Source organism: Lepus europaeus, chromosome 9 (assembly GCF_033115175.1).
Source record: "Lepus europaeus isolate LE1 chromosome 9, mLepTim1.pri, whole genome shotgun sequence".
Lineage (NCBI taxonomy): Eukaryota > Metazoa > Chordata > Mammalia > Lagomorpha > Leporidae > Lepus > Lepus europaeus.
Window position 1 is genome coordinate 108457763 of NC_084835.1, and position 576716 is coordinate 109034478.

The window sequence follows — 576716 nt, forward strand, 5'->3', positions numbered from 1 at the left end:
GCATTTGATAAGACACAGCACCCTTTCATGATAAAAACCTTAAGTAAGTTGTGTGCAGAAGGAACATTCTTCAAGACAACCAATGCAATTTATGACAAACCCACAGCCAGCATCTTACCAAATGGGAAAAGTCAGAAACATTTCCACTAATATCTGGAACCAGACAAGGATGCTCACCTACACCACTGCTATTCAGTGTAGTCCTGGAAGTTTTATCCAGAGTCATTAGACAAGAAAAATAAATCAAAGGGAAACAAATGTAAATAATCCCTGTTAACAGAATACATAATTCCATATATAAAGGACCGAAAAGACTCCACCCAAAGACTATTGGAACTTGTAAGAATTTGGTAAAGTTGCAGGATATAAAATTAACACACAAAAATCAATAGCTTTTGCATACACAGACAACTCCATGGCTGAGAAAGAACTTGTAAGATGAGTCCTACTCACAATAGCTACAAAAAATTAAATATCTTGGAATGAATTTAACCAACTCTGTGAAAGACCTCTATGATGAAAATTACAAAACATTAAAGAAAGAAATAGAAGACACACAAAAAAGGAAAAAAAAAATCTTCCATATTCATTTGTAAGAATTAATATCATCAAAATGTCCATAATACTGAAAGCAATTTACAGATTCAATGTGATCCAAATCAAAATACCAATGACATTCTTTTGAGATCTAGAAGAAATGATGCTGAAATTCATCTGGAAACACAAGAGATCATGAATAGTCAAACCAATCTTAAACAACAACAACAACAAAACACAGCTGAAGGCATCACAATACCAGATTTCAAGACATACTACAGAAAAGTTATAATCAAACCAGCCTGGTGCTGACACAAAAATATATATTTAGACCAATGGAACAGGATAGAAAACCCAGAAATCAATCCATGCATCTACAACCAATTAATCTTTGCAAAGGAGCTAGAATCAGCCTCTAGAGAAAGGACAGTCTCTTCAACAAATGATTCAGGGAATATTGGATCTTTTTATGTAGAAGTATGAAACAATATCTCTATCTTATACCTTATACAAAGATCAAGGCAAAATGAAGCAAGGATCTAAGTCTAACCTGATGGCATCAAATTACTAGAGAACATTGGAGAAACTCTGAAAGACATTGACATAGGCAAAGGCTTCTTGGAAAAGACCCCAGAAACACAGGAATCAAAGCAAAAATAGACAAATGGGATTATATAAACTTAACAATCTTATGCAGTGCAAAGGGAACACTAAGCAAAGTGAAGAGACGACCAACAGAATAGAAGGAAATATTTGCAAACTATGCAGCTGATAACTTATTAATATCCAGAATCTATAAAGAGCTCAAGAAACTCAACAACAACAAAATTAACAATACAGTTAAGAAACGGGCAAAGGATTTGAACAGGCACTTTTTTTTTTCATTTTCAATTATCTTTATATACAGAGATCAATTTAGTACATACTAAGTAACGATTTCAACAGTTTACACCCACACAGAAACACAAAGTGTAAAGTACTGTTTGAGTACTAGTTATACCGTTAATTCACATAGTACAACACATTAAGGACAGAGATCCTGCATGGGGAGTAAGTGCACAATGACTCCGTTGTTGATTTAACAATTTATTTATGGCGTCAGTAATCACCTGAGACTCTTGTCATGAGTTGCCAAGGCTATGGAAGCCTCTTGAGTTCACCAACTCTGATCTTATTTCAACAAGGTCATAGTCAAAGTAGAAGTTCTCTTCTCCCTTCAGAGAAAGGTACCTCCTTCTTTGATGGCCCATTCTTTCCGCTGGGATCTCACTCACAGAGATCTTTCATTTAGGTCATTTTTTTTTTTTTTTTTTTTTTTTTTTTTTTTTTTTTTTTGCCAGAGTGTCTTGGCTTTCCATGCCTGAAATACTATCTTGGGCTTTTTAGCAGGATCCGAACAGGCACTTTTCAAAAGAAGAAATTCAAATGACCTATAGACACATGAAGAAATACTCAGGATCACTAGCAATAAGGGGAATGAAAATAAAAAACGCAATGAGGATTCACCTCACCATAGTTAGAATGGCTGTTATACAGAAATCAACAAACAATAAATGCTGGCAAGAATATGGGGAAAAAGTCACCCTAATACATTGTTTGTGGGAATATAAACTAGAACATGTTTTCATTTAATTATTATTTATAGCTCTTGTATATTTTCCTGCTGGACTATGGTCTTCTTGCTTTTTATTTGTTGAACTCTTTTTAGTGGAGCCATCAAACCTTTGAATATAATGTAAATTAAAAATATGTTATCTCAAAAAAATTGAACACAAATCAGGAAAAACAAGAAAAAATGTTTTTATTTATAAAAAACACTGATTTTAAGATGAAACCAGAAAAATGGTGTTGAAATAACACTGCATATGCATATATGCAAATATATTGCAAATAGAAAACAAACATTTGAAAGAGCTAAAAATATCATCTTAACTCATATAAATGCATTTATTTACAGATAAAATATAAAAAATATTCTCATTGATCACAACACAAGTCTCAAATCTATGTTTTCTATAGGAGACATACACAAAATAAAGTGATTCAGAAAGTTTTACAACACAAAAATCAGTCAAAGTAGACCAGAATATGCAAGCAAAAAGGAAACACAGACTACAGACCTAGTAATAGAAAAAATGCAAAGTGCAAAAACTCTACCAGAGACAAAGAACAGCATGTTAGAATGGTAAAGGAAGCAGGTAATTATGAGACATAAAAGCTTTCAATATCAATGCATTAAACAGCTTGCATTGAACACAAGAACATTGACAATATATTAATATAACAATAAAACTATAATCAAAAGAATTTTTTAAAAAATAAAAAGGTTGTAAAAAAGTCTCAAATCAGGGCTGGCATTGTGGCATAGTCGGTAAAATCACTGCCTGCAACACCAGGATGGGTGCAGATTCGTGACCCAGCTGATCCAGTTCTCTGTTAAAGGTGTATAAAAAGCAGCAAAAACCAGCCTAAGTGTTTAGGTCCCTGCCATGCAATTGGAGACCCAGATGAAGCTCCTGGCTCCTGGCTCCTGGCTTCCTTCTTGACCAGTGTTGGCCATCAGGACCATAAGAAAGTGAACCAACAGGTGGAAGATATCTCCTTCTCTATAACTCTGATTTTCAAAATAAATATGTAAATCTTTTTTAAAGTCTCAAATCAAGAAAGAAATATAAACTGAAGACATATCATAATCTATGTGAAAAGTAAAGTCGCACAGGATATTTTTAAAACAAAGAATTAAATTACATACACTAATCACACGGTTTAAAGAGTTAAAATGAAAAATAACAGAAGCACATCTACTGGTTTACTCCCCAAATGGTCACAATGGCTAGAACTGGGCCCATCTGAAGCCAGGAATAAGGAGCTTCTTTCAGGTCTCCCATGTGGGTGCAGGGGCCCAAATACTTAGGCCATCTTCTGCTGCTTTACCAAGTACATTAGCAGGGAACTGGATCAGAAGTAGAGCAGCTGGGACTGATGCCAGCACTGTAGGTTGTGGCTTTACCCTGGATGCCACAGTGCAGGCCCCAAATACACACTTATAGAAGTACATAGTCAGGGGCCGGTATTGTGCTGCAGAGGGATAAGCTAGAGCTTGGGAGGCCAGCATCCCATATCGGAGTGCTGGTTAGAGTCACAGCTATTTGGCAATAATTTAAGGAATAAAGAACATAAATATTAAAAAGTAAACTGTCTTTAACATTAACATTCTCAAAAATCTCAAGGAATAGAATAAAAGGTCAACAACCAAATCCAATGGTATTTCTTATATTAGAAGCACCCAGAAAATAACAAAATTGAAAACATTCCAGTTATACAATTACTTTAAAAAACTGAAACTTTTCACAAAAATTAATACAAAACGTTTATACTTAAAGCTACAAAATATTATTGAGAGAAAATTTTAGAAGCCTAAATAAATCTGATGGTATACCATTTCCTTAGATTATTCAACACTGTTAATATTTTAATTCTTCTCAATTTGAATTGTAGATTTAATGCAATCCTCACAATTTCAGCAGTTTTTTTTTAATAGAGATAAACCAGCTAAGTTTACGATTTACGTTGCATGCAAAGAAGATGAACTAGTAAAAAAAGCTCTTACAGAGAAAGATGAAATCAGTGTAACTCAGATGAACTGACTTCAAGATCTGTGATAGAGATACAAGGATCAACACATTTAGTATGAGCATGAGGAGATACCAATTTAAAAAAAAAAAAAAAGAACAGAAAGTATAGAAGTACTCTTACATTGAAATGGTGAATTTTTATAAATGTTACAAAGCAATTCAATTGTGAAAGCAATGTCTATTAAATAAAAGGTACTGGAAAAATTGGATGGTAATATGAGAAGAAAAAAAAAGTAACCTCGGCCAGCACCGCAGCTCACTAGGCTAATCCTCCGCCTGCAGCACAGATACTCCGGGTTCTAGTCCTGGTTGGGGCGCCGGATTCTGTCCCGGTAGCTCCTCCTCCAGTCCAGCTCTCTGTTGTGGCCTGGGAGTGCAGTGGAGGATGGCCAAAGGACTTGGGCCCTGCACCCGCATGGGAGACCAGGAGGAAGCACCTGGCTCCTGGCTTCGGATCAGCACAGCTCCACCCATTGTGGCCAGCTGGGAAGTGAACCAGCGGATGGAAGACCTCTCTCTCTCTCTCTCTGTGCCTCTCCTTTTCTCTCTGTGTAACTCTGCCTTTCAGATAATCTTTTTTAAAAGATTTATTGATTTATCTGAAAGCAGAGTTACAGACAGGAAGAGGCAGAGAGAAAGGTCTTCCATCTGTTGGTTCACTCCCCAGTTGACTGCAACAGCTGGGACTGAGCCAGGACAAAGCCAGGAGCCAGGAGCTTCTTCCAGGTCTCCCACACAGGTGCAAAGGCCCAAGCACTTGGGCCATCTTCCACTGCTTTCCCTGGCCAGATCAGAGAGCTGGATGGGAAGTGGAGAAGCCAGGACTCAAACCGGCACTCTTATGGGATGCCTGCGCTGCAGACAGTAGCTTTACCCACTATGCCCTGATGCTGGCCCCAATAAATATTTCTTAAACTTTAAATCAAAATTTAAGACTTTTTAATTGAAAATAGATCTCAGCAAAACAAAAAAGTGAGAATAAGAGAGGGAGGAGGAAATTTATAACTAAAGCTCTATAGTTCTGCCTACATTCCTATGGACTTAACTTCTAAGGGTACAGTTTAAAAACTTGCCATGGGACCCAAATCCCATTAAGCTGGGTGGTAAAAATGCCATCTTAAGTGTTAAAGTGGCCATATAGATAGGATTAATTGTTTAAGAGATCATATAAATAAGAACAAATGTCTGGTGATAATAATAGATAGAATTAAAAAGGAGAAAGTGTTCCAACATGGAAGCAGTCCACACAGCAGACACGGCTTTAACTAGCACTCTGACCTCATAATCAGCCCTTAAGGCATTCTGGTCTGGCTGAAAAGCCCATGAGAGTATTTCAGGCATGGAAAGCCAAGACACTGTGGCAAAAAATGTTCTATGTGAAGGACCTCTGTGAGAGAGACTCCAGTGTAAAGAAGTGGCCATTAAAGAAGGATATACTTTTCTCTGAAGGGAGGAGAGAACTTCCACTTTGCTTATGACCTTTTCTAAATACTGATGGAGACTGTGGATTCAAAAGGCTTCCATAACCTTTGCAGCTCATGTCAAGAGCCTCAGGTGATCATGGATGTCAGACACAAGAGTGTTAATTATTAAATTAACAGCAGGAGTCACTGTGCACTTCCCATGCAGGACTTCTGTCCTCAATGAGTTGTATTATGAGAGTTAACTGTAAAATCTGTTCTCAGTTTGTGTGTGTGTGCAAATTGTTGAAATCTTTACTTGTATAGAGTTGGTCTTCTATATATAAAGTTAACTGAAAATGAATCTTAATGGAGAATTGGACTGGGAATGGGAGAGGGAGGAGGAAGTGGGCTGGGAGTAGAGGTGGGAAGAATCATTGTATTTCTAAAGTCGTACTTACAAAATTTGCATTCATTAAATAAAAGATTTCTTTTGAAAAAAATAAGGGAAATGGGGTGTGGGGTATATGGAAACTCTGTCTTGTCTTTGTAACTTTTCTTAAATCTATTTCAAAATAAAAAATCATTTTTCAAAAAAAATTAACACTTTTTTAGAAAGATATTTATTTAAGGAATTATGTGAGGCCTGATAAATCCAAAGGCTGCAGGATACAACAGCAGGAAAGAGTTTCAGACCAGGTTCTGTTATCATCAAAAGGCACAGATTAGAAAATGAATAATCAAACTATACCCTGGAAGAAAAAAAATAAAAATCCATATAAGTTAATTGATGAGACTTGAATCCAGAATATACAAAGAACTACTAAAACTCTAAACAATATGAAACTAATTTTTTTTAAAACAGTCAAAACACTTTCATAAAATTTATAGTTGCTGAGGCTAGCATTGTGGCATAGCAGGTTAGGCCACCACCTGCAATACCAACATCCCATTTGGCTGTCAGTTCATGTTCCTGCTGCTCTATGTCTGATACAGCTCCCTGCTAATGGCCTTGGAAAGCAGTGGAAGAAGGCCCAAGTGTTTGGGCCTCTGCTACCAATGCAAGAGACCCGAATGACAATCATGGCTCCTGGATTCAGTCTGGGCAGGTGCTGGCCACTGTGTCCATCTGCAGAGTTAAGAGTGAACCAGCTGATGAAAGATCTCTTTCTGTTTCTCTCTTGCTCTGTAACTCTGACTTTAAAAATAAATAAATATTTAAGCTGGCGCCGCGGCTCAATAGGCTAATCCTCCGCCTAGCGGCGCCGGCACACCGGGTTCTAGTCCCGGTCGGGGCACCGGATTCTGTCCCGGTTGCCCCTCTTCCAGGCCAGCTCTCTGCTGTGGCCAGGGAGTGCAGTGGAGGATGGCCCAAGTGCTTGGGCCCTGCACCCCATGGGAGACCAGGAAAAGCACCTGGCTCCTGCCATTGGATCAGCGTGGTTCGCCGGCAGCAGCACGCCAGCCACGGCGGCCATTGGAGGGTGAACCAACGGCAAAGGAAGACCTTTCTCTCTGTCTCTCCCTCTCACTGTCCACTCTGCCTGTAAAAAAAAAATAATAATAAATAAATAAATAAATATTTAAAATTATATTTGCTTAAATAAATGGTTAATAAATAAGGAAAAGTGCCAAATTTTATGTCAATTAATATCATAATGAGATACCACTGCACATGCTCTAGAATAACTTTTCAGGAGGTCGTCAATTTCAAATTACGCTAAAGATGTGGCACAACTTAAAATTTCCTGTGTTACTGATAACTATATAAAAACACAACTAATTTGGAAAAACTTTTCTCATTTTCTTTTAAAGTTAGCCACAGACACTCTCTATTACCAACAACACTACATTTGTGTTTGTCTAAGAGTAACAAAAACACAGAAAAATGTTTATAGGATTGTTCACTGCAGCTTTATTCACAATAGTCTCAAACCAGAACCGACTAAAATATCCATCAACAGAAGAACGCATTAACGGTCATGGTATATTCATTCATCTAATGCAATACAACTTGGCAATAAAAAAGAATAAAATGTTCATATACAGAGTATCATGGGTGAATGTCACAGATGCAATACTTTGTGTAAAGAAAAAGGCAACTAAAGAGAAAGTACTCCCATTTATGTGACTCCTAGAAGAGGCCAAAGTAATCTACAGCTTTAAAAAAAAAAACAGAAAGTGATTGCTTCTGGGAGAGAGAGATTAGGACTGGTATGAGAAAACTTTCTGGAGCGTACAGTCTGTTTTGAAATAGGAGTGATAGCATAGTCCTCAAAACTTTGAATTGTATACCTGAAAAGTGTGTGTTTCACTATGTTTTACTTAACTCTAACTTGTATAGTTGCTTTTTCCCCCACGGTGGTATAGATAAGAAATTTTAGAACTGCATTATATGTACATTAGCTTGAGAAAAATGTTGGCCACATTGAGATAATGAAAACTAGATTTCTTAATGAAAGCTGAGCTGGAGAAGGGAGTTTCAAATATGGAAAGGCTAGAAAGCACTCTGCAGGACTCAACTGAAATAGTAGATCCAGTAGAAACAAATATAGAAATGAAAATAACTGTAAGTCTCTACATGTGTATGTGTGCATATAAACATACACCTGTGCATTCGTACAGATAGGAACATATGTGTATCTAATGTATGTCTATGTATTATGACTCTACATGTATACATCCACACCTATGTATTTTTCAGACTCTCTGATGAAGGGGCCTAGATCCAATGAGTCATAGCGGCACTGAACAAACCTTGATCCAAATCCTGATTCCTTAAAATCCCTGTCCACTGAAAGAAGGCAGTGATATTAAGAGGAAAAGCCTACTACAGTTTGCTGCTGGAGAAACTTAAGAAGCCACCAAAGCACAAGAAACAAAAGAAAAACTAGGCAAATGGGATTACATCAAACTAACAATCTTCTGCATGGCAAGAAACCAGTCAACAGGGTGAAAAGACAACCTGCAAAATGAGAGAAAATATTTGCAGACAATATATCTGATAAATGTTAATACCCAGAATAATAACACAATAACAAAAAATCCAATTTGAAAACAGGCAAAACACCTAAGGAGACATTTCTCAAAAAGGAAACATTCAAACTGCCAGAAGGTGGATGAAAAACACTCCACATCACTGGTCAGCAGGGAAATGAAAACTGAAATCGCAGTGAGCTATCACATCACCCTGGTGAGGGTGGTGATTACCAAAAGAACAAAAGACTGCAAGTGCTTATGGAGGATATGGAGAAAGGGGAACTCTTTCTTACACATTGTTGGTAAGAATCACAATAGCCATGGTGGAAAACAGTATGGGGGTTCCTCAAAAAATTAAAACTCCAACTACCACATGACCCAGCAATTCCACTACTGGGTATATATCCAAAGAGAATGAAATCAGTACATTGGTACTTGCATCATTATTGCAATATTATTCACAGCAGCCAAGGTATCAGTGTCCAAGGGTCCGTCAACAGATAAATGGATAAAGAAAATGTTCTCCACTCTCCCTCCTCCCCCCGGCACTACATACACACACACTGGACACACTGAAATACTAGTCAGTCATTCAAAAGGCTAGATCCTGTAAGACTCCAACAGTTTGAAAAGCGACCCATTGGTCAAACTTCAGATATTTAGAACCTTAAAATAAGTGCTGATAAAAATGGCTTTTGTTATACTGAATGTAATAAAAGTTCAGTCAGATATCAAAGATATCAAGTCAAAAAAGAGAAACAAAAGAATGAGAACTGTTCCAGACTACAGGACATAAGAAACATGAAAACGGTAGGGAATGCAGGATCCTGCTCTGACTTCCAGAGGAGGAGGACTCGAGAAATAGCAATGAAGGACATTGCTGGAACAACTGACGGAACCTGAATATGGATTACGGATCCGATAACAGAACCACCTCATTGCTAAACTTCCTGACTTTGGTGCAATGTAAGAGAATGTCTTTGCTCTTACTAAGTACTACTTGGGGGGGTGAATGGGTACAGTGTCTCTGATTTACTTTCATATGATTCAGAAAAACAGATGGATGCATGAATATATAGGTCAAATATTTATAAACCATCCTCATTATTCAGACTCTATCTGTGTGTGTGCCTACTCATGAAGATTTATTTGTAACCCAAAATCGATGCAGTGCTTCAGTGCTCATTGTCTTGACACAGACAGAAGAACCAAAAAGTCACCAGACGCGCCAGTTGTCAGCCAAGGTCAAACAAGGACAGCTCTGCCTCTCGTTTCAGCTCTTGCACTCTACGGAAGCGTCCTCTGCAGTCTGTTGAGGGACTTTGTCACCTTTCTGTGCTTTCCGCTGGTGTTTTGCTGTTTAAAATGGCCCCGATTGCAACACTGAAGTCCATTGCTCCTAAGCACACACAGACTGTGATGTGCCTGGAGGAGAATGCCCTGGCATTAAATGAGCTTCCTTTAGCCATGACTTACATTGCTATTGGTTCTCAGCTCAGTGTTAATGAAGCAACATTATATATTAACTGAGGACTTTTAGCAAGGTCATATATTGGACACTTGATTAAAAAAAAAAAAAAAAGCTTGCGGCAAGAGCCTCCCAGGAACCTCGTGCTAAAATCCTGTTAAGGAGCAATGGCTCTGTATCCATTTACTCAGTGTAATCAGTGACTTATAGAGCATCAATGCTATGAGAAACAAGAAGTGACTCTGTGTGTGTGTGCATGTGTGCTGCACGTATCTACAGAGCACACATACGCACAAACATCCATATACGGCAAATGGAACAAAAATAAACAATTGATGCTTTATCTGTATAAACAATGTATGTGGATTCTTCTTACTCTTCTTGCAACTATTATGAAAGTTCGCAATGTTATCAAAATTTTTCAAAATAGAAAATGGATAGTGAATTATTATAAGATGATGTTGCATATAAGAAACAATGATGCGTTTCTTTTTCCCTGGAATCTGAAATCTTGCTGGAATCCACTCATCTGCGGCATGTTCTCTGGTCAATTGTTACTATTATTTTTTCTTTAAGAGATAATCAGAGAGAGAAGAGGGAGACATAGAGAGTTCTCCTCTGGTTCACTCCACACATGCCCAAAATGGCCAAGGCTAGGTCAGGCCAAAGCCAGGAGCTCAATGGCCATCTCCCAAGTGGGTGGTAGGGACCCAATCACTTGGACCGTCACCACCGCATCCCAGGGTCTGCATTAGCAGGAAGCCAGGATCACAAGTTAGAATCTAGTATTGCCAGGGACCCTGTTAGCAGAGGCAGGTATCTTAACCGGTGCCTTAAGGCCAAATGTCCACTTCTCTGTGGTCAATTTGAGAGATACTAGTTTGGAAAAAGCCAGGCACCAGGAGAAATAGGCTGTTCATGCTATAAAGGATAAGTAACCAAGAGGCAAAGAGCAACAATGATTTTAGGTGGCTGTCAGGCCTCAGGGAATATGCAGTCAGAGCAGCAGAGAGTGGCAAGAAAAGCATGTATCTGGGAGAGAATTAATTAGTAGAGAAGGGTGAAAAGGAGACAGGAGTGTTTGGCATCTGAAGACACAGTCAGAGGAAAGAGCCCAGCCTCTCAGGAAATGAAGGCATCCAGTCTAGAATTCTCTGGTCTGTACGTGTAAAGTTAGCTATGCCCTGTATGCAGGTCTCAGCTAAGAGTGAAAGGGGCGCTCTTTCTCAGTTCTCCCACCATTCCTGGTAGTAACCATTGAAGTCCTTATTGCAAATTGGTTGCAGATTTCACCACTAATGAAAATGTACTCCTGATATAATGGAGCTATTCATTCCTGACATTTGAATCTACCACTTGTTTCTAATATAAGTAGCTCTGGGCTCATAGCACTTTTATAATCTAACGTTAAGGCTCGTATTTTTTCAGTGTGAAATGACTCTTTTTAGAAAGGGATTTTTATGCTTGCACACACACACACACACAAAATCATGCATGTGTATAGTTTCTATGATGCTGAACATCTGACTTTACAAAAAGAATGCAAATGCAGGTACTACTATTATGTTCAATGTGTCTATTCTGTTTGCACCTTAATTATCTTAACAGATATAACTCAGATAATGTCATACATAACGATTTCCAATCTATTTCTTTCAGAAAGGATAATAAAGTAAAACAATAATGTCCTTGAAGTCATCTATTTAAATGAAAAGAGAATGACAATTTTCTCGAGATCATAGTGGTAATGTTGCTACTGCGTGAAAGACATGGGACTGAGGACTTGATTTAATTCAGGAAACATGACTGTGTATCAGGAGAGGAAGCCACGGGTACAAAGTCACCAAGATGTGCGGGAGCATCACAGTCTCAGACTACTCAGTCCTTTTTGGTGGATGGGAGGGCTATGGGGAGGTAAGGACGGGTGTGCGTGGGTGGGGGGCGGAAATGGCAGCAAAATAACAATAAGTCACCATCACCATTATCAGACACAAATCCAGTAATGTGGATGGATTGTTTCTGCTGGGAACTTGGGCCACACCTTCTCAGCTTTAAGGAGCCACCAGCCTTTTAGAAAAATGCGCAGGATGACAATCTGCCAATTCCCCACTTTCCTTGGAAAATTGAAGAGAACAGGATCAGTGAAACAGTAGCCCATGCTCTTGGTGGCGGTGGTGACCATGGAAATATTAGACATGTTCCTGAGGAAGAATCAACTTGCCAGTGCGGGTTTGGTAGATGATAGGCAATTTGGAGTTGACTCTGGGGTTTCTGGCTTCAGTGATATCATTCATTAAGCACAAGACAGGAAACAGGTTTGCAGTGCAAGATAACACCCTGAAATGACTAATTTACAACCAATTATTATATCAAAACCTTATCTTTACCTGATTTTAATGGTAAAAGGAGAAGATAATTGGACACAAGAGAAAGCCAAGAAAATTATGCTTTTGCAGGCTGTGATGTGCATAAACTCTTGGGAATATTTGAAAACTCCATAATGAAATGCTTTGTACCTAAAGGTGAAAAACCTATTTTTCAGTAACACAATCATTTAGCCAAAATTGTTTTAGTTTTTGTTCTTTTTTTTCTCATTGCATGCTGGTAAAACTGACAGCAATTAATTAGTGTCTTTTGAAGCTGCAGTCTTTATGAACTGCAAGAAAACACAGCAGGACACAGAAATTCTGAGTCACCACGTTAACGCCACACACTAGTGTGCCCCTAGTTTTCAAGCCTGTGTTTGTTTAAGATGCCTGAGGTTGGCCCACTGGGGTGTTCAGATTTTTGAAGATGCTCATAAACAATCCCTCTGGCCCTGAGTTCACTGCCAATCTTCCGAGGTTGGCTCTTGCAGGAAAAGGCTGTGTGAGATCAGAAAACAGAGGTTTTTCATTGAGCCTCACATGCCAGAGCTCCTTAAGCAGTGATCCACTGTATTCACAGCTGCCCTGGCACTGGCCTCACATTTGAATAGAGTTTAATCAAGGGAAGAAAGAAAAAAAAAGGAAACATGAAATTTTAATAAAGCAAAATTAATATAAAATCACTATTCTGCGTCAGACTCAACTTTGTATTCAGACTGACATTCCTTAACCTGAAGAGGTACCCAGTAATGTTTGGGGGAATATGTTATTGGCCTCTCTACAAAAGAACAACCTTTCAAGTTCAGGTTAGGGCTGAATTCTAAACATCTCTATTCTGTCCATGAATTCTATGCTTTTCCTGCCCACAGTGTAAAGCAGCACTTTTTTAACATACTCTGAAGTTCACGCTTCTTGCTTTCCAACGATACCTCTTATATTTAATGATCTAAGAATTATTGAAATAGTGTAAGGGATGCAAATTGTTTTTACTAATCCATAAGTACAATTTCCATCTTATATATAGAGAGATTTAGTTGATGATACCATGTCTGTGGCAAAGAACTAGAAGAATTGGGAGAAAATATAAAAAGTGAACTTGAGATGATATATATACAATAATACCATCTTATATGTACACATTTAACATTTACGAGCACCATTTAAAGTGTTTTACATGTATTAAGTCATTTGGAGCTACAACTCTAAGGTACATACTCACCTTATCGTCACCATTTTACAGGCAAGGAAACTGAGGGAGAGGCAAGTTAATAACTTGCCCAGTGTCACACAGCTAATTAAGCAGCAGAGTGGGGATTAACCCCAGCAGTCTACAGATAGATTGGTATCCTTAACCTGTTTTATAACAGTCTCTTTCCTGGTGGTTAAGGAGCAAATGTCAGACATTATTTTATTAGTCAGATTACAAATGTTGCTGCTTCTGTTGTTGACCCTCATCCATTCAGAAATCCTCAGCTCTGAAGAACAACAGAGGAAAGGGTGAGGTACAGTGTAGTCACCCCTCTTGCACCCTTCCTCGGCACCATGACAACTGAGGGGGACGGAACCAGATCTCCCTCAACAGCAGCCCTGAAGTTAGAAGTTCTGCATTCGGACTCAAAACGGAGCCAGGCTTTGTACTGACTTATTGTGTATTCACATGCTCAGGTGGCAAAACAGTCATGAGGATCCTTCTAAATCTAACTTTTCTCATTGTTAAAGACTTAGTTTACTTATTTGAAAGGCAGGAATACAGAGAGAAAGAGAGAGAGATCTTCCATCTGCTGGTTCGCTCCCCCAAATGGCCGCAACGGCTGGTGCTGGACCAGGCCAAAGCCAGGAGCAGAAACTTCTTCTGGGTTTCCCATGTGCGTGCAGGAACCCAAGTACTTGGGTAATCTTCTGCTACTTTCTGAGGTGTATTAGCAGGGAGCTTGATCAGAAGTGGAGGGGCTGGGAATATTTGAAATGGTGCCCATGTGGGATGCTGGAACTGCAGGCTGAGGCTTAACTTTCTACACCACAATGCCACCCCTAATTCTAACTTTTTAATACACATACTGAACTTTCAGATAAAATTGAACAAATAAGATGTAACTGGGGGAGAAGATTTAAATACTATATGAATCAAGGCAGTTGAATGTAGATTGGGGAAATCAGTGGGAAATAAATAATGAACCTCAACAAAATCTAAACTTTTTTAAGGTTGTGCAGGAAAAGGGCTCTTTAAGTTTGACAAAGATGTGGTATATTTCAGCCCTTGGCACACAACGACCCACAAATCAAATATAGCTCCACACTTACTTTTGTATAACCCAAGAAGTTAAGAATGGTCTTATCGTTCATGAATGTTTGAAAAAACAAAAGAAGAATATATTTGTACAGCCGGCGCCGCGGCTCAATAGGCTAATCCTCCGCCTTGTGGCGCCGGCACACTGGGTTCTAGTCCCAGTCGGGGCGCTGGATTCTATCCCGGTTGCCCCTCTTCCAGGCCAGCCCTCTGCTATGGCCCAGGAGTGCAGTGGAGGATAGCCCAAGTGCTTGGGCCCTGCACCCACATGGGAGACCAGGAGAAGCACCTGGCTCCTGCCATCGGATCAGCGCGGTGCGCCGACCGCAGGGCGCAGGCCGCGGCGAACATTGGAGGGTGAACCAACGGCAAAGGAAGACCTTTCTCTCTGTCTCTCTCTCTCACTGTCCACTCTGCCTGTAAAAAAAAAAAAAAGAATATATTTGTAATACATGACAATTATATAAAATTAAAATTTCAGCTTTCTTAGTAATGTTTGCTGAAACACAGCCATATCCATTTGTAAAGATATTGTCCTTGTCTGCTTACCCACTGCAACAGGAGAGCTGAGTGGCCTCAACAGGGACCATATGACTCACAAAATCCTATCTGGTCCTTTACAGAAAAAAATTTTGTTGATTTCTGGTATAGTACAATGGAAAAGAACTTAAATTCTGTTATATATATATATATATATATATATATATATATATATTATATATAGTATATATACTAGTATATATATACTAGTTTACTTATACTATATTTTATATATATATATATATATATATATTAGTGTGTCAGAAAACAAATTGTTTTGTTTCTCTTGCCTCAATTTCCTCATTTGTAAAATGAACAAGTTGGCAATGGTCTCAACAGTTCTCAGATCAGCTTTCCAGAGAATCTTAGGCTGGCTGGGAACAGATGAGGGGCAGAAGAAAGAAATCAGCAAGGAAGATTTATACCCTTCTCATAATATGCCTTTTTCACCAGAACCATGACTCTTGTATTTTATTCTAAAGAATCTTTTAAAGAACAATTAGGGGCCATGCTGTGGCATAGTAGGCTGAGCCTCTTCCTGGGGCCCTGGTATCCCATATGGGCACCGGTTTGTGTCCTGGATGCTCCTCTTCCAATCCAGCTCTCAGCTAATGGCCTGGGAAAGCAGTGGAAGATGGCTCAAGTGCTTGGGCCCCTGCACCCAAGTGGGAGACCCAAAAGAAGCTCCTGGCTCCTGGCTTTGGATCAGCCCAGCTCCAGCCATTGTGGCCATTTGGGGAGTAAACCCAGCAGATGGAAGACCTCTCTCTATCTCTTCCTCTCTCTCTCCGTAACTCTGCCTCTCAAATAAATAAATTTTTTTTTAAAGTAACATTCCATTGACAAACTTACTTGGGAGAAGGTAACACGTGCATGATATTTAATAACAATTTAACCTTTTTTGCACATTACACTGACCTTCTGATAGAACCATCAGGTGACTGGTTGTTTGCTTCTGTGCTATGTTGATAGCCTTATACAAATTCCATTTGCTTCTGGAGGATATTAAAGAATGAAGAACCATTCATCCTTTGGTTATTTGTAGATGGATAAACTCTTATTGGATGACAAAAGATTTTTGGATAAACCCTTTTTCCTGTTAGTGATTTTGCATTTAGGAACTCTATCCATGTTATTTTTCAGTCTGGTTTCCATTTAGAGATGGCAAAAATACAACTGCATGGTTCAAAGAGAAACGCTTAACATGGTTTATAAAAAATGTATAGGACTTCTAACATCAAATAACTCTTAGAATGCTACAGCTTGGTGGACTAAGTGAAATGGAAGCACACTCGAAACATACCTGAATTTAAAAACTAGAGGAGAAAAGACTGCAGGCAAAATGTATCATCATCTTACAAGGCCTATCACAGAGGAAGTTATTAGACATATTAAATGCATTTTGTTAAACACAACACTACTAGGACTTCTTTTCTCCTTGGCCTTATTCGTTGGTGGTGATGGGGGGGGGGGTTGGCAGTCCTGAATGTGGAGAGAATGTGAACTATCCTTGAAGCCATGCTTTCAAATTGAAACAGCCTCCTGCGCTTCCTTTCTGAAGAGCCCATGTACTCTTGCTCTGAGCAGTTAAACACTGGCCGTGGCAGAAGCAGCTGCATTGCACTGGGGTGTGAAATTATCCTTCAGCATATTTGGTAGAGAAGTTAAGTTTATTCATTGTCATCACAAAAGTAATTGCAAGGACAGTGTAGCAACTGAACAGACCTTGTCTTATTTGGACATATTTCTCCCTTTGTCTCTCTTTGTGTGTGTGTGTGTGTGTATTTGTGTATATATTCTACATAAAAGGCATTTACATAAAAGGCTTTTTGGCTATTTTTATGAGGGATTTGGAGCATTAAGAAAGTTCAGAATATACTTTCAGTTTCACTTCTCATAACCTATTTTCCCACTTTCTCCTCTGCTGCTTCGCTAGGGTTCTCCCATCTCACAGAGCTATCAGAACAAGTCTGTTTCAATCATTTTTCAGAGACTGGCATTACAATCATTAGAATTGTCCCATAATTTAAAAGTCAACTACACGGATTTTAATGCATGCTTATGAAACTTCTATCATCCTCATTCCACCAAGAGGTAGAGTTCAGTGGTTCACTGAGAATGCAAGTTTGGGGCTGACCTAAACTTCAATATGGAAATTATAACAATAGATTAGTCTCTTGAATGAAAATTTTCTTTATCTGCAAAGCAAGAATGACTACAGAGAAGTGAACTGCTTCCTCTCAGAGAGTTGAGAAAGTTTTTTTTCTTTTTTTCTTACTGAGAGTTTCCTATTTAATAGCATGTTCCAAAGGCACAAGTAGAAGGTTACCCAGACTAAGAGAAAGGCACCTTCATCCTGACCCAGTCTCAAATTCTTGGTTTTCTTTTCTCACCTGTGATAATTATAACTGCCCTGGCCTTCCTGAATCATGAAGTGTTTAACCTGCTTTCATTTTGTGTTGTATTTTTCTCTTGATACCTTTATTTAAACACATGTAAATATATGTAAAATGACTATCCCAAAGCTCAGTGCAATGACTCCTTGTGCCTGACTCTCCCCTTCTCTCTCAAACACACACACACACACCACAGCCTTGATTGGAAGCATTATTACTCCCATTTGGGAGGAAACAGGTCCTGTGAAGTTAAACAACTCACTTAACTGGTCCAAACAGTGTTGGAATCAAGCCTGAGTTCAAAGCTTGGACAAGCTATTTTTTTTTTTTTTTGGACAGGCAGAGTGTGAGAGAGAGAGAGAGACAGAAAGAGAGTTATAGTCAGTGAGAGACAGACAGAGAGAAAGGTCTTCCTTCTGTTAGTTCACTCCCCTAATGGCCGTCACGGCTGGTGCTGCACTGATCTGAAGCCAGGAGCCAGGTGCTTCCTCTCGGTCTCCTATGTGGGTGCAGGGACCCAAGCACTTAGGCCATCCTCCATTGCCCTCCTGGGCCACAGCAGAGAGCTGGACTGGAAGAGGAGCAACCAGGACTAGTATCCGGTGCCCCAACCGAGACTAGAACCCGGGGTGCCGGGGCGGCAGGCAGAGGATTAGCCAAATGAGCGAGGGACAGGTCCTGGGACAGGCCTTTCTAAAACATTCTGTTACAGAAGATGCCGGAGGACTTCAGAGTTTCTTAAGATGTTAAAAATATTATAGAAAAGTGCTGAAAATTTTGCGTGTCCTTGATATAGCTGATGAAATTTGGAGGATTATCTTAAAAGTTAATACGGACTTACTGTCACATCATGTCTCACCTGGTAACAGTAACAAAAAAATGAATTGCTTCAGTTTCAGAGTCAACCAATCTTCTCCATATATGCACCATTCTTTAAATAGCAGCCAGATATTTTTTTTAAAAAAATGCAAATCCCCTAAACAAAACCCTCCAACAACATTTAATTACCATATAAAGAAGTCCAAACTTGCTTTATAAGCCTCCAATTGATCAAGCTCCCACTACTTCTCCAGTTTTTTATGTCTTTAACCCTGCTCCAGGCCACAACAATTCCCTGTGAGTAAACTTCATGAAGGCAGAATGTCCCACATGGATGGCAGGGGCCCAAGTACTTGGGCCATCTTCTGCTGCTTCCCCAGGCTTATTAGCAGGGAGCTGGCTCAGAAGCAGCTTAATTTGCTGTGCCAGAATGCCAGCCCCAGAGAAAGCTTTAGCAGAAAAAAAAAAAAAAAAAGGCCAGGGAATCTTTTTCCAAAGAGTCCTTCTCCACCATGACAACATTCCTGCTTGTTCCTGTCATCAAACAAGAGCAATTTTCTGAGAGTTTCAACAGAAAATCATCAGGCATCCACCTTAAAGTCCTAATTTGTCTCCTCCCAACTTTTTGCCCCTAATCTTAAGAAAAATCTTTAAAGGGCACCTATTTGCAGTCCATATAAAAATGAGTACATCACGATGGTTAATTCTCAGGACCCTCTATTTTGGGGAGGGACTAAATGGTTGATATCATCACTTACAAAAGCATCGTGAACCTGATGGAGCTAATGTCGAGATTATAAATTTACAATTTTATAATTTTAACTTTCATCTTTCAATTCCATTTGCAACATAAGAGTTCAGCTCCAGAAAGGTCAGGTCTGAATCCAGACAGGACAGAGAACAACCATGGAGCTGATCACAGATTCACACCTCTTTGCTGTTGCAGCAACAGGCAAGCACACACAGGGGTATTGCTCTTGACTATGCTCCCTGTGTCCTATACAGATTATGGACAATAGTGGCAGACAGCTAAATACTTACATATCAGGATTGTATCAGCTTCTGTGCCTGCTAAGAGTAATGACAGTGAGGGAGCTCAACTGACTTTATATTCCCAATACTCTACCTCTGCAGGGCTCCTCACTTCACAAACTATGCATCGGTTATCTTCTGGGAGGATCCCTAAGTGAAGAGTATGGAACATTACATCCAACTTCCACAACAAGAATACAAGCTAAAGGAACACACTCTAGTGACCATGCAATACCAAATATGAGCAAGAGTGTCCATCACCTGTCCATCAGGGATACCCACCAGTCTTGGAGAGTATCCCCAGTCAGCTGTTCAATGTGCAACATTTCTTGATTTAAAGCAGCAAGTGCTTGGGTTACATTGTGATGGGCATCTAGTATGCATACGTAGCATAAAGTCTTTAAAAAGTAGTTTTATATAATTATTTGAAAGTCAGCGTTACATGGAGAGAGGGAGAGGCAAAGAGAGAGGCATCTCCCATTCACTGGTTTACTACCCAAATAGCTGCAACAGCCAGGTCCGGGTCAGATGGAAGTCAGGATTCAGGAGCTTCATCCACCATCCACGTCTCCCATGTGGATAGCAGGGGTCTAAGCACTTGGGCCATCTTCTGCTGCTTTTCCCAGACCACTAGCAGAGAGCAGGACCAAAAGTAGAGCATCTGGGACATGAAGTGGTGCCCACAGGTGATTCCAGCATTGCATGCAGTGGATTTACCCTCTGTGCCACAACACTGGCCTCAGCATCCAGTTTGTAAATGGCACACACACCATCTTGGGCTGCTGTAAGGATATCATACAATTTTGTGAAACAACCTTTCTCATTTGGTATACTTCTTCATATAAGAGGCCCACTGGCTTGTGGCTAGTGTTGAAGACTGGACTGTACGTAAGGCCAATGAAGTAACTTCAGCTTGAGTGATTGTGGTGTTCCACAGTGTCCCACACAGCCACAGGGTAAATAAGGCCATCCACAGGATCCATAGGCACATAAGGCACATAGGGGCATGGGATGGTTGCCCACTGTAATGTGGAGTTTCTTCCTTCCCCACCTGGTATATTTGTATGGTGATACATAAAGACACAGGAATCCATTCCATCTGAAATCCTCTCTCTACTTCTCTACACATTTTGGCACTAGTGGAGGTAACTTATAATCTGCATAAAGAGAACACAGACTACTCCACACAGAATAGCCCAATCATGGCCAGGTTTTATTATATTGCTCCGAAACTAGGATATTCACCAAGTGCTATTCTGTAAAATGTCAGAAGAATTCCATTCTTCCAACCAAGTCCAGTTTTTGTCAGTAGCTTCAGACACTTTCCAAGGTAGTCCAGTTGCAGAGTTGATAGGTAACTCAGTATACTACCCATAAGTCAACTGGAGAGCTACTATTGTGAAGGTGTGTGTCCCATCCACCAGGGTTTTTGCAGCTACTAAGCTAAAGACAATAAGTTAAAGAAGTAAGTGGCACCAACAATGGCGAACCAAACCATTGGGAGGATACAGTTAAGGAGTTTATCTTGAGGTAACACGACAGCTGGCAAGAGGGGTTGTCCCAGCCTCTTATACCAGACTTGGTGGGGAATAGCTTTTACTGGCTTCTGTTCTACATGTAGGGATACTGCAGAGGCTGCCATCGGCCATAAGTTTAAGAAATGTGCCCTTGAGCAAGGTAGTAGCCCCTTCCTTGCATGAGTGACGTTCCTTGACCACAGGGGGCAAAGTAGCCATTACTGTTGGTGTCACCTCCTGCTCATATTCTGTTTCTGTTCCTCATGGAGACAGCAAGATAAACCAGGCCTTTGGCACCGTGGCTCGCTTGGTTAATCCTCTGCCTTGCAGTGCCAGCATCCCATATGGGCGCCGGGTTCTAGTCCCGGTTGCTCCTCTTCCAGTCCAGCTCTCTGCTGTGGCCTGGGAAGGCAGTGGAGGGTGGCCCAGGTGCTTGGGCACCTGCACCTGCATGGGAGACCAGGAAGAAGCACCTGGCTCCTGGCTTCGGGTCAGTGCAGCGCCGACCGTGGTGGCCATTTGAGGGGTGAACCAACGGAAGGAAGACCTTTCTCTCTCTCACTGTCTATAACTCTACCTGTCAAATAAAAAAAAAATTAAAAAAATCAGGCCTTGAAGGCTTTCATTATGTCCCATGGCTACTGCCATGTGACATGTTACCTCAGGTCAATGGCCATGAGAGCAGGTAACAACACATTGTTCTGTCTTCCAAAACCTGGTTTCAATAGGTCAGTGATTTGCACCTGCAGTTGGAAGTGCACTGCTGAATGATGTGGCAAAGGCCCCATGGGGGCTAGTGCTGTATCCCAGGGCCTTTGATTCAGTTATCATAGCACAGTGCACAGTCTCTTGGTCCATCCCACCAGGGAGAGTGAATTGGCTTCCTTTCTGAATCCTTGCTTCAATAGGCCATTATATCACGCAATCATTCCTGCTCTTTGAAGATGTTATGGCGCATGTAATTTCCAGTCAATGCCAAGACATTTAGCTTAGCTTTGCACTCCTATGCCCACAAAGTGGGTCCCATGGTCACTCACAATGACCTGTGGTTTTCCACATATGGCCCCAAATCTTTCCCAGGCATGCAGAACAGTCATCTGGTTGGGCTGCCTAATAGAATGGCAAAAAGCAATCTTAGAGCAGTGTCTACACAGGTAACAGTGCACTTGTATCCATCAGATTGGTGCTGAGTTCTGATAAAGTGGTTGCCACCTTTCAAGAAGCACTCACCCACACCTAACGGTTCCAGTGGCCACTGGCACTGGATGGTGAAGCTCCTTGGGACAGAGAGTGCAGCTTTTTCAGGCATGTAGAATCTCCTGGTAAGTCAGTTAAGCTCCCAGCCTTTATTGTAGCCCACATTGTCTTTTATCCTGTGTGTAGCAGCCACTGATGTAACCACTAAGAAACATCATTTTCTGGAGCCTTTTCCAACCAATACACTTCAGTTAGGGTATCAATCTCATCATTCCCATAATGGGCAAGGGGCGAATGAGCCATCACATGGTGTTGCAACGGTTTTCTTCTGGTGCCCCATTTTCCTACAAGTCTTGCCTCGTAGCTTGGTCTCATAAAGTTCAGTACATGACTGCCAAATTTTCTGCAGGCCCCAACAGATGGCTCAACTCTCTGTGCAAGCAACAACAGGTGAGGCTCATTGATAAAGACCAGCCAGGCTGCTGACTACTTTGATGCCTGCTGCCCACTTGGTGGAACACTGGAATGCTACCATGGTCCACTGTGCAGAATGTCCTCTCCTAGATCTGTCCATGTGTTGGATCTTCACAGGGATTGATGGATATCCATTCATTCAGCCTAGACACTGGGTCCATGGCTTGGCATGAGGAGCCTCAAGGAGCATATTGTCAGTTAAATAAGTCAAAGGCCCCAAAACTCCTTGTCATTCAGTCCAAAACAGCCCATTTAGAATGTGCTATTGTTGCAGGTAGGTGTCCCACTTCATCAGTGTGGTTATTAATGCTGTTGCACTCTGTGGTTTCACTGCCTGTACACAAATACGCAGATAACAGTGTACCTGTGTACTCCTATCCAGCCAATGAGAGGGTAAGAGATGCACACAGTGACAGGGGCAGTGACCGCTATGCTTTCAGCAGCCATCAAAACTGCATGCACTGCAGCAAGCAAGTTTTTTGATCAAAGAATACCAAGTCTCCTCCCACAACTGGGACAAAACCCAGCGTACTGTCTTAGCCTTTCATGCAGCTGCCAAAGGCCTTGACCAAACCCTTCTGAAGTGACATGTATATCAAGTTCATATGGGTGGGTTGGATCCAACACATTGAGGGCCTGGGTGGCCTGTTCTTTTCATTTAGCTACTGTGAAGGCCACTTGGTCATGCCCACCCCATTCCCACCTAATGCCCTTCTTTACCATACAGTATAAGGGCCTTGGAATTTGTGCCAAATGCAGGATAACTGTTCTCCAGTATTCCCAAAATCCTGCAGCAGCTTTATAGCCATTGAGATGGAAAAGGCCTGGATTTTATCTATCACTGCCTTGGGATGACCTTCATCCCACCCAACCAGACAACTCCCAAGAATTTGACAGTAAGTCCTGGTCCCTGCATTTTGGACTCATTGACCACCCAGCCACAATGACTTTAAGTAGCTCAGCAAAATGGGTATTTCTGCTTGCAAGTCTGCAGGAGATTAGCAGGTTAACATTACACCATCTATGTAATGAGACATACATATGATCACTGTCCCATTAGGGGACCAAACAGGACAAAGGGATCTGCCTACAGCACAAGATCTCACAGCCCTGCAGTAAAAACTTCCTCGTCTGGCCCAGGAGTCCCAGCATTGAATACAGCATTTCACATGCCAAATTCTTGCAATACCTGCTATAGCTCAGCATACTTCTGCCACCCGCTGATGGCCCTAGGCATGTCTCTGGCATTAGGCCATATCATACAGGCTCCCACCATAATCTGTTCTAGAAGGGAATGATTTCCTGCTGTATGACAGGCAGTGTGGAGCCACTGCCACAAGGCAGGGTGCACAGTCAGGGATTCCAACTTTTTCATTTCTACTCCCAAGATCCCATCTATCCCTACATCGCATAATCAGAGCAGCCAGGCTGCAACAGATTTGGAGGCTTTCTGCCTAAATTTAGACCCCATATCTAGAAATTCTTCCCTAGTATACAGGCAGAACACTGACTGCTCTACCACTTGGCAGGAGGGAGAGGGGACAGCCTGCGGCAAACCCTGAGCAACCCTCTGTTGCTGAGTCGTAATCTTTTGGGTTATTACTGGATGGGCCTTTAATAGCTCCAGAAGCTCAGCGTCATCCTTGTCATCAAAGGATTAACCACCACAACTACCAAGTTTCTCCAGCATCAAGTGTGGATCGGAAGGTAGCAACCTCAGTTTCCAGGGTTCCAGGGCTCCCATGTTATCTTCCCTCTCCTTCCAATTTTCTCTCTCCTCCTCTACAGCGTGCTGCAAATCCTATTTCCACCTTCAACTTAGCATTGCTTTCTACCCACAAGCAGTAAGAAAGACCCAACCCACAGCTTCTGGTACTGCCTGGGCATTTTCCCTCTCTACTGTCTGTCTGATGCCTTCTTTAGTGGGGGAGCCGTTCACTTTGGTACACTCCTGGGAGGTGTCATCCAGGTAGACAAGCCCAAGGCCACCAAGCTCCACATACCCGTGGCTGGCTACCCCTGAGTCCTGCCCTCCAGCAGAACAGAAGGCTCCATAGCAACCTGAGACGAATCCTGCCAACTACACCAACTGTACCATGGGAGCTCAGCTCCGGGAAGATCAGGTCTGTCTTCAGACAGGCCAAAGGATAACTGTGAGCCAATCACACAGTCATACCTCTTTATTCTCACAGCAGTGGGTGAGCACACACAGGAAGTCTGCACTTTATTCTCATGATGGTGGGCAAACACGCACAGAGGGTATACACACTTTATTCTCAAAGCATTGAATGAGCACAGCCAGAGGATCCACACCCCCCTATGCCCCCAGCATCTTACATAGGCTTACAGATAGTAGTGGCAGGCAGCCAAATAGTTATATAGCAGTTACTGTACCAGTTTCTGTACCAGCAAGGGAGCCTGACTATTTCCCCAATACCATTTTCCCATGAACTTATTTTATTTGAGAGGTAGAAAGACAAAGAAAGACTTCCCATCTGCTGATTCACTCCCCAAATGCATGAAACAGTCCCAAACCAAGAATGCCAAAGCTGGGAGCTGTGAACTCAATCCAGGTCTTTCACTTGGGTGGCAGGAAACCAATCACTTGTCACATCACTGCTGCCTCCCAGAGTCCATATCAGTAGGAAGCTGGAGTCAGAAACCAGAGTCAAGTATCAAACCTAGGCACTCTGATATCGGATATAGGAGTCCTAATTGACCTCTTAACACCTCCCAATCCACATCTCCCCATTCACAAAATTTTGAAGTTCCACCTTATTCAAATAACACACAACACACAACCTTACTCAAGTCTGAGAAATGCTGGTTTATTCCTCGGTGTCTCCTACTTCATGTCTCTAAAATATTGCTTGAAGTCACTAAATTTTTAATTTAAAAATTAAATATAAATGATTAAATTATATAGCAGATGACTATTTTGACAGGAAGGATTTTTCTAGATCTCAAAGGGTTAAACACATCATCCTTTATGTAATTTTTAATAAATATCCAAAAAAGGAGGAAGTTGGGGCCAGTGCTGTGGTGCAGTAGGTGAATCCTCTGCCTGCAGCACAGGCATCCCATATGGGCACTGGTTCTAGTCCCAGCTGTTCCTCTTCCAATCCAGCTTTCTGCTATGGCCTGGGAAGGCAGTAGAAGATGGCCCAAGTGCTTCAGCCCCTGCACCAGCATGAGAGGTCTGGAGGAATCTCCTGGCTCCTGGCTTCAGATTGGCTTGGCTACATCCACTGGGGCCATCTGGGGAGTGAACCAGCAGATGGGAGACCTTTCTCTCTGTCTCTCCCTCTCGCTGTCTGTAACTCTACCTCTCAAATAAACAAATAAATCTTTTTAAAAAAAATTACCAAAAAAGGAGGAAATTTGCACAATGGATTGAGTCAGTGAGATAAAAGGATCAGCAGCATTGACATCTCCAGGAAACCTGTTAGAAATGTATATCCCTGGGTCCCATCCCAGGTCCACTGTACCAGATATGCTAAGGGTGTAGCTCAATAAGCTGTGTCATCCCAAACCTTTCACCCCTAGGTGACTGTAATGCCTCCTCACCTTGAGATAATGACTCATAAACTTAAGAGTTCAGCTATACAATAGAGAAATAGTTTTTCCCCAAAAAAGGCTTACTTTACATTGGATTTTACAAATTCTACTTTATAAAATGATGTCACCCTTTGACTTGCATAGCCCTCTGCTCCTCTTCTCCTCCCACTCCTCCTCCTCTTCTTCATCTTTTTCTCATCCTTTTCTTCAGGTCTTAAAGGTCAATGCCGGTCAAACAGTCAAAATACCTCTGGGGTAAACAGGCTGTGTTTACAGGATTCCAAATCAAGCAGTCAACTTGATTATCTAATTCAATTAGAAACGTAAAGGAAAAATGAAGCCACTCATTTCAGCTAAGTGCATCTGCCCAAACCCTGAGGAGAACTAAGCCTCACACAGAATTCCAAACAAACTTGCAAATGAAGCCTGGGACGTGTCCCAGGAACCATCCTCGCTTCACAGATCTGCGCCTCCCCTGTTCTGGCCACCGCACTGCCATCAGCTCCACTGAGTATGGCCTGCAGAATTCTGAAGTCTGTGACTCTCATTCAACAGATGTCTTGAAAGCCAGGAAGCTTCCACAGGAAATGGTTGCACTACACTTACAAACTCATTTGTCTTGAATTAGTCTGTGGGAGAAATGGAAATGTAGTTTCCCCAAGAAAGAACACATAAAGGCCAATTATGTCTCTTAAAAAAACCATTTAAAATAATAAATTGTTTCCCCACAAACACTTTTCTTCATCAGCCCCTGAGTGTGTTCCTGTGTTGTTTAAAATGACAAAGCAGAGCCTTTTCTCTAAAGAAAGATGCCACGTGACTTACAAGCACTCCAGGAGAGAAAAATAAAGGCCATGTGTCTTAGAGGCTGGGTCCTCCAGCAGCAGGGGGCTTGGCACCAAGGGATGCTTTTCACACCAGGTCTCCTGACAAAATTATCAGCTGGGAGAGAAAAGTGGCTCCTGGTGTGCCCAGAGTCACAACAGAGCAGGGCTGCATGTGTTGGAAAGGCATTACAGAAGGCAGGGAGCAGATGAGAGAAAGGAAAATTAGATCCAAAAGAAAATACATTCTCCCTTTGAAAGACACAGTCATATTGTGTGACATGTGACCTTTCGCTTGTCTATAACCTGTTTACCTATCAAAGAGGCCTTTTTGTCCTCTAATCCTAAGGAGAATTTATGAATACAAATATTAGAAAGCAGTCCTTTGACTTTTTTCTGAGCTGGAAGCAGTTGGGAGAATCAGTGTTTACTTATTTATGGAAATGGTGGTTAATGCATTTATCATTGTTAAGATCATTCTTTCTGCATTTCTAGAACAAGTTAAACAAGGGATATAAATCTATTTCAGGATTCATGAATTCAAAATCTCTTACAATTTCAAAAGGTTTTCTTTGAGTCAAAATCTATAATAGGTTCAATAGTGATGGAAAACCCATATTCTTTTCTAAGGTAAAAGAAGTAAAAAACAAAAAAACAAACAAACAAACAAAAAAAAACAAAAAACAAACAAAAAAAACACACAATTGTTAGCTGCATTTGTAGTAGCTAAGATGCAGTTCAAGGCTAACATAAGAGGAATAAATAGCCAGCTCTGTTGGGAAAAAAGGACATTTTGTCTCTGTGCCTGCACCACAATCAACATAGATCACTTCTGTGACCTCAAAAGGCGTGGAGATTCCTTCCTACCATCCAGCAAGCTCCAGCTGTTTGTCCTCTAATTCAATTCAATACTGACATTCTGACTGTCTACTGGAGACACCCTCAGATCCCACAGGTTGAAGGCTCAGTCTTGAAGATGACTTCCCCTTTTCCCCCTCACCCCAACACACATACCAATTCAGATGCCAATTGCAAGCCCAGGTTGCTTGATCTGTGCTTCTGTTGACTGGATAGAAATTGAGGTTCTCACTACTTCCTCAAATTCAACTAATTGAGCAACTTACAAAACTCAGAGAAAAAACTATGTTTACTGATTTATTATAAAAGGGTCTTGCAAGGGACACAGATGAGAAATGTGTAGGATGAGATATGGGAGAAGAGGTATGGGGCTTCCATGCCCTTTCTGGGTGCCCACTCCACTTTTCTATATGTTCAATCATCCAGAAGCTCTTTCAACCCTGCCCTTTGGGATTTTTATGAAGCCTTGATTACATATTTACAATTACCAATAGGGTGGTGGGTGGGGCAATCTAGCAAGGTCTCTGTGTTCAGCTTCTTCTTGGTCCCTTTGTGCAGCGTTTCTTCCTCCAGATGATGAGGGTCTCATCATCTTCTGTTAGACAAGACAGGGCAGAGAAAGTGGGGAAGAGTTTCTAAGACTTGCCTTGAGGAAGAGAACATATGGTTTCATGACCTCCCTTAGAGCAGAGTTATGAGCTAGGAACTATTGAAGAAAAAAATATATATTTCTATATATAAATTATATATCATAAATAATTATACAATATATCATATATTATATAAGTTATATATTTATATATAACATATATTATATATCACAATAACACATCAACCATGTCTTAAGGGGCCAAAATGCTCAACACATATTTTAAAGGAAATAAATATTCAATATTATTATTTTTCTTTTTTATTTATATATAAACTCAGGTCAGTATTTTTATAAGAATTCTAAAAATCTGAAAATCTGTTTTGATAGTTATTTTAAAGTGACCCACTCATAGTCATGCTCCAAAGTAGCTTGAAAATAATAAAATAATAATAAAAACAGCATTATCCAAAGAGTGAAAGTAGCGTAGATTTTGGGGAGGCAGGCAGTTCTGAATTAAATCCAAGTTCTAATGGTTTATTCTGAATGGGTGTTTGAGTAAGCAACATCACTTCTCAAACCTTATATGGTGAACTCAACTGATATTTATTTACATAAATTCAAAATGCTTACTTTATATCATTTCCAGGTTTGTAGCCAACAGAAACGAATAATAAGATCAGTGCAGGTAGAGATGGATGAGTGAGGAGAAAGGTAAAAAAGCTCAAGTTGAGTTGGATCATGCAGTGTTCAGAGACCAAAGTAACCTCAGCTTATGGAAGAGAGGACTCTATGGAGGAACTCCATCAAGGAAGGGACATGCACTGCCCTATATTTCAGCAAAAGCACTCTGTCTGCTCTGCAGAGTAGCAGGGAAACCAGTTAGAAGGCCGTTGCAACCACCCAGGTGAGTGATAAAGTTGTCATGAATATGGGTTTAACTAGGAGCTAATGAGAAATGCTCAATGGATGCCCTTTAATGATAGAGCCTGTAAAATTTGCTGATGGATTCAATAATGTATATAAGAGAAAAAGAATGCAAAGATAGGATCAAGATTTTTGGCCTGAGTAAGTGCAAAAATTAAATAGTCAGGCCGGCGCCGTGGCTCAACAGGCTAATCCTCCGCCTTGTGGCGCCGGCACACCGGGTTCTAGTCCCGGTCGGGGCACCGATCCTGTCCCGGTTGCCCCTCTTCCAGGCCAGCTCTCTGCTGTGGCCAGGGAGTGCAGTGGAGGATTGCCCAAGTGTTTGGGCTCTGCACCCCATGGGAGACCAGGATAAGCACCTGGCTCCTGCCATCGGAACAGCGCGGTGCGCCGGCCGCAGCACGCTACCGCGGCGGCCATTGGAGGGTGAACCAACGGCAAAGGAGGACCTTTCTCTCTGTCTCTCTCTCTCTCTCACTGTCCACTCTGCCTGTCAAAAAAAAAAAATTAAATAGTCATTAGCTGAGACTATGGAAAGAGCAGGTTAGGGTTAGGAAGGTGAAACTAAAAATTCAGCTTAGATAAATTTTAGATCTTATTATACATATGAGCTGATATGGTACATAGGGTTAGTCTTTCATGAGTAAAGATATGAAGATATCCAAGCATTAACTTTAGAGGGTCTCTATCATTAGGGATCAAGAAAGATAAAAAGAAAATAGCAGAAAGAAAGAGAAACAGAGAGAGCCGTAAGAGCTGAAGAGTATGAGAAAACCCAGGGAACAGCAATTCCTTGAAGTCAAGTGAAGAAAGTGTTTCAAAATAGAGTACTGCACTGTGCACTGTGTCAAAGTTCATGACAGGTCAAGTCAGATGGAAACTAATATTGAACCATTAGATTTAGCAAAGCGGAAATCACTCAACAATGATCTACAAGGCTCAATCCTTGATAAGTCATTTAAATGAGGCAATGCAATGATGGCTTGTTTGGAATGATGTCAAGAGAGAAGAAAGAGGGAGAAATTGGAGTCAGCATGGGAAGACATCCCATTAAATCTCATTCAATGAGTTTTGCCACAAAAGAAAACAGTGAAATTGGGTGAGTGGCAGGAAAGGAAAAGTGATGGCAAGGAGGATTGTATTTTTAAAAAAATTTAAACATTTTTAATTAGTTTTTAACAAATTCAATATAGTTCCTAGATACAACTCTATGAATCTAATGATATCTCTTCTTCGTTCCCACCCCTCTGTTTCCCTCTCTCCCTACCAGAGGGCTGAGAGTTATTGACACAGGAGAGAAATGAGAATTTCTGGAAGGATGCCTTGGAATAAACAAGAGATAATGGCATTTAGTGCACAAGAAGAAGGCCAAGCCTCAGGTGGAAACATGATCAGTTCTCTCATGGAAACAACAGGGAAAGTTTCTGGAAAATAGAAATAAAAGATAATGTGCATTTTTAGAAGACCCCTCATACATTATTATAGAGTGAAAATAGGAGGAAAGAAAGGAGGATATGATAGTCTAGCTTTCTGAGAGAGTGGCCAAAGCCAGGAAACAGCAGGAAAGCCCAGAAGCACTCAGGGCCCACCGAGGTTGATTGGCTGGGAATGTGTGAGATTTTCTTCAGCAGTCTCTGACCAGTCAGCTGCAGGAGCAAAATAAGGGAAGAGCTCGGATCATCCAAGGTAGATGGCCAAACAGGTCCAGCAAAGTGAGGGTAGGACAAGGTGAACAGGAGTGATGAGTGAGCACAGAATTAAGCTTAGTAAAGAAGAAGTGAAGGCAGGAGGCAGGTGAAAGGTAGTGAGGAAGTCACAGGGTCAATAGACTGAAGTTGGAAGTATGGATGCATTGAGAAAGGTAATGGATAAATATGAGAATTAAACTGTACTCTGTAGGGAGATCAGACAGTCTGGGAACATCAATAGGAATTTAAAAAGTATACCTACCTCACCTCAGATAAAGTAGTCTATGGTATGTGGGGGAAAACAAAAACCAGCTAGCTCTAAAGAGGGATTCATTGTACAGCATCAGCGAAGGGTCAAGTTTCCACTAGAAACAAAAGATAAGTGAAACACTGCTAGCAAAGATAAGTGGAACACTACTGAGGGTTGTCAGAAAGGGATTCAGAAGGTAGAATTGGGAGCAGGGGGTGGAGGGTGGTGATCGGGTCAGGAAAGTAGGTGCACAGAATCATGTAAGTCTTAAAGAACAGCAGTGACCTTAGGGACTCCGGTTCACTGAACAGGAACCATCCATAATGAGCCTCCGACAGATGCTGGTGCTGGGACAACACGAGCAGGAGAGGGCGTTACCAGCAGCAGGGCAGTTATTGGGTCTGATGTCAGAAATGGGGTTTTATTCCCAAATGGGAATTAGATTATGTTAAGTTCCAGTTGTTTGTCAATTTGAGTTACCTTCTGCCCTTGAAATCAAGCACCACTTATTAAAACTTATTCTAAATTTGCCTGAACCATGTGAACTTGTTCAAACTAAGTTTGCATCCAATTAGTTGAGATGTACCTCTTTTATAAAGCCTTGCACCTTTTGCTACATGATGCTTTGTTCCAGTCTTTTTCATTTCATGAATATATTCTTTGCATACAGCTGCCAACCTTATCTACTTCAATTATTAGCTATTTCTTAAGATGAGCTGCAGGTGACACTCAGGGACGATATTCATGTCACATCTGTAGTTTCCTTTGGTGTCCTTACATCTCATTTTTAAATTAAAAATGCATTAGCATACAATAATTGTACATATTTATGGGGTACAACGTGATATTTTAACACATGTATGCAGAGTGTGTAGTCATCCAATCAGGACAATTAGCATTTCCAGCTCCTTAGAATTTCTTTGTTTTCAGAGCCTTGAACACCTCCCTTCTTATCTCTTCATAAAATGTATAGTTGGTTATTGTGAACTACAGTCACCCCACTGTGCTTGGAACACCAGAATCTATTCCTTCTATCTAACTATATTGTGGTACCTGCTATCCAATCCTCCTCTACCCCCTTTCTCCACGACCCTTTTCAATTTTCAGTACTCACTATTCTATATTCAGACCACTTTTTAAAATCTCCTATATATGTGCAGAAGCACATGGTATTTGTCTTTCTGTATCTGGATTGTCTCACTTAACGCAGTGATCTTCAGTTTTATCCATTTTGCTGCAGATGGCTGGATTTTGTTCTGTTATGGTGAATACTATTCCATTGTGTATGTTTACCCCATTTTCTATATCTATTCATTTGATGACGGTCACCTGGGCTGATTCCATATCTTAACTATTATGAATAGTGCTGCAATTTACACAGGAGTACAAGTATCTCTTTAATATGCTGATTTAATTTCCTTTCATTATATTCCTACAAGTGGTATAGCTGGATCATAAGGTAGAACTATTTTTAGTTTTGTGAGGAATCTCCATGTAGCTCTTTATAATGGCTATACTAATTTGCAGTCCCATCAATTCTGGTGTTTCTTGCTGCCTGACTCCCTGGTATCTGAGGTGCACACACTATCTACCTGCAGCTGCCTGTCCTTGTAGTTCCCTAGGTTCCTAAGTCAGCCTTCTCATAGGTCTGCTCAGTTCCCCAAACTCTCTCCATCCTCAGCAGAACAGTATCAACTGGGTGTTGGAAGAAAATAAATCATACTGGCATAATTAGCTCTAAGTGATGGTCAATTCAGAGGTGAAAGTGGGCACTTGCATGGAAAGAAGGAAAAAGAGTTTGCCTACTCAAATGCACATCTCCTAGATGTAAAAAAAAAATCCACTTCTCCTAAATAAAAATGTGTATGTACTTTATATGGGAAGCTGTGAAGAATGACCTTCCCTACTTTTAGCTAGAATCATTCCTATTTTCATTATCCACCCTGATATGTCCTTTACAACACACACATATCCCAGGAATTAAGATATCATTCTGTCTCTAAAATACTGCTTCTATGGGGTAGGATTTTGGCGTAGCATTAGGACACCACTTGGGATGCCCAAACCCCGTATTTGAGTGTACAGTTTCAAATGGTAGCTCTGTTCCTTATTCCAGCTTCCTGCTAATGTGCACTTTGGGAGCCAGCAGGTGATGGCTTAAGTAATTGGGTCCTTGTTGACCATGTGGGTGATCTGGATTAAGGTCCTGACTCCTGGCTTTGACCTGACCTAGCTCTGGATCTAGGGGAATAAGGGTAGTGAAACAGAAGATGGAAGAGATAGCTAATTTTCCCTTTCAATATTTTTTAAAAATACCGAATACAATAAAATATTATTTCATGCACTAGAATAACAATCCACTGTTATTTTTTCTTTTTCACAGCTGTTTTTCATTCATAAGAAGAACTCCTTATAATTTCTTTTTTAAAAAAAAAAAAGTGCCATCAAACACTTGGCTGTATTAATCTCCCATCTGTAAAACACACTTTACTTGGATTATCAGCAGGCTCTGTGTCCTCTCTGAATTTGTTTTTAGGGAATGGGAATTTATTCAAGTAAATTAATTTGCAAGCAGATACAGCCATTGCTGGATGAATGGATTTTCTCTTGGCACATGGTGGTGTAGCTCTGTGGGTATCTGGGCTATTGGCATTCACTGAAGTCCTTAGTTCATCTGCCAGATCCATTCCTATAATGCCTAAGAAAATATATGTGACAATTTTGCAGCTTGGAACACAGCTCCACCATCTAGCTTCCAGCTCTACTATTTGAGTGTTTAAATGGCTTTTTGTAAACTCAGCCTCTTATGAGACTTTCATAGATGTGGCCATTCAATTGCTTTTCTTTTATCGACTTTTCCCCATTCCTGTTGCTTGCTCTGAACATCCTGAGAGTTCTAATACATGAAAAATCTCTAGGTAGCCATTCATTCAGAGCTGGCCCATTCTGGAAATTCTTTAAACTAGAGAAACTCAGAAAAGACTCTACCTTTACCTATGGCTATGACCACTTTAAAACAAGTCAATGGACATTCTGCAAGTAGGTGGTGTGTTCAAAAGAACGGTAAGATAAGGTCTTGATCTATCAGTTTAAAAAACGATTACAAAACCTAGTGGCAGCGCCTTTCCCTCCTTCCCTTGTTTGTTTTTCGTTGTGTCCTCAGTGCTTAATGTAGAAACAAAATTCAACCAAAAAGACCTGAGATAATACTCACAAATACATGTTCATTAACAAGTACAGAGATGTCTCAGAAAACCTCCAACTATGAAGGAGTAAAACTTGTCTTTCAAATAATTTTCCATGTAGTCAATAATATTACTACACCGTTGTCTCTCTCAGCAGATTCAGATATGGGATACATCAGCCCTGGTTAGTTCAGGTAAATATGCAATGATGGGGGCCAGAGCTGTGGCACAGGGCGTTAACGCCCTGGCCTGAAGCACTGGCATCCCATATGGGTGCTGGTTCTAGTCCCAGCTGCTCCTCTTCTGATCCAGCCCTCTGCTATGGCCTGGGAAAGCAGTAGAAGATGGCCCAAGTCCTTGGGCCCCTGCACCCACATGGGAGACCCGGAAGAAGCTCCAGGCTCCTGGTTCCTGGCTTGGGATCGGCATAGCTCTGGCCATTGTGGCCATCTGGAGAGTGTATCAGCGGATGGGAGACCTCTCTCTCTCTCTCTCTCTCACTCTGCCTCTACCTCTCTCTGTAACTCTGCCTTTCAAATAAATACAATAAAATTTTTTTAACGAAAAGATGCAATGATAAAGACTCAACAAGAACCATCTCAGCTCACAGCATGAAGGAGAAAAATCAGGAACATGGTGTATGTTGCATGAAACTGACTTTACAGACATTCTTATTTATACGTTTGGCATTGGGTCTCAGTTTCACCATGTATAAAGGAAGAGGTGAGAAACAAACGGACCTAATGTTTTAATTTTATGGTCCAGAGCTCCTCTGTAATATTTGATTTTTATGTTAGCTTCTTGCAAGGTGTTCTCTTAAAAACCTTCAATTAAAATTTAAATTTGATAACTAATGCACCAATTATTTTGTTTTCTGAAAGCCAATATGCATGTGTCTCAGCCGAATATCAAATATCAAACTTCTACAGAAATACTGCTTTACCAAAACGACGTTCTTTCAGTGAGTTTTTATAGGTTGGTAAGAGGCCATCTTTGTGCACAGCAAAGTAAGGTTCCTGGAGGAGAAGAAAAGAGGCAGATACTCCCGAGTAATCAGAGTAAGTGGAAAGAGCAAGAGCCAAGTTGAATACAGAAAGGCCTTCTCACAGCAGACGGCAAATTTGCTTTCCCCATTAGCTAAACAACCTGTTACAGATTTTTTCAGGCAGGAGGGAAAAGAATTGTAGGGAAAGGAAATAGCTTTTCCTGGTTTTCCATCTGCTGGACTCCTGTTCATAGGGAAGAAAAAATCATTTGGAGGAAAATGTTAGATTCTAAGTGAAAGTAGCATTGATTCTGCCCCTGCGCTTTCCCTACACATAATTTTCCTGAACTCCTGAAACCTTTATGTATTCTTGCCTCCTTTTTATAGTCTATAGAAAAACCACAGGGAACTCAGAATGAGAACTGGGCTGTCAGTTTGCCTCCTACAAGGTGGACTAGGTCTCAGGTGCCTGAGAAATCACGGAGTGGCAGCAGTAACCACTCACCACGCTCTTCCTACTGGTTGGTTCTAACTTAATGTATTTCAAATGGCCCCTTGGGGGGCAAAGTAAGCCAAAGAAGGGCTAAATCAATATGACCAGTGACTCTAAGAGTCAGAGCTTCTACAATACTGAATGGTATCCTCCTGGGAGAACAACCATGCAGATGTTTTTAAAGGTAAAGGTATATATACCTCTCCAGGAAATGGACTGGATACTCCCTAACCAGGTGATTTATCTGTGTTTATCTCAGGTGATAGTCCTTCCCCAATTGAGAATTATGCTCCCTAATACAAATTACTATACTCTCATTATTAAATTATGAAAGTATAAAGATTTGTTTTGTGTGTGTGTGGAGGTGTACTATGTGTTAATCTGCCAGCTTTTATTCTATCAAAATAGTCTTCATTTCTGCTTTCTTAATTATTAATACCATGGATAAAACAGCTGCTAAAATTTCTTAATTTTAGGGGTACTTTAAAAATTCATTGAAAATGGAATTAAAAATGTTTAAGGTGCAACCATGGATAACCATGGACAGTTTTCACATATGCACTTTCATGAACATTTCGAATATTATGTTTTAAGAAAATGTATTTACTTGAAAGGCAGAATGATAGAGAGAAAAATCTTCCTTCACTTGGTTCACTCCCCAAATGTCTGCAATAGCCAAGGCTCAGTCAGGTTGAAGCCAGGAGTCAGGAACTCCATCCAGGTCTCCCATGTGAGCATCATGAACTCAAATATTTTGGCCATCATCCCCTGCCTTACCAAGCACATTAGCAGGAAGCAGAGCAGCTTAGACTTTAATTGGCACTCTTATATGGGATATGTGCATTCCAACTGGTGACTTAACCCACTGTGCCACAATGCCTACCCCATGGATATTCCTTACATGCATGATATTCCCTTATATGCATAATTAAAATTATGTTGCACCAAAATAAGCTTATTTTCCATCTCCCAAAAGTATTTTGAAAAACTATTATAATGTGTGTGTGTGTGTATCCAGAAAGAAATTATTCACAATATGATGTTACAGTATTTTACCTGGGTGTTCTCTCTGTGAACAGCAGAATCTTGCCTCTACTGGGCAGAAGAACACTATATCTGATGTTCTATGCAGTAGCCTCTCACTACACGAGATTATTTTGACTAAACCAAAGAAAATTAAATGTAATTTAAAAATTCAGTTCTTCCATTGCCCTAGCCACATTTCAACTGTTTAGTAGCCATGTGTGCTTAGCGGATTTCATACTGCACAGCACAGATATAGAGCAATTCCATCACTTCAGAAAGTTCTACTGGATAGCACTGTTCTCTATTCAATTAGCATTTCTATGTCTGACAATGACTAGAGGTTTTTAACCTTTCAGAAAGTATACAATACTTGAAGCAAATTACTGATTATACTCTGTGCAATATAATAATATATCTGACTTGTTTTAGAGTCAATCCTTATTTCTGAGAAAAGCAACTTTACAGAAATATCCTGTCACTACCTTCCAAGGGTTGAATTATTTTTATATGCCTGCAGGCTAGTTATTTACTTAGCTTTCCCTGCCAGCCAACAATTGCATTTCTATAAAGCTATCCTCTGTCTCCATAATGGTCTGACCAATCGTTTAAGTATTATGATTATCTGTACTTCAATATTTTATCCCAAATAATGGGAAAATTAAAATGGCAATGCCCATTCTTAAGTGGTATAAAGATGCACATGTTGCAAAGGGAAAAAGTGTCTTCCTTGAGCAAATGAAAAAGTTTGTAGAATGGCTCAAAAATGCTGAAAAAGAATCTGAGTCTAAAGCTGAAGAAGGTGACTGAATTTTGAAAACCACACCCTCAGTAAAGCAAACAGGAGTTGTAGATAAAATGTCATGTCTCATGTGTCCTGGTTCTTACATCTTCCTACCTCCTATATCAAGTATGATATAAGGGCTTTCATGGCAAATTTTATTTTTAATTGTTTCTATGGTCACATTCTTAATCTGATCTCTTCCCTAAGTCACTTGATTCAGCTGAGTCTTTGCTAAGTCTTTGTATTCAACACTTTAAAAAAATCTCCAGAAGAATAGATTTTTTTCAAGTTTTCAAGATTCTCAGTCTCTGGATGTTCTATATCTATTCATGTTTACTTTCCTGGGCTTACCTCTTTCTTATATAGTCTGCAATTGCGCTAGTAGTTGCAAGTATAACTACTGTTCTGTTTTTCAGCCTCTCCTCCTGGAGCTAACAGTTAAGAATGCACAAAGTCTATCTTCCAAGATATAGTTGATAATATTTTAAAGAATATTTGGTAATGATATAAGCCACTATCTTTTCAGGCTCTTGTATCAGTTTCTTCTCTACTTGTCATTCAACTGCACAACAAATGACAAGTGTTTCAGTGTAATAGCAGTGCAATAGCACCTCACTTCCAGTATCAAATAAGTTGTCAAGTATTTAATCAAGTTCACAGAAACATTCCTAGGAATTTTAGGTAGGAATCATTTTTAAATAACATTGGAAAGTTGGGGACATGAATATCAAGAGGCCGCTTGCATCAAGTCTTTCAGACACCTGGGAAGATGCCAACAATTGTGAACGTATTCTGAACAGATCTGAGCTGGAACCTAACCCTAAGACCCATCTTTGCTCATGGAATTGGCTTTCTTCTGGGTCATCCATCTCTCCCTTTATTTTTCTTATTGAAGATTACAGGTATATTCTAACCTATCATCTCTCATTTTTTTCCTGGCAAGGTTGATTAATGTAGCTCTTTCAATTTTTTATTTTATTGTTATAAGAACACTTAATATAATATATACTTTCCTAACAAAATTTTCAGTGAACAATGCAGTATTGCTGATAGGTACAATGCTGCATAGCAAAGCTCTAGAATTTACTAACGGCTTAACAGGAACTTCATGCCAGTTCATTAGTAATGCCCATTTCCCCCTCCTCCTTGTCCCTGACAACTACAATTCCATGATTTGATTCTGTGAATCTGACTACTTTGGACACCTCCAATAAGTAGAATAATGGAGTATATATTTCTCTGAATCTGGCTTAATCACTTAGCAAATGTCCTCAAGTTTCTTCCACATTGTCACACACTGCAAAATTGCCTTCTTTTTGAAGGCTGAATGGAAATCCATTGAATGCACTCTATTGTATGAGAGAAGAGCGATACAGCTTATTCCCTGAGGAGTCACTCTTTTAGGGTCTTGGTTCAATAAAGCATTGAGCAAAAAAAATTTTTTAAATGGTAGGAAAAAAAAATGGGAGCAGGTGTTTGGCCTAGTGATTAACATGCTGGTTAAAACCCTGCTTCCCACATCAGACTGCCTGGATTTGATTCTGGCTGTAGCTTCTAACTCATGCTTCCTGCCACTGCAGACCCTAGGAGGCATCAGGTGATGACCCAAGTAGTTAGGTCCCTGGCACCCTCATGTGAGACCTGCGTTAATTTCTCAGCTGTGTGCAATGGGTTGCAGTCATTTGGGGTGTGAACCAGAGGAAGTGTTCTCTCTCAAATAAAAAGAAATGTACTGTTGCTGAACATTAAGTTGTTTCCTCATCTTGACTATCATAGAGTGCTAATGTCTCTTTGAACATCTCAGTTCAAATCTTTTTTTTTTATAAGTAAATAGAAGTGAGTTTAGTTAGTAATCGGTTGAGAGTGCATCTCTACCTTTTAGCTGGATTTCTCTCTCTCTCTCTCTCTCTCTCTCTCTCTGTCTCTCTATCTTTCTCTCTCTCTCTCTCTCTCTCTCTCTCTCTCATACACACACACACACACACACACCCCTTCACTAAGTTGTATTTTCTCTTCAAGCATTCATCTGAACTGGTATCTCCTCCTCTTCTGGAAGAGTGATCCACCTATTTAAGCAGCCCAGTGCCATGTACCTCAGGCAACAGCAGTAGGGTACACTGCAAATGGTCAGTATTATATGGGTTAGAATTTCAACAGTGGGAGAATGATAAAGGATAAGTTCACTCTCCTGATGCAAAGAAATTGCAACTTTAATAAAAATGAACCATTTACTTCATACTCAAGATACTCCTGCCAGATTGTGCAGTTTACAGAAAAGACTATCACTTTCTAGGGATGGGGACTTATCAATAGGATGCAGAGAGAGCTGGTGGCCTAGTTCTTCCACCACTCCAGCCCATCAGCATCTTTCACAATGAGTTTGGCCACAGTAAAATACAGTAGAAGTCTTCTTGTAAAAATTGTTTGTTACAAATGCCGTTCAGAAGCACATATAAACTTTGCCACCCCATATCCTTAGAAGGTAACAAAATATCCAGTCTTTATTTTATTGGCTTCGCCCTAATGGGGGATTTAGGTGCTGTGGTTAAAATTTAATTGTATTTCAGTCACAAGTCATATCTTGATGTGTCTTACTATACAAAGCTATAGGTCATTCTTCATCTTAGGAGGAAAAAGAACATGATAATCATTTTATAGGCAGTCAGAATTTTACTACAAGAGTAAAAAATGACTTAGAGATCCCTCATGGTATTTGACAACATTCCAGAAGATGGAAAAGATCAAAAAGGTATGCCACTCTGCAATAGTAACTGATCATGCCACCTTGAAATAAATCTGAATGAATGTATCATTGTTGGTTTGGTTAGTTTTTCCCTAAGAAATAAATATGGGTAAGGACTTTTATTACTACACTTCTCCTTTTTTAAATGAAAGAATTTTTAAGCACAAGAAAAAAGAAGAGAGGAAGGAAACTATGTATAGAATTCCAAAGAATGCAGGACACAGTGAAAATGAAGGAGCTTCCCCTCTTACCCTGTTCTGTAGTGCAAGAGCAGAGAGACACTCAATGAAATTAGTAGGCAGTACATTTAGATCTAATCATAGGTAATACTTCATTAGCCGGGTATATGGGATTCTCTGCAGCAGAGGTCATGAGATGCATACAGTGCTGGGGTTTTAAAAGGCTGGATCATTTTGTGTCCATTAATAACTTCCTGAGTTTGACAAGCAAAGATAATTAGAAGGGTAATCTGATCACTTGCATCAGGACACAAACCAGTTGCTTCAGTCAGCATTAGAAGGACCTGCTCCCTCTTTCATAGAACACGTTACAGTTGAATGAAATGCCAAATTCATCATGTTCATCCATCTCTATCTGTATCTATGTGTGTACGTGTATATGTTTAATACATATACATATGTATATATGTTTCTCTGAGGAGAGAATATGCTAGGTCCAATGAATCAATATTCAAATTCTCAGGGTATATTATGACAGTCCAAAACCATAATTAATTTGTAAATGATGGAAAGTATACATTTATTCAACTGTCTAAAAATTAATGGAGATCTTCTTATCATTTATCATCTTCCTTCCACAGCGGTGAACAGTACAATGGAGTAATCACTGGATATTTTGTACAGGTCATTCAGCCAAAATCTCAGATACCATTAGGTCTTTCACTATGCATTGCTATGAGCAAGCTGGGGACAATAACAGCTTCTTTTGTGTAAACACAAACCATACAAGCTTTTAGAAATATTTTCTGAATGTGCCCTGTTAATGAATGGGAAAGTTTTCACAGTGAGTGAAGCTGCCCAAGGCCTGTCCTAAGGAAACACACAGCATAAAGGAGAAGGCAGGTATCTGTCAACACCTGGAATGCAGTGCTGCTTCCATTCTAGTCTTACAGAAGTAACTGGATAATTCAAATAGAGCACTGACATGGGCCTTCTGTGGCAGTGAGGGAGTCATTGCACTCTTCAGTCTGTATCTCTCAGAGCTTGAGCCCATCACATTGGACATCAAGAATAATACCTCCCTGAGGTTGATTCCATAGCCTGCCGTTGTGAAAATTCACAATGTACGCATATATCAAATTATCAAAGTGCATTCATACATGGATATCATTTTATACTTAACAATTACACTTCAACAAAGTTGTGGGGATAATACTATAATTTGAAAGGCAGAGTGACAGAGATAGAGAGAGGGAGAGAGACAGAAAAAGAAACTTCCATCCATTGGTTCACTCCTCAAATGACCACAACAGCAAGGTCTAAGTCAGGCTAAACCCAATAGCCAGAAACTCCATCTGAGTCTCCCAGAGGGGTGGCAGGAACCCAAGTACTTGGGCCATCATCTCAAGCTTCCCAGGTGCATTCGCAGGAAGCTGGATTGGAAATTTGGAGCAGCAGAGACGCAAACTAGAACTTTGATATGAGATGCAGGTGTCCCAAGCAGTGGCTTAACACACACTGTGCCAGAATGCCTATTCTAAAGGAAATATTTTAACCTAGGGAGTTATGTATTCAAAATATTTTAAGAGACAGGAATTTTGTTGATATCACATACTAGCTTGCCCCACTATGTATGCAGAAAATGGTGAAATAGTTGTGTGGCTAGATCCTAAATCCATTCTTTTTTATCCATCAAATAAGCAAACACTTATACTGAAGTAGAGTAAGGACCAGGGTTGGCGATGAGGCAGGCTATAAAAATGTAATGAGGGCCGGCGCCGTGGCTCAATAGGCTAATCCTCTGCCTTGCGGCGCCGGCACACCAGGTTCTTGTCCCTGTTGGGGCACTGGATTCTGTCCCAGTTGCCCCTCTTCCAGGCCAGCTCTCTGTTGTGGCCCGGGAGTGCAGTGGAGGATGGCCCAAGTGCTTGGGCCCTGCACCCCATGGGAGACCAGGAGAAGCACCTGGCTCCTGGCTTCAGATCGGTGGGGTGCACCGGCTGTGGCGGCCATTGGAGGGTGAACCAATGGCAAAAGGAAGACCTTTCTCTCTGTCTCTCTCTCTCACTGTCCACTATGTCTGTCAAAAAAAAATGTAATAAGATGAATACATTGTTGAGGGCTTTGTATGCCAAATTATAGGGTTTAAAATTTATCCTACAGGTAATAGGTACTATGGAAGGTTTTGAGCTGGATAATCCCATCATTAAATTTGAGTTATCAAAATATCACTCTGATGAGAGTGTAACCTTATTCAATAAGACAGGCAGAAAGATTAGTTAAAAGGCTATTTCAGCGGTCTGTTGTTGTGGCTCAGTACGTTAAGCTGCCTACAATGCCAGCATCCCATATAGGTGCCTGCTTGAGTCCCGACTGCTCCACTTTTAATCCAGTTTCCTGTTACTGTGCCTGTGAAAGCAGCAGAAGATGGCTCAAGTACTTGTGTTTCTGCCACTCACATGGGAGACCCTAGTGAGGCTCTTGGCTCCTGGCTTCAGCCTGGCCCAGCTCTGGCTATTGTAACCATCTGGAGGATGAACCAGCAACCCTCCCTTCTTCTGTCTCTCTGTGGCTTTCAAATAAGTAAATAAGTCTTTTTTTTAAAATATGTACTCTATTTATTTGAAAGAGAGAGGTAGAGACAGAGAGAGAGGTCTTTCATCCGATGGTTCACTCCCCCCGCAACAGCTGGAGCTGCACTGATCCACAGCCAGGAGCCAGGAGCTTGTTCGGGGTCTCCCACGTGGTTTGGGGGCCCAAGGACTTGGGCCATCTTCTACTGCTATCCCAGGCCATAGCAGAGAGCTGGATCAGAAGAGGAGCAGCCAGGACTAGAACCGGCACCCATATGGGATGCCAGCGCTTCAGGCCAGGGCTTTAATCCACTGCGCCACAGCACCAGCCCCACATAAATCTTTTTTTTTTTTTTTTAAAGGAACTATTTCAGTATCTAGCAGTGCATAGGAAAAATGATGAAGATATGAATTAAATATATCATCAAAGAATAAACAGAAGGTGATGTCTTCAAAAGACATTTTTAAAAGATTTACTTATTTAGGGGCTGGCGCCATGGTGCAGTTAGTTAATCCGCCTGTGGCTCCGGCATCCTATATTGGTCCCAGTTCTAGTCCTGGCTGCTTCTCTTCCAATCCAGCTCTCTGCTATGACCTGGGAAGGCAGTGGAGGATGGCCCCAAGTGCTTGGGCCCTGCACCCTCATGGGAGACAGGGAAGAAGCACCTAGCTTCTGGCTTCAGATTTGTGCAGCTCCAGCTGTTGTGGCCATCTGGGGAGTGAACCAATGGAAGGAAGACCTTTCTCTGTCTCTCCCTTTTTCTGTAACTCTATCACTCAAATAAAGAAATAAAATCTTTTTAAAAAGATTTACTTATTTATTTGAAAGGGAGAGGGAGAAGGAGAGAGAGACACCAACCCTTCTGCTGGTTCCCTTTCCAAATACCCAGGGCTTGGTCAGGTCAAAGCCTGCAGCCAAGAACTCCACCAAGGTTTCCCATATGAGTGGCAGGAACCCAAGTACTTGGACCACCATCTGCTGCTCCCTGGTGCATTAGCAGTAAATTGGATTGGAAGCGGAGGTGGGACTCAATCCCAAGCATTCTGACGTGGGTTGCTTGCATCCCAGGCAGCAGTTTAGCCCACTTATACCATGACATGTGAGAAGTGGTATCTGGGGAATGTGATTAATTGAAATGAGGGGCGGGGGTTAAAAAGTTTCAGAGTAACTCCAAACGGATCAAAAAATGTTATGAATTGAGACATGAGAAAGCTTCTCGGGTGAGTGTTGTGGTGCAGCAAGTTAAGCTGCCTCTTTTTTTTTTTTTTTTTTTTGACAGGCAGAGTGGACAGTGAGAGAGAGACACAGAGAGAAAGGTCTTCCTTTGCTGTTGGTTCACCCTCCAATGGCCGCCGCAGCCGGCGTGCTGCAGCCCGCGCACCGCGCTAATCCGATGGCAGGAGCCAGGTACTTCTCCTGGTCTCCCGTGCGGTGCAGGGCCCAAGGACTTGGGCCATCCTCCACTGCACTCCCTGGCCACAGCAGAGAGCTGGACTGGAAGAGGGGCAACTGGCACAGAATCCGGCGCCCCGGCCGGGACTAGAACCCGGTGTGCCGGTGCCACAAGGTGGAGGATTAGCCTGTTGAGCCGCGGCGCCGGCCAAGCTGCCTCTCGATGCCTGCATCCTGTGTCCATTCCTGGGACCCAGTCAATGCCTCCGCTTTCAATCTAGCTTACTGCTAATGCACATGGGAGCAGCAGATGACGGCCTGAGTACTTGGGTTCCTGCTGACCATGTGGGAGATCTGGATGCAATTCTTGTCTACTGTCTTCTATCTGGCGCAGCCCCAGCTGTTGTGGGCATGGAAGGGGGCAGTGAACCAGTGGTTATAAGATCATTCTCTCTTCTGTGACTCTGCCTTTCAAGTAAATAAAGAAATCTTTTCTTAAGAAAAGAAAAAAGGCTCTCTAGCATGTCTACATTTCAAAGTCACTTACAGAGTTTTATTTCAATGGAGACACCACTGGCCCACCCCTGGAGTCTGCAGAATACTGAGTCTGCAGTGAAAGCTGGGCACTTGCTTTTATTCTGAGCCTCATGGGGGCACTGACGCAGAGCCAGGAGTGAGAAGCACTGAGATAAGAAGAGAGGAGAACCTGCCAATTTGGCTGGTGAGGGAGAAAGAGAGCTTTCTTTTTTAACAGAACACAAAATAGTTACTTGTGGAAATGACAGCCCTTAAGAGGAACTGGTTCTTTTCTGCAGTATGTGCCTAATCCAGTGTCTAGTGCTAAAGGGCATACACTAAGCATTTAAGTAGAAGAATGGATTGGTCATCAACTGGAACCAAAAACACAAGAGGAGAAGTTAACGTAGAGAAGACACTGGACATGTCATCTGTCTATGAACTTTTTGAAGTGCTCCCATAGAGTGCTTTAGTAGGTGAAAGGGTAAGATATTCTGTTGGGAGGGAGAAAATTGGTAGAAAGTTATAGCAGGATTACAAACAAACTTAACGTTAGAGTATACCCCAAGGGTCTTAGAAAAAAGAGGAAGTAGGAGCGGTAAGTGTCTGACACAGCAGTTAAGACATCCCTTGGAATATCCAGATCCTATATCACAGTCCTTGGGTTCCAGTCCCAACTCCACTTCCAATTCCAGGTTCCTGCTAATGTGCACATTTGATGGCTCAAATACCTGGATCCCTAACACCCATTTGGGAGACCCAAATGAAGTTCCTAGCTCTTGGTTTTCAGCATGGACTAGTCTTACCTGTTGCAGGCATATACAGTCAACTTCTCTCTCTCTCTCTCTCTCTCTCTCTCTCTCTCTCTCTTCTTTCTTCCCTTCAAATAAAGTTAAAATTAAATAATTAATTTATTAATTAAGAAAAAGAGGAGAGAATATGAAGGTTGGAAGTGCCAATTTCTGCCTTTACAACTATACAAATTTCATTTTGGCTTCTAGCAAGCTTTCTTAGCAGAGCCCTTTGCCCTAGAATAAACCTACATCCTAAGATAGCTTCATTATGGACAAAACAAAGCAAAAGCAAAAAATCCTTAATATTACCTTATGTTGGAACCTTTTAGTTGATCTTTCCAACCTTTCCACCTGTTACATCCTGTAAGCCTTTGGTGGATGAATTCCCAGATTTGAGCCTACCCCTCCAGAGCCAAAGCTGTGAACTTTAAGTATTATATGTGCCTGTAATTTAATAACAGTAAAGTCTATGTAATGAAAACCTAAAGGAGAAATGCCACATTCCCTGTTCTTCCCCTTAGGAAAAATGCCATCAATATCACAGTTGACGAATGGGAGCTTGTCGTTTGTGGCAACATGGATGGAACTGGAGGACATTATCTTAAATGAAATAAGCCAGGCACAGAAAAATAAATATCCCATGTTCTCATTCATATGTGAAAGCTAAAAAGGGTGGTCTCCTGGAAGGAGAGAATACAACAGTGGTTACTAGGGGCTGTGAAGGGTTGACAGTAGGGTGGGTGAGTTGATTAATGGGTACAAGAACGGAGCTGTAAAGGAAAATTGAATTCTGGTCCTCTATAGCACAATAGGGTAACTGTATGTAACAAAACTTATTGCATATTGCAAAATAACTAAAAGGGAATTTTGAATGTTCCCAACACAATGAACTGATCAATATTTGAGGTGATGGATATGCTGATTACCCTGATTTGAACATTACACATTGTGTACATATAGCCAAATATCACACTGCACCCATAAATATCAGGGAACTTCAAATACCTCACAGAAAATGTGAATTATTAAAAAAAAACTACACATGAATTTCAAAAAGTTTTGTACTGAAATAAACAATTTTTAATTCCATTTCTCCATGGGCTTTTTAAAGTATGAGTACAATTATGTCAACTGAAAACAAGCAAACAACGAGACACACCTATCATAGGTGGATGGATGGATAGGTAGAGATAAACAGATACATGAAGAGATATCTGCAGATGATATTAGCAAATACAGTTCAGAGCTGGTGTCTTTTCAAATTACTAAATAAGGGAGATTTCTCTATCTTCTTGCTACCAATATGTTAATTCTTTCAACAGATCGATGAAAGAAGCTGTCTAAGGTAGTAATTCAAGTGGTTGGGTTTCCGCCACAGATAAAGTTTCTGGCTCCTGGCTTTGCCTTGGCCCAGTACCAGCTACTGCACACATTTGGGGAGTGAACCAGCAGATGGGAATCAATATCTATCTCTCTCTTTCGCTCTCCCTCCTTCCGTGCTTCCCTCCCTCCCTCCTTCCTTCCCTGCCTTTCAAATCTCTCTCCCTTTTCTTCTCTGGATTCCAAATAAATAGCAGTAAATAAATAAATAAAATTTTAGAAAGATGCTGCCTAAAGACACTTTCATAAGGTAAATATATATAGAGAGCGAAATTAGAATTAACACACATACAAACTTTTCTCATACTCTTCTCTTTCTTATTTATTTGAGAAGCAGTCAGAGATCTTCCAACTCTTGGTTCACTATCCAAATGCCCAGAACATCAGGGCGAGGCTAGGGTGGAAGCAACAGTGAAGACCTCAATCCAGATCTCCATGAGAGTGACCAGAACCCAATCATTTGAGCCATCATGGCTGCCCCCAAGAGCCGGTATCATAAAGAAGCAGGAGTCAGAAGCCAGTACGCATGTACTCTGATACAGGTTTCAGGCAACCTGTCATCTTAACCCCTAGGCTAAATGCTTCTGCTCCACACCCCAACTCTTCTCCATGTGCACTCCTTAGCTGTAGCTGAAGGCTCCTTCCCTGTCCTGCCTCCCAGAGGCTCACCTCATCTAAAAGCACCTGCTCCATGACAATCTTCCTTTCCGGCTTCTCCTTGTTCAGGGTCTTCACATAGCCTATGCAGCTGATGAATGGATCCATTTCTGTTTGATAATGACTGCTATCAACTAAAGCGGCTGGTTCTTCCAGGGAACATGAGGTTACCAGTGAGAACTTGGGAGAACCTGATCATAGGAATTTCAAGGAATTTACAAAGGTAAGAAGATCCTGGGAGCAGGAAAACTTGGAACATTACAAAGACACAGTCTAAAGGAGTCTCTTGTAATTCTTCAGAGATGAACACACAGGCACTAAGGATAGTTTGTTAGACCATTCTAAGCATTCTTATAAGAATTTAAGAATCAGACAAAATAAATATTGACCAGTTCTCACTAATCTGCAAAATCTTTCTTTCCAGAGAAAAAGTAAACAAAGAGCTTCTGAAATGGGGTCTTATCGATGCTCTCCTATTTTCTATTTGTTCTTATCCACTTCTGATGAGAGAGAGAGAAGAAAAGGTAAGTTATATGAAAACAAGGTACCGAAATCATTTTGCAAAATATTGAGACATTTCCTTGGCATCTTTAATTTTTGGGGGCTTCTTTGAAAACTTTTTGCTACTAGTTGAAAGATTCTTAAAGGAAAATGTATACAGAATTAGGTAGACATCAGAGATAAAATTGTGTTTTCTGTTTATAAAATAAAATAGAAAAATGAAAACAATAGAAGGCTTTGAAGGGATCACATGTGCAGAGTTAAGCGCATTCACAAAATAGGCAGGGCACTGTTGAACTCATCCTGAGAAGGCATTCTGCTTTGAGTTTAATGAAGTAGCCCTTCAATTTTAAATATAAAAATGATCATTTTAAGATATTCATTTTAAAACAATCAATGATCCGTTTGCATGGGAACTTCCCTGCCACTGGAGAGCTTTAAAAGTTTACATGGTGCATCCAGGGTCAACTGACTAGAAAGGGCACCTCCTGCCTTCCCAGCCCTCTCTCAATATTCACTGTTCTTGCTTTCCATTTTATTTAGGAACTTGTCATTTCTGCCCTAAGTACTCCCACAAGTTTCTTTTCCTGAACCTTCGGGGATTCTGCAATAAACATAGAGGTAGCATTTTAATGTCACGGTAACCAAAGAGTGAAAACTTTTCTTCCTACACTTACCTGACACAAAATAAGCAGTTTTAGTCTTTTAAGAAAATTGGAAACAATGCTTGCAGTAGGTATATACTTCAAGGGCAGGAGAATATCTACCTCACTCCCTGCTGTGTTCTTCATGCTAGGCACAGCGTGCAGGCTGATAGAGAAGAACTGGCCAGTGTTATGATTTTTATATCAATTGAGGCTAAATTTTATCCTTATATGTCACCCCAATAATGATTAACTCACACAATCATGAAATCAAAGAGTTTGGTGGTGACTCTGTGTAGTATTTTGAAATGTGAGGAGCTTGCAACAACTAATTCTAAGAGGAAAGGACTGCATTTTCAAGAAAAGTAGAATAAAAAACAGGTGTTTGTACTCATATTCACACATAACCTGCATGAGGATACTTCAAAAACTACTCTCAGAATTAAGTGATAAGCTTACTTTTGTGAAAAATATTTTAAATACATACACACCAAGAAACAATGCATGAATTTCAATTTTTTACACCAAATTAAACTGACCTTATATTAATTTTTCCACAAACGTTTGGAAGTATCTTCATACAAATGTATGGCTATTGTTTATCCAAATTCAAAGAACGGATATGAATTTCTTAGGTGGTCCATAGTTTTTGTCACTACAATAACGTTTAAGGCTGGCAGCGCAAACCTCAATCTAAAGAGTGTATGTAGGTCATTCTCCACCAAAATAGATAAGGTCATCAGCAAAGGTGGGAGGGAGTCACCAAAGGGTACACTAGGAGCACAGGAAGTGCTAAGGGTCACTTAGCTTCGCAGCTAAGTAGGAAACAAGGTACAACTTCAACAGGAAATAAGTGCATGAGCCTCAATTCGAGCTCTGTGAGTCACACAGAATCAAAATCCATCCTCGGTCGACCGTCAATGCAAGGTCATCAAAGTAAGTGCCCCCTGCTAGCTGATCCCACGCCTGGCTGGTTAGTCAGTGCTTAAGGTCATGACTTCTCTATTTTCCTCTTCCAGGTTATTCTGAAACTCTACTCTAATTGAGCTGCCCTGTGTATTGGCTCCAGCAGGAGGTCCCTCATGGAGGGGCACAGGGCCATGGGGGCAGCCACTAGGCTTTGGAATTCGGCAGACTTGCCTCATATCTCAGGGGCAGGGCCTAACCCTGCAGTCTTAGGCAAGTGGCTTGACTTCTTATCCTAAGTATCTCTTCTTTAAAATGGGAATGACAACAATTGCACAGTTGTTTTAAGGACTGATTACAAAATCTGCATATGTGATCAATAAATGATAACTATTATTTTAAAAAGTAGGCTACTTATTAGGTGATAGGGATCACCTAGGAAATAGACATCAGAAACAGATTATTTTAAAACCCAGGCTGAGGTAGAGCAGGATGTGGGCTAAGTCATTCCAGTGACCATCTCCCCACTGAGACACCAATTTGAAGAGCTTTTCATGCACAAGTCAGCTTCTCTAAAGATACAGAAGACAAGGGAGAGAACACAGTGCCCAGATCCAGTATAAGAAAAGATGCGTTGAAGAAAGCATGAAAACAGTTGCCCTCCCCCAGATCCAAGTAACACAGCATGGAGAGAGACATCTCATTCCCAGTTAGACTTGAATCCAAGTGCCAGGCCCTCCACAATAAAATCCAGGGCTGGGCAGGACCTCATGGTCCCTCCCTGCCCCCAGGCCGATGGCTACAGATTGACTATTTGGACCCTCCATGGCCTGGCGGCCTCTGCCACCCTGCCCCCCACGCCACCTCTGGCAGATAGCAGGGTAGGAATCCAGCTGTCTGGGGAACAGGGCAGGAAAGGGAGCTGAGGACCTCTCCCTGAAGCTCAGAAACAGGCCTCTCACTGTTCGACTCAGCACAAAATTTAAGGGAACACACACAGACAAACACAGACAAAAGAATCAAGATAAATAACATTTTCCGGGCAGGCGCCGTGTCTCACTTGGTTAAATCTCCGCCTATGGCGCCGGCATCCCATATGGGCACCGGGTTCTAGTCCTGGCTGCTCCTCTTCCAGTCCAGCTCTCTGCTGTGGCCAGGGAAGGCAGTGGAGGATGGCCCAAGTGCTTAGGCCCCTGCACCCGCATGGGAGACCAGGAAGAAGCATCAGTGTAGTTCTGGCTGTAGCGGCCATTTAGGGGGAGAACCAATGGAAAGAAGACCTTTCTCTCTGTCTTTCTCTCTCACTAACTCTATCTGTAAAAAAATAAAAATAAAAAATAAAAAAAAAAACATTTTCCACAATACTGTTAGAAATCAAAATAATTCCATGCTGAATAAAATATCAGAATTTTAAACAAAGACAAGATCAATGTTACTGGCTTATTTTTTTTTTTTTTTTTAGCCTCGGGCTCCAACATGGTGCCTGCCATATGGCACTGACTCAGCTTGGTCTACTTGTAACAGAGCCAGGCAACCTCTTCTGATGCAGAATCCTGACCCAGGGTTCCTAGGAGATGAGCAACAAAACAATCAGAACATGGGTCTTAAGGTACTGTGTTCAGCACAGCACCTGACACAATCCAAATAGAAGTTTACTTTTATCACCCACCATGCCTATAAATGTTAGTCAATGTGGGTAACCTCCAGTCACCCAGGATGCAAGTCCCGCCTCCTTCTTAGGTAATAGACATCTCTAATGGCCACTGCAAGCACAATTTCATCATGAAATCAGAATAGCCAGTTTAATTTTAAAAGCAAAAATAAAAGCCAATTTAGGGCAACAACCCGCACTTGGCACTCTGCCCCTGCCTTGGGCTAGAAACCCGAGATAAAAGCAGTTTCCTTTTTGATTTTTCTGATTGTAGTTCTGTAACCATCCCTCCCCTGAAACCCACTGTTTCTCATCCATAGGAGTACAGAGAGGAAGGAGTTGGGGAGGAGGTTGGGGGAACAGAAAGAACTCACTGAGCATTCAACACAGGTTCTGCGTAACAGTGGCCTTGTCGGTGTGATGGGGAGAAAGACAACTCACGCAGACCCTTTAGCTCTCGCCCGCTCTGCATCTCTGACGAAGTCCTATGATCCAGATGGATTCTGAAAGCCAATTTGTAACTGTTTCTGCAGCCCCAAAGGAGTCAGCATTTACCTCCAGATTCCTGCTGTCAGGGCCCTCCCTGCCTCCATCCCGCCAACATGTTCACTTTTACAGGACACAGACCAACCCACCCATCCCTCTCTTCTCTTCACCCACCTTTTGTTCACAAAAAACATTTCCACCCGCCTTGACCTGACAGACTACAGGAGAGTCAGGGGCCCATGGCTCACACTTCCTTGCCTGCACAGGAGGAGCACCACAGTGGCTTTGCAAGCCCCCAAAGCACAGGAAGCAGGTGTTCCTATGGAGCTCCACCTCTGATTTGGGGGTAAGGACCCCACTGGCCTCAGGGCACTGACTCTGAACAAAGAAACCCCCACCCAAATCTTTTCCTCTCTCCACTCTGGTACATATTCATATCTTGGGTCTGGGTAAGTGATCTAATAATCGTAGAACAAGTTCCATATAAATTCATTTGTCTGGGGCCAGCACTGTGGTGCAGCAGGTTAAAGCCCTGGCCTAAAGCGCCTGCATCCTATACGGGCGCCAGTTCTAGTCCCGGCTGCTCCTCTTCTGATCCAGCTCTCTGCTATGGCCTGGGAAAGCAGCCAAAGATGGCCCAAGTCCTTGGGTCCCTGCACCCATGTGGGAGACGTGGAGGAAGCTCCTGGCTCCTGCCTTCAGATCAGCGCAGCTCCGGCCATTGCAGCCATCTGGGGAGTGAACCAGTGGATGGAAGACCTCTCTCTCTCTGCCCCTCTGTAACTCTGTCTTTCAAATAAGTAAAATAAATCTTTAAAAAAATAAATTCATTTGTCAATTCTCCACCTGGAGAGTGTGTTGCTACCCACTTTGCTATTGTATTGACATTGCAGTGGAAACCAGGCAAAAATAGCACCACTTTAATATCTTATTTTATGAACAAATTCAGCCCCTCTCCTAGATCTGATAACCCCAATATCAAAAGTCTAAAGTTGTAAGGGGTGGCAATGATGCTTTTCTAAAACTCAAATAAATGAAAGTTGTTTTGCTTTAATCATGCGTATTAATATGAATCTGTGGTAAAAAGTACTCGCACTGAAGCACTTAAAATATTCCTAGATGTTCATGGAGAGGAAAATTCATTCATTTGCTGATGTTCTATGAAACTAATTACCTGGAGAATTGATGTAATCACACAATGATAGCTGGCCATGCTCAATATATTGGACTTTCAGTGCAGTTTGGAAAACTGGAGCTGCAGATTTAGCTCATCTTACAGCTTAAGGAATTAATTTTTTCCTCAGTTGGCAACATTAATGATCAGAATATTTTGTTGCTGAATTCAGGAATTTAATCTACCCAGGCGGATCTTTGCAATTGCTTTTTTGAGTGCTTTAAATCTTAATTCCTAATTGCATCTTCAAACAACAGATGCTAGAATATGCGCAATACAGACACAAGTTCTCACCTGCCTGCACCTTTTTAACAGTCCTACTCGCACTTATTAATGCTACCTCTGTGCCTTTTCGACTGGCATTCTCCTGATACTTGCTTCCCACATCATTAGGCCTGCAGTCAAGCCTGTTCAGAACTGGCCCTCAAACAGAAACTCCAGGAGAACACTCTACGAAGAAATATATGGAACTCTTACATTTTCTTCTAACTTGTTTTCCTAATGACATACTTTGGCATGATTCAGAATCCCTTCCTTGACGCAGGGGAGCTTTAGAGAAGTTTCTTATGTGAAGTTTTCAGGGTCATTGCCTACCTTTTTTTTTAAATCATTCTTTTTAAGATGCAAGATTTAGTCCCATGAGATAAGAGTATAATGAAGGAGATAAAAGTGATAGCAATAGGGTAAGAAATGCAGTATGATTTTTACTAGAGTTCCTTCAACTCAGTCTCTTACCCCTGCTTTGTCCTCCAAACTACTTTTCCCTACCATTTTCCCTCCAGGGAAAGTGGTGATGTAGCACACAGTGCCCTCTGCCATGGTCTCATGGCTCCCTCCTGAAATCCAGGCTCTTCTAGATAAGTGGACAATTCCTACGATATGTCCATCTGTCTGCCTGGAGCTGTGGTGAGGACATAGTAGCAGCATTGTCCAGCGTGGAGCTTGGCACCCAAGGACTAAACAATTGCTCCATGAAATTTCTGGGAATGCTAATCACCCTGCAACAACAACACTCAAATATGAAAGCTTTGCTGCTATGATATACATTGCTTAACATGTCCTTAGTGCGAGATGTTTCAGATGCCTATTTTGTCTTTTCTCCCATGTTTCTGCTGTTGTTGCTAATAGAAATGATTACAATATGAATGGGAAAAACAGCAAAAGCCTTATTTAAGAAAAAAATTTTTGCAATGTTTATGTGGTTTTCTTAAATTATAAACCTTTTAAAATAATTATAGGCGGGAGCCGCAGCTCAATAGGCTAATCCTCCGCCTGCGGCACCGGCACACCGGGTTCTAGTCCCAGTCAGGGCACCAGATTCTGTCCCGGTTGCCCCTCTTCCAGGCCAGCTCTCTGCTATGGCCCGGGAGTGCAGTGGAGGATGGCCCAAGTGCTTGGGCCCTGCACCCCATGGGAGACCAGGAAGAAGCACCTGGCTCCTGCCTTCGGATCAGCGCAGTGCACTGGCCGCAGCGCGCCAGCCGCGGTGGCCATTGGAGGGTGAACCAATGGCAAAGGAAGACTTTTCTCTCTGTCTCTCTCTCTCTTTCTCTCTCATTGTCCACTCTGCCTGTCAAAAAAAAAATTATCTTATAAACATATATGATTGTCTTCAGCCTTTGCATCTCTGTCCACTTAACAAACATCAAACTCAGATACTTAGTGAAATTACTCTGAACTCATAAGGAACCCAAACATGGCTAAGTAAAAGGGGATATGAAGGTGCCTTCATAAACTTTCCATTCGGGCCCTAAACTTACTGTCAACATCCTCCTTTTACGCTACAAAGTCCTGAAGGCACATACACTACATTTACCTGTTTCATCCTGTACTTCCTGTGAACGTGACTCAGTTATTCTCAGAAACCACAAAGTATCTAGAAATAAAAAAGGAACTGGAACAATAGCCAACAATCCAAATACTCAGATGTCCGATGCCATGCACCTTGTACAACTGGTCGAGGAGGGGTTCTGAATTCCACCCGGACGCTTTTAAGTGAGGCACACTCACCTCTAACCTTCGTTTTCAGGTGCTCAGGGACATAATTCTTTGCAATAAAGAACTTCAAAATTATATGCCTGAAATATCCTCTTCTCTTCATTTACTCACTGCTTGATTGACTAAAACACAATGTTCTGAAAATAATTTCTCCAATTAGTATGTCTGCTATTAAATTCTTACAGTCTGAAAATGACCTCCAGAAAAAAAGCTGTACAAGAGGACTGAATAAACGCCTAATACTTCAGAACTTCCCCCTCGGTGTCCCTTGCCCTGGCTTCTTGTGTTTGTCCTTGCTGCTCACTTACATGTCTTCACAACAACCAGACACAAAGCCAGTATTTGAAGGCAAAGAATCTGTTTTTTAATATTTTATTTTATTTATTTGACAGGTAGAGTTACAGACAGAGAGAGGGAGAGACAGAGAGAAAGGTCTTCCATCGCTGGTTCACTCCCCGAATGGCAGCAATGGCTGGAGCTGGGCCAATCCAAAGTCAGGAGCCAGGAGCTTCCTCCATGTCTCCCACACAGGTAAAGGGGCCCAAGGACTTGGGCCATCTTCTGCTTCCCCAGGCCATCAGCAGAAAGCTGGATCGGAAGAGGAACAGCCAGGACTAGAACCGGCAGAAGGCAGAGATTCTTTTTTTTTTTTTAACTTTTAATTAATAAATATAAATTTCCAAAGTACAACTTTTGGATTACAGTGGCTTCCCCCCCACATAACCTCCCTCCCACCCGCAACCCTCCTATCTTCCGCTCCCTTTCCCACTCCCTCTCCCATCCCATTCACATCAAGATTCATTTTCAATTCTCTTTATATACAGAAGATCAATTTAGTATATACTAACTAAAGATTTCAACAGTTTGCACCCACACAGAAACACAAACTATAAGGTACTGTTTGAGTACTAGTTATATTGTTAATTCACATAGTGTAACACATTAAGGACAGAGATCCTACATGGGGAGTAAGTGCACAGTGACTCCTGCTGTTGACTTAACAATTTGACACTCTTGTTTATGGTGTCAGTGATCACCTGAGGCTCTTGTCATGAGTTGCCAAGGCTATGGAAGCCTCTTGAGTTCGCCAACTCCGATCTTATTTAGACAAGGTCATAGTCAAAGTGGAAGTTCTCTCCTCCCTTCAGAGAAAGGAACCTCCTTCTTTGATGGCCCATTCTTTCCACTGGGATCTCACTCACAGAGATCTTTCATTTAGGTCAAATCTATCTATTTATTTATTTATTTTTTGCCAAAATGTCTTGGCTTTCCATGCCTGAAATACTCTCATGGGCTTTTCAGCCAGATCCGAATGCCTTAAGGGCTGATTCTGAGGCCAGAGTGCTGTTTAGGACATCTAAGAAGCAAAGATTCTTAAGAGGATGTGGAAGGCTGGCGCAGAGGCTCACCAGGCTAATCCTCCACCTGCAGCGCCAGCACCACGGGTTCTAGTCCTGGTTGGGGTGCCGGTTTTTGTCCCGGTTGTTCCTCTTCCAGTCCAGCTCTCTGTTGTGGCCCGGGAGTGCGGTGGAGGATGGCCCAGGTGCTTGGACCCTGCACCCATTTTCAGAGACCAGGAGGAGGCACCTGGCTCCTGGCTTCGGATCAGTGCAGCATGCTGGCCATAGTGACCATTTAGGGGTTGAACCAACAGAAGGAAGACCTTTCTCTCTATCTCTCTCTCTTTCACTAACTCTGCCTGTCAAAAAAAAAAAAAGAGGCTGTGGAAGTGGACTGAAGACTCCTTGGATTTGTCAGCTGTGTAGTTTTGTTTGGGCTGCTGATATAGGTGGAAAATTGCTGAGTTACATCAAGCTGTTAACATTGAGGCTTAGCGTTAATCCAGGACTCGCTGAAATTTTCCGTAAGACCTCTAGGTGCTAATCTTCTTGATATGGGGTGACCCCTTCCCCTTCGACATTCGAGATATATGCTCGGGACACGTTTCATCCACAGCTCATGGACTCCTGCTGATGATGACTTGTGTGTTAAGCCGGCTAAATTCTAATGCAGTAATTGTATAGCTGTGTCCACCAAACTATTTTGTAATCAACCCAAATGCCAGCCCTCCAGGATTAACCAAAGCAGATGTCTGCAAGGACGCACTGAGCAAAAACTTGATAGAGCACTGATCTCCCAAATGATTAAAACCAGCTTTGTAGTAGTATTTTGCATTAGTCTTGTCTTCATTATTTTTGTCATGGTGTCACTGAAAAGGAGAAGCATTAAAAATGAGATATTTTTCACTTTATGCCCATGAAGGAGCTGCTCACTTGAAGGAATATAATCACAGTGATAAAGGCAAGAGTACAAACTGAGAGACTTGGTTCTCCAGACTGGGAAAAAAAGAAGAAAAAAAAAAAACACATTTAATCATGTCAACTTGAGATTTTTTTTTTTTTTTTTTTTGAGAAAGAAAAGATCTTTGTGGATCAGCTGGCAGCAGGGGAGTGAAAACGTTCTTGAATGTGTGCATTTCTTTTAATGTAACAGAATGCTCTGTTTACCTTCTCTCTTTTATGAAATCATAGCAGTGGCCTCGGGGCAGAAATATTGGGCTCCATTGCTGGAGGACTGCCTGAGATAGCATGATTGATTAGCACTCAATCAACTCTCTCCCTCTTCAGATCACATCCAACAGCATGCCTCTTCCCTTTCTCATGCCTTTTAATTTTGCTATGTTTTCATTACTGGCCTTATGGCTCACGGAATTTCTTTAGTCACTTGATGACTTCATCATTTTTTCCCTATCCTCTCGACCTGACTCCTCTTTTTTACATCGTTTAAAATACAGCAACGTTTAGGTCTTTTGCACATAAAACACTGAAAGGCAATTAATACTTTAACTAATTACATCATGTTCCAAAACTATGACATTACTCAGCCACAGTGCAGGATCTCACAGAGAGTGCCTGCATGTGAACTGGGAGAAAGGCTTCGTGTATTGCACCACACACACGAATCCACTCTAAATGTTGTGTTCATGTGTCAATGGGAGAAGCAGTGAAATTTCCATCACGATGAGAAGGGGAGGAGCATGTTTTTCTTCTCCAGAGTAGAGGGTTTACTAAAATGACCCAGTGGTGTCTATCCCCACCCCCTTTTGAGAATAGCCCCCCACACACTTCTGAATCTACACTCCCACTCCCCACTCCCCATCAGCGGTGCATTTTCAACAGTATCAACGAGGAGCTCCTTGCATTGTGAGGGCTGGAGGGCAGTGAGCACAGGACAGCACAGGGCAGGTCTCCTCTGCAGGGGAGCCCACAGCACACAGCCTCCCTCTGAGATATGGCCCAGCTTTCATTTCCATTAGAATCAACTGATAGGTGTGAATAGTGGAAATAACACTTTTATTATAATACTTTTGGTAACTTGTAACTGGCACAGATGTGTTGGCTGATCTGCAGTTGTGGTACTGTGTATCTCCGAGGTGTATATGATGTTGTGATGGACATATCCATCAACAATTATTTTAGTTTTAAATAAGAAACTGGGTTGTTAGTTCTAAAAACAACTGAAATAAGGCGCTTTTTTTTTTCTTTTGGAAAAAAGGCAAGAATATTTATTTGTTGTGTGTCTATACTTCAATCTCCATATTCACAAAATGCCTTCGATTAGTATCTTCATTTTATAAACAAGAACATTAAAAGTCAGAGTGGTTAAGTAAGTTGCCCAATTTAACGTTTCTAAGGAATCCTAAAGTTGAGATTTAAATACAGTAGTGTCTGTCCACAAACCACATGTTTTTCAAACTCCCCTGGATGATCATTTCAGATGACAGTTTGTTCACAGATTGGAAATTGTCAATATCAAAAAAAGCAAAGTGTGATCATGAGCTTATTTTGCCATTAGCAAAAATTAAAACAAATAAGAACAAATCTATCATCTTGCCAACAGAATAAATCAAACTGTTTTCATTTATCTATATTTCCTTTCAGGCTTGTTTGTGTTCAGATTTTGGCTCAGCAACTTACGAACCACAAGACCTCTGGCAAACTGTTTAAATTTCTTGATCCCTTGGTCTCTGAGTCTGTGAAATGAAGGCAAGACTAGTGCTCTCCTCATGCTACTATTGTGAGTATGCAGATAGTTAACATGAAGTGCTTGAGGACATAGCTGACACATGACGAGTGCTCTGTGTTAGCACTATCGGTTGTGCTCATGGCATGACCTCACAGCGGCCCAACTGACCTGACCTTCCCCCACTTAGTCCTATTACTGTTGTATAAAAGGTCTTCAAAAAGTTCATGGAAAATATGTCTATGAAAAAAATTATACAAGGATTTCAAAACATTTTGCACCAAAACAAACTTATCTTCTGATTCTGTTTGTATTACACAAACTTCTCAGAGTACCTTCATATTTCCCTATGACTGCTTTCCAAATGAGTAGTTGGAGAAAAAACATTTTAAATTGACCATTTGATGAAGGTTGTACCTGTTTGGGTTTAAACTCTCTCACTAAAGTAAATCAGGTAAATACTCTCATGGTTAGATACTCCCCACTTGCGCCTCTGCCACCTCACTCTTCCTTGATGGCACCTGGGATGGAGGAGCACCCGGAAGCTCATGTGGCCATCACACACTTGCTTGAAACCCCCGTGGAGCTGTCTGGGTCCCTGTCCTTCTCTGCCGAAGGGATGCTGCCTTGTTTTATTCTTTGGTTCTCCAAATAGTTTCTTCTTGCAGTGGCGATGGATTACCACAAACTCTGTGCTTAAAATAATGGAATTATCTTATCTCCCAATTATCAGAAGATTTACCCAAGGGAAATGAAATCAGTAAACAAAAGACCTATCCTCCATGTTTATCGCAGCTCAATTCACAATAGCTAAGACATGGAAGCAACCTAAATTGTCCATCAACCGAAGACTGGATAAAGAAAGTGTGGAATATATACACTATGGAATACTACACAGCAATAAAAAGGATGAAATCTGGTCCTTTGCAACAAAATGGAGCAAGCCGGAAAACCTCAAACTTAGTGAAATAACCCAGTCCCAAAGAGACAAACACCATATGTTCTCCCTGATTTGGAAGAATTAATAGTGCAGCTAAAATGAAAGCTATAGAAGCAAAATTTTCACTTTTAGAATCAATGTCTTCAAGAATCCTTGATCTGGGGGCTGGCACTGTGGCTCAGTGGGTTAACGCCCTTGCCTGAAGTGCCAGTATCCCATATGGGCACCAGTTTGAGAACCAGCTTCTTCACTTCCCATCCAGCTCTCTGCTATGGCCTGGGATAGCAGTAGAAGATGGCCCAAGTCCTTGGGCCCCTGCACCCGTGTGGGAGACCTGGAAGAAGCTCCTGGCTCCTGGCTTCAGATCAGCGCAGTTCTGGCTTTTGCAGCCAGTTGGAGAGTGAACAATCAGATGGAAGACCTCTCTTTCTCTATCTCTCTCTCTGCCTCTCCTCTCTCTGTGTAGCTCTGACTTTCAAATAAATAAATAAATCTTTTAAAAAAATGAATCCTTGACTTGATTGTCGAAGGAGAGTTTACCACTGTTACTTTTTACTGTGTATATCTTTTTTGTTTTGTTTTATTGTTTTTTTCTCTGTTTTCTTTCTTTCTCTCTCATTTCTCTACTTCACACTATATGCTGAACTCTCTATGTAACACAGAGTTAATTATATGTATTTTAAGGCCACTGGAAAAAGATCCCAGTTAAAAATAAGAAAGGGAATAAGAGATGAAGGAGGAAGTCTAAAACTGTAAAATAGTATATTCTGCATACAGGCATATAGACTTACCTCTCGGGTATAGCCTAAGAACTAATCTTGGGACTCCAAACTCATAAGAATCAGTGGTACAAATGCCATCTTCATTGTTAAAATGATCATATTAAGTGTTAAAGGCAACAGATAGATTGGTCCAAGTTTAAAAGGGACAATATAAATATCAGCAAGTACCCAGTAAAAATAATAGATTAAAGAGGAAGGAAGGACCAACATGGGAAGCAGTCCACACAGCAGACTCTTAGAATGACTTTCTCAGTAAATAACACTCTGACCTCAGAATCAACCCATAAGGCTTCCTGGTTAGGCTGGAAGGCCTGTGAGAGCATTTCAGGCATGGAAAGACAAGACTCTGTGACAAAAAATATCCTACACGGAGGATCTCTGTGTGTCCTCAGTGGAAAGAAAGGGTCATCAAAGAAGGAAACACTCTTCTCTGATGGGAGGAGAGAAGATCCACTTTGCTTATGGCCGTGTCCAAATACCGATGGAGTCTATGGTCACAAAAGGCTTCCATAGCCTTGGCAGCCCATGACAAGAGTATCTAATGATCACTGACGTCATAAAAAAAGAATGTTAATTGTTAAAGGAACAACAGTAGTCACTGTGCACTTGCTCCCCAGGTAGGACCTCTGTCCCTACTGAATTGTAATATGAGAATTGACTGCAAATTCTCTCCCCAAACTGTACTCTATAGGTTTTGTGTGGGTGTGGGTGCAAATTGTTGAAGTCTATGAATAGCATAGAATTGATCCTCTGTATATAAAGTCATACTAAAAATGAACCATAATGAAGAAGGAGATGGGAGAGGGAATGGGAGGTAGGATGGGAGCGGGGTGTGTTTGGGGGGGGGTAATGGGGGAAGAAAGCCACTATTTTCCTAAAGTTGTATTCCTGTAAAAATGCATTCATTAAGTAAAAAATAAAAAAATTTAGATAGCAGGGCTCCCCAAGATGCCAGCACCTCCTCCCGCAGGTGCTAGGGAGAACGTGTCTCCTTGCCTTTTCAAGTTCCTGGCTGCTGCCCGTCTTCTCAGTCTCATGGCCATGGCACTCTGACCTCTGCTCCGTCATCCACTCTCCTTCTCCCACTCTGACATTCCTGCTTTCCTTTTCTCTTTTATGAGGGTCCTGATGATTGCCTTTGGCCCTCAGGGATACTCCAGGATCATCTCCACCTCATGATCCTTGGCTTCGTGCTTTTGGTCATGAAAGGCAACATAATCACAAGTTCCCAGGATTGGCACATTGAGTGTCACTACTCTCTTACTCTCCTACACTGGTGTCTACTGAGCTGTGATTTGTCATTTTTCCTCAGAGACTGGAAATGATTCTCTATTTTTGACACTGCCATAGTGCTTATCTTTCTGGTCATCACAGCTTTTATGCTGTGGGAATCTCCTGTGGATTGTTAATCTTTCCTACCTCAAGGCAAACTCTTCATGAAGGGCTCTTACATTGCTCACGGGTCTCCAGAAAAGCAGAGTCATGAAAATGCGGGTCCTTCCAAAAGTTCATGGAAAAGGTGATGCAGCTGTGGCACAGTGGGTTAAGCTGCTGCTTGCCATGCCAGAGCTGATCCCATATCGAAACACCAGTTGGAATCCTGGCTGCTCTACTGTCTATCCAGCTCCCTGCTAATGCACCTGGGAAAGCAGCAGGCAATGGTCCAAATACTTGTGCCCCTGCCCTCCATGTGGGAGACCTGGATAGAGCTCCTGTCTCCTGGATTTGACCTGGCCCAGCCTGGGCTGTTGCAAATATTTGAATGGAATTAAAAGATAAGTTTATTTGGGTTCAAACAAATCATGAAATTCATTCATAGTGTTTTTCATTATATCCGTTTTCCATGATTGTCTTGGAGCCTATAGCAGAGATTTACTGTGAAGAACTGTCTCACGTGATTTTGGAAGCTAATTCCTATGCTCTGCCAACTCCAAGCTGGAGACCACAGGGATACCCTGGTGTGATTCAGTTTGAGTCTGAAGGACTGAGAATCGAGAGAGGTGATGATATAAACCCCAGTGTACAGAAGACCAACTCCCCTGCTCAGGCAGGCAAGCAGAAAGCAAAAGGCCTGGATTCCTACATCCTCACCATTTCGTTCTGTTGGGCCCCAGTGGATATAATGACTGCCCACACTGAGAGGGCAAGCTGCTGTACTGAGCCTCACTGATTCAAACACTATGGAAATGTGCTCACAAACACACCCAAAATCCTGTGTAATCTTGGCATCTTGTGACAAAATCATGCTGACAAATTAACTATCTCAGCTTCCAATTTAGCTACTTCCTTGCTCTTACAGCTCCTACTTCACATTCACTCACTCTGGAACCCATTCATGCTAACAGGAGCTAAGGACGGCTCTGCAGCTCCAACTCACACTGTCTGCGGCCTCTTTATCCTGCTGTCACATTCTCACAAGTTGCCCAGTGTGGCCGACTTCCCCCAGTTCTACCGCTTCAAGGTCCAAATAGGAAGCAGGACACAAGAGCCTCCTCTCTGTGTTTGGCTTCCCATCACTGTATCCGACAACACCTACAACCATCCAACACTGGGGCTCGGAGGGGAGGCAACCACAGGTATGCTTCTTTACCATTCCCTCTCTGTCTCCACAGGAATCAGAGAAACAGCAAACCATCTCTTCCTGTCTGCCAGGTTACTTCCTGTTCCTTTCCAACAAGGCACTTGCTCTGCCCTCTATCCTGGAACCACGAGGCAGGTGGAGTAAAAGAGGAAAAATTTACTGTAATGAATAAATAATCATGAATGTGGTCTTTGTTATGGGGACTATTTTATACTCTGCTTTCTCATAGCAATGTTTTTTGCTCGGCTGAATAATCTTTCTAATTATTATTGGTAATGACTATAACATATTTCTTCACCTGAAAGAAATATTTTTAAGTATTCTAGTAGTGAGAAAGATCTGTAAACTGTGCATAAAACTATTATTTTATTTTTGAATTTTTTCTAAGGATAAATAACCTTAATTGGAATTTTTGTGTCAAGAATTTGACTTTATGAATCTTAAATCATATTTTCATATTGATTTCAAAATGCTTATTTCCATTTACACTTACAGTTGCAATTTGAGCATATGCACATTTCACACCATGTTTTTAAGCATATGGTATTATCATTTAAGAAATATTAGAGTAATAATAATAAGTTAATTTAACAATTCTTATTCTGAGCCAGGCACTGCTTTAGTATTTTTCACATATAGTTAATACATGCATTAAAATACAACAAATTCTCATAGTATAACTATAGCATATTTTTATTCCATTAAACAGATGAAAAATATGAAGTAGGGAGATTAAATACTTTTTCCAGGGCCACACAGCTAGAATCTGAGGTAATTCCATAGATAATTCAAAATTAATTTCTTTCTAACTTAGTTGGGCAAATTTTCCATATGCATAAGAACAAATTACATTCTTTGTTATGCAAGTCTTCAGAGAGTTTCCTTTCTTATATTTTTTCAGAAAAAAATGAGCTTTTTATATAATATATGCTAACCTTTGCCAGTTATTTTTGTGATAGATATTTTCACAGACTATTATTAATAACATTTTATATGTTTAGTCTACCTGCTATGCTAAAATATGATTATTCATATAACCTTTCCCTAGTGCTTTGTTGAAAAGAAGGAATGGAGAGGGAAATCTTATAGACTGGGTTATAAAAAAATAGCTACTTGGGACTTCCTAATACTCAAAATTTCACGTAATATCTAAAAGAACATTTCATCATACATAACATTAACTATAATTTATGTCACCCAACATGCAATGAGTTGTATTTCTTTCAGTGGTTAAGCTGCTCCAGGTTCTGAATTAGGCATTAACCCTTTCAGGATAACAGTGCAGTCATGAGAACACACTTTGCACTAGGAAAGGCAGAGAGGTTGTATTTGCTGACCAGTGTGAGCCCTCAGCCAAGGAAAGTAACAGAGCATGCACCCTGGATGCCTGCCATCCTGACAGGTTGCCTGCCTCCTGGATGACTGCAGGGGATACTCCCAGTTCAGCTGTGATTGGCAGCAGAGCTGGCTGGAGAGTTGACTCAACAACATACACTACATGCCTGTGTTAGGCAGGGTTCTCCAGATAAACAAAATCGGAATGAGAAGTGAAATGTGTGTGTGTGTGTGTGTGTGGAGAGAGAGAGAGAGAAAGAAAGAGAGAGAGAGAGAGAGAGAGAGAGAGGAGACGTTTTGTAATGAACTAAGAAAATTTAAAAAACTGAGATATCTCACCATCTCTTCTGAAAACTAGAGACTTAGGGAAGCTAATGGCATAGTTTAGTCTGAATTCAAAGACTTCACAAATAGGGGAACTAATCTAAGGACCAGAGAAGATGAGACAAGAAGTCCTAGCTCATGTAGTAAGGCAGGAAAAGGAGGAAGAAACTCTCCTTCCTTCTCTATTTCTATTTAGAACTAAGTCCTCAACAGATTGAATGATGCATTCCATTCACATTGGGATGGTCTTCTTTATTGAGTCAAATGCAAAGCTTCCCGGAAACATCCTTATAGACTCACGCAGGAGCAATGTTTAATCTGAGCCTCCCACAGCCAGCCAAGGCAACATATAAAATTAACCATCATAAAAACCTAAGAGCAAGGCCAGCACCGCGGCTCAGTAGGCTAATCCTCTGCCTTGTGGCGCCAGCACACCGGGTTCTAGTCCTGGTCAGGGCACCGATCCTGTCCCGGTTGCCCCTCTTCCAGGCCAGCTCTCTGCTGTGGCCAGGGAGTGCAGTGGAGGATGGCCCAAGTCCTTGGGCCTTGCACCCCATGGTAGATCAGGAGGAAGCACCTGGCTCCTGCCATCGGATCAGCGCAGTGCGCCGGCCGCAGCGCGCCAACCGCGGCAGCCATTGGAGGGTGAACCAACGGCAAAAAGGAAGACCTTTCTCTCTGTCTCCCTCTACTGTCCACTCTGCCTATCAAAAATTAAAAAAAAAAAAAAAAACAAACAAACAAACAAAAAAAACCTAAGAGCAAATCAGATCAGAGAGAGAAGCCTTGACAAGATCCTGATCTGTTCTAAATAGAACAAAATGGGTGAAATTTGCTTGCTCTTTTCCAAGGCTTCTCTCCCTTTCTACAACATGTTTCCCCACCTCTGCCATAAAACTGTTGCTTCAACACCCCTGCCAAACTCATCAAATTTAGTCCCTAGAATTGACCCTAGAATCATGTATTCAATCAAAATATTATGTATTTATTATGTGCCAGCCCTTGAGTTTACAATAGAGATCAAGGCAGGCTACTGTGATTATAAAGTAAATTGAAATTATGTTATTGCAAAAATGAAAGGAAAAAAAACAAGAAAGGAAGAAAGCAGGGTTGAGAGAGGAGATAGGAGAAGTATGGTTATCTTCATAGAATGGTATCTATAAAATACATAAAATCTGTTCTCTTTAGATTAATAATTTTTTTAAAAAAAAAAAAGAGAGAGAGGTTCTGGAGCTGGCATTTGGCATAGTGGGTTAGCCACACCCTGCAGTGCTGGCATCCCACATGGGCAAAATTTGAGTCCTGGCTGCTCCACTTCCAATCCAGCTCCCTGCTGCTGTGTCTGGGAAAGCAGTGGAAAATGATCCAAGTTCTTGGGCCTCTGCACCCACAGGGAGACCCGGAAGAATCTCCTGGATTTGGCCTGCTCCAGCTCTGGCCATTGCAGCCATTTGGGAAGTGAACCAGCATATGGAAGATAGCTTTCTCTCAGTTGTTCCCTCGCTCTCTGCAACTCTGCCTGTCAAATAAATGAAATTAATCTTACAAAAAGAAACAGGCTCTGCCTTGAAGGACATCACGATGGGCATATTAAGGTGTTTTGTCTGTGTGCTGCCTTCCTGAGAGCATTTGGAATTAAGCTTTTTCTATAAATTAAATTTCTACTGAAAGAAACTGGGTGCTGGTAACACTTTAAGCCAGTAAGAAACTTCCTGGTGCCCTCTCCAATCTCTCTCCCCCGCCCTCCACTTTTTTCTATTGCCCTTTCTGTCTCTCATCCCATATCCCTAGACACATTCTCAATATAGGTCTTCATAATGCCAATGTTTTCTAATTTGCTATGGAAGAAAAAGCGAATCGAGTGTCAAAATCTCCATAGTACTTATCCAATGAAGAAATCAATAATAAAATGTTTTTCCAATGTAAAGTTTGTGTTGCATAAAGATGAGGGATATCTAGATGAAAATAGAGAGACAGAACAACATTGTGGGAAATATATTTTGAAATTGGACACACAGAGTGAATAACTTATGATGGCTACAGACTGTTCTAACCTTTATCTTCAGAAGGGAGCAATTACTCACAGCCACGTGGTATACATGAATTATCATTACTCACTTGTGAAAGCAAATGTGTAAATGTCACCGTAGGCACCAACAGTCATGCAGTATCACTCTTAATAGAATATTTGTGCTGATACAGTTACTAAATTTGAAAATATGTTATTTGTATGCATTAAAGAACTTGTCTTATTATAAAGTAAAGAGTAAAGAAAAATGAGGAAAAAAGAATTAAAGAAGAGTAAGGAAACAAATAAAAATAGAAGAGACACATATAATAAAACTACTGAGTGGCTGGTAATGCTGGATATGTTTACATTAATTACCTCATCTAGGTTTTATTTTTAAACTCACAAAATAACCTCTATGTTAGTGTTTTCCAGAAAAAAAAAGGCAGAACCAATAAAATGGTTTTGTATATATGTGTATAAGTATGTACAAATGCACAGAGAGAGAGCCAGGAAACAGAAACAGAGAGAGAGAGAGAGAGAGAGAGAGAGAGAGAGATGGAAAGAGATTTATTCTAAAGGACTGGTTAATGTAATTGTGAGGACTAGAAACTGAAACCTTAAGGGTGGGCTAGTAGCCTGGAAATTATAGCAGGAGTTGCTGTGTAAGTCTTGAGACTGAAGCCTGTGCAATCATATAGAATTTTTAGATTGTAATCTGAAGCAAAATCCCCTCTTCTTCTAAGACCCTAGTATTTTTTCTTATGGCCTTCAGCAGCCTGCACAAGACCCACCCACACTGTGCTTTACTCAGAGTCTACTGAATGAAATATTAATTACATTGTCAAAACACCTTCTCAGCAACAGATAGACTGGGAGTAACCAAACAACTGGGCATGATAGGCAAGCCAAGTTTACGTGTAAAATTAACCATCACATCCTCATTTTCAGAAAGAGGAATTTCCAGGTTCATAGATGTTAATAACATAACCAGAGGGCACACAGGAATTGTGGCTTATGAAGAAGAGCAGTGTACAGGGTTTGAAAAACATCTATGTATGCATCTCAGCTATACCACTTGCCAGCTGCAGGAATATGGGGAACTGACACCTGTGCCTTCATTCTTCTATCTATGCAAGCAGATATTAGATGTACCTTTGTTAGCTGTTGTGAAGATTCATTGAGGCAATGAGTCTGGAACATAAACAGGCCCCTAACAAATACAAGGTATGTGCTTTTTAAAAATTTACTTATTTATTTGAAACTCAGATTTAGAGAGAGAGAGAGAGAGAGAGAGAGAGAGAGAGAAGGAGAGACAGAGAAAGAGTTCTTCCATCCACTGATGTACTCCCCAAATGGCCACAATGGGTAGGGCTGGGCCAGTCTAAAGCCAGGAGCCAGGAACTTCCTCCAAGTCTCCCACATGGATTCAGGGGCCCAAGCATTTGGCCCATCCTCCACTGCTTTCCCAGGAGCATGACCAGGGATCTGGATCAAAAATAGAGCAGCCATGACTTGAACCAGTGCCCATATGAAATGCAGGTGTTGCAAGGGGTAGCTTAACCAGCTACACCACAAGGCCAGCTCTGAGGTGTGTGTTTCTACCCAACCATTCTTCATAGGGTAGACTAGGATTCAAATGCAAGGTTGGGTGACTTCAAGCTAATCTGCTAATTAATAAAACTCATATCCCAATGACAAGAATATAAAGTATGAAATATTAATTTGTTTCACATAGAGGTGTTGTATTGCTCTTGCTTTGGCAAGCACTGAAATATCATTGTACTTTGTCAGAAGATTTATGTTAGGTTCTGGGGTGAGGAGGGCAGCAAAAAATTTAAAAATCAATAAAAGAAGATCCTTATTCTCAGAACACCTTATAATCTTGCCTGGAATATAGATCATGTGCTTGCATTACACAAAGTCCAAGAATGAGTGGCTCAGGGGTACATGGGAGCCCTCTCATTAGTGCCCACATCATCCGGGCACTCCTCAAAATGATTGACCCAAATAAAAAATAACAACAGGTTCATTATCATTTCCAATATTTGGTGGGAAGCATAGTCTCTGTAGGAGGATTAGGACCACCTCTGTGAGCAGTAGGTAAAGAAAATACAAGGTCACCTTCTACAAAACTGTTAAACCACTGTATATGTCCATGATACAATACCAATAACCCAAATAAATTACAGCGTTAGTGACTAGCTTGCTGTAGAATTACTGCCTGCTTTTCTACTTTGAGTTATTAAATATCAAAAATTAATCTGCAAGACACAATCTGTTCTGTTGGGAATATGATTTCATAAAGTATCCTTTTTGATATCTGTACATAGCTATAAAGGTACAGCTCAGCAGTAAGCCATCTACTTCCTTCATTCTTAGTTCAAAAAAATAGATGTAACAAGAGTCCTTTTCTGCTTCATACATTGACACATTACATGCACAAGAGTGGAATAAATAAAAGCAATTAACTAAATCTTATAAAGTTCTTTTCTTTAAATTCCCTCAAATTACATTTCACTACATTTTTGTGCATCGTGAACATCATTCTGTATCTCAGAGGTGATAAGAAGATTAACAGTCACAATTAAAGCAGAGTTTACCTCATGAAGTGCATAGTCTTCCTCTGAGCATAAAGCTATCTCCCCTGAGGTCTGGAACAAGACAAACATGCACACTGCACACTTCCACTCCTTTTTTAAAATATAGTATTGGAAGTCTTATCTAGAGCAATTAGGAGACATAAATAAATAAAAGGAATCCAAATTGGAAAAAGGAAATCAAAATATCCACATTAGCAGATGACATGGTTTTAAACATGGAAAAACCTAGTCTGTCAAAAAGCTCTTAGAACAGAAAAACAAATTCAGTAAAATTACAGGACACAAAATAACCTTACAAAAAACAGTTGCATTTTTATACACCAGTGGCAAATCTACTGAAAGAGAAATAAGGAAAGCAATCCCATTCACAATAACTATAAAAGAAAGAAAATGTTTAGGAGTAAATTTAACCAAAGTGAAAGACCTCTGCAATGAAAATCATAAAACAGTGATGCAAGAAATCATGAGGACACAAAAACCAGAAGATATCCCATGTTCATGGATAAGAAGAATTAATGTTTCACACTATCAATACTACCCAAGCAGTCTACAGATTCAATGCAATCCCCATCAGAACACCAATGACATTATTTACAGAAAGAGCAAAAACAATCAGTGCTGTAGGGCTTCAGTTCCCCACTCTTAATTCCTCCCTGTCATTTATCATCTCTCCTCCTCTACAAAGCCTTTCCTGTCAGTTTGCCCTCCTCCCAATCAAACAGAAATACTGAGTTATCCCTGATATTAGCTCCAGAGCATTTCATGTTATGTACCAATTTTTAACAAAGTATCTACAATCCTTTACAGAATTTTTTATTAGATGGCTGCCTCCTACTAGAATGGGAACCATATTTCACTCATCTTCCATTCCCAATATGTAGAGTGTATCTGAAATGCAATAAATAATTAATAATATTTGATGAATAAATATATAAAAAGGAACATCACTGTTTCTCCCAAAAGATTCTGAAATACTTCTAGCTACAAGTTTAATGCAGTAGAAAATTTGTCATCACAAATTTGAAGCTTGGAATCAGAATATTAGACAGAAAAGATTTCAAAAACTAGCCAGTAACTCATTTTACAAATAACAAAGCCTTGGCCTACAAAAATCACTTTCCTAAGGTGAAAGAGATTATAGCTCCAGGACCAAAATCTACATGTCTCAACAATTATCCAAATGTTCTTGATCCTCACAGTGCTGTCTCTTTTGAAGCAAGCAAAATAAGGTACATTTTCTTTAAGTAGAGTTGAACATAAACAAATATTTCAATTCCCAACAGTTACCTCTTAGTCACAGTTGATGAACTTATCATTATAACATCAATTCTGCTTTTTCCCAAAAGGTTGTCATTATTCTTAAAAGGACTCTTTAAGATATTAGCTTCTGAAAGAAATGTATTCAGATTTGGGTGTTTTGTTATTTTAAGCAAATATTTGATAGGCACAAAAAATGTGAAGTTACATAAAGGATGTATAAAGTATATGCAATTTGGGGTCAGTGCCGTGGCGTAGCAGGTAAAGCCAACATCTGTGGTGTCAGTACCCTATATGGGCACTGGTTCAAGTTCCAGTTGCTCCACTTCTGATCCAGTTCCCTGCTAATGTGCCTGGGAAGGCAGTGGAAGATGGCCCAAGTGCTTGGGCCCCTGAACTCATGTGGGAGACCTGGAAGAAGTGCCTGGCTCCTGGGTTTGGTTTGGCCCAGCTCTGGCTGTTGCAGCCATTTGGGAAGTGAACTAGAGTTTGGAAGATATATCTTTCTCTCTCTCCCTCTCTTTCTCTGCAACTCTGACTTTCAAATAAATAAATAACTCTTTAAAATATGCAATTTAACAATGCAGAGACATGTTTTAAAACAATACTGCATAACCTGTTTGCATAATATTCTACTCTTAGGGACAGCCTCTGTTACTCTCTAATTGATTAATTTAGTCCCAATGATGGAAATAGCGATTTCAGTGAAGTGAACTTATTTGCACAAGTAGAAGTTTTTCTAATTTTTGAAAATTGAGTCTTTTATGATTTAATGGTTAAAGTACTCATCTAGTGGTCTGGTAATTCTGTTCAGAACTTTGATCTATGTATTTCCTGTTGATATTGAGACATAACATTTAGGTTGACTGTAATAAATTCAGTAAAGGTCTCAAGATTAGAAACATTAGGAAGTCATTGTAAGGATTTTTTTTTTCTTTTAAAGTGTTTAAGAACCATTTTAAAATGGAAATATTGGCCAGCACCACAGCTTACTAGACTAATCCTCCATCTGCAGTGCCAGTACTCCAGGTTCTAGTCCCGATTGAAGCGCCGGTTCTGTCCCGGTTGCTCCTCTTCCAGACCAGCTCTCTGCTGTGGCCCGGGAAGGCAGTGGAGCATGGCCCACGTACTTGGGTCCTGCACCCGCATGGGAGACCAGGAGGAAGCACCTGGCTCCTGGCTTCGGATCGGCGAAGTGCACCTGCTGTAGCGGCCATTTTGGGGGTGAACCAACGGAAGGAAGACCTTTGTCTCTGTCTCTTTCTCTCACTGTCTAACTCTGCCTGTCAAAAAATAAAATAAAATGGAAATATTAATTTTAAAAGAGTACTTTTGTGTTTTTTATATTTTTATCTAACATTTCTGAAGTTTAAGTTTAATCCAGTCAGCTTAAAACTGACAAGTAATAGTTGGCCATCAAACAACAAATTAAGATGTGGGTTTGGAGTTGTTAGGATGTCAGTCATTCTGACTGACAAATTTCACTGCTGAATTAAGTTTAAAATTTTCTTTGAATTTGAATGTCAGTTGGGGTGTTAAATGTAATCTCCATTCTCTGTAAAAAGGTTGTTTTGAGTAGAAAACAAAAGTGTTATGAGGTTGATAATTGTCATGATAATATCTCAGATTCTTCTCTGGGAATATGCATGGGGACAACCAACCAGCCTTTCACAGAGTTGAAAAGAAAATTTTCAACTTGAACACCAGCACATTAAGACGCTATAAGACACAAAACTTACAGGGGAAGCACCAAATATAAATGTCAGAAGAAACCACAGATACTGTGAAACACAACTCACATGTATCAAAAGGGGAAACCAACACCTCACTGTTGAGTGTCCTAACAGGGCCACAAGTCAGCTTTTCTAATTCTATACCTTGTGTTCTCCAATTTTTTTTTTTTTTTTGCCTTCATACTAATATGCCATACCCAAGTGACAATTCTTTTTTTAAAAAGTCTCATTAGGGGTGGGTGTTTGGAACAACAGTTAAAGAATCTCTTGAGACACCCACATCCCATATCAGAGTGCCTGGGTTCAAGTTCCAGCTCCCCTTCTGATTCCAGTTTCTAGCTAATACACCACCTGGGAGGCAGAAGATATTGTCTCAAGTACTTTGGTCCCTGATACCTACATTGAAGATCTCAGTTGAGTCCCAGGCTCTTGGCTTCTGGCCCATTTGGGGATTGAACCAGCAGATGGAAGATCTCTGGTTCTGGTTCTCTCTCCTTCTTTCTGTGTCTCTCTTCTCTTCTTTCAAAGCAAAAGTCTTTGGTGTATCCTCTCTTTAATAATTTAGTGCTATTACTATACCCAAATCCATAAAAACTCCATTCTGAATGAAGACTGAGGTCTCAGTACCTTCCTGAAATGCCCACCTAGCCTATCAGTTGTACTACTCTTCATTAAACTTTACTTCAATATTTCCTTGCCCTTCTGTGTCCATGCCTTCATAAATCATCCTCATGAGTCACAAGTGGTGAGGGAACAAGTACCCACCCCTGCTTCATTTTGGTGGCCCATACAGGGATTGTTGGAGGGAATAAAAACTGTCCACATTCCAATAGTTGTGAGGCAGAGCTTCCAGAGTATCCAGTGCTCTGAACTATGCAAGACAATCTTCCAAGGCCACCCTCAAATGCAATAGGGCAGGCAGCAAGAAAAGAATACCCACAACCATCCCTATATCCATGTCATCTTGAAGAAAATACAGAACATGGATCTTCATCCATGCTACCTCCATACAATTATGGGTTACTTTTCTTGAGGGGGGATGTTGATGTAGCAAGGTAGACATTAACTGTGTGTGCAAGAGGGGCCTAAGAAATTAGAAACTTTTGTTTGTATGAATGAGGGAAGAAATGTAGTAGCTGACCAGCATTTATACAACAAAAGTCTTGTCATTGCTCATTAATGTGGTTGGGTGGGCAGCTTAGCACAGTCCCATCTGCCTTGCACCAAGAGGGCTATTTGGTCCATTATGAAGTGCTGGGAGGAATTTTATGAATTCCACACTTAGGAAGTCCTCCATCCAGTGAGACATCCAACACATAGGAGGGAGAAGATATGGAGGTCCATATCCAAATCCATAAAAACTCCAATCTGAATGCAGCCTGGGCTTTCAGTTCTTTCCTGAGATGCCTGTGTGCATTTTTTTCATTATTCTTTGCTTCAGTATTCAAAATAATAATAACAATTTTGTGATAGCTTCTTTAATTATAACGTAAAACTCATATCATGTGTCCAAGTATCGAATTTGGAGATTGGGGCCAGTGCTGTGGAGCAGCGGGTTAACGCCTTGGCCTGAAGTGCCGGTATCCCTTATGGGCGCAGGTTCAAGTCTCAGCTGCTCTACTTCCAATCCAGCTCTCTGCTATGGCCTAGGAAAAGCAGTAGAAGATGGCCCCCAGGTCCTTGGGCACCTGTACCTGTGTGGGAGACCTGGAAGAAGCTCCTAGTTCCTGGCTTTGGATCACCGCAGCTCCGGCCATTGCAGCCAATTGGGGAGTGAACCATCGGATGGAAGACCTCTCTCTCTCCCTCTCTCTGCCTCTCCTCTCTCTGTGTAATTCTTTCAAATAAATAAATCAATAAATCTAAAAAAAAGAATTTGGAGATGTGGTTCCACGTCCTACCTTGTGAAATATTTTTATTGAAACACTATTATTTGCCTTGAAGAGCAAATTTAGGATAGATTTTACTATTTCAACATATTTGATTAAATGTATTTGTCCCTTAACAGTGAGAGAGACTGTAAAATGCATGACTTGCAAAGCATCTCGAATGCAAGGTAGTGATTGTGAAGTGAATTTCTGTCAAAAATATACATCAGTCATCTAAAAAATAATGTACTTGTTTATCAAGCAAGTAGAATGTAGCCTATGAGTATAAACAAGCGAGAAGGAGGCAAAAGAGTCACTATCTCTGTCACCTGTATTATATTTGAAGCTAAAAAATATCAGGAGAAATGCAGCAATATACACACATGCGCACACACACACACATGTAAAGTTAATCTAAAATTATTTTACTGGGGAAATAGGTAAGCCAAGAAACATTTGGCAAAATTTACAGAATACATGTAATTGGAAGGTAAAAATATGAATATATTCTCAACCTCACTATCAATCAGAAAAATAAAACAGTATATGAGTAGGCTTTTTTTCATCCATCTAACTGGAAAACATACAAAGATTGACAATAATTATTATTAAACACTTTATGAGAAATCAGGCATTAACACATTGGGAAGGGTATGAATTTGAATAGATAAAGCCTTAGGGGAAATTCAGATTCATTAATCCAAGCTTTAAATATGCATACCCACTGACAAAGAAATTAGATTTCCAGAAATCTGTCCCTCAGAAACACTGACGTGTGTCCGAAGTTGTATATTTGAGAATGGTCATAATACAGGGAGAAGGCATTTAGTTTTCAGATCACCTGGGTTCAGTTGTAAGCCCAGAATCCTGACTCTAGTTTCCTACAATGCACACTCTGGAAGGTAGCTGTGACAACTCAAGCAATTGCATGTAAAACTGATAGCTCAGTTCCTCTAATGACATTGAACCAATGACCAACTCAGCATTCCAATGGGTTTTAGATGTTATCTGCTTTCCTAGGTCATGAGAGATACTATTAACACCTTTAAATCAAGTCAATGTGTTTAGTTTCATGTCTGTATTATCAAGAGATAAATAGAATGTCTTCTAAATATACCAGATACTACTCTCTGTACATCATATTTTAGACAGTCTTTCACCACTTCAACCAAACTGATCTATCTGGTGGGAGCTGCCAGTCACAGTTCATACCCATCTCTGGTCATAGCAAAGTAGGCAGGACCTAGGTTGTCCAGTTGTAAGATCTAATACTACTGATATTTTGCCAAATATGCATAAATAACTAGGCTAGACCAAAAAAAGACACTAGATTTTTTTTTCTGACTGTGGCTATCAGAAATGACTATCATTCCTCCAAATACCTTTCCTTTATGCAAAGAAAAGTACTCTTCAAACAATACAACCCAGTGTGGACAAGTGACCAATATATATTATTGCATGGTTCATGAGAGGAAAAATTAAAAGAATTATCAATGCCATCACACAAAAGGAGAATGGCTAACATGAAAAAGAAGAAAAATTCTTGAGGATGTTGAGCAACCAGAATGTGTATACACAATGATGGAAATAAAGTTGGTCCAACCACTTTGGAAAGCTGTTCAATGTTGTCTACCAAAGCTGATCATTTTTGTAATCTGGATCAGCATATATTCAATCAAAATGCATACTTTTCCAAAAACATGTCCAAGAATATTCAGACCAGCACTATTGCAATAGTTCCAAATTGAAACTATCCAAATGTCCATTTGCCAGGTGGGTATACTACAGTGTTAAAAATGGAAACTGAAAAAAACTATAGATTTCACATGAGTAATGTTGATGATGGCAATAAAGAAGCAAAGTTAAAAGGTTAAGTTTTTTTTTTTTTTCACCATATGGTCATAGTGAGGTAGCAGACAGATTCATCTTAAGAAAATACAGAACCACTTTATTAAATAGCTAATAGTGGAGGATTCCAGGGGAAAAATAATATAGAAATAATTACCTTCTACCTTTAATTTTTCCATTTTCTTCCAAAATCTTTTTTTCCATTAATCAATGATATTATGAAACAGTTGAAGAACAAATTGTTTTCCTATGTCTAAAGGAAATAATACAAATAATCAAACTACTTCTTGGCACATAGCAATCATGCTGAACACTAGTTTCTCTTTATCTCATTTAGTTGGAATTATCATTCTTAGACAGTTAGGTTTACTGGTGATATTATTCTCATATTGGCAACACTGGTTTCACCAGTCATTGAAAGATACACTTGGGGCCAGTGTTGTGGTATAGCAAGTAAAGCCACTGTGTGCATTGCTCACATTTCATATTGGCACCGGTTCATGTCTTGGCTGCTCCACTTCTGATCTAGCTCCCTAGAAAAACCAGCAAAGAATTGTCGAAATGTATGGGCCTCTGAAACCCTTGTGGGGGACCCAAATGAAGCGCTTAGCTCTTGGCTTTGGCCTGGCCCATCCCTGAGCATTGCGGCCATCTGGAGAGTAAACCAGCAGACGAAAGATTCTCTCTCTCTCTCTCTCTCTCTCTCTCTCTCTCTCTCTCTCTCTCTCTCTCTTTCTCTGTCCCTATCTATATTTCTATCTCTCTTTCTATCTCTCTCTGTGTAACTGCAACTTTCAAATAAATAAATAAATAAATGTTTTTAAAAAGAAGGAAAGAAAAATACACTCAGCAAGGTATTTATGCTTTCTGTATCCAGAGATTTTTGTCTCACTTTATTATTTTACAACCTTCTGTCCTCTATAGTTAGCAGTAACATATAGAAAATACCTGAATTTCATGCCATGTTTGTACTGCTAATGAACATTGGAATGCTGACTCTATGCAGAAAATAGATTAGGGAACTGAGCTATATAATATGTATGTTCTACTTTGTGTGACTTGATTCTCAATAAAGCAGCCCATTTTATCTTACAGCACATAAGAATGATAACCATTTTATTTTACAATAAGAAATGGATATTACATTAATTATTGTTACTTAATTATTTTAGAATACTATAAATGCTTCATAAAATTGCTATGCTAATCAACATATATCCTGTTTCATTAGAACTATGAACTCTTTCTCATGACTGAAAAATGAGCAATAAAGTTTGATAGTATGGCACAGTCAAGATTGTCTAATGGATGAGGGTAATTTTTCTCAAAATGTGTTATATAAAGGCATTAAATATTTGATGCTTAATAAAAGCAAAATAACATTCCTTTCTACTAAGCTGCTTCAAATACCAATTATATAAGAAAGATTTGCTAAGCTAATGATTTTCTAAGCAGCCACAAATGTTCCTTTAATTCCTGATGTGTTCTTTGTTGCTCAGAATGAATATGTGTTGTTATATACAATATCTGGTGGATGGACTTTTTATAGCAAGATTTACTTAACATGCCCCTTTTTTTAAATTCTGCCTTGGATTTCATAGTGATGTTTCTAACAACGAATTATCAGGGACATTGCCTCAGATGTGAAAGTACTGAAACAAAAGAAGGAGTCCTCGTGCTTCTTCATTTTAATTATGTGAGATGTGTTTGAATTTGTCTGAATCACACTCAAGGACTTATCAATGGTTTGCAAAAGATACAGTTCCTAGTCTATTATTGACTGAAAACATCATCTAGTGTGTTCCCTTAATAACTCATTTCTACTGTCCGCTTTCTAATGTAATCCCCTTCCTCAGTGCTTTGAGATTGGCTCTGTGACTATCCTTGGTCAATGGCCCATTAGCAATGCAATACAAACAGAAGATTAATAAGTGCCTATGCATTAGGACTCATCCTCCAGAAATCCACCTTTCATGTGACAAGAATGCATGAAGGAACATTAAAGGGACCTAGCTGATAGCCCCAAGTGCCTGTCAGGCATGTGAGTGAGGGTGTTTATAACAATAAGCCTGTCCACCTGTAAAGGAATCACAAATTCATACACAAGTCCAGCAAACACCACACAGAATAGAGATGAACCATCCCAGCTGAGCCTTGTCCAAACTGCTGACCTGCACAACTGGGAGTAAATAAAGTTATTGTTTTAAGCCATTAAAAGTTACTTGGGGTAGGGGGTGGAGGACACAGTGGTCAAGCTGCTGCCTGCCATACTAGCAAATCCTGTGAGCCCCAGTTCAAGTCCAGGCTGCTCCACTTCTGATCCAGCTCTCTGTCAATGTGCCTGAGAAAGCAGTAGAAAATGTTCCTGCCACCCACATGGGAGATGCCAATGGAGTTCTAGGCTTCTGGCTTTGGTCTGGCCCAACCCAGGTTGTTGCAGCCATTTGGAGAGTTAACCAGCAATGGAAGATCTCTGTGTGTGTGAGTGTATGTGTCTGTGTGTGTGTATCTCCCTCTCTCTCTACGTAATTTTGCTTTTCAAATAAACAACAAATAATTTTTTTAAATTACTTGGATGATAGTCAATTAAGCCACCTCTTAGGACACCTGCATACCCACTTCAGAGTGTGTGGGTTTAACTCACAGCTCGGCTCCTGCTTGCAGACCCTAGGAGGCAGCAGTGGTAGTGCAAGCAATAATTCTCTGCCACCAATAAATGAGACCTGGTTTGTGTTCCTAGCTTCTGGCTTTGCACTCCCAGCCCCCATTGCAGACACTTGGAAAGTGAATCAGTACATCAGAGCCCTATCATCTATTATCAACTGTATCTCAGTCTATATTCCTCTTAAATAAATATTTTTTGTAAATCATTTGGTCTTCTCTCTGTCTTTCTTTATCCCTGTGAGCCAAAATAAGGGCATGGTACACAGTTAAAGTATGTAGAAGACAACATTGAAGAAAATTTTCAAAACAAAAACAAGGAGTGATTTTTCTAGACAATATCTTGCATCAATAGTGAGTCATAAAATTCACCAGGCTAACTAGAGGAGAGAAACAAAAATAAAAGGGACCAGTACGGACACGATTCTCTCTCGCCACTCACCTTACAAAGGTAAGCAAGACAAAGAGCAGGCACCATTTTGGACATATGTAAAAGCTGTGCCACCTCAGGGCTGTGCCTGCCCTCAGCCAAGCAGAAAAACCTGACTCTGGTGGGGAGAAATAACAGGAGGTTAAGACCTAGTGAATGTGTGGAGCTTATGAACTGAGACTGTTAAAAAAAAAAAAAACTGAGGGTGTGTGAGAGAACTCACGGAGTGCCTGAGACATGAGTATTTGGTGGGAGATGCCAAAAACTCAGTAACCTTGGCAACCTGGTGGGAGATTGCAGGGGGAATTTGAGCTTACACTGAGGACTGCACAGATCCTTTGTGTGTCCCTTGGGACAGAGCAGATGAATATTATACCCACAGGGGCCAGTGCTCAGACACTGACTGCCTTCAAGGAGAATAGCTCAGTTGTGTGGAATTACTTCCCTTCTGAATAGAGAGAGAGAGAGAGAAAGATTTACCATGCCAAACCTGGGTGTGTCACATTTGGCACACCCTTAACCCTGAAGAACTGAACAGAGATCTCTGGACACATAACAAGTCTCTAAAGATCCACCAAAGGCAGACAGTCCAGTTAATCTAAGGTTATAGTATAACAAGAAAAGCCACCACAGTAAGGGGGAAAAAAAAAGAAGAAACCGAAGAATATCTCCACAATGCCAAGCAACAAATGCAAAAACCGAGGAAACAAGTACAAGGAAGTCATTATGATGCCCCCAAATGAACATGTCACTCCAATTCAAGATTATGAAGATGATGAGATAGAAGAAATGCAAGATACAGATTTCAAAAATTTTATGATAAGAACATCTAGATGTTCTCAAAAACAAATTCTTGAACTGCAGAAATCCTTACTGGACAGGATAGAAAATCTCTCTCGTGAAAATGAAATCTTAAGGAGGAATCAAAATGAAATGAAGAATCTAGTAGAACATGAAATTGTGATATTGAAGAGAAATCAAAATGAAATGAAGAATTCAATGGAACAAATGACAAACGCATTTGAAAGCCTTAAAAACAGAATCAGTGAAGCAGAAGAGAGAATATCAGACTTAGAAGACAGAGCACAAGAAAGTATACAGTCAAACCAAAGAAAAGAAGAGGAAATTAGAAATCTAAAAAATACTGTTGGGAATCTACAGGATACTATTAAAAAACCAACATTCGGGTTCTAGGAGTTCCTGAAGGCATGGGGAGAGAAAAAGGGTTAGAAAGCATTTTCAGTGAGATACTAGCAGAAAATTTCCCAGGTTTGGAGAAGGACAGAGACATCCTAGTACAGGAAGCTCATAGAAACCCTAATAAAAATAACCAAAAGAGATCCTCAACATGACACGTCGTAATCAAACTCACCACAGTGACACATTAGAAAAAGATCCTAAAATATGCAAGAGAGAAATGGCAGATTACTCTCAGAGGATCACCAATTAGACTCACAGCAGACTTCTCATCAGAAACCCTAAAGGCCAGGAGGGAATGGCGAGACATAACCCAGGTACTAAGCAAAAAAAATGCCAGCCTAGAATATTATATCCTTCAAAGCTCTCATTTGTGAATGAAGGTGAAATAAAGGCCTTTCATAGCAAACAGAAATTGAAAGAATTTGTTGCCACTCGTCCAGCCCTGCAAAAGATGCTTAAAGATGTGTTACACATGGTCACAGAGAAACACGGCCATCAATATGAAAGAAGGTAAAAGAAGAAAACCTCCCAGTAAAAGATCACAGGAAGTTCAAAGCATATATTAGAAACATCTTTCAGAAAAATGGCAGGGCAAAGTTACTACTTATCAATAGTCACATTGAATGTTAATGGCCTCAACTCTCTCCTTAAAAGACACAGACTGGCTGAATGGATTACGGAACAAAACCCATCTATTTGCTGCTTACAAGAAACACATTTTTCCAACAAAGATGCATGTAGACTGAAAGTGAAAGGTTGGAAAAAGATATTCCATGCCAACAGAAACCAAAAAAAAAGTTGGCATAGCCATCTTAATATCAGACAAAGTAGACTTTAACACAAAAACTGTTAGGAGAGACAAAGAGGGGCACTATATAATGATTAAGGGATCAATTCAAAAGGAAGATGTAACTATTATAAATGTATATGCATATATATGTATATACAGGAACCCAGGTTATTTTAAAAATATTTTAAGGGACTTAAAGGGAGACTTAGATTCTAATACAATAGTAATGGGGGACATCAATACTCCACTCTCAGAAATAGATCAACTGGACAGAAGATCAACAAGGAAGCAGCAGACTTAATCGACACTATAGCCCAAATGGATCTAACAGATATCTACAGAACTTTTAAAACTACACTTACAGAATTTACATTCCTCTCAGCAGTACATGGAACCTTCTCTAGGATTGACCACATACTAGGCCATAAGGCAAGTCTCAGCAAATTCAAAAGAATTAGAATCATACAATGCAGCTTCTCAGACCACAGTGGAATGAAGCTGGAAATTAGCCATTCAGGAATACCTAGAGCGCATGCAAACACATGGAGACTGAACAACATGCTCCTGAATGAACACTGGGTCATAGAAGAAATCAAAAGAGAAATCAAAAACTTTCTGGAAGTAAATAAGGATAACAACACCACATATCAAAACATGGGATACAGCAAAAGCAGCGTTAAGAGGAAAGTTTATAGCAACAGGTGCCTACATCAAGAAATTGGAAAGGCACCAAACAAATGAGCTTTCAATGCATCTCAAGGATCTAGAAAAACTGAAGCAAACCAGACCCAAAACTAGTAGGAGAAGAGAAATAATTAAAATCAGAGAAGATATCAAAAGAATTGAATCCAAAAATAATTACAAACAATGAGCAAAACAAAGAGCTGGTTTTCTGAAAAAAAAAAAAAATTGACACACCATTGGCCCAACTAACTAAAAAAAGACAAGACCCAAATCAATAAAATCAGAGATGAAAAAGGAAATGTAACAACAGACACCACAGAAATAAAAAGAACCATCAGAAATTACTACAAGGACTTGTATGCCAGCAAACAGGGAAATCTATCAGAAATGGATAGATTCCTGGACACATGCAACCTACCTAAATTGAACCAGGAAGACATAGAAAACCTAAACAGACCCATAACTGAGACAGAAATTGAATCAGTGATAAAGTACCTCCCAACAAAGAAAAGCCCAGGACCAGATGGATTCACTGCTGGATTCTACCAGACATTTAAAGAAGAACTAACTCCAATTCTTCTCAAACTATTCAGAACAATTGAAAAAGAGGGAATCCTCCCAAATTCTTTCTATGAAGCCAGCATCACCTTAATTCCTAAGCTGGAAAAAGATGTAGCACTGAAAGAGAATTACAGACCAATATCCTTGATGAACATAGATGCAAAAATCCTCAATGAAATTCTGGCCAATAGAATGCAACAACACATCAGAAAGATCATCCACCCAGACCAAGTGGGATTTATCCCTGGTATACAGGGATGATTCAATGTTCACAAATCACTCAATGTGATATACCACATTAGCAAGCTGCAGAAGAAAAACCATAAGATTATTTCAATAGATGCAGAGAAAGCATTTGATAAAATACAAGACCCTTTCATGATGAAAACTCTAAGCATTTGTGTGTAGAAGTAATGTTCCTCAATATAATCAAAACAATTTATGAAAAACCACAGCCAGCATTCTATTGAATGGGGAAAAGTTGGAAGCATTTCCACTGAGATCTGGTACCAGACAGGGATGCCTATTCTCATCACTGCTATTCAATATAGTTCTGGAAGTTTTAGCCAGAGCCATTAGGCAAGAAAAAGAAATTAAAGGGATACAAATTGGGAAGGAAGAAGTCAAACTATCCCTCTCTGCAGACGATATGATTCTTTATTTAGGGTATCCAAAGAACTCTACTAAGAGACTATTGGAAATCATAGAAGAGTTTGCCAAAGTAGCAGGATATAAAATAAATGCACAAAAATCAACAGCCTTTGTATACCTGGGCAATGCCACAGCTGAGAAAGAACTGCTAAGATCAATCCCATTCACAATAGCTACAAAAACAAATACCTTTGACTAAACTTAATCAAGGACATTAAAGATCTCTACGATGAAATTACAAAACCTTAAAGAAAGAAATTGAAGAAGATACCAAAAAATGGAAAAATCTTCCATGCTCATGGATTGGAAGAATCAACATCATCAAAGTGTCCATTCTCCCAAAAGCAATTTATAGATTCAGTGTGATACCAAACAAAGTACCAAAGACATTCTTTTGAGATCTGGAAAAAATGATGTTGAAATTCATATGGAGACACAGGAGACCTCGAATAGCTAAAGCAATCTTGTACAACAAAAACAGAGCCAGAGGCATCACAATACCAGATTTCAGGACATACTACAGGGCAGTTGTTATCAAAACAGCATGGTACTGGTACAGAAACAGATGGATAGACCAATGGAACAGGATAGAAATACCACAAATCAATCCAAACATCTACAGCCAACTTACATTTGATCAAGGATCCAAAACCAATCCCTAGAGTAAGGACAGTCTATTCAACAAATGGTGCTAGGAAAGTTGGATTTTCACGTGCAGAAGCATGAAGCAAGACCCCTACCTTACACCTTACGCAAAAAATCCACTCAACATGGATTAAAGAGCTAAATCTATGATCCAACACCATCAAATTATTAGAGTACATTGGAGGAACCCTGCAAGATATAGGGACAGGCAAAGACTTCTTAGAAAAGACCCCAGAGGCACAGGCAGTCAAAGCCAAAATTAACATTTGAGATTGCATCAAATTGAGAAGTTTCTCTACTGCAAAAGAATCAGTCAGGAAAGTGAAGAGGCAACCAACAGAATGGGAAAAATATTTGCAAACTATGCAACCAATAAACCAGAATCTACAAAGAGATCTAGAAACTCCACAACAATAAAACAAACAACCCACTTAACAGATGGGCCAAGGACCTCAATAGACATTTTTCAAAAGAGGAAATCCAAATGGCCAACAGACACAGGAAAATATGTTCAGGATCACTAGCAATCAGGGAAATGCAAATCGAAACCACAATGAGGTTTCACCTCACCCAGGTTAGAATGGCTCACATTCAGATATCTACCAACAACAGATGCTAGAGAGGATGTGGGGGAAAAGGGACACTAACCCACTGTTGATGGGAATGCAAATTGGCAAAGCCACTAAGGAAGTCAGTGTGGAGATTCCTCAGAAACCTGAATATAACCCTGCCATACAACCTAGCCATCCCACTCCTTGGAATTTACCCAAAGGAAATTAAGTTGGCAATTAAAAGAGCGGCCTGCCCCTTAATGTTTATTGCAGCTCAATTCAGAATAGCTGAGACATGGACTCAATCCAAATGCCCATCAACAGAAAACTGGATAAAGAAATTATGGGACATGTACTCTATAGAATACGTTGCAGCAGTAAAAAACAATGAAATCCAGTCACTTGCAACAAGATGGAGGAATCTGGAACACATCATGCTGAGTGAAATAAGCCAGTCCCAAAGGGAAAAATATCATATGCTCTCCCTGATCGGTGACAACTAACCGAGCACCAAAAAGGAAACCTGTTAAAGTGAAATGGACACTATGAGAGACAGTGACTTGATCAGCCCTTGTCCTGACTGTTGATGAACAACTTAATACTTTATCCATTTTAGTATTTTTTTGTTCTAGTACTGGTGGTTGAACTCTGTAATTAACACACAATTATTCTTAGGTGTTTAAAATTAACTGAAAAGTGTTCCCTGTTAAATATAAGAGTGCGAAAAAGAGAGGGAGGAGATGTACAATTCGGGACATTCTCAATCGGACCTGCCCCAAATGGTGGAGTTAGAAACGTGCCAGGGGATTCCAATTCAGTCCCATCAATGTGGCAGGTACCAATGCCATCTCACTAGTCCAAGTGATCAATTTCTGTTAACAATTGATCATAATGATAGAATTAAGAGTCAAAGGGATCACATAAACAAGACTAGTGTCTGCTAATACTAACTGATAGAATTAAAAAGGGAGAGAACGATCCAACATGGGAAACGGGATACACAGCAGACTCACAGAATGGCGGATGTCCTAAACAGCACTCTGGCCTCAGAATCAGCCCTTAAGGCATTCAGATCTGGCTGAAAAGCCCGTGAGAGTATTTCAGGCATCAAAAGCCAAGAAACTCTGGAAAAGAAAAAAAAAAAGACCTAAATGAAAGATCTCTGTGAGTGAGATCCCAGTGGAAAGAATGGGCCATCAAAGAAGGACGATCCTTTCTCTGAAGGGAGGAGAGAACGTTCACTTTGACTATGACCTTGTAAATAAGATCAAAGTTGGCGAACTCAAAAGGCTTGCATAGCCTTGGCAACTCATGACAGGAGCCTAGGATGATTACCGACACCATAAACAAGAGTGTCAAATTGTTAAGTCAACAACAGGAGTCACTGTGCACTTACTCCCCATGTAGGATCTCTGTCCTTAATGTGTTGTCCAATGTGAATTAATGCTATAACTAGTACTCAAACAGTATTTTTCACTTTGTGTGTTTGTGTGGGTGCAAACTGTTGAAATCTTTCCTTAATATATACTAAACTGATCTTCTGTATATAAAGGGAATTGAAAATGAATCTTGATGTGAATGGAATGGGAGAGGGAGCAGCAGAGGGGAGGGTTGCAGGTGGGAGGGAAGTTATGGGGGGGGGGGAAGCCACTGTAATCCAAAAGCTGTACTTGGATATTTATATTTATTAAATAGAAGTTTTTAAAAAAAGAGTGAGTCATAGATCTCTCGCTTGTGGCATTTGTTACTGTATATTGACCACTATATCTATATAACCACTGAATTCTTTGTCAACACATCAGCCATCTGACATTAAATATCACTCAAAGGGAGGTGACACCAAAGTGTTTTAATTTTCTGCCAGTTGAACCAATGCTCAATATAGAAGTTCAGGCTTGGAATGATAATGTTACTTTCTTGCACAGGTAGTTTATAGAATAATATTTATAGAACTATGTATGCTATGTATGGAGTGATTTCTATCACTCAAAGACGAGTTATTGAAGCACAGGTAATCTTTGTATTCTTCTGCACACCAGTACATAACTAATCAATTACTGACAATATTGACTGACCTTCATTGCACTCTATATTCTCTCTTCATTATTCCACACATTTAGCCGATTTTACTGTGTCTTCTACATGCCTAGCATCGAGCTAGGTATGGACAGATCAGTTGAGCAAGGTCACAGTCCTCATGGTACTTCTAGAGAAGAAAAATAGGTTATTATTCTAGTGAATATTTTTGAAAGCAAATAATAAAAATCAAGAAAAGTTTTCCTAGGGAGTAAAACAAACTGGTATGTAAGAGTCAAAGTGCTTATACAAAGAAGGCTTCTTCAGACACAGCAGGATCAACAGAGACCTCTAGGAGGCCAGAATATTTAAGATGTGAGGGGAAGGAGTCATCCTGGTATCATTACTTCAAGTCGTTTTAGGTTTGAAAGATTCTGAGATTATAACTAATATAAAACTTGGGTTCACTTTTATACACTATCAGCTAAGGGCAAACATGGTAGGGCAAGATAATGCCTTAATGCTACTGGAAAATTTGATACTGAGTAGATGAAGTTAATTGGATGCGGTTTGTTTGGCTTTTTCCTAAGTTTTTCTACTAGCTCTATGAGTTTTTTAAAAAAAAAAAAAACACAAATCTATATTTGTGTCACTGTGTTATTTCTATTCAGCAGTCTATTTTTGTATTTCACTTATCATAAAAACAGATTTAAAATCCCTCAACCAATTTACTTGCAAGAATCTTTGTAGTGTGTTTGACTTGCCAATGTATATAGATTTCTACTTATTGTACCATTTTTCAGGTTAAAAATGAATTAAACTATGAAATATCTTTCTCAGAATGAGAATTAATACATATTTGTTTTCAGTATAAAGAGAAGGGTATATTTCTTGACTCTAACATTCAGCTCATTAACCTCAACCTTATCTTCAGATTCCTCTTAAAAGGGTTAGTTTCACCCCAGAGAAAGATGCTATATTTATATTCTGGACACGATGGAGAATTCTTATATAAATTTTTGGTTGAACCAGGTCCATGGAAAAGAAATATCTCAGAGGTAAAAATAGAGTGTGATGGTAGAAGGAAGCTGTGTACAGTAATAGCTATTTCACACTCTCAGAATGTTGATTCCAGCATGGCTTGCAATTACAGAAACAGAGAGACATCAGTTAATTAGATATTGAGTCCCTATGTTCTTCTTTAAGGAAAGCCATCGATCTTCACCCTCAGAAAGTTATTTTTACACAGTCACACGAGCAAACCAGTGGGTGAGAGACTGCCTGTGGGGTCTCCCCTTCAGCTTTGGTCTTTGAAATGAAAATAATCCCACCTGTATTTACTGGAAGCTTTGATTGCTTCCAATAGTTTAGAATATGGCTCTAGTCACCAACTGAACCATATTTAATTACCTATGGCTAATTAGTTGTGTAGCACTCAAATGTATTTAATATTAAGATTTCAAAGCCATGTTGGAGGTCTTTCAACTGAGTCCTTTAAATCTTGATAACAAGTGTCCTATGGCTAAAGTTATGTGTATGATTGCTTCCAAAATGCTGATGAGAGAAAAAATCAGATAAGAAGGTTTAAGAAACATATTGGCCCTTACAAGCTTAATAAGAGATTACATCTACTTTAAATTTGGGTGCTTTGTTCTAATGTAGCAAATTTGGGGCCCTGTGTGTTTCTAGTCCAAGAATGTGAACATTATCTTAAAAATAGGATACATTAAGGTCTGTATACATTCTGTAACCTGCAATTAGATAAAGTGAAACCTTCTTATGCAAAATATTTGAATGTATATAGATTTTCAATCTCTTATTATATTACTTGAACTTTTGACTAATGTTCAAGATATAGCAATTGTTCATTCATATGCATATAGGAATAGTTGGGGTTGGAATCTCACCAACAAGCCTAGTGATCAAGGCAAGATTGTAGGTGAATCTGATTCCTTTTCCTGGATTCTGGCAGTGAGAGAAATCATTGGAGAGAAATCCCCTGAACCTCTGGCCAATGTCTCCTTTCCATGGTGTGTTGCTTCTGATGTCTGCTGAGCTCTCCAAGGATGAGCAGCCTTTCTAGCAGGAGAAAGGCCAGTTCATTTTAGAGTATCAGTTACACTGGGTTTCAAAAGAGTATATCCCCAAACAGGCTTTCCTATTGAATCCAGAGTTAGTACTGCTACTGCCATTCCCACGGAAAACTCTACTCTGTGTCATCCTCAGATCTGATATTTCCATGTCCTTTTAGACAAGTACAGTGGAAGAGAATGGGTCTTGTGCTCTCTCTCTCTCTCTTCTTATAGGTCTTGACACTCCTCCATTATTTGTAGCTGAAAAGACAGAAAACAGAAGCCTCGGGTCTTCCTGTCCCTCCTCATGGAGGGAATCTGATGTCATCTCATAAAAGCCATTTTGGCACCATGGAAGGTTGCTACTCTAATTATTCCCACAATTATTGGGACACACAAGATGGACAGTTCAGTCCCACAGATATTTAGAAAAGCTTTTTTAAAGAAAAAATTTTATATGCTCCTCAGAGTTTCCCTAAGCCCTCAGATCTACAATCTCAGATTTTTCATTTATTTCCATCTCTGCTTCTACTCTACCCTTCTGCTGTTGCTCCACTATTTTCCAGTCTTCAAACAAATCCAAAAATAATCGTTTTAAAATGTGTCGAGTCATGTCACCCCTCTACCCTAATTCCTCACATATCTTCCCATTTCTTTAAAGTTCAAAAACCCTTACACTTGTTCTCATTGTTATAGCGTTCCTCCATCACTTCTGATTTCCTTTGCTACGCTCTCCATCTCTCACTTGGGTCCTGCCACACATTGGCTGCTCATGTTTCTCTAACACCGCGAGCACCCCTGGGTGGAAACCTTACCCCACAACTAACCTGTCCCCAAAGACTAACTCCCTTTCTCCTTTAAGTCAATGTTTGGCTGTCACTTTCATATTGAAACCTATCCAAAATGCCTTCTTCAACACTGCAAGCTGCCCCTGACTCAAACTTGGCATCAGAATCTCCCTTGCCATACTCCTCCTTTGTCTCCAAAGCATGTGTTCCTGTTACTATATTTATCATTTGGAGTTCGTCACATCTCACTAAATCATAAGTTCCAGGGTTAGGAGCATCCTGAATGTTAGACCATAGAGCAATGCCTGACACGGTTACCTTCCAAATACTGGTTGAAGGGATTTTCTCAGCATGTAGCTCAGTCTCAGCTTGAGGGGTCTCCCTCTGGTTCTTGGATAGTCTTGGCCTCTTCATGAGCAGCTGCAGCCCGAGGTGTGCAGCCTTGAACACTTCCATTTGAAGTTATGACGGACTCCTTCAAATTGAGTGCAATCTGTTCAGAGTTCCCAAGAGCTGTCAAAATACATATAAATAACACCCATAAAATTTGGAAACACAACCAAATCTCAGCACTAAACATAATCAGTTCAGCAGCCTGTAATTTGAGCACAGTTCTATCATCTTAAAGTCTACAACAAGAAATCTCACAATCCTCTTTTATATCAACGCCCATGAGAAACAGTACTCACAACTGCAAAACACTTCCTTTTGTGTGCAAGGCTTATGTGCAATACTTTACCTAATAACACTACCCCAGGGGAGTCTTTTCCTTTCTGTCTTGGAATCCAATGTGGAACTGAGAGAAATCCTTGTTCTGAAACTTCCTTTCCCTGGGAGCAGAGTAATCCATATTTAAAATAAGTGATCCTTTAAAGCCCAAGCCCTGATATGCTCTATGATCCAATCAGTTTCTTCACCAGAATACCAAGTCGGATCATTTCTGTCATACCATTACTATAACCTTGCTCATATGTATTTTCACTTTGGAATTTCCAATTTCCAAATGAGAGTCTCCCTTTTATTTTCATGTTCGAGGGAAATCCCTCCTCCTCTAGGCTTCAGAACTTGGTTTTCCACCTTGCTTATTCTTTTTTAAAGTTTTATTTACTTATTTGAGAGATGGAGTGACAGCAAGAGAGAGAGAGTGAGCAAGTGAGCTTCTACCTGCTGGTTCACCCCCCAAATGCTTTCAGTCATCAAGGAGTGGGGGTCAGGCTGAAAACAGAACTCTGGAACTCTATCCAGCTCACCCACCTGGTGGCAGGAACCTAGGTACTTGGGCCATCACCATCTGCTGCCTTCAAAGTACATTTGTTGGGAAGCTGGATCAAAATCAGTCAGAACTCCATCCCAGCCATTCCAAAATGGAATGTGTGTATCCCAAGCAGCAGCTTAAGCCTCTGTATCACAACACCCTCCCTTCCTACTTCCCAAGACTGTTCCATCAGGGATCAGAAGAAAGCTGGGACATCCTAACTTCTCACTCAAAATCCACTCTCTTCAACTCTGAAATTCACTGATATGGAGCAAATCTCCTATTCTGATGGTAACATGAATATCCCTAGTTTAACCTCTTTTTCATCGACATCAGGGTCTGACCCTAATTCTCTGAAATGTTAATTCTGCCAGATGTTTCCTCACTTCTTCAGCTGGAGTTTGCAACTTCAAACCACTCAAGTGAGAGGTGGAAGAGCCCATTTTCTGAATCTGGAAGTCTCCTGCTTCTCTGCTTTCATTTCCCCATAGTTTCTCTATTGACTTTAGCAATCTTTTTTTCCACCGTTCCTGTGACTCCATGAATTCCTAAAGGTCCCTTTTCAAAATACAAATGACAACTCTCAGTACACATGCAAATAATTGTGCTCAGTGGTCAAGAAAACCTATATGGTTCCCTTTGGCTCTAGGAACTGCTTCTGCTCTGCAGCAGGGAATTCCAAACTTTGGTTCTCTTGAAATCCACTTGGACTGTGAGTTGCAGCAAATAAATTGGAGATAAATAAGTGAAAAAAAATTCTCTTTAAAACAAGAGCCCCTTGTGGTTCACAATCTGGAATTCCAAATTTGAATTTCCACTAAAAATGCTGAAAAAAACATGCCTACCTCTCATCTGTGGCTAAAAGTCAGGAAAACAGAAAAGATAATCCAGGGTTGTGAAGACCATGCCCATTAAGCCAGTCCAAATATCTGTGCATTGGAAGTCCGCTGGCTTTAGTGTTTGCCCTCTCTGGCCTCCAATCCAAATTCCCATCCCTCCCAGACCAGACTTTTCCGCACCCCACGTGGGATGTGACCCAGCAGACAGGCAGCTGCTCGTTCGGAGTCTGCTCTGGCAAGGAAGTAAATCCCCATCCCTGCCAAAATGAGTTCCTGCCTGTCCCTTTTCCAGCACAAAAGCCATGTCCCCTCCATGTGGACCATTGTCTATGAGATTTACAACTGTTCCTTCCGTTTGAGGTTCCCAAGAGAGTCTGCCTCCCAAATTCCAGTCCTCTGTGCATGTCATCACCTGGCACTTCAGTTACAGCAGACATGGAGAATCCTCAGAAACCTGAATATAACCCTACCATACAACCCAGCCATACCACCCCTTGGAATTTACCCAAAGGAAATTAAATTCGCAAACAAAAAAGCTGTCTGCACATTAATGTTTATTGCAGCTCAATTCACAATGGCTAAGACCTGGAATCAACCCAAATGCCCATCAACAGTAGACTGGATAAAGAAATTATGGGACATGTACTCTATAGAATTCTATACAGCAGTCAAAAACAATGAAATCCGGTCATTTGCAACAAAATGGAGGAATCTGGAACACATCATGCTGAGTGAAATAAGCCAGTCCCAAAGGGAAAAATATCATATGCTCTCCCTGATCGGTGACAACTAACCGAGCACCAAAAAGGAAACCTGTTAAAGTGAAATGGATACAATGAGAAATGGTGACTTGACCAGCCCTTGCCCTAACTGTTGATGAACAAGTTAATACTTTATCCATTTTAGTATTTTTTTCTTTGGTTGTTATACTTAATACTATTAGTTGAATTCTGTAATTAATACACAGTTATTCTTAACTGTTGAAACTTAACTGAAAAGTGATCCCTGTTAAATATAAGAGTGGGAAAAAGAGAGGGAAGAGATGAACAATTTGGGATATGCTCAATCGCACTTACCCCAAATGGTAGAGTTAGAAATGTGCCAGGGGATTACAATTCAATCCCATCAATGTGGCATGTACCAATGCCATCTCACTAGTCCAAGTGATCAATTTCTGTTAACAATTGATCATAATGATAGAATTAAGAGTCAAAGGGATCACATAAACAAGATTAGTGTCTCCTAATACTAACTGATAGAATAAAAAAAAGGGCAGAGAACGATCCAACATGGGAAGCAGGATACACAGCAGACTCACAGAATGGCGGATGTCCTAAACAGCACTCTGGCCTCAGAATCAGCCCTTAAGGCATTTGGATCCGGCTGAAAAGCCCATGAGAGTATTTCAGGCATCGAAAGCCAAGAAACTCTGGAAAAGAAAAAAAAAAGACCTAAATGAAAGATCTCTGTGAGTGAGATCCCAGTGGAAAGAATGGGCCATCAAAGAAGGACGTTCCTTTCTCTGAAGGGAGGAGAGAACGTTCACTTTGACTATGACCTTGTAAATAAGATCAAAGTTGGTGAACTCAAAAGGCTTCCATAGCCTTGGCAACTCATGACAGGAGCCTAGGGTGTTTACTGACACCATAAACAAGAGTGTCAAATTGTTAAGTCAACAACAGGGAGTCACTGTGTACTTACTCCTCATGTAAGATCTCTGTCTTTAATGTGTTATACAACGTGAATTAATGCTATAACTAGTACTCAAACAGTATGTTTCACTTTGTGTGTCTGTGTGGGTGCAAACTGTTGAAATCTTTCCTTAATATATACTAAACTGATCTTCTGTATATAAAGGGAATTGAAAATGAATCTTGATGTGAATGGAAGGGGAGAAGGAGCGGGAGAGGGGAGGGTTGCGGGTGGGAGGGAAGTTATGGGGGGTGGAAAAAGCTATCCATAAGCTGTACTTTGAAAATTTATATTCATTAAATGAAAGTTAAAAATAATTACGGCAGACATTAGAATCCTTGATTCTGCTATCAACATATCCTGTTACAAATCCTCAGAAGGGCTGTGCAGAGTGTGCACAGCATACTGGACCTTCAATACCACACATGCATTTGACCATAAGCACCAATGTGCTGTCGAGCTGAACTGAACCACAAGTGAACCAAAGAACTTGAACCATCAAATTTAAAGTCTAGAAGTGCAACAGGCCTAGTAATCATTTTGATTCCCTCCCTCTAGATCTCATTGGTGTTTTTAGCCTTCTACTTCCCATTACTCAGACAATGAAACAGAAACATAGATAGGTGAATACAAAGTCCACTTTAACATGAATGAATCAAATTTGGCTATCACCTGGAGCTTCACTGTGTAAGGAGAAAGCTAAATCTCAGACCAAGGGTAAGACAACTACAAATAGCCCCCAAAGTAGACTGTTGTCCATGAAATTGCTTTCACTCCATTCCTGCATATGGTTTAAGCAATAAGTATACAATTATGCAGTAAGTATTTGTACTTGTCAAGCAACCAAATAAGGGCAAAAATGTTTGGGATCCTGTCAGGTATTATTTAGAAAAAAAGTATACATTTTATAAAATATGAAATGTGAGTAAATATGGGGAAAGGTAGTTAAAACCTGTACTCTTGTACGAGTTGATATGTGACTAACATTCCACCCAAATGAACCCTCTTTGAATTTGGAGTTGCATTCAACTACAATTAACCAAAAATACAACTACAGTTATTTACAGAACAATCTTGTTGGTCTCACACAAGATGTGAAAGACCAGGGGCTCCAGGCCTAATGCAGCTCTTCTACGGCATCCTATCATTTCATTGCTCTCTTGGTTTGGCCATCATCAGTGGGCTTTCTCATCTCCTTGGCAACAGAGGGAGACTGATGAGGATCTGTGAATAGCAGGGTAGGCCATCAGAGTCAGTCCATTTTAGATTTACCTTAAGAACTATCAGCTGCCTCTGTTTATGTTATCACTAATCAGAACTGGGTCAAGTGGCAGCTCTTGGTTCCAGTAAAATTTAAGTGAAGTATGTTTGTATTTCTTTTCCCTAGTAGAGAAAGTCAGGAGATAAGTGTTTACAAATGGTTTAGCCAACCTGAAATTTCCGATCAGTCAGTTAGAGCTCAGTAGTTTACATACAAATCACATGTACCTCTGTCTCTTACACACACACACACACGGGGGGGGGGGGAGAGAGATAATTTCATATTTATAGCTACCAGAATTCAGTTAACAAGATTTTTTAAAACAGTACAAAAAAAGAAAAATTACCATCATTTAATAAGTAATAAAGATTGTGTACCTATATGAGAAAGAGAAAATGATGGAAGCAGAAAATTCCAACCATGATGTTCAGAAAGAACAACGAGTTAGGAAGAATGCAGTTACATATCTTGGCTCTAGGACTGACTGGGTTATAATGTCTCTGTCAACCCCTATGGTAGGAAGAAGACATCTCCCCAAACCTTTCCAATCCATATCAGTGGTTCCAGCACTCTTCCAAAAGGAAACTTAGGGACCACTATGAAAGGGTGCTACTTATTGATTTACCAAGATAGGACATACTGCCCACTATCACCACAATATAAAAGAAAGGCCATTTTGATTGACAGTGTGTTGTCCTTGTTTTTCCTGTTCCTCAGAGGACTGTAAAACAATGTATAAGTGACTTACCTAAGACTCAATTACCTTAAGCTGTTCTCTGCATTGTACTTTTTTGCTCATAGGCACCAAATTGATGGCCACTACTTTGTTGATCATTAGAGGCTTAACCCTCCGTGTGGGCTGTTTGACCAGACAAGTTTACCAGCAGTTTCAAGGAAAAAAAGGATTCCTTTACAGCATTCCATGTCTTAGATAACATTAAGATATCATTGGATATCTAGCCCTGAAAGTTTTACCCCTAGTCTAGCCTTTGGTCTACCCCCAGCTTTCTGTCTTTAGAGTGGAGTTGAGAGAGTGCCCTAACCACAATTCAAGCGGTGTTGGTCAACAAAAACAATCTGAAGGTATGCATAATATTATGTAAGTGACTGTTGCTGTAGGGAACTACTTTATAAAACTTATTCTCCAGTGTTCTGTCATCTACTGAGACTTTTCAACGAGTTCTGAGTCAAAGAAAGTCGAATTCATGTTTAGTAGTAGGTTCTACCCTTCCAGTAAATCCAACTTTGTCCAGCTTAGTTCTTCTTTTTCTTTTTCATCAATGGATATTCTTCATAAGATTTAATTTCACAAGATTATTTTACTGCTGGGATAGAATGATAAAAATACCTTTGAAAACCAATAATATAAAATACCTCAACCATTGGATATTTCCTGCAAACATAAATTGAATTCAATTATTTGACAAATTTTATACCTATGTGAATTTTCAAATAAGAATCACAATGCTGCATTTTGAAAATCCTACAAAATAAATGTACAAAACATTTTATTGCACAAATGGATTGATAGTACTTATTACATCTTTGTAGGATTTTTCCAATAAGGACAGAAAGAAAAATGGGTTTTGCCTTCTCACAAAAAAGTATTGCATCTCTTGAGTAAGGGAAAAATAGAAAGCGTTACATATCTCCAAAGTGAAGCAAAAATCTATTTCTGAATATACAGATCCAAGGTCATATTAAGTTAGGTACATAGTTAAAAGTTTGCCATATATAGAGTAAAAACTTGCAAGCTTAATACTAATGGGAAGAGACAGTGACATAGTTATTATGACTCCCACACACATCGCAGCATGTCCTTCTCTCACTCTTTCACATTTCTTCCCTTTCTTTGACTTCTTTTTACTCATCTTTATCACGCATATTTCCATAACTCAAACCTGAGTCTTCTTTTGTGTTGAGTTATATGTTTAATGGCAGCTTTCTGCCCACACTAGAAACATGAAAAACTCAATTTCTCTCATTTGATGAACTGATCAGTTATCTCCCACATACTTATGTTAGATGTAGAGACACACAGATAAAAAGAGAATCCAACCTCTGCCTTCCAGAGGCTCACAATCAATTGTTACAACACAACTGAGACAAGATACTCTGTGTACACAAAGGAAAATTGCTTAACTCTGTCAGGAAGGGTGAAGAAGGCTTCCCAGTAGACATGACATTTGAGTTGATTCTAGAATGAGGAGTTCAACTTACAGACAAGGGGCTACCTACCATTATTGACAGAGGGAAGTACAGAATGAGTTCATAGAAACACAAAATAGCATGAGACACTGAGAAAACTGCAAGTACATCAACCTATACTTTCACAAATTTCAAGCAAGTCACAGCAGTAAAGAGGTGATAAATGAGATGGGCAGCAAAAACTTTAGGTACCATGATAGAGAATTTGAATTTGATCTATGAGAATGTAAGAGGTTTCTAATGAATTTTTCACCAGTGAAGTGATTGATAGACATGTTTTATAAAAATCAGTCAGGCTACAGTATAGAGAATAGTTTAGTACAGAAGAGAGGCAAGGAGAACAATGAAGGGGTTACTGAAGTAATCCAGTTTAAAAAAAAAAATGAGCACTTGAATTAGGGAAGTGAAAATAGGAAGTCATTCTGAATTGCAGGAAGGGCAGTGACAAAGGTGCTTCAAAGAGTTCATGGAGAAATAGAGGTAAATGAAGTTTGTTTTGTTGCAAAAATTTTTTAAATACATGCATAATTAATTCATAATATGCGTATGCACTTTTCATGAACTTTTTGAAATATATTCATATTAGGAAACTTGATATCATTCTTATGTGACTGATGCCATGTCATCTTTCCCCAGAGCACTTCACCACAGAACATTGCAGGAGACAAAAATCATCTTTGAGCAAAGACTTAAGAATATAAATTGATCTGGTTAGCCATACTCCTCCAAAATCCCAACACAGAACTTCTACATCTTTCCACTACCAAATCAACAAAATGTCCTTACTCTGTATGTACACTTTCACTCTGATTTTCTTCTGCTACAGATGGAGGAACTTTTCAAGCTTCTTGCAAGAACAAATCTATCAATGTGTGCTCTGTATCCCACCTCTATCACAGAGTCATGAACTTCTCTTCTACAGGGATCTCTCTCACAACAGCATGCCCAGTCTGTTCCTATCTACCGGATCATTCTTCTTAGCCTGTGAACATGCTATAAAATCTCCCTTCCTTAAGAAAATAAAACTATCAATGCTGTACTTTCTTTCCCTCAAAGTCCTCTTTAAAATGGTAGTCTAATTCATCTCACACTGACTTCTGAAAATTGTTAATTAGGCCAATATATAAAAACTGATCTTTAATAATGGCTCAACCCCTCAACCTCTTGGTTCTCATCCCTCTCAACTGTTGAAGTCTCCATAGTTTTGTTTGCTTTGTTATGTCAGCATGGAATGCCTTCTCTTATTATGAATAAATCATTAATTATTCAAAGTACAGTTTAGAAACCAACTATTCCATAAAGTCTTTTTCAGCCCCTTCAGCCAGATAATAATTTTCCTCTTCATTCTCTACTTACAGCTCTATAATTAGGCCCTTGTCTATTCTGCCTAGAATTATAGTTTACAATTCAAAGCTCAAGGCCATCATTCATAATTTAGAATTCAAGGTCAGATTTCTGACACCCACAATAAATTATAAGATTTGTAAAAGGAGGACCCTTGTATTATCATTTCCCTCATAGTTGAATCTGGCACTATGCTCAGTTTATAATAGATGCTTTTTCACCTAAGTAGTAGGTTAATTAATTAATAAGGGAATCACATGAAAGATAAAGATACATAAATGAAAATGTTTATGCTCAGAAACTTGAATTTTAATTAGCTTTTTATATTAAATTTTATTCTACAACATGCTCCTAGATCTTCAATACTGTCAAAAACTTGATAAAAATTCATTAATCTCTTACCTTCTACGGTACTATCTGCTAAGAATGAACATAATAAAAGAAGCTGGGCCCGCTCCGCAGCTCAATAGGCTAATCTTCCGCCTAGCGGTGCACACCAGATTCTAGTCCCGGTCAGGGCGCCAGATTCTGTCCTGGTTGCCCCTCGTCCAGGCCAGCTCTCTGCTGTGGCCAGGGAGTGCAGTGGAGGATGGCCCAAGTGCTTGGGCCCTGCACCCCATGGGAGACCAGGATAAGCACCTGGCTCCTGGCTTCAGATCAGCCCGGTGTGCCGGCCACAGTGCACTGGCCGCGGCGGCCATTGGAGGGTGAACCAATGGCAAAAGGAAGACCTTTCTCTCTGACTCTCTCTCTCACTGTCCACTCTGCTTGTCAAAAAAAAAAAAAAAGCTGGATATAAAATCTTCTTCCACAAGGGAAAAGATCAACAGGCTTCCAAATAACCATCTCATATTCCATCTCCAAGCTGTAAGTTTTTTTTGTTTTGTTTTGTTTTGTTTTTGTGACAGGCAAGTGGACAGTGTGAGAGAGAGACAGAGAGAAAGGTCTTCCTTTGCCGTTGGTTCACCCTCCAATGGCCGCTGCGGCCGGCGCACTGCAGCCGGTGCACCGCTCTGATCCGAAGCCAGGAGCCAGGTGCTTATCCTGGTCTCCCATGGGGTGCAGGGCCCAAGCACTTGGGCCATCCTCCACTGCACTCCCTGGCCACAGCAGAGAGCTGGCCTGAAAGAGGGGCAACCAGGACAGAATCTGGCGCCCGACTGGGATTAGAACTCGTTGTGCCAGCGCCACAGGCAGAGGATTAGCCTAGTGAGCCACGGCACCGGCCCAAGTTGTATGTTTTAATCCAGTCCAGGCAGCAGAGCACAAATGTTGTAGTTAATTCAGTAGTTAATTCAACTCCACTTTACCCAGTATATTTAAACATATTTGTTGCTTAAGATGGAGTTTACTTTGCAGTTTTAAATGATGTATGGGTTAGCTTTTCATGCATAACAAACCATCCCCAAACCTAATGGCTCATAATTCCATGTGTTGACAGCTTGAGCTGGACTCAGCTGGATGACTCTGGGCTGCGCTCACTTATGTGTTTTGAATCCACAACCAGGTCAACTGAATTCTGGCTGGGCCTCTGCTGAGAAGATGCATGTCTGATCCTGTGTCACCTCTGGGGGTTCAAGAGAGAAATTTGTGCATCACTTCTGCTATCCTCGATCAGCCAAAGAAAAGTCACAAAGGCAGCCCTGTGTGCCAATGAAAGGAGCAGCCTCCACCTTTAATCAAAGACATAGCAAAATCATGCTGTGAGAGGTGTATCAGGAGGAGTGAAGTTTTTTAGTCATTTTTACTCAACACACCACAAATAACCCAAACCCCATGAGGATATACTGAACATTTAATATATTGTTTCTAAGCTCAGAAAACATATAGTTTAGTGTCAGAAATAGACATTTGCCAGGCAATAGAATATGATAAATGGTATATGCTATTTCCTCTCTTTGGAACACTCTATCTCATAGTCATGATACTCCCTTAACTTCTCAAATAAACATTACTTTTCTACGGAAAACCATGACAGGAAACAATCTTGTCCTAACAATTTAAGTTGACCTTTTGTCTATTTTACACGTAAACAACTTTTTTATCTGTGTTCTTACTGAATTGCCACTTAGAAGTTCTAGTACAATGAAACATAGGCCATTCTACTGGCACAAATTAATTTACAAAAACGGTAACAGAAAGAGAATAAAATCATAAATTGTACTTCATTCTTTATGTCACACATTACATCATGAGATTTCATATTTGTGCCACTTGGTAATGTCTGTTAGAGAACAGATGGAAAGCATAGAGGTTTCAAACAGCAGGAGGAGTGACTTAATCAGATTTGTACATTAGAAAAATCACTTGTCCTGGATTGTAGACAGAAATCCATTCAGAAGCAAGTTTCATCATCTCGATGAAAAATGATGAGGATAGCTGAAGATGGGAAGACGTTGCAAAATTTGAGAGCTTTGTGCGATGCTGGGTCCCTACAAAATGGTTGATTTGCAGCTGGGAGTGAGGAAGAAAGAAAAGTCAAAGATGTCTTCTAGGTTTCTAGTTCAAGACACTGGGACTAGTTAAGTCCGTCAATGAAAGAGAACTTTTTGTGGACACAGAAGCTTCCATAGCCTTTGCAGCTCATGAAGAGCCTCGGGTGACCACTGACATCATAAATAAGAGTGTCAATTGTTAAAGCAACAACAGGAGTCACTGTGCACTTGCTCCCCATGTAGGACATCTGTCCTTAATGTGTTGTACTATGAGAGTTAACAGTAAAACTAGTCTTCAAACAGTACTTTATACTTTGTGTGTCTGTGTGGGTGCAAACTGTTGAAGTCTTTACTTAGTATAGAGTTTATCTGTATATAAAGATAATTAAAAATGAATCTTAATGAAGAATGGGATGGGAGACGGAGTAGGAGGTGGGTTGGTTTGAGGGCTGGTATGGGGGGAAGAACTGCTATAATCTAAAAGTTATACTTATGAAATTTATATTTATTAAATAAAAGCTTTCTATAAAACATAGTATTCTGATAAAAAAAAGTGTAACTTTAAAGGTAATATATGAACTCTTTCAGAAAGGGTTTATTTTCCGCTTTGTACAATAAATATGGATAAAATGAGCTTCTGAACTGGGCAGTAATGTGGCTTCTTGTTGTTCTCACTCCAGGTCTCTGTTGGCGATGAACAGAGGTCTTAAACCCTCTGGGGTATGATCTCTGCAGAGAATTTGATAAAATCTATGGACTTTATCACTAGAAAAGAATATTATGAACCACACAATTTAATAAGTTCACCAGCCCCCTAGATCTTGTGCCAATGAATTCCACATTAAGGTTCCCTGTTCAAGTAATTAATGTGTTGACATTACTCCAAGTTGGATCCCCTCCCAAGAAGAGGACAAACATGAATGAAGCACTGTGCTTAGAAGCCTAAGGTTCAACGTGTGAGGGAATAGCCTCCTCAGCCCAATAGTCTCATCATCTAATAATGTGATGTTAAAATACTACAATATCCAATCTTACATTTAATTACATTTTATTTACTTGTTTTTTTGTCAACATCTCCCTTATAATGAGATTTTCCCTGAAAGATTTTTTTAAAAAATTCAATTTGCCCACATGCACCTGTGGAAGCAAATTCTGTGCTTATGCTCCATCCCTGCCATGGTCTTTCCTCCTGAAGAAAGCATTTTTGAAACTGTGAGGAACAGTCATGCACTGGAGGGACTGAAGGGCTACACAGGGGTGAAGAAGGTATTAGAAAGGAAGCTAATTAATTCTTATGACTTGAGTAAGAATGCTAAGGTTCAAATTACTAGAACTTAGCTCTACAAAAATTCAGCACCTTAGTTAGCATGTTAAATCCCCTCAATTAATTATTGTATAAATAAACAATTTCTTTGCACCTTCATGATTTGGATTCCAACCAAAAAATTGAAACAATTTGATAATTATACATTAAGGGAAAAAAAAGATTCTGGAAGAATAATAAAATTAATGAACTATAATCCACTCTCTGTTAACCCTGTTTTTCATACAGAATCAACAATACCTGGAAGTGTTCAAGCAGACATCACGTGAAGCAGGTATTGGTAATCAGGTCATTAAACAGGTAACCTGGGCAGTGACAATGCAGTCTCTACAGTGCCGCAGACATCAGAGACCACTCACTTCAATATTTTCTAACCCAGCTCACAGATGGGCACTTTAATGATTGAATCAATATGTTGGCGGAAGAGCATCCAGATTTTAAATTATTGCTTTATCCAACACATTTACAATGCTTTCCCTTTCCTGTATACATATTACAATGATGACATATTACAATGATTTAGTTAGGAAAAAAAGAATGTGCAAATCCCTTCCCTGTGGATTTCTATGTAAAGAATAATGAAAACATAGTCATTTTTGTTTGCATAGCTATTTCATGTTCTGTTGAGTGATCTATAAGGGAGTTACTATTTATATTTCTGCTCCTTTTCTTCTTTTACAAAAGAAATTGCTCATCTATAATTACAATTATATAGTAAAGGATCTTTTATTGAATTTTCCTTTTCAACAGAATTGATTTCTTTGACTCTAGAAGCAAAAAACTAGAAGGTAGAATCTGGCATAAAAGGAATATTTGACCATATGCTTATATCACTTGCTATAATCTTAACTCAGCTGGAATACTAATTGCTTTTGGCTTCTCATACAGATGAAAGGGCATGTTTACCAATGGAAAAGAAGACAGTAACCATTCAAAACAGGTATATAAGTTCACTCTAAGATTCACTTGAATCTTTAACTGAAGAAATTATGCAAAGGAAAAACCAAACAAGAGATAAGCATTTGACACAGTAAACAACATTTCAGCTTGAAGAAAATTAGCATATAGCACAAGAAATTAGGCACAGCAACGTTCCTGTCTGCATTTGTCATCTGGGTTAGGAACAATGACAGGGAACGACTATGTCCAGCTTGCTTACGAACTATAAAACAAACACAGAGGATCCGAATAACTTTATTCATGTCTGGACGCAGAGTATGCCAAGATTTCTAATACATGCGTGTGTGGTCACAGGAAGGCTGCTTTGGTAACTGTGGATGACTCCACTTATCTCTTTAGTGACTATGAGAAAAGTAAAGGGCATCATCTGTGTAATACTGGTTTGGATGACCATTGTACTATCCCCTCTCCTGGCTTGAAATTAGTTTGGTGTGCTTGTTTACCTGGCACTAGTCACTACCTCCTGAGATGTGTGATGAGAAGCCTATTTGTAATCATGCGAATTCCTTCCTGCATTTTGACAGGTGTGCTTTGAGTTTTTTGAGGTGATGAGGGTAATGATTTACCTGTGACATTTCATTCTTACATGATCCAGACGTGAAAATGGTGCAGCCTGTTGAAGGCTATGGCAGAAAAAGCCTTATAATAAATTAAAAAGTAGATCATGATGCATGGTATTTTGACCACCATATGCTACAACTATTAGTATTGTTATAACTGTGGTAGGTACCTTTGTCTTTGTAAAATTCTGACACTTCAAATCCAATGTCATATATTTTTCTTATAAAGACAGTTATTAGCAAATATTAAAAGGCTCATTTAGTATTTCGACAGGAAGCTGTAGTGCATGACTATTGGTGCAAAAGTCTTCTTCCTCAGAAAGACTGGAGCCAATTTTGAGTAGATGTGTCTCTAAGTAAATACACAGGCATATTTTTCTTTAAAAAATATAAACTATGGTAAAATTTCACAAAATGGACAAGCCAGCTAAAAGAAAACTGGAAATAAATACATACTACTGAACCAAATAATAAAATAAATTTTGTGTTTGTTGGGTTATACTGAAGTATGTTCTAAACTTACCAATAATTGTTCTTGTGATCTAAATGATGATTATGAAAATGGGCAAGAACAAAATTCTTATTCATATTCCACTAAAATCCTGAATAAATATTAATAAAGAAAACAATCTCATGTGGAACCAGTATTCAAAAAAATTCACTCTTTAAAATTTACTACTTTCATTGTAAATTCTGGGGCCAAATGAGCATTTTAAAAGCAATACAATTCCATACACCTCTCAAAAGCACTTTCCTGCTTGGGAAGGTGTTGTATACTTCAAACCCACCATCCCCAGCAGCCATGTTTCATTACAGTGCTAAATAACACAAAACTCACATAACTTTTGCCTGACAGAAGTTCAGAAAAAGTTGTGTCCACCTGAGCTTCAATATAGCACTTAAATGATATCTAGATTGAACCCGGAGTAAGAAAATTAGCCCTGCTCTAAAAATAAAAGAGATGCAATGTTATACTGTCTTTTAAATTATCTTCAATTAGTTCACCTGTGATCTAGGTCTTTGAAAAAAGTAAGGCATCACAGAATGACCTTTATCATGTCACCATGTTAGTGAATCTTTTGATATTTCATGATTTCAAATATTGCCAAAATACTAATAATGTCCTTTAATATTTTCTATGTGTACAAAATGTACATATTAGTGATGTCACAGTCACAATGAAATGATGTAGAAAAATTGGAAGGTAGTTTCTAAAAATAAATGTTAAAAAAATAAATGAAAGAACCAGATAGAATATTTTGCAATTGTATGGTTATTTCATTGTAAACAGAAAATATGAAATGACTATCAAAGTGACTGCAGATGCTGAAGAATCATGTGTTTTTGCCTTTTGTGTAGATGCCAATAGTCTTAAAATATTAAATCTCTTATTGTTTATCTGTACTCATAGTCCAATGCCACTTTACTAATATTCCTTCTGCATTTGTAGTGAATCTAGGTCATGCAAGGAAGGAAAAGGAGAAAGAAAAGAGAAGGAAAGAGTTGTATCAATGGCGTGTCTCAACTGGATTCAGAGTCATCAAATCTTTCAGGGGACCTTAGATCAAACTAGAGAGATTATGAGAGACAGTCAGTCTACATAGATGCTCCACTGAGACCCAAAAACTGTCGCTAGACTCCCTAGAAAAGTTAAAAAGTCTGGCACGGATCCCAGTATATTTCAGTCATGACTGTCTTAATTAATTATTTTCAGAGTGGAAAAGACTTAGATTTGGGTCACACAACTCTGTGGAGATCACTGAAATGTTTTACAACAGAGAAAGAAAGGAAAATCTTTGAAATGCAGCTTCATTATCATAACAAACTATCTTAGAAAGTAGTTACTGTATGAAATCACTTAGATCTCAATATTTTGGATAATACTATCTTTATTCCTGAGCCAATTTGACAAACAACATTACAATTTTATTTGAATATTAAACTTTTCAATTAACAACTGTTCATTTATGCCCCCAGATGCTTCACTTCTTAATTCAAAGTAAGGCTACATTCTGCATTTGGTTTGAGGATTTCCAACACAAATCTGAGCGATTTCTTCTGGAAATTCTTGTGGCTCCAAATGCCCTGAAGCTTAAGCAAGACAACTCCTGTCCTCAGCAAATGAGAGGACAATAACATTCTATTGGCAAAAACAATACTCACGTTTCAAAAGCCAGTAAATTTGTCCTGTTTCTTTTCATTATATTGGGGGAGGGGATGGTATGAAGGAAAGAATCCACAGAGAACACTCCCACACTCCCTGGCCCAACTTAAATATCTCCAAATTAAAGCGATTTGGTTCCTCTGTCTTTTCCTTTTATTGAACCACTCTCATTTGTACCTCTATCCACTAAATTAGAGGAATGTGTAATATTGTGTATATTGAGGATACAGAATAATGAAGACCAGAGTCTACAGATCAACCAAATTTTTAACCAACTTTTAATTTAGTGTTTCAAATTGCCTAGAACTCCTCATACCTCTGAGATTGTCCTCCAACCATTTTTATATTATTTATAGATCTTCCTCAACTGTTTACTTTTTTTTGTCTTTTGACCTAAACAAAATATTTTCTTCCCTTCTCAAATTTCATTTACTCTTCCCCATCGAAAAAGCTTTTTTCTCAGGCTTTCTGCTCACAATGAGTATAATTAATTTTGTTTCCTCCATTGTTATCTCATGATGCAGTAGCTGCACTAATCTTTCATGAAAAAAGATGACTCAGAAAAAGACCAATCTCTTTTGATATGGAACTTTCTTTCAGCTCAGTGTTATCTAGAGAAATCTTGAAATAAAGACTAAGTGGCTTGAAAATTAAGACTGTCATCTGATCAGATGCAAAGCCCTGCCCATGAAACACTAGTTCCAAATACCAATTCTCAAAAACAATGTCATGGGCAGCCAGTTCTGAGGATTCCCAAAGTTACTGCATTCTCTTGTGGTTGAATACCTGAGGAATTTTAATCCACAATTACAGACACAGCAGAGAAAACACTCCTACCAAATAGGACTCTTAGGGCCCTGTTTCACAAAGGCAGTTAAGACACTATTTCAATTTTCAAGAGGTCTTACTTTGCCTTCTTAACACCCAAATATATATACATATATATCATTTTAGACAGTTCTTCAATAGAGCAGTAAGAATTATGATGTCTTTTTCCAGTTGATGGCTTCATAGATTAACTGCCTGTCCCATATGTCTTGTTGAAAAGGTTAATGTAACCTGCCCCATCATCATGTCCACACATGGATTTTTTCACCTTTTTCACTCTATATCTAAGAAATAAATAACACCATTTATTTATGTAATTCAATGACTTCAAATATATGGGCTACTCTTTCTTACTACCTGGAGATAATGCTTTGTGATTGCTAAGATTTAGTCACATCTACTACACAAGGCAGAGAGGAAGAATCTAGAAGTCTATAATAGGAGAGATATTACAGAAATCAAGTATAAAACTAACTATTAAACCAAATGATTTGAATGGATATTGTGTTAGGCTATGATTTATGAAAAATACAATACTGTAAGTCAGGAATATATTAAAGGAATCTAATGTTGTAGTATAAGCACTGTTTATTTGAGTCAACATGTTTAAGATGCATCTAAAGATTTTCATTTTCTCTCATTAATTTTCCCTGAAAGTTTGTCAGAAATTAGTAATGAAAAAGGGATTTGTACTTTATTTTTAAAATTGAGTTTTAATTGAAATTTTAAATGAAAAGTAGAGACAAGGTGGGGGGGGGAGGCAGCATCTCTCATCAAGTTTTTACTCCCCCAAATGCCCACAACAGCCAGGGCTGAGACAGGGTGAGGCCAGGAGCCAGGAACTTCACCCAGGTCTTCCACCTGAGCTACAGGTACCTATGTACTTGAGTTACCAACTACCAGCTCCCAGTTTTATGCTCTAGCAGAAAACTAGAATCAGAAGTGCAGACAGGACTTGAACCAGGTACACAGATATTGGATGCAGACATTCCAAACTTAACCTCTGCACCAAATGTTTGCCCAGGATATATACATTATAAGTCCTTGGTTTAAAATTTGGAATAAACTTTCAAAAGTAACTCATAAAAATAATTATGCTATAATAAATAGTTTATGATGAAAAATAGAAAATTCTGTTTTATCTCTCCCTACTACCAATTCATGAAGTCCAGCTACTTTCAACTTTTTCAACTTTTTTCCAATATTTAACTCTATAATTTTTAAATGTACATAAACTTCTACCTTAACTTCTCAATTTTAGGCATTATCTGTCAACTTCCTTTTATAGTGGATCAAAGATTATCTCCTTTATGCAGCCATCAATTCACACCTGACCTATCCATCTACCTTCACATTCCCAATTATTATACATGCATATGTTAACATATTAAATAAAATATTAACATATGATTCAGTATGTAGTAGGCAGACTTATTAACTGTATTAATTAAAGGCAAGCGTTTACCTTTATCATGTGTGGGTAAGTGATATGTAAAGCAGACATGAGTAATATGTATGCATGTCTATGCAAGTGTGTGTAAATAAACACATACATATATGTAAAACCTCATGCACCTGTTTGCTTCTCTCCCCTATAATTTTCAGCATTATTCTCCTGTGTTGAGTGTCCCCTTTCATTAATTGTATGACTTTTGTTTCTTAGTTTACCCACTATTTTGCAAAAAAATCTATGTACTAATTAACACTTCTATGTAAAACATAACTATCACAATCTAATCAGAAAATAACTCTCAAAAATAAAGAAAATATTTAAGATACTTCACTGGAGAAGATGTACAAATGACAAATACGCACAGAGAGAGATACCCAACATCACTAGGTAAGTTCAAATTAAAGTCTCCACAACATACCACTACAGATCTATTAGAATGGAAAATTACAAAGATGGCAACAGCAAGTGGTGGCAAGGATATGAAGCAACTAAAAATCACATAAGCTGCCAATAGAAATGAAAAATGTTACAGCCCCTTTGGAAAATAGTCTGTATATTCTTACAGTGTTAAACATAATTTCTAGAAGACCCAACAATTCCACTCCAAGCACTCTCTTACAATAAATGAAAAGGTGTAACAACAAAAAGACTTGAATTGCAATGTATGAATAGAAACATTATTCATAACAGCTAAAAATTGGAAACATCATAAAGTTCTGCAACTGGCGGGTGAAAAAACAAATCAAAGTCTATTAACAGAATGGAATATTACTCATCAATTAAAAGGAATAAACTACAGATACATACAACATCACAGATTAATCTTAAAGGTATTAAATGAAATGAAAGAAGTCAAACACAAAAGACAACATGATACATGAGTCCATTTATGTTCAGTTTTAGAAAGTAGATCAGTGATTGCAAGTGGCTGGACAGAAGGAAAGAACTATGTAGGGACAAGGGGAATCAGCAGGAGGGGTAACAGAAAAGTTGTAAATCATAGGCCTGGTGTATCCATTCTGTTAAAACTCACTAACTTCTGAACTTGTGAACCTAAAATTGATAAGTGTTATTACCTATCAGTTATTTCTTTTTTTAACTTTTATTTAATGAATATAAATTTCCAAAGTACAGCTTATGGATTACAATGGCACCCCACCCCCAAACTTCCCTCCCACCCGCAACCCTCCCCTTTCCCGCTCCCTCTCCCCTTCCATTCACATCAAGATTCATTTTCAATTCTCTTTATATACAGAAGATCAGTTTAGTATATATTAAGTAAAGATTTCAACAGTTTGCCCCCACATAGCAACACAAAGTGAAAAAATACTGTTGGAGTACTAGTTATAGCATTAAATAACAGTGTATAGCACATTAAAGACAGAGATCCTACATGATATTTTTAAAAAATTGATTAATTTTTAATTAATTAATTTTCTATGCAATTTCCAATTTATCACCAGGTTAACAGGCTAATCCTATCAGTTATTTCTCAATAAAGCTGATAAAAAAAGATGCAAGGCATACATTGCAAGGCCATTAAAGTATATCTGTAGAATGTTAAGTGAGAAAGTGGATTTATTATTGAATTGGAAAGAAATGGGTGTCTTTGTCAGGTGGTTTAGCAGGAGAATTTCATTTGTGGGAACTAATTTATAAATGTATTAAGAAGAACAGAGCAAACGGGGGAAGGGGCAGGGTTGGAAAGAGCAAAACTGTAGAATAGCAACATCCAGAAGTCACTACCACAGCTAATGCTGGGACAGATGACAAAAGAGAGATGGTATTATCCCATTTTTGAGAGCCAGGACTACCCAAAAGGAACTAGATAAAGGCAGGATATGTTCAATGGGAACACCAGAGTAAGGGGTTTTCTGGAAGTATCTAGAACCATTGCCCCAACACAAAGTCTTCAACAGAGAGGGAAAGCAAGAAATAACCTAAATCCTCCCACTTGCCCACCAGGGCCATTTGTTGACTGAAATTATCAGAAGCCATTTAGCAAGAAAACCAGGGAAATAGATTTTCCAGGGTCAGTTCCTATGATACATGGGGGAGCAGAAAAAGTATAGTTAAATATGTACAGAAAAGACTTTGCACAGTCACAGCCATAGCCACCTCCAGTAGACTAGGAATGGGTTCAATTCCTTTCTCATATGACGTCTTTTTCTTTCCTTTTATTGTTTCCTCTTTTGTTTGAGTATATACTCCTTTCTCAATCAATAATGAATAAAGCAATAAAAAGTGAATCATATAATTTGAAGATTTCTGTATATTTTGATGGAATAAAAATGGCTACAATAGAGTCCAAAATTTTCCCTCATTTTCTCCTGTTTAAAAATACAGAAATGAAGCTTCTAGGTTGGGCTTAAACTTGATTCTAGTCAGTGAAGGCATTAAGTCTTCAGTCATCCCTACTTAATTGCGTTATATCCAACGTTGTTTTAAAATGTTCCAGCAGAGCCTGGCACATGCTGCTCCCCATCTAGCCATCTGGAAACACCACCACTCCAGAACAAAGCCAGAAAGAGCAGGCATGAGCAGTGTGATCACACTGCAATTCAGCTGGTGGCAAGCCCACAATTTAACCCAAGGTGCTAGGCAAAGGCAATGGGCTGGAAGCCAACCAGGCCTCAAGAAATAGATTTGCGTGATATTTGCATAGTTTCATGAATGCTGCCTTCCCAATTTGACAAGCAAGGATAGTTATTCTGAGAATAAAATATGTGTTAAAAGAGGTCACAGTATGTTTAAAATCTGAGTCCCATCAGTATTCAACCACAGAAATAGAACCAGTAGGAGATATGTGTGTGTGTGTGTGTGTAGACAGAGAGAGATTTATTACAAAGAAATCAGCTTATGTTATTGTGAAGACTAGCCAAGTATTTTCAAAGTTCTGTGGAATGGCAATCAGAAAAGGCAGATCCAGCAAAAGGAGTTGTTGGAATTTCTTCCACCACAGAGTCCAGTCCCTTTTAAGGGCTCATCTGAAAAAGTCTGGCCTACCAAAGATAATCTCCATAATTTAAAGTCAATGAATTAGAGACTTTAATTATATCTGAAAAATCCTCTCACAGCAGCTCCTAGATTAGTGTTTGAGTAACTAGGAGAAAGCATGGATATTACAACATGATTGTAATCCTCTCTTTTGTCCTTCTAGTTTAGCCTAGCTTGACAAACCAAAAAATTATCACACTCAAAGTCAAATATTTAGGGGGCCGGCTCCATGGCTCACTTGGTTAATCCTCTAACATGTATTTTTATCATGTCTTCAATATTACATATCTCCCAACTACAAGACAGTATCTATAACCTTTCTAAATCAGTGCGTGGTATGTACTCAAAAAATAGTTATTGAATGAATGGTATTTTCTTCTATAGGTTCTGCAGTATCAAAACATATTATGTCCATTAATTTAAAATTCACTCCATCTCAGATATAAAGTAAAATTTAAACTGTATATGTATGAAAAGAATAGTAGCATAAAGAATAAAATTCTGATGGCCAGTAAGTGTTCAGGCCTTTCCCCTTCCTCCCATGCACCTCTGCTTTGTCCCTTGGGCTTACTCACACTTCTGCCAGTGTAACTGAAACAGAATGTGCCCACTGTGTGGGCTGTCAAGGTTTAGTATGGGTTTCATAGTCTGATGCATTATTAGTAGGTTTCTTTGGCTTTTATTTTCTCTTTCTTTTTATAGCACGATGTCTTTCCTGACACACAGGGATAGATGTCCCTAAACTTGTAGCTTTTATCAAGTTCCGTTGTAATTGACTGCCTACCTCATCCTCCTCCCCTACTGCTAATTCCTTACCAACAGGGGCAGTTTCATTTACATTAAAGCCCAAGAGCCAAGTGCACAGTTCCTGGAACCCAGTAAGAGTCCAAATGTTCATTGAATGATCGAGAAAATGAACAAAAGATGAATTATGCCTTTTGCCTGAAACTCCTGAAGAATCTCAACTTCTTTCATCAGTTTCTAAATAAATACTTGAATTCCTACCACAATCCTATCAGTAATTCCAAAGTAGAGAACAAAAATAAAACTCAGTTGTCAGTGGATATGTCATTGGCCAATAATAGATCTGCTATTTCTCCAAGGATTATGTATATATCTGGGATTTTAAAGAATTTTTTAAATTAAAAATTTCTCATCTTGATGAGCTCTGCAGACTCAGTGTAGAGAAGCTCAGTATTGATTAATGGAGGCATTTAAAGCTGGGGGAATGTGGTCAAATAAATAAACTGCAGGAAAGACTCAATGCGCAGTCTCATATGTCAAGGGCAATCCCTTGAGAACACAGGTCTGGATTATGAGAGGTTTCATGCTTGTCTTTCCTGTCATACACTCATTTTCTCTCAGGAGAGCAATTGGATAGAAAAAAAAAAAAAAACAACCTATAATCTATTTCAGGCTTCATTCTGAAAAATAGTAGCTAGAAAGCTTCAAACTAACGCCAGTATAAAGTCAGGAGGCTCCCACGTTCAGCATTCAAGTTCACTGCACTTTGCCCTGGGAAATTTTTGAGACTAATTAAGCAGATATTTTACTAGAATTTCCGACTTTGATAACTTTGAACCAGTTTGTTATAAAAGCTGAAGTTCCAAGTTACTAATTTATAAATAAACCATATTATGCCAAATATGTTTCTTTACTTTTGGTTGAGGTTTTTTTTAATATTTATTTATTTGAGAGGCAATGTTAGAGAGAGAGAGAGAGAGACAGAGAGAGAGGACTTCTATCCACTGGTTCACTCCCCAAATGGCTGGAGCTGGGCTCTGATCCTAAGTCAGGAGCAGGAGCTTCTTCTCGGTCTCTCACATGGGTGCAGAGGCCCAAGCACTTGGGCCATCTTCCACTACTTTCCTAGGAGCATTAGCAGAGGCCTATATCAGAAGTGGAGTAGCCAGGACATGAAGATCCAGCACGCAAAGGAAATGCCAGTACCACAGGTGGAGGCTTAGGCTACTATGCCGCAGGGCTAGTCCCTTGGTTGAGGTTTTCTGTGTCTCACACATATAGGAGCAGTAAAAGCCGCTAAGGGTCACAGGAGGAATACTTTAAGAAATAGACATTTTATTGACCTTTAAATTAAGGAATCAAATTTCCATCCTCTGATGTTTGCAAGGAGAGACTTTCCCTTATTCTCAGATTGCTACAGCTAAGCTCCTCCAGTGTCTGTGCTCCCCAGATGTACTGCTGCTCAGCTTCCAGCCTCAGTCATTGCAGGTGAAATGCTGGAAACACAAAGCTAAAACTGACAGCAGAAGGCAGTGTGGAACACTGTACAGAGACCAGAGTTTATTCTTTCACCTCTATCTAAGAGTGCTTATAAAGGGCCCAGTGCAGAGACCATTAAACTCCAAAGAGCAGCTACCAATCCATTCACAACTGACAACAAGCAGTGCATTAATTATCTATTGCTGTGGAACAAATTGCCAAAAATAGGCTTTACATCACTCATATTTATTGTCTCATGGTTTCCACAGATCCAGAGTCCAAGCATGGCTTACTGGTGTTCTCTGGCTCACATCTTTCCAAGGGCTGTGGTCAAGATGGTGGGTTTGCCTGAGTTACCACAAGTCTCAGCTGGGGAACAATCCCCTTCCAAATGCACCCAGTTATTGGAAGAATTCAGTTTCTTGTGGAAGGTCAGACTAATGGTCCCACTTCTCTGCTGCATGTCAGGCAGCGATTGCTCTAAGCTCCTTGTCTTTCCATATGAGGGTGCCCAACATGGGCAGTGAGAGTTTGCTAGCAAAAGGAAAAATGATAGTTTTATATAACATCCACACCATTCTCTGTGCTGTCATTAAAATGAAGTCATAGATCCCATCTGTATTCCAGGGGAGAGGATTACACAAGGACATGAACACCAGAGGGGAACACTGGGGACCAGCTTAGTGCTTGGCTCCAGTCATTATTCAACCAAGGGCCTGAAGATGCCATCAGAAGAAAAGGGAGAGAAAGCCAAGCTTCCAGCTTGATTTTTACAACCAATAAATATACTTTCTTTTTTAATTTAAGGTAAAAAAAAAAGTTCATGTAATTCATATATACAGATTTAGGAATATAGTGATATTCCCAGCTTTCCCTCCCTCCTGCCCACACTCCCACCATTTCCTCATCCTTCCTCTCTTATTCTCTCTCTTAATATTTACAATGATCTATTTTCAGTTTACCTTATAATCATAAGATTAACCATACACTAAGTAAAGAGTTCAACAAATAGTAAGAAGGAGAAAAAAAAAAAAAACACTGTTCTTCAAAGAGACAAGGGCTATAAACAATCATTGAATCCCCATACCAGGGGATTCCAGTTCAATCCCATCAAGGTGGCATGTACCAATGCCATCTCACTAGTCCAAGTGATCGGTTTCTGTTCACAATTAATCATAATGATGGGACTGGGGGCCAAAGGGATCACACAAACAAGACTAGTGGCTGCAAATACTAACAGATAGAATAAAAAAAGGGAGAGAACAATCCAACATGGGAAGCAGGATGCACAGCAGACTCATAGAATGGCAGATGTCCTGGACAGCACTCTGGCCTCAGAATCAGCCCTTGAGGCATGCGGATCCAGCTGAAAGGCCCATGAGAGTGTTTTAGGCATGGGAAGCCAAGACACTCTGGCAAAAAAAAAAAAAAAAAAAAAAAAAAAAAAAAAAAAAAAAAACCTAAATGAAAGATCTCCGCGAGAGAGATCCCAGTGGAGAGAACAGGTCATCAAAGAAAGGAGGTGCCTTTCTCTGAGGGGAGGAGAGAACTTCCACTTTGACTATGACCTTGTCTAAATATGATCAGAATTGGTGAACTCAAAGGGCTTCCATGGCCTTGGCAGCTTGTGATAGGAGCCTAGGGTGATTGCTGATGCTATAGACAAGAGTGTCAATTTGTTGGGTCAATGGCGGGAGTCACTGTGCACTTACTCCTCATGTGGGATCTCTGTCCTTGGTGTGCTATGCATTGTGATTTAATGCTGTGACTGGTACTCAAACAGTGTTTTTCACTTTGTGTTTCTATGTGGGTGCAGACTGTTGAGGTCTTTGCTTAATATATGCTAGACTGATCTTTGTGTGGAGAGAATTGAGGGTGATTCTTGGTGTGAGTGGAGGGGGAGGGGGAGCGGGAGGGAGGAGGTTGTGGAGGGGGGAGAAGCCATTGTGGTCCATGGGCTGTACTTTGGAAATTTGTATTCATTAAATAAAAGTTTTTTTTTACAGTTTTTTTTTAACTTTTATTTAATGAATATAAATTTCCAGTGTACAGCTTATGGATTACAATGGCTTCCCCCTCCCATAACTTCCCTCCCACCCGCAACCCTCCCCTCTCCCGCTCCCTCTCCCCTTCCATTTGCATCAAGATTCATTTTCAATTCTCATTAAATAAAAGTTTTTAAAAAAATCAATCATTGAATCCCAAAATGTGAATTCCACTCCTATACACAACATTTTTGGAACCTACTTAGACTTTCTTAAGCAGACCACACACAAATAAGGCCTCATAAAGTTGACCTGGGGGAGATGGCTAGCTGCTTTTATTGACAGGTTATTTATGTCTTCTTAATTCTTCAAAGAGTTTAGCATCATGGAAACTTGGTCCCATGTTCAAGAGCAAACAGGCTCAATGGAAGTTCAGATCCATGACAACAACAGGAGTCTTTAGTATATAATATAGTAGACCTTTTGAATTCATGGTGATCTGCCATTTTTCTTCTCTAGGAATTATACTATTGCCTGCTTCTGTTACTATGCTAGGTTTTCCTCTAGGTTTAATGCCAAGTTTTCCTCTCTTTACATACCATTGGTGGGAACTGTCTATAACAGTGATAATTCCTTGTCATTGAGCTGTTTGTATCCGATTACCTAAAGTGCATTTTCATTAAAAGTGCATGTTGATGAGCTGTTTGGTCTTCAAACAATGCACATAAAATCAAGTGAAACTAACTGGCTAATGTATAGATTGAACTCATTAACTCATTAATCCCACACTCTCGAAAAACACATCATCACACCAATGAAGATGCAGTAAATCATGAAGAGACAGATGATCCTCACAGTCTTTTAGTTCATTGAATAACTTTGAATGTTATAATTTATCCTTCATTTAATCTGAACATTAACCATATGGGATTCAAATAAACCAGCAGATTGCTTTTTCTAATAATCCTTCCAAAACTAAGTCCAAGGAAATCAATTTCTAAATTTGGAAATAGAATAGAGAGGATTCTCTTGGACCACAAAGGCTGTGGAGCCATATTTGAGTCTTGTTTGGCAGAGTTTTAACCATGTAATACTACTTCATTTTTTCCTGGCCAATGAGATCCTGCATTTCCTTTAAGATCTGAATCTCATCTCCAGGAAACCTTCTCAGGCTTTCATAAATTTGATCATGTATTACATGCCATTTGGATTATTACTTAATTGTTTACCATAAACTTCACATTTCTCAAAATTAATTTTAACTGCTTTGGGGACAGGACACATAATATCTAATCCCTCTGTGTCCCCCAAAGCCCTGACAATATTGTGTCTTCCTAGAACACAGGTTCTAGTACATGCTCTCAGAAGGCAATGGCTTGATTTTACTTAGAACCATGCTGAATTTATGAGTAAGAAAATAAAAAATAAAGGGACTTCATGTTGAGAAAAATGATCAAACCAAATGGATTTGTATGGATCTGTTGCTTATCTACAAAACTTATCAGTTCAGAAGTGTCAAATTTGGACTAACATTGTACTGAGACCCCCAATAATTCCTTCTGAGAATTATTTTCTTTAGTATCTAGAGGAACAAGTAATTTTTTAAAAAGTTTGAGGTCTACATAGTTGCTAATTTGTCTTGTGACTGTACAAATCCTTTAGCTCCTTTAAACTTCAGTGTTATCCAGTACTAGATGGGAAGGGCTGACTTGGATGATTTTACTGTCCCCCATCATTGTGAATTTCCAAGATAAGGATTCTCGGCCGGCGCCGTAGCTTAACAGGCTAATCCTCCACCTTGAGGCGCCGGCACACCGGGTTCTAGTCCCAGTTGGGGCGCCAGATTCTATCCCCGTTGCCCCTCTTCCAGGCCAGCTCTCTGCTATGGCCCGAGAAGGCAGTGGAGGATGGCCCAAGTGCTTGGGCCCTGCACCCACATGGGAGACCAGGAGAAGCACCCAGCTCCTGGCTTCGGATCAGCGCGATGAGCCGGCCGCAGCGGCCATTGGAGGGTGAATCAACAGCAAAAAGGAAGACCTTTCTCTCTGTCTCTCTCTCTCACTATCCACTCTGCTGTCAAAATAAATAAATAAATAAAATAAATTTTAAAAAATTAAGATAAGGATTCTTAACTTCACTCACACTTTCGGAACTTGTACAGTGCAGCACTCCCATGGCAACCAGGGTGCTTCATGAGAGACAGGGTTCAGAGCGTTGATGAGGCTTCTACCTAATTAATCCCTGTTCTGCTCAGCTCTGTATCTCAAGTGATCACCAACAGTGGCAATGAGATACTCTTAATCTGCCTCCTGAGCATTCCAAGGAACATACTGAAATTATAAAAGCATTCCTTCTTTTTTCAATGGCCTGATTTTTCATCATAAAATTATTTTCATAGGAAAAAAATAATATTTAAATGTGTGCACCATATTGGAAATACCTGAACATATCTTTTCTTTAACATAAAAAATGCAAACAAATAAGAAAGAATTAGAGAATAGGGACCTTTTCATAAGAAATAAGAAACAAGGCAAACTAGAAACAGACAAGAAACACTAGGCACTAGCTCAAATAGTTCTATAACTTCCTGCTTTGAGGAATTTTCCAAAGAGATTCTCATGCCCTTGTTCCTTCCCTTTTTCCAATCTTACAGAAGGTTATCTGACATAAGACGGTGTCAGAATGTGACTGAGAAATTCCTGTGTCACACAGAATGTGTTTCAACTACCACTGTGAATTGAGAGCTTCGGAGAGAAAAGCCTTCCCCTAGAGATAACCAAATAAATCTAGAGGAAAACATGTGGTGCAGTCAATCCTTAAATTTGAAGAGAAACAGCAAGAAGCATTTTATTATGCCTGTTCACTTTTAAACCCCTGAAGGGAGATTAGCGACAAAGTAAATACACATCAAAAAATCTTTACCATTCAGTATGCAATCGTTATAGGGGACAAGATCTGAAAGTTCCGCCAGACATAAAGTAGCTATGAAGTTGCCTCTGGTTGGCATCAGGTAGCTCTTGGCATAAAAAGCCAAACAGGACTTGCAGGGCAGCCTGCTAGTGGCCAAATAGAAAGGAGCATCCATCCGTCGGGGGTAACAAATGCTTGATGAGTAGAATGTTGACTTTGTGCTGTTGAAGGCCTCAAGCTTCATCTATTTAAAAAAGAGATTCTATTTTAGTGCAAGTCATACATGAGCTAGTTGCAAGGAGGCAGAGTAGAGATGGAAAAGGATAATCTCCCTGAACATGTGTCATGAACACACATAAAACCTTACAACAAAGTCAAATGGGATCTGCTTGACACTTGGGACGGTTAAGCCTCAGCTGTATGAATGAGCGCTTGCGGTCACGGCTATGTATTTCTATCTGTTCCTCTGACGCCTATCGCTGCAGCCTCAGGCAATCAAGGGCAGCATAACCGACATAATCAACAGGTCAATGGAGAAGATGCATTGGACAATTTAAATCAGAGAATGAGGCACACATTACCTGGGCTCTCTTGTTCCTTTCCAAAAGAAGTCGGGCAGAAAAGTGAACAGGCTTACAGTGATAGTAGCTGTCAATTTGCTCTGCTTGTCTTAACTGATGACGCTGCAGGCCACCGTCACTCTGAATCTTGTCAGCAAAGATGGCAGTGGAGGAATGGTAGTGAAGAAAGGGAAGCGGTTCCCCCACAGAGCCAGTACATTTGGCGATAACTCAGCTTCAGCACGGCTCCTCCAGGCTTGGCTGCCTACTGCACAGCGAGGGTCTTTTGTAATTTATTTAGAAGCATATTGACCTTATTTTCTTGGCACCATCATGTGACAGTATGTTCTTCTGGTAGATGTTGGGGAACGGATGGGGGTGCATAGCACACTGTCTCGCTTTATCCTCACCGTGAATTCACCAAGGCAGAGAAGTCTGCCAATTCATCTCTCCATCAGAGCATCATCATCTACGCTGGAGATGGCATTTCTGAAGCCCTCAATTTACAGCAGGGTTTAAAAAACATAAGGCCAAAAAAAGTGATACAAAGTGAGATATGTGGATGGAATCTGTCTCACTTTAGACATGAAAACCCAGTAATGATTTTGTTTCTTAAAGTGTCTGCCAGCCAGGTTCTCTCTCTCTCTCTCTCTCTCTCTCTCTCTCTCTCTTTCTCTCTCTTCCTCCCTCCCTCCCTCCCTCTCTCACACACACAAAAGCAAATAGCTCATTTCAAAAAGCCAGCAGTCTGGGGAAACAGTGATCTTTGAATCCAAAATGTGCTCTTTCTCTCGCTAGCTTTTTTCAAAACTATAAACATATCTGACATCAAACTAATTCTCCAGAATCAAAAACTCACAAATATTTGAACTTAAACACCGCTGCAGGCCTTGTGTTGGACAGATGCCCTTGCAACAAGAAGTTTTAAATGGGCATCACCTCCACACTTGAAAGTAACTATTCTTCTAAAGATCATGACAGAGCCAACCATTGTTTTAGAGTCAGCATGGCATCCGTTGCTAATTAACTGAAAAACATCTAACACCTAGTAAAAGGAGTTACTTCTCTTGTGATTTCTTATCGTCCATTACATCATGCCTTCATTTATAAACTACAGATAATACTAAAATTCAATTCTCCTCACTGAGATTTTAAATCATGTATGTTTAAAATATGGCAATTATTTTAGTACATCACAAACTATCAATGTCAATATGTTCATAATACTTTTAGACTAGGTAGGACACAAAAGACACAGTGTGAAATCTGTGCTTGACACCAAAATAGGATGAAGAGTTACTACACTATGATTCAGCAACAACAGAGGATCACAGAGTTTAATCCCTGCCTAATTCCATCATTTCCCCTAAAGGACACAGAAAAAAAAATTAAACAAACTGGCCAAAACCCCACAATTAGTTCTTTAAATTCAGTTCAGCGCTTTCTGCAATATCTGGGTGTGTGGCTGAAGTAGACTAAATGTACTGATTGCATTTGACTCCTAATTGGAAAAAATACAATCTTAGCTCATTATATCTCCCACATCTCCCTTGTCACTCATGAACTTTAAATCCCATATGGTTTTTCTTTATAGCTCTTATCAGGATGGAAAATTATATTCCATATATATTCAATTTCTTGCACACTGCCTGTCTCCCCTACTGGAACAGCAGTGCTATGGCAACATGAATCATGTCCTGTGTCCCGTGTTCTGCCCCACGAATACAAGAATGCCTGCACATAATAACCACTCAAGAAACATTTGAAGAGTAGATTAATTGATTCAAGGTTAAAATGTTAGAAAGTGGGCTTGAATCTCGATACCAGGAATAACACTTACAGTAGCTCTTTATGAATAAGCCCAGTTTTGTTCCATATCATCATTTTGAGATCTTTAAAGCACAGCTTTTCTTCCACAGGACCAAACTAAATTCAAATTGCAGTCAATCTTCTGCCGCTGCCACTCCACTAAAACCATGTACTCATGATTTCTACCTGAGAGGCAGAACGTTCTACCTCTCAGGGTGGGTGTTTGGAGCAGTGGTCAAGCAGCTGCTTGGGACACCTATATCCCACATCTGAACACCTTGGTTAGAGTCAGCTCTTCCTTCTCTGATTTCAGCTTCTTGTTAATGCACACTCTGAAGGGCAGCAATCGCTAAGGTACTTGGGTTTCTGCCACCCACATGGGACCCAGATTGGGCTCCAGGCTCCTGGCTTTGGCCTAGAGCAGCCCCAGCTATTGAAGGCATTTGGGATTGAATCAGCAGATAGAAGATTTCTCTCTGTCTCTCCCCATTTCTCCCTGTAATTCTCTCTTTGAAATAAATAAATAAATAAATAAATCTTTAAAAAAAAAAAACTAAGATAAAATGCAAAAAATCTGAGTTTTTAAAACTCAATACTTTATTATTTTTGATGTAACATATTTTAAATTTATATTATTATCAAAGGCCTAGTCTTCAACTAAATGAAGATTTCAACAAGTACGAATACCATAGTTCAGCAGGAGTATAAGCAAGGGTCATAAACAATAATCCAATGACGACATTAAACTTCACTCATACACAGTAAATTTTAAAATAGTCACAGATCATTAAAACTATAGCAGTGTATAAGGTTTAGCCATTTGTTTGGCAAAGATTTAAAACAAGATGTTTAAACATAATATTAAGCAGTTTTCCTGCTTCCTGTTCACTTTTGCTCTTCCTCTCACTGCTGTGGTCTCTGTCCTTTCAGACTGACATTCGTGGGGTCTTCTTTATAGAAGGCTAAATCTCTTCATGTTATACCTTTAGCCACGAGAGTTCCCACCCATGCTCATAGCTTCACCCTCCCCTTTGTGGGCATTACCCCTGTCTGTTTCCAGCCCTATCTTCTCTGTTAAGCTCTAGAACTTGATTTCTTCTTGAGGATTTTCCTTCTCACATCTACTGCTGCCAACCTCAAACAGTGTATCACTGATTTTTTTTGTGGAAATACATCTTTTAATCCTACCAATAGTGTATACTTTTTTTGATCCCTCCTCAACAAGCAAGCCCATACCTTGGGCTTTTCAGATACTTAATAAATATTTATGCTTGATAAATATCAAGAACGGAGACAGGTATGCTGGAAATGCACCTCTCTAAACAGAAATATTGAAGTCCGAATCCCAGGGAATTCAAATGTGACTTTAACTTGGAAGCAGTCCTGTTGCAGATATAATTAATTATAATACGGTCATATTTATTACGGAGTAGAGAAGGTATTTTATCCAATATGGCTGGTGTCCTTACAAGAGAAGAGAGCAAACAGGTAGAAGAACGCCAGCAACAATGGAGGCAGAGACTGGAGCGATGCACATTTCTGAAGGAACTTACCTATGAATGGAAAGCCTTCTTAGTGAATTAATGAATGAATGAAGACTGTCATTACATCTTGTCCTAAATTTTGCTTCAAGGAATTGTGGTGATAAGAAAGAGAGGAGTGATTGAGATATTCAGCTTCAGTAAATCCTTTTGAAGGCATCATATATTTGTTGGCCATTTGTATTTCCTCTTTTGAGAACTGTCTTCAGATCCTTTGTCTATTTCTTAACTATTACAAAGGTATCATTATGTAAAGTGTTTCTTTCCATGATATAAAACAGCATAAATTAAAATGGTTTTTAAGATGTAAGGGGGAAGAAAAATAATTAATTTTCCTAACTGCAACTCCACCTGTTAACAAGATGTGATAAGAAAACAATTAAATTTAGCATATACAAAAAGTTATTGAATAGTTAAGTTGCCATCTGCAAGCATACCTTCTAGTAAATCTTCACCATTGAAAGGAAAGAGATGTTACCCTGAATGTAATTTTTTATCCTAAAAAAAAAATGGCTATATGTAGTTATGCTCATTTCATTATTTTCTTTTTTTTTAACTGTTATTTAATGAATATAAATTTCCAGTGTACAGCTTATGGATTACAATGGCTTCCCCCTCCCATAACTTCCCTCCCACCTGCAACCCTCCCCTCTCCCGCTCACTCTCCCATTACATTCACATTCAGATTCATTTTCAATTCTTTTTATATACAGAAGATCAATTTAGTATATATTAAGTAAAGATTTCAACAGTTTGCACCCACACAGAAACACAAAGTGAAAAAAATACTGTTGGAGTACTAGTTATAGCATTAAATCACAATGTATAGCACATTAAGGACAGAGATCCCATATGAGGAGCAAGTGCACAGTGACTCCTGTTGTTGACCCAACAAATTGACACTCTAGTTTATGGCACCAGTAACCACCCTAGGCTCCCATCATGAGTTGCCAAGGCTATGGAAGCCTTCCAAGTTCGTCGACTCTGATCATATTTAGACAAGGTCATAGTCAAAGTGGAAGTTCTCTCCTCCCTTCAGAGAAAGGCACCTCCCTCTCTTTTTTTTTTTCTTTTCTTTTCGTTTTTTTTTTCTTTTCTTTTCTTTTTCTTTTTTTTTGGGGGGAAGGGTTTATTGGGGAACACCCAACAGACCGGAAAGCTGATTCCAAACAAGACTGGGAGGAAAGTCACTCATGTTTTGTAGGTAGAGGGGTTTGTCTGTAGAGAAATTTTGAACACTTATACAGCATTAAGTGGGGAAGAGGACCATCAGCCATCAGTACACACAGGTTGGGAGTAGAGCCATTGGTAGTAGAGTATAGGTTATGATTACAAAGAAATGAGGCCCAAGTGCACTAGACAGGGTCTAGAACAAAGGACAGAGTCATTATTAGAGGAGCTAAGAAAGGTGCTGTCTAAGCTACAATTCAGTTTTCTGATTGAGAGGCAAATAGAACCTGATAGAAGGGGCTTGATAATAATCTGTTGGGCTTTAGGTCTTGTAAGTTAAGAGGCCTAGAACTATCTATCTCTTCACATGGGGTACATCCTAAGGGAGGTGTGAACCTCCAAGGGGAAAGAGATGTTACCCTCAATGTAATGTTTTATCCTAAAAAAAAAAGAATGGCTGTATATAGTTATGATCATTTCATCATTTTCTAAAATGTACATAATGACAGATTCTAGCGCAATGGAGAAAAATTTAAGTAAGCGCTATTGAAAATGTAAAGCAGTAGAAGTAAAAAAAAAAAAGGCAATGGGAAAGTGGGAAAGTTCTTAAGCTTTAAAGACATTGAAGAACAAAGAGAAGACCAACACAATTTTCATTCATTTTATATGTGTTTGATGTATTTATCAGCCAGAAGGATGTAAACATCTGGCTCCAGGGTATCAGGGAACATCCTGATGTGGACCCTCCTCTCTCATCGCACATCCTCTGCGTCTGTGCCTCTAAGGTGGTGCCGTGCCAGTGCTGTGCCACACGTGGCTACTGCACACTTGAAATGTTACTAGTATTTGGAGGCTTTAGGTAAGCTATACTATTTAAACCAAATCATCTGTGTATTTTTTTATTTTTAATATATCTACCTATACTTTATCTTCTGAGAAATTAAAATTCTACATGTGGTTTCATTTCTGGCTCACATTACATTTCCACTGGACAGCACTCTCCATGCCAATGAAATCCTGGTTTGGGGAATGGCACGGACTTGTAAAGATCAGGAATCAAGTAATTCATCCCTATCACTAGCTGAAGGTTTGGCCTTGGACAAGAAAAATCACTTAAGCTATTGAAGCTCCCGTTTACAATTCTGTGAATCTCTGTAAAATTCAGCTTTTGAATCTGGTCCGTAATAGCCTAAGGGATAGAGCCTGTTTTCATAAAGATCTTTCTTTAACCTCTAAGTGGTTAACCCACACATAAATTAGTCAAGACTCTTGTTTTCAAGTCAAAGGACTGAGGGTGTCTCCGGAAGTCAACAAGAAGGTATGAAAATCAAACACAGGAAGGGCAAAGATGAACAGCTTAACTTGAAGCCAGCATTGTGGTGCAGTGGGCTAAACCACTGCTAGCCATGCCAGCATCACACTCTATTCCCAATCCAGCTGCCTGCTAACGCATTTGGGAAATCAGTGAAAGATGATGTTCCAAGTACTTGGGCCCCTGCCAGCCATGTGGGAGGCCCACATGGAGTTTCAGGCTTCTGACTTCAATCTATCCCAGCCACAGTCATCACATTCATTTAGGGAGTGAACCAGTGGATGGGAGGTCTCTCTGTGTGTGTGTGTGACTCTGCATTTCAAATGAATATACGACCCTTTTTTTAAAAGATACATTTAAACTTTAGCAATAACAGAACACAATTGTTCCAATGCCACAGGCTTTCCCTTTTTCTGGTCTATGCTGTCTTTTATTTCTGTTTTATTCTAACTATGGACAAGCCAACTCCACACATCAGGAAACATATCAGCACATTTCCACTTTGACATTTTCTGGTATCTGCCATCAACAAGCACCTAAACGTGCCCTCATAGTTCCTATGCACAGAAAGCCTAAGAAAGATCTCTGATCCACCCAGTGTACTGCAGGTGCCCATGAGATCAGTCCTCTGCAGCTAAGTAGGTGAGATCTGTAAAATGTAGTTCTTTTGCAAACCATAGGGTTGGAGTGACAGAAGAATAGTTCCCGTAAGAAGTATGCTGATGCTTCTAGAATTAGGAAAGGTGCAGAGTCGACAGTATAACCTAATCCCATTAGGTATGCATGTGTTGATAGTGTTGCAGAGATACCATTACAATCATGATGTTTCTATTTGGGGGAGACATCGATGCTTTGATGTAGGATCCATTCCTTTGCAGAACGTGATGTAGCCCATTCCCTATTGCTCTATGGAACTCCGGGTCAAGGTGAAAAACACCATGCCACCTGCTAGGCTACGAGGAAGACTTTTGACTCAGACCTGCCACCTATAGAGCCACATGCATTCTCCTGGGAGCAGCAATGATTCCAAAGGTAAACACATGACTCATAACAATCCTCCTAGAATTGAATTCTGAAATTGGACAGTGAAAGTTTTCTTTCCACTGGGATTGATGAACTGAAAGTATGGAAATCTGGGACTGTTAAGGTCTAGCTTCCTAGGGATACAAAGAAGAAAGACCTTTCCAAGGAAAGAACAATGACAACAAAGAGAGGGAGGAAACGCTGATAGAAACGAAGAGAAACAGAAGACAAACGGAAAACAAACAGAAGGAAGACCAAAACTACATTTAAACCCCCAGAGCCAGTCATATCTAAAATCAGATAAATCTTAAGATTCCCTACTTCTGTGAAACAATGCATTCACTCCCTTGCTTGAACTTGCTTTCAGCTGAGATTCAATTTATTACATGAGAAAGTCATCCAAACACCATCTAGTCTGATTGTCTTAAGATCAAATCAAGTAAACTTTCAACCTGTGTGTCAGTGCTAATGACAATGGGCTTAAGATAAACTAAGTCACCATGTACGGTTGTGTTATGGTTCAATAAGTCTCATTTGTGCTATGTCCACACGTCTATCACAGCATCTGGTAGCACTGATTTACACTACTGGACTTTAGCCCTCGTCAGGACAAGACATATTTTATCTTTGCACAAGAACGTCCACATATTCTGCTAGGCAATGAATGCTTGTGGAGACACAGTTGAAAAGAAATAAACTGGAAAAAGAGAAGATTTTGCATGCAAATTCTGCAGGCATGTTTGTCTCATGCTTTAAGAGCTATAACACAAGTTATAACAAAGTTTTCGTTTAACTATTGACTTATAACATACCAACAGAGGAATCACTCACTCTTAAAGAAGGAATAGCATAATAATAATCAAGATAAAAATAGCGGCCAGCACCACGGCTCACTTGGCTAATCTTCCGCCTGCGGCGCCAGCACCCCGGGTTCTAGTCCTCGTCGGGGCGCCAGATTCTGTCCCAGTTGCTCCTCTTCCAGTCCAGCTCTCTACTGTGGCCTGGGAGTGCAGTGGAGGATGGCCCAAGTGCTTGGGCCCTGCACCCACATGGGAGACCAGGAGGAAGCACCTGGCTCCTGGCTTCGGATTGGCGCGGTGTGCCGGCCGCTGGGTGCTGGCCATAGCGGCCATTTGAAGGGTGAACCAATGGAAAAGGAAGACCTTTCTCTCTGTCTCTCTGTCTAACTCTGCCTGTCAAAAAAATAAAAAAGAGATAAAAGTAGTAACTAGTATTTTCTTTGTGTTACTATGTCCTAGGCACTCTGCTAATTGAGTACACGGCTACTATTTAGAATGCTGAGTTTGGCACTAAGAAGACAAAAGTGTTTTATAATATTTTATATTATAGTATTTTACAGTGGTGGACACTTCCACAGCATATCTCTTGCATACAATTTTTTCCACCCAGGGAGGCAGATTAAAAATATTAACATATCATAATTCATGCTGAAAAAAATATCAAAAAGTTAAAATATTTTTCTTAAGTAACAAAAGCTACAAATCAGAGTAGAACCCAGGTCTCATGACTCCTTGTTCTGCTATGGAAAAACCATCTTGCACTTACAAAACTAAAAGGGTCAGCTATCTAGAGACTCTGTGAATCAGACTGGTAATGGCTTCATTGGTATCTCTGACTTCCCATTTCCCAGGCATTTTTTAAACTTAATTTCTGCATTAATATTCTTCACCTCAAACTCCCTCTCTTTCCTTCTGCTCTTAATAAATCCACTTACTGGAATGAAACCAAGTGTCATGACTTGTAACTACTGGAAGGCTTTGCTTGCAAACAGTAAGCTACAGACCTTCCCTTAAAAGTAATGTCTGCTTCTTCTAAAGAAGAGCCGATGAACCATGACACGGAAATCTCCCTTCCCATAATTCAAATTTTCGTTGATATTCCTGCCAGTGTGTACTGGTTCTTGTTGTAATGAAGCAATGCCAAGCTCCTTCTGGTCTTACTACATTGAGTAGGAGAGGCTGCAGAGCAGGAGGGGCAGGTGCTGCCTCCCCAGTACTGCCTTCTTAGATTCAGTATATTCTTATCAACATGGCAGACAAAATCTCATAAATATGCAGATCATAAACACAAATATGTACATGAACTGACACAAATTTAGGCAAATAGAACAGAATATGTAACTGTTTGCACAGTTTAATGTTAAAACTAGAATTCTGTAAAAGAGTACATCTTTGTTCCGTGCTACTGTAACAGAGTATCTGAGACTGAGAAATTTATAAAGAACGGAATTCTATTTCTTATAGTTCTAGAAGCAGGGGAGTCCAGCACTAAGGGGCTGGCAACTTGTGAGGGTCTTCCTGCTGCATCAGGTAGAAAGACAAGAGAGGTCAAGAGGAGCTGCTCTCATGCTGTCTAATGGCACAAATCCCACAAGTGAGAGTAGAGCCCCCATGACCTAATCATATCTTAAAGGTTCCACCTCTTCATACAATGGCAACCAAATTCCAACATGAGTTTGGAGGAGGCAAACATTCAAAGCACAGCACAAAGAGTGAATTTACTTCATTTTGGAAATTTGTTTCATTTTTTTCAGGATAACTCTTAGAGTCTTTTTGTAGCTACAATGCCCAAATAGTCTAAATATTTCATGAATGATGGGAAAAAATTCATGGCAATGAGAAGTACAATCATTTCATAAGGGCAATATTTATTCTTTTTTCTCACAGAACTACAAGAATGAGAATCTTTCTTTAGCCTGCCATGAAAGGAAAGCTTAAGAGTGAATTCTGTTAACTTTCTATAAGGAACTTCCTGGCTGCTCACTATCTTCAAACAAGAAATACTAATAGATATTCTACTATGTAAAAGGTCCTGGGCCTGGATCTAGAAATATGTATGTGAATACAATATGCCATTCAGTTATTGATTCAACAACTATTTATTAAACATTATATATTGCACACACCACATGCCAGAAACAAAGCTAAAACATATGCCTTCACAGAATTTGTATCCAAATGAGAAAACAGGTAAGACAGATTCTTAAATAGACTATTTACATTCAGAAACTAATAAAGGTTCTGAAGAAAATAAATCAGTTAGAGTGTACAAGTTCAGCATACTGTTAGAAGGAAATTTTATTTGGAAGTGTGTAATGGAAGCCTCTCAAGGGGAAACCTGTGAGTAGAGCCTGAAAATGTGAAGACTGAAGTCAAGTGAAGACCTGGAAGAACGTTGTAGGCAGACACAACTGTGCAAAGGAGACTGTGGCTGTAGTACACTGAGCAAGGAGAATACTGTAAGGGCTGGGCCTGGAGATGAGAAGGGGTGGAGTAGTGGTTAATGAGGATGACACTAGACCATCTGAGAAGGACGATGGGGAAGAAAGCAGAGTACATTTAAATAGTTCACTCAAGCCTATACAGATAAAAACTTATAGGGGAATGTGACGGTTTAATCAAATGAAAAGCTGGAAGGAGAAGCCCACAAGCAATATTGCCTTCTGTTACCCACTCAAAGTTCAGGGATTCCCAAGCCCACTCTGTTGTTCCCTCACTCACCAGAACTCAAAGGGCCCTTGAAGGCTGTTTTGCTTACAGTTATGTTTTATTACCAAGAAGAGATATTAATTGAAATAAGGTAAGAGAAACCTGTATAGGGTGGAGTCCAAAAAAGTGTCAAAATGGAACATCCATATGTCCTCTCCCTGTGAAGTCAAGACATTAATTTGTCAGCATCTTTGTGTGACAAAGCACATGGAGTATTGCCAACCAGTAAAGCTCACTTGAGCTTGGTTTGCAGAATTTTTATTGGCGTTCCATAATGCAGGCATGAGTAATTGCCTAAGTGTCTCATTTTAGTCCTCAGCCTCTCTGGAGGTCGACTGATACTATCTGACCTAATCTACTCCTAAATCACACTTTTGGTTTCTCTAGTGTGGCTAGTATCATCCTAAATCATAGTATTAGACTGTCCTAATCCAGGTTCTACAGAAAAAGACAATTCTCTCAAGCAAGGGCCCAGATATTACATCTTGGGGCTCAAGAACAAAGGCAAAACCTACTTTGGGTCAAGATTTAGTCCTTATTCCACAAGGAAAGAAATGGATAAGATAGAAATTGAGTTTTCAGCCACGTAAATTTGAGATGCTCATTTTATATGTCAAATAATAGTTATGTAAATATAACCATGGTTCAAGAAATGCAAATTTTGGAACCAGTGGATCATAGATGGCATCTAAATGTCATGGGATGGCACAGTCATATATGATTTGCTGCTCATAAAACTAAAGCATTGTTGGTTCTGTGTTTAGCTGACCTCCTATAGGTTCCTATGGACTTTTTCCAGCCACTTCTATTGTATTCAGTACTTTGGGATGGCTCTGTAAACAGATGAAGCCAATAATGTATTAACAGTACCAACTGAGAGAAAGTATGGTTAACTGAGGTTACTAAAAACAAAAAGCAATTCAAATCAATTGGCAATCTACAAAAAGAGTTAAAGATTTTAAAAGCTATTATTAAAATTGCTATATTGGTCTACTATGCTATGTTATATGTGTGTACATATTGTATGTCCACATGGGAAAATTTTATTAAGAGTTTTATTTTAATTGGCTTATAGATAAGATTGTCTATAAATTTAAGCTGCTAAATTAATCAAAGATACATTTTAATTTGTGTGACCTGAATCTCTGCATCATATGTTTTATACTTGTTGGTAGAAAGAAACTAAAAGAATTTTACATGGTTGTACTTAAGTTTACTGGTTAAACAAACTACACCATGTTAGATATTTAAGGGGTGTTTTCATATACATGATTCTTAAAATTTATAGAAGGCATTGGACCTTCTGGTAAATGTTTTCTTAAGTTGTTATCTAATGGTTGAAACGGTTTGCTAAGTATTCATGTAATATTGCTATTGTCAGCAAGCGATCTAGGACTTGCTCCCTCATTTCTCTAGTCTAAGCCCAACCAGTTCTTTCATTTCTCTATTCTCCTCAAGGTAGGAAACTAATTCTATTATGAAGGAATCTGTAGGAAGCACAATTTAATCTTTAGACCTTATAAAAGAGATGGCTAACATTTTTCTGTAATAGCATAGCCAAAATAAGAGCTTAAATAATAATCTCATAGCTAGATTTACTTCGCCATCAGCGAAGTAAACAGTAAGTAGAAAAAAACTCCCTTTCAGACCAAAGGGAAAGAAAGTTTTTAAGTGAGAATATAATTTTACTCATGGGCATTGTCTACCTTAGAAAAACTACTACAGAACATGCCTGTGACTATAGACTTGTAGTTCAGGCCACCGAAGATTAGAGATGGGATTTGGGCACTCCCTTGACTTGCATCCTCTGGTCTGCTTTAACAAAAACCAGGAGGAAAAGAAAGCTAGGCATCAGAAGCAATGGGTGGCAGGCCTATGAATGGCTGATCTGTACAGTGATCTGCCCTCAAGGAGACCCAACAGGCCAGTCCACTGCAGTGGCTTTCAATGTGGTAAGCCTGGGCCTCAGCAGAAGTCAACTTGTGAAGAGCCCTGGCAGCTCTGCCAAGAGTTGGATCACTGGAAATGGACCTGCCCTGGAGTCAAAGGATGCCCAGGTCAGAGCCACAAATCTTTTTTTTTTTTCCATTAACTTTTTTTTTTATTAAACTTTTATTTAATGAATATAAATTTCCAAAGTACAGCTTATGGGTTACAATGGCTTCCCCCTCCCATAACTTCCCTCCCACCCACAACCCTCCCCTTTCCCGCTCCCTCTCCCCTTCCAATCACATCATGATTCATTTTCAATTCTCTTTATATACAGAAGATCAGTTCAGTATATATTAGGTAACGATTTCAACAGTTTGCCCCCATATAGCAACACAAAGTGAAAAAAAATACTGTTGGAGTACTAGTTATAGCATTAAATAAGAGTGTACAGCACATTAAAGACAGAGATCCTACATAATATTTTTTTAATTAATTAATTAATTTTCTATGCCATTTCCAATTTAACACCAGAGCCACAAATCTTATTGGCTCTAAGTTGAAAAGCCCTTCACTCAGCCCAACTTCCAAAGTGACCACTGCAGCTGAGGGTATGGTCAAGTAGGGTCAGCAACATTGCAGCAGAACTGTAAATTTCTTGTTAGAGATGCCACCTGCCTTTACCTGGCCAGCTCTCCTCCCAGGCCAGCCAAGTAATGAAAGTCAACAGAGTGCCTTCCCCTAGGAGGTTCACACCTCCCTTAGGATGTACCCCATGTGAAGAGATAGATAGTTCTGGGCCTCTTAACTTACAAGGCCTAAAGCCCAACAGATTATTATCAAGCCCCTTCTGTCAGGTTCTAGTTGCCTCTCAATCAGAAAACTTAATTGTAGCTTAGACAGCACCTTTCTTAGCTCCTCTAAGAATGACTCTGTCCTTTGTTCTAGACCCTGTCTAGCGTACTTGGGCCTCATTCCTTCGAAATCATAACCTCTACTCTACCACCAATGGCTCTACTCTCAACCTGTGTGTACTGATGGTCCTCTTCCCCACTTAATGCTGTATAATTGTTCAGACCTGGTTAACGCCACTCTTAGGATCATTGGTTACTATCCTCACCCTGTCTTTTATGACCTTGTCTAAATATGATCAGAGTCGACGAACTTGGAAGGCTTCCATAGCCTTGGCAACTCATGACGACAGCCTAGGGTGGTTACTGGTGCTATAAACTAGAGTGTCAATTTGTTGGGTCAACAACAGGAGTCACTGTGCACTTGCTCCTTATGTGGGATCTCTGTCCTTAATGTGCTATACATTGTGATTTAATGCTATAACTAGTACTCAAACAGTATGTTTCACTTTGTGTTTCTATGTGGGTGCAAACTGTTGAAATCTTTACTTAATATATACTAAATTGATCTTCTGTATATAAAGAGAATTGAAAATGAATCTTGATGCAAATGGAAGGGGAGAGGGAGCGGGAGAGGGGAGGGTTGTGGGTGGGAGGGAAGTTATGGGAGGGGGAAACCATTGTAATCCATACGCTGTACATTGGAAATTTATATTCATTAAATAAAACTTAAAAAAAATAAATGTCATGGGATGGAATAAGATGAATAAGAGAAAGTTTAGGCAGAGAAAAGAAAAGGAACAATCCCACTGGAAAGCAGAGCTCATTACATATGACACAGAGTACACACGAAGCTAGCAGGTGGGTTTCCTGGGATTTCAGTTCAGGCCTAAACATGACCTGGAAGCCTTAAGCAGCACAACCCAAACAAGATTACTTAAAGGCAATATGCTATTCCACCCTTGACCCTACAGGTTTCTTAGGTTCCCAGATACCTGCCTCACCTGTCCTCCTGTTCCTGAGGTTCCTCTCTCCTTGAAGTCAGTACAGACCACTTGCTATAAGGATGCAGCCAAGAGTCAGGGGTAGGCAGAGGTTAATAACAACAACTGAGCAGGCCATGATCCCAGAAGGAAAGGTCTCAGAGAAATGAAAAGACATTTGAATGGCCACTGAAACCTAGACAACAGCTCTATGAATCCTGATGACCTTGAGGCACAGCCAAAAACTCAGAGGTCAAGCAAAGGAGTGTGATCTAGCAAAGGATATTGGAAAGGTATGGCAAGTTATTCTGCAGGAAGATGATGGGAAAAATGGGTAAAGTGTACTCAAAAAATGAGATTTATATGGGAAAAAGATCTCATAGTTTTAAAGTGGATGTTAAAATATTTACTGATAAATATCACAATACCTATAATTGTCAAATGATTCAGGAAAGATTAAGACATAAGGGGCAGGCGTGATGAATCAAGTAATTGAGTCCCTGTCACCCACATGGGAGACCTAAAGGATTCCTGGCTTTGACCAATATCGGTCTCCCATTATATGTGTGCATATACTGAGTAGGTAGATAGGGATCAACCACTCTATCTAAAAATATTCGGAAAGAAAATTAAAGTAAAAGATAAATTAAAATTTTTATTTTGCTTCTAATTGACATATTTGTGCATATTTATGGGGTATAGTGTGATGTTTTTGATACATGCAGACTTCATGTAATTTTCAAATCAAAGGATTTAGCATATCTACCACTTTAAACATTGATCATTTATTTGTGTGAGATCATTCAAAATCCTCCCTTATAGTTAGTTTGAAATCTACAATATAGTATTGAAAAAAATCTAATATTCATACGGACTCACAGAAGATCCCAAATTGCCAAAGCAATCTGAGTAAACAAAAGCAAAACTGGGGGGATCACACTACCTGACTTCAAAATGCACTACAGAGCCATAGTAATCAAAATAGGATGGTATTGGTATAAAAACAGACACAAAGACCGATGGAATAGAATAAAGATCCCAGAAAAAAAATGTGAAAATGCTTTTGGAGCTCCAAAAGGACAGTCACTTCAATAAATGGTGCTGGAAAAACTGCATAACCACGGGCAAAAAAAAAAAAAAAAAAAGAAAGAAACCCAACACCCATGCCCCCCTCATCATGCACAAAAGCCAATTGAAGATGGATTAGAAATTTTTCATCCCCAAACTTTAGTCTTCTTGTGGCTTGGTCTGTCATGGCACTGACTCCAGTCAAGACTGTTTAGTGCAAACGTCCACTGCAAACTGCCATCTCCATCTCGGCTTGCTACACGCTTTAGTTCATTTTACAGAGAGATAAAAACAGATAGTAAGAGTTAATATAAAGGATGAGAGCTGATTGCTACACAGAATGGCCATAAGTCAAATCCAGGCTGCCAAGCAATGACTGCAGGCACATCACATGTGCATAGGAGCAGGTTCTCTACAATCTACAATGGGAAAAGAAGCTTGCACTAGAATGTAAACCAATGCACTAATGCCTTCATCAGTAGAAGTCTTTGGAAAAAAAACAGTCATCTGAACTAAATGGAGCTCTTAGTGACACAGTTGATCTATATTCTGGTGCATGCTCCTTGTCTTAGAGGATGGTACAAACTCCAAACCCCCTATCCAGTCCATAGACCACACTTTGAGGAACATTGCTGTAAAACGAGCTGTGGATAAGACAGGTATTTAAATTACTATAAGACTGGGGTAGGCATTTGGTACAGCAATTATGTTGCCACTTGGAGTGTCCATATCCCACATTAGAGTGCCTGACTTACAGTCCAGGCTCTACTTTTGATTCAAGCTTCCTCCTAATGTACACCCTGGGAGGCAGCAGATGGCTCAAAGACTTGCACTTCTGCCACCCATGTTGGGTATCCAAATTGAGTAATTGGCTCCTGGGTTCAACCTGGTGCAGCTCTATTGTTGCATACATTTGGGGAATGAATCAGTGAAGAGAAGATCTCTCTCTCTCTCTCTCTCTCTCTCTCTCTCTCCTTTCTCTCTCTTCCACCCCCTCTCTCCTGTCTTTCTGATTTTCAAGTGAAATGAAAATAAAAAAAATCCAAGATATATGTTGATATCACTGATGGCAATTAATCATCTAGAAACGCATGAGAAAATCATTCTGAGGAATACTCAGAAGTGTAATACAATCACCATCTATAACTATCAGGCCATTTTTCTGAAGATAGCAAGAAATTAGCTTATGGTTTGATTCACCACTGAAAATAACTCAAGCTACTAACAGGTAAGGTGTCTGTTTTTACGTAGAAGGGAAAGTGAACCCCAAGAGCAGTAAAGGTATAGTTTTATAGCTTACTTTTATTCCTTTCCACTAGGTACAGTCACCAGAGTGACCTGGGAAACATAAAAGTCAAAGAACATTTTTTTAACTCTCTTCAAGGCTGTTAGGAGGTATAAAATACACACCTTGAGCAAAATAAATGTATGCACCTCAAGAAGGTGATAAATCACTTGTAGCTTTATTGTTGTCAGTCATTGGTTCTTGAAGGGCAAACTGTACTTGATTCTTGACTTGTTCTTTGCTTCAATGACCAAGCAACTTTTCTTAGACGTTGCCAAGTTTTCAGTGTTGACAACTCTGGAATTTTTAGGGGAAAAATACAAAATCTTTTTTTTTAAATACTGTTTTGTGGACATACTGGTTTCCCATTCCACCGTACAAACCTCAGTGGAATAGCAACTAAGTGCCAGGAACTTTTCTTCTGAACTCTGAAACACAGATATTAATAAAGCACCATCAAGGAGCTCATACGGGGGGCAGTGTTGTGGTGTAGTGGATTAAGCTGCTGCCTGAGACAACAGCATCCCGTGTGGGTACCAGTTCATGTCCCAGCTACGCCACTTCTGATGCGGCTCCCTACAAAGCCGTTTCCAAGTGGGAGACCTGGAAGAAGCTCCTGGTGTCCGGCTTCAGCCTGGCCCAGCCCTGGCCATTGTGGCCATTCAGGGAGTGAATGAGCAGATGGGAGATTCTCTCTCTCTCTCTCTCTCTCTCTCTCTCTCTAACATTGTCTTTCAAATAAATAAATAAATCTTAATTTTAAAAAAAGGAGTTTGTATAATCCCTCAAGAGAGATCAATGTGTGTACACATGAACAGAAAGTAAGGTAAACTGAAATTAGCACTATAATTGGGCAAGACAAGTGAATGATTAGTTCTAACTAGGGGAGTACAGGAAGGCTTTATAGAAAAACTGGTCCTTGAAGGTTAAGAAGTACTTCTCCTAGGAGGCATGGAGGGAAATTTAAAAAGAAATGACATTTCAGACACAGGAAATAGTTGAACTCAGTCATGAAAGAGTGTAAACCATTCAGGAAGCTTCAAGTAATGGACCAGCACTAGTCCAACACACGTGGTCTAGGACAGGTGGACAGAAGGAAGAAGAGCATGCAGACTTCAAAACACAAGTGCACTCCGGGGCCGTGAACAGCCCTGGATGGGAAGATGGCAGCAGCTGGGTAGAACAGCGATGGGCTCTCAGACTGGGATGTAGGTTAGAGCCATGGTATGAAAGGCTTCGAATGTCATGCTGAGAAATTTAGAGCAAGGAAGGTTTAGTACAAGATTTCTGACATTATAAAACAACCTTTGTGCAGACTATAACATTGTTTGTTATTATTCATTCCTTTCTCCTAAAGCAGGTTCCCTGTTCCATGGCCTTTAACCTCAGTCATCTGATTTGCTTTGGCCAAGAGAGTAGAATGCCCTATATCACTCCCAAAATGAAACATTCGGAGGTTCTGGAGATTTCCTATGAATAACAGGTATAATGCTATTCTTTTTTGTTGTTGTTGTTTTCTTCTTTTTTGGACAGGCAGAGTTAGACAGTGAGAGAGAGTTATAGATAGTGAGAGAGAGACAGAGAGAAAGGTCCTCCTTCCGTTGGTTCACTCTCCTAATGGCCGACACAGCTGGTGCTGCGCCAGTCCAAAGCCAGGAGCTGGGTGATTCCTCCCAGTCTCCCATGCGGGTGCAGGGACCCAAGCACTTGGGCCATCCTCCACTGCACTCCCAAGCCACAGTTTAGAGCTGCACTGGAAGAGGAGCAACCGGGACTGGTACCCGGCGCCCCAACTGAGACTAGAACCCAGGGTGCCGGTGCCACAGGCCGAGGATCAGCCAAGTGAGCCACGGCACCGGCCTTTTTTTTGTTTTTTCAAACTTTTATTTAATAAACAAAATTGACACCCCATTGGCCCAACTAACTAAAAAAAGACAAACCCAAATCAATAAAATCAGAGATGAAAAAGGAAATGTAACAACAGACACCACAGAAATAAAAAGAATCATCAGAAATTACTACAAGGACTTGTATGCCAGCAAACAGGGAAATCTATCAGAAATGGATAGATTCCTGGACACATGCAACCTACCTAAATTGAACCATGAAGACATAGAAAACCTAAACAGACCCTTAACTGAGGCAGAAATTGAATCAGTGATAAATTACCTCCCAACAAAGAAAAGTGCAGGACCAGATGGATTCACTGCTGAATTCTACCAGACATTTAAAGAAGAACTACCTCCAATTCTTCTCAAACTATTCAGAACAATTGAAAAAGAGGGAATCCTCCCAAATTCTTTCTATGAAGCCAGCATCACCTTAACTCCTAAGACAGAAAAAGATTCAACACTGAAAGAGAATTACAGACCAATATCCCTGATGAACATAGATGCAAAATTCCTCAATAAAATTCTGGCCAATAGAATGCAACAATACATCAGAAAGATCTTCCATCCAGACCAAATGGGATTTATCCCTGGTATGCAGGGATGGTTCAATGTTCACAAAACATGCAATGTGATAAACCACATTAACAGACTGCAGAAGAAAAACCATATGATTATCTCAATAGATGCAGAGAAAGCATTCGATAAAATACAACACCTTTTCATGATGAAAACTCTAAGTAAATTGGGTATGGAAGGAACATTCCTCAATATAATCAAAGCAAGTTATGAAAAACCCACAGCCAGCATCCTATTGAATGGGGAAAAGTTGGAAGCATTTCCACTGAGATCTGGTACCAGACAGGGATGCCTACTCTCATCATTGCTATGCAACATAGTTCTGGAAGTTTTAGCCAGAGCCATTAGGCAAGAAAAAGAAATTAAAGGGAAACAAATTGGGAAGGAAGAAGTCAAACTATCCTTCTTTGCAGGCGATGTGATTCTTTATTTAGGGGATCCAAAGAACTCTACTAAGAAACTATTGGAACTCATCAAAGAGGTTGGCAAGGTAGCAGGATCAAAATCAATGTACAAAAATCAACAGCCTTTGTATACACAGGCAACTCCTCAGCTGAAAAAGAATATCTAAGATCAACCCCATTCACAATAGCTACAAAAACAATCAAATACCTTGGAATAAACTTAACCAAGGACGTTAAAGATCTCTATGATGAAAATTACAAAACCTTAAACAAAGAAATAGAAGAGGATACCAAAAAATGGAAAAATCTTCCATGCTCATGGATTGGAAGAATCAATATCATCAAAATGTCCATTCTCCCAAAAGCAATTTATAGGTTCAGTGTGATACATATCAAAATACCAAACACATTCTTCTCAGATCTGGAAAAAATGATGCTGAAATTCATATGGAGACACAGGAGACCTCGAATAGCTAAAGCAACCTTGTACAACAAAAACAAAGCTGGAGGCATCACAATACCAGATTTCAGGACATACTACAGGGCAGTTGTTATCAAAACAGCATGGTACTGGTACAGAAACAGATGGATAGACCAATGGAACAGAATAGAAACACCAGAAATCAATCCAAACATCTACAGCCAACTTACATTTGATCAAGGATCCAAAACCAATCCCTAGAGTAAGGACAGTCTATTCAATAAATGGTGCTGGGAAAATTGGATTTTCATATGCAGAAGCATGAAGCAAGACCCCTACCTTTCACCTTACACAAAAATCCACTCAACATGGATTAAAGACTTAAATCTATGACCCGACACCATCAAATTGTTAGAGAACATAAGAGAAACCATGCAAGATATAGGCACTGGCAAAGACTTCTTGGAAAAGACCCCAGAGGCACAGGCAGTCAAAACCAAAATTAACATTTGGGATTGCATCAAATTGAGAAGTTTCTGTACTTCAAAAGATACAGTCAGGAAAGTGAAGAGGCTACCAACAGAATGGGAAAAAATATTTGCAAACTATGGAACAGATAAAGGGTAAATAACCAGACTCTACTAAGAGATCCAGAAACTCCACAAAAATAAAACAAACAACCCACTTAAGAGATGGGCCAAGAACCTCAATAGACATTTTTCAAAAGAGGAAATCCAAATGGCCAACAGACACAGGAAAATATGTTCAAGATCACTAGCAATCAGGGAAATGCAAATCAAAACCACAATGAGGTTTCACCACACCCTGGTTAAAATGGCTCACATTCAGAAATCTACCAACAATAGATGCTGGAGAGGATGAGGGGAAAAAGGGACACTAACCCACTGTTGGTGGGAATGCAAACTGATAAAGCCACTAAGGAAGTCAGTGTGGAGATTCCTCAGAAACCTGAATATAACCCTGCCATACAACCCAGCCATCCCACTCCTTGGAATTTACCCAAAGGAAATTAAGTTGGCAAACAAAAAAGCTGTCTGCACCTTAAGGTTTATTGCAACTCAATTCACAATAGCTAAGATCTGGGATCAACCCAAATGCCCATCAACAGTAGACTGGATGAAGAAATTATGGGACATGTACTCTATAGAATACTATACAGCAGTCAAAAACAATGAAATCCGGTCATTTGCAACAAGATGGAGGAATCTGGAAAACATCATGCTGAGTGAAATAAGCCAGTCCCAACGGGACAAATATTATATGTTCTCCCTGATTGGTGACAACTAACCGAGCACCAAAAAGGAAACCTGTTGAGGTGAAATGGACACTATGAGAAACAGTGACTTGATCAGCTCTTGTCCTGATTGTTGATGTACAATTTAATACTTTACCCTTTTAGTATTTTTTTTTTGTTCTAGTTAATACTATTGGTTGAACTCTGTAATTAACACACAATTATTCTTAGGTGTTTAAAATTAACTGAAAAGTGAACCCGGTTAAATATAAGAGTGGGAATAAGAGAGGGAGGAGATGTACAATTTGGGACATGCTCAATCGGACTTGACCCAAATGGTGGAGTTAGAAATGTGCCAGGGGATTCCCATACAATCCCATCAAGGTGGCATGTACCAATGCCATCTCACTAGTCCAAGTGATCAATTTCAGTTCATAATTGATCACACAGATAGGTCTAAGAGTCAAAGGGATCACAAAAACAAGACTAGTGTCTGCTAATACTAACTGATAGAATTTAAAAGGGAGAGAACGATCCAACATGGGAAGCGGGATACACAGCAGACTCATAGAATGGCAAATGTCCCAAACAGCACTCTGGCCTCAGAATCAACCCTTAAGGGATTCAGATCTGGCTGAAGAGCCCATGAGAGTATTTCAGGCATCGAAAGCCAAGACACTCTGGCAAAGAAAAAAAAAAAAAAAGGACCTAAATGAAAGATCTCTGTGAGTGAGATCCCAGTAAAAAGAATAGGGCCTTCAAAGAATGAGGTACCTTTCTCTGAAGGGTATTTGACTTTGACTATGACCTTGTAAATAAGATCAAAGTTGGCGAACTCAAAAGGCTTCCATAGCCTTGGCAACTCATGACTAGAGCCTAGGGTGATTACTGATGCCATAAATAATAGTGTCAAATTGTTAAGTCAACAGCAGGAGTCACTGTGTACTTAGTCCTCTGTGGGATCTCTGTCTTTAATGTGTTGTACAATGTGAAGTAATGCTATAACTAGTACTGAAACAGCATTTTACACTTTATGTTCTGTGTGGGTGCAAACTGATGAAATCTTTACTTAATATATACTAAATCGATCTTCTGTATATAAAGAGAATTGAAAATGAATCTTGATGTGAATGGAAGGGGAGAGGGAGTGGGAGTTGGGAGGGGTGCAAGTGGGAGGGGAATTATGGGTGGGGGGGGAAGCCATTGTAATCCATCAACTGTACTTTGGAAATTTATATTTACTAAATAAAAGTTAAAAAAAAAACAAATATAAATTTTGAAAGTACAACTCTTGGATTATAGTGGTTTTCCCCTCCATAACCTCCCTCCCACCTGCAACCATCCCATCTCCCACTCCCTCTCCCATCCCATTCTTCATTAAGATCCATTTTTAATTATCTTTATCTACAGAGATCAACTTAGTATATACTAAGTAAATATTTCAACAGCTTTCACCCACCAGAAACACAAAGTATAAAGTACTGTTTGAATACTAGTTTTACAGTTAATTTGCTTAGTACAACACATTAAGAACAGATATCCTACATGGGGAGTAAGTGCACAGTGACTCCCGTTGTTGATTTAACAATTGACACTCTTATTAATGATGTCAGTAATCATCCGAGGTTCTTGTCATGAGCTGCCAAGGCTATGGAAGCCTCTTGAGTTCACAGACTCTGACCTTATTTACTATTCTTTCACATGGACCTCTTTTGTATTATTTTAGCAGCTAAAAAACAGTAAAACATTTTCTATCCACCTCACTATTTTTCTACATCATTTTTTGCTTGTTATTTTAATTTCTAATTTTCTTAATTATTTATTTATTTTAAAGGTAGAGTTACATAAAGAGAGTGAGAGAGAGAGAAGGATCCATATCCTATCCACTGGTTCACTCCCCAAATGGCCACAATGGCCAGCACTGGGCCAGACCGAAGTCAGGAGCCTGGAACTCCATTTGGGCCTCCCAAAGCCTGGAACTCTGTTTCGGTCTCCCATATGGTTGTCAGGAGCCCAAGCACTCAAGCCATCTTCCTTTGCTTTCCCAGGCACATTAGCAGGGAGGTGGATCGGAAGTGGAACCAGCTCTCAGATGGGACACCAGCATTGCAGGTGGGTGGCTTAACCTGCTGAGTCACAACACTGGTCCCATTATTTGAACTTCTGACAACATATCTTAAGTAGGTAATTCTCTGCATCATTTCCACACACACTTCTCATCACCAACAATGCAGGAAAAAAAAATCCTAGAAAATTTCCAAGGAACAATTACAAAATATAAAATCATCTCTAGAGGCCAGTGCTGTGGCATAGTGGGCTAAGCCTCTAGAGTGCCAGGATCCCATATGGGCACCAGTTTAAGTTCTGACTGCTCCTCTTCCAATCCGACTCTCTGCTATGGCCTGGGAAAGCAGTGGAAGATGGCTCAAGTGCTTGGGTTCTTGCACCTGCACTGGAGACCTGGAAGAAGCTCCTGGCTCCTGACTTCAAATCGGCTCAGCTCTGCTGTTACAGCCATCTGAGCAGTGAACCAGTGGATGGAAGACCTTTCTTTCTGTCTCTGTAACTCTACCTCTCAAATAAATACATTTTTTAAAAAATCATCTCTAACAAAATTAACTGTAGCATTAACCCAACATTTACATTAACTTTCAATTAAATATTTATTTATGTGATTGTTGATTGGTTTTCTGTCAATAAACTACAAATTCCAAAAGCACAAAAGCCATGAATGAACTTACCACCAATGCCTTTAGAGAGCGATTAGAGGTTCACGAAACACTATGAAGGACAGTACTTCAGCACAAAATGAGGTTGTCAAGGCACTTTAGAAAGTTCTGTTAAGGATATTAGTACATTACAATTGAAGTTCTCTCACATTAAATAGAGAAAATTTTCTCATTAAAAAAAGTAAAACATGTGGTTGGATCAATTGACTATCCACTTGGAAAAAAAGCAAGCATCAGTTTTGACCATACCTTACATTGTGTATAAATAACAATTCCAGATATGTTATAAGTCCATTTTTTAAATTTGTTTAATTTATTTGGAAGGCAGAAAGAGAGAATCTCCTATCCCTTGGTTCACTCTCAAATAGCTAAGGCAGGGCCAAGTGAAGCCAGGAGCTCAATCCAGGTCTCCCTTGTAGGTAGCAGAAACTCAAGTACTTGAACTATCACCTGCTATCTCCCAGGATGCACAGTATTAGGAAGCTTCAGTCGAGGGCAGAGTTAGGATTCAAACCCAGGTACTCTGATTGCAATGTGTGTACCCCAAGTGCTGTCTAAAACACTGTGGCAAACACTGTGCCCCAAGTCATAGATCTAAATAGAAAAAAGGGCAATGTGGGGTGTTTTTTTGTTTGTTTTTTCTTTTTTGTTTTGTTTTATTTGACAGAGTTAGTGAGAGAGAGAGAGAAAGAGAGAAGTTTTCCTTCTGTTGGTTCACCTTCCAAATGGCTGCGACAGCCGGAACTATGCCGATCTGAAGCCAGGAGCCAGGTGCTTCTCCTGGTCTACCATGAAGGTGCAGGAGCCCAAGCACTTGGGACATTCTCCACTGCCTTCCCGGGCCACAGCAGAGAGCTGGACTGGAAGAGGAGCAGCTGGGACTAGAACCCGGTGCCCATATGGGATGCCAGCACCTCAGGCAGAGGATTAGCCAAGTGAGCCACGGCGCAGGCCCCAAGAGCAATGTTTTTAGAAGCAAATGCAGAAAAACATTTTCATGACCTTGAAGTGGGCAAACATTTCTTAAACAAGACATAACAGTATTAAAGTAAAATATTGTGGAAAAGAGATTACATTAAAACCAACAATGTTTATTAACAAACGATATCATCAAAGACTGATAAAACAAGTCACAGAGTGGGAGAAAAAAGAAGATATAAGCCACAGAATAGAGAAGATACAATCTCTATTGCCAACTAAGGGCTCATACTCAGAATATGGAAAGAAAGCAAACATGCTAATAGAAAAATGGTCAAAATGCTTGAACTTCCCCTTCAAGCAATAACATTCTATTTCCTTTTCTGTGCAGCTTGCACTGGTATATTTATTTAGTAAAGAGGGGAATCTATATGTTTCTGGTTTGTGCAAATATATACACATGTATATGCATATATGTGTACAATATGAAGATATGGTTTCATCACATGGCAAATATACTTTTAAGTGATGATTCCAAACTTTGTATGGTTAGCTTTAAGGTCTTCAGCAGCAGCTCCTCAATCAAAAGGAGTAGGACTCTGAAAATACCAATGAAAGTTTTCTTCATGAGGTTTTTTTAATGTTCAGCACACGTGGCCACACATTATCCTACATCTCTGTAAAACTTCGTAACTGGCAACACAATATTAGTTGTCAGAAATTTTGATATCATACTCTGATGATTTTAATGAGTATAATTTTTGGATATGTATCGAGCTTAAAAATCCTATTGTGTTATGACTAAGACTAATGCTACACAGGACTCCAGTCAGATATTAACAAATATGAAAGATAAATTCTCTTTTCATTTGCTTCATTCTTCCATTAAGTACCATAGAAATCATATTTCAATCAATACATCTGGTCTTTTCAAATTAAATTATCTTCTTTTAGAGAGCCAGATAAAAGATGTTTTGAATAGATAGAGCATTTGGTTTATTTTATGTTTTTGTGATAAATTCTATTTAAATCCAATTCCTTTGCCAATTAAATTATGTTACTATTTGTTGCTAGCTATTAGTCTTCTCTAAAAAAAATAAAAACTAAAATTCAAATTGATATTCCAAGGTTTTATGACTTATTCATGTAAAAGTAAAAACTTTTTTATAAAATAAAAAAACTTTACTATATTGAGGCTGTTAAAAATTAATTATAGGATATTTCCTTCATCACACAGTGCCTTCCTTCACAGCACTGAAGAGAATGTAGGTGACCATCACAGAGTTTCTCATTTATTCCGAACATATTTATGTACTGCCCAATGCAATTGAGCCCAGACCCCAGAGCTGGAGGCCTGGTGGTAAAGGGAGACAAGGTTCAGTTTCAACACGTTTGCTTTTACAGGAGAAAAAAGACCAAGAAACATGGGAAGAAGGAACCCCACTGTGTGGGAGAGGGCCTGAAGAGAGCTAACTGAGACTGGGAGAGGCAGGAGAGTAATGAGAAACTGGAACCTAAGCCAGACGAGCTGCCGTCGTATGGGTGTTTGGAAGGGCTCCCTGGTGGAGTGCTACCAGGCTCGAACAGCGGCAAGAACTGAGGCTCTCAGAGCTGGAGGAGAGGAACCCCAGAGCCAGACAGCGGCTGTGAGAGAGACCCAGCCCCGGCTCCTCCCCCGCTTGTGGAGGTGTGCTGGCTGTCTCTGGCCTTCCCTGGGGAGTAGAAGGGTCACCCCTGTCTTAGCCTTCATCTTCACATGGTGTCTGCTCTCCCTGCACGCGTGTCTATTTCTGCATCTGATTCTCCTTGCTGACACATTGGTCTTGGACTTGTAGCCTCCAGAAATGTGAAACAATAAATCTGTTGATGCCAACCAGTTTGTGGCTTATTGTTAGATCAGGCTGTGCAAACTGACAGGTGGAACCAAACCCAGTGTTTCACAATCACTCATTTTTACCTCCTAGTTTTAGTGATCTCTAGTGAAAACTTCACATAGAACCAGAGATGTCTAAAAGTTACTATCTGGAAGCTATTTTTTTAATAACAAATATAAAATTCTTTTGAAGAAATTATTTCTATACTTTAGGTCCTTCAAATCAATGAATACTTGCCATTTTATCAATAATAAGATCATCTATTTTCTATAAACTTCGACTCAGATGCTTTGATATAAATACAGGCCCATTCAGATTATATATTTTATAATTAGAATAAATTATTGGAATCAATTTGCCAATATCAATTTGGTTATTAAATATAAAGATTGTATTCTTTATCTAAAGGTTTATATCCCATTAATGAAACAAAAGGGATGGGCAATTTTAATCCCTTGCTGCTAAAATAGTAGTAAAAGAACCCATTGCTGTCAGTTGTCAACGTAAAAGCCAAATTCTCTTCATTGTCTCTCTTCAACCCCTGATATCTGTACAGAAAGCTGGTGAACGTTTTGAATTAAGAATTTCTGACATGCTGTTTTCCCTGGAGATGATCTCAGCCTGAATGCAAAGCCAAACTGTGACCACCTCTAGGTTCTGATCAGGAGATCTTGTATCTGGTCCATGGCAAGCGACTGGTTTGTCTAGCAAGTTACAAGATGCTCTGAATCAGCAAGGCAGAGACTTCCCATCCAGGTTGTCCCCTGGGTTCTCAAAGGCCAGGTGAACACTGACTACAGCAGAAAATGCTCCAGAGAGAGAGTTTCTTTTTTACACCACTGGATCAATATGTCTGTCATCTCACTTCCTTCTAAAACATGAAAGCTCATAAGTCTTGGGCAGCATAATTACCCTTGCACACCATTCCACTGCCCTGAACTGGCCACTATTTAATTACCCTGTTTTAGAACATCAGTATCCATGATAGAAGGAGTAGATTTCTCTCTTAATTCCTGGAAAAAAATCCTTTTGTCTTTTCCTGCTCTCTGTGACAAAGGCAGTACAGTGCTTCTGAGATGAATAGCAGAAGACAGTGCAACAAATTAATACAAATGAAGTCATTCCTGAGTGACTCCATCTGCTTTAGAAATAAGACTTGGACAATAATGTGGCCAAGATCCAAATAATTAGGCCTGACTCCAAATGAAGGCACACAGGTAACTTATAGCTTCATTAACTCTCTTCAAGGAGGCAGACATCCAAAAACTAACCTTAATAGAGGCAGCATATGATCCATTGACAATCTGTTTGATATTAAAAAATGAACTTTGTTTTTGCAACGTTGCATGAACAGTAGGCAAATAACATATGCAACTCAAAATACTGGGGACCAAGGCATGGTGTAGTGTCCCAAACTCTGTTCTCAAAATTTGGAGAACAAAGCCCTTAATTTTTGTTTACAGAATTTAATCAAAAGTCATTAATAATATAACAACTGAGAAAGGCACATAAGGTGTCTGCAAGTGTCTTTTCTCTGTAATCAACAGGAAGATTATTAGGTAATAACAAATGTTATTCATCTTCATAATGGCTAAATGACAGCCTGTTTAAAAATAACAAATGACTACTCCTCATTGACTATTACAGGGTGAACATGACCTTCACGTATTTTAAGCAAACAAGTCCTCTTTTCAGACTTCAGGAGTCCTTTAATTGATAATGATGAGATACTTTATCTTTACCAGGGGACACTGAACCTCTTCAGATGCTGTTGAAATTAAGATAATTTTTTTCAGCCCCCTGAGTTAGAAAGGACCTTTGAGATCTCCTACTAATTTTTTTCATAAACAAGATATTGGTAAACATTCAATTTAGTTAGTTAGCTATATATAGAAACATTGTAGAGAAACATTTTATTTTGTCCTTTATTTTTCTATTATGGATCAGTGAGTTTCACGTCACAGGCCAAAAAATGAGATCTTAAAGCTGGATTTTTAGAGATTATCCTTATTTCTTTTGAAGTACAAGCATCACTATCTCTCATTATTGCAGACTTGGGGCTACAATTGAAAACTCTCTGTGACTTTTAAACAGTTTTGACAATCAGAGCAAGCATAACTTTAAATGCCGCTCATGGCACTTCATGTTTTCAGCTTTCCCCATCTCCTAACTGGTACTTTTAGCTCCATAACATTATGGGTTGCCTCAATGTGACACAGCATTTGTGACACACAGAGACAAGTTAGGGAAATCCATAAGGATAATTTGCAAGTCTTCCTAATTGAGTGACCAGAGCAGCCACTGCAAGTGCTGCATTACGTCAACATTGTAAGCCAAACATGACTATAAACTTACCCACACTAGTGGATTTGTCAAGATTGTTCTCACTTCCTCTTAAGTACAAGCATTGCAAATCTCTTGGGGATCTCATACATTTGCCACAGCCCTACTGTAGCATGAAGGATAAGGTCTCTCTACTCTAAAGACATCCATGCCCTAATCCCCTAAACCTGTGAATATATTACCACAGGATAAAGAGAACTTGCATGTATGCTTAGCGACTTGAGATAAGAAGTTGAGGTGACACATTTTGAAGATGGGATGACAAGCCACAGACTGGGGGCAGACTCTTGAAGCCGGAACAAAGACATAGATTGACCCTGGAAGCCTTCTTAAGGAACACAGCCCTGCTGACACCTTCATTTTAAGTCCACTAAAACTTCGATTTTGGACTTCTGAGCACCAGATATGGAGGGTAACAAAGTAGTTTTAAGCCACTACACATGTAGCCATTTGTCACGCTAAGAAACTCAGATACTTACTGGAATGCCTTTGCACTCAGACCTAGCCAGTGGCTGATGTTCCTGGTAGCAAAGCATCCTTCCCAGTGCAAAACATATCACCATTTATACAGTAAGGATGACATATCATCACACATACAGATAAGGAGGCACCCCTCCCTGGCACAAAACATATCACTATATATACAGGTGAGGATGACGTATAGATAGGTAAGGATGCATCTCTCCAGGTACAAAATATATTGCTCTGTGTGTGTCTCTCTGTGTGTGTGTGTGTGTGTGTGGCAATGGCAGAGTTTCAAGAAAGAAAAAACTTAAGCCAAAAATTAAGTTAGTTGTTACTTTTCAATCTCAGACACATTTTTGAAACTATCATTAAATATTCATTTGGATATGGGTCCTCTTAAACTTGTTTTTGTCTATTTTAATTTTTATTCCTTTTATTATTCTAATTAAAACATAATGTTTGAGCATTTTTAAAATTTGTATTTATTTTTCAGAGACAGAGTTAGAGACAAAGAAAGAGGGAGGGAGTGAGAGAGATTGCTCATCTAATGCTTCATTTCCCAAATGCTTGCAACGGCCAGAGCTGGGCCAGTCCAAAGCCAGGAACTGGGAACCCAATCCAGTTTTCCTACATGGGTGACAAGAACTCAACCTCTTGAGTCTCCAACACTGCCTCCCAAAGTTTGCCTTAACAGGAAGCTGGAATCAAGAGCCCGAGCCAGGAACTGTACCCAGAAACTCTGAGGTTATATGTGAGTACCTTAACTGCTAGGCTAACCCCTCATATACACTTGTACATTTGCATTGGACACAGTGCCATTTTTCAACATATATATACAAATTAGAAAAGAAATGCTTTCTTCAGACATAAGACCATTTACATTTTAAGCCTGAGTTACCTCTTCTGTTAAAGGACAGGCAGGGTTCAACCAAATGTTGTCCCAACTTGTTCTTAGTTCTGAGGTCCCAGATTTCTCACTTGGGTCAGAGTCATCTGAATTTCCATACTGTGCAGATGTGTTTTGCTTTTACCTCATAAGGCACCAAATTTTCTTTGTGTTTTATTTGATGATAGTCTTGATTATTTTACTTTGGGTTCCATTTCCTCCAAAGGAACATTTTAGCTGCAAATCAGCAAAGGTTATTTATCATCGACCTGCATTTTTCTCAGGCACTGAGTACACACATTGATTTTGTCACACAGCTATCAAATTATCTCCATAAATCAGCTAATAGCCAAACAAAACAATGTCACAAACAAAAGAAAAAGATATCTCGGTCTTCAAACAAAGTAGTGTGCCCTTGTTTCCAAGAAGGGAGGTGATGTGCACGAACCACAGGAACTGAAGCCATCTTTAAAAGTCTTTGTCCTGAACACTCAGGACAAATTGGCAGATTGTCATCCTCAAGTCAGTGACTTTCTCAACAAATTCACCTAAAGTAGTGTACCAGCAGAGGCCAGGGGAAGACTTGTTTTCTGATAAAGCTTTAAGCACATAGTTCAAGTTAACGAGACATGGCAAGAGCAGGTGGGTAATTCAATGTTCACACACTGTAATGGGCCAAAGGCTAATTACTATTCACTGTAAAATGAACATAAAAGTAGCAATTATGCCTTCATCCTAGTGGATGTGATGTATTAAAAGCTATCAGAATCACCTTCTGTAATAACAGCTTTTGTCTGTTTGTACCAGGATGTGCGAAAATAAGACCTATTTGAAAAGGGGGAGCTTTGTGACTTTATCCAAGAACAAACATGGGATTCTCACTGCCCTCCCCCTCCATTCTACACACAAGACACAAAGGGGAGATGGTGCCCTTTGAAACATCATTTGTAAATACATCGCTTTTCTTTCCTGGCTATGAAATGCGGCCAAATCAACTGTTCCCATGAGGATTTTTCCCTTGCCAGTGCCTCATGTGCCCTGTGAGCCACAGACAGACACACAGTGTGACAAGTGAAAGTCAACCATGGCCCTCAAGTTGTCAGAGTCGGGGACACAGTTGAATAGGGCCAGCTGGCTGAGCTCGGGAGTGCAGTATCTTCATCTTTGCCAAAGGCATCCTACAAACGGTATCCATCGATCTTCTTGTTAGACAACTCACGAAAACTTATGCAAAGTGCACAGGGAGGATATGAAGAGGAAAAGTAATGTATAAGGGTCAGGGATGCCAGTTTTGGGGGATAATTCAGGTTTGATCATTCAAATGAGAATCCTAAGACTTCCAGCAGGGAGGAAATCTGTGTTCTCCCAAATGCTGAACATGAAGCACTCAGGAAAACGAAAATGAACTTTGACCTTGTCTACCTTGATCCTACCGCCTGCAGACTTCTGAGACCTGCTGAGCGAGTTCCCAACCATTCAGGAGAGGATGATGATGATGATTATTATTATTATTATTATTATTTTTGCAGCCTGGACAACTGCTCCCATTATTTACCCTGCCTCGGCTTATTCTGTGGTGACCCTTCAGCTTTCCACCCAGGGCCTGTCAGTGGTTCGCACATCATCTTCTCTTTCACATCCCAGCACCACTGCCCACTCCTGTCCCCTCAGCTTGACCTCAGGCTCTTCCTTGAGAGCTGCCTCTGGAGCAGCCCTGGAAGGAACAACCGGACACAGTCAGGGTTTCTCCACCACTGGAGGACCTGCGCTCAACAGCTATTTGAGAACTGCATATGACGCACCAGGTTACTTATGAAACAGAAGTATCATGATGACATAACAATGCCACAGTTCTCACAGACTAAAGCTGGAATTCCCAAAGGTAAAAAAAGTCTCACATTTGATATTAAAGATGTCAGCCTTAAGTCGGCATTTTGCCCAGATTATTTCCATTTTAACTTAAATTCACGTTACCCTAAGATTCCACTTTGCCAAAGTTTAAAAGAAGTCCAATTGACGTTTGCTTAGGGAAATATACAGTTTTAACATTTATTCTTCTCGGAACATTCATTTTGGTTGAAAATATCAGCCCCCAGAGATGACAGTGAGCACAGCACCAAGTCAGTTTTGATCTGTGCCAAGGACATCTGACCCAACTGCTCTGCTTGAGGACTGCCCCCCAGGCATCCTTGCCAGGAGGTGTCCCAAGCCACTCACAGCTGCCAACGTGCCCAAGCCACGTATCCTCAGGGTGAACAAAGCTGGAAAACGTAAACACCCTAACACCTCTCTGAGATATACCTGGACTCCACTATTCTCACGCTGGCACCTGCCATACAATTTGAGAAGATTATGAATACATCTACTGTACAAATTATATCTCAGTGTTCTAATGCATTCTACTCTGTGGGTGGTGCAATCCAATATTGATTTTATTTAGAGCAAAAAGAATTATTTGATGACAAAATTTAAATTTATATTACATAAAAATTCAATTTCTTAGAAAAGCTTTGCTTTCGGATATATTACAACAATGACAGTGCATCTCCCAGCCTCCTTAACTCCTTCATTGCAATGATCTGAATCTCCCGTTGCAGCTCAGGACTTCATTCCATCCTTTAAACACTGGTTTTGCTCATCAGGATATCTCTGAGACCACCCAACACCTCCTGACTTCCTGGTCTAAATACCGTCCATGGTTTTTCTTTACTCTTACTGCATTAAAATTACTTTGCAACAGGCTTAACTGCATTTGCATCCCACCCTTCTTAGCTTGCATCCTGATTTTATGTCCCCTTGTCTGTTCAAGGAGATTGCTACAGTTACTGATGTGTTTTTAATGTAAATATTCTCTTTGTCACAAAAAAGGGGAAATTACAAAGATGTCAAATAATATTGAACATAAATAAGCCGTTCGCACCTTAGCAAATGCCAAATTTCCATTGCTTAGTAAAATAAACTGGTATCAGAGTAGGATTAATGACCTAAGGTTGTTAGTCTGAGGCAAGAAAGCAAAGCAAACAGCACAAACTACTGGTAACTCTTCTGAGTGTTGGTATAGTGGCTTCCCATGGGAATCTGAGACCTGAATTCTAACCTGCTGGGATTAACATGGCTTTGTAGTCATACAACACAAACACTGATAACTTGAAAACAACAACAAAACAAAGGCCAAGCTAATTTGCCAGTGGGCAGATGGTTCAGGTCTCAGCAGTCATTCAGTCTTCATGTGTTCAGTTGTTCTGTTAAAGGTGTGGAAGGGTGCACCATTCACTCTGATCAAGCCATCAGCCTGGCCTAGCAGCTAAAAGTTATTGAGGGCCAGAGAGATGTTACTGTAAAACCACCTAGTGACTCCTAAGTAAAGGCAAGGAAGAGTAAGTTCTAAACTAGAGGTCAGCAATGCATCAGAGGCTGCTGCACGCGGCCTGCAGAGCCAAAACATGTACTACCTGGACCCTGCTGACTCCTGTTCTAAACACTCAAACCCAAATGTGGAACCTGTTTATGTGTGACCTTTAGGGTACTTAATAAGGTCACAGAGTCCCGAGGAATGTTCCTTTAGAATCCAAGCAAGCCTGCAAGGCAGACACAAAAGCAGAACAGGGCAGGGAAAGAAGCAAAGCAAATGGGATTCAGGCCAAGCTCCAACTTCTACCTTGTCCTGTAGAGAGCTCAGGAGTCAGTTCCACCTCCAGGCAAAGCAGATGGTCTTCCACATTCATGTGCCAATCATTGGTTGGAAGGGGGATATAAACCCCCAGGTGTTTTCTGTTCTCTGGTGTGTCCAGACCAGGCAGCCTCAGTACACCAAAGGCAGAGAGGGTTCTGAAGAAAGTTACAGCTGTGAACCATTCAAAGCAAAGGACATAAAGGCTGGACCATGGACACAGGAGCCCGTACAATATTTATTGAGGGTGTCCAGGTGGAGCACAGACAAACTCAATAACAGGTGTTTGTGTGCTCACACATACTGTGGATACTGCAGGTTGGAAAGAGTGCTGAGTGACAAGAGCTTATCTTTTTTTTTTTGACAGGCAGAGTTAGACAGTGAGCGAGAGAGAGACAGAGAGAAAGGTCTTCCTTCCATTGGTTCACCCCCCAAATGGCTGTTACGGCCGTGCGCTGCGCCAATGCAAAGCCAGGAGGCAGGTGCTTCTTCCTGGTCTCCCATGTGGGTGCAGGGCCCAAGCACTTGGGCCATCCTCCACTGCACTTCCGGACCACAGCAGAGAGCTGGACTGGAAGAGGAGCAACCGGGACAGAATCCGGTGCTCCAACCGGGACTAGAACCTGGGGTGCTGGTGCCGCGGGTGGAGGATTAGCCAAGTGAGCTGTGGCGCCAGCCAAGAGATCTTATCTTGATGAATAACCTTCTCGAACTTGTCCAGAGGCCCCTGCTCCACCTTGCCACAATGAAAACCTCTGTCCCTGGCATGTAGTAAAATGCTACTAATACTCATGGCTTGTGTTTTAATGTCAAAATGCACCGAGCTCTTTGGATACATCATTTTATGTAGACCTCGGAATATCCCTGCAAAGTTGGCTGTCATTGTCCCATTTTTAGGGATGAGGAACATTGGGTTCAAAAGACTTAAGATAAATGACCCAAAAGATAAATGACCCGGAGATACACAGAGAGAAAGGAGAAGGGATGAAATGTGGATCCACGTATTTACTCTAAAGCACTTAGCTTTGCCGCTCACCTACCTATTGAACTGTTAAAACTGGAGGTTACAGACAGTTTCTAGAACATGCCAAAACCAAAACTCAACAAATAAGCACCTCTGTCACAGAGTGCATATGGAAATCTCAGAGAAAGTGTAGACAGAGAGAGAGACAGAGAGCTGATTTAACCAGCTCATTCTAGAGGGTACTGGGGCCTAAAGGGCAACCTTAATGGAATGACTACAGAGGTTTGGGCTTTGCAAACTATTTTTTTTAAGAAAAAAAAGTTTATTTCTTTAAAAAAAAAAACCTGTAATCAGCTTGTTGACTTGTACCAGATTCTGTAAAAAGAAAGGCCTATATGTATTTTAAAGTAGCAATTCTCAACTTGAAGGTACATCCAAATTACTTGAGGAATGTATTTGAAAGCATGTTCCCAGATCAAGCTCTCGGAGATTCAGTCTCAGTGTGCCTAGATGTGGCCTATCATCTGAACTTTTTACAGGAAATCTGAAGCAGGCTGTTCATAGTGTTTAAAAACACTAAAGAAATGGTCAAGAATAACAAAAAATTAGTAATATGCAAGAGCCTCTGCTTATGTGGAATGAAGGTAATTTTATACTCCCTCTTTCTGAGAGAAACTAGTCAGGCTGGCCAGCCAGAAATGGTTAAAGTTCCCATGTACAGACAAGTTAGACATATGTTGCTTCCATGTATCAATCTAATTATTGATCTAGAGCTGTAAATTAAGGTTGTTAATTTCTGATATCAAGTACAATGGAACAGATCTAGATATATTTTTGAATATAAATATGTGCACCAATTCAGTGTGATTTTTTTTAGAAATTCCAAAATGAGTAGGAGGAAGAACAATTTGGTGTGCTGGCCAAGTTCTATTCTAGGGTAATTAAAATCTGCCTACTTAAAATTCTTTTCGTAAATTTCAGTAGCTCCAGGCTTCCTCCTCACTTCCTGTTCTAAAGGTCCATGGAATGGTGCCATTGTTAGCTGAATGCCCCATGACTCCGCCAGGTGACACACTAGCAAATGTGGGGGAGCCACATGCACATCTGAATGTGAATTGAATAAGCCATGCATACTGATGTACTGCATAAAAATATTCTTGCTTCACATGTCCATGTTTGGCTTGGGTTCCAGAGCCTTAAAGTATATTTCTAACATTATTATACTTGGATCTTGTAAGGATAGCTTGATAGAGCCAAAGAAATTCACACTAAATTAATATACATGATTGACTGAGAGTGCATCTCATTATCTAGATAAATAGCAACTTGTCATAGAAAGGGCAATCTTGGGCTGTGTATATTTTGTTCTTCCCGATTCATTCCCCTGTGGCCTTGGAATGTTCATTCAAAATGAGAGTTTATGTCCCTTCTCTTTCTAAGGATTTTTGGATACTTTGCATATATTAATGACTGGCTCTCACGAAGCTCTAAGTAAGACAAACAGCAGGAACAGAAATCAGCAAGGTACTAAGGAAGAGGACTGAGGGGATGATAGTGGTAGACAAAATGAAAGGAGAGAAAAAGGAAGAGAGAGATCATGCAAACTACCACAGAGTCCATGAATGGAGACAAAAAACAGAAACGTGCCACCAGATGGCAAGTAGGGCGACAGCCGCTTACAGCCGTTAGAAACAAAAGCATTCACTATAATTTCTGATATTGTATTTCCGTCTAAATATGGCAATAAAGCTTCTTTGACTGGCGTTAGCTATTGTGGTGCAGCAAGGAAGCCCCTTTGGCAGACAGAGAATCCACAGAAGAAACAGAAGGCAAGATCCCACGGGGACTTAACGGATCTCCAGAAACACAGAGAGCAAACAAAGGCAATAGATTCAGATTCCTGACTCTGAATTGCATTTTAGAAGGGAAATTTACAAAACCTTCAAGGGAGAAACCACACTTGGCTTCCACCGGTTCAAGTTTCTCTGCCTTTTAGCAACAGGCTCATTTCTAGCAACAGGAACTCTCAGATGTGACTCTCAAGAAAACAGCCTTCTGCTCTTCCGAGGCCTTAGGTAAACTAAGCTTTTCAGACATCTCACCAAGCCTGTATTTTAGCAACTTTGATGGCTAAGATTTAGGTACACTTGATATCACAATAGAGTGCTCTAACATAGATATCAATAAACGTAACAGCAAAAGAGCAGTAAAATTCAAAATCAAAGGACACCAAATAAAAATAACATTAAAATATAAAAGGCTAGAAAGCATCTTAAATACCTCATTTTATTCATATTTGCAGAGTTTTGCATTTTAGGGAGATTAATATTTTTATAAGAAATAATACCACTCAATTCTAGCAAATCAAAAGTGTTTAGAAAATAGAAAGGTTGAATAGAGGACTTCTGCTTCAGAAATATGCAAGTTTTTATTTGAAAATGCTTGGTAATGTCTTGGTTGATTGAAATTGCTAATCAAGGTAAAAGATGTATGATTCAAGCAATTACCGAGCAAATATAGTTTCTTATTTTCAAGACACAGAGTGGATGCCTAAGCAGGATTTTAATAAACCCTTTTGAAATACTTGACACCTTAGATTTTTCAATTTACTGCTCCTTCTGTCTTTTTTTCGTTCATCTTTACTAGCAGACTAGCTAACTATAACCATAATGATGACCTCTTACTCTGGCGCATAGTAAATAACCAATTAGTATTTGGTACATGAATAAGTGAATAGTAGATTAATGAATGGCAGTTGAATGGACAGTTGAGTAAACAGAGGAACAAATAAGAAAATGAATGAGTGCTATCTTAGGTGTTGGCTATAGGGTCTCAGATGGAAATTTTTGTTTAGGAGATTTATTGGGAAGTGCTCTCATTCATAAAAGAGCAAGGGAAGTCAAAGGGGCTAAACAGTGATGCAGCCATAGAATCTCTTCAATAGTTCTAGAAGGAACAGTGGAGCTGGGTCAGCCCTATTGAGTTGTCCCACATTGAGGCAAAGGGTGAGCTTTACACCCTACTAGAGGGCTGGGGGCATAGGTGCACACAGCAGGTTCTTGGTGGACAAAGCCCAAGGAAGGACTCAGCTGAGAAGCACGGCTAGCAGATGCTCCTAGAAGCTGGGGAATAAGTGTCTTAGTCCTCAAGAGAGAACAGGGTAGTGCCACAGGACTTCCTAGAGTACATTTACGTGGACTTTTACAAACAGTTCGTAACAGTTACCAGGAACTAGTGGCTGTCCAAGGGTGAGCTGCATGTTCTAGGAGCAATGAAATCACAGATGAACTAAATGTACGTCCTTCTAACAATGTCTTTAAATGCTTTCTATGCCACGAAACAAGGATCGCAATTCCATCTGTGCACCTGAGACCCAATGAGTACGAAACAAATAACATCACCACTCTCCACTTTTTGACAAAAAGCTCGGTAAGCTAGGGTTTGCCTTTGCCAAATGCCTGTATGAAGGAGTTCTGTGCTGGTGGCTGAGGACAGACACATACACTGTAATCAAATGATAAAAAAGTAAGTTAGAAGTTCATGAATGGCCGGCGCCACGGCTCAATAGGCTAATCCTCCGCCTGCGGCACCCGCACCCCGGGGGTTCTAGTCCCGGTCAGGGGACCGGATTCTGTCCCGGTTGCTCCTCTTCCTGTCCAGCTCTCTGCTGTGGCCCGGGAGTGCAGTGGAGGATGGCCCAGGTGCTTGGGCCCTGCACCCGCATGGGAGACCAGGAGAAACACCTGGCTCCTGGCTTCAGATCCGCGCAGTGTGCCGGCCGCAGCACGCCGGCCGCAGTGGCCATTGGGGGGTGAACCAACGGCAAAGGAAGACCTTTCTCTCTGTCTCTCTCTCTCACTATTCACTCTGCCTGTCAAAAAAAAAAAAAAAAAAAAAAAGAAGTTCATGGATGGACACCAAATCTCTCACCTGGGTGGATGGACAGGGAATTATCAACGAGCAAAATCAGGATTTTTTGTATTTTTTTTTAAGATTTATTTATTGATTTATTTGAAAGAGCTACAGAAAGGCAGAGAGAGACAAAAAGGTCTTCCATTCACTGGTTCACTCCCCAAATGGCCACAACAGCCAAAGCTCCTGAAGCCAGGAGCCAGGAGCTTCTTCCAGTTCTCTCACATAGGTGCAGGGACCCAGGACCTTGAGCCATCTTCTACTGCTTTCCCAGGCCAGACAAGAGTTGGATCAGAAGTGGAGCAGCTGGGACTTGAACCAGTGCCCATATGGCATGCCAGCACAACAAGCAGCAGCTCTACCCACTATGCCACATTGCCAGCTCCCAGGATTTTTCTTAAGAAACAGTTCTAGGCCCACTCCACTTCTTGACTAAATAATCAATTATGCTCTCAAAATTCTGAACCTGGCCAGGACACTGCCTTTAAGTCCATATAATGGTGGAGGCCATGATGAAAGCACAAATTAGAGTCACACTATTAGCTTTCTTCCATACATTATGAGTTGTCATTGAGGACTCCAAGGACATGGATCATCAGTGTGCACAGATTTTATTTATTTACTTATTTATTGACAGGTAGAGTTATAGACAGTGAGAGAGAGACAGAGCGAAAGGTCTTCCTCGTGTTGGTTCACTCCCCCAATGGCCGCCACAGCTGGTGCTGCACCTATCCAAAGCCAGGAGCCGGGTGCCTCCTCCCGGTCGCCCATGCAGGCTCAGGGACCCAAGCACTTGGGTCATCCTCCGCTGCCCTCCTGGGCCACAGCAGAGAGCTGGACTGGAAGAGGAGCAACTGAGACCAGTACCCGGCGCCCCAACTGGGACTAGAACCCGGGGTACCAGCACCGCAGGTGGAGGATTAGCCAAGTGAGCCACGGCACCGGCCTGCCCAGATTTCAAAGATTATACACATTGAGAAAGCAAGCACTTACTATGAATTATTTAACCATATGTGTGTGTGTGTGTGTGTATTTATTAACAACATCAAAAAAAAATGTAATCTGTAAGAAGTGCTTTGCAAATACTTATAGCTATAAATGATAAACAGTAGTAAAAATTCACGAATGGCCTTCAGTCTTGTCATGGCTCTCTGTAACCCTGAGGATGAGTTAAGACACTCAGCTTCTCACACTAACAGTACAAATCTGCATGTTAACTTCCAGAGGCTCCTCTGATTTGAACTGTCAGTTTAGTTCACTCTGGGCTACATGGAGCTCTGCCTTTCTGAGACAAAAAGTAGGAAGATATTTCACCATTTGTATTGCTGAAGAAGGTTGAACTAAAGCTGTACTTCCCAAAGTAATCAACACATTAATGGGAGAATAGAGTAGGGGGAGGAAGGAAAGAAAGCTGAATTCTTCTGGGCGCAGAGGCTCAATAGACTAGTCCTCTGCCTGCGGCGCCGGCACACTGGGTTCTAGTCCCAGTTAGGGCACCGGGTACTGGTCTCGGTTGCTTCTCTTCCAGTCCAGCTCTCTGCTGTGGCCCGGGAGGGCAGCGGAGGATGGCCCAGGTCCTTGGGGCCTGCACCCACATGGGAGACCAGGAGAAGCACCTGGCTCCTGGCTTCGGATCAGCGTGGTGCGCAGGCCACAGCCTGCCAGCTGCAGCGGCCATTGGAGGGTGAACCAACGGCAAAGGAAGACCTTTCTTTCTGTCTCTCTCTCTCTCTCTCTCTCTCACTGTCCACTCTGCCAAAAAAAAAAAAAAAAAAAAAAAAAAAAAGAATACTGAATTCCACAGATCCATGGTTAGATAAGGTACCAATCATTTTATTATAACCAACCATTCCAAAAGTCACCTCTATTGATGGTGTTTTTCCTAATACAAAAGCCTTCCCAACACCTGAAAAAAATCCATCATTCACTATTTGTGAGCAGATTAATTCAGTCCAGATATGAGCCTGCATGAATTATACCTAAAGTTCTCATTAGGAATTTTTTTCACAGTGAGTAACATCTCATCACAGATAACTTTGTGGGGAAATGAAAGTACATGGAGTCACTTGGTATGCAGAGCCGGCTCTACACTCCTGTCATGAAGGGGTGATTTGTGAGTGACACTTCTTCTCCTTGCACTTCAATTCTCCTAATTACTACAAATATTATAGGAGCCTGAAATGACTTAAGTCCCGATTTTGAGTCCTACACTATGATGGTCTATTCATCAACCAGTTATCACAATTATTATATGTGGGAAAATGTTGTCCCTAAATGGTTTCCATGCTCCTTGTTATCTAAGTGATAAATCTAATAGCTAACTTATTTTTTCAGGTGACACTTTCTAGGCACAACATTCAAATGTAGAAGCAATGCCAATGCAACAATAAAGTCAAAATTAAGATATGTTTTCACTAAAACTAATTTCAATGCTGTAATTTAATGTGAAAGTCTAAAATATGATAAAAATTTACTTTTAAAGTCATTAAATGAAAGGAAAATTAATATAAATAAACTTAACACATGACAATCATTTTGCTTATACTTCTAAATTATCAGAAATCTCTTTTCTTTGTAAAATGGTCTGTTTCATAATATTTAACATTCAAATAAATACAGATAATTCACACTAGACTACAATAAAATTCTTCTGAAAATACATTTGGAATCCAATACCACCTCAAATAAGTTGTTGAAGATTAATGTTACTACTGAGAATTCTAAAATAAATTACTGCAAGAGATCAAATTAGTGTAAATGTCTTTTACCCTTATGATCTAGCCACATAATTTTTCCTATTTTAAAATGCAATAATAATTAAAGCTTAGTAGAAATCCCTAGTTTCCCAAATTGATCCTTCAAAGGATGTTGTAAAGGTTTAATATTACTGTCAATCGAGAAAGACTGATGATATTATTTTTATTAGTTCCCTTATGAAAGAAGTCAAATATAAATGTTATAAGTTTACCAATTCAACATATCCCTGGGCCTGTTGACTTTAAACTGCATTTTCCTGATAGATGTAATCACTTATTGCCTGTGTCTAACAGCCAAATAAAATGAATAATTGTCCAATTACTTGCCTAATTTAGAAGCACCTAACTCAAAAATAGTGAAATTTTATTTCAAAGAATGATTGTAAGAGCTCCTAATTTCAGGGATGACAATACAGTGTTTCTCCACACTGGGTAAAGTTTAATATAGTGGTCACACAAGTGAAGACTAAGAATACACATTTCTTGGAGTTGAATCCCATCTTGAATGTCACCTTTAAGATACAGGGGGCAGACATGGTGGTATAGTAGGGAAAGCCACCACCTGCAATGCTGGCATCCCATATAGACAACGGTTTGTGTCCCAGCTGTTCCACTTCCAAGCTAGCTCCCTGCTAATGGCTCGGGAAAGCAGTGGAAGATGGCCCAGGTGCTTGAGATCCTGCCACCCACATGGGAGACCTGGATGAAACTCCTGGCTCCTGGTTTTGGCCTGGCTCAGCCCTGGCCTTTGCAACCACTTGGGGAGTGAACCAGCAGATGGATGATCTCTCTCTCTGTCTCTCTCTGATTTTGACTTCAAATAAATAAATAAATATCTTTAAAAAAAAATAAAATAAAAGAAGTGGCCGGCGCCGTGGCTCAACAGGCTAATCCTCCGCCTAGCAGCGCCGGCACACCGGGTTCTAGTCCCGGTTGGGGCGCCGGATTCTGTCCCGGTTGCCCCTCTTCCAGGCCAGCTCTCTGCTGTGGCCCAGGAGTGCATTGGAAGATGGCCCAAGTCCTTGGGCCCTGCATCCACAAGGGAGACCGGGAGAAGCACCTGGCTCCTGCCTTCGGATCAGCGCGGTGCGCCGGCCGCAGCGTGCTGGCCGCAGCGGCCATTGGAAGGTGAACCAACGGCAAAAGAAGACCTTTCTCTCTCTGTCTCTCTCTCTCTCTGTCTCTCTCTCTCTCTCTCTCTCACTGTCCACTTTGCCTGTCAAAAATTAAAAAATAAATAAATAAAAGAAGTTTCATAACCTGTCTTCGCCTCAATTTTCTCCTATGTAAGCTGGGCTCTTAATAGACCTTGTTCCACACAGCTGTGAGGATTGAGTTAATAGACATAAACTTTAGAGAACAGCACTTTGTGATGAAAAGACCTTGTGCCTGCTCCTTTAAATACCAAAAGGGAGGAGGGGAGGACCTTAATCCATTTTAATGTATGTGACTTGGAAACTTACAATGGAAACTATTTTGTATATGAAATGATTGAATTCATTCTAAACGTATACAACATTATTGCCTAATATTTAGTGGGCAGCAAGCAAGAATGACTCAGTCTGAACCTCCTCTGTGGCTGTTCCCAGGTCCCAGAAATCAGGACCATGCCCAATACATTATGTGAAAGATTTAGTCTTGTGCCCTAGTTTTAGTAATTGAGGCTCTGTCTTTAGTAATTGAGGTCTGAGTCCCCGCTTTCATTGTGGTCCAGAGCACTCTCTGTCCCTTCAGGCCTCCTGCAGAGAAAAGTTTTATTGCTTCTGGCTCACTTTTAACTCCTTCTTGACACTCTCAATTTATTTCTCCTGGCACTAATCCATGGCTTCAATGATCAAATATTTATTTAACATGTATTATGGTAAAGATTTACAAGTTCAGAGTCAGGGGCAGGAAAAGGAAGATGCAGGTACATAGAGTTGCATTCTCTTCTTGTAAGGTTTTGCTCTCTTAATTAGAAACCTACTGGGCACACCATCACACCTTCCTGCTTGGACAGGCTGCATGGAATCCCTTGCACTGCTAAATTACTAAATCTGCCAGACTGGTTAGCCTTTATTCCTCTGAGAAGCCAAAGCGCCTTCGAAGCCCATGAAGAGCAGCCATGGATTCAATGGGAAATCAGTGTGCAGGAGAGGATAAATGTGGCCTTCGACTTGGCATCTAGCCTACTCCAGCTTCCAGGGGGTTGGAACCAGCACATTGCTTATATAAACATGAGTGAAATCCTACCAACACCAATCACTCTGCGCTTCTTACGTTTCCACTGTTCCTTCTCTTCTAAGTGGAACTGGACACAGGGCACTGCTCATGATGTTGCTTCACCATCTGCCTCCCCAGAACCCTAGAAGCCGTCATGATAATCCAGGAGTATGCATACCAACAAGGATGTGTCTGAGGAAGTCAGTGCCCTCTGCCCTGAACTCGAATCTACAGACACTCAGGGATTCAGAAAAAGGGGCCCAGATAAAGAAAAATCCATTCATTTCAATGCAGTCATCCTGAGAAATAAGACTTTCCTCTGGCAAGTCTTTGTTTCCCTAAATTCACACGTAAAATAGCAGAGGATCTGTGCACTCCTCTGATGATGCAACAGGAGAGAATCCAGATTTTGTTGGAGACACACCAATGTGCAGGGGATTGTAAGAGATGCAAATCATACCCAACCTTACTTAGTACCTGAAAACGCTTGGAATTGGGTTATATGAAGCCTTATCTCATATTGGGCTGAAATAGGCTCAGAGAAGTGACAAGCAGCTTGGTTAAGCCCACCTAGATGCTGAGCAACATGGTTGGGATTCTTTCCATGACTTAAGGCCACCTCCTAGGAAGAGGGCAACCAAAGAGCCTCTGTGCGGGGGGTAACATTGGTAAAGAGGAACCCGTGATGGCATCTACACACTGAAGCCAGGAGGACCTTGGAGAGCAGCATGAAGAAACAAGCAGGAACTTCTGGGTAAAAGACATATTCCAAAGTCTTTGTCATCCTCCCCCTGAGCCCACCAGCAGCCATGCCCCACAGTGTTCATATGTGACCTGAAGTAAAACAAGTGATAGTCGCTGAATCTCCTCCAGCTCCTCCTGCTCTCCAGAATGCCCGTGAGTCTTAGAATCATTTTCCTCTCCATCTCTCGAGCAGCATAGGCCCTTAATTCATGGACTTTGGAGGGAGTATACAATCCTGATGACCACAGAAAAATCTCGGAGTGGGGAAATTTTGTCTACCAAAATTCATAACACACCTTTTACCTTAGATTGAATAGAGCTGCAAGTATCTTCCTTCTGGCATTTTTCTTAAGCACTCAATCCATTTTTATGCCGAATTCTGCAGCATAGTCACCAGACATTGTATCCCTGGCTCAGGCAGTATTTAGGATATCAACCTCAAGAGCCCACAGAAAAAAATTCATTTAGGTTCCAGCTTAGCACATTGCTTCTTAACTCTGAAGCAAGTGTATTTCTACAGCGTCTTCAACTTAAAGAAAATAATCCTCATTAGGACACCTTTAAGTAGCATGCTCAGAGCTAAATAAAAATTAAAAAGTGTCTTTTATCTTGGTTTGAAAGTTAAAAAGAAAACTAGCAAATAATCCCTGCTAGAAGATGTATTATTCCAAGTCCTAGGACAGTAAACTCAAGAGCTTTAACACTAAAACCTATCTGATAACTGCCAAGAGACCTTAAAAGGTTCTTCGTATGGCAGCTGGAGGGTGTATACTATCTGCAGGTCCTTAAGGTAGCAGCCAAACCTCAGGACACTCTAGAGACTGGGAGATAACATTTTCAAATCACCATGGAGTTTTCCTGGAAGGCAAGGTAAATTCTTCCATGAAGAAAATATATGCAGATTTAGCTAGTTTCCAAATGGAAAGATGAGCTGCAGAGCTTTCTAGCGTTTGGAGGTTAAATTTGCCCAGTGGGAAGACCAGTTAAAGGAGAATTACAGTAGTTAAGGCCGGAAAGAAAGAAAAAAAAAAGAAGGCAATGAATCAATGCTCTTGATCGCAAGCAGTGCTTTTAGGTTTAATGTTACAGTATGTTATTTTTCCCCTAGAGGAAAAGAAATATTTTAAATTATATTATTATTGTGATTCATAAATAAGAATGTGGCACTGAGTTATTTTAATCTGACACTGATGATACCGGTAATTACAGTTTTCCTTTGCAGCAGACGGGGGTGCTACTATAAGAAGAGTTAGCAGGCATAAATAACATAAATTTATCTGCATTTTGATTACTATGTCTATTTTTAAAAGGAATTAATAAGAAAAAGTGCTTCCACCCAGTAAAGGTCTTGATACTCTGTCTAATTAAAGACAGTAACATGATGTATATACTATCTGGCACAGTATGGTCATTTCCAGGTTAAGGGAACTCTGGGACCTTTTCTCGTTGTTATTGTTGCTGTTGGACTTTTACGGTGCTGCCTTTGTTTTTGGTTTTTACCTGATAGGATGTGTTTGGAGTAGGACAAGGAGAAAACAAAATCTTGACCATGGTCTCAATGAAGTTCAAAATCAGCACCTGCAGAGACAGAGGTTTTAATCGAACTAAAAATTTCCAGTAAAGCCAAACTTTGTTCAGTTTGTAAGTTTTTAAGGACTTTTCTCATTCCTTTGCTTGGTATTCCTGTTTCCTTACTGTAAAATGAAGAACCAGTTTCTACAGACATTGAAGACACTTAGGGAAAACTGAACTGAGCACCTGTCTAGAGATGTATTCTACTTGGATCAAGTAGTTTGGCTTGTGGGTTCTGTGCAGTTGTTGTGACAGGGTACTTAGAGGATGCTTTAAAACCAGTCTGTTCACAATCTAGAATCTTCCATGTCCAGAACACTCAGTATGCCCCCTGTGGATCATTTTTACTGATCTCCACAGGAAAAAATGCTATCAGATATCAGAAGGGAAAGTCATCCTCAGTAAAGCAAATGTGGCTAGTCTTCGGAGCGATCTCAGTAACTAGAAGACTACAAACATCATCACACTTCTTCAACATGGTGGAGATAATGTAGGGAAGATGGGTAACAACAGAGGCACACCATACTTTCTCCTGGCCAAGTAGAGAAAGGAAACAGAGGAGGACTCAAAGTCAGCCCAGCCGAGTTTACTCTCCTGGTATCAGTCAATGAAGGACTATCTGCACATAAACGTGTCATTCAAAAGTTCTGCCAGAACAACCTTCTGACTTGATGCATTCACTGTGTTGTGAAAGAACACTCTTTAGGAGAAATATACAAGAAACTTAATGCTAGCAACCGGTGTTGTGGCATAGAGGGCTAAGTCGCTGACTATGACACCGGAGTCCTTTATGGGCTCTTGGTACGAGTCCTAGCTGCTCCATATATGATCCAGCTCCCCGCTTCTATGCCTGGGAAAGCAGCAAAAGATGGCTCAAGTACTTGGGCCTCTTGCAACAGGCAGACCCAGATGAAACCCCTGATTCCTAGCTTGGGCCAGGACCAGCCCAGACTGTTGAGGTCATCTGGGCAATGAACCAGTGGATGGAAGATCTATCTATTTATGCTTCCCCTTCACCATCCCCTGACCCACTAACTCTGTTTCAAATAAATACAAATAAATCTTTAGGAAAAAAAATCCATATTAGAAACCATGTTGAAAACTAAAGCATCTACCCTACTGTCAAATGTACTAGATTGCAGTTCTATTAGCTATGAATCCCTGGATCTCAGGCCAGTGCTAATAGATATAAAAACAATATTCATGAATAAATGAATGAATTGTTGATAGGTCAAATGGGTTCAAAATGTTTTGCACACAAATAAACTTAGCTGTGAATTCCATAGTCTGTGGATGTTTTGGAGTACCTAATGATGTTAAATATACAATTTTATTTATGTGTTTTTTTTCCTAACTGATATTTAAGTATGAGATCCCACAAAGAATGTAACCAATGTCTTTGGAGGCTAGCAGGAGCACTCCGTGGGTGTACTACACAGCTTCTTCCTCAGGGTCTTGCTATTTCATCAGGACCCTGACTGAACTCTGTGGGGCATGAGCGCGGCCAGGCCAGGCCAGGCCCGGGGGCTCCGCATGCGCAGCTGCTCCAGGGTGCCCCCGCCCGAGCTGCACGGAACGAAGCCACGCGGAGCCAAGTGAGATGGCGCCCAGAGGAAGTAAGATGGGCGGAATCCAAAGTTGTTTACCACTAAAACTAACTGGCTGCGCAACATCAGGGGAGGTAACAAAACTAGTAACAAGTGTATAGACATAGGGCTAGTCCTATAGAAATCCCCCCATAAGGTGATTTTTTAAGTGATTGGTTGGTCCTTAGCCCTGCCCCAATGACTCTGCAGTTTTGTGTTATAAAAGGTACTATTATGCAAAAGGTGACTGAGTCCGTGCTAGACTTGGCTCCCCGATGCGTCTGATTGTCTCCGGGACCAGGAGGCTGGGGAACGGGGCGAGCGGCGCGCACTTACCTTTCCTCGGACCCAGTCCATCCTTGTACGGGTGGACTAAGACCCAACAGAACTCCAATGTCTACCATTTCCCACTTGAGGGAAATCTCTCTATTACTACTCTCCAAAGGATATCCCCCTTGACCCTCCCTACCACTGATACACAACATCTTGTCTTCAAAGAGCACTGGCTTCCAGAAAAGTTCTCTATGCGCCCATTTTAAGTTTCTCCTGCAGTAAATAATTGAAAGGTCTTGACACACAATGAAAATGTGGAAAAGAAAAAGGTGAGGAGAAACGAATCAAGTAATTATCTCAGTAGCACTCACAGCTTGTCTACTTTTATTGTCTCCAAAACACCACCCTTACCCTGTTTGCCAAAACCATCTTTCCATTCATAGATTCATTCATGCATGCATTCAACAAGCACTTATTAATCATTCCCTGTGTACTTGGCATTGGGAAGTGTTCCGTGTGTACATAACACCAACACAGTTCTGCTCTTCCAAAGTTTACTCTCTAGTAAAAACACAGAGAACAGTCAACAGGCAAATGGGAGACAGTGAAAAACTGCTATGATGGGAAAAATACAGAAACCTCTCAGAGCCACACAGGGGACAGCAAAGTCCAGACCTGGGAACTGGGGCCAAAGAAGCCTTCACAGGGGAAATGACATCCAAGAAAAACCTCAAGGAAGAGGAAGGGTTAACCAGGAAAAAGAAGAAAGGTGGAGAGAAGAGAGGTGGAAAGAGGAACTGAAAAAAAGAGAAGTTTGCATTTTGAAAATAGCCTGTATGGGGCCAGCATTGTGACACAGCAGATCAAGCTGCCACCTGCAATACCAGCAGCCCATAAGGGCATCCATTTGAACCCCAGCTGTTCCAGCTTTCTGGGTGAGCAGCAGAAGATGGCCCAAGTACTTGTGACCCTGTACCCACATGGAAGACCCAGATGGAGACCAGGCTCCTGGCTTCAGCCTGGCCCCAGCCTGGCCCCAGCCTGGCCCAGGCCCAGCCATTGTAGCCATCTGGGGAATAATAAATAAATAATTTGTTTAAAAAAATTAGTCTTTGTGTAAGTTCAGAAGTGAAAGAAATAGCAACCAAAGATCTAGAAGTCTAACTTGTCTGGAGAAGAGAAAACATAGTACACAGCTGGAGGGGTAACTGCGTGTCAAATCAAGAAGGGCCCTCTGTCGGCTAGAGTTTGAGCGTCTTGCCAAGGGCAGTGAGTCCTCTGATGCGTTTTCAGCAAGATGAGACTATGGCTCCCTAGCTCTGGAGAAGGTTCTGGTGCAGGCACAAATATTATCAGGGAGCCAGGAGGTCACTGCAGTTGCCCAAGTGAGAGATGATGAGGCATAAACAAGGGTGGTGGCAGAACAGGTGTTGGGAAGGAGGGGTGACTTCAGGATAAAGAGAGAACCAACTGAACTAGGAACCAAGTGTCCCAGGTTCAAGGGAGAAGGGACAGCATTAATCCCTTCACTTAGTAAACACCTAGTAGCTGCTATATGCCAAGCATTGTTCTGATGCAGAGAATACCAGGTCAAGCAGACAAGTCACAATTCCTCAGGAAGGCAAACCCATGACCACACATAAATGTATAACAAAAACTAATGTCAAGGGCCATGAAGGAAATCAGAGAATATGGTAGGGGATCACAGTGGGGAACTAGACTAGACGTCTAGGTTAGAGACGCTGTAACTGGAGAGGGAATCCCTAAACTAAGTCAGGGACACAGAGGAAGCAGAGTCCCAGGACGGACAAACAACGTAAACAGGAGCACTTGTTCCAAAGTGAGACTTGTTCCAAAGAAGCATCACTAGAGCTGGGGAGAGACTGGGGGTGGGGACGGAGGCAGGAGGAAGCCTTAGGGATGAGTCCCAGCCCTCAGGCAGCCCAGACGGTGGTGACCTTTCTGGGAACGGTTCCTTCCCTCACAGCAAGCTGCCCAGTGCCAGTCATTAGGCATTTCTTCTGTTCCAAGCCACTGCTTCGAACTCAGCTCCTCCTCTCCATACGGGATGCCTGGGCTGAGTCAGAAAAAAAAATGGGTTTAAATCTATTTATCTTCACACAGCGCATCCATCTCTCATCTACTCACTGTTTCTCCTCAGTGGGACCATGTCACAGTCACAGCATCTCTGCAAACACAAGGACCGATACTTTCAACCCTAGGCTCTAGGCATTGTTAAGCCCTAACTGGGAAATGAGCCTGGTTAGTTAGTAATGGCCAATAAGGTCTCAGCCCTTTCAGGAAACTGATTTACACTTCAAAAGGGATATTCCATGCCTTAACCTACTGATTTTCACACATTTTAAATAGTGGGATTCTTTTATCAAACTTACAAACTTATTCTCACAAAGAAACTCAGCCTCGAGAACAGATGAAAAGGAAGCTATTCTGGTGGAAGCCTGGTGAGGGTTCCGCACCTCATGCTTTCTGCTCCTTGCCTCCTCCCCTCTCCAAAGTTGTCCTGGAGAACTTTGAGGTTTTGCCTCAATTCAAAGTGAGGAAGAAATCGCAGGAATGTCTGGGCTCAGGTAAGAAAAGAACCTTCTCAAATCATAACATGAAAGCTAGGAAAGAATAAAAGGAAAGTAGACCCAGTGTTTCTTAAGACCCTTTTCTCATAATGAATATAGTGTTTTAAATATGTGCTGTATTGTTGTGTGCTAAATGACAAACAGATTGGCAGAGAGTCTGGCATTGCCTTAGCGAGAAGCACATGGGACCCTTGGGTTGGGTAATTTAAGGGGAGTTTAACATTTGACTGCATAGGAAAACGTGAGGGGCCATGTGGAGAACAAGCAATCCCACTGGAGAAGGCTAGAGTTATCACCATTAGGCTTTGAAGAGAGGCCCGAGCCAGAGTGATTGACACGGGGAGCCCTTTGGGAGAATACTGTGGAAAATGACTTCCACTAGTAGCGACCCAGAACACAAGGGCACCTCTGGAGACCAATGGGACCTCTCAGTGCTGAAACAGGAAGAGTGGAACATAGACCTGGATCAGCAAACAGGAAGCACAAAGCACAAAGTGGTTACAGCGATTTGCAGGTGCGTGAATATTTTTAATGTAATTTCATGACTGGATTACAGTGAAACATGGCCACTTAGCACCTGACATAACATAAACTGACAATTCCTGTACTGTTAAGTTCAGGAGAATGATGTAAGCTTATAAATGCTAAAAATAATACCTGTGACATCAAGGAATAATTATTTGGGTTCTTAAATATTTCTCCCTGGGGTGGCTGGGGAAATTTTGCTTGACCTTTAGCTGAAGACAATCTCAGGCAGATGATTGATCGTGTCCGCCCTCAAAAGTGATCATACAGACAGCTTCAGAGCACAACTGCTATAAAGAGACTTTTGTCTTCAAGTACGTCCGTGAAAACGCTCAGGTGTTCTTAGGTAGTGGGCAGGCCTGCCGACTCTCTCAGAGGGAGAGCTGTCCAATCCTGCTTTCTTCCCCAGGGCTCATTTTATCCCCTCCACCAGCTGCTGTTTTCAGCCTTTCATAGCAGAGGTTGGAGAAAGGGGGAAACAAAGGACCAGTGCAGGAAGAGCCTTCCTCACCTGTCTGAGAATGGCTTGCCTCTGCGGCCGGCGAGACTTGGAGCTCTCTGGCTCCCTGAGGAAGGGTGTAAGGCTGACCGTTCTCTCGTGGGAGCTATTGCGCATTCTTGAGAGTCCCAGCTAGGCCCCTCTGACCAAGGCTCCCCTGTCTTGGCACCTAGCCTGCTGCACCAACAGGCTCTTGCCTGGGGACCCACAGCCTTATGGGGGCTCTGGGTTAGGGCTGAGCAGGCGTCAGGAAGGCCAGCTCTTCCTTCTGCAGGAGCTAAAGTGGGGTCTTCAGGAACACTCCATGTGGAAAGTAGTTAATCCCAGGCACACACAGTGCAGTCTCTCCCTCCTTCCCTTTCTCTCTTTCCATCCCAGTCCCTAGCCCTCCCTTCCCCCACATGCTGTGCTACTTTCCTAGTTGTCACAGACCTCAGTCAGGCACCAGAATCCAGGGTCCCCAGCCCCCAGAAACTGGGTTTTTCAAAAGGCCCTTACCTACTGTCCACCTGCCCTGCGGGCATCACTTTGGCCAGGCAGTAACCACTGACTCCCCAAGGAACGCTGTTCAGAAGGACTCATTACTCGCTCTGTCCAAAATGTTTCCCTTGTGAATTTTTGAGCCATCTCGCCCATTCTCGGTCACTGGCATTAACATTTCCTCTTGGAGTTTGGCACCTCACTTTCAGATTTCACACCTACTTTATTCTGGTGTCTTGGACAAGATTTAAATGTCAACATTCTATTATATATTCATGTGTATTTTCATATGTACATCTATATTCTGTTTTCCACTTTCTACTTTCACAGCTTTAGGGTTTGGATGGTTCACCTCTGGGACTCCTCTGGTCACTAAAAACCCTTTTGTAGAATAAGGAGGGGCAGACCTCAAACCTATCTATCATCGCCTACCAAAGGAATTGAAAGAGGGCTGTAAACATACAATAAACAGTTTTAATGGAATAAATTATGGAAAGGATTAACTGGTTGTAGATTCCTGAGTTTGGATTGCCTTTTATTGAGTGATTTGAGGATAGATGATTAAATGGATGAGTGGTTGTTCTGTATCACAGATTTTTTTCCATGTATAAGAATCGTATTGGTGTAGGGAGGGGGAGAGGCTTCTTGGAACAGTGGGTAAGCCATGACTTGGAAAGCCTACATCCCGTATCAGAGTGCCTGGGATGGAGAACTGCCTATGCTTCCAACCCAGCTTCCTACTAATGCACACCTTGAGCAGCAGCAAATATTGGGTCAGGTATTTTGGTCCCTGTCACCCATGTGAGACCCAGCTCCTGGCTTTGACCTGGTACAGTCTTGGATGTTTAGGGACTGGATATTGTGTGAACCCATAGATGGAAGATTCTCTCTCTACTCCTCCTCCTCCTCCTCTTCCTCCTCCTCTTCCTCCTCCTCTTCCTCCTCCCCTATCACTCTACCTTTAAATAAATATATATAAAATCCTTAAAAATGAATCACATAGGGGTCACTAAAATTATGATTCCTGAGGATATTTCCAAGCATATACAACTTAATAAGGTGACTGTGACAAATGAGTTCAAAAGAACATGTTAAAGAAACTTTTTGTATCCTAATGAAGGTCCAGAATATAGTCACAGGGACAGGTGGGTACCACGTGCAAATATTTACTTTCCTGTACCTGCCTCAGTCAGCATCCTGATGACTTAACCAAGGCTATGGATATCTAAATCACAAGAACAACCCCAAAAAGTAGGCTTTTCTTTAGCTTAAAAAATGATATTTGCCCATCCTTTCTATGGTTTTTTTATTTAACAATGGTTCTTCTGGTTGAAGTTCTAATCATCATTCTTTCCTAAGCCACATCCTTAATATATTCCCTGTGTGTCCCAGTTCTGGTTTATTTAAAGTAGAGTAAGAGCCTAAACGCAAAATAAATGTAAAGCTCTTCTGGACTGTTATTATTTCCATCTAGTATTTTATGGTTATATTGTGCATACCTAGTTCTACAGCACTGTATTTTAGCTGCTCCCTTCAAACCTCTTCAAAACATTCAACTTCGTTTTCATGAAAATAAAATATCCACACCTCTATTTCTTTTTTTGAATTCCTAAGGTATTGGTTGAGGCAGGCACAATTAGGCTAACCAACAGCAACAACAAGAAAAGCTAGTAGAATCACAATTGGGGAGAAAAGCCACTGACCATGGGTAAAGGTGTGGCTCACCCATGGGGACCAGAGGGGGAGGGTTGGACTAGAGTAGGAGTTGGAAAACTTTTTCTTTAAGTACCACATAGTGAATATTTTCATCAATCTCAAATATTCGACTCTGCTTTGTGACAGAAAAGTAGCCTTAGACAAAGGTGAACAAGTGGGTGTGACTATGTTCCAATAAACAGTATTTATAAAAACAGGCAGCTAGCTCATGAATGAGAGTTTGACAACCCTTGGAGTAGAGCAGCAGTTCTTGAAAATCAGCAGTCATCAAAACTGGTCAATGTTTCTGATTCCGTAGGTATCGGTTGAGGCTGAGGACTGGAGTCCTAACAAATCCCCCAAATGATGTTGCTGATGCTGGTCCAGGGATCACACTAAGAACTACCAGACTAGAATTTAATTGATTGTATGCAGGCATGCAGCAAGGTGTGAGCAATGGTCAGTGCAGTTAAATGAAGTTGTTTTTATCTCAGGTTCCCTCGAAAATTAAGCCCTAAGAAAAACATCTTAGCTAGTGCTTTCAGAAGCTGGGAACCCAGATAAACAAAAATAAGAGAAAAGGAGAGGTGATGGTGGAAACCACTGAGAGCAAGACGCTGGGAGCCACAAACAGGTCCATCTTCACAACAAACACAGCGGTGCTTCATCTTGCAAGTCAGCTCTATGGAACCTGTGAACCTACTGCTTCTTGAAACAGCCTTGATAGGGCAGAATATCTGCCCCTTTCTTCCCTTTTCTGTCTTAGTGGCTGAAATCTGCCAGCTCACCCAGCCTGTGTTCCTCGCCTCACCACACACATATAGAGGTAGCTGGAGCCTCCCTGTGCCCCGTACAGCTATGGCACAGGGATAGGATGCCTTTGTAACATCACTTTAGTCTACATCACAAACCTCTTCTCTCACCCCCCCATCACACGTGGTTATCCCAAAATGGTATCTACACTGCTTTTTAAATTACTTTTTCCAGAAACGCTATGCATTTCTCATGGCTTTGAATAATATTGATTGCTCTGTGAATTATTCAAATGTCTCTCCCCAACCCTGGTGTCCTTCCCAAGTATACCAGCCTGAGCAAGTCTTGGCATTTTTTCAGGTCCACATCAGTTCAATAGGGGAATATCTTTGAGGCTTAGGAGGTTATATGTTATAGCTCATAGTTCGGCCACTTCTAGTCACTGCTGACCAGACAAAGGGTAGCATCTGACCCAAATAAATCAATCTGTAAGATGGCTGTAGCTTATGCTTTTTATTGATGAGGAAAAAATGAGATGACCAAGCAGATTCCTCGAGGGAACATGAATATCAAATACCCAAAGGCTAAGCAGTTGACATCAGGTGTTTGTACTGAAAGAACCCAATCAGATAGTGCCAAGGTTACACTAGCTCAAAAAGCAAGCTGAAGTGCTAACAGGAAAAGAAATGGCGAGCAAGAAGGAAATAACCTGATACAGAACGAAGACAGCGGAAGTACAAAGAGGGAATGAGTAGTCTGGAGCACTTGACTCCTGACTCTGCATCTGGCAGCCGTGAAGAGAACCATGCTCTATGTGCCATACCATAGTTGCCGTCTTTGATCCTCAAAAGTTCATAGTTTCTCACCTAATCCATATGGCTCTTCCTACTCTCCAGAAGACGTTAATCATAACATGTCATTTCCTGAAGATAGATCTCGTGCTTTTTCCTATGCGGTTTCCTCTCCCTGTGATTTCATCCACCAAAACACAAATATCATCAGTTGAAATTCTTCCCATCTGTTTTAATGACTTTTCCCTTATTATACCAACATAAGCAAACTTGTCCATCCCTCCCCTATGTTTTAGTTCTTACTATGCATATGAATGTGAATTGTAAACAGTCATCCATAGATGTTCAAGTCCCTTATACAAAGTGTAATATTCACATAAAACCTCATATAGTCTCCTGTGTACTTTATATCAACCCTATGTTACTTATAATATCTAATACAAAGTAAATGCAATGCAAATACTTGACATACAGTATTGTGTGTGAAGCAGAGAAAAAATTAGGTATACATGCAACTTTTTCCAATTTTTAAAATAATTTTTATTAATAATTAGTATTTTTCACCTTTAAGGGGCACAGTGCAATATTTCAGTACTGATTTCACCGAAAAATAATCAGATCAAACAATAGCATCTCCTCCTCCCCACCCTTCCTTCATGTTTGAAACCTACCAGCAACTCCTCTCCTACTTCTCTGTATAGTATATAACACATTTTTGTGATCTATAGTTGCTTCACTGTGCAGTGAAACACTAGGGCATATTAACTTCTGTATAACCATGTTTTGGTATCCTTTATCCAACTTCCCTCTCTACCCCCTACTCTTATCCTTTCCAGTCTGTAGTAATCACTAATCTAAGTTCAAATGGACCTTTTTAAACTTCTATATATGAGAGACATGTGTTATTTATCCTCGTTTCTATTTTATTTCACTTAACAAACGGTCTCCATTTCCAACTGTTAGTTGCAAAAATGTCAGAGTTTCATTCTTTTCATGGATGAGTAATATTCCATTCTGTGTGTACCACATTTTATTTAGCCACTCTTTGATTCTATGTCTTGACTACTGTAAATAATGCAGCAATGGGGGCCGGCGCTGTGGCACAGCAGGTTAATGCCCTGGTCTGAAGCGCCGGCATCCCATTTGGGTGCCAGTTCTAGTCCCGCTGCTCCTCTTCCGATCCGGCTCTCTGCTATGGCTTGGGAAAGCAGTAGAAGATGGCCCAAGACCCTGGGCCCCTGCACCCGCACGGGAGACCTGGAGGAAGCTCCTGGCTCCTGGCTTCAGATGGACACAGTTCCAGCCATTGTGGCCAGTTGGGGAGTGAACCATCGGATAGAAGACCTCTCTCTCTCTCTCTCTCTCTCTCTCTCTCTCTCTCCCTCTCCTCTCTCTGTGTGTAACTCTGACTTTCAAATAAATAAATAAATCTTTAAAAAACAATAATGCATCAATGAACATGGGAGTGCTGGTAACTCTCATGTACTGATTTCATTCCTTCTGGATATACACCCAGAAGTGGAATAGCTGGGTCACATGGCAGATCTGGTTTTGGTTTTTGAGAACCTCCCCACAGTTCTCCATAATGACTGTACTAATTCATATTTCCACCAAAAGTGTATAAAGATCCCATTTTATCCACATCCCAGTATTTGGGTTTCTTTTTTTATAATAGCCATCCTAATTAAACTGAGATGCTATCTCCAAACACTTATGAAGCAGTTGATTGGATCCAAGGCTATAGAACCCTCAATTACAGAGATGAATGTCTTTTACACTCACATTTCTTATGAATTATCAGGTTCTCCAGGGAAGACATAACAAACATTTCCCATCTGCATATTATCTTACATATTACAGATTTCCGGTTAATATTTACTAAATATTATATTGCCTGCTTATTCTAATTCTTGTATATTACTCCCACTACTCCATACACAACTCTATAGTTGTCCTACCTGATCATTATCTTTATAAGGCAACATGTGCCAGCATTGCCTTTAGCACTTTACGTGCTTTATGCCTTGTGAGATAAATATTATCACTCTACTATTCCGACTTTATTTGCAAGGAAAGTGAGGCAATAAGAGTTTAAATCGCCTTCCTAAAATCACCTGTTGGCACTGGAATTTGAATGCAAAGCCACTGTGCCATGAGGTTGGCTATGGTTTAGGTTATAATGAACAAATAATGAACTTGAGGATCAGGGCTGGTGAGAAACAGGACATATTAGTTGCAAAACAACTTTATCCTCTTGAGAGAAGATCCACAAGCATCAATCAAATGAAATCTTTCAAATTCCAGCCTACGAGCTAATAACCTGGATAGTCCAGGCTCCTTGTGGAAAGCAAAGAGACAGATAATAACAGATCCTGAGACCCAGTTCTCTCCCCTCATACAGTGAGGCTGGGGAAGCCCGCTGACCAGCTGCCCTCAAGACCAATTCCACTGGGGCTACAGCCACAGGAAACAGTGGCTGGGCAGAGTAGATAATTGGAAGGTGTTCACAATTTTTTCTTGTCAATAAGAATCAGAATATTATACCCAAATTTCCAACACCTTCTTGTGTTTCCTTGGAAACAGTCTAGCCTAGGGAGAAAGACTCGGGAGCAGCTGCTGATAGCAAATCACCAGGCACATAATTGTGTGCCCAGAAGTCCCTCCACACCCCTAGACCCCGACATGCAGACACATGCACACTTAGAAGGGTGTAAACAGATGCTGTTTTGACCACCTGTTTTTCCTTCATTTCCTCTAAGTGCCAGTGTTCCAACAACTCCCAATTGTCAGCACAGGGTTACAGAATTCAGGCTCTGGAGATGCTATTCTTCAGGTCAGTCATGGCTGTGCCTCTTCTCAGCTGTTTAAACTTAAGTAAGACATTTTATCCTCTCTGATGTCCATTTTGGACTTGAAAACTTGGAATAATAATTTGTGGGGTGGAGGTTGGGTTTATACTAGTTAAATTAAATAATGGATTTTAAAAGGCATTTAGCTGGGAGGGTAGAGATTTAATACATAACAGCCCTTTATTAAACATGTAAAAGTCTTCTGATTAATTCTGACTGTATAAATTAGAAAAAAAACTTGCTTAACCTCTTAAACTTACATTACATGTCTGCAAAATAGATATGACATCTACTGATTATGGTTTGGGGAAGCATTAAATGAAACAGCATATGTGAAACTATATTGCTTGATATTTAGTAGGCACTAAATTAATGTTAACTGATCCTTTATCTTTCCGTCTATTTGCTCCTGGGCAACACTTCAGTAGGACTAATCTACTCCTAATGACCTGATAGTGTCCAACTCCTTCCACCTCAGGCAAGAGGACATTGGATGAGTTCTCCTATTCTTGACAAACCTGTCTAATAATTATGTGATTTATACAATAGTCTGGTTTTAAAAAATCTGCTGGGGGCCGGCACTGTGGCACAATGGATTAAAGCCCTGGCCTGAAGTGCTGGCATCCCATATGAGTGTCGGTTCTAGTCCCAGCTGCTCCTCTTCTGATCCAGCTCTCTGCTATGGCCCCGGATAGCAGTAGAAATGCCCAAGTCCTTGGGCCCCAGTACCCACTTGGGAGATCTGGAAGAAGCTCCTGGCTCCTGGCTTTGGATTGGCGCAGCTCTGGCCATTGCAGCCATCTGGAAAGTGAACCAGCAGATGGAAGAGCCCTCTCTCTGTCTCTACCTCTCTCTGTAACTCTGTCTTTCAAATACATAAAATAAATCTTTAAAAAAAAATGCTGTCCCGGTTTTTTATTTTTGTTTTTTAACCCTTCACAACCTTCTGAGTCATCTTCTGGATAAATCGGTGTGACCAAAACTTTTTTAATCTCAGAAAATTAAGCATTCAGGTAGGTATTTATACCCATGAGTTAATCTCAGACAAAGATTTTAGAACAACCACTGGAAAACAAGAGTCTGAACAATTAGCTAAACACTGATGACTCAAAGATTGAGACAAACATCAGTGTTTGCTCTCTCGGCAATACATCATTCTGCACAGAACTTTGGTTTGTCCCCAGAATACACGGAAGAGAACTTTCACAGTGCTAGACTTTTAGACTTTCTTCATATTTAAACAAGCCCTACAATGTCCATTGATCTGCATTTAGACGAGTTCTGAATTTAGACAAGAGCCAGCATCTGGGCGGAAATGAAGAATCATGAAACAGTAAATTATATCCCCAAATTGCATAACCTCTGTTCTTTGGGGATCCAAATGATTACAATGGAAAATTGCATGCCCATCAGATGCTCAGATAACGTAGATTACCAGAAATCAGAGAGATTAACAATTTTGTTGAGTAAGACCAGACATAGAAATTTATAAATGAAAAAGGATAAAGATCAAAGCTTTGAAAGAATGAAAGAGCCCCATGAAAATACTAAACCGTTTAAAATATATACTCATTTTTAGCTCTTGCTACATACACTTCAAGGTCATTTGAACAAAAACTAAAATAATGAAGCTACTTCCTCAATGTAAGAGCTTTATAGTATGAAGCAAGATTTTAAAGTGCCAAACACCAATACAGACATGGGAGAGTCATAGCAAAATCCTAAAAGACAATTGAGCAGCTACGAGGGTGGAAGGAGAAGAGGGATGTTAATCATACAGATTGATAGCTATGGGTCTTCCCAGCCTTAGACATTCCAGCTCAAAATTAAATTAGAGGTGGCACTATACATAGCAGGTAAAGCCGCCATCTGTAGCACTGGCATCCCATATGGGCACCAGTTCATGTCTTGGCTGCTCCACTTCCTATCCACCTCCCTGCTAATGTGCCTAGGAAAGCAGTGGAAGTGTTAGGCAGGAAGTCAGAAATTTAGCCTATGTATGTGCGAGAAGGGTCCGAAGATCAGAACCTACTGTTGAAGCTCCAGAAGCCCAGCATTTTGCACTTCAAAGTCCTGCCCAGACCCTGATAACCTTCCAGGTGGTCACAGCCCTAACCCCAAGGAAAGCTCCCAGGAGAATTCTCCTGAGGGCCAAATGGGTTACCTGACCTGATAACATGGGGCAATAAAACCTTCATAGATGCCCTAAGAGAAGCCCCTCTACTCTACCTGGTGCCAGCAAATCTGGGGAGAACTTGCTAATTTTCACCCAACAAACCCTTCTGCTAGGGCTCCCCATCCTGGAGGAGAGAGGGAGGTGGGAGGGAGGTTATGGGGGGAGAAACCTCTATAATCCAAAAGTTGTACTTTTGAAATTTATATTTATTAAATAAAAGTAAAAACACACACACACACACACACACCAAAAACCTAGGGAGTCCAGACTGTGAGCTCAGCTGCCCACCTGGCCTTCCCAGGTGTATTCTCTCCATTCAACCATGTAACCTTGCTCTCCCCCAGTCCGAGTGACTGGGCGCTCTCTCTCTGTCCCTTCCATTCTGACGGATACCCTATCCCCAGTAAAGCCTTATCACCTAGCTCTCTGTCTCATGCCTGAATTCTTTCTTGGGGGCCGACAAGAACCCCCCGGCTTCCATGGCCTTTTCTCCAGTGACAGAAGGGCCCAATACTTGGGCCCCTACATCCACGTGGGAGACCCAGAAAAAGCTCCTGGCTCCAGGTTTTGAATTGGCCCACATCTAGGCATTGTGGCCATTTGTGGCATGAACCACTGGATGGAAGATTCTCTCTCTCGCTCGCTCTTGCTCTCGCTCTCTCTCTACAACTTTGCTTGCTTTTCAAATAAATAAATCTTTTTAAAAATCCATTTAAAAGCAAGCTAACTAAAAGTTATAACTTTTTTGTGTGTGTACACAGCACAAAGAGATTGAAAAGTCTTAAGGGGGCCGGCGCCACGGCTCAATAGGCTAATCCTCCGCCTGCGGTGCCAGCACACCAGGTTCTAGTCCCGGTCGGGGCACCGGATTCTGTCCCAGTCACTCCTCTTCCTGTCCGGCTCTCTGCTGTGGCCCGGGAGTGCAGTGGAGGATGGCCCAAGTTCTTGGGCCCTGCACCCACATGAGAGACCAGGAGAGGCACCTGGCTCCTGGCTTCGGATCAGCAGCACGCTGGCCACAGCGGCCATTGGAGGGTGAACCAACGGAAAAAGGAAGACCTTTCTCTCTGTCTCTCTCTCTCACTGTCCACTCTGCCTGTCAAAAATAAATAAATAAATAAATAAATAAAAAAGAAAAGTCTTATGGGACAGAAGTGCAATAATTACAAACTATATATCTGGGCCTTGTGGTTCCTCTCTTCCAGGACAAATCCTGTCTCTTACCAAGTCATTGGATTGTATTATTAATATTGCCTTGGAGGTGGAATGCTCTATTCTTTCACCATGACCTATGTCTGTGACCAGGAACTTGTTTTAGAAGTCAGGGCCAATGATGATTTTTTGCTATCGATAGATATGCAAGGAGCCATAACTCTATATTAATCAAAATGGCCTGCAGGTCTCCTCAGCTTAACTAAATGCTAGACAAGTTCTTCCCTCTAGCTATAGGCCCCTGACCTCCCTTCTCCTAGAGCAGTTATTTTAGAAAACTTGCAATTGCAAATTCTTCCCCTGCCCCTTTTGAAATGTAAATAAGTCCTCTCCCAGTTTCTCACCAGTTTTACAACCCAGAGCAGCCTTTCTCCAGGACCTGGGAGCTATCTCTTTGAAATGTAATTACCAAGAAAGATAGTGCCCCTATCTTCCAGTCTTTGTAGAAAGATAGGAGCCTAACTTCAAGAATCACCAATTAGCAAACACAAGTAGCCTAATCACTCTGATCAACTTCTCCTCAACCTCCTCTGGGTACTTTTCCCGCTAGCTTATCCCTGAGCTTAAAAACTCGCTTTTGTCTCAGTAGAGTTCAGTCTTTCTCCCCTATTGCAATAGTCTTGAGTCTTCCTTGCTGTTTAACTCTGTCCTCTGGCACGATTTTTCTTTGATGGCATACAAGGTTTCTAATGAACCATTTTGAGGTCTTTTGCCCTGGCAGAAGATTCCATGATCAAGTAAAACCAAAAAAAAAAAAAAAGTTTCAAGTATATATGCATAATACATTTCATGCCAACGTTTTAAGAGACACAATAGCTACTTTAATATTCATTGAGAAAACTCAGAATCACTGCATGGCAGAGATGGTCACTTGTCTATCAAAGGTCAAGAGAGTGTCTTGTCTGGAAAACCAAAGGAGTTAGAACAGTTTGCAAGGACAGGTTAATCAACAGGGCATATATACAGAGTGGCCCAATCAGATGTGGCAGTAAAAGACTTAGTAAAAGTTGGTAAAAATAAAATGACTGCCAAGATGACCTTTGCAAAAGCAATTCTAGTTAAATAGAGCAGCCACTGAATGTAAGGTGGAGAAGACTAAAGGGGAAAGGGAGGAATAAACCAGCTTCCCATGACAGCTATTGAATTAATGACAACTCTGACGGCTTCGTCCTGGTCCTACGGTGTCTGACGGCATTATCTAGAATAGGATCCTCAGGTGGGTAAGCACAGCACGTATTTCCAAATGAAGCCTATAGTGATCACAGTGCAATACTTCACACTTTGCTTTCCAAGTCAGTCTGCAGAGGACAGAGGTGCCAAAACAACTGGTAAGGAACAGAATAGGATGGGACAGGCCGCATCCGGAAGGGAAGAGCTCTGTGGGCTGAGAATCAGTTTTGACTGATAACAGAGGATAAAATAAGTGGCTCAGTTTGGTTAGTTACAATTGGTCGACAAAGGAGACTGATGCTCAGAGTGATAACCACTGGACAAATATTGGAAACAGCCAGATGAAGCTCATATCTAGCAAAGAACATCTTTGAGACCAGCAGTGTGAAGAGTTCAAGTGCCTCTTCCCACTGAGCAATCAGATAGTAACCAGTGATTCTGGGATACAGTGCCAAGTCACATCCTTGAAGGACTGTAGAGAAGAGAGGACACTGTGGTGGACCCAAAGGTGATCTTAATTTCAAAACTCAGCAGACAGAGTACTCCACAGAGTACTTACCAAGTACAAAAAAAGAAAAGGTACCAGTACAGTAGAGAAACTCTGCGGACGCCACCTTAACCAAGAGATCAAACTAAAATCACCATTAATGACATCACCACCTAATGTTATACATGGAGAAAGACATATCTCATATGTAGTATTCCTGCTAAAAATGATAAACAAAGATCTTTTCATGAGGAAACAATCAAATGAATGCAAATACACAGACATTCCTCAAAACAACTGTAGTGAACTCCTCTAAAGTCCCCAATGTCCAGGTGGGCATTTAGTGCAGCAGATGAGACACCTCCTGGGACACCCACATCCCATATCGGAATACCTGTGTTCAAATCCTGATTCCAGCTTGCCATTCACATGGGAACCTGGATTGAGTTCCTGGCTCTTGACTTTGGTCTAGCCCTGCCTCCTGTTGTTGCAGGCATTTGGGGAGTGAACCAGTAGATAAAATCCTTCTCTCTCCCTCGCTCTCTCTTATTCTCTTTCTCTCTCTCCTTCCCTCCCTCTCTACCTCCATCCCCTTTTCTCTCTCCCTCTAAAATAAAAAAAGGAACCATATATTCATGATCTTTAAAATAAAACTCTAGTGTCATGAAAGCTGTAAAAGACAGGGAAACTATTCTATTGACACAGAAAAGGCATGACAACTAAGCACGACATATGAGCCTTGTTTATATTCTGTTCTGAAGAATATCACTGTGATAGGAAAATGGAATCTGATTATGAACTATATATTAGATAATATGTTAATGATAAATTTCTTGAGGGTGGTAATTATATTGTAGTGTATAAAAATATTCTTTGCTGTCTTCTTATTCTCAGTGTGGCAGAAATTACACATATGTATATATTTAAATGCAAGAGCTTAGAAGAGGAAATCCTATTCTCTAGACGCCAGTTGGATATTTACTAAATTAAGTTAGACTAATTTTTGAGAGATAAGAAGAGATTTTTCAGGAAAATGAAATAGGATTTAGGCTTTTATACAAAATTCAAGAAAGTTATTAATATCTATCTTTATATTGTGTTGACAAGCTAAAGAAATATGAATTAAATGGTCAAGTAGTAAAGTGAATTCATTCTTGCCAGAATGGACATAATTCAAAAGGTTGATGTCAGCCTGAAAGGAATTCGCTAGTATTATGATGCAGAATTCTGATCAACTGATAAAAACATGGATGGCACACTAACAAAATTTCTTAGTGATAATGACAGAAATTCTTAGTGATGCAGTCTTGGATTTCAGAGATCTTGATAGTGTACACCAATACCAACACTCTGACATTTAATGGACATTCTGTAAAGCTTCATTATTATAAATTAACCAACATATGGATATTAAAGATGTTCTAGAACCTGGTACATAAAGGTAAACCAAAAAAGCCTTTGAGATAAGTTCATGAAGGTATGAATTCAGAGGCATTGTAAGTATATATGAGGAAGGCCCAAGATTAACAGAAGGGCAGGACAGGTTACCCAAGTGATAGAATGTATGCACAGGAAACTTTCGAATATGCAGAAAATAGAGAGGGAAGCATCACAGCACAGGGGTGGGAGGTGGAATAGGGAGAACAGGCACACCCAAGTCTGGCAGAGGGAGTATTTGTGCAAAATTGATGGGGCTGTGGGATAGCAACCAGGCAAGAAACCCAGTGAGACAGAGACCAAGGGGAAGAGGCCACAAAAGGCAATGACTCTAATTTCAATAGGATTCAATATTTCAATGCAGCTCCCCAAGGAGGTGACATTTAAAAAACATGGGTGAAGAGACCCTGTTCTGCTCATTACCACTCACATTCAACTTTAAATTTTTGTTTGGTTGAAATAAATTCAGAAGAGCCATCTGTGAAACAGGCATCATAGCTGGTCTGGATTTACCAAGGGTTAACAAACAGGAGCTCTAACAAGCACGCTTAGTTCAAACTCAGGAAGATTTCCTCACAGATCCTGGCTGGAGAGGAAATGGCTGTCTAGGGAAATACTGAGCCTCCTGGGCTCACTGATAAATAGGCAAGGAATTTCTAGAGACAATTTAGTCCTTGAACGAGATAATTAATGGGCTTTCTTCCAATCTCGAGATTCCATAATTCTACAATGGTGCCATTTCCATTCCATCGGCAACATACTAAACAGGGGTAGGGGTTGGGTCGGGGGTAACAGTGAATATGGCCAAACTAATGAGTCTATAAAAATAAAACTTGTAACCAATAACTGTACCATAAAGTTCAGACCCAATCTTAAAGCTAACTTCAAAGAATAAAACCTCAAAACATAAAATAAAGGTAAACATCATTTTTGAGATGAAGGCAGCCAAATGTTGGAACCTGGACTTTGCAACAGGCCTGAGTGGGCTCTGGTAAGCTTTTCCGCCTCTCTCTGTTAATGGAGATAATACGGCAAATACTAATCACTGGGATTTGACACACTGTACACATGTTTTGTTTTGTTTTTAAATATTTTATTTATGTATGTATGTATTTATTTGAAACACAGAGTCACAGAGAGAGAGAGAGAGTCTTCCATCCACTGGCTCACTCCCCCGATGGCTGTAGCTGCAGCCGGGAGCCAGGAGCTTCTTCCAGGTCTCCCACGTGGGTGCAGGGGCCCAAGGACTTGGTTTATCTTCTACTGCTTTCCCAGGCCATAGTAGAGAGCTGTATCAGAAGTGGAGCAGCCAGGATTCTAACTGGAGCCCATATGGGATGCCGGCATGGCAGGCAGCAGCTTTACCTGCTATGCCACAGCACTGGCCCCAGATTATTATTCATTATCCCATAAATACATGCAAACCTTATGTGCAAATTTTAAAATCTGGCTGATAGAATAGTTGTGGAAATTTACTGAGTTAAATGTGAAGTACTCAGAATAGTGGCCAGCAAATCAAAAACCCTACAAAAATGTCTGACATCTGTGATCAATCATAGTAATTATAGGAGAGGTTCTGGAGTCAAACAAATGTGGATGAAATCCTAGTTCCATTGTAGGCTGGTTAGTGACATCTCCCCCTCTCTACAGCAGGGATGAATGTGTTGATTGGTAAAGGTTCAGTTTCAAATATCAGAAAACTTCCTCGTCATCCTACCCGGGTCTACGCTGGATGCAAGAGAATTGGGAGCTCAAGAAAGTCCGTAAGGCTTCACGGTTGGTAAGCACAATGGTCTGGGGCCGGCGCCATGGCGCAGCAGGTTAACGCCCTGGCCTGAAGCGCCGGCAGCCCTTACAGGCGTCAACTTGAGACCTGGCTGCTCCACTTCCAATCCAGCTCTCTGCTATGGCCTGGGAAAGCAGTAGAAGATGGCCCAAGTCCTTAGGCCCCTGCGCCCGTGTGGGAGACCCAGAAGAAGCTCCTGGCTCCTGGCTTCGGACCAGCGCAGCTCTGGCCATTGTAGCCAACTGGGGAGTGAGCCAGCGGATGGAAGACCTCTCTGTCTCTCTCTCTGTCTCTCCTCTCTCTGTGTAACTCTGGCTTTCAAATAAATAAATAAATAAATTTTTTTTTTGACAGGCAGAGTGGATAGTGAGAGAGAGAGAGACAGAGAGAAAGGTCCTCCTTTTTGCCGTTGGTTCACCCTCCAATGGCCGCTGCGGCCTGCGCATCGTGCTGATCCGAAGCCAGGAGCCAGGTGCTTCTGGTCTCCCATACGGGTGCAGGGCCCAAGGACTTGGGCCATCCTCCACTGCCTTCCCGGGCCATAGCAGAGAGCTGGCCTGGAAGAGGGGCAACCGGGATAGAATCCGGCACCCCGACCGGGACTAGAACCTGATGTGCTGGCGCCGCAAGGCGGAGGATTAGCCTGTTAAGCCACAGCACCGGCCAATAAATAAATCTTTAAAAAAAAAAAAAAGTACAGTGGTCTGATTCCATTCAGCAATTATTTATGAAGCATGTACTACAGACAAAACACTGTGTGTTAGGAAATGGAAACATACTAATGAATAAGGCACAACATGAGTGTCCAAAAACAAGTAGTCTAATAGCCCCACAGGAGATCATTCTCCTGTATTAAAACGTCTTACTTAGCACTTGGCAATAAGCACTACAGCAAACTCTGTGACTATTCTGCATGGCACGCAACTCTGAACAAGATGAGCTGAGATGTTTTCCCCAGAAGGTCCTGAAATTGCAGCTATTATGTAGGGCCATCCCTGAGCAACATATGATTTCATTTGGACCAAAATGCTTTTCATCTGAGTTACTTGGGAAATTTTCAAAGATCCCCCTTCTTCAGGCTTGTAGGAACCACGCCCAGGGAGTCACATGACATTCTTTACAGAACTGCTAAGTTCTCACTGCCCCTAAACTTGTAAGACACAGAGTGTGATGAATATGTCAACCCCAAAGCTGTTAGGATATTAAAAAAAAAAAAACCTACAGATGAAATTTCACATAACCCAGCTTCAGCAAGAGAAATCCCTAGTTTCAGACATAGATGTCTGATTAACATGGTTTCAGAAAGCAAGTTGCTAAATTAAATTGGAGAGGATGACATGATAGGGACCATCAAATCCAGCATTTCTCTCCTTGAAATTATAAATTAGCAATTATAAAACTGAAAATGACTGAAATCCACTTATCTTTGGGAGTTAGTTTACAGATTACTCCATAATAGCCATGCCAAATGATTGCAATAACTGAAGTTGAGACAAGGTAATATTAAAGTGGCCTCCATCTAGAATCTCTAAGGAAACTGTAAGAAGCCTAAGCCCTCTTCTGTTTCTTTCAAATACAATAATGTCCAAATTTTCTAAATGAGTTATAAATGTTAGAATCTGAGAATCAGGTTAAAGGAAACTCACAATTTTGTCGCTGAATTTCCATTCTCAGCCATCAGAACAAGAACAAACTTGGTCAATGAGATGTTACAATAACCCTTTCATGGGACTGTCCAGGAAAAGCACAGACCTTCTGCGGAACCATGTCAGCTGGATGCTGTATCTGTGATGCCATCTGTTCCAACTTGCTTAAGAATGCCCTACAAGAGTTCATTCACCAAGAGAAACTGGGCGTTTGGAGCCTCTAATGAGAATGTTGTGGCCCTTTGAGTGGGGTGGGAGGCGCACCTGCCCCTTGAAGCTGACCAGTGGGGATCAAGAGAAACACCTGAGGAGACTGAGGAGCGAAAGAGGGAAACGCCTCCAATGCTGACCCTGAGCACTTGGAGAAAGGCAGAGGCTGGATAGCCCTTCTAGCTTTGTCTTCAGAACAGAATGCAGCAACAGAGCTTTTGGAAAAAGTTAACATGCACTCTGAAATTTGTAGCAGATCTGCACAAAGGCAGCCTTGTCTTGGAAATTCTGAATGAAGGTGACAAACCCCAACAACAGAACGGAAGACAGGGCAGCAGGAAGTCCATCAGAACTCCCACCGTGAGCTATGGCAAAGAGGGGCTTTTTCCACTGGGCCAAGCAAGTGCCTGAAGGGCAACAGTACTCAGTCATCAGTGCAAATACTCACCCTAGAGGATGCCAGCAAAACGCAAAAAAAAAAAAAAGCAACAAAACAAAACAAAACAAAAAAAAAAAAAACCTCACTGTAACAGGCTACAGTGCATACTGCAATGGGGCAGGAAATAACAGTTTGCAGAAGATTAGTTGGTCAGAGAGCATGACACTAATATTTTGGAACTGTGCAATGTGTAGTCTTTGGACAGACTTCTAAATTACCCCATATGATCCCCCACAAGGCAGTCTGTCACATGAGTTATCCGCTGCCTAGAACATACAGACACCAGTTATGTGACATTTCATTCTCTTGTTCCTCTGTCTACCCCTCCAAAAGTCAGAAAAGTAAAGAGAAGAAGAAAGAGGAACAAAATATAACAGACTATACCTTTTTCCTACTGCAGATAATAGGGATGCTGTCAGTAGCATCTGATAAATGACTTTTCAAATGAAAAAATTGATTTTTTAATAGTTGAAAGAGTCACAGATAGAGAAGAGGAACTTGCCGTCATTACAGAAAAGAGTCTACAAAATTATATGATATACGTGAAATGGGATCAACAGCATCTTGGGAAGTGGTTGGAAGAAATGATATTTTCTATTCATTGTCTAAGACATGCAGGTGTCCTGTAAACAATCGATCAGTCAGGAAGCTTTGCCGAGCATGATCTGCATGAGAGGCAGTGTGTCTTACATAAATAACCTGTAGTGCCTTTACCCCTTCTATAGAATTGGAGTAGACAGTGAAGAGAACTCTGTTGCCTAATGGTAGAGATAGCTCACCATCTCCCTAGACAGTTCTGTACTCACCTGCCCTACCATATATGAATGCAAATGAACTAAGAGGTGGCGCTTGTTAGATTGCTATCCCTATTAACTATCTGTACCAGCACAAAAACTGAATAAAATGTCCCCTCCAATGATAGAAAAGTGTGCATTCAAATCAATGACCAATGCAGAAGGGGAAAAAAACAATAGTTGAGGATAAGGAATGAGTAAATGGGTTATGTAACAGTAAAACCCAATATTACACTGGTACCTCAAAAGAGGTTCACAGCAAGAAAATAATATTGTCTCTCAGCACAATTATAGCAGATGTTCAGAAGTGTGAAGCTTTGTATTTGCCAAGACAATCCTTGCTTTTCCAATCTGGCAAGGCCTCATGCAAGCCTGCAAACCTGAATAGCATCGCTCTGAAACATTTTGGTCACACAATATGATGATGAACTGGACAAATTGTTCAGGACTGAGTAGAACTCTAGAATATGCCAATAGCTTGTGGCTTATTTTTCAGGTTACACCTACTAACAAGGATATCATTTGGGAAGAAATTCCCAGGAACTACTCCCCACCAGGCCATGCAGTGCACAACTCCTGGTAGACTGATCATTGTGCAACTGGAATGACCAAACACTGAGAAAAGGCCCTAATGATAATGGAGAAAATGTAGCAGCTGCATGCCTGACATGCCACAGTATGATGTATGCAACTACATATTACCCTCGTTCTTGTGGGTGGAAAGCTATTAAACAGAATAGAAGGAAAAACACAGTGGATTTCTTAGGAGAATAAAGCAATAGGCTTCACACACTGGATCTGACATCCCCTAAAGGATAGATAAATCATGATACAAAGATATCCATGGGCAGCCTTAAGCCATACTCTGTATTACATCCAGTTATTACTACCACTCATCCGCCCATATCACGAGGGACCCAACATGTTGGAGTATGAATATGTACACAATGGCAACAACATGCATAGTAGGCTAAACAACACTGGCTCATCAGAAATTAATGGGGGAGAAATGGGTGTCCACCTAGACATCACTGGACTTGCTGAATGAGCAGTAGTATTCAGAGAAAAAATATGCAAAACTTGAATAAGCAGATCAAAGGAACTTCTCTTCCAGGAGGAAGGCGAGCATGGAAGTCAGTCTGGAAAGGTAAGATAATGAGGCTTTAGCGAAAAGAGTCAGACAGACTCAAACAAATAATGCCTGCACCCAGCATTGGTAAAGGGCTTGAACCCTGGGCCTCTTGAATATTTAACACAGAGGTAATAACCCTCTGTCCTAGATGCTGAGGTTTGAGGGGCACACTTAAGGTATCTTATGGATCTTGAAATTAATGGAAGGTTTCTGGGGTGATTGTAATTTATATCAGTGTTTACTGACTACCCTTAGTCCAAGAGTAGATAGAGTAAGATTCGTCCCATAATACTTCTAGCAGGCATAGGAACTACTCTGAATAACACCCATGTCTTCCCCTTAGGAGGGAAATATGTCCTACTAAGTTAGAGCACCCAATGGCATAAGTCTCAGAACAAGACTGTGAACAAAGGCAGAGTGAGTGGCTAAGCCCTCAATGGACTTGGAACCCAGAAATAACCAAATTGTGGCCAATTATAACGATGACATTCACAATAATATCTGGCTTGCTGGCAAGGTTGATTTTGTTGGAAGACATCACAAATACTTCTATAATTGTTATTGATTTGTTATTATAATTATACCATGACTCATAATATGGTATAACATGGACTTTGTTGAAAACATTAAGCTATCTATGTAATTAAGTTATATAATAATAACAGTAATTATTACCAAATGTATTGGAATTGGATGTAATTAAAACCTACTCAAGATGTAATTCAGACAAGGTGTTCTGATGAAAAATTCTTTTTTATTTATTTAGCTAAACCTCAGTGTAATTCTGTACTAAGTAGTTCTGCACAAGTTTATCTCACAGTACAAATAAAGATAGAACAAGGAGGCAAATGAATAATCAAACAGAAAAATATGAGAAATTCTTGCCGTGTCAGTGGAAAATACATCATTGTTTCTTAAAATTCAAACTTATCCCACACTGACTCCTCAAATGTTAGGTATCATCATGCTGATACCATTACTGCATGTTATGTAAATGCCATACTAAATGTTGATGCTCGGAAAAATAGTTGTAGTAAGAGAGTCTAGGCAAAGGGCCAGGCAAGTGGACTGCGTGGGAAGGGGATAATGCAGCAGGCCTGGTTTACCCAAACCTTACACAATTCCAAGAAACATTCAATTCAAAATTCATACTTAGCTGGCTTGTGGGAGATAAGCTCCAAAGTCCTTAAAATATTTGGCTTGGGCTGGCACCATGGCTCAGCAGCTAATCCTCTGCCTAGCGGTGCCGGCACACCAGGTTCTGGTCCCGGTCAGGGCGCCGGATTCTATCCCAGTTGCCCCTCTTCCAGGCCAGCTCTCTGCTGTAGCCAGGGAGTGCAGTGGAGGATGGCCCAAGTGCTTGGGCCCTGCACCCCATGGGAGACCAGGAGAAGCACCTGGCTCCCGCCTTGGGATCAGCGCAGTGCGCCGGCCACAGTGCGCCAGCCATGGCGGCCATTGGAGGGTGAACCAACGGCAAAGGAAGACCTTTCTCTCTGTCTCTCTCTCTCTCTCTCTCTCACTGTCCACTCTGCCTGTCAAAAAAAAAATTGGCTTGGTAAGAATGCTTTAGGAGGGCTGGCACAGTGGCACAGTGGATTAATGCCCTGGCCTGAAGCGCTGGCATCTCATATGGGCGCCGGTTCTAGTCCCAGCTGCTCCTCTTCTGATCCAGCTCTCTGCTATGGCCTGGGAAAGCAGTGGAAGATGGCCCAAGTCCTTGGGCCCCTGCACCCATGTGGGAGACCTGGAAGAAGCTCCTGGCTCCTGGCTTCAGATTGGCTCAGCTCTGGCCATTGTGGCCACCTGGGCGGTGAACCAGCGGGTGGAAGACCTCTCTCTCTCTGTCTCTACCTCTCTCTCTGTAACTCTGTCTTTAAAATAAATTTTTTGGAAAAAAAAGAATGCTTTAGGATTTCTAAGCCCTTGAATCTTCCAGTAGCAGTTTGATCACAATAGTTGATGCTAATAATGTCATTTATGGTCAATATTTATTGTTGCTTGGTGGGGGGATGGTATGGGGCTGGAGAGTGAGCAGTTGAAGTTAATTATGCCTATTTATGTGTCATTGAATCCAACTAAAAACCCTGGACACCAAGTCTCACGAGAACGTCCTTGGTTGGACACACCTTGCAAGTGTTGTCACGCAACAAGCCTGGGAGAATTAAGTGAATTCATGAAATTCCCCTGGGAGAGAACACCTGGAAGCTTGTAGCTGGGACTTTACTGCAGGTGCCCTTTCCTTTTACTTGTTTTAATCTGTAGCTTTTTGTTGTGATAAACTGTAACTAAGAATATAACTGCTTTTTCTGAATCCTGTAAATCCTTACAGTGAGTCATGAAGCCTAGGGATGGTTTTTAGGGCAATCAGGAAGGACCACATAGAGGAGGTGCAACGTGAGCTGAAACTTGAAAAAGGAGAATATAGCCTAAGGACAAAGAATTCAAGGTAGGAGGGAGCTTGGACATTTAGAAGGAAGGCTCTCAACTGCAATTGAGAATCTTGAAAGGGAATAGAAAAAGAGTTTCATCTATACTGCCTGATGGCTTCCCGAGATCTGTTTATGACTACTTTCTAGTCCTGTCAACAAGGAAGACAAAACTGCATCTTTATTTCCAAACCACGTTCCCTAAGTTTGGAGGTTCATCATCAACAACTCTCCAGTTCATTTGTCCTCCCCCAAATAGCACATTCTATTTTGAATGTTGATAAATTGTGAATTTTATTTTTCTTGGAACCTAGATCTTTTATTTCTACAGATAAAGTCCACAAATACAGGCCTTTGTAGACTTACTTTTTTGAGAAAATTCACAAATTGTGCCACACGATAGAACATGTACTATAAAAAGTTATTCCACATCAGCTGTCACCAAAAAACATCTAAATTCTTTTTGTTTGGCCAAGGCTTTTTGCCAAGTAGCTAAAAATGTTCTATCATGGACAGTTGAGTTTTTAATAAAACTTCTAATCCATATCTATATAAAAGCTCTGTAAATTATTTGTATTATATGGTCTGAGTGTGCCTAATACTCTAATTATAACAAGCTCTGCACCACAAAGTCTTCCTTTGGGTATTTCTCATCACCTGTGCTGTTTGCCTTTTTTTCTTACTGTCTCCTAGTTTGAAGGAATTTTTTTTCTTGACGTCTGGCTCCCAAATCCGATACTCGGGGCTATAAAAATGAAGACCTCCCACTGATATTTCAAAAGGATTTTTTTTTTGTCTGAGACACCAGGAAAATTCTAGTTAATTTTCTATTGAAGTTTTTCTTTGGATATAGAAATATAAATATATACATATATATATAAAAATAAGAGTGAAACGAGAAAACAACTACATAGTAGGTAATCAATTGAAGAGTGTACCTCTTGAGAGAGCGCCAAGCTGAACTGATTCCTCTGAATTGCTTCCTTTTTAAGATGTACCTTTCAGTGACCTAGTAGTTCTCTTATTACAAATAACAAGATGTGGAGAAATGTAAGCCAGCTGGCTGAGGAGACTGGACACTCAGTACTATCGGTACTCTTCTTGTATTAAAATATTATTACCTGGTTCAAATCCAGTGACTTCTTTTGGCTTCTGTGTCCCTAGGTATGAGACAGGGCCAGGAGTACTAACCTGTCTCACTGGGTTGCTTAAATGATTATTAATAAGGGAAATTTCAAGGAATTCTCTCAGCATAAAACATTATACCAATGCCAAGTGAAAACACATCAATGATTTTAAAATATCATGGTGAAAGTGTGCATGGTAGAGACTGAAGCAGCCTCTCACATTTTGTATTTATACTGGCAAGAATGATAATGTTGGCATATAATCTTTGTGAGAGTAACAACAATAGTCAGCCAAGGGCTTGCCTTGAATCTCAAAGCAAAACAGGATGTCTTGGGTACTTTTGCAGTTGGCACTCCAGACTACAATTCATCTCATAGCCCAGCAGATACATTTAACTTGTATGAATTAGTTGAAATGGAATGTATTTTACCTGTAACTTTGCCTAATTGTGTGTTTTACTCTGTTCTTTAGGCACCTGGCACCAGACAGATTCTAATTTCAATATTTAAAAATCATTAGTGAGATTGCAAAAGGCTTTAATTTTAAATGCCTTTAATCACTTCATATAATTTTTCTCAACAAAAATTTTTCTATATTTAATACTTTTTGACTGTAAGGTATGCATGAGAAGCAGCCTTCCTTGCCCAGAATTTATCCAGAGTTTCTTTCACTAGAAATATGGGAAACTGGAAAGTAAGCAAGCACAAACAACAATGGAAAATAACAAATCTGCATTTAAAAGAAAAGGCAGACTCTAAGATCATATAAAGACTTCACAAGAAGAATTCCTCTTCAATACCTTCTTTATGGTTCCTGAAACAAATGCAGAAAGCATTAGATTCTGAGCTATGTCTGTACAGAACACACTTATTGTGAATGATGCTCTTTTCAATTGCATGAGAGTCCCTGCTATGACTCCATTCCACTCAATGCCCAATTTCTCCAAACTGCATCACTGAGGAATTTAGCCCGAGTAGATAACTGTGCCTGCAGTATAAACGCAGAAGAAGTGGCAGAGTGTGTCCACCCGCTCACAGCCTCCTCTGCAGTTCCACTTCCTCAAGCAGGAAAGATGTTCTGTTCACTCATTATTAACAAACTGCTGTCAGGATTCTGCAGAACTGATACACATTCCTAACTGGAAGGGAACAAAAGAACGTTGAATTCCCTCTAGCTTGTACACACCTACAAATAGTGCAAACATACTTCTTTAAACATGGACATATGAAGGTACTTTCAAAAATTCATGGAAACTGGAAATAAAAGGTAAGCTTGTTTTGGTGCAAAAAAAAAAAAAAGAAGAAGAAGAAGAAGAAGAAACCCATGAACCCATGTGTAGGTTGTCATAATATGCATCTTGATGAGGCTTTTGAAGTACCGTTGTATATATTTAGGTAACTAAATTTAGTAACAGAAGCAAGAGGGTGAGCCAACTATTTAAGATAGTAATATTACATTTCTGCGAAGTTGGGGGTATCGGAAAAATTAGGCAAGGAAGGGTGTCAAGAAGAGACAAAAGGTAGGCAATTAGTGAGATGTCTATGAGCTCATCCTCTGGGATACAGTGCACTTGCTCAGAAAAGTTTTGATTTTACCTAAAAGCAAAAGTTAGCACTGGCTGCTGACAATATTTAAGTCATATCCTGTCTTTTCAATTTCCATCCCATATGTAGGTAAGATGCTCAAGTGCTCTCTCCGTTGGAGCCAGCAGAACGTTCAAACATGGTAGAACCTTCACCTAACTCCATTCATAACCACAGTAACATGGAAACCAATCTGCTTTCCCCGCTCACGCTAGCCATTTTCAGCTGCACTTGCAAACCTCCCCCTTCTCTCCCCAGAAAACTTCAGTTTGTGTGCACACACTCCTGGTACCTATGTGGGACCATCAAGGTCAACTTATGAGCCAAATTTGGGGCAGTTGGAAGGGTCCACCCTGTCTCTGTGGAGTGGTCACAGCAAGCACCATGTTAAGCATGATGAAGCTGGCTTAGAGTCATTTCTACTTGAGACACTCTGTCCAGCAGTTCTATTTGTCGAGGAAAACCTGGTAACTAATATTGTATGGTATTATTCATGTGACAGTGGTTGTAACCCTTTAATCACTTGACTGTAGGAACAGGGCTCTAATTTGTCTGCAGAAGTACCATGAGTCCCTTGGCTCAAGCCTCCCATACCTAGAGAGAGTATTTTGGTACAAGGGGCAAATAAATTTGTAAACCACAAAAAGAAACAAAAATAAGATAAAAGGTTCTGCTAAATAGAATTTAAAAGTAGCAAGTATTATATCGGATCTTACCACACTATATTACAAGTTTTCTACACCAATTTTTAAATTAGTCTCAGGGAATAGATAGACCTTGATTTGAAATAAGGATTATTTTAGGGATATTCAAAATGAAAAAAATGGGCTTCTATAAAATTTTCAATCTTTTTATATCTTAATAAAAACAAAACAAACTGAAAAGAACCCAACTAGAAGACTCCTATGAGGCATACACTGGTACCTGGGCCTCGAGCTAAGGGGGATTACAACAATACGAGGAGAACAGAAGAGAAATGTGAAGGTTTCATGCCAGTATTGTTTCCACTAGGGATAAGAGGGTTGCAGAAGTTATCTCCCTTCTTCAAACACTTGTGACAATAGTAATACTGACTATACAAACCAGGTTAATAATTAGTAGCTTGCAGAGTTATGAACATCCTACTTTATGTGCTGAAACTGCTTTGCAAACTTAAGATCTGCATAACCAGAAGTTAGTTGCACTATGTCCATCTTTCCTATATCCTACATGGATCTCTTAAGAAGTTGCGAAAATTCCAGTCAGAGAATAAGTTTGGCTTGATATAACTTCTTCCTGTTGCCTTTTCATTTGCCTTTTAAAATCTGTGCATGTTTTCAACAAGCAGATGTTGTATGTTTATTAAACAGAATGAAAAACAATAAATACAAGTTTAAGGGGGTCAATTTTGTCTGCTTATGAGAAATAACCATCTAATTAGAGTTGCTCTACAAAGAAATGGCTTTCTCAACAAAGGATTGAACTTCCAACACGTGGAAATCCTCAGGTAGAAGCCATCTGTCATGAGTTATAAATAACACTTCTGCTTTAGGGGAAAGATCAGAATACATGATTTGTAAGTTCTCCTCCTCTTACTAGATGTAGTGATTGATTGCTCTGAACTTAAAAGTTATTCTGTCCACTTTAAAGAAATTATTTAAATCCCTTTTCTAAAATCACATTCTTAAGGAATATGGTGTTGGTCATCCTCTAGAGGAAAATAAAGACAAATCTACCCACCTTGACTTCTCCTTTCTAAGACATACTTTGAGATTAAAGGCCAGAGGTGAGGTATTGGTGAGGAAAATAACATAGTTAATAAACCTTATAGTACAGCCAGCACCATCAATTCACCAACAGCTGCATATTGAGTAGTTACCGTGTTGCAGGCATTACCGGAGATAAAGGATATATAAACACAAGGTGTCTACCTTCAATGTCCTTGAAATATGTTTGGACAAATAAGACATAAAAAGTAAATGTGTATAAATAAATAAAAGAGGTTGCAAACAGACTACCAGGCACTAGATCCAACTTGCTTGCCTCATTTGGCCAACACACTGTCTTTAAGAGTTTTAATGTAAAATTCCATTAGATAGAATATATGCCTTCCCAATCGACATGTTAACACTCCTTGTCATCTTACACCAGCACAATTCACACATTTGCATCAAATACCTGACCCCTAAAGTCATTTGCATTATTGACATATCAAAGTACAATATAAAAGATACAATATAAAAGATTAATAGCAGCAATAACATATGTGGTTATATGATTACTTTCAAGAAATGACACAAACACTGGAGAGATTCAGAGGAGAAGGAGACCAATGTGGGCTGCCTTCTCCAAGTCCAAATGGAGAAGGGAAAACCTAAACTGAGTTTTAAGAATAGAAAGGACGGCTGGTGCCGCGGCTCACCAGGCTAATCCTCTGCCTGCGGCACTGGCACCCCGGGTTCTAGTCCCGGTCAGGGCGCCAGATTCTGTCCCTGTCGCTCCTCTTCCTGTCTGGCTCTCTGCTGTGGCCCAGGAGTGCAGTGGAGGATGGCCCACGTCCTTTGGCCCTGTGCCCACATGGGAGACCAGGAGAAGCACCTGGCTCCTGGCTACGGATCAGCGTGGTGCGCCGACCACAGCGCGCCGGCCACAGCAGCCAATGGGGGGTGAACCAGCAGAAAAGGAGGACCTTTCTCTCTGTCTCTCTCTCACTGTCCACTCTGCCTGTCAAAAAAAAAAGAACAGAAAGGACTTTAACATGGTTATGAAAGGAATAAAATCAGAGGTGGGGAAACACCAATCATAATCAGAAGATGTGTTGAGGAGAGAAGAGAGGAAGAGAGGAAGATTTGATCAGACTGTAGAAAGGTTTGTAAGCCAAACCACACTAATCAGAAATCTTGGCTGAAAAATGATAGAAACCCAAACCAAAGTACAAGATTAATCAAAAATAAGAATTTATAGGCGTCCTCAATTGATAACTAGATGACAAAATTATATTCAGACACAGCTGGACCCAAGCATGCAAATGACATTATTGGCTTCGTTTCTCTTCTCCCTTGGCACTCTCTTCACTCTGGCACTCACACAAGGAATCTGAATCTGGGGACACGGGTTCCTGGACCATGTGTTAACCATTGTGATCAGAGGAAGGCAAGTCTGTTCACAAAATTGAAGTCCTACGCACCAGCGGGGCAGTCACAAGGAAGCGAAGATACTGATGTGGCTCACCCATGTGCCCTCAGGCCACGGGAAGCCACTGCAATTTTTTAAATCAGAAAATGGCCAGATCAGGGCACTCTTAAGCGATCCAGCTCGCTGCAATGGCTTGGGAAGACACTAGAAGACAGCCCAGATCCATGGGAGACCCGGCACCTGCATGGGAGACCCAGAAGCAACTCCTGGCTCGTAGCTTCAGATCAGCCCAGCTCCAGCTGTTGTGGTTATTTGGGAAGTGAGCCAGTGGATGGAAGACCTCTCTCTCTCTCTCTCTCTCTCTCTGGCTCTGCCTCTCTCTCTCTCTCGTTCTCACTCTCTCTGTAACTGCCTTTCAAATAAATCTATTAAAAAAGAAGAAGAAGTTCACATGGTGAGTTGGAGGCAAAGGCATGTGAATATGGGGAGACCAGTGGGGGGCTCCTCCAGTAGCCTAGGAATAAAGAAAAGACGCTCAGACGGAAATGGAGGACAACGGGAAACAGAGAGATGCAAGACACATTTAGGAAGACAAATCAACAGAATATGGAGATTGATTAGGCATGGAATGGTAGATATTCAATGATAATCCACTCAATAAAGACTCTGAGTTCCAACCCTGTTTTAGACACTGCCCCAGGTGCTGGTGAATGAAGTAAACAGGATGTCTGCATCACAGAGCTTGCCTTCTTCTGGGGATTACAGAAGAGAGATACAAACTGACAGTAATGCCATTCCATTCCTAATACATGCTCTGGACAAAAATGGGTGGGCTGTAGAGTGGTGAGCAGAGGATGCTACCAAAGTCTGGGTGGTAACATTTACACTGAGTGTTAAATAGTGAGAAGCAGGAGGCAGCCATGCAAGGACTCGGGGAGAGGAGAACAGGAAGAGACCAGCCAGTAAAGGATTCCAAGACAGGGACAAGCTCGGCAGACTGGACAGACAGAGGGAGGACCACATGGCTACAGACCACCTGGCTAGAGAAGAGGTGGCCAGGAAGAAGGAGAGGACAGGCAATCCAATCTGGTCACCTAAGCCAAGGAAAGGAGATGGGGTTTTACTCTAGTTACCATCAAAATCCGCTGGGCAAGTTTAGAGCAGGGGAGAGTTTTGGTCTGATCTGAGCTGTGCTTTGGGTTGAGGTCACTGGGGTTCAGCAGGGTCAGGAGGGTAGGGATTTAGATGGCAGTAGTGGCTTCATAAGCAGAGGAAGTGAGATTTGAGCTAGCACACTTTCATGTGATGATGCAGCAAATGGCATCTACTGTTGGATTTCCCAGCCTCTAGTACTCTGAACCAAATAAACCTGTTCTTCCTGAATTTCCCTTTATAGCAACAAACACTGAGCTAACACAGGCTGCACACAGGCCCCCCAGACTCCAGCATGCAGAACAGGCTGTAGACATAAAGGGAACCAAGGGCAGCCATTGTCAGGCTTTGTGGTGGTTCAGGTAAGAGGGGATGGTGGCCAGACTGGGTTGTTGGTGGTGGGGATGGCATTACATGATCAGAAAAATCCGAGATTTTGTGCCTAAGAGGAGAATGGCATTATCATAGAAAGAGGAATGAGTTAGGAGAATTTGAGCCATTACCTGCTGCCTTCTAGGGTCTGCATTAGCATGAAGGTGGAATCAAGTGGAACCAGAACTCAACCCCAGTTACTCAAATGCAGAACACAGATGTCTTAACAATTAGGCCAAGTGCATATTTCAAGTTAAAGAAGTGTTTTCTATTTAAGCCTTAATATGTCTGCTACTCAGGAGATGCATTAACCATTGGGTTGAACTCCACAAGAGCAAAGACCCATAAATGCTTCCTTCCAACTCTTTAGAAAGAGAGGGAAACATGTAAGGTTGTGCCCAAGAACTGCATTTGAGTAAAATATCAACCAACAGTGAAAGATGGTGAACAATAATGATTTCTGATATGGGAAAAGCCCTAAGGAGTACACTGAAGAAAAAAAACTGGATGGGAAAGGAACATGACAATAAATCAATGTGAAATTTTTAAAGAAAAATTATTTCATAGAGAAATTCTTGAAAATGTCCTAAGAATGAGTTCCTTTAGTCTCTAGCCCTGAAAAATTCTGTACAACATGAAAAGACATGATTCCCTCACTCCTCTTCATTTTCTTCTTCCTGTTTATTTTTTGGGAATTTTTCAGAACAAAACCTATGACATATTTTCTTAAAAGTATTAACATTACACAGATTTTCTGGAGAAGGTTTGATAAAATGCATAATAGTAAATAGCATTTATATTCTTTATTTTGCTAGTCATAAAAGTTTATCCTAAAGAAATTGAAATAAAAATATATAAGATTGTTAATTACAGAATTACATATTTTAATTAAAAATCTGAAATAACATAAGTGAACAACAATAAGGGATTGATGTCAGCGCCATGGATGAATCTTTTCATTGTCTTTTTTGGGTTGGACACTATGGGCAGAAGGGGAATCTATAGAAATCTAATAGGCAAGGATAAGGAAGGCTTTTCATCTGGTACCTGCTTCATAACCCCAGAGTGACACAAGATTATGTTTATATCAAAGGGAATACCTGAATCATTGTCATTTCAGACCTCAAATGCCAATTTTGAAAGGAAAATCATCAACTGAAAAAACAAAAAAGACCAAAAAGTGAATCCTTTGGAACTAACTGTTCATCATTTGAGGATTGAAGACAACTGTTTACTACTTTGAGATTAAGGAGGTAATGGCTCTGCCAGGCACATTTATTTATATTTGACCCTGGAATCATCCATGTTTTGCAATGTTGTTTTTTTAATCTTTGGCTGTATCAGACATCTATTCCCACTTTTCCTCCTTGACACGTCTAGAACACTATGCACTTTCAATGTTTATCAAGTTTAAGGAAGGAAACTAAGGAGTCACACAAAAAGGATAAAGTGATTTGGTTGCCGCTGTATGCATCAGTTTCATTTTAGAGAGAGAGAGAAAAAAATAAAGACAGAGAGAGAGAAAAAAAAGACATGCAAAAATGAAGAAAAATGTTCTGCAACTACTTCAATGACTGCCTATGACACCAGCACCCCTGTATCCTTTGGGTCACCTCTGGATTATTTTTCACAATTAGTAGGAGAACGAAAGAAATCAATGACAGAAGATTTAATTGCAGGTGCTAACCCTGAGTATGATATTTGAGGCAGACAATTTAATCTGATGGCTTCATGTACTGAACCAAATAAGAAATAAAGCACAATTTCCTTGTACTTTAATGATTTTCATTTTTAATTAGCGACATGGAAGATTTTAACAAACTCGAGTTTGTCCCCTCAAATATTTTATCATCTTAATTAGTTTCAAGATGTCTTCAACATTTTGAAGAATGTATTCTGGCCTTACTTACCTTTCAGTGATACCTTAGTACATTGTGACAGAACCCACTTTTGAACTTTAAAAAACATATACGTATAATAAATGAGGCTTATATTTTGGCGACCCTGATTTAAAAGGTAACTATGTGCCCTTGATTATGGTGACAACTGAACCACACACATTTGGCAAAATCCTCAGGAGAGATCATTTATGTTTAATGAAACACATTTGGTGCAATCAAAGCTGTATTTTAATGTCCTCATTTGCAACATTGTCTCATAACATTGGCCTCTGCTTTGGACACTGAGAAAAAAGAAACAAACAATCCAGATCCTATTTGGATTTTTGTTGTTGTTGCTGTTTCCTCTGACATTTAATAGTTTGCCATGATTGCAAAGCATGACTTTTTGTTTTTTACCGTGACAATTCAGAGCCTTGCCTGGAGAACACTCTTTCTATCAGCAGGTTTCCCATTCAAGGAGTGGAAAGCTAGTAGCATTGCCAAGGAGTGGACTCTGGATCCACACAAGGGTTTGAAAGGATGCTTCCACCTAAATGACAGAATTGCATCCACCTCTTCTCCAGTCTGATACAAAAAGAAAAGCTGATATAGCCAAAAGTTCAAGTGCAGTGAGGAATACCATCATCATTTAGTGGTATGAACAATTCTCTTGGACATGGAAGGCTTTCCTGGTTGAAGAAGCAATCACGCAAAGGTCACAATACCCCCACAGAATCACGAGAGTCCAAAAAGAAGAGCCCAGTGTGACACCAGTTTGACACTGGCTGAAGAATCGGAAAACTTCCATAGCATGGCTTGTAAGTATCTATTTTGGGAATACAGTGGTGACTGACTGTAGCCATTAGCTTTTTCCTGTTGTGATCTTCCTTTTTTCATTTTGTGTGAGATTAATTTGTGACTGAGATTTATTAGACTAAAGGAGGCTGGAGTTGATGAGATTTTGCTGATATACTGCATAGAACACACATCAAGTCAAAGAGAAAAGATGAAAAATTGAAATGATAAAGTTGCATTGCTGGCTTGTTGCTGAGGTAATTGAAGTGGCTTGTGTAGGGCTGTGCTGTGATGGGTAGAAATAAAATATGTACAAATTTATCTAGATCATACTTCTGAAGAACGGGACTACAAAATATATTCCCTCTCTATTTATGTGCCGAGGAAATCTCCCAATTCTTTTTTGACTGATATTGAAGCAAAATGAAAATGAAACCCATTCAGCATAAGCTCCAGAAGTGAAGCCAGCTCTAAGTTATCCGTGGAAATAGGCATAAGAGTGAGCATGGATAATTGAAATGCGAGCAAAATGTAAAAACGGCGTTTTTGTCTATTAGATGAAACCACAACTCCATATAATTTCTTTTGAACAGGACTGAAATAAGCAACAAAACTGATTTAATTTTTTAACCTGTCCAGCTTTCCTTCTGATGAAGATTCTAATTAGCAGTGAAATGCCTAAAAAGTATATACTCACTAGGATTTAAAAAAAAAAAATAGATAGGAAAATAGATAGAAAAGGTAAGTACCATGGCATTCATGAGGTACTAGCAAGTCAGTGACACTGTAACAGGGATCTGCCACTCATTGATGTGTTTGTTCCGAGGTCCTGGAACTGTGCAGGCACATGAAGGTGACCAGCAAGACTTAGTGGAATTGATCAAGTGCACATTTAACCACTCACTACTGAGAGCTGGTGCAGGTACACGTATCTTATGGAACCTGGGGTTCTAGGCCAACAACCAGCACACGGCCCTTGGTAATGGCTCACAAGTGCAGTGGGCATTTATTTGTGTGACTGCTGAGGGGGCATCTCCCTGCCATTCTCCAGCCCCAAGGTTGTGGAGGTTTCAGAGATAGGAGACTTCCCCTCACCCTCTGAAATCCATGATGCTCTTCCAGGATGGTTCTACACAGCCACAGTTGCCTTTCTGAGGTTCACTGAAACACATAACATTGACGAGGTTGTCAAAGACCTTCACAGCACTGGGCAGATCATGGTCTGGATGTCATTGTCTTCTTTATCCTTTGATTGACTTAGAATTCTCAAACAATGAAAATAGGGTTTAAATCAGCAAGATGCCTTGAGGAACACAGAAGGAAACTTGGAAGGATGTGTATGAAGTCAAGTGTGTTCGCTTTGGTAGCGAGGGCTACGGAAAATAGTCACACTTGTGAAACTACAGATTTGAGAAAGGGCAGATTTGTGTCACTGGCAGTCATCTCCTTCCACTCCAGCCTGCTTTCTACATGAACTTCACAGCAACCCAGGGGTCACTGTCCTCAAATTGTGTCTACCTCCGTGCCTCAGAGAAAACTCCAGTCTTAACCTGGGAGGAACCCACCACTGCATTAGCATCTATTTATTTGAGTTCTGCTTTCTCCCAAAACAGCTCTGGTGACAACAGGGAATACCCAAGACCCATTTCTGCATCACTGTCAAAGAGGACATCAAAGACTTAAGCTGCCACAGATTGAAGACACTTCTTACACATAGAGTGGCCATGGGTGCTGGTTCTGGAATTTACAAGCTGAGTGCCCTAGAGTATGTCCTCTAATTCATGTTGAGGCCTCTTCTGTTCAGATGTTAACAGAGACACAACACACAAGCGCTCACCTCCCAAAGCTGTTATGGTCATTAGTTGTGTTAAGACGCATAGCATAGACAAGTACTGAGGGAGAGACATTTGGTGCATCAGTTAAGATACCACTTGGGACACCTACATTCTATCTTGGAGGGCTTGAGTTCAAGCCCCCACACCAATTCTGATTCTAACTTCCTACTAATACATACCCTGGGAGGCAAAAGTTGATGACTCAAGTACTTGGGTCCCTGACACCTATATGGGAGACCTGGATTGAGTTCCAAGCTCTTGGTTTCAGCCTGGCCCTGCTCTGTTTTGGGTATTTGGGTAGTCAACAAGCAGATAAAACCTCTCTCTCCCTCTCTCTCTCTCTGCCTTTCAAATAAATTAACTAGATAAATAAGAATTTAAAGAATTATAAAAGAGAAGGAAAAAAAGGACTGAGACACATTAGATGAGCCTTGAAAGTGTTTTGGTCAGTGAAAGAAGCTAGTCATAAAGGCTATAGTATCTGATTGATTCTAGGAAAAAACAAAATAGAGATATCTGTAGACAGAAAAATGGATCAGTGGTTGTTTAGGACTGTCAAGAGGATAGAGGCATAAGAGGGGAAGCTACAGGGTAGATTTGATTGGCAATGACCACACATATCAGTGTATATACTAAAACCATTGAACTGCACACTGTCAGAGAGTGAATTGTTTGGTTTGTGAATGATATCTCAATAAAAGGATTTTAAAATTATATTTAGTGTCATGTCTGTCATACATTTAGTATTTTTAAAATGATAGCCACTATCATTTATTAATTCATTGCACAGTTATTTATTAAGTTCCTGTTATGAAGCAAACACTGTTCTCCTTCTCTTTTACAACTCTTTCACTTGTTTTACATTTTAAATATTTGTGTGTGTAAACATGAAAAAGTTTTAATATTACAGGAAAAGTCAATAATGACTAATACACCTCACTTGGAAAGGTGAAATTAATTCTGGGAAGTAAAGATTTTAGGTGTAAAATTTTACCTGCGAGGCTAGTGTTATGGCCAACGTGTTAAGATGCCGCCTTTGATGCCAGCATCCTATGTGGGTAAAGGTTCCAGTTCGAGTTGCTCCATTTCCTATCCAGCTTCCTGCTAACACATCAGGAAAAGCAGTGGATGGACCAAATGTTTGGGCCCCTGCCACCCAAGTGGGAGACCCCAGGTGAAGCTCCTAGTTCCTGACTTTGGTCTGGCCTAGTCTCGGCCATCACAACCATTTGGGGAGTGAAACAGGTGAAAGATTTCTCTCTTTCTCTCTTTCTCTCTCTCTCTCTCTCTCCCCCACCGTGTAACATTGCCTTTCAAATAAATAAATTAAATAATTTTTTAAAAAAATATTTTATTTATTTATTTATTTAAGAGGTAGAGCTCCAGACGGAGAGAAGGAGCGAAAGAGAAAAAGGCCTTCCATCCTCTGGTTCACTCCTTAAATGGCTGCAATGGACAGAGCCAGGCTGATCTGAAGCCAGGAGCAGGAACTTCTTTTGGGTCTACCCTGTGGGTGCAGCGGCCCAAGCACTTGGGCCATCTTCTACTGCTTTCCCAGGTCATAGCAGAGAGCTGGATGGAAAGAGCATTCTGGCACCACAGGTGGAGGCTTAGCCCTCTATACCACAGTCCTGGCCCAATAAATGAATCTTTAAAAACAAAATTTTACCTGATATATAGTCAACTAAAACCTTGCTACCATATAGGCATCTTAAGAATACTAACAAAATAAGTCTTCATTTATTCAAAACTAGACTTAATTTATTTATAGTCAACTTAGAAAGTATTCCAAATGAGAAGTACATAATTTAGGGCAGTGGAGTAGTTCTATGCTTCTATGATTTGAGCATTTCACATTTTAGAATTACAGAAGTGAAAATCCACATTGAAAAACTAAAGCCAAATGACAAACAATGTCTAAAAGCCATAGTGAATCTCAGAAGACATTAGACAATGAACTACAAATGCCATTGTCCCTATTATATTTCCCATGACTTTTATAAAATAATTAAATTCATCTTCCTCTTGCCCTTCTCTCCACCTTCAACCACATTCATTTCCAGCTTCCAAGAAATACTGTAGGTAAAAGGTAAAGTAACTGATCTGCAACCAAAAAAGTCATAGTAAGAAGATGGAGAAAAAATAGGACTCTAAAATTTGTTCCCAAATGGGAAGCTCTTTCAAAAAAAAGAAAAAAAGAAAGAAAGAAAGAAAAGAAAAATTGGAGCTGTTTGGGCAAGTGCAGAGAAGGAAGTGGCACCGAGTTGTGCCGGGGAGCGTGCTTGCCTGCTCGGAGCCTGCTGTCTTCACTGTAAGTAACTGTGCCCTGGAGCGCAGAAGAGAAGAGAACAGAATCGAATAGACAGAGCAGCCAGCGGCCAGATCTCCCTCTGTGGACCCCAGCTCCTTTGTTTTTCACTTTAGATCAGGTAGCTGCCTGCCAGCATGTGTCCTCAACTTCCTGGTAGATTCTCAGAAACAGGGCAGGGTGGAAGGCATTGAGGGCAAAAGCACAACCTTGTCTCTCTGAGAAATTCTCTGAGATCGTGGCTGCAGGGGCTGGCACCTGGGTAGGGAAAGTAAGCCTGCGCTGGTGCAGGATTTTTATTGTGAAATGATGCTCTCGTGATGTCCTTGCCTTCTCCATAGACACTGCCTGGGTTTATTCACTGTTTTCTAAGCCACCAGAAGTTGCTGATAAAGTGGGGAAAGTTTTCCCTCAAAAATAAAGTATATTGGTGGAGTACTTCTGACCTGTAGGCATAGTCAGGATGCTTTCACAAGCACAGATTCTGAAGCAAACCAAATTAAATGAATTGAAGAGACTGAAAGAGTAGGGATTTATTCCATCACCAAATTTCAATGAGGACTGCATCATTTTCTCTACTCCTTGAACATAACCGACTGATCTATCCTGCTGTATTAATGACATTCCACTGAAATCATTAAAAAATTTAAAATTCTTTGTAGAAGAACACTGTTGGTTTTCTTTTTATAGTTAGACCGGTCTATACAAGCAAAACCATCATCATCACCATCATCATCATCATCATCATCATCATCGTCATCGTCGTCGTCATCATCATCATATCACCACAAGTGGTTTTTTTTTCCTTCTGTTAAGATTTTTCAACTTTTTGATGACTTAAATTTCCTGGTTCTAATAATATTTGTATAACTGTGTCCTTTCAGACAGAGCTCCATTTACCTTAATAGTCATTCGTCAGGAACTCTTGGCAACTACCTGTTTGCTATGGTTCGACTTCAACTAGCTCAGCACTAAACTTCTTGAGAAAAATGGCAGTTTCTGATTATTTTTTATCCCTTGTACCTCAACCAGTGATTGGCACATGGTATGGATTCAGAAAAGGTTTTCAAAATGAGTTGAGTCACCACCCGAATTAACAATATGTATTTGGCCCAGTTAAACAGAGCCACACACAGTGAAAGCAGCTTCACTCAGAAAAAGCCAGTCTCCCTATTACCAGTATTTCATGGATTGATGCTCAAAATATCCAGAAAGGAATTTCACCATGCATCTCCCTTAGGAGGTCTTGATAGTTGCTGGGAAAAGACCAAAGTCATTAAGGGTCATTTTACTCCATGTCAGCAAAATATTTCCTGTTGCTGTGGGGATGCAAATATGATGAGAATACCCCTACTGGTCTATTAACTTCTCCCCAAGTTGTACTTGCCCATTATGTCCCACTTGGCTCCCAGATCCAGAACCCCACTTTCAAGCAAGCTCATATGAGGGCAGACAGATATTCAGACACAAGCCCTTTCTGTTTGCCTGCAGTCAGTGCCACTGGCAGTGAGCCTGGGACGGATGGAACGTGCACGCTGGGCTCCGGGCTCCTAACAGTTGCCATCCTCGTGCCCTGTCTCTCTTTTCTCTTCATATGCTTCATTCTTCGCTTTCTGTTAAGGATATGTATTGACTTTGTGGAACCACTGCAGTGAGCTGTAAATGATGCATTTAATGAAAAATCCTTGCCTGGTGCTCTGAGAACACAAACAATGTAGTACAATCATTGCCGGGCAGTGATGGGTGTTGCAATATCTCGTTCATCTGCTTCACTGGCAAGACAAATGTACCAACTGGAAATATTTCAAGGGTCTATAGCAAAAACGCTAACTAATATTTTAATCATATTCATTATGTGTGGTTTCTCCTGCCCCCATCAGGGTAATCCCGTATGCTTAAAGATCAATTACTCTTTTGTCTGAGTGCACCAAATCCTATACCTTGAAAAGATGTACAAAAGAATTTTGAAAAATACTTTTTTTGGAGGGATTATATTAAAATTTTGATTTTCTGTGGAGTTCTGCACTTATTTCTTTTCTTAAAGATTTTTTATTTTGGAAGGCAGAATTACAAAGAAAGAGAAAGAGAAAGAGAGAGAGAGAGAGAGAGAGAGAGGTCTTCCACCTGCTGGCTCACCCAAACTGCCACAGCAACCAGGGCTTGGTCAGGCATTTCTTCTGGGTCTCTTGGGTGGGTGCAGGCTCTGCTGCTTTCCCAGCACTGCAGACACAGCCTAACCAGCTCATGCCACAGCAGTGGCCCCCTCTGCACTTACTCTACCACATTTGTTTCAGTGTTATTATTGAACAGGGTTTCTCCTCACTTCATTCCTTCCTTCCTTCCTTTTCCTCCTTCTTTCCTCCTTTCTGTCTTTTTTCTATTTCTTTCTTTAAAATAAATAAACAAAATAAAAAGATTTGGCCTTTTCCAACAATGCTGGAAGTACAACCTTAACAACAAAGTTCAACCAAAACAGGCACGTGCCAGTGACAGGAAAACCATTCTTAGAACTTGGTTTGGATGAGACAGGAGACGGTTTTCAGGGTGCCCAGACTCCCATGGTGTTGTTCACACTATCAGGAAGCAAAGCACTGTCACTTGATTTCATATTCTCTAGAATGACCACATAGTACACAACACCCTGGCGCTGCAGGAGCTCCTGCTGGATCCTGACTCATAGTCCACCAGCTGGTCTAGAGACGATCCTGTTGCTGCAGTCCTAAAACAACACTGACAGGGTGCAACCGACAGCCACAGGCTAAGCAGCCCACGACTCTTCCAGCTTGCTCTTTGCATACATCCTGCTGAACTGGAGCTCCGGAGGCTCAGGGAGAGAAGGTGGCTCAGTGCTAAAAGCCAGCAGGTGCACACGCCTGCCCAGCCCAGCCCAGCAGCCTGTCTCGTTCTCCCCTGCACTTGCCAGAAGTCACAGGTGTACCAATTCATGGTGTTCACATTATCTGAGGCCTTGCCCTTCCTGGAGTCAGCATCTCCCTATGACACTCTACTTTTCAATCACTTAGCCCTCTAATAGTTCATCCAAACTCGGGCCCAGTGTTTTCTTTTTCTTCTTACCCAGAATTACTATTCACTCTGTGAACTAGGGGATAAGCTTTCTAGAGGATTTAGTATCACTGATGCACAGTCTGTGGTTGTTTTGATTTGCTTTTGGCCTAATCCAACCACTAAGAGCACATTTCCAAGTAAAGGCAAAAATATTCTCTATAAAATACCTAAAGATTTGGTCCATTCTGATGGGCAAAAAATAATCAATCATGGTTTGGATGTTGTAGAAATGAAATAATTGATGGACAGAATTTTGTTGTTATTTTGGCTTGCCATAGGCACAGTGAGAATTTCCGAAATGGTCACTCATTTTTTTCTATTTATGTCTAACTTTGACAGGTTTCCTGGATTTTCCACAACAGTGTTCCACATCTCTCAACTGAGCCTTCAGAGAATCCTAATTAATACTGTGGTTAGGGAATATTATATTATTAATTTCTTTTATGTATCTGAAAGGCAGAGAGACCGAGACAGAGGGACATCTTCCATCTTCTGGTTCATTTCCCAAATGCTCACAACAGCCAGGTCTGGACTGTGCTGGAGCCAGGACCCAGAACTCAGCCTAGTTTTCCCACATGGATGAAAGGGACCCAATCACTCGAACCATCACCTGCTGCCTACCATGGCTGAATCAGAAACAAAGCCAGGGCTCGAACCTACGCCTTCCCATATGGGATGTGGGCCTCCAAAGTGGTGTCTTAATTGCTGCACCAAATGCTCACTGGGGAAAACTTACTTCTAAATACATCTAATCACAGATATGATCTCGTACAGTGATTCATGCACAACGAGCAGAATCCCCTCTGTTCCAAATGTTAGAAGATACCACAAATTTATAAAGTTATTTATTTAATGACTCCCTTAATTTCTTATCACTGGATATATTATAAAAAAATTCTCACACAAGCTGTAGATTTTTGTTTTCCAGAACTATATTTCTAGAAATATGCCATGTCTTAGAATATTCAATTTCTTATGAACTAAATACACTCATATTTCATTTATTTTAAAGCACTCCCTGTTTTATCACTATTTTTCTATTTGTTTTATCCATCTTGCTAATAATTCTGGGGTTTAATAAATCATTCATAATCTCCTACATCTAAGCTATACCAGAATAAAGACGTGCTATTATCACAAATCGTGTTTTCATGCTCTTTTCTATTCTCTTAAAAAATAAAAAAGTAAGAAACAAACCTCTGTGAGTCACTTCAACCTGTCTCTCCTTTCCCTCATAATATTACCTTCCTGGCTTCCAAAATATCTTGCTGTTTGACATCTGGGGAGGTGAGACATTGCTGTTGCTTCCTCTCCATTCTCTCTTCCTAAGCAAATGGGCTCTCCTAGGGGTCACTGGATTGGCTTCATGAAGATGCCTGCTGTATAAAACATCGCGTGTGATATCAATGCTTGACCTGGTTGCTCTACTTCCTGAAGTTTGATAGGAATGATTTGACTGTCCTCACTCTAAATCCATCAGTGTCTCTTGCATGCATACACTTTCTTTGTCACTTCTCTGCGAAACTTTGCTGGCTTTCCCTGTCAAAAATCCAGAGGTCTGGGCCTCCTAACTCACAAGGCCTAAAGCCCACCAGATTATTACCAGGCCCCTTCTGTCAGGTTCTATTTGCCTCTCAATCAGAAAACTTAATTATAACTTAGCACCTTTCTTAGCTCCTCTAATAATGACTGTCCTTTGTACTAGACCCTGTCTAGCACACTTGAACCTCATTCCTTTGTAATCATAACCTCTACTCTACCTCCAATGGCTCTACTCCCAACCTGTGTGTACTGATGGTCCTCTTCCCCAATTAATGCTGTATAATTGTTCAGACCTCGTTAACGCCACTCTTAGGATCATTGGTTACTATCCTCACCCTGTCTTTTATGACCTTGTCTAAATATGATCAGAGTCGGCGAACTCAGAAGGCTTTCATAGCCTTGGCAACTCATGACAAGAGCCTAGGGTGGTTACTGGCACCATAAACTAGAGTGTCAATTTGTTGGGTCAACAACAGGAGCCACTGTGCAGTTGCTCCTCATGTGGGATCTCTGTCCTTAATGTGCTGTACATTGTGATTTAATGCTATAACTAGTACTCCAACAGTATTTTTCACTTTGTGTTGCTATGCGGGGGCAAACTGTTGAAATCTTTGCTTAATATATACTGAACTGATCTTCTGTATATAAAGAGAATTGAAAATGAATCTTGATGTGAATGGAAGGGGAGAGGGAGCGGGAAAGGGGAGGGTTGCTGGTGGGAGGGAAGTTATGGGGGGGGGGGAGTCATTGTAATCCATAAGCTATACTTTGGAAATTTATATTCATTAAATAAAAGTAAAAAAAAAAATCTAGCTCTTATCTTCCAGCATCATCATCTCCTTCCCAAGAGCCCATTAGTCCCCTAGCTTTTCCTGCACTCCAAACCTTATACTTTCTTGTAGACATCACCTTTCTCCCAGGTAGATAAAGTAAAAAGCTTGAGCCCTGGTTACCACCTACTACCTTCCTTGCAAGGGATCATACAAAACCCAAGAGCAACTCACACCAAGTCATGGCCAACAGCAAAGTGTGTGGTTAAATCTGCCCAGCTCTTCCATATGGCCTAACATAAAATTTCAAATGAACATTGCATAAGGATTATATATGGTGACACTTAAAAAGTTTATAGAAAATGGAACTAAAAGGTAAGTTTATTTTAGTGCAGAAAATGGAAATCTATGCATTATTTTTCATAATATGCATTTTCTGTGAACTTTTTGAAGATCTCTCTTGGGTTTGGATTTCAAAATATATTTTAAACTTATCAGGATAAGGAATTGGCACAGCAGGTAGGATTTTCCTTGAGATACCCACATCCCATTATCAGAATGCCTGTGTTCACGTCTACTCCCTATTCCAGCTTCCCACTAATGGGCACCCTGGGAGGCAACAGGTAATGGCTCAAGCAGTTGTGTCCCTGCCACCCATGAGGGACAACCAGATTGAATTCCCAGCTCACAGCTTCGGCCTGGCCCAGTCCTGACTGATACAGAGATTTAGGGAGTGAACCAGCACACAGGTGAACTCCAAGTCTCCCACATGGGTGGCAGGAACCCAACTATTTGGGCCATGACCTGCTGCCTTCCAGGTATCCCTGGCAGTCAGCTGGATGTCAGAGTAGCCGGGACTTGGACTAGGTGCTCCAGTAAGGGGTAGGATGTCCCAAGCAGCAGTTTAACCTGCTGCACCATAACACAGACCCGGCCAATTCTCTTGCACTGATAGGATTTTACCCTCTGTTTTGGAATTATAGTTTTTCTGGCAAAACACACTTAAAACACTGATTCTTTTTGTCTTCTTGTTACCATTAAGGCATGTTTGCTATATGTTAATATTTAATTTAGGTTATATGAAATTTCTGTCATCTTTGCAGTCCACTTGCCTTAAATCAGTCAGCTGGTTATCGCTCTGGCTTTTTTCCCAGAAAACAAAAAATCTGAAGTCCACAGGATGACAAGGGCTATGACACAATCTTTTTTTTTTTTTAAGATTTTATTTATTTATCTGAGAGGTAGAGTTATAGACAGTGAGAGGGAGAGACAGAGAGAAAGGTCTTCCTCCCGTTAGTCCACCTCCCAAATGGCTGCAACGGCTGGAGCTACGCCAATCCAAAGCCAGGAGCCAGGTGCTTCTTCCCCGTCTCCTATGTGGGTGCAGGAGCCCAAACTCCTGGGCCATCTGCTACTGCTTTCCCAGGCCATAGCAGAGAGCTGGATTGGAAGAGGAGCAGCCGGGACTAGAACCAGCACCCATGTGGGATGCCGGCACTGCAAGCGGAGGATTAACCTACTGCGCCACGGCGCCAGTCCTGACATAATCCTTTTTTTAAAAGATTTATTTTATTTATTTGAAAAGCAGAGTTACACAGAGAAAGGAAGAAACAGAGAGAGCAAGATCTTCCACCTGCTGGTTCACTACCTAGACAGCCGCAATAGCCAGCATTGGCCAGGCCAAAGCCAGAAGCCAGGCACCCATAGGGATGCCAGTACAGTAGACAGTAACTTTACCCACTACACCACAATGCTGTCCCTGTGACGTACTTCTTAAGCCTGCAAATTTTTCCTATCCACCACTGGGTCTCATATTTTGTGTAGACTCTTCATGCATCACAGTAGCCTGGTTAGTATTTATGGCTTCAAAAGATCTAAAATAGAAAGGTCATGTTTATTGGATCCAATAGTGGTTCTCAGGTTAAACCTACCAGAATTCCCTCTTTGGCACCTTGCCTTGGTTTTCCCTGACACCAACATCAGTCATCTGTCTTCTGCCACATAAACTAGATCCGTGGAAAAGCTTAGAAACCTGTTTAATACTCTTAGATGTTGCCAAGATTTCCAGCAGCAAGAATTCTCCCACAAATTCTGAAATTGGTGTTTGAAATATTAATGAAACCAAGTGGCAATATCTGCCTTTCCTCTTTCTCTCTGCTGGTCTCCCATGTACTAGTAAGATCTTTGAACATTTGTTCATCCAGGCTTCAGAATTGCAGAACGAAAGCATCTAAAGTCGAAATGTTTGATATCTCTTAAGAACTTAATCACACTGCTCCCTTTGTGTGTAAATGCAATTTCAGAAGATGCTATCAGCAATGAAGTTCTTTGTAGAGCTGTTTCAATGACAGGAAGCTAATTGCCTCCCTTTAAAACACTTACACATGCATACCCACAGGTTTTTACACACTCAAACTCTCCCAGATTAGTCTCTCTTGGTGTTTATTCCTGCCCTGCAAACTTGGAGAATCTGGGTTTAATTTTTTCCCAGGAGCTTAGTTTAGCCAGTGAGGACAATGGGTGATCAGAAGCCTGCAGCTGAGCCATGATGTCAAGGCCCTGCTGACTGCCCCCTCATGAAGAATCCTCCTCTTCCCCACTCTGGCCTGTCGAGAGTTTCTTACCGTCCACTGCTTCACTTCTTTCATCTTTCTGCCCTCAGCTCCTCACTTCGTTTCAACTCAGATCACAGTTCTCTCTGCTCTTAAAACAGCTGGCCAAAGTGCATCGCTATTCACATTCTCTCTTCCAGAGCTGTGTAACCCATTTGTTTTCCTCTCCAGTCAAGGACCCCCTGTTCTTTTTGGGAACCAGATGGATTAGCCACGGTTTGACCTCTATTTTTCTGCATCAACTGCATCCTATATGTAAATTCTTCCTTTGCTTATTCTTAGATTTCTGTTGTTCATGCTATTTTCCTAATTTTCTTCTATACAAATAATCTTTTGAACATCTTCAGTCTCATTCTCTCTTAAGTGTCCTCTCACCTTAATTAAGACATGCATTATCTGTGATCTTTTAAATGGAGTTTCTGCTTATATTTTTCATTTCAACGTATTCTAGAGTGCATTACTCTGACCAACATAGACTTTAACCAGATTATACAGATTTTTAAAATTGATTTTATTATTATCTTAAAATTATGAGAAAAGCAGAATTCACCAAGATGTGAGAAAATACATATTTTTTTCAAACAATATTTATATACTGTCTCGGAATAGCAGATATTAGGCAAAACATCCAGAGCATAGAGTTGATGAAGGTACTTCCTCTCCACCCAACAGTTTTACAGAGCACCATGGAGCTAGGGGCACAAGGGAACCACTGCATCCCAAGAACCACAGGCTGCTGGGAAGAAAGGACAGCAGCCCTCTGCTGGAAATGATCGAAGAGGATCCAATGGAAGAGGAAAGTGGGTGGAGGGAGGAGCCACAGTCTGCCAAGCAGCAAGCCAAGGAGCAGGTGGGAAGTGGGGGGGGGGGGGGGGGACAAAACAGCATGTTTAAAGCCAGAGAGCAAAGAGCATGACTTTAGGGAATCACATTGCTGACTGCTTTAACGGATCAAATCTAATACGTGGCCAGTCTGTTAGCAACAATAGCCCCTATTTATGGAAAATCCACTCTCTCTCCATTCCTCTATGTTATTTCATTTAATTCTAATAATTCTGCAACCAAATGGAGGTACTTCCATTTTATGGTAAAGAAATCGAGGCTTAAAGATAGTATTTAAAATGTCCAACTTTAATCCTTTTCACCAAGATGGCGCCGAAGGCGAAGAAGGAAGCTCCTGCCCCTCCTAAAGTCGAAGCCAAAGCAAAGGCCTTAAAGGCCAAGAAGGCAGTGCTGAAAGGCGCCCACAGCCACAAGAAGAAGAAGATCCGCACGTCCCCCACCTTCCGGCGGCCCAAGACACTATGCCTCCGACGGCAGCCCAAATACCCTCGGAAGAGCACCCCCAGGAAAAATAAGCTTGACCACTATGCCATCATCAAGTTCCCCCTGACCACGGAGTCGGCCATGAAGAAGATAGAAGACAACAACACCCTGGTGTTCATTGTGGATGTCAAGGCCAACAAGCACCAGATCAAACAAGCTGTGAAGAAACTCTATGACATTGATGTGGCCAAAGTCAACACCCTGATCAGACCTGACGGAGAGAAGAAGGCCTATGTGCGGCTGGCTCCTGACTATAATGCTCTGGACGTTGCCAACAAAATTGGGATCATCTGAACTGAGCTAATTCTAAATATATGTTTTTCCACCATAAAAAACAAAATAAAATAAAATGTCCAACTTTAATCAACTAATAAATGACGGTATCAGAAATGAACCAAGCTGTGTGTGACTCCTTAGCCTACACTTCTTCCACTGTTTTAGTATCTCTTCCAGGTTTCGTTCTGTAGATTTTGGGTGTCCAGCACATAACAGCATATAGAAGAGGAATTTGGTCATATTTGCCTTTGGAAAATAAGTGGTTTGTGGAGAGATGAACTGTTGATGAGAAATCCTTTAGGGAACCTTTTTTAATAATACAAGGAAGAGATAATGATTATTTTATTTTTAATAGGTAGCTGTGAGGCTAGAAAATAAAGCATAACTTCAACAAACAATTAGAAATTGGAATAGACCATAAATGACTGCATGGGTGCTGAAGATGACTAAGAAGCAGGCATGTCCAGAAGTCTCTTGGGTTTCTGATCTGCATGACTTGAGGAAAAGTGCCATTCTCTGAAATAGAAGACAGTGTCAGAAGAAGAAAAGTGTAGGTGGTGAATTTGTTTTTTGGCCAGATTGGCTATGAACAGGCTAAGATATCCAGCAGGCAGTGAATTGGGTGGGGGCTCAAGGCTGAGGTAAGAGCTAGACATAAAAAGTATGTAGGAAATACATTGGAAGCCATAGCATGTACGATATCAGCCGGGGAGCATGTGAAGTATGATAGATAAAAAAGGAGACTATCAGGACAGCAAAAGGGTGGGCAGAAAAAGAAGTTGCTGAAGGACCTTAAAAGGCCACTAGCAATGTAGAACGAGCGAAAGAGGAAAGCAGAATCAGAGAAACAGGACAGAGGGTTGAGTACCAAGAGGATGTGACAATGGTAGCCAAGATAGTCCCCAACGACACCACCCCCTGGCAGTCAAACCCTGTGGAAGCCCCTCTCTTGCGTGTGAGTTACATTTAGCAGCTTGCTTCTCACCAGCCGAATACAGCACAAGGGAGAGAGATTAGGTTATGGGAAGACCACCGCTTCCTCTGGTAATCCCTCTCTTGACTCTCTTGCTTTGGCGGAAGCCAGGCAGAATGTGAAGAGGCCAGGTGGTAAAACAATGAAGCCTGCCAGCCACCCTGGAAAAGAGCTCAGGAACCCGCTCCTCAGCAAGGCTTGAGTGACCACAGCTCTGGCCAATACCTCACGAGCCTCAGAACCACTCAGCTGGGCCATTCCTCGGTCCCTCATGCTCAGAAACTGAAATCATGCATGCTTGTTGTTCTAAGCCACTAGGATTGGAAGAACTTATGTGTAGTGACAGATAACTAACATGACACATAGTTTTTTTCATAGTATGTGTTTTTCATGAACTTTTTGACGACCCCTCATATGCATGGATTTCAATATTTTTGAACTAAAATAAACACATTTTTCAATTCCATATTCCACAAAGTTTTTGACATTCTCTGACATAATCATTCTGTACATAAAACACCAAGAGTAAGTTAGGACTGAAAGGGCTCCTGCTCACTTTGCAGCCACCATTTTAATCTTTTGTGACATGTACATCTAAAATTTTTGGTGGAAAAGGATCATTTGTAACTTTGGTAATACGTTTCGGCCTAAAAATTGGTGCAGAGGTATGCACTGAGGAGCCGTGTAGTGGGATGGTAAGCAGTATGGACTCTGGAGTCAAGACAAGGTTCACTTCCCTGTTTTACATCTTAACTACCTGTGTAATCCTGGGCCTGTTTCTTAACCTCTCTGGCTTTGATGTCCTTTTCACGTAAAGGATGATAACAATAGCACCTGTAGGGTGGTTTGGAGGAATGCATGGGTTAGTGCATGTGCCTCACTAAAAACAGTTGCTAGTTTATTGTGAGAACTCAGTCAACATTAACTTGTACTGTTATCATTTTGTGTGGATGGGGATTTATGTTCAGAGGGAAAGAGAAAGAAGCAGAGATACTTCAATCTATAATCTCACATTGACTGAATCTTCTCCTCCATCAACCATGCCTTGTTTTCAATACTGTCATATTTTTCCTTTGACATGCAGTTACTTATTTGTTGATTTTACAAATTTGATCTTCTCTCTCCTTAATCCATTAACATAAAACCTCCATCCCTGATTTTATCTTGTATGCCTTTAGAATAAACATTGACCTAACCCTGTCCCCAGTCTAACCAACCCACCTCTAACCTTAAACCTATTCCACTGACAAGTGTTATAAAACCACACACCTAATTTCTTAATGCAAAGGAGCCTTTGGATTGCAACTCTATGCCTCATGCTACATCACTGCCTGGTGGTTCCTGCTGTGCCTCTAAGAACCAGAATCACTAGTTTCCTGCCTGCCTGTCTGGGCCACTTGCCTTACACAAGCAGGGAAGATTATTTGCAGGTTCCCTCTTCTATTCGCCATAGGCCATATCCTATTTCTCTTCCCTTTTATTCTTCCTTCTCTGAGGTCTCATTTTCTATGGATTAGTCATTCTCATGGTCTTGGGACTCTCCAGTTCATGCTTCCAGAAGTCCCCTCTCGTCCTGTGTTCCACCATTGCTGAGTCCTCTGGGACAATGGATTCTCGTGTCCTTTGTTGGTGTTTGCGCTCTCTCTACTTCCTAACACCCCTGTATTTTATGTTTCCCTGTGGCTCCCCTTAGATCATCCCGCCTACACCCTGCAGGTGGTGCCCTTGTGTTGGTAAGGGCGGATGGCATTGACTCCTTGTGCTGTTTCTTCCTGGGCTGTGCTTTAACAGCTGTACAGATGTGCCTTTCTGCCTCACGCACACTCCACCATCCTTGCGAGATCACTCTTGTGCCCTTGGTTCTCCATCCCTCAAGTATTTCCACTTACAGCACGTATGTGGGAAACATTTCTTAAACTGTGCCTGTGACCTGTTTGTCCTTGAACTTTGATAATAATTAGTTATTTTCCTTAAGCACCTTTCTTAGGTTCTCATTGCTAGAAACAGTGATGGTAGCCATCCTCAATGTGAAGCCGCATTATGTAATGCATGCAAGTGTGTCCAGTTTCTAGCACAAGGAACAAGTGCTAATTATTGTTACTGCTGTTATCGTATCAACATCACCAGCTCCATCATATAGCAAACTGTACTTTCTTTGCTCTTTAGGTAAAAATTCCCTGAAATATGGTTTAGTTCCGTCTTCCCTGGTGTATAGTTCTATATGCCAAAATATGTCTTTTACTTTTCCAAAAATATCCTTATCCTAAAAGAAAGCCAATTACTTGAGTCCCACTGTTTTATTTCTGGAGAGAATTATGGGAATTTTTAGTTTTAAACATGCTAAGTAAAATCACAACAAATCTCTTCTGAGAGTACTGTCCTTTTGTATTCCATAAGATCTCCAAAATATATCCATTTTCTCTACTGATCCCAAGCTCACATCAAACTTCTTACTGGGAAAGATTTGATTTACTGAAAAATATTTCCCTTGGGTACATGTGAAATGAACTGATAGTCAGTGTACCCAGCTACATAATCTGTTGTTCGACAGATGTTCCCACCCCTCGTAAAAGGATCTGCACAACAAATGTGCTTTTGATGGCATGTTCATTGTGCCCTCTTCCTCATCTGCAAACTTCCTAGAGTCTCATTACTTCTATATTTATTCTATGCCTTCTGATCCATCAATTCTACGAGGGAAAAACAGACAAAATAGTCATAAGGATTGTAATAATTTCCTTTCTTTTTCTCTTCATTCACTTAATCTCTTTTTCAATTTCACTATCTCCATTCCTCTCCCAAGTTGCCTTTGTAATAGATTCTGATCTTGCTGAAAAGTCATACCTTGAATCCTCTGTGCCAGCACTAGGGACCCATTTGGATTACTGACCTAGAGGGTTGTAGGAACCAGACTCACCCTTAGCTTAGCTGCCTTCACCAACATCAAGCCTCTCTTGATGACTGAACTGACACCTGTAGCCTCTCCCTAGTGTATCTCTCACAGTTATACCTCTTTTGAACCGGGGGGAGTACTATGAGCAGGTGTCAGATTTATAGATAAGGAAATGCAAGCAAAAGAAAAGAAAAACTTTCCTAAGTTCCATCTGACATGTAGAAGCCAGGATAAATTTGCCATTCCAGAGCTTTTAAAAGTGAGTCCTTTTCTTTAAGGGCGGGGGGGGGGGGGGAGGCAAGAGAGAGGAAGAGGGAGAAGAAGAGGGAGAGGGAGAGAGAGAGAAACTGACTTTTCAAATATGCTCAATTGGATTTTTCAGTGCATGCTGGTCTAGTGTGAAGAACATTTCAATTTTTCAATCTTTGTCCCTTTTCCCTTTGTGTATCCCATATGGACAGCCTGTTTCCCCTGTGTAAGCATAAGAATTGAACTAATTGATTCTGTAAAATTAGTTTGGTTCATGAGTCCCCACGATTTGTGAAATACCCGAAACTGCATGGTGAAGATGACTCCCTCTAGTTCATGTTTCTCATAAGAAAATGACTGGGTTGAATTCTGATCAGCTCTAAAACCCCTTACATTTGAAAATCCTGCAATTTTATTATTATAACAGCACAAATGATATCGAGCCAAAAATTTCCATCTCCTTTCTTGAGAAAGATGATATTTTTTAAAAATGCAGATTGTAAAACTCTTCTTAATAATAGTGGGTGATCTTAACGTGTGCTCACTGTGAGCCACAGTGTGCTCAGCAAAAGTAATTGTCATGGATTATCTAGTTTAAACATCAAAACCCTTTGAAGTAGGTACTACTACCATGCACTTAGCAAAGGGGGAAATACATACAACGTTACAGAGCTTGCTCAAGGATCTGGTAAGTAGAAGATCCAAGACTCAAACTCAGACCATGAGATTCAGTGAAGTCTTTTAGCCCCTACAATGCATTACCTTTGCTTTCTTACCACTTGTTGATGAATAAAAAATGTAAATAGTGGCTATTAATTCTCCAGCATCACACAGTATTAACCTTCTATTTTAGATCATCTACTACTTTGCCTTTAAAAGTACATCAGTATGCATATTCAGTGCAATTTCTTGCAATTATTTGTTGCATGAAGATTTCAAAATAATGTTAAGAATGACAAATACTCTTTTTCTTACAAAAGGACTTGCAAATTGAGTTTCCTTCATCTGCAAAGCCTCTCCACATAAAATTAGTCATCCCATTTTATACTTTATTTTTAGGATGCTTTATGTTCTCTTAACATTTGGTGTAGTTGAATATCAAAAATCACAGTCATTCTATCAATATGTGAGGACTTTGCTCACATATCAGAGGTTCTTGTTCAAAAATTCATTGGTAGTCCATGCTAATTTTAGGAATCAGTATATTTTTCAATTGTATGTGCTCCCCCAGCTTTCAAAGACTTCTTATGAGTAAGGAGTGATTATTATATTATGTATATGTGCCATGCTGAGTGTACATGTGATTTAGCAGTGAATATGTTACAAACACTTTTGCTGTCATTTACTTTATTTTTCGATGGAACATCAAAACTAAAATAATAGGCCAGACCCATACAAAGGGAGAACAGAAACTGTCACTCAGTTACTAGCAGCTCACATTCTTATCTGAAGATATAATATTTAATAATCTCATTCCTCTGATTGTTGAATTATTAACCATCTCGCGTGATACATCTAATACAAATAACACTAATGAAAGTAAAAAAGAAGTTATTGAAACACATTCTTCCAGAGGTTATGCTACTTGAAAGTGGACTATAAAAACGACAATTTGAACATGATTGCTCAGTTTCAGTAAAACACCAATTGGGTGGCTCAGACAAGGTTACAAACACGCATTGTGGTTTCCACGCATTGGTGCAGCATTTCACAAGTCTCAAGACACTAGCATCATATCTAGGAGTGCTGTCTGAGGGGCTGTATAGGAAGCTTAATTTAAAACCATTAGTCCCCTTGTTACACACAGTGTGTCATTATCAAAGAGCATACACTCTGCCTTCACAGCATGAAACTTGTCACATATATTATACTCAGAGCAAGATCTGGAGTTCTATAACAAAACGTATCTCCACAGTTGGTTCTCAGGACATCACACAATAATTGCTCATATAGCTGGGACATCATATACCCTAATATGTAATAATATATCCAATATAGTAAGCATGTGAATTTTACTTGTTAGTTTTCTATAGTTGTTATAACAAGTAGCAAATGCATTAACCCTCTGTTCTGTAGGTCAGAAGACCTTTATCTCAATGCGTCTCTCTGAGGTGAAGCCAAAGTGTGTGCCTTTCTGGGGCAGGGACTGCTCCCTTAGCACAGTCAGCTCCTGGAGGCCACCCTCATTCCTTGATGCATGGCCTCTCTGTCCTCAAAGCCAACAATGACCAGTAGAGTCCTCGGTGTTACTTCTCTGACACTGTTCCTTCCTCCCTGCTCCACTTTGAAGGACCTTTAGGATTAGGTTGGGCTCACTTGGATAACTCAGGATGACTTTCCTGTGTGGCAGTCAGCTGATGAGAGCCTGAATTCCGCTATGCCATGTACCTAACATAGACACAGGTCCTGGGGATTCCAGTGTGGACTCCTCGGTGTTATGAAGAATTACTACGGCTTTCACATATTTCAAATGATCAGAGGAAGCCTTGATAAAATGTCCGGAAGTTCACATGAGAATGTTTTCCAGACCTCAAGGGGAGATGCATTCTAGCTTTGCAGGCCTCCAGCTGTGTCCACCATCAGCTCCTCTGGATTTCCCATATTTTCAGACATTTTTATACTCAGGACACCTTCAACCTCAGGAGTGCCTATTGGGCCTACACCAATTAGTGAAAGAAATTGGGGACTATTCACTTTTTCTATGAAATTTATCACTAGCCAAGATCAATATTTTGCAATTCCTTATTTTTGCTTCATGTTCCACATCAACTGCTTTTTCCATCAGCTTTTGGGGAGTGAATCAGCAGACGGGAGATTCTCTCTCTCTCCCTCTGTCACTCTACCTTTCAAATAATAAATAAATAAAACAACTTTAATTGTTTTTTTTAAGTGAAGGATGCTATTGAGGTTTTCACTGCATGTGTGCATGCCTGCATGAGTGTGTGCACATCTATGTGCTTATGTGTGCACATACATATGTGTGGGTGTGTGGCAGAGTGGCTAGGAAGAGGCATCCAAGATAGAAAGGTTAAAAAAAAAATCTTGGGGCCAGCACTGTGGCGTAGCAGGTAAAGCCGCTGCCTGCAGTGCCGGCATCCCACATGGGCACTGGTTCAAGTCCTGGCTGCTCCACTTCCAATCCAGCTCTCTGCTTTGGCCTGGGAAAGCAGTAGAAGATGGCCCAAGTCCTTGGGCCCCTGCACCCATATGGGACATCCAGAAGAAGCTCCTGGCTCCTCACTTCAGAATGGCTCAGCTCCAGCTGTTATAGCCAAATGGGGAGTGAACCAGCAGATGGAAGACCTCTCTCTCTACCTCTCTTTCTCTCTGTGTGTAACTCTGAATTTCAAATAAATAAATCTTTTTAAAAAAATCTCATTTCAGTGCCATGTTAGCAACATATTATGATGATTTTCTATCTCTACTCCTCTTTCCAGTTCTGCTGGCACCACTCCTGGTTAAGGCCATTAGAACATCTTGCTTCAGTTGCCACAAGTCTCCCAGCCAGACCCCGTGCCTTCCGGCTCAACCTCTGAAATGATTCACACTCCAACATAAACACAGCTGAGGTCATGTCATGCCTCAGCTCAAAAGCAACACCTTTCTTATTGCCTTGATAATAACGTGCATGTGTCTGTGCAGTAACAGGAACCTCTGAGCTGCATGCACCTTTCCAGTCTTATATACTTCCAACAGCAGGTGCACCTGGGCAATCACGGCTGTCCCTCAACTCCCTGCTGCGCTTTCCCAGCTCCATGCCTCTTCCACTGATGATCACTCTACTCTTCCTCCCACATCACAATACAGGTCCATTCTTCAGAAATCAGACCAACAATTGCTCCCATAGAACATTCTCCTGTCCCTTCCCCATTGGAAAGCATTTTTCTGTACTTGAGGAGTCCCCTAGCACTTTATTTTTGATCCTTAGATAGAAATCATCCATTTCTGCCTTAGATCTTTAACTTTGCTAAATATGAAGGCCCCTCTCTCAGATTATAAACTCCTTGAGAGCAGTCACTGGTTTTATTTCTCTTTGAAACATCTACAATAACTAGCATAGTACCTTGCCGGTAGCAAGGATACTGTATTCAAGTTTGTCAGATTCAACTGAATGGATCAGTAATGTCACCTTCCAGAATGTTGTCACAAGCACTGTGTTTCTATGGCTACTTCTCCTTGGAGGTGATAGTGTTGTAATGCATTTTTCTCTATTCCATTCAAAACCACAGTAACACACAGAAAAGAATTGACAGACATGAACTGTGGGAAAACCAATGCCTTCTGAAAATGACCGAAATTCACTGATTAACCCACAAATTCAAACAACAAAATGAGTGTGTGCTTTACACAATACCAAAAGTAAGAAAGCACAAAACAACAAACAGCCTAGGGAAACCCAATATAGAAACATCATCTGAATGGTACATTACCGCTATAGAAAATAAAGAACGAATGGTTTAATAGGAATTCTTAATTTTGTGAATGTTGTATGTGTGTGAATTTTTAACCAAAACAACTCTTCAGTAATGAATATTTATAGAAAAGACAGATTATGAAACCACAAAAGTGCTCTTGCTATGTCATTGTCATTAGTTCTATTAAATAATTATCATTATATGTCCAAATATATCTTGAATGGATAATACTGAATAATCTAGATCACCAAATCACATTAGAAGGGTATTAGCTGACTCAGGAGACTAATTATAATGAGGTATTGAGCTGCTTATCTCATCTCAATCTTAAAACCATAAACCACACCATACAGGCAGTGGCTGCCAATCAAGCCAATGCGTGGTTGCAAAAATAGCATGGAACAAGGGTCAGGAGGCACAGCTCTGCATTAACTCTGTAACCTCGGGAGCTCTTAATAAAGATCAGCCCACATGAGAAAAGCAGATCCCTCCCTTAGAGCAATACAGCAATACCAGTGGCTAAAGCTGCTCATTCACAGAAAATGCTCTCGAGTTTCAGAAAATTACACACACACACACACACACGTTCACTCACCTTTCCTATACTAATACTTTTTGCTTAATGGGCCAGTTTAATACTACTATTAACTAGATGATTATAATTTGAGCAGGTGTTATCCATCCATGTCCTAAATAACAGTAGCTGACATAAAAATTATCAACTGCTTTCTCACCCATAGAACCTATCAGCCAGAGGTCAAAGCTAAAATTATTATATTTGTTTCTGAATCTATTTTTGGATAATAATAATAATATCATTATAAGATGCTTTTGAATTTCCAAAGCACCTGCCAACTATTTTGTACAATCCTAGTAGCCTTATAAAGTCAATGGGATACATTTTCAAAAGTGTGTGGAGATTGGCATTGGTGAGATTTTTTCAAAAGATTTATTTTATTAGTTACAGAGAGAGAAGGAGAGACAGGGAGAGAGAGACAGAGAATCTTCCATCTGCTAGTTCACTTCCTTTTTTAAAAATTATTATTTAACAGGTAGAGCTAGACAGTGAGAGAGAGAGAGAGACAGAGAGAAAGGTCTTCTTCTGTTGGTTCACCCCCCAAATGGCCGCTATGATCCGAAGCCGGGAGCCAGGTGCTTCCTCTCGGTCTCCCATGCGGGTGCAGGGGCCCAAGCACTTGGGCCATCCTCCACTGCCTTCCCAGGGCCACAGCACAGAGCTGGACTGGAAGAGGAGCAGCCAGGACTAGAACCCAGTGCCCATATGGGATGCCGGCACTGCAGGTGGAGGATTAACCAAGTAAGCCATGGTGTCGGCTCGCTAATTCACTTCCTAAATGGCCACATCAACCGGGGCTGGGCCAAGCTGAAACCAGGAGCCAGGAACTTCACCCAGGTGTCCCAGATCAGTACATGGACCCAGAGACGGCTCATCTTCTGCTGCTTTCCCAGATGCATTAGCAGGAAGCTGGATCAGAAGTGGAGCAGTGTCCATATGGAATGATGGTATAGCAGGAAGCAGCTTAACCCAGTATGCCACAATGCAGGCCCCAGAGAGATTTCTGAGTGACCCTCCCCCCAGGAAAATTCAGAGATACAAAAATGATTGCAACAAAGCTCTGCCTCCAGATTAGTTTGGGTGATCAGCAGAAACTACATATTGTGTTCTTAGAAGTTCTAGGGGAACACAAAGGAGGAAATTGCATTTATACCAGAAGAGAGAAGCATGTGTGGAGCAGAGACCTGGTGGGCAGAAGGAGACATAAAAACTGGCTCCATTGGCATTGGCATTGTGTCCTGGTGGGTTAAGCCACTGCTTGAGCCACCAGGATCTCATATCTGAGGGCTGGTTTGAGTCCTGGCTGCTCAGCTTCCAGTACAGCTCTCTTCTGTGGCCTGGGAGGGCAGTGGAGCATGGCTCAAGTCCTTGCGCCCCTAGACCCACATGGCAGACTGGGAGGAAGCACCTGGATCCTGGCATCAGATCAGTGTAGCTCCGGCCATAGCAACCATTTGGGATTTGGGGGGTGACCAACACTTGGTACCCTGACACCCACATGGGGGACCTAGATTGAGTTCCTGGCTTCTGAGACCATTAATGGAGTGAACCAGCAGATGGAAGACTCTCTCTCTCTCTCTCTCTCTCTCTCTCTCTCTTTCTTTCACTCTGTGAGTTTGCCCCTTAGTTGAAGTCTCGGCCCTGTCCTTTCCTAGGAGGAGTATTGAGTGTTACTGAATTTCTGTGAGACTGAGATTTCCCATCAATTAAATGTAGATAACAATTCTGAACTCCATAGGGTTGCTGGGAGGGCAGAATGAACACACATAATAGAAGGGCAACTTGCAAACAGCAAAGCAGTCAATGAATAAGGTATTGTTATTCCCACCTTGCAAAAGAGAAGGCACTGCCCAAGACAACCCCATCCTCCCAACACAGTGCCATCATCCCACCTGGATGCAGGCAGTCCTCCACCCACACTCCACTGCTTACTTTTAAGGAAACACGGACAGCACTCATCCTGATCACATTTCATAGGCTCTGAAGTCATGTTAACATATTCATACAAACATGCCAATGACAGCTGAAGACTTTCCCAAGAAGATTTCTTGAAAACGCTAAGAGGAGTCTCTCCATAAAAAAGAAGAACCGGGCTGGCGCTGTGGTGCAGCAGGTTAATGCCCTGGCCTGAAGCTCCGGCAGCCCATACGGGTGCCAGTTCGGGACCCAGCTGCTCCACTTCCAATCCAGCCCTCTGCTATGGCCTAGGAAAGCAGTAGAAGATGGCCCAAGTCTTTGGGCCCCTGCACCCACGTGGGAGACCCAGAAGAAGCTCCTGGCTCCTGGCTTCAGATCAGCACAGCTCTGGCCGATGCAGCCAATTGGGGAGTGAACCAGTGGATGGAAAACCTCTCTCTCTATCTCTCTCTGCCTCTCCTCTCTCTGTGTAACTTTGACTTTAAAAAAATTATTTTAAAAAGGAGGAACCAATAGAGCACTGTAAGGGAGGAATCACGACAGGGATAAAATAGTTATTTTTTAAACTTAGGACTTTAAACCAAATTTTCAGAGAATAAAATATGGCAGGTTCTCAACTTTTTAAAATGATTTAGCTGTGAATTGTAACAGAAAATATTTGAATAGATATGTGCCTTGAATTTACTTGATACTCAACAATTAGTAAATACAAAGGTTTAACCTGACCACTTTTATCTCTAAGATTGTAATACTATCTTCCTTCACATAATATCTGTAAGTTTTGCTTTAATCCAGTATATAATAGTCAATATAATAGTCAATTTTTTAATCCAAACTTCAAAGATAAAATTTTATTTAAGTCTGATGATATCTCACCCACATGTTAAGAAAACAGGAAAGATCGCTCTGCCTTATTCATAATAGGAGGTCTAGAAATTTTTAAATTTAAAAAGTCACATATTTATTGTGTGCTATGTGGCCAACAATGTGTTGGAGGATGAGCATTTTTCAACATCCATGGGAAATTCACAAATAGTAGAGTTTACCGAGTAGATCATCTGTATTAGGAACAGAACCAACAGAAGACATGCGGATAGAAAAGCTGTCGACTCATGCAACCACAGAGACTGGCAAGTCCAAAATTTGTAGAGCTTATGTTCCAGTTTGGAGGGCATTAGGTTAGAGACCTCTTATCTGGGGGATAACCGGCCTTCTGTTCTATTCAAATCTTCACTGTTCAGATGAGGCTCTCCCACATTATGGAAAGCAATATGCCTCCCTCAGTCTACAGATGTAAATGTTAATCCCATCTTAAAAACATTTTCACAGTCATACCCAGAATAGTGTTCCCACCAAATATCTGGGCACCCTGTGGCCCAGTCAAGTTGATACAAAAAATTAACCATCATATCATTTGCTATGGTTTGGATTCATCCCCAAAAGTTCATGTGTTGGACACTTAATCTCTAAAGTCATAGTTAATGGTACTTAGAGGTGAGGCTGATGGGAGGTAATTAGGATTCCATAATGAAAGCACTGTGTCTTTATAAAGAGGGAGAGAGACCCAAGCTACTTGTCTCACCACGTATTACCTTCTGCCATGTTATGGTGCAGCAAGAAGGCCCATGCAAACACCCAAGTGCCATGCTCTCGGACTTCAATAACCTGACATTTAGGGTGGGTGGCAGGACAAGAATGAGGTGGCCCCTCCTGTTGACCTTATTTATTTGATCCCCCAAACGAGAGCTTGAACCATAGAACCTGAATTGCCTCATCACAGCAACTGTGTGATTTGGGGGACTCTTCCTCTGGGAGCGAGGTCTCAGCTTCCTCCCCTGCAACTTCCAACCCTGGACTTATCTCTGCCCCGTCCCCACTAAGCCCAAGGCTTAAAACTCTCTGATTTGGTGATGAGCAACGAAAGAAGAAATCTGAGCCCTTGCAGAAATGCTTAAAAGTCTGTGAGATTTCTCTCCCACTACCCCTCTTTCTGAAAATTATGAGTCCTTTGCACTTTCAAGGTCAAGGTTAAACGCTGTTGATCCTCTTCTTCCTTCTGCTCCTATTTGTATTTTCCTGTTCTCCTCATCAATCGCCTCTTCCAGAACCCGGAATCAATGCAAAATAAGTCACTTGGACTTCCGCAAAGTTTCCGTGCAGATGCTTCCCCCTCCACACCTACCTACCCCCTTACAGCTCTCTCCCTCTCCGTCAACAGCGGGATTTAAATATTTAAATGCCGCACCTAAACTGCACTTAAAGAATTAACCCGTCTTGCCCCTGGATGGTCTACGGCACCGGGTGCCAAACGGACGTTAATTGCTTTCATCTGGTGGGGTTCCAGCCCGCTCCTCAGAAGGAAGGAGCGCACATTCCTGGCACCAATTGGCCAATTCAATTTTCTTCATCGGTATTAGCCTCTGTCAGAATATTCATGAGCAGGGGAATGAAGACTCGCGGCACAGACAGGCGGCAGCCACTCGGGCTGGGCCAGGCGCGAGGGAGGGCAAGCGCTCGGCGCGCCGCGCTCGGGGGCCGCTGACCGCCACCGGGCGGCCCTTCTCGCCGGCGGCGGGGCGCTGGGGGCCGCGCCAGCGCCGGGCAGGGCATCGGCGGGTTTGGCGCGCCTGGCATTGCCCCCAACTCCAGGCGACCGCGCGGAGACTTTGCCAAACGTCCGAAGAAGGCAGAAAAAGCTGTGACACTTTAGATAGAGGGGGGGTCGGGGGGTGGGGGGCGGGGCAGAGCCTCGAGCGGGGACGAAGGGACCCAGCGGGGCACCGGCCGCCCGACGAGGGAGGCAGCGATGTGAGCTGGACGCACCGCCCCGGAGGAGCCTGATCGAACGTCTCCGGAGAGTCGCCGGCTGTGCCAGGTAAAGCGGAGGGCTCCGGCAGGGCCCCGCGCGTCTTTCCCCCGGCTCGCGGCGCCGGGGTCCAGGACCGGAGCCTGCACCCCGGGGAAAGCGGCCCCGGAGCGCAGCCGCCCCCGAGCGCTGCGCGCGGTCCGGTGCCGCGCCACGCTTTCCCTTCGACTCCTCTCAGCCTCAGCCCACCGGCCGGTCTGAGTTCTACTTCCTCGGACTTTGGGGGGAAGGGGACGCGGAGGGGCTGCGGGAGGGGGAAGCTGTTCTCTGGGAGCAGAGACCCTGGGCCCAGGTGGAGGATGCTGCGTGCTGAGGATGGTGACCCGGGACCGAGAAGCGCGGCTGGCGGGAGCGCTTGGCCCCGGCTTCGCCCTCGCTGGCCCCGCAGGCAGCGGCGCCCCCCTCCGACTGCCGACGGGAGAGGGTGGCCGCATCACTCCCGCAGGGATGCGCGCCGGGAAGGGGCCCAGAGATGCAGGCTGGGGGGAAGCGCAGACTCCTACCGGACCGAATCGGGTCCGCATCTCGGGCCTCGCCCCTGCACGAGCTCGGCTGTGGGAGGAGGCTGTGGTGGGCACTCGTGTCCCTGCCACCTGCCGGACATCGCCAACTCCCCGGATTTCCTGTCTCCGGGCTCTGACCCTCCAAGGAAGGCTCCGAACTGCGCGCGGGTTGTTCGAGATTTGCCGATCGCGGTTGCCATGGGGGAAGAGCCGGGGGAAAGGGGGTTAGATCGGGTGAAAGTTTAAGGATTGTAAGGAAGACGCTACCGGGGAGTCCCAGCTTGCCCTTTGCAATAGGAGACTGTGCTGGACTTGGGCTGACGCCGGAGCCTTGCCTGGCTGTCCGCCTCGGGCCTGGTGGGGACTGGAACCTGGAGGGCAGCCCAGAGGAAGCTCCAGAGCCTCTTTTTGTCCCCCTCTGCCGAGACCAAGCAAGGAGTAAGAGGACTGGCACCAGGGAATTGGGCAGTCGGTTGGCTGGGCGATGCAGAGTTTACCGTGGCGTTGTCATTACCATTGTGAATGCTGCTGGTATTGACACAAACAACAGGAGGAATTTTGTTGTCTGGTTGTCATAAATCGCTTGGAAAATGAGTCGGCAATCCCTTCCTTGCAAATAAAATGCCCCCTGGCCACCTCTCATCTTCCCCCAAAGGAAGTTACCGGCTCAGAGCGGCGGCGGCGGGGTCAGTCGCCACCGAGGCCTGCCTGCGCCCCACTGAGAGGTGGAAGTTGTGTTTCTATCCTCCAGCCTCCCTCGGCCTCCTCTGGCTCACGGACTGCAGGCCACGGCCATCTGGAACCCCATCCCCAACACAGCTTTTCCCTTTCGAGTTTTATAGGGCCCGGAAAAGTCTCCTCTTACTTAGAATGACCTTTGAGGTCCCACTGGGCGTCCTCCCTGGCAGGAGCAGGCTTTGGTTCCCAACGCTGGCGGAAGCCGCAAGGGCACCTGCGGTTGCCTCCTCTTGGCTCGGCTCTGGTCAGAGCTCCAGGGTGCAGGTTTGGCCAGCTGAGGAAGCAGAAAGCAGGGCAAGGTGTGGGAGGACAGAGAGGCAGAGTTGAGCTTGAGTGCAGGAGATGAGGTCAAACCTCTGTGCTGGCCACATCCCTTCAGCCGGAGAAAAGAGAGAGACAAATGAAGAGCAAGTGTGGAGTGTTATAAATTGGAAGTGAGCTCTTGGAGTCTACTTAGCGACTTTGCTGTGACCTTTCTTCTCAGTGCTTCTGATTCTCTGTATTTGTCAATGCACGCATAGCCGTGTCTGTTGCTAACAGGACACTTGTTTTGCTATGATCCAATTTTGTATCCAAAAAAAAAAAAAAAGCTTTGAGCATCCTGGGAAAGGACAGTCTATAAAATTCACGATTTTAATGTTTTGTGAAAAGTTTGCTACACTGCAGGTTACGGAGATACATTTTTAGCATGTGTGCCATGTGGCAGTGTAAAATTAAAATGGAAAAAGGAAAGTACAAACATAAAAATGACTTAGCATTCTTGACATTCTTGTGCATACTCAATAGAAGAATTACCTTTGGTTTGGGGAGAGTTGCTTGGGAATTTAATCAGTGTTTACACTACTAAAACGCCCCCTTCTACCTTTCTCCTCTGTCAAATTTTATGACCCAGTTCTCACCGGAAGGGCGATCTGACTGTGGTGAGTGCTAGAAGGTGAGAGAGAGATTGAAGGGTTTAGGGGATTCCTCACTTAGGGGTTGGAGACTGGAATGGAGAGAAAGATGCCATCATCTTTCTCCGGGAAGTCAGCTGAGCAAGCTTCGTTATGGTAACAGACTCAGCACGGGTTGTCCTCAGCTCTCTCATTGGACCAGGACCCCATCAGATGGTCCAAAGAGAGCTAACCAAGGTGTTTTTCACTCCACCATTGGGAACGGTATTGCCTCCTTCTTCCCTTTGGGTGGAGTTGACAGCTCTCTCCCTCTGCCATGGGGCAAGTTTCCCTTGCCATCTCAGACTCAGCCCATGCCCTCTCAGACCCTTGTATATCTGTAAATATTCCCTGGCTTCTGAAGCTTCTCAAAGACCTGCAGCTGTTGGGGAATTTAAGTAAATAGTTGGAAGTAATCAAGAGAACCACTGAAAAGTGGATGTTTTCCCTGGTGGAGAAGTTATTGAATGCCTTTTGAGCTAGAAAATTAGCAGTTTAGAAGAGCAGGAGGGATTTCCTTGACTTCCCTCTACCCATAAACCAGGAGCTGTATTTTTTTTTTCTTTCCCTCATAGTAGTGAGCACTGTTTGGTTAAGCATTTTTTACAATTTGGACTTAAAATGGGGTTTTGCCTGGTGGCGTTCTATGGACAGAGGAAAAATGTAAAGAGATACGGAAGGAAGAGCTGCAGGGCTAGAACATAAATCAGTCAGAATATATGGGGGGCTGATGAGAATAGGCCTTTTCACCCTAAAAAAAAAATGTCCACTTTGGAAGAAAAAGAAGTCTGATTATTAGCATCCAGGGCTGCAACCCAGGCAGCTGATGCCGAGAGGAGCCAAAGGGCAGTTCTTCTTAGTTTAGAAACAGCAAGACAGTCTCTGCCAAAGATTGCTGTAAACACGGAATAAAGATTTCATTGTGAGCTGGTGTGCCTGGAATAATTAGAGAGTTAATTGTTCATTCTGATCTGGTGGTGCTGCAATCAGTAGTGCAGAGTACAGAAAATAAGAGCAAGGAAGACATAGAAAAGTAACATTTGTCACTTTCATATTCACTTGTTTTACTTTGACAGTACTTGGGGAAATCCTGGTTAGTTTTCCATTAAGAAAACAAGAGCACCTCCTTGGATCACTGGTGAGTGGGGACATGCTGTTTCCATTTTTACCCCCTCCATATTCTACTCTGGATATGGACAAAATTTCCCATCTTCTAAAAACAGCCTGTAAAACTACAGTCAGATTAGGTACGTCAGTATTCATTGATATTAGTTAGCTGTAAGCCTCAGTGTCAATTCAATCAAATGCATGCAATACCACCAGATTTCTATGCTTCTCCAACACTTTCTTCACGTATACATAAGATTTAAGAAGTAAATATTCCATTTTGACATTTAATTATTTTCTATGGTGAAACAAATTGCCTACAATGATTAATCTTTCACATTTACTTGAATAGTCTCCTCTGTATGTTCATACCAATTTAGAGACAAAAGCAAACATATTTTAAGTGATAAAGGTGATTTTAAGCAAGTGAGTGTCTATAGTTAACACAGGCAGTGGACTGTGACTTACTGTTATCTCCTTAAAGATGGCATTGTCATCAATTCCTTCTGACTGCCAAAAATGAAGACATGAAGGAGCCAGACTGTGGTGCAGTGGGTTAAAGCCACAGCCTGCAGTGCCAGCATCCCATATGGGTGCCAGTTCAAGTCCTGGCTGCTCCATTTCTAAACCAGCTCCCTGCTGATGCATCTGGGAAAGCAGTAAAGGATGGCCGAAGTGCTTGGGCCCCTGTACCCATGTGGGAGACCTGGAAGAGGTTCCTGGCTCCTGGCTTCAGCTTGACCCAGCCTGGGTCTATCTTTCTCTGTGTGTATCTTTCCTTCTCTCTCTCTCTCTGTAATTCTGCTTTTCAAACAAATAAATAACTATTTTTTAAAAAATGAAGTCATGAGTAAGGGACTATAGACAGCATTGAGCTCAGGACGTCTGCAGAGGGGAAATGAAGAACCATGTATTCATCAGGTTCAAATTCTTCCTGAATCCTGATATTGACCTGGAATATGGAGCACAGTTCTCATTATTTGAATTTTAAAAAGGAATGTCTTTAAGTGTCAATGTTAAGTATAATCGTTCTGGGAATAAAAGCACTATTATAAAGAAAGCATAATAAATTAACATAAAGTCATACCATCTCATAAAGAGAGGACTTAGCTCTCCAAGATACTCATCTTGTCTCGTGATTTAAGAGGTACAACACTGTGTTTATGAATCTTTAGATTGCTTTATCTATCAAAAATAAAAGGGATTACAAAGACAGAACACAAACTGAAGTATTAGAGTATAAAAAAAGTGGTACAAAATTGTGGAACTACCTCACCCTCAGAAAATTCTAATTTACAAAATGCACTGTCTATAGCAATTAAAAAACAGAAAATCATATCACCACATTAATTTGTGACAACAACCCATTTTAAAGAGAAATTTAGTCTTTTCTCATTTAATTGCTATTCATGGTTTGCTAAATAGTTTTTCAGAATAATCTGCCAATCTCCTGCTAACCAAGACTGTCTATTCAAGAATGAACCTAATTACATATGGATTAACTTAATTTTAGAACTCTGAGAACATTCTACTCAAAGTATTATTCAAGAGAAAAGCAACATAGAAATGGCCTGATTCACCTCAAGGTATATGTAATTTTTTTTAAGTTTAAAGGATCATAAAGGAGAGAACATTTGGTATGGGAATACGTCATTGAATAACCACAAAAAAAGAGTAAAGAAAGCTATAAACTGGTACATCTTCTTAAAATGTGTAGCATTTTAACAATAGTGCTCATTTCTTCTTACAGGGCAGTAAAGGCTGGTACTATAAAGTAGCAGGCAAAAGTACAAATTTCCAAAACATGCCCAGCATTGTCTGGAATGGAAATGTCTTTGCTATTTATGTTTAACAATCTAATCAAAAGTTGGGATTCTGACTAATGCCATTACCTCCTAAGAATAAAGAAGTATTGTGCATGGGAGAGATTTTCTTCACAGCTCTATAGCTCCTTGCTAGAATCTTACTCCTAGTAGATTCTCAAGAAATATGAGTTGATTTTTTTAAATATTTTTCATTTTTAAAATAAATTTTATTGTTTATGGTATACAATTTGCTGTTGTAAGATGTGTATATATAGTAACATGGTTTCTATAGTGGAACAAAGTAACAGTTGTCATCTCACATGGTCACATAGTTACCCATTTTCCCCATTGTGCAAGAGCATCTACAGACTTGTTTAGCAAAACTCCTGCATATAATACATTAAAATTAACTATACTCATCAAGCCATATATTAGAATGTTTCACTTGTTCATCTTGTTACTCTGTATCTTTTTATCTGCATCTTCCCCATTTCCTCCCACTCACTGTGACCTTGATAATCACTACATACTGTAATCTTTATATTTTTACCCTTTTTATAGATTCCACACACAAGTAAAACCTGCAAATATTTTTCTTTCTGTGTCTGGACTATTTTACTTAGCATAATACCTTTTAGGTCCATACATGTTGTAGCAAGTAACAAAAAGGGGATTTTTTTTTAAGGCTAAATTCTATTGCATTGTCCATGTGAGTATAAACCACAGTTTATCCATTCATCCACTGGTGGGCACCTAGGTTGCTTCCATAGTTTGGCCATTAACATTGGAGTGCAGGTATCTCTGAGATGGTAATTTCATTTCTTCTGTGCACATACCAGACATTGCTAGGTTATAGGATAGTTCTATTTTTAATTTATTTATGAAATTCCATGCTGTTTTCCATAATAGGTGCCCTAAACTACATCCCCACCAACATTTTACAGGGGTTCTCTTTCCTCAATGCCTTAACCAACACTTTGTAACCTATCTTTTCGGTAGAAGTCATTCTAGAAGTCATTCTAGCAAGTGTGAGGTGGTGTCTCACAGTGGTTTTGACTGGTATTTCCCTGATGATCATTGAGATTGGGCACCTGTTCATGGACTTTCTGGCCATTTTTATGTGATCTTTGGACAAATATCTATTTAGGTTCTCTGCTCATCTCTTAAAATCAGGTTATGCATTTTCTTATAATTGAGTGGTATGAATTCTCATAAATGTTGGATATTACTCCTTTATCTCATATGGTTTGCACATATTTTTCCTGTAGGTTGCCTTTTCATTTTGTTGATTGTTTCCTTTTCTGTGCAAAAACTTTTTAGGTGGATATACTTTTGATATATTTTTTGATAAGGAAAATAAAATTGAATCAATGGAACTTGAAAGTTTATCAAATACTTGAATGGTCTTTGTTACCTTAAATTATTTCTTTAGACTGCCCAGGTGTGCCTGTGACTAATATTAAAAACTGTTGATAATATTCTTGTGTGGACATGGAAGGAGGTAAAAAAAAAAGTAGGGAAACTTTAGGTGAAAGACTTTCTATTTTCTTTTTTTTTTCAATTTTACCTAACTATAGAATGTGTTTATAGATAAACAAGTTGTTTAAAATGCACATACACAATGTATACAAATATCAGAATATCACATGGCTCCCCATAAGTATGCACAGTAATGTGTCAGTGTAAAAAATACATTTAAAAGCAGTGCAGTGTCCCTTCATAACAAAAGAGGCATTGTAACCCAGTGGTTATTATTTGCAAGTTGTCACACAAATGAATTCCTTCCTTTAAGCATTGAGTCTTAATCAGACCAATTATGACTAAATGACTGTATGTTCTCTGCTGTGTCAACTAATTAAAAGGGAATTAATAAAATGATAATTTCACTCCATGGCAGTGGCTGCATCTGTTTGGCCCAGTGGTCAAGCCCAGTCATGCTGCTGCAACTCTGTGTTCAACATCTGGAGGAAGATAGCAAGCTACTCCTTACTGTCTCACACAGAAATTCTTTGTGGCCAACATACTTAGACTTAGCTGCTGCCATACCTCATACATAACTAAAATAACTTAGGTTAACCTTCCACCAAAAATCAAAAACAGATACTCATTAGGAACTAAAATATCTATAGGTAAATCATAAGCCTTTTTTTTTAAAGGTCTGGCTTTAGTTGAATGAACAAGATAGTTGTAGTGTTTTCCCTGAGCATATTACTGGTTCATAGTGTAGTATGCTGGCATAACTGGGAGGTGTTAGGCAAGAGAAAACTTGAATAATGTTAGTATTAAGAATCAATTATCCCCTGTTCCCAGACAGAGTTGTTTACAAGTTTTAGAGTTCAGGTTGTAGTAGTCAAAATAATCTGGAAAGATGTGCACAATGGCTTTTGTATCTCTGGTTGCTATCTTTGAATAGAACTAAATTTTTATTTCTACTTTCCACTAGATAATCTAAAATACAGCTTATTAAATATAAGTTGATGTAAATCATTGAATAGACATTTTATGTATAACTGAGCCTGCACATTTATAAAAATAATGTGGTTAAAGCTAGCAATACAAAATATTTTCCTGAAGGAGTAGTGTATTATATATCATATTCATTATCACTTTTATTTGATAAAGCCAGTGTCTTTGAACCCATTGTCACAACCTAATAAGGGGTTAAATTATTCTTTTAACAAATAATTGGACTTACCACAATTTGCTTTTAAACCAACAGACATAATTTCATTTAGCAATTTAATTAGAAATTGACTAAGGAATTTCAATAAGAAGTACTTTTGTCTAGGTTTTTAAAGATCACAAATATGCTTTTAATTTGAAAGATTATTAAACCCTCTGATACTCCGATAAGAATATCAAAAAAGATGGGCACAAGCACTCAATATCTGCATTTTAAGATTTCTTCCATGCATGTTTTTGGTGTTTTTTTTAAGATTTATTTATTTACTTGAAAGTCAGAGTTACAGAGAGGCAGAGGCAGAGAGAGGCAGAGAGAGAGAGAGAGAGAGAGAGAGAGAGAGAGAAAGTCATCCATCCTCTAGTTCACTCCCCAAAAGGCCTCAATGGCTGAAGCTGAGCCAATTCGAAGCCAGGAAGGAGCCAGGAACTCCTTCCAGGTCCCCTACACGGGTGCAGGAACCCAAGGACTTGGGCCATCTTCTTTTTTTTTCTTTAGAAAGCTTTTATTTAATAAATATAAATTTCATAGGTACAGCTATTGGATTATAGTGGTTCTTCCCCCCATACCCACCCTCCCACCCCTACTCCCATCCCACCTCCCACTCCCTCTCCCATCCCATTCTTCATTAAGATTTATTTTGAATTATCTTTTTATGTAGAAGACCAACTCAATATTAAGTAAAGATTTCAATAGTTTGCACTCACACAAACACACAAAGTATAGAGTACTGTTTGAAGACTAGTTTTACTGTTAATTCTCATAATTATAGTAAACACATTAAGGACAGAGGTCCTACATGGGGAGCAGGTGCACAGTGACTCCTGTTGTTGATTTAACCATTGACACTTAGGGCATCCCTTCTACTGCTTTCCTAGGCATAGCAGAGAACTGGATTGGAAGTGGAATAGCCAGGACTCGAACCAGTGCCTTTATGGTTTTAAATATAAAATACCTTTATGGGGTGCTGACATTGCAGGCAGGGACTTTACCCACTATGCCACAGTGCCAGCCTCATGCATGCATATGTTTGAACATACATGAAGAGTTGGCAGTATCACCTGCCCACCACTGATTAACGTCAAGAGAAAAATGGAGAAACCACCTGGATGATATGGTCACCTCTGTGCCCACACCACACACAGGCCTCTGTGTTCCCTTATGTGTTGATCTGTTCAGGCTGTTGTAACTAAATACCATGGACAGGGTAACTAATAAACAACAGAAAAGTATGTTCACAGTCCTGGGGAATGGAAGTCTGAGGTCAGAATGCCAGCATGGCTGGGTCCTGGTGAAGCTCCTCTTCCCAGATGTAGATTGTCATCTGCTCATCCTATGACTGAATGCAATGACTGAAATAGGGCAAGGGTGTTCTTTGGGGTCTCTTTTACAAGGGCACTGATCCCATTCCTGAGGGCTCCACCTTCATGACACTATTACCTCCCTAAGGCTCCTCCTGATAGCATCACAGTGGAGACCAGGATTTCCATACATGAACTGGGGGAGGACACAAACAGTCACAGTTCATTGCATCCCACCTTCATTTTCCAATAAAAGAAACAATTCACTTTCCAATTTCTGTCTTCTGCAAATCCCTTGATTGCCTGCATCAGAGGCCTCATCTGGAATATGAATGTGCAAGGCATTGTCCTTACATCATTCAAAGCAAGTGCCACAGTTGAGAGCATATGTCTTGTAGGCTTTTTTGGGATATTGTGTAAGAATTTAAAACTATGCCTACGCTTTTCACAAATTGGCAAGAATTCCCAAGAATATCTGTCTTATAAATAAAAATGAAATAGCATTTTGTGCTATCGCTAATAGGAAATTGTATTTAAGCCAATAGCATCTAACAATCAAAGAATGTCTTCACTGACATTATAGTTTTGAAGTGTTATAGTTGTATCCACCTTTGCCCTTAGCCTACACTGCCACCTCTGTAATACTGGGAATATTTATTTTAGTGTAGAAATGTGAGGTACACTCATATTTGGAAATAAAATCCTTGAGTAGTCATTAAAAAAATTAATCCATTTGGCAGTTGAGCATCTCAGTGGAATACTTTAGGCAGCTCAGCACAGAGGATATTATCCGATTCATGGGGCTGGCTAACATTTGGAGATCAAATTGCTTAGCGTTGTTTCTTTAAACACAGGAAAACAACATATTTCTTCGTGATATAGAAATGCTATACATTTCTTCAGATACATCTATATATTTCACTTATGTCAATTAAAATGTATAGCATTCAGAAAGAAAGCAGAGAGAGCAATAAAAATAACCACCATTTATTTAATCCTTACTTCTCTGCCAGATACTGTGTTGCGTGCTTCACAGGCATTACCTCATTGAGCCTCTCTGTGAAGTTAGTACTATTGCCATCATCATCTTGCAGATGTAGAAACTGAGGAAAAGGGAACCTGGTCACTGCAGGCAGGTTGCATACCCAAGACTCTCTGGCTCTCTCATTCTCAGTCTTAACCCCACAGTCAAGTCTGGAGCAGGATTTCTCAATCTCATCCTCACTGCTGACATTTTGCCCAGATAATTCTTTATTTGGAAGGGGAAGTACCCTGTGCATAACAACATCCCTGAATTCTACTCACTAGATGGCAATAATATCTTCCTACTTGAGACAAACAACAATGTCTTCAAACATTGCCGAATGTCCCCTCGAGAGCAAAATTATCTCTGGCTGAGAATTCCCACCATATAGTAAAGTTGAACTTCTCTGCATTACTTATGAAAGCACACATTTTTAATTTAAAGGCAGACCATCCACTCTCCAAACCATTATATAAATAATCCCCATGTTTAATTAGCCATATTGTAGATGACTTCTAATGAAGATTAGACAAAATTTAAGAACAAAATGATTAAATGAACATGACTTCATTAAGATTGGGCTTTTCAGGTGGGCATCTGGACACTGCTTGGGCTGCCCATATCCCATATTGGAGTACCTGAGTTCAAGTCTCAGCTCTGTTCCTCAGTCAAGCTCCCTGCTAACGTACATCTGGGAGGCAGCAGGTGATGAGTCAGGTGGATGGGTCCACATCAATCATTTTGGAGACTCAAATGAAATTCTGGGCTCCTGGCTTCATCCTGGCCCAGCACTGGCTATTGTGGGCATTTGGGGAATGAACCAGCAGATGGGAGCTCTATCCCACTCTCCCTCTGCCTCTCCCCTTCTCCTCCCTCTCTCTCTCCCCCTCCCTCTCCCCCAACCCACTTCTTTTCCCTCTCCCCTTCCCCTCTCCCTCTCCCTCCCCCTCCTTCTCCCTTTCCTTCTCCCTCTCTCTCCCTTTCAAATAAAAACAAGAGCAAGTTTTCAAATAAAAACAAGATTAAGTTGTCTCCTCTGGGGCCCAAAGTGGATGAACATGAGATTTCCATGATTATACATTTGTACCAACAAGAACTGGCATAATGGTTGTGAATTTTTTTAGGCACCTGAAAGGCCCATTCATAGCTGGGCCACTAGACTGCATGTTCCAGAAGGACAAGGACTGGGACTCTTGTTCATCTTTATATCCCCTGAACCCAATTTAAGGTTCAAGATAGTCAGTGCTCAGTAAACATTTCACTAATAAGTCAATGACGTCTGGTTAGGTTGCCATGGGTTTTGAATGTGCTGTGGGAGCACTCTGTCTGGACTTCCATGTATTACATTTTGTTTTAATTAGTGACATGGCTGCACATATTACTGTCTGTCAATCACATTTACAAATCTAATACATTAGATCAAGAAGCAGGATCACAAAGGCTGATATGATGTGCTAGAACTGATGGGCTGTAAGTTAACATGAACTCCTTCCAGTGAAGGAGACAAACCATGCAGAGGCTGAGTGGCAAGGCCCAGGACCTTCCAGCTGAGGAAAGAGAGAGCCACAACTCAAACTCAATCCTTTTGAGACCCACTCTTTCCATTGTTTTCAGACACGAGTTGATCCTGCTTTGCTTTGTCTTGGCCAGGGCGCACCTGAGGTGTCCTGTTCTGACTTATGTCTATGCAAAGGAGACACTGGCCTGGAAAGTACGTTGCCTTTCTGATGAGAAATGGCTGACTGTCTTCAAACTGGCAGATCTGACACAGAAAAAAAAAATGAGAGGAACTATCATAGTCATATTCAACTATCTGGAGTATCTTCATGTGAAATCAAAAATAAATTTATTGATTGCCATGGAGGCATGAACCAGGGTACATGGATGAAAACTATAGGAAAATATACTTTATTTTTTATTAAACTTTTATTTAATGAATATAAATTTCCAAAGTACAGCTTATGGATTACAATGGCTTTCCCCCTCCCATAACTTCCCTCCCACCTGCAACCCTCCCCTTTCCTGCTCCCTCTCCCCTTCCATTCAGGAAAATATACTTTAATGCAGCAAAATGATGAGCTTCCTAATGAACTGTCCTGCAGTAAGAGTGGGATCCCTGAAGAGCAGCGAGTTCCCAGTCATTAGAGGGCAACATGCAGATGTGTGGCCCATGGGAGTCTCAACACAAGTATCAGCTAGAGGTTCTCCAAGAGGTATCCTAGCCCTTGGTGTCAATGAGATCTTTCTTAGGGGCTATTATAGACCTTGTTAACTACTCTATGTAATTTTGCTATACAAAGTCTACTATTTTCTCTAACCCACATATTCAGAGCCATAGCAGTACATAACAGCATATGAAGGAAAGAGAATCTTTATCTGTGCCATACAGAATAGAACTCTCTGTGTACGAAATGTACTGTATCCACATTATCTCATCCATTCCTGATAAAAACCCCTGAAATAGGAACAGGTGTCATTACCGTTTGGTGACTGAGGAAGCTGAGTCACAGAGTTTAGTAAGTCGTCCAAGATCACACAGCCAGTGTGACTTAGCCTTACTACTTGAATACAAGTCTGTCCAAAATTAGTCTATTTTGTAACTACTGCCGTACACTACCTCATCTTTTCAACTGGGAAGCACTATTTTGTTTGAAATGTTGGCAATTTCCAGTTTGAGACATATGGCTATTTATGCAAATACCTAAAACATCTTCCAAAGACTAAAATATGTCATTTTTTAAAAAAAAATTACTGTTTTCTATTATCTGTGATATTGCTCCCTTAAAATAGTACAAATTGCCACAGGTTGACTTTAAGTAAGTGAGCAAAATTAGCTTTTTAGAGAATTTTTAAAATGTCTGTAGAGGAAAGACTGATACTAGCATTTCAGATGCTATTCTGCAAATTAGGGAGTTGGAGCCTAGGCCTCCAGGCTTCAGAATACTACAGTGAACCAGGACTGATAATCCTCATTTCCACAAATTCAGGAGATTCTAGTGGTCACTGTTTTTAGATAATTATATTATCATGCTTTGTAATCTCTTCTGGTTACAATCATCATGTTGGGTATTTTGTAAAGCCAAAGTGATTTTTTAAAACTACTTTATCTGTCTTTATTATTTTAGTGCCTAAAAGATACTGAACAGCTCTATACCCTTCTACCAGAGAGCACAGGATCTGTGACTGACTTTGAGGAGGGTAACTTCAGCTCTGCTAATTACATCTGGTGCCTTCCTATTCTTAGGGAGTGCTGCTTCCTGCCCACCACTGCAGACAATAAGCAGCAAAAGACTTAAAACACAGTTTGGCATCTGCTTCCGAAGCTTTACTGCCCTGATGCTGACACACACAGACATGTTCATGGGAGTCTATTATTCTGATTTTCATTCGCGAGAAGCATCGAAGCAGCTGCAGGACAGGGTCCACGCACCTATCCTGAGACTTAAAGTACCATCTCATGCAGTGTTGAGTGGGGTAGTTACTTTGTCAAAATGCTTTGCCAAGCACAGTGGCTCACAACGCTGAGGAAAAGCCCATTTCTTCGACTGTAAGGAATCAGAGTCATCTACTGTTCGTGGAACAGTTTCGTGCTGGATGTTCACAGTCCATCACGGACTGCCCAGGCAAATGTCTAAAGTAACTGCCTCACTGAGCCGCACACAGTAGCATTTACTCATCAGGGCACTATTCTGCTGTGTCGAATTGTGGCTTGAAGAACATTTATATGGCTTTGTGAAATGGAATGAAGATTAGCACACTGATATTTTAGCCACAGATTTCCCTCTAGGTTTTTATGTTATTTCTTAGGAGGAGGCTTTTATAAAAGGAATGTTTTCAATATACTTCATGATAGTACATATTCTTTTTTTAAGGTTCATTTATTTGAAGGGCAGAAGTGACAGAGATTAAAAGATAGAAAAAGAGAGAGAGAGAGAATCTTCGATATTCCATCTGCTCACATACTCCCCAAATGCCTGAGAAAGCCAGGCTGAAGCTAACAGCCCAGAACTCCATCCAGTCTTTCACGTGGGTGGTAGAGACCCAAATACTTGGGCCATCATCAAATGCCTTCTCAAGCACATTAGAAGGAAAATGGACTAGAAGCAGAGTAGCTGGGACTCAAACCAGCACCCTGATGTGGGATGTGACTATCCCAAGCAGCAGTTTAACTCACTATGCCACAGTGCCTACATCAATAGTAAATATTCTACATCAAGAACCCAGGTGTCTCTTTAATGGGTCCCCAGAAGTATCTACATCTCTGAGACATATGCCGCATGGAAAAGCAAGCCAAGAAAAACAGGCCTTCAATCCTGCTAACCCAGAATGTGGGATCTGACAGGTTATTTGGGGGACTTGGGCAGAACAGGCTACAACTGACATGGGAAGGAAACAAAGGTGTCACCCTCTCTAGATTCACCAAACTTGGGACCAAACAGGTCCTATAAGTGCTGAAGAGCAGACCTCACAAATGCTAATCACTTAACCCTGGCCTTCACGAGTCTCTTGAGCAGTGTGTATCAGAAGCACCTGTGACCCATCTTGACTCCCATTCATAGTTCTGGGAAGTGTAGCTGACCTTAAGAAATGGCACCTTTGGAAGTTCTTGGCTAAGATATTTGAGTCAATGGGGCAGATATAAGTAATGTATGGAAGAGAAGAAGAATGATCAGTAAGTCATGGCCCTATTAATCAGAAGGGAAGAGAGGAAGTGCATCACTATGATGAGTTATCTGTATTATAATATGCAGACTTAAAAGTTAAAGGGATCTGCTAACTTCCCTTCCCAACCATGACCCCATCATTATTAATGGCCCATTGAGGATACCAAAGATAACTCTTGCATTTTTGAGATAAAAAGAAACCTTTTATGAACTTGGTGCTGGGTAAAAGAAATATTTAAGGCAATTTGAAGGCATCAAAAATAAGTAACTGCATTGAAAAGTCACAGCAATACTGAACAATAAACAATTTATGGAAGGAACCCAGAAAAAATTGTTTTTAAAAAATTGAAAAGCATAGCTTCTGACAAGTCTTCTTTATTTATGAATCTAAGTAGAATTTTTTCAAGCAACATGAAAATACTAAAATAAAATGCAAGTTTGACATGCACATTTCTCTTTGAGGTTTATCCAATACAGGGGAAATCTAGGTAGATATGAAGTTAATTATATAGTTTAATTCAGTTATCAAATCTACACTAATTGAGAGAACAAAAGACATCAGGATTATGTGAAATTGTAAATGATCCAAATAATTTTATAAGGAAGTGTTTCCGGTCTTTGACTTGCCTGAGATTTAGAACTTCGATTTTTCAAAATATACAGGAATCTCCTAAGTGACATTAAGATGCCCAAGACTGGAAACTGCTCTTGTCTTCCCCTACTGTCTCCTCACAGCTCCACCCTAAATGTCCATCTGGGGTGCTGGCAGGCTGAACGCAGCAGACAGTGCTGGGTCTGCCTTCTGCCAAGTCAGATAACTCAGTGGTTCATCCATTTGCTCTTGGTTTCTGTTCCATTAGAACTCCTGTGATTTTATAAATTCGTGGGCCTGAGAACAATGAGAGCAGAAGGTGTGGGGAGGGTTAACCAAGGAAATTTTTGTCCTAGTAACAAATGTTGATGACACAACCTAGGTCCAACAGTTCCCAAACTGTTTCCAATTATCAAAAACACCAAACCAAAAATTCCTTCTCTGTTAAACATTTCTCTGGTTCCAAGAAAAACTGGAAAATGAATTGTTTCAAAAGAATTTGATGCATGCAAAGTAAATACCTGTCAACAAAACTCTAACTACTAATATAATTCTCTACCATCTCCTCACATGGCTCCCTACACAATAATCTAGGGTTTTCTCCATTTAAGTTAGGAGGGAAAACTTTATATAAATATATAGGTTTTTAGAGACTTTGAGAAATTATACACAATACTCTTGTTTCCAGATGGACATATTGCTACTGTTTTCTTAAAACTTGTGATCTACTTTTGGGCAGATACTATCAGGTTGTCCCCTCTCCAGTATTGTTTGCAGTCAAAGAGCCCAAACATTATTTTATTAATTGATGGTTTTTCATGCCCTAAAAGCCTGTAACAGTGGGGGCTGGGCCAGCATGAAGCTGAGATCTGAAATCCTAATGCAGGTCTCCCACATGGGTGGCAGAGACACACTGCTGAGTCATCAGCTCTGCATCTCAGTGTTCACATTAGCAAGAAGCTGAAACTGGCAGTGGAGCCAGGAATCAAACCCAGGTACCCCAGTGTGCGATGTGGGCTTCTTAACAGTGAAGCTAAATGCCTGCTCCATCAATTAATGTTTTACATCAAAGTGTGGACTTTCCTCATCAAACAGGTCACCCCACTACCCTGCTACTCTTAGGGCTTGTTTCAGCCACAGGTTTGCTCCTGCCAGTCTCACTTCCCGAGGAGAAAACTACATTGCTTTTGAACTCTGATGTTTATCTTCTCACAAAAAATTATGAATCCATGCACATAAGGGATGTTCAAAAACTTCATGGAAGGGCTGGTGCCATGGCTCACTTGGTTAATCCTCCACCTGCGGCGCCGGCATCCCTATGAGCACCGTGTTCTAGTCCTGGTTGCTCCTCTTCCAGTCCAGCTCTCTGCTGTGGCCTGGGATAGCAGTGGAGGATGGCCCAAGTCCTTGTTCCCTGCACCCACATGGGAGACCAGGAGGAGACTCCTGGCTCCTGGCTTCGGATCAGCATAGCTCCGGCCGTAGCGGCCATCTGGGGAGTGAACCAACGGAAGGAAGACCTTTCTCTCTGTCTCTGTCTATAACTCTACCTGTCCAAAAAAAAAAAAATAATAATAACTTCATGGTAATGCACATTATAGAAAAAACTGTGCATAGATTTCAAATATTTTTTGCACCAAATAAACTTATGTTTTCATTCCCGTTTTCCAAGAACTTCTGGGAGTCCCCCCTGATGTTTTCTCTGCCCCTGACTGAGTAATGACCCTCTTCATACTGAAGACTGGTGTTCCCCTTCCCAGTAGCACAGAATTTTCCACTATGCATTATCCGGGCACATCATTGCCAATGGCCTGGTGCTTCTGACATGCCTGCAACATTCTGCTGTGATGGCTTTATGCAGATCTAATCTATACACAAGTCAGCTCCTTATCTGATCCACTCAGCTATCCTGAGATGAAAATTCTAGGTTGTCACCCACTTCAGGAAAGAAAGGGCTTCAGAGTATGAAAAAGAAGGTAGGAGAGCTAACTTGTAGATAATAAAGGGAAATGGAGACTTAAGAAGGGGGTTGAGATGGGACAGTGAAGCAGCATTAAGTGGACAAACAAGAAAATTTTCATAAAAAATATTAGTAACTATATTTTCTTTTCATTCCTTGGAATCTAGATGTATCTTTATGGTGTGTTAGGAGAAGTAAATTAATTTATAAACTGCACCATAAGCTGTTCTTTTAATATTGAAGACTACAGAGGTTGAAGTGTATGTTCAATGTTATTTTCATTTTAAAACTCTTTTTCATTTCATTGAGAGATTGGGGCGGAGGGGGAGAGCAAGAACGAGCTTCCCTTGGGTGGATCACTCCCAGAATGTCCTCAGCAGCCCGAATTAGACCAGACTCAGAGCCAGAATCTGGAAATGCAATGCAGGTCTCCCACAAGGGGGCATGAACCAGATGACTTGAACCACCACTGCTGCCTCCCAGAGTCTGCATTAGCAGGAAGCTGGAGTCAGGAATTGGAGCTAGGAATCAAACACTGGCAAATCAATATGGGACACAGCCACGTTAACTGCTGGGCTAAATATCCACCCCTTTTCTATTTTCAAATGATCACTTAGGAGTGGCTGTAGCACCTGAAAGATAATGTACTGAAGTGAAATAGACGTTTTGATAATGAATGATGGTTTATAGCCCTTGTCTCTTTCATTGAGGAACAGTATTTTGTCTTTTTTCTTCACACTATTTGTTGAACTCTTTCACTTAGTGTAGCGTTAACTATACATCATTAAGTGTACTAAAAAAAAGATCATTGTAAAAATTAAGAGTGGGAATCCGAGAGGGAAGGGGAGGAAGGGGTTGGAGTGTGTGTGGGAGGGAGGATGGGGGAAAGTGCCACTATGTTCCTTTAATGGTATAAAGGAAATATATGAAGCTTGAACAACTTAAATAAAATATGTAATAATAATAATGAGAAGAAACACCAGAATCACCACAACAACTAACTGTAGTCTCTACCTCTAAGCAGTAGGTGGCTTTTTGAAAAAATCTGTTTTCTGTATCCTACCAGTGGAAAAAAAAATCTTCTGTCTGACTTTCAATATCTGGCTCCTAATAGAAGATTCAACCCAAATCCAAAGTGAACAAGATTTGAGCCCTAGGGATTAGTACTTTACTAGGGAAAACCAAAGAGATGCATGAAGTATAAGCAGTTAAAAATGCTCATTTACCACTTGAACCTAGAGCACAGGAGTTCTCTAAATATGTCTTCTCAAGCTGATGTATGAATATGAGATATCCAGGAAATAGGTTAATTTGGAAGGAATTTGAGTCCTTAATGAATGTTTCCTACAGATTCCATAATGACTCCATCCTGGTTTTTGCCATGTAAGGAAGTATGCCTTTTTCACTGTTTTTAGCAGGCAGTTTTTAAAGATTCACTCCTACACAGTGAAATGACAATTATTTTCCCATGGCTATCTACAGATTCAGCACCTAGGAGTTCCTCACTGAGATTTAGAACATTGTCATTCCAGCAATCTCTCTCCAAACCATCACTAAAAAACCAAATTCAACAACATCCCAAATTAGGTCAAATATTATATAAGCTCCTAAATTGCCACATGCATGGATTGGTTGAAAAGAAAAGAAGGGCAACTGATATCAAAATTGGATGTTTTGGTCTAGATCACATTGCAATTGTCAAAATGTAGTTTGGTTTACAGCTCTTCAAACTAGCATGAGCTGAAGATTTAAATGCATGATAGGGGCCAGCATTGTGGTGCACTTGGTTAAGTTGCCACCTGGGACGCTAGCATCCTGTATTTTTTTTTTCTTTTCAACTTTTATTTAATAAATACAAATTTCCAAAGTACAACTTTTGAATTATAGAAGCTTTCCCCCATAACTTCCCTCCCACCTGCAACCATCCCATCTCCCACTCCCTCTCCCATCCCATTCTTCATCATGATTCATTTTCAATTATCTTTATATACAGAAGATCAACTTAGGATATGCTAAGTAAAGATTTCAACAGACTGCACCCACAAAGACACACAAAGTATAGAGTACTGTTTGAGAAGTAATTTTACCATTAATTCTCATAGTAAACACATTAAGGGCAGAGGTCCTACATGGGGAGTAAGTGCACAGTGACTCCCGTTGTTGATTTAACAATTGACACTCTTATTTATGACGTCAGTAATCACCTGAGGCTCTAGTCATGAGCTGCCAAGGCTATGGAACCCTCTTGAGTTCACCAACTCCAATCTTATTTAGACAAGGTCATATTCAAAGAGGAAGTTCTCTCCTCCCTTCAGAGAAAGGTACTGCCTTCTTTTTTTATTATTTTTTATTTTTTGCCAGGCAGAGTTAGACAGTGAGAGAGAGAGAGAGGCAGAGAGAGAGTTATAGATAGTGAAAGACAGAGAGAAAGGTCTATCCAAAGCCAGGAGCCAGATACTTCCTTCCGGTCTCCCATGCGGGTGCAGGGACCCAAGCACTTGGGCCATCCTCTGCTGCCCTTCCAGGCCACAGCAGAGAGCTGGAGTGGAAGAGGAGCAACCGGGATTAGTACCTGGTGCCCCAACCGGGACTAGAACCAGGGGTGCCAGTGCTGCATGCAGAGGATTAGCCAAGTGAGCCACGGTGCCAGCCATGTACTGCCTTCTTTGATGGCCCCATTCTTTCCACTGGGATCTCACTCACAGAGATCTTTCATTTAAGTCTTTTTTTTTTTTTTTTTGCCACCATGTCTTGGCTTTCCATGCCTGTGAAACTCTCATGGGCTTTTCAGCCAGATCCGAATGTGTTAAGGGCATATTCTGAGGCCAGAGTGCTGTTTAGGGCTTTTGCCATTCTATGAGTCTGCTGTATATCCCATGTAGGATCATTTTCTCCTTTTTAATTCTATCAATTATTTGCAGACACTGGTCTTATTTATGTAATCCCTTTGACACTTAATCCTATCTTTTTGATCAATTATGAACTTAAACTGATCACTTTAACAAGTAAGATGGCATTGGTACATGCCACCTTGATGGGATTGAATTGGATTCCCCTGGCATGTTTCTAGCTCTACCAGTAAGGGTAAGTCCAAGTGAGCATGTGCCAAACTGTACATCTCATCCTTCTCTTATTCCCACTCTTATATTTAACAGGGATCACTTTTCAGTAAATTTAAATGACTAAGAATAATTGTGTGTTAATTAAAGAGTTCAACCAATGGTATTAAGTAGAACCAAAAGACACTAAAGGAATAAAATAGTAAGTTGTTCTTCGATAGTCAGCACAAGGGCTGATCCAGTCATTTTTTCTCAAAGTGTCCATTTCACTTCCACAGATTTCCTTTTAGGTGCTCAGTTAGTTATCACTGATCAGGGAAAACATATGATATTTGTCCCTTTGGAACTGGCTTATTTCACTCAGCATGATGTTTTCCAGATTCCTCCATTTTGTTGCAAATGACTGGATTTCATTTTTATTTACTGCTGTATAGTATTCTATAGAGTACATATCCCATAATTTCTTTATCCAGTCTACTGTTGATGGGCATTTGGATTGAGTCCATGTCTTAGCTATTGTGAATTGAGCTGCAATAAACACTGAGGTGCAGACCGCTCTTTTAATTGCCAATTTAATTTCCTTTGGTTAAATTCCAAGGAGTGGGATGGCTGGGTTGTATGGTAGGGCTATATTCAAGTTTCTGAGCAATCTCCAAACTGACTTGCATAGTGGCTTTACCAGTTTGCATGCCCACCAACAGTGGGTGAGTGTCCCTTTTTCCTCACAGCCTCGCCAGCATCTGTTGTTAGTTGATTTCTGTATGTAGCCATTCTAACAGGGGTGAGGTGAATCCTCATTGCGGTTTTGATTAGCATTTTCCTGATGGCTAGTGATCCTGAACATTTTTTCATGTTGGTCATATGGAATTCCTCTTTTGAAAAATGTCTATTGAGGTCCTTGGCCCATCTCTTAAGTGGGTTGTTTGTTTTATTGTTGTGGAGTTTCTTGATCTCTTTGTAGATTCTGGTTATTAATCCTTTGTCAGTTGCATAATTTGCAAATATTTTTCCCATTCTATTGGTTGCCTCTTCACTTTCCTGTTTGTTTTGCAGTACAGAAACTTCTCAATTTGATGTAAGCCCAATTGTTAATGTTGGCTTTGACTGCTTGTGCCTCGGGGGTCTTTTCCAAGAAGTCTTTGCCGGTGCCTAAGTCTTGCAGGGTTTCTGCAATGTTCTCTAATAATTTGATGGTGTTGGGTCATAGATTTAAGTCTTTAATCCATGTTGAGTGGATTTTTGCATAAGGTGTAAAGTAGGGGCCTTGTTTCATGCTTCTGCACGTGGAAATCCAGTTTTCCCAGCACCATTTGTTGAATAGACTGTCCTTATTCCAGGAATTGGTTCCTTGATCAAATGTAAGTTGGCTGCAGATGTTTGGATTAATTTCTGGTGTTTCAATTCTGTTCCATTGGTCTACCCATCTGTTTCTGTACCAGTACCATGCTGTTTTGATTACAACTACCCTGTAGTATGCCCTGAGATCTGGGATCGTGATGCCTCCAGCTTTGTTTTTGTTGTACAAGATTGCTTTAGCTATTCGAGGTCTCCTGTGTCTCCGTATGAATTTCAGCATCATTTTTTCCAGGTCTGAGAAGAATGTCTTTGATATTTTGATTGGTGTCGCATTGAATCTATAAATTGCTTTTGGGAAAATGGATATTTTGATGATATTGATTCTTCCAATCCATGAGCATGGAAGATTTCTCCATTTTTTGGTATCCTCTTCTACTTCTTTCTTTAAGATTTTGTAATTCTCATTGTAGAGATCTTTAACGTCCTTGGTTAAGTTTATTCCAAGATATTTGATTGTTTTTGTAGCTATTGTGAATGGGATTGATCTTAGAAGTTCTTTCTCAGCTGAGGAGTTGCTTGTGTATACAAAGGCTGTTGATTTTTGTGCATTGATTTTATATCCTGCTACTTTGCCAAACTCTTTTATGAGTTCCAATAGTTTCTTAGTAGAGTTCTTTGGATCCCCTAAATAAAGAATCATATCGTCTGCAAAGAGGGATAGTTTGACTTCTTCCTTCCCAATTTGTATCCCTTTAATTTCTTTTCTTGCCTAATGGCTCTGGCTAAAACTTCCAGGACTATATTGAATAGCAATGGTGAGAGTGGGCATCCCTGTCTGGTACCAGATCTCAGTGGAAATGCTTACAACTTTTTCTCATTCAGTAGAATGCTGGACGTGGGTTTTTCATAACTTGCTTTGATTGTATTGAGGAATGTTCCTTCTATACCCAATTTGCTTAGAGTTTTCATCATGAAAGGGTCTTGTATTTTATCAAATGCTTTCTCTGTGTCCATTGAGATAATCATATGGTTTTTCTTCTGCAGTTTGTTAATGTGGTGTATCACATTGATTGATTTGCAAATGTTGAGCCTTCCCTGCAAACCAGGGATAAATCCCATTTGGTCTGGGTGGATGATGTTTCTGATGTGTTGTTGCAGTCTATTGGCCAAAATTTTATTGAGTATTTTTGCATCTATGTTCATCAGGGAAATTGGTCTGTACTTCTCTTTCTCTGCTGCATCTTTTTCAGGTTTAGGAATTAAGGTGATAGCATCCTGTATTGGAGTACCAGTTTGAGTCGCAGATCCTCTGTTTATGATCCAGCTCTGTGCTAATGTGCCTGGGAAGGCAGTGGAAGATATCCCAATTTCTTGTACCCCTGCCACCCAAATGAGAGACTAGGATGGAGTTCCTGGCTCCTTGATTCAGCCTGGTCCAAACCTGGCTATTGCAGCCATTTAGGGAATAGATCAGTGCATGTAATCTCTTTCTCTCTCTCTGCATTTCAATAAATAAATAAATATTTTTTTTAAAAAAATGGATAACTAAAGATTCAAGGCAAAGGTAACATTAAACTGAGAATGTTTCTTTGTTAATATACTTATTTTGTTTAGATTGACACAGGTAGTAAGAGATCAGTTCACACTGGTTTTGGTGTTTTTTTTAATTTTTAATATTTTTATTTAAGGTAAACATGCAATTTCTATTTACAGATTTAGGAACATAGCGATATTTCTTGCACTACTCTCCCGCCCATGTTCCCACCCATCCTCTTCCTCTTTCCTCTCTCACTCCCCCTCTCAATTTTTACAATAATCTACTTTCATTTTACTTTATACACATAAGGTTAACCCTACACTAAGTAAAGAGTTCAACAAAGTGTAGGAATTAAAAACATTTTCCATCAACCGTAGAGATAGAGGCTATAAACAATCATCAAATCTCAAAATGTGAATTTCACTCCTTTATATTACATTTTAGGCACTCTGTTAGTTATCACAGGTCAGGAAAAACATATGGTATTTGTCTTTTATGGACTGGCTTATTTCACTGAGTATAATAGCTTCTGGCCATGTTGTTTTGCAACCACCAAGTTTAAGTGACTTTCCCACCAGTCACATAATTGTTGACTCGTGAGAGTGGACCCAGGCCACTGTTCTTGCAGTACAATATATTGTCATTTCCCCATTTCCCCACTCTCCTTGCCACAGAGCCTTCTTCCTTAGTTCTTTGGTGGCCTTTGCATTTCATGTTGCTCAACAGTGTCTATTTTTCAGAAATAACCAAAGAATCGTTCTTCCTCTGTATTCTACTGCTTTATGTCTGGCATCATTTTAATTTGAATTTCTATTATAAATATTGCTGATCTCCAAGGCTCCAGTTTCTTCCTCCTAGCAGTGCACTTAACTTTCTAATGGGACTGTGCCTCCTTCAGTAATCCTCCTGGTCCTAGGACTGGACTGCTAGGAGTCTTGTGTTGATGTCAAGGTAATAATGCAGATATAAGGGAAATCCAAGCAAAATTCTAAACTCAATCCAATGGAACAATAAAAGGATGACTGAAGCGTTATATATGTAAGTAAAAGAAAGGATACAATGTGTGCATTCAAGACCATTACTATAAAAAGGGCTGAAGTGTGAACTCTATGTAAATTTGGGCAAATTGATATATGCTAGCTCCTACAACAAAAACACCAAATCTCAGTGGCTTAACCTAATAGCCGTCTATTTCTTGTTCACATCATAGTTCATGTCAAGGGGTCCTTCTGAGTGCCTTTCCCCCAAGCAGTGACTCAGAAATTCAGGCTGCTTCCATCTTTATGGGTCTACCTTCCCTAGAGGCAGAAATCTTTCTTTGAAGTCAGCAGAGGAACAAAGATAGAAAGTGAAAAGGATCTTCCAGAATGGTTTATAGTTACTAATGAAAATGTCCTTCATTGGCAAAAACCCTGCCATATGACCCCAAAACAATAAGGCCAGGAAATGTACTCCACCTGTGTGCTCAGAAGGAAAAACTGGGTCTCATTAGCATTATCCAGTCTCTGACAGAGTGCACAAACATTTCATCACCAGCAAGTAGCATTGTGGTACTTGTGTGAACTCACTGGTTTGTTGGCAATGGGTTTGTGAGGAGGATATAAATCAAATAATTGTCAGCAATTCCACATTAGCTAAAAAACTATACACACTCCTCAACAAATCCTGGAAGATGTAAAGTGGCAGTACTGTATAATAGTGAAATGTGTTTTCTCAGCAATCAGACAATCTGGGTACAGGTACAGCTGGTCCCAGATACACATGTTGAGAACCACTGCCCTCAGCCATCCCATTTTTTTGTGGATGTGGATTTTGTTCTCCCCATGTGATAATGGGGATTCACTCAGATGTTGCTGTCTGGTTGGCTTTCAGTCACTGCTCCTGCCTTTCCCTGAGCAAGTCGCTTGAATTCCTTGACAAATGACTTAATCTTTCAGAGCAAGCTCATTCATTGAAAAGTGGGAGTAATAATGCCGATCTCAAAGGAATTACATTTGACGATCTATATGAAACATTTTGCACTTTTCCTAACACATAGGAAACACACAATAAATGGTAGGCAGAGATTATGTGTATTTTGCTTTTCTACTACCACTAGACAATAAAAAAATAACTGCAAAATTGAATTCTTAAAAAACGAATTTTCAGGTGGAGTGGGAGTAAACAAAGCCCCACTTTTGGATTGCTTAGGCTGTGTACAAGCTCTGAGACTTTGGCCAAGTTAACTTGACACCTTTCTTTAAAATGCATCCTGCTACCCATGTCATGAGGTGGACGTTCTGACTGCCTGTGTCATGAGATGAAACATGAAAACATCTAGCACAGTTCCTGTCACACTGTAGCACTGCGTACAGTGAGGGAGTAAAGGAATCTACAGTGGAAAGTGATGCTGCAAACTAAGAAAACCATGTAAAATCATCTTATAAAAGACATGTTTTGAGAGAATGATTACAATTTCAAGGAGATGCTTATGAGGATGATGTTTTTGCTCTTTGACCTTCATCCCTCTTCACCCCTCCTTGGAGAAAAGCTTCTCCATCCTGCTATTCAAATGATAATCGCTCCTCATTCAGGAACTTACAGTGCACATCTTAATAAGCCATAATGAACCAAAGACATGAAGAATAACTGGATAAACAGGCCTCTCTCTCCAGCTGTCATGTCTGTTTGTGACAGCAACTGGTTATTTCATTGTAAAAGATGCTAATTTCAATCGGAGCTGTGGCAGTGTGGAGAGGAGCATAAAAAGAATTCTTGATTATCTATATCAGCAACTGTGGTCCCTGGGGACATGCTCGGAACTTCAGATCACATATGGCAAGAGTCCTATGATAAAATATGCATCAATAAAGCTTCGTGATTTATGATAATAAAAAAATGGAAAGTTTTGCCCTCTGCGGTAACTATTTGTGCCTGGTATTTCTTTTTACTATTTTTGGAGGCTTTGTAAATGGCATTTGTTGTACTAATTTTATAGCACCTGGACCTGGACCAGTTTCATATTTGTAGCTGATCTGTCAAGTTGGTGGGGGGAGCAGGAGGGCTTGTCTTCATTTCAACAAAGATGATATTTCCCAACCCAAATTTAAGAAATAATCATTACCTTCATTGCTAAATCACATTAGCTGTCTTTCAACATTGAAGAAATGCTAATTATTATTTCAACTTAAATATCGGTGCTTCCCTTTCTTAGCTCCTCTAATAATGACTCTGTCCTTTGTTCTAGACCCTGTCTAGCGTACTTGGGCCTCATTCCTTTGTAATCAAAACCTCTACTCTACCACCAATGGCTCTCCTCCCAACCTGTGTGTACTGATGGTCCTCTTCCCCACTTAATGCTGTATAATTGTTCAGACCTGGTTAAGGCCACTCTTAGGATCATTGGTTACTATCCTCAACCTGTCTTTTATGACCTTGTCTAAATATGATCAGAGTCGGCAAACTTGGAAGGCTTCCATAGCCTTGGCAACTCATGACGACAGCCTAGGGTGGTTACTGGCGCCATAAACTAGAGTGTCAATTTGTTGGGTCAACAACAGGAGCCACTGTGCGCTTGCTCCTGATGTGGGATCTCTGTCCTTAATGTGCTGTACATTTTGATTTAATGCTATAACTAGTACTCAAACAGTATGTTTCACTTTGTGTTTCTATGTGGGTGCAAACTGTTGAAATCTTTATACTAAATTGATCTTCTGTATATAAAGAGAATTGAAAATGAATCTTGATGCAAATGGAAAGGGAGAGGGAGCGGGAGAGGGGAGGGTTGCGGGTGGGAGGGAAGTTATGGGAGGGGGAAGCCATTGTAATCCATAAGCTGTACACTGGAAATTTATATTCATTAAATAAAAGTTAAAAAAAAGGAAAATAAATAAATAAATATCGGTGCTTCTTAACATTGGCCAGGCTACAGAGGAGAACAAGGAGGCCAATGTTCCCAGAGATAAACAGCACACACCAAGGGGACAGAGGGCAAGGGTATGGGAAAAATGAGGTTGACCACTATTGTTTCTTGGAAATTGTCCATTCTTTATTTTAAAATTCTGTTTTTCATGTTTGGTGGGTAGGAAGTGTTGAAAAATATCTTTCTTGTCTTAAATGGTTAAAATAGTGAATGATAGGGTTTGCAGAGATTAGGGCAGGGTGTTTAATGGTCTCACTCAGAAAAATTACAAGTTAGCCACTCTTAACACTTCTTTTCACTGTTTTGACAAATCCTTCAGGATATCTCAAAACATGGAAACCAGCTGGATTCTTTCCTATAACATCCAGGCAACAAAATCCTTAGGTGGCCACAAGAGCTTACACACTGTTTCACAAAGTAACTGTTCCATTAGTGGATGTTCTGATTACCAGGAAATTACTCATTTTATTGATTTAAATCTGCATGTAATTGCAACCCTATATCAACTCTCTAGTGCTACACAGAGTAATTCTCACCCCTTTTGTAATAACATATAAAGAAAATCGGCATGACCTCCCAGTTAGCATCATCTCCAGTAACCTTCACCTGCTGCCTGTGGTCTTTAGTTCATGGTTACCCTACTAACAGTTAGCCTGACCCTCCAATCACGTCCATGTTGTATGTCCCTACAGAAATAGACTGATACAACAATTTCCAATGTAGAAACATTCATTTAATTGTCTACAGAACAAAGTCCAAAGTTTTCAGTGAGGCATTAGCTTGTCCACTATTCACAACCAAATAACCTTCTTGTCCACTATTCACATCCAAGTAACCTTGCAGGACACACACCTTTTCTTTGTTTTTGCATTTTCCTGACCCTGGGTATGTTCTCAGTCTCTCTAAATCTGACTACTCTTAAAGACTCAATGCTTCTACAAAGTCTCTCCATATCCTTGGTACTCACTTCTTCTTTTGGAGTCTCATAAAATAGACTTCGGGGGCCAGCATTGTAGCAAAGTAGGTTAAGCCCCAACCTGGAGCGCTAGCATCCCACATCAGTGCTGGTTTGTGCTCCGGCTGCTCCAGTTCTGATCCAGATCCCTGCTAATGACCTGGGAAAGCAGTGGAGGATGGCCTAATTGCTTGGGCCCCTGCACCCACATGGGAGACCTGAAAGAAGCTCCTGGCTCCTGGCTGTGGCCTGGCTCAACCCAGGCCATTGTGGCCACTTGCAGAGTGAACCAATGGATGGAAGATATTCTTTCTCTTTCTTTCTCTCTACCCCACCCCATAACTCTGCCTTTCCCATAAATAAAATAAATATTTTAATAGATTTTGTGTTGAAGTACCAGCACCAATGATTTATTGTGTTCTTGTTGGTTTCTATACTAGATGATAAGATCTATAATTGCCCACCTTTCCTGCTTTTGAAAATCCTATAGTGTCTACCTCAGTGCTTTGTAGATACTTTAACGCTCATTAATAGTTTGTTCAGCCTAATTAAATAGTCTCTCAATGCACAACACTTACCAAATGCCCTTTGACCACCATTCCCCAGTGTGCCAACTCCATCCCTACTGATCTCTTTTAAGAATGACCTAACAATGCAATACAGCTGCCATTAAACACATGAGGCTATTCAATTTTAAACTTGCACTAGTGAAAGTTAAGTCAAATTAACCCTTCAATTCCTCAGTCTCACTAGCCACATGTAACCACCACAACGGATTGCATCAGAATGGAACATTTCTATCACAGCAGACGGTCCTCTTAGCGAGTGCTGCTCTACACACTATTTCAGCAGTAGAAAAATACTGCCTTCCTTGCTGTGTGATTAGCCACATTGCACTTTTAGCAAAGGTCACGCAAGCCTCTGGCAAATTGAAACCCCCAGGTTATTTCTGAATGAACAGCTAAACTACCCCCTTACTGGACTTGGACAAAATTACTACTGAGGATCTAGAGATAATTTCCTTCCCTAATTAAACCATAACACATTTTTTCTTTTCTATTCTATACCATCAGTAAAATTTACCATATGTTTATTATCAATTCTGTCATCTTTTAGCTAGTCATCTACATATTTTAAAGTATTTTTGGGGCTGGCATTATGGCATAGAAGATTAATCCACTACGTGCAACGTCAGCATCCCATATGGGTACTGATTCAAGTCCCAGCTGCTCCACTTTTGATCAAGCTCCCTGCTAATGTACCTGGGAAAGTAGTGGAAGATGGCCCAAATCCTTGGGCCCCTGAAACCATGTGGGAGACCTGGATGAACCTTCTGCCTCCTGGCTTTAGCCTAGTCCAGTCCTGGTTATTGTGGCCATTTGGGACTAAACTAGCAAATGGAAGATCTCACTTTCTGTCTCCCCTTCTCTCTCTGTAACTCTACCTATCAAATAAATAAATAAATAAATCTTTTTCAAAAAGTATTTGACTTCTCATTACTTACTGACAAAAATGTTCTCTTTACATAAGATGATCATGTAACTTGTCATCCAATATCATGCTTTTTAGAATGAAAGGTAATGTTGTAAAAAAATTTGTACAGACATAGTTATTAACTGGGCTCATCCAGGCTGACCAAGACAAGGGCACTCCATTCTTGGGAGATCACATCTAGAACACTGCCCCATCACTAGAGAACACTCGCCAGATTAGGGCCTGTCTAGTACTCAATAATCTATTAATACATTCACTAAATTACACATTTTTCAAACCATAGTACTCCACTGATTCATAGAGCAATCATGAGAAATAGACTATCTTGCTTGAATTCAATTCCTCTTACCGATTTCAGTATTCAACACAACATTTTTTAGTAAAAGAAAGGCATAATACAATTTGAAATAAAATTTATGCATACATTAGTTGAATTTGAACACAATAAATGAGTTTCTAAACTTTTAATACAGTATCTTTCTTATTGTGGTGTAAGGACTCAGAAAATTCATGGAAACCTGCGTCCTGTAATGACAACACAACAGGATTTATAACAATGTTTGGGTGAAAACACAGGTGAAGAACACATGCAACTAGTTTTGCGTGTGAATGGCATTCAGCATATACCACTTTATTTTGAAAGTATCTACTTGGAGGTCTATGACAGCTGACACCAGTCATTTCCTATTATGTGCCCTCTATTTGTGATGACTTGGCCAGCAAAGTCTTAATAAAATTCTAAATCATGGACCTTGAACCTGTTTAAAATAATAAATACAAAAACAAGTACAAATTCTGAAAAAGTGAAAAAGAGACGCAGCATTCTGAAACCCACATCAAAGTGAGAGTTCCCTGTGGCAGTATATTTCCCTGAATTTGGTGTACAAAATTATTAATAGATTTAGGCAAAAAAATGGACAAAAGTGTATAAATTAATTCAGCAAAGAGTCAGATAAAGGTCATAACATAAGACTGAAGGAAGGAGATGAAAGAATATTAAACTCAAACCAGGGAGAGGGACCATGTCTGACTCTGTTTCTACCTAGCTCTATAACATTGGTCAAATCCCCTTAATCTCTATTTGTTTCCTGGTCATTCAAGGAACAATCTTTGATGCTAAGAATAATCTGGGTAAGAGAAAGGAGTGAATCTGCCCAATGAACTTGCACCCAAGAGTTCTTTATCTTTAAAATTCTATAACTTGTGTAAGTTTAGAAGGAAATACTTAAGCCCTCTTATAATCACTGAAAATATAGTTCTCAATTATAATTAAACTTTCTGGAGCTGTCATATTTATTCCTTGCATCTCTACAATTGGAAACAAGTGCATACCATCCACCTTTTCAGTTTTTAAGAAAATTTTAAGGCTCTAAATAGTATCATTCCACTCATACATTCTGGGTTCTTTTTCCTCACATAGCTAAAATTTAAAAAAAAAAAAGAAAGAAAGAAAGAAAGAAAGATATACCTGAGTATGTCAGTTTTGCTGTAATTACAATCTTTTCTCAAATTTTGTTTTAAATCTTTGTCAAACAAATTGATAAGAGTTATACACTACAATAGTTTTAGTAATTTTGTGGCTAAAATTTACTTCGTATGAGTGAAGTTCAGCATCTTTTCATCTGAGTGTTGTTTATAGCCCTTGCTTATTTTCCTGCTGGACTGTGATGCTTTTATTTTTTATTTGTTGAATTCTTTCTTTTGCAGAACCAGCAAGCCTTTGACTATAACATAAATTTTAAAATGTTATCAAATTTTTTTAAAAAAAATCAGTGGCAGAAGTAAAAGGATTTATTAACTAAATTGTCTTTAATTAATAAAGTACTAAGGATTACCATTACATATAGGCCACCATGTGATAAGCACACCTTGTCATACAAGAGGAAGATTTTGCTACTCCCATTTTATAGATTGGAAAACAAGTTTTCAGGGAAGCAAAAGGAATTTCCAAGTTCTCCCAACTCATAGAGAATGTCGACTCAAGGCTGCCTGACCCAGGTATCATCGACCTTTTTCCCATCAGCTCCCTGTAACCAAGTCTTTGTATTCCTGCACTTGTGTCAGAAAAAATGTTTGAGTCTACACACACACCAAACAAACTTTTCTTGAAGACCTCTCATGCATGTTATCATTTTACCTTTGTCCTTATTTTAATTCCCAAGCTAAGCAACTCTTGGCAGTTAAGAAACCCAATTGCGGCCAGCACCGTGGCTCACTTGGCTAATCCTCTGCCTGCAGCACTGGCACCCTGGGTTCTAGTCCTGGTTGGGGTGCTGGGTACTAGTCCTGGTTGCTCCTCTTCCAGTCCAGCTCTCTGCTGTGGCGCAGAAGGGCAGTGAAGATGGCCCAAGTGCTTGGGTCCCTGCACCCGCATGGGAGACCAGGAAGAAGCACCCGGCTCCTGGCTTCAGATGGGCGTAGCGCCAGCCGTGGCAGCCATTAGGGGAGTGAACCAACGGAAGGAAGACCTTTCTCTCTGTCTCTCTCTCATTGTCTATAACTCTCTCTCTGTCTCTCTCTCTCTCTCACTGTCTAACTTTGCCTGGCAAAAAATTTTAAAAAAAGAAAGAAACCCAATTGCATCAATTGTCTACGCCCTGGTTTTTCATCAGGATGATTCTTAAGGCAGGCGTTCATCAACCTATATGGCTGACAGCTGTGGCTAAAGTTTTAATGATCCCTAGCAAAGGAAAGAAAAAAGAGGGAAAAAATAAGGTAGATGGAGATTTACAGTGGTGAAGATAAGCCACATCAGGGAAGGAGACCACGTCCAAAGTCCATAAGCACAAATTAACTACTGTCATCAGTTGAACATCTGTGAGCTGGAAGAGACCCAACTATCCCAGTACTGCTGACAAAGGCCCTGAAATATTTGCTCCAAAGAGTAGACCCTAATCCTTATTCTCAGACACTAGGAAATTGTCCAACAGCCTGCCTAATAGTACCATTACAACACTTCATTTTTGAAGCCTTAACTGTACCAAAATGCTCGGAGGAACACCATCTCTTACAGCAGCCCTTTACGTGTTCTCTCAGCTTCCATTTTGCCTCCCTGCTGTCTAATTTACACCAGCAGCCAGAATACTCTCCAGGAATAAACTAGATTATATCAATCTTCTGCTGTAAACTCTCTAAAGGCTTCTTGTTGCGATTAGAATAAAATGTAAAAATCTTTACCATGGCAAATAAACTCTATATGAGCTGACCCCTGACCACTTACACTTTCAGCTGCACAAATCAGAAACCCATGTATAATGACTTAAACACTTTAACACTTAAACAAGCAGGAGATTTAAACTCACCACCATTAAACAAGTAAGAGAATTTTTTTCCCGCTTATAACAAGAAATCAAGAAATTGGCCTTGCAGGACCAGTACAGATGTTCCGCAAAGTCATTAATGAACCAAATCCTCCCCACTATCATTATTAGCCATATCCTTGTGTGGCCCTTGTTTTCGTAACTCAAAAAATGGCTCCTTCATTTCAGGCACTATGTCCATATTCCAGGCAAAAAGAAAGAAATGGCAAAGGATGTGCAGAGAGTCTTAGCTGAGTGTTTTGTAACCGGGAAACAACCATTTTCCTAGAATCTCCACCCAGCAGTGTTTACCTCATAGGCTAGAACAACATCACAAGGCTGTTGCAACACATCACAATCAAGTATTTGGGTTTTGTTTGTAGGTTTAGCTTGGGTTTTATTTATTAGAGAGGCACTGAGACAGAGAACACAATCCACCTGTTCACTACACCAAATGCCCACGATGGCTGGGGCTGGTCTGGCCAAATAAGGAAGCTGGGAACTCAATCCAGGGCTCCCACATGTGTGGCAGAAACCCAGTTACTTCAGCTATCACTTCTGCCTCCCAGGGTCTGCATTGGTGGAAAACTAAAATCAGGAGCCGGAGGCAGATGTCAAACCCAGCCACTCCAATGTAAGATGTGGGCATCTTAACTACTAGGCTAAACACCCACCCCAAGTGTTTGGCTTGTTTTTCCAAACTTGATACATTACCATCACATGTAAGGAGAGAGACTACTGAATAAGATAAGAAAATGCCATATAATCCTTCTGACTTTATCTCCTAATCTCTTCATTCTCAATGCTCAGTGTTCCTCTCTGTCCGTCCAGTCCACTCTCCTAATTCCTGTCTTTTGACCTTACCAGTTACTGTTCTTTGAACATCACTTCCTTAAATCACTGCATGGCTCCTTCCTGTGCATCATTCGAATCTCTGCACAAATTATCAACTCCTTCAGGCAGCCTTATCTGATCTCCCTTGTGAATAGAGTCTCCCTCCACCTCTGGTTACTATCTTTTAGCTTGCTTTCGTTTTGTTGTTATTGTGGCTTTATATTCTTCTCAGCAATTTCTGATATTTGAAATATCCTATAGTTTTTACTCATGTGCTTTCTGTCCGTCCCATTTACATAAGCTCATGGCGGTGAGGGCTTCCCTTTCGACCTCTGGGGCCTCCCAGAGTGCCCAGCACAGAACAGGTGCCGAGTTTATAGCTTGACTCAAACTTAATGGCTTTTCTGACTTATTCTGAACTGTCAGGCTTTGCTTTCACTACATTCTTACTTGTGTTCCTCTCTGAAATGAGTAATGGTATGATGCGGCTTAATTTTTAAATAATTTTATGTTATCTTAAGTTTCTATAACACTTAGTTGGCCTTTGTAATCATGATTTCTTGGTCATAAAATACACTTGGAGAAATGATTTCAAATTGTCTGGTGGATCCATTGGACTTTCAGTTCCCTCATTGTTTGTAACTCTGCTTGTATTTTTTTCAAATATTTATGCAATCAACATTGTCTTCCTATTTTCTGAGTGATCCTTTCTGTATTCTAGAGACAGTTATTCAAAATTGGTCCCACATCCTTTTCTTTTTTAAAACCCACAAGCACACATTAAATACTCCCTCACAAACATGTCTGGAAATCTTCTTATGATAAACTAAAACATTCAACTTCCCATTCTACTATCAAACAAATCTCAGAGTCTTTGAATACATGCATTTCCTACTTACCTGAGTTTTGTTCCTAATTCAAATTTGGTATTTAGAAGAAAAGACCTAGATCTGACTTTCCCTCTTCCATCCATTTTTTGCATCCCCCATAGTACATTTTACACAGCGTTATAGGTACTCATTTGTCTTTATCCCAAAGATTTAATATGTGTTATGCTAAAGACTTCTAAAGTTTCTTTTTCTTTTGGCAGATTTTTCCCTTTATACACATTTGTCGCACTGCAGGAACAAAAAAAAAAATTGGAGAGCAGCAGAAAAAAATGGGAAAAGAAAGTGCTACACTTAAAAAATCTTTTCCATTTCCCTCACAAGCATAAATGAGAAACTTCCTGGTCAGTCTTCTAAGAATTCATTTTTCTTTTCACTCTAACTTCACTGACTCAGGGTAAGAGCAAGGGTAATCTGGGTAAAGTAGAAGTAAAAACAGTGCTAAATTAAAAAATATCCTTCTTGAGAATTCTGAGGCATGGTAAATTAAACAACAATAAAAGTCATTTAATTGTCCCACCCTCAGGAGGTCTTTCAAGGAGATTCGATCATTTGGATATACCCAGAAGGAAGGATAAGCAGGTGTGGAAACAACCCATGCTTCTCAGAGGTGACCCTAAATTGATCTTTCTGACCATGGGTTCTAGTCACTGGTGATCACGTGTCATCCATCATTACCGCTGTTTCTCCAGCAGCTCCTACAGTATGGTAAGTGTGGGACCAATACGTTAATGCCCTCACTTCAGCACTGGCCTGAGCTCAATCTCTGAGCACAGAATGACAAGAGACATAGGCAGTCATCCAGTGAGCAAGAGAAATTCTTCCAGTCAATTACAGAACATTGTTATCAATCTCCAAAAAGAGAGGGATTGTCAAATTTCAGTGTGTGAGAGAATCACAGGAGAGCTTGTCAAAAAGGCAAGCTACTTTTCACTGCAATTTCACTAAATAAAGGTAGATAGCATGAATTATCTAAGTGGAAGTAAATATAATGCTAAACTGAGATTTGATATTTAGTTGATGAGATGTGGAATCTGTGAACCTGCATTTAATAAGCTCTTAAGATGATTTTGCTGTAGATGATATGCAGGTTATATTTTGAGCAAACGTGTCCAAAACTATTTAAATAGACAAAAGGAAGAATATAACTCATGCCCTGACAGTTGTGCCTGTTCTCAAAAATTGACAATAGAAATTAGATTGCTGAATGGAAATTTTTAAAAGAGCATGGATAAATGAGTGGGAAAAAAAATGAATGAATGAATGAAATGTTTCATTCACTAAAATTTTTGGAGAGGATTCAAGTTGAAATAAAGAATCCTAGCCAGAGAAGTGCTTGCAGTCTTCTGAGTAATTCACGAGCATCTACCCTTCCCCACCGTGATAAATGCACAAAAGAGGCACCCTGGCAGGAGGCGTGAGGAGGGCAAAGCTGACAGCAGCTAGGCTGTATCAGTCACTGTGGAACAGACATTTGACATGTTCTGCCTGGGGGCACTGAGTCAGACCTCAGAGGTGAGATGGCATTTGAAGAAGGAACAAGAATGTACCTGGTGAGAAAGGCAACACATTCCAGGGAGACGGACCAGTGACTCCCAAAGCACAACCAGGCAACGGGAACCCGCGCTATTTCCAACTCCACTTCCTAAGGACTGGATGCAAGGAGAGAAATGATGGGAGACAACAGGTCCTACAGCTGGCATCAAAACCATCAATATCAGCTGGCATCACGGCTCACTAGGCTAATCCTCCACCTGCAGTGCCGGCACCCCGGGGTTCTAGTCCCGGTCGGGGCGTTGGATTCTGTCCTGGTTGCTCCTCTTCTAGTCCAGCTCTCTGCTGTGGCCCGGGAAGGCAGTGGAGGATGGCCCAAGTACTTGGGCCCTGCACCTGCATGGGAGACCAGGAGGAAGCACCTGGGTCCTGGCTTCGGATCAGTGCTGTGCGCCGGCCATAGCAGCCATTTGGGGGGTGAACCAATGGAAGGAAGACCTTTCTCTGTCTCTGTCTCTCTCTCTCTCTCTCTCTCTAACTCTGCCTGTCAAAAGCAAACAAAAAAAACCCAAAAAAGCCATCAATGTCTTTCCATACTCAACATTTTCACTTACTATTTAGCTATGAATCACAGAAATAATAGCACATTTGTCACACTTATGTTAGCAATGTTGAAACTACCATGATGTGTACCTTGGTACTTTTAAGCAAGGGTGCATGTTAAACCTCAGTGTGGGTTCTTGGTATTATATCCTAAAGGTGGAAAATTAATTTGATTATCATTCAGACAGACTCTTTGAATGTTTCTAACAAGCTTGTTAGTTTGCAAAAGCAAATTCCACTCCCTTTTCTCTATTGCTTTGTGTTTATACTCAACCATTGAGCCTGCCAAGGGGCAATAACAGAGCCCAGAAGAAGGTAAGTGCATGAACTCGAAGACATCCCAACACCCACGTTTGTTTAGCAGTTTCTTTCATTGTCAGTGTGGTGCAGTTGATTGAAAATTCATTTTTTTAAAGATTTATTTTTTATTTATTTGAAAGAGTTACAGAGAGAGGTAGAGACAGAGAGAGAGGTCTTCCAATTGCTGGTTCACTCCCCAGATGGCTGCAACGGCCGGAACTGCGCCGATCCGAAGCCAGGAGCCAGGAACTTCTTCCGGGTCTCCCACATGGGTGCAGGGGCCCAAGGACTTGGGCCATCTTCCCCTGCTTTCCCGGGCCATAGAAGAGAGCTGGATCAAAAGAGGAGCAGCCAGGGCTAGAACCGGTGCCCATATGGGATGCCGGCGCTTCAGGCCAGGGCACTAACCTGCTGCATCACAGTTCTGGCCCCTTGAATGAAACTTTAAAACAAAGGGGCAAACTGTCCTTCTAGAGAAGTTATGGTACTTTCTCCTCCCATCATTAGTTCTTCAATTTCCTTAGTTTTGTTTATGAACCATATTCATCCCTCTAAGTTAATCAGCGTTTTGAAAAATGTATACAAGGGAAATTACAACTGTCGAGTTAAAAAAAAAAACAGAATTAAAAAAATACATCTTTCTACTCAGTTATACACTGGTTATGGTAACAGGACCAGAAGAGGTCACCTGAGTGGCAGCCAGAGTGCTCCCATTATCAGCTCAGTGTAAAAAATGGAGAATGGTCAGCAATGTTTGTAGCAAGGTGATAACTATTTTGTCTCTTAAATCTGAAAATCAATGTAAAAATGGAACTTTTTTAGATGTTTTTCAAGGAACTCACTTTTATTACATGTCATGAAAGCATCAGAACATATAGATTACAAAGTAAGTCAGCCAGTCCATAATCACAGATGATTTGAGATGCCTGATCTATGATAATCCTCTGGATTTCCATAGACCTGTAATAATAATGACTATAACATGAACTTACAGTTGCATAGTGCTTTATGTTTTCTTAAGCACTCTAGTCTTATAGTAACCCTCTAATTATTTTTTATTTTTTAAATGCTCACATAAGAACATTTATTTTTTTATTTTTATTTTTTTTTATTTGACAGATAGACACTGAGAGAGAGAGAGACAGAGAAAGGTCTTCCTTTCCATTGGTTCACTCCCCAAATGGCTGCTATGGCCAGAGCTATGCTGATCCAAAGCCTGGAGCCAGGTGCTTCCTCATGGTCTCCCACGCGGGTGCAGGGGCCCAAGGACTTGGGCCATTCTCCACTGCCTTCCCGGGCCACAGCAGAAAGCTGGACTGGAAGAGGAGCAGCCAGGACTAGAACCCGGTGCCCATATGGGATGCCGGTGCCGCAGGTGGATGATTAGCCAAGTGAGCCACGGTGCTGGCCCAACCCTCTAATTATTAAGCTCCATTTTGCACAGTAGGAAATCAATCCCTAACAAGAATAAGTACATGACTCAATGTCACCCACCAAGTGTGAGGCAGACTCAGGAGCAAGGTCCTTAAGTTTGTTTCACCCCAAGAAAGGTTTTTCTTATCCTACCATAACTAGAAACCAACATTTCAAAGAAAGAAGTTTAAGAAAATCCAACAAAATGGTAATAAATGTTTTTTTCCATTCTTCTAGAGCAAGGTTCAATGTAGTATTTAAAAATCACCTGCTGGCCGGAGCCACGGCTCAATAGGCTAATCCTCCGCCTTGCGGCACCGGCACACCGGGTTCTAGTCCCAGTCGGGGCGCCGGATTCTATCCCGATTGCCCCTCTTCCAGGCCAGCTCTCTGCTGTGGCCAGGGAATGCAGTGGAAGATGGCCCAAGTGCTTGGGCCCTGCACCCCATGGGAGACCAGGAGAAGCACCTGGCTTCTCGCTTTGGATCAGCGAGATGCACAGGCCGTGCGGCCATTGGAGGGTGAACCAATCGCAAAGAAAGACCTTTCTCTCTCTCTCTCACTGTCCACTCTGCCTGTCAAAAAAAAAAAAAAAAATCACCTGCTGTTAATGCATGAGTAACTCACATACCTTCTTTCCTGTATTATGCATATGGGAAAACATACATCTAACACTGTAAGCGCTATTTGTTAGCAGAGCCAGGGCTAGAGAGATGCCCAGTCTCTCAGCCCAGTGTCTTTGCTATTTGTCAGGGCTGCTGCTTTCATAAATTTATTCAACACATATTCATTGAATACCTGCTATGTACCAATGGCTCTCCTCTGTGCTCAGGATACAAACAAACAAAATCTCAGCCCTCCTGCAGCTTACACTCTAGAGGGAACGGATGAATAAGTCTAAAAATAAGTGAATTAAACATTATGTTAGACAGTGACAGGTACCATGGAAATAAAAAGAGAAAGGTGAGAAGGAAGAGAGCAAAGCTGCAGCAGTTTTAAGTAACTTTGGTTGACATCACAGGGGAGGTCTTTGTTTGAATAGGCATATTTATATCACATTTAAGCAACTATAATTCACTTATTCAAAATTTCTAAAACTGTCATGACCTTTGGCCAATGACGAAAATGCATTAAGAGCAGCGTCAGAGTTTACTACTCTTCACAGGAAGTAAGGTCTTTGAGACAAGAGGCTTGGAAGATTTAAATACCCTGGAAAACGTTTGCATCTTTTTCTTGCCATTGTCATGACCCAAGGGGCAGAAACGAAGGAGACCAGATGCACCTCCTATGGTTAATTAACCAGCATTTATCCTGAGTCCCTAATATGCCCAGATCTGCACTTGATTTCTGCAGAAAAGAAAATATTTGATCATTTCTCAGGAATTTACCATCTAGCTTGGCTGGTAAAACATAACATACTTAAAGCATCCCAGGAGCCATCTGGGACTTGGGTGAGCAGTGCTTGAAGTAATAATCAGCCAGGCACAAGTGGAGTTTGTTTACGGAAACCCTGGTGCAAATTTGTTAACTGGCCAATTATTTTTAGGGAACCCAAAAATCTTTACTAACCCCAGAATTTTCCTACTAAGGAATTCTATTCTCTATCAAGTAATAATATAACACAGAGCATAGCATCCTTTCTGTAGTAGCTAATTTGTGGTGGGGAGAAAGTAAGTCTAAGAGTGGGGGGGTGGGCATTTGAGATGGCAATTAACACACTGCTTGGTATGTCTGGATCCCACATTGGAATGCCTTGGTTCAAGCCTGGGTTTGCTACCAATTCTAGCTTTAGCTAATGCACACCCTGGTAGGAAGCAGGTGATGGCTCAAGTGTTTGGATCCCTGCTGCCTTAATGGGAGATAAGATTGAGTTGAAGGCTCCTGCTTGCAGCCTGGAGCAACCCCTGTTGTTGTGGACATTTGAGGAGTGAATCTTACTCTCTTTCAAAAAAAAAAAAAAAAGCTTTAAATTTTAAAAAATTAATTTAAAGAGATGAGCAAGAGACGTTAGAAAAATAAAAGCAACCTTCCTTTAATATATGTGGTGCTACTTTAACTAACAGATACAAAGGCGTGCTTCAGTAAACGTTAACTACTTTTATTCTTTGGGCTAAAAGCATGTCAGTCTGGAATACTTGTATGACTCAAGGTAATGGTTTTTTCTCTGGGCTTGTGCTATGTGCCACAAAGAGAATGACTTACTGTGGATTTATAAAGAAGGTCTATAAAATTTTATTTTATCTTACGTAAAGCAAGAGTCAGGACATTCATCCCACCAGGTAGTAACAACTTTATATTCCATCAAAGTTGGTGGCAGCTTATAGAAGAAAATATGGCATTCTGTGGTGGGTAGCTTCATAAATGAAATGAGATGCATTATCCTCCCGGAGTTACTTTTTATATTTTTTTTAAAGTGAGAGAGAAAGGGAGAGACAGGGGAAAAAGAAGGAGGAGGAGGAGGAAGAAAACAGGAGGAAGGAGAGGAAGAGGGGAGGCGAGGTAGGAAGAAGGGAGGAGGGAAGACAGAAAGAGTGCTATGGAAGCTCATCTTGGTAGACAATGCCTTTGAAACTACTGAAGTGAGATAGAGTTAGAAAAACGCAGAAATGTATCTTTAGTCCAACTCACAAAGTGACCACCCCCATAATCGCTTTAAATTAATTAAAACTCCTTAAATTGTATGTGTAACAGGTTAGGGAGCCAAACATGAAAACATGATGAAGCTATGCCTACAGGAATGCTTGAGCAATGAGTTGTTCTAAACAGCAAAGCTAGAGTTGAGGCTTTATAACTTTAAGCATCTAAAGCTATTTTTATTTTAATTTTTTAGAGAAATCCTGTGCATCTACAATCTTCTAGCTCTGTTTTGGGAGCTTTCATGCCCCTGTATTTCCACACCTTTCTGTAAATCTGATGTACCATTTTTGGAAGCAGGAACTGTGTTTCTCTCCCCTTTGCTTCATATAGAGTGGTGATCGGTAAGCTCCGTGGGTGAAATAGCAGTGCCCTTGCTGTTATGAATGCAGTGTCTTTGAAAGCATTCTCTCAATGAGAAGTCACAGTCATCATTATGAGCGTCCATAACTTAGATTGTAATACACTGAGGCCTGTAGCATTGTTTGCTTCTGTTTTAAATGGACCCCGATGCTATGGGTTTTTAAATTTCTAGCTCAGTTTCTTTCTTCCTTTCTTTCTTTTTTCAGAGTTTTAGCTATTTCTAATTTTCTGGGAGAACCAGACAAACCACACTTTTTCTCAGATTCGTTGGCTTAGTAATAGGTTTCCAGTGAGACTCCCAGGAGTAAAAAGTATCCAATGAGTAAAAATAGGAATTTTAATGAAAAAATTTTGAGAACTCCCTCCTAGCAACTCAACCTCACTCCTTTTGTAATTTATTTTTTGTTTCTAAATTATGTCTCAGAGATGAGGTTGTTGACTGTATAGCTGATATGTTATGTTTTCCACTCCTAGAGACTGCTGTAGTTAAAGTAGATTTACAGGTTCCTGTAAATAAGTCTATTGGCAGGTAAATGTTTCCTGGAATTCATGTATTCTACAAAGGTGAAAGCTTATGATCACTAAGTAATGTGAAAATAGATCTTTGTAAAAATTAAGAGTGGGAGTAGGAGAGGGAGAAGGAAGAAGGGTTGGAGAATATGCGGGAGGCAGGGTAGGGTAGGAAGTATCACTATGTTCCTAAATCTGTATCTATACAATTCTTTAAACCCATATAACTTAAACAAAATTTTTTAAAAAATTTTTTAAATCAACAGAAAAAAAGTCACATTTCAATACGACAGGATATTAACCCATTCACTAGGTATCACAAGTCTTCAGTTTCTTAACAAAATAGCATTCATTGACCTTCAAGGATGTATGTGTTTAATATTTCTAAAGTATTTTTAAAACTTTAGGTAAAAAACATGGTAGATATATAAGGGTTTTGGATTACATTTGTAACTTTAAAAAACTCTACTTGTAATTCTACACACTTTAAGCCTCTTCTGGTTTCCATTTGCATTATCTTAAATATAAACTATTGTGAGATCTTTATCAATTAATCTGGAATACTAAATTCTCAAGTTTCATTTGGTCCTAACACTGACCTCCTGAATTCGCTTATCCTACATTTTATTCGTTTCTTGTGTAAATGTCAGGGGCCACAGAAAAATAAACTCACATGCTGCCATTTGGTATAAAGCAAGAAGTCTAAACCAACACCATTAGTGTGGATAGTGTTTGTGGTAAGCACTGCAAATACTGAGAGTGTTCTTTAAAGTTAGGGAGAAAGGGCTTTTGCTCCCTTTATGGCCTTCTTTTGACCATTTTAAATTTCCTTAGACTTATTAAAGTACAACAGATTCATAGTTGAGAAACTAAATCAATACTTATAACATGCATTTAGCCTTGTTTCTCTAAGATATAAATTAAGGAACCAGACATTCCCATAAATGTTCTGCTTTTTCACAGCAATCACTTTTCTTTTTTTAAAGAGAAGAAACTAGTGTAAGTTAAAAAAGAGATAGGATTTGTATTTCTTCATCTTTAATATGAAATCAATTTGCAATGTGCAGCCAATATCTCTTATTTCAGACATGTCTGAATTATAATTTAAAACTGTTTGTTACACAAATTAGTTGAAAAATCCAAATGCTACTTGAAAACTCACAGTGTTGTCTCTTTCCCCTCTATCCCCTACACATCAACTTTTTACAATTTCTCTTCCTAAATTCCTTTAGGGAAAAAAGCAGAGACAATGTAAAAAGAAATCTCTTCCTAAATGATTGTATTTTTACCTGAAGATCATCTATTAATGGTTACTCTATACGATGTTAAATTGCTGTGAAATGCTGTGGAATTAGAGATGAGGCTTGTGGGGATAGAGAGAGAATAAATTAGGACTCAAGCAGACAAAATCAATTCCTAACTCTTTGCCTACCCATGGCCATCTGAAGTGTGACTTAAAAGGTGCAACTGGGATTGTAATTTCAGTGAGGAAGACAAGAATAAGAAAATGGGTCTATTATGTGTCACAGTATAAAGGGCTTCTCTGGCCTTTTTTAGGAAAGGTGCACATTTTTAAAACATTCCCTCTTATGTAGAGCAAGGGAACATCCTAAAAGAGTTTGCAATTCTTAAGAAAGCGAGAAGAGAAGAAGCACGACCAATTCCTTTAAAAATGTTTTACATGTTCTCTACAATGCAGACAGGGAAAAAATGAGTGAGCGCCCAAAAACTTTGAAGCAAAAGAGATAAAAACCAGAAAGAGAGGAAACCAAGCAGCATTGTAAGGAAATCAGATTTCATGCTAAGAGAAATTAAACTCAGCCCCAGTATAAGTTTTCTTTGGTTACTGTAACAAATTACTGCTCAATCACTTAAGACAACACAGATTTGTTATCTGAAAGTCTAAAATTCACAAGTCCAAATTGGGTCTCATTGGCCAAAGGTAAAGGGATCAGCAGAACTGTGCTGGCTGGAGGTTCTACAGGACACTCCCTTGTCCAGCCGTTTCCAGTACAGATCCTGTTGCTTCCACCCTCATAGTCAGTAGTGGTCAGTCAATTCTGTGCCACACTGAATCATCCGGATTCCTCTGCCTTCCTCTACTACTTTGAAAGGAACTATATCAGCAAAGTACCACAAACTAGGTAGTGAACCCAACAAAAACTTACTGCCTCGCCATTCTGTAAGTTGCAAGTCTGAGACAAGGTGTCAGTAGGGTTGGTTTCTTCTGCGGACTCCACGGCAAGGGTCTGTCTCCCTAATTTGTGGATGGCTGTCTTCTCCCTGTGCCTTCATTTTCCCTCTGTACTTGTCTGTGCCCAAATGAACTCTTCTGGAAGGACATATTCAATACTGGGCTCAGCCTAATGACTTGATTTTAGCTTGGTTACCTCTGCAAAGGCTTTATTTCCAAATGTGGTATTACTCTCAGGTACTGGGGCTTAGGACCTCCACACAGGAATCTGGGGAACGACACATTCAAAGCCTAGCAGGCAGGCCTGCTGGGATTACAACAGGCCACTTGGATAATCTAGGAGTACTGCACTATTTTAAGGTCAGCTGATTAACAACCTTAACTTCATCTGCTACTTTAACTATACTTTTGCCACAGGTTCTGGGGATTAGACTTTAATATCTTTGGTGGTGGGGTAGGGGAGGTCATTATTCTATCTGTCACACTCACTTGCCCCTTCCTCTTGTTTCTGTTTAATTTCAACTGTTTATTAGGAAATCTGGTGTATTTGCTGTATGTTAACACCTCATATATTTTATATATATTATATTTTAGATATATAGAATATATATTAGATAACGATAAAAGGGGACTATTAAAAGAAATTGCTGTTTTAGTGACAGTTGGAACAATAAGTAAATGTACAAAACCAACATATACTTTGGGTTCAAGTAGGTATTTTTACAAATTATAAAGAGAAATTATATATATAAGGATATTATATACAATATATATTTAATATTTTAAAATATTAAAACTTAAATATACACATAAGCCAAAAGCCCTAGGGGAGTACTTAATGTTTTGTATTGATACTACTACATCTGGAAATCAGGTAATGTTGAAAAAATTTTATGGTGTCAATATATTACATATCTCTTAATAACAAATTAGCAACCAATTACATCAAAGTAGAAATGCTCTATTTATTGAACATTTCAATAACAATCCTACAGGGAAGGTAAACATTTTCTCAAATACCACAAAGCATTATCCTAGAAAAAAAAATCTTTTTCAGAACTGAAAGTTCCATATAAGTTGAAAGTGCTACAAATCACGTCTTCCCATTTTCCTAGTCACATAGAAATGCTGTGCCTCACATACAGTAATTTAAAAACCTAATTCCTGATAAATAATAATTTTACTGAAAGTAACTCATAAAGTGCTAGTAGTTCATAGGTCTTGGAAATGTCTACAGAAACTGTGGTTTGGAGTTTAGAGTCAAACAAGAAAAAGAGAAATAGTTAAGAATAATTAAGAAATAGTTAAGACAACAAACAAGAAAAATAGAAATATGTTAAGTATACCATGCATTGGATAGATAACTATATTCTAAATGCTACTACAAGATCAGGAAGAAGCATTTCCAAATGGGCAAACTGGGGTTCAGTGTGACTTACCCAAGATCAAAAAACCTGCAGGGGCTGAAGTAGAACTTGAACTCAGGTTTCTCTGATCCAAAGTCTAAGTTTTACTCCATACTCCCTCTCTGATTCAGAGAACCACTACACTGTGTGGATTTCTAATATTCTTATTAGTTAAAAATAAATAAATAAAAAACAAAAATACTTTTAATAGGAGTATATAACTCTATATCATATATTAAAATTAAGTATTGCCTTCCTAGCTTGAATGTCAATGGCTATATAGTGAACCTCGTCATTTTAGGCAATATATTTTAAAAGAAAGTGCAAATCATATGTTTAAATGTTCATTTCTAAGAGTTGTCTCTTAATTGTGAATTTTCATAACTAAGGATTTTTGTTGTCATTAAGACAGATAATACTTTATGGGGTGCTTTACTTTTTCTGTTGTGTTGTCCATCGGATTTTCTTAGTAAGTCCTCTGCACTAGGAAAATGAAGCCACAGGAAGTCTCTCATTTTGAGCCTGGAGTTGGGATTTACAAAGATGCTCTAAAATGGTCAGAAGGCTTACTGCCTGACATGTCCTCAGCCAAAAGGTATTCCAGGTGTTGCAAAGTCAGTAATTTGGATCATTTAAAAGGGGTAGGGGATGACTTACCACTTAAAATGCCAATCAAGATGTCCACACCCAATGTTAGGGTAACGAGCTCGACACTGACTTCCTTTCCTGACTCTGGGTTCCTGTTAATGCAGACTCTGAAAGGTTGGTGGTAACTCGAGTATCTGGATCCCTGCCAGCCAGACGGGAGACCTGGACTGAGTTCACGGCCCCTGGTTTCAGTCTCCACTCAGACCCAGCTGTCATATAAATTTGAGGAATGTATCAGTAGATGGGAGCACTTGCTCTCTCTTTTTCCCTCTCTCTCTCTCTCTCTCTCTCTCTCTCTCGGCCTCTCTTTCCTCCTCTCTCCTTTATTTCCCTTCCTTCCTTCCTCTCTCAAATGAAAAGATTAAAGATAAATACACCTATGCTTTAGACCCAAGTAAGCCTACCCCTCATTGAATGTAGGACAATTTTCGTAACTGATGTGTTATATGACTACCAATTTTCCAAGATTAACTTTTTTCCTCTCCTTTTTGACAAACAAAAATTATGTATATTTGATGTATAAAACATTTGATGTATAAAATGAGAACACTGCAAATTTTAAGTGTACAAGACAATACTCTGAACTATCATCTACTGCTATACATTGTATCTCTAGAATTATCTGTGTAACTGAATCTTTCTTAGTCAAGGAATACCAAGTTTCAGTATTAACGTTTCTTGCCATACTGGCTCTTCAAATAGTAGATCAACATCGGAAGTATATTTTTTTAAAAGTGTGATCATTCAATGATAAATCAAGTTATGACCCAGAAACCATAATCAGGATATTATTTTAAAATAATGGGGAATTTGGCTGGCGCTGTGGCTCACTAGGCTAATCCTCCGCCTTGCGATGTCAGCACACCGGGTTCTAGTCCCGGTCGGGGCACCAGATTCTGTCCCGGTTGCCCCTCTTCCAGGCCAGCTCTCTGCTGTGGCCAGGGAGGGCAGTGGAGGATGGCCCAAGTGCTTGGGCCCTGCACCCCATGGGAGACCAGGAGAAGCACCTGGCTCCTGCCATCGGATCTGCGCGGTGCGCCGGCCACAGCGCGCCGCCGCGGCGGCCATTGGAGGGTGAACCAACAGCAAAGGAAGACCTTTCTCTCTGTCTCTCTCTCTCACTGTCCACTCTGCCTGTCAAAAAATAAAAATAAAAATAATGGGGAATTTTTCAACTATAAAAATTAAACTAGGCAGATCGATCCTTAATAGTTGTTGATGATAATCAAATTTATTTTACTGAATAACAAAGGAGCCTTTTATTTTTATTAAAGATTTATTTATTTATTTGAAAGTCAGAGAGAGAAAAGAAGAGTCAGAGAGAGCAGAGAGAGGTCTTCCATCCGCTGGTTCACTCCCCAATTGGCCGCAATGGCTGTAGCTGTGCCAATCCGAAGCCAGGAACCAGGAGCTTCCTCCAGGTCTCCTACAGAGGTGCAGGGGCCCAAGCACTTGGGCCAACTTCCACTGCTTTCCCAGGCCATAATAGAGAGCTGGATCTGAAGTGCAGCAGCTGGATCTTGAACCAACACCCATATGGGATGCCAACAGTGCAGGCGGCAGCTTAACCCGCTATGCCACGGTGCCGGCCCAACAAAGGAGCCTGTTTAATACAATTATTTGTTGGCAGGGCTGTAATCACAATTCAGATCCTCTGCAGGACAAATTTTAAGAGAGATCATCTTCCCTTGCAAGTGTGTTTTCTAGGTTTGCAAAAAGAGGGAAGGGAAGAAGAATTCGTAACCTGCAATTAACCTGCTATATTTGCACAATTCTCATTAATCAGAGAACTTTCCATTGTAACTGATAAAACGGATGTATGCGGCAGTACGTCCTCATTAGTACTGGCTGACTTGTTTCTGCTTTTTGTTTCCTACTAAAAAATTAGCTGATAGAGGTATCACCTATTGTGACTTGCATCTTGGTGTAGGTGCTGTAAAAGGAATCACTACCCTCTTCCTTGGGAGCACTGTCCATATTACTGGAGCATGATATTTACTGAATTGAGGAGGCTGGACTCTGGAAAAATAAGGTCACACATATTTTGTAGTCCATTTATATGCATGGATATGAAATATGCATTGCCTTAGATATTAGGAGAAAAGGCTCTTTTTAATAGAACCAAAGAGAAAAATGAGGTATTTTCTTTCCAAAAATATCCATGCCCTGTGTGTCATTACACAATAATGACTGATAGTTGCCCAGAGGGGTTTAGCCTCAGGAAAGGCTAATAAATAGTTGGAAGAAAAGTAGCTCATTAGGAGTTAGAAAGAAATGACTTTTTATATCCTACAGCTAAATCTGTGACAAATATGATTATTGGCCTTACATTTTCCAAATGGTCTCCCTTCTTTCATTACAGTACAGGAATACACATGGTGCAAGTCAGCATCTCAGAGATCACTGCTGGAGTGGACTGCTACCTGTAAATAGCGTGGTTACTCACAAATGCACTGACTTCAAGAACAGTATTTCAATCGCAGTCATTCCCTCCTTTTACTTGAAGGTCATGTTCTTAAAAATCCCTGTGGGAGTAAAATTGCAAGTCGAAAAACCATCATAGTAGAAAAAAATGAGGTTGGAAGTTTCAGTCAGGAAGGAACCTGGAAGAATCCCTTACACTTTTCACTCACTCAATACGTGTGTGTGTATAGTGTGTCCCAAAGGAAAATAGCTAACAAAGATACTTTACTAATTTTAAAATTTGCAGTAATGAGTACTATAATTTTCACCTGTCTTCCCTAAACTGATTTTTTTTTTTTTTTGACAGGCAGAGTGGACAGTGAGAGAGACAGGGAGACAGGTCTTCCTTTTGCCGTTGGTTCACTCTCCAATGGCCGCTGCGGCCGGCGCATCGCGCTGATCCGAAGCCAGGAGCCAGGTGCTTCTCCTGGTCTCCCATGCGGGTGCAGGGCCCAAGCACTTGGGCCATCCTCCACTGCCTTCCCGGGCCATAGCAGAGAGCTGGCCTGGAAGAGGGGCAACCGGGATAGAATCCAGCGCCCCGACCGGGACTAGAACCCAGTGTGCCGGCGCCTCAAAGTGGAGGATTAGCCTGTTGAGCCACAGCGCCGGCCCCCTAAACTGATTTCTTAGGCTCTGTTTTCCCTATGACTTCACTGTCCTAAATTTTGTCCTGCTTTATTACACAGAACACCCATGCTTCTGTTCCGTTGGGCCATTCAAATGTTCATCTCATTTCTAATTTGATGATGTCTTCTCAGTAAAAAGGGAATGGCTTGATAATAAAATTAACACATACTTCAATATGTAAATACTCAGGAAAGACTCCAATAAGAAGACAAAAATGTTTCCCAAATGCTCTTCAAGGGGTAATATCTGCTTCAAGAACCTGAATTTAGACTTGAGGTAAGCAAAAATGTCTCACTGCTTGTATCTGTATGACCTACTTGTTTAAGAATGGTTTTTGCATTTTTAAATGGTTTGAGAACACTTTTGAAATGAATAGCATTCTGTCACATGGAAAATTGTACGATATTCACACTTCAGTGCCCAAAAGTCAACTTTATTGAAATGTAGGTGCATTCCTTCATTTATGGATTGCTGTGACTGCCCAATTCATTCATTTCTGAATCATCTACAACTGCAGAATTCAGTACTGGTGACACAGACTGAAGTCTCTATAATAAGAGGACCTAAAAATGTCACAGCAAATGGAATTAAAGGTTTATTTTGGTGCAAAAAAATTTGAAATTGATGCATATGAGGTCTTCAAAAAGTGCGTGGACAATGTGTATTATGAAAAGCCTATGCATGGATTTTTAGTATTTTGCACCAAAATAAGTGTACCTTTTAATTGTTTTTCTACAAATTTTTTGAAGTACAAACTTCTTGAAGTACTCTTGACATATATGTATCAGCAAAGTAATATGTGAGGGGGCCGGTGCTGTGGTATAGCCGGTAAAGCCGCCGCCTGCAGTGCCAGCATCCCATATGGGCACCGGTTTGAGTCCCGGCTGCTCCACTTCTGATCTGGCTCTCTGCTATGGCCTGGGAAAGCAGTAGAAGATGGCCCAAGTCCTTGGGCCCTTGCACCCACGTGGGAGACCTGGAGGAAGCTCCTGGTTCCTGGCTTCAGATTGGTGCAGCTCCAGCCATTGCAGCCAATTGGGGAGTGAACCAGTGGATGGAAGACCTCTCTCTGCTCTCTCTGCCTCTCCTTCTCTCTGTGTAGCTCTGACTTTCAAATAAATAAATAAATCTTTAAAAAAAAGTAATATGTGATGTGAACCTGGCTGTAATTCTAACTTGTACTCATTAGGGGATAAGGAACATGTCTCATTGGGCACTGCTCTTCATGGATGGGGGTGTTCCAATCCAGGCCAGTGCACAGTGGGCTAGTATTACTTTCTAGCAGTAGAACTCATGTGACAGTGGCAGCTAATTTTCAAGATTTATTTGTAGTTACTGATCACTCATAGTTGAAGTATAAGATCTTTATTGATATCTACAAAGTCCTTTGTTCCTTATAACTACTGATGTATTCCATGGAATGCTGAAATGTAAGAAGGTTCATCACTCAGCTGACCCTACAGAATTCCTACGGCATTTGGGAATGTCTGGGAGTGGCTTCATCCTCTCTTGGTGGGAAGATTTAGTCCGACATCCTAGATGTTGGTGGGAAGAGAACTGCCATTTTGAATACACAGAATCCCTATGCTCCTCTCCAGCTTCCCTCCTTCTTTTAAGTCACTGGACAAAGTTCTTTCACTATCCAGTGTTTTCATATGGGCCAATCTTTGCTTGAAGGGCTTTCTCATGCCCCTCCCATCCATCTAGTAAATGTGCATTGTCACCACTCTGAGCTTTCCTGCTTTTGTCTGGAAATGGTTTGAGTGTTTCCCCAAAGGCTTATGTGCCTGAAGCTTGGTCTCCATTATGGCATTGTTGAGTGGTGGAGCTCATAACAGATGAGATGAGAATTCATGAGGTCATGGCCCTCATGATGGTCTCATGAAGTGAGTTAGTTCTCATGAGAGTGGGTTTTATAAAGCAAGGCAACCCCCTGGACATGGCCTCTTCTGCATGCAAATAATTCCCCTTCTGCTGCTCCAGCATATTGTGAAAGTGGCCAGGGGGCCCTCACCAGGACATGGACCAGCACCATGCTCTTCGGACTCCAGAAATATAGCTAAATAACCCTTTTCTTTAAAAAGTAGCCAGTCTCAGCTATGTAGTTATTGTAACAAAAAGAGGCTAAGATACTTCCTTTATGTCTCCTTTGTCATAGATATCTATTCATTCACTTAACAAAATGTTATAGACCATATACTATATGCAAGGCACTTTTCTTAAGCTTATTATCACTTGTAATATTATCAGGAAACAGAAGAACTACAATTTCAGTGCTTTCTCAACTTGGATCTTGCACATCACCCAATTCTCATCTTCTTGAAAAGAAACACAAAGTGCTCAACACTCATGTTTAACATAAAGGTTTAATCTTCATTGGTTTAAAATCATTTGTTCAAAGGTTATACTTTAATAATATTTAAAATATCACCTATTAATACATTTATCCCTACAACATATAAATTATTACATTTCTTGTAGTTTTTAGGAAAGTTACATATTACTACAGAAAGCACTATAGAATTTAGGGGGTATTCTGGTCAGATTACTGCTCCCCCTCCCTTCCTCTGAGATTCACGGAGTCCCTGTACGTGGTGAAGACATGCCTTTACTTGAAGGTTTATTCTAATGGAACAGGCAGACTGTGTCCAGGCCTATGGTGTTCTCTTCTGTGCCCAGAGTAAATACCCTATGTGTCTATGACAAAACATAATTCCTAGGAGTGAAGAGAAGCAGACCAACAAGGAGTGGAGCTGGGAACCATTCAGCCATGTGGAGTCATAAACCAATGAACACTGGCTCTAACTTGGTTCCTCTCTTTTTCCAATGGGGGAAGCAATATGGCCTCAAATAAGACCCAGAGGAACTAGGAAGTAGAGAGCAACTGATACAAGAAAAGCCTCTGCTGAAAATACAACTTAAATTTGCGCACATAAGGATCTATAAAATGCACAGAAACACAGTAACCCATTGGATATTCAATGTTATCCATGGGTAGAATATGTAATGAAGTTCTGGAATGCAGTTCTAGCCAGCAAGTATTGCAAAAACAAGTATTATAGCAGCATATTGTTGCATCCCAAGCTCTAACACATGGCAGTCACCAATATTCTCTGGGGTGGGGGTGGGGAGGCTAGTGATGAAGTGTCAAATCAGTTCTCCCCAAAGTCTACTCCACCAGATCCTTCTTACGCCAAAGGGAATGCATTTATCTAGGCATAGCAGCTGTTCTTTATCCTCATTTTCCTATCAAATGTATAAAATAAACAAGGCAACACTACTGAAGTCCCTTTTGAAGCATTTATAGAAACCAACAATTTCCTTTCTAAAGAGAAAGAGGTGTGAACCTTTGATTCAGAAGTTTAAGATGCTGCTTGAGATGCCCACATTCCATATTGGAGTGCCTGTGTTCAAATCCCTCCTCCACCCCCAATTCCAGCCTCCTGATAATGCCACTCTGGGAGGCAGTAGGTAATGACAGTTCAAGTAGTTGGGTCCCTGAAACCTCCATGAAACACACAGATGAAGTTCCTGACTCCTGGATTTGGCCTGGCCCAGTTCTGTTGCAGCCATTTGAAGAGTGAACTAGCAGAAAGATTCTCTCTCTCTCTCTCTCTCTCTCTCTCTCTCTGTGTGTTTGTGTGTATGTGTGTGTGTGTCTTTCAAATAATTTAAGTAAATAGTAATGTTTTTAAATAAAGGAAAAGAATTAAAGCTACATATTTGCAACTAATTTTTTACATATGTATTTTATGGCTTTTGGTTGAAATCTGTATATAAAGTTTCAACTATCAATTATCTTCTTCCATCAGAAAGTCCCTTTTCCTTAAACTACCAAGAGTATTGTTGGCATTATATAATAGATACATTAAATATGGAACACCAATGGATGTATGTTTAGTTGTTGATTCTTTTGAAAACTGAAGCTTTTTATCTGATTTTTCCTTCAGAAAATGCTTTATTATTATTAAATACATATAGTGTGTTTATGTGAGAATAAGGAAAATATATATAAAAAACTAAAAAGTTCTGAACTTTACTAGTAAGAAAGTTCTCTGCAGCCACTTTCTCTATGAGCGAAATAAATTTGGCATATATTTTTCTACATAAAATTTCTCTTTGGAGGCATAGCATTAACTTATTCACAAGTTCTTTTTATAACTTCTGAGCTTCTTTAGGGTGTGACAGCCTCCAAAGATCAGGAATGAGGGCGATAATGATTGGGAATAGACTTGTATGAAGGCAGAGTTGCAGTTTATGGAGGGGAGGGATCAGAGGAGACAGTGGAGTAAAAGATTCTCCCACCATCTCATTAGGAAGAGTGAGTAGCTGTTGTCTTAGCTGGACTAGACAAAGGCTAAGCTGGTACAACAAAGAAAAGTGCAGAATAGAAGTTTATTTCTTTCATTACATAAAATGAAGCAGCCTTATTCCATGAAGTCATCAGGGACATGAATTCTTCTACTTTGGAGCCCTTAGAATTTACATGGTTAAAGCTAAATTCACCCCTAGGCAATTACTTGCAGAAGTTGTTCTTGGTACATCCATTCACCTTTCACTGGAGAAAACTGAATTCATGGCCACATCTAGCCACAAAGGAGTCTAGAAAATATGGTCTCTAGTGGGCAATTATGTACCCAGACACATAATTACAGCGGAACAAGAGAATAACATTGGGAGGAAACCAGCACGCTGCTGTGTGGAACTGAGTTGTTAAGGCAGGCCACAACATTTCTAAGATGTTTGTACTGCCTCAGATTTCCTCAGACATTAAAAAGCATTGTTAAGAGCCAGCTTCTTGGCCTTCCCTCATATCTTGATCCAGAGGGGTCCTACCCCTTGCGAGTTTCCATTTAGCATCATTGTTGATTCTTAGGTGACTAACTCAGGGCATATATTTACTTTCCTAAATTAAAATATGCTGAAGAAACACACACACACACATACTTTTTGTTATTTTCCAATAAGTACACAAATACCTCTTTTAAGTAAATGGAGAACATCTGGCTGCTGCCAAATCAGGATCAGGAATACTGTCAGTTGCTCATTTGAGCACTTTCTTATGGGTTCCCTGATACTGCCATCTATCTGTTTCTTAAATTGTAATTCCAAATCTTGAAGGAAGAAATTAAGTTACTGGACCTGTTACTCTTCATCCTAGAGATCTGTATGTATAGGCCACTTAATAAAACTCTTTTACTAATTAGATTGAGGCCATATCCCATCAAATAATACCCTAAACTTCACATTCTTGAAATGTGAGAGCTTCCTATAATGAACAGTCTGCCCAGGCAGGACAAATGTGCACCTTTTACCAAAGTGAGAATGTCTGTGGAGCATCTAGGAATTGCCTTGATGCCCCACCTTCTTTTCATATTCCCACTGGGAAACAGAAAAACTAAATTACTAAATACTTTGGTGACTTTGGTTCATTCTACCAGGATCACATTAAATACTTGTATGGTCATGCAAAATTAAATTTTTAGCACCATAGGATCATGAAATATCTTCATTTTCAAAATGATGTTGACCTTTTCAGCTGATATATTTGTCATGATTCCCCAAAGAAGCAAAACCAACAGAAGATTTAGATAGATAGACAGTTAGATAGACAGACAGACAGACAGACGGAGATATCAGATACACACATATGTATCTGAGGCTGAGAGTTCCCAATATCTCAAACTAGAGAAGAGAGCTGATAGTTTACATTCCAATTCAAGTATAATTCTAAAAGTAGGAGAAGACAGGCAGGGAGTTAATTTCCCCTTATTCAGCCTTCTTATTCTATTTGGGCCTTCAGTGGATTGGTAGTATCTATGCACATTGAGGAGGGCAACCCTTTTTTACTCAGTCCACTGACTGAAATGTTAATCTCACGCAGAAACACCCTCACTGACACATCCAGAACAATGTTTGCCAAATGTCTGCGCACCTCTGGCGCAGCCAAGTTGACACACAGAATCAGTCATTACAACTGATTACTACCCTTAATCTCTCTTAGTAAAAGCTCTGAATCAGATCAAGTATGACAAAACATCAAGTACATAATGAGAAAAATTGTTCTGCTTTTCTTTTAATTTCTAAAGGACTGGGATTTGGCACTTCAGCTTAAGTCTGACTTGAGATATATTTTAAGGAAACAAGCACACTCTAAGCAGAATTAATATGAGTTGCTCAGAACTACTTACCAGGAATAGAGCATATATAGTCACTCTGACAGAGAGTATGTAGTAATTTAAGGAGATCTCTTGGGAAAACTGGATCTCAGCAAGCAGAAGTATGAAACAAGACTCCTACCTTACACCTTATACAAAAATCCACTCACAATGGATCAGGGGTCTAAATCTAAGACCTGGGACTGGCACTATGGCATAGCACGTAAAGCCACCACCTGCAGTGCTGGCATCCCAATTGGGCGCCAGTTCAAGACCCAGCTGCTCCACTTCTAATCCAGATCTCTGCTATGGCCTGGGAAAGCAGTAGAAGATGGCCCAAGTCCCTGGGCCCCTGCACCCCTGTGAGAGATCTGGAAGAAGCTTCTGGCTCCTGGCTTCAGATCAGCACAGCTCCGGCCATTGCGGCCAGTTGGGGAGTGAACCAGCAGATGGAAGACCTACCTCTCCCTCCCCCCACACCTCCTGCTGTCTCTCTCTCTCTCTGCCTCTCCTCTCTGTGTGTAACTTTGACTTTCAAGTAAAGTGAATAAATCTTTTAAAATAAATAAATAAATCTAAGACCTGAAGCCATCAAATTACTAGAGGAAAACATGGGAAACACTGCAAGACATTGCCATAGGCAAGGACTTCTTTATATATATATTTGAAAGAGTTATAGAGAGAGGTGAAGACAGAGAGAGGTATTCCATCCTCTGGTTCATTCCCCAAATGGCCATAATGCTTGGAGCTGTGCCAATCTGAAGGCAGGAGCCAGGAGCTTCTTCTGGGTCTCCCACATGGGTACAGGGGCCCAAGGACTTGGGCCATCTTCTACTGCTTTCCCAGGCCACAGCAGAGAGCTGGATCAGAAGAGGAGCTGCCGGGACTAAACCGGCACCCATATGGGATGCTGGTGCTTCAGACCAGGGCTTTGACCTGCTGTGCCACAGCACCAGTCCCAGGCAAGGACTTCTTGGGTAAGACCCAGAAGCATAGACAATAAAGGCAAAATAAATAAATGGAATTGCATCAAGCTCAGAAGTTTCTGCACAGCAAAGGAAACACTCAACAAAGTAAGAGCAACCAACAGATGGGAGAACATAATCACAAATTATACATCTGATACAGGATTAATATCCAAGGTATATAATGAGCTCAAGAAACTCAACAACAACAGAATAAGCAATTTGGTTAAGAAATGGGCTAAGAATATGAACAGGCATTTTGCAAAGGATGAAATACAAATGGCCAGCAGACACGTGAAATGATGTTCAAGATCTGTAGCCATCAAAGAAATGCAAATAAACACCACAATGAAGTTTTTACTTTACCATAGTTAGAATGATTATCATCCAAAACTCAAAAAATTACAAATGCTATTGAGGATGTGATGATAAAACACCCTAAAGCACTACTGGTGGGAATGTAAACTAGTACATAATGGAAAACAGTATAGAGATTCCTCAGAAATCTGAATATAGATCTACCATATGATACAATCATTCAACTCATAGGAATTTATCCTAAGGAAATGAAAGCAGCATATGAAAGAGTTATCTGTACCCCCATGTTTAAAGGAGTTCAATTCACAATAGCTAAGATACGGAATCAACCAAGATGTTCATCAGCTGATAACTGAATTAAAAAATTGTGGTATATACATACAATGGAATACTACTCAACCATAAAAAAGAATGAAATCCTGTCTTTCACAACAGAATAAATGCAACTACAGACCATTATGCTTAATGAAATAAGCCAGTCCCAAAAAGACAAATATCAGATGTTTTCCCTGATTTGTGGTAACTAATATATAGAATACAAAAAAAGTAATGTATATGGACAAAATTTACATTTTGTGATTTGATTATTGTTTATAACCCTTGTCTATACTCTTGGGGAATAGTGATTTTTCTACTTACTACTTGTTGAAATATTTATTTAGTGGGGGGATTAAGCTTGCGATTATAAAGAAAATTCAAAGTATGTCATTGTAAAAATAAAAAACAAAAAAATGGAGGAGTGAGGGTGGGAGTGAGGGAAGGAGAGGATACGTGTTGGGAAGTATTATGCCTTTAAAACTGAATATGTAGAAGGCAGCACTGTGGCACAGGGGGTAAAGCCACTGCCTGCAGTGCCAGCAACCCATATGAGTGCCAGTTCAAGTTCCTGCTGCTCGACTTCCAATCCTGTTCTCTGCTATGGCCTAGGAAAGCAGTAGAAGATGGTCTAAGTCCTTAGAACCCTGTACCTATGTGAGAAACCCAGAAGAAGCTCCTGGCTCCTGACTTTGAATCAGCCAGCTCCGGCCATTGAGGCCATCTGGGGCATTAACCAGTGGATGGAAGACCTCTCTCTCTCTCTCTGTCTCTGCCTCTCTGTAACTCTGCCTTTCCAATAAAATAAATAAATCTTTTTAAAAACTGAATATATATGAAATACATAAAATTCATTCCCTATTTTATATAAATTTATAGAAAGTTTTTTAAAAAACCTGGTGTTAAATTAGGCAGTGGCCTTTTCCCTCTGAGTAGTTTTCACAAAGTATTAAAGACTTGCAGAGATACCCAGATAATTATGCTATGAAGCTGAAATTTAAAAATAAAACCTATAACTAGATTTTGCTCTTATTGTGTAAGCTGCAGCCTTCTAGGCTGTCTGCATCTCTTGAAGTGATATATAAAATCTGATAATGACTCAGATAGTATACACAGGCCAGAGACAATCAGCTAAGACAATTATGGCACAACAGTGAATTTCTTCTATTCCAACTGGCTATTTTAATTGATCAGATAAGCCCAGTAATTAAGCAATTTATACTTAATTTGTGCTGGGAACATACAATTTCAACAGGCTTGCAGCATCATTATTCTCTCTTAAAGTTTTTGGGAAACTGAAAGGTTGACATTTTCATAGCCTGACCAAGGACACCAAATCATCAAACACTGCTAGAATCTGCCCTTCCTGGTGTCGCACTGCCTTCCCTTTCAAATACAGAATAGACAAACTTAGCGACTTTTCTCTCTCACTCCTTCAGGCTCACAGTATAAAGCTGAATATGAGGAAAGAAAAACCTATAACATATTCTTTAGGACCAAAGAGACAGAATGTGTATCATTAACTGATCATTTTTAGTATTAGTGAATGCTTTGCAGTGTGACTTCCAAAGATACCACAGTTCTAGTGGGCACTAAGTAGCTAAGAAAATATCAGAAGGGAACCTGGCCTGCCAGGCTGTGAACTTGAGATTTCTATCTGTCTTCCTCATCCAGTGTCTTTGTACATGTAATGGTTCTTGTCGGGGGTGTTCTAATGCAATCTGCTGACTGATTCCAAGGGCTTCACATAAATGAGCTGTTACCACTGAGAAGTCTACCAACAGGGAGAAAGCAGATATGTGGGCTTTGATCATTGCATCTGGATTTTCACATTACAAATCATTCCGAACTAGATGTTAGGCCCTGCACATACTCTCCATCAGCCCCTGGACCAAGGCAGTAGGCAAAGTGTTTCTAAGGACTGTCGGCTTGTAGTTGATACAGGAAAAGCGTCCTTGTCAGGACTGGTAATGCAAGCAGACAAGTGGATGTTTGTTTTAGATCATTCATTCTGACAAGACTGTGGATTTGGAGTTGCTGCAACTATGGGTTTTAAGGGAAGTACTGAAAGTGGCTGCAGGCAGATAAACTCCCTAAAGGGGACTTCTAGGGAGAAAGGCCAATATCCTGATGAAAAGTCTTCTTGAATTTATCCTTGGTTAGCACTGAGTTTACAAAAACTAAAATGAAATCAAAGCGTATTTCCTGGACTTGATGCAACACAGCCATGACAATTCCCTGTGTCTAAGGAAAGAGGAGGGAGTGCTCTTCAACTCCAAGTATATTATAAATGCCATAGCAAAATTAAGTTGGAAAAAGAAGCATTAGACAAAGTGCAGTGTGTAAGGGACAGATGACAAGGTACAGGTGCGGGTTTTTTGTTGTTGTTGCTGTTCACACAAGTAGGAATGAAAGCTTGCTCATATTTCAGTGTTTGAATTTTTACGAATTTTTGTTGAAGGAATTAATAAGACAAAAGACTCAGGAAAAAGCACCGGAGTATTTCTTGGTCAGCTGGTGGCACACATTGCGGAAGGAAGATAAATGGGTTCTGAGTTTGAAAAGCAATTATTCTGCAGAAAGGATACAGCCATCCCTCCCCTTAGTGTAATGAACAGTGTGTTTACTATAAAATGCTAATTAGCCCTGAAAATTATTAATGTAATCATTGTTCATCTAAAGACATAAATCTGACAGTTCCTAAAGACAGGGCATTGCTCATTTTAAAGAAGCCAGCTTAAAGCACTTTTTTTTCCTTGCTGATTTGCTTATTTTAAACTAAATCACTCTTAAAAGGAAGGAGAAAATAAAATATCACCAAGTTGCCAGTCATTTGAAGAATACAAGGATGCTTGGAGCTAAAATAAGAGGTTCTGAAACACGCTGACACTTGTGATCATAAGTCAGGCATTATTTTTAGGCCTAACAAAAGCAGATCACGGATTTAAAGGTATGTGCTGTGAATGCCTTATTTAATCTCTGATAGGGCATCTTATTTGTAGTCCCATCTGGATGAATTTTTGGCAAAGAATAAAATGAAAAATGGTGTTGCTCTGTTTCCTCCATAAAGAAAATTTTAGAGGGAAGTCTACTTATTTGTATTGCTTACAGACTTTCACAATTTTGTGTCCTCAAGGCAATGCTGCTATCTTGTTTTTTTTTTAAAAAAAGTCTTCACTTCCTTCTTAGACTACGGAAGTATCCCTTTAGTTGGCTGAAGTAAATAAAATTACCTTGCCACAAAGATGAAAAACATATTAGCAATTTACCAATCATAGGGAGGGATGTTTGGCACAGGAGTTAGGTCACCACTTGGAACACCTGCATCTCCTAAGTATCTGGTTCAAGTCCTGGTTCTCTGCTTTTGATCCAGCCTCTGGCTAGTGTGCACCCTGGGAAGTAGCAGGTGATGGCTCAAGTACTTGGCTATTTTGAGCATTTGGAGAGTGAACCAAAAAAGGATGGAATATCCCAATGCCTGGGTTCAAGTCCCTGCTCTGTTGTCTATTCCAGGTTCCTGCCAATGCATACCCTAAAAAGCAGCAGGTGATGCCTCCTGTAGTTAGGTCTCTGCCATCCATATGGGATACCAGGTTAAGTTCTAGTCTCCTGGCTTTAGCTGAGCCCCACCTGTGTGTTGTAGGCATTTGGGGAGTGAACCAGCAGATACATGAGAAAGACACATCTCTCTCCATCACTCAGTCTCTCTCTCTCTCTCTCTGCCCTTTAAAAAAAATGAAAATAAATATTTAAACTACTATTGTAATAAATACATGGATTATACCACAAAAATCTCAATAAAATGAAAAGGCAAAAACAAATTGTGAAAAAGAAAACTTGGCAATATGTCTGAAAAACATTAGGATCACACATAACAGACACTGAGAGTTTAGATAGAAAAAACAGACAAATATATAACAAAGGTATCAGCTTCACTAGTCATCAAAAAGTATGATTTCTAGAAATAAGAAACCCTTTTTCTCTATCAAGATAGTGAACTCTTCAAATATGCTCAGTATTTTTAAAGATTTATTTATTTGCAAGGAAGAGTAACAGAGACAGAGAGGCACAGAGAATGAGAGAAAGAGAGAAAGGAGAGAGAGAATTTTCCATCCACTGGTTCATTCCCCAAATGGCTGCTATGTCACAGTCTGGGCCAGGTTGAACTCAGAATCGAGGTACCCCATCCAGATCTCCCACATAAGTAGCAGCACTCTAGCTCTTGGGCCACCACCTGCTGCCTTCCTAGGCACATTACAGGGAGCTGGATCAGAAGCAGATCAGCAAGGATTCAAACCAGCATTCCATATGAGACGCCAGCATTTCAAGTGGCAGAATAACCTGCTACACGTCAATGCTAGCCCCTATACTCAACATTTTTTAAGGATGTACTAGAATAGTTACTTACAGAATGGTAAAAATCTGTTGCTTTCTAGTCAGAAATTTATCAGTAAATGTAAAGACTCAGGCAGCTCATACTGTTTGCTGTGGTCTCAATATTTGGGTCCCACCAAAATTCATTTGTTGAATTCTAATCCCTAATAGGAGAATTTTGGAGATGGAGCCTTTGGGAGATGATTAGGCCATGAGACTTTACAAATGGGGTTAGTGCCCTAAAAGACACCACCTCATTCCTTTTACCATGGAAGAACACATCAAGACAGGTACCATCCATGAAAGCAAGTCCTCATCAGACACTAAATCTGCCAGCACTCTGATCCTGGACTTCAGCCTCCAGAACTGTGGACATCTAGTTCTTGTTTGTAAGCCACCCAGTTGACAGCATTTTGTTACAGCAGCCCAATTGACTAAAACATCCTGTGTTCAAATAATTCCCATAAAGTATATGTACCCTAAAGAAATAATTAGAAGTGCAGACTACAATTTATATAAAAAAGAAATCTTTTAAAATGTTCCACTTTTATCTAACATTGAAAAAATTGGAACCAGCCTAAACACTTCAAGTCAAGGACTTGAATAAATTAGTTTTTCTCATTCTTGTGGTAGAATATTAAGTTACCTTCTAAAATTGTTGTTTGGATTTTTGCTTACTTAAAAATAATATATTTCATAATATAAATATAAAAAGTTAAATAAAAGGGGAATAGAATATTTATATGCAATACAATCCCAATTATAGATCCATATTAAGAGAAAAATATTATAAGCAAAATACATGAAAATGTCAATAGTTATTTCTGTGTGGTATATATATAGTTGATTTTGACTCACATTTTCATACACTTCCCAAAGTTCCTACAGGGAATACAAATAACTTTTACATTTAAAAAAATGTTATTAATGCAAGAAGATCTAAACTAAAAATATCCTACAGATGAATAATTTGAGACAATCTCAATTTTTGTCAGCAAGAAGCTCCACTAGTAGTGATCTATTTTCTTTAAAAAAATTATTTATTTATTTATTTATTTATTTGAAAGGCAGAGTTACAGAGAGGCAGAGGCAGAGAGAGAGAGTGAGAGGAAAAGAGAGAGAGAGAGAGAGAGAGAGAAAGTCTTTGCTGCTTCACTCCCCAGATAGCCACAACAGATGGAGCTGTGCCGATTCAAAGCCAGGAGCCAGGCGATTCTTCCAGGTCTCCCACACAAGTACAGTGGTCCAAGGACATGGGCCATCTTCTACTACTTTCCCAGGCCATAGCAGAGAGCTGGATCGGAAGTGGAGCAGCCAGGACTTGAACCGGCATCCATATCAGATGCGGGTACTGCAGGTGATTGCTTTACCTGCTATGCCACAGTGCTGGTCCCAGTAGTAATCTGTTATCATGTGTATGTCTAATTAACTTTCACAAATGAAACAACTCCATGATGTTCTTGATGTTCATTACTGTAAACCAACGCCAACAAACAACAATGTGGCCCTGACTGCAAGCACACCTCTCCCACTGTTCCTTGTGTCAGGCCTTCTCACTGACCTTCAGCCTTGCCAAGAGGAGCAGGGAGAGGGAGAGGGAGCCTTCAGTAGACAGTCGCCAGGGTGTATGCTCAGAGTTTCAGCAACATGTTCTTCAGTTTAGTGGTAAAACTGTCATCGAGACATTGTACTTGTTTCCAACTACCCTCAGAAGATTCACTGTGAGAAGCTACCGGAGCATACTCCCTTTCTTTGGGATATATGTCAATTTCCTCAATGTGATGAAGAACCAGTTCTTACTGGGCCAAAGGGTTGTAATTCATTAAACTCTACTAATTTTCTTGGTTAGACTGTGTTTGATTTCTGGAGTCAAGTGCCCTCACACAACTGCACCTAAACAAAGTTGTTCACAGTTTGAGCAATGCTCCTCTCTAATCTAAATACCCATAGAATTATTTTGTGTACAGAGATATAGACATAAATGTTGCCAACTGTACCATGCATTGAGAGTCAAATGGAGATGGAGAAATTTACAGCCTTCCAGCACTTGGAAATCAGCAATGCCTAGTCTTAAGCTGAATATTCATTTGTCCATGGTGGAGGAAACATAAAGTAAATTATTTAAAATTCTAGCTGTTGATTGTATTACAGCAAGGGATCCACTGAAATGATTGTTTTCATTTGAACATTTCTATATTTTTCCAAATTTTCTCTCTTTAAGTATAAATTATTTTTATAAAAGAAAAAGTTATTTAAAATGTTTAATGTTCCTGCCCTCACAGAAATGAAAGGCTGGCAAGGAGTTTTTCAACTAGCTACATGACAGTATAAAGAGTGCTCCACAAGCATGACAAGAGAGGGGGAAAATTAATTCTGTCCAAGAAGGAAAAGGAGCCAGGAGGATACCTGACCTTCACAAGGGAGGCAGCTTATGAAATGAGCCTTGAAGGATGGGCTATGTTTTGATCTGGTCAAAAAGATCATTCCAAGAGAAAAGGAAGCATGTGGAAATTCAGATATGAGAGTATGAAAGATACTTGGGGATGGGCAATTAAACTGTGATGACAGCCTTCATTGGATGTGGCCACTCCAGTTGTCACCTCTTCCAACCCACTGTTTACTCTTGACTAACTTTTAATTCCTCAATATGCATTTGCGTTTAAAATTGACTTCTTATTTTAATATGTTCCACATTAAGTAAGCCTATATGCCTCATCTGTCTCAATGCAAAGATTATTTCAAAAAATGAAATTGATTTCAAAATTAAACAGATTTAAGTGTTCAGTCAATTCATTTGATTTGCATTTAGAGATTTCTGTTGGGAAATTATAATGATTCCTCGCAGCTCATTATGTCTTAGCAATTTGATTAAAGGTTCTGTAACTTAGCTAATTCAGGTGGAGAGCAACATTGAGGAAAACATTTTTAAGTGGTTTTATGACATATGTGAGGACATGAACTATAACATTAATATACGGTAATAGTTGCTAGGCAACATTTCAGATATTTTGACCAGAGTTTTCTCTGAATCTACATAAAATCAGTTAGGGGAACTTACTTGATAGGGAGCCTTGGTCTCCCTATCTGCGAAGCAAGGGTGCTACCATGCATTCCTTAGTTCGCTGAATTATTAAAATATAATTGTTATAGACCTCAGAGATAATCCTATTATATTTTAAATTTTGCTCCAAGAAGCTCCATTCACGAGCCTCTCTCTAAAAGCAAAATGTAGGGAAGCTGAAGATGAGATGGAGGAGACTGCTGAAGAATACTTAGTCTCCTCTTTCATATCTTCCTCTAAGAGGTCCTGGATTATCTGCTTTAAAAACTTGACTCCAGAAACATTTCTCTGTGAATAAAATGCCCAACAGTTTTAAAGGGTTGAAAACCACTGATATATCCTAATTACCTAATTTTACAATGAGAAAAAGAAGATCCCAAGAAGCCAAGAGACTACCCTGGTTTTAATTAACTATATAGTGGCAGGACAAACAATTAAATGAAAGTTTTCTGTTCCCAAGTGCACTGCCTTTTGTGTGATACTCTATGGTAAAGTTAAATAAATATTACATTTTGACACAGCTGTACTAAGAATTGGTGCTAGTTTATACAGGACATGACATCACCTATACAGTATGAAAATTCTATTCAGCTACATAAAACTGTAGTCCATTTGTTTATTCAATAAATACTAAGTATCAGATATATGCCAGGTATGATTATAAACCCTGGTTTCAACTCTGTATAAAATTCAATTTCAAATAAAGAAGTTTTGACATCCAGCTTAACACTGTAATAAAACATTCCAATTTTTACTGAAATTGCGTATCGGTAATTATACATTTGGTCATTGTCCATATGAAAGCATCTCTTTAATTTCAGTAGTGAAATAAACACTCATATCTGGGCCTATCTTGAATTCTTTCTTATTAATTTGCTCCTTATGTCAAAGGCTAACATTCTACTTGTGGAATTCATCCCACCCACTCTCTCAGTTTCAAGGACTTGGATCCTGCAGGTGACTCCTTGCTCTTCTGCGTATTTATTTTTCCCATTCTGGTGATCATTACAGCACAGAACTATTCTCCAGTGTCTTCCATTTTAAAAGCAAAACAAAAACCTCCTTTTCCCCCATAATAAACTGTCCATCAATTGTCTTTCCTGCTTGAAAGTAAACACATTTGGAAAAGCTGACCACAGTCACCATACCCCAATCCTCATCCATGGTAGAACACAATGGTCTCTTCCCTCTAAACATGAGAATGAGAATTCTGTCACATTCTGTCACCTAGAACAGCACCTACCATATGTCTAGCTCAATATTTATTGAATGAGTAAATCCTAAAACCTAGAACCACAGAATCAACTGAGAACCACACAGTGATTTGCTGAATTACATAATATATATATAGCTTGCCAGTTTCTTACGTGCTTCTGATAGATGGGTCACAGCATATGGTAAACTTTATTTGATCTCAAATTAAATTACTGCAATCATTATTGGAAAAATTTTTGTAATGACCCAGAATGTTATAGTTAATCTATAAGTGTAATTTAATCCTTACCAAAATCACAACAGGGTATTTTTTTATAACTTGGCAAAATAGCTCTAAAATCCATTTTCAAGAATAAATATTTAAAAATAACTAGGAAAAATTGACAAAGAAGAATAATGTGGGTAAAATTGCACTGCCAGATATAAAAATTGTGTTACAAAATAATAGTAATTAAAACAGCATGAATCTGGCACAGGATGAGAGATCAGAAACACAATACAGAGTTCAGAATTGAGCTCAAATGTATTCAGGGACTTAGTAAATAAAAAAGATAGCATTTCAAACTAGGGGTGGGAATGGCAGTTACTCAACAAGAGATATTGGCACAACTGCCTAGGTATTTGCTAAATAAACAAGTAAACCTCACTTATTTTTCATCCTAAATTTCAAATAAATTTATAATAGAAAACAAAATACTTGAAAATATGTTTCTAACCTTGGATTGAGGAAGGGCTTCTAAATGTAATTGCTCTTTGAACGATGGGGTTATGTCCCAACAAACTCATTATCAGCTAAAGATGCATTGACTGCATGTAACTTACCAAATATCATAGCTTAGCAATAGGGTACGCTGTGGAGAACTGTTAACCCTTATGACTGGGAGCTGTGCTCACTGCAGCAGCCCAGCATTGTAAAAGGGTCACACCCCACATCTTTATACTGGGAAAGGATCAAAAGTCAAAACTGAAAGTACAGTTTCTACTGAAAGCATTTTGTTTTCATACCATCTTTAAGTTGGAACATCACAAGTTGAACTACTGTATCTCAGAGAACATGGTAGATTAAGAAAAACACTGGCAGATGACAGATTCAGCTACCTGAAAGTGAATCAATCTATCTATCTATCTATCTATCTATCTATCTAAAATAGGGTGTCATCACCTAAACATATACATGATGAAATATGTGAATATGGTGATTAATATGTAAAAACAAAACAAATACACACTAGCAAACCCTGTCAACTAGATTAAAAAACAAACAAAAAACTAGCAGTTTTGTGTCACAAAGCATTACAAAAGAATTATGTTCCACCAACAAATACCTTTATATACAATTAGGCAAAGGAAATAGATAATCCACAGAAGAACAACAGCAAACACATGACAAGATGGCCAGTCTCGTTAGTAATCAGAATAATGTAAATTAAAATACTGAATTTCTTTTACTTATTAAGAAATGAACAGCTAAAATTAAAAAGATTGACAATACACTGAATTGCAAAGAGATGAAAAGCAGAATTGTTATGTGCTTATTAGTGAGAGAGTAAACTGGTACAAGCATTCTGGGAGTTAGCTTGGCATCTAATGTAAAATATCCATTAAGGGAATAACCAAACAATTAACAAATAAAAGGTATTCTTTTGCAGAGTCATTTATAATTGAAAAAAGCCCATCAATAGGAAATTATGGAATATGGTATAATTGACCCACAGAAGGAACTACAATAGAGACTTAATTATAGAGACCTAGATTTCTGAAATGTAGAGAGATTCACAGCATTTTGAGTGGAAAAAGCAGATCAGGAAATGACTTGAGTTCTCGGTATTTGTAGAATCAATCCCTTTCTTGCATCTCCATCATTGCTCTACGAGATCTGATCTTTCCTGGTCCCCCAGCTTCCTCTCAGGCAACTCTCCTCCTCATTTGAAGCACTTTCGCCATGGGCGTAGTTCCAGCGCTCATCCCTGACAGTCCTACCCCTCACTTGAAAGTTGTAATGACTTACTACTTCATTTTCCCACCCTTGCCTGGACTGGCCCCTGCTCATGCCTCGAGGACTCTCTTGATTACTCTCATGCTTCAGCCACAGTGATCTTCCAGTTCTGCCATTTCCTCTTGAATACCCCAACCTTGGCCATTTGCAGTTGTTCTCTTTCTGGAACCTTCTTGCCTGCATTCCACCTCCCATTTAATCCCTTTACACTTTTCTGTGCTCCTCAAATGCTGTTCTCTCAAGAAACTCTCCCTTGTCCACCTATCCTAGATCAGCTCCCCTTTTATATATTCTTGCAGGCCTCTTCTTTCCTTGGTCACCTTATCAGTTTACAATTATGTATTTGCAGAATAGATCATTACTCTCTATTTCCCTCTGCCAGCTGAAGACAATGACTGTATGCATTTTTCTTATTATTATATCCCTGTCACATATTAAACACATTTCAGGGACAGGTTTGTATCAGACACTCATATATCTTATGAATGAATGAAGGAATAGAGGGAGAAAGGAACAATGAGAATAAAAATTTACTATCCTGTTACTTGATTGCCTATAATATTTGCTATGCTGTTACTTGATGGTTTATAAGAAGTAGATGAAGAGCTGTAAGAACTTAATTATCAATTAGTAAAATAAAAATGTGTCTAATTCATCATAAACTGAATCACTGAAGTAATAAAATAAAATACTTTTTCTACTAACGTTTTCCTTCCCAGTGGTATTACTGGTGCATTATCTGGTTATTGTTCCTTACTGCCAGAAACAAGATGTCAGGCTCTTCTCTAACAGCAAGACCTCTGCCTAGGTCCAGTTAAAAACAAACACTGGAAATCTGACAGAGGACCAGACCCATCTCTAACCAGAGCCCTGATTTCCTAAATTTTGTCCATAACAAAACGAGTTCCGTTTTTCATTTGCATATAATAAATCAGAAATTCAATATTGTATTAATGATTCTCTATTCCTATATCTCACTGCCTCTTTCCATGGCCCTATGATAGTTCCATTTTCATGAGAAATTTCACCATAAGCCAAAAAGGAGGAGATTAATTTCCCTTTCACCTTCTTTCTCTTTCCCTAGGCTTTCCACAGTACACCACAATGCCTACTAAATCCACCTCTTATCACCCGAGATACTCAAAATAGAAATTTTGTTCCCCATGGTTATCAAGTGGCTCCTAGGTCAACATTTTATGTTTAAAAGTTGGAGCTACACTGGCAATAATCTATTTCAAGTAAATGTTGATTAACTCTCAATGCAATTACAAACCGAGTCCTTGTATAGAGCTCAGCCATTTCTCCCAGTTAGGCTGTCTGATTTCCCTTAGAAAGATGAAGGATATTGAGGGTGATTAATGGAGACTACAGCGATTCAGAGACTAATGGTTCTACTTTAAGGGATGCAAGAAACTTACTGTACATTTGGCATCAAATACATATTATATAAATTGTGTGTAGCTGTAGGCAGATTGGCACCTGTAGATAGTGGGTGGTTAAAGATTTATAGTCAGTATTTAGTCAACAGCTCAGTCACTTTATAGACATAAATGTCTATGATCTCTTTTAAACATTATTTTCCATTTTGTGTTCATAAGCTCATGTACTCTTTTTCATGAACAGTTATTTAAAACAATTTTTAGAAATATATAGTTCAAAGACATTTGACATAATAGAAAATGAATGTGTATGGGGCTGGTGCCGTGGCACAGCAGGTTAATCCTCCGCCTATGGCACCGGCATCCCATATGGGCCCTGGTTCTTGTCCCGGCTGCTCCTCTTCCAATCCAGCTTTCTGCTGTGGCCTGGGAAAGCAATAGAAGATGGCCCAAGTGTTTGGGCCCCCACACCCACATGGGAGACCAGGAAGAAGCACCGGGCTCCTGGCTTCGGATCGGCACAGCTCTGGTCATTGTGGCCATTTGGGGAATGAACCAACCAAAGGAAGACCTTTCTCTCTGTCTCTCCCTCTCACTGTCTGTAACTCTACCTCTCAAATAAATAAATAAAATCTTTTAAAAAATAGAAAAGAAAAGAAAATGAATGTGCATATATATTTACACACATAGTACAGCTGAAAGTATGGATTTCCAGTTGGCAGCCCTTTAGCTGGTCATTTAACATTTCTGAAACTGAGATTCCTTACCTATAAAATAATCAAATGAGCCAAAGTTTCCTGAAGGTCGCACTGCAGTTCTCAAATAATCCTATAATCTGTGTAACAATAGTATGTAGTTTTATAACTATAGTCCTATAGTCTGCATGTAATTCACAATATTTAACAGATCCTACCTGGGTTTGGATATCTAGGGTTTTCACATTCAAGTCACTCTCCCTATCTACCTTAAGTCCCTTGAAGCCAGGTATTTTGTTTCATTCCTCTGTATCTTCCCTGATGTACCTGGTAATATGCTTTGAATGTTCAGGTGTTTAAAACAGATGCTGAATCCAATGGAAGTGTCCAGAAATGAGCCCTGCCTCTAAGCAGCCCTGTTAAGAACTGAAATGACCCACAATTGACATCTTAACCCCCAAAATCCCAGAACATGACCTTATTTGGAAATAGGATCATTTCAGATGCAGTTAGTTGTTAAAATTAGATAACTGAAGTGATTCCTCCAATATAATTGGTATCTTATAAAAAGGAGTAAGTGGACACACACACACACACACACACATATACACATACACACACAGAGCTATGTGAAGAGCAGGCAGGCGTGTGTGATGCTCCCAGATACCAGTGAACACCACAGACTTCAGCAAACTTCCAGAACCTAGGGAAGAGACATTAAACAGATTTCTCCACAGCCCTCTGAAGAACACCTTGTTCTTGGATTTCTGGCCTCCTGAACTGGGACAATAGATCTTTCTGTTGTTTAAGCTATTCAATGTGTAGCACCTTGTTGTGGCAGAGTACACCACTGTTTGACCACCTGCTGCTCACCAACGTTAGCACAGTGAACCCCTTGGGGCCTCCATGGGCGTTCGCCACCATCACTGCCAGAAATTGAAGTTCACTTCGTCTACATCACCAAGCCCCCTCACAATGCCTAACATCCTGACCTACCACTGAGTCTGGGGTCTTGCAATGTCCTTTATATTTTCTTAGAATGCCCCTTCTACCTCCTTGATTAAACAGAAACCTGTGCTTTACCCCCAAAGGAAACTGGAATCTACAGCTGTCTTCCGTGGAGGCTGTTCTGTCCCTCACACCCCTCATACCTCAAAGTCAACAATCTGAATATTCTAAGACTACTATTCCTCTTCCCCTAGCAAAACCTCCTATTTCTCTAAGGTGCACACTATAGCCAGCGCCCTCCTGCTCCTTGCCATTCACAGACGCAAGAGAGCAAGGTGGTTATGAATGTAGGCCCTAGGGCCAGATTGCCTGGCCTGAAAGCTGGGCTTGACAATAGCAATGCCACCTAAGGAGACTTATCAACCTTTGTAAGCCTTGGTTGCCTCATCTGTAAAATGGTAGTAATGGTAATACAGAAAGCTCTTAGACCCATGCCTAACACCTGGTAAGCACTTAATAAACATTATTATATCAGATTTTAGTTCTATATTGACAATATTTTTAAAATATCTATTTTTTTTACTTGAAAGGCAGAGTGACAGAGAGAGCTTCCATCCATTGGTTCATTGCCCAAATGCCTGCAATATCCAGGACTAGGCCAGGCTGAAGCCAGGAGCCTGGAACTCCACAGTGGATTAACCTGCTGTGCCACCATACCCACTCCTGAGTTGCCTTTTTTATCTAAAATTTAATGACAGCCTTCTCAGTGCCTTCTGCATTCATGTGGATGACCCATTCCAACTGCAGACTGAAGTCCCTTGATCTCCTTAGCTCCAATGGATGACCTTCCCTTCACATCATCTGGGCCTTTGAGACCCTTGGTCACTTTCCAGCCTCAACTCCAACATCTGAACAACATTCAGATTTTGATCTCATACCCTGATCGTAGGTGTTAATGTTTTGTCATGACCATTTAGTATTTTTTTGAAATAAAGAAAAACATTTGTGAAAGTGCTCTCACTATAAAAATTCTACAAAGTCTCATGACTTTCAATCCATAAAAGCCATTCTCAGTATTCAAGCCCTTCCTCTCTTCATTAACCTTCAACATTCCTTCTCTCCATGCTCATATTCAACTGGGTGAATAATTATAGATAAAATTATAAAATTAATAAGTGATACAGTGGGCTTAACATTTTTAATACTTCCCCCTCTTCAGTTATCCACACAGCAATAACACTGTTCTTTTACATAACTGGCTGTGTGGGTCTCTGCTGACTCCTGAGCCAACCCCTGTGATCAGGGTCGTAGGCATTAATCCAAGTAGGGGGTGTCTGTTTCAACAATCAAACAGGCACCTAGTCCTAGTTTATACAAAAGTACTTCAAAAACCTCAGGGGGAATAAAAAGATAAATTTGTAGTGCAAAAGATTTTTGAAATTTATGCATAGTTTTTTTCATAATAGGCATTTTAGTGGCTTTTTTGAAGACCCCCATATGCATGGATTTCACAAAAAGTTTGCACTTTTAAACTCCATTTTCCATTAAGTTTTTGAAGTACTCCCATATTCTCAGGGTCTTTCTTGGTTTCTCAAGAACCCCCACAACACCCTTTATACCTGGATAGCCTGTGACAAAATATTCACTTCTTTTTATACAAACCAAGAAATTTTAAAAAGAAAACATACACTTCTCTAATAATATTAAAAACCCTCCACTTCTGAGACTGTGCACCCGCCTTGCAGTGAAGTCTCATTCTCCGTTTTCCCAGGCCTTCAGTTTCCATCTCTCTCTCTCTCTCTCTCTCTCTCTCTCTCTCTCTCTGCATGCGTGTGTGTGTGTGTGTGTGTGAAGTCCGTCATTAGCAAATTGGGAGCAAGCACCACTGAGGGTGTTTTATTCGATTTTGCCTTGGTAGCCATTTCTTAGACTAAAGAAGATTACCCACACTTCAGCTGATGCTGCTAAAATTTTCCTTTCTTTACTTGAAAAAGTATTTGTTCTTTAGAAAATTTCACAATCCAAGTTAGAGGCCATAAAAGTAATTTTCAGAACTTCTCTTTTCTAGATATTCTTCTGGAAATCAATAATTTAATTTACTAAAATTAACAGTTAAAAAAAACTCTAAGGTTACCTTCACCTGTTCTTTCTTCTGACAATCACTTTTTATCTGCCCAGAGGGTTTAGAACATTACTCTAGACTTTTTCAAACTCAGTCTCATCACAACTGGTATTTCCAAAATCAACAATGACTTCTGAGAGCTGACCTCATTTCTGTTCAACAACTCTCCCACAGGGTTACACATTTTGCCTACAGATGACTTGGCTTTAATCCTAGAGTTTGTAATTGATCCACAGTGTAGATATTTGCTGCAGGCGAATTTTTAGTAAACCTGGGAGATGCCTACACATGAAGCAAGTGGGAACTTCAGTCCAGCAATTTAGATGTGCAAGAGACCAACTTTATTTGTCCATTATTCCACTCCTCTCTGAGCCTTCCTTCTGCAGAGATGGCAGACAGTTAATCCCCAGCCACTTGTCCTACAGTTGACCCTACTTCCCATGGGGAAGAAGACCTCTCATCATAGAAAGACACTGCTGAGGGCTGCTGCTATTCACCTGTACAGTCACTTCTGAGACATCTCTTACTGCTGCCTTCATTGTCCCTTCAAGCCTGGCTGTTCTCTAGTATTTGTGTTCTTGGGGACCAGGGAATGTTTGGCCCCAGTGCTACTATGCTGGGGTGCCAGAGTCTCTGTGAAGCTCTCCATGAAAATACCCACAAAGCACCACCAGTTTCTCTGGTGGGAAAAGGCAGTGCTGTTTTCATGGGCATTTAACTTAGAATGCAGCAGACAGCTCGCCCGTGATCTCAGTATCTTTGAGATTCCTGGAAGTTCACTGCTTATTGAAGACCTTGTCTGGCTCTATATCTCCTTGAGATATAGGAATTCTGTTTACGGCTATACTTGAACACACCCAATCTTGTCTGATCTCAGAAGCTAAGCAGGAATAGGCCTGGTTAGTACTTGGATGGGAGTTACTGGTACCCGCTGGGTTTCTGACCAGGTTCTTGTTCCACGCCAAAGAAGAATGAAAGATGAGGCCAGGAGAGCAAGTACAGCAAAAGCTAGCTTATTGATACAGAAAGGGCAGAAAAGAGAATCTCAGCATCACAAGGGACCCCTGAAGGAAGAGCCATCTAGCTCACTTTGGGGCATAATTTTATCTTGGTAAATGAAGATTTCTTTTGATCGGCTGGCTAGAATGTTAATCTTGAAAGTACAATATCAGCAAGATATCAGCCAATCATCAGGTTAGCTAATGTTGTCAGTCAACTTGATTGTCACATGAGGTCTCAGATTTTTGGGCAATTAGCCAGGTGCTTTTTTGAGGCCAGGAGTTTTTGAGTTCGGCTAGCACCTTTACTAGCATCTGATTACTTCTGAGAAGTGAGCTCCTGTGAGTGACTAGTGGGGTTTTCCAAGAAACAGCCTTGCACAATTTTTCACACTCGGTTTCTCTGACAGCAGGAGCCAGTACCTTATATGCCTAAGTACCCCTTCCTGGCTCCTCTCTTACTTTCTTCCCCTCCATATACTTCTCATCCAAATCAAAACTCCCCAACCAAAATAGTCTTCTCTAGGAGTTCTTCTGCTCTGGTTCACTCTCCTGAAGCAACAAGCAGTCATGGGCTCTAACCTCTTAACCCCTGCAGTGTTTCTTTTTTCTTTTTAATATTTATTTATTTGGGAGGCAGGGAGAGAGACGCAAACAAAGTTTCCAACCTCTGATTAACTCCCCAAATCCCCATAAAGGCCAGGTCTGAGCCAGATTGAAGACAGAAGCCAGGAACTCCATTCGGGTAGCCCACATGGGTGGCAGGGACCCAAGTACTTGAACCATCACTGCTGCCTCCCAGTGTGTACATTTGCAGAAAGCTAGGATCAGGAGTGGAGCCAAGACTCAAATCCAGGAACTCCAATATGGGAAGCAGGCATCCCAGGCAGTATCTTAACTGCTAGGCTACATACCTGCCAAATCCCACCACCACCCTACTGAGATTCTTGAACGCCGAGCAGCTTCCCTTGACCTGGATCTTGTCTAGCCCTCCACTTGGCTGGTCCCTTCTCACCCTTGCTGCTTCAACTTAGATTCCACTTCCCTGACTGACCTGTGTAGCCACATATCATCCTCCACTTTCTAGGTTGCTCTCTTCACAACCCTATCCCAGACCAGCTCATTATTTTTTGCTTCCCTTTTATTATCTGTATTACTTCTGAACTATAAGTTCTAGTAAGGCAGAGACTATATCTGTCTTGTAGTCAAAAGCTTGGACTTTAAAGCCAATCTGCCTGCCACTGAACTGTGCTATTATCTGTGTGACCTTGGGCAAGTTACTCAACCTCTGTATGACTTGGTTTCCTCATCCGTAAAATGAGGGGAGCGAATCTCCTAAGAGTGGCCATGAGAGTTAAATCAGTCAATGCCTGACATTTAGGTGCTATAAAGTATTTATTTTTAAAAAGTACCTCATACTGAGTGTAATTCTGAAATCATAGAGGATGTCAAACCCTATTTATTGAATGTAGCACTGAATGAGTAAATGGATACTACAACTCCAAATGTGCAATAGTCCTTATGTGATTCACTTGCTTTGCTAGCTAAAGCATAGTCCAACAACAAGATCAAGGTCACTATAAAAGAATGATTGGCATACAGAGTAGAGGTAGCAAAGCCCAGATTACTCTGATATTATAAAACAGAAATGAGTTACAAATACATATTTACAACAGGAAGATGTAGCTTACATCACATATGTCTTGGGTGACCAGTGTTGATCAGCCAAAGAAGATGGGGTGGTCCCCTTTTACCCTGTGGTGAAGGGAGAAATTACTGTTCCCTAACCCAACTGACTGTTAGCTCTTGAGGAGCACAGAGGGTTGTCATGTGTAAATGATAGCCTCTTAATCTTTTGTTTGTAAGTACACTTGAAATTCAGTCAAGCATGAAAAATATGAGGCTTTTATCCATATGACAACTAGAATAAAGATACAAGTCAGGCACATTTTGCTATGACCAGCCTGTCAGATCCTGACCCTACAGTCACTTAGTATTCATTGCTAATTCATGTTGTCTCATCAGAAGGGTTCACAGGGCACTGACAGATGACATGTGCCCTACTGAGTAGAATATCCAAGAAGTTTGCTGTAATGAATATGACTAAGAGCAAAGTAGTCTACGTCCCACCATTAATTTCATGGAGAACTCAAGTATCCTGCCAACACTTACCTCTTTTCTTCTGCTTTTCTTGGGTTTCATTTCCCAATTTTTAAATCTATATGGCTTTAAGGCCACATATAGAAATGATATCTTCTGTTACACTTGATTTTGTGCCAATAATATGATTCATTTTGTATAGGCAGCTCAATCTAGCACTTCCTCTTTAACCTAAAATTCCATCATGTTTTGTTCAGCTCACCGCATAAAAAATGCATTGCCATATCACTTCCCCACTGGAAAATATAACCACTGTCATTATATTTTTCATGGAAGTCAGTCTTTATCCTTTACACATTGCTCTTTACCTCTCCCACCAATGTCTTTCTCCTCCCCTGCCTAACGTTGTTCATTACTCCAAAAAACTCATATATTGAAGTAGAAAAAAACTGAGTTTCAGTCTCAGGGATCAATTTATGATAATCTTAAATAAGCTTCTTTTCAATTGATGAGTCTACTGCAAATTGCACACTTAGGTTTACCCTGTAAGGAATGCAATTACACTAAGGCAAAGCTAGTTATGACTCATGTATAATGAAATGAAAACAGTATCATCATTAAACACCAAATAAAGCCATTGATTCCGTGTATTATTCTGTCAGTTTTAATTGAATTGCATTTTCCCCCTTTCAGTTCTTAATTATGCAGTTCATGCTGAATCTTTATTTTTATACACAGAATGGGATAATGTTCTCTTCCTCCTTACCTTAGTGTCTAAAAATATAATCCTATTGAGAACAAAAAAGTCTTTGTTGGTCTTAATTAAAGCAAAACACCTGCTTTTATCCTGGGAGCTGAATGTGTTGCTGTACTGTGAGAATGTTACCCAGTGAGGGGACAATAGGACTGCTTCCTGTTGCATGTTCCTCTCCCTGACCTGTGGTTTCAGCTTCTTTCCAGATTCTATCAGAGAAGGAAAACTCTGACATCACTCTATTTGACCGAGAAGATCCAGTGGGCTTCTCCAGCATGCTAATGAGCATCAACCCTATCTAGACTACCAGATCTAGACAACACAAAGCAAAGCAGATGCTGCTTAACTTGGAAAGTAGATATGACTAGTGAGTTAATATAAACAATCTCAAAATTTATTACTTTCTTCATATATAACTTGTCAAACATTTAAAGGCAAAAGCAAGACTCTTCTGTGATATGTGCCCACATAACTGTGCAAATGAGATAATGTACAAATGAAAATGAGCAAGAAGGATGGGATAAGGGTCTATCAAACCTAGATTTGAGAGAAAATTCTGTTGCTACAATGAATTCTATTCAGTCAAGACAGACTAAGGGAATACAACCTTATTCATCTCTTTCCGTAAGTGCTGTGGCTATTTCTAAAGTGCACCTGCCAGATTCAGGTGCATGCATCACTCTACTACCAGCACTATTTTATTAGTAGGATTTGATTCACCAGGGCCACATGTTCTTGTCCAAGGATATCAAGTGATACACAGTAATGGGCAAGGTATTCACCTTGGGGCATATAATAAAGGTAAAACTGTATATTGTCAGCTAGGACACGGTCCCAATAGCAACCTGGCTTGGTGAATAAATCTTCAGATTGAGAATTAGGGGATGGCATGGGGTCAGTTTTTTATGTCCCCATGACATTCAGTATGAGCTGAATAAAGAAAGACTGAAAGAATATTATCTTGGGCTAGAAGCCTCAGGTGACCAGGGACTGAATCATGGTAAGTAGTCAGTGAGGAAGAGGAAGTGGCCACTATGTGGGCGCATCCTTAGAGTTTAGAGATTGGCCTCCTGAGGCTGAGAATACCTGATTTGATATGATGAAGAGCAGGTTCTGCCTGGAGTATCTCCCAGCTCTAACACATTGGACTCTGCCCCTGAACAGCTTCATCTTCAGTAGTCATGCTGTAGAGAAAGCTGTCTTGGAATGAGAAGAGGCACTGATCATTCTTATACTCATTTTACCCCTGTTCAAATTCATCTGCCAATATTTCCTTGTGCAATGTGCTGTGACACATTCTAATAAGCTTATTCCAATTCCATCTTCTTTTAAATCCCAACCTACTCTTTGATAAAAGGAAAAGGAAAATGCACAATAAATGAGAAAGGGGAGATAGTAAGGGCAGAGGGAATTCTACATCCACTGAGTTCCCTTTATGCTACAGGCACTGCTGTTTTGTTTACTTCAGTGATCAATTTGTTTGTGTTTACATCAATGACCAGTTGTTATACAAATGGAATTCCAAAAGCTCATGGAATATTGAATTAAAAAATAAGTTAAGAGTGTCTATGTGTATGTATGTGTGTGTAGTATAATGCAGAAAATGTAATATGACTTCCAATTGAATAATCAAGGGTTAAATGTAAATGCTAGGCCATAATCCACATGCTTTATAATATTCTGACTTAGATTCTACAGTAATAGGTAGTTCATAAGTCTATAAATAATGTTCATTATTCCTAATGTTGCAAACTAATGCTTATGCCACAGTAACATCTATTTCAAATCAATTTACTGCAAATGCCTTTCACAACTGTATTGTTTTTATTAATAAATTAAAACATAACACAGTTGAGCAATGTATCTTTTTGTTCCTCACAAATTCACAGACATCTAAAAAGATTATGGAGATAAAATTGCATTTTACAAGCAACTTTCCTTCAGAAGAGTTTATCAAATTATCATTCCACTATTCAAAATGGGAAATCATAAAACAAGGCGATTATAACAAATCCTTGGCATGAAGTCACATGAAGACTGCCTGCCAACACTTGAATGAAAGAGAATGGGTTGACTTATCAAATATAATTGAGGGAGTATTGACCAAAGGTTGGCTTATCTAAGGGGCATTCGATGGGACATGAGGTTCTGGACAGCCTCACCTCACATTTCCCCTGGACACCTTTTGAAATGAAACATTGTCCCTCTCGGTGCCTTCTAGGGGCTAGAAACAGTTCCATTAAAGAGGCCAGTTGTTGGCCGGCACCATGGCTCACTAGGCTAATCCTCCACCTGTGGCGCCGTTACCCGGGGTTCTAGTCCCGGTTGGGACGCCGGATTCTGTCCCGGTTGCTCCTCTTCCAGTCCAGCTCTCTGCTGTGGCCCGGGAAGGCAGTGGAGAATGGCCCAAGTGCTTGGGCCCTGCACCCACAGGAGACCAGGAGGAAGTGCCTGGCTCCTGGCTGCGGATCATAGTGGCTATTTCGGGGGTGAACCAGCAGAAGGAAGACCTTTCTCTGTGTCTCTCTCTCACTAATTCTACCTGTCAAAAAAAAAAAAAAAAAAGAGGCCAGCTGTCTCTGACAGCCTACGTCTTGGGATCTATGGAAGTGTAAAGCATTCTGGTGCTGAAGGAACTATTCAAAGTTAGACACTAAAGGAATCCCCATGCCTTTGGGGATTAAGTAGGATTCCCACACTGGAGGAGGGCTCCTTCCCTGCCCTGCCTGTAAGTTGTGCCCTGACAAGTACTTTGAAGAGATTACTGAACTATTCTTGAATGCAGGATAATGCAGATTTGCCCTGCCAGCACACAGAAATAATCTGTCTGGGATTAAATATCAAAATCTATTTAAGAAAAAAAGGAAGTAGACTAGCAAAAATACCCCCATGAAATACATCCTTTGATTCCTTAATTCCATCCTTTTTATGAGCCAGATTTTTTTCACTGCCTAAACTACTCCCTGATTGTAAATTAAGAAGCATATGAATACCTTGCTTAACAGTGTTCTAGTGATCTAAGGTTAATGCTTAACTATTAACAGAAAATAGGATTCCAGGTACTATAACCCAGGAAGAGTACCATTGGGGTACCATTTGCCAAATTCTGTTTAAGTCTTATAATAAAGGAGTAACTTAAGTGTTGAAGGAATCTGAGCCAATGAAGAAATTGATGTGAAAAAGAATCTATCCCCCGAGCTAGGATATTTTATGTTTCAATATCGAAACTTGAACATTTTTTGCATCAGAAAAGTTATTCTTGGTAGTTGGCAGAGTAAATCCATGTTATCCTGCGTGCTGAAGCAGTTCAGCTGAATCTAATTAGAACATCTGCAGATTTATGCAGCTTTCTGTATATTAAAGTCCCTACCCTTGTGAAATAAATATTTCTCCTCAATCCTTTATTTTTACCCATCTCAGTGTTAATCAGACTAATATGGTATAAATTTCAACAACCATTTTTATGATCCTAGGATGAATGGTGCAATACAAGTCTAAAATATCAAGACCTTATAAATAGTGTCAGCATGCACTAGATTTCAATGCCTTCCTGCCGGCCATCAATTTTGGCTTAGAGAAAGGGAAACAATTATGAACTCAATCACTTGCTTCTTGTTATTAGTTTTTCAGAGACTTTTTCAAGGTGATCCATGCATTTCTGGGATATTAAATAGGATCTCTTTGGTCTTCATGTCTGTTGCTCTTCACAGAGAATTCTTTGACTCATGTAGGCAATTAAGCACAAAAAGTTCAATTTGGCTTTGCAACTTAGATAAATCACTCAAACTCCATGTAGAAAATGAATGTTTTGCTAGAGTTAACTTTAAAATGCTCTAGTTTTCTTTGTAAGCAAGGACACCAACTTTGGGTAAAAAAGGGCCTACAGGGAGTATTTCATTTTAGGACTCTTTAAAAAAAAATCTTAACCATCTTCTGTATCATATCAGGCTTACCTCAAGCTACTGAGGAATTACCACTCAATCTTATGGCACTTCAAGATGTTACCAGTTAGTCTTAAATTAAAAATAGCTTTAATTTCTCAGGGTAAGATGCAGCAGCATCAAAAAAGGCCAAGTCCTGGAATCAGGAAGCCCAACTGCCACCAGTATCCCTAACCAAGCATGAGCCATTGGACAGCAATCAAACTGCCTTGGGGCTTAAATTGTTCACACATAAAATGGGGATAATAATACTTAATTTTGGTGTGTGATTATAAGGATTAAGTGAAGTAATACTTGTAACTAGTACATGTTCAATAAATAGCAGCTGAAATATGGAAATGGAAGTCTTTAGAATGGAGAACATAAAAGAGATTAGCATTCTTGGCAGTTAAGAAAAATGGGGAGTGGGCATTTGGCCTAGCAGTTAAGATGCTGGTTAGGATATCTGTATCCCCTATGAGAGTCCTGGGACCCCATACCCATTTCTGACTCCTGATTCCAGCTTCCATCCAGTTCATCCTGGGAGGCAGAAGTGATGGCTCAAGTAATTGGGTTTCTGCCACACATGTGGGAGAGCTGGATTCAGTTCCTGGCTCTCTTCTTTGACCTTGGATGACCTAGACATTTGGGAAGAGAAACAGCAGAAGGGAGCTCACTTGATCTCTCTCTCTCTCTCTCTCTCTCTCTCTCTGTGTGTGTGTGTAAAAATTTATTTTTAAACTAAACATTTAAGTTTTTAAAATATTTTATTTATTTATTTGAGAGGTAGAGTTAGACAGTGAGAGGTACAGAGAGATTCTCCCATCCACTAGTTCACTCCCCAGATGGCAGCAATGGCTAGAGCTGCGCCTATCCAAATCCAGGTGCCTCTTCCCAGTCTCCCATGTGGGTGCAGGGGCCCAAGGACTTGGGTCATCTTCCACTGCTTTCCCAGGCCATAGCAGAGAGCCATATGGGATGCCGGCGCTTCAGGCCAGGGCATTAACCCCCTGCGCCACAGTGGGAGACCTAAAAGAAGCTCCTGGCTTGTGGCTTCAGATCGGTGCAGCTCCAGCCATTGTGGCCAATTGGGGAGTGAACCAGCTGATGGAAGAACTCTCTCTCTCTCTCTCTCTCTCTCTCTCTCTCTGTGTGTGTGTGTGTGTGTGTGTTTGTGTGTGTGTGTAACTCTGACTTTCAAATAAATAAATAAATCTTTAAAAAAAAAAAAGAGTGTTGCAGCCCAACTTCCAAAGTGACCACTGCAGCTGAGGGTATGGCCAAGTAGGGTCAGCAATACTGCAGGCAGAACTGTAAATTTCTTGTTAGAGATGCTACCTTCCTTTACCTGGCCAGCTCTCCTCCCAGGCCAGCCAAGTAATGAAAGTCAACAGAGTGCCTTCCCCTAGGAGGTTCACACCTCCCTTAGGATATACCCCATGTGAAGAGATAGATAGGCCTGGGCCTCTGAATTTACAAGGCCTAAAGCCCACCAGATTATTATCAAGCCCCTTCTATCAGGTTCTATTTGCCTCTCAATCAGAAAACTTAATTGTAGCTTAGACAGCACCTTTCTTAGCTCCTCTAAGAATGACTCTGTCCTTTGTTCTAGACCCTGTCTAGCATACTTGGGCCTCATTCCTTTGTAATCATAACCTCTACTCTACCACCAATGGCTCTACTCCCAACCTGTGTGTACTGATGGTCCTCTTCCCCACTTAATGCTGTATAATTGTTCAAACCTGGTTAATGCCACTCTTAGGATCATTGGTTACTATCCTCACTCTGTCTTTTATGACCTTGTCTAAATATGATCAGAGTCGGCAAACTTGGAAGGCTTCCATAGCCTTGGCAACTCATGACGACAGCCTAGGGTGGTTACTGGCACCATAAACTAGAGTGTCAATTTGTTGGGTCAACAACAGGAGTCACTGTGCACTTGCTCCTCATGTAGGATCTCTGTCTTTAATGTGCTATACATTGTGATTTAATGCTATAACTAGTACTCAAATAGTATGTTTCACTTTGTGTTTCTATGTGGGTACAAACTGTTGAAATCTTTACTTAATATATACTAAATTGATCTTCCGTATATAAAGAGAATTAAAAATGAATCCTGATGTGAATGGAAGGGGAGAGGGAGCAGGAGAGGGGAGAGTTGCGGGTGAGAGGGAAGTTATGGGGGGGAAGCCATTGTAATCCATAAGCTGTACATTGGAAATTTATATTCATTAAATAAAAGTTTAAAAAAAAAAAGAGTGTTGAAGAAATACAGTTTAAAAGACAAAACAAATCTGTTCCCAATCTATAAAACCTTTCCACAAGGTAGAAGAAAAAGAAAATGAAGCTGTATTCAGTATTCAGGAGCCAGAGCTGAGACTCAAACCCAGGTATTGGATGTGGGATGTGGGCATCTTAACTGGTATCCTAACTTCTAGGCCAAATGCCCACTCATTCCATGAGCTTTATGGTCTTCTTAATGTAACCAACTGTAGAAACCACAAGAAAATCACTACCTGAATTTCTATTAGTCATATTACACTATCTAGATTTATACATTGTATAGTTTTAAATAAACTTCACAAAACTGACAAGTGTAGATAGAAGATAATGCTAATAAGAAAAATGATAGATCTGGCATTCCAAATTCTAGTATCGGGTCTTCATCTGCCACACTAAAACTTAAAAGAAAGTATAATTTAAGCAGATAAAACAGGAGCATACTACTCTGATTTTTTTTTAAGATTTATTTATTTATTTGAAAGTCAGAGTTACACAGAGAGAGGAGAGGGAGAGAGAGAGAGAGAGAGAGAGAGAGAGAGAGAGAGAGAGAGTTCTCCATCAAATGGTTCACTGCCCAGATGGCCTCAATGACCAGAGCTGAGCCAATCTGAAGCCAGGAGCCAGGAGCTTTTTCTGGGTCTCCCAGGTGGATGCAGAGGCCCAAGGGCTTGGGCTATCTTCTACTGTTATCCCAGGCCATAGCAGAGAGCTGGATCGGAAGAGGAGCAGCTGGGACTAGAACCGGCGCCCATATGGGATGCCGGCACTTCAGGCTAGGGTGTTAACCCGCTGTGCCACAGTGCCAGCCCGGACTACTCTGCTTTAAAATACATAATTAATTAATTAAAATGTTCCCCTTCCAGCTAAGAATGACTTTTCACAGGCTGAGAATGCTACTGCTTTTCAAAAGAGATACATGATATGCCTCCACCACATTTTGAGGATTTTAAAATAATTGCTTAGAAATGTTTTCATCAATATGATTTTGTCCACCCATTTTGAGGATTTTAAAATAATTGCTTAGAAATGTTTTCATCAATATGATTTTGTCCACCAAAATGATACACAGGTTTTTCATGGTTCTCCCTGTACAGAAGTGAGTTCCCTACCCTGCTTCTGACCTTGTGTCCTCACCTCTACTCTTCTAAAGGCTTTCACACCTGGCTTTTTATTTAAGATGCAGAGACCAAGTTCCAAACTGCTGATTCAGTCCTCAAATGCTCCCAATGGCTTGTGCTGGGCTGGGACCAGAACAAGGAGCTGGGAACACAATTCATGTCTCCCAGATGGGTGGCAGGAACCCAATTACGTGAGCTATCACTGCTGCCTGCCAGCGTCTGCAGTGGTGGGAATCTAGAGTCAGGAGCTGGAGCCAGGAGTCAAATCCAAACACTTTGATAAACCAACAAGGCTACACATCTGCTTCAAGAACCTGACTTTTAAGGGGACAGAATTTCTGTCTTGGCTTACCTGAGCCTGGGACAGGTTCCTGCAGTGTGTGCCTGTAGCTATCCTGGGAAGAGGACCACACAGCCCAGCAGCTGGTGGAATCATCTGGCCTCAGAGGTCACACGGCATAGGTACACAGCATGGTCCTGCCTCTTCAAGCTGGGTTATCTCCTTGAGGCCTATGCTTTCCTTAGAGTTTTAGGGTTGACAACAGAGATGAGGGAAGGACTCAATAAGTTAAAGAATATAGGGGCTAGTGCTGTGGCATAGCAGGTAGGGCCGACACCTGCATTGCCAGCATCCCATATGGGCTCTGGTTAGATTCCCAGCTGCTCCACCTCTGATCCAACTCTCTGCTATGGCCTGAGAGAGCAGTGGAGGATGGCCCGAGGCCTTGTTCCCTGCACCCACATGGGAGACGTGGAGGAAGCTCCTGGCTCCTGGCTTCCGATTAACACAGCTCCAGCCATTGCGGCCAATTGGGGAGTGAATCAGTGGATGGAAGACCTCTCTCTCTCTGTCTCTCTTTCTCTCTCTGTGTAACTCTGACTTTCGAATAAATAAATAAATCTTAAAAAAAATAAGTTAAAGAATATGAAACTCTGGCCAGTGCCGTGGCTTAACAGGCTAATCCTCCGCCTTGCGGCGCTGGCACACCGGGTTCTAGTCCTGGTTGGGGCGCCGGATTCTATCCCGGTTGCCCCTCTTCCAGGCCAGCTCTCTGCTATGGCCCGGGAAGGCAGTGGAGGATGGCCCAAGTGCTTGGGCCCTGCACTCGCATGGGAGACCAGGAGAAGCACCTGGCTCCTGGCTTCGGATCAGCAAGATGCGCCGGCTGCAGCGGCCATTGGAGAGTGAACCAACGGCAAAAAGGAAGACCTTTCTCTCTGTCTCTCTCTCTCTCACTGTCCACTCTGCCTGTCAAAAAAAAAAAAAGAATATGAAACTCACAACAGAACTGGTTTCCTAGTGTTTAGAAGTTCCTCAATTTGGGGTTCAGTGTTGTCCTGCTCCTGAATCACCTGTTATGTTCTCCTTAGTTAAGGATTAAGTTGTTACCAAGACACAGATATTCCCTAATGTGATTATTTATTTTTTCCCAAAGAAACCATTTATTTAAGGACTACAAAATTCATGCATTTCATAACTACAACTTTAGGAATATAGTGATCTTCCCACCATGCCTGCCCTCCCACCCACACCCACTGCTCCTCCTCCTCCCTCTCTCATTTCCAGTCCCACTTTTCACTAAGATCCATTTTCAATTAACTTTATACACAGAAGACCAACTCTATACTAAGTAGAGTTCAACAATTTGCACGAAAAAAAAAAAAAACTGTTCCTCAACAATCGAAACAAGAGTTGTTCAAAGTCACAGCATCTCAAAGGTAATTTCACTTTTTTTTTTTTTTGAGAAACTTAACTAACTTTAAAGGAGCACCCAAGAATGACACATCTTCTGTGAGCACTTAGACATAACATATGACATCCTATATGGGCGCCACTTCGAGATCCGGCTGCTTCACTTTTGACCCAGCTCTCTGCTATGGCCTGGGAAAGCAGTGGAAGATGGCCCAATTCCTTGGCCCCTGCATCCACATGAGAGACCCAGAGGAAGCTCCTGGCTCCTAGCTCGGATGGTGCAGCTCCAGCCGTTGCGGCCAATTGGGGAGTGAACCATTGGATGGAAGACCGACCTCTCTCTCTCTCTCTCTCTCTCTCTCTGCCTCTCCTCTTTCTGTGTAACTCTTTCAAATACATAAATAAATCTTTAAAAAAAAATACCCTCCATTTAATACATTAAAAGAAAGTAAGTCGTTGAGAATGAGCTTTAATTTTTTTCGTATTTATATATTTTTTTATTTTTTTTATTAAACTTTTATTTAATGAATATAAATTTCCAAAGTATAGCTTATGGGTTACAATGGCTTCCCCCCTCCCATAACTTCCCTCCCGCCCGCAACCCTCCCCTTTCCCGCTCCCTTTCCCCTTCCATTCATGTAAAGATTCATTTTCAAGAATGAGCTTTAATTAAGGAAGCACCTAAGAAAACAAGCAATGGAGTTGGACACTTAGGCACAACTAAAACTTATGATACATAAGAATATCCTCCACTTAACACACTAAAACGAAATAAATCTTGAGAACAATTTTCACTGCCAACTCTCATAATACAACTCTGAGGACAGAGGTTCTGAATGGGAAGTAAGTGCACAGTGACTCCTCTTATTAAATCAACAATTAACACTCTTATGTATGACATCATTGATCACTCGAGGCTCTTGACATGAACTGCCATGGCTATGGAAGCCTTTTAAATTCAAAAAGTCCTTCAGTTTTTAGAAAAGGCCATAAACAAAGTGGAAGTTCTCCCTTCAGAGAAAAGTACATTCTTCTTTGATGACCACATTTTCTCCCTGGGATCTCACCCACGGAGGTCCTTCATGTAGGACATTTTTTGCCACAGTATCTTGGCTTACCATACCTGAAATACTCTTGTGGGCTTTTCAGCCAGACCAAAATGGCTTAAAAGTGATTCTGAGTTCAGAGTGTTACTTAAAGTGACTGTCATTCTATGAGTCTACTGTATGGACTGCTTCCCATGTTAGAGCATTCATTCCTTTTTAATTATATCTATTATTATTACCAGACACTTAATCCTATTTATATAATCACTTTAACACTTAATCCTATTTACATGATTATTTTACCACTTAATCTTATCTAAATGATCACTTTAACACTTAAGATGGTATTTTTATCACCCAGCTTAAGGGGATTTGGGGTCCCATGGCAAATTTTTAAACTGTACCCTCAGAAGTAAGGTCATGGGAATGTTTGCAGAACTATACAGTTTTACAATTACAAAATTAATACACTCCATAATTACAACTTTAGGAACATGGTGATTCTTCCCACTGTGTCCACCTTCCCACCCATACTCCCACCCCTCTTCCCCCTCCCTCTCTTATTCCCACTTGTTTTTTGCTAAGATCTATTTTAAATTAACTTTATACACATATGATTAACTCTATGTTAAGTAAAGAGTACAACAAATAGTATGAAAAAAAAAACTGTTCTTCAACAGTCAAGACAAAGGCTGTTCAAGTCACTGCTTCTCAACGTGTCAATTTCTCTTAAAAAGATTGCCTTTTAGGTGCTCTATTAGTTATCACAGGACAGAGAGAACATGTAGTATTTGTCCCTTTGGAACTTGCTTATTTCACTAAGTCTGATGTTTTCCAGTTTCATCTATCTTCTTGCAAATGACCAGATTTCATTTTCTTTACAACTGTGTTGTATTCCGTGGTGTAAATAACTCATAATTTCTTTATTCAGTATTTAGTTGATGGGCATTTGGGTTGAGTCCATGTCTTAGCTATTGTGAATTGAGCTGCAATAAACATGTGGGTGCAGATAACTCTTTCATATTCTGATTTCATTTCCCTTGGGTAAATTCCCAGGAATGGGATGGCTGGGTCATATGGTAGGTCTATATTCAGATTTCTGAGGTATTTCCATAATGTCTTCCATAGTGGCTCTACCAGTTTACATTCCGACCAACAGTAGATTAGGATACCTTTTTCCCCACATCCTCGCCAGCATTTGTTTTTTGTTGATTTCAGTATGAAAGCCATTCTAACTGGGGTGAGGTGACATCTCATTGTGGTTTTCATTTGCATTTCCTTGATCCTGAGCATTTTTTCCCCCGCATCTGTTGGCCATTTAATTTTCTCTTTTGAAAAATGCTTAAGTCCTTTGCCCATTAACTGGATTGTTTGTTTTGTTGTTGAGTTTCTTGAACTCTTTATAGATTCTGGATATTAACCTTTTATCAGTTGCATGGTTTGCAAATATTTTCTCCCATTCTGTCCACTGCCTCTTCACTTTGCTGAGTGTTTCTTTTGCAATACAGAAGCTTCTCAACTTGATGTACTCTTATTTGTCAAGTTTGGCTTTGATTGCCTGTGCTTCTGGGGTCTTTTCCAAGAAATCTTTGCCTATGCCAATGTCTTGCAGGGTTTCCCCAATTTCTCCACTAATTTGATGGCATTGGATTGTAGATTTAGGTCTTTAATCCATTTTGAGTGGAATTTTGTGCAAGGTGTAGTAGGGAACTTGCTTAATACTTCTGCAAGTAGAGATACAGTTTTCTAAACACCATTTGTTGAAGAGATAGTCTTTGCTCCAGGGATTGATTTTAGCTCCTTTGTCAAAGAAAAGTTGGTTGTAGATGCTTGGATTGATTTCTGGCATTTCTATTCTATTCCATTTGTCTATCCATCTATTTTTGTACCAGTACAAGGCTGTTTTGCTTATAACTGTGCTGTAGTATGTCTTGAAATCTGGTATTGTGATGCCTCCAGCTTTTTTTTTAAAAGCTTTTACTTAATAAATATAAATTTAATAGGTACAACTTTAGGAATATAGTGGTTCTTCCCTCCATACCTGCCCTCCTACCCCCACTCCCATCCCTCCTCTCTCTCCCATTCTTCATTAAGATTCACTTTTAATTATCTTTATATACAGAAGACCAACTCTATAATAAGTAAATATTTCAACAGCTTTCACCCACACAGACACACAAAGTATAAAGTACTGTTTGAAGACAAGTTTTACCATCAATTCTCATAGTACAACTCATTAAGGACAGAGGTCCTACATGGGGAGCAAGTGCACAGTGACTCTTATTGTTGATCCAGCTTCATTTTTGTTGTATAATATTGCTTTAGCTAATCAGGGTCTCCTGTGTTTCTGTATGAACTTCAGCATCATTTTTTTCTATATAGGAGAAGAATATCCTTGATATTTTGATTAGTATGGTATTGAATCTGTAAATTGCTTTTAGTAGTATAGACATTTGGATGATATTGATTTTTCTAATACATAAACATGGGAAATTTTTCCATTTTTGTATCTTCTATTTATTTCTTTAATGTTTCATAATTCTCATCATATAGATCTTTGACATACTTGGTTAAATTTACTCCAAGATATTTCATTTTTTGTAGTTATTATGAATGGGACTGTATAATTTCCTGTGATTTGTCTTCTAAGTCAGATTCTTCCTTCTGCTTCACTGATTCTGTTGTTAAAGCTCTCCACTGTATTTTTTTACTTAGTCTATTGAATTTTTCATTTCCAAGATTTCTTTCTGATTTCTCTTTATGATCTCAATTTCATGGGAGAAATTTGCTTTCATGTACAGATTTCATTAGTTCATGCATTTGCTTCTGATTACTTCTAAGTAATCCTACAATCAATTTTTTGAGTTCCATTTCTGGCATTTCTACAGTATCTTCATCTTCATGTTCTAGTATTGATGTTTTGTGTTCTTTTGGGGGCATCATGTTGTGTTCTGTTTCTTGATTTGGTGTATTTATTATTTGGCATTTGGGGAGATACTCATTGGTTTCTTTTTATTTTTATCTTTGGACTACATGTGGATTAGTGGAGTGTCTGCTTTCAGTGAATACCTAGAGGAGTGTAGTAGGTGTGGCCAGGGAGCTCTGTTCAGTGCTCCAGGATGAAGGCACTGTCCAAGGTGACACTGAGGTTGAGCATGGTAAATCTCCCCTTTTCTTTTTTTCTCAGAGGAGAGGTTTGTTCTGCTATGTTGGAATAGTCTCAGCTCACCTCCTTCCCTCAAAGGAGACCACTGCTTGGATGTTAGCCACAGTGGGTATAATATTCATCCATGCTGCCGCAAGAACTACAGAAAGAATCTGTGCAGTTCTCTGTAAGCACAGATTCTGCAGCAATGACCCTCACCAGGGAATCAGGAAGCCCTGAGTGTGTGGAGCTTCCAACAGTGGCTGTCCAAAGTCCCAGCCACATCCTCAGCTGTCCTACACATGTTTTCACAAAAGCCTCCCACAATCACAAGCACACAGGCACTTGTCAGGTCCCAGCTAAACTCAGGTGTCTCCATTCAGCTGGTTGCTGAATGTGTGTGGTAACAAGCTGGCACAGCTCTTACATATGTCCAAAATGGCACCTTCCCTCTATCAGCTTGTTAGAGGATGCCACTGCAGTGTGATCAGGGAGAAAGAAGTGTGCCCCCCCCCATTTTTTCTCCTTTAGTTTGGCAGGTACACTATGCCCCACAGAGCTCTAAGCTGGATTCTCTCCAAGCTCTTCCAGTAGCTTTACTGCCAGTGGCTTAGGCTGCTGCAGACTGGTCTCATCTCATTGCAGAGCTGGTGCTGAGGTTCTTGGCTGCTGGGGTCGAGTTGTGCATGTCCACACCCTTCACAGAGGTCCACAGTGTTCCTCTAATTTGTGTGGTTTCCTCTGCTGTTTCTTCCCTAACTCTTCCCTGAGACTACACTCTCTCCATGTTGTTTAAACTGTCTTCTAGACTACAGCAGTAAGCTCCCTCCTTATTCCTCCATCTCAATCCAAATCCCTGAAAAATATTTTTTAAGAACTGCAAAACCAAATGTATGACAGAGTTTGGCCTTACAAGTAATTAAAGTTAGGTACAAGGGTGATCAACTACTCCAACATGGTGGTCATCATGTTGCAGTATCAGCCAGCCTACACACAGCAGTCAGAACAGGGGCTGTGATCTGAGAAAAAGAAAAGAAGGCTGGCGAACCTGCAGCAAGTGCACTAAGGGAAGCAGGGAACGGCAGACGTCTTCTCTGAGCTTCATTATATTCATCACATTCATTATATTCTACAAGAGTGACAGAGTTGGACCACAATCCCTAACTGTACCAACATTCTGATTCTGTGTTCTGCTCCACATCACTGTGAGGCAGACTCACAGCTTACAAAATGGGAATACTACCCATCCTAACATGACTTAGTGTTATCAATGATTTCAAAATAAAAAAAAAATTTAATGATATCTAGAAGGTAACATTCTCTTTAGAGGACTATGGAGTTTTCTAGAGGTTATTAAAATATAATGAGACAGGTTTAATAGCATGAAACAGTATAAATATCCTGTTGAAATGTGAGAATTATAAATACTGACATCACTAATAAAGCACCTGTATTTTTTTTGACAGGCAGAGTGGACAGTGAGAGAGAGAGAGACAGAGAGAAAGGTCTTCCTTTGCCATTGGTTCACCCTCCAATGGCCACCGCGGTTGGCACACTGTGGCCAGCGCACCGTGCTGATCTGAAGCCAGGAGCCAGGTGCTTCTCCTGGTCTCCCATGGGGTGCAGGGCCCAAGCACTTGGGCCATCCTCCTCTGCACTCCTGGGCCACAGCAGAGAGCTGGCCTGGAAGAGGGGCAACCAGGACAGAATCCGGTGCCCTACCGGGACTAGAACCCAGTGTGCCGGTGCCGCAAGGTGGAGGATTAGCCTATTGAGCCACGGCGCCGGCCCTGCACTTGTATTTCTTTAGCACCACCCTACCCTAAACTATCCACTGGTTTCACTGGGAACTTGAAAATCTGAGGTATGCAACCGACTGGGGAAAATAAAGACATGTACAGTAAAGCTTATGAGCTATCAAGCTTATATTTTATTTTTAAAATATATGAAACACATATGAACAAGTGAACAAGTAAACACATGAACAAGTAAGGTGAAATGAAATAAGCAGTTACATGTACTTTAAGACTATAAATTATTACAGATTTCCTGGAACCTTAAAACCTAGCATATAATTTGACCCAATAATTTTGCTTAGGGAAATAAGTAATGTCCTTTCCTTTCTTCCAAATAGCAAAACTTCTTATTAAAGATAAATGATAAAAAATGATAAAATGATAAAAAAATTTACACATATATTATTTGAACAGGGAACAGAATAGAAAGATTCAGATACATAAAACCATTAATGTATTAAGCTGATGTTTAAAATCAACAGGGAAAAGATGGAATGGAAAAGAAAGGGCTTGGAGATACACTGAAATTCTTGATCAAAAGTAAACAGATCCTATCCTCATGACACTAAGCAGAAACAAAACTCAAACGAATTAAATTTCTAAAAATAATAGCCCTCGAAGAAAACATTTTAAGATTTTTATTGATTTATTTCATTTTATCTAAAAGTGTGTGGTAGGGAGATATCTTCCAACTGCTGGTTCACTCACCAAATGCCCACAGCATCCTCAGATGGGCAAGGAGCACATAAATCTGTCAGGGTCTCCAACATGGATGTTTGGGACCCAAGTACTTGAACCACCACCCACTGCTTCCCAGGGTGTGCATTGGCAGGAAGGTGGATCGCAAGAGGAGTGAATCACAAGAAGAGACAGGACTCAAACCTGGCTCAGCAATATGAGATGCTGATGTCCAAATGGTGTTTTAACTTCTGCACCAAACACTCATCACAAATGGCTTTTTTAAATTAATCTTTGAGAGTAAAAAGTCTTTCTCAGGCAGATGACTAAAATTTGGACTTACATATTCATATGTCAAATAATACCATAAAATAAAAGATACATGACAGAATGAAAGAATACATTTTGTATGCATACAGAAAACAAGTTGAAAGGTTTCCATAAGTGAAAAAGTTGGATAATTTAATAGAAAAATACACAAGGGATTCAATGAGGAAATTCACTGAACTATAAATATAAATGGACAATGAGCATTGAAAAGATGATCATTTTTTAATTTCTAAGTCAAAAGAAACAGCTACATATGATTTTTTTGCCTATATATTGCAAATTTTGTGATTTTTCACACTCAGGAAAGTGGAAAAGTGGTAATTCAGTCAATCACTGAGGTGTAAAGTAGTAAAACTTTTTAAACAACAGTTTGACAATTACCTATTAAAATTAAAAAGTCACAATCCTATTACTCAGATGCATCTCCTCTAAGAAAATATACTAAATATTCAACATGTACACAGAGATATATGTTTGAGGAACATTTTGACAGATTTTGTTTAAAACAGGAAAACAGGTCAACACGAAGTCGTCCAACAGTCCATCTATGTGGAGGATACAGATAGAGCAGAGACATGGAAATCCAGCTGAAAGAGGTGTAGAATCAAAAAAAATATATATTTAAAATGGTAAAAAAAAAAAAGAGTTATAATCAAGCTATTGCTACAAACTAATAGTCCACTTATAATGCAATACTTTATAGCTATTAAAGTGATGATTTGGAATATTTACTTAAGGGGCCAGCTCCATGGCGCGGCAAGTAAACCTGCCAACCTGCCACCTGCAGTGCCGGCATCTCATATGGGCACCGGTTCAAGTCCCAGCTGCTCTACTTCCAATCCAGCTCTCTGCTATGGCCTGGGAAAGCAGTAGAAGATGGCCTAAGTGCTTAGGCCTCTGTACCCACATTGGAGACCTGGAAGAAGCTCCTGGCTCATGGCTTTGGATCGGCCCAGCTCCGGGAATTTTGGCTATTTGGGGAGTGAACCAGGGATGGAAGACACCTCTCTCTCTCTCTCTCTCCCTCTGCCTGTCTGTAAGCCTGCTTTTGAAATAAATAATTTTTTTTAAAAAATGCATTAACAATGAATATTTCCTTAAATAGGAAAAGGTTCATGTTATGTTGATGAGAATGAGGTTACAACATCATACATACGCTCAGGATAGCCCATTTTGCAACATACACACTGCACACACCAACAGGTGAGCAATGGACATCTTTGGGGATGGGGAGAGGTGTTAGGAAAGGCAGTTACAAGATAATTTATTCTTTTTACTTTTGCTTTCCAATTTTTCCATAGTAACAGTTAACTTTTGTAATCAGAAAAAGGGAAGTTTAACAACAACAACAAAATGAAGTCAAGAGAGGAAGAAGGATTCCTGAACTGAGGCAGAGTGCTTTATTTTCTTTCTTAGCAAGCCCCAACGACCTACAGGGAAATACTTTTATTTTATACATACAAGTATAAGATGCTTGAAGTTCATTGACGAGGCATCCACTGTACCACCCACACCCACATCCATTAATCTCTTATTTGGGGGGTTTGAGAATCCGTATGGCAGAATCTATGAAATCCACATTTTGCTATTAATCTTAACCCCAGGGCTTTCAGAAAATAGCAGCAATGAAATGTGCTAACCCTGGGCTTGGGAAGCAATCATTCTAAAAAGCATGTTTCCTTTTTATTAAAAAGAAAAGCAGAGAATGAATAGCTGTTTCAGCTGTTATATATAAAAATACTTTTTAATTTAAAAAATGTATAATGGGCAAAGAATATAATGCACTATAAGAAAACATTAAGGTTATAAGCTGGTGTGACCATGCATTAAAAAAAAAACTCCTAAAAACTGTGACCATCCAAGGGTTTCTGTCTGAATGGGTCTTTGATTCCAGTGAGTTGGCACAGTGAAAGATGCCCGGCATTGTCCTGACATCACACCGGGGTGAAAACACATAGAGTTCTGCTGACATCAATGCAATGTACTACAATCTGTTTTTTATATCCTGTGTAGGTGTTCTGAAAGGACCCCATTGGAGGAAATGCTAAAAAAAAAAAAAAAAAAAAAAAAAAAAAAAAAAATTGCAAGAAAATCCCTGTAATGAAAAGAGCAAGCACAAAGGCATTTAAATTTCCTAGGAAAAGCTGAAGTCTACTTAGAAATGTGATGGTAACATTACGCATACAAATAGAAGTTTTTGAAGAGAACATACTAAACACTCTTCCTGTGTCACACCTTTTTACGCAAACTCCATACATCCTGGCATAATGCAGTATACTTAAGAAAGTCAGTTTGTCAGGAAGTCTGTTTGCAATGAACCTCGGCAGATCAAGAGAAATTTAATTGTAGACCTTTCATCTCTCACTCTATTCTATTGTTATCATGCCTCCTGATCTTAATCAAGAGTATCTTTATTTGAATTCTTATCAGTGAGTATTCTTGTGGACGTGATGGACTGTCCATCATAATCCAGAAACTAAACAGAGTATTACCAGATGAAGGTGTAGACGGTACTATGGATAGTGTGGGATAAAATGAAAATAATGGAAAACCACCAGACAAGTAAGGGACAGACGCAAAGGGCAGACTCCAAGAGGCCGTGGATACTGAATATTCAAGTGTAAGAAGATCTCAGAATGGAGAAGCACAAAGGAAGCTGCTCAGCAAAATCAGTTCTCTCAGCCATGTGAATGCATTAGCCTCCTGTGACCTTCACATTGTGCACAACAGGAGCTCCAAAGGAATTCAGGGAATTTGAGTACTTCACCATTTGCTACTTAATTCAACTTATTCATAGGCTCACATAGATATTAATTAAAAATAGTACAATATAGCATGCTCAAATTAACACTGGCTCCATTATATACAAGTGACACAATGAGTGACTTAGAGTTATATATGCTACTTGCTTTCTTTTATGAGCATATCCATATAGTACAATACACATCTTGTGTAACAGCAATTCTGTACTAAAATGTGTAAATAAAGGAACCAAATAAGAATGAGACAAGTCATTAATAAAAGTGTTCTGCAGTTTGAGTTTTAACTTGATTAATGAACATCACTGCCAGAGAAAATGAGATGAATTTTCCAAAATCTTTTAACTGGGCAAAATATTTTTAAAAACATAAAATGCATTTGAAAATACCTCTTAAATATCTAACATGGTGTAGTTTGTTTAACCAGCAAACTTAAGCACAACCATATAAAATGTTTTTAGTTTCTTTCTACCTACAAGTTTAAAACATATGATACATAGATTCAGGTCACTCAAATTAAAATGTATCTTTGATTGATTTTAGCAGCTTAAATTTATGGACAATCTTATCTATAAGCCATTTAAAATAAGACTCTTAATAAAATTTCCCCATGTGGACATACAATATGTACACACATTTAACATAGCATAATAGACCAATATAGTGTTTTTAATAATAGCTTTTAAAATCTTTAACTCTTTTTGTAGATTGCCAATTGATTTGAATTGCTATTTTAGTAACCTCAGTTAACCATACTTTCTCTGAGTTGGTACTGTTAATACATTATTGGCTTCATCTGTTTACAGAGCCATCCCAAAGTACTGAATACAATGGAAGTGGCTGGAAAAAGTCCATAGGAACCCATAGGAGGACAGCTACACACAGAACCAACAACGCTTTAGTTTTATGAGCAGCAAATCATATATAACTGTGGATGACAAAAGACTTTAAGTCGCCATGTTTAAAATTATAGAAGGCATTGGACCTTCTGGTAAATGTTTTCTTAAGTTGTTATCTAATGGTTGAAACTGTTTGCTAAGTATTCATGTGATATTGCTATTGTCAGCAAGCGATCTAGGACTTGCTCCCTCATTTCTCTATTCTAAGCCCAACTTGTTCTTTCATTTCTCTATTCTCTTCAAGATAGGAAACTAATTCTATTATGAAGGAATCTGTAGGACGCACAATTTAATCTTTAGACCTTATAAAAGAGATGGCTAACATTTTTCTGTAATAGCATAGCCAAAATAAGAACTTAAATAATAATCTCATAGCTAGATTCACTTCGCCATCAGCAAAGTATACAGTAAGTAGAAGAAAACCTCCCTTTCAGACCAAAGGGAAAGAAAGTTTTAAAGTGAGAATATAATTTTCCTCATGGTCATTGTCTACCTTAGAAAAACTACTACAGAACATGCCTGTGACTATAGACTTGTAGTTCAGGCCACCGAAGATTAGAGATGGGACACGGGCACTCCCTTGACTTGCATCCTCTGGTCTGCTTTAACACAAACCAGGAGGAAAAGAAAGCTAGGCATCAGAAGCAATGGGTGGCAGGCCTATTAATGGCTGATCTATACAGTGATCTGCCCTCAAGGAGACCCAACAGGCCAGTCCACTGCAGTGGCTTTCAATGAGGTAAGCCTGGGCTTCAGCAGAAGTCAGCTTGTGAAGAGCCCTGGCAGCTCTGCCAAGAGTTGGATCACTGGAAATGGACCTGCCCTGGAGTCGAAGGATGCCCAGGTCAGAGCCACAGATCTTATTGGCTCTAAGCTGAAAAGCCCTTCACTCAGCCCAACTTCCAAAGTGACCACTGCAGCTGAGGGGATGGTCAAGTAGGGTCAGCAACATTGCAGGCAGAACTGTAAATTTCTTGTTAGAGTTGCCACCTGCCTTTACCTGGCCAGCTCTCCTCCCAGGCCAGCCAAGTAATGAAAGTCAACAGAGTGCCTTCCCCTAGGAGGTTCACACCTCCCTTAGGATATACCCCATGTGAAGAGATAGATAGGTCTGGGCCTCTTAACTTACAAGGCCTAAAGCCCACCAGATTATTATCAAGCCCCTTCTATCAGGTTCTATTTGCCTCTCAATCAGAAAACTTAATTGTAGCTTAGACAGCACCTTTCTTAGCTCCTCTAAGAATGACTCTGTCCTTTGTTCTAGACCCTGTCTAGCGTACTTGGGCCTCATTCCTTTGTAATCATAACCTCTACTCTACCACCAATGGCTCTACTCCCAACATGTGTGTACTGATGGTCCTCTTCCCCACTTAATGCTGTATAATTGTTCAAACCTGGTTAATGCCACTCTTAGGATCATTGGTTACTATTCTCACTCTGTCTTTTATGACCTTGTCTAAATATGATCAGAGTCGGCAAACTTGGAAGGCTTCCATAGCCTTGGCAACTCATGACGACAGCCTAGGGTGGTTACTGGTGCCATAAACTAGAGTGTCAATTTGTTGGGTCAACAACAGGAGTCACTGTGCACTTGCTCCTCATGTGGGATCTCTGTCCTTAATGTGCTGTACATTTTGATTTGATGCTATAACTAGTACTCAAACAGTATGTTTCACTTTGTGTGTCTATGTGGGTGCAAACTGTTGAAACCTTTATACTAAATTGATCTTCTGTATATAAAGAGAATTGAAAATGAATCTTGATGCAAATGGAAGGGGAGAGGGAGCGGGAGAGGGGAGGGTTGCGGGTGGGAGGGAAGTTATGGGAGGGGAAAGCCACTGTAATCCATAAGCTGTACACTGGAAATTTATATTCATTAAATAAAAGTTTAAAAAAAAAACATAAAATGCATTAGTTTAACTATTTTAGAGTATATAATTCATTAATATTAAGTCTGGGGTACACCAAAAAGTACATGAAAATGAAATTTAAAACATTACTTTGATGCAAAAAAATTGCTGAAATACATTCAAGATTTTTAAAATTTTTATTACTATAAAAAGAACAGATTAATATGCATTTTCCACTAACTTTCTATGCATAAATTTCAACATATTTTTGCACCAAAATAAACATCTTTTTAAAGAGGATAAGTTTCACATATTTTCTAATATTTATTTGTGTCCCTTTATCTTTTTTCATTTTATTTGTTTGTTTATTGGAAAGGCAGAATGAAGAGACAGAGACAGAGATCTTCAGTTCACTGGTTCATTCCCCAAATGCCCACAACAGCTGGGGCAGGGCCAGGCCAAAGCCAGGATCCTGGAATTCAATCCAGGTCTCTTGTGTGGGTGACAGGGACCTGTTGCCATCCGGGTGTGCTGTAGAAGGAAGCTGGATCACACGCAAAGACAGACCTCATTTCCAGAAACACTGATATGCGATATGGCTGTCCCAAATGGTGTCTAAACTTATCTTTTAATCCCATGTTTCCACATATTTTTGAAGTATCTTCTTAAATTCACATTGTTGGGCAAATATCACCACCATCTATTTCCGGAAAGCTTCCCTCTTCTCACACTGAAACTCTCCATCCATTAACAAACTACCCCTGGTAAGAAATTCTAAACACAGGAAGAATACCAACAAATGTTAAAAAAAAAATCATTTAGCAAGTCAAAATTATAATAAAGAAAAAAGGCTATGATGTGACATATTTCCCAAACTATACATATAATAACCTCTTTTGTGATTTTTTTTTGCTGTGTTCTAACATTTTTATCAATTAGTACTTGAATTAATTTAACATTTATCATGTAAGCAGCTTCCTGTCTTCATTTCACCCACACATCCAGGAAAGGCAGTCATCAATTATCATCTTGGTCCAAAGGGCCTTATTTTTCATGTTTAAATCAGTCTTGAAATAATTTACAGGGGTGGGCATCACGGAGCAGCAGGTTAAACCAGCACTTGTGAGGTCTGCATCCCATAATGAAATGCCTAGATTAAGGCCCATCTAGCCCTCTGATTCAGCTTCCTGCTACTGCACCTGGGAGGCAACAGGCAACAGCTGTTGAGTCCCTGCTACCTACGTGGAAGAACTGTATGGTGGTCCTGGCTCCAGGCTTCAGCCTAGCCTGCCCCTCCTGGCTGTCGTGGGCATCTGAGGAGTAAACCAGTAGATGGAAAACCTGCTTCTCCTCCCTTCTGATTCTCTGCCTTTCAAATAAATTATTTTAAATAAATAAATAAATAATTTACAAAAGAATAAAAGGATACTAAAAAGTTTATTTAGAATTTCATAAGAAAGTAAACAGAGCAAACCTCATTGTATCAGGTGTATTTTGGTGCACAAGCATCATAAAAGATAAAACAATACTGTCACATATCTTTTCTGTGAGTCTTGTCACAAAACACTGCTATCTTAAGTCCTTCCTGGTTAAATGACAAATTGAATAAAAATACCATATTTTATGTGGTGTCCCTAAATATACTGTACAGTCTTCTGGCTTTTAGCTTAAGATTAACATTTCCAGCAACACTCAAACCTAGAACACTTCTGTCTGCCTCTTCATATTTATCTTTTGATTACTTTTAAAATTTTGAACTGGATTCCTTTATGTATGTCTGTCCTTGGTCATTTGGACAGAAAATATAAACTTTTAAGTTCTTAGCTGTTTCACTGAAAGCTAAAATCAGACCACAAAGTGTTCTCAGTCTCCTCTTACACCATTCTTGAAAGATGATGCAATACTTTGAGCAATATGATTAGAAGATGGTGATTTAATGTATTACTATAGCATTATCCTACTGCTTCAAATGTGTGTATTATGTGATTCTTATATTCTCTTATTATTTAAGTCTGCTTCGTCTACTTGTTAATAACTGATTAGTGATAATGAAATAATTCCCTAAGACAATGAAATAGCACAGTGTTCCAAGATATTTTTAAAAATCACTAAGACCTCATAATGTATCTAGATTTACAAATATTTAATGGACCTCAGATTGAATTGGAATTTTTTACTGTTAAAATAATGGTAAATTTTCCCTTTTTTCTTTAGAGGGCTTCAAAGAAATAATGAAAGTAATAAAGCATCAGTCCCTATAAATAATTACAACTTCCAAATTGTTCATCTCCTCCCTCTCTTTTTCCACTCTTAGATTTAACAGGGATCACTTTTCAGTTAAAATTTAAACACCTAAGAATAAGACATGCTTAATCGGTCTGGCCGCAAATGGTGGAGTTAGAAATGTGCCAGGGGATTCCAACACAATTCCATCAAGATGGCATGTACCAATTCCATCGCACTAGTCCAAGTGATCAATTTCAGCTCACAATTGATAGCTCTGATAGGTCTAAGAGTCAAAGAGATCACACAAACAAGACAAGTATCTGCTAATACTAACTGATAGAATCAAAAAGGGAGAGAAAGATCCAACATGGGAAGTGGGATACACAGCAGACTCATAGGATGGCAGATGTCCTAAACAACACTCTGGCCTCAGAATCAGCCCTCAAGGCATTCAGATCTGGCTGAAGAGCCCATGAGAGTATAGCAGGCATGGAAAGCCAAGATATCATGGAAAAAAAAAAAAAAAGACCTAAATGAATGATCTCTGTGAGTGAGATCCCAGTGGAAAGAACGGGGCCATCAAAGAAGGAGGTACCCTTCTCCGAAGGGGGGAGAGAACCTCCACTTTGACTATGACCCTATCGGAATAAGATCAAAGTCAGCGAACTCTAAAGGCTTCCATAGCCCTGGCAACTCATGACTAGAGCCTAGGGAGATTACTGACGCCATGAACAGGAGTGTCAAATTGTTAAGTCAGCAACAGGAGTCACTGTGTACTTACACCCCATGTGGGATCTGTCCCTAATGTGTCGTCTAAAGCCAAGTGATGCTATGACTGGTACTGAAACAGTATTTTTATACTTTGCGTTTCTGTGTGGGCGCAGACTGATGAGGTCTTTGCTAATTATATACTGAAGTGATCTTTTGTATAGAAAGAGAATTGGAAATGAAAAAAAAAAAAACCTGGTGTTAAAATGGAAATGGCATAGAAAATTAATTAATTTGAAAAAAAAATTATGTAGGATCTCTGTCTTTAATGTGCTGTACATTGCTATTTAATGCTATAATTAGTAATCCAATGGTAGTTTTTTTACTTGATGTTGCTATATGGGCAAAATGTTGAAATCTTTACCTAATATACACTAAACTGATCTTCTGTATACAAAGAGAATTGAAAATGAATCTTTACATGAATGGAAGGGGAAAGGGAGCGGGAAAGGGGAGGGTTGCGGGCGGGAGGGAAGTTATGGGAGGGGGGAAGCCATTGTAACCCATAAGCTGTACTTTGGAAATTTATATTCATTAAATAAAAGTTTAATAAAAAAAAAGATTATAAGAACAAAAAAAAAATAATTACAACTTCAAAAATATACTCCAAAATTCAAGTCCCTATAACTCACCTATAGCAACAATGGCTTAAATAAATAAGTCTCATGCAAATGTCATCCAGAGATCCACAGTCTAATCTTAGGGGACAGCAGTATCATGGTCATTAGGGAACAGGATCCCTCTATTGTTCTGCTCTGCCATTCTTAGCATGAATGTTTTGTTCTCTAGATTACCTCATGGTCTAATTCAGCTGTTGTTGCTCCAACCATCTCATCTATATGAGAAACAGGAAGAATGGAGGATAAGTTTCTTCTCATAGATGAATCAGCTTCTGATTAGCATCTTTTCCTGATAAACAGAAAAGGGCATTTCTATTTATCTCTTGGGCCAGAATTAAGGTACATGACCATATCTAGTTGCAAGAAAGGCTGTCTTACAGTCCTTTAGTTAGTATATTGCCACTACCAGTAATAAAATGGTTCTATTGGTGAAGAAGAAGGTACTCGTGAATATTGGCTAGACAGCCAATAGTTTATGCTACAGCTACAAAAAAATACAAGGTGACCACGTACACATGCATGAAAACAAAATAACATTATTAAACTTTACTGATATTGTTGATAACTGAAGTTCAAAACCCAAAAGCATTTCTCTGTTGATTAAAAAGCAAAAATATCTACTACCAGAAAAATGTTTTTCTCTTTGATCTCAATCAAATGAACTGAAAGTGACAACTATATTGTTCAAAATGATCCTGTAATTTAGTGATTTGGTATTATTTAATGTCACAGTTACAGTAGCATTTAAAAGACCCTAAATGAAAAGTGATGTGCATCTCACACTTTGGGAAAGGCTGAGATCATGAAAGGAGATTAGAAAGGTAAACAGAATAGAGAGAAAAGACGTTGCTAAGCCAAAGAATCCTAAGTGAGAATTTTGAAATTTTTAAATTTTTGTTTATTTTTGCCTTGGAATTGACACATAATAAATTGTACATATCTATAGAGTACAGTGTGATGCCTGAATAAATGTGTATAATACATAAAAATCAAATCAAGATAATTAGAATGTCTTTTTCTCTTTATCATGTCTTTGTGTTTGGAGCCTTTCAACTCCTTTCTTCTAATTCTTCATAAAATACACAATAGATTGTTGTAAGCTATAGTCACCCTAGTTTGCTGTGAAATTCTAGAACTGATTCTTGCTAACTGTATTGTGTACCTGTTATCCCACCTACCTCTGCGCACCCCACCCTCATCCTTCCTAGCCATTAGTAATCACTATAAAATTGGGGATTTATCCCTAAAATGGCATTTGGATGTTACCTAGTCACAGAATCATAACCTCATAAAATTGAAAACTATTTCAGAAGAAATTTTGAATACTGAATATGAAAATTCTTTTTTAAAAAAAGATTTCTTTATTTTTCGAAAGTCAGAGTTACACAGAGAAAGGGAGAAACAGAGGGCTCTTCCATCCTCTGGTTCACTCCCCAGATGGCTGCAACATCCAGAGGTGTGCCAGGCAGAAGTCAGGAGCCAGGGGCAATGGTCCAAGCACTTGGGCCATCTTCCACTGTTTTCTAAGGCCATTATCAGGGAACTGGATCAGAAGTAGAGCAACATAGCGCTGGCTACCAGGATACGATAGTTCTTTTTATAACATCTTTGGCTACTTGCTAGCTTTATTTCAGCCCTTTCACTGAAGGAGCTAATAATTGAGGATGGAGCAAATAATTGGCAACCAAACCCACTTTTAAACAGTTGTAATCCTAGAAAAATGTTCCTTTAAGTGGAATTTCTTCAACTTCTAATACAATTTATCCTATTTTCCCTCTGGCTCTATATAGAAAAAGTAATTTAACTATTTTTTCATGTATAAATCCTGCATAAATTTTATTTACTCATTTTATCCATTTATAATTTCCACTTATTGTTGTTCATCATGAAGAACCATTTGAACACATTTTTATATAAAAATACAATCTACACAAATAAAGAGCACTTTAACTCTTCCTCAATCCTGCTACTCATTCACTACCAAAAAGAGCCATTAATTATCAGCTTATTATGAATTATTCCTTATCTTAATCTCGTTATGCATGTAGGCAAATAGACCATTTTGCTTTGCAGGTTCTCTTCATAAACTATAACACATGAATCTTATATCTCTGTGCCTTTATTCCAGCTAGATAAGTCCTGATGATCTCCTCATATCAGAACTTACAGATCTTCCTCTTTCATTTTAACTACCGCATGGTACTCCGTGGTTGTATCTTAGATACATCTTAACCATGATAAACCCTCAAGATAGTTCCAGCTTGAGGCAATTAATCAACCTTAGAAGTGTCTTTCCCTATATAGTTTTCTCAAAATTACATACAAATTAACACTTTTTTAAAAATTAATCATGCCAAACTGCTAAGCAACACAACTATAATATCTTATACCAACTCACAGAAAATTGAACCCTCAATTTCCTCACACTGTCTATCAAATACTGTCAGTATTTACATCTTTTCTCAATCTGAAATAACCAGGCAGGGTTTTGAAGTTATATGCAATATTTCCAGAAAATCTCTTTTTCTCCAAGCTTAGGCCTTGTACATCAAGCCACCTTCATAGGTCAAGGTTTCTAGACATTCTGTTATCTTGGCTTGCCTCCTGGAGATTGTCTATGTCTCAATGGCTGTCTTAAAATATATTTCCAAGAACTGATAATCGTGGTACAAGCAAGTGTAGTTTGACCTGACCTATCTACAAAATAAGACTATTACCTACCTTGTTCTGAACTGGTAGATCTTCATATTTGGTGAGTCACTGTTCTCATTAAGACTGTAATAAAAGGAATGAGGCCTTTCCCCTGGAAGAAAAACACGCGTACATGCGATACATGTGTACAGTGTGAGAAGTTTCATGAACCACAGACCCAAGGCCAGTCACTTGTTAATGCAGCCCCAAGTCACATTTATATTTTAGTAGTGACATCACATTGTTGATTCATAGTGAATTTGCTGTCGATTATGTCTACAATCTTATTTACATTAACTACTCCATCTCTATTTTTTACTTTTCAAGTCTATGTGCCGAACACTTTGCATTATTCTTTTAACACATCATCTTTTTAAATTCTGCCTATTCCAGCAGCCTGCTGAACTTCAGGTCTGCTGTCACCTAATTTATAAATGTCCTCATTTATCTCAATGAAAATGATTTAAGTAGAAGTACAACAACGTGCCATACAGACTTTTTTTTTTTTTTCAACACACTGTGTTCCAGGCTCTGGAGTAACTATGCTGTGACCTAACACATAATTGTCTTCCCCTGGAAGACATCATATGCAAACTGATCAACATCTTTGCCAAAATTCAGTACTTTTTGCACAGATTCCCACAGTCTGGCTAATTAGTAACCTAAACATCAAAGTAGAAATTGGTATGAGTTTGTCCTGATTTGTTCATTTTATTCTTTTAAAAGATTCATTAAGCAGTGTCCACGTGAGAGGTGCCGCACCTGCAGCTGGAACTTCACCAGGACACAGGACAGAGCGATGCCTCCCCTTGCAGCTGGCAGTCTAATGAGGAACTGCAAAGCTCCTTGCTGCCTGCTAGTCAGCAACACATTCCTTGCTGAGTGTTCCAAAGTTCCCAGTGTTTAAAAACACTACCTACTCTAAACTTTGGCCAGCTCTAAAAAACAAAGGGTGAAGGACATGACTTCATCTTTCCAAACTCAAATGGCCCGTTAATGATGAAGTCTGGCATCATTTGATCAAGAATAAGAGTACATGAAATTAACAAAATGCTGTCTAAAGAAAGCTCAAGAATTTTCTATTGTAAATAAATGAAGCAAAGCATGGAAACAAAGACTATCATAGTAAGCCCAGAACATTCAAAACTGGTGTACATGCATGAACCAGGCAGATAAATTTCACTTAATGAAATTCATAATATTCTCTCTTATTATGTTTGCAAATTCACTATTATCACTAGAGGCATAGCTTATTTTTATGTTCCAGAAAGGAAGTCCAGGATCTAAATTCTTGAGTCTCCGGCAATCAGGTTTAAAGGTTTGCCTCTTTAATCACAAGGTCTGTAACTATAAAATCCATAGCTCTAGTCCTGCCTTTACAGTTCTCTCACAAACTATCATGAATGTTGCTTCTTCAGAATGACAAGAACGGCACATAGCAACAGGGAACAAATTCCAATTCCTCTGGAAAAACTGCCTTGGGATTGTTTCCTGCCAATGCAGGGGCAAGGAGGAACCCAGTGATTTGCAGCTAAATAATCATAAATTACATTTTCCCGTAGTGTCCATATCATAAGATGAGCTCATTTTCCAAAGTTCTTTTCAAAAATCTATACACTACCACACTTACTGTGCTTAACATTGAAAATAACAAAAGAAGCATACTGATTTGGGATTAATGTGGTTTTAAGTCCATTCATTCAAGACTTTAATCAGGATGGTAATACAAAAAACAAAATCATGATATGTACTGTTAAATTAACATGAGAGGTTCTTTAGCTCTATGGGAGAAAAAGTGATTTCCTGCATAAGCTTGAAGATATAATTAAACATATATTTCATTTCTCTTTCAAGAATGTTCTTTTGAGCCCATCTGATACAGCTGTGGGGAAAGCAGTGGGCAGCTTCCGGGAAAAAGGAAAACTATTTGGTTCTTTATAAGCTGCTTTCTGGTTTTTCAAATTTTATTTTCATCTTTCCACCTTGCCTTCTTTGCCTGGATATTATTTGAATTAGAAATTAGTGTTTTACTGGAAAAAATGTTGTTACAAGGAAAAGAATTAAATAGCCATATTAATGAAAGCTCCTCTAATTGCTTTCTAGTTAGCCAGGCATTTCTGTTGACCCTTGCACTGTGTTTCTGGGCAAAGCTGTTATTAGACAAAAACTACATAGTTACAACTGCAAATTACTTTCCTTAAAAAAAAAAAAAAAAGCTCCAACTATTTCTACATCTCAGAGAAATATAAGTATTACTGAGCATGGGAGCCCAGACTCTGAAAAAGATCTTCACACTGTGAGCTTTGGATTAAATCAGATTTAATAGGAAATTATTCACAACATATATCATAAATAAGAACAAAAATGCTAAATGCTACATTTATGTAGTAAGTATATTCATAGATTTATAAATATATTTATTTAAATAGTCACATTTTATATCATATAGCTAGTAAGTATGAAATGGCCTGTAATTTATAAATAAAACTGTCCATGACTCATCTTAACTTACTTACTTAACCTATGAAACAGCAGGAGAAAATATGTTCCAACAATTACAATATTTTGCTTTGACTACATGTTCATATGGGAATTCTCTTCGGCACATAAAGCAATATGTCTATCACTTTCACTTATTTACTATGCTGAGTCTAAACATTAAAAATTAGCAAAGAAAAGATTTTCTGTGTATTTGAAACATTTGCAACTCTCAAAAACAAGTAATGCAATTTTAAATGGACAAAAATGTCAATAGACTTTGCTTAAAAGAAGACTTATGCATGGCCAACAGATTTCTGAGAAAAATGCTCAATATCACTAATCATCAGGGAATACAAATCACAATCACAGGAGAGACCACTTCACTGCAGTTGGAATGGCTGTTATAAAAAAAAAAAAAAAAAAAAAAAAAAAAAAAAAAAAAAGGTGGATGGGCCTTTGGCTGGAGCCCCAGGTGAAAGAGCTGCAGAGGACCTGGAGCCAGAAGTGGAAGCCAACCCTTGGAGGTGTGGAATTGCTCCAAAAGGCACTGAAGGACACTGCCCTGGTGTTGGAGAGCTTTGAGAAGAGGAACAATTAAGGAGATTGGCATCCTCAATCATGCTTGTTCCAAGCTCAAGCAGCAGAAGGCCCTCACCACGGAAGACAATGGGGCTCAAGCCAGGCTGGGCAGCCAAGCCCCTTTGCATGCACTTAGCAGTCTGATACTTAGGTCCAGGATCTTCTCAGATGCAATAAAGAATTCCAGGACAGAATGTAGGTAAAGTTCAGCAGATAAGCAAGATTTACATAGAAGCAAAGCAAAAGTACATACTCAAGAAGTGCAGGTATACTCAATAGAGAGCTGCATTCATCAAGATTCAGGTCTATCACTTTATATGACCTAGCAGCACAGTGGATGGTGTTTTGGGTGGGGTTTAATTGACTATTCATAAGGGATGGATGCGAGGTGGGATCTGAGTACTGCCCATTCCTTGCCTTTTTCTGGAAATCTCAGAAGTGTCATAGCAGCTCTGGTGCTGGCATCCCATATGGGTGCCGGTTCAAGTCCCAGCTGCTCCACTTCTGATCCAGCTCTCTACTATGGCCTGGGAAAGCAGTAGAAGATGGCCAAAGTCCTTGGGCCCTGCACCCACATGGGAGACTGGGAAGAAGCTCCTTGCTCCTGGCTTTAGATGGGCACAAGCTCCAGCCATTGCAGCCATCTGGGGAGTGAACCAGTAGATAGAAGATCTCTCTCTCTCTCTCTCTCTCTCTCTCTCTCTCTCTCTCTCTTTCTCTCTCTCTCTCCCTGCCTCTCTGTAGCTCTGCCTTTTAAATAAATAAATAAATCTTAAAAAAAAAAATAAGTATCATAAAGAGAATTGGAAATGAAAAGAAAAAAAAAAACCTGGTGTTAAAATGGAAATGGCATAGAAAATTAATTAATTTGAAAAAAAATTATGTAGGTTGTCTGTCTTTAATGTGCTGTACATTGCTATTTAATGCTATAATTAGTAATCCAATGTAGTTTTTTCACTTTATGTTGCTATATGGGCAAAATGTTGAAATCTTTACCTAATATATACTAAACTGATCTTCTGTATACAAAGAGAATTGAAAATGAATCTTTACATGAATGGAAGGGGAAAGGGAGCGGGAAAGGGGAGGGTTGCGGGCGGGAGGGAAGTTATGGGAGGGGGGAAGCCATTGTAACCCATAAGCTGTACTTTGGAAATTTATATTCATTAAATAAAAGTTTAATAAAAAAAAGAAAAAAAAATAAGTATCATAGCATCAGGTTCATGGTGGGAGTAGGAGTGTCATCCATGGTAATTTTATAAATGATTAGTAAAAAGTCATCATAGGGCACAGCTGGGAGCCATGTCAGTTACTTTTAGCTGGACTGGCTCTAAACAGTGGTTTCACAGAAGCTGAGGTTTCTACTGCACAGAAAGGGAGGCAGGACAGCAGGTGCATCTCCAGAGAAAGCCTGGAGACCTCTGGCTCCTAAAGAGCTACCTCCTTACCTATATCAATCTGACCTGCACTTCTCAGTGTCCAGAGGAGAGGGAGGACCATCTGGGCTCCTGCATTCCCCCATAGAGCAGGGCAGATGTGCCTGCTCAACCAGAGGCTTTAGGTTAGGAATGAGACAAACACAAATATAGCCCTCCTCAGCTCTAAAGAAGACACTACAGTGAGTTGTTCTATGTACTTTGGTTCTTAAACATTGGTGTAAATAGATTTCTGTATTCATACACACACATGCACACACACACAAAAAGACAAAAGGTAACAGGCTGGTGAGGTAAGGATGTAGAAAAAAGGGAATGCTTACACACTGTGGGTGGGAATATAAATTAATACAGCCATTGTAGAAAACAGTATGAGGTTCTTTTAAAAATTAAAAGTAAAACTACCATATATTTCATCTATGCCACTCCTTGGTATATACCCAAAGGGAATACCAAAAAGACATCTGTACTCACATGTTCACTGTAGCATTATTCACAATGAACTAGATATGGAATTAACCTAAGTATCCATCAGTAGCTGAGTGGGTAAAGAAAACTATACCAAGTATGCACAGTAGAATACTATTCAGTCATTTAAAAAGATGAAGGCCTATCACTTGTGACAACATGGGTGGACCTAGAAGACATTATTGTTAAGTGAAATAAGCCTACAACAGAAAGACAAATGCTGCATAATCTCACTGAAATGTGAGTTCTTAAAAACTTAATTTCATAGAAGTAGAGTAGAAGTGGTTACCAGATGCTAGACAGGAGAGGGGAGAGGGAGAGATAAGCAGAGTGTGGTAAATAGGTACAAAATTATGGCTAGGAAAAACAGGTTAACAAGTTCACTTTGCACAGTATTATGGCCAAGGTCAAAATTAATGTATATTTTAAAATAGCTAGAAAAAATATTTCAGGTGATGGGTACATTAATTACTATCATTTGATCATTATATAGTTTACACATGTATCAAAACATGACATTGTACCCTATAAACTTGTATAATTATCATGTCAATTAAAAATAAAATATTTATAGGCAAGGTAACTGCCCCAATGTGGCAGGAAAAAAGAAACACAATTATTGATTTTGTATCTTAGGATAGGTCTTGTGGACAGGTGAGTGACTTCTGTACTAAATAAAACCACAACTTCATCATTACCATTTGGTTGTACTGCTTTCTGTTTGTTTCGCTGAGGACATTCAGTGACTTAGTTCTATGAGAAAAGTAGGACAAGGTCAAATGTTGGAAAAGGATGTGAAGAGTAGACCATACAAGAGGTGGTCAACAGGCTCAGCTCAGCGTTACGGAAGCTGGGGGAGGAAATAAGAGAGCACAGTGGGAATGCTTTGGGAAAGGTCTCCTGCTCAGGGTCTCTTGCCAGCCCTGCTAGTGTCGTCTCCATCAAAACTCTGTGTCAGAACCAAGACACAGCCTGGAACTTCTTCAGTCTTGAGCTTCTCCAAGTGTGTATGTGGATTTCCTTCTGGTTGTGAAGAGTCAACTTCTCTTGGATTTACGTTAGGCAGTACATGCCCGTTAATCTGTACGTCAGGACTAATTCATCCACCAGGGTAAACATCTTGACTTCCCTCTACCCCGACTGTAAATGTAACGGACCACAAGTTTGAGAATCTACTAAATCCGTACTGATTCCATCCAGAAACCTCTGTCCTTTACAATGTCCTTACAATGCAGGCCTAAGCTGCATTATAAAATAGAGTCAGTAAGAGCCACTGTTACAATCATTACATATTTCAGACTTCCCACTCTCTGCTTGTCCTTACACCTCTCCTCATAAAAATAAATAAACCCAAGGCTTTGTGATCTGTTCTATAAATCTGAAGAACTGGGAAGCAGTCCTATTATTTAATGTACATTCTCTATATTTCATTTTCAAATGCCAGAAAACGGGTTGTCTATGTTTCAACTCCGAGTGCTATACTGAATGCTTTGAATACTATAGTGCTTTATAGTTTCCTAAAGTCCCAAAATGAATTAAATGATGTAGCATTTCCACAGAGATAACTGTCTCATTTTGAAAGATTTTTATCCTTTTCTACAGGTTTGCAATTTTTATCTAATTTTATCTTCCTCGTGGTGTCTGGCAATATACCCTTTTTGGTCTAAGCTGTCTGCACTCCTCAAAACATGATGTCCAGCACTGTATTCAACACAGACTACAGCATATGTGAAGATGTCTTTCAACTCATGTTTAAAAATCTACAAAACTGGAGACTTGCTTGCCATCCTGTGCAATGTTTACTAAGTGGTAGGCCAATAGAAAAACAAAAGCACTTCTCTCTGGACATTGGGCAGTATGGGAGTATTAGTACTGATTATGATTTGTGCCTACATTCGAGTTAATTTGCTCTAGGTTAGATACTGCCCTTCCCAATCAATACAATACCCATCAGGCTATGGAGGCTTATAAAATATATGAAGGCTTATAAAATATACAGTGACTACTGAGATCTCATCCATCTAGACTTTTGTTATATACTAATTTTATTTAATGTGAAACAGCACTGATTTAGGATACATCAATGTAGTCTGTGAAATAGAACATTTCCCAGAATGCATATTCTTTTTGACATTTGCTTTGAGGTTGCCTTCTTGATATGACTGGAATAATATTGGAATCCAACCTCACATAAGAACTTTATTTATCTTCTCTATTTATAAATTTCTATTTATACAATTTTAACGTACATATAGCTTCTTCCTCCTTCATATTATTTTTCCCAATGATAAAAGTAATTATACAAGAATCCAGCCTTGGGCCATGCCACAAACCATTTTAAGTTATTTCTCAATATTCTCGTCCAAATTTTTAACATAATAAAAAAGTAAATCAATGATAGGATTAATAATTCATTAATGGAGCCGGCGCCGTGGCTCAACAGGCTAATCCTCCGGCTAGCGGCACCGGCATACCAGGTTCTAGTCCCGGTCAGGGCGCCGGATTCTGTCCCGGTTTCCCCTCTTCCAGCCAGCTCTCTGCTGTGGCCCGGGAGTGCAGTGGAGGATGGCCCAAGTGCTTAAACCCTGCACCCCATGGGAGACCAGGATAAGCACCTGGCTCCTGCATCCGGATCAGCGCGGTGCGCCAGCAGCAGCGCGCCAGCCACGGCGGCCGTTGGAGGGTGAACCAACGGCAAAAAGGAAGACCTTTCTGTCTCTCTCTCTCACACTGTCCACTCTGCCTGTAAAAAAAAAAAAATCAGTAATGGGGTTTCTAAAATATCTGCTTTTACTTAATGAGGAGGGAGGAGTTGCCCCCACTCCTTGTTAGGATTTAGCTCTAGGTTTAGCACTAGGTTTAACTCCAGCTCTAGCTCTGGCTCTAGATCTGGTTCTAGTTCTAGCTCAGGCTCTAGCCTGAACTCTAGCTCAAGATCCAGGTTTAGGTCTAGGTTTAGCTCCAGGTCCATGTCTATGTCTAGCTGTAATCCTAACTCTGGCTCCAGTTCTAGCCTCTTCCTTTCCTCCCTGACTCTTGGAAACATGTTACTAAAACTAACAGACAAAGCTGAGGATGGTACTTTGAGGGGAAGCCTAAAGTCCTAGAGATGTTTATGTCAGACTGTAGGGTCTTGTTAAAGTTCCCTCAACTGTGTTCTTCAGGTTTGTTCTCAAACAGAAGATGGTCAAGAAGTATTGAGAACTTCTAGTAAAAACTGTGTAATTGCCCCATAAATAGAAAGTATGCCCCATGCCCTGAGAGAAGAGGAAGCTTGGAAGGAGTCAGAGAACAAGGAAGAGGAGGAGTGAGGCACTGCTTAGCGGCAGGAGCATGAATGGTACAGTGCCTTCCTTGCTGTCCCTCAGCTAGTCATGAGCAGGTGACCACAGCAGGACCTGCCTGGAGTACACTGACTCCAGCACTCTGCAACATTCTGGGCCCTCACTGAAAATGAGGATAAAGAGAATCCCTTTCACAGGGCATTGTGAGGGTTAAATGAGTTAACATACAGAAAAGGCTTAGACCAAGGCCTAGCACAGAGGAAGCTCTTGCTAAATCTTTTTTTTTTAAAATATATAATATAGCATACAAGGGGGCATAGAACATTAAATTTAAAAAATATCTGAAAATGGTTTTTTAAAGCCTTAGGGGAGGAGAGGAATTATATGCAGAAAATGGTGTTCTTTATATTCTCAAAAAAACCAGAAAATTCTAATGGGCCTAGCAAACTGGCCAGGGAGTAGTTTGGGGCTTATTTGATTGTTTTGCTTCTCCACAAACACAAGTAAGACTCTCTAACACCAGCCTCGCAGGTAAGTAGGTGCCTTTGTGTGGACATAGGCTGCATAGAATTAAAACATCTGTCCACTGTCTTCCCCTTTTCTCTCCATGACAGGACAATATTGCTTGTCCCACAAGGACCAGCTTAATGGCCTGCATCAGCAGCATATTGTGTGATTCATTTTCTTTGCAGGGAAGTCAGTCATCATTTTAATAAACATTTGCAGTCACTGCTCATCTCTGCTTCAGTGTTCCTATGACATGTCCTCATTGTTTTGTTAGGCAGCAAGTGTGTGTGCTCTGCCAGGACATCAGCTGGCCCTGGTGATCTATGTGGTGGCTCCAGCAGGGAAATTAAAGCCTCAAACAAGGAAGCCCAGTGATTCCATCTACAGGCAGTTGAGCAGGGACCTGACTGAGACCACAGTGACTGAAACATAGTTGAAAAGTAAACAGTGGAGGAGGGGGCCCAAAGAAAATCAGGAGCCAAACAGGAGGGAGACGAGAGCACTAAAGAATTAAGAGAATGCCATTATTTTTGCTAGCAGGTAATCTGGGATAGAGACAGGAAATAGAAGAATCTGTGAAAAAGTCTGGGCAATTTAGCTCTGTCTTGGAGAGGCTATGCAACTCTCTGTACTCCCCTAAGTTTGTTTTGCATCTGTAAAAATAATAATGGCCAATACTTAGACAGCACTTACCATATGGCAGACCCTGTTATAATTGTTTTAGTTGTGTCAGCTCATTCTATCCTCACAAAAGTTGAATGAAGTAGATACTAAAATTTTTATCATAATAACCTATTTTACAGAAAAATAAGGAAAACAGATGAAGTCATTTGCCTAAGATCACCCACCTACATAATACAAAACACCAGGATTCTATTTTAATAATACCATAAATATGAAATAACAGAAAAAGGATCACATGATTGATGTTGATAAAATATCAAATTAGTAACCAAAGTTCTAAATGCTTTTCTGTCCTTCTCTTATTGCTGACCAATTACAAACAGTTCACAGATGAGCACTGGTCCATCCATCACAGGGTCTAGTACTCCAGACTCTTCTCTAGCTCTATAGTACTGAAGGAAAAAAAATTTTTTATTAAACTTTTATTTAATGAATATAAATTTCCAAAGTATAGCTTATGGGTTACAATGGCTTCCCCCCTCCCGCCCGCAACCCTCCCCTTTCCCGCTCCCTTTCCCCTTCCATTCATATAAAGATTCATTTTCAATTCTCTTTGTATACAGAAGATCAGTTTAGTATATATTAGGTAAAGATTTCAACATTTTGCCCATATAGCAACATAAAGTGAAAAAACTACATTGGATTACTAATTATAGCATTAAACAGCAATGTACAGCACATTAAAGACAGAGATCCTACATAATTTTTTTTCAAATTAATTAATTTTCTATGCCATTTCCATTTTAACACCAGGTTGTTTTTTTTCATTTCCAATTCTCTTTATATACAGAAGATCACTTCAGTATGTAATTAGTAAAGACCTCATCAGTTTGTGCCCACACAGAAACGCAAAGTATAAAAATACTGTTTCAGTACTAGTTATAGCATCACTTCGCTTTAGACGACACATTAGGGACAGATCCCACATGGGGTGTAAGTACACAGTGACTCCTGTTGCTGATTTAACAATTTGACACTCCTGTTCATGGCATCAGTAATCTCCCTAGGCTCTAGTCATGAGTTGCCAGGGCTATGGAAGCCTTTAGAGTTCGCTGACTTTGATCTTATTCCGATAGGGTTATAGTCAAAGTGGAAGTTCTCTCCTCCCTTCGGAGAAGGAAGGAAAAATTTTTTAAAGCTATCCAGCTTTCCCCCTTTTCTACAAAAATTGAGTTCCAAAGGATGTTAAAATTAAACCTAAAGAAAGCACCTAACACAATACCAGCTTTATGTTAGACATCTTCCATTCATTGACAAGCTTTGTTCAGCACTTTCTTTGTTTCTGGTCTTGTATTTATGTCAAAGATATAAGAATGAAGATTCAGTCCCCTCCACAAACTCATACTCTAGTAAGGAGGACAAAAATACAACAGATGCTACAAATTGATACAAGTGCTGATGGCATTTAAAGCTATAAAAGCAAAAAGAAGGTATGTTCTTTCTTCTCTTCCCTTGAGTGCCTTTCAAGAAATAAATGGAATGAACTTTGTGTTTCCCAAGTCATCCTTTTTACCCACTGAGTGTAGGATAGGGAGATGTCAGAGAGGTATAAAAATGGAATCCCCAGCAAAGTAAAGCATTACCTAGGCTCTGTCCTTGCTCATGCGGCATCAGCTCTGACCCTCTGTCACCTGAATGCTATCCTGGAGGTCTGGGTGTCCCCACACGTCTCATGTGTACCACGTAATGAATCCTCTGGCCACCCATGGGACATCAAGGGCTATTTTACTCCTACTTTGCTGTGGTTCATCATGATGTCTCCTGCTTTGCATGCACAGAAATAGCAGTTCGATCACAGATGACTGCTAGAGTCTCCCATGCCTGAGAATGATGTTTTGTTACAGAGTAAGGTGGTCCATTTCCCATCACCATAGAAGAGCCCCAACAACGCTGATTCTTGTGTCTCAGTATCTCAGCTATCTTAGTGTCTACCTGTTCTTCCATTGTGCTTCTCACTGCCCTTGTATAGAATTCAGGCCTCCTCCCATTTAATGGATTAATCATTAACTTATATCAGCACAGACTAGTGGATATTTTTTCCATACTTTGCGTTATGACCCAAATTGTTCCAGATTTGGCCACTGGGAGTGCATTTCAGGCTGGCTTGACATACCCTCATCATTTGTTTTTTGAGCACCCTCTTACTTGCTAGCACTATAATACCCTCCAGATTTATCTTGTGTGTTTCTTGCCTTCATCCTAGAATCCACTGTTTCTTCAAATGTTCTGGTTCCTCTTATTGGAGAATGGTGCTAGAAACCAACATCTGGTCACTAGATGTGCTCATCACTACAGTGGTCTTATTTCCATGCTCTTTGGAGGACAGAACTAAGAAACGGTGTGTGTATGTGTGTGTGTGTGTGCGCGCACATGCATCCTCGCACATGCCAACTGATATGTGCCTGTGTATCTACAATTATTTCTTTGTGTATCTGTATCTCTATTAAGCTCAACAGGACTTTATTCTTATGCCTTTGACTCTCACCTGCACGGTTCATTTTAGCTTTTCATCCTGCTTATCTGAATCTCCCAGTCCAACAGTGAAAAACCCTTCATCACTTTTGTCTAATCCTAAGAAAAACATCAGACAAACCCACATTGAAGGACAATCTACAAAATACTTGACCAGTAGTGATCCTAATTGTTAAGGTCATCAAAGACAATCAAAGTCTGAGAAGCTAAGGAGACATGATGACTCAATATAGCCTGGCTGTGACAGTCTGGTTGGGATCCTGGAACAGAAAAAGAGTCACTAGGTAAAAACTTAAGGAAGCCAAAATAAATAGTGGATTTTCATTCATAATAATGTATGAATATTGACATATTAGTTCTAGTAAGTATACCATAGTGCAAGAGGAAACTGGATACACAGAGAACTCTACAACATTCTTGCAATTTCTCTAAAAGTCTTAAACAATTCTAAAGTATGGTATTTGTTAAATCTATAAAAAAAAAAAAAGCCTTGAAACCTGGCATATAGAAGAGTCTAGTAAATGGAAGCTCTGTTATCTTAAACAGTGATTTTGCCAGTTTGAAAAGTGAAAAAGAAATATTTCTGTTGTTTTAATTTGAATTTCTCTTGTGACTAATGAAGGCTGTACTGTTTCTGAAGTTTCTTTTTGTCTTTGATTGCCACATCCTTTACCTGGTTTTTGTAACATCTTGAGTCTTCTGATTTATCAGTTTCCTCTGAGATAATCAAACTTCCTATTTGTCAGGGACAATCTTGATTTATGTCTGCTGTCCCAGCTAATGATTAGCATGAACTCCTTATATTTATTTTTCAATTAGTGAATTAATTTAGTGAAAGCCAGATGGACAGAGAGATGAGAAACAGAGAGAGATCTTCCATCTGCTGGTTCATGCACTTCCCAAATGGCTGCAACAGTCAGGTCTGGGCCAGGTAAAAGCCAGGAGCCAGGAGCTTCCTCCTGCTCTCCCACATACGTGGCAGGGCCCCAGGTACTTGAGCCGTTGTCAGGTGCCTTCCCAGGCATACCACCAGGGAGCTGGATCAGAAGCAGAGCAGCCAGGGACTTAAACCAGCACTCCAACACGGGATGCCAGTGTGTTCCAAGCAGTGCCTTAATCTGCTGCACCACACCAGCCCCAACCCCTTAGATTTAGAACTATGGATTCTGGGGCCAGTGTTGTGGTGTAGCGGGTAAATCTGCCGCCTGCGATGCAGACATCCCATATGGGCACTGGTTCGAGTCCCAGCTGCTCCACTTCACATCCAGTTCCCTGCTAACATGCCTGAAAAAGCAGCAGAAGATGGCCCAAGTCCTTCGGCCCCTGCAGCCACTTGGGGTCCTGCACCCAGCTCCTGTGTCCTGGCTTTAGTCTGGCTCAGCCCTGACCATTGTGACCATTTGGGGAGCAAACCAACAAATAGAAGATCTCTCTCCCTCCCCCACCCCCTCCCCTTCCCTTTCCCCCTCCCTCTCCCTGTCCCTTTTGTTCTCCCTCCCTGTAACTGCCTTTCAAATAAATAAACTAAATCTTTAAATAAAAAAAGAAATATGGATTCTGTGGTCATCCTACTAGGTCCTGGTGCTGATCTGACTGCAGGCCGTGTGTAGTCTCCCACATAATTGTAACTCTGTCCCCTTGCTCTACACACCTAGTGCCAAAAACACACCTTGGCAATTAAACAGGGCAAAATTTTTGCTGGATAATAGTGCTCTGCCAGAACACTCCAAGCATTTTGATAAATGACTCCCTTTGGAGGAGATAGAGCCTTTCATATAAATTAGAACTCAGTTCAGTACTGCAGTACTGAGCTGCCCACAGCAGGAAAGAACACAGTGTTCCTAATATGTAAAGGGCCCTTCCCAAAGCCTTGTTTGGAAGGACATTTTCCTCTGCTCCAGTGTATCCTGTTGGACTACACTCCATGCCCCCCAGCAGGAGACATGGTGGTACAGAGCTGCATCCACACATGACCTTACCCATGCTAGGGCCTTCTGGCTTCCTGCCTCCGTCATTTCCCCTCCTCCCCTCCCCTCCCCTCTCCCCTCCCCTCCCCTCCCCTTCCATTTCTTCCCTTTCCTTCCCTGTATTTTTACTTTCTCTCCTTTCCTTGCTTCCCCACTCCTCTGCTTTGGCAAGGGAAAGTTGCTGATGTCTCAATTTACTACTCCCCATTGCTTATCAAGCAAATAATCTAAGTTCCTTGAAGAAAATTAGAAAATACACAGAGGCTTAAAAAAAGTTCCACCTCACAGAGACAATTAACATTTGTAGGTATCTATTCCTCTATTAAGGGAATTAACCATGTAGTTAGCACACACTGGCTGTGTGACCTTGAATGAGACACATACTGGCTATGTGACCTTGAACTAGTTGTATCACCTCTGCAGGCCTCAGTTTTTACATCTGTGAAACAGGAATAAACTGTATTTTTATTTCCATTATTATGATAGTCTATATTTTTATATCAAGTTTAAATAAGATGATGTATATATAGTATGGTACCAAAACAGAATAGCTTTTCAATAAATGGTAGGTGTTATTAGTTAACAAATGTTTTGTCAAATGTAAGCTCAGGGCGGGCGCTATGGCATAATGAGTTAAGCCTCCACCTATGGGGCTGACATCCCATATGGGTTCCAGTTTGAGTCCCAGCTGCTCCAATTCTGATCCAGCTCTCTGCTATGGCCTGGGAAAGCAGTGGAAGATGGCCCAACACTTGGGCCCCTGCAACCACATGGGAGACCTGGAAGATGCTCCTGGCTCCTGGTTTCATATTGGCCCAGCTCTGGTCATTATAGCCATCTAGGGAGTAAACCAGCAGATGGAAGACCTTTATGTCTATCCCTCTCTGTCTGTAACTCTACCTCTCAAGTAAATAAATAAAATATTTTTTAAATGTGAGATCAAACATTCCAATATGTGTTCCTAGTGTTTTGACAACAAAATACAGAACTCTTTGTAATGAAATATAGACCTGTATTACCATTTTTGGTGTTTATTTCTTTCTATTGACAGCATTTTTATTCTGGAATATAATGAGAACAGATATATGTTAAGGAAGAAAGAACATCATATATCACCATTAGACATCCTTTCAGCGTTGTCATTTCCCTAGAAATCATCACAATTTTTTTTATTTCAGTCACAGATGAAAATGGGGCCACTTCAAAATAAAACCATGAAGCCAAAGATATCTTTGGCAGCCCTTTATTATTGTGAGCATGAACAACTGAAACCAGATGCACCCTATGTGGCTAGGATTGATCTCAAGACCTAATCAGCTCTAAGGAACAATTTAAGCTAAATATAGCACTGATCACTAAAATGTGCATTGAAGATGTTGTTTACTTAATTTTATCTGGTCAATTTCTTCTTTTAGCATTCTCTGCTCTACTCGGGGAAATGATGTTGTTCTGGTCAGTGTTGTTTGTGTTGCTCAAGAGCAGAGCTAGGCTTGCATTGGCTTTCCTAATTGAGAAGGAAGAACCCAGGAAATAGCATAGAAAATGTAAAAATTTCTATTTCCTCTTAGAAAACAAAACCCTGGAAATAAATTCAGGGGTATAATCAATGCAACACAGAGAAGGTATTGAGCTCTTGGGTATCTGACTAGATATCGCCTTGAGAAAAAGCTATGGGGTTTGATTATTTGGAAACACATATATGCATATATATCCTTTTAGGGACCCTAAATGCTAGTGTTAATAACTTGCACTGTGACATATGATATAGTTCACAAGCAGTTTATGTTTCTCAAGATATTTTCATTTAACATTCTTTATTTTTAAAATAGCCCATGGGCAAGCATTTGGCACAGTGGTTGAGACACCACTGGGATACCTGCATCCCATATCAGAGTGCCTGAGTTCAAGCCCTGGATCCACTTCTGCTTCCAGCTCTCTGTTAATATACATCATGGTAGGCAGCAGATGAAGGCTCATATACTTGGGTCCCTGGCAAGCATGTGGGAGACCTTGATTGATTACTGGGCATCTGGCCTTGGCCTGGCCTAGCTCTAACTGTTGTGGGCATTTGAGGAGTAATTCAACGAATGGAAAACCTCTTTCTCTCTCTCTCTCTCTCCCCCTCTCCCTCTCTTTCTCTTTCTCTTTTTCTCTTTCTCCCATCCCTCCCTCCATCCATCCATCCCTCCAACCCTCCCACTTCAAATAAAAAATAATAAAATACAATAGTCCATGATATATAGGAACCAATTAAAGGAACCTTGAAGATATAAGTTGTTTTGTCAGTTGCTAGTCCATTTCATCTCTTACAAGTCCCCAGTGGAGCCTGCTAGCCTAGGAGCTGGCATTATAGGTCATGATAGATACCTGCTGAACTGATGTACCATAAGTTACCACCAAATGTGGCATGAAGTTCTATATTTAGTGTACAAGATATACGGGAAAAGTGTTCTACCCTTCAGAATGCAGCACACTGAGTCACTGCCTGTCAAGTACCAAACACTGCAGTATGAGTTTAGCCAGCTGAGCTCACGTCATCCCCTTGGCTTTTATGGGGGGAACTGAGACCTAGAAATGTCGTATCGCTTACCTAGGAGTCACTCAGCGAACAGCTGGCAGGGTGAGACTGACACTTAACTACCCCTCCCTGCTGTAGAGCTCATCCTATAGCTGCCCATGGGCCATCACTCGCCATCATTCTCCATTTCTGCAAAACTCCTCTCCAATCCCTAAGCAACCATTACCTTACTTTCTGGATCTATAGGTCTGCCTATTCAGGACATCTCAATTGAGTGAAATCATGTAACACATGATCATTTGTCATTTGCTTCTTTCATTGAGCATACTATTTCCAAAGTTTGTTCATGTTGTAGCACATAGTAGTACTTTATTACTTTTTGTTTCTGAATATTATTCAATTATTTGGATATACCACATTTTATTTATCTAATCATCAGTTGAACATTTGGTTTGCTTCCTCCTTCTGGCTACTAAGAATTGTATTACTATGAACATTTGTGCCCAAGTACTTGTGTTGACATATTCTTTCAATTCTCTTGGGTAAGTACCTAAAAGCAGAAATGGTGAGTGATTCCATCAATAACTTTTGAGGGACCACAAGACTATTGTTCAAAGCAGGTGCACCATTTTATACTCCTACCAGCTCTGTAATGAAGGTTCCAGTTCCTCCGTATCCTTCAACAATATTTGCTTTTTTTTTTTTTTTTTTTTTACCATCCTAGTGGAGGATGTGAAATACTATCTCATTGTGGTTTTGATTTGCATTTCCTGATAACTAATGAAGTTCAATTTTAGAAAGCCTTATTTGATATACCTGTAAAACATCTACAAAGTACCTGGAAAATCACCTTTCAGTTTAGCAGAAAGTCTAAACTGGAGACAGACCTTGTGTTTACAATTGAGAGTTATGGGTGTAATAATCTAAAAGAAAGCACTTGTATTTGTGGGGTTTTTTTGGCACTGTGGTATTAGATGGAAATTCCTAGGGGCAAGGGAGTCCCCCAAGAATCTCAGATTGTACCATGTGAGTAACTACCTCAATTCACATCCAAGACTAGCCTTGACTTAGCAAATTTTAATCAGGCTTTTCCCACTCTGTGTTATGTCTAGATTCTGATAACAGGAGGAGCTACACAGTTGGTGATTAAAAGTCCCACTTGTGGCTCTGAATGCAATCTTGCACAATAAAAAAAATTTTTTTTCACAATAAATAGCCACGTGATTTAGTGCCTTTTACTTAACCTCTCAGTTTCCTTTGCTATATATGAGTAATAAAAAATCTTTACTTAATATATACTAAATTGATATTCTGTATATAAAGAGAATTGAAAATGAATCTTGATTGCAAATGGAATGGGAGAGGGAGCGGAAGATGGGAGGGTTGCGAGTGGGAGGGAAGTTATGGGGGGGGAGCCGTTGTAATCCATAAACTGTACTTCGGAAATTTATATTTATTAAATAAAAGTTAAAAAAAAAAGAAAAGGAGAAAACAAAACAAAAAAATGAGTAATTGTATCCTGATTATTGAGAGGAGGAAAAAAAAAATAGAATGGGGCCAAACACATAGTAGGCATTCAATAGATAATGGTTGCTGGAATGAACTTAAGCACAATATCGTTCAATTGGTAAGTGTTCAACAATCACTATTAATACTCAATACATGCAAACAGTAAAGATTAATGTGCAGCAGGGGGAAACATTCCAATGCTATCATCAGCCTTTGACCGGAACAACACATAAATGGCAGATGTCTTTATAGATCTTTGCCAGGTGTCTGGCTGTGGACCTGTCAGAGAGGAAGATTCCTGTCCACAGTCACTCAGCTCTTTCAACCGAGCAAATGTGATTTGTGATCCGCCTGCTCATCGTCCTCTTCCATCAAGCCATTTATGGCCCTTACAATTTCATTCTTGATGTGAATGCATAAAATATTATTGGCTCTGTGTGCTTACTGTATTATACATGGAACTTACAATAGACATTATTAAATATTGTTAAGTGAAAGGCTGAAGAGGTGCACTAAAATGCCTGCTTGTTGAAAGGATTCATTAACCTTGCTGATGCCATAGAAAGTAACTGCAAAATTTCCCTCATTCCTCTGTGCAGAAATTAAGTTCAGAATTAAGAGCACTGGTCCAGGGTTAGGAGTCTGGCTCAGATATTGGCTCTGGCATTTCCATTACCTTGAAGAAGTCAATTTACTTATTCTGGATGTCAGTTCATCTATGAAATTAGAGGTTAAACATATAGTGTCTTGACTCCTTTCCAGCTCTGGCATTCTTTAATTAAATTTTTAAAAAGAATTTGGTTTAGAATTTATTCCTATTAATCTTTTTCTCCCCTCAGTGAGTTCTCTATTCATTCTGTCTGCTCTGTTTCAGGTTGGGTTGGATGAAACATTAAACACAGGGAATCTCAAGGTAGAATTGCCTAAATTACTTCTCTCCAGCATAGATGACCCAACTAAGAACAGAGAACTGGAGGAGTAGAGTAAAATAGTAAGGATGACTAAGAATAAATATTTTGAGCCTAGAAAGTGAGATCAATTGGTATCTCAACAGGTGCATTTCACTTGGCTGGCTGGTCTCCAACTCTTCTACATTCAGACTTAACTATATCTCTGTTTCCAGCTACTCCCATTCCACTTATTTTCTATTCTCCCTTAGCTCTCTGTTACTGCTTTATGGCTCATAACTCTTGTTTTCTGTCTCCTCAACTCCTCTGACATTATTGCTCCTAAGAAATATAATGGACCTCTCACCTGGCATCATAGGTGCTTGACAGGTGGGTGGTGAAAGGAAAAAAGGAGGGGTGATTCAGATTTCTGGTGGGGGCCTTGACTCTTTGCCAAGAACTGGTGCTTCTATAAGACACAGGAAGCTAAACAGGTAGAGAGGTCATCTTTAATTAACAAATTTATAAGGAAAACCAAACATATCTATAGTATTTCCATGTTTCAAGTGTTATTTCAAATGAGATCTGCCAATAAATGACTGTAGATATAGATTGAGCATCCTTAATCTGAAAATCCAGAATCCTCCAAAAAATCTGAAACTTCTGAGCATCAACATGATGCCATGGTAGAAAATTCCACAGCACAAAACGCTGTTCCATCTTCAAATTACTTAAAATATTGTATGAAAGCACCTTTACTCTGAATGTATAAGACATATGTGAAACATAAGTGAATTTCATGTTTACATTTGGGTCCACTCCCCAAGATGGCTCATCATGTATTTGTGAATATTCTAAAATGAAAAACAATACACAATATTTCTGATCCCAAGCATTTCAGACAGGAGATATCAGTATAGAAAAAATAATTTTGTGACTGTCACAATTTCTAAATAATAAGGTAGCAATGTTTAAGGCAAGACTTGTCAATGGAAAAAAAAAAAAAAACAATACTAAGAGTCAACCACCGGGTCTAGCATTGTGGCATAGTGGATACAGCTGCCACCTGCAATGTCAGCATCCCATATTGTTGCCGGTTCGAAACCTGGTACTCCACTTCCAATCCAGTTCCCCATTAATGTGCCTGGGAAAGCAGTGGAGGATGGGCCCAATGCTTTGGCCCCTCCATCCACACAAGAGACCCATGATTCTTAGGAGTTTGAAATCAAATGCCTCTGAAGTCCAGCAAGCAACATAAATGAACAAAATGGGCCCAACATTTCTCCTGGGTTCCTTGAAGGGAGATGTCATATCTAAAAGGGAAAATCTTTTCTCAGTTACATCTGGTTGTTACATGTAGGAAATTGGAACTCAAGGACATCAGATGTTGAAGGGTCACAAAATAAAGGCAGAATAAAGAGGTGTTCAGAGTGTGGAATCTTACATAAAATCTTTTCATTTTAAAATGCTGAAAACAGTGTACAGACTAAAAAAAAAAAAAAAACCAGAGCTGTGGGCCAGATACATGAAACAGATCCTAAATTTGTAATCTATGTCCTAGAGCTGAGCTACTCAGGGAGTGAGCCTTATCTTCTGTGAGTGGCATTTTAGGTAGCAATGTTCTCCAGACAAACTTTTAAGGACCCTCTTCTCATGGTGCTCCATCACAGTCTTAAACAGCCCAGCAGTACCCAGGGAAGGACAGATAGGGAGAAGTATACTACCAACTGGGTCTGGGACATGAAGATGGCCCCAGTTATCAGAGTGAGAGTCTGCCTGTACACCTGTGGATCTAAGTACACAGCATGGGAAGGCAATAATCAGTCAGCCAGGCCAATTACTGTTTCCCTTCTCCTAATTTGCCACTATCTGAGCTCTTCTGGGCATTTACCAGTTTGTGGCTTAGGGCTGGTAAGGGTGTATTGTTTGTTATGAACATTCTATCTAGTGAGACTTATTTGCTTATGCTCTGTCTCCCCTTCACTGAAATCCCTTCCCCATTCTCAAGCACAGATTATAAGGACCAGGAAGACAGAGTATCCAGACCAGTGTCTAACATATAATAGATACCCAGTAAGTATGACATGAATGAAAGATGGTATACCAAAGGTGTGGGGTTAAATACAGGCATACATATGCTAATAAGACAGATAACACATTTTTAAGCCATTTCCAGGTGTTGCCATATATCTCCCCCTCTTTATAAAAAATTCCTTGAAATAATCTTGCTTATCAATCACACTACTTTTCTTTCAGTCCCTTGACCTCCCTTGTTCTCTCATAATTTCACATCCATTACATTGGAGTTTTGTGGCCTTTTCTAATATTTAGAAACTCATTATTTTTCTAATCTCCTTAGCCTATTTCCTATAGTCCCAGTATTAGTAAGAAAGGTGTTGTTCTAAACACTCCTCTAAGTCTTTATTTTATTCTCATCATTCAAGTTTCTTCTTTTGAAATTTATATAATTTATTTATATGATCCTTCCTAAAGCTTTATCACCATCTTCTACAAATGCCTAAAACCTTCCTCTAATTTCCTGAAAGATGTAAATGTTTGGCTCAGAATTTTTTTGTCTGCCCTGTTCTCCAAGCAGCTATGATAAACTCAGGACCATAAAATTGTTACATTTATAATTATACCTACTATATTTTCTGCCATATATTTGTGTCTACCTTATGCCAGTCATTGCTCTGTGACCACAGACAGACCATACACACTGTTCCTAACTGATAACAACCCTGCAAGGCAGATTTCATCCTTCATTTACAGAAAAAGAATGTGTGATTCAGAAAATTTATACAACTTTCCCTAAGTGACACAGTAATGAAACCATAAGGAAAACACAAATCAAACTGATGCTAAAGTCCAAGCTCTTCCTAAGCTTCCCTAAAAATAAAAAGAACAACTATCATATTTTAACGACTATCACATTATTGGCTTTAAATTATTTCTAAATCTCACAACAACCTCTCAAAATCAGTATCATTCCCACTTTAAAATTATGAAAAATTAAGCTCAAAACGTTAAGTAGTTTCTTCTAGTCACAAGGGTGCTCAAAAACTTGGACTCAGTTCATGCAAAGCCCAGTGTCCTTGCTCTTTGAACACAACACACTGACTGACATAGAAACACTTCTGTGGATTATTTTGCTAAAACCTTAATACAGTTTTCTATCACCTCACTCAAAGACCCATATTTAATGGCTTAAAACAAACATAATCATTTATTTCTTGCAGAAGTTTGGCAGGGAAGGCTACTCTGCTCCATGTGGCTCAGCTGGTGTGGGTCAGTGAAAGGACTGAGGATCTGCTTTCCAAGGTGATTCATGGACAGGATTGCCAAGTTAGTGCCAGATTTGTGTGGGAGCTCAGCCAAGGTGGCGGGTCATAGGCTTAACTGCCTCTCCATGTGGATCTCTCCATGTGGTCTGGGCTGGCTCAGAGCATGGCACATGGCAGCTGGGTTCCAATGGCAAGCACCCTAAGAGGGAGCCAGACAGAAGCTGCATGACCTTTTACGACCCAGTCTCGGAAGCCACACAGCACCACTTTTACTATATGTCATTTTTAGAAACAAATCACTAGTTAGTCATGCTTAAAGAGAGGGGAATGATACTACACCTCTTAAGGGAAGAGCATCCGAGAACCTGCAGACATACTGTAAAACCACACTGTCCCACTCACAACCACCTCCGTGCTGCTCAACGACAATGAAAACTACACAGCTCAACCTCCTGAGCTTCACTGAAGAAAGCACCAGACACATGATTTAACTCTGCCACTCACCTTCTCTATGTCCTGCTCTCACCTCCCACACTACCCCACTCCCTCCAGACATGACTTTCTCCATCAAGAACTCTACTCCCTTTCTCCATGTCCTTCAAGTCTTTCATTTCAGTTTCTGTTCAATGGTCAGGAATTTCACTGCTTCCCTTTCTAGCACCTTGTAATTTTCTACTCATTATTCTCTATTTCTTGTCTACTCCTTTTTTAATCACCATGTTATCTGTCCTCTTTTCCTGCAATACCTCTCAAATTATTTACTTTCCTCATTTCTGATTGTTCTTCTTTCTCTATTATTTGACAGTTACCTGCTCTGTCTTGTAAATTGCTTCCTTTCTCAATCCTGGGCTATGTTGTCCTTGTCTCCATTCATTTTATTTAACAGAGGAGTACAAACCAAGTAGAGAGGAAGGCCAACCTTAGAAGAAGAACCATAGAAATGACAGCACAGCAAAACAAGTTGCCATATGTGCAAATTAAGTAATTGTGTTCCCTCCACAGGGGCATTAGATTTAGATGACAAATCTTGCAATGAGCAACATGCTCAAGTCCATATTGAATGCCTGCCCAATCATCAAGATCATGATTTGAGGGAAAGAGTTTTACCTTAGGAAAAATACACAGTTGTTCTACATTTTTTTCTTGGACCTTTAAACTTTTAAAGTGTCTAAAGAAAGCGCTGGATCCCCCTCTAGGAAAAAAAAAATGAATCCAGACTGAAAGACTTAAGTATTTGAATATGGGGGACTAGTATATACAATTATACAATTAAGGCATTTTAGGTTTGTTAAATTTGAGATTTCCATAGAAATCCAAAGTGAAATTGACTAGGAGATATTTGGATATATAGTTATGAGGCTCAGGGGAGAAATTTAAACTGAACTAAGGATGTTGGAGGCATTAGATATAGGATAGCTAAAAGCCATTGTATAGTTTAGAACCCCTATATTGGCATGTATGTTAAGGGTGCACTCTTGGGAAATATCAAAAGGTCAAAAGGAAAACAACACTAGAAGAGTTGGATAGGAGTCAGAGTAGGGAGGACTGCTTGGAGAGTATGTTTTCATATATTTTATTGGATTTCAAGAAAAAAGGGAATTTTGGGCCAGCGCCGTGGCTTAACAGGCTAATCCTCCGCCTTGCGGCGCCGGCACACCGGGTTCTAGTACCGGTTGGGGCGCCAGATTCTATCCTGGTTGCCCCTCTTCCAGGCCAGCTCTCTGCTGTGGCCCGGGAAGGCAGTGGAGGATGGCCCAAGTCCTTGGGCCCTGCACCTGCATGGGAGACCAGGAAAAGCACCTGGCTCCTGGCTTCGGATCAGCAATTAAAATCAAAACAAAAAAAAAAAGGAAAGGAAAAACAGATATATTTAGAGAGTTTGACCTCCCATAACGTCTAGGGCAAGATATAGAAAGCCCAATTTTGAACCAATAATACCATTTATGAGAACAACAGGATCTCAGATATTTCGGAATACTTTCAAGGTACTCCTCCCAGCCCTGATACAGCAGAGAGGTCAAATAATAGAAGACTGAAAAGTGTCCATGGACTGGGCAAGAACACCCAATGTTTTCAAAACCATTTCAATTAATTAGAAAAGGAAAAGGCCAGGTATCACTAGGTCATATGAGTTACCATATGGGAAGTAAGAAAATGAAAATTACATAAACTTCTCTCAGGAAGTGTAGCTATGTCAGGAAGGAAAGCTAGGTATTATTTAATTAATAATTAGTTCATACTCCTCTCCAGTCACCTGAACTTTCCCTGGACACAGCTTGAATTGGTTTTTCTGGCCTTATTTGAACAAAACCCCTTTGCTTCTATGAGAATATGGAACACGTTAAAGTTGTTTTAAATATTCATCCTGTTGTAATCACCATCTTCCTCTCTATCCTGCCAACTTGATAACACTGATTGAACAACAGAAGTCTCTCCCCCTCTCCTCTTTCCCTCTCTCTTTTCCCCCCACCTCAGGGTATTTAAAAAACAGGTAGACTTTATTGTTGAAAGGACTAAACTTTGGTTCAAACTAGGTAACCTCTGAAGTTCCCTTCTCAATGGCAGAAGTCAACACTTTGAGGTTTCTCCATCTAAAATCAATTCTAAGGGGTCATACTAACTGCTTAACTGAGAAAGGAAAGACAGATTCTTATGCTGCCTTCCCCTTCTGATAATACCAGCTATACACCCTTACTCTAGGTACTTACAGAAGCTGCTGATGGCTCTCAACTTCATTGCCCTATTTATATTTTGCTCTCCGTGCCAAAAAACCTAAAAGACCCGTGATCACATAGCTCTTTTCTCATTAAAGGCAAACATGAGCCCAAACCCTCCACCTTTACCACTCAAACCAATAACAACCTCATTTAATTCCAGCACAGAACAATGTCTTTCACTTAAAATTAATGTCTTGTCCACATAAAATTGAAATACAGAATGCAGCCTTCCTGATGATAAGTAGAAAGCATAAAGGTGACTTTTAGGGAGATAAATTTATTCTGTCAGTGAAGGAATAAAAACCTTTTGCTATTCACCTGTGACTTGAACACTCCTAAGCAATGAGTTCTTCCCTTATTTGTAACTAAATATGATCTGTCACTCAGCCTTCCTTTGATGTCATGTGTTAAATTAAAATATATCATTAATATATATATATTGTTTCTGACCCTCAAGTGGTAAATGGCTCTCTATTAGACAGGGCACTGTGCTGGCATCTGATAGCCATGTACACATAATATACTGCCCACATGGATAGGTGGTAAGGAACATGGGACTTTAAATTATTTAAAATACAATAATTATGTTGCTTCCGTTTACAGAGAATTTCAAGTACAAGGCAGTACAAATCATTTTTGTGTTAATGGAATCATAAAGAATTATGATGATCCAAAAGAGATTTCTGGAAATAAAATTATATAGAAATATTTGTGCTGTCTAATGAGACAGCCCAGATTTTAAAAGAGAAAAACATGCCAAGTAATTCAATAGAGAGAAGGTGTTTTCTTCAATGAGTCAAGAATCAAGAGGCTTGCATTCAATCTTCTGTTATCTATATTCTGGATATAATGCGACATAAATTATATTGGCTATCCTCTAAAAATAAAGAAAACTTAGGCTGGGTGTTTGTTATATTACTTCCAACATAGATATAGCTAGTATTTGTTGAATACTTACTGGATATCAACTCTGTAATTTCATCCCCATAACAAATCTATAAGGCACATTTTAGCAGCAGCAGCATCCTATTTTGTAGATAATAAGAATAATCAAAACCTATTAAGTACCAGGCACATATTTTAATTCACTGAATACAATACCTCTCTGAGGTAGGTGCTAGTATTGCAATGATCCTCATTTTTGCAGACAAGGAAACTAAATAGCAGAACATTTAAATTACTGGCTCAAAATCACCAGTAAGGGCAGAGCATGGATTGGAACCTAGTCTATCCTGCTTCTCAGAGAAGAAAAATATGGCTCAGAGTAGGTAATTTTCACAATCAATGTCACATAGGTAGAGAAAAATGAAGATGAAATGTAAATCTTTACTATACATTCCAAACAGGAAGGTTTCTCTCTAGTAAAACATTATGCATATTTGTCCAGGATTTTTTTTAACATATATCTGTACATATAGAGAGAGAACATTCTTTACAAAATGGAACCATATTCTATACAATCTTAAAACCTACTGATACTGCTCTTGAATTGTTCAGCTATACTTACATTCTTAATTTTCTAATTTATTTTTGGTTATATCAATGAACTATTATTGGCTTAGTCAATGCTTTGTTGATACACATTTATGGCTTTTAAATTTTTGTTATCATAAAAGCATGGCAGCAAATTTCCTTCCACCTATATACTTGTGTAAAATTAGGAGTTCTTAATAAATTTATTGGATTAAGAATGAAAGAAAAGTGAAGTGGCTTGGTCAAACAAAAACTGGTAAATTTTCTATTTTGATATATATTGAAAAATTAACTTCCAGAAAGTCCAATAGCCTTTTTTTTGTTACTTACTTTTTAAAATTTATTATTTAAAAATTTCAGGAAGTTTCAAATCTTTTATTTTGTGGCTGTCTCAGGAATAAGTGATATGTTGGAGCAAGAACACAATAGCAATGAAAGTCAACTACCAAAATTTCAGGAATTTTGAGAACCAGTGGTAAATTTAGCCATTTCTTAAACCATGTAAACTTACAATAAAACAAATTATATTTAAAACAAAGGTAATACTCAAAATATGCTATTTCCTAATTATTTTACTAAATATTCCTATTATCTTTGCTCTGAAATCAGTTATGACTATTGCATTTTGGATAGTGGAAATACTACACAGAGCTGTACTACCCCGCATTTCTTCCCAACTCTGTGTTCCATGACTATGACAGTAGCTTGCAATTGGCTGTGTGGAAGTATTTACACTGTAGAAATCAGCAAGTGTTATAAATCAGAGTTTGATTTAGTGCTAAAGCTGAAAGGGTTTTCAGTTTAATTAATAATTTATACAAGGGTGAAAAATAGTTTAACAATATGCTACATATCAGATTTAATGACAATAAATTTATTGGGAAAAGACTAAGCAGACTGGAATGCAACTCCATTTGTCAAATCATGCCTGAGTGTTGACTACAGATTCAAAGTTAGAAAGAAACACAAGAAAAGCATTGAGAACCAGCTTTGTGGAATTGCATTTATACCATAGAAAGTGTTATATTTTTTGCTATTTGTAAATTTTCTTACATATAGATGCATCCTTTATCATGAGTAAAATGTATGACATGTAAATATAGATATACATTTGCTTGGTTTTTTTCAGAGGGTTGCTTGTTCAACATTTAATGGCACACTATACCTTACGGAACCTATTTTGAGACACTTATCCTTTATAAAAAGTGAAACACTACATGTTGTTAGCTATTTCTGAAATTTGCATTCTGTTCCATTGGTCTTTGTGTCTGTTGTGATTTAGTACTGCAGTGACTTAATCATTGTAGTTTTAAGATATCTGAAAAGACAAATATCACTCTCTATATCACAAACATCACTCCATAAATATCTACCCCCTGACTATTCCAAATGAATTTAAAAATAAACCACTGGGGTCAGTATTGTGGCATAGCAAGTAAAGCTGCCACCTGAAATACCGGCATCACATATGGGCACCAGTTCAAGGCCTGGCTGCTTTGTTTCCAATCCAGCTCTCTGCTAGTGTACTTGAAAAAGCAGTGGAGGACAGCCCAAGTGCTTGGGCTCCTGCATCAATGTGTGAGACCTAGAGGAAGCTCCTGACTCCTGGCCAGGATTGAAGATTAAAGATCTCTCTGTCTTTTCCTCTCTCTGTAACTTTCAAATAAATATTAAAATATATATAATATTTTTAAAGTTCAAATGTTAAAAAATAATAACTCTTGTAGCCTCCCTTCCAATAGTCCTCCAATAGCATCTCCTTCATTACATTCATATTAGATTCCTATCACTTTCTTCAAATATGCCTTATATATTTTTAGTCTTCATTACCCTTGTATGTGGAATTCTCTATATTTTTTAAAGATTTATTTTATTTATTTCAAAGGCAAAGGAAGAGAGAGAGAAAGAGAGTTCTTCTATCTGCTGGTTCACTCCCTACATGACATCAATGGCTGAGGCCAGGAACCAGGAACTCCAGGTCTCCCATATGGATGGCAGGGACCCAATTATTTGGGCCATCTTTCATTGCTTTCCCAAGCACATTAACAGAGATCTAGATCATAAGCAGAGCAGCTGAACTCAAACTGGCACTCAGTTAGGGGATGCCAGCATGGTAAGCCTCGGTTTTAACCTGTTGTACCACAATGCTAGCTCCAATATATTTTATCTTTTAATTACTAGTTATCATACATGTTTTATCACAACTCAAAATTAATACAAAACTCTTGTACCAAAAATTGACTTAGAGTAGTTGGAAACCAATTCCAACAATTTGGATAGGTTATTTTTCATTTGTTATCATCATTCCAATAATTGTATTTTTTCCACCCAGAATTTGATCTGGTTGTTTTCTTTAAATGTCCTTTTATATAGAAAGAAAAGATATGAGTTGTTATATTGTAAGATTAGTACTCAAATGTCAACCAAAGTTGCACAATATCAATAAAAGTATGAATGTATTTATCTATACCAGGAATCACCATCTACAAATAGGTATAAATATGAATGCTATTAGGGGATCATACTTTAACTTTTTTTTACTGTAGAATGTGAAAATAATACTCACCCCAAATATTCTTAAATCCTTGAATTATTTATATTTTTGCTTCTACAAGCTGTATCTCTTCAATGTTTCCCTCTTGGCTATGACGTTTTATATAACAGTACTGTAGTGAAGACCCACACACTAGTTCACACTGTCCTCTTCCTTTTAAAAACTTTTATTTATTTTTCTTTATTTGAAAGTCAGAGACCAAAAGAGCACTTCCATCTGCTGGTTCATTCCACAACTGCCCAAAACCCAGGACTCGGCCTGGCTGAAGTTAGAGGCCCACAACTCAATCCAGGTCTCCTATGTTAGTGTCAGGGACTCCAATACTTGCGCCATCACAGCTGCCTCCCAGGGTGCACATTAGCAGGAAGCTGGAACCAAAAGCAGGGCCAGGATAGAATGCCAGACACTCTTACGTGGAATGCTGGAATCCCAAGAGATGTCTTAACTGCTTCATCAAATGTTTGCCCACCCTTTCCTTCTTTCATAATTTTTATTACACCAATAATTCATGAATGTCTTATTTTAAAAATCCTAATAAAAGTATTTTCTTTTTTTTTTTTTTCTTTTTTTTTTTTTTTTTTTTTTTGACAGGCAGAGTGGACAGTGAGAGACAGAGACAGAGAGAAAGGTCTTCCTTTTGCCATTGGTTCACCCTCCAATGGCCGCCGCGGCCGGCGCACTGCGGCCAGCGCACCACGCTGATCCAAAGGCAGGAGCCAGGTGCTTCTCCTGGTCTCCCATGGGGTGCAGGGCCCAAGGACCTGGACCATCCTCCACTGCACTCCCGGACCACAGCAGAGAGCTGGCCTGGAAGAGGGGCAACCGGGACAGAATCCGGCGCCCCAACCGGGACTAGAACCCAGTGTGCCGGTGCTGCAAGGCAGAGGATTAGCCTGTTGAACCGCGGTGCCAGCTCCTAATAAAAGTATTTTCAATAGGGACTGGCATTGTGGTACAATACAAGCATCCCATATCAGAGTACCAGTTCAAGTCCCAAATATTCTGCTTTCTATCCAGCTTCTCACTAATGCACCTAGGAAGGCAGTGGAGAATGGCCCAAGTACTTGGGCCCTTGCCACCCATGTAGTAGACCAGGATGGAGTTCATAGCTCCTGGCTTCAGCTTGGAACAGACCAGGATGCTAGAGAATGAATTAGAGGATGGAAGATCTCTCTTTCTCTCTGTGTGTCCCACCCCGCCTCCCCCATCACTCGGCCTCTCATTTAAATAAATTTTTAAAGTATTGTCAATAAAAAGCAGGCCCACTTTCTTTCTTTAATGTCTGGCTTATTAAGTCCTTCTTTTTTAATGCTTTCATTGTAGGTTCATGTACAGTTCTACGACATAATGCATTGAGATCTTGTGCAGCTTTTAGCTAGTTCTCTCCACTCATAATCTCTCAGTAACTATAGCACAATTATACTTCAAACACCACAGAACGGATCCTTCATGTTACCCTCTTACAGTCACTTCCACCCACTCCTTAATCCCTGGCAACCTCTAATAGACTTCCACGTTTATAATTTTGTCATTCTAAAGAATCACACAGCATATAAGGAATCACACAGCATATAAACTTTATGGATTGGCTGTGTCACTTGGCATAATCTCTGGGGATTCACGGGGTCACTGTAAACATTTGTGATTTCCTATTTCACTGAGAAGAAGATGGTGTGGATGTATCACAGTGTGTTTAACCATTCACTCACTGGGATATTATCAATAATATCCTGCTATAAATATCCAGGAACTATTGGATGATATATAGGAGCTGTATGTTAGAGTTTTTAAACAGTGTCTATACCATTCGTAATTCTCACCAGTAGTGTATGAGTAACCCAGCTCCTCTACATCCCCACCAGCACTTGTGTTGGCATTATTTTTTTACTGTAGCCATTCTGATTCTATACATACTATTGCACATGGAATTAATTTGCATTTCCCTGATGTCTGGTGGTACTGAACAGCTTTCCATGCACTTATTTGCCATCTGTATATCCTCTTTGTTGAAATGTATCTTCATGTCTTTTACCTGTGTTCTAACCAGATTGTTTGCTTGTTCTCCTTTTTTTTTGAGAGTTCTCTGTGAGTTTCAGATGCTGGTCCTCTGACAAATAAGTGGTTTGAAGATGGTTTCTCCCAATCTGTTGGCTCATTTCTTTTAATTTCATAACTTTAGTAAACCCTGCCTTAATACAGAAGGCAGAGATCCTAAAAGTTCTATCACATAAAATTGGCATTATGAATTGCAAGATTAGCAAAAAAAAATGTTTTGAGGTTTTGCAATATTATGTTTTGTGTTATTTTTAGGCCAGCATTTTAGTACCTGTCTGTATAAGAGAAACAGGAAAGAAAAATGTGTTTTAATTTATGAGACATGTAGAAAAGAGAATGACTATTGCAAAGAAAACACACTATGCACAAAGAGAAAATTTCAAGTGGAGAAAGCAATCAATGCCTACCTTACAAGTCCCGCCCAAAAAAAAATGTCTTTCAGCCATCCTCTTTAAAAAACAAAGCCTCAATAGAAAACCAATACCATTTGCCAATCAAACCTTGAGTGACCACAGAATCTTGCTGTATTTTTGTTTCTTTTACTATAAGCCACCGCCAAACATATTACAAATAATTCAACTGGGAACATCAGCACCACAGAACTGCGAAACTCCAATGAAACTTTTCACACCTCCTTCTATGTGAATGTACCTGGACTGAAGCACCTGGAAAGTAGAACATCACCAGAGTTTGTCCATACCTACTGTGGTGAGGAAATTACTGAGCAGAGACAGAGGCATTAATTTCATGGTGCCTTGAGAAAGCCTCAGATAAGAGGTAAGGGAACTGAGTGCCAGTCCTGGCCCTGACTCACTCACTGACCATCTCCCTTGAGGGAAGCCATTTCAATCCCAGAAGCTATGCATTCCACTGTCATAAAAACAGAAATCTAGGGTAGTGAATAAAATTTCCTGTAAGATCACTTCCAGTTTGTAAATTCTACTATTTTCATTTAAGAAGTATGAAAATTTCTCTAAACACCATGATGGGCATTCGATAAGATACCTAAACAGTTCTCTTCAAAAGTGTCAGTATCAGAAAGATGGTGGAGGAAAAGCAAAGAAAAAGATTCTATTGGTTCTGGAAAAGAAGAAGGCTCATCAAGCCCTCAAAGCCACAGAGGCACAGTAGGCACTTTTGGCAGAGAGGAGGTAATGCCAGAAAGAAAGAATTAGAATCTGTATTTGGTGACTCTTATCCACCATGTGTTGAACTAGACTTGGCATCAACAAGTTCTAAACACTAGAGGAAAGGGAAGAAGTTCAGGTTTAAGTTCCTGGCAGCTGAAACGTGATGAGGTGTGGCTCAGATGACTGGAAGTGAAACCTCATGCTTTGTAAGTGCCAGATTAACATTACTTGGCCTTTGCTGTATACCTCCAAAGGACTAATGGGGTGAGTTCACTGGTGGAGATAACCATAGCAAGACTTCGCCTGAAGAAAATGTTCTGTAGAGTGTTTGCAAAGTCATCCCCTTAAAACCTAAAAGTGCTGCATATGGTGGATATAGTATGACCTGGGAATTTCCAAATTTGAAGTCTGTCTGGGAACTGCTCTTGAAAGTGGACAAGCAACAGTCAACAATAAGACCATCCTTCTGACAGACAACACAGTGACCGAGAAGCACCTGATATTTCCAGGATATTTCAGGGTTCCTGTGCCCTAAGAGTCAGTGGTCTGTCATGCTACCAAGAGTAGAGTGGATTTCCTCAAGGAGATGAGCTCTCCTGAATATTCGGGTCAATGCATCAGCCAGCTCATCACCAGCGAACTAGACCCAGAATATCTGAAAGCACAGTGGAAATACATTTCTGTTTTTTGGTTTTTGGTGTTTTTTTTTTTTTTTTGGAATTGATAACAAATATCTTCAGAGAAGATTGCTTCCTGCCTTATCCTGGAAAATCAAGGAAAATATAGTCAGTTAATGATTATGGCAGGCACCCCATGCCAATCCAGTTACAAGGAAAAGGTCCATTGCTTTCCACCTTGGCTTCTGCCTCCTCCAGAGTCAGCACATGCCACGGAGGAAGGAGTGCTCCTTTGTCACGGCTTCTCTCCTGAGGTTTAATGTTAGTGACTGGCCTGAGCATGTGTACAAGTCTTCCCAAGACTCTTAGAGCAGCAGACCAAGCCTAGCAGCATACCTGAACCTGGTGGCAACTGGGGTCTTGTTTGGAAAAGATGAAATACAATTAGGAAGAGGAGCACCTGAAGATATGCTCAGTTGTCTCTGCTGTGGGTCCATGTTCCAACTTTTCAGAATGACTTCACATCTGGGAAGTGAACCAGCGGATGGAAGACCTCTCTCTGTCTCCACCTCTCTCTGTAACTCTTTCAAATAAATAAAATAAAAACATATAAAAAATAAAAATTTTAAAAAATGACTTCACAGGTTCTCAGACTTGCCTGGTTCTCAATGTATCTGATAGCTTTTGTATTCTAGCCTGAAACTGGTTTAATCCTTTCTCCCACTCAAAATTTGAGAGAGGAAGGACCCCTTTTCCAGGAATACACACACATACTCAAAATTGTGCTTGGAATTTTAGGGAACTCATAGAACCCTTCTCAGGCAACTGTATAACTAGTTTTATGAGGCTTGGTCACCCTGGCATTCATCTTGACAATCTCTGGTATCATGTCCTGCAGAAGACCAAAGTTTACCAAGGTAGCTTTTCCCTATCAAGCCAACTGGGTGTTTCCTGTTAACACACTGACAGACTGTGTTGCTTCCTGTGCCATCTGTAACTCTGCAAATGTCCATTCCCACCCCCCACCCCTGGGCTTGAAAGTTGAATTTCCCAGTTTCCCAGATGATTAGGCATCTCCTTAATACCAGATCAGGAAAAATGGTGTGTGGATGAAATCTGCACTGTGTGGCTTTTCAAGGCCCCAAGTAGACAGCTTGATTGAACCTTTTCCTTGTATATTCTAGACTCGAGAAGTACTGTTGTTCATCCTGCTGATAATGACGTACTAGACCAGCAACAGGACTTCTGGGGAAATTAGTCCTGGGCAGAAAAAGTGAATCTGTTACTGCTTGTGTCTTTCATCAACATTCATCCCTAAATTGCCCCAGCTTGTGATCTAAGCAGTTGGTGAGGATATTCCAGGCCTAAGTTGAACAAGAAAACACGTTTCACTGTCGTGTTTCCTGGTCCTTTCAGATCAGCTTTGCTTTAATTTTGGCTCATGAAGCCCTTAAAAATAACTGTGAAATGGAGTTAGAGTTAAAACAATGCATTAAAACATGCCAGGTTGTGAGGTAATTAGGTTGGTTGGCTCCAGAGTTAACCTGCCAGGAGATATTACTATTATACTGCAAAGCATTGTGAAATTGGATTACTTTAAAATGATGTATTACAAAGTCATGAGAGAACAGTTGTGGGTGTGCAAGCCCTGGGTTTACATCCCAAATCTGTCCTACTAAATTTGGAACAGGAACCAGTGTTACAGTGGGTTAAGCTGCCTCAATGCCAGCATCCTATATCAAACACCAGTGCAAATACCATGGCTTAACTTCTGGTTGAGTTCCCTGCTAATACTCCTGGGAAGGCAGTAGATGGTGGTGCAAGTGCTTTGATGTCTGCCACCCACATGGGAGACCCTGATGGAGCTCTGATATCTTGGGTTCGGTCTGGCCCAGCCATTTGGGTTGTTGGGAGAACCAACAGATGAAAAACATGTCTCTCCCTCTGCCTCTGTCACTATGCCTGTCAAATAATTATGTCTTTTTTTTTTTTTGAAGATTTATTTTTTTGAGAGGCAGAGATATTGACAGAAAGATGGAGAGACAGAGAGAAAGGTCTTCCATCAGCTGGTTCATTCCTTAAATGGCCTCAACAGCCTGAGCTGGGCCGATCTGAAGACAGGAGCCAGAAGCTTCTTCTGGGTCTACCACGCAGTTGCAGGGGCCCAAGCATTTGGGCCATCTTCTACTGCTTTCCCAGGCCATAGCAGAGAGCTGGATTAGCAGCTGGGATTAGAACCAGCACCAGTATGGGATGCTGGCACCGCAGGCAGAGGCTTAACTCACTATACCACAGCGCCAGCCCCATAATTACATCTTTTTAAAAACTAAGTAAATAAAGATAGGAATAATGGTTCCACTTTTGTCTGCAAAACGAAGCTAATACCCTCTAGCCTGTCTCTGTAGTTAGTAAAAAAAAAAAAATGCAAAATGGTAATAAACCTAATTATTTATAAATAAAAAAAATTTTCTTTAAAAAAGTAAAAACAAGCATGATTAAGAAACTGTCACAGGGCACAGTGGTTTAACGCCCTGACCTGAAGCACTAGCATCCCATATGGGCGCTGCTTCTAGTCCCGGCTGCTCTCTTCTGATCCAGCTCTCTGCTATGGCCTGGAAAAGCAGTAGAAGATGGCCCAAGTCCTTGTGGGCCCCTGCACCCTTGTGGGAGACCCAGAAGAAGCTCCTGGCTCCTGGCTTTGGACTGGCACAGCTCCAGCCATTGCGGCCATCTGGGGAGTGAACCATCGGACGGAAGACCTCTCTCTCTCTCTCTCTCTGCCTCTCCTCTCTTTGTGTAACTCTGACTTTCAAATAAATAAATAAATAAATCTTTTTTAAAAAAAAAAAAGAAAGAAACGGCCGGCACCGCAGCTCAATAGGCTAATCCTCCGCCTGCGGCGCTGGCACACCAGGTTCTAGTCCCGGTCGGGGCGCCAGATTCTGTCCCAGTTGCTCCTTTTCCAGTCCAGCTCTCTGCTGTGGCCCGGGAGTGCAGTGGAGGATGGTCCAGGTCCTTGGGCCCTGCACCCACATGGGAGACCAGGAGGAAGCATCTGGCTCCTGGCTTCAGATCAGCGCAGCACGCTGGCCGCAACACACCAGCTGTGGCAGCCACTTGGGAGGTAAACCAACAGAAAAAGGAAGACCTTTCTCTCTGTCTCTCTCTCTCACTGCCTAACTCTGCCTGTCAAAAAAATAAATAAATAAATAAGTAAATAAAAATAAAAAAAGAAACTGTAACAGATTGGACAAAACAAAAGGGACATGACAACTAACTTAACTAACTTCAAAATGGGTTCCTGGATCAAATCCTGGAAAAGAAAACACATTAGCAGAAAAATTGGGGAAATTTAAATAGAGTCTGTAGTTTAGTTATAAAATGATTGATAAGTCAAATATTTTTAATTTTTTACTTATTTATTTAAGAGACACAGAGATAGAGACATAGAGAGAGACAGAACTCCCATGTACTGTTTCACTCCCCAGATGCCTGCACTGATCAAGACTGCAATGTGCAGAAGTCAAAGGTCTCTCCCTCTTTTGGGTTCACCTCCATCAGGTCCTTTCTACATAGTCCATATATCAGAAGTAGCTCACTGGGGAGAATTTTTATTTCCCCACCATGTTCCTTTATTCCATCACCTGTTTAGTTACCAGCCCAAGTGGTGGCCAGGACCAGTGCCCTCACTCCAAACTAGCTTTAAGGTTCTTATCATGAAGGCACATTTTCAAATTCAGGCCCATAAGATATGGTTCAAGATTAGGAAGTACAGAATGTTTTTCTCTTCATGTATGGGGGCCAAGCACGACAATATATATTTCCTCAAGGCAGGAGTCTTAGTTCCAGCATGCTCCCAATGTATGCAAACCTAGCAAGTATATATCCCAGGTTACAGGCAAGGAAAGTTGACAGTGTGGGTAATATGTGCTAGTCCCATCTTCACCTTCCTTGCTTCCCTTTGGGCTTCGGTGCCTTGAAGGTAGATTGTGTAAAAGCATCAGAGCAGAAGCCAGCCCTGCAATTGCATTGTGAATTAATGAAGACAAATTAGCCTGGGAATTGTGTTTGTTGTGTGGAAAGGTGATGGCAAACTAAATCTTCCAAATTTAAGTATATTTTATGTTAATTGCAGAAAATAGCAGAGATATGTTACTTTAAATCTCATCCACAGGGACACAGAGTTGGGCTTGTTGGTTTCTTTTATTAACCACACAAATGACTGTAGTCTCTGTATTTACTTGAGAAGCACAAATCTGTTTCTGAATAGGTTTACAACTTTAAGTGTCTTATGAAACTTCATTTTAATACCATGTGGTTAATTGTACCATAATACTCCTAAGTGGAACATTATATCTATCAGTCTTAAGTGGTGTTGTGGATATAATAGCTTTGGTCATAGTATTATAATCTTTTTTATTTAGAACACTTGTAAAGCTGAAAAATAAATATACCTTAGTCTGCTATCATCCTAGCCATTACTTACCTTAGTGCTAAGTAAATACTAATGAAACACTATCATCTTAGATAAAATTACCTTCTGAATTCTCTGAGGATGGAATAGGCTCAATGTAGATACTCATCTTTTCTTGTTCTCACTATTTCTGCTCTGTTAAAAATGTTTTTCTGTAATGGCAAGTTTGTGCACTGATTTTTAAAATATGTTAGTGCACTTTGTGGGGAAAGATTTGGGACGAAGGAGAAAAGGAGAATGTTAGACTTACGTCCATGCGTGGATAGACAGTACTCAATGCTGAGTCCTACATGCACTACACGTGCAACATCTCAAGCCCAGAAATGGCCACGTGTTGGGAAAGACAAAGAATAACGGCCTGAACTAGAGGTTGCTGAAGTGTATCATCCTTTGGTACTCAAATGTGGTCTACCAAGGAGCAGCTGTTTGCACAACCTGGATGCTGTTTAGAAATGCAGAAGCTCAGGCTCCACCCATGGCTCATTGAATAAAGATATGCAGGTTAACATACCCTCAGAGGAGATTCCTATGCACTTTGAAGTCTGAGCAGCCCACTCTCCACCACTCCAGGAGCCTCCAGGAAAGTCTCCTGGATAACCTTGGGTATGAGCTAGGCCTATACTCATCATTCCTCTCAGCAGACAGTGGTGCGGTGGTGATAACTGAAAGTGAAAGGCTGTGACTCTTTAAAAATTCAAATCAGCCATTAAGATCTGGTGTCTGAGGAAGTGGAGATAGGGAAGAAGGAAAGTGCTGCACATTTAATTCCAACCAACTGTTGGAAAGAAAAGCTCTTGCTGGAACTAGTTTCCCCTCCTCTCTGTGTGATGTTACTGGGTTTGATTTCCTTTCTTTACAGAAGGACACACTGTTTTTTAGAAAATGACCTGAATTCAGTATTCCATCCAGATGCTTTCCATTTGGCAGGCCCAGTGAAGTTTTGCATAGAGACTGAGCTCGCTGCAAGAGATTAGAATTTTGAGTTTGAAATTCCAAAGGCGTTTTAAAGTCAAGAAAGTGCTTAGAAAAAAATAAATACAAGTGACCTTGAAATAATTCTGCCATGATACTCACATCTCAGAGCCAATTTGGAGTGTACCTTTGTAACTAGTCTTCCTGGCACTGGGTTCAAAACAACAGATTTTATTCTCAATCTCACTTGGCAAATGACAAAAATTGAGCAGCACAGTAAGATCCCAGACTCAACTAACTTAATTGAAGAAGGAGCTTATAAAACCCTTATGCCGTACAAGGAGGCAGTAGCGTCAATGTGTAACCACCACAGTGACAGCTGAGCTTACCCCGCTAATCCTGTCTCAGAAGCAGCCACCCCCTTGGCTATGGACAACAGTCCTGGACCGCACACGCATGATAGACATCCTTGGGAGTGACTTGAGCGTCTCTGCCATCTTTCTCTGAAGGTAACTGGCAAGACAGAACAGGCTCTGCTCTCAAATTGGTGAGATCTGACGTGCCTTGCCTATGCTGTTTTGCAGTTTCCTTCCCCTTAGCCATTTATGTTTTCTTCTTATTTCTGCCATAATTTTCAATAAAGACACCAATAGCTACTAATGTTGAGACACAATTAAATGCTTTTGTTGAAGTATTTATTTTCAAGTAATTTGCTGATTTAAAGTGTAGTTTAAAAAGTTCATGAAGAAATGGAGTTAAACGATAGGTTTATTTTAGTGCAAAATAATTTTGAAATCCACACTTTTTTTTTTTTTTTTTTTTTGACAAGCAGAGTGGATAGTGAGAGAGAGAGACAGAGAGAAAGGTCTTCCTTTTTGCTGTTGGTTCACCCTCCAATGGCCGCTGCGGTCGGCGCATTGTGCTGATCCGAAGCCAGGAGCCAGGTGCTTCTCCTGGTCTCCCATGCAGGTGCAGGGCCCAAGGACTTGGGCCATCCTCCACTGCCTTCCCGGGCCATAGCAGAGAGCTGGCCTGGAAGAGGGGCAACCGGGATAGAATCCAGCGCCCCAACCGAGACTAGAACCCGGTGTGCCGGCGCCACAAGGTGGAGGATTAGCCTGTTAAGCCACGGCGCCGGCCCATATTTTTTCATAATAAGCATTTTCATTAGCTTTTCAAGGACTCATCATATGCATGGATTTCAAAAAAAAAATTTGCACCAAAACAAGCATGTTTAATTCTACTTTCCATGAATTTTTTGAAATCTCGTATCTTTCAATATTTTTTAATCAGAATCTTACTTAGACTATTTCAGGTAATTAGTACAAATTATTTGACATTGTTACTTACACTTTGCCTTAACTAAGGATAATACAATGTGCTTTCTTACATTGTAAAAGGAAACAGCAATTTTGCATTTCAAGAAAAGGTAAATTTCAGCCATAGCATATTTAAACTATATAAAAATTATATGTGCCCTATTCAAATAGAGGATTTGAATTTAGTATTAATTTAAAAAGTATTTTAGTTTGTATGACTGTAATGAATATTTCATCTCAAACAAGGTCACAGAAATAATACAAAAGTGACTCTTTCAAAATGGGATCAAAATGTTACTAACTACATAAAAAGATAAATATGGCATATTAGTTTCCTAGGCTACTTTAACATAGTACCACAAACTAGATAACCTAAAACAACAGAAATGTATGATCTGAAAGCTAGAAACCCAAAATCAAGGTCTTGTGTGCTCCTTCCAAAACTAGTAGCGGGAGATCCTTCCTGGCCCCTTGCAGCTTCTGGGAGCCGTATTCTCAGCCTGCAGCAGTAACCCAACTTCTGTCTACATCTACTCACGATCTCCTTGTGTCTCTGTCTTCTACTCTTTTAAGGACATCATCATCTTGGACTAAGGGCCCACTCTAATGCCCTCGTTTTAACTCGATTACATCTGCAAAACCCAATTTCCAAAGAAGGCCACATACACAGGTAGCAAAGATCAGGAATTTCAGCTATCTTCTGAGTGAGCACAGTTCACATGGCTAGTATCTTGTCAATGACAGAACATAGCCTGTAACTTCACCAAAAGGACAGTTTTATTCTCTCTCTGCCCTGAAAATTATAGTAAACATTTTTTTCATTTGCCTACATTAAAAAACAACAACAAGAGCAATTAGAAATCAAGCAGCAGCTGTTAATGCAAGGTATCCAGCTAGTGTTCAATATTTATCCTCTTAAAGAGGACACAGGGTCATCAAGGGCACATCACTGGCAGCTGCAACAACATGAGGAGTTAATGACTTATAATCCTTGAAGTTTCCCATCAACACAACTGCCTGGGTGGCATAGGATTCAAGGAAACAAACTTAGGAAAAGTTTAATAGATTCACCAAGGGGAAAAGATAGAAGCCTTAATAACAATTACTCATTCTTTGATGTCACTTTGAATATTTAGAAAACATAATTCACACTCAATAATACACTATTCACGATTAAACACATAGCCACATAGTAGTACAATTAAACATACAGTAATAAACAACTTCCTTTTGTTGTTCCAAGTTGGTGCCTGTATTAAATACATGACTCTCTTCCTAGACTGACAATTTTCCCACCCTCCCCTTTAAGTCCCATTTTAAGTACACTTCCCACTGTCTCTTTCCCCCACTTCCTGTCTGGACTCCTTCTCCATTCATTGCAGGTACCCACATGGACACCTCTCAACACCCCGTCCTTATTTCCGGCTTCTTCTGACCTCATCTCTATTCCCCACCCCCATCATAGGAACCTCAACAGAAAAAATGGCTGATGGACGTTCCTTAACCACCCTATCTCACCCTCTCAGAGGTTTTCCTCAGGAGTTTAGGTGAATCTTAACCAGAAGTTTAAATACTGGTACATCTTCTGGCAAGTAGAGTCTAGTTGTTATAAGACTTCAAAAGAATTCCCTAATATCAAAAGGTTTATTTTATTTTATTTTATTTGAGAGGCAGAGTCACAGAGAGAGGGAAAGACAGAGAGAAAGGTCTTCCATCTGCTAGTTCACCCCTGAAATGACTGCAACGGCCAGAGCTGGGCAGATCGGAAGCCAGGAACCAAGAGTTCCTCCAGGTCTCCATGCGAGTGCAGGGGCCCAAGCACTTGGGCCATCTTCTACTGTTCTCCCAGGGTATAACAGAGAGCTGGATCAGAGGAGGAACAACCGGGACATGAACCAGAGCCCATATGGGAAGCCGGCACTGCAAGCAGAGGCTTAGCTTGCTATGCCACAGCTCCAGCCCCCAAAAGGATTTTTAAAAACTTATTCTCTAAATAGTGCAGTGCCATGTACTATCAATAAATGTGTTTGGCAAAGCATGGGCTGGCCTTCCTACAGCAAACCACGTGGTTTATTCCCCTCCCCTTTATGCAACTATGAACTGGGGGCTGAAGGAGGAATCCATACATTCCCCAAATGTGTGGGGCTGCATTGGGTTCTGCTTCCTCGTTTTCAAACAGAATTCCCATCTGAAGGCTAAGGTGTGGGCTGCCTGGCCAACTCCCAGTCCACAATTAAACTGAGAAGCAAGATTGAATATGGACATAAAAGGCTGAGTCCTCTATCCAGGTGTGACTAAGTCCCACAGTGGAAGAATGTAAACTCCTAACTCAAGGAGACAGAGAAGGTCCCTGGACCACTGGGTGAGAGCCCTAGACAAAGGGAATTCTGGGTCTTCAGAATGGTCCAGAAGTGTAATTTCTCCTTCCTCCATCCACAAGCATTGTTAAGCTTCACATTAAATAAGAGAACATACATAAATCACCCAGCATGGAGCATGGTGGATATTAGAGATTCGATAAATATTAGTTCCCTTCCCTATTAAAAGTAACAACAGCTACAATGTTTATGTAATGCCTTGCCATTATTACCTTATAGTACAGTAAGCATGTGCATAATTAAATATGTACCACTATGGTAATTTTGTTTTTATTTTATTGATCACATCATTATATGCCTTATGTAAGCTCAGAATTTTTCTGCTTATGCAACATGGTTATCTGTTCCCAACTTCCCCTCACAAAAAAAAGGGGGGGGGGGGAGGATATCTAAGGGAGGTGATTTAAATGGTTTAACAAGGTTTTAAAAAAAAGTACACATGTTCCTGCGGAATGAAATACTACTTTCCTCATTGTTCTTCCTGTCTGAATCCAGCCCCACCCTTCAACCCTGATACTGCCTCACTACTGCTCTCTACCCACCACACAACACTAATATTTCTCCCTCACTTTCCTCCACTAAAAAGAAGAAAAAGAAAAAAGCTTCACTTGTCACTGCTAGCGAAGACCAGGCAATCTCCAGGAATATCCCCCTCCATCTGTTTTCTGGATGCTTTGATCCACTATGCTATACAACCTCACAGTCTGGGAAGCCTCGCCAGGGCAGAGCTTGCTACAGGAGCTGACAGTCCCTGCCAAAATGATCCTTATTCCAGAATCACTGATCAAAACCCTGGCTGGAAGTGAATGTGGGCTATGACTCAAAGCCACAGGGAGCAGAAAGCAGCCACACCCATTTATCAATATTTGAGACAAAGAAAAAACATAGCATCAGAATGAAAAATATAGACCACTCAGATTTTGAAACAGATATTAATGAACCAAACCCAGATCTGAAGCTGAAGTTGAGGTTGTGGTGAAACCAGTTGGAACCCTCCATCATCGTCTCAGTAAGAATTATTCTTACTGGAAAAAAAAAACAAAAAACAAAAAACCTAGGAAGCCTAGGAAGCCAGTGAACTTATTTAGAAAATCCTCAACAGTATCTTTCATTCTGTAACAATCATGACTCCTAATTAACTTCAGGAAATGACAATATCTACAAATGGGATCAATTACTTCAAAATATGCCCCATAATATCAAACAACTTCAGGCTACAAGTATATCCAAGGAGTATTTAAAACATGTTCATCACAGAGCTCACTGAAATAAACCAGTCGTCCTAGTTGTCCAAGAATATCACCTGATATTGATTTAAACTCAAATTTAAATAGAAAATAGGGTCACTGTCAATAAGCACTGGCACATATGAGTAACCGTTTAGCTTCTAAAGGAAAACCACAAAAAGCAAAGAACAGCACCAAACCCATGATCTCTAGTAATTCTCAGGCCCTGGCCTCTCTCAACCATAACTCTGCACCAGATGGCTACAACTGTCATTTCTTATAAAGAATGGCACATTGCTCACTTTGTAGCTGTGTGGAAGTTTTGTTGGTAGCACACATACGTACACATTGCGTTTAAATAAAATAGAAATGGCAAGAAGAATCTTGGAGTTAAAGTTAACAAATTTGCAAAAATCAACTGACATTTTGTTCTCCAAAATAGTTTTTTTATTTGAAAGGCAGAGAGACAGACAGACAAATCTCCATCTGCTGGTTCACTCCCCAAATGCCCTAAGAGCCAAGGCTGGACCAGGCTGAAACTAGGAGCACAGAACGCAATCCTAGCCTCCCACATGAGTGGTGAAAACCTGAGCTCTTGGCCTATCATTTGCTGCTTCCCAAGGTATATATTAGCAGGAAGTGGGATTGGAAGAGGAGGAGCAAGGGCTTGAAACACACACTGAGGCGAGACACAGGCATTATAAGCATCAACTAAATCACTACACCACTCACTCTCCAAAACATTTCTAAACTTTAATCTCTTGGAAGATCATTTTTAAACTCTCAATTACATGGACTTAAAATTCTGTTACCAAACAAAGTGAATTATAATAGTTCATTTTTAAATTAATATTAAAATAAAACAAGAAGTTCAACAGTACAGGAGACTGAAACATCCAGAAAACACATGGAAGGAGATACTTATGAGTACAAAGTCAATAAAGTGCCCTTACCCTGAGGCTTGCATTGTGGCACCATGGCTTAGGCCACCACTTGCAACCCCAGTAAAATGTATCAGAACCCCAGTTTGAGTCCTGGCTACTCCACTTCTAATCCAGCATTCCTGCCAACGCATATGGGAAGGCAGTGGAAGATGGCCCACCTGCCACCCATGTGGAAGACCCAGATGGAGTTCTAGGCTCCTGGCTTCAGCCTGGCCCAGAATTGACTGTTGCAAGTCATTTAAGAAGTGAACTAGGGAATAGAAGCTTGCTCTCTCGCTCTTTCACTCTCTTTCATTCTATCTGTTGCTCTGCCTTTCAAATGAATATATATATTCTATTTTATTTATAAATATATAATTATATATTATGTAATTATATAAATATTCTATTTTATTTATTTTTTAAATTTTATTTAATGAATATAAATTTCCAGTGTACAGCTTATGGATTACAATGGCTTCCCCCTCCCATAACTTCCCTCCCACCCGCAACCCTCCCCTCTCTCGCTCCCTCTCCCCTTCCATTTGCATCAAGATTCATTTTCAATTCTCTTTATATACAGAAGATCAATTTAGTATAAAGATTTCAACAGTTTGCACCCACATAGAAACACAAAGTGAAACATACTGTTTGAGTACTAGTTATAGCATTAAATCACAATGTACAGCACATTAAGGACAGAGATCCCACATGAGGAGCAAGTGGACAGTGGCTCCTGTTGTTGACCCAACAAATTGACATTCTAGTTTATGGCGCCAGTAACCACCCTAGGCTCTGGTCATCAGTTGCCAAGGCTATGGAAGCCTTCCAAGTTTGCCGACTCTGATCATATTTAGACAAGGTCATAAAAGACAGAGTGAGGATAGTAACCAATGATCCTAAGAGTGGCATTTACCAGGTTTGAACAATTATACAGCATTAAGTGGGGAAGAGGACCATCAGAACACACGGGTTGGGAGTAGAGCCATTGGTGGTAGAGTAGAGGTTATGATTACAAAGGAATGAGGCCCAAGTATGCTAGACAGGGTCTAGAACAAAGGACAGAGTCATTATTAGAGGAGCTAAGAAAGGTGCTGTCTAAGCTACAATTAAGTTTTCTGATTTAGAGGCAAATAGAACCTGATAGAAGGGGCTTGATAATAATCTGTTGGGCTTTAGGCCTTGTAAGTTAAGAGGCCCAGACCTATCTATCTCTTCACATGGGGTATATCCTAAGGGAGGTGTGAACCTCCTAGGGGAAGGCACTCTGTTGACTTTCATTACTTGGCTGGCCTGGGAGGAGAGCTGGCCAGGTAAAGGCAGGTGGCATCTCTAACAAGAAATTTACAGTTCTGCCTGCAATGTTGCTGACCCTACTTGACCATACCCTCAGCTGCAGTGGTCACTTTGGAAGTTGGGCTGAGTGAAGGGCTTTTCAGCTTAGAGCCAATAAGATCTGTGGCTCTGACCTGGGCATCCTTCGACTCCAGGGCAGGTCCATTTCCAGTGATCCAACTCTTGGCAGAGCTGCCAGGGCTCTTCACAAGTTGACTTCTTCTGAAGCCCAGGCTGAAAGCCACTGCAGTGGACTGGCCTGTTGGGTCTCCTTGAGGGCAGATCACTGTACAGATCAGCCATTAATAGGCCTGCCATCCATTGCTTCTGATGCCTAGCTTTCTTTTCCTCCTAGTTTGTGTTGAAGCAGACCAGAGGATGCAAGTCAAGGGAGTGCCCAAGTCCCATCTCTAATCTTTGGTGGCCTGAACTACAAGTCTATAGTCACAGGCATGTTCTGTAGTAGTTTTTCTAAGGTAGACAATGCCCATGAGGAAAATTATATTCTCACTTAAAAACTTTCTTTCCCTTTGGTCTGAAAGGGAGGTTTTTTCTACTTACTGTATACTTCGCTGATGGCAAAGTGAATCTAGCTATGAGATTATTATTTAAGTTCTTATTTTGGCTATGCTATTACAGAAAAATGTTAGCCATCTCTTTTATAAGGTCTAAAGATTAAATTGTGCGTCCTACAGATTCCTTCATAATAGAATTAGTTTCCTACCTTGAAGAGAATAGAGAAATGAAAGAACAAGTTGGGCTTAGAATAGAGAAATGAGGGAGCAAGTCCTAGATCGCTTGCTGACAATAGCAATATCACATGAATACTTAGCAAACCGTTTCAACCATTAGATAACAACTTAAGAAAACATTTACCAGAAGGTCCAATGCCTTCTATAATTTTAAGAATCATGTATTTGAAAACCCCTCTTAAATATCTAACATGGTGTAGTTTGTTTAACCAGTAAACTTGAGCACAACCATCTAAAATGTTTTTAGTTTCTTTCTACCAACAAGTTTAAAACATATGATACACAGATTCAGGTCACACAAATTAAAATGTATCTTTGATTGATTTTAGCAGCTTAAATTTATGGACAATCTTATCTATAAGCCATTTAAAATAAAACTCTTAATAAAATTTCCCCATGTGGACATACAATATGTACACACATATAACATAGCATAGTAGACCAATATAGCAATTTTAATAATAGCTTTTAAAATCTTTAACTCTTTTTGTAGATTGCCAATTGATTTGAATTGCTTTTTGTTTTTAGTAACCTCATTTAACCATACTTTCTCTCAGTTGGTACTGTTAATACATTATTGGCTTCATCTGTTTACAGAGCCATCCCAAAGTACTGAATACAATAGAAGTGGCTGGAAAAAGTCCATAGGAACCTCTAGGAGGACAGCTAAACACAGAACCAACAACGCTTTAGTTTTATGAGCAGAAAATATATATAACTGTGGATGACAAAAGACTTTAAGTCGCCATGTTTAAAATTATAAACTCATCAACCAACAAGAGGCACTTGCTTACTTCACAGTATTTTTGAAAGCACCTGTAGGATTTTACAAGTATTTAGCCCTTTAGGCCTCTGGGGCTTTCTCATTAACATAACTATCATGTCTAGTAACACAAGATCATTAGAATTTTTAATTCTCAAACATTTGTATTAATAGCATTTTCCATTATAGAAACTTAAAGTTTGGTACCACATCACATCTTGACAGTACTTCTAATATAATCCAAATAGCCTGATTAGTTGGTGTCTCTATAAGATGAGAGACATAGGTCCTTCGATTTTTTCAGTTGGGCCCAAACTGGAAAAACCAAAGTCCAAGATTTACTGGAAATTTTAGAGACCAGATTGTTTGAAACTTTGATTTTTTGAATGCCTGTCAAGAATGCCAAGAAGGCTCAAAATCCAAAATATCTGGTTGAAATAAGATTCCTTAAAATCATGACATAACATAGACCAAATTTGATCATTGTTACAAGGTGATTATTCAAATCTTTAAAAATAAGCATATATTTAAATAACCCATAGCTCTTAATAAAAATTCAGCTGTTTTTGAACAATTAGTATTTAACAGACATCAAGAGAACATAATAGATTACTTTAACCATTGCTTTAACAGAGCACCAGAGTTTAATTCTATGTCAAAGAGAAATTGAGCTTCCTGTGATCTTTTGCTGTGAGGTTTCCTTCCTTTACCTTCTTTCATATTGGTGACCATGTTTCTGTGTTTCTGTGTGTAACACATCTTTAAGCATCTTTTGCAGGGCAGGATGAGTGGCAACAAATTCTTTCAGTTTCTGTTTGCTATGAAAAGTCTTAATTTCACCTTCATTCACAAATGAGAGCTTTGCAGGATATAATATTCTGGGCTGGCAGTTTTTCTCTCTTAGTACCTGGGCTATGTCTCGCCATTCCCTTCTAGCTTGTAGGGTTTCTGATGAGAAGTCTGCTGTGAGTCTAATTGGAGATCCTCTGAGAGTAATCTGACGTTTCTCTCTTTCACATTTTAGGATCTTTTCTTTATGTTTCACTGTGGTGAGTTTTATTACGACGTATCGTGGTGAGGATCTCTTTTGGTCATGTTTATTAGGGGTTCTATAAGCTTCCTGTACTAAGATGCCTCTGTCCTTCTCCAAACCTGGGAAATTTTCTGCTAGTATCTCACTAAAAAGGCCTTCTAATCCTTTCTCCCTCTCCATGCCTTCAAGAACTCCTAGAACCCGAATGTTGGGTTTTTTAATAGTATCCTGTAGTTTCCCAACAATATTTTTTAGATTTCTGATTTTTTCTTCTTTTCTTTGGTTTGCCTGTTTACTTTCCTGTTCTCTGTCTTCTAAGTCTGATATTCTCTCTTCTACTTCACCCATTCTGTTTTTAAGGCTCTCTAATGTGTTTGTCATTTGATCTATTGAATTCTTCATTTCATTATGATTTCTCGTCACTATCACAGTTTCTTGTTCTACTAGTTGTTTCATTTCATTTTGATTCCTCCTTAATATTTCATTTTCACGAGAGAGATTTTCTATCTTGTCCATTAAGGATTTGTGTAGTTCAAGAATTTGTTTTTGAGAACTTCTTAATGTTCTTATCAATTTTTTGAGATCCACTTCTTACATTTCTTCTATCTCATCATCTTCATAATCTTGAGTTGGGGTGTCTTTTTCATTTGGGGGTGTCATAGTGTCTTCCCTGTTCTTGTTACCTCGGTTTTTGCGTTTGTTGTTTGGCATGTTGGAGATATTTTGTTTCTTCACTGTGGTGTTTTTCTTGTTACACTATGGCTCTATATTAAGTGGACTGTCTGCTTTCAGTGGAGCCTTAGAGGCTTGAGATGAGTGTGGACTGAGAGCTGTGTTTGGTTCCTCAGGGTTGAGGGTGTGTCAAAGATGACACTCCCAGGTTAGGTGTGGTAAATCTCTTTCTTTTTTTGATTCAAAAGGGAAGTAATTCCGCACAGCTGAATGTAATTGGAGGTAGTTAGCAGGCAAATGATATACCCACAGGAGCCAGAGATTGGAAGCTCTTTCCCAAGGACCACACAGGGAATCTGTGCTGCCCTCAGTGTGGGCTCCAATTCTCCTGCAGTCTCCCACTGGGTTGCCAAGTTAGATGCTAATCTCCTGTTATTTCACCCCTCCCCCCAGAGTCAGGTTTTTCTGCTAGGCTCAGGGGTGGTGCAGACCTGAGGTCGCCCTGCTTATGACGTATGTCCAAAATGGCGCCTGCTCTTTGTCTTGCTCACCTTTGAGGGGTGAGCGGAGAGAAACTCGTGTCGGTATCGGTCACTTTTTTTTTTTCCTCTCTCTCTTCTAGTTAGCCTGGTGAACTTTTCCCCACAGAGTTTCAAGCCTCGTTCCCTCTAGTCTCCTCTTTCCACTTGCCGGCTGGTGTCTTGGGCTATGAGGTTTGGCTCACCTCACGTTCCAGCGCTGGTGTGTTGAGTCTGCCGCTGGTGTCCCGAACTTGGGCTCCCACGCTTTCCACGCAGGTCCACTGTGAATCACTAGTTCCAGAAGAGTTTCCTCTGCTGTTTCTTCCCCTACTCTTCCTTGACCCTGCAGTATCTCCACTTTTATTAACCTGTCTCTCCCCTGGACTAATAGTGTGCTCCCTTCCTATTCCGCCATCTTGCCGCTCTCTCCTAAATATTCTATTTTATTTAAATGCAATGGGTACGTATGTGTGCTACCAACAAAACTTCCACACAGCCACAAGGTGAGCAATGTGTATATATATATACACACTATATACACACACATTTATAAGTCCTCATCCTAATTCTACAGAGGACCTTGACGACCACACAGGTAAGGAATCTGCCCAGGCCAGGGAAGCAAGTGTACTCGTCACATAAATGACATAAAATTGAACGGAGGCATACTGTCTCAAAGAAGCAAGGATCTTCTCACTGCATGACTTTTCTGAAATAAATGCAACTATAATATTTACAGAAGTAAACAGGTCTGAGTGATACCCTGCCCTTCTTTAAAATATCTACTTAGATAGCTCATAAATTTTAAACTTATTTTCTAATATTTACCATAGAAACTTACCCTTATTTAAATGTTGTATATCGTTCCTTTCTTTTAAAGCCAGTATTCATAAACCTTCCATGACATGATGTGCTGGTCAGGAAAATCTGTAGGATATACAGCTCATAATGTCACTGCCATTTCTTCAAAAGCCATCTTGTTAAATCTCAAGCTTATGCAGTTCACTTCATTAATAAAGGTGTTGGGTTCAGAGCACAGGATTTATTCTATGGAAAACTTGATACCAGTTTCCCATAAGGTGGATATGACTCCTCCTACAAATGTTTTGGTCTGGGGGCCTGCACACTGATGTGGTAGGTTAAGCTGCTGCCTGCTCCACCAGCATCCCAAATGGGCACTGGTTCAGGTCCTGGCTGCTCCACTTCTAATCCAGCTCCCTGATACCGTGCCTGGGAAACCAGTGGAGGATGGCCCAAGTGCTTGGACCCCTGAACCCACGTGGGGGACCTAGAAGAACCTCCTGGCTCTTCATTTTGGCCTGGCTGGAATCAGCAGATGAAAAAAGAGCTGTCTCTGTGTCTCTCTCTAATTCTGCCTTCAAATAAATAAATAAACATTTTAATAAAAAAAGAAATGTTTTATTCTGAAAGAACCAACAATCCTGCAAGCTGGTTTTTAAGAGCAGGGGGGAAATGAATGCATGATCACAGATAATTCACGGGATTTTCTCAGCCTCCTCTGGGAAGAAGAGCCTTCTCTCTGCCAGAGCCCTATATCAGCCCCAGTTCCTCTGCTCTGCTTCTGTTGGGAGTGGGGCTCCAGCCCTTTGTATGTTCCAATTGAGTGTCCACCCTGCTCCACACACCTTGAGCCTAGGGGTGAAGATGAGCCCTCTGTTACAAACTAGACTGCAAAGGCCCATCATTTAGGGAAGGGCAGGCCTTAAATCAGGCAGAAACACAATGTCTGGCACCATCTCTAATGACAGTCTCCAAACATAATGGCAAAATTGCCACTAGGGGAACATATTGCTCCAGTGTCCCCAGTCTGATTTTCTCAATAGAACCACATACAAATTATTTTATTAGAAAATTTTTTCTAGTCTATCTTTGGAGAAACTTGGGAGGCATAATTTGCCTTCTTCTCTTTAGAATCTAACAATTTCTACACAGCCACAATAAGCAAGCACTTTGTGTCATCTTGGAGATTTTTTCCCCAGTAAAATGTCAGAAATAGAGTGTCCTTGAAATAAGCCAGTTAGAATTTTACATCCCATCACTAACAAGTGTTCACTTCCCATTATCTATCAAACACAGGGTTTGTAACTTCAATAGCTTAGGAGAAATCACCACTGTTGGCCAATAACTGATATAAAATCTCAAGTTTAAAAGATTCATTCCTCCAAAAAATAAGAAAAAAAAACAAATAAATATGAGGAAAGACTAGCATTATAGTTTTCACCATAGGAGTATTATCTTTTCTAATTTTGGAAAGAAAACTTCTAGTGAGCATCTGTTATGTTCTATATACTGTGCTTTCTCTGTTGTAACATGAAATGATTTCATCCTTACAGCAACTCTGCAATTCAGTGCACTGGAAAAACTTCCAGAGCCTCAGAATGATTAAATCTTTAGAAAGAGAGAGAAAGAGAGAGAGAGAGAGAGAAAAGGAAGGAAGGCAGGCTCTAAACCCAATTCTGCCTGACTCCAAGGCCCATGTTACTTCTTTTACATACCAGTATCTCTTATAAATACTAGTATTAATACATGTTTACTGAGCACATACTGCATACCAAGGCTTGGGGAACAGAAGGGAAAACTAGCTACTATTAGCCACATTTTGCAGATGTGGAAAGGGACACAAAGACTTTAAGGGTCTGCTCAAGGTCACACCACCTGTGAACAGCAGAGCTTAGAACCCAAGCAGTCCTGCTCACATCACATCAAGTCGCCACCACTGGAGAACATGATCCTGTAGATATCACCTGTCCCTTCTCTGTGATTATTCTCATTAGTTTATTTTTTCATTTATTTTAAAAGTAGGGTTACAGAGACACGAGGAAGAGACAGAGATCTTCCTTCCACTGGTTTGCTACACAAATGGCCACAACAGCCAAGGCTGGGCCAGGAAGAAGCCAGGAGCCTGGAATTGAGCATCCCACATGAGTAGTAGGGATCCAACTACTTGAGCCATCTTCTGCTGCTTTCCCAGACACATTAGCAGGGAGTTGGATCAGAAGTGGAGCAACCAGAATTCAAACCAGCCTTCATATGGGATACAGAATTGCAGGTGGCACCTTAACATGTCGTGCCACACTGCCAGCCCTGATTATTCTCATTATTAGGTTGATACGTATCAACTGTGTCTGAGAGCAGCCATGAGTACACCACAAGTTCAAAGTGAAACTGAGTTAAAATTTTATGTCTTTACTTCTCACTGCATGCATGGAGAATAGAAATGAAAATCGTGGTAGCCCAGATTCTCAAATTCCTATTTCTCCCAGAAATAGCTCTCTTTTTTCTTGCAGTTATAAGAATTCAAAACATCAAGATTTGCTAAGGGTGTTCTATAAAGGGGAAATTTCATTTCTCTCTCTCTCTCTCTCTCTCTCTCTCTCTGTGTGTGTGTGTGTGTGTGTATGTGTATGTGTGTTTGGGAAGGAGTTCATAGTATTAAAGAATATTGGCAAGTCTTTTTTTTTTTTTTTTGACAGGCAGAGTGGACAGCGAGAGAGAGAGAGAGAGACAGAGAGACAGAGAGAGACAGAGAGACAGAGAAAGGTCTTCCTTTGCCGTTGGTTCACCCTCCAATGGCCACCACAGCCAGCGCACTGCGGCCAGCGCACCACACTGATCCGAAGCCAGGAGCCAGGTGCTTCTCCTAGTCTCCCATAGGGGGCAGGTCCCAAGCACTTGGGCCATCTTCCATTGCACTCCCTGGCCACAGCAGAGAGCTGGCCTGGAAGAGGGGCAACCGGGACAGAATCCGGCGCCCCGACCGGGACTAGAACCCGGTGTGCCGGCGCCGCAAAGCAGAGGATTAGCCTATTGAGCCGCGGTGCCGGCCAGCAAGTCTTTTCTAAGAATGTTATTTTTCCTCTCCTTTTAACATGTCTAATGCTGAGAGCCCTTTAGAGGATATATTCCTCCAGTATCTCCTTATTTCCCTTTCTTGTTCCATTAAAAGTCTTCCAATCCCAAATCATCACAGTGCAACTGACTCACATAATATACTGTCTTTCATACCTCATACATCGTGTCCAGGGGACTTGCCTTACTGAAAGTGTCACTTCAATTGCAGCAAGCTGGCCATGGACCATGACCTGAAGGCCCCATGACCATTTATTGTAAAATATCGCTTGTGGGTGATGCTAATGAAGTTCTTCAAGAAGCCACATTTGCATAACTCCACATTTGCTGTGTCCCCTTAAACACTGCTGATAAAAGACTAGCTAAAGTATTCTTTATTAATTTCTTCCTTTATTTCCTTAATCTCTTCCTGTAGAGTAGAAACCAGTCCATTCATTCCCCTGCAGCATGTCCCTTCCTGACTACCCAAAACCAAACACCCCCTCCCACAAAAAAAAATGCAAAAATTAAATGTGGTAATTACCTCCAGATTTGGAGGTTTCTATGCAAGCTGTTTATGACATCCACAAAGCTGGGAAGGAACTGCAATAGCACTGCGCTTCTGGAAAGATGAAGCCAATTTCAGAATCCAATTTTCAAAAGGAAATGCCATGTTTGTTTCATGTCAGCCTCTGCTTCAGATCAGAAAAAAAAAAAAAAAGAACAAGAACAAGAAGAACAAAGCTAAAACCGTTGGTCTGGCTGGTTATTTCCCAGCAAAGCAGGGGCAGATGGAAAGCGTTCAGCTGGCGGCAGCCCCTTGTCTTGTCTTATCTTCAGCCACTTAGGAAGCAGCTGAGCAAAGCTTCACCTTTGTTGAATGGGAATTAACACACACACACAAACACACACATGCACAAACACACACACACCTCCATATATTTTTATAAATAAAATTTTAAAAAATACAGACTGGGCTGTCACACAGACAGGTGGTCTGGCTGCCTTCGCCATTCTGATGCACCAGACCAGGCTGGCTGCCCAGTTTGGCAAGGGCCCTGCCTCCTCTCCCCTCCCAGCCATTCTGTAGTGATAACACAGTGCACAGCCTTGGTGTACATGTGACCCTTGAGCCCAGCACAATCTCTTACTAAGGTGAAGGATTTCTGGAAGAGAGCCGTGGTATACTGTAGATCTAGAATCAATCTCTAGAGTATGAATGTGTGTTTGTATGTCAAAAGGGAATCACCTAAACTGTCATGTTTGCCCTTTCATTTTCATAGATACATTATTTCCAGCTATATACCCACATGTGGAATGAATGAATGAATGAACAAAAATATGCAACAGGGGATCCAGATATATCACAGATATCACATATGATGTAGATCAATAACAGAGATTCTGATAGATTTGCACATAGAACAAATGTAATAATGAGTTTCATTCATCTATATTCAGAATTCTTACCAGAAACCATTTTTCTTATAGCTAGCTGGTGAAAATCATTTGAACCAGATACTGGTCTTCACCAGACAGAGAAAGAACACAAGCACGGATCCTCCACATCCTTTCATGCTCACCTCTGCCGGCTGCCTGTGTGAAAGCTCCACCAACACCCCTGCACATCATACCCATTAAAGTGCCTAGGGCCATGGGGGGAGTGAAGGGTGCGGGAAAAGGCTTGGTTAGTTGGGTGATTACAGGGTGACATCTTATCATCCCTGTATGCAATGTATCCCATCACTGTCGTCTACAACACAACTGGGCACTGGGTATATCCAATCTATTTCTATGCTATATTGTCACTGGTCAAAAAATGACCATGTTCCCCTATTCCCTCCATTTTCCATCTGAAAAAGAAAAGGAACCAATAAGCCTGAGCTCAATTTGTTCTGGCAATTATTGCAAACTCCTACTGTGAGGGAGGCTCTTCCTTTTGGTGCGGAATGACATGCAGCCATCCAGAGTCTAAACAAAAGGAAACCCTGCTTTTCTCCAAGTGTGTTCAGCCATGTGAAGACTTATTGGCTGAGATGCCTGCCCATTCACATCTTAATGGGAAAAAGAGAGACAAGAATCTGGGGGTGGGGTGGGGAGGGGAGGAGAATGAAAGACTGTCAAGTGACACCAGCTACAGAGGGATAAAAGCAAAATGTGAACTTGGTGAAGGGGGAGGAAGGAAACAATTTTGACCATAGGACACTAGATCACTGATATAATGCAGACATGTGCATGTTCATACTATCTAGATAAAATATGCTTTATTACCAATAAAGGTTAGTATAATGACACTGAAAAGTGAAACTGAAGAAAGTTGTGCTTGGAGGCTGGATTACAGTGCCTGCCTCTTCCACCTTCTCCCTCCCTCTCTCTCTCCCCCCACCCCATTGTCCCTTCCCCTCCACCAATGCACAGCTGCACATTATTTCAATTACATGAAACTGTTAGGATGAAATACCACCAAGACGCATTCTAAAGCATAATTTCTCTGAAATAAGTATGTAACTTTATTAAAAAGCCAAAGTACCAGCCAAAAGGTGAAAGAAATATATTACATTATGATAAGAGAGCCTTTAAGAAAAGGCCGAAAGAACACTTCTTTTTGAAATGGCAGATGGTGGCTTTTATAACACTGGAAAACAGGCGCCTTTTTCTTAATACTTGTCTTTATTCTCTACTCATGAACAGAAGGAAAATGTTTGTAGATATGGTAAGGTCACTTTAAATAAAGGCCGTCACAAACATTTCTATCTGTTGTCAAAGGCCCTCTTCTTTCCTCCTTTCAACTACATCTAATGATAACTGTTCTGTTCTCCAACAAGCCCATCTACCAGGAAAGCAGTTGACAAGAAGGAATATCAGAGTTAGGTCCATGACACACCAGAAATGATTTCCCCCAGCAGAAGTCACTTCTTTCAGAGGAAGGAATGAAATTAACAAGGCAAAATTAAGTAAATCTTAAAATCTGTTATTAGTTTTCCCTGAAGCCATAATGGAAATTGCGGGGTGGGGGGGGGGGGGAGTGGTGGTTACGGATTCAATAACAACATGCATTTTTCCCATTATGGAAAATGACTTATTCAACAAATGAATCATTAGCGAATGATCCCTCTGGTCTTATGGAATGCCACACACAGAAGCAAAAGGAAAAGTTTAAGACAGAAAATATATTTATAAAGTTGTTTAAAAAAAAAAGTGAACCACAATCCCCAATGAAATTACCTCTTACGGCAATTAAGAGAACTTTTGTTGGAGCATTAACAGCCTTAGGCAAACTCAACAAACCCATTCCTGGATGCCAGTAATGATAGATTTCTTAGGGAGTATTATTTAATTAACAATAATTTGAAAGAGCAGCTCAGCTGAGATACTGCATTTACTTACTGGAAACACTAAGCAATGATAAGTGAAAAAGACATGCAATTTGTTAGCCTTCATATTATCTTTTATTTCTGAAATACATAAGTAGCTGATAGGTATTTGCCACTAGATATTTTCAGCTGTCTGGGAGGCCAACATGTCGAAAGAACTTTAGCTCTCACTGTACAAGGCTGTTCGTAGTCCTTTGCCGTTAAAATTCTGTTAAGAAATCCCCCAGGGCCTCAAATGTCCAGGGCCATCATGCTTTGTCCTTCCCTCTTCCAGACAAGGGCAACTGCCAGCTCCCCTTGCTTGTATAGGCCAGGCTGCCTCCCACCCCCATACATCATTTGCCGCTAATCACCTAATTTAAGTGATGCCTTTTGTTCTCAGTCCCTTCCCAAGTCGCTTTAGGTTGCATCAGCAACTCAGAGCCTAGCTGGGTCTTTACTTCCCCCACTGCAAGACCCCTCGTAGCATCGGCAGCCAAGGAAGGAAAACCTTCTCCCCTCAAAGTTACTGAGCTAAATTCCTTACATCCAGTGGCCTCCTTTAGAGCTGATTATAACGTAAAGACCAGTTTCAAACTGGCAAAGAGAGGACCACTTCAAGTTGTTCTACACCCAGGAGGAGCTGGCAGCAGGAAGTGAACTGCACAACTCAAGTGGCAAGCTCGGGAAAATGCAAAAAGAGTGGTGCACTCTGTGGAAGAAGAAAAGTAAGTTACCAAACCTTCCGTCTCTTCTGCTACTTCTATGACCTATCTTCACAAGATTGGTCAATGAAACAGAAACGCTGTCCTGGGAAACGAATGTGTCAATTTCGTTTCTATAGGAGTCAAACCAAGCCATCTGAGAGAGTAATTTTAAATTATTATGGGGTGGCTGTTAATTGTAGTCACTTGTGCCCATTAAAATTCCTGCCAACAGAAAATCTTTATCTTGACTTGATTTGTGATAAACTTAGAAATGAACAATCGATGTGGAACACAGTTATTAAACAAAACAAATTTCTTTCATGGTTTCTGAAAAGACAAATTTGAAATCCCAAGCAGTTAGGTCATAGTTATCTTTGGGATTAGGGTGGGGTGTGTGTAGAACACACGCTTCCATGGTGTATTAAGATTGATTTCGGGAGCAAAAGATTTTTCTCTTTGATTCTTTTCAGTCCAAAGTAACTTTCACTCAAATAATATCAAAGGCATTTGATTAAACACGTCTCCCAGCAGGATTTTATCATAGGGCATACTTTATTATATATAGTATAATCAGATTATGTGAAATGGCATCAACCAGTGAATGTCTTGTTTTGAAACAACTTATAAAAATAGATTTTTATCTCTTGCTTTAATTCTAATTTGATGCTATTAACCAATTCCATTATTTAAATTGACTATTAAGATTGGATTCAGTTTGATTTATCAGAATGTATTTCTCATTAACAAGGCTTTCTTATTTAGCCTCCTTTAAACCTTCATTTACATTTAATACTTTGAAGAGCAGCATTTGCAAAATCCTTTTTGTTAACGTGGATTAAAACATGTGGCTTGGTTCCTGTTAAACTATTCTTAGTCTTATAGTATAAGAACAAAAACTTGCAGAGTTTGTATGGGTTTCTTTGAATGATTCTTTGCTGCATAGGGAAGATGAAAAAAATCGCAGGAGAAAGAAGTAATAAATTAAATTTTGCAAAACAGCATTTACAGAAACTCAAAATTCCTTTACTGACACAGAAAAGAAATAAACAGGATTTTTACCTGCTAATGCAGTTTCAACTAGTAACATTTAAACATCTTTGTGACACCATTACATGATATTTAAATATCAGAAAAGAGGAAAATGTCAGCATAAAAGCAGGAGAGGATGGCTATAGTTTCCAAATAACAACCATTTTTCCAGACAGCAGAGTTAACAATCCTCTCTTGCCACATATGCTACCTGAAATCAATCAACAGGTCATTTAAAGAATTTTTTTACTGACACTTTACAGCAAATAGGAGCAAAAAAACTTACACTCAAGCATCATCATCAATTTACTGTGATTGTCAAAGAACATCTAATTCTTCTCGCTGTGTGCTTCTAAATTCAACATTTTTCCTATGCAAAAATGAGTAGAATGATTTAAATGCTGACTACTATATATAATCAGCAGTTTAAAATATCCTTGATTTCTAGGGATTGTAAAAGACCTGGAGGCCCTTGAGTTCTGTCCCTCACCATTTTGAGGTGATTCATTTCATAACAGTAACTAGCCAGAAAACATGACTTAGTGCAAAAATGACCCAGTACTGAGTCAAATGATGGAGGGCCAGTTGGTCAGGTCCCTCTTCCTTCCCTGTGTGGGACCTTAATTCTCACCTCATTTTAGATGATAACTTTGATGCCAAAGCTAGGCTGGACTCTCCTAAGTCTGAAACAGTTACAAAAATTCGCAGAATAGTTCAGAATAGTTCTCACCCCAGACAGTACTAGTCATTTCCACTCTGCATAGAAGAACCTCCTTTGGGACCATTTTGCCTTGGGCCCTCTGAAAATCTAGGTCTTTCATAAATCCCTTGTTAACATGGTAGAACTTCCCAAATGAGAATAAAAACTCAAGTATATATTCAATAATCCCATCAGAGGCAGACTGGACTAGATTGTTGGGGTAGGAGGAGATTCTGTAATGTATTCTGAGTGCACACGAAGAACACCTCACATGCTCGCTTGAAGGGTGGGTCCAGTTATTGAGCTAGATGACACTATGGAAAGGCCATCTGAATAAAAATAGCTCATAAAAATTAGGACATTTAACCAATTCTTGCCCCATGACTTGATTATGGTGATATAATTAGAGGCAAGTGGCTGCTGCAGCCTATAGATCAAATTAACAACACTTGTCATTTGGCCAGTCATGATCTGCTGGGGAGATCCAAGATATGGTGCCATGGAGAAGAGAATATTGAATTTCAAGCTTACAAACCAGCCATGCTTCAGCTAGCTTAGGGTTAGCTAATTCTAACATAACTTAACTCATTGTTTTCGTTCATATGTAAGTATTTCTATAGGATGGTTTTCTTACTCTCTCACAAAACTACAAAGTGACTAAATTCTGTTTCTCCAATTGGAGGGTATATGGCAATGTGTTAAGAAATTGGTAATAACTGATGTTTTGGGGAACAGCTTTAAAACCAATTCTCTATCTTCCTTCAAATTCAGCATTGCATGGTATCTCTTTGCATGAATGTATCATCATTTTCAAATCATCTATTGTCGCAAATATGGATTATTCCATTTTTGCCATAAAAATGTTATAATAAAAATAAATGTTTTTAAAAATACACATAATTAGTCCCTTAGGATCAATTTTAAAGGCATGGTACATAAAGCAAAATTGCACTCCAGGAGGATTTCATCAACCTACACTCCCCTCTAAGGCATATAAGCACGTATCCAGCAACACTGGTTAGCTTGGTCACTAAATACTACATTTGCCTATTTAATAGCCTGAAATGAAATTTTATTGCCTTATTCAGCTAATTATGGGAGTGAAGAGGTTCTTGTATACAATATTTATTGGTAACTTTTCCTCTTTTGTGAGCTTCTCTTATTGTCATTTGATCATTTTATACTGAAATGATCATCTTTTTTAACACTGAAAATAAAAGTTCCTTATTATATTAAGGATATTAAGTCCTTTAATCCTCACACATGTTGCCCAATTTTTATACACAGAAAGATAACAATTTTAATAATTATTTAATTCAATCTGTTCCTTTACTACCATAATAATATTTTGGGGAGGGTCTCCCAGTCCAGGTTCATAAAAAGAATGATCACCTAAATTATTTCCTTAGTAGCTTTTCTTTGTTTTTCCATGTCTTCTCCTAAGCTATGGAGTAATTTTTCCAAGTTGACCATTCAGTGTCTGAGGAGTAGAGATGTAGATGGTGAATAGCAGGGATACCATCTTCTCCTTCCCCCATTAATCAGTGTACAGGTCTTTCTAGATAAACACGTAATAGATTAAGGTAGAGCGTCACAAAAGTGAAATAGTTATAAAGGAAGGAAGAAATAAGATAGCAGAGCCTGGCAATTTCATAGATCTTGAAAAAGAAAGCCTAGAAACGCACAGCTCTGAGAAGGTCCATACTAACGGAATTCCACTAACTTGAGCCTTTGAAACTACAATTGTAAAACACACCAAATATTTATAATAGTTGCAAGTTTTAGAGGGAACAAAAGCTATAGAATATATGTGTGTATTCGTTGATAATAAGACCCATGCTGATCTCAGATACAAAACTAAGAAGAGTACAAACAATTATAAAGATAGGGCTATTGGAAGGCGTTTTATTTTTACTCAGTTCTTTGATGCTCATTGTGTCTATTTTAATATGTTCTTTTACAATTTTAAATCACTTCATATTTTATTAAAAATTTTTTCATATGTTTAAAAAAATGATGACACCGAAAAACATGATAAAAGGGAAAAAAATATGTTGTCCCAACCCCAAACTGTTTCAAGTGTTTGTCAATATATTTCAAAGAAATATTCTTACACAGTTATTTACTGAAATGTTCATTCTAGGTATTAGCAGTTGATTTCTCAGCAGGTAGTTGACGATTTATTTCTTTTAACACATATTCCCTTCCACTCTCCCCTCCCTCACTCTCTCAACATAGTTGTATTTCAATATTCATTAAAAGAATAATCAATGTTTACCTTATAATGCTTTAACATTGTTTTCTACTGAGTAAAGTTGTACTGAATATTTTAATTCCCTTCTATTAGAACATTTTTGGTTATATTTCTGGATTAATAATTGCCTAGTGTTTTCTTTTTTATATGTATGTCACTAATTTCTCCCAAATGCCCAAAATACCTGTCCTATGCTTATTAATAATTTTTTCAAATGCTTCAGTTGGTTTCTCAAACACTTCATTTTTCCTCTAGGGCCTCACCCCTAGGCTAGCTGCTGGAGTCTAAGACTAGTACATAAATTTTATACTTAGACTTCTCATTTCCAGTCTCCTATTTTGGATCCTCCTTCTCTAAGATCTCATCTCTTTTTCCTCACTTACTCTATCATTTTGCTAAAATACATTGAATTTTAATTTTTTAAAAAAATATTATGTAGGATCTCTGTCTTTAATGTGCTGTACACTGTTATTTAATGCTATAACTAGTACTCCAACAGTATTTTTTTCACTTTGTGTTGCTATATGGGGGCAAACTGTTGAAATCTTTACCTAATATATACTAAACTAATCTTCTGTATATAAAGAGAATTGAAAATGAATCTTGGCCAGTGCCGTGGCTCACTAGGCTAATACTCTACCTTGCGGCGCCAGCACACCGGGTTCTAGTCCCGGTCGGGGCGCCGGATTCTGTCCCGGTTGCCTCTCTTCCAGGCCAGCTCTCTGCTGTGGCCAGGGAGTGCAGTGGAGGATGGCCCAAGTGCTTGGGCCCTGCACCCTATGGGAGACCAGGATAAGTACCTGGCTCCTGCCATCGGATCAGCGTGGTGCGCTGGCCGCAGCGCGCCAACCGCGGCGGCCATTGGAGAGTGAACCAATGGCAAAAAGGAAGACCTTTCTGTCTCTCTCTCACTATCCACCCTGCCTGTCAAAAATAAAAATTTAAAAAAAAAGGAAAATTAATCTTGATGCGAATGGAAGGGGAGAGGGAGCGGGAAAGGGGAGGGATGCGGGTGGGAGGGAAGTTATGGGAAGGGGGAAGCCATTGTAATCCATAAGCTGTACTTTGGAAATTTATATTCATTAAATAAAAGTTTAATAAATGAAAAAATAAATAAATAAATAAAATACATTGAATTTTTCAATAGTGGTACTGGGTTCCAGAAGGCAGTGGGACAATTTTCATTGTAGACATTCATATATAGCCAAACTATCACTGAAATATGAGGGCAGAGTAAAAACGTTTTAAAAGGAGATGTGAATATAGTAATATATTAAGGACTGCAGTAAAGAGGAGATTGTGTGTTCAAGAGAGTGGGAATTACTGAAGAACGGGTGGAGGCTGACTTTTAAGATAATCAGAGTGGAGGCCGGTGCCTCCACCTGTGGCTCTGGCATCCATATGGGCGCTGGGTTCTAGTCCCAGTTATTCCTCTTCCAGTCCAGCTCTCTGCTGTGGCCCGGGAGGGCAGTGGAGGATGGCTGAAGTGCTTGGGCGCCTGCACCCACGTGGGAAACCAGAAGAGGCACCTGGATCCTGGCTTCGGATCAGCGTAGCTCTGGCCGAAGCAGCCATCTGGGGGGCAAACCAATGGAAGGAAGACCTTTCTCTCTATCTCTCTATCTCACTAACTCTGTCAAATAAAAAAATTTAAAAAAAAATGATCAGAGTGCTGTGGAATAGCAGGTAAGGCCACTACCTGCAATGCCAGCTTCCCATGTGGGCACTGGTTCAAGTCCCAGCTGCTCCACTTCCAACCCAGCTTTATGCTATGGCCTGGGAAAGAGGTAGAGGATGGCCCAAGTCCTCCTACACCGCTTGGGAGACCTGGAGGAAGCTCCTGGCTCCTGGCTTCTGATCCGCGCAGCTCCAGCCATTGCGGCCATCTGGGGAGTGAACCAGTGGATGGAAGACTCTCTCTCTCTGCCTCTTCTTCTCTCTCTGTATAACTGTGACTTTCAAGTAAAATAAATAAATCTTTTAAAAAAAAAAAAAAGATGATCAGAGAAAAAATATCTCAAATCACACACACCCCCAAATTAAGAAGGTAGACATATGGACACTATGAGAGACAATGATAGGATCAGCCCTTGTCTAGACTGTTGAGGAACAACTTACTATTTTATTCCTTTTAGTATTTTTGTTGTTGTGGTTGTTGTTGTTGTTGCTCTGTTTGTTCTACATAAGACCGCTGGTTGAACTCTGTAACCAATGCACAATCATTCTTAGGTGTTTAAAATTAACAGAAAAGTGATCTATGTTAAACACAGGAGTGAATAAGAGAGGGAGGAGATATATAGGTTGGCACATGCTCACTCGGACTTACCTCCAATGGTGGAACTAGAAATGTGCCAGGGGATTTCAAATCAATCTTACCAAGGAGGCAGGTACCAATGCCAGCGCACTTGGTAAAGTGATGAGTATAAATACACAACCGATCAAAAAGATAGGGTATGTGTCGAAGAGATTTCACAAATAAGACCAGTGTAAGCAAATAATGAAGGATAGAATTAAAAGGGAGAGAATGATCCTGTGGGGGAAGCAGGACACACAGCAGACTCATAGAATGGCAAATACCCAAAACAGCACTCCTGCCTCAGAATCAACCCTTGGGACATTCGGATCTGGCTAAAAGGTCCATGAGAGTCTCACAGGCATGGAAAGCCATGACACGGTGGCAAAAAACAATCTAAATGAAAAACCCTGGTGAACAAGACCCCAGCAGAAGGAACAGGCCATCAAGGAGAGAGGCGCCTTTCTCTGAAGGGAGGAAGGAACCTCCACTGTGACACGGCCTTGACTAAACAAGTTCAGAGTCGGTGAACTCAAGGGACTTCCATAGCCTAGACAGCTCATAGCAAGAGTCTCGGGTGATTGCTGACGTCATAAATAAGAGCGCCAATTGTTAAATCAACAACGGGAGTCACTGGGTACATGCTCCCCACGTAGGATCTCTGTCCTTAATGTGTTTTACTATGAAACTTAAAAAACACTACTAGTCGAACAATACCCTATACCTGTGTGGTTGTGTGAATGCAGCCTGTTGAAATCCTTGCTTAGTATATACTAGGTTGATCTTCAGTATATGAAGGTAACTGAAAATGAAACTCGATAAAGGGTGGGTTGGGAGAGGGGAGGGCCACGGGAGGGAGGGAGGTTGGGGGGGAAGCCACAACAATATAAAAGTTGCACTTTGTAAATTCACATTTATGAAATAAAAAATAAAAAATAAAGAAGGTAGACATATAGACCACTGGAGATAACTTGATAGTCATACCCCTTTAGCTAAACAAGTGAAAATGTCACAGACTTCTAGGCCACTCTAATTGCCTCCAATCCTAATTCCCTCATAAAGTTTCTAAGCATTTTTAAAATGTTTCTTTTTTTTATTTTCACCTACTTGAAATACAGAGACAGAGACAGAGAGGAAGAGAGAGAGAGAGAGAGAGAGAGAGAGAGAGAGAGAGAATGTATCTTGTATTCACTGGTTCACTCCCCAGATACCTGCAACAACTAGGACTGGGTCAGGCTGAGGCCAGGTCCCTAGAACTATATTCAGGATGGGTGGCAAGGGACCAAGCACTTCAGCCATCATCTGCTGCCTTCCAAGATGCATTAGCAAGAAGCTGGATGGGAAGTGGAATAGTTAGGTCTGAAAACCATCACTCTGGTATGGGATGTGGGCATCCCAAGCTGCAGTTCAACCTGTTGTGCCACAATGCATGCCATAAGCATTTTTTAACTTTACCTGACAAGTGATCCCAATGTTATAAAATACTTCTGACATCTGAGGGTTAATTATATTTTCTGCTCAAGAACAAAAATACCACATGTAAAGTCTTACTGGTTTGTGGTTTTTGTTTTTTGCTTTTTTTTTTTTTACATTTGCTGATTTACTATCTGATTATTTATGCATGCCTCTTAATATGTTCACTAGTGTGTTGAGAACAGACACTAAAATCAGTAAGGGAAAATATTAATTAAATAAAATTAAAACTTTGAAGGCAGAAAGGATAATCATTTCAAACTATTAAATATGTTTTTAGCATTTAAAAATACATTGGCACTCAGTCAATATTTATTAAGCACCTAGTATGTTGCAAATATTGCACCAGGAATCAAGGATACATGGATTAAGATACTGAGTCTTCAAGAAGCTTACAATATGGGGGAAATACAGACAAATTAGCCATTATAATACAGACTAATGAAGTACCATAACAAGTACAGATTATTTTGAGAAGATGGGCAAAAATGGAAGCACCTAGGGAGTAAAAATAAATTTAATCTGTATTTGTGTAGTGATAATCCTTTAAAAAGATTATCTTCATATTTCAAGCTCAAAAAGGCTAAACCAATCTGTCCAGTGTCACAACTCAAATGGCAGAACTAGAGTTGGTCTTGAACCAAGATGTCCTGATTCCTAAACATATGCTGAGCTCTAAGAGAGTTTATTATTTTTGTGAAAGCATGTATTAGAAGACAACTTTTTCTTTTTTTTTTTAAACTTTTATTTAATGAATATAAATTTCCAGTATACAGCTTATGGATTACAATGGCTTCCCCTTCCCATAATTTCCCTCCCACCCACAACCCTCCCCTCTCCCGCTCCCTCTCCCCTTCCATTCACATTAAGATTCATTTTCAATTCTATTTATATACAGAAGATCAATTTAGTATAAATATTTCAACAGTTTGCACCCACATAGAAACACAAAGTGAAACATACTGTTTGAGTACTAGTTATAGCATTAAATCAAAATGTATAGTACATTAAGGACAGAGATCCCACATGAGGAGCAAGCGCACAGTGGCTCCTGTTGTTGACCCAACAAATTGACACTCTAGTTTATGGCGCCAGTAACCACCCTAGGCTGTCGTCATGAGTTGCCAAGGCTATGGAAGCCTTCCAAGTTCCCCGACTCTGATCATATTTAGACAAGGTCATAAAAGACAGGGTGAGGATAGTAACCAATGATCCTAAGAGTGGCCTTAACCAGGTCTGAACAATTATACAGCATTAGGTGGAGAAGAGGACCATCAGTACACACAGGTTGGGAGTAGAGCCATTGGTGGTAGAGTAGAGGTTATGATTACAAAGGAATGAGGCCCAAGTGCACTAGACAGGGTCTAGAAAAAAGAAGTCATTATTAGAGGAGCTAAGAAAGGTGCTGTCTAAGCTACAATTAAGTTTTCTGATTGAGAGGCAAATAGAACCTGATAGAAGGGGCTTGATAATAATCTGTTGGGCTTTAGACCTTGTAAGTTAAGAGGCCCAGACCTATCTATCTCTTCACATGGGGTATATCCTAAGGGAGGTGTGAACCTCCTAGGGGAAGGCACTCTGTTGACTTTCATTACTTGGCTGGCCTGGGAGGAGAGCTGGCCAGGTAAAGGCAGGTGGCATCTCTAACAAGAAATTTACAGTTCTGCCTGCAATGTTGCTGACCCTACTTGACCATACCCTCAGCTGCAGTGGTCACTTTGGAAGTTGGGCTGAGTGAAGGGCTTTTCAGCTTAGAGCCAATAAGATCTGTGGCTCTGACCTGGACATCCTTCGACTCCAGGGCAGGTCCATTTCCAGTGATCCAACTCTTGGCAGAGCTGCCAGGGCTCTTCACAAGCTGACTTCTGCTGAAGCCCAGGCTTACCACATTGAAAGCCACTGCAGTGGACTGGCCTGTTAGGTCTCCTTGAGGGCAGATCACTGTACAGATCAGCCATTAATAGGCCTGCCACCCATTGCTTCTGATGCCGAGCTTTCTTTTCCTCCTGGTTTGTGTTAAAGCAGACCAGAGGATGCAAGTCAAGGGAGTGCCCAAGTCCCATCTCTAATCTTCGGTGGCCTGAACTACAAGTCTATAGTCACAGGCATGTTCTGTAGTAGTTTTTCTAAGGTAGACAATGCCCATGAGGAAAATTATATTCTCACTTTAAAACTTTCTTTCCCTTTGGTCTGAAAGGGAGGTTTTTTTTTCTACTTACTGTATACTTCGCTGATGGCGTTGTGAATCTAGCTATGAGATTATTAGTTAAGTTCTTATTTTGGCTATGCTATTACAGAAAAATGTTGGCCATCTCTTATAAGGTCTAAAGATTAAATTGTGCATCCTACAGATTCCTTCATAATAGAATTAGTTCCCTACCTTGAAGAGAATAGAGAAATGAAAGAACAAGTTGGGCTTAGAATAGAGAAATGAGGGAGCAAGTCCTAGATCACTTGCTGACAATAGCAATATTACATGAATACTTAGCAAACCGTTTCAACCCTTAGATAAGAACTTAATAAAGCATTTACCAGAAGGAGAAGACAACTTTTTCTTTAATAAAGTAAATAATAAACATAAGATTTTTGTTTTGTTAGGTAGTTATTAGAAAATTTTTCTTCTTTTTTTAAAGTTTTTTTATTTGAAAGGCAGACAGAAAGACTGGGAGAGAGGAAGAGGGAGGAAGGGAGAGACGGAGGGAAGGAGGGAGAGAGAGAGAGACAGAGAGATCTACTAGTTCACTCCCCAAATGACCACAACAGCCAGGGCTGGGCCAAACTGAAAGCAGAAACCTGGAATCCCATCCAGATCTCCCATGTGGATGGCAGGGGCCCAAACACTCGGGCCCTCATCTGCTGCCTTCCCAGGGGCACTAACAGGGAGCTGAATCAGAAATAGAACAGCCAGGACTTGACCCAGTACTCTGAGGTAGGATGCTGGTGTTGCAAGGGGCAGTTTATTCTCCTGTGCCACAACAGCAGCCCTTCTTCTTTAACAGATCACCTAGTTGCCTTCTTGTGTACACTTCTAACATATGAGAAGAATGAAAGATGAAACACCCACTATTCTAGTGTGAAAGTAGGGAGGGTCATGTAAAAGAAACAACATCTGAGAAATGGCAAGTCCAAAAGTCCTCAGAGAAGTTCAAGTTCAAGATATACTTCACCAAGCCAGCCCTAGGGAAGTCACTTACAGCAGGTATAACACTGGGTCAGCCAGCCTGGATTCAGAGTGGTGAGTCTGAGAGAGGCAAAATTTTCTCTAAGGGAGAGGAACTCACATTTCTTATGCCCAAAGCCACTTTGAAGTTTTGGACTAAAAAGAGAAGTAAAGTTCTGGCCTCTTTAAATAATCAGGCACAGAAAGATGAATTTTTTATACCTAAGTCTAAAGCCAAATTTATCACCTTGCCTCTGACTAGTGCCTCCTCCCAGCTTCCTGCTGTAGCCCACGCCCAGAAGTTTAAGTCATCTTTTTCCATATCCTCTTTCCTTCACAAGAAGTCAATTTGCAAGTGTTAGGGACTCTGCCTCCTCCAGGCTTCAGAAATCTCACCAATCTCTTCCTCCCGTGGATCCTTGGTGGAGGCTCTCCTCACCACTTTTCCCTGCATGCCCAGCTATTTCTCTCACCTCCTCTCCTGCAACCCTACTAAGCAGATTTAATCAGAAACTGTTAGCTGCTCACTGTCAACAAATAAATACATGTCATCCGCTTCAGTACTAGCAAAACTCATATCTGTGGTTTCTGTCCATATTTCCTGGCTCATCTCTCATTGCCTTTCTAAATGGACCCTATTGTCCAAGCAAACTAAATTATTGTTCTCTTAGGTATACCTCCGCGTCCTGCACCTGTTCCTTTGCATCTGCATTTTCCTTCACTGGGAATGCCTTCCTCTCTATCCTTCAAGGTCTAGTTCATACACTACCTTAAAACTTTTCCTCCCTGACAAAAATCATTTCCCCCTCTTCTGACTCAGCCTACTGCTTTGTTTTTAGGAGTCCTGTGGCCCTCATCCTAAACAGTTTTGTGTTACAGTTGTGTATGAAGACTACACTGTGGACTCACTCCAAGGAAGAATCCTAGTTCATTCTCCTAATGGCTCTGAAGCATTGGCCAATGGCCATAGTGGAAATATTCACACCATGGCCAATGTCAAAGAATTAGGAAGAGATGTACAAATCTGCTCTCTTGAGTCAGTAGGAGCTGAGCCCTCCACTGTGGTTTTTGGAAAATGAAAAAATAAGGCCATTTCAATGAATTCTTGTAAAACAATAAATGACAAAATACGTGTAAATTATTTAACACAGCCTGAAATAAACACTTCCTGCTGTTACAGAACTATAACCAGGGCTAGTAATATTACACTGTTGCCTATTTCTACCACTTTTACCACTAGTATTAATGGTACTCTCTCTCCCATGAACTGTAAACTCCTTGACGAAGGGAAAGGGAATTAACATTTGTTGAGCACCTATTATTTTTCAGGCACAAGGCTTAAACCCCCTGTCAAACATTATACTGGAAATCTCATGTAGCTTTTCTCACTTAGTTACCCTGTGAGAGAAAGTCTAAAATTATATCCAGTTTGTAGATAATAAACTGAGACTGAACGAGTTTCAGTCACCTACTCAGGATTACAAACTCAGTTTTGTCTCTTCATAATGTATTCTTTGATAAAATGTGTTTGATACTCAAGACTTAACTGTTACTGTTAGATGCAAATTTACCTTTGCCAAAAATTCTCCTTCCTGAGTATTAACCTTTATGATCCAGGGAAGACTAGCTTCCTAAAGTCACATACAAAGACAAAGGTATGAGAAAACCTTGAGTAACAATTACTTGTAACTTCTTATCTAAGAACGTTTGCCAAAGAATTACATTTAAGATACATGCTTTTTTCCAATGAAGCACAAATGTAATGAAATTATAAATGTGGCATAAGACTAGAAATTAGTGAGCATGTGGGATGACTCTTAAAAATCAAAACTTATTCTTATCTAGCTGGAGTCAGAGGTATTGCCCATGGACTGGGCTATAGTTTCATTAGCTTGATTAAAAGTGAATACTGGAGGAAGGGTAAAGTAGGTCAAGACTTGCTGACTCCTGGAGGATTAAAACATTTACTAGATACTAAGTATTTGTGAAAGGATCAGTAGGAATCTATTTGCCAGCCTAGGAGGCTATGGAAAGGAAGACAGAGCACCTTCGACTACAAAAATTGATTATAATGAGAATGAAAAGCAAAGAGGAATTGCCCATGAACTCTAGTGAAAGAACTTCTAAAGTAGAAATGCCTTTATTTGTGACCTGAGCTAGGGAATTTATAGCTAGAGAGTTAACATTATATAGGACACACAGCAAGTTGTATTATAGGACTGATTAGGGTTTTCAAAACCAGCTCTCAATGACCTAATTCAAGCTTGCTACCCCTTTTTTGCTCCACACATGTACACATGCACACAAACACACACACACACATTTACATATCTCTTATATCCTTATATAAGATATAGTTCCTGAAATGCCACCTTATACCTTTCCTTCACTCACATCTACCCCACAGTTCCATTTATGAGCTTCCCAGTCCCATTTACAAAGCAGCCCTCCCTCGCCTCAACTGGTTTGGGTGTTGGAAGGAAACAGAGAGCAAGGAGTGCTGGGGAGGAAAGATGTCAGAGAACTGACAAAAGCTGGAGTGAATCCTAGCAGAACTGAACTTTCAGGCTTGGAATTGCCACTGTTTTTGAGGAACCTAGAGAAGATGGAACTCACAGAAAAGTAATGAAAAAGTAAGCAAGGGTGATGACCACCTTTACTTGGAAACCTCTATGGAAATTAAACACTCTGTTTTTCTTCTCCAGTTCAATTTCATCTTTTAAAATTGTAATAATCATCATTCCTCAAGTCAAAACACATTACTAACTTGCTAACAGCTTCTTTGAGGGGTAAAGAAAGAAAAAGTGAGCACATTGTTTTTTAAAAAAGATTTATTTATTTGTTTGAAAGGCAGAGTTACAGAGACAGAGAGAGAGAGAGAGAGATCTTCCATATGCTAGTTCATTCTCCAAATGGCCTCAACAGCCAGAGATGGGCCAGGCTGAAGCCAGGAGCCAGGAGCCAAGAGCTTCTTCTGGTCTCCCACATGGGTATCGGGGCCCAAGCACTCAGGCCATCTTCTGCTGCTTCCTCAGATACTTTAGCAAGGAGCTGGATCAGAACTGGAGCCTCCAGGACTCAAACCAGCACATATAGGGGATACCAGCATCACAGGCAGCAGCTTTACTGGCTACACCACAGCTCCATGGGTCAATTTTATGCAAGCTAATTTTAAGATACATCCAGGGGCCCGTGCTGTGGCACAGCAGGTTAACGCCCTGGCCTGAAGCGCTGGCATCCCATGTGGGTGCCAGTTCGAGACCAGGCTGCTCCACTTCTTATCCAGCTCTCTGCTGTGGCCTGGAAAAGCAGTGGAGGATGGCCCAAGTCCTTGGGCCTCTGCACCAGCGTGGGAGACCTGGAAGAGGCTCCTGGCTCCTGGCTTAGGATCAGCACAGCTTCGGCCATTGCAGCCAGTTGGGGAGTGAACCAACAGATGGAAGACCTCTATCTATCTCTCTCTCTCTGCTTCTCCTCTCTCTGTATAACTCTGCCTTTCAAATAAATTAATAAATCTTTTAAAAAAAGATACATCCAGTTTCAGAAATGTTAAGTTGGAAGGAGGGTATTGTGAGGCAAGTGAAAGTTCAGGTGGAAGAATGGACATGAGAGTACAACTCCAAATTCAGGAAACTAGTACCTGGATGACTTCTTTTGGCTCTGTCAAGGGCTGGTTGCCTCTGTAGATAGGTGACTTTAGACTGGCTTGTGAATGGATGGCCACAACAGAAAGATGGAGGTTCTACTCACCTAATGACTGCCCAAGAGGAAATTATCATAGGTAAAATCTTTATAGCAAATTAAAACGACTTCTCATCAAAAAACTGTCTCACTTTTCAGCATACAAAACCCTTTCCAAAATGTATCTGCAGGGGTGTGTTTTGGGCGGTAGCACAGACTGATGATCCAGGCAAACAGATGATGCAGGAATGTTGAAAGTTTGTTTACAGGGGTACTTAAAATACTTAAAGAAATTTCACCATGGGAATATTATTTATGAACAATACATATCCAAATATATGATCATCGTATGTATTTTTCACTCCAATTTATAGCCATTATCACCTGTGCTCTGTGAGGAACTCAGTACTCTGTACTGAAGGATTTGGGCTCCTGAGTAAAATGAGGATCTTTATATTTCTAAAGAGAGACCTTGATTGAGGAGTAGAATAACATTATGATATTGTATTCTGATTTAATGCTGATGCACCTTATGGTACCCTGTCATGTTTTGTTGCTATATCTAAGATCTCTTTTCTTTTTCCCATTTAAGTGCATTTTTGAGGTCCTTTCTATTAAAAAAAAAAAAGTGAGTGCATAAGAGGCTTAGCTGCCTTAAGACCATGACAGCAATGTCCACATTATCTGAGTGACAGCATTAGTCCACATTAGAACGTTAAGACACCCCTCCTCACTAACAGAGCTGGCCGGCTGCTTCTACAAAGACGTCAGCTGAGCTTTGCTGGGTGGTACTTCCATTCACTACAAAAAGCTCAGGGAAACCGGAATAATGAGAAAAGAAATCAGAAAAAGAACATAAAAGCCCAGTTCATTTCAAGGAGAAAGCAGTAACCATCCTCCCTCTACATTTTAAATATCACAATGAGTTTAAGTAACAAAATAAACAATTCACTGAGAGCACACTTTATGTACAACTTTAATTTCTTCCTACTGTGTTCATTACCAAGCTGTTTGCTTTCTTTAGGGAGGATGAAGGGGGAAAACTTCGAAAAGACTCATTTAACACAGAAGTCAATTTCCACTAATGTTTTCTTCGTGTGGCATATATAGGCTCCAAAGCAAATCTAAACATACAAATACACATATATCACCATTTTCCTTTATAAGAACAGCAATTCATCCACCTCCAAACAATCACTGTGCACAGGCTATAAGGAGAAAAACACATGAATATGAGAACCTTATCATTTGGAATAATTGTAATCGGGTTAATATTTCTGATAGAATTGATTTTCCCTTCATTGTATAAAAACAATTCTAATTGTAAAGAGAATAATGTAATCACTGTATAAAGCGGCTTTAACTTTCCAAAATGATAGGCAGGGAGCATTCTCATGCATTCTGCTTTGAGGAAGCAGACATAAAGTGCTTTCCATGAACATTGCTCTCAAGTTCTCTAACACACAAAGAGTTTACAGGCACCGTGGTGGTCTTTGTCACTGGAGGTTGTAAAGGGGGACCTGAGAGGGTACACAGACCACCAGCTTTTACAAGATCACCAGGGCCCTGCAGGTCCTAAAGACCCCAAAGCCGCTTTTGTACGTATTCAGTGAAAGGGAAGAAAATGAGAACTTTGCTCTAGCATGTAGGAGGCCAAAGTGGGCAAGAGAGGGAGATGAAAGCTGAAGCGACTGAACCGCCTACAAAATATTCATCGCAAAGCTTCCAACGAAAGCTTTCTTGCTTGAGCTCTTCAGATAACACCTATAGGTGTAAAGATTGGGGGTTTAATTGGCAAGAATGCACGCCCTGGCTTGAAAGAAATGGGAAAAATAAGGACTACCATAATAATTTCCTCTATTCTGTCCATAAAACTTAGCCAGTGAAATCAGGATAGAGGACATTCTCACATTCCGCCCCCCCCCCCCACACACACACACACACATGTGCATGCACAGTTCTCTCCAAAGCAAGCTCCTAAAACTAGCCAGAGGGAAGAGCTGACATACACACGTAGGCAAAAACATACTTGTATGAAACACAGACATTAAAGGAAACAGAACATATACAGAATTATAGGTATAGATCTTTGACAAATGTAATCTATGAAAGAATTTTCTCAACTATTGAAGAATTTTCCTCAGGAGAAAAAAACACTATTTGGTATAACAGAACTAGGATGAGCCAGAATCCACTACCAACTAGTTGTTATCACAGATGTAGAAATCTGTGAAATAATAGACATTACAAATGTTTTCAGAATTTTTCTTCCAAAAGAGCCCATGAAATATACATTTCAGGATCAAGTTCACAATTTTTACATAGAATCTATATATACTTTACATGACTATTAAAATGCCATTTGACACCTTAGTCATTTACAAAGCATTTTTCCTGCATTATCCTATCAGATCCTCATGACAGTTCAGTGAGGTATGTGGGAGAATTATTGTCCCTGTTAATGAATGAGAAATTTAAGGTTTATAAAATAAACGAAACAGAGATCACGAGGATAGAATCAGGAACCAAACCATCTCCCAGACTAATGCTCATTGAGGAATTATAGATAAGTTTGTGTCATCTAATATGTGGAATATTCTCTTGGTGGTTTACCCATCACAATTTTCTGGCAATAGCTTTTTTGGAGGTGCTAATACTATACGGGAATGCAAATATTTGATAACTTACCTTCCAGCAGCCCCACTGTTCTTTATTAACAAATACATCACCCTACTACATACGGTACACTTGATTTGCTTGTTCTTATCAATCAATCTGCCTTTAAAGATAGAACTGGTGAGAGGCAGAGCCTCTTGTTATGTTAGAATTCTATAGTCTCCTCCAGCTTTTTCCTCTTTATCAGTTCTCACTGAAGTGATTTCTTACAAAAATGAAATGACATACTACATGAAATGATTATATTTTTAAAATTCTTTTGTACATTTCCATAGTGAGTATTTGAGAGGTAGCCAAAATCAGTTCTGATGATGACAAGTGGGAGGTAATAATCAAGTTAGCCTCAGCGTGCTCCTTTTAACCCACTTGTAAAAATGGAGCATTATTTAGCTGCATGAATCTGAAATACTCAAATACACACATTTGTTCTGAAAGATGACAGCAGTTCTTCAAATTAACAGCAAAAATATTAAGCCACAGAAAGCATTCTGGTTGTTTTGACTGAGCAGTTTCAGTGCTATGTCACCTCATTTAAGCCTAGCCCAGTAAAGGAAGAGAAGGTTGATGAGGTCATAGCCCAGAGTGAGGTCACCAGCTAAATCTGACTTTAGAGCAACAAAAGAAGTTTGATGAGAAGGCGTCCTTGGGAAAGACGTTAACATCCCTTTGCCTGAAAGAGTCCTTCAGGTCAGGAAGGGGAATTTTTGGCTAGACTCTTAGCTAGCTCACAGTGGCGTGTGACTAATGGCACTTTAAAGTCTGCTGTGAAGGACAGAATAACTAAATGACCATTCAAATCCCAGAAAGGTCACACTAGCAGCCCCTATAAGTGCTTCAAACAAAAGCAGTAGAGTGTGAAACTTGAATTCTACCATGAGCTCAGAGAATGATTAAAACCAGAAGTGATCCATGACTGTTTAAAAATGAAGTCCAAAATTCCTAGCTTTGACAGTAAAAGGGGGAGGCACAGAATAATTTTGAGTAACCAAAAAAAAAAGTTTGATTTTGTTATTTTAATAAGCCAAGAAAAACAATTAGGCTAATGAAAATACTAGTTACTAGCTGTAAATTTTGTAAACAAATACTGTTTTTAGGTGTTCAGGAGACTGTCTGATGATAAATATTTCAAAAAGCACACTATTAATTTAATCCAGTCAATAATATAGCATAACTCTGCATCTAAGCTACCACTGAGAAGAAATTTATTCACTAGTTTTATTCTCACTGAATCCATATCCAAATGTTTGGGTTTGAATACAGCAAGATAAGTTGTCTTCTTTGCATCAAAATATCACGTATGACCCAAACATTCATAAAGCAATAATCTTTTATGACTTTTTAATTCAATGAACAGAAATCTGGATATTTACTGACATTTCTTGAAAACTTGGGACTAGCCCCCAGGAAAGAATTGGACATTATCACACTATGTTTCCTTAATTTCACAGGAAGTCAACTTCAAGCAGATTGACTTGACTTGGATCATATTTGAGGAGCATAAGTGTCCCATAAACTGGGTTTTTTCTTAATTTGGAAAATACTCAAGTGTTCCAGTGGCTTATCATCCTATACTTTACTTTTAAAAACCTGGCAATCCCATGCGGACTTCTGGTAGGATGAGCAATGCAAAGAGCTGGCTTGGACTCGGCATGTCCTTGTACTTCTGGGGATTGATGGACCTAATGACCGCCGTTCTGTCAGGCACCCCAACACCTCGAGGCGAATTGGAAGTTCTCCTGTCAGACAAGTCACAGTCACATCAACGAACCAAGAGAAGCTGGGTTTGGAACCAGTTTTTCGTCTTGGAAGAGTATACTGGCACCGATCCTTTGTATGTTGGCAAGGTAAGAAGTGCCCAGTTAGGAAGACAAATGATCAGGGTATTGGATATTGAAATTGGATGTGAATATGAATTGAGTCTGAATGCTTACCTAACCCATGTCTGAGGCCTGAAAATAATTTTAACTGGTGGCATATTACTTGACACCTAGGTAAAATATCACTTCTGCTTTATCAGATACCTGTCAGAAAGGAAAAGATTTGTCTCGTTGTCTTTTGCCTCTGTTCTATGTGGGAAAATCTAAGATTAGGTTTTTGAGAAAAAGTCTGACCCTGCAAACGCTATTTAAGCCCCAAAAGCAGCAGCAGCTCGTTTTTGGGAATAACTTACAGGATGACGAAGAAAGAAACTGGGAAATGCAAGAAGGAAGCAGTGGATTTTTGCTTCGTATTTTTTTTTTTTCAAAGCATTTCCAAAGGTACTGCCTAAGGCCCAAATTTAATGGCAAAAAAATAATAATAATAGTAAATAAAACATTCTTCATTTCAGAAAATCCTAGCATGTAATTCAGGATAGTTGGAGACTATAAATTTATAAATTTTATATTCCAACTCCCTTGATTCACCTATCATCATTTCCTTTTTAATCCGGGCTTTTTCCTGTGTTTACTTTATTTGGATGTTAATCAGAGACCATTTTGTGAAAGCAACCAAGTGAGAGAGACTAGGAGACAAACAACTAATTAGAAAATAAATAATTCATCCAAATGATAACTTAAACACTTGTTTAGTACAGAGGCTAAGAGCGTGGGTTTCAGATCCCAGTACTCATGAGATCAAAGCCTAGCACTGCCGGTTACTACCAGGATGATCATCGACATGTCACCCAGCCCCGTGGGCCTCTGCATCCTCAATTGTTGAATGGGAGAATGAGAGCTCAGCTGCTTCAGATGAGCTGTCTACATAAGCTCTTTCTGCAACTCCAACTCACTTCCTAGCACAGTTGTCTGATTTTTGTCCCCAGCACTGCCCTAGAGCTGTGTGCACCACTGCGCAGGACCACCCTCCTCCCGATGCAATGCCTTCCCTTTGTGGACCTCCCAACTGCAGCCCTGGCTGCTGCTGTTGGGGCTCTCCTCTCTCAGTGCCATGACACCACAATCCCATTTTCCCTCCTTTTTTCTCAGCCACATATGCTAGTCCTCTCCTTCCTGTCAGCTTCACCCCCCGCCCCCCATCCACACTGGTGGCCTCAGTAGCTCTTTGGTGAGAGATGGTTTTAAACACCATCTCTATGCCAATAAGTGCAAACCCTTCATCTCCAGTTGGACCATTGATCTAAGCTTCAGACTCAGGGATTCCACCGCACATGTGCTATCTCCACAGGCCTTTCAAATGTAGTGTGGTACAAAACTCTTGGTTTTCATCCTAAACCAAGTCTGTCCTAGTCTTGCCTAACTTAGGATTGCCATCACCCAGTTCCTAAAACCAAAGATCTGGTCATCATACTTTCCTTTCTTTTCCTCCCTTATTCTGTCCACCTGCAAATTCTGTCATCCCTGTGCCAAAATAAATCCCAAATCCTTCATCTCTCTCATCTCCACCTCCACCATTATCTCTCAGTAGAAAATACTAGCCTCCTAATCGGTTTCCTCATGTCCATACCACTTCCTTCTAGCCTGTTCTCCACTCAGGATCTCTGAAAAAAGTAAACCAGGTCACATCGCATCTCCACCCGAGTGCCTTCAGTGTCCCATTATGTGCTGAGCTCTCCAACCACCTACCCACAGCTTACTGACCCAGCCTGCCTCCTAGTGTCCACCACTTTCCTGTTTTTTTCCCAGGGGTATGGTCTCCTTGTAGCTAGGTTCCCACAGTAACAGCAGCAGTAGCTGTATAGAGTTCATTATGGGAATTTAGCAGCTCTGCAATGTTTATACAACACAGCTGAAAACCCCTCTGAGTTTTCTTTCACACTCCTTGTTTTGTCTCTTTTATCCTTCAGGTACTATCAGTCTTTGTGCCTGTCAATACTTTCTTGCCAGTTTCTCACCAAGTCACCGCTTCCTCTCCAGCTCCATCATGGCCATGATCCTCTGCTCCCTCATGACTAGGTTAACTAAGCAGCTGCTGCCTGTGAACCTGGCGAGAAACTCTTCCCATCCCCCATCCGGGGCTTGAGATAGTCATCACCTCAGAGCACCCTTTCCATCATGTTGCTCCCCTAATGACGGTGGAAGAACTTCCTCCCACCTCATCCAACCTTCTCTCCCGTCTCTCAAATCAGGGCCTCACCCCCACCAGGACGGATCCCCTTACTGGCCCTGACATGCCGACCACAGGGATTGTCCCTGCCCCAGATGTGCGCCATACCGCTGCCCTGCCAAGGGCATGCTGCACCTCCTGTCTTGAACCACATTTAAGTTTCTCAAGGTCCCAGGTGAAAAACCTCCTTTATCGTGAACACAATTTCCATCTGCCCAAAATGCAAAGGCTTCTGGCTTCTTAGTATCTGTAAAACATTTCTTCTACCTAGACATCCGTGCCTTCTGCTTATTAAAGTTTAAGGAAAGAATATGTTTGTATTCAATAATTGCTTTCCGTGCTTGTACAATTTAAGACTCTCTTCCCTCCTCCTCAGGGGAATGCTATTTATACTTCCCAGACACTGAGGTGACCTCCCAGCACAGAAGTGACCACACCACAGTGCAGAAAGACTGTAGTCCGTGTTGTATTTGACTCCCACAGGACTGTGCTACTCACATTCATGTACTGCTGATCATTCAACCAGTGTAACAATGCTATAAGTGCGATTAGCTTAGGGAACTAGGCTCAGGGAGATAAAGTTCATATCCAAAATCATACCAAAGGTGGCAGGTAAAGCCCAGATGGAAATATCCACTCCTCTTACACTGAAGCCATCGACCTTCTTTTTCATTGCCTTGCTGTGGCCACTGACATTAGGCGTCACTGAGGACACACAGAAGAGTGGTGGTGAGGTGGGCTCAGGAATCTAACAGAGACTGTTTCCCAAACCCTTAATCTCTGACATGGGGGAGTACTGAGCTGTGTAGCACTCTCTAGTACTCACAGTTAGTGCTCACCTTCTAATTACTACATCCCATGACATGGTACACCTATGTATCTCAACAGTAACACACCAGCAACCAGTGAAGGCGACTGTGAGAACTATGAGAAGATAGTTACATCCACTTAGTCAAGAACTTTGCCTCTTCACTTTCTTTCAAAAGAGAATTCACCCAACTCTCACCCTCCTTACCCCAGGGCCATTCACCTGGCACCTTGAGCTCTGGAAGATGTCTGTTTAGAGAGCCTACCAGAGTATTTGCTTATTTCAAAAAGGAGTTTAGCAACAATTATCAGCTGTAATTGGTATGACCTTATAAAATCCACACTGGGCTTTCCAGGGACAAGGAAGTGTCACGTTACAGTGAGATTCTATTGACATACGCAAAGAGGGGGGATGCACAGAGCTTGTGCCTGTGCACGAATCTGTGGTCCAAATGATGCTGAGGTTAATAACTACACAGACACTGGCTAACCACAAACTGTAGGCACTTATTACATGTCCAGAACTGCATGACACACTCTGAAAAATGATAAAAGGAATGAAAACTACCCATTTTGTTTCCAAAATCCTAAATCAAGTAAAGTTTTTCAGAATCTGCACATAATTCTCATCATTTACTATTACTTTAGCTGAATAAAAGAAAAACTAAAGAGTTACTAGGGTAAGTAAGATATTCACCTATCTTATTGTGTCCAGGAGATTTGGGGGTAGGGGGTATGTTTTCCCAAGATTTACATAGATATGTGCTGCCAACCCAACTCCAGAAAACTCCCTTGCTTCCTCTGAATAGCTGCTGTTCAGTCAGTGTTGGTTGGATTAAATATGGATAAACACGAAACACATTTTTATTACACTGCCAATTTACTGAGTGACTTAGAGAAAAGCTGTTAATGTCTCTTCTCTGCAGTTTTCACTACCAAATGTGTATTCCATGGCTGGTAAACCCGAGTATTAAATATGCATTACTCTGTGTGTTATTCAGCTGGTGTCTCTCAAACCCACATTCACCTTTCCATACTCCACATTGTGATCTGGGGTTGAGACTCTGTAAATGGCATTTTTTTTCTTTCTCCTGTCGACTCTCCATTGGTTTCTGCCTTTAGAATGCACTAGAGAGAGGCAAAAAGAGAGGAGGATGAAGAGGGACTTGTTGCTTTTATTCTGCTGGCAGACAGTTCTGGTTGGTGGCCTTTTCTCACACTCACAGCCCCAGCCCAGCCTCTCAGGAATTACTAGCAGCAGCAGACAGCACGTCTATAGGACCTATGGTGGGGAAAGTAGACCCAGTACCAGTGGCAGACTCCTCAGAGGTCTCAGGTCCAGCCTTGAGGACCCTACACACACAATTAGATGCCAAGAGCCCAGACCTCTGTCCCCTGCTCCTTCCTCCAGGAGGTCCTGGCTGCTTCCTGCAATGTTGTCTCTCTGGTTCCTCAGTGTGTCTCTTTTGCCTTTTCAGTCCTCCACGCTAAATTATGTCTGTTAAAATAACATGTAAGTGTTGTCCCCAGATGAGATCCTGAACTTAGACAATCATATTCCTCCAAAATCAGTTCTGTATACACAGATCCTGGTCTCTTCCTATCCATAATAGGCCCTTTTTTTGTTTTTGTTTTTGTTTTTTAAGATTTATTTATTTTACTTGAAAGTCACAGTTACATAGAGAGAGAAGAGGCAGAGAGAGAGAGAGAGAGAGGTCTCCCATCCATTGGTTCACACCCCAATTGGCCGCAATGGCTGGAGCTGCACCAATATGAAGCCAGGAGCCAGGACTTCTTCCGGGTCTCCCATAAAGATGTAGCGGCCCAAGCACTTGGGCCATCTTCTACTGCTTTCCCAGGCCATTGCAGAGAGCTGGATCAGAAGTACAGCAGCGGGGTCTTGAACCGGTGCGCATATGGAATGCTGCCACTGCAGGCGGCAGCTTTACTGGCTACACCACAGCGCTGGCCCCCCATAATAGGCCTATACACACACTGTTATTACAAACATATTATGTACAGGATCTTCAAAAGTTTATGGGAAGTGCGTAATTGTGAAAAAAAAAAAAAACTATGCAGGGATTTCAAAAACTTTTTGTACCAAAATAAATTTATCTGTTAATTCTACTTTCTGTTAACTTATGGGAGTACCCTTGTCAATGTAAACTCACACAAACACTTCTATGTATTTCTCTCAATTTATAAAATATCCTGAGATCTTTGCACTCCCAATCCCATTCCTCTGCCTGGGAACACAGTTCCAAATGCAGTGGATTTTCCTTTCTTTGTGCCCAGGTCCAGATGAAATGGCTTTCTATTCTACACATTAAGAACTGAGTATCTCTCCTTTTTTAACTGTGTAAATAAAAGATTTGAGCTAGAAAGAGGTTCAGGGGGCATCCAAGTGTCTGTCTGCACAGATGCAAAGGAAGGAGAGACACGAGGGAGAGACAGGACAGCCACAGAGAAAGGGAGGGGTCTGTTACGAAGAGGAAGAAGCCAGGAACTGCAAACAGGCTGATTTTGGAAGAATATAATTATATAAGTTCAGGATCTTGTCTGGGAACAACACTTAGATGTTATTTTTAACAGTGAGAATTTAGTATGGATGGCTGAAAAGGCAAAGGGAAACACTGAGGAACCAGAGACAACAAAGTAGGAATCAGCCAGGGCCCTCTAATAGCAGGAACTGGGGACAGAGGTTGGGGCTTTTGGCATCTATGTGTGCCCAGTAATAAAGATGATAATACTGTATGCAAAATGGAGAAATGTGAGAACTTTATATTCTAAAGAATAAGTAGTATGGAAAAAAACAGAGGGGTTTTTTTGTTTGTTTGTCTGTTTATTTGTTTTGGCAGTTTTTGTTCCTTGCTTTCTCTTCCCTAGACAAGACACAGCTGAGTTCCTCCAGGTAGCCAACTTGTTGCCTGTGTGATCTAGCCAGGAGTCAGTATGAGATCAGCTCAAAGCCAGCACCACCTCCAGACCCATGCCTGTGTGAGGATGCTATAAATACATTCTCAGGTGTCATCTTGGCGTCCAGGCTGTTTAAACTTCAGTAACACTGCTCCACAAATGACGCAGACAGCCTTCGTCAGCTTCTTCTGTTAGGGTCTCTGTTTAACACAAATGCCAGCAGGTTGTTCTTGCCTTCTCTGCTTCACCCATGGAGGGCTGGGGGAGCAGAAAAGTGCTGACGTGTTAACACCCCCTTTCTCCATGCACATGGATCATCATCACAACTGGCTCCACTTAAAGCACTGTGGGACAGGCATGGTGCTCAGGGCCTTACATACATTAATTGCTAATGAGCCCAACAACCTTCAAAGTGAAGATTACTGTTGTTTTCCACATTTATATTATGAGAAAATTAGGGGTTATGAATAATTTGTCAAGGGCACTCAATTTGTAACTGACATGGATAGTGTTCAAGCCAGATACTTAGGGCCTCAGTGCCCTAAGTTGTCTGTTTCATAAACTGATCTCATGAACTGCATTACTGAACTATGATGCAAGGTTCAACAGTAGAGTTGGCGGTAGCTCCCTTTAGAATGAGACTGTTACCTACAGAATATCACAAAATTCCAGGGATTTCATCTACAATTAGTTATTGAAATTACATTCTCTAGACCTGAGTTTAAAGTTCTTGAACTCCCTTGGAAAGTAAGTGTAACAATCTGGGAAAGAATGTAACAATATGGGTGGGCAGATAAAAATATATCCCTAACTCAATGATGTACAAATAGTTTTGAGAGACTCAGTTATGACCCCAAGAATCATTCCGACCAAGAGGAGAGATACAGTGGTGTAAACAATAAAGACTAGCAGCTAAATTCCATGTGACGCCTGAAACATAAGCAAGCAGAATCCTACTGAACAAAGCTGAGTTGCCACAGAGCCTGGAGGCCACTTAGACTTCTCACTGCAGTGGCCTTGGCCTGCTCCTGAATCACTTGGTCAGCAAAAAGCACCAGCTTGAACCATCATTTTAAAAAATGTGTGTTCCTCAAATTCATTTTAGCAATTTTTTTATTTAAGATGTTTAGGTTTGTCTATTTTATCTTTTCTAAAATTGAAAGGCTGATTTCTTCCTTGTTAGACTTGCTCCTATTCCCACACTGGGAAGCCACACTTTCCAGAGCTTCTGTTTTCTATACTTCTCAGGGAGAGGAATTTAAAAAAAAAAATAATAGTAAGTTCTGTGATGTGGAAAGACTTTATTTATTCATCAACTCGTATTTACTCTTTCATACAATCCTGTTTAATGCATACTAGTTCTTTGTAGTAGACTTTTTAAACATCTGAGTGAAAAAAACATATTTCTGTGTTGAAGAGAGGACATAAATTGGCATCCAACTGAAAATCAATTTATTTCCAACACTTGATCATACCCACAATGAGATTTTGGTGCTTTTTTTCTCAGCTGCATTCAGACATGGACAGAGGAGATGGATCCATTAAATACATCCTCTCAGGAGAAGGCGCCGGCATTGTGTTTACCATTGATGACACTACTGGTGATATCCACGCCATTCAGAGGCTCGACCGAGAGGAAAGAGCCCAGTACACCCTAAGGGCTCAAGCCCTGGACAGGAGGACAGGCCGGCCAATGGAACCAGAATCAGAGTTCATCATCAAAATCCAAGACATCAATGACAATGAGCCCAAGTTCCTGGATGGACCTTATGTTGCCACTGTGCCAGAGATGTCACCAGTGGGTAAGGTGGTGATTCACTGATTCTAACCACAGTCGTTGCCCTAGAGGATACACCCCTACATAGATGCAGAGAGGGGAAGAAGTGTGCAAAATAGCTCACAAATCACAAAACTCCACCAGAAATGACAACCAGGTTTCAGCAGACAAAAAGCTGCTTAGATGTTGGAATCAGCCACAGTAAATAATAATAGTCCCAAGACTGTCTTACAGCTCTGATTTTTGAAGGAAAAAAAAAACTAAAGAAGAAAAAGAGATACTGCTTTATTCATAATAGACAGATAATGTTTGATTCATAAGGGAGAGTAATTTGAGTCTTATCAAACAGCAACGAAGAGCCTAAAGGCTGTGTTGTACTTACTGATTATTGTGAATCTAAAACACAGGGCAGGCATTTGGCACATTGGCTGAGTTGCCACCTGGGATACCTGTGTCCCATGTTTGGGTGCCTTGTTTGAGCCTCAGTTTGTCCACTTCCAAACCAGCTTCCTGCTCATGCATATTCTGGGGAACAGCAGGTAACAGCTCAGGAGCTTGGGTTCTTGCCACATGGCAGACCTGGATAAAGTTACGGGCTCCTGACTTTGGCCTGTCCGAGCCCCAGGTGTTGTGGGCATTTGGGAGGTAGACAGGGGGATGGAGAATCCTTCTCTGTCTCTTTATCTCTCTGCCTTTCGGGAAATTTTAAGATTAGAAATTTAAGATTAGAAATGTGCAAGGGGATTCCAATACAATCCCATCAAGGTGGCATGTACCAATGCCATCTCACTAGACCAAGTGATCAATTTCAGTTCACAATTGATCATAATGATAGGTCTAAGAGTCAAAGGGATCACATAAACAAGACAAGTGTCTGCTAATACTAACTGATAGAAAGCGGGATACACAGCAGACTCATAGAATGGCAGATGTCCTAAACAGCACTCTGGCCTCAGAATCAGCACTTAAGGCATTCGGATCTAGCTGAAGAGCCCATGAGAGTATTTTAGGCATGGAAAGCCAAGACACTTTGGCAAAAAAAAAAAAAGCCTAAATGAAAGATCTCTGCGAGTGAGATCCCAGTAGAAAGAACGGGCCATCAAAGAAAGAGGTACCTTTCTCTGAAGGGAGGAGAGAGCTTCCACTTTGACTATGACCTTGTCTAAATAAGATCGAAGTCGGCGAACTCAAAAGGCTTCCATAGCCTTGACAACTCATGACTAGAGCCTAGGGAGATTCCTGACGCCATAAACAAGAATGTCAACTTGTTAAGTCAACAACAGGGAGTCACTGTGCACTTACTCCTCATGTAGGATCTCTGTCCTTAATGTGTTGTACAATGTGAATTAATGCTATAACTAGTACTCAAACAGTACTTTACACTTTGTGTTTCTGTGTGGGTGCAAACTGTTGAAATCTTTACTTAATATATACTAAATTGATCTTCTGTATATAAAGAGAATTGAAAATGAATCTTGATGTGAATGGAATGGGAGAGGGAGCCGGAGATGGGAGGGTTGCAGGTGGGAGGGAAGTTATAGGAGGGGGGAAACCATTGTAATCCATAAACTGTACTTTGGAAATTTATATTTACTAAATAAAAGTTAAAAAAATAAAAAAAGATTAAAATTTTAAAAAGAAAAAAAATTCTAGGAGCCAGCACTGTGGCACCGCCTACAATGCCAGCATCCCTTATGGACACCAGTTCAAGTCCCAGTTGCTGCACTTCAGATCTGTGTTTCATTAATGCACCTGGGAAATCAGGGGGGAAATGGCCCAAGTGCTTCTGCTACCCACGTGGGAGACTCAGGTGGAGTTCCAGGCTCATGACTTCCACCTGTGCAGCCCTGGCTGATGCATCCATTTAGGGAACCACCAGATAGAAGATCTCTCCCTCTTTGTCTCTCCTTGTCTATTTTTAACTCTTTCAAATAAATAAATAAGAATCTAAACACAATTTGCATCCCCACTAAATGAGTAAGAGACAGGAGTTATTAACGCTTGAGGCAGCCAGAGATTTTCTCAATGAGGCAAATGTAACATCTGCAAATGCTTTGACCTTGACCATTCAGAATTGCATACAGCATTTCAAGACTGGACTTAAACATGTTTCCACCCCTTCTCTTCCTCAGGTACCTCTGTTATCCAGGTTACAGCCACAGATGCTGATGACCCGACGTATGGCAACAGTGCCCGGGTAGTGTACAGCATTCTTCAGGGCCAGCCATATTTTTCTGTGGACTCCAAAACAGGTATCTGATGCAAGAGTCGTCAGAAATGTTTGCTTTCTTCCATAAAACTTTATAACTGCTACTTACGACAGACCCAACTTTCCTTTTCAGGGGCTTTATAGGGAGCATCAACCAGTAAAGCTCAAGGATTAAAAGAGAAAATTAGCACTGGCCTGGCAGGGAAGCGCAGTGCTATGCTTAAACAGTACAGTGTCTTGATTCTAGGCTGGACTACACAAAATATCTCCTTCCTAGCTTTCAAAAAAAAGTCCTAGTTACTCCCAGGGACTAAGGGAGGTCTTTTATAACTCCAAAAAGACTTGAGAGGTTTTACACACTCATCAAGGCTCCCTGCAGAACTAGATTCACTGATTTGGAAATTAGAAAGAACCTTAGGGGAATCACCCAGACCATCACCATTCACTCAACAAATGAGGGAAATTGGGAGCTAACAAAGTTCATCTGATTGTAGATAAGTCCCTTAACATGTGGTCTGATGTCCTTTCCACTGAGCAGAGCACAAGACCAGAATGAATGGCTGCTGGGACATCCAGCTTTCCTTGAGGGAGAAAAGAGCATGTGGCATGTGTCCCCAAAAAGACAAACCCCAGCAGAGAGAGCAGCAGGGAGAGCAGAACAGGCCAAAGGCAATGTGGCAGAAAAGGACAAACCAGCACAAGTTTAGGTTTTTGTTTGTTTCAATTTTACACAGGAGCTTTGACTACTGAATTTACATGTTTTCATCCACAAAAGATTCCTTTTAATACTTTTGGGTTGGACAGAGTAATTATTAAATCATTTCCTCACATAATACCAAGTTTTCTCCTTATAAAACACATTTTACATATTACCATATTTGACCCTCCAAATAATCGTGTGAGCTAACAAAATATATGAGGGGATCTTCAAAAACTGTATGTGAAATATGTAAATGAAAAAATAATTCATGGATTGCAAACAAATTTTGCATCAAAATAAACTTATCATTTAATTTCATTTTTCCACAAACTTTTTGATGTACCCTCTTATAGGAGGTATTATGACTATGACTCTTATTTTACATAAAAGAAAACAGAAGACCTAAGAGTGATTAACAAGGAACTTGAGAAAAGAGACTTGGAGACACAGAAGTAAAGTCAATGACGAACACTCAAAGTCACCTCTTTATTTCAAAAAGAAAAAACTCATTTCTATTATTAGCAACCTGATAGAATTTTTTCCCCAGAAGTCCTAAGGGGAACCAAGCATTCAGAAAATTATATCATAAAAGGAGAAAGTGAGGGAGTGTAAATTAGTAAGAGGAAAGAAAAAAGACTGCGGTTAGGGATGCCTATAAAACAGTAACTGGGAGGGAGGAGAGAGGAAGAAGAGAGCCCATGGGGAGGAAAATGCAAGCTGGAAGAGGGTAATGTGTCCTCTATATCCTAAGAAGAATCTTACATCACATTGACAGCTCCCAGGGGGCATATATAGTATTAAGGTCAAAATACATGAAAAGATAGTTATTGCCATACCCATGGGGCATTTTAAAAAACAAAATGCTGCATATTTCACTTTAGAATGTTGTTACTCCAATGCAATATATACATTACACAAGCAAACTGGGGTCTGGTTGCTTCCCAACCTGTTGTTTTGTTTTGTTTTGTTTTGTTTTGTTTTGTGTGTGTGTGCGTGTGTAGAAGGTCTAGTTAGCCAAGGGTCATGTTGTAAACCTACAGCAAATAAGCCTTTAATCTTTGCCTAGAGTGGATAGAAGTCAGGCGTGCTAAGTTGAAGGATTAAAAGGGAGATAAAACATTACTGCACATCCTTGGCAAGATCAAAAAACACATTTCAATCAATGGCCTTTGGTTTAGAACCCCTCTTCTTAAGTGAATCCATACGGTCTCACTGCAGTACTGCTACCTACTGTCTGGAGAAGCTCATCACTTATGCAGAGTAAGAATAAACAACTCACAGAGCATCTTTCATGTCCTAGCTCACAGAATTCAGTAAAGCACAGAGGTAAGCAAAACACAAAAAAAAACAGAATGACTGTCTGACAAAAGGGAGATCAGATCAGAATTCCAACCCCACTTTCAGGTAGAGGGGAAGCTGTAAAAAGCAGAACAGGAGGGCCTTATCTCAAGAAGTCACTCACATTGACAAGAAAGAACTGAAGGAGAATCGTTCAAAAAATCACAGATTTGTAGACATATGAGGCTTTGTTTTCTGGAACCAAACCCCTGTTTTCTGTGGTGACACACAACAGGCAGTCTGAAATCACCTTGGACTGCAATTCCCCAATCCTGTACAAGAACCACTGCTGCCACCTCCTGTTCTCTTTCCATAATGTTGCTGGGAGAAATCGGCCCTCTGAACTCTTCCTGCTGGAATGGTATCTGTCATTTGTTACAGGGCAGCACTGTTTTGGAGCTGGGATTTTTAACTCAACTTTAATCAAACACATGTGACTTGCATCTCGCCTCTAGGCATTAACAATGCACAAGAGGGAAACTTGGAAACCAATCATTTAAAAACCAGGCTTGTGGTTTTGTTTTTAAACACAAAGTCGTTTCTATCCTGCAGGTGTAATTAGGACAGCTCTCATGAACATGGACAGAGAAGCCAAAGAATACTACGAGGTGATTATCCAAGCCAAGGACATGGGAGGGCAGCTCGGAGGATTAGCTGGGACCACAACAGTCAACATCACCCTCTCGGATGTCAATGACAACCCACCTCGCTTTCCCCAGAGTGAGTATTTAAGCAGCAAGAGCACAGACCTCAGGCCACAGAGATGAACCTGTCACAGAAGTGCGGGAGAAAGGCTAGCCTGAGTTGCCTTGTTAAATTATTTAGGGATTCATTCCCGCCATTCATCAAGTAATTCTCATATAAGCATTTCCCTCTTCTGGGTGCCAGCTTCCTATAGCAAACACTAAACCACTGTATCTCGAACTTCTTCTCATTGTCTCCTTTCCTTTTTTTACCTGATAGCCTCACCCACCTATCCTACATAGAATTAGATACCAAGGAATAAGATTTGTTGGGTAGGGTTCCATTTTCATGGGCCACAAACAATTGTAATAGCTAAGCTTTTTTTCACATGTCACACCCACACACACCCAGAACCAATTTTTTGCTCCCAGGAGCAAAATATTGCCTGAAATTAAGTCAAAGCGGCCAGCGCCGTGGCTTAACAGGCTAATCCTCCACCTTGCGGCACCAGCACATTGGGTTCTAGTCCCGGTCAGGGCACCGATCCTGTCCCGGTTGCCCCTCTTCCAGGCCAGCTCTCTGCTATGGCCCGGGAAGGCAGTGGAGGATGGCCCAAGTCCTTGGGCCCTGCACCCGCATGGGAGACCAGGAGAAGCACCTGGCTCCTGCCTTCGGATCAGTGAGATGCGCTGGCCACAGCAGCCATTGGAGGGTGAACCAACAGCAAAGGAAGACCTTTCTCTCTGTCTCTCTCTCTCTCACTATCCACTCTGCCTGTCAAAAAGAAAAAAGAAAAAAAAAGAAAAAAAAAAAAAAGAAACTAAGTCAAAGCTGTAGGTGAACATCCACCCACCTGATGATATTAACCAGTCACTTCATAGGCAGGTACCAAATATCTGCCATGTAAGGGGATGGTCACAAAAGGTGTAAGACACTTGAAACCCAGTCCCTGCCCCCCATGAAACCTAAGATTCACTTAGGGAATGCACATTCTTTACCCAGGAAAAGTTAACCCACAGGTAGCATTTGGAGTGCCTTGCAGCACAATGATAACTTCACAATAACTAAGATGAATGGAGGCTTCCTGGAAAGATGGGACTCCAACGGGGGGTTGAAGAATATGAAATATTTATATAGGCAACAAGGTAAAAAAAATTGCAGAATGGAGCATTCATTCATTCAAAAATACATGTTCCATACATCATCCTAGGAATGGGACACACAGCAGTGTGTCCTGGCACTCCTTTGTGTAGAAACCTGCATGTAAGAATATACAGATATAGATACACACACACACACACACATATATATACATCTAATATAATTTTCTTTTTTTTTTTTTTTTTGACAGGCAGAGTGGACAGTGAGAGAGAGAGACAGAGAGACAAAGGTCTTCCTTTGCCATTGGTTCACCCTCCAATGGCCACTATGGCCGGCACGCTGCGGCCGGCGCACTGCGCTGATCCAAAGGCAGGAACCAGGCGCTTCTCCTGGTCTCCCATGGGGTGCAGGGCCCAAGCACTTGGGCCATCCTCCACTGCACTCCCGGGCCATAGCACAGAGCTGGCCTGGAAGAGAGGCAACTGGGACAGAATCCGGCGCCCCGACCGGGACTAGAACCCAGTGTGCCGGCGCCGCAAGGCGGAGGATTAGCCTATTGAGCCGTGGCGCCGGCCGTCTAATATCATTTTATGTTAAGAAATAAAATTGCCAATATCATGTTATGTTCAGAAGAACAGATCTTAAAAATGTAATGTATTTCCAATAGAATCCATAGAAAAGTTTTTCAGCAAGAGAGAGAGACACAAAGAAAAGTAACTTAGTGGCCTATCCAGGATGGGCTGGCAGGGCGGAGACTAGAGGCAGAGGATCTCTTAGAAAGCTTTTGGTGTGGTCCAGATTTGAAATGACAAGGACTTAAGGAAATGACAGGAGGAGTGGAGTAGGAAAATATAACTTCTGCGTGTTGATTTCTTGACTAAGGGAGCCAAGGCAGAGGGTGGAGTCCAGGATGACAACGATGTTTTAAGTCTGGATGACAGACAGAAGTATTGCACTGCTGATGGAAATAGAAGAGGCATAATGGAACCTATGGCAGGAAGGAAAGAGATAAATTCAGGTTTGAATATGAAGTGACAGCAGAACATCATGCTGAATGTCCTTAAGGAAGGTGGAAATACAGAGCTACAGCTAAGGAACAGAGCCCAGAAATGGAGACATTCGAGAAGCAGATGCCTGAGGGAGTAGCTGGAAAAGTGAGAGCAGCAGACACAATATCAGGTGAAAGATTTAACCAAGGAATTGGGGCTTAAAAAAAGAAAGAAAGAAAAAACTAAATTAAAAACAGAATCATGCCAGGTTATCGGCTGAATAGCTGCATTTTCAATCAGTCAGATGAACTGAACTTTCCATTTTATCTTTGGAAATACTAAAAGAGAACTTAAACATTTACATGCAATGGGTACACACAAATTGCCTATGAGCATTCATGAAAGAAAAAGGTAGAATTCTAGTTAAGCATTTCACCAACAGGGCAAGCAAGTAGGTAACTAAGTGGATTGGCCCCACAGTGCAGAACACTAGGGCCCCATGCAACAGTTTGTGAAATGCCATGTGGAATGCATTTTTGTTGCTTTGCCAACCCCAAGACTTCCAACTTTGTTACTTTGAAAATGGCTCACACTGCCCATACTATAGACTATATTTTCTTGAACATCCTTGAGCTATTTGGCTGTTTAAATTTGAGACTATGAAGGTATCTCTGATGGAGACAGAGAAGAGAACCAAGTTATTACATAGTACATAAATATATGGGCTTGGCCATATTAAAGGAAAATCACGTCACCCAAACATGACAGTGTCACAACAGCATAACAAAATACAAAGAAAACTTGGGTTTTAATCTTGCCTACCCTGCAAACTAACAGGTTCACACCACTCAAGCTTTTTCAAAAAATAATGGAGACTGTATTTTTGGATATTTAGGATAGAGTAGAAGTATGTATTGTTTCATGGAAGAAAAATGGAAAATATAAAGTAACTGAAATCTCTGGCCTCAAAGCATCCTCCCACATTATCTCTGCTTCTACTACAATGATCGCTATTTTTGGACTTTTTTATAATTTCGTTTATCTCAACATTAAGTTTTTTCCCCATATGTTTGCTAAACTTTTGTTTAGATGAACTCACTTTCCATAACTCTATCCTGAATAAATTTTTCTGCCTTATGATTTTTTTATCATTTATTAAACTTTTATTTAATGAATATAAATTTCCAAAGTACAGCTTATGGATTACAATGGCTTGCCCCCTCCCATAACTTCCCTCCCACCCGCAACCCTCCCCTTTCCCGCTCCCTCTCCCCTTCCATTAACATCAAGATTTGCCTTATGATTTTTTAAAGATTTATTTATTTACTTATTTATTTATTTGAAAGCCAGAGTTACAGAGAGGGAGAGACAGAAAGAGATAGAGAAAGAATCTTCCAACTGCTAGTTCACTCCCCAGATGGCCACAATGGTCAAGGCTGGGCCAAGCTGAAGCCAGGAGCCAGGAGCTTCTTCCAGGTCTCCCATATGAGTACCAGCAGCCCAAGTACTTGGGACATCTTCCACTAGTTTTCCCAGGCCATTAGCAGGGAGCTGGATCAGAAAGGAAGCAGCAGGGACACAAACTGGTGCCCATTTGGGATGCCAGGATTGCATGTGAAGCTTTACCTGCTATGCCACTATTCCAGCCCCTAATTTTTTGATTCCTCATCGCAGGAATTCCACTTCTTTTCCACAAATATTATCATAACTAGTAACAGGATGATGACCAAATATACACTCATTTTACATTGAACAAGCTCAGTCACCTTTAATTGAATTAAATATAATGGAATATCAAGATCTCAAGCTATTTATTTTAAGCATAGTATATCACAGTAAAAATTCTATGCATATGTTTATAGCATGTAACATAGCTTTTCTGGTGTGGAGAAAACTGTAGACAGATGCTTGTTTGCTTTTCCCAAAAACTGCTGTGGCAGCAAGGTGTGTAATCATCAACAACTTTAGAAGTAAGTGGAAAGAGACCAGAAATCCAAGTGCTTGCCACTTTTAGAAGAAACATTAGAGATTTCTCTGCTCACATTTATAAATAACAGCCATCATTTCCTCTCCTGTACATGGTAGAATGGTGGCTGGAGGCTGTCACCCTCCCTAAGTCTTTGTGAAACTGAAACTCTGACACCCCAGCTTTGCTGTAGCTCATAGTGAATCATAAAATGAAAGAGAGGGGCCAGAGCTGTGGCGTAGCAGGTAAAGCCACAGCCTGTGGTGCCAGCATCCCATATGGGCGCCGGTTCGAGTACCCGCTGCTCCACTTCCAATCCAGCTCTCTGCTATGGCCTGGGAAAACAGTAGAAGATGGCCCAAGTTCTTGGGCCCTGCACCCTCATTGGGAAACCAGGAAGAAGCTTCTGGCTCCTGGCTTCGGATCGGCTCAGCTCCAGCCGTTGCAGCAATCTTGGGAGTGAACCAGTGGATAGAAGACCTCACTGTCTCTCTCTTTCTCTCTCTCTCTCTCTCTCTCTCTCTCTCTCTCTGCCTCTCCTCTCTCTATGTAACTGTGACTTTCAAGTAAAATAAATAAATCTTAAAAATGAAAGAGAGCACTAAACTATTGAAAATGTATAGTTTTTCTTTAGTCAGTCATATTATAATTGACAAAATAATGAAGAACACCAAAAAGTTGAGCCCTAGAGAAGATAAGTTACCAAAGATACTTTGTGGAGATGAAAAATGAACTAAATTTAAATGTGAATTCAGGATATCAAGTCAAAAAGAAGAACATTACCAACTCTGAGCTTCCTACATACACTTGTAAGAATGTTTTTTGGTAATGTATTATAGAACAAATAGCACCATGTGTCTGTCCATGAAGAGGCAGGCAGTGAGCAATCGCAGGTTGCAAGAACTCATTAACAGACAACACATGGAGCTGGTGGCACTTGCTCCCTGTGACTCTTCCTCTTTACAGACTGCTTGACTCCATTAGCTCTGGTCATGTGGACATAGAGGTGGGCACTCAACACACTGGGTTGACAAGAGAAGTGAAGTGAAGGTGGCCATTTGAAATTTACATTTCAAATGTAAAAAGAATATATATAGGCTTTGTTTTCACGTGTTTTTTTGTTTGTTTGTTTCTTTATCAGACAGCACTGACATTTGGGGAAACATTTTAGTGCATTAGGAAGTACTGTTGGCCCTCCACGCCCATGAGTTCCCCATCTGTGGATCCAACCAATCACAAGTACTTGGGTCCCTGCCACCTATGGAAGAGACCTGAATTGAGTTCTGGGCTCCTGGCTTATGCCTGATACAGCTCCAGCTGTTGCACCCATCTGAGAAGTGAACCATCATACAGAAGCTCTTTGTTTCTCTCTCACACTCATTCTCACTCTCTCTCTTATTCTATGACTTTCAAGTAAAATGAAAATAAATTTTAAAAGAATTATCTTCAATTAAAAACAGAGAAAGAGAGAACTTCCTACTACCCTGAAGGTAAATTCACTGGGATGAGAAACAATTGTTTTTATCCTTCCTACTGTTAGCATTACAATCAATCAATTTTGACTCCTCCTTATTGAACATTCAGCACAAGCCTATATGGGTGACTATTTTCTGAGATTCCCTGGACTTCAATTCTCATCTGTAAAACTGAAGTTTTAATTTTTGGAATGAAGAAGATGTTTGACATAGCATGGCTGATTTGATGTGACAATGACAAGACATGTTTTATAGTGGCAGATGATCAAGAAGGCATGTTCTTGATTTTCTCCACAGAACATTATCAGATGAGTGTGTTGGAGTCAGCTCCAATTAGCTCCACTGTGGGGAGAGTGTTTGCCAAGGACTTGGATGAAGGAATCAATGCAGAGATGAAATACACTATTGTGGATGGAGATGGTGCTGATGCCTTTGACATTAACACAGATCCCAATTTCCAAGTAGGCATCATAACTGTGAAGAAGGTAATCCAACTCCTTTCTACAAGTTATTGTCATGGATGCTTTGAATGTATATGAATAAATATGATATAATATTAAATATGATAAAAGCACAAAGATGGAAACAGGGACAACAGGTGAGAAATTATTGTAATAACCCAGATAAGAGGCGATGGTAACCTGGTATACGGGAGTGGGAATGGATGTGAAAAGAAGTATTCAGAATATGAATACACATTAAAAGTAGAGCAACAGAATTTTCTACAGGATTAAATGAGGATATGAAACAAACAGAAGAGTCCATTAAAATTAAAGCAAATAAGATGCAATGTGATTTCAAGAGACTGAGCATAAATAAAAAGAGGACAGTAACATGGGATTTGAGGCACCCCAACATGCGGAGGTCAGAAGGGCAAGGGCAAGCAGACTGATCAGGAAGTCAGGAGGAAAATCAAGGGTGTATGGTACCTTGTGGGCATAAAGAGTGTTTCCAAGAGAAGGGGGTGATCATCTGTGACCACCACTGCTGAAGGTCAAGTAAGAACACTGAAAATTAACCACAGACTTTAGGAACATGAAGATAATTGATGACCCTGACAGAAGCAACATGCCTATAACTTACAATGTGGCAGAAGGTTATGTGGATTTTTAATATCTTTATTCTATGCTGTTTCATAGACCTGAATCACCATTACTTTAGAAAAGAAAGGATGAGTTCACATATCTGTTCTTTATTCATTTAAGGTGCAATGAAATACAGCAAAGGAACAGGTATATCCAAAATTCTTCCAACCAAAAATCTTTAGAACTAACATCCAACTTAGAAGCAGCACAAAACTATGAGATTTACTGAATCACCAAATAAATCTGGATATGATTAAAATATTTTAATTTTATTCTCATTCTTTGAAAATAATATACTAGAATTTAAAATGTGATAAAAATAATATCAACTTCGTACAGGATGAAACATTAAAAACATTCCCCTATTATCTTGTTAGCCATGACTAGTAACTATAAATGCCCAAAGTTCTGAGCAATTATCATTTCTTTAATGCAAAATTTTTATCCAAAAAATTAAACAATTAGGAATTTTTGAGATTCTCAATATTTAAATTTTTATATCATGAAGTAATATATGATAAAATTCTAAATAATACTACTAAGTGATGCTAAATTATCACAATACAATTTTGAACCTATTACAAGGCACTCATTAAAAAGCAGCCTACTAACTGTAACAATTTGAGGAACCTCATGTCTTTCTCCAGCTCCCTTACCTGGAAAAAATATTGAGCCTCATAAGACACTGTCTTTCACTGTCATTACTACAACTATATCCATGTTTAATCAAAATACATGTCAATTTTGTCAAGGTCATTTTGATTTCTCTTCTGAACTTATAAGCTATCAGAAAATGGAATTAAGAAAGAAGTCAATAAGCTGGGTGATGGACAACTGGCATGTAATAAATACTTTAGAGACTATTGACTGCTGAATCTACACCTTTGGAATACCTTTCACTCAGATGTCTGGTATATACCCGTCCTCCCACTTTGTCATTAACAATGTCATAAAAAATTGAAACAAAAGTTCTGCTTTTGATGTATTTCCCTTAGGCCTATTATTTATCTAAACATCACATACTTTTTCCAAAAGAGAAATTAAATTGAACTGATAGAATTGGGTCTTCTTCATAAAACTACACAAATTATTAACCAGCACCTTGTGTCTTTTTAGCTTTTAAGTAATCAATCAATTGATTTTCAGTCTCTTAAATGCTTGAAGTATAACTTGAAATATATAATTTTCAGAATGCTCTTTATTCTATGGAAGCACAATTTTCTAGTCTTCAGCATGTCTTCCATCTTCCAGAAAACAATAAGTAATTGTTTAGTGTCCATTCTCCCCTTAGGCAGGTCACAAAGAACAAAAATTCTGCATTTCACCAAATCTAAGATGCCATAAATTGAAAATATTATTGTTTTATGTACCACTTTTTAAAAATCCTGCCAGTTTAAATGCTGCAGCACTTTCTTATTTCTTTGTTTATAGTTAAAGAATTCTAATAGCCACAGTTAGACATATTTGCTTCACTAATATCAGACTTATTCCCTGCTGTTGTTTCCACGCCACTCTGCCTACACAACTTTTTTTACAATCCTTGATCATAACACAGTCTTTCTGAAGACATACAGTTCAATATATGTAATATCAGCAATATGCAGAACTCAACAGCAATATAACAGTATGAATAGCTCTGACCAGGTCTGGCATGCACAGGTGATAACAACTAGATCCCATCATCTCCTAATGAGTCTATAGCAATTTTAAGATGTCATCAATCAATAGGAAAACTATTTCCAAAATATCAAAATAGGGAAAAAAGTACATCTTAAAATTACTGAAAATATGGTAACACAAAATAGAGATTTTTCAGTTAAGTAATAAATAATAATACATTGTGAAACTTTTTGCACTATTTAAAATTTTGCTGCTACCTTTTGGGCTTTAGGCCTTGCTAGAGAGAATAAAAATATTGCACTGAGGAATAAAAAATATGGCTAAGTTATACCCCTAGCCCTTAAATCTGGGGAAGGAGGCCAATATAGAAATATATTAATACAAATTAAGAGATGCTATAATGGAAGTATGATAAAGCACTATGAGAACATAGAAAGTAATACTTAAATCTGCTTAGTTAATATTTAAAGCTGCATTACTATATTGTGCCATAACTTTCATGACTCAATTTTCAAGGATATAAATGACTTTTCATTCTTGTATGCACCAACTCTAGGAAATTTTCTTGCACGGAACCTGGGTTCTCAAACACTATTATTCTTTGATTTATCATCATGAATACATAAATAAACAATTCTTTGATGTTAAAAAATAAGAATAAAAACAATGCAAGAAGGAAAAACCAAACTCATACCGATGTGAACAATTTAAATCTTAGTGTTTTGGGTAATGATTTCTTTCTCTTTTAAAGGTGGAAGTGAGAGAGACAAAAACCTTAAATAATATAAAAATCATTAAACAACTTAATGAAAAAGAAATTTCAACAATAATTAAAAACTCATTCTGGTCTTTAAAAAAGATGGTGCTGGAATAATTAGAAACTGTATGCAAATATTTTTAAATGAGCCTTAATTATAATTCACAAAAATAATCTCAAAATGGATCTTATACTGAAACATAAAAAAAAATTAAAACTATAAAATTCCTAACAAGAAACATAAAAGAAAATCTTTGTGACCCTAATTAGGCAAAAATTTCTTTGCTACCAGAATCCCATTCTACAAAAAGAAAAAGTGGTGGCTGGCGCCGTGGCTCAATAGGCTAATCCTCCGCCTTGCGGTGCCGGCACACTGGGTTCTAGTCCCGGTCGGGGCACCGATCCTGTCCCGGATGCCCCTCTTCCAGGCCAGCTCTCTGCTGTGGCCTGGGAGTGCAGTGGAAGATGGCCCAAGTGCTTGGGCCCTGCACCCCATGGGAGACCAGGAGAAGCACCTGGCTCCTGCCTTTGGATCAACGCGGTGCGCTGGCAGCAGCGCGCCTACCGCGGCGGCCATTGGAGGGTGAACCAACAGCAAAAAGGAAGACCTTTCTCTCTGTCTCTCTCTCTCTCTCATTGTCCACTCTGTCTGTCAAAAAATAAAAATAAATAAAAATAAAAATAAATAAATAGAAAAAAAATTTAAAAAAAAAAAGAAAAAGTGGTAAGACTCCATTGCTACTAAGAGTTTCTGCTCTTCAAAAGCTATTGTTAAAAGAATGAAATGACAATTCATAGATTGGGAGAATATATTTGCAAATCACATATCTGATAAAGTACTTTCATACAGAATATATACAGAAATCTTCAAGAAGACAGAGAAAAATGTACCAGTAGATATTAGGGAAGTACAAATCCAAACCACCATTATATACCTGTGCACACATACAAAGATAGCTAAAATCAAATATGGGGGCTGGTATTGTAGCAGAGAGGGTTAAGTGGCTGTCTACAACACCAGCATCCCATGTGGGCACCAGTTTGTATTCAAGCTGCTCTACTTCCTATCTAGCTCTCTACTCATGCCCCTGGGAAAGCAGTGGAAGATGGCCCATGTACTTGGGCCTGTGCCACCCACATGGGAGACCTGGATGAAGCTCTTGACTCCTGGCTTCACCTGGCCCAGCCCTGGCTATTGCAGTCATCTGGGAAGTGAGCCAGCAGATGGTCTTTCTCTCTCTCTCTCTCTCCCCCCCTCCCCTCTCTCTTTCTCACTCTGTCTTTCAAATAAATAAATAAATATTTAAAAACACAAGGATACTGACAAGGATAGGAGGAAACTCTAACTCTCCTGCATTCCTAATGGGAATACAAAATGATATTGCACTCTGAAAATCAGTCAGGAAGTTTCTTATAAAGTTAAAAATATATCACATAATCCTGCAATCATATGTCTAGATATTTACACATATGAAATGAAAACCTAAGCTCACACAAAAACCTGTGTCAAATCTTTATAATAGTTTTATTCAAATATCAGAAATTAGAGACAACCCAAACATGCCTCTAGTGGAGAAGGAATAAACCAACTGTCATACATCCATACACTGGAATATGACACAGCAATACAAAGGAACAAACTGTTCAATACAAAGGAACAAACTGTTCATTCAAACAACATGGATGAGTCTCAAATGCATTGTGCTTAGTGAAAAAAACCAGACTCAAAAGATTAAATAGTGAGTAATTCCATTTAGATGATACGCCTACAATGGACAGAAGATGGATCTGTGGTTGCCAAGGGTGGGATGTTGGGGGCAAAGCTGCCTACAAAGAGGCACAGGGTAGGTTATGCAGAGGGGAGGAACAGTTTTATATCCTCATTATCATGGTAGACACATAACCAAATAAATTCATCAAAACTTGACAAACTGTACTTGAAAAAAAGATGAATTTTGGGGCCAACATTGTGGTGTAGCAGGTAACAAAGCCACCTGTGACTCTGGCATCCTGGCTGCTACACTTCTGATCTTGCTTCCTGCTAATGTACCTGGGAAAGCTGGGGAAGATGTCCCAAGTGCTTGAGCCCCTGCACCCATGTGGGAGACCCAGAGGAAGCTCCTGGCTCCTGGCTTCAGCCTGGCCCCGACCTGGCCATTGTGACCATTGGGAGAGTGAACCAGAGGATGGAAGATTCTCTTTTTCTCTCCCTCTCTCTCTCTTTCTCTCTCTCTGTCCTTCTCTGTCTCCCTCCCTTTCTCTCTGTAACTCTGGCTTTCAAATAAATAAAACAAATATTTTTTAAAAAGGAAAGAAAAAAGATTAATTTTAATGTAAGCTATACCATAATTTAAAAAACAGGTACAAAATTCACACCAGTTTAAAAAAATGACTTACAATTAAAGGAAAACAAATTTTGCCAAGCTCAAATCTAACATCAACAATAGCATCCACTTTAGATTACTGATACATAAAGGAAGGATTTTAAGAGAATATAATGTAATTTACCAGGAAAGAAAAATATCTATATTTAGGGATTACATAAGTAAATTGGTAAAACTAGTCCTTCAAATATATCTGAATCCAAGTGGCCAATTTCCCTGGGTATGGAAAGCTGGCCTTTTGCCCAAAAATGCAGGAGGCAAACAGACTGAGGGAAATGGGTTGCTGGGTTTATGTGAAAATGGTTGACAACTAAGAAACACAGGGACACAATGTTGGGCACTGAAAAAACGCTGACCAAGTGGGAACCTAACAACAACAACCAAACAAAAAACTTTGTTAGAAATTGAAAATCACAGACTACTGAGGTTTGTTTCTCAAAAGCAAAACTTAAATGGGGGCATGCCTTTTTCTAACACAAAACATGCTGACATCCAGCATGTTTTATGAAAAAAGCTCAAGTGAATGCTTTGCTAAAAAAAAAATCTGTTGTCATTATGTTGAGCTTTATTTATTTATTTATTTTTTGACAGGCAGATTGGACAGTGAGAGAGAGAGACAGAGAAAAAGGTCTTCCTTTGCCGTTGGTTCACCCTCCAATGGCCACCATGGCTGGCACGCTGTGGCTGGCACACCGTGCTGATCCGATGGCAGGAGCCAGGTGCTTCTCCTGGTCTCCCATGGGGTGCAGGGCCCAAGCTCTTGGGCCATCCTCCACTGCACTCCCAGGCCACAGCAGAGAGCTGGCCTGGAAGAGGGGCAACCGGGACAGAATCCAGCACCCCGACTGGGACTAGATTACCCTATTGAGCCACGGCGCTGGCCTATGTTGAGCTTTAGTAACTGTTTTACTGCCCACTGTAATTACTCTATCAGACTCACTGTCCATTTTCCCACAATTTTTAAGTTATTCATATTTTGAGATAATTGTGACTTGAAACACAAACATTTTTATCACCTTAAAAAGACATAAATGGGTTTATTCTTCACAAACAGGACTTAAGTTCACTTCCTGCCCTGCAATGCTGTATTTGGTTTGAAATAAAGCATTCTGAAGGTCATCACAGATGAAAAAGGAGAAGCAACCACAACAAATTATATTTTATGAGGTGGAATTTTACTAGACAGATGAAGACTTGTGGCTGAACCCTGGCTGAGGAATTCCCACCTGTCAGCCCATACTACTGCTCTGACACCACAGGACTGGGTCAGATCAGCCCCGCTTTCCACGCTTCCTGGGTCTCCTTTTCTTCAACTGCAAAATATTGAATTAAGATTTTAAAAGGGATCATTGGGGATGAGCCAAATATACAAATATCGATCAGACACTGCCTCAAGAACCTTTATAAACCCTCTCATTTCTTGGAAAGAATCACTATTGTCTTTGGACTCAAGGAAGAACTTCTTTTAAGGAAGCAACCAGAAAAGCCAAAAGGCTGCCTGAATATTCTGGAACAGCAATGCATTTCCACCAGCCCGCCTGCCTCCCTAGTTGTTTCTTAGTCCAAAGACAAGGTTTTCGTTTTCTCTCTCAGTTGTCACAGCATCTTTTCAAATGAGCAACCATCACTAAAGATGAGGCACCAACCATCTAGGTTTACTTGGGATAGAAGAGGTTTCCAGGAAATAACTTTCCATTGTACAACTGGAATAGCCCCAGGCAAACAGGCCTTAGCCTGAGGTCTCCTTGGGCCTTCTCTAAAGAATGTGCTGATAAAGAGCAGATAAGGTTAAGCCATGTTTCCCCTGAGTAAATGGTGCTATAACTGAAGTGCCTAGCATCTTCCATATTCTACCCACCCAAGGTACTGACTAGAAGACCAAGAGCTACAGAACAAGAGAAAAGTCTCCCTCAGTTCCCCCTTACCTCTTTTCCACCATTTTAATAGGTTTTGAAGACTTCCCACCAGCCATCAGTATTGAACATCCATTGAAACCTGAATATATATGTTAGTGGTTAATCAATTTTCTTGTCATTACTTTCCAGCCCCTGAGTTTTGAAAGCAAGAAAAGCTACACCTTAAAAGTGGAAGGAGCCAATCCTCACCTAGAGATGCGTTTTCTGAACCTAGGCCCCTTTCAGGACACAACAACAGTGCACATCAGCGTGGAGGACGTGGATGAGCCCCCAGTGTTTGAACCTGGCTTTTATTTTGTGGAGGTGCCTGAGGATGTGGCAATTGGGACGACCATACAGATCATTTCTGCCAAGGACCCAGATGTGACCAACAACTCCATCAGGTTTGTCCACAGAGCTCACCTTTTCCTTAGATCTTGGAATTTTCCATAGTTTTCTAGCACTTTTCACTTTGCTTTTTTCTTTTCTATCCCATCTCTGAAGACTCTCCTCCTTCTTCGATTTTTTCTTTTTAAATAACACGGCTTTGTTATGTCACTTCAAAGTGTCATTAACTGCACAGTTCACTTTTGGCTAGTTAAGACACACACATACACCTCAGCTGTGGTCCCTCTGACCTTTGGCAATGGGTAATTCTGTGCTGCTGTGAGGTTTTGCCCTGTGCTTTGGCAGACTCAGCAGCAGCTCCAGCCTTGAGCCATTAAAACCCAGCAGCATCTCCTGAGTAGTAGCAACCTAATATATCCCCAGACACTGCCACATGTCCCAGAGAGGTGGTAGAAAATCACCCCCATTGTAAGCCAGGATTCAGATCAAGTACACCCAAACACAAAGATATGAAAACATTAAAAACTGTTGACTTTTAGTAGAGAGTATAAAGATGAGCACTGCACATTCCTTCAACCTTTAGGACTCCTGACATGTTTCAAGTCTAAAAAACAGGAAACATAACATACATCGTATGTGGTTATACATGGACTTCAGAATTGTTGCACCACAATAAATTTATCTTCTAGTTCCATGTACCACAAACTTATTCAATTGCCCTCACATATTTCCATATACTATGTAAAGAACACAGAAAAACTGCTGTCGATGGCTTCACCAACACATGAATTGGCAAGACAGAGCTTTGTACTGCAATCCCACATATCTGTCTATCCAATGTATGTTTTTAAATTAAAGATTCCAACCAAAATTCTTCCCCTTTTAAGAACAGGAGGTGTGTTCTTACAGCCATGGCCATTTCCCACCAACTCTGGAACCAAAGTGCAAACAGCTGGTGGACAGGTTGACACTTCAACCAGCCAGCGCAACTGCCAAACCTCTGAAGCTTGACACCAAAGATCAGGAATCTAAGGCTGTTCGAGGCCATCTGTCACATTAATTGTTGAAAGACACACAGTAAAATCAATCTGGGGCTTTAGTGCAGATAACACATTTACAACACAGCCCAATTTATTTATAAAATGCTTTTCTATCATCTGGCTATTTCTCTCACCTGGTATTGTTTCACATTTAATGAAAACGTGCTTTTGCAATTTAGCAAGAATGGCTCTCTCCAGACAGTGACTACACTAGGGGGAAATGTGCTTCCTCCAACCAACTGGTAAACATTTTAAACAAGTGTTAAAACAGCTAATGATTTTTGTTTGAATCCTGATATTCCATTTTTAAGTCAATTAATCTTTCAAAAACTTTTATAGCAGTGAAATTTAAACTGTAAAATTTTTAAAGGTGAAATAGGATGGGAAAAAGTTGGTAAAACCAGGTCCAGGGCTGTGGTATAGCAGGTAAAGCTGCCACTTGCAGTGCCAGCATCCCACATAGGCGCTGGTTCGAGTCCCTGCTGTTCCACTTCTGATCCAGCTCTCAGCTAGGGCCTGGGAAAGCAGTAGAAGATGGCCCAAGTTCTGGGGCCCCTGCACCCGCATGGGAGACCCGGAAGAAGCTCCTGGCTCCAGGTTTCAGATGGGCCCAGATCCGGCCAATTTGGGCAGTAAGCCAGCAAATGGAAGAACTTTCTCTCTCTCTCTTTCTCTCTCTCTCTCTCTCTCTCTCCCTTTCTCTCTCTCTCTCTCTGCCTCTGTGTAATTCTGCCTTTCAAACAAATAAATAAATCTTTTTTTAAAAATGTAAAATACTTGGTAAAACCATATTATCCCCCAAAACAACCATAGCAAAAATGAACCAAATTCTATTATAGATTTCCAGAAGCCAGGAATATATAACTTCTGGTTATAATCTATTAAAATATATACCTATTAATTATATACCTATTAATTTGTAATAGATTAATCTATTCTCATCAGAGAAGATACTGTGAGGAAAACTGAGATTAAAATAGGAAAGACTGTTTGAAATAAAATAAGCCTAAGCACAGATCCCATTTCTAAAATCATCAGTCAGGATAGCTTATGGATGCCTCCACATCTTCTTTCCAGATTCTGACTCTCGACCCCTTTGTGGTAAGTACTCTAAGTATGATGCTGTCAGGAATCACTTCTGAAGAACAAAAAAGCAAGAGCATGGACATAGTCAGGAAACATACATATATCTATACACCCCTATCATGTAGGAGGGTCCTTCAAAAAGTTCATGGAAAATTAAACTGAAAGCTTATTTTGGTGCAAAAACATTTTGAAATCATGCACAGTTTTCATATTGCAATTTTTCGTGAACTTATTTGAGACATTTCATTTGCATGGATTTCAAATTTTTTGCACCAAGATAAATTTATTTTTAAATTTTAATTTCCATGAACTTTTTGAAGTACCCTGGTGTGTGCAGCATTTGGGAGGAAAGTCCTTTGTGATCTCAAGACATCTCTAAAAAAGAAAGACAAACACCAGTAGGTTCCAGATCCTGTACTGGCATGGAGCAAAGTGAGGTAGACAAATTGAAGCGATCCTTCTAGCTTACAGAAAATGCTGCTATGGATGACAAGCCAGGTGCAAACCATCCTTTGCCAGCGTGTCCATCAGTGTCAGGGAGGACCCTCACAGAGTGCATGGCTATTGCAGTAGAGCCCAGTCATGGTGACCCAAGAATAAACAAACTGGAGGCACACAGCAGGGTCCACTGGGCTATTCTGGGGCAGGATTCTGACTCCTCATTGAGAAACTGGCAAGAACAAGGTCCCAGTCCTGGAGGTAACAAGACAAGCACCCAGGCATTGGGAGCAATGTGGAGTTCCAGTTATACAAACTGAGGACAATGCTCCCTCTGCATTGTGGCTACAAAAAAAAAGGAGAGAATTCTGATTGCGAGATATAAATTTCCTGACATTTTGTGCTGTGACACTAACAAAGAAAGATCTCTGAGACCAAGCAGAATGTCAATAGTCCTAGACTTCCACAATAAAAGCATCCAGAGGCCAGCTGTAGCTTAGTGGATAAAGCTGCTGTCTGTGACAATGGTTCCCATATGGCACCTGATTCGTGTTCCAGCTGCACCACTTCCGATCCAATTCCCTGTTAATGGCTTGGAAAAAGCAGCAGAACATGGCCAAAGTGTTTGGGGCCCCGTCACCCACGTGGGAGACCTGGAAGAAGCTCCTGGCTCCTGGCTTAGGTCTGGCTCAGCCCCAGCCATTGTGGCCATCTAGGGAATGAACCAACAGTTGGAAGATCTCTCTGTCTCTCCCTCTCTGTGACACTGACTTTCAAATAGGTAATAATTCTTTAAAAAATAAAAAGTAATAAAAGCACCTAGAAGTCAAATCTCTAGCTATCATTTAATAAACCCACTTGGGAACTGATTTCCTCTGTTATCATTCCCCAAATTACTCACATTATTTCTTTTTTCATATAAAGGTTATTTTCTTTTCAAATAATCTGTTTATGTTGTATCCAGGATGGCTACTTAATTCATCAAATGCATATTACTAAAAATAAAATACATAATATATCATCAGAAAAATCAACATCGGTGGGTATTTGGCATAGCAATTAAGTTGCTTGGGACACCCACGTCCCATACCAGTGTGTCTGAGTTTGAGTTCCAGCTTCCAACTCTAGCTTCCTGCTAATATGCACCCGAGGAGGCAGCAGTGATAGCTCAAGTACTTGGGTCCCTGCTACCTTTGTGGAAGACCCAGACTGAATGCAGGCTCCTAGCTTCAGGCTGGCCCAGCATGGCTTTGCAGGCATTTGAGAGTGAACTCACTAACCCAACTCTTTCACTGTCTCTGCCTTTCAAATAAACTAAAAATAAATAAATAAAAATGTTCTGGGGCCAGTGCTATGGTGTAGCAGGTAAAGCCATTCCTGTATCCCAAATGGGTGCTGGTTCAAGTCCCGGCTGCTCCACTTCTGATCCAGCTCCCTGCTAATGTGCCTGAGAAAGCAGCAGCAGATGGCCCAGGTCCTTGGGCCCCTGCACCCATGTGGGAGACTTGGAAGAAGCTCCTGGCTCCTGGCTCCTGGCTTGGGCTTGGCCTAACTCTGGCTGTTGAACTCATTAGGGGAGTGAATCAGTAGATGTCTCTGTCTCTGTCTCTGTCTCTTTCTCTCTCTCTCTCTCTCTGCCTTTCAAATATCTCTTAAAAATAACTTTTAGAAATCAATATATCAGGGCCAGCATTGTGGCACAGTAAGCTAAGCTGCTGCCTACAATGCTAGTATCTCATATCAAAACACCGGTTCAAGTCCTGCCTGCTCCACTTCTAATCCACCTCCCTGCTAATGCACCTGGGAAGGCAGCAGAAGATGGCCCAAGTACTGAAGTCCCTGCCACTCATACAGAGATCCAGATAGAGCTCTGGGCTCCTGGCTTCAGCCTGGACCAGTCCTGGCCATTGTGGCCATTTGTGGAGTGAACCAGTACCGGGTGCTAGTCCCGGTTGGGGTGCCGGATTCTGTCCCGGTTGCTCCTCTTCCAGGCCAGCTCTCTGCTGTGGCCCGGGAGTGCAGTGGAGGATGGCCCAAGAGCTTGGGCCCTGCACCCACATGGGAGACCAGGAGGAAGCACCTGGCTCCTGGCTTTGGATCAGCGCGGTGCGCCGGCCTCAGCGCGCCGGCCATGGCACCTGTTGGGGGGGGGGGGGTGAACCAACGGAAAAGGAAGACCTTTCTCTCTCTCTCTCACTGTCCACTCTGCCTGTAAAATTAAAAAAAAAAAAGATATCTCTCTCTTTCTTGCTCTCTCTGCCTTTCAATAAACAAATCTTTAATTAAAAAAAGTTTGTGGAACAGAAGATGAAAAAATAAATATAAAAATATCAACATATCACCCAAATTAAAATGTTATGGATAAAAAGACATTGAACATTTTTAAAGATGAATAGGATTTCATAATCTTTTTATAGAGTCAATGGTGTGTTCAGGTATATAAACTAGTTGTCATTTAAGCCCCAAAAATGAAGTATTCAAATTTAAATATATGTATGCAAAAGATACAGTGTTTGGATCCCCTGAATTTTTAATAAATGCTGGAGGAAGTCCTGGGAAGCAGGATATTGAACCATTTGGCAACTGAAACAGAGTTCTGCTGGTATGGAAATGGCCTACCCTCCTGTGCCCTCCTTGAGGGCATGTGGGCTCAGCAAGCCTGCTGGTCATGCTCTGCTCCAAACTGTCCCCACATCCAGAGAGTATCCTCTGCCAAGCAACAAGCAGGGAGCCCAACAAACCCAGTGAACCTTGGCTTGAGGCAATGTTGCACGGGCATGTTGTGCTTGTCCTACTGACAGTGCTGAGAGGACCACCGTGAGAGAGAGGAAAGCAGCTACACACTGCACTGCTGCATCCCAGTGTCCTCTTCTTCTTTTTCTTTTTTTTAAGAATTATTTATTTATTTATTTATTTAAAAGGCAGAGTTACAGAGAGGCAGAGACAAAGAGAGAGAGGAAAAGAGAGCCTTCCGTCGCTGGTTCACTCGCCAGATGGCCACAACAGCTGGAGCTGAGCCTATCTGAAGCCAGGAGCCAGGAGTTTCTTCTGGGTCTCCCACGTGGGTGCAGGGAACCAAGGGCTAGGCCATCTTCTACTGCTTTTCCAGGCCATAGCAGAGAGCTGGATCAGAAGTGGAGCAGCCGGGACTCAAACCAGTGTCCATATGGGATGCCAGCATTACAAGTGGCAGCCCTAACCACTACGCCCCAGCGCCGGTGCCAATGTCCTCATTTTCCTTGTGTCTCGCCACTCCTTTGTTTTCTTGCCTCCTAAATCTCGGCTCAGTGTCTCATTCAGAGAAGTCGAGGCCATGATTCCCTCTGTGCAGGCTTCATTTGGGCAAATGGAGAGGGCCCTCACTTGATGAGGGGAGCTTCTCTTAGGCAAGCTCCAAGGCAGCAACCAGGCAGCACTGACGGGGGCCTGTCGGTTAGTGTTTCCTCCCACTCCATCCCACACCATCTGCGACACCGAATGTGTAGCTTTGTGTGTAGAAAGCTGGTTCCTCACCAGCTGCCTCTCCTCTCCACATTACGCCTACAGCTTGGAGAGTGGGTTGTGACTTGTGGACCAAAAGGCTGCAACTTCTTGTATGCGGGGAGCTGAAATTTAAGACCATCACGAGCCAACCAGATTTCTCCTTTTTTCCTAAGAGAAAATTCAATTCTTAAAATTGCCAGTAAACTTTAAAACTAAATCACAGATTACACCTAGAAAAAAAATGTCCCAGTTCATTTTAAAGGCACTTTGTAGGCATGTGTTTGTTTGTTTCTTTTATTACAAAGTCAACCTTTGCTGTCACAGCTTCTCTTTAATAGATACGGTTTTGTTTCCTTAAACAACCTCAGGAGGAAAGCATGGCCGGTTGGTGAGGAGCAAAAACCTGAAGCAGGCCTGCCTAGGCTCAATTCCCAGCAGCTGTAATTTTGGGCAAGTGACATAACCTCTCCATGCCCATTTTCTCACCCATAACATGAGGATCATAACAGGACCTACCTTGTAGTATTATGGTAAAGACTAAATGAGTCGGGGGCCAGCACTGTGGCATAGAAGGTTAAGCCTCCACCTGCAGCACCAGCATCCCATATGGGTGCCAGTTCAAATCCTGGCTGCTCCACTTCCGATCAAGCTCCCTGCTAATGCACCTGGGAAAGCAGTGGAAGACTGTTCAAGTACTTGAGCCCCTGCACCCACATTGAAAACCCAGGTGAAACTCCTGGCTTCGGCCTGGCCCAGCCATTAGGGCGGTAAACCAGAGGATGGAAGATTCTCTCTCTCTCTCTCTCTCTCTCTCTCTCTCCTTTCTCTCTGTATCTCTGCCTTTCCAATAAATAAATACATCTTAAAAAAAAAAAAAAGACTAAATGAGTCAATGGATACAGGCTATGTTAAGTGGTATCTGGCATATAATACATGTTTGTTAAATGGGGTCACAGGCACATTAATACATTAGTTTTGCTTCCTTAAATTTCAGAGTCATAAACTAGAATAATTCTGATGTCTCTAGCCCTTACTCAACATTTATCTCTAATTCCTAACTCTGAACAGCCATCCTGAATCTCTGCATACAGAGGGAGAGGGAGGGGGAGGGAGAGGGGGAGGGAGAGGGGAGGGGGAGGGAGATCTTCCATCTACTAGTTCACTCCCAAACTGCCCAGAGCTAGGCAGATCTGAAGCCAGGAGCTTCTTCTGGTCTCCTATATGGCTGCAGTGGCCCAAGCACTTGGGTCACCTTCCACTGCTTTCCCAGGCCATTAGCAGGGAGCTGGATTAGAAGTGGAGCAGCCAGGACTGGAACCGATACCCATATGGGATGCCAATGCTACAAGCGGAGGCTTAACCTACTACACCACGGCGTCGGCCCCTTTCATTTGATTCTTATATAAAGGGTCAAATAAGGGGCAATTTCATTCTTCCATATATGGCAGCCAATGTTCCAACACCATTTAAGAAGGAGACTGCCATTTCCTTATTATATGTTCTTGGTACCTTTGTCAAAAATCAATTAATTGGTTGTAATTGCATGGGGTTATTTCTGGGCTCTCCATCAATGTGTCTGTTTTTGCGCCAGGCCCATGCTGCTTTGATTACTATAGATTTGTATTTTTGTATATTTTGAATCAAAACAAATAACCCTGGTTTAAAAATGGACAAAACAGGGAAGAAGGGAGGATGAGAATATGATTATGTGCTTAAAATTGTATCAACAAACCACATCAAACCTGTTAAAAACCAATTAAAAATTAAAGTAAAAAAAATAATGTTTAATTATTTTTTAAAATGGACAAAATATCCTAAATAAACATTTCTCAAAAGAAGGCATACAAATAAACAAGAGATACATGAAAAAATGCTAAAACCACCAGGGAAATGCAAATTAAAACCACAGTGAAATAACACAGTGAGGTAACCTGTTAGAATGACTATGATCAAAAAGATGAAAGATAAAAGTGTTGGCAAAGATGTAAAGAAAAGAGGACGCTTGTACACTGTTAGTAGAAACACAAATTTATACAGTCAATATGAAAAACTGTATGCAGGTTCCCAATAAAACTAAACACAGAATTACTATATGACCTAGCTATATTTTGGGTATATTATATTTTGGGTATAAATGCAAAATATCAGTATGTGAAAGAGATGTCTGTACTTCCAAGTTCAGCACTATTCACAATAGCCAAGATGTGGAAACAATCAAAGTGCCCAAACACAGATGAATGGGTTTTTTTAAATGTGATTATAAACACTGCCATACTCTTCAACCTTTAAAAAGAAGGAAACTTGGAGTGGGTAGCCCAGCAGGTAGGATGCCCACATCTTCTATCTGAATGCTCAGGTTCAAGTCCCAGCTCTGCTCACAATTCCAGCTGTTAATGCAGACCCTCAGAGGCAGCAGAGATGGCTAAGTAATTGGGTTCCCACCACCCACATGGGAGACCTGGATTGAATTCCAGGCGCCCAGCTTTAGCCACAACCAGGGGCCATTACAGGCATCTGGGGAGTGAATCAGTGGATAGCAGTTCCCCCTCTCTGTCTGTCCATCTCTTTCTCTGTTCCTCTACTTCTCAAATAAGTTAATTAAAATGTTTTTTAAAAAGAAAAAAATTATTTTTAGACCTGTTTGATGTATGTGTAAAACAATGTGGTCCAAAAATAAACTGGAATTTATTTTGCTGAGTTGTTCTTAAAAAAGAAGATTCTATCATTTGTGATGACATGAATGAATCAACTAAAGACACTGTTAAGTGAAATAAGTCAGCATAGAAAGTCAAATATTGGGGGCCATTGCTGTGGCATAGCAAGTAAAGCCGCCACCTGCAGTACCACCATTCCATATGGACACTGGTTCAAGACCTAGCTACTCCACTTCTGATCCAGCTCTCTGCTATGGCCTGAGAAGGCAGTGGAAGATGGCCCAAGTGCTTGGTCCCCTGCACCCGCATGGGAGACCCGGAGGAAGCTCCAGGCTTCTGGCTTCGGATCAGGTCAGCTGTGGCCACTGCAGCCATTTGGGGAGTGAACCAGTGGATGGAAGATCTCTCTGTCTCTGCCTCTCTGTAACTACCTTTCAAATAAATAAATAAACCTTTAAAAAAAGAAAGTCAAATATTTCCTGATCTCACTTATATGTGGAATCTAAAAAAGTCACACCCACAGAAGACAGTAGCATGGTGGCTACCAGAGAATAGGGGAAGGGAAGGTATCCAGCCAGTAAGAAGAGGTTCTGGTCATCTGTTGTGCAGCATTGTGACTATGGAAGCTCCTGGCCCAGATCCAGCTGTTTTGGCCATTTAATGGGGAGTGAAAGAGCAGATAGAAGATCTCTCTCTGTCTCTCCCTCTCTTTCTATAACTCTGCCTTTCAAATAAATAAATATGTAAACAGTAACCATAATAATAATGTACTGTGTATTTTAAAACTACTAAAAGGATATATTTGTTTGAAAAGTAGACAGAAAAAAAGAGAGAGGTCTCCCACCTGCTGACTCACTCCCATGTGCGTGCAACAGCCGGGGCTAGGCCAGACCAAAGCCAGGAGCCAGGAACTCACTCCTGGCCTCCCACATGGGTGACAGGGACCTAACTCTAAGAGAGTAGATTTTGAATGTTCTCACAACAAAGAAATGATAAATATGTGAGATAATAGTGATAGATTTGTAAATTAGCCTGATTTGATCATCCTATGGCATATGCACATGTTGAAACATCACATGTATTCCACAAACACATATAATTATCATTTATCAGTTAAAAATAAACATTATAATGGCTGGTCTTTACCAAGGACTACATGAAGTTCTCAAAGATGGGTCTCAATAATGCCTATAAATCACAATCCCTCAGGGATGGTTTTTTTTTAATTTTTTAAAGAATTATTTTTATTTATTTGAAAGGAAGAGTTACAGAGAGGAGAGGCAGAAGCAGAGAGAGAGAGATCTTTCATCCACTTGTTCACTTCCCAGATGGCTGCAATGGCCGGAATTGGGCTGATCCAAAGCCAGGAGCCAGCAGCTTCTTTCAGGATCTCCCACACGAGTGCAGGGGCCCAAGGATTTGGGCCATCTTCTACTGCTTTCCCAGGACATAGCAGAGAGCTGGATGGGAAGTGGAGCAGCTGGGACTCAAACCAGCGCCCATATGGGATGCCAGCACTGCAGGTGGCAGCTTTACCCAATATACCACAGCACTGGCCTCAGGGAGGGTTTTAAACATACAGATACCAGAGCCTCCCCCTATCTTCATTCATTTTCTTGAGATGAGGACCAAATGAGGTAACACAAAGGAATTGGATTGCCAAATCAGATTCCACAGGAATTATAGCTCTTACCCAGGACCAAGTTCACGAATGACTCAAAGGAGACAGACAACAGCAAAATACATGTCAGGCACTCTCTGCTGGGAGAGGTCTGACACTGTCAAGGTCCAGCACCTGTAAATACCCTTCTTTCCCTGCATGAAGACACACACTGGCCCCGACTGAACTCAAGAGGCAGAAGCAGTGAATGAAGTGCACTGCCTAAACAGAAAGCCATTTCTGTTATGGAACATCTGCTGTTCTACTCCATTAATTACATACCTTACATGACTTTTCCAGCAGGCAGCAACCCATAAGTTCATAAAAAGCAGGCTTATTTATAATAGGCAACCTAGACAGTCCTGTTCCACCCTGCTAAAAGCATTCCAAACGTAAGGGCTCTTCAGCTATAAATACCACTATTGTGTTTGCCAGAACGTCAGTCATTAGTAGGTTTACAAAGGGCCTGCGCAAAGCTTTCCTTTCCAACAGTGTGATACTAATTGTAAGGACTGGAGCCACTGAACTATATCTTTGTCCTTTTTCTAGTTTAAGATTAGCATTTGAGAAGTCATTTGAATAAAATGTATTAGAAACTTTATAGATATAGGTGTCAGTATTCAGGGTGTTCAAAAATCCACGGAGCAGTTTTAAGCTTTAAATAGCATAAACTGCTCTTCAAATAGTTTAAAACTACCCTGGGGTGGGCACTGTGGTACAACGGGTTAAGCTGTCGCTTGGGAGGCCCACATTCCATATCAGACTTCCATGATTCAGGATGTTCCATCCACAATCCAGCTTCTTGCTAACATGCCTGAGAAGGCAGCAGATGGTGGCTCAAGCACTTGAGTCCCTGCCACCCACTTGAGAAACCTGGATGTAGTTCCTGGCTTCTGGCTTTGGCCAAGCCCAGCCCCAGCTAATGCAAGATGAAAAATCTCTCTCTCTCTCAATCTCTCTCTCCCTCTCCCCTTTCTTCTCTTCCTCCCTGTCACTCTGCCTTTCAAATAAATAAATCTTAAAAAAAAAAAAAAAAGAGCCCTAAGACTCTTGGCATTCCCCTTATTACATCTTTTGAGTGAGAACAATGAAGCAGTAATAGTTTTTGTTTGGGCTATTTTGAGGGGTGTAGGGGCCCTTATTTTCTAACATGATAATACTGCAAATGCTGTCTTCTAACCCACAGCTCAGAACTGGTGGAGCTAGGTATTGCTCACTCAGTATGTGTTCCGTTCTCTCAGCAACATGCTGTTGTAAGACTATCAGATGCAACTGATGTACACAATTCATATCTTTATAGATACTCCATTGACAGAAGCAGTGACCCTGGAAGATTTTTCTATGTCGACATTACAACAGGTGCCCTAATGACTGCAAGACCCCTAGACCGGGAAGAATTTTCTTGGCACAATATCACTGTTCTTGCTATGGAAATGAGTAAGTAATACAGTCAATTGGTCTCCATATAGTAACAAAATGTATTATAGAAAGTGGAAGCTTCTAGAACTTGTAACGAAAATCATTTTCTTTAAGGGAAGAAATAGAAATCATGGTTTTTCTGAGTAAGTGCACATTCAATTCAAATACTTCCGGGCTTCTGTATATTTAGTTCTATGCTAGCTATAAAAGCAAATAACACATGCAAAAGCAATAAAAATACAGTATTCTAACCCCCAAGCAGCTATGATAAATCTGAGAGGGTTTCAAGCATTAGTAATATTGGGAATGAACAAATAATGTAAAATAATATTATTACTGGATGAAAGGAACCACTGATATCACTGGTATTGCACATGCACATCCATGTCTGCAAAAATCCGAGGCATCTTAGAATCAAAGGCAGATAGAACATAATGATAAATGTATAAATGCAGTTAAAAACAAAAATAGATTAATATAAATTAATATAAATTTTTAAATTATACAACACTTCCAAAAGCTTGTGGAAAATGGGTTAAAAGAGAATTTTATTTTGGTTCAAAAAATTTTGAAGTCCAAGACATGAGGAGTCCAGAATGTCTGTGGATATTCTTAAAAAATTATGTATGAATCTCAATTTTTTTGCCCCAAAATAAACATCTTTTAATTCATTTTTTCTACAAACTTGAAAATTTTTAAATTTATTTTTTATTTATTTAGATTAAAGGCAGGGATACAGACAGAATGAGATATACAAACTGAGATTTTCCATGTGCCAGTGACTCCCCAAATGTCAGCAACACCGCAGCCAAAACTGGAAGCAAGGAACTCCATCCAGGTCTCCCACATAGGTGGTGCCTGAGCCATCACCTGCTGCCTCTCATGGAATATACTAACAAGGGAGCTAGACTTGGAAGCAGAGCCAAGACGCACATCTAGGCACTCTAATCCATGACGTGGGCGTCCAAAGCTGTGCCTGAACCACTGCATCAAACCCCTGCCACTCCACAAACTTTTTGAAGTACTTTTGTATACAACTAGCTTCCTTTTTTTCCCCGTAATGCCTAGTGATGGTAAAAAGTTTCATGGAAATGGAAGTCTCCAACCAATCAGCTGTATAACCAGACACAGCTGCTGGAGAGCAATTTGGCAATACGTATTAATAATCTCTAAAATATTCATACTTTTTTCTCAAGAATTCTATGGCTAGTAATTATCTTAACAAAATAATTATAGGTATTACCAATGATTATTACAACAAAATGTCTACTGCAATGTTATTTTCAAATGAGGGGAGAATGAGAATTATTTAAATGTATAATAATGAGATTGACTAAATACATCATAGCAAAACATTGGAAAATAAATTTTAATTATGTTGCCACTTTGTCCTAACCAAGCCCAGGAGAGCACGGTCCTTTTTTTTTTTTTTTTTTTTTAAAGAAAGGAAGGAAAAAACTAATCAGAACAATACATTCTGAGATTTGGTTACTTACTAAGGATATTTTCTGTGTCTTAATTTCTATTTTGTCACCTTGGAGAAAAAGATGGGAGGGTCACTACTGGAGCTGTGAAGTTGACTCTGTGTGGCAATGCTAAGCAGAAGATCCAGACCAAAAAGACAGATTTCTCCATTACTGACTCCAGGAAAGTTCCCCAGCCTGAGACAGGGATTTGGGATGTTCTTGATCTTTCAGTATCCCCTCAGCCTCACATCAAAAATAAATGTGCAGGAACTGTGGCATGGTAGGTTAAGCTGCCGCCTATAAAGCTGGCATCCCATAGAGGCACCAGTTTGAGTCTCTGCCTCTCCACGTCTGACCCAGCTCCCTGCTAAAGTGCCTGGGAAAACAACAGAAGATGGCCCAAGTGCTCTCGCTCTCTCTCTCTCCTCTCTCCTCTCTCTCGCCCTCCCTCCCTCCATAACTCTGCCTTTCAAAATCTTTTTTTTAAAAATAGGAAGGAAGTGTGTGTGTGTGTGTGTGTGTTATCTATATTCCAGTGAATAACTTGAAAGCTTGTTGAAACACAATTCAAAGAACTGATTATTTCACAGCAAGAAAGCCAAGCAGTGCCACATAGTGTGTATCCAATTAGAAATGGGCTATTTTAAAGTCCAGAATACAGATGGACCTGCCTTTAATTCCAAATCCCAAAGCATGAGCAAAGTGGGATTCTCTCTAAGATTCTGCTGGTGACACTTGCTCCCTCTCCAGTCTCACCCTTCCCCTCACACCCTGGATAGCAAACACTCTCATGTATGCCTCATTGTGTCTAAGCTTCTTCAGTCTGGCCATACTCTAAATAGGAACCCATGCATACATGCTTGTGTTATCATTTCCATGTGCTTTATCGATTTTTTTAAAAGCCAGAATAGCCAGGTAAATACCCATGTCCAGCAAGGAGCTGTTTTTCTGCACTTACAGAACTCTTATCTTTGGTTTTCCTCGTGTTCTCTATAGACAATCCCTCCCAGGTGGGAAGTGTTTCCGTCACTATCAAAGTCCTAGATGTGAACGACAATGCTCCAGAGTTCCCCCGATTCCATGACGCTGTCGTCTGCGAGAATGCCAAGGCAGGGCAGGTAAGGGGCCTGGGCACGCACCTTAGCTAATCCCCAATACATGGGACTATTAGCGATAACCAAATTCACCATCAAAGATATTTCGACTCCAGAAACAGTTTACAAGACAGATTCCTCAACTTTTGTATATCAGGTTTCAAGAGTTTAAACTATTCAGAGTCTACGTTGCATTTTATATCTAAACTGTGCTCTCATGGTGGCTTGATTCACAGCCTATATAAGGGATCCACCCACCTTGAAACTGTTCTCTTTTTTTTTAATATGTATTCATTTATTTGAAAGGCAAAGTTACAGAGAGGGAGAGGCAGAGAGAGAGATAGAATCTTCCATCTGCTGGTTCACTCCCCACATGGCCACCAACAGCCAGGGCTGAGCCAGGCTGAAGCAAGCAGCCAGGAGCTTCCTCTGGGTGCTTCTGCAGGGGCCCAAGCACTTGAGCCATGTTACTTTCTTTTCCCAGGAGCACTAGCAGGGAGGTGGATTGGAGGTGTAGCAGCCAGGACCCAAACCAGTGCTCATATGGGATGCCAGTGCTGCAGGCAGTGGCTTTAGCTGCTTTGCCACAGCACCGGCCCCAGTTTTTACCAACTGTAAAAAACACATGCTCTGGGTCCACAGGTGAGGGACCATGCAGATGACAGGAGGAAATCTTCCCTTTCTCTGAGTGCAGAACCAATCCCTGAACATATTTTGCAGTAAGAAAACTGTCTTTTTTACATCTTCCCACCTCTCTTTCTTAACTCCTGACAACAAGTACCTGGTTTTGGACCTGCCTACCCTATTCTAGGAATGCTTGCTTTGCCTAGAATTTCCTGCCCCCTCTCTTCCCTCAACTAAAATACCCATTTTCTTAGCTCTGCTTCTGGCAGATAAGTTTTGAGAGGGATGTGATCTGAAGAAACAAAGTTCAACTTCTTTGAAGTATCTAGTTCCATAATCTTCAGAAACTCCCTTGAATATTTTTAAAGGATGCTTTCCAACCTAATTGAATATTCAAATGATCAAATTCCAAGTGACATAAATGAGAAACATCTGAAACTCGATTTGGAGTGGTTGTGTATTAAGGCATGTGTTACCATCACCCCTCACAACCTGTTCCTCTATCTCCCCTATTTTGTTCCTGCTTTTCTAAGACTTTTCTCTACCTATGACCCAACAGAGTCCCTAAGAATTCTACCTTCCTCTCAACTACACCCTTGTGCTCCTGTGGGTTCTGGTGATGGGGCAAATGGCTGGAATCATCATAAAAGGAACCTTAGGAGTTTAGGAGTTTAGGATGTGCATATCTATAAGGCAAGCACTCCTGCCTCTGTCATTCAGGCCTCCAACTGGAAGGCAGCCTTGCTGTTGCTTCTCTCACTGGTCTAGAACACAGAGAGAATATGTCTATATAACCAAAACTGGCATGAGCTCCCTGAATCCCTCATTGGTGTGCCAGATTCGAATACCAGCTCCTCCATTTCCACTCCAGCTTCCACTAATGTCCACCCTAGGATGCAACAGGTGATGGCTCAAGGACCTGGGTTCCTGCCACCCATGTGTGAAACCCATACAGAGTTCTAAGCTCCTGACTTCAGTCCAGGCCATCCTGGCTGTTGCGCACATTTAAGGAATGAACCAGAAGATGGAAGATAACTCTCTGTCACTCTCTCCCTGCCTTTCAAATAAAAATAAATAAATATTTTTAAACGAACAAAAAATGATTCCCACCCCTTCAAGGGAAAAGGTGTCCGACAGTAATTCTGATTGTAACTGATCTTATGCATGAGTGATTCTTTGGTGCAATGGTCTATAGCCCTTCTAGAAGTCTTCTTTTGAACAAGTCTATTATAATTCTACTTCCAAATCTACTGAATTTCTACCCTAGAAAGATGTGAAACATTGCGCAGCTAATGAAAATTACCATGAAGGCCTTACAGCACAAGAAATAGTTCCTGTTATTATAGGTAAAGAAAGAAGGGTATGGACTACATGTTTAAACATGAACAAAGACTGGGTGGGAAGTTTCAAACGTGGCAGTTACTGAGCTGAGATAGCTGAGCTTTGAGTTGAGAAACTTTGGGTCTTTTTTTTTTTTTTTTTAAGATTTATTTATTTGAGAGGTAGAGTTACAGACAGTGAGAGGGAGAGACATGTTTCTTCCTGGTCTCCCATGTGGGTGCAGGGGCCCAAAGACTTGGGCCATCTTCTACTGCTTTCCCAGGCCACATCAGAGAACCAGATTGGAAGAAGAGCAGCCGGGACTAGAACCAGCACCCACATGGGATGCTGGCGCCACAGGCAGAGGATTAACCTCCACACCACAGCGCCAGCCCCTGGGTCTTTCTTTAATAATGTTTTGCTAAGTATTATAATATGATAGTTTATATACACTAATGCATTTTGTTTTGTTACAAAATAAAATGACAAATATAAATATCTTATAATACAACAAAGGAGACTAATTTTGATCTATAATATAAACAGGAAGATAAATAGCACAGTAAATTAAACCCCTCGCTTTCTTAAAAGGCCTCAGAGGAATTGCACTCCTACAAATTGACAGCATTTTAACTGCCTTGCCTGCTTTCGGAGTCAAACACACACATCCGTCATTTCCAAGTACGGTTTTTAACAGGCTTTATATGATACTTTCAAGTGCAGCTTATCTGTGATTTCGCATTCATGGCATGAGCTACAAGTCTGTCATATTAGTCAGCTTTAGCCCAAGATACTGCAAATCCTATCCTTTGATTTAGGTTCTAGGAAATGTTGTGAAGGTTTTCAAAAGCCCAGCTCAGGGGGTATGTCTGGTTCATAAAGAATCAGGCCTCCTTGTGTTAACCTGTGGGACGTTACATCAGCTTCTTGTCTGCCACATCTGGATGTGTGCTCTACCCTTAGCCAGGAAGGAAGCCTGGAAGAGGGCAGACAACCTTCCACCGAGGACAGAATGAAGCATACTAAGCAGGACACTGCATGACAAGTGGGGCTATCTGGAAATGAGAGCAGGGGACAAGCATGGTATTCCCACCCAGACCCCAACAGCAGCATCCACTCATGCCTTCAAGCCCACAACCAACTACCCCTCTACCCTCAGCCCCATAGCATTGACACAAACAAAATTCACAGGTCACATGTTCTGGAATTACTTTCCCAACCATGTTTGCCAAGTTACACATAATCACCCATTTATAAAATTCCTTGAGAACTATCTTACCTCTATATAGGTCGCACTACAGGCAAAATGCAAAGAGCAGGATTTATATGTAGGCAGGGATGGGGCAGGCAAGTGACCCGGGCATGTGGGCAGTTTAACTGGGAGCAAGTTTATGTCCACTACCTGCAGGACCTCTTGCAATTTCATTTCCACTACTTATAGATTCAACATTCAGGTTCTCCAAGATGAATATGCTGAAATGGAGTTCTGTAGAAGGGTTTTTTTTTTCCTTAAGATTTATTTATTAATTTCAAAGGCAGAGTTAGAGAGAGAGAGAGAGAGAGAGAGAGAGAGGGAAAAACAGTGAGAGATATCTTCATCCACCAGTTCACTCCCCAAATGGCCACAACAGCCAGGGCTAGGCTAGGCCAAAATCAGGAGCGAGAGCTTATTCCAGGTCTCCGAAGTGGGTGGCAGGGGCCTAGGAACTTGGGCCATCTTCTGCTGCTTTCCCCAGTGCATTAGCAGGGAGCTGGATCGTAAGTGGAACAGCCAGGACAGGAACCAGCACCCAAATGACGCTGGCACTGCAGGCCATGGCTTAACCTGCTGAGCCACACACTGCCCACAAGAGGTTTAGTAAGAAGGTTCCTTGGGGCCTGTAGAAGGGAAGAAAAAGGAACAGAACTAGGCAACACAACCCACTAATAGTCTCAGATGACTTCACAGAGCATTCTAGAACTAAAGTTTTCCCAAGTTGAAATGGCATAGCCAGGCCTTTATACTATCATATCGATCAGTCATTACACATAAGTTGTCTTGGAAGGACTTAGTAACTATGGGTAAGGTGGCTGCCCACACTGGTGCAATCCCTGAAGAGACTAGTGGGTGAAGGCCCAGGGCAACAAGTCCTTCACTGAAGGGGATCTGAGCAACAGAGTCCAGAAGGCCCCTTGCTGGGAGCTCTCCCCTCTGTTATTCAGCCTTCAAAACATTGTGAGGGTAGCACTACCTCCCTTAACCTGCAGAAGAAGACATACGGACTAAGAAAGCCAGCTTGGGGCTCCCAGATGACCTTTGATGTCCTGGTTCCCAGCCTAGCAGAGTCACAGCATTTAACAGCACAAGTGGTAAATCTATAGGACCAGGATCAAGAGGGTTGGAGGCAGTCTGAGTCACTGGTGCAGAGGAGCAAACACAGGAAATACCCCTTCACCACCTTTTCTGTATCCCCCAACCTGCGCACTGATGTTCAGGTTGTCTTTCACACACAACCTGTTTTTTAAACAGCTTTTCATCATGGTCTCCACAGCCTTCTTAGTCCCTTAAAGAGCACTGTGAAGAAGTCAGCCCTTAGCCAAAGAGCACAAGAGGAAACTACTCCTGGCTTCGACTCTGACTGTGGGCTATGCTCTACACCCCACCCTGAGGATGCTTGCATGCTACACCTTTTCTAGGTCCCCTTACTGCCAACAAAAAGTGACTGCCCCTTGACCCAGTCCCCACACCTGACTTCCATTAACCTGACACAGCCATTGCTGATGTGTCTTCTTAGATAGTAATCATTCTTAAATAGGGGCTTCTCAAGGGAAGAAATTTTTTTTAACTTTTATTTAACAAATATAAATTTCTAAAGTACAGCTTATGGATTACAGTGGCTTCTCCCCCCCATAACTTCCCTCCCACCCACAACCTTCCCATCTCCCGCTCCCTCTCCCATTCCATTCACATCAAGATTCATTTTCAATTCTCTTTATATACAGAAGATCAATTTAGTATATATTAAGTAAAGATTTCAACAGTTTGCACCCACACAGAAACACAAAGTGTAAAGTACTATTTGAGTACTAGTTATAGCATTAATTCACATTGTACAACACATTAAGGACAGAGACCCTACATGAGGAGTAAGTGCACAGTGACTCCCTGTTGTTGACTTAACAAATTGACATTCTTCTTTATGGCGTTAGGAATCTCCCTAGGCTCTAGTCATGAGTTGTCAAAGCTATGGAAGCCTTTTGAGTTCGCCGATTTCAATCTTATTTAGACAAGGTCATAGTCAAAGTGGAAGCTCTCTCCTCCCTTCAGAGAAAGGTACCTCTTTCTTTGATGGCCCGTTCTTTCTACTGGGATCTCACTAACAGAGATCTTTCATTTAGGCCTTTTTTTTTTTTTTTTTTTGCCAAAGTGTCTTGGCTTTCCATGCCTAAAATATTCTCATATTCTCATGGGCTCTTCAGCGAGATCCGAATGCCTTAAGGGCTGATTCTGAGGCCAGAGTGCTGTTTAGGACATCTGCCATTCTATGAGTCTGCTGTGTATCCCACTTCCCATGTTGGATTGTTCTCTCCTTTTTAATTCTATCAGTTAGTATTAGCAGACACTAGTCTTGTTTATGTGATCCCTTTGACTCTTAGACCTATCATTATGATCAATTGTGAACTGAAATTGATCACTTGGACTAGTGAGATGGCATTGGTACGTGCTACCTTGATGGGATTGAATTGGAATCCCCTGGCACGTTTCTAACTCTACCATTTGGGGCAAGACAGATTGAGCATGTCCCAAATTGTGCATCTCATCCAAGGGAAGAAATTTACCCAGAAATATTTTCCCAATGATGAGGTTAGGAAGATGGGAGAAGATGAGATGGAAGTAGGAAAATGAGGGACAAGTTGGACCTTGTAGAACCACAAAGTCCTTTAATTCAGTCTCATATTTATATTGTCTGAACATGGCTGGCAGCAGGGTAGAAATACAAGTTATATTAGTATCTAAAATCTAATATATTTAGGTAACATTTGTCCTGTGGCCATAACATGCTCAGACCTGACAATAAAACCAAATTAAATCCTGAGTTGTGGGATGGCATGGAGAAGTTCCAGGTAAGTTTCACGATGACATTCTCTTTAGGTAAAACCTCCTGTCATATTTCCCTGGGTTCTGATGCTTTTTTGCGTACGGCAGCTCACCCGATTTCATGTCCCTTCCTCAGTTAATCCAGACAGTGAGTGCAGTGGACCAAGATGACCCGCGTAACGGTCAGCATTTCTACTACAGCTTGGCTCCTGAGGCTGCCAACAACCCTAACTTCACCGTAAGGGACAACCAAGGTAATCAGCTGGATAACTGGCTATCCTTGCTTTTCTATAGCTTGGGCTGGATATTTTTGGTTACCGTACCATGCAAACAGTGTAAAAGTTCTCCTGCTCTTCAATCGCAAGAAAGACAATGCTAATTCCTAGTTTTGTTTCAGGATATCAAAGACAAACAGTGCCCTCTGCTGACCGCAAAACTTTTCATTCATTCAGTTGACAAATGATGACTGATGCTCGTGCTGTGCCAGACCCTCTACCCAGGCACAGAAGCAAAACTTCTGCCTTCATTCCTATAGCAGCCGTGTTTATATGTTCTGAAATAATGGGAAGAATCTGCAAAAGATGATTGAAATGACCTAGATAAAGAGAAAAACCTGAAGGAACATTTTTAAATGAGATTCAAAAGGAAAAACAGTGGAAAGCTCACAGAACAGAAGGGAGACAACGACTAATTACTAGAGACAGCAAAGGGTAAATCTAGAACAAACAGCAGCTTCAGCACAGCAACTACTGTATTATTTAAGAATAATTTAGATAGACGCTCAGGTGGGGTTCCTACTGAAGAAAGTGTTCCCTACTACAGCTTTGCCAGAATGGCATTCTAGACCTTACTTTTCCATCAAGCATTCGAATCAGTTAAGGGTTTATAGCCTGGCACACACTCTTCACTGGGCACAGGCTTTAAAAGGAGGGACTTTTGTTCTCTAGCCAGATGAACTGCTTCAAAGAAAGGTCAGTGCGATTAAAAATATTTTAAATCTGTTCAATGAACCTCTTCTGTTGTTAACTCTGTTACCAACTAGACATCTGGTCTTGGGAAGGTTATCACTTCTCTGGGCTACAATAGCCTCATTTTTTACTCCAATTCCAAAATATTGTCACTTTGTAACAATCTAAGTAAAGGATAACGAAAATCATGATTAGGCTTGGCTGGTCTTATTCTCAGGCATCAGCTAATTTAATCTGAGAGTAGTAACTCAATGCCATGGGATATTCTTTTGCTATAAATTAAGAGTGTCGAACCTGTTTTCTTCTTAATGAACAGCATTCTTCTAAAATGTCCTTTCAACCTTCTACATGTTATCATAAAAATCACTATGTTCATTCCGGAAAGAAGGGCAATATGATTTATAATAACATGAATTATTATAAATATCTTGAGATTTCTATTGGGCCAAAATTTTTAAGCTGCTATCTTCTTCATAGGGATACTCTTCCCACAGGATTCTTATCAGGATTGGTTTTACAAAGGACACCCTATGGTAGGGAAGGAGAACTACACATTATATTTTGTTTCTTCACATTTTCAGCAGAGTGTCACTCTATTCCTGCGCCCTGGCATTTGTTAGAATCAATACAGAAACAGTATGCAGTGAAATGCTGCAAATTTCTTAAAGATGACTTTGGGCACCAATTCTTGAAACCAATACTTTGAAAAGCTGGGCCACTAGAACAGGGTGACTATAAAAATAAATGACTCATCTCTTTGGATGGTTCCCAAAACACAAGTCAGCACATCCTCAACAGAAAGCAGGAACTCCTAATCTCATGACAATTTATCCCTCTTGAATCCTTTACTGAGGCTCATTAAAAATCTGGCTGACATCTGACATCTAATCTACATCAAGCACCTCCCACTCCTGTGCCTGAAATAGGGTATCCTTTTATGAACACATTGGGCACTATCTCAAGTCAAGTCTTTTGTACTTTTTAGTCCCAACAGATGAAAAGGATTGTGTATACGTAGCACTTTACATTTTCAAAAGCACTTTCTCATACTCTGTTTTATCTGTTATTTATTTTAAGAACATTACTAATCTGATTCTCAATGTCCCATGTAATGGATGTAAAAACTAAGTAAATGGCCCAAGATCAGCAAGTGAATAAGCAGTAAGACTGGGGCTATAAATTGAGTTTTGTTGTAGCCACACACACACACACACACACTGTCATCTCAGAAACAAATGCTAGGGCCAGTGCTGTGGTGGAGCGGGTTAAGTCACCGCCTACAATCAACACTATATCAAAACACTGGTTCAAGTCTCAGCTACTCCACTTATGATCAAGAGCTTGGGCCACCTTCCACTGCTTTCCCAGGCTCGTCATCAGGGAACTGCATCTGCAGTGGAGCACCCAGGTCATATGGGATGCCGGCACTGCTGGCAGCACTTTAACCCACTGCAACACAACACTGGCCTGGGATCTTTTCTTTATTGAGAAGAAAAGAAGAAGAAAAAAGAATAAGAAGCAAAAAGAGATTACAACGACCTGGATAATTTTTGACAGTTAATGTTACTAAACAGCTGGATACAAAGCACAGTGGAAGCAATGCATGTTTTAGAGTCAGATCGAACATAGTTCAAATCTCAGCTCTGCTACTGCCTAGGTGGGTTACTTTGAGCAAATAACAAATTCTATGCCTGCATCTCTCACTCTAAAAGAGTAAATTATCATCTCACCAAACTGCTGTGATGTTTGAGATACAGCATTTAGAGTGCAAGTGCTGGCACATGAGCACTTGATAGACAATAGTTGCTACCACGAGGAACCAGGGGACGCAGAAAAAGTTAATTAGGGCGACTGTATTACAAGAACCAGGAACAAACACCACCACATCTCTGTGGCTTAGTGCGACTAAAGTTAACTCTTTGCTCACGCTTGCCCACTGTGGGCCTTAGGGACTGAACATGTAGTTCCGTGTCCCAGGCTGTCTGGATTTCCACCTCACACATTCCTTCTCAGTGACAACAGCAAAGTAAGAGCGCACAGAGAACCACACACCTTATAAGTGCTTCTCCCCAGAAATAACACAAATCACTCCTGCTCATGGTTCATTAAGCAAATCTCTCATGCCCAAATTCAAGAAGGTACAAAGTTATAATCCTTTCTTAGGTACAAGAGAAAGATAAGCAGAAATAATGATCATCACTGATAAAATGATGGTTAGGCTCCTAGGATTTTTTGTGAAGATGTAGACTCCTCCCTGGGAAATGTGTAACAGAACCAGAGGACCTTCTGTGTTGATGAAACTAGCTTTACAAGAATACTTCCCGTATGTCCTTGCACAACTCTCAAACATTTCTCAACTAAAAACAATCTGAGCTTTGTAAAAATATATCTGCTTTGAAATTCAAAACCCACCCCAAGAAACCTGAGAATACGAATTAAACAAATAAAAATATCCTAGAACATGGCAATATGTGAATACAAATACACACACATCAGCTTTGTACAAGTACTTCCAATAGGTTGATAATCTTGTTTAATACTGGAGGAGATGTCATGACGTCTGTACGTTAGGGTCAAAGGCAAGAGCGATGAACTTTCTGCCACACTGTAAATTCCCAGTGCAAGCTTTAATTTTTCATTAGTAGCACTGAAAAAATATTACTGCGTGGTTATGTTCTAGTTCAGTTTTTAAAGTTTTAAAGGTTTATTTGAGGCATACCTCACTGTTATGCACACTGGTGATTTAACCACGCCCCTAGGTATCCCTTTTCTCCTGCATTTGATGCAGCCCAACAAAGCTTCTGTTTTGAAATAAATTTGACTTCCCTGTCCATAGCTATGGCAGATCATTTGTGATTCAAGGCTCTTGGTGTCTCAGGTTCCAAAGGAAAAACTTACATACTTTTCTTTAGTTTGATGTCTGTGATTGGCAGAGCCCAAAGACAACGGTCTGTGTAGCATCTCCATCACAGAGCTGTGCTTCCTGCTGCCTGGACAGCTCGCTCAGAGGACACCATCCTGGCCCCAGTCTGTGCCTGCGGAGCTTCCTCAGGACGAGAGTACTGTTGAATGTTTTCATTTCATAGATTATCAAGATGTAAAAAAAAAAAAAAAATACTGGAGGAGAAATAACTAATATTGCCAGAAAGGAACAAATTTTCATCAAGTTCATATTAACTACTCAAACTCAGACCACCAAGCAGGGAGAATAACATGCAAGGTGTGTCATATGATTAGAAGATTACAAATAAGCACCTGCTAAATGCACAGGTTCTTCAGGAAGCACAGGAGAAGGTCCCTGCATTTCAAAGACATAAAATAGCAAAGATGCAAATTCCAGCCAGAGTGGCAGAAATACGCAATCTGCCAGAGCCACGTGGGCTCCTCGGCATTCTTTTCCTGGAGGCACAAAGCAGCACCAGGGCCCTGGCAAGCTGCTGAGCAGGAACAAACAGGGACCACGGGTCGCCAGTGATTGTTCATTTCTGTCAAGCTTTCCCAGGGACATTTTTGTTAGATCTGAAGTGTGACAGTTTGCCCTGGGCACTTTATGTCACAAAGGATAAGACAGACTCTCAAAAAAAGGGGTTCTCTGCTAGGCTTCAGGGTTTTGCCTGAAAGCAAGCAAAAATCTTGGTTTCAGAGTCCAAATGCTGATCTAGGCAAACCTGCCATGGTTGTCGCTGAACACCTCCAGGGAATGTTCCATTGTCCTTTTCTCTCCTTCCTACACCCTGGCCCTGGCCCCCTTGTTTTCCTCAATCCTAAAAATCAGGTCATTTGTTGGTTCTGCCATTTTCTCCTCCCCATTTTCCTCTCCCCTTTTTCAATCCTGGAACCTTCTCTTTCTTCAGATAACACTGCCCGGATTCTAACTCGGCGGGCTGGCTTCCGGCAGCAAGAGCAGAGCGTCTTTTACCTGCCCGTCCTGATTGCAGACAGTGGGGAGCCCGTGCTGAGCAGCACAGGCACGCTGACCATCCAGGTGTGCAGCTGTGACGATGATGGCCATGTCATGTCCTGCAGCCCTGAGGCCTACATGCTTCCAGTCAGTTTGAGCCGGGGTGCCCTCATCGCCATCCTGGCCTGTATCTTTGTTCTCTTAGGTAAGTAGCATCTTTCTGTTCTATGGGGTCCTGCAAATGCTTACTTACTTGTCAATCATTTACCACCCTAACACAACTATTCAGAACTGGTCTTCGACCCTACACTCACTGAAGGGGTAGAAAAGTTAAGTCTAGGAAAAGTACAGAAACTGAATACAGTTCCTTCTTTCAAGGCCTCTTTGGCAAGACCAAGACACATACATTTATCAAGCATTTTCTAAGTGTCAGAGCACCAGAGTCTGTGCTGGGATTAACAAGACAAACAGGTGCTGGCCTTTACAGAGTTTACTTTAGAGCAAAGCAAGTTCATTTTGACATCATGGAACCAAAATTACATTCTGGACATGATATGATGACCACCTCTTCTAACGCCTTCATTTCAGATAAGTGGCAGCTAAATCACAGAGGGGTAGTGTCAGGTCCAAAACCAAATGTCAGAACCAGGACGGAAATGCTGGCAGGCTGTAGGCTGAGCACCCTGTGTCTCAGCAACACTGCCCTTCTCCTAAACACTTCAGCCAAGATTCTGGAGATGCTAGATGCTAAGTGTCTCCGAGAAGCAAAGAGGGACAGAGCATCCCGGGTAGATAGGCGAAGGGATAGAGGTCATTTCAAATAGAGTAGTCAGGGGAGCCCTTGCTCCCAAGACCTCTGAGCAGAAATCTGAAGGAAGTGACAGATTTCTGAGGAATAAGCTGTTTGGGACATAACACCCCTCCCAGATATTGCAACCCTCTAAGAAAGAGCAGTGATTACACAGTACCAGTTTGCCTCTGCTGGCAAAATAAAAAGATGTGATGACAGGCTAGTGGAAGAGCACTCCTGGGTAGGGGACCCTTCCTTCCCCCTTTCAAATCGTACTGCAAAGCAGCCACCCAACTCCCTTGAACAAAGGGTCATCCATGCAACTGTCTTCTAACTTCCCAATCAAAAACAACTGAATACCTAAGTCAGCTCTGGAAACCAAGAAAGTATCATACATACATCCCAACTCTTCTTATTGAATTGATCCATGCATATCCATCCTGCTTAGAGAAAACTGGACTAATAGACAGTAATAATATTCAACAGAAAAGAAATCTCAGCTTTCTATGTGTGGGGGGGAAGCACTGGGAATTTAAATTAGAATAGACTTTTAGATATCCATACATGCCCCAAGTTCACCTCTACACCAAGAGACTGAGCTAGATCAAAGACATTCCTGATGTGAAAAAAATCTCAGCACTGGATTTTCTAAGTAAGTCTATAAAATGTACTTCTTGAAACAAATTTTAAAATATTACTTACAGTTCCGATGTGCTGTAGTAGTTCAGGCCTATATGAAAAGAGAAGTAGTATTACAGTAACCTTTCTAAGTCCTTGGATCCAAGAAAATTAGTTTCTGGTATGTGACAGATAAAAGCTCCATGCAATTCCCTGAGTGTCCATATGGTGGCACTGGGAGTCCTTCAGTGCAAAACAGGTCTGCAAAAGGCCTTTGAAGAAAACCCTTTTCTAGACTGATTGTTCTCATTTCTATCTTTACAAAATGTTTAAGTTCACCCTGGCCCACAAATATCCATCATTACAAAAAGACTGATTTAAAGAGGTTGGCTCCCGGAGGCCTTCATGTTAGAAGTGGTGTGCAAGGGATCATTTTCTGATCCATCCCAAATCCACTGTGCCTTGTCTGTTTAATTTTAAAGAATAAAGAAAGAGTTTTCAGGAGCTAACCCCACAATTTTATGCATTTTTATTTCTAAGATTATACATTCCACATTAAATTAATTCAAGTTGTTAAGATTTGTGATTGATTTGTCAACAAAATACTATATTCCGCAAATAATAAACATACTAATTCTGATTTTATAAGGTTTTTTTTTTCATGTCTCCAAGTCATAGCCAGTTCCTAGAAAATCCTGTAAGCCCTATACTCTGTGCCTATAGCACCTAAAAAACAAGCATCCCTAAAATTGAATCTTTATTGTCAAGGAATCAAGGAGACTTTTAAGCTGAATAGGACCATCTTTCCTAGAATCCAATTTTCAGAGAATTATGCAAATTACCTAAAAATAAGGTATAGCAATATTTATTTTTTCAAAAAATGGACCAGTTCCATAAATTGCTTAATTATCCATCACCATAAAAATTCTCTCCAGCAGATATTCAATGACTTCTCTACTTTTGCTTTCTAGCATTTTCTAAAATACTATCCTAACCACTCCAAGGTCACCTGGGTGGTCCTTCCTAGTCCCTCAGGCAGAATTCACTGGTGATGTTTCTCTACTCTCTTGGTACTACTTTTGACCTTACCATAGCCCTTATCACTGTCTGATGTGAACTAAGCATCAGCATCTGTAGTCTCCTTGGACTGCAAAGTCAAAAGAGCAGAAACAATGACGTAGTCAATGCTGTTTCTCCACTGCTTATCGTCAAGCCTTTTACAAACTGGGTTTAGTAGCCATCTACTGACTGCCACAAACAGCACGTCACTTAGCATCCCATCCCTCCAACCTGCATCAATCCAATTCCCAGTCCATCCCTGAGTGCCCCCTTCAAGGCCCCACTTCTAAAAGTCCTCTTATACTCTCCCTCTCTGAAATCAGTCCTTCAAGTTCATGCTTCATATTTTTGCACACAGAAAAATACACAAGAGCTTGTGATTGTTCCCTATGTGTGCATTTTGTCATTCAAGCCATTCAGGAAAATACTATGTATTAACACTGTTAATTTTAATTGTACAAAACGCACATCCTACACTCAAATAGTTAAAAAAAAATAATTGTTTGGAGGTTTATTAGTCAGTGTGTAATCTCTTACTACACATATGACTGTACTCCATTTTCTTCCTCAGATAAAGCAGGGTCTTACTTTGCAGTGCTGTCAAACTGCCACTGTTCACCAGCTGTAACAAAGCACACCAGAAAAAAAAAAAAATCAATAGCAGTTCTACAGCTAAAACCTCAACACACTTCCTGGGAAATGTTTTCAGCCGCAGAGATAAACAGCTCAATAGGATTATCTCTTTCTCCTTTAAACTCCAGTGAACACATCCTGGGGGTGGGGGGAGGGAAGGGGTAATGCATTTGTTGGGATAAAATTTTATCCAAACCTGCAAGGGCACATCTAACAGTGTGGTGCTTCTTTGATAACACAATGAATTATATAAAATGTCTCTGCTCATTCCCTCCCTTCTGTGAACACTATTGTATCCAGAAAGCTGCAACTACCTCCTCCAATGAAAGGTTTTTCCGACCAATCTTGGGTTGCCAGACCATGGGGATCATTTATGTCCTTTTTTTTTTTTTTTTTTTTTTGGAGGAGGAGGTGTAAAAAGATGACAACTTTGGCTTGTCCCTAGTGGACATGACTACATGCATATTTATCCATACAAGACATTATCTAGTCATTTGTTACAGAACTGAGAACAATCGGAACTCACTTTGGCCTCAATTTTCCTTATGTAATGTTAATAGTCATAGTCGCATACTGCAAACAGAACTATCAACAATAACATCAAGAAAGCATTTTTCCGTGTGATAAAAAATAGACTTTATTTATAGAGTAGCATCCTATTAAGATGCTACAGTGAGGAAGAATTGCACCGACATCATAAGATTCCCACCTTACAATAAGAGGTGGATATTCATGACTCTATAAACAGAGCACAGGATCTGACCCTAGCATTTCCTAGCCATTGTGTTTGGCTGTAGACACATACACACACACACACACACACACACCCCAGCAGCCTGATGCAAGAGACTCCCTGTCACTGAGCCAGGCTTCGCTGGCCCCCCGTCTCCCAGTGCGTGGTGGCAGGAGCGAGGCGGCCAACTCGGGGGCTCCGGCAGGTGTAGGGGCTCCCGGCCCGGTGAACCCTGCTCCCCGTGGCTGACGCGGGCCTCTCCTCTCCCCCTCCAGTGCTGGTGCTGCTCATTGTGTCCATGAGGCGGCACCGCAAGCAGCCCTACATCATCGACGACGACGACAACATCCACGAGAACATCGTCCGCTACGACGACGAGGGCGGCGGCGAGGAGGACACCGAGGCCTTCGACATCGCGGCCCTGTGGAACCCGCGGGAGGCGCAGGCGGGCGCCGCCCCCAAGACGCGGCAGGACATGCTGCCCGAGATCGAGAGCCTCTCCCGCTACGTGCCTCACACGTGCGCCGTCAACAGCACCGTCCACAGCTACGTGCTGGCCAAGCTCTACGAGGCCGACATGGACCTGTGGGCTCCGCCCTTCGACTCCCTGCAGACCTACATGTTCGAGGGGGACGGCTCGGTGGCCGGGTCGCTGAGCTCCCTGCAGTCGGCCACGTCAGACTCCGAGCAGAGCTTCGACTTCCTGACGGACTGGGGGCCCCGCTTCCGGAAGCTGGCCGAGCTGTACGGAGCCGCGGATGCGCCTGCGCCGCTGTGGTGACGGAAGCCTGGAGGCAGGCGTGCGTCCAAATTCAGACGTTCTCGGCGGCGGCTTCGCGGACGCGGTGCGGCCGAGCCCATGAGCAATACTGCGCTGGAGAGTTGAGGCTGGGCGTGAGCCGGCGAGCAGAGCTCTCTCTGGATCAGCTTTACTTGGTTAGGTTAAGCTAGGTGGTCAAAAGGAAACCCAGGAAGACGAGGGGATAATCTCCAATTGCCATTGTTCCTTTCTTTTTTAAAATTTTGGATATAGTATTCAGAGCTTAGGCAAGCTTGGCGTTTCGTTGCTGTCCTTCAAGGTTTCTCACTTTGTCACCACAGAAAGGCCCAGGTGTTAACGCAGATGGAAAGGTCTACTCTCGTGTCCATTTTTTTATCTTTTTCTAACTGGAAAGTTTTGCTGGTTCATCAAAATGCAGAAACCCACCCACGCAAAAGAAGCAGAAAAAAATGGTTCCTGGGTGAGATTTAACCTGTTTGTTCTGGGATGGATGGAATTTCTTTTAACCCTTTGAGACAAGGTGAAGACTGAATCATCCTTGCATGGGGGTGGGTGGGAGGGTGGGAGAAGGAAGAGACATTGACTGTGTGCTGGAGTACATGGCTGGACCAAGATTTGGCATTACAGCTAATCCACCAACACCAAGGCGGCCTGCCCATGGCCTCCTCTGTAACCCTGCGAAATTGTCCAGAATGAAACCAGAAAGTCTGCCTCTTTTGCACTGTAGATGTCTCTTCCATGTGCCAAATGTGGAGATTAGATGCTACAAACGAAAGCCAAATAAAAAGAAGTATCTGATAAAAGCATGGGTTAGAGGGCTTTCCTAATCTGTGTGAGGTCAATCCAAGGGATGTTTACATACTGTAGATAACCTACTTGAACAAAATCAGTATTATAGAGGATAAATGGATGTAAGAAAATTACATGTATAAGTTTTGTATATTTGTTAATAATTTTGGTAATAAATATGATGTACTGCATCTCAGTACCTTAGCGTTTCTTTTAATAAAAGTTAAATAGAAGGGAAAGGCTACTGTAAATTTGTGTAATTGCTGAGCAGGTAGAAGACGGTTTTGTGTGCCTTATCTAACCTCAGGTTCCTGGGACTGGGCTGATTGGCAAGGCAAAAGCAATGACAAAGAAGTATTCTCTTGCATTCTCTGACTGGATTAATATTATGGCTCAAACTGCTAAGCTTTTAATGAACACTTTTCATTCTCCAATCTGAAAAGAGCAAAGGGTGCTTTGGTAGTATCAGTGATACAGTGATGAATTTAGCCCCTTTTGTGTGTGTGTGCATGTGAGAAAGTATTACACATAGCCAAGAAGACAGGCTAATGTGCAATGCTCATCTCTATTTTACTGGCAAATCAACTTTGGCCAGCTCATTAACACTAAATGAATTAACAGAGGGTTGGGACTATATTTTAATCCTCTTTTCTTTTCCTACAGTAGTTTGTGTAGTCCTTTGTATACAGCAGATGCTTAATAGATGGATTCCCTTCATGGAAGGAAATCTTTTCTTTGATATTATAGTCCTAAAGAATATTTTATACGATTTTCCTCACAATTGAGAACAAATTGTGAACTGAAGAGTTTTCTGACAATCTTGGTTATGGCAGTGGTTCTCAAGTTTTAATGTGTATCAGAATCAACTGGAAGACTTGTAAAACTGTCTCACCCCCAGTATTTCTCACTCAGTAGATCTGGGGTAGTTTGCATTTATCGGAAGCTCCCCAGCAACGTGGATGCTTCTGGTGCAGGAATCACATTCAAAGAACCCCTGGTATAGAGCTACTCTCTCAAACATATGAAGATTACATTGTCAACCCACTTGTACTGAGGCCCAAACGGCCAACAGAGTGGTGTTATCAGTCTCTTCCAGTAGAAAGGACACTTTGGCAAAAATGTTTGAGAAGACTGATGAGGTGTGTGAGAAGGCTTATGAAGTCCTGGGAGCCAATGTGCACATTAACAGCCAAGTAGTCTCATCTTCAACCTTCTGCATACTAACCCTTTCCTCCCATGAAAATTGAACAGGCCTCCCATGTACTCTTTGATGGTAGGGTATAATGTAAAAATAATTTTTAAAAGCAAAGAAAAAGCCCAAACCTGAATCTAAACTAGTCTCTACAACATAATAGCTCTATGAATGTGGGCAAATTAACCTCCTAAACATTCTTCCTTTCTGCCATAAGCCCCGAGGAAAAGTGTGTGACTATTTCACTTTGCATGTGTTATGACTGGGAACAGCTGTTAGGCTATCCACAGGGGGTTATCATGCCACACATCCTGCAAATGTGGTCCCCATTATACTGGGCATGAAGTGATTAAACAGAATTTCCTGGATCTTCTGGCCCCTGGGAGGATGTTTAATAGAGCAATACAGGAAGTGTAAAAAAGAGGAGATCCAATTCAGCTCATACTCTAAGCTGAAAGAGACCCCCGTGCTCCAAATGAGATTTAAAATTACCTTTCCACTGTCACAGTATACCACTAATTCTGGTCTCTCTAAGAAAGCGAAGAAACTCAAACAAATATCATCACTACTGTACAGACAATGTGATCAAGTTGAGCAAGAGAGCTATAAAATTGTTCAGCCATTTCTTTCTTAACAGGTAAAACAGCCTATAATTGACATGTTGGAAGGAAATAGAAGCATCTGTAGAAATCAACTGACTTCTTAGACTCAATCTGGAACCGTTTTCTGAATGAGAACACTAGTAAAGATAAAATTTCACAGTGAACTTTCTGAATCAAAAATGAATATCCCAACATGGCCAACAGCAAAGGCGAAGATGGAATAGTCCACACAAGAAATACTTTCTAAATCCTAAAAGCGTAGAACAAAAAAGTGAAAATCAGCACAAGCACATTGGTTGAATGAGATCAGAATTCAGAGTCTCCAAACAGTGCCAGATCTACATGAAAAAAGGATACACTTTATAAGTTAGTTCTTATTGCACAACTACTTATTGTCAAATTTCATCTTCATTATAGAGGTTCAAGATAATATGTGTAAACGTGGATTTGGGAAGCTTTATTTTAAGATTTTTTTTTTTTTTTGGAAGGCAGAGTTAGAGAGAGAGAGAGAGAATCTCCCATCTGCTGATTCACTGCCCATGTGGCCACAGTGGCCAAGGCTGGTCCAGGCTGAAGCCAGGAGCCTGATACTCCATCTGTGTCTCCCACTTGGGTGGCAGGGTTCAAATACTTGAACAATCTTCGCTGCTTTCCCACGTGCATTAGCAGGGAGCTGGCTTGGAAGTGGAGTAGCTGGTACTTGAACCAACACCCATATGGAATGCTGGCGTCATAGGTGGCAGCTTACCCCACTGTGCCATAATGCTGGCCCCAGGAAGCTTCTGGATTCTTAAGGATCAGGGGTCTGATATAGGCAATGGACAAAGTTAAGTCAGAGGCCCTCTTTTTAAAGTGATCTACTAACGAAATTTATGTCATGTCTCTTGTGATTCATGTCATACAAAAAAAAAATGTAACTGACTACAACACGAAGATTTAAATCTTCCTGGAACAGGAGGCCAAACAATTTTACTTCATTTGTTTGGACATACTTTGGTTTTATAAGGATGCTCAGATGCCTGATGATGAGGGAATTTCTTCCACTCAAATGTTCTGGTGCTTTGGCCGCCTTCTTGGTTCTTGTGATGCTAAGGGCTCTACCACCTGTCTCAGAAGGCCTTTGATCACTTCTCTGAGAGTATCCACTTTTAATAACCAATATAATTACCAATGGAATCTTTTCTAATTTTTTAAAATAGTTTTTTATTAGTTCTATTTCTTCCCCTTATTTCAAATCACCTATTTCAATTGCTGTTGTTTCTTTTAAAGAAAAAAGAAAAACTTGGTGGTGTAAAATGATAGCTATTTGATTGTACTCACATCTGGATCAGGAATTAAAAAAGGGTACATCAAAGACACCTTGGCTCTGCTGGGGCCTCAGCTGGGAAGACCCAAGGGCTGGAACCCAGCTCATTCAAAGGTGTGGTGGTTGATGTGGGCTGTAGACTACAATCTGACATGGAGTGATTGTCAGTGGATCTTGCTCACATGGCTGCTTGGGCTTCCTCACTGCATGGGAACAGGTTCCAAAGTGAACATCACAAGAAAACCAAGCTGACGCTTATGCACTCTTTAGCATTCAAAAGTCGCATAGCACATGGTCATCACAGCCTTCCCATATTGAAGCAGGAACATGACCTACACCTCTCAATAAGAAAAGTGTCAGAGCCACATGGGGAGAAGAAATAATTGGTGCCCATTGTTGGAAACGTATGATCTTCCACATCCTATGGTCCTTTTATCTGCCCTGCCTCCTTCCACAACTCCAGAATCACTTTTGGTTCCATTCACCATTTCCTGCCTCTCTTCCACTCCTTCCCCTCACTATAGAATAGATTATGTTCTTACTCTATGAATATACAAGTATTACTCGTCTCTGACACTCAGTTTTATCCCTAACACATGGTACATCCAGATGTAAAAATATTTCGTGAGGCCGGCGTTGTGGCATAGCAGGTTGAGTCACCCCCTGTGATGCTGGCGTCCTGTGTGGGTGCCGGCTTCTGTCCCAGCTGCTCCATTTCCAATCCAGTTCCCTGTTGGTGGCCTGGGAGGGCAGTAGAGGATGGCCTGTTTGCTTGGGCACTGAACTCCTCATGAGAAGCCTGAAAGATGCTCTCACCTTCTGGCTTCAGCCTGGCTGTTGTGGCCATTTAGGGAGTGAACCAGAGAATGGAAGTGCGTGCTCGCTCTCTCTCTCTCTCTCTCTTTCTTTCTCTCTTTCTCTCTCTCTGACTCTGCCTTTCAAATAAATAGATAAACATTTTAAAAATATTTCATAAAAACACCTAGCAAGCTTTCCACCCTACCCAGCACGGGGGCCAGAGAGCATTGTTCTCGATTCTGGGATAACTTAAAGGGAAGCTGTCACAATGCCAGAATCCTCTATGTCCCGCAAATGAAGGATGAGAATGTCTTCAAATTCTTCGCTGCCATGGCACCAACCTTGACTTACAAATGGAACAGCACATCTACAAAAGGAAAGGTGATGGCATCTACATCAAAAGTCTGGCCAGAAACTCACAAAGTTTCTGTTTTCTGTTGGTGGCTCGGGACGTTGTTGCCATTGAACACCCTGCTGATGTCAGTGTCACATCCTCGGGGAACACTGGCTAGAAGACTGTACTGACCATTGCTGCTGCCACGGGACCTACTCCAGGCCACTTCACACCTGGGACTTTCATTAACCAGATCCAGGCAGCCTTCCAGAGCCACATTTGGTAGTTACTGGTCCTGTGGCTGCCCGCCAGGCTCTCACAGAGGCATGTCATGTTAACTTGCTACCATTGCTCTATGTAACACAGACTCTCCTTTGTGCTATGTGGACCTTGTCATCCCACACAACAATAAGGGAGCTCACTCAGTGTGTCTGATGTGGCGGATGCTGCACGTGTGTGATACCATCTCCCATGAACGACCACAGGAGGTCATGCCTTATCTCTCCTTTTTTTTTTAAGATTTATTTTATTTTTTTAAAGAAACTTTTTTTAAAAGATTTATTTATTTATTCGAAAGGCAGAGTTACAGAAAGGCAGAGGCAGAGAGAAAGAGAGCAAGAGGGCTTCTATCCGGTGGTTCCCTCCCCATATGGCCACAATGACTGGAGCTGAGCCTATCCAAAGCCAGGAGCCTAGAGCTTCTTCCAGGTCTCCCACATAGGTGCAGAGGCCCAAGCACTTGGGCCATATTTTTTTTTTAATTTGACAGGTAGAGTTTACAGACAGTGAGAGAGAAAGAAACAGAGAGAAAGGTCTTCCTTCTGTTGGTTCACTCTCCAAATGGCTGCAATGGCCGGAGCTACGCTGATCCAAAGCCAGGAGTTTGGAGTCTCCTCCTGGTCTCCCATGTGGGTGCAGGGGCCTAAGGACTTGGGCCATCCTCCACTGCTATCCCAGGCTACAGCAGAGAGATGGACTGGAAGAGGAGCAACCAGGACTAGAACCCGGTGCCCATATGGGATGCCGGCACCACAGGCAGAGGATTAACCTAGTGAGCCATGGCACCGGCTCCTTGGGCCATCTTCTACTGCTTTCCCTGGCCATAGCAGAGAGTTGGATCAGATGTGGAGCGGCTGGGACTCAAATAGCAGCCCATATGGGATTTAAGCACTGCAAGCAAGGGCTTTACCCACTATGCCACCGTGCCAGTCCGAGATTTATTTTATTTATTTGAAAGAGTCACAGGGAGAGGGAGAGAGAGAGATCTTCCACCCCCTGGTTCACTCCCAAATGGGGCTGAGCCAGACCAATGCCAGGAGCCAGGAACCTCTGGACCTCCCATGTGGGTACAGCGACTTGAGTACTTGGACCATACTCTGCTGTTTTCCCAGGCACATCAACAAAGAGCTGGATCAGAAGTAGAACAGCTGGGACACAAAATGGCACCCATATGCAATGGTAGCATCTCAGGTGGCAGCTTTATCTGCTATGCTACAATGCTTGTCCCCACCCCCCTTTCTTTTTTTTTAAGATTTTTACTTATTCAAAAGGCAGAGTTACGAAGAGAGAGAGAGACAGACAGAGAGAGAGATTTTACATCTACTGGTTCATGTAGGGTGCATCTTCCACTGCTTTCCCAGTACTTTTGCAGGGAGATGGAGCAGAAGTGGAGCAGCTAGAACTTGAACCACTATTCAAATAGGATGCCAGCATCACCAGTGGTGGCTTATCCAGATCTCTACTTCTTTTTTTAAAAAAGATTTATTTATTTATTTGCAAGTCAGAGTTACACACACACACACACAGAGAGAGAGAGAGAGAGAGAGAGAGAGAGAGTGTGATCTTCCATCCGATGGTTCACTCTCCAATTGGCCGCAACAGCTGGAGCTGCGCCGATCCGAAGCCAGGAGCCAGGAGCTTCTTCTGGGTCTCCCACGCGGGTGCAGGGGCCCAAAGACTTGGGCCATCCTCCACTGCCCTCCCAGGCCGTAGCAGAGAGCTGGATTGAAAGTAGAGCAGCCGGGTCTCGAACTGGTGCCCATATGGGATGCCCGTGCTTCAGGCCAGGGCATTAACCCACTGCACCACAGCGTCGGCCCCCAGATCTCTACTTCTACAGAGATTCCCAAAGAGATTGAAAAGGAAGAGCAGGCAGCTATTGAAAAAGCTGTGACTGAGGAAGAATTTCAGGGTGAATGGACTACCCCAGCTCCTGAGTTTATTTGCTACTCAGCCTGTGGTTGCAGACTTGTCTGAAGGTGTGCAGGTGCCCTCTGTGCCTATTCAGCAGCTCCCCACGGAAGACAGGAACCCTCAACCCACCACTGAAGACTGGGCTGCAGCTCCCACATCTCGGGCCACAGCACGCGTAGGAACAACCACTGAGTGGTCTTGAGCTGCTCTTCAGTCTCTAAAGCAAAATAGAAATGAGGTGAGCAGAAAACCAAAAACCAGATTCTAAGGAAAGAAGGGAAGGAAAGAAGAGAAAAGAAAAGCAGACATGCTCTATATGTTATTGAAGTATAGTTGACATACAATAAACTGCACATATTTAAAGTATAGAGTTTGAGGAGTTTTGACATGTGTATACACCCATGAAAGCATCATTGCCATCAAGATGACAAACAGGTCTGTCACCCACGGAAGTTTCCTCGTGCCTTTCTGCAACACTTCCCTCCTTTCAAGCCTACGCCTCTTGAACTTCAAGCAACTGTTGCTATGACCTCTATCACCAAGGATTTGTTTGCATTTTCCACAGTTTTATATAAATGGAACCAAGCAATGAATCCCATTTCCTTTGATCAGGCTCCTTTCACTCACTGTAACTATTTTGATGTTCATCAGTGTCATCATATGTATCAATAATGCATGGTTTGGATCTGGCACCATGGCATAGCAGGTAAAGCCACTGCCTGCAGTGCCGGCATCCCATATGGACACCGGTTCAAGTCCCGGCTGCTCAACTTCCAATCCAGCTCCCTGCTAATGGCCTGGGAAAACAGTAAGAAGATGGCCCCAGTGCGTGGGCCCTACACCCACATGGGAGACCCAGAAGAAACTCCTGGCTGCTGACTCCTGGCTCCTGAATCAGCCCAGCTTTGGCCATTGCTGCCATTTAGGGAGTGAATCAGCAGATAGAAGATCTGTGTGTGTGTGTGCGTGTTTGTGTGTCTCTGCCTCTCTTCTGTGGCTCTGACTTTCAAATAAATAAATATTTTTTAAAAAGTAATGCATGGTTTTTTGCGGTTGTTGCTCAGTAATATTCCACTGTGGAAATGTACAATAATTTGTTTTCCTTTTCTATACGAATTGACATTACAGGGTTTTTTTTTCCAGTTTGGGACTAATATAAATAAAGTTGCTATTAATATTTCTGTGTGAGTCTTTAGATGGATGTAATATTCACCCTCTTGGTAAACACCTATGAGTGAGTGGCGGGATCATATGTACGTACACTTAAAGAAGATTAGGAGTGAGTGTTTGGTATAGCAGTGAAGACGCCACAAGGGATGCCCACGTTCCCTCTTGGTGTGCCTGGGTTTGAGTTCCAACTCCACCACTCCCCATTCCAGCTTCCTGCTAATGTGCACCCTGGGAGACAGTAGATGATGGCTGAAGTACCTGGGTCCCTGTCATTCATAAATGAGAGCTGGATTGAGTTCCTGGCTCCTGGTTTCACTCTGGCCAGTCCTGGTGGTTGCATACATCTGAGAAGTGAACCAGCGGATAGAAGATCTCTGTCTGTCTGTCTTTGTGTCCCTGGCTGTCTGCATTTCAAATAAATTAAAATAATTTTTTTTTAAAAATCACCAAATGTTTCCCAAAGTTTTTTAGCATTTTACATTTCCACCAGCAGTGGGTGAGAGTTCTGTTCCTTCCACATCCACACCAACATGCTGTGATCAGTCTTTTTAGTTTCAGCCATTATAAGAGGAGCGTTGCAGCATCACACTGGTTTTAGTTATGATGTGGAGTTCTAATAATGTGGGATGTCTTTTCATGTGTTTATTTGCCATCAAATGTCTTCTTGAGTGATACGCCCTGGTGTCTGTCTAGCTTTTGTGTTCTGAGATTTCTTTATATTTGGGGGATATAAATCCCATTTCAGATATATGCTTTGCAAAGATCTAGTCCTAGTGTGTGGTTTGCCTTTTAATTCTCTTAGCAATATCTTTTAAAGAGCAAAAGTTTTTTATATTGATGATATCCCATTTCAGTTTGTCCTCTTATGGCTTATGCTGTTGATGTCATTTTTTATGATTTTATTTATTGATTTGAGAGGCAGAGTTACAGACAGATTGAGGGAGAGACAAAGAGAAAGGTCTTCTATCAGCTGGTTCACTCCCCAAATGGCCACGACCACTGGAGTTGAGCCGTTCCAAAGCCAGGAACTAGGAGCTTCTAGGTCTCTCACATGGGTGCAGGGGCCCAAGCACTTGGGCCATCTTCCACTGTTTGCCAAGGCACATCAGAGAGCTGGATCAGAAGAGGAGTAGCCAGGACATGAACTGGGGCCCATATGGGATACGGGCACCATAGGCATAGACTTAACCAACTATGCCACAGTGCCAGCCCCTATTGGTGTCACTTCTAAGAAATCTTGCCTAACCCCAGGTCACAAAGATTTTCTTCACATTTATTTCTAGAAGCTTTGTAGTTTTAGGTTTTACATTTAGATCTGTCATCCATTTTGAGCTTATTTTTGCAAATTATTGAGTATGACTGAGTTCTTTTCTTCTTCTTTTTTCCCATATATATGGATAACCCATTGTTCAGAAAGCATTTATTCAAAAATATTATCTTTTTTTTTTTAGACGGTGAGAGTGAGAGACAGAGAGAAAGGTCTTCCTTCTGTTGGTTCACCCCGCAAATGGCTGCCATGGCCGGCGTGCTGCGCCGATCCGAAGCCAGGAGCCAGGTGCTTCTCCTGGTCTCCCATGCGGGTGCAGGGCCCAAGCACTTGGGCCATCCTCCACTGCACTCCTGGGCCATAGCAGAGAGCTGGACTGGAAGAGGAGCAACCAGGACAGAATTCGGGGCCCCAGCTGGGACTAGATCCCAGTGTGCCGGCGCCACAGGCAGATTAGCCTAGTGAGCCGCAGTGCCGGCCTCAAAAAGATTATCTTTTATTTTAGTGCTGTGTGGTTGATTCTTGTGGCTTAAATTGTGTCCCCACCGCCCCCCCTAGACATGTTGACCTAACCCCAGTATTCGTGAATGTGAGCTTATTTGGAAATAGGGTCTTTGTTTAGATGTAATCTAGTTAAGATGAGGTCATGTTGGAGCAGGGTGGTCTCCAACCCAGTGATTGGTTTCCTTAAAAAAAAGGTTTGCACACTGAGCTAGAGGTGCAGAGAACACCAGATGACAAAGGATGCAAAAACTGGAGGATACATCCACAAAGAGTGTCAAAGATTCCAGCAGTAACCAAAACCTAGGAGAACATGGGATGGAGTCCCCTCCGATATCATGAAGTAGCTAATGCTGTCAACACTTGACTTCAGGTTTGTGGCCTCCAGAACTATAAGAGAATAAATGCATGTTGATTTTTTTTTAAGACTTATTTATTTGAAAGTCAGAGTTACACACAGAGAGAAGGAGAGGCAGAGAGGAAGAAAGAGTCTTCCATCTACTGGTTCACTTCTCAATCGGCCCAATGGCCAGAGCTGTGCCAATCTGAAGCCAGGATCCAGGACCTTCTTCCAGGTTTCCATGCAGGTGCAGGAGCCCAAAGACTTGGGTCATCTTCTACTGCTTTCCCAGGCCACAGAAGAGAGCTGGATCAGAAGTGGAGCAGCTGGGACTCGAACCGGTGCCCATAGGGGATGGCGGCACTTCAGGCGGCAGCTTTACCTGCTTCGCCATAGCGCCAGCTCCCATGTATGTAGTTTGAAGTCACGCAGTTTGTAGTAGTCAGTTATGGCCACCCTAGGATATATAAATATAGAATAAACATAAATCTATGTAATGTGGTTTTCAATTTATTTTAACATAAAAAAATTAATGTGAGCCCTTTAAGTACCCTTGCCACTTGGACTGAATCCATGCCACCCCTCCACACACACACACTTTTACCTTTAATTAACTAATGTGTTCATTTGTGGGATTTGTTTTTGTTTGTTTCAGATCAGCCATGACTCAGGGCAGGCACGCATAGCGAGGGCCTCTGCATATGCCACGCTCGTCTGGCAGGTCCCAGGCAGCAGTCCTCTCCTGACTTGGCAGTGTGTGAGCAGCTCGCTCACTGTTGCAGGCAGGGGGTAGGGGAGAATGAATCACCAGATGGCTGAGAAGAGACACTTCCATTCATGTGACTCCACTGACATGGGCCACGCAGAGAGGTCGCAGACAGTGGAGATGGGCTTGTGCTTGCTGGCGACAGCACTAAGGACCCGTTGGTCCTCGGGCACGACAGCAGAAGGGCAGCGCTCTGAGAGGCACTTTGCAGTCCGCTTCAACACCCAGCAGATGGCCCACGCCGGCGGATCCCCCTTGCCACGACTCCGCGGGTGGCGGGCTGCACTGCAAAGTGGAAGAATTAACCTTCAAAAAGCAGGCAGTGTGGCTTCCTTCTGTCTCTCCCACGTGACGTTGCTCAGCTGCCTCGGGAAGCTGACCCGATCCTCTTGGTGTCCTGCCAGGCCCATATGCAGTGAAGTTCTCTCGCCCTAATTGCTATTCTTCCCTGGTCTACTGAGGGGCACAAGCCGGCCAGCCTGGTGTTTACCTCCAGGATTAGCCTCATCAACCTCAAATTTTTACATTTGCCAGTGACCTCCTGGGACTTTGACTGATGGACTATATGATGGCTGGTACAAGATGAGATTCTCAAATGAGAAGCATTATCTGAGCATGAATATTAATTACACCCAAGATGCACACAGGGCCTCATCAGCATTCTCTGGGCTGAAATCCCTGCTGCCGAGCTGCAGGGTTTAGGAGCAGGAATGGAGAAGGAAACGGCCAGCTCTTGTGTATGGAGGCCCAGTGCTAGGCACTTTCACACACGTTACTATGTTAAACTGTAAGCAAGCACAGGCGTGAAGCCAGACAGGGAAACAGAGGCTGTGTGTGTGTGTGTGTGTGAAGTAACTCCCCTTCGATGTGGATGCCATCAGCTCCTCTGAGAATAGGAACACATATAATGATTTCTGGAAGTAGGCATTTGTCCTAGTGGTTATGACACCCCTGTGCCACATCGGAGTGCCTGGGTTCAATCCCCAGCTCCAGCTCCTGACTCCAGCTGCAGACCCTAGGACACAACAGACATGGATCAAGTTATTGTGTCCCTGCCATCCATGTAGGAGACCTGAGTTAAGTTCTTGGCTCCTGGCTTTAGCCCCAGCCGAGCCTCAGCTGTTGTGGGCATTTGAGAAACAAACTAGGAGATGCAATCTCTCTTTCTCTCTGCCACTCAAATAAATAAAGAATTTTAAGTGATTTCTGGAAATTATTAACCATTGATTGTTGATATTCCTCCTATACCTTCAGCTCTGGGAAACTGGAAATTGATCTTTAGAGGGGCAACAAAATCAGCTAAGGACACCTGCTGCGAATTCCCTGAGCCACAGTGTGTAGTCACACTTTAAAAGCTCCACTCACATGTTCTTTCCTGAAAGTGTAATTTCACTACAAGATGGAAATATTTGTTCAAAATTCAATGGCATTGGATAGGACTTTGTTGGCAGGACCTTCTATAAGCCAGGTTATGCGTCTCTCAAAAAAGCAGGACACCCTTTGCGGAGGACACTGGTTGGTTTCCTGCCGTATTTCACAATATGTCCCATCCCTACAAAAAGCTACAAACATTCCGTAAACTCACTCAGCACATGCAGATTCCCACATGGATCGAAGCATATGCCATGTACATCCCAGGCACATTTGGCAAACAGATTATTGATGGGGCTTGGCAGAGAAGTCTTGATCAGGGTTTTTAGTCACAGTCTCTGTGGCAGCACCCACTGTGCCACTGAGCAGGTAAAATGAACAATAATATATCCAACTTGGAAGGTCAACCCCTGCTCATATTTCTAATTATTAAGTACACCACCATGGAGGACCTCCTGGGAGCAGCCTCCCGCTGTGAAGATGGACTGCTCATTATTCAAAGTTGTCCTTTTGTTGGACCCCAACAGTGCAGCACAAGTGGAAATCCTGTTGCTAGCCTTAACTACAGCATCCCCTTTTGGAGGAAAAGAGGACGACGGTTTTCAGTTTCTCGCAGCAGAAGGCAAGTCCTGGTTCCTTCTCCGTTTGTTTCAGTGACATCCTGGCTCTTAGGACTCACTGATGAATCTTGAGAGACCTCACTGAACTCAGCTGTATTAAGAATGCATCCTTTAAGCCAGCGCCGTGGCTCACTAGGCTAATCCTCCGCCTTGCGGCACCGGCACACCGGGTTCTAGTCCCGGTCAGGGCGCCGGATTCTGTCCCAGTTGCCCCTCTTCCAGGCCAGCTCTTTGCTGTGGCCAGGAAGTGCAGTGGAGGATGGCCCAAGTGCTTGGGCCCTGCACCCCATGGGAGACCAGGAGAAGCACCTGGCTCCTGCCATCGGATCAGCGCAGTGTGCTGGCCGCAGCGCGCTGGCCACGGCGGCCATTGGAGGGTGAACCAACGGCAAAAAGGAAGACCTTTCTCTCTGTCTCTCTCTCTCACTATCCACTCTGCCTGTCAAAAAATTTAAAAAAAAAAAAAAAGAATACATCCTTTAGCAGCACCTTCATAGATGTGTTTTCTTTCTGACTAAACATTTTCCTTATGAGGGAAAAGCAAATGATGGGAACCTCCCATTTCATCTGAAACAGAAAAACGGAAAAATGAATTTGAAGTTGCAGAAATAGAAATAGAAATTCACAGCATAGAATTGTCTGTAGGTTTCTTGCTAGCCAAAGATGGAGCAGTCTTAGAAATGCCAATACAAGAGAAACAACACCATCTAAATGAGGTTCACCTGCATCAGATTACTTAAATGTCCTTGGTCAAGTTTTCTAATAAGGCCTAAGTGGATAAGCTAGATAAATAGCAAGCTTAAGTAGATAAATTGTTTTTATATCCACTATAATATCTAACACACTTGGGAACCTAAATTATTGAATACTAATCATAAGACTATTCAAAGTTTAGCCATAGATCCTATATCTTTGCTTATAAATAGCATCATTAAACAGGGTATGTGCTCAGAATTTGCTTAGCATTGTATTCGGTTATCTGGTCAAAATTCCAACCTGCAGGAGAGAATTCTCCCTTTCCCAGACTGAAAAGAATGATGGTACCAGTGTGTAGAAACTCAACCGAAGAAACCTGCCTTTTACTGTAGTCACCAGGGTTAGTCACAGACATTCCTCTGTTATGGGCTTCACATCTATGTCCCCTAAAATTTCTATGTTAAAACCCTAACCCCAGTGTGGTCATATTAGGAGGTGGGGCTTCCGGGAGCTAATTAGGTTTAAATGAGACCAGGAGGGTGGAACCCCCCATGATGGGAGGACTGTCCTTATAAAAATAGAAAGCTGGCTCTCTTGGCCATGTGAGGACACAGCAAGAAAGCAGCTGTGTAGGAGTCAGGGAGACAGCCCTCCCCAGGAACCAAATCTGCCCATACTCTGACACTTCGCAGCCTCCAACTCTAATCCATAAATGGGTGTGTAAGCCGCCCAGTCTGTGGTATTCTGTTGTAGCTGCTCCAGCTGCCTGAGACATCTTCCCTCCCTGTACACAGCAGGATTGCTCTTTCCCAGCCCTCTGCAGCTAGACGTGGCCATGTGACTCCACGTGGCTCAGAGATGAGAATGAGCCTCTGGAGCCAGGTTCCTTCCCCCTGCTTCAGCAACCCTTAAAGTCTGGGCGGGACAGAGCCTCTGCTGCTTGGGTCTCAGAGCAAGCACACTCTGAGGGGTCCCATGGCTACCTGTAGCCTAAGGGAGGAGTGACAGCTGTGACGTGACAGAGACATTAACTCCTATAATGTTAAGCCACTGAGATTTTTGACTTTTTAGTTCCTGTCACGTAATTTAGCTTACTTGACTAATGCAGCAACAATTGCTAACTTCTCTGGAGAAACTAACCAACTAGTATGACTGGTATGAATAGAAAGATAACTACTGGGGTCGGTGCTATGCTATAGCGGGTAAAGCCGCCGCCTGCAGTACCAGCATCCCACGTGGGTGCCAGTTAGAGGCCCGGCTGCTCCACTTCCGATCCAGCTCTCTGCTATAGCCTGGGAGAGTCCTTGGGCCCCTGCACCTATGTGAGAGACCCGGAAGAAGCTCCTGGCTCCTGGCTTCAGATCAGCAGAGCTCTGACCGTTGTGGCTAACTGGAAAGTGAACCAGTGGATGGAAGATCTCTCTCTCTCTCTCTCTCTCTCTTGCCTCTCCTTCTCCCTGTGTGTAACTCTGAATTTCAGGTAAATAAAGAAATATTTTTAAGAAAAGAATAAGTACTGATGGCTATCAAAAATACATGATCAAGGGCCGGCATCTGGCAGCAGTGGTTAGGCTACTACTTGAGATGCCCACACGCCAGGCTGGGGTGCTTGAGTTTGAGTCCCAGACCCCTGTCTCCTTCTGGCCACCTGCTCATGCACATCTCAGGAGACAGCAGCAGATGGCTCAAGTACTTGGTTTTCAGCACCTAAATGAGAGACTGAGACTGACTTCAGTTCTGGCTCCTTGGCTTCCCCAGCTGTTGCAGGCAGTTAAGTGAACCAATGGATAGAACGTTTCCCTCCCTCCCTCTCTCTCTCTCTCTCCTCTCTGCTTTTCAAAGAAATAAACATAAATTTTTACATGCTTTCATTTTTTTAAATTTAATTTTATTTATTTTGAAAGTCAGAGTTAGAGAGAGAGTGAGATAAAGAGAGATCTTCCATCCACTGGTTCACTTCCCGGAGGGCTGCAACAGCCGGCACTGGGTCAGGCTGAAGCCAGGACCCAGGAGCTTCAATCAGGTCTCCCACCTAGGCAGTAGGTCCATCTCCTGCTGCTTTTCCCAGGCCATTAGCAGGGAGCTGGATTGAAAATGGAGCAGCCAGGACACAAACAGGGACAATGGGATGCCATTGTCGCAGACAGCGGCTTTACCCACTACACCACAACACTGGTCCCTAAAATGTTTTCTTTGAAAAACCAAATGCATGTTTCTCAGTTGTACTTTTCTTTCACGACCAAGAACGAGTTTCATTCAAAAATTTATCTCCTTCCATTTCTCATCAAGATTAACACCACACATTTTTGCAATTAGAGACATAAAACAGCACTGTGGTCAATATCGAAAGCACACTCATCCTCCAAGCTGCAGCTCACTGAAGTTTTCTGATCAGATGGTTCCTCCCTCCTCAGAGTTGCCAACTGCAGAGTTTCCACCCTTTACAGAACTCAGTACGGTCACTGGTATTGCAGCCATTGTGTGCCTGGCTGTCTAGAGTCCTCCACTCTCTGGACTCAACATCTTGAGGTGTCTGAGAGATGCAGTGTGATAACCAAGTGTGCCTTGTTACTCCTGGAGAGATGTCTGTCTTGAGTTCCTGACTCCTCTCATTTCAAGTGAGCTACTCTGGAGACATTAGAATGATTCATACAAAGTCCTGTTTTTGTGTTTTCCTGAGACTAGTGCAAACCTAAGCTGCCTATTTCTTGCAGTTTCTTCTCTCTTGTGCTTCAGTTTCACGAGAGTTACAGTAGAACCCCAGCCAGGGTATCCTCCAACACCATTAAAAGGCAGAGAGCAAAAGGGTCCACTTCATCATATAAAATGCCCCCACCTCTCCCTCTGAAATGAATGATCCTATGACTTGTGTTGCAATCATGCTTCCAATCTGGGGATGCCTGAATTTAATTTAAGGGAGAAGAATAGGAAACCAATGCTTTTCTTCTCTTTGCTTCCTTCTTGGGAACATAGTGCTTCTTGTCCTATTGGTTTTGTCAGCATTTGTGGTGTGTTTATGGAACGTGTGCTTGAATAGTGTCCTCCCAAAATGTATGTCATTTCCAGAACTTCAGAATGTGACCTTATTTGGCAACAAGGTCATTGCAGATGCAATTATTTGGAATGAGGTCATACCGGAGTAGAGTGAGTCTCTAATCCAATCTTCACTGGTGCCCTTATAAGAACAGAAAAAGAGAGGAAGGATAAACAGGCACAGAGAGAAGATGAGCATTTGAAAATGGAAGCAAAGATTGGCATTATACTGCAGCAAGCCGAGGAATTCCAAGAAGTGCCCAAATCAAGAGGCTAGGAAGGGGTGTAAACAGATTATCCCTCTGGACTTCCAAGAACAAACCAATGCTATTGACACCTTGATTGATTGATTGATTTTTTTACTTCTGGCATCAGAATCGTAAGAGAATACATTCCTGATGTTTTAAGCCATGAATTTGTGGCACTAGGACACTAATACAGGGTCTTCTTTCAGCTGTCTCTTTTGTACCACTTCTCAGTCCCTTTGGCATTCTGAAGCTGAGTCCTTCTACAATAGTCCCACACAGGCCTGCACCCTAAGCCTGGGTGCTTTCTAGGCCTCTTACCTGAGTTGAGTCAAGTAGGGCATAAGGCCTGAATGTGTCTTCCTCTAAATGAAAGTTCATCAAGATCAGAAGCAATTTCTCGTTCCCCATGTACTCTCTCCTCGAACACCTTCTCCACAGCAACTGGCTCACAGCAAGGCCTCAAAAGTCCTCAAGAAAGTTACAGAACTAACACGGGGCATCACTCCTGCTCCTCTGGCCCTCTCATTTCACACGAACAGTGATTCAGAACAACTAAGTTACTAAGACTGTAAGTGTTGGCTCCCTTCATGACCGATCACTAAACAATAAACCAGGCCACTTTTGCAGTCAGGCAGAATTGCTTCATCCTTACACGGATGCTGTGCTCCGCTAGTGCTGTTCCCTTGGAGGATTGCATCAAGGCAATCAAATGAGCAGCCAATCACCAGAACCATGTGGTGGGTGTTGAAAGTAACAGAACATCAGCAATCATGAGGCCATAAAGAGAAATCTAAGGCCTAAGAGACAAAAGTTAAAATCTAAAGTCACTCTGGGGTGGGTGTTGTGACCAGCAGGTTAAGCCACCATGTGGGACACCTGCATCCCCTATCAGAGTGACTCGAATAGAGTTTTGCTTCGGCTTCCAATCCAGTTTCCTACTAACGTGTGCCCTGGGAAGGCAGTAGGCAATGGCTCATCCACTTGGGTTCTGCCACCCACTCAAAGGTCCCAGATGGAGCTCCTGGCTCCTGACTTTGGCCTGGCTCAGCCTTGGCTGCTGCAGACATTTGGGGAGTGAACAGTAGACTTCGATCTCCCTCTCTCTCTCGCTTTCTCTCTCTCTCTCTGCTTTTAAATACACAAAAATAAAATAATTGAGCATTTAAGAAAATAAAACTGTCTTGGTAACCTGAGGGACTTGTCCACAGAGCCATGTCTCCAATGAGTGTGTGCACGCAATGTACCTGCAACAAACCTTCTGTTTGTTCATTTGTTATTCATCTCAATGAGCTGGCGCACAGATAAGGTACCTACTGGCTTCCACACACATCCACTTTCCTTCCAAGCACAAGGTAAAGCCAATTTTCTTGTTTTGGCTAGAAAGGAATTCTCATTACCTAAGAACTAGCACATTTCAGTCTCATGAGAACTAAGTTTCTCTGGTTGGAATGCAACCAAAACACAGATTTCTGCTTCAAACACAGAGAAAAAAGCCAATTTCAGTTCTCCCAAACCACTTTATGCCTGGGAGGTCCTGCAGCCAACCCTGTCATTTGAAATCATATCCCTTATAGGCAAACAAATGATCCTTGAAGCATCCCTTTCAGCCTCCCCATCTGTGGCATTTGGAGGATGTTTTAATTAGCTCAGCTACTTTATCACTCCTTTAAGTACTCAAGGTATATCACAGGTCTCAGGACGAGCGCTCCCTTCCTTATATCTGGCCAGGAAACCCATAGCTGCTCTTAAGGCTATTGCTTTCTTAGGCAAGAAGTCCATCTGCAGCTTGTCATTAAGTGTTGATGGGTTGACCAAGTCTATGGTATGCATCATCTTTCATTACTACAAAGAAACGCCTGGGACAAGAGACACATGAAGAAAAGAACAGTTTCTTGAGCTTACAGCTTCAGAGGCCAAAAGTCCAAATGGTGATACAGGTTTTGGCAAAGTCACCGCAGCAGGAGGCAGGGCACAGGGGAGGCAGGATCACATGACAACTCAGGAAGCAGAGAAAGAGGGTGGGTCCAAGCTCTGGCTTCTGTAACAACCCTCTCACAAGAACTGCTTTGCAAGGCCCCAGTGATGTAAGACTTCATACTAGGTGGCATACTCTAAATGTTTCACCATGTCCCCATGGCCCATGCTGGAGATCAAGCCCTTAACGTGAGGACCTTTGGAAGACATTGAACATGCAAACTACTAATGCCCAAACCATAGCCTGTGAGGCACCCAACACACCGAGAGTCTGAACAACAGGAAGGGCAACCAAGAGTCTCAGCACGGATGTTCATACAGGGGGTAAACTTTTTTCTGCCAAGGGCCATTTGGATATTTATAACATCATTCGATTCATGGGCCATACAAAGTTATTTATTGCCTTCAACGTCAGACCAAATGATTTCAAGGGTTTTATGTGGTCTGGGGGCCAGAAGTTCCCCACCCATGATTTATTTCAGGTAGATGCTAGTCATAAAGGCAGAGGGTCATTGTCCTCCCTGAGCTCCACAAATGGTCTCAACCTTCTCAGTGTTTCCCCAATAGATCTCCCCCTTAAAATGTAAATAACACAAGAGATAAGGCCCCTTTACCAGGGCACTTTTTTCTCCATTGTGGCAGTGATCAGAGCACGGAAGGTATGGCAATTTCTGTAGAGCTAGGCAGGACAAGGCACTGGAAATGCCTGGGAAAGGCATAGAAATGGTGCAAAGAAACCAGAGGACAGGGTCTTCATGTCTCTGGTCAGAAGAAATACTGTCTCCATTTCAGACATAAGACAACTGAGTGTCTTAGAGCTGAGAATGGTATCCAGCTGAAGGGTGGGAAGGCAATGGATAATCGAAAATGTGTATGAGTGAAGGATAGAAGAGGACACAAAGGGGAAATTCACACTTTTCCCCCTAGTGGTCTCCCTGTGTGAGAATACCAGTGCCGGCATGGTGTTGTGGCACAGTGGGTTAAGTGGCCACTTGAGACACCCACATCCTCTATCAGAATGCCAGCTCAAGACCTGGCTACTTCACTTCAGATCACTTCAGCTTCCTGCTGGTGTGCCTAGGAAGGAGTAGATGACAGCCTAAGTACTTGAGTCCCTGCCACCCCCATGGGAGATCCAGATAGAGTTCCTGGTTCTTGGCTGTGACCTGGCCCAATCCCACCTGTAACTGTCATTCAGGGAGTATAACAGTGAAGGAAAATCTCTCTCTCTCTCTCTCTCTCTCTCTCTCTCTCTCTCTCTCTCTCTTTTCTCTCATTCTGCATTCTGAATGAATATATAACTAAACAAATCTTTCAATAAAATGTTACCTGTGAAGGTAACACACGAAGCTGGCATCAGTTAAGATCATGAAAATCCTGGGTATGAAAGAGAGACGATTGGATGGAGGTGAGAGGGCAGAGTCAGGGGCACTACAGACTCTGGATATCTGGGTCAGGAAGCTGAGAAATGGACAAGAGAAAGGCCAAAGCTCTCCTCCTCACTCCCGGAAGTGAGCTCTGGGGCTGCCTGCATTGCTGCCTCATTCAGGATAGAGCATCTGCCGAGCAGCCAGGGTAGAGAAGGGCCTGAAGGACGTCAAAGCAGGGGAGAAGACCGGCAAAGCCCAAGATCCTGAGCCTGACATTCGGCATTCCGGAACCTCCACAAGTGCCTTCCCAGTCAGAGAACCAGGGCTCCTGCATGGCCTTGAACCTGCACACCCTGGTGGGCGTGGACATCCACCACCATCTGCCTGACAGTAGCAGAAAAGGATACCCACAGCAGCTCCTGCAGTTGCTTTTTCCCACGGACGAGAAGCCCTGCTTTGCTTCGGTGACTCACTGATGTCACTCCAGTGTTGGCGCAATTCTCGTGGCTTTCCCATCAGGTCACAAGATGGCAACAGCAGCTCTGGGGTGCGGATTTCACACTGGGTTCAAAGGCATGAGCCGAGGACAGGGCTGGGCGGGGAGGTCTTCCAAACCTTCCTCTTACAGGACAAAGCATCTTTCCTGGAAGGTCCAGCAGGCATTTGACATTCTCATGATCTGTTGCACATTCCCACCTCAGATCAGAGATGCAGCCACGCTCCCCAGGATGAACAGGACCTCATCTGACTCCTGTGCACCCTTTCTCCTTCCTAGCAGCAGGGGAGATCAGGGCACGGGGCTCTGGGGGAATCTAACTTCTTCTGATGACCAGACCTGCAGATAGACTGAGTGCCGCTGCATTAGAGTAGGGCTGGGCAGAGCAGCATAAGTAGGTGACTGCTGGCAATGCCAGGCAAGAGAAAAGCTCCCATCTCAGACAGGCTCCCTCTCCAAATTTAGAAGCCAGAGCTCGCCCTCCCAAAGGCTCCTTTGAAACTGTTAAGAAATTATAATTAGACTTTGTGTCTCCTTGACGCCTTTCATCCCAGGAGCTGGGGGCTTGCTCCCGCATCATCTCATTAATCTTCACACCACCATTCCAGGCAGCTGGCATCTCTTATCGTCTTTATTTTCAGAATAAAGAAACAGAGATGTGGGTACAGGTTAATGCCTCTCCTGATGTGATCGACTCAGTGAGCCACCATTAACCGGGGCGGGGGGGGGGGGGGGGAGGAGACTCTTGGCCAGGACTTTGAGGTCACGTATCCAGGACACATGAGACTTGCAGGGCAGCTGGACGGGAGAGCTCCATGAAAAGAGGCAAGAGGAGCAGAGTCTAGTTCACCACCTAGGGGACCTTGGGCAAGACACCTGCGCCTTTTCTAGCCAGCATCTCCCCCATCTAATTCACTCAGCTATTTGAAAGGCAAAAGGGTCGTTTCTATTGAAACCACAGGAGTCAGGCCACTTTGTAAAATTGAAGTTAACATAAGGTATTGTTATTTGGGAAGGTTGGTAGCACCAATATTTAAAGTGAGCCTGCTAATCCAGGTCTCCACATAGGAGGCAGGAACCCAATCATCTGAGCCATCACTTTGGCCTCCTAGGATGAGCATCAGCAGGCACTGGACTCCGGAGCTAGAACCAGACGTGGACTCCACTGCTTCAGAGTGGCAAGTGGGCATTTCAACTGGCAACTCAAGTGCTGGGCCAGATACCCACCCATGCCTGTATGATCTTCACTACTAGCGAGTTGTTCTTATTTATCTTTAGTTGCTTTTTCTAGGGGTCAACATATTAGTCTTTTCATACAAGTTGTTATTGTATATTTGGTTCATGTTGCGTTGGATTTTACTCATTTTATTTGAGAAGCTTGATTGTCACTCAATTAAAGATAGTGTATCTTTTTTTCCTCCATAGTTTCATTAAGAAAAATAATAGGGGCTGGGGCACAGTGGGGTAAAGCCCAGGCCTACAGCGCTGGCATCCCATATGGGCACCGATTCGTATCCCAGCTATTCAACTTCTGATCCAGCTCCCTGCTAATGTGCCTGGGAAAGCGGCAGAAAATGGCCCAAGTCCTTGGTGCCCTGCACCCACGTGGGAGACCCAGAAGAAGCTCCTGGCTCCTGGCTTTGGACCAGATCAGCTCTGGCCATTGCAAACATTTGAGGAGTGAACCAGCGGATGGAAGACCTCTCTGTCTCAACTTCTCTCTCTAACTCTTTCAAATGTTAAATAAAATAAATAGTTTTTAAAAAGAAAAATAATAATAATGATAATAAAGGTTGTCCCCGTGGCACAGCTGTTTAAGCCATGGCCTGGCATGCCAGCATCCCGTAAGAGTACTAGTTCTAATCCCAGATGCTCCACTTCCAATCCAGAATCCTGCTAATGCTCCTGGGAAAATAGTGGACAATGGCCTGAATGCCTGGGGCGTTGCCACCTACCTGGGAAAACTGAATGGAGCTCCAGGCTCCTGGCTTCAGTCCGGCCCAGCCCCAGCTGTTGCAGCCATTCAGGGAGGAAAAGAGCAAATGGAAGATCCCTCTCTCCCCCCACCCCTGTGTGTGTGTGTATGTGTATGTGTCTATCTCTCTGGGTCGCTGTCTCTCTCTCTCTCCCCCTCTTTGAGTGTACATATGTTTAACTCTGCCTTTTAAATACTGAATTTCAAAATAATAATAATAAAATGAGCCTGCTGCAGAGTTACACAAAGAGAGGGAGATACACACACACACACACACACTGAAAGAGAGAGAGAGGTCTTCCATCTGCTGGTTCAAATCCCAAATGGCAGCAACAGCCAGAGTGGGACAGGACAAAGCCAGAGCCAGGATTCTGGATTGGAAGTGGAGCATCCAGGACTAGAACCAATACTCTTATGGGATGCTGGCACACCAGGCCATGGCTTAAACAGCTGTGCCACAGACTAAGCTAGAGACAGAGCTGCACGGAAGGAAGCCTGCTGACCTTGGCCTGGAAAAGTTGCACCATGGGTTATTACCCGGGGGGGGGGGGGGTTCTCCTCTATTGCTCCTGAATTGCAGCTAAAGCCCACACTGAGGTCAGAGAGGGCTGGGACGACCTCACACTCCAAGTTCAAGGAGACCTCAGCGGTTGAGGGCAGACACCGCCCTGCAGAACCAGTTCTACCACTACTTTCTCCTATGCCAGGAGAGCTGAGGGACACAGAGGAGCTTGGGCTCTGGGAGCAGAACGTTCGTGCCCTATGGCTCCTTTCCAGAGGCCTCTCTTTCACCTAAGGGCAGGGCAGGGCTATGGGGCAGGAAGGTGCCTGCAGGAAGGAAAAATTTTCCTCTTGTTTCCCAACCAGATGCTCTCAACAGCAGAATGTAGCCTGCTAGGAGGACTCTTTGGAATGTTCTGGAAGCCTGGAAGTGAGATGTGCCATCTTTGTCACAAAATGCCATTCAGGGCCTGCGCTATGGCGTAGTGGGCAAAGCCATCACCTGCAGTGCTAGCATCCCATATGGGCGGCAGTTCGAGTCCCAGATGCTCCACTTCTGATCCAGCTCTCTGCTATGGCCTGGGAAAGCAGTGGAAGATGGCCCACGTCCTTGGGCCCCTGCACCCATGTGGGAGACCCAGAAGAAGCTCCTAGCTCCTGGATTTGGATCGGCACAGCTCTGGCCATTGTGGCCAATTGGGGAATGAACCAGTAGATGAAAGACTCTCTCTCTCTCTCTCTCTCTCTCTCTCTCTCCCTCTCTTCTCTCTGTGTGTAACTCTGACTTTCAAATAACAAAATCAATCTTTTTTAAAAATGCCCTTAATATTCATCATTGACCCTTAGGGAGGATGCATTTGAACACAGGTTCATGTCCATCCCAGGCCTAGGGAATTCTGCAGGCAGGACCTTTCGGGGTGACTCCTGTCGGCGAGATTGGAGGGACAGAGGTACTGCACACATGAGAAGAAAACAGGGCAAACACAGAGGGTCACCAGCGGTGTCCGTGGTCCCCTGTGAACACAGAGGTAAGTGATGGGGCCACCGAGCCGAGTAATGGGATGCCCACCACGAAGAGGTCGGGGCAGGCAGAGTGGGGGCCGAATGCAAACAGGGCAGCTCCTGAGAGGCTGACATGGAGCACAACTCAGCAACGCCACATCACCATGGCGACCACTGGCTTCAGATGGACCAGAATCAATCAGGGCAGGGCAGGGGGCTGGCATCTCCACAACTGACAGTGGACACCCGGGACGCCGTCACCCCTCTTCGCTCCCCTGTACCCAGCTCCTCCCCAACTCTAAACGAGGAGACCTAGCTAGCATAGGGACTTCCAGCTTCTCTAAACACGGCTCGTGGTAGATGCCAGTTTCATTAGGACAAAACACACACTGTCCCAGGCAGCCAGCAGCTCTTGTCATCCTTATGCTCACACACACACACACACACACGACTGAAACAAAGCTTTTTGTGAACAAATGCTCTACTACACGCAATTCATTCTGTAATTCATATTTCATTTTATGTATTTTTTGAGACCGAGAAAGAGAGTTCCCATCTACTGGTTCACCCCCTGAATGCCTGCAACAGCCTTGGTTGGGGCAGGTCAAAGTCAGGGGCCTGGAACTCAATCCAGACCCCCACATGGCTGACCAGGCACACAGCTACTTGGGCCATCACCACCCAAGGTACAGGTTAGCAGGGAACTGGCATCAGGCACCTGGCCATCGAATGGAGGTGTCCCAACTCATGCCAAAATGCCATTCCTCTCTTCCTTGTTCACACACAAATCACAACTTTCTGAATTGATTTTATTCTAGGAAAAAAAAAAAAAAGGACATTATGGGAAAGTTCTCAGGGCCAGAGTGTACACAGTCGTTGTGCACACACACATGCACACAACCCATGAACACACATACACAGAGTGCACCCACACACACTGCCCAAGCCAGGTCCACAGCTACAGCTTAACTCAAGGTGGAAAGGCGAGCTTTGAATGCTGTTTGCATTAAAATGTTGAGAAATGAGCAGAACTGAAATGAGGCTATTCTAGCAACTTAAAAACAACAGTGTGATCACCTTCCTGGGGCTTGCTGCCCTGTGGGACGCTGTCATGGGCGAGGCAGGGCACGAGTTGAAAGAAGCTGTAAATATAAATGAATGAATGAACGAAGAAATCAAACCATTTCATGCCCCCCGCTTACCATCAAAGCTGGGTGAGGCATGCCTGTAAAAGCCGGTGCTGAGAAACAACTGGACAAGGGACGGGGAAGTGTGTGTCCAAGAGCAGAGATTTGATTCGGGAACTCAGCTCAGACGTTCTGTGCGCAAGGATATTTTCAGGGAAAACATTTCCTCCCCGCACCGTGCAGTGTTCCTTCCGGCCACAGGAGGGCGCGTCTCCTCCCATTCTCTCCAGCCGCACCTGGCTGAGAGCGAGGTCTGTACCCCGACACCTGCAGCCTAGAAGCGCCGCACCCGCCGGGGCGAACCTGGAAGGCTGGTCCCAGGCACACACCGCTGCCAGCATGTCGCCTGTTTAAGACAATTACTTTCTCATGTATGATAACCCCTGCAGGCTCAGTAACGCCTGGCAAGTTCCCGGAGAGGCGTTCGGGCCAATCAGGCGGTGGGAATAGTTCCTCTGGCCGGCCCTGGAGTCCCTGCCTCCCCCTCCCAGGCTTCACACGGGGCGGTGACCCACAGGCGTCTCAGGACACGGTGTCCCTTCCCAGCGGTGTCTGCTGTGCGGTGAAGAGGGCTACCGGATCCGACACAGGCCCAGGGAGGAAAAGTCACCTTGCATTTATTTTTGCTCGCACAATTAGTAGTTAAAGTTCTTGAAGGAAGGAAATCATTCAGGCTGACTCTGCACAAGAGTTCCTCAATGGCACCAAACTGGCTGCTCCCCAGAGTCCCTTTGTTCTAGCCACACCTTCTTATGAACACACACACCCACTGCCTCCCTGTGGGGTCTGCCTTCAGTGAGTTAGCAGGAAGGGTCAGAGATTAGGCGAGATGCAACTGACAGCCCAGCAGGAGCCGCCCACCCAGAATTCCTGGGAGTCTGTGACTGTTGATCTCTGCTTCCTAACAGCAACTGACTCTCATTTTTTTTTAAAGTCACCGTCATGGAATGGCTTTGGGGGCAGAAATATTCTAAATTTTCCTACAGTTTGATATGAACAAGAACTCTGAAAGCAAGTAAAAATAAAAATTACCAGGTGTTAAAATTATCCCCTCCCGTAAAGGAAGAGGAATTTAGATTATGAAAAGCAGCCTTAAGCCACCATCTGCAGTGCCGACATCCCATATGGGCACTGGTTTGGGTCCCAGCTGCTCCACTTCCAATCCAGCTCTCTGCTATGGCCTGGGAAAGCAGTAGAAGATAGCCCAAGTGCTTGGGCTCCTGCACCAGCGTGGGAGGCCTGGAAGAAGCTCCTGGCTCTTGGCTTCCAGCTGTTTTGGCCATTTGGGAAGTGAACCAGCAGATGGAAGACCTCTCTCTCTGTCTCTGCCTCTGCCTCTCCCTAACTCTGCCTTTCAAATAAATAAAAAAATAAATATTAAAAAAATATAAAAGGAGTTTTAAAATAATCTGCTAACTACACACTATAACCAAAACAGGCCTGAAATAGCCTGAGAGATGCTTGGAGCTGAACTCCTATGAATTATGTTAGAATATCTATTAAAACAAGCTTGTGAAAGCAACATTTGGGAATACCTTGCTTCTCCGAGATTACCGTTGGAAGACCTGGAGTTACTGGTGTTTATCTAGGTTAAGATGCTGGTTTCACGATTTTAAACGGGCTACTACTCTGCCTCACAGTGGTCAAGTGGACCCAGTCTGTAGAGCCAACTGAAAACGGTCAACTGGTCCTTGAGGGCTGTTAGCAGGATTTAAATTTGATTCCAGCCATTTGGACTGCAAAGGGGTGGCAGGAGTAAAACAATACATAGAATGCTTTGGGATTGAACTTTCTTTCCTTGATAGAAAAAGAGGACTATAAATAATTAGATGTTAGATACCAGGTAACAGTGAATTTTCCCTGTGAGTATCACCTCTAGGACTACTCACAAATACAGTCCAGTAACTCTTGACTTAGTAGATAAGATCAAATAGCTGACAATAAGTCACCCACCCTTCAAGCGTGTCAATGCCTTGCTACGGATAAATTCATTGTTTTATGGCCTGCTGAAGGGTATTTTTATGGGAAGGGGGTGGGGAACTGGTTCGCAGCATGGTCTGAAGGAAATCCAACTCCTGTAGGGATAAGTACCCAATGAGAGTAATACACAGGGACACACAAGCCATTTTAATCTGTACCCAGCTCTGTGATTGCACTATGACCTCCTTGAGCGACGTGCAGCTTGGTTTCTCCCACACTTTGTTTCTTTTTAATATGCAATTGTGAGTGTGCGATCTTCAGTGTGTTTGCATAAGCTAACTTAAAATGGACTTAAGTACAGTTTTCTGAAATATTTCTATTGAAATAAATGACTTAAAATTATAAAAAAAAAAAAAGAATATCTATTAAAACAAACATCCAAAACATTCAGCCTCTATTCACCGGTGCTGTCAAACACTCATTGTCATCATGGTGGGCAGAGCCGGATGGAGTCCTTGTGAAAGGTTTCTAACCTCAATTTCTTCCTTTGACAGTACTTGCAGAGCCGGGGACCCATGCTCTGGGCTGCTGGCTGGGTGTGTTACTGCACACACCCAGGAAGAGCCGTGTGCAGAACCCTGTGGACCATGTGTGCTGGAGAGTGAGCGTCTCATCTGTAGCACACCTGCCCCATCGTCCCTGGAGACACTTGTGTGGATCCTGTGGGCTGACATGAAAATCAGTGATTCATGTATTATACCCCCACCCTGACCACAAGGTTTATGCTTCTGCTATCACACCATAGCCTCCCATTCCGAGGAAGCTTGAAATTAGAAAGAGGAAGGAAATAAGACTGCAAGATAAGGATTGTATGATGGTTAATTTTTCAGTCAACATGACTAGGTCATAATCCTGGTTGCTTGGCCAGGCCCCCGTCTGCACACCACTGTGAAGGTATTTTGTCAACGGGATGAACCAGGTCATTTTGAGGCAAGGAGGTTGCCCTCAGTCATGTGGGTGGGTCTCGTCCAATCAGATGAAGGCCTTAAGAGCAAAGACTGAAATTTCTTGAAGATCTCTGCTCAAGACTGCACCCTCAGCTTCTCCTTGAATTTCCAGCATGCTGGTCTGCCCTACGGATTTCAGAATTGACGGCCCCCAAACTGGGCTGAACCAAGTAGTGTGTGTGTTTGTGCGTGTGTGTGTATGTGTTTTATTGGTTCTAATCCTATGGAGAACCCTGATTGATACAGATGTCAAGGGCATCTATTTCTTTTTTGTGCTTATAAATTAAAAACAACAAGATATTAAGTAACAATGTTTTACATAGCACAGACTTCAGATTTTGTTTGGATACCAACTTCTCCCCAGCACCCCATGTGCCTCAGTGGTTTGGAAACTGACATGACCCCTCCTCCAATGGTAATCCCCATTGGTCTGAAAGGGGCCCTCCCCTTGGCAGTGATTGGCTCAGGTAGAGTAACGTGACTTAGTGAAGACCAATGAGGTAGAGGTTTGCTGTGAATTTCTAATATGATTTGCCCTCCTTCCTCTAAGAGGCTTTTCAGAGGCCACGTTCTGTCTGTCCTACTGAAAGAAAAAAAAGGAAATGTAGCCCCTGCTCCCTCTGGTACCTGCCAGTTGGCGGTGATACTGCTGTTAAATAGTTGCATCATCCAGCCCCAAACACAGCACTGACTTTGAGCTTCTTTTTAAATGAACCAATCCTTTATTTTTTTTAATTGTGCGAGCCTATTTGACCCCATTTTTTAGTTGTAACCAAATAACCCACATTTCCTCTCCCTTGGTGTCTTACCTACAAACTGGAAGAGTAGAAATGGATAACCAGGCTCTCCTCTCGAGTTTTCAATATCTGTGCATTGCACACTTGGCTGCTGGCACTGTCTACTGCATACTTGTCAGTTATTATTTCAAGAAGTTAAATAATATTATGGGAATGTTTCTAGACACATTTTCATTTTTAGAAACAGTTCTAAAAATGACGTGTGAACTTTTAAGCCCATTGAGCACATTTTGATGCCATATTTTCTGGTGGCCTTAGCCCTAGTGAACTGCTGTCAGTAACAATAGTTTTAGCTAATTTTTCTGATAGTCAAAAAGCTCTAACAAATTAATAATATGCAGAAGAAGAACCTAATAGAAAGATGGGGAAGGATAAGACAAAACAGTTCCCAGCAAAGGGAATACCAATAAAGAGAACTGTTACTGAAGACTAGCAATCAGAGGGAAGGATGGAAAGGTGCAACTTTCAAGGAAGACAATTTGGCCTTATCTATGAAAACCCCAAATGTCCATACCCTTTGACACAACCATTCCCCCTCTAGAACTTTATCCTGCAGCTATATCTGCCCATGTATAAAATGATGTTATTTGTAATTGAAGTTTTTGAGACAAATATGAATCAATAGAAAAAGATTATATTCTCATAGACTTACAGAGTAGAATTATTCCTGGCTGTTCAAGAAATGAGGCAACTCTATACAATAAATTGGGATGAGCTATGTCTAAGCGCATTCAGGTTGCTATAACAAAATACCATAAACTGGGCCAGTTATAAACAGAAAATCTATATTTCTCACAGTTCTGGAGGCTAAGAAGCCCAAGATCAAGGTGCCCACAGATTCAGTGTCTGGTTTGGGACCTCTTTCAGGTCCATAGATGTCATAGATGGTGGCTTCCTGCTGTGTACTCCCTTGATGGAGAGGACTAGTTAGTTCTCGGCAGTATATTCTACAAAGGGGTTAATCTCAATCATGAGAACTCTCCCCCCTGTCTAATAACCTCCCAGAGGTCCCACACCCTGAATGATCACTTTGGAAGCTGGAGTAGGCAAAAAAATCAAACCACAGCGATCTCTAAATCCTATGGTAAGTCAAAAAGAGCAAGATGAGCACTTGCTCCCATTTTTATTTATATGTTCAGGAAAGAATATCTAAATACATGTTTGTGTTGAGATGAACTAGGAGGAATGGAAGAAGCTAGGAATTGTGGTTAATCTGTGGATCGTAACACAGAAACTAGAGACACGGGTGAGAGAAGCTTAACTCTAAAAATATTTTAACATACAATTTTTTAAATTGATAATTTTGAGAAAAATAAAGATATTATTATAAGTACACTTACTGATTTGCTATAATCACAGTAATTCTGAGGCTAAATTACAGAGCTTACACTTTGGACAAATGATAATTAATGATCAGCTATGAAACAATGATTTGGTACATTTATTCTCATTTCCCTTCATGTCTAAATAAGGAGTAGAAAAAGGATCTTGAATTAAGGGGCGGAAATGAATCCTATCTGGAACATACTAGAAGCGAGTTTGCTGGGCACTGGGCTTTGCCACGCACTCTACCCCTGCAGTGTTTTATGTTGCTGTGTTCCACGCCAGTAAGTTATCATTCGTTCACAGTCACTCAGCCTACAAATATGCATGAAATGCCTTCAGCACGCCACACACTGGGCCCCCAAAGACAGTCAGCCCCGCACAGCTGCTGTCTTCTCACTGCCATCACCCTTCAAGCCATGTGGAAACAGTGATGATGTAATCAATAAACTGGGATCTGCAGAGGCTAAGATACAGAGAACCCACAGACAGGAAAAACTGCCATCTGGGGACAAAAAGGCAGCCAGAACCCATGGACAGCAACAGCACTGTTAGTCCATAGAAAACCATGCAGAATGAACCTTGCCCACCCTGGGATTTCAATGCCAGGAGCCAGGAGAAAAGAAAGAAAAGAAAGGGCCCATCTGACAAAATAATCCCGGAGAAATATCCTGTGCACTCAGGATTAAGACATTCATGAGTCCACACTAGAAAGTTACCATGTACCAGGTTCTCACTAAGAAACAGACTGCGCTGTGTCGTAGCAGGTAAAGCCACCGCCTGCAGTGCCAGCATCCCATATGGGTGCTCCACTTCCAATCCAGCTCTCTGCCATGGCCTGGGAAAGCAGTAGAAGATGGTCCAAGTCCTTGGACCCCTGCACCCATGTGGGAGACCTGGTAGAAGCTCCTGACTCCTGGCTTCGAATCGACCCAGCTCCAGCCATTGCTGCCATTTGGGGAGTGAACTGACAAATGGAAGATATCACTCTCTCTCTCTCTCTCTCTCTCTCTCTGTAACTCTGCTTTTCAAAAAAATAAATAATATATTTTTAAAAATCCCCTGGCCTCATGAAGCTAACACATAAGAGAGGGATAATAAATAGCATTTTTTTTGCCTTTTTTTAAACTTTTATTTAGAATATAAATTTCCAAAGTACAGCTTATGGATTACAATGGCTTCCTCCTCCCTCATAACTTCCCTCCCACCTGCAACCCTCCCCTTTCCCACTCCCTCTCCCCTTCCATTCACATCAAGATTCATTTTTAATTCTCTTTATATACAGAAGATCAATTTAGTATATATTAAGTAAAGATTTCAACAGTTTGCACCCACACAGAAACACAAAGTGAAACACACTGTTTGAGTAAATAGTTAAAGCATTAAATCACAATGTATAGCACATTAAGGACAGAGATCCCACATGAGGAGCAAGTGCCCAGTGACTCCTGTTGTTGACCCAACAAATTGACAGTCTAGTTTATGGCGCCAGTAACCACCCTAGGCTCCCGTCATGAGTTGCCAAGGTTATGGAAGCCTTTTGAGTTCACTGACTCTGATCATATTTAGATAAGGTCATAGTCAAAATGGAAGTTCTCTCCTCCCTTCAGAGAAAGGCACCTCCCTCCTTTTTTTTTTTTTTTTTTTAAGGGAAAGGGCTTATTGGGGAACACCCAACTGACCGGAAAGCTGATTCCAGCCAAGACTGGGAGAAGAGTCACTCATCTTTTGTAGGTAAAGGGATTTGTCTGCAGAGAAATTTTGAACAATTATACAGCATTAAGTGGGGAAAAGGACCATCAGTACACACAGGTTGGGAGTAGAGCCATTGGTGGTAGAGTAGAGGTTATGATTACAAAGCAATGAGGCCCAAGTGTGGTCTAGAACAAAGGACAGAGTCATTATTAGAGGAGAAATAGCATTTATTATAAACAGGCATCTGGTGCAGCAGTCAAGACACCACTTGGGATTCCCCATCCCATATCGGGGTCCCTGGGTTCAAGTTCCAGCTCTCTTCTGATTCCAGCTTCTTGCTAGTGCACACCCTGGGAGACAGACAGGGGTGGCTCAAGTAGTAGGGTCCCTGCCGCCCACCTGGGAGACCTGGATTGAGTTCCAGGCTCCTGGCTTTGGCTTTGCCCAGCCTGAACTTAGTTGTAGACATCTAAGAGATGGACCAGTGGGTAAAAGATCTATGCCTCTATCTCTTTGCTTTTCAAATAAGCAAGTGGCACAAAATAAAAACAACAACAACAACAATTCTTTAAGAAGAAAAATAACTGAATGTACAATGAATTGGCAGGTGGTAATGGGTGCTATGGGGATGTGGAGGTAGGGGGCAGCGCTCTGAGGAGAAGCCAACAGGGAATTCAAAGGAAAGCAGCATGTAGCTACCGGAGAGGAGCTTCCTAGGAGAGGCGAGGATGGAGCAGGCCAGAACCCTGACGTGAACTCTCCTTGGGAAAGTGAAGCATCAAGAGAAAAGATAAGTGAAAGTCTTCACGGAGTTTGGGAAAACATAGCTGAGAGACAATGTCAATGTTTTTCCCAGGAAACACACCCCACAGTTATGTAATTCAAACAAACAGTCCTGGGTCTCCAAAGCAGAAACTGAACCTCTTTATTTGTAGACAGGGTAGGAGCCCGCCCACGTGGATTGCTGTATCAGGAACACTGACCGATTGCCCTCTGACCCACACTCATGCCTGCGTGGATTTCCTTCCATTGGAACAAGACACAGCAGCCTTATGTGGAAGGAACAGATCCCATTTTTCCTTAGAAGTGAAAACATAATACAGAAATTTGAATTCAGACCAAGGTAAAAATAACTCTTACCTGATTCTCTGCTGTGAGCAATCCAGGTATCTGAATTCAGCAGGGGTTGGAATGCTGAGAAGGAAACACACACAACACAAAAGCTAGAAGCTCCCGAACTCAGCTGTAGCAGCTGTGCTGTTTCCTCTCAGACAATCGGTGAACAGAAATACTCTTTCTCCCCAGAGAGAAGAAAGGTATTTCTGTTAACCGCCATAGCTTGTTAGGAATGTCGCTTGGGGACTCGCAACTCCCTTTGGAGTCTAATTATATATTCACCCAGCAGTGTTCTGATCTGAATTTAGTTACCTGAGAAATATGCAGAAAGGGAATATCATTTGCAGTCAGCAGCACTAGGCAATCACACAGTGTAAATTAATAAATCGACTCTGTTTTATAGAATTCCAACACTAATGAATTTTGCGAGTGTAATAGGGCCAAAGACAAAAATCTGAAACAACCTAATGAATAGATGGAAATGTCACTGGTTTTCAAATGTTTGAAATCCTTGGTTAAACCTCACTCTTCCAAAATCTTTTCAGATTTGATAATTAAGGGAATTCATTTCCTAGATGGAGACCCTGGACAGGAGAATCCAATCATTCCACAAGACACAGTCAAGCAGCTACTCTGGGCTAGGTGAACACTTCTAAGGAAAAATAGAATCTGTTCCTTCCACATGAGGCTGCTGTGTCTAGCAATTAAGCAGAGTGGGAACCAGATCCCCAAGGCTGAGTTAAAACATTCAAGATCCCTAACTACATGGGCAGCGCTGTGGCAGGTAAAGCTGCCACCTGTAGTTTTGGCATCCCATAAGGGTGCCGGTTCAAATCCCGGCTGCTCCATTTATGATCCAGCTCTCTGCTATGGCCTGGAAAAGCAATGGAGGATGGCCTGGGGCCTTGGGCCCTTGCACCTACGTGGGGTACCTGGAGGAAGCTCCCAGCTCCTGGTTTCGGATCAGTGCGGCTCTGGCTGTTGCGGACAATTGGGGAGTGAACCAATGGATGGAAGACCTCTCTCTCTCTCTCTCTCTCTCTCCCTCTGCCTCTTTCTCTCTCTTTGTAACTGTGCCTTTCAAATAAATAAATCTTGAGAGAGAGAGAGAGAGAGAGAGAGAGAGAGAGAGAGAAAGGCCTCCTGGGAGGAAGTAGTTGAGCCCTCTACCCTATCTTGCCAAGATTCAGCCTGGTGTTTTACACTCAAGGGTTCCTAAGCTGGGGTCAGACGCCAGAGGAGGAAAGGAGAGATCTGAATGAAAAGCTCAGCAAAGGAAGGGAAGGAGAGCTCTGGACCTGAGGTCTGCACCCCAGCATCCAGGACCAGATGTTCCTACCAAACAGCAGGATCTAAATATATAGATTGTCATGACTGAGTGAGCACTGAGTGAGTGCAAAGAGACAGAGAGAGCTGAAATTGCTCTCAGTTCCTTGCAAAACACATGAGGATGGCTCCATGAAAAACGCCCGAAGTTACCACTGCAAGAATGTCAGCCATGTGTGAAAAGCAAACACCTGAGAGTCACATTTCAGCATCTGACATCATTCATGTACTCCACTCCTTATGCAAATGGACACCACTGCTTGTACTAGGCTTCACCCTCCAAATCTCCCTGCGCAGCAGAGAGCCATGAGCCACGGACACAAGCTCACACTAACTTAAGCAAATGAAGTCACTGGAAGGATGCCAGGCAGCAAGCACATTCACTCCATAGGGTGACTAAAAAGGGTTGACCTTGGAGAGCGGTCAAGAAACCAGCAAAGCTGAGCAGCAAGAAGGCTGGGCAGCAGCAAGGGTTGCATTGGACACCTAGGGCCAGGGGCAGCATGGACTCTGTCTCAACACCTGAGGACATCATTTCTCGGCTGCCCCTGTGTCTTTGCATGGCTCCCCAGAGATTCACCGTCCCAGGCTGGAGGGTCATGTCTAATCCTCTGGCTGTTCTCTGTGTCTCCAGGAAGATCCTGCCTGCTACCTCTCTCCATGCTCCATTCCCCACACCCCCCTCCCCCACACACACACACACTGCTCAAGATTCACATCATGGAAGAGAATCTGAAACTCTGAAATTAGGAGATAGATATGATTTGGGGCAGTTAAAAAAATGACACCTGGATGACAGGTGTTAGAAGTCAAAAAGGAGGTAGCAGAGAGGACGAGACTCAACAGGTGGCTCCTTTCCAAACCCATTGGGTATGGAATCTGTCATTAACTAAAGATGCTGCAATGAAATGATTCCAATGTGGAGAGAAATACTGAGAATAAAATCTCCTGGGTTAATTACAAGAGACTCCTCTATGAAACAAACCACACACACACACAAAACTAAGACCTCCACCTACCTTGACCAGTATTAGTGAGCGAGGTCAAAAGCATACCTCACAGTCACCTCGGAATTAGCAGTCAAACAAGCCCAATGTTAAGTGTGTTAGATAGAGAAGAATTTATAACTTGGTAAAGTTGTATTTTTAATAAGACATAGGTATATTTTATAGTAAATTACTGCCCATTTTATTACCCATATACACAGTACATTTATGTCTATTTTATGGCCTCCAACATCGTTTTACTACTTATGTGATTATAAAGGTTTATAGATGTTGTGGTTTTACGTGTACTTTATATCTATAATCTGGTCCACAATTTCTTTGAAACAAGAATGTGGCCTCCAAAGCATTTAAGATTGACGTAGCCTTCCGCAATAATGTGTTTTATAGTATATTCTCCAGGGACACAGAGCAAAAACTGGGGCCAAGCCATTTGCCGTGGAGACTTTGCCTAAAATTTGATTTATCATCATGATAAGATGGCTAGATTTGTTGACTGATTTTTTTCATTGAATTTGTAGTCCTACAAAACCACAAACACCTATGAGTGTTTTCTGTAGTTTGTGGTTTCCAAGTTCTATCATTGTTTTGTAGCTCAGATATACATTTCTACTCAGCAACAGAGGAAGACTCTATCTTGAATATGTGCAGAAACAAAATAAGTAGAGAGCAGCCTGGGAGTTCACTACTCACCTGGGCTTACACCACAGCTAATTGCAATGGAGCGCATCAAATAGCCTTTTCCCAACATGGCTCCATCATCACGCTGACCCAGATGGTGCTCTGGGAGCTTGAGGCTCTGCTCAGCCTGTGACGTGCCTTTGGTGGGAGCGAATGATAGACACAATTCTGAAATATCTATTAAATTTGTGTAACAAAAACATGGTTTGGATTTTCATCATCACAATAATCTAAAAGTCTACAGTTCTGGTGTTATGGGTTACACTGTGTGGCTACCAAATTTATTTCGTGAAGTCCTAACCTGCTGTTCCCCCTGCCACCCAATAGGACTATGTAGACAGATACAGACTTTTTTTAAAGATTTATTTTATTTATTTTACAGACAGAATTACAGAGACAGGTAGACACACACACACACACACACAGAGAGAGAGAGAGAGAGAGAGAGATCATCCATCTGCTGGCTCACTCCCCAAATGGCCACAAGGGCTGATGTTGAGCCAGTCTGAAGCCAGGAGCCAGGAGCTTCTTCCAGGTCTCCCACACGGGTGCAGGAACCCAAGGACTTGGGCTATCCTACACTGCCTTCCCAGGCCATAGCAAAGAGCTGGATGGGAAGTGGAGCAGCCAGGTCTCGAACCAGAGCCCATATGGGATGCTGATGCTTCAGGCCAGGGCGTTAACCCATAACTGGTCCACAGTGCTGACCCCAAGATACCAACTCAGGTTTATTATTCTGAAACTCAGTTTTGTTACTTGGAGCCTTCTCTGCTCGACAACACTTTTATGGGTCAGTCATTTGGAGTAGTGGTTAAGATGCTGATTGGCATGTCTGCATGGAGTGCCTGGTTCAAGTCCTGGCCCCTCCGTTTCTGATCCAGCTTTCTGTTAATAAGCAGACGTGTGGGCAGCAGATGATGGCTCAAGTACTTGAGTTCCTACCACCCAATGTGGGAGACCCATATTGGGTTCCTGAGTCCTGGTTTCAGTCTGGCCCAGCCCTGGTTGTTATAAGCATTTAGGAAGTGAACCAATCTCTCTTCCTTTTCTCATACTGTATCCCTTCCCCACTCCTTGCCTTTCAAATAGAATGGAAATAAAAATTTAACTAATTTTTTAAAGGTTTTTTATGCCTGGAACCCTACATTGCTCTTGCCACTTCCTCCCAGAAACCAAGACCTGCAAGTGAATTCTAGCCTGGGTTCTGGGATTTTGCCACCGTGGGTATGTCTTATGGTCACACCTCTCCTTCCCGTCCAAGATCTACATATCCACTTCCATTGATAACACCTGCACCTCAACCTGCCTAGAGTTGAACTCATGAACTTCCCACACACAAATTTCAATTCCTAGGTGGTTTCTGGCACCTTATTTTGTTTGCTAGGTGAAGTCATGGCTCTCTGAAAGTTCTTGATGGTTGTTATTGTATGATATCATCTGTATATTGGAAGAGTGGTTTCATTTGTGGCTGTCTTTCTCAACAGTCTGTTTATTTTCTTTGTGCCTATGGACAATTCTGCTATTTCTTTTCTAGGTGGGGCCCTAAGGCAACCTTTGCTGTAGGTCCATTGGTATGTTTTCATTGTTTCAGTGAATAAAATATTCCCCAGGTTCAGACTTGCCCCACAACTATGGGCAATGTGTAGTTCAGAATAAACTGGGAATATATCTACAATGGGGTAATACATCCCTTAAAGCCTCTTCCCAGGGCTAAAGTAGGCCTAGATACCTAGTCCTGTGGCCACCAGTGCTATAATGTTAAATCATGCCTAGAGTCCACAGTCTGCCAAGGTCAGCACTGCCTGGGAGTAGGAACAAAGCCCACTCTGCTATGGGCTGTGTGCTGCTGAGGTGGACTCTCTCCCCACTGAAATTCCCACCAGCCACTGGTGATTCTGGCTGGGATATAAGAATGACCAACTGGAGCCAAGTTGATTATACGGGGGCAAGTCTAAGGCTCCATCTACATGTGTAGTATACATCTACCCATGCCCTGTAAGCATGGATCTAGGGACAGAGATCAATAAAATCTGCCCAGTGCTGGACTTTACCAACCCAGCACCAAGTCTCAAGACACAGTCCTGAGATTCCTCGTTCTCTGCCCAAAGATGGAGGAAGGGTGATCAAGGCACCCCTATGACCGCTCAGACTGACAGTAGGTTGGGTTATCCCTGGATCTCATAGCCACTAGGCCTATGAAGTCTTTGGGATGCATAACAAGTACACTTGAAGCTGGTGATGCTACATGCCAACATGAGTTGGTCCTACCAGAGGGCGGGTCTCTGCCTAATCAGGGAGGTAAAGATGCTGTGTCTCCAAGTGCTGGCCTGGGGGTAGAGGCCTTTGGGCTTCAGCAAATGCTGGCTCTCAACGCAGTGACGGTGGGCCTAGATTTGGGCTCTTAAGCAAGTTCCTAAGCTCTCTCTCCTGCCTTACCCTGCTGTGGCTGGAATTTTGCGCTGCCAGCACCTGGAAGTTGGGGGAGAGGTGGCACAAGTGGTCCCCTGACAGCCTGGCTATAAAGGGTCCAAATATTCAGGCTACAGGGATGGCCTGGAAGCCCTGTCTTACTCTAACTTTTATTGCCGTGCGTCTGGACTCCAAGGACCGGACTTTATTCCCACTCTTTTCCCCAGAGGAAGTGTCTGAGTGCTGTGCTACTTGGAACTGGACGAGTGGTGATATGGACAATTGTATTCTTCCTGCTTTCCTCACTGTGACCTTTCTTATTGTCACACCAAAACCAGGCACTGTGGTCTCTCACCTGGCTTCCATAGCTCTTGTGATGGTTATTTGGCACAGGAACAACTGTTCATTGGTGTCTGTGACATCGGAATGGTAGTGATCAGAATGGCTCATTCATCCACCTTGCTCCACCTCTGTCTTGCCTGAACTGCTAATATTTCCCTATGATGCCACACATTCAGCTCTCTTTCCCGTCTAATCCAGATAGGCACATCAGCAGGAATGACTTTTTGAAATGCTAACAACACACACACACACACACACCTCAAATCCAAAATCTTTTTTAAAAAAGATTTATTTACTTATTGGAAAGTCAAAGTTACAGAAAAGGAAAGGGAGAGACAAAGAGAGATCAATCCTACAACCACCGGTTCACTCCTGAGATGGCCACCATGCACAGTGCTGGGCAAGGCCAAAGTCAGGAGCCAGGAGCTTCTTCCAGGTCTCTCACATGGCTAGAGGGGGCCCAAACACTTGGGCCATCTTCTGCTGCATTTCCCAGGCCATTAGCAGGGAGATGGATGGGAAATGGAGCAGCCAGAACTCAAACTGGCACCCATATGGGATGGCAGCATTGCAGGAGGTGGCTTTACCCAGTAAGCCACAATGCCAGTCGCTCCAATGCAAAATCTTTAGTGTAGCTCACAGAACCCCTGCATGACCCAGCATCTTCCTCTTCTCACCACTAGGCCAGCCCTCTGTTCTCTCGCCAGCCAACTCCTCAATTCAGGCTTCCTTTTGCTTCTGGATCTTGTCCTGTGCTCTTCCATCTACCTTGACTTCTCTTCAATCTCCATTTTTCTTAGATTTGACACTCTTCAGAACTTTATTCAAAATTACCACTTAAGGAAGTCTTCCCTGTGTCCTCCAGACCATGTCAGCTCCCACCTCTACCCTCACACTATGGTATGACGTGGATTGGTCTGACTAATCGAGGAACAACCTTAAAAAGAAAGGAAATTCTGACCTTGCCATACCATGGATGAACCTTAGGAGGACAATACTGCAATACTGCATGATTTCATTTGTATGAAACCCAGAATAGGAAAATTCATAGAGACTGATAATAATCATAGATTACCGCTGGCTGGGGAAAGAGGCTGAGGACTTACTGCTTGAGGGATACAGAGTTTCTGTTGGGGGTGAAGAGAAAACTTTGGAAACAGATAGTGATGATGGTTGTGGATATAATTAATGTCACCAAATCATACAATTTATAATGGCCAAAGTGGGAAATTTTGGAACATATATGTATTCTAAGCACAATTTTAAAGAGAGAGAGGAGTGGGCATTTGGCTTCATGGTTAAAATACCCATGTCCCCTAACAGAGTACCTGGATCTGGGTCCTGGCTCTGCTCCTATCTCCAGCTCTCTGCTGATGCAGACCCTGGGAGACAGCAGGTGATGGCTCAAGTAGTTGGCTCCCTGCCACCCATGTAGGAGGCCTGGATTGAATCTCTGGCTCATAGCTGAAGCCTGGCCCGCCCCCAGCTGTTGCTGGCATTTAGGGAGTAGAACAGTAGATGGAAGCTCTCTGTATCACTCACTTCCTGTGCCTCCACTTCTCAAAAAACAAACAAAAATGAGAGAGAGAGCAATAGAAGGAGATATTGTATGAAAGAATGTAAGGACAAGAAAGAGGTCTCTTGATGATCCTTATTGTGTTAGTGTTCTTTTATTCTAACAAAATCCCTGAGGCTGGGTAACTCATAAGGAGGAGAGGTTTGCTTAGCTCACAGGTTGGGAAACTGAAAGTCCAAGCAGCATAGCAGTGTCTTCAGTGAGGGCCTTTTTAGCTACACCATCACTTCATGATGGACAGCACCAAGGTGGGAGCACGGGGGAGAGGGAGCGATCCCATGACCCACAGGAAGCCAGATGCATGGAGGGGCAGCCTGTGACCTCCCCCTGGACTCCACCTCTTTAAGGTACCCCCACTTCTCAACACTGCCACACTGAGGAGCAAGCTCCCACCACGCGCACCCCTGGGAACACACTCAAACCACGGCGCCTACTTTGACGCATTCAGAATCGAATTCAATATCAGTTAGCTCCTGACTGCAGGCTGCAGCTTTCTTTTCTTATATTAAAAAGGGAAGACTAGAGCGAGACTACCAGAGAGGAAGCCCGTCCCAGCAAGTCATCAGCTGGGAGAGTCTGAGGGCCAGCTTCCCTGAAACGCTGCCTTCTTTTCAGCAGATTAGCTATTTATGGGAAAAGGAAAGCCCTGTGTGCTTTAACTATGACGTGCTTTTAAGTGTTCTTTTTATTAGGCAGTAGTCCATTAAATTAGATTTAATTAAAGTTGATTTGATTGATGAACTAAGGTCTCACAGTCTTTCCAAAGATAACATGGGTTTGTGTCATTGATCCAAAAAACCCTCACATTTTGGCAACCATGTGGCAAAATGATTTATTTCCTCAGTAAAGCCAGGCAATACTATTGATCTACAGAAACATTCCTTCAGTCATCCCTACATGGTGGAGGTTCTTAACTGTTATTAAATCAGCTGTCCACTGGCTGACACATCACAAATTGAAACTACACACTCACATCACATGGCTGAACTTGAAAAACCAAACCTATTTTTATTACACTGTGGAAACTAGAAATGGGATTTCATTCTGCCAAGGTTAACCCATGGAAGTAAAAAAAAAATACAAAACATTTCTCCTTTAAAAATAATAAATGGCATAAATCATGTCAACAGTTGACCATTACACTGCAACATTCCTGTGAGTTTTGCACTAATAAAAGCCAAATGAGATTAATAACTGTGCATTCTCCCAAACATTTCAAGGAAATTAATTTAGCCCTTCACATGTCTGAACAAAATGCTTCGGCAATATTAACTACCCGATTCTTATCACCCAAAAACATTTCCTTTACACCTATTTGCTCTTGGGGCTTTGCTAAGCATCTTCTAAGTAATTCAAACTGATGGATTACACAAACTAAAACTGCAGTTTCTTATTAAAAACAGAAGCTGGAACTTATTTATCCAAGCGTCCAGTGACACCAACTTTTAAGTTGGAATCTTTCTGGTTATAAACATGGAAGGAAGTCGTATGTCTTAAAAGGATGAATCTTACCAGACATGGTATAATTCAAACTTGCATCATTCAAGAACAATTTCCTCAAGGGAATAAGTATAAAATAAGGCAGATGTGTTCTCTGAGCCCATTTACAACTTGCAACATGTTTTCACTTAGAAACTGCTTTTCCTCTTCCTGGCATTACATCTCATCTTTCACAGGGTGGCGTCTCCCACATCAGCTGCAACGTGTTTCACTGTGGTTGGTTCTTTCTTGGTGTCTTATCACATACAGCTTCCCTTCCCAAAGCTGTTGATTTGAGGCCACATTTCTTCATGTGAGCACTTGCATTGCTCTTTTATGTACACTTGAATGCCAGTGTAATGGGTTCAAAAATTATTTACATGATAGGATGGCAAATGCTAAAACAGTAGCAAAAGCGCAATCCAAACCACTTGCAGGAGTCCATCACATGCAAAAAAAAGTGTGGTTTAGAGAGCCTGCAAGGGGGCTGGTGATTTGGCACAGAAGATTAAGCCTCCATCTGCAGCATCGGCATCCCATATGGGTACCGTTTCAAGTCCTGGCTGCTCCACTTCCAACCCAGCTCTCTGCTATTGCACCTGGGAAGGCAACAAAAGATGGTCCAAGTACTTGGGTCCCTGCACCAAGAAGTTCCTAGTTCCTGGCTTTGAATCAGCCCAGCCCTGGCTATTGAGGCAGTCTAGGGAGTAAAACAGCAGATAGAAGATCTCTCTCTCTTTCTCTCTCTTTCCTTCTCTTTCTCTCTCTCCTCTCTGTGTATCTCTGCCTTTCAAATAGTTAAGTAAATCTTTTTTGTTCCAAATTTATCTTTTTTAAAAAAGATTTATTTATTTTATTTGAAAATCAGAGTTACACAGAGAGAGAAGGAGAGGCAGAGAGAGAGAGAGAGAGGTCTTCCATCCACTGGTTCACTCCCCAGTTGGTCGCAATTGCTGGAGCTACGCCACTCCGAAACTAGGAGCCAGGAGCTTCTTCCAGGTCTCCCTTGGGCCATCTTCCACTGCTTTCCCAGGCCATAGCAGAGAGCTGAATTGGAACTGGAGCATCCAGGACTCGAACTGGCACCCATATGGGATGCTGCCACTGCAGGCGGTGGCTTTATCTGCTACACCACAGCGCCGGCCCTCTAAATTTATCTTTCCTTTTTTTTTTTTTAAAAAAGCTACATTATTTATTTATTTATTTGTAAATATTATTTATTTACTTGAAAGGCAGAGTTACAGCAGGCAGAGGCAGAGAGAGAGAACCTCCATCCGCTGGTTCAGTCCCCCAGATGGCCGCAATTGCTGGAACTGGGCTGATCTGAAGTCAGGAGCCAGGTCTCAAACCAGCATCCATATGGATGCCGACACTGCAGGCTGCTGCAGCACTGGCTACAATAAGTAAACCTTTTAAATAATAATAATAATAATAATAATAATAATAATAATAATAATAGAGAGCCTGCAAGGCCGCTCTGCCATTCCTGTTCACCAGCAAAGTGGCAAGCCATCTTCTACCATTACAACTTTCACTCTGCTGTCAGCTTCATTCCCTCTGCCCATCAGCTCTGAAACTGCGTGATGCTTGATCTTTTTTAAAAAGATCTATTTGGAAGGCAAAGTTACAGAAAAAGAGAGATCGTCCATCTGCTGGTTCACTCCCCAAATGGTCACAATGGCCAGGGCAGGACAGGCTGAAGCCAGGAGCCTGGAACTCCATTTAGGTCTTCCACACGGGTATGGGGGTCTGAGGACTTGGGAATATCATCTGCTGTTTCCCCAGGCACATTAGCAAGGAGCTGGATCAGAAGTAGAGCAGCCAAGGCTCAAACAAGCACCCATATGGGTTGCTGGTGTTGCAGGAGGCAGCTTAACCTGTTGCTCCTCCAATAGCAATTTTTTTTAATTTAGCAGATTAATATTTTTATCTTTTTACAGGAAGTATGGTTTTACTGGTATTTTTACACTGATATCTTCAAATCTACATATTCCAAACTTGCAGAAACTGAGATTATTTCCATTTCTTGTGTAGTTTATATCTTACTCCAGTGCACTCAAGCCAATCATCAACAACCTCAATGTGGATGCGCTTTCACTTTCTGTTTACACGGGGGTCATGGAAGGCTCTGCATCTGGCATCTGTAACCAGTAGTTAGTGACTGCCTCAACAACCATTCACCTGTCCCCCATCCTCATTTTCTTCCTCTCGAAAAATACCTTAACTAGGTTCAGTTACCCACCAGCACCATGTGATTTACAAGAAGGTAACCCCGACCCTAGCCCTAGGAGCTCTCAAGAAGTCCAAGGCAACCATGGTGGACCCAGATCCCTTGCTAGTTCAAGGCTGAGCAGTCATAGACTCGTCCCTGTTGATTAAAATGTGAAGTCGGCTTGGGGTCAAGTGGTGACAGCTGGGGAAAAGGTTCCACACTCCTCAGAAAGAGACACAGGAGGAAGGAAGGTGGTGGTGCTTCTTCCTCCAGAAATGCTTGCATCTGCATATCCCGAGGAAGACACCAATGCTCAGAAGAAAAAGCACCTCAGACACGTGGAACCTGAGGCCACACTACCCTGCGACTCCTCTCAGGGTGAAATCATTGGGTGATCCTTATGTTGGCTTCAGTTCCCTCTTTAGCCTCCAATCTAACAGATAATAGAGTCTCTGGCTCTCTTCACCAGCCGGCACTCCTGGAAGTAAATGTGTGTCTCCTCAGTGTCCCCGAGAAGGGCTGCATGGATACAAAGCTTGGAGCATGGACCACCTCAAGACTCAGTGATTCACTGCAGCGTATCACTGCAGCTCGTTGAAACAAAACCTGGAAGGAGCAGCCAGCATCGTGGCGTAGCGGGTAAAGCCGTTGCCTACAATGCCAGCCAGTATCCCACATAGGTGGTGTTTTAAATCCCAGCTGCGTCACTTCTGATCCACTTTCCTGCTAATGTGCCCCTGAAAGCAGCGGAAAATAGCCCAAGTTCTTGGGCCCCTGCACCCAAGGGGGACACCCAGAGGAAACTCCTGGCTCCTGACTTTGGCCTGGACCAACCCAGGCTGTTGCAGATGGAAGAGCTCTCTCTCTCAATCAGTGCGTGTGTCCTCTCTCTGTAACTCTGACATTCAAATAAATAAATCAATCTTAAAAAAAAAAAAAAAAAAACAGAAGGAATACACTAAATTACACATTGGGATAAGAGTGCATGAAGTAAGAGGGAAAAAAGTACACATATAAGGAAAGAAGCCTAAGACCTAACCAAGCACAGCTTAAACTCTATCTAGAACAAACATAGAAATTCAGAGAATCCAGCAAAAGGAATTTGGTGGTGGTGGGGCCTGTGCTGTGACATAGCGGGTAAAGCTGCCGCCTGTAGTGCTGGCATCCCATATGGGTGCTGGTTCAAGTCCTCCTGGCTGCTCCATTTCTGATCCAGTTCTCTGCTATGGCCTGGGAAAGTCCTTGAGACCCTGCACCTGTGTGGGAGACCTGGAAGAAGCTCCTGGCTCTTGGCTTCAGATCAGCGCAGCTCCGGCCATTGCAGCCAATTGAGGAGTGAACCAGTGGATGGAAAATCTCTCTCTCTCTCTCTCTCTCTCTCTCTCTCTCATTGAGGAGTGAACCAGTGGATGGAAAATCTCTCTCTCTCTCTCTCTCTCTCTCTCTCTCTCATTGAGGAGTGAACCAGTGGATGGAAAACCTCTCTCTCTCTCTTTCTCTCTCTGCTTCTCTCTCTGTGTAACTCTGACTTTCAAGCAAAATAAATAAATCTTAAAAAAAAAATGGTGAGGCTACTGCTCTTTCTTCTATTTTCTAATCCATTTTATTGAGAATTCGTTTTCAAAAGAAATTATTCCAACTCACTGCACCACTCAACTTTAATCTTGACCCTTGTCCTTGACTTTGTCAAAATGGCAAGCCACAAAATTCAACACACCTACAGGTAACAAACTACATGTATCTTGAATGCATAAAGAATTTGTACAACTCAGGAATGCAAAGAAAAATCATATGATATTTAAATAATATCCATGGGTAAAAGATTTGGACAGATATTCAAAAGAAGATAAACAAATGGCCAATAAACATGCATCATTAGTCAATAAAAAATGAAATTAAAACTGTAGTGAAATACCTTAGCCTACCCATTAGAATGGCCCCAAAATTTTTTATACATTTTTATTTTTAAATTTTTTTAGTTTTTTATAGAAAGAGCTTTTATTTAATAAATATAAATTTCATAAGTACAACTTTTGGATTATAGTGGTTCTTCCCCCACATATCTGCCCTGCCACTCCCAAACCATGCTACCTGCTACTCCCTCTCCCATCCCATTTTTCATTAAGATTCAGTTTTAATTAACTTTAAATACAGAAGATCAACTCTATACTAAGATTTCAACAGTTTGTACCCACACAGACACACAAAGTATAAAGTACTGTTTGAAGACTAGTTTTACTGTTAATTCTCATAGTACAAAACATTAAAGATAGAGATCCTATATGGAGAATAAGTGCACAATGACTCCTGTTGTTGATTTAACAATTGACACTCTTATTTATGACAACAGTGATCACCCAAGGATCTTGTCATGAGCTGCCAAGGCTATGGAAGCCTCCTGAGTCCACAAACTCCAACATTATTTAGACAAGGCCATAGTCAAAGTAAAGGTTCTCTTCTCCCTTCAGAGAAAGGTACCTCCTTCTTTAATGGCCCCTCCTTTCCACCAGGATCTCACTCACAGAGATCTTTCATGTAGGTAATTTTTTTGCCACAGTGTCTTGGTTTTCCATGCCTGAAATGCTCTCATGGGATTTTTAGCCAGATCTGAATGCCTTAAGGGCTGTTTCTGAGGCCAGAGTGCTGTTTAGGGCATTTGTCATTCTATGAGTCTGCTACGTGTCCTGCTTCCCATGTTGGATCATACTCTCCTTTTTAATTCTATCAATTATTATTAGCAGACATTTTGTCTTATTTATGAGATCCCTTTGAAACTTAATCCTATATTTATGATCAGTTATGAACTGAAACTGATCACTTTAACCAGTATGATGGCATTGGTACTTGCCAACTTAATGGAATTTAGAGTCCCATGGCAAGTTTTTGGCTTTACCCTTAGGGGTAAGTCCAAGGAAACATGTGCCAAACTGTATACCTCCTCCCTCTCTTATTCCCATTCTTATTTTTAACAGGGATTAATTTTCAATTGGATTTATACACCTAATAATAATTCTGTGTTAAATAAAGAGTTCAACAAATGGCATTAAGTAGAAAAAGAAAATACTAAAAAGAATAAAATAGTCAGCTGTTCCTCGACAGTCAGGACAAGGGCTGATCAAGTCATTGCTTCTCATAGTGTCAGTTTCACTTCTACAGGTTTCCTTTTAGGTGCTCAGTTAGTTGTCAAACATCAGGGAGAACATATGATATTTGTTCCTTTGGGATGGCTTATTTCACTCAGCATGATGTTTTCCAGATTCCTCCATCTTGTTGCAAATGACTGGGTTTCATTGTTTCTTACTGCTGTATAGTATTCTATGGAGTACATGTCCCATAATTTCTTTATCCAGTTTACTGTTGATGGGCATTTGGGTTGGTTCCAGGTCTTAGCTATTGTGAATTGAGCTGCAATAAACATTAATGTGCAGATGGCTTTTTTATTAGCCAAATTAATTTCCTTTGGGTAAATTTTGAGGAGTGGGATGGCTGGGTTGTATGGTAGGGTTATGTTCAGGTTTCTGAGGAATCTCCAGACAGACTTCCATAGTGGCTTTACCAGTTTGCATTCCCACCAACAGTGGATTAGTGTCCCTTTTTCCCCATATCCTCGCCAGCATCTGTTGTTAGTTGATTTCTGTATGAAAGGAAAATGGCCAAAAGACAAGACCAACAATTCCAAGTGTTGGAGATCACCAATGTGCACACTGTTAAAATTCACTGAATTGTGCCTTTTAAGTGTATGCAATTTATACTACACACATCAAGTCTAAAATTAATTTTTAAAAGGTTCAATTGTTTAAGCCAGAATTACTTCTTGCAGTTTGTGAGTCTGGGGATTAAATGAGAATCAGATGCTCAGCTGAGTTCCCTGGGTGCCTACAGGAAGCTGGGATCCACTCTGATTTGATTCAGTCGTGGCCCTTGGTTAGGAAGCTCTGTTCCAAGTTACGCGTCCATCTGTTTGGACCAGAGGACTAGCCTCATCTGGTACTCCTCGTGCTAGCAGCAGAAGAGGCAAAGAGTGGAAATGCATACACATTCCTGAGGACTAGGCCTGAAACTTGCACACTGATGAGGTTCAGGCCAACCACCACAAAACAGCAGAACCAGGAAGGTCACTCTCACCTTCCCCTTGTCTTTCTGCCCTGGACCAGTTCATAAAACCTAAGAAGAGCACTCTCTGACCTTCTCCTGCCCTTCTCTTCCCACGCAGGTCATAAGACTCTCATTTAGAAACGCAGCATCCTGGTCTCTGCAGGCACAGGGATGTGGAGCAGTATCTGAACACAGGAGCCTCACTGCATTCTCCCCAGGTCATGTCGGTAGAGCACATCCTTTTGTTCTCCACTTGTGTTTCTCCATGATTGTCCACTCTTCAAACCCAAGCATAAAATACATGTTTGCCCATTTCTCTGGCTTTTCATTTCCTTTAGAAGGCTCCTGTCTCATATACAACTTAAATCAAGTTGTCTGAGTTTCTCTTATCCACCTATCTATTTATATAGGGTATTAGCCATGTACATAGCTATGGTGGGCAAATATATTTTTCCACATAACACCATGAATTCTACTTCATTTCAATAGCAAAGCAAATGATATGACTAATTCCAGATTCACTTGGGGTGACAGGAAGAGGGGACCTCAACTCTTCAGTGAGAGGGAATGTAAAGTCATATGGCAAAGGCTATAGACAATGCAATCTAATTATCACCCAAGTGGGAGATCTGTTTGGCGTTCCAAGCTCTTGGTTTTGACCTGGCCCAGCCTCAATCATTGCAGCTATTTTAGGGAGTGAACCAAAAGAGGGAAGAGGTCTCTCTCTCTCTCTATCTCTCTCTCTCTCTCTCTCTGTGTGGGTGTATGTGTGTAAATCTGAAAGATCAACTGTGCCTTAAAATAAATAAAACTGTAACTGTTGCCTGGTTCCCCTTGTATAATCATTCCATTATTGAATACATCACTATGCTGAACTAGCACTCAGAATCTAAGAAAGAAACCTTGCCTTGTAACACACCCCCATTTTACCTGCAGGCAAATGAAGATCCAGTTAAGATGAGTTGAGGAAGAGCAGCTTGGGATACCCACAGCCTGTTTTGGGTTCAACCCTGTCTCCACTTACAATTCCATTGTCCTACTAATGCATAACCTGGGAGGTAGCAGTTGATGGCTCAAGTACTTGATCTCTCCCACCCATGTGTATGGGTGATGTGAATTGAACTCCAGGCTCCTGGCTTCAGCTTGGCCCAGCCCTGGCTACTATGGCTATCTGGGGAGTAAGACAGTAGGTGGAAGATATCTTCCTCATCCCACCCCACTCCACCTCTGTCTCTCTCTCCCTCTGTGTGTGTGTGTATGTGTGTATGTGTGTCTGTCTTTCAAACAAAATGAAAATTTAAAAGAATTTAAAAAACAAAACAAAACAGGATGAGTTGAGCCCAACCTAAACTAGGTCTTCAGCTGCATTCATTCCTTTTTAAATGCCAGGGTCGTTTTCAACCTCGGAGAGACCTACAGCCTATTTATATGTAATAGTATTTACTAGGGGCCCACTTTCATCATAGACTTTTCTAATAAATGAGTCTATAACAGAAAATGAGTAAATAAGTTTCCAGCTGCCATTGAATCTACATTTCAGCAGAATGGGATGAAAAACAAGTACATGTACGGCCGGTGCCGTGGCTCAACAGGCTAATCCTCCGCCTTGTGGCGCCTGCACACCAGGTTCTAGTCCCGGTCAGGGTGCCGGATTCTATCTCGGTTGCCCCTCTTCCAGGCCAGCTCTCTGCTGTGTCCCGGGAAAGCAGTGGAGGATGGTCCAAGTCCTTGGGCCCTGCACCCCATGGGAGACCAGGAGAAGCACCTGGCTCCTGGCTTCGGATCAGCGCAATGCGCTGGCCGCAGCGGCCATTGGAGGGTGAACCAATGGCAAAAAGGAAGACCTTTCTCTCTGTCTGTCTCTCTCACTATCCACTCTGCCTGTCAAAAGAAAAAAAAAAAAAACAAGTACATGTAAATGAGCAAGAGATGTGCAGCAGTGAGCTTTGTGTTGATGCTGAAGCAGAGTGATGACCAGAGGGTGACTGGGGGAAGAGTCTTTATTTGAAAGGTAGACTACCAGAGAGAAGAAGGAGGAGGAGGAAGAGGAGGAAGAGGGAGAGAGAGAAAGAGAGAGAGAGAGAGAGATCTTTCATCAGCTGGTTCACTCCCCAATGGCCACAATGGCCAGGGCTAGGCAAGGCCAAAGCCAGGAGCCAGGAGCTTCCTCTGGGTCCCCCACGTGGGTGCAAGGGCCAAACACTTGTGCTATCTTGCACTGCTTTTCCCAGGTGCATTAGCAGAGAGTTGGATCAGAAGTGGAGCAGCCGAGACTGGAACCAGCTTCCATATGGGATGCCAGCGCTGCAGACAGAGGCCTGATGCCAGCCCCTGGGAGAATCTTTCATTGTGTGGTTAGGGGAAGCTTCCCTGAGGAAGTGATATTTGGCTCAGATGTAAATTATCCAAGTCCGACAAATCCTCGGTGGGTTTCATTGTAACTTTTGAGCTTCTGCCTCTCCTGGACTGCTGCCTGGAAAGAGGAATCCCATCTTCATCCCATTTTCCCCATAGAAGTGTAAACAAAATAGGAGAGCAAGGATACCAACAGAGGTATACCAGATGCCTGCTGGACCACCAGCCTCAAATCTGCTCTCCTCAGGATAAAGAAGAGACCTTCTAGAGACTCAGGCCCAGATAAAGCCATGCAAAAAACTGGCAGGTCTCCTTTGACTCTGCAACTGTGCTGTCTTCATGGGAGGAGGGGAAGGCATTAAGCCTGCAAAAGGCAAAAGTGTGATTGACCCAGAGATACCTTAACTGCTCGAGGGAAGTGAGCGGCAGACTCAGCGGGTAGCAATGAAGACACCAGCCCAGAAGATGAACCGAGGGCTGGCAGTTTCCAAAACCCACATTCTTTCCACTCAGTGACCCTGCCAGGCCGCCACACTGGACACTGGAAGACATAAACCATTAAAGGAGACAGGGCACCGTTGAGTCACAGGTAAAATTCTTCCAAGGAGGAAAAAAGAGAGGGAGGGGGAGGGAGAGCCATAATGCCACGCTGTATTCTTAGTGATGGGCGGTGAGAATGGCACTCAACAATTTATAGAAAAGGAAGGGTATGTGCTGTCCCTGCGGCTGGGAAGTTGTTCGACATTAATAGCAAGAAAAGTGTTAGGGAGCTGACGCCAGGGAGAGGCAATGTCCTTGCTCTCTCCCCTGCCAACACCTTCTTGTGGGGAATGGGGGAAGGGAACACGGGGCTGAACATGGAAGCCGATCTGGGATGCAAAAGCAAACCATGGGAGGGAAATATGAGAGTTAGAAGAAATTTCAGAAGAAACGGGAAAATTAACTTAGCTGTTGTAAAAAGGAAAAAAAAGACGCTTAATTAACAAGGAGGATAAAAATGGCCTGCAGATAATATTTATCATCCTTCCCAGTCTTCCTGTGGCTTTATTTGCTCCCATCTGTCAGCTTGATCTTTTCCAAGTGTCTGCTGCCACATACACAGGCCATTAATTTGCTGAAAATATTACTGGAATTAGATTGCTTCTGGCCTTCCTGTTGTTTCATTTCTAACTTTTTCTTTCAAATTGTTTCACTGCTTGTGTTTACATTTTGCGAGCGAGGGTTATGCCCAGGCTCGGAAGTAGAGTCTTCTGAATCCATAACAAACAGAAAACATGAGAATTTTTTCCATTCAGAAGCTCACCCATGTAGATTTGCAAATCAGAGTGGCCAAATGCACTTGTGCACACATCTTGCTTCCCCTGGGGTGGGAAAAGTAAACCTGAATGGTTCTAAGAAGAACAAAAAAGCAATTGCAACATTGTATTTATTTGCTTTAGCAAAGAGCACAGCTAAACGGATAATTCCTGTTTTGAGTACATCCAGGTTAGGAAAATAATCCAAGCGATCACCCCTATGAAATAAGTAGATGATGCATTCAGCTTAGACCCATTTGTAAGCCAAAAAAGGGACTTGGAGTTGGTCACAGGCAGACATGGGTCTGTGTTGAGCCAGCAACCAAAGGAAGATGCTTGTGACATCTGTGATGTCACATAGTGTTTTCAATCAGCAATCAGGTATAGAAGCAATTCTGCAAGGGCCTTGAAGCAGTGATTTGATTTCCTCAGCTTACCCAGGCTGCACCCAGAGAACAAGCAGGCCACCCAAATCCTCAGGCTTGTCACACCAGCTCTGGCCCCAGGAGGAAGCGTACAGCACCTCACTTGAAGAAACACCACCCAGGCCGACTGGGCTGCAAATGTGAGCTGCCTATTATTTCTCCTTCATTTCCCAGGAAGTCTGGGGAAGAGAGCTCCATACCTCCTGACAGGCGCGGATCGCAGCCTCTCGACATCGCCTTCTCACGGGGAACAACTCCTCACAGCCCAGCACACCTGCTGCCAGCCTGCTGCACAAGACAGCAGGGAGCCATGGGGCAGGGGGAGGGGTGGCTGAAGAACCTCGAGGCATTTGGAGGCCTGCTTTTGCCTGAAAACAAATGTTTGAGAGGCTGAAGGATAGGCGATAAAGCAATTCATTTCCACAAACTAAATAATTTAGAATGCGGTGTTGATCCTGGCGTGGGGTGGCAGGGGGAAGGAAACACGCTGTTGCTCCAGGTCAGCATCTGTGCTCCACCTGGGCCCCTCCAGCAGCGATCCCTCGCCTGGATTCCATCCCAGATGGCGCTGGGGCCATCTTTCCTGCTTCAAAGTCTGTGCACCTTGGCGCCGCCCAATACCACCCTGCTTCCTTTCAGAAGGACACCTGCGCAGGGCAGAGAGAACAGCTCTGTGCGTTGGCCAGGGAAGAAACGGGCCTGGGGCCCAGACACCTCCCCTACCCTGGAAGTCTGCCCAGTGACTCACTGCTTTGGTATTCCCAAGGAAAGTGGGAAGATCTCCATGAGATGATTAAATCGCATTGTTAAGGTGAACTCACGAGAACTACATATCTAAAGGCACTTCATTATTTTTTTAATTGTCTGCCTGAAGTTGCAGCTAGCGATGGAGCGATCAGGGCTTCAGCCCAGGTTTGTTGTTTTTTTAAAGATTTATTTATTTTATATTTGAAAGGCAGAGTTATAGAGAGAGAGAGAGGTTTTCCATCTGCTGGTTCACGTCCTAAATGGCCGCAACTGCCAGAGCTGAGCCCATCCGAAGTCAGGAGCCTGGAGCTTCTTCCTGGTCTCCCACACAGGTTCAGGGACCCAAGGACTTGGGCCATCTTCCACTGCTTTCCCAGGCCATAAGCAGAGAACTGGATCAGAAGAGGAGCAGCCAGGACACAAACCAGTGCCCATATAGGATGCTGGCATCAGAGGCAGAGGCTTAGCTTATTATGCCAGAGTGCTGGCCCCAGGGCAGACACTTTTATTTATTTTTTAAGATTGTATTTATTTACTTGAGAAGTAGAGTTACAGACAGAGAAAGGTCGTCCACCCACAGGCTCACTTTCCAGATGGCTGCGACGGCCAGAGCTGAGTCGATTGGAAGCCAGGAGCCAGGTGTCTCCTCCAGGTCTCCCACAAGGGTGCAGGGGCCCAGTTTGGGCCATCTTCCATTGTTTCCCCAAGCCATAGCAGACAGCTGGACCAGAAGAGGAGCTGCTGGGATTCTAACTAGCACCAACATGGGATTCCAGCACCACTTTTAAACAGCAAAACATTTGACCCAAAAACCCCTGTAAGGCAATACCAGGCACATAAGGGGAGAGCAGAATATGCCATCCCCAAAATATGCCTCTTTCACGTAAAGATTATTTTGAGCTGATTATTTAAAGTAACTGCAGACACAGGAGGAACTCTGAAAAGAGAGCAGAAGTTACCTCTCGTAGGAGAGATTGACACCTAGGAAGGAAATCTCTACTTGTAAGGGTGTCTCTGCTCTGTGTCAGCGAGAAGAGGGTCACAGGAGACTCCCAGCCATGGAGGACACACCACAAACCGCACCCTTGTCTACAGCGCTTGTCCTGGGCACCGCCCGTCACCGCCCTTCCCTGCATGCTCTTGTTACAGTTGAAGCTGGTGTGGAAGGCTGAATTCAAAGCTACCTCTTTGACACTTCCTCATATGTCCCTGAGTGGCCCTCACGTACACAGGCAGTTGGTTGCTTTGGAATCCGCAAGGAAGGAAGGCCTATACTTCCGGGAATGGAGAGTCCCTACCTGTACTTCCGGGGAAGAAAACTCTGTCAAGGTTCCCGCGGGTGCCTAAAGGTCAACCAATGAGGATCAGACCCGCCTCAACCTTTAACCCCCACGCCCTGTATCTATAAAAGGAGCTCTCCCAATCTCCAATGCACGACTTCCCCAGGCCCCCCCTCCCCAACTCTGTTGGGACCGGGGAACCTCGCCTGGGAGCGGAATCCCAATAAAAGCTTGTGAATTAATTGATTCGTCTTCCTGGGAAGATTTGTTACTCGCCGGACACCTTGCAGCAGTAAAGTTTTGGTTTGAGGTTTTTAGTTTTTTCTTGTCAAGTGATCTTTTATTACAGGGCGTCCTAGCTAAGACACGAAAGGTGGAAAGAACATTAGTTTTTCTTCCCTTGCACTTGCCTGGATATCTACAGCCAGCAATGGCCCAACATGGAAACTTAACGCACCCAGACCATTTCACGTTAGTAAAGGACCTAAAATCTATATGCAAAGGGGACGGTCTCAGCTCTTTAGCAACCTTGTTCAATCTCAGCCACCTTTTCTGCTGAGGCTCTGATAACGGCCAACACTCTGGCTTGGAAGTGTGATGTCAGCCCATGATCTAGCCCAGCAAGTCTCCCTGCGCCTTAAGAGCACACTGTTGGGAGCAATTACTTGTATTTCCAAGAAACCGTGTTTTTCTGAAAAATCTCCACGTCTATTTTCTTCCCTAAAAGCAATGAAAGAAAATAAACCCTGGCTAAAGAAGTGGCCACCAGCTCTCAATCTTCATCACCCCATTCCTTCTTTTGCACACTTCACTCGAGCATCACCATTGCAAGTGCTTTCCAGTTTGTAGGAAGCAGTTAGTTGTTCACCGGTCATAGCTCTAATGGGGGAAGCACAGGCGCGCACACACACACACACACACTGTTAGTAGTACTAACGTTTTGGACTTCTATCTGGTTTGAACTTGCCCTGCTTCACTCAACACCCAAGTCCCTTTCCTGAACTTATTATTTATGAATGATGGAGTTAGCTGAGGAATGTATCCTTAAGGCCAGTTTAAATAAAGCAGAATGTAAATGTGATATGTCCTTGGAGCTTATGCCATGTTGATCAAATAACCATGTACAAACCTGCAGTTAAAAATAAGAATGAATGCACATTCCTGAGAAAGACTCATGGTTGTCCTTGACAATAGCCTAAAAATATTAAGAGCACACATCAAATCCCAAGATTCACCTGTCTTCAGCAATTCAGCTCAGCAAAACTCTATCAATCACCTGCCGTGTACAAGTGACGGGGCTTGTCATTTCAGGGGGCATAAAGATGAATAAGGCATGGTGCTCGCACCAGAAGGACTTATTCATTGCTCATCCATTAAGGTATTGACACCTGTTTAGTATCTAATTTTATCTTCTATTTCCAAGATTTGCACCGGATGGAATCAAACCATGTCCTGCCCCTTGGGGCATGAGTTGAATCCTACAGTAAAAATGTCAATGCTGGAAAAAAAAAAGAGAGAGAGAGAGAGAAAGGATATATTAATACCTTTTTCCTGGGAAATTAATCTGTATTGCTAGGAATCTCTTGTCCCAGGCACAGGGTTTTTTTCCTCTAAAAATTTCTTAGATGAGTCCTTGAGTATTCATTCTCATTTGCTTCCAGTTTCTTCTTAGTGCCTTTTCCCTATACTTTATTACACGAAAGGAAGAGAACCTAGCTGCTTTCTTCTCAGTAGAACACAGAAAGCGAGATAAGGCTTTAAAAGAATGAACTCCTCCATGCCGTAGGCAATTTAGAGAGCTCATTTTAAGCTGAAATTTTGAGCACAGAGGAAAGGCTGCATGTATAATGCCCAGAGACAATGGACTCTAAGTGTTACAGGTGAAACGGCGAAGAAAAGATGACCTCGGTTCTTTGTCTCACATGAAAGAAAAATTCCTCGCAGACGGAGCAGAGAGAAAAGCAAGATTTATTTAAGTCAGTAATCTCCTGCCGAAGAAGCCTGAAGGGGGGCTCCAAGGGGTTTTTAAGCACAATTTTGGGGAAAAACTGACAGTCAGCTAGCAATCAGTTAGAAGAGGGGGACAAACCCACCAAAAGCCCTGATTTGTAATTGTGCCTGTGCTATCTTGCTTGCTCCTGATAAAACAAAAACCATCAAAAGGGTGGATTGGGGACTGTTTTCACAGTAAACTGGGAACTCAGAAGGGTGGGATCACCATTCCCTTGTTACTCTGATAAAATTGGGAGCTCCTAAGGAGTGGGACAGGCACTTTTGTCTTGCTAAAGACAGTTTTTGGGGGAGAAACATGCCTTTGGCAGCATCTCAGAAAGATTTCCCTTTCCTCAACCTAACTGCCTATTAACTCATGCAACGCCTCACTTAGGAGCCCTGAGGAGAGCTAGTGTTGGAATTCGAGTCAGCAGCCTGAGACAGAAAAGGGGCATGAGATGGGCAGAGGGCACAACAACCCTCTCATTGCTATCCTGGTGTGAGCAGTCAGATGGGTTAATAGGCAGTCAGGGCGGTCCCAGGGGAAATTTGGGGTGTAGGCTGCTTGCTTTCCCCCAACGGTTGCCTTTCAGCAAGGCCACAGGTGCCTGTCTGCTTCCTTTGGAGCTTCCACAGTTTATGTTGAAAACAAGTTACCTATCCCACCCTTCTGGGCGGTTTTTTTGTTTTATCCAGAGCAAGCCAGGCGGGAGAAAGGATTGTAAATCAGGTCTTTTGTTGGGTTTTGCCCCTGCTGTGTAACTCAATGTCAAGATTGTGCTTAAAAATTCAACTGCCATGGACCACTTCCAGGTTTTTCTCTCTTGGAAGCCCCCCTCTTGCAACTCTGGCTGGAGGTCTTTGACTCTGATAAATCTTGCTTTTTAAATCTGTTTGTCTGTTTGGAAATTCTTCTTCCTTGTGAGAAAAAGAACCAAGGTAATAATATGTTCTCCACCGCCGTTTTCCCATAACACTGGGGTCTTTTGCACAGCTCAACCAACTAGTCAGCCAAATGTATCATCATGTGAGGTTCTAGCCTGGGTCTGGATTTGCTTGGAAGTAAAGAGTAACAGAATACAGTACCCCAAATATGCCACTTTGGCATGAGGATTCCCCTTTTCCTTACAATTTCTTTGAGCTAAAGGCAGCTGAGGGGGCAGATACTTGGCGCAGTGGTCATGACAGCACTTGGTGCACCCACATCTGGCATCAGAATGCCTGAGTTCTAGTCACTCTGTTCCCAAGTCCAGCTTCCTGCTCATGTACACCCTGGGAGACAGCAGGTGATAGCTCAGATACATGGGTCCCTGCCACCAGTGTGGGAAGCCTGGATTGAGCTCCTGCGTCCTGGCTTTAACCTAGCCCAGCTCTGGCTGTTGCAAGCATTTGGGAAGTGAACCAGAGATAGGAGATGTTTGCCTCTCATTCCCTTTCTCTCCCTCTCTCCCCTCTTTTTCTCGAGTTTCAGATACATTAAATAAGTAAATAGGGGCATGCATTTGGCACAGTGGTTAAGATAGATGTTGCTGGGATGCCTAGATCCCACACTGAAGGGCTTGGGTTCCAGTTCTACCTCTGCTTCTGGTTCCAGCTTCCTGCTAATGAACACCTTGAGAGTCAGCAAGTGATGGTCCAAGTACTTGAGTCTTTGCCATCCATGTGGGAGGTATGGGTTGAGTTCTAGGCTCCCGGCTTTGGACTGGTCCAGCCTCAATTATCACTGGCATTTCAGAAGTGAACCAGTGGGTAGAAGATATCTCTGCCTGTCTCTGTCTGTCTCTGTCTCTATCTGCCTTTCAAGTAAAATGAAAATAAATAACTGATTTAAAAAAAAAAGACCCTGAAATCCAGGACCAATCCCAAAAGGCTTAGGTTTTAAAAATAAATAATGCAATAGAGAACCAGCAGACATAAGAATAGCTTTTTGCCTCCCCCACTGCCTAAAGCTAAAGTATAAATTTTCCTTTTTGTAAAGGAAATTCACTTCCCTACCAGGAAGAGAGCTACTCCAGGAGACAACTCTGTCACCTGAGACTCTGATTTGCATAACGAGACAGCGCTCATTTACCAGTCATTGCCTCCGCCTCCCTTTCCCACAATTACCCAGAAGTCCCTTCACCTAGGACAGGAAGTCAGCCTCAACCACAAGGCTACCTACTGAATCGTGTTTTTTCTTGTGAGCTCCCATACATGCATATGTAATGTAAATTGTTTTTCTCTTGTTAACCTTTTATTTATTTATTTATTTTTAATTTCAGAGGTGAAGAGACAGTGAGAGTGCCCATCTGCTGCTTCATTCCCCAAGTACCTGGAACATCTGGGGCAGGACCCAGGCCAAAGCCAGGAGCCAGGAACTCAATCCAAGGCTCCAACAGGAGTAGCAGGAACCCAATTACCTGAGCCATCACCACTGCCCCCTCCCAGGGTCTGCATTGGCAGGAAGCTGAAATCAGGAGAGACAGGAATCAAACCCAGGAAATCCGATGTGGGATGCAGTGTGTTAATCAGCATCTTAACACTAAATGCATAGCCCCTTTCATCAGCTTGATCCGTGAGATCAGTCCCTAAACCTAGAATGATAGTAGAGAATAAATCTCTCCTCCTCTTCAGAATCTATGTGAATCCTAGCAAAGTGGTTGATGGCATTCTTTTCTGTGCACCCTATTCTAGCTGTAACTGATAGGAATGTTTTTTCTTTTTTTTCTTTTTTTTTTTTTTTTGACAGGTAGAGTGGACAGTGAGAGAGAGACAGAGAGAAAGGTCTTCCTTTTTGCCATTGGTTCACCCTCCAATGGCCGCCGCGGTAGGTGCGCTGCGGCCGGCGCACCGTGCCGATCCGATGGCAGGAGCCAGGTGCTTATCCTGGTCTCCCATGGGGTGCAGGGCCCAAGCACTTGGGCCATCCTCCACTGCACTCCCTGGCCACAGCAGAGAGCTGGCCTGGAAGAGGGGCAACCGGGACAGGATCGGTGCCCCGACCGGGACTAGAACCTGGTGTGCCAGCGCTGCAAGCCTAGTGAGCTGCGGCGCCGGCAGGAATGTTTTTTCTTTTCACATTCTGCTTAACGAAAGTTCATTGATGACTTTGTGACTAATCAGAGCCAATTTTTTTGTTGCTGTTGTTAAATATTTATTATTTGAAAGGCAGAGCTACAGAGAGAAAAAGAAAGAGGTTTTTTGTGTTTTTTTTTTTTTTTAATTTATATGACAGGTAGAGTTTACAGACAGTGAGAGAGAGAAAGAGAAAAAGGTCTTCCTTCCATTGGTTTACTCTCCAAATGGCCGCAACGGCCGGAACTATGCCGGAGCTACACCGATCCGAAGCAGGAGCCAGGAGTTTCTTCCAGGTCTCCCATGTGGGTGCAGGGGCCCAAGGACTTAGGCCATCCTCCACTGCCCTCCTAGGCCACAGCAGAAAATTGGACTGGAAGAGGAGCAATCGGGACTAGAACCCGGCGCCTATATGGAATGCTGGCACTGCAGGTGGAGGATTAACCTAGTGCGCCATAGCAACGGCCCTGAGAGAGATCTCTTCTGGTTCACTCCCCAAATGGCCACAGCAGCCGGGGCTGGGCCGGGGGGGAGCCAGGAGCTTCTTCCAGGTCTCCCATGTGGATCCAGGAGCCCAAGAACTTCGGGCATCTTCCACTGCTTTCCCAGGGAGTTGGATCAGAAGTGGAACAGCTGGAACTCAAACCGGCACCCAAATGGGATGTGGGCACTTGCAGATAGTGGCTTCACCCACTGCACCACAGTGCCAGCCCCAAGACCCACATTTAACTCAACAAATAAATAGTTCTGGCTAAGAGTTCCAGGAACTAACTGCAGGGAAATGGCTAAAATTGCAAGATCTTAGCTAAGAAAGAAATTTGCAACCACCAAGCCCAACACCAAAGGGTCCACCCCGAAAAAGAATTTATGACCACCCACTGTACACAACCAAGTCTTAGATCAAAGGGACCAGTGCCCAGTGGGTTTCAAGCTGGAAATTTTTCTGACAATCGACTCACCCATTCTCCTCCCAAACTGCCCCTAACTCCCCTTTCTTCCTCCTGCTAAGCTGAAAGGCAGGGCAGGCACTTTCTGTGCTGGAAGTGCTCATCCCCCCACCCCCAGATTGCTAACCTTATGAAGAAACCTGACTCCTTGCATCATGTCTTGTGCCTGGTAAATCGCCCTTCCAGCAATGAAGCCCAAGCCTTCACTTTTTCCTGTGTAAAAAAAAAGACATCTCTAAATAGAGTTCTATCAGGATTAGAGGGAAGCTCTGCTAACATAAGCCAGGAGCTCTTGACCTCTAAGAGGAAGACCAGGCAAACTGCTGGGCTGTCCAAGTTCTGCGGGTACTTTGTGGGTCACACAGCTGGCAAAGATCTGTGCCATTCTTTCTGTTCATATTCGGTCCAGCATCTGTGCCTCTCTTGTACCTCACACCCATGTGAGCAATGAATACATGGATTTCCAATTCAGGCTATTGTCTCCCACATAGGTAGAAACACTAAGTGCAGATGAGTATTGTGTGCCAATAGGAACAGAATTTAACAGTGAGAGAATAAATACACATATAATACACACATATTCACACACACACAAGTGTGAGCTGACTCACACTGAGAAATATCCATTATGAGTAGGCCAAATAGTTGCTCATAGAGAGAGGAAAATAACAAAAATGATACCTCCAAGAGAGTAAGGGAGAGGTCTGTCCCGACCATCAGTGGCAGAAAGAGAAAATAAGAACAGTACATCTGAGCGCATTCTGCGGTGGAAAGAGATCTCTCTCCCACCTTCCATAGCTTTTCATAAGGAAAGGATGGTGCCCCAATCATATATACAGCCTGAGTGGGGCCCGAACACATGCCCTGACCCCAGGCGCTACAGGTACATCCTGGGAAGGCAGGCGTTAGCACACAGATAGTTAAAGAGATAGGGTTATGTTAGGTACAAGAGTGCCAGCTCACATAAATTCTAACTACCTAGTTACACCACATCAGTACCACCTGTCTCCTCCACCCCATTTCAAAGAAGCATTTAAGATCGTCAGAATTTGAAAGGATGACCATCTGAAATGGGCCATTACCAGTGTAATGACCAATGTCCTCCCATAAGAATTTCCCATTTACTATTGGCTTTCCACGTGCAGAAGCTTGAAGCAAGACCCATACCTATCACCTTACACAAAAATTCACTCAACATGGATTAAAGACTTAAATCTATGACCTGAAACCATCAAATTATTAGAGAGCATTGGAGAAATCCTGCAAGATATAGGCACAGGCAAAGACTTCTTAGAAAATACTCCAGCAGCACAGGCAGTCAAAAACAAAATTAACATTTGGGATTGCATCAAATTGAGAAGTTTCTGTTCTTCAAAAGAAACAGTCAGGAAAGTGAAGAGGCAACCAACAGAATGGGAAAAAATATTTGCAAACTATACTACAGATAAAGGGTTGATAACCAGAATCTACAAAGAAATCAAGAAAATCCACAACAACAAAACAAACAACCCACTTAAGAGATGGGCCAAGGACCTCAATAGACATTTTTCGAAAGAAGAAATCCAAATGGCCAACAGACACATGAAAAAATGTTCAAGATCACTAGCAATCAGAGAAATGCAAATCAAAACCACAATGAGGTTTCACCTCACCCTGGTGAGAATGGCTCACATTCAGAAATCTACCAACAATAGATGCTGGAGAGGATGTGGGGAAAAAGGGACACTAACCCACTGTTGGTGGGAATGCAAACTGGTAAAGCCACTATGGAAGTCAGTCTGGAGATTCCTCAGAAACCTGAACATAACCCTACCATACAACCCAGCCATCCCACTCCTCAAAATTTACCCAAAGGAAATTAATTTGGCTAATAAAAAAGCCATCTGCACATTAATGTTTATTGCAGCTCAATTCACAATAGCTAAGACCTGGAACCAACCCAAATGCCCATCAACAGTAGACTGGATAAAGAAATTATGGGACATGTACTCCATAGAATACTATACAGCAGTAAGAAACAATGAAACCCAGTCATTTGCAACAAGATGGAGGAATCTGGAAAACATCATGCTGAGTGAATTAAGCCAGTCCCAAAGAGACAAATATCATTTGTTTTCCCTGATCAGCGACAACTGAGCACCAAAGGGAAAACCTGTTGAAGTGAAATGGACACTATAAGAAACAATGAACTGATCAGCTCTTGTCCTGACTCTGGATGTACAATGTAATACTTTATCCTTTTTAGTATTTGTTGTTGTTTTTGTTGTTGTTGTTCTAGTACTAGTGGTTGAACTCTGTAATTAACACACAATTACTCTTAGGTGTTTGAATTTTAACTGAAAGGTGATCCCTGTTAAATTTAAGAGTGGAAAAAGAGAGGGAGGAGATGTACAATTTAGGACATGCACAATCAGACTTGCCGCAAATGGTGGAGTTAAAAATGTGCCAGGGGATTCCAATACAATCCCATCAAGGTGGCATGTACCAATGCCATCTCACTAGTCCAAGTGATCAATTTCAGTTCACATTCGATGGCTCTGATAGGTCTAAGAGTCAAAGGGATCACACAAACAAGACAAGTGTCTGCTAATACTAACTGATAGAATCAAAAAGGGAGAGAAAGATCCAACATGGGAAGTGGGATACACAGCAGACTCATAGAATGGCAGATGTCCTAAACAACACTCTGGCCTCAGAATCAGCCCTTAAGGCATTCGGATCTGGCTGAAGAGCCCATGAGAGTATTGTAGGCATGGAAAGCCAAGAAACCATGGAAAAGAAAAAAAGAAGAAGACCTAAATGAATGATCTCTGTGAGTGAGATCCCAGTGGAAAGAACAGGGCCATCAAAGAAGGAGGTACCTTTCTCTGAAGGGAGGAGAGAACTTCCACTTTGACTATGACCCTATCAGAATAAGATCAAAGTCAGCGAACTCTAAAGGCTTCCATAGCCCTGGCAACTCATGACTAGAGCCTAGGGAGATTACTGACGCCATGAACAGGAGTGTCAAATTGTTAAGTCAGCAACAGGAGTCACTGTGTACTTACATCCCATGTGGGATCTGTCCCTAATGTGTTGTCTAATGTGCAGTGATGCTATAACTAGTACTGAAACAGTATTTTTACACTTTGTGTTTCTGCGTGGGTACAAACTGATGAGATCTTTACTAATTATATACTGAATCGATCTTCTGTATATAAAGATAATTCGAAATGAAAAAAGGAAAAACCTGGTGTTAAATTGGAAATGGCATAGAAAATTAATTAATTTTTTTTAAAAATATATTATGTAAGATCTCTGTCTTTAATGTACTGTACACTGTTATTTAATGCTATAACTAGTACTCCAACAGTATTTTTTTTCACTTTGTGTTACTATATGGGGGCAAACTGTTGAAATCGTTACCTACTATATACTAAACTGATCTTCTGTATATAAAGAGAATTGAAAATGAATCATGATGTGATTGGAAGGGGAGAGGGAGCGGGAAAGGGGAGGGTTGTGGGTGGGAGGGAAATTTTGGAAGGGGGAAGCCATTGTAACCCATAAGCTGTACTTTGGAAATTTATATTCATTAAATAAAAGTTTAATTTAAAAAAAAAAGAATTTCCCATTTACTCTTAAAGAAAAAGGATCATATTTAATTGATATTTGTGGATCACTTAGCCCCCACCCCGATCCAGTGTATAGCGCTGTGTATAGTTCAAAATAACACAGCAGGAGTTTGTCAAGTAGGAAAAACATTTTTTCTAGTATCTTTGGGGGCTTTCAAATTAAACTAGAAAATGGATAGGAAAGGGGTCAGTTCTGTGGCATGGTAGGCTAAGCCTCTGCCTGCAGTGCCTGCCTCTCATGTGGGCATCAGTTTGTGTTCTGGCTGCTCCTCTTCCTATCCAGCTCTCTGCTATGGCCTGAGAAAGCAGTGGAAGCTTGGGTCCCTGCACCTGCGTGGGACACTCAGAAGAAACCCTTGGCTCCTGGCTTCAGCTCAACCCAGCTCCAGCTGTTGCGGCCATTTGGGGAGTAAACCCGCAGATGGAAGTCCTTTCTCTCTGTCTCTTCCTCTCTCTATCTGTAACTCTACCTCTCAAATAAATTAAAAATTCTTAAAAAATAAAAAAAAAAAACTAGAGAAACAGGAGAAAAATGTATTGACACATGCAGCAGGCATGATGAGTAACTTAAAAGGTGATTGGAATTTTGGATTATGTTCCTTGTTATATACCTTTGTATATACCTTAGTATACACGTTTCTATATACCTTACATACCTTAGTGGGGGGAAGGCTGGGAGAAGAAAAGGATTCTATGAGAAGAAGAAATCAGTTTCTTTAGAAAGACAAATGGGTTCTCAGGAGAACAAATGAAAGATATGAAATTCTGTGATAACATTGATTTATACAAATAGGGAGGGAGTAACTGTAGGTTTACTCTTGGTCTACACAATACATGTGACTCTTGTTCCTATGCATTTCCTGAATTTTTTCCCCACATCTCCATTCCCCCGCGCCTTCTTTCCAAGTTTTAGCTGAAGACAGTATTTACATCACCTCTTGGAGACTTACTCATTTTTTTCTGGGTGTCTCTCAAGTATATATGAGGTAGATGTGCTAATCAACTTCTGTTTTTCTCTTCTTAATCTTTCTTTTTGTTTGCATTTTATTTATTATTAGTAGTAATATTATTATTTTGGAAGGCAGATGGAGCACTCTCTCCTAATGATTTACTCTCCAGATGCCCACAACAGCCACAGCTGGGGCAGGCCAAAGCAAGGGGTCCAACCTCAATATGGGTCTCCCAAGTAGGAACCCAACTACTTGAACCATCACTTTGCCTCCCAAGGCATTCATTAGCAGGAAGATGGAATGGAGAGCAGACTCAGGACTTGAACCCAGGAACTATAGTACAAGATGGAGATATGCCAAAGACACACTACTGCTGGGGACCCCTGCAGGGACCACCCACAGTCTTAGAAGGGTCCTTGGCTTCAGGGAGAGAGAGAACTCAATTGCAAGCCAGTGAAGTGAAAGCAAGAAACTTTTATTTAAGAAAATGGCAGGGGAAGATGCTGTGGTATAGGGGTTAAGCCACCACTTGGGATGCCCTCATCCAATCTCAGGTCCTGCCTACTCCACTTCTGATTCAGCTCCCTGCTAATGTGCCTGTGAAGGCATCAGATAACGGCCCAAGTACCTGAATTCCTGCTACCTACCCGGGGGGACCAGAGGGATTTTCTAGATCCTGGCTTTGGCCTGTCGTTTCCCTGGCTGTTGTGGGCATTTAGGGAGTGAACCAGCAGTTGCAAGATCTCTCTCTCTCTCTCTCTCTCTCTCTCTCTCTCTCTCTCTCTTTTTTCTCTGTCTCTCCCTCTTTCTCTGTCACTTTGCCTTTTGAATAATTAAATCATCTAAGGAAGGAAGGAAGCAAGCAAAGAGCAGGCTACTCCACAGAGCAGCCCGGTGTGCTGATGGAGTTCTACATGCACAGAATCCAGGAAATGTATGTGAATATGGGGGTGCAATGTTTATCTAATTTCTGGGAAAGCGGAAGTAACTTCCACGAATTAGGAGTCCACTCCTTTTCTCTCTTTGTATGGCCACGTCCATAGGTTACCATGGTGATCATAACCTGTAATGGCGAGAGAGGGTGTGATTTTTACTATGCCAATACATTGTAATGACGGTATAATTAGGCTGGAGTTCAAGTAGCTCTTAATCTGCACATGATGTTGGATCCAATAATCTATCTGAACCAGTTGCTTTTCCTGAATTTTTTTTTGGTGTGGTTCCTGGTAGATGTAGCTGGGGCTTGCCACATACTATCTCACCAAGTAGATATTTAAACCACTACACCAATTGCCTGTCCCATTAGTCTGTCCCTGTCTGTGGGGAAAATCTTTTATGTGAAACAAGAACCGAGATTGCTTTCATTGTCTTGCAACAATATTTTTAAGTTGAAAATGCATGAGGGGCCAGCGCTTTGGCGCAGCGGGTTAAAGCCCCAGCCTGCAGCGCCGGCATCCCATATGGGCTGCTCCTTTTCTGATTCAGCTCCTTGCTATGGCCTGGGAAAGCAGTAGAAGATGGCCCAACTCCTGGGGCCCCTGCACCAGCATGGGAGACCTGGAGGAAGCTCCTGGCCCCTGGCTTTAGATCAGCACAGCTCTGGCTGTTTCCGTCATTTGGGGAGTGAACCATCGGATGGAAAACCTCTCTCTCTCTCTCTGGCTCTACTTCTCTCTGTAACTCCTCTATTTTTCAAAATAAATAAAGTAATTATATTAAAAAAAAAAAAAAGAAAATGCATGAACACCTAACCTACCAAACAGCATAGCTTAGCAACACAGCACACTGGAGCTTCAATGGTTTCCCTTTGTGATCACAGGATTGACTGGGAGCTATGTCCACTGCTGCTGCCCAGCACAGCAAGAAAGACAAAGAGCCAAATTCAAAAATGAAAGTACGGGTTCCAGGGCGGGCACTGTGGCATAGGAGGTTAAGCCTCCGCCTGCAGTGTTAGCACCCCATATGGGTGCCGGTTGGAGTCTCTGCTGATGGCCTGAGAAAGCAGTGGAAGATGGCCCAAGCCCATGGGCACCTGCACCTACTTATGAGACCCAGAAGAAGCTCCTGGCTTCTGGCTTCTGGCTTCAGCTGGGCTCAGCTCTGGCCCTAGTGGCCATTTGGGGAGTGAGCCAGCAGAAGGAAGATCTTTCCTTCTGTCTCTCCCTCTCTCTGTCTATAACTCTGCCTCTCAAATAAATAAATAAATAAATAAACCTTTAACAAAAGAACAAAGGAAGCACAGGTTCTACTAAATTGTGTACCACTTTCACGTCTTCATAATGTCAGAAAACCTTAAGTGGAGCCGTGGTAAGTCGGAGACTGCCTAAGGTAACTAACAGATCACAAGCATGAGTACCGACATCTTACAACTGCACCACCCTCTTAAGACAGTCCTGGAGGGCCGGCGCTGTTGCGCACTTGGTTAATCCTCCGCCTGCGGTGCCAGCATCCCATATGGGCGCCGGGTTCTAGTCCCGGTTGCTCCTCTTCCAGTCCAGCTCTCTGCTGTGGCTCGGGAAGGCAGTGGAGGATGGCCCAAGTGCTTGGGCCCTGCACCCACATGGGAGACTTGGAAGAAGCACCTGGCTCCTGGCTTCAGATCAGCACAGCGCCGGCTGTAGCGGCCATTTGGGGAGTGAACCAACTGAACCAACGGAAGGAAAACCTTTCTCTCTGTCTCTCTCTCTCACTGTCTGTAACTCTACCTGTCAAAAAAAAAAAAAAAAAAAAAAAAAAAAAAAAAAAAAAAAGCTTTAAAAGACAGTCCTGGAAGCAGAAGACAGCAAGTAACGCAACCCTGCCCAAAAGCCCCAGAGCCCAAGCAAGCCAGCTTAACCCTGCCTAGCATGCACCCACCCATGCTAATAGGAAGTAACTGAATGTATGAAGACTTGATCTGTATGAGAACGGCACTCTCCACCCTTGGCAGTAGTGAGTCTCTCTCGGGCTTGTCCCCGAAGAACCTTGCTCTGGCTGTTGAGTTCCTGGTCTGTCTGCTCTTGTCTTGTTCCTACACTCTAACAGTAACTCCTCACCTCTAGCTTTGCTAGCTTTTCCCTGCCTGTCCTCCTACTGGGGCTGCCGGAGGCACAATGTTCCTTGCATATTCTCCAGCTCTATTTTTGAGTTCAGTTAGTAATCTTAGCCTATTGAGACTGCATAGAGATTCCTGGATCTATTATTTTGCTCAAACTCAGCAATTCAGAGGTGATATAATGGGTAAGTGGGTACCCAGTAACCGAAATCAATGACTCCAAATTCACTGAGTTTCTTCCCACTACGTGCTGACAAAGCCAGCTTCTAGGACAATTATTACAAATGTTGTTTTTCTTTATTTTTAAGTTAAAATTATTTTACTTTGCTTTTTTAATAATTTTTTTTTTATTTGAAAGCAGAGAGAGAGAAGTCTTCATCTATTTGTTCACTCCCCAAATGACCGCAACGGCCGGGGCTGGACCATGCTGAAGCCAGGGGCCTGGAGCTCCATCAGAGTCTCCCGCGTGGGTGGCAGGAGTCCATGTACTTGGGCCATCTCCTCCTGCCTTCCCAGTGCACTAGTTAGGAGCTGGATCAGAACAGAGTAGCTGGGACTCAAACTAGGGATTTGAGAAGGGATGCAGATACCACAGCCAGCACTGCTGAGCCACAGTGTTGTCCCCTACTTGGATTTTTATCCAAATATTTTATGTCTGTTTTATCATAAAATATAGCAGAGTTATAGAACTAATAAATAAATAAACACACTGGGTTTTCTGCACCAAAAAAAATCTGTGCTGAGGATGAGCAATTAAATAATTTAGAAGCCTCTTTGGTAGAAAGGATGAACTTTATTTCAGCCCTTCATCCCCTGAAAGTAACAATGGTTGTGGGGCTGGCACTGTGGCAGAGCAGTAAAGCTGCCACCTGCAGTGCCGGCATCCCATATGGGCACCGGTTTGGGTCCCAGCTGCTCCACTTCTGATCCAACTCTCTGCTAGGGCCTGGGAAAGCAGTAGAAGATGCCCAAGTCTATGGGCTCCTGCACCTGCTTGGGAGACCTGGAAGAAGCTCCTGGCTCCTGGCTTCGGATCGGCGCAGCTCCAGCCATTGCAGCCATTTGGGGAGTGAACCAGCGGATAGAAGATCTCTCTCTCTCTCCCTCTCTCTCTCTCTGTGTGTGTGTGTGTGTGTAACTCTGACTTTCAAATAAATAAAAGCAATGGTAGTGAAATTCTCCTGTCACCACTGCCCAATGTACATAAAAATCTTTCTGTGGTACTGATTTTGGGGGGAAAGAAAGGCTTTGTTACATGACCAATGAGTAGGAAAACGGGAATTAGGACCCAAATTTATCTTCCCAATTTGAGGTCTGGGGTAAAATTTATGGGCTCAGTAAGACAAGTTGGTCTTTATGCAGAAGTACTGATGGAGCGATTTCTAAGGGAGACTTAAAACCCAGTTGCTCAGAGTAGGGTGGATTTCAGCTCCGAACCTTCCTGGTCATTAGATCCCTTGCTTCTCAAAGGATCCATGCTCCAGTTCAGTTGGTTCCAAGGGGAGGAAAGTTCAATTAGGCTTTCTTCTGCTCAGGCCCAGCTTATAGAACTCACAGTTTTGGGTTCTGTGCCTCTTCTGCACATTTCCGGGTAGTGGGCTGTATTATGCTGCCACTGCAAAAGAGCTCAGTATCCATTGTGGACAGAGCAAGATGTTTCAACATCTCACTTTCTACAGAGAAAAACAAGTCTGGACTGGTTCTGTGATTTCACCACCATTTTGATTTCCTGGAAAATACAAAGGACCAATAAAGGTAAGATCCACCTTCAGCCTCTTCCATGATTGAGGGCTCTAAAATAAAGGTCAGGCCCAGTTAGAAAGAATTAGGGAAGTGAGAACAAGCAAAGTCTGGTTCTGAGAGGACCGCAGCTGCCTGGCTCATAGAAGGGAGTTATTGCTGTGAGGGATCACGCTATGTCCCATCAAAGTTAATATGCTGAAACTCTAACCCAGTGTGACTTAGAGGCATGGCCTTTAGGGAGATTAAATAATGTCATAGGGAGGAGCCCTAATCCAAGAGGTCAAGACCCCAGTGATCTCTTCCTTTCCACACTCACGCACGTGAGGGCCCAGTGAGAAGGCAGCCGTTTACCAGCCAGGAAGAGTTCCCCAGAAACCAGCCTTACAAACACCTTGACCTTGGGCTCTGGCCTCCAGAACTGCAAGATTATAAACCATTGTTTAGGGGCCGGCACTGTGGCTCAGTGGGTTAAAGCCCTGGCCTGAGCTCTGGCATCCCATATGGGTGCCGGTTCTAGTCCCGGCTGCTCCACTTCCGATCCAGCTCTCTACTATGTCCTGGGAAAGCAGTAGAAGATGGCCCAAGTCCTTGGGCCCTGCACCCACGTGGGAGACCTGGAAGAAACTCCTGGCCCCTGGCTTCGGATCGGCAGCTCCGGCCGTTGCGGCCATCTGGGGAGTGAACCAGCGGGTGGAAGACCCCTCTCTCTGTCTCTACCTCTCTCTGTAACTCTGTCTTTCAAGTAAATAAAATAAATCCTTAAAAAAAAAAATAAACCATTGTATAAGCCTCGCAGGCTGTGGTTTGTTGTTACGGCAGCTCCACTGAACCAATGCATTTTCCTACCTAACTTCATTGATTAGAAATAGCCATTACAAGCCGGCGCCGCGGCTCAATAGACTAATCCTCCGCCTAGCGGCACTGGCACACCGGGTTCTAGTCCCAGTCGGGGCACCGGATTCTGTCCCGGTTGCCCCTCTTCCAGGCCAGCTCTCTGCTGTGGCCTGGGAGTGCAGTGGAGGATGGCCCAAGTGCTTGGGCCCTGCACCCCATGGGAGACCAGGAGAAGCACCTGGCTCCTGCCATCGGATCAGCGCACCAGCCACGGCGGCCATTGGAGGGTGAACCAACGTCAAAGGAAGACCTTTCTCTCTGTCTCTCTCTCTCACTGTCCACTCTGCCTGTCAAAAAATAAAAAAATAAATAAATAAAATAATAATAATAAAAAAAGAAATAGCTATTACAGCAGAAGGTGAGGCCACCAAAAAACACTGAGGATTGGCTTTTCTGTGTGAGAAAAATCCCCTTTGAGATGCCAGGGAAATGTCTCTGTCTCCAAGAAAAGAAATGGAAACCCACCTTAAACTCCCACGTGTTAGCCCACAGTGCACGGACCTGTGGCCTCTCTTTCTTTCTTTTCTTTTCTTTTTTTTTTTTCTTTTACAATTGTGGTTCTTTTTAAAATATTTTATTTACTTTATTTGAAAGGCAGCATTATACATACACAGAGAGAGATCTTCCATCCGCTGGTTCACTCCCCAAGTGGTCACAAAGTTTAGGCTGGGCTAGGCCAAAGCCAAGAGCCAAAGCCTTCATCCAGATCTCCCACATGAGTGATAGGGACCCAAGCACCTGGGCCATCCTCCACTGCTCTCCCAGGTTCACCAGCAACAGAGCTGGATCAGAAGTGGAGCTGCCAGGGTTCAAATCAGTGCCCATATGGGATGCTGGTGCTGCAGGTGTTAGCCTAACCTGCTGAGCCACAGTGCCAGCCCCTGTAACCTTTCTTTCAATAACTCAGTGATCACTCTTTAGAGGAGGGAAATAGACTGTCCTTTAGCCATCTTAGGTTCATTGGCCCAACCTTGTAACTAAAGACCGACCTGCCAGAGAAAAGAATACAATTTATCCATATCAATTTCACTGCTTAAGGGATGTTCAATCTTCATTTTCAAAGTTGGTTTTCATTATTTGAAAGGCAGAGCAATAACAGCGAGCGAGAGAGAGATTTTTCCACCCACTGGTTCACTCTCCAAATGCCTACGATAGTTGGGGTTGGGCCAGGTGGAAGCCAGAAGCCAGAAATTCCATCTGGGTCTCCCACAGAACTGCAGAGACCCAAGCACTTGAGCCATCATCTGCTGCCTCCCAGAATATGCGTTTGTAGGAAGCTGGACCAGAAGCACAGGAGAGAATCGAACCAGGCAATCCAATATGGGGGGTGGGCATCCCAAGCAGTGGCTTTACGCATTGTACTAGAGTACCCACACTTCTGATATCAGTTTTACATGGCATGAGAAACTCTAAGAAAATGACGACCTAAAGAAACTGTTAAACCTGAGCATTTTTTATAGTAGGCTTAATGAAGAGTGAACAGTCAAGGAGAAATATGACAGGGCAAAAAGTATGATCTGATAGTGATAAACTAGGGGAACTTAGCCAAGCCCATTTGCTCAGAGTCCTCTTCATGTCCCTTTGTCTTTGGAGACAAGAAAATCTTTTTCCTCCACATATGAGAAGGTCATCTGTCACCTGAGAGTCTCACGTGTGCTTCAGGGGAAGGTCAGAAAATCCTTGCTAGGTTTTATGCCCTGCCTCAGGGGAAAGGAGAAGAGGGAAGATCCGCCCCTTCCTGTTTCTGCCTTTTCCCCAAATTCCTTCAACTTACAATAGTCAATGTGCCAATATGCCATAGTTGGGGCTAGCTCACCCCAAAGCCTGCCAACTCTATCCTAAAAGGTTTTTATTATTAAATCCAACCACAAGAGTCCTAAAATGCAAAAGGAGAATACTTTCTAACCCCCAGGAAGACATAAAGGAATTAGTGCACAACGTATATTGCTTTTAAAATATTCAAGCTGACTAAAGTTAACCCTTCCCTCAACTTCTGTCTTTCATTGGAAGATAATCCTAACAATAGTCTGCCTTTTCCTGACCTACAACCACACAGCGCTTCCCCTCTTGCCGTCCCTTGTGGCTTCAATATTCACTATTTTCGTTGTATTTCTGTCTTGCTCAGAATCTTGAAAGGGCTCAGCATCTCTACCCTGGCATCTGGCATCCTGTTGCTCTGGCATCATCCCACATTGCAGTCCCACAGAGCGCCTGTGTCCCCCCAGTCTGCTTTCTTTCCTGTCTCTGCTTTTGCTCGCACTGTTACTCACCTCTATCCCAATACCTTTCTTCCAGATACAAAGAGGAAAACTCTCCACACTTCAAGCCCCACCGCGTCTTCCATGGCCTTCCTCTTAATTCCTATGACATACAACTGTATTAATCATTGGGCACTTATCACAAATTGACTTGATGGGTAAGTGATATATGCACAGTCGTCTCAATCCATTCAGTGGAGGTGGTAGAGAAGACGGAGCCCAGCTTTTGTGTTCAGGAACCTTTCTGTCCCCTTGCTTGGGCCACCCAAGTCACAGGTGTTTGGTAATCATCAAAGTCAAGTTGATGCTTCATTTCCCCCACATCACAAACCTATGGCAGATGCAAGAAGAGGCTCAACTGAGGCACCAGGATTAGTAGTGTTGAAAACAGGGTAGGGAGTGCAGTCCCTCTGTCCTCTGATTACATACCCACAATTACTTGATATAGTAGAAAAAAAGTCCAATTTTCCATATACTGTGTCATCAATGTTGGTGATTTACAATAATAATAATAATAAATGGAATACGAGGAAGTCTGTAAAAGTACAGAGGAAAATCAGAGTCTGAAGGAGTAGATAACTGCTGTAACTAAAGAGAAGCTAAAAGGGAAAAGTCGACATTGCCAACATACCCTTCTGCAATTGTATTTCAGTCTACGCCAAGGTCTAGCGACAGTGGCTGGGAAACAATCTCTTTCCTCCCTCCTTCCCTCTTCTCCTCCTTCCCTCTGTTCCTTCCATCTCTGCCTTCTTCCCTCCTTCCCTCATTCTCTCCTTCTCCAAGATTTCCTTTCAGTACTGGAAGATGCATTCCATAGCCGCCGGATTTGCGGGGCATGAGTGCGGCCATGGTGCAGCCAGGCCAGGCCTGGGGGCTCCGCATGCGCAGCTGCCCCCGGTGCCCCCGACCGAGCTGCGCGGAACGGAGCCGCGCGGAGCCGAGTAAGATGGCGCCCAGAGGAAGTAAGATGGGCAGAATCCAAAGTTGTTTACCACTAAAACTAATTGGCTGTACAACATCAGGGGAGGTAACAAAACTAGTAACAAGTGTATAGACACAGGGCTAGTCCTATAGAAATCCCCCCATAAGGTGATTTTTAAGTGATTGGTTGGTCCTTAGCCCTGCCCCAGTGACTCTGAAGTTTTGTGCTATAAAAAGTTCTGTTATGCACAAAGTAAATGAGTCCTTGCTACTAGACTTGCTCCCCGCTGCGTCTGACTATCTCCAGGATCGGGAGGCTGGGGAATGGGCGAGCGGCGCACTTACCTTTCCTCGGACCCAGTCCATCCTCGTTCAGGTGGACTAAGACCCTGCACCGGATGTGCAGCCTGCAGACAGTCCTCAGCTCCTTGATCTGTCCAGAAATTACTACTGGCTAAAGAGAGCAACCTGGCTATGGCCACACCCTTTGCTATGTTGCATCTCTTTGCTCAAGCTCCCACTTCCCACAGGGCAGCTACATCCAAGGACTGATTCATGCAGTCTTACAAAGGGCTATTTGAAAGGCCAAGATAGAGACAGAGAGAGAGACAGGAGAGAGAGAGAGAGAGAGAGAGAGAGAGAGAGAGAGAGAGAGAGATTCTATTTTCTGACTCACTTTCCAACTGGCCACAATGGTTGGGACTAGGCCAGGCCGAAGCCAGGATCTAGGAGCTTCTTCCAGGTTTTCTTCCAAGTTCTTCCAGAACTTGGGCCATCTTACCCTTGTTTTCCCAGGTGCATTAGCAGGAAGCTGGATCAGAGGTGGAGCAGCCAGGACTCCAACTGGCATCCATATGGGGTGCTAGCACTGTAGGCAAAGGCTTAACCTACTGAGCCACAGTGCCGACCCTGAGAGCTCTTTTTTTTTTTTTTTTTTTTTTTGAGAACTCATGCTTTCTGGAGGCTGCACTACAACCATGTCCCTCCCTCTGTTCAATCCCACGTCCTTCCCTTTCCCGATTGATGTTAATCTAACTTCCAAGTAAACCCAGCATGCTACTCTCTGTGACAAAGTGTGCTTCCTGTGGAACTCGAACTGTGTCACCTCCCATTAAATATTACAGATGTTATGGCAAAGGTGACCCCACTGAGCCTATCTGTGGGCCTCAGAATTCCAAACAGAATCACTGCAAACTGGGAGGAAGTATCCAGAAGCAGCCCAGAGAAGCATCTTTATTGCCCCAAGTTTCAACAAGGAGTGAGCCCCTTGGCAACTAATGCTGTGAAGGGGTAGGGTTATAGGAGAAAGGGGATGATCCTTAGACATTATCAGTCTATCCCCAAAACCTACTCTCTTTCCTCCAGTAACATTGCCTTGCTTTCCAGGATACTTTGTTGTCTGTTCTAACAACACTCCCAGCACTAACCTGGGCCTCCTCTTTCCGGTCTGTCTTCTTTTTTAATGCCTACTTATTTATTTTCATTTATTTGAAAGGCTGAGAGAGAGAGAGAGAGAGAGAGAGAGAGAGAGAGAGAGAGAAACACAGATCTTCCATCCACTGGTTCACTCCCCATATGCCTGCAACACCCCAGGTCTGGACCAAGGTGTAACCAAGCTTGAGTGACAGAGGTCCAAGCATTTGGTCCATCATCTGCTTCCTCTCGGGGTGTGCATTAGCAGGATGCTGGGTTGAAAGTGGAGGTGGAGCTCAGATTCAGGCACTCTAATGTGGACTGCAAGTGTCTCCAGCAGTGGTTTAACCTCCGTACCACAATGCCCACCCTTCCTGTAGCTCTTCTTGATTCTAATGTTCATAATGTCTCATTTTTGAAATTGAAATGCTCTTTATTCTCCTAAAGAGATTTCCTACCTCCAGCATAAATCGTCAAGCTAGAAGTAACAGTGTAAGTGCTTGCAGTTCAGGAGACACGGTCATTTAGCAGCAAAAAGCTAAAACCAAGGCCAAATGCCTCTTCCCAGGGCCCCTCCTAGAAGAATCACATCCGAACACATGACTCACTCTCCCCATCACTAAGATGGGTGCATTCGTCTTGCTCTGGAAGAAATTTTAAAGGTTTGGGTTTGCAGAAGAAGTATTGAAAGGGCTGTTGATTTCCCCTCACATATCCTGTTGTCCAGGTACATGTTAATCTTTGCATATGGCTTTCAGTTGCAGGAGGATGGCTTTTCAGACAAAGTCAACTGGATAAAAAACAATCTCTTTGAGGACCTATGGGTTTATGTTTAATTTTGAGCTTCTGACATGGAAGTTGAAAAACTGACGCTAAAAAATTAGAGGAAATATTTTCAAGAATTTCCCTTTCCAGTGTGCAAGAGACGACAGGAGAGAACCTCCACATGGTACGTTCTGTCTCCTTTAGCCCTGTCCCTGGAGAGGTGGTCATGAAATAGCCTTTGCTGAAGCCAGGTTGTCACAGAATGCCGTGACCTTAATTACTATCGCCTATTATTCAAAAACACTAATTGAGTCACGGTCCCATTGCAAATGTGACTTAACTTGCTGTTTTACTGCTTGCTCGGGCACTGCAAATAAAAAATAATGGCAGCTGTAATTAACTCAGAACCAGGTGTATAACCTGCCCCTCGCCCGTGACGGGTAAAAGTTCATTTAAAAAGCAAAGTCACTAACAGAGCAGGGTTTGGTCGCACATCTGTCATACAGGGCGTGACAGGACACCAAAATTGCCCCATGCCATCAGACAGGGAATTACTAGAAATCTACAATAACTTTATTTTGGGGCTTTCGAAAATAATGAAATCCTCAATGTGTAAAGCAATGTAAATTACTCCATATATAAACTTATCTGATGAGTCACATAAAAAGTCTAATTGGAAGTGTTTACAGTAAGTCATGAAGGATATAGCAGCAGTAAGTTACAAAGGTAACAGAAAAAAGGATCATAAGCAATGCTAAGAGGAGTGAGAATCTTACAGAAATGTCTGAAAACTACTCAAAGGCTGACAACTGGAAACCTTCCTAAAAGACAGTTAACACATGGACTCCTTCACACTCACTAGGGTGGTCATCATCCGAAAGACAGATAAAAACAAGTGTTGGTGAAGATGTGGGCAAATCTGAACCCTTGTACTCTGCTACTGGGAACATAAAATGGCATGGCAACTTTGGAAACCACGGTGGTGGCTCCTCAGACAAACATGGAGTAACCATAAGACCCAGCATTTCCACTGCCGGGTATGTATTCACAAAAGTTGAAAACACTTGTCTTTACAAAAATTTATAACTAATGTTCATAGCAGCATTACTCGTGGTAGCTAAAGGAGTGAAACCAACCCAAATGTCTGCTGAGTGATGAAAGGATCAACAAAATGTGATTTACTCATACAGTGAAATAATATTCATTCATAAAATGAACGGAACAATGGAATTCCTAAACAAATTGCAATGCAGATGATTCTTAAAGGCTTAAACCAGGCAGACACAAAAGGTTAAATATTAGGCAAAGTGAAATAAGCCAAACACAAATGGTTATACACTATAGGACTCCATGTAGGTGACAAGTCCAGAACTGAAAATCTAAAGACACAGAAAGTAGGTTAGTGATTGCACAGACTGAGAGATGGGGGAATGAAGCAGTCACGGGAAATGGGCATGGGATTTCTTTTTAGGGTGACAAAAATGCTCTGTAATTAGTGGTGATGGTGGCTGCGCAATTCTCCAGATACACTAAAAACTACCACACTGTTCTCTCTCTCTCTCTCTTTTTTTTTTTTTTTTTTTTTTTTTTTTTTTTTTTTTTTTGGACAGGCAGAGTGGATAGTGAGAGAGACAGACAGAGAGAAAGGTCTTCCTTTTTGCCTTTGGTTCACCCTCCAATGGCCGCTGTGGCCGGCGCATCGTGCTGATCCGAAGCCAGGAGCCAGGTGCTTCTCCTGGTCTCCCATGCGGGTGCAGGGCCCAAGGACTTGGGCCATCCTCCACTGCCTTCCCGGGCCATAGCAGAGAGCTGGCCTGGAAGAGGGGCAACTGGGATAGAATCCAGCGCCTCGACCGGGACTAGAACCCGGTGTGCCGGCGCCGCAAGGTGGAGGATTAGCCTGTTAAGCCACGGTGCCGGCCTCAAACTGTTCTCTTTAAATGAGTGGACTTTATGGTACATGAATTGTATCTCAACTGCGAAAGCTTCTCAAAATAATCAATTTGAACTATCAGCTTGCTACCTAGATGAAGCAGCTGGGCCTATTAGCAGTTAATAAATGAGACTCACAATCACTTGCCCTCTTCGTGTGTCAATCCAATGGCCCCTGACCACAGCGTCTCTCTTTGGTACAGACAGCTACCACTTTCAGGAAACTCACTAAGGAAATAACTGAGGGAACAGAAACACAACTCGGAGTAAAACAGAAGAGTCACTGTAGGTAAGGCAAGATCCATGAGGAATCTATCAGGAGACACATTCACACACACACACGTACACAGAGCCAGTTCTTTACTAGCTACTGTAATTAAAGTTACAAAGATGTCAGCCACTTGGTGTACGATATGTGTGTGTTTTTATGCACACACACACACACATTGCTGCTGTATATACACAATACCAGGTAAAGGCTTCATATATGTGTATATAAACATATAAATGTGCATATGTACATATTTGTATACACACATGCACACACAAATGTGTAGTAGCCAGGTTACCACCTTTAACCTGCACCAGAAGAATGTATAATTTTTAATTTGGTTCATAAATAATAATAACTCTCCCTTCCATGACATTTATGATTTTAAAAATTCTAACTAAATGTCCAAAAGAGTCTAAAACTAAATGCCATCTGATTTAATGATGCAAACAAAACTTTAAAACATGTCTGGAAACTCTTGGATACAGTACTCAGGTTTTCACTTCTCTCCTGCAGATGCTGGGCCATTCGGGCAGATGGAGAGGGCTGTGTGACTGCTTGCTTCGTCGGCATTCACAGATGAATTCTGCAGCTATTGTAATTTATAATGAGATCTTTCTTAGTCTGGGCACTACTTTGGTTTAGACACTGCTTTCTCAGTGCCACACTCTGGCTCACACCCCAAGTTAACTCAATTCTCACTGGCACAGACCCCTGATCCCCCAGCCCACCTTCCACCCATCCTGCCATCCTCATGGTCCTTTGCTCCCATAGTTCTCCACCAACTACAGGTGCAGCTCTGAACTCCCTTTGCCCTACCACTGCATCCTGGGGAAGGTGCGTGGTTCTCAGCTCAGTATTTGTGTGATGAGGGGTCTGAGAGAAACCTGGGGCATTTCTGTTAGGGTTCTCTAGTTCAAGTGAAGTTGGCAAGGGCTGATTGCTGAAAAAGGTTTGTCCCTCAAACTCATCCAGGAGTTTAATCCCCAGTCTCTTCTTCAGGTGATGGGGAAACTTAGTCTGATCATAGTGTTTAGAGGAAGGGCCTTTGGGAAGTGCCTGGGATTGAATTAGTCACTAAGGTGGAGCCTCCAGAATCGGTCATAGTCGCTTTATTAGAAAAGGGACACAGGGGCCGGCGCTATGCATAGTAGGTAAAGCCGCTGCCTGCAGTACCAGCATCCCATATGGGTGCCAGTTCGAGTCTTAGCTGCTCCATGTCTGATCCAGCTCTCTGCTATGGCCTGGGAAGGCAGTAGAAGGTGGCCTGAGTCCTTGGGCCCCTGCACCCATGTGGGAGACCCAGAAGAAGCTCCTGGATCCTGGCTTTAGATTGGCGCAGCTTCGGTCATTGCGGCCATCTGGGGAATGAACCAGTGGATGGAAGACCTCTCTCTCTTTCTGTCTCTGTCTCTCTGTAACTTTGCCTTTCAAATAAACAAATAAATCTTAAAAGAAGAAGAAGGAGGAGGAGGTGGAGGAGGGACACAGATGCACACAGTCACACACACTCCCTATCTCTTTCCATGTGGTGCTCTGTGCCACCAAGGCCAGAGGAGGCCCCCTAGACCATGCACCTCCAGAACCATGAGCCAAAACAAACCTCTTCTGTATAAGTCGGCTGCCTTAGGTATTTTACTCTAGTAATAAAAACTAACCAACAGTACACTGCCTCCCAGATTGGGCTGTGCAGGCCTGAGAATTGATCCAGATTTTCAGGGTCCTAAAAAAAAAAAATGAGCCCTTCCTCCACTTTGCTCTTTTTCCTTTTTATGGCCAAATAATATATATAATATATATATACACACACACATATACTACATTTTTTAAAAAGGCATAGTCTTTGATCAAGCAATTCCTACTCTTTTTTTTTTTTAGATTTATTTTATTTATTTGAAAGGCAGAGTTACACAGACAGAAGCAGAGACAGAGACAGAGACAATGATTAATCTTCAACTGCTGGTTCACTCCCTAAATGGCTGCAATGGCCGGAACTGGACCAAGCTGAATTCCTTCCAGGTCTCGCATTTGGGTGGCAGGGGAACCAAGCATTAGGGCCATCTTCTGTTGCTTTTTCAGTTGCATTAGCAGGAAGTTTGATCAGAGTGGAGCAACCAGGATTCAAACCAGTGCTCATACGGATGTTGATATCACAGGCAGCAGCTTAATCCACTGTGCCACAATGCTGGCCCCAACATATACCGCATTTGAAAAGTTCATGTCCCAACTGCTCCTCTTCTGATCTAGCTCTCTGTTATGGGCCGGGAAAGCAGTGGAAGATGGCCCAAGTGCTTGGGCCTCTGTACTCACATGGGAAACCCAGAAGAAGCTCCTGGCTTCTGGCTTCAGATCGGCCCAGCTCTGGCCATTGTGGCCATTTGGAGAGTGAACCAGCAGATGGAAAACCTTTCTCTCTATCTCTCCCTTTCTCTGTAACTCTACCTCTCTAATAAATAAATAAATATATAGAAAGAAAGAAAGAAAGAAAGAAAGAAGGAAAGAAAGAAAGAAAAGGAAAACTTTGATAAATTCAGTTTAATGGAGTTGAGTTGCGCAAAGAACGATTTACAAACTGGTCAGCCTTCAGAACCAGAAGAGGTTCAGAGAGCTCCATGGTTGAACATGTGTGTAAACAGGACATGGACGTGCAGTACAGAAGCAGCTTCAAAGGTTGCAGCTTAGAAGTTTGCCTTATTTGGGCACGGTCTGATCCTCTGGAAGCATGTGATTGGCTGAAACCTGGCTGCTGTGATTGGCTGAGATCACAAAAAAGTTACAAAAAATGTACTAGTGGTTAGGCTGCGACTTTGTATTAAGCTAGGTTGCAGTACATTACATCAGGACACAAGGTAGGAGGCAGCTGAGGTCAAATTTAGTTTAATAATTATACAAGTACACCTTGTTTACTGAGGCTATCTGGTAGTAAGAATGTTAAGGAACCCTGGGTAGCTTGGAGTACTTAGTGTGAACTGTCATGGTTCATTTTTCTAGATTCCAAAGCACATTTTCTTGTGCTGACAGCAGATGTTCCTGCGTGGTGATGAAGCCTCTGGATGCCTATAAATGGGATGTCCCAGGGGTCCATGGGAGCCAGGAACCAGACAGCCGGGCTTCCAGTCCTGACTCTGCCACTGCCTGGGAGAGTTCTCTCTCCTCTGCCTTCCGTCCTCTTTTGTAAAATGAGGGTAATCATTTTGCTGTGGCAAATAAGTAAAATAATACCTATAAAATACATAGTGCCTGGCACATAGTAGAAACCTACCAAATATTGTTATATGCACATAATCCCAATATACCATAATTGTGATATGAATCTGATTCCTACCTACATAGATCGCAATAAACATGGGCCAGGTGCTGTGCTAGGCATTACACATTCAGTCAAGACAGATACAGTCCCTGCCCTTGGATGCTTATCAAAGCTGACGCTAAACAGCCTCCCTAGCTACTGTGTAGACAAGATCAAGGCTTTCTCAGTCAGCCAGAGCTGCGGGATTCCGGGAAGCGGCCAGCCCACCCATCTGAATTTCACTCCAGGAGGCCGGTATTTCCTCCCGCTCCACGCACAGCTGTCTGTCACCCATAGTCTCCGTTCTCTCCAGGTGTGTAGGCAGCCTTGGGACTGAGACCTTCCACCAAAGAAACACAAGGGGGCGGTAGCGGCCCTCGGGCTTGAAGGCGACTGGGCTCTTAAAATTGGGCCTTAGAAAGGAAAGGAAAATAAAGGCGAAGGCAGGCAAAGAAGGAAGGGAGGCGAGGGAGAAAGAAGGAAAAGACGTATGAAGTGAGAAGAGTCGGCGACACGGTGGAGTGTCTTCCTAGGGCCTCGCGCCTTGCCAGAAATCAGGCAGAGCTAAGTGCATTGTGGAGAGGGTCTCCAGTGCAGAGAGGAGGGAGAGACCCTTCTGGAGGGCTGAGCACCGTCCCAGACCCTGCAGGACCCAGGGCAGCCCCGCATCCCCCGTCCCTCTCCTGGTCAGAGCTGTCTTGGGCCCCTCCAGCTTTGGGACAGTCCCTGTCCTGAGCCAGCCGTGTCTGCAGCTGACAGCCCCTGCCTGGCTGTCTAAGATTTACCACCAGGAAACAGATGAAGAGGTTAGGAAAGCAAGCTCAGAGGGAGTTACCAGGCTGGAGGACATCTGCCTAGGAGAGCAGAGGTGACCGCAAGTTCAAGTTTGGCTCTCAAATTGCGCGCCCTCACCTTCAGGCAAAGCATCCTGGTAGACACTTTGTAGCATGTTCTCCTATTCAGAGCTGGACAAGAGGCAGAAGTCAGGGCTCCCCCCCAGGCCTGTTTATCTCTACTGAGCAATTTGCATGCACAAACCTGTCACCAAGATCACAGGAGGTGATTCCTGTCTCCTGGGACCCCACACAGCCATTCTGGGTCCTTCAGCAGGAGGAAGGGAAAGGGGCCTGCCTTGGTGCTGCTCTGCCATTTGCTCAGGAGGCGATGGCTTTTTTCAAACCCAGGAAAGTCTCCCATCCCCAACTGCCAGACAGCGTTTTACAAACTGCTTTTTCCTGGAAGACTCTCAGTAGGGCACCTCACAGTTAAACACAACTCTGTGCTGAGAACCGGCTACGTGGTAGGATGCTGATGAATCGGCTATGTGGTAGGATGCTAATTCTGTTAAACCGCAGAATTTCCTCCCTTTTCTGCAGGGAACCTGGAGCCTTTGTTGCATCCCACATCCGCAGCGATGGTAGCCAGCACAGTTTCCATGGAGGAATCAAGCTGGGGGCATTTCATGGAGATGAACCCCACGCTCTGGGCTGCGCTAAGCAGCATGCAGGGTGTGTATTTGCGTGTGTGTTTGTGTGTGGGTGTATGAGACCAAGAGACTTGGATACACCTCAGCTCAGGTGCCTGTTGTCATTGCTACTGACATAGGGAAGGCTATTTAAAGTCTCAGCAAACGCCATGAAAGCCAGGTTGGCATTTAGCACAGCAACTGTTAAGATCCTCTTTGGTTAGAACTGGCTCTGCTTCCAATCCAGCTTCTTGCTAATGCACACCCTGGTGTTATGGGTGAGGTGGGGTCTAGATTCCTTTTCCAAGGTCTTGCCTTTCACCTAGAGAAGCATTCTAAATACAGACATAAATGTGGTGCACAGAGTGATACAGTTTATTTGAAAGGTAAGGAACACACACACTCATGGACACTGCTCAGGAATAGAGTGGGCCAGGAAGGGAAAAGGAGGGGGAAGGGAAGTGCAGAGACCACCAGCCTCAGCACCCTGTCTCGTCCTGGTCTGCGGGGACAGCGAGCCCTTCCAGTCACCAGCCTCTTCTGAGGTTGGAAGGGGAGCGGCTACGTGGTACCTTCCAGTAGAAGAGCGATATAGCCTGGGAAAGGGTTTGTTTGACTGAAGGGTCGGCAGATAGGTTAGCATAGGGCAGGGGAGGTGTGGTTCCCAGATGGCGGCCCCTGTCTAGCTCCCTGCCTTATTGCATGTCACTGAGAGGCAACGGACCATAGCTTAAGGGCTCAGGTACCCACCACCCACGTGGGAGATTTGGATTGAGTTCTAGGCTCCTGGCTTTGACCTGGCCCAGCCCTGGCTATGGTAGACATTTGGGGAGTGGACCAGTGGGTGGAAGATCTATTTCTGTCTCTCAAATAAATGAAAATAAATAAGTTCATAAAGGCCACCAAGTCTGCATGACTTCTCACCCTCCCAGGAAATTACAGAGTTCAGAGTGGTGCACATCCCAGTCTGTGCTGTTCCTGAATCATCCTCTCTGTGTCGGCTTAGGTAGGATTCCCATCATGTTGTTATACTGGAAATTCTCTTCTACTCTTGCCAAAATGTCCTAGTACATACGTTATAGAACGGCCCCCAAAACTAGTTGGAGAAGTTGCTATAGTACCTCCAAACCGACACATAGAAAGCCCATCACTGGCATTGGGATGGTGGGAGGAAGCAGGCTTTTATTGCTAAGTGCAGAGCTAGGAGCTAGGCAGCTAGCACTGAAGTCTGGACTCCCCCAGGGGGTAAAGTCCGGGGATGAGGAGTGTGTGTTCAGCACGAGCCCAGGTTCCCGGTTGGCAATACCATGTTTTTATGGTGGAAAAGTTGGGGTTCCTTCTGTCTGGGGCTACACACAGGTGACGGTTGCTTCCTGCCTAGGCAGAAATTCCCCAGCAACAAGATCCTTTGAGATAACACCGACCATCAAGATGTTAACTCTTGGGAAGTTTCGCTGGGTCAGTTGTATCCCTGCCTCAATTTGGTGAAGTACTTCCAGCATGTGCTTAATTAGGGAAGGGTGAGGGCAACTTAAGCTAGGGGTGCGAGGCCGGGACCTGATATTATCTCGCATCTGCCTTCAAGACCGTTATTAGAGGTTTGGTTTCATAAATGCAGATTTTGCTTTTCTAGTAGCACTGAACACTGCTGTATTGGAATTAGTTAAAAGCAATGCATTCTAAGTTTTTTTTCCCCCAAAGGATACATATTTCTCATTTTTGTCTCCAGTTTGTTTTTGCAGTTTTTTAAATGGCAAAGAAAACCAACATGCGCTGATTTATATACCAAGAAAATTAGGAAAAGGTGTCTGAGTTCCTGAGGTTATTTATTGTCTCTTCTAGCTAACATTGCTTGTTATTCAAATCCTGCATGCAGATGATAAGAAAGGAGAAGGGCTGGCCTCCTGGGGGGCGCTTAGCACCTGTGCCTCTGATGTCTGATTCAGCTCCTCCAGAGCAGACAGACTTTCACTAGGGTGGCTTGGGAGCTACATTGTGTTGCAGGTTCAGGAGGGAAACTGATTCCATCACACAACTGTGCCCCACCTGCTCCGCGCCCTCCCCTCAGTTCTGGCTCCACCAAAGAAAACCAGACCAAACCAAACCAAAACAAGCTGTTCCATCAAAAGCCTTTCAGCTCCATACTTCCTAAGTGAAACCCAAGGGGAGAGCATCCCTGCGGTAGTGTCAACAATGGAAATCAGTCTGCTCTTACACACCCTGGTGAGGGAAATTGCTCTTTAAAGAGTTGCCTTTCAAATACAACACTGTGGGCTGAGAATCAAATATGTGTGCCATTGAAGTTGATAGCTGGCAAGTGCTATTTGTGGTATTTATTTCAAAGAAGCCAAGTACTTAAATGGAGTTAAAATAGCTTCCCCCCACACACCCTCCCACCCCCCCACCCCCCACCCCCCCACCCCCCCAGCCCCCCCACCCCCCCCACCCCCGCAACCTATAACCTTTGACTCAACCCCTCTCTGAGTTTTGTTTGGATTTTGAAAACTGACAACAGAGGCCAGAGGTTAAGACGCCTACATCCCACATCAGAGTGTCTGGGTTCAAGTTCCAGCACCATTCCCAATTCCTTCTTCCTGCTAACCTTCACCCTGGGAGGAGGTGGGCGATGGCTCAAGTAGTTGGTCCCTGCCACCCAAGAGGAAGAACTGGATAGGATTTCCAGTTCCTGTCTATGCTTGGCCCAGCTCTGGTCTCCCTAAAATTCGTTTTAAGACTTATTTATTTATTTGTTTATTTGAAAGGCAAAGTTACAGAGAGAGAGAGAGAGAGAGGAGAGATAGGAAGAGATCTTCCAGCTGCAGTTTCACTCCCTCAAATGGACATAATGGCCAGGGCTGGACCAGGCTAAAACCACGAGCCAGGAGCTTCATCCAGGTCTTCTGTGTTGGTGCAGGGCCCCAAACACTTGGGACATCTTTTGCTGCTTTCCCAGACCCGTTAGTAGGAAGCTGAATTGCAAGAGGAGTGTCAAACTTGAACCGGCATCCATATGGGACACCAGTGTTGGGAACAGCAGCTTAACGCACTGTACCATAGTCCCCCATTCTCAAATTTTTAGAAAATTAATAAGAATAGAAGTTGACAACGTGCTTTAAGGAGCTTCATCTACAAGGAAGCATACATTTTTGTTCCACCTGATATGAGACAAATCAAGGAAATAGGATTAGGCCCAGGATCTGGAGGCCCCACCCCTTGCCCCCTACATGATCTCACCTATATCCACCCACCTGTCTATCAACCATGTAACCACTCCCCCTTTGAAAGGGAAGCAGAGGCTGGAGAGCCCTGAGCCAGCTGCCACATCGCCAACCTCGCTGCTCTCCGGCCCTCCCTCCGTCTCTCACTTGCGGTCTTTGGCCTGCTCCCTGGAAAAGCCTGGTATGGAACTCCCCGTCTGCTCTTCCGGACCCGCTCTTCCTTAATGAAGCCCTCGTGTTCCTGTGTATGTTTCTCACTTTCCGAATAAATCCTGACCTTTATCATGTTGCCTGTCTTGTTTGGGCAGGTGCTTAGAATTCTCATCTAAGTAAACGGCAAGAACCCGAAATATTAAATTCTGGCTTAAGTAAACCCATAAGCACCCACTGAGGGTTAGGTGATAGAGTCAATGAAATAAACTGATAGACCAACAAACAGCAGACAAGATTCATTGCATGCATCTTTCCTGGTGGATGAGGGTCCTGAGGCGGGGGGTGGGGGGTGGGGGGGTGGGGGGGGTATTCCTGACTGTAGGCTTACAATGTGAGTTTTCCCTGCTCTCTTGCCTTCCCTTTTGCTTCGTTTTCCTTCTTTGGACTTAATATGCAGAGGCTGAGGTCAGTGCCCTCCCGCATTCTCGGCACCTCATTCACTTTCCCTACAGGCAACCGTTGCAATCGATTTAATATGTCCCTTTTTCATTTCTATGTGTTCTTGCAAAATGATATTTTATATAAAGACACACAGATATATGCTTTTGATTCTGAAACAATTATAGATACATAAGAAGTTGTTAAAAAAAATATAGAGGGGCCGGCGCTGTGGCGCAGTGGATTGAAGCCCTGGCCTGGGGCTCCGGCATCCCATGTGGGGGTCGGTTCTAGTCCCGGCTGCTCCTCTTCCCATCCAGCTCTCTGCTGTGGCCTGGGAAAGCAGTGGAGGACGCCCCAAGTCCTTGGGCCCCTGCACCCGTATGGGAGACCTGGAAGAAACTCCTGGCTCCTGGCTTCATATTGGCACAGCTCCGGCTGTTGTGGCCATCTGGGGAGTGAACCAGCAGATAGAAGACACCTCTCTCTGTCTCCAACTCTCTCTGTAACTCTGTCTTTCAAATAAATAAAATAAATCTTTAAAAAAAATTTAAAAATATACAAAGAGGTATATGAAGGGATTTCTTCATTGTATTTCCCCCAGGGAAATGAGAAGGGCTGGGGAGAGTCAACATATGTGTTCCAAAGCAATTGGAAAATGGGAAATGAAGAACTCAGTACAGCAACAACCAACCTTCAAATAAACACACCCCAGTGATGCGGTCACCAAACCCAAGGGACTCAGGCTCCCGCAGTTCAGGAGTGAGGGGAGGGGATCAGTGAAGGACCAGACACAAGCTTCCCTACCCTCCCTCCGTCTTTCCCACAAGTTCAAGGTTTCACACAAAGCTTTGGTTTCCAGCAGTACACATGGAGTTACACTCATCCATCTCCTATCAAACATCTTGTGGCCACTTGGACATAAGTTTCTTGCACCTAAATAAAAGTTCCTGAGTGACTTGGATGTACAATCACAGCTCCTTTCTTGGTCTCCAAACCCCACTTTGTACACAGAAGGTGCCCAGTAGCTTCTCTTCTTTAGGATACAAATTGAGGAGGTTTCATCCATCCAAAAACATCAGTGTCTTACGTCTTTGGCGTGAACCACATCAGGAAATGGTCTTGGCTCAGGAGGTTGGGAACAAGGGGCGGAGGCTTCCTCTTTTCTTCAGGATTTTTACCTGAATCCTTTAGATGTGTGGAGACACCCCAGCAATGAAATGTTTACGTGTGGGTGTGCAGGTTTCCTTTTGTGGATGGGGCAGTGGAGAAGAGGGTAGGGTAGGAGTCAAACTTTAAGGATAGAAGGTCCAGAATAGGATAGGGAAGGGGAACACAAAAGCAAGGATGGTTTAAGATCCCCACTTCAAGAAGAGAGCTCCCCCAAACTTATGTTTCAGATCCTTTTGCCCGGTGCAGGACCTTCTGTCAAAGATGCTTTGGCTACTTTTCTCTCAACACAAAAAGAAGTTTGTAAACAATAAAACCCCAAAAGAACATGGGGAAAAACCAACACATTATTGTTATGGGAAATACTGGCAGAGAACACATTATTACCTCGGTTCTTTGTCTGGCATGAAGAAGAATTTCCAAGCAGACAAGCAGAGAGATTTAAAAAGCATGGTTTATTAGAGTCAGCCAGAGCAGCATGGAGGGAGGCTTCCAAGAGAGGCAAAAACCCAAAGGACCCAGTGGCACTGGGTTTTTCAAGTACAATTTTGATCGACATTTAGTTACCAGGTAGGGACAAACCCTTTTTGTAATCCTTTGTCCTGTCTGGCTTGCTCAGGATAAAACAAAGGAGCCAACAAGCTTGGATACCTAATTTGTTTTCACAATAAACTAGGAGCTCAGAAGAGTGGAGTCACCACTCCCTTGCTATTCTCATGAGATTGGAAGCTCCCAGGAGTGGGCAGCAGGCACTTCTGACTTTGCTGAGGGTAATTTTTGGGAGAAGGCAAGCACTCAACACCCCAAATTTCCACTGGGACACCCTGAGTGCCTAATAACCCATCTGACTCCTCACATTCTGTTTACCCATCTAGGCCACCGAAGCGATCACCAGCTCAGACTCCCTGAAGTCCTTCAAAGACAAATACGATAATTAAGGGGGCAGCACTAGGGGGAGACAGGCCCCCAGGCCACACACACATCACCCAATGTGTTCTGTTGCATTTGGGGGAGACAGGCATCCAGAACCAGACACACATCACCCAATGTGTTCTGTTGCATTTGGGGGAGACAGGCCCCCAGACCACACACACATCACCCAATGTGTTCTGTTGCATCTGGGGGAGACAGGCATCCAGAACCAGACACACATCACCCAATGTGTTCTATTGCATTTGTCCCGTTTCAACACAGCGAGGAGGGTTTGTGGTGATCTCTCAACATGTAAATGAAACCCCCTTCTTCTCCTTTGGTTACCACGACACAGTCATCACTACAGTTACAGGGCAGGACACTGGCTCTGGACACCACCGAGGCCCTCACTTATGGGTCTCCCTGGAAACCAAGAATTTGGAAAGGGTAAGGATTTTTTGGTCCTTGCTTCATGCTTCTATCCCTGGACAGCACAGAATGGGTACAGGGGTACTGGTCTTCAAACTCATCCTTACCAGCTCACATTTTTCACATACTCACATTTTTCACACACGTGTACATGGGTGCACACGCACACACACACACCCTGTTGTGCATAGTGGCCTCACCTAAATCTGTTGAAGGATGGCTCTCTTATGTGAAGCAAAAGACCTGTGTCCTTGGATCAGGCAACCCTAACCATGGCTCCCTCTCTGGGCCTTTCACCTCGCGTGGCCTGTCTGAACTTCTCTGCACCCCCTTCTCCTGTCCAGACTAATTTTCAATCTCCCAGGAGGAGGAGATCAAGTCATGGGGCAACCCCATTGACACTTCGTCTCCTATGAAATACTGTCAAGGTGGGGGGGGGGGTCTCAAGAGGACAATGTGGCAACAAAGCCAGCTCTAACCGGCAAAATGAGGTAGTTCAATAGGCCGTGCACTCCAAATAGTTGCTCCCCATGGTGATTAAAAACAACAAGTCTTCCTGCTGTGCAGACCTGGAGCTGCTGCAGACTCAACCCTGAAATCGCTCATGTACCTGAGAACACAGGGCAGGAATGAGGCCTTCGATTAAAATTATACAAAAATACAACACCAGAATATTTATATTAAGAAAAACAAGTTCAAATGCACAAGATACATCATGTGCACAGTTGGTGCAGTTGGCATCCTGGAGAAAGTGGGACCCAAGGTGCCCTTAGCCAAGGGAGCAGATAAATAAATCGCATTGGCCCAGATGGGGTGGGAGTGAGCTCAGGAGCAGCGGGTCTGTGACTGTTCCCCTAGCCACCCTTTTTGTGGATCGTCACAGCCTGGGGTTTGGGACAGTTCCCAGCAGCCTGTCTCAGGATCGAGTTATAAGGATGCAAGATGTGGAAAACCCTGCCTTACTCCCGCGAGAGTCCCTGCCACAGGACGTGGTGGTTTGTGGGTTGGGTCCAGGAATCTGGTGCCACTACCAATCCTCTTACCCTGGTGAGGGAAGTACTATTCCATATCCTTCCTAGCAAGGACTTCTTCCCCACCCAGGTGACTTTCCAAAGCTAGAGATTTTGCACGCGAGGCCTCAGACAAAGCATGCAGGTTACAGGGTGATGTCGGCCCAAGCCCCTTATCTGCATTTGGCTACAGCATGGTTGGAATTCCCTGCCTCACTCCTTCCTCCCAGCAAGAAGGGAAAAAGGGGTGATGCTGTGAACCCCAGCCTGGGATACACGGCAGTGCCAGCTCCCCCCAACCCACCCTGTCCCCACTCTGCACTCTGTGGTTGATGCCTGCTCCTGAAACTTCCTGATAGCAAAAAACCAGCCCCCATCCACTGTGGCTCAATTCTGGGCCTCAGGGAGCATAGCAGGGCTGTGGAGCTCTTCTTCACCCTCCCGGAAGTAGGCTGGCCTTCCCTGGGCGCTGGGGGCCCGCTGGGCCTTCAGGGGGCACTAGGCCACCCTATGGTGATGCTCTGGCAGAAGTGGCATTTTTTGGGCCGCGGTGGCAGCTTGCACTCCTTGGTGTGATGCTCTAGACCTCCACAGTTGTAGCACCTGTCTGCTTTAGACCTGTGCGTTTGCATGTTCTTCCCCTTTGACCGCCTCTCGCTCCCAATACAGAACACCCCCCCAGGCCTGGTGACACAGATGGACTCCAGGCCCTTGGTGGACTTCTTGATGGTGAACACCACTGCTTCTCCTCCTGCAGGCTCCGGAAGCCCTCTGTGCACTGCTTACTCTAGTGCACAAAGATGTCCAGAGCCGGGGTTGAGAGTGACCCTGGCGCCTGCGGTCATGGACCGGAAGCCGAACCCCATGAGCACATTGAACCACTTACAGATGTTGTCCCGTGCAGCACCTGCAGCTTGTCTACCACCCCGGGGGGGCGGGGGGCGTCCTTCTGCGCCTCCTTGGGTGCCTTCTCCTCCTTGGTGCAGCCACTTGCAAACTGCTAGTTGGACACAGAGCCCATGATCATCGGCAGAGCCCACAGCCCCAGGGCCCCAGAGAAGTCTGGAGACAAAAAGGGCTACTAAACTCTTAAGATCTGTCCTTGTTCTTAGGGATGTACTACTTCATTGCATAATGTCCTACATCATGTATCTATCACATTTTGCCCTCAGTTCTCCCAGGGCACATCCAAGTTGCCACCAATGACCTGTCATCGAATATCAGATTTGAATAAACATTCCTGAGCACCTGAGGCGATGGTGCTGAGTGAGGGCTTCCTCGAAGCCCAACTGCTGGGACATTTTTAATTGAACCAGGTTTTGCCAGGCTGTCCTCCAGAATGGTGGTTCCGGTCCATACTCCTGCATCTAGCAGAGTGCAAGCTTTCTGTGTCCTCACACCCTAGCCAACTTCCTAGCCTTTGTAAGTATCATGGAGGGACGCATTGCTTGAATTTGTGTTCTCTTGTTGCAAACAGACTTGAGGGGGCTCAGGACACGAATCCTGCAGCTCTGCACCTTGGCACTGGAGAGAACTGCAGAAGTGGGATGGTCACTGCACGTTCCCTCACCCTTCTCCCCTGAAGTAGACCATAAAACTCCCATTCCAGAGGGACTCAATGGTCTCTGCCTGGAGACCATTCATGCCTTTATCACTAGAGACTCAGGGGCACAAGGAAGAATCTGAACGAACAGGCTTGCTAGGTCCCCCTAGTTCATTACCATTTGATCATACCCCCTTTCTTCACAGCTATCCACATCTTCATCAGTGTTAGCCCAGGTTTCCCCTTTGCTTTGGGTCTTCATTTCTAAAGTTGCCTGTGTCAATGAAACCTACTGTAAATAAATGCACATGCTTTTCTCCTGTTAATCTATCTTTCAATGTTGGGCTCTCAACTACACATCTGGCAATGAAATCTTTCCTACCTATAATCGCTTCCTAAGCCAGTTAGCTTTTTGAAATTCTTCCTCTATCTATCCCCAGTACTACAAAATGTGAATGTACTTTGGAAAGAGGGTCTTGACAATGATAAAATGAGGTCGTTAGGGTGGCCTCTAACCCAATACAGTGTCCTTATAAAAGGGGAAACTTGCACACAGAGGCAGATACACACAGAAGGATTACAGTGTGAAGGGACATGGGGAGAATACCATGTGAAGACTGGGGTGATGCGGCCACAAGCCAAGGCGTGTGGGAGCCTCCTCGGTCTGGAAGAGGCTAGGACGAACCCTTCCTCTTTGGGAGTCACAGGGAGCCTGGCCCTGCTGACACCGGGATTTCAGACTCAGTCCTCCTGAACAGGGACACGGGAAATTCCAGTTGTTGGATGTTGCTCGGTTGGTGGCATTTTGTTGCAGCAGACTGAGACGAACACACTGCGTGACCTGTGTGTCCAGGCCATTGGTCAGATTTGCAGAGGGCTCCCGCCTTTGCCTATGAATGTCCTGCTCTTTATCTGCTCTAGATTAATTCACTCTTTATTGCCTTTCTCCCTCTTCTCTGTCGCGTTCACCTGCTGCTCCACAGCTGCTTTGAGAGTAGACTTTCAAGTAGAAGGGAAGAGCTAGGTAGCGGCAGGAAGTGAGAGGGACATGGGAAGCAGGTGCAGTTTTAGGGATAGGAGGCTTTCTGATGCCCCCAAACAGAAATAAGAAGGCAGCCCTGGGTTGAGGATCAGCCTGGAGACTGAGAAGTCTCTGACTCCCTCCCTACTTTGAGCACTTTGTCCCCAGAGCCTCTGTGAGGCCAAGATCAGGGAGAAGTGTCAAGTCGATCCCCAAACCATTCCTAGCCTAGGTTTACAGGTGCTTCCTACCACTCACTGTCCACCTTTAATGAAGCTGACTGTTTGCCTCTTGCCCACATCTACAGGGTCCGATGAGTACCTGGACCAACTCAGGACACCCTGCAGAGGCTGTGAGAGGTCTTCTGAAACTCTGCCCTCTGGTTGATTCTTTGAGCCCTTCAGAATATTCCAGAAGGAAGGCCATGGAGTATCCAAAACGTCTTTGCCTTGAAAAGGACCCTTTATTGCCAAAGCTGGACAATGGCGAGAAGAAAGGCCAAGGCCAGCTAGCAGAATACCACGTGGGCAAGGCCTGGCCTGCAGAAGCAGGTGCAAGGAATTTGATTCTGCCCAGGATGTGGTTTCTAAAATGAGCCAGTTTCATCCATCATTAATTTTTACCTCCCTGAGTGGGAGATGGGATGATTTGCGGGTGGGAGGGTGGTTTTTTGGGGGAGGGGAACACTATAATCTGAAAGTTATACTTTCAAAATTTATATTTATTAAAAGTTTTCTAAAAAAATTTTTTTACATCCTTAGACTGTGCTATTTCATTGCTTTCCCATGGTACTTCCCTGAGAGGCCTCTTCTACTTCCTCAGCACCCCCCAAACATGTAGCGGCTGGAGTTCCAGGCAACTCTTGGGACACTCACTAGCCTGGCCCTGCCCTACTGGATGTGGTGTGGACAGATGAGCAAATAGGGAGCCCTGCAAGCAAGAAGCTCCATGTTTGCTTCAAACTGAAAAAAGCAAGAATGCTCCAACAATTTGCCCTTTGCACCTCAAGGTACTAGATGAACTTTTCTAAGTAAGTTCTTGGAAAAGATCAAACTTGCAACTGGCAAATCCCATAGAGTGATTCCAAATATGAAGAGCTCAAGCTAGGGTTGTGTTTTGTTTAACAAAGCTTCCACTAAAGGATGTTGTTCAGCTGTCTCACAAGTGCATATTGCCTATTAATTCAAGGCATTAGGTGGCTGTATTTTTCAAATAAAGTGTTGCTGCTGGACCAAACCAAACTACCCTTCTGTATATGAAGCTTAGGTTCAGTGAGTGACTTTTCATTTTGGGGTAAGGTGCTGCCTTCACAAACAAGATGTGAAGCTCAGGAGCCATACAGGAAAAATGTGCGGATGAGATTATGTGATGATGATGATGATGATGATGATGATGATGATGATAAAAGCTTCTGCCTGACAACAACAAAACAAAATCAAAATGAAAGATAGGAAGAAAATATTGTATTATGTACAAGACATTAGGGTAATGGCTGTATTATCCAGAGACTTCTATAGACCTAAGGAAAAAGACCAAAGAATAACAGGATAAAAGATAGGGAACAGGGACAGGAAATGGGTATAAAAATAAGAATGGCCCCAAAACATGTGAAAAAGGATTAAATCTGCTAAAAGAATCAATACCCAAAATAAATACCCAAAATAAAGCAGCTTTCTCCATAGTGATAAAACAAATTCTGTTTATGGGGATAACTGGAACTTTCAGATGCTTGTGCTATTAGCAGGCATACATCTGATCTGGGAAAGCAGCAAAAGATGGCCCAAGTGCTTGGGGTCCTGCTACCCATGTGGGAGACTAGGGTGAGGCCCTTGGCTCCTGGCTTTGATCTGGCTGCTATAGCCATTTGAGGAGTGAAGTAGTGGATGGAAGCGCTCTCTCTCTCTCTTTCCTTCAGAAACTAAAAAAACCTGTTCTAGACTTCTCCCATTATAACACAGTCCACAGGTAATGGGGCAAGCCCTTCATGATAATGATCCAGGATACTGATCTTCCATCCAAGTACTAACCAGGCCTGACCCTGCTTAGCTTCTGAGACTAGACGAGATCGGCTGCATGCAGGGTGCTATGGGGTAGACATGGGATACTGATCTCTACATTCCCCATGTCTAGGTCAGTGGCTGATACCACAAGGACTTTCTTTTTTTTTTTTTTCTTTTATTTATTTATTTATTTGACAGGTAGAGTTACAGACAGTGAGAGGGAGAGACAGAGAAAAAGGTCTTTGTTCTGTTGGTTTACTCTCCAAATGGCCAGAACGGCTGGAGCTGCGCTGATCCAAAGCCAGGAGCCAGGAGCTTCTTCCAAGTCTCCCATGTGGGTGCAGGGGCCCAAGCACTTGGCCATCTTCTACTGCCATCCCAGGGAATAGCAGAGAGCTAGACTGGAAGAGGAACAACTGGGACTAGAACCGGCGCCCATATGGGATGCCGGTGCCGCAGACAGAGGATCAACCTAGTGTGCCATGGCGCCGGGCCCCACAAGGACTTTCAGTAAATGCCGTCAAAGAGAATGGGGCTTCACACTTCTTGCCCACTGCTAGCTGCAGAGGACAATACGACTTTATTATGACTGATGTTCAGCTTGAGTCATATTCGAAGAGACAAGCTACAAAGTGCAGTCATGGTCGTGTGTCACTTAATGATGGGGACACGTTCAAGAAATGCACCATTCAGGGGCGTCATCATTGTGCAAACACCATGGAGTGTTCTCAACAAAGGGAGATGGCTATAGCATCACCATTGTGTATGTGATCTGTAGCTGACTGAAACATCTCTGCAGTTTATTAAAAGCAAAAGTATAAGGAGGTAGAAACTCAGAGACCAAGTCTGCTTCTTGCTGCTCGCAGGTGCTGCAGTAGCCACCAACAACATGACCTGACACCCCGTGGAAAGAGCACTCCACCAGCCTGAGCAGGCCAAAGGGCTCTCAAACCAATGCGCCGGGAAAAAGCTCAGAACTAAAGGATTACCTGGCAAAGAGGGAGCCCAGAGGGAAAAGAAAGCAAGAGAGAGGAAGCAGAAGAGAGGGAAGGAAATTCATGGGCAGCCACAAGGCATTTACTGAGAGCCATAGGAAGACAGGCATGAAACTAAGCGTTGCATGTGGCGTGATTCACAGAAAGGCTTGGAACTGTTCCTGCTGCATCCGCAATGCCCTCTTGAAGATAACCACAGATTCATCCATCTTCCCCGAGCAAGACGGTCACTGTTAATAACACAGACCCCTTGAAGGAAGCCTCCACACTGGCTTTGCAATGTCTGTCTCACAGTCTCACCCTGCAGGTGGGTGTTTGACATCCCAATGGCATGTCTCTTCAGTCTGTGTTATCAAGAGCTAATATTTGTCAAGGTCTTACTAAATGCCATTATTTTAAGTTCTTGTTGTATATTAACCCTTTCAATCATAACAGCCCTAGGAAGTACACATAAAAAGGAGCCTGTTGTGGAAGTGTGGAAATGTCTGTGTGGCTTTTTGCCCAGGATGACTCAGCTGGTACCCAAGAAGCCCTTACACAGCACTTCTCAAACTTGAGTCTCCTGGGCTTCCTATTACATTGCAGATTCTGGGGTAGGGCCTGAGACCGCATTTCTAACACACTCTAAGGGGATGCTGGCAGTGCTGGTCCCCCAAAATACACTTATAGCCTCAGGACTCTGGAACTCGGCCTGTCTTAAGAATATCTGCAGGCCGGCTCTGCGGCTCACTAGGCTGGTCCTCCACCTGCGGCACCGGCACCCTGGGTTCTAGTCCTGGTTCGGGCGCCGGATTCTATCCTGGTTGCTCCTCTTCCAGTCCAGCTCTCTGCTGTGGCCCGGGAAGGCAGTGGAGGATGGCCCAAGTGCTTGGGCCCTGCACCCGCATGGGAGACCAGGAGGAAGCACCTGGCTCCTGGCTCAGATCAGCACAGTGCGCCGGCCGCAGCGTGCTGGCCATGGCAGCCATTGGGGAGTGAACCAACAGAAGGAAGACCTTTATCTCTGTCTCTCTCTCTCTCTCACTGTCTAACTCTGTCTTTCAAAAAAAAAAAAAAGAAAGAAAGAAAGAAAGAAAGAAAGAGAATATCTGCAGAGTCAAAAGCTACATGACCAGCTCTGCTAATAAAGCCCTTGCTGTGTGTTCCCAGGATAAAGAAGAACTTCTCTGTGTTAAAGAAGAGATCTGGGGAGGACGATCTCTACATGCCATCCAGCTCTACTTTTTAATAACTATTGCAAGATATTAGAAGGAAAAAGCCACTACTGCTATCCTGAGCCATGCTCAGTGCCCAGACCCCAAATCACACACATCAAATAATACTCATTGGAGCTGTAAACTAGGCAACAGGGGTTAGAGGAGTTAAAGAGACAATCGCTGTCACTATGGAGAGTCCTGGTGATAGAACAGGCATAGCATAACTTGCTCCTCAGGGTCACACTCTGTCACAGAGACAGCACAGGGCAGTCAGCGGAGAAGGCCTCCCATGGAAAAGCACACAGAAGCTGAGCTGTGCTAGGTGCCTGGAGCTAGCCCATGAAGGTGGATGGGGAAGACAGGCAGGCAAAAGAAAGACTGAGAAAGGGCCCAGAAAAGAGTGCGATATTTCAGGGCAGTAAAAGAAGTTCATTGCAGCCAGCCTTCAGGCAAAGGAGGAGAGGAAATAGCCCTGAGGCCACAGCAGGACAGAGCTCACTAAACACTCAGCTTCCTAACTTGGCCAATGGCCTAAGGGTAACGCAAAACCTTTGGAGGGCTTCATGCAGGAAAGGGATAGGATTTGCAGGTTAGGGAGCTGTGGCCCAGACTAGAAAGGGGGAGGAGATGGGTTACCAATTAGGACACTGTTACAGCGATCTATGTGAAAATGACAGTGACCTCAGCTGGGATAGCAGCAGTGGCATTGCTGAGCATTGACAGATTAGAGAAACATTAAAAAGACTACTGAGTGAGCAAAGCGAAGGATGAGAACTACGAGTGAGAAAAAGGAAATGTAAAAGGTAACATCCTGATGCATAAGGATATAAAATGAACACATGTTCCAGATTTTATTCTACCCACAAAGAAGGAGCGAGGCAGGTGTTCTAACTGGTTCAAGGGAGAAGCTGAAAAGCATTGATGGATCAGCAATATGGACATGAATGTGCACAGAACCAGCTCCTTCCTCAGCGGGAGGGAGGACTCAATTGACTGTCTCCAAGGAAGGACAGAATTTGCACATCTATGGTGAGCGTTACTTAGCATCCTATCAGTTCCATACAATTACAGAGGTTCAAATGCTCCCATAGAATCTGATAATTCAGAGGGTGTCCCACAGACACTGTGCAGTTTGCCACTGAAGCACACATTTTCCCTTGCAGCACTGGGACTCCCAGGTGTCTGACTTGGACATGCTAGGCAATGGTTGTGCCATTCGCTGGCCAGGGAATATGGGAAGTGAGCCATGAGGGGTAGGGGGAGGTGGAAAGAGGTGAATGATGACAACGGACTTGGTTGGACTCTGGGGCCATCCCTTCCACCTGACGGAGCTCTGTCCTGTTCGGATTTCAAGAGTAAAGTGGCTCAGACCCAGGACCTTCAATTTTGGGAGAGGCTTTGCTTTGAGAGCCTTTCCCTGCTCTCAGGCATGGTTGACATTACGGAGCACTGTTTATACAGAAAGTTCTGTGCACAGCACCGTGGTGCATTCCAGACGGATCGTGCCTGGAAGTTCTGGTGCGACTGTTGCAAATTTGGAATGTATTTTTCATTAGAAAAAAAAATGTCACCGATGCGATTGCCTTCCTACATCAACAACAAAGCCTCCCTTAAAGTCTCCTTCGTACAGGGATTGCCTTCCAAAACAACAATTGGAGATTGTGAAATGCAAGAAATTGTCTTCTTCTGTAGTCAATTATAGAAAAAAAAATTATTTTTAAATTACATAGATTTTAGGACTTCCTTGCATTGAAAAAGATATTTCAGATCATTTGGTTACTAGATGCAGGATGCCTGCTGTAATAGCACACATTGAGTTTTTTTTTTTTTAACTCAGTAAAGCAATACAGTGTTAGTAACTTATTAAATGTAACTAGGAAATAGGGAGATGAGAAGGGAGTAGGAATCATCTGTGCAGATTCCAGAAGGAATTCTGAGATTCTCAGTCTGCCCTTCTCAACAGCTCATGGGAAATGACATCTGACCCTTACCCACAGGCCCAGTCCTGCCTCTAGTCAAGAGCCTCTTTATTTGAAAGGCAGAGTTACAGAGAGAGACACACACACAGAGAGAGAGAGAGAGAGAGAGACAGAGAGATCTTCCATCTTCTGGTTTACTCTCCAAATGGCTGCAATAGCCAGGGCTAGGCCAGACCAAAGACAGGAGCCCAGAATTCTACCTGGGGCTCCCATGTGGCTGGCAGAAGGTGGCACTTGGCCCGTCTTCTGCTGCTATCTTAGGCACATTAGCAGGGAGCTGGATTGGAAGTGGAGTGAGGAGCTGGGACTCAAACTGGCACCCATATGGAATGCTGGTTTTGCAGGAGGGGGCTAAGCCTACTGCACCACAATGCCAGCCCCTCAAGAGATTCTTACAATAAAATTGTTTAGGTCTTTCTAGGTTGGCATAGTAGGTCCTGGAGCCTGGATTCGGCCATCTAGACCTGGGTTGTAGAGGGCCTGGAGTTCCTGGTCTGTAAATCAGACCTGCCTTGCTCTGGTCAGTGCCCTACTCTGAGGCCAAACCCAGAGAGGAGACTCGCACTCCTTCTGATGCACTTCTCAGATGGCAGCTGTCAATCCTGCTCGACTGTGAGTGTGGCCCCTGCATTCTCCTCTGTTGAGATCCTGACCTCTGGGGCAGACCCTCTGCGTGCGCACTAGGAAAAGGCACACATGCGTTGTATCCTTCGGTCGCTCTGCCCGGGACACCACAGCAAACGGCAGCTCAGCAACACCAGCTGCAGCACTGCCACCAAGCCTGCCCTGCCCAGCCTGCATCCCTGTCTACAGTTCCCTGGGCCATGTCCATCTCCACTCTGAAAATCCACTTAGCAGCAGGCTGGCCTATTGTCTAAATTCATAACAAAACCGAAGTCTTTCCCCTTTCTATAGATTTGTATACTACGGAATTATCAAGGGGTGTTGTTGAAAGCTCATGGTTCAAGTTTGCTTATTCTTTGCACAGGTCTCTCTGTTTGACAAACAGAAATTTTAGTCTCCAGAAATTGTCTTTCACTGCCTTCCCCTCATTTTTCTCCCACTCTGAAAACTGCTGCCCTCGTTAGTATCAAACTGATTGTTAGGATGTGCTTTGTGGCACAACCGGTTAAGCTGCCGCTTGTGACATCTGTGTCCCATATCGGAACACCAGTTTGAGTCCTGGTGACTCTGCTTCTGATCCAGATTCCTGCTACCAAGCCTGCAAAGACAGTGGAAGATGGCCCATGCACCTGGGTCCCTGCCACTCATATGGGAGACCTGGCTGGAGTTCTGGGCTCCTGGCTTTGACCTAGCCCAGACTGGCTGTTGCAGCTGTTTGAAGAATGAACCAGCAGATGGAAAAATCTCTCTCCCTCTGTCTTTTCCTCTTTCTCTCTCACTCTGACTTTTAAATAAATAAATATTTTTTATAACAGACTTTGTCTTCTTAGCTTATGCAAAATGTATTATTTAATTTTTATAAAATAATTGTTTTTAAATGATTCTCTTATTTTTGTCTTTTCTTCTCCTTCTCCATTTCTTCCCTCTCCTTCTCCTCCTTCTTTCTTTTTGAGAAACACAGAGAGCATTCCTGTTTTCTGGTTCACTCGCCAAACGCCCAGCTGGGGATGGTGAGGGTGGGAGGGGAGTGGGAGGCAAACCTGGGAGCCTGGTACTCCATCTGGGTCTCCCACATGGGTGGCAGAAACCCAAGTACTTAGGTCATTGTCTACTTTCTTCCCAGGTGCATCAGCAGGAAGCCAGATCAGAAGTAGAGATGCCTGGACTTGAACCTGCACTCTGCCAATATGGAATATGGGCATCCAAGTAGTGGCTTAATCTGCTGTGCCACCAATGCCATCCACCCCATGTGTATTATTTTTCTTTTTAAGTCTTTTTTTTTTTTGACAGGCAGAATGACGGGGGGGGGGGGGGAGAGGGAGAGAGAGAGGGAGGGAGGGAGAGAGAGAGAGAGAGAGAGAGAGATCTTTCATATACTGGTTCATTCCCCAAGAGACTGCAACAAACCGGCATTGTCAGGTGGAAGACAGGAGTCAGAACACCATCTTTGTCTCCTCCATGGATGGTAGGGGCCCAAATACTTGAGCCATTTCTGCTGCTTTCCAATACACATTAGCAGGGAGCAGGATTGAAGTGGAGCAGTGGGGACTAGCCCCTGAATTGATATGGGATGCCAGTATGGCAGGGGGCGGCTTAACCAGCTGAGCCACATGGCTGGCCCCTTTATGTACATTATTATTATTATTATTATTATTGACAGGCAGAGTGGACAGTGAGAGAGAGAGACAGAGAGAAAGGTCTTCCTTTGCCGTAGGTTCACCCTCCAATGGCCATCGCGGCTGGCGCACTGCGACCGGCGCACCGCGCTGATCCGAAGCCAAGAGCCAGGTGCTTCTCCTGGTCTCCCATGGGGTGCAGGGCCCAAGCACTTGGGCCATCCTCCACTGCACTCCCAGGCCACAGCAGAGAGCTGGCCTGGAAGAGGGGCAACCGGGACAGGATCGGTGCCCTGACCGGGACTAGAACCTGGTGTGCCGGCGCCGCAAGGCGGAGGATTAGCCTAGTGAGCCACGGCGCCGTACATTATTAAGATTATTTACTAAAAAAACAGATAATGACATTCTAATAACATTCTGAAAGGAAACAAAGCCTTCTGTGGAAGTTGATTGACCAATGCCCATTATTCAAAGTGTACTTTACATATTTGCAAAAGCAAATTAGGAAGGAGACACCTCTAATAGGCCTAAAACCAAGAAATGAATATTCTTACCCAGATGTTCTGGGGTAAGCCACCAAGGTGCAAGTAACCAAACGAAAATAGCTCCACAGCTGCAGGAAGCACAGATCCCAGGCCGGCAGTGTTTCTTAAAGAGTGAAATCATTTCCTTACTGAGCAGGAATTTGTATGTAGAACAGAACTCATTTTGTGTCTCCAGTAGCTCATCACGTATAACACAAAGCCTGCAAGTAGCCACTATCTTACAATATGGTTTTTGAATTGCTGAACTGTTTGTGTATGAAACCTGGAATCCATGACCCCCTCCAGGTACTCTCCCAGCCAGAGACATCGCCAGGGAGAGAATGGAAACCCCAGCTGCCTGGGAGTGAGACGAGAGACACAGTCACGGAGAAAGGTCACCTAAAGTGAAATTCACAGCACTGCCAAGGCATAAATCAGAGAAAAAAGAGTCGTTTTGTATCCTTCGCTCTCCTTGCTCCACATCCAATCCATCACCACGTTCTGTCAATTCCCCCTGAGAGAGGGCTTGGATCCCTCACCCTCCCCGAACCATGGCTCTGTTTTTTGTGACAGACCCCTCTCCTCTCTTGCTTCCCTCCGATCAATTCTCCATTCAGCAGCTGTGGTGAGTCTTTGAAGCCTCATCTCATCACAATGCGTTAACTCCCCCATCAGCAAAACACCCAGATCCGAGAAGGCTGCGCATGGCACCTGCTTGCTCATGTCACTCTCAGCTTCCTTCAGTTCTTCAAACAGGCCACGCCCTCGGCTCCCTCGCCTGAGAATTCTCTTGTCCTGCCCAAGCCATCCCCAAAATTACTTCTTGGGCAAAGTCATGCCCAACTGCCCAGTTTAAATTAGAGCTTTCGTACCTTTTCCTTTCTATCATTTATCTATCATATCTATCATTTGCAAGACAGAGGGAATCTTCCATCTGCTGGTTAACTCCCCAAATGCCTGCATCACCAGGGCTGCGCCAGGTAGACACCAGCAGCCCTGAACTCAATCCAAGTCTCCCACACGGGTGGCAGGGTCCCAAGTACTTGAGCCATCACTGTTTCATCCTAGGGACATTAGGGAAGCTGGAATCAAGAACAAGACTCAAGCTAGGCATTCTGATAAGGGATGCTGTTGTTTAACAAAGTGTTATCACTTTGTGATTTTTAATTTGTGTATTATACGTAAAGGTGAATATATGTATGTATATGTGAATATATCATACACATACCTGTATGTCTATATAAATATTTAAAAATGCAAGAGTACTTCAAAACTTTGTGGAAAAATGGAATTAGAGATTAAGTTTAGAGGCCGGTGCTGCCGGCGCCACGGCTCAATAGGTTAATCCTCCACCTGGGGCACTGGCACACCAGGTTCTAGTCCCGGTTGGGGTGCCGGATTCTGTCCCGGTTGCCCCTCTTCCAGGCCAGCTCTCTGCTATGGCCCGGGAAGGCAGTGGAGGATGGCCCAAGTGCTTAGGCTCTGCACCCGCATGGGAGACCAGGAGGAAGCACCTGGCTCCTGGCTTCGGATCAGCGCGGTACGCCTGCCACGGCAGCCATTGGAGGGTGAACCAACGGCAAAAGGAAGACCTTTCTCTCTGTCTCTCTCTCTCTCACTGTCCACTCTGCCTGTCAAAAAAAAAAAAAAGAAAGAAAGAAAGAAAAGAAAAGGAAAGGAAAGGAAAGGAAAGGAAAGAAAAAGAAAAAGGAAAGAAAAGAAAAATAGAGGCCGGTGCTGTGGTGCAGCTGGTAAAGCCACCGCCTATGATGCTGGCATCCCATATGGATGCCAGTTCAAGTCTCTGCTGCTCTACTTCTAATCCAGCTCCCTATTAAGGCCCCTGGGAAAGCAGCAGAGGATGGCCCAAGTCCTTGGGCTCCTGCACCCACATGGGAGACCTGGAAGAAGCTCCTGGCTCCTGGTTTCTGGACTGGCCCAGCTCTGGCCATTGCAGCCATTTGGGGAGTAAACCAGCACATGTAAGATCTCTCTCTTTCTGTCTCTCTCTCTCTCTCTCTCTCTGTAACTCTTCCTTTTAAGTAAAATAAATAAATCTTTTTTAAAAAGACATCAGGTTTATTTTGATGCAAAGAATGTCCAAATCCATGTACATAAGGCATCTTCAAAAACTTTGTGGAAAATGCATATGATGAAAAAACTGCATAGATTTCAACATTTTTTGGGCCAAAATAAACTAATCTCTTAATTCCACTTTCCTTACTTTCTGAAGTCCCATTGTATCAGTCTTTCTTTCTAGATTGCACGTTCTAGGGAACTAGGAGCCATGTCTTGTGTTCAATACCAAATTCCCAGCACCTAGTAGAGCACAAACATGACATGCAGGCAGTGAGTGCACACCTGCTGTACTACTAAGGAAATGGATGTCCATGGCTGACTTGAGAGGGAACATGGAAGGGTCAGGGATGAAGAAGCTGCTAGCATGAGCCACTGGGGTGACGACTTGTCTGGGAGAGGAAGACAGTCTTCAACCAGTTCTCAACAGATGCAGAAAAATTCAAAATCATGTATTTTTATTTAAAGCAAATTTCACATTTCCTTCAACCTTTCAGTACACTTTTCACAACAGAGAGCTCCTAAAGAGAACACTTCACTGAAGGAATGTCAGTGCAGTTCACAAGTGGAAATCCCTCTTGTTCACATTCCTTAAGCTTATGAACACAAATGTGGAGATCCTTTGGTGACAAGGACAAAGCAATGGGTGCTGAGAAACAGCTACATGCAGTTGCTGTGTGCTTCCTCTGCTCTCCAAGGAACAACACCCTTTTTTTTTGGCCTGAACTTGTGGGCACTAGCCTAGCAGCCTCCTGTCTTTTAATGGTAGGCTTTATTGCTTATTTCTTTTCACCCCCTTATCTGTTAGATTCGGCAGTAACCAGAGACAAAATCAGTCAATGTTTAGGAAGCAGGACTCAAGCCCACAATGGATATAACAAAGATTCATTTCCGAGAAGAACCTTAGAAAAGGAATCATTCCAAAATCCCTACCCAATTCTTCTATATTCCAGAAACTATTAATCTTGTTTGGTCTCAAGAGAAACAAGACAATTAAGAGTTGCTTAAGAGAGAATGTTCCAAAATGGGAAGCAGTCCACACAGCAGACTCAGAATGGCAAACGCCCTAAACAGCACTCTGACCTCAGAATCAGCCCTTAAGGCATTTGGATCTGGCTGAAAAGCCTATAAGAGCATTTCAGGTATGGAAAGCCAAAACACTGTGGCAAAAAAATAATCTACATGAAAGATCTCTGTGAGATCCCAGTGGAAAGAAGATGTCATCAAAGAAGAGTATACTTTTTTCTGAAGGGAGGAGAGAACTTCCACTTTGCTTATGGCTCTGTCTAAATACTGATGGAGTTTGTGGATTCAGAAGGCTTCCATAGCCTTGGCAGCTCATGACAAGAGCCTTGGGTGATCACTGACGTCATAAATAATAGTGTCAATTGTTAAATCAACAACAGGAGTCACTGTGCACTTATTCCCCATGTAGGACCTCTTTCCTTAATGAGTTGTACTATGAGAATTAATTGTAAAACTTGTTTTCAAACAGTACTTTATACTTTGTGTGTCTGTGTGGATACAAACTGTGAAAGTCTTTACTTAGTATAGAGTTGATCTTCTGTATATAAAGTTAATTAAAAATGAATGGTAATGAAGAATGGAATGGGAGAGGGAGTAGGAGGTAGGATGGGAGTGGGGACTGGAGGGCAGGTATAGGGGGAAGAACTGCTGTATTCCTAAAGCTGTATCTACAAAATTTGTTTTCATTAAATAAAAGCTTTCTTAAAAAACAATAAAAATAAATAAAATTGAGAAAAAGAGTTGCTTAAGAGTGAAACCAGAATAAGTGAGGACATTTTAATAGAGCCACTAACTTCCTCCTGAAATCTAATGGTGACAGCACTCAGATGGAAATTCAACAGGTAGATACTGTCAGCGGCAGTCACAGAACGTAATGGCACACAGCCCAATACACGTCAGCAGTCAGAAGAGAGGACATGGCCATGTGAGAAGGCTCTGAGAGACAGGAAATATCTTAAGTTGCAGAAGGCATATTAGGTAATAGTGCATACTGGGACTGCTGGACTCCAGCAATCCAAATCCACCATCTTCTTTCTCCTTCATATAACAGGGTCTCTCAGGGGAGACGGCTCTGACCCACTTGTGCTGGGTGGAACATTCTCGACCTTTTGGGTTTCTCATAATCTTCACTGAATCCCTGATGGTCCAGCCCTGCCCAGGCTCTTCAGGGGTTAAGACCAAAGTGGTAGTACATGTTCGGAATGTGCCATAACAAAAAGCAGTACAACTTTCTAAAACGTTCCAACGAAATGGAAAAGGAAATTAAAAATTTAAGCCTCTTAAGAGGTAAATGGTGCCAGCTTCGCTTGCCATCTGAATCTTGCCCATTTAAAAAAAAATGAGATGCAGAAAGCTGAGTGGTCATGAGATGAAGCAGAAGAATGTGAAGAGTGCCGAGACAGAAGTTAGCAGAGATCGAGACTGGCATCATCAACTCATGCCATGACCCTGGGCCTCCCAGTCCGCGTTGGGACTAATGTCTCTCATGTGGTCCCTCTGGGTACAATCACACCAATGGCCCTAAAAAGAAGTTAAACTCCAGAATATATAATTTTTAAAAATTCCTATTACTCAAAAAGAAAAGGATGAATAACCCAATAAGTTCCTAAATAAATGAAATTATTAATCAGAAGAGCAAATAAGATAAATGAAATAAACATAGTATAAATACACATAAATTAAGAACATAAAAAGATATTCAGTGACATTGGTATTCAAGGAAATGAAAATTAAAACATATCATTTTGTGCCCATCACATTATTCAAAGCTAAAATTTAATAGTTTCAATTACTGGTAAGGGTAACAGGAAATGGGAACTTCAATACACTGGCACAGACAATTTCAATGCCTTTTTTTCTATACCAAAATTTAAATGCCTACTTCCAAGACACCTGTATGCAGTCACAAGATAGCATGCATATTGTGTTCACTGAAGTACTATTTTCCAGTGTTCTAACCTGGAGACAAAGTAAATGTTCATCAATAGAATAATGCCTATGTAAACCATGATTCATGAGGTAGAACCTTGTAAAGCCCACACAGTGTATTTTTTTTTCCCCAGAAACCTTTTATTTAAGGAATAAAAACTTCATGCATTTCACAAATACAACTTTAGGAATATAGCAATTCTTCCCACCATATCTGCCCTCCCACCTACACTCCCACCTGTCTTCCTCCTCCCTCCTCTATTCCCATTCTTATTTTTTACTAAAATATATTTTCAATTAATTTGATACACATATGATTAACTCTATACTAAGTAAAGAGTTCAACAAATCATATGAACAAAACTGTTTCTCAACAGTCAAGACAAGGGCTGTTCAAATTCATTGTATCTCGAAGTATTAATTTCTATAGATTACCTTTTAGGTGCTCTATTATTTATCACAGATCAGGGAGAACATATAGTGTTCGTGCTTTTGGGACTGGCTTATTTTACTAAGTATGATGTTTTGCAGATTCATCCATTTTGTTGCAAATAATAGGATTTTTTTTAACTGCTATGTAGTATTCCATGGTGTACATATCTCATAATTTCTTTATCCACGCTTTAGTTGACAGACATTTGGGTTGATTCCATATCTTAGCTATTGTGAATTGAGCTGCAATAAATACGGGGTATGGATCACTCTTTCATATGCTGATTTCATTTTCCTTGGGTAAATAAAAATATCTTGAATGGCAAGAAGGACTACTATAAATGCTTGCTATTACTAGTTTAATCAATTAGGTCTCAACCTAAAATGCAAAAGGGTACTCCAGAAAGTTTGTAGGAAAATGGAATTGAAAGATAAAGTTTATGTTGGTGTAAAAAATTCATACCCATACATAGTTTTTTCATAGGATGCATTTTCCACAAACTTTTTTATAGTGTTTAAGGACACTTCTCCCCACCTCCCTCGAAGGGAATACACTAATTTCTCCCACTCAAGTGAGATGGAAAACTCTAGATGATTGCATCATCTTCCCAGGCTGTGAGCACAAGTCTCACCAGGGTTGATTCGGCAATTCTTTGCTGTAACTGATCTTTGATACCCACATGGTATATCAACCTTTCATATTACACGGAATGGGCACCTTCCCCTACCAGTGTGGCCCCAGGAAACACCAAAGGCATAGTGTAAGTATCACCACATTTACCTGGCTCTGTTAGGACTAAATGCTTCTTCTGTTGTAGTCCCATGCCCCCTGGGTTGAACATCTGTCCATTCAGCATGTCACTTGTCATGCTGTGTGCATGAATTCCACCCAGGTCTCCCACAAGGGTGGCAGGGACCCAAGTACTTGGGCCATCCTCCACTGCCTTCCCACACCCAGAATGGGATGCAGGCATCCCAAGCAATGGCTTAACCAGCTGCTCCACAATGTCAGTCCCAGTAACCTGTTTGATACTAAAGGGAGCAGCAATTTTCAGAGGGGAAAGAAGAAGGGAAGCAGGCAGTGTAACACAATTTTTGAGACTAAATTTTCTCTTTGTGAAAGGGAAAGACTGTGCGAAGAATAAGCTGAAAGCCCTTGATGTTTCCGTAGTACAGTATGTGTCCTGTTTGGTGGGGGGGGTGGTGGTAGAGCGACACATGGAACTTACAAGGAGGACTAGTTTGACCTTGTTCCCCTAAAATTAAGCAGTTCTGCCCCTGGAAAACAGACATTTCCACAGCACTACTTTCTTCCTACACATGGGGAAGGCAGTGTTTCCTGAGAAGAGTCGCTCTATGTGTTGAAAGAATCAGAGTCAGAGCAGCACTGTGCAGAGCACAAACATGTGTCATTGTGACTTGGACAAATCAAGAGTACTTCTCCAGCTTCTCTAATCCAGGAGGCTTTCCGTTGCTCATGCAAACAAGAGTGTAAGTATTTCATTGCTTGGGTTTTGAATACTCATTCAATAGTTAAATGATTTAAACAATCCTTATTCATTTAACAATAATAACAAAGTTAATGAAACTCTAAGGTAAAAATGAAATTCAAGAGTAAGTGTGAGTGATTCATTGTTTTTTTAAGAATAGAAGTTTGGAAACACATTCTCAGCTATCAATTATGAAGAGAAAAGGGAGGGGCAGGCGCTGTGGCGCAGAAGGTTAAAGCCCCAGTCTGCAGCACTGGAATCCCATATGGGCAGTTTGAGTCCTGGCTGCTCCACTTCCAATCCAGCTCTCTGCTATGGCCTAGGGAAGCGGTGGAGAATGGCCCAAGTCCTTGGGCCCCTGAACCCACACGGGAAGCTGGGAGGAGGCTCCTGGCTCCTGGTTCCTGGCTTCAGATCGGCACAGCTCTGGCAGTCGCAGCCATCTGAGGAGTGAACCAATAGATGAAGAGCTCTCTCCTCTCTCTCTCACTCTGCCTCTGCCTCTCTGTAATTCTGCCTTTCAAATAAATCAATCAATCTTTTTTAAAGAAATCTTTTAAAAAATAAGAGAGAAAAGGGATAGAATTTAGAATAAATTTAGCTTTTTGATTTTTTAACATAGTTTTTCTGCCTAATGTTAAAAACTAAGTTGAGTACTTATTATATACTAGATACTGTGATCATTATTTTACATGTATTGACTCTGTAAGGATTTATATTTTCCCCATTTAACAAATGAGGAAATTGAGGCACAGAATTGGGAACACTTGCCCAAGGTCACATAGTATTAGATGACAGAGCTATAGCTTGACCCCATAACCTAGTTACAAAATTCAGACTCTTAACTATTATGCCACATCATCTATTTCTTCACTAATCATTAAAGAATTTGCAGAATTACTAAGTTTTAACCACTGCAAACATGTGGCTGAGCCATGTGACTTTGGTTGAGTCACTCAGATTCTCAGGATGGTGTAGAATAGAATTTAACCCTGCTCCAAAAGGAGTCTGGCCTTTGCCCGTAGCTTCTAGGTGATAATCTCTGTGAGAGTGTTTTGTTCATGGTGGCCAGTGGTCATGCCGGAAACCCCAATGATGTGGTTTAATGCAGAGTCTTTGGGTCATGTCCAGAGTGGATGAGACCTACTATAGGAAATCAATCAATTATACCCTTGTAACAGAGCCCCCATCCCCAAATTCTGAACACTAAGACTCAAGTGAGCTTTTCTGGTTGTCACACGTCGGTGCTGGAAGAGTAATGACATCATTACTCCACAGGGAGAGGACAACAGAAACTCTTCCTGGGATCCATTCTGTATGCCTGCTTTATAGGGCAGATCTTAACCTTGATCTTAATGCATCTGTAATAGACTGTCGCAAGTTTCTAAAGAGAGAAAAATTTATTTTATATTATGCTTTAGACAGTCCCCAGTTATTAGCTGTACGCATGAATTTCCTCCCTCAAAAATGAACTCTAAGATTTTTTAAGAAGGACTTGACCATCAATGAGGTTACTTCAAAAAGTGCATGGAGGGGCCGGTGCAGTGGCATAGTAGGTTAAGCCTCCACTTGCAGCACCCACATCCCATATGGGTGGGATGGAGTCCTGGATGCTCTGCCTCTGATCCAGGTCCCTACCAATGGCCTGGGAAAACAGTAA

The 576716-nt window shown here is 41.4% G+C and overlaps 2 protein-coding genes and 2 pseudogenes across 2 annotated transcripts; 3 read left to right on the forward strand and 1 right to left on the reverse strand.

The window, feature by feature from the left end:
* Positions 1-215078: 215078 nt before the first annotated feature.
* On the forward strand, positions 215079-215555 carry LOC133766629 (large ribosomal subunit protein uL23-like). The gene has a single exon (XM_062200290.1). The coding sequence runs from the start codon at positions 215085-215087 to the stop codon at positions 215553-215555; it is 471 nt and encodes a 156-aa protein (XP_062056274.1). The 5' UTR covers positions 215079-215084.
* A 13811-nt stretch (positions 215556-229366) lies between these two features.
* On the forward strand, positions 229367-465918 carry CDH20 (cadherin 20). Its single transcript, XM_062200291.1, has 12 exons — positions 229367-229436; positions 409427-409822; positions 417253-417547; positions 419655-419774; positions 422322-422489; positions 428282-428469; positions 435876-436129; positions 447735-447871; positions 450316-450437; positions 456572-456689; positions 461258-461509; positions 465413-465918. Exons 2-12 carry the CDS (start codon positions 409577-409579, stop codon positions 465916-465918), a joined length of 2406 nt encoding a protein of 801 aa, XP_062056275.1. The 5' UTR covers positions 229367-229436; positions 409427-409576.
* On the forward strand, positions 339907-402700 carry LOC133766380 (large ribosomal subunit protein uL30-like 1; annotated as a pseudogene).
* Positions 465919-556992: 91074 nt separating the features above from the next.
* Positions 556993-557626, reverse strand: LOC133766631 (protein lin-28 homolog A-like; annotated as a pseudogene).
* Positions 557627-576716: the final 19090 nt, after the last annotated feature.

Excerpts from the sequence above, each read along its gene's own strand:
- LOC133766629 (XM_062200290.1), top strand. The coding sequence starts at position 215,085 with ATGGCGCCGAAGGCGAAGAAGGAAGCTCCTGCCCCTCCTAAAGTCGAA.
- CDH20 (XM_062200291.1), top strand. The coding sequence starts at position 409,577 with ATGCGGACTTCTGGTAGGATGAGCAATGCAAAGAGCTGGCTTGGACTC. Across the intron at positions 422,490-428,281 it reads CCCACCTCGCTTTCCCCAGA|AACATTATCAGATGAGTGTG; the intron begins GTGAGTATTTAA and ends TTTTCTCCACAG. Across the intron at positions 450,438-456,571 it reads AGAATGCCAAGGCAGGGCAG|TTAATCCAGACAGTGAGTGC; the intron begins GTAAGGGGCCTG and ends TCCCTTCCTCAG.